Source organism: Galleria mellonella, unplaced genomic scaffold, assembly GCF_026898425.1.
Source record: "Galleria mellonella isolate WM207_F2 unplaced genomic scaffold, CSIRO_AGI_GalMel_v1 utg44, whole genome shotgun sequence".
NCBI classification, from domain to species: domain Eukaryota; kingdom Metazoa; phylum Arthropoda; class Insecta; order Lepidoptera; family Pyralidae; genus Galleria; species Galleria mellonella.
The window spans coordinates 2,270,067-2,821,743 of NW_026442100.1; the positions used below are offsets into that span (position 1 = coordinate 2,270,067).

General features: G+C 33.1%; 20 protein-coding genes and 1 long non-coding RNA gene across 33 annotated transcripts; 14 read left to right on the forward strand and 7 right to left on the reverse strand.

Annotated features, from left to right (window-relative positions):
* The first annotated feature begins 407 nt into the window (after positions 1 to 407).
* Positions 408 to 53,415, forward strand: LOC113510383 (uncharacterized). Its single transcript, XM_052898502.1, has 6 exons — positions 408 to 592; positions 17,661 to 17,812; positions 22,761 to 22,875; positions 45,108 to 45,306; positions 45,968 to 46,133; positions 52,660 to 53,415. The coding sequence occupies exons 1-6, from the start codon at positions 586 to 588 to the stop codon at positions 52,774 to 52,776; spliced, it is 756 nt and encodes a 251-aa protein (XP_052754462.1). The 5' UTR covers positions 408 to 585; the 3' UTR covers positions 52,777 to 53,415.
* A 14,396-nt stretch (positions 53,416 to 67,811) lies between these two features.
* On the reverse strand, positions 67,812 to 79,659 carry LOC113519913 (pickpocket protein 19-like). Its single transcript, XM_052898518.1, has 10 exons — positions 79,115 to 79,659; positions 77,695 to 77,889; positions 75,432 to 75,635; positions 72,561 to 72,693; positions 71,619 to 71,723; positions 70,920 to 71,118; positions 69,970 to 70,023; positions 68,773 to 68,851; positions 68,559 to 68,677; positions 67,812 to 68,117 (listed from the first exon to the last, which is right to left on the reverse strand). The coding sequence occupies exons 1-10, from the start codon at positions 79,246 to 79,248 to the stop codon at positions 68,023 to 68,025; spliced, it is 1,317 nt and encodes a 438-aa protein (XP_052754478.1). The 5' UTR covers positions 79,249 to 79,659; the 3' UTR covers positions 67,812 to 68,022.
* Positions 79,660 to 83,013: 3,354 nt separating this feature from the next.
* LOC113518006 (probable 2-oxoglutarate dehydrogenase E1 component DHKTD1 homolog, mitochondrial) lies at positions 83,014 to 125,037 on the forward strand. Its single transcript, XM_052898589.1, has 20 exons — positions 83,014 to 83,291; positions 86,827 to 86,953; positions 87,501 to 87,666; positions 88,489 to 88,705; positions 89,980 to 90,141; positions 90,769 to 90,842; positions 91,608 to 91,721; positions 92,852 to 92,965; positions 94,127 to 94,234; positions 94,990 to 95,147; positions 97,471 to 97,606; positions 100,892 to 101,023; positions 109,372 to 109,474; positions 111,192 to 111,349; positions 112,578 to 112,734; positions 113,406 to 113,608; positions 114,428 to 114,548; positions 117,358 to 117,546; positions 120,829 to 120,914; positions 123,776 to 125,037. Exons 1-20 carry the CDS (start codon positions 83,162 to 83,164, stop codon positions 123,884 to 123,886), a joined length of 2,766 nt encoding a protein of 921 aa, XP_052754549.1. The 5' UTR covers positions 83,014 to 83,161; the 3' UTR covers positions 123,887 to 125,037.
* A 57-nt stretch (positions 125,038 to 125,094) lies between these two features.
* Positions 125,095 to 125,776, forward strand: LOC113516402 (small lysine-rich protein 1). The gene has a single exon (XM_026900819.3). It carries the CDS (start codon positions 125,253 to 125,255, stop codon positions 125,490 to 125,492), a length of 240 nt encoding a protein of 79 aa, XP_026756620.1. The 5' UTR covers positions 125,095 to 125,252; the 3' UTR covers positions 125,493 to 125,776.
* Positions 125,777 to 125,899: 123 nt separating this feature from the next.
* On the forward strand, positions 125,900 to 133,410 carry LOC113516401 (heat shock protein 68-like). 2 transcript variants are annotated; one of them, XM_026900817.3, is made up of 7 exons: positions 125,900 to 126,019; positions 129,366 to 129,552; positions 130,557 to 131,438; positions 131,695 to 131,964; positions 132,199 to 132,300; positions 132,370 to 132,597; positions 132,935 to 133,410. In XM_026900817.3, exons 2-7 carry the CDS (start codon positions 129,382 to 129,384, stop codon positions 133,181 to 133,183), a joined length of 1,902 nt encoding a protein of 633 aa, XP_026756618.2. In that variant the 5' UTR covers positions 125,900 to 126,019; positions 129,366 to 129,381; the 3' UTR covers positions 133,184 to 133,410. The 2 variants fall into 2 exon arrangements, with proteins under 2 accessions (XP_026756618.2, XP_031764673.2); XM_031908813.2 differs by lacking the exon at positions 125,900 to 126,019 and adding an exon at positions 127,084 to 127,256.
* A 330-nt stretch (positions 133,411 to 133,740) lies between these two features.
* Positions 133,741 to 153,591, reverse strand: LOC113509556 (transmembrane protein 135-like). Of its 4 annotated transcripts, none has more exons than XM_052898593.1 (9): positions 153,491 to 153,591; positions 147,429 to 147,559; positions 145,393 to 145,519; positions 144,570 to 144,721; positions 143,516 to 143,627; positions 142,139 to 142,291; positions 140,253 to 140,393; positions 139,740 to 139,906; positions 133,741 to 138,560 (listed from the first exon to the last, which is right to left on the reverse strand). In XM_052898593.1, exons 1-9 carry the CDS (start codon positions 153,491 to 153,493, stop codon positions 138,509 to 138,511), a joined length of 1,038 nt encoding a protein of 345 aa, XP_052754553.1. In that variant the 5' UTR covers positions 153,494 to 153,591; the 3' UTR covers positions 133,741 to 138,508. The 4 variants fall into 4 exon arrangements, with proteins under 4 accessions (XP_052754553.1, XP_052754552.1, XP_052754551.1 ...); XM_052898592.1 differs by lacking the exon at positions 153,491 to 153,591 and adding an exon at positions 153,417 to 153,437; XM_052898591.1 differs by lacking the exon at positions 153,491 to 153,591 and adding an exon at positions 151,940 to 152,279.
* A 1,142-nt stretch (positions 153,592 to 154,733) lies between these two features.
* On the forward strand, positions 154,734 to 362,185 carry LOC113518894 (CCR4-NOT transcription complex subunit 6). Of its 2 annotated transcripts, XM_052898500.1 has the most exons (13): positions 154,734 to 154,888; positions 157,821 to 157,936; positions 161,331 to 161,524; positions 171,585 to 171,760; positions 304,366 to 304,389; positions 335,868 to 335,936; positions 343,672 to 343,829; positions 345,070 to 345,224; positions 345,379 to 345,530; positions 346,465 to 346,689; positions 347,368 to 347,539; positions 351,858 to 351,997; positions 352,296 to 362,185. In XM_052898500.1, exons 2-13 carry the CDS (start codon positions 157,829 to 157,831, stop codon positions 352,373 to 352,375), a joined length of 1,653 nt encoding a protein of 550 aa, XP_052754460.1. In that variant the 5' UTR covers positions 154,734 to 154,888; positions 157,821 to 157,828; the 3' UTR covers positions 352,376 to 362,185. The 2 variants fall into 2 exon arrangements, with proteins under 2 accessions (XP_052754460.1, XP_026759719.3); XM_026903918.3 differs by lacking the exon at positions 304,366 to 304,389.
* On the forward strand, positions 198,356 to 202,407 carry LOC113518893 (uncharacterized). The gene has a single exon (XM_026903917.3). It carries the CDS (start codon positions 198,560 to 198,562, stop codon positions 199,976 to 199,978), a length of 1,419 nt encoding a protein of 472 aa, XP_026759718.2. The 5' UTR covers positions 198,356 to 198,559; the 3' UTR covers positions 199,979 to 202,407.
* On the reverse strand, positions 291,160 to 292,977 carry LOC113518895 (uncharacterized). Its single transcript, XM_026903920.3, has 3 exons — positions 292,647 to 292,977; positions 292,441 to 292,532; positions 291,160 to 291,939 (listed from the first exon to the last, which is right to left on the reverse strand). Exons 1-3 carry the CDS (start codon positions 292,897 to 292,899, stop codon positions 291,454 to 291,456), a joined length of 831 nt encoding a protein of 276 aa, XP_026759721.1. The 5' UTR covers positions 292,900 to 292,977; the 3' UTR covers positions 291,160 to 291,453.
* Positions 362,186 to 362,996: 811 nt separating the features above from the next.
* On the reverse strand, positions 362,997 to 364,712 carry LOC113518927 (28S ribosomal protein S24, mitochondrial). 2 transcript variants are annotated; one of them, XM_026903961.3, is made up of 4 exons: positions 364,523 to 364,712; positions 364,255 to 364,438; positions 363,944 to 364,044; positions 362,997 to 363,252 (listed from the first exon to the last, which is right to left on the reverse strand). In XM_026903961.3, the coding sequence occupies exons 1-4, from the start codon at positions 364,550 to 364,552 to the stop codon at positions 363,064 to 363,066; spliced, it is 504 nt and encodes a 167-aa protein (XP_026759762.1). In that variant the 5' UTR covers positions 364,553 to 364,712; the 3' UTR covers positions 362,997 to 363,063. The 2 variants fall into 2 exon arrangements, with proteins under 2 accessions (XP_026759762.1, XP_026759761.1); XM_026903960.3 differs by having other exon boundaries at positions 364,255 to 364,444; positions 364,523 to 364,709.
* An 821-nt stretch (positions 364,713 to 365,533) lies between these two features.
* LOC113518993 (uncharacterized) lies at positions 365,534 to 371,098 on the forward strand (the record flags this gene model as incomplete). Its single annotated transcript, XM_052898486.1, has 6 exons — positions 365,534 to 365,543; positions 367,527 to 368,432; positions 368,813 to 369,385; positions 369,451 to 370,008; positions 370,201 to 370,310; positions 370,889 to 371,098. Coding segments are annotated over exons 1-6 (2,367 nt in total), but the record flags the coding sequence as incomplete, so codon positions are not given.
* A 720-nt stretch (positions 371,099 to 371,818) lies between these two features.
* LOC113509492 (uncharacterized) lies at positions 371,819 to 390,673 on the forward strand. Its single transcript, XM_052898487.1, has 10 exons — positions 371,819 to 371,951; positions 373,337 to 373,548; positions 374,174 to 374,317; positions 375,747 to 375,821; positions 377,135 to 377,165; positions 381,067 to 381,099; positions 385,609 to 385,842; positions 387,207 to 387,412; positions 388,840 to 388,983; positions 389,836 to 390,673. Exons 1-10 carry the CDS (start codon positions 371,945 to 371,947, stop codon positions 389,920 to 389,922), a joined length of 1,173 nt encoding a protein of 390 aa, XP_052754447.1. The 5' UTR covers positions 371,819 to 371,944; the 3' UTR covers positions 389,923 to 390,673.
* A 2,500-nt stretch (positions 390,674 to 393,173) lies between these two features.
* LOC113509319 (uncharacterized) lies at positions 393,174 to 406,359 on the forward strand. Its single transcript, XM_031906998.2, has 5 exons — positions 393,174 to 393,373; positions 397,757 to 397,919; positions 401,226 to 401,431; positions 404,350 to 404,604; positions 405,560 to 406,359. The coding sequence occupies exons 1-5, from the start codon at positions 393,343 to 393,345 to the stop codon at positions 405,733 to 405,735; spliced, it is 831 nt and encodes a 276-aa protein (XP_031762858.1). The 5' UTR covers positions 393,174 to 393,342; the 3' UTR covers positions 405,736 to 406,359.
* A 1,224-nt stretch (positions 406,360 to 407,583) lies between these two features.
* Positions 407,584 to 429,075, reverse strand: LOC113509330 (fibril-forming collagen alpha chain-like). Its single transcript, XM_052898581.1, has 25 exons — positions 429,016 to 429,075; positions 425,088 to 425,255; positions 423,614 to 423,649; positions 422,875 to 422,916; positions 421,947 to 422,081; positions 420,231 to 420,391; positions 419,744 to 419,861; positions 418,795 to 418,919; positions 418,486 to 418,692; positions 417,939 to 418,037; positions 417,334 to 417,630; positions 416,687 to 417,154; positions 415,975 to 416,136; positions 415,545 to 415,742; positions 415,161 to 415,305; positions 414,383 to 414,643; positions 413,970 to 414,103; positions 413,203 to 413,472; positions 412,291 to 412,506; positions 411,828 to 412,116; positions 411,345 to 411,530; positions 410,522 to 410,743; positions 410,001 to 410,173; positions 409,195 to 409,416; positions 407,584 to 408,502 (listed from the first exon to the last, which is right to left on the reverse strand). Exons 2-25 carry the CDS (start codon positions 425,248 to 425,250, stop codon positions 408,356 to 408,358), a joined length of 4,476 nt encoding a protein of 1,491 aa, XP_052754541.1. The 5' UTR covers positions 425,251 to 425,255; positions 429,016 to 429,075; the 3' UTR covers positions 407,584 to 408,355.
* Positions 429,076 to 444,944: 15,869 nt separating this feature from the next.
* On the forward strand, positions 444,945 to 478,096 carry LOC113510472 (soluble guanylate cyclase 89Db-like). Its single transcript, XM_052898582.1, has 14 exons — positions 444,945 to 445,206; positions 457,473 to 457,550; positions 457,862 to 458,538; positions 460,371 to 460,564; positions 461,323 to 461,447; positions 467,345 to 467,476; positions 467,898 to 467,999; positions 468,795 to 468,961; positions 469,528 to 469,804; positions 470,796 to 470,939; positions 471,715 to 471,838; positions 472,640 to 472,749; positions 474,007 to 474,096; positions 475,918 to 478,096. The coding sequence occupies exons 1-14, from the start codon at positions 445,165 to 445,167 to the stop codon at positions 476,017 to 476,019; spliced, it is 2,364 nt and encodes a 787-aa protein (XP_052754542.1). The 5' UTR covers positions 444,945 to 445,164; the 3' UTR covers positions 476,020 to 478,096.
* LOC113518789 (glucose transporter type 1-like) lies at positions 476,366 to 494,356 on the reverse strand. 4 transcript variants are annotated; one of them, XM_026903780.3, is made up of 2 exons: positions 494,106 to 494,356; positions 476,366 to 481,399 (listed from the first exon to the last, which is right to left on the reverse strand). In XM_026903780.3, exon 2 carries the CDS (start codon positions 481,383 to 481,385, stop codon positions 480,006 to 480,008), a length of 1,380 nt encoding a protein of 459 aa, XP_026759581.2. In that variant the 5' UTR covers positions 481,386 to 481,399; positions 494,106 to 494,356; the 3' UTR covers positions 476,366 to 480,005. The 4 variants fall into 4 exon arrangements, with proteins under 4 accessions (XP_026759581.2, XP_026759579.2, XP_031763868.2 ...); XM_026903778.3 differs by lacking the exon at positions 494,106 to 494,356 and adding an exon at positions 485,039 to 485,200; XM_031908008.2 differs by lacking the exon at positions 494,106 to 494,356 and adding an exon at positions 484,831 to 484,854.
* Positions 494,357 to 494,685: 329 nt separating this feature from the next.
* LOC113518816 (uncharacterized) lies at positions 494,686 to 496,212 on the forward strand. Its single transcript, XM_026903815.3, has one exon. The coding sequence runs from the start codon at positions 494,831 to 494,833 to the stop codon at positions 495,554 to 495,556; it is 726 nt and encodes a 241-aa protein (XP_026759616.2). The 5' UTR covers positions 494,686 to 494,830; the 3' UTR covers positions 495,557 to 496,212.
* Positions 496,204 to 506,688, reverse strand: LOC113518989 (trypsin-1-like). 3 transcript variants are annotated; one of them, XM_052898585.1, is made up of 7 exons: positions 506,520 to 506,688; positions 501,940 to 502,125; positions 500,323 to 500,485; positions 499,688 to 499,850; positions 498,610 to 498,825; positions 497,735 to 497,909; positions 496,204 to 496,347 (listed from the first exon to the last, which is right to left on the reverse strand). In XM_052898585.1, the coding sequence occupies exons 2-7, from the start codon at positions 502,118 to 502,120 to the stop codon at positions 496,229 to 496,231; spliced, it is 1,017 nt and encodes a 338-aa protein (XP_052754545.1). In that variant the 5' UTR covers positions 502,121 to 502,125; positions 506,520 to 506,688; the 3' UTR covers positions 496,204 to 496,228. The 3 variants fall into 3 exon arrangements, with proteins under 3 accessions (XP_052754545.1, XP_052754543.1, XP_052754544.1); XM_052898583.1 differs by having other exon boundaries at positions 501,940 to 502,128; XM_052898584.1 differs by having other exon boundaries at positions 501,940 to 502,128; positions 506,439 to 506,688.
* Positions 506,689 to 514,894: 8,206 nt separating this feature from the next.
* LOC128201474 (uncharacterized) lies at positions 514,895 to 517,250 on the forward strand. The gene is made up of 3 exons (XR_008253257.1): positions 514,895 to 515,232; positions 516,368 to 516,565; positions 517,002 to 517,250. It is a non-coding gene; the product is annotated as an uncharacterized LOC128201474 (long non-coding RNA).
* A 3,919-nt stretch (positions 517,251 to 521,169) lies between these two features.
* Positions 521,170 to 535,576, forward strand: LOC113518990 (trypsin-4-like). Of its 2 annotated transcripts, none has more exons than XM_026904032.3 (6): positions 521,170 to 521,541; positions 524,186 to 524,345; positions 531,702 to 531,892; positions 532,363 to 532,454; positions 532,805 to 532,967; positions 533,627 to 535,576. In XM_026904032.3, exons 1-6 carry the CDS (start codon positions 521,481 to 521,483, stop codon positions 533,758 to 533,760), a joined length of 801 nt encoding a protein of 266 aa, XP_026759833.1. In that variant the 5' UTR covers positions 521,170 to 521,480; the 3' UTR covers positions 533,761 to 535,576. The 2 variants fall into 2 exon arrangements, with proteins under 2 accessions (XP_026759833.1, XP_052754546.1); XM_052898586.1 differs by having other exon boundaries at positions 521,527 to 521,661.
* Positions 535,577 to 536,921: 1,345 nt separating this feature from the next.
* On the forward strand, positions 536,922 to 546,490 carry LOC113518923 (polycomb protein EED). Its single transcript, XM_026903955.3, has 7 exons — positions 536,922 to 537,080; positions 537,232 to 537,371; positions 538,673 to 538,844; positions 539,560 to 540,099; positions 540,814 to 540,966; positions 541,576 to 541,692; positions 542,879 to 546,490. Exons 1-7 carry the CDS (start codon positions 537,057 to 537,059, stop codon positions 542,969 to 542,971), a joined length of 1,239 nt encoding a protein of 412 aa, XP_026759756.1. The 5' UTR covers positions 536,922 to 537,056; the 3' UTR covers positions 542,972 to 546,490.
* The last annotated feature ends 5,187 nt before the right edge of the window (positions 546,491 to 551,677 follow it).

Below are 551,677 nucleotides of genomic sequence, written 5' to 3' on the forward strand. Positions count from 1 at the left end.
TAACACAGGCAATATCATTTCTTTTTTATTTTCAACCTATTATTATTTATTTATTTACTCTTTATTGCATCACTTAAAGAATAACATATTACAGTTATGAATATATATATTAAATTTATGAAGTACAAAAGCGGTCTTATCTCGAACAATCAAAGTAATCTCTTCCAGACAACCTTTGCGTAGAGTATTAGCTCGAGTTTTCCTTTTCTTACACTGGTCAATAATTATCTATTCTAATAGATATTATCTATAAATACGTATAGAACTTTAGCCTCCTACACATTAATATCTATTTCAAACTGCAGCCAGATAAATTAGAATAATACTGGATATCCAGCAATAAATTCATGATCCAACAATACATAACAGTTCGTAACTCTGCCAGAGTAGTCAGTACTATTCCAGGCATTATAGGAGGTGAACGTCTCGCCGCGTATACAAACTTTTCCCTCTCGATCTTTGTAAATAAGGGAAATTGTGTTCTATTTGTAATGTTGCAATGAAGTTATTTGTGTAAACATAAAGCTCTTATAAGAAATGTGTAAAACTAAATGCAATGTAAACATTCGGATTTAGCGCCGCTCAATGCCTGGTAAGTTGTCATTAATACCAGATAATTAGTAGGTTCTCAAAATAGTAGCAATATCTTTGCTATATAAAGCCTTAATATTATACAATTAGAGGGCATATAAATAAAACGCCGCCTACTTATCTTATTCTTTTAAACAATTACTGAACTATTTTAAAATTGTTTACAAAATAAATTATGAATAATTATTAATTACTTAATATGAATTATTATAATTAATTAATTAATTTAATTCATTTAAAAAAAGATAACGTTTCCAATTTCTTAATAGATATTTTACGCGATTTTTTCAATTCTGAACTAATTTCAGTGATTTTGGCAAACGATTGGATTTACTTCCGTATTCCCATACAAATTTTATTATAATTGCAGTCTGTTGTACATTATTCATAAATTATACACATTATCTGATTCATAAATGCAAATAGATTAAATTTTAGTTAATTTTAAGCTTTTGCATTGTTTAGATGCACATGTTTAAATTCATTGTCGTAAATTATCGTAACGCGACTACAAGTAAATAGTACCTACATATTTGATTTTCATCCCTGATGTTTCAATATGGACTGTTTACCTGTAATCGCATTGCGTCAACACCCTATTGTGAAATTAAATATTTATTTATTTATTTATACTGATAACTAAAACAAAAATGCAATTTACATTGCATTTTTGTTTTAGTTATCAGTATGCTAGAAAGCTGGCTGCTTTTTGTACATACCTGTTCGCCAATAGATTATAATGAAATATATTTTATTAATTAATAAATGCAATTTAAATAAAAGTAATTTTATTAAATAATAGTAAATAACTACTAAACGATGTAGATAAGTAAATAACTCATTAAAATTAAAAAATAGAGCCGGCAACAAAAATGCAAATCAAATCAAGTCACAGGTATGACAGATATGTATATATGTGCATATGTATGTATCAAGTCATATTTATTGCTCGCTACACGATAAAATAAGGTGTGACATATAACAGTAAGTACATGACATGCTGCACCCCGTGTATGCAAATATTAAATTACATTAAAATATTATACTACAAGTATAATGTTTTTTTTTTTTTTTAATTACAGTATTCTTAATGTCCAATCATTATATAAAATACAATATTGTATTTGACTATTATTTTTCTTTATTTTTCATTACAAATTTATAAATAACAGAATGCATGTGTAACAAATTGTAAATATATTTAATTCATTTAGGTAACTAATTTATTTTATTCTAAATTAACTTAATTCTTCACTAACCTTGAAATATATAACTAATAGTGGCATTAACTCTGTTTGCTTAAAAGTAATAAATGCCTATCACAAACAAGAAATCGTGACTTAAATTATAATAAGAAACTTTCTCTGATGTAAATAGTTGACAACCTATTTACATTGTCAAGATCAACTAACTATTTGTAAATACATTTCTACGTAATCATTTGATACCTGGAGATTGTTGCTTGATAGACAATTTAACATCAAACTAAAACTTTGTTTGCATCGATTCAAATCCGACCAATTGTAATTTTGCATTAATTAATTTTGATTTTCGAATTTCTTACTAAATCAGTCCATAACTCTGAAGATCTTTTGTTTTACGACTTTTAAAAATCTATATAAAAATATTTGGAACTGATAAATTGACTGACCTAATATGTATGAAAGATATTTTGTTATTCTAAAAATCTAAGAACTAGTTCTGTTACTTGAACTTATTGACTAATTTGTAATACCTTTGTGTAAAATGTCATGTCTTTACTAGGCGACAGTCAGTGTGAGCATATAACTTTTTATACAAGAGTAACATTGTTTGCCACCTGACGGAAAGCTATATTTATCATCTGACTTGAACAGGCATCACAGAGTACATTATGGCGGCCATAACACCCACCCGTTGTAATGCTCTCCGAGCATTACAAAATATATTATTATGCCTCCGTACCCTGTAATTTCCGTGTAAGTAAATTGTAATCGCCGTGTGGTCCCGGAATAGAATGGGCTCCTTTCCCGGGAGTGTCGTAAAAGGCGACTAAAGGAACATAATGGTCGAAGGATGGGCAGCAGTGATCCTCTTAAAACATCACCTATAACAGGGGTGGCCAATCCTGATCGACCGGTCGATCGCCATCCAGTCGGTCATGGCAAGGCAAAAAGTATAATATTTTGATAATCTAGCGTAAGATGCTCAGTCGCAAATGCTCACACTACTATAAATAGGTAGTCACTGAGAATAATTTTCTATTTTATGTTTTCCCTTATAATAAAAAATACTACAATACTCCATAATTGTGTACTGAACTACATTGTTTCCTTTGAAATTTCTAGAAATATGTAATTTTTAGATGGCACAAGATTTCATCAGTAAACAGTAGATCTTTTCGACCACCCCTGACTATATAACCTGACTGCGGTTGCCAACCCGCTTGCCATACATGGCAACTACTAACCAAGGCCTGTATTCAGCAGTGGACAGTTCACGGCTGATATGATCATGATAATGATGCCCTGTAATTTCACTCCCATACACAATTAAACAACCCTTCAAACTGAAACACAGCCATACAAACACCGTTCCTTGGCAATAGAAACACGAGTGCAAACTTAAAATAATTACACCAAATGCTGCACTTATATCTGTATTATAATAATTGAGAATCAAACAACGCACATGCGAAAACATAAGCTAAATCATCCGTTCTTGAAATTATAAAAAACATATCCTAAAGAGTAATGACAAAAAGTCTAAATCAGGCCTTATCTTTCAAAGTCACTAAGGTCAAATCCGCTAGTTAAAACCTTTAAGAGTTCAATTGTGCTGATCATAAATAAACATTTTTTTTTTATTTTTTTTTTTCATTTTTTTTCACAAATATATAAATTCCAGTGTACGTAAGCATAGAATTTACAATCTGCCATAAATCGTTTGGCGAGTAATATACACTCCTTCAAACATTTAAAATAGAGATAAAAGTATCTATAATTCTACACAACATAAAAATTTACATTACATAATGTAACTTATTAATTATAATCATAAAATAAACACAAAATGCACATATTTATAAATTATGCATTATAATAAAAATCATAAATAAACATGGCTACCACACAAGATCTATTTAATAGACTTACATTGCTATTTATTGACCTCCGGAGAGAGGGTAATACGAGACAAACGTACTAAGTTCACGATAGTTACATAAAAATATATCTTCGTATCGTTGAGAGGGTTTACATCGAATGGTGGTCTTTTATTACGCTTCGTTTTATTCTTTCGACCTGGTCTCCTATTCTGATATTTTATACAGTACTAAACTGACACAGGATTGCAATTTCAGATGTAATGACGTACATGATACAACTTGGTTTTAAGTCTATATGCCATAGATATGTAAAATATTTATTTATTTATTTTAAATAAATAAATACAATAGATATATTATATAGTCGGTTTGGTCATTTGGAGAGGATGATGAAAGAAGAATTACGAAAGAGATTTATCGAGCAAGAATGAATGGAGATGTCGGACGGACGTATGTTGACCAAATAGGCGACGTGCTGAAGAAGGGCCAAATTAAAAGTACCCGTAACCGGCGAGCGTGTATGAAAAGATTGATAGATGTGGAAGAAGCGAAAGAGGTTTGTATGAATCGAAGCATTTGGCGTTCTATTGTTTCTGCCTACCCTAATGGGAGACAGGCATGACAGATATGTATGTATGTATGTATATTATATAGATGGTTTGTATCCATATAAATACTTCTAGAAAAGTGAATCAATTTTTTCATACAATTTTGCGTGATAAGTTATGAGTGATTCCTTTATAATTTCCATATTTATTTTGATTTATAAATTTTACCCCTTTTTGATGCGCAAAAACTCATTTCGTTTATTAAATAATTAAATATAGATTACGTCAAGGTATATTGTATGTGTATATATAGAACATTGAGTAAAAAAACGAGTCAACTAATTAGCTGACAAAAGGTTGACCCGTTTTTCAGGCTCGATGCTATATCTATGTAATCTAAGCATATATGTTACTAATAACGCGTGACGCTTATGTTAAATCGAATTGACCGATTTTTCCAAATACACATTCCAGCTACTTTCTGCGAATGTCGTCTGAAAAACTCTGCAATATTTGCAAAATGCCTATAATTTCTGTGAAATTGTGACTTAAAATTGTTACTGTACAAAATTTATAAAACACAAGGATATCAGCCGTTAATTATTCACTACTGAAGGTTTGCCAGTAGTTGCCACACTTGTCAGGCGGGTTGGCAACGGCAATTAGGCTTTGGAGATGTTTTAAGAGAATCACTGCTGCCCATCCCTCGACCATTAAGTTGTCTTTAGTCGACTCTTCCTACACCCACGGGAAAGAAACGGATGGACTATTCTATGTCGCGACCACACGGCGACTACGTTACCACCGATAAATTCAAAGTCTGATTCTATATTCTATTTTTCAATTTTAAAAGTTTTTATCTTTTTATTTATTTATTTCATCCATATTTAAATATCGAAATTGTTGCAGTATTGAGCTTAATGATTGATGTCTTTTTCTCAATGTCCTCTAACCCAAAGGTTGTTCGGAAGAGATTGCTTAGCGTTAAGGCCGCCTTTTGTATCACTTCTCATTAATATTTACTGTATTTGTTATTCCTCTTTTTACTTGGTGCAATAAAGTGTAAAATAAATAAATAATAATAATAACTCCCCTTCCCTTAAATACGACTATATATTGAAATGAAATTTATATAATCAAGCGAGATCACAATTGTCTAGTTTATTTGCAACGGAACAAATTGACACATTTCATTCTACATAACCGCACCAGTTGTTACTCTCTCGTGCATAAAGCGTTTAATGCATTTTATTTCTAGAAATGTTCGCTATGCATAATCTGACATCTATGTTGTACAATCCTTACTAATATGATAAATGTGAAAGTTTGTTTATTTGTTACCTTTTAGCGCTTAAGCTGCTTAACCAATTGTTATGAAATTTGGTATATACGGAGTTTTTGGGATGGAATAGAACATTCTGGATTGTTCTAGATGTTCGATGCTTGATTCCTCATATAGAGTATATTAACTTGAGAACCAAATAATATGATTGGTGTGATAGTATAGCACTTATTATTATTATAGTTTATTATTATTATATTCCAATCAAAAGAGAAAGGATTGTTCGTAATGAGGACTACCAGTCCCATTGCTAACAATATATCCTATCAGGTCGACCTCGACATGGAATCCCCCTGGAAACCATCGGGCTGAATTCCGGGTGCATTCAACACGTTGGGCTAACTGACTTGTCCTTTTATTCTCAAATGATAGGTATCATCCCTTACTGGTGCCCCACCAATGTATACCGATAGCGTAGGCGAGGTTACCATTCCATTATCATCTTTTTTTACAACACAGGAGGCAAACGAGCATGCGGCTCACCTGATAGTAAGTGACTATCACGGCTCATGATCCCACGACCCACAGCACTAACGGCGGCATTGCAGGTGTGCTAAATCTATTATACCCTGATCAATAAACATATCCCGGTCACGCGGACAAAGTCGTGGATCGAAGCTAGTGTTAAAATAAAAAGGAAGAATAAATAGAAGGAAATTTCGCTTCCAAAAGAGATTTATGTCTTTAAGAGATTTCTTGTGTAATTCCCCTATAGTACATAAGTATTCGAATTATTCGTACGTAAGATGGAAATTATTTTATGGTGGAAGAGTTTTGTATAGGTTTTAACATCCTATTTCCGCCATGAATTGAATACAATTCCATTCCTATTTCGAGTTTTCCTTCTTTAGCACAATTACAAGATACTAAAAACATGACCCGGGTTCACATAGTTTTTAAAAAAAATACAACGCTGATAATGTAAATTACTGAAATAGGTAAAAAAAAAATATTGGTTTTATAAAGAATTATTTATCAATTAAATACAGAGAAACATTATTCCTATTAAAAATATAGTTTAGACAAGAAATATATCTATGAATATATATTTTCTTTTACATAGAAACTTTTTAATATACAGAAATAAGTTTGAACGACAGTAAAAGCTATTAACGTTATTGTCTCTGACCGCATTCCATTCCGTTCTTATAAGCTTGCATTCCCGCGCATTTCTCTTGCATTTTTCTAAGGTTTTGAAATTTAACACATTGTACATGTTAAGCACGATTCAACACATTATTTAATTAAAATGCGAAATTACTTTACATTAATATTCTGCACAAAACCCCGTTGTTCGTCCAAGCTAATCTCTGAAATCGCTTAATTGTTTTTAATAAAATTTTATAAGTATATACCTATTTTTTTTAATGGATGATAATAGAATGGTAACCCCACCCACGCTATCGGTATACACCGGCGGGGCACCAGTGAAGAATGATAGGTGAGGATGAAGTAGGTCAGTTAGCCCATCGTGACGAATTCAACAAGAATTGTTCACGATGGTTTCCAAGGGGAACCACGTGGAGGTCGACCTAATAAGGCATATTGCTAGCAATGGGGCTGTCAAACTCCATTGCTAACAATCCCTTTCCCCCCAGTATATACCTATTGTTTTCTCCAACTTTACTGACAACATAATTTTTATTGTAATAAAATAAAATTTACATAATATGCGACGTCAAAAACAAAGTACGTTTACAAGGTAGGGTAGTTTAATTATAAACTTAATTAAATATACTCATGACTGTAATTCTAGATGAGGTAGTCAAAAGTAATATGTGCTCAACGTTAATTTTTTTTATAAGTTAGTAGTAAATCCCCTTGCCCATAATTCACAAAAACATTTGAAACCCAAGTAACACCATGGGACAAACAAAAGATGTCGATTCAAATGCCGCAACTACCTGTATTTTGCATGTCCATTTTAGTTCCTAAATTGGGCCCAATGTAACGTCAATTGAATCCGAGATTGAGAATTTTGCCCCGTTGCTAGCAATATATCCTGTTAGGTCGAGCTCCACGCGGTTTGCACTGGAAACCATCGTAGTTCTTTTAATTCGTCACAATAGTCTAAACTAACCTGTTTCCATCCTCTCTAATATCCCGTCAGTATATCAGTATACACTGACGGGATATACGCTGTCAGTACAGCGGAGGTGGAGGTCCATTCCATTATCACCCTTTAAAAATATAATTAGGTATGTTTTTATCTAATCATTATCTGTTACTAATATATAAAATTAAAGCGTTTGTTCAAACACGCTAATTCAACTCTGGAACTAACAGTCGAATTTGAAAAATTATTTTTATATTTGATAGCTAATTTTTTTAAGGCTATAGGCATCACGATACGACCACAAACAAAGCTGGGGATTACAGATAGTCTTAGAAACACCCGTTTCTACAATATTTATTTATAAAATGGTAATAGGAATTTCATTTGCAAATCGAGAAAACCTGATTGCGAAATTAAATTAATAGTCAGTTTTGTTACTTCCAGGAAGATTATAATTATTTACTGCGGCCTATCGTGTTTTAAGAACGCAGTCAGGGCTCGGTGTGGCTCGCTTAATTACAAATTTCATTATAAATAAGAAAGGTTTTTAATCTATGCAATGACCTTTGTGTTCTTGAACTAGTAGGCGTAGTACCAATAACTATAATTGGTAAATATCCAGCTCCCCTAGGCGAGTGGTAAAATAATAGGTCGATAGATACGTTGTCGCTACCATACGCATGAAATAGAACAAGACAGCGATGTTCGTGATCTTTTTCATGATGGCAAAGCACTCATCCCTCTAGATAAGCTTGACACAAGATCTACTCTAAGCAAACTAGTTTGTAAACATAAATTGCGCACGTATTTCTTAGAAAAATCACTTTCCCTTCAAACTTAAACTTGCTGGTTACTCTGATTGAGTCTTACTAGATAGTTTGATATAAGAATATTTTATGTATTTATTTATGTATGTAGTTATTACATAAATATATTTATTTATGTAATATATTATGTTTTTTTTATCCAACTTAGAATGACAAACAAAATGACGGCGCACCTGATGGAAAGTGGTAACCGTCGCCTATAGACATGAGCAGTACCATGGACATAATAGAGTATACTATTTCGCCCATGATACCCTTCATGTGTTGCCATTCCTGAGGACTTAGATGTTATTCCTCTGTACCCTGTAAATTTACGCCATATCCTACCCTTCAAACCGAAACACAGCCATGCAAACACAACTGCTATACGGTTGAAACACGAATGGGACAGAGGTGCCCATGCAAACGACTTTTGTAACAAAGTCTCCCTCTAGTGAATGTATATGTTTATATTAATCTAATTATGTGTTTATAATATACGAATGTATCAAGTATTGGTTTAATTTTTCTCTATTCAACGTAGCAAAAGGTAGCAGCTTTCTTACCATCTAAATTACTTTATCGTCATCATTATCATATCAGCCGTTTATGTCCACTTCTGAACATAGGCCTCCCCCATAGACTGCCATATGGAACCGTCCCGAGTCACCTGCATCCATTGAATACCTGTAATGGATTTGAGTTCATCGCTCCATCTAAAATCTTTATCTCCATCTAAAAGGGGTTATTCTTTACCTTTCTTCGTTATTCTGTACTTTATTTTTCTCTGTAAATATAATACATTCTCATGTCTCATAACTTTGGCTCATGCCTTTTGAGACACTTTCTCGAGACTTCTATATTTGAAATAATAGGGCACACATCACAAAGCCCTCTATTGCATTTTGCTGTAATACTAATAATTAAATAACGTGCTAGTTTCAAGCTATTCATGTTTATTCAAAGCTAATAAATTATATTTAATTACGAGCTACCGTATTTGATCTCCACAAAAGGGTTGGCAACCTCTATTTTAATACGAAACTGTGGCTCTATCACTGAAATATGAATATGTTCAGCATACATAATTGTATATCTTAATCTACACGTAGATATATACTGTTTATTGTTACAAAGGAGCAGAAATTACAGGGAGAATAATTAGAGGGAAACTTAGTACAAAAGTCGTTTGCTTGGGCACCTCTGTCCCATTTGTGTTTTTACAGTGAAACAGTTATGTTTGCATGGCTGTTTTTCGGTTTGAAGGTTGGGACATGGCAGTGAATTTGTAGAGTACAGAGGAATAACACCTGAGTCCTCAGAAATGGCAATGTATGGGGGGTATCATGGGTGAACCAATACAATGGTATACTCTGTAGTCTCTCAGTCTATGGTACTGCTCATGTCTATAGGCGACGGCTACTACTTCCCATCAGGTGGGCCGACAGCTTGTTTTCCATTCTAAGTTGCATAAAAAAAGAAATTACAAATTAAAAGTGAACAAAATCATAATACCTAAGTCTTTAGAAATGGCAACGCATGAGGAGTATCATAGATGATTCAATATACTCTGTTATGTTCATGATACTATTCATATCTATAGACGACTGTTAGCATTTTCCATTGGGCGGGCCGTCGGATTGGTTGCCATTCTAATGCAACTTAGAAATATATCTATGAAAACAATGAGTGGCGTTAAGAAGATAATTAAACTAACAATTTATTGTGCATTACACAACGCCATCTAGTTACAGACTAAGCGGAGCTTATATATTTTACATTTGACAGACATTTAAATACACTTATTAATATATACATAATATACATCAAATTTTTCATACCAACGTTTCATATCAAATCAGCTAGCATTGTGCGAGGATCGAACCAGCAAACATCGGATTGTAATGTCATATTGTAGTTTAAAGAGGCCTCTATCAAGCAAAGAAATATTATCAATATTATAAACTTCTTAATGCGATTTTATTTTTATACAACTTAGAACGGCGAACAAACTGACGGCCCACCTAATGGAAAGTGGTAACCGTCGCCTATAGAGATAAGCAGTACCATGGACATAACAGAGTATACTGTTTCGCCCATGATACCCCCCATGCGTTGCCATTCCTGAGGACTCAGGTGTTATTTCTCTGTACCCAGTAAATTCACGCCATATCCCACCCTTCAAACCGAAACACAGCCATGCAAACACAGCTGCTTCACGGTTGAAACACGAATGGGACAGAGGTACCAAGCAAGCGATGTCTATATACATATACATATACATATATATATATATATATATATATATATATATATATATATATATATATATATATATATATATATATATATATATATACCTTTACATATATAATACCACTGAGGTGGCAAACAAGCATACGGTCCACTTGATGGTAAGCGATTACCGTAGCCTGTGTATGTAGACATAGTGTTAACTATAATAAAAATATAAAGGTATACAAGTGTAATGTATATACGAAAACTGTTTATTATTGGATATAACTATTATTGGATAAACGTGTATAGAATTACTAAATTAATTTGCAATATTAATTTACTAAGACAAAAAGAAGCCTTTACTGTGCAATGTTAACTGTTAGAAGGTGTTATATTGTACATTTACATATATACATTTACTAGCTGACTCGGCAAACGTTGTTATACCATATACATTATTTGTAGAACTATACATGAAAATATATCGTACTACAATTATTATATTCGATTGCCATCTTGCAACCCTATTGCGGTATATAAAAATCGCGATTAAAAAACAGGGGTTGATCGTAAAAGGGTGAAAATTTGAATTTGTGTGTATTTTTCAATGCTAAATTATAATAAAATAAATTTAAATAAAATTGTCAAAAAAAATAAAAAATATATTTTGGGGTGGATCACCCTTATCATTGATGAGTATGAAAAATAGATGTTGGCCGATTCTCAGACCTACCCAATATGCACACAAAATTTCATAAAAATCGGTTATGCCGTTTCGGAGGAGTTTGGCAACAAACACCGTGACACGAGAATTTTATATATTAGATTATACATAAAAGAAAAGAAAGATGCTTGAGGTATTCAAAATGTGGACATAGAGGAGAATGGAAAGGATAAGGTGAACAAAGAAAGTAACGAACGAGGAAGTTTTGAAAAGAGTGAATAAAAAAAGAACATTAATGAAAACAATAGAAAATAGAAGAGGCAAAATGCTGGGCCACCTTATACGACATGACGATTTTTTAAATAACATACTAGAAGGAAAAATAGAGGGCAAAAGAGGAAGAGGAAGACTGAAGAATAACTACATGGGATAGATAAAAGAAACACTAGGTGTCATATCGTATAGGGTTAAAGATATGACCTGGAATAGACCTGACTGGAAGAGAAAACTTTTAAACGAAAAGAAAGATATACATTTAGACTTACATACATATATTATCAAATATATTTATATTTGACGATAAATATAACATACCTTCGTAATATTTATTTACATTGATCTATATATAATACCCACCTGTAAATAAATAAGCCTAGATAAACAAAGCTGTGTAGTTCCCTATATGGAATAGGCCGCCCCGTTCCTTTCTTCGCCTCTCACGATTTCCACGGAAAAGGAAGACATAAGAATTAATATTTGTATAAAAATATAAAATAAACCCATGAAAAACTCTAAACCTGCCGCTAACTACATAGGGAATCTTAGTATAGAGTTTAGAACTGGAACTCTAATACATTTTTTTTATACAACTTAGAATGGCAAACAAGCTGAGGGCCCACCTGATGAAAAGTGGTAACCGTCGCCTATAGACATAAGCAATACCATGAACGTAACAGAGTGTACTGTTTCACACATTGTATCCCCCATACGTTGCCATTCCTAAGGACTCAGGGGTTATTCCTCTGTACCCTGTAAATTCGCTGCCATACCCCACCCTTCAAACCATGCAAACACAGCTGCTTCACGGTTGAAACACTAATAGGACAGAGGTGTCCAAAGCAGACGACTTTTGTTCAAAGTCTCTCTCTGGTAGTATATAAATATAAAAAAATAGTTTTTTCAAATATACTGATGTGAGTCAGATACGAGTATAAAAATATCACAGAATTTACTGTGACTTCAAAACCATTTAATAAATTCGTAAAAGGTATATGTAATATACATTTTAATTTCGTGTGCAGGTACTAAAGACTTAACAAAAAAAAAATGTTCAAGTAAATTTAATGCAATTATAAAAATTTTGAATAGTCATTTTTTATAATTCTATCGCCCAGTTCAGAATATAATTTCTGCCGAAAAGAGCAGGCAAAAAACTCAGTTGTTGCTTTTAAAACGAATAAAAATCCAAACTCGTTTGTATTACATAAATCACTTTCGTCTCTAGAATGATGGTTGGTAAAAAAAAGTCAAACATTATTTATTATTTATGATAAAATAAAACCACTTCGAAACAAACTTTATGGCATTCATCTTCTCTTCTCAGAAAAAAGTATCATTTACGAGTATCTGAAGATACGGTATTTAAATAACGATAATATTTTCATGAAATCATAAAATCCAGTGTTTGAGTCCGTGCAAAGTTTTTATTACTTTTTTCACTGTATTTAAGAAGAATAGAATTGCCTTTATCCGCACTTTAGGTTGGTAGCACTGCGCCTATAGAGTGTCTCTATAGAAATGCTTCGAGAAAAACGGGTCAACTTTTTCATACAATTTGGCGTGAAAAATAGTTATGAGAGATTTCTTTATAACTTCTATATTCATTTTGTCTTATAAATTCTGCATCTTTTAATACGTAAATACTCATTTTATTTATAAAATAATAAGTCAAGATACATTGTATGCTTAAATATATCGGCACTATACTATTAAATCAATGACCGAGAACTATAAAATATCTATAAGGAATATCAAAATACTTATCGTTACTTTTTAAAATTCCGTCTCGTTTTCTGTTTGTTTGTAACATCAGCATCATCATTTCAACCATTATCCGTCTACTGCTGGACATAAGCCTCCCCCATAGACTGCCATAAAGAACGGTCCTAAGCCACCTGCAATCATTAACTTCCTGCAATGCATTTCAGGTCATCACGCTTTCTAGTGGGGGGCTCATCTTACACTGCGTTTATCCGTACGCGGTCGCCACTCCTTGTTGTTTATTATATTGTTATAGTTGTGTTTGTAGTATAGTGAACAATAATAACCCTTTGCCAAAATTAAAAAAAAAAACAAAAAATAATAGAATGACGTTATTTGCCATTGCAGACTATTTATTGAAATATTATGTTAATTTTTAATCATTCATATTATATTATATTCACCTTAGGAACGTATAGTTTTGAGTTAGGTTAGGTTAAATTATGTATTAAATACTCTAACTTGAAGATTGCTAACATTGTTGTTACTGTATGTTTTTATGTATGTTATATATGTTATATATGTATGTATGTATGTTATATATATATAACAACGAAGAATAACAATAGGAATATACAAGATCTGTTTGATATGATAAATGTTACAAAAAGAATGCCAGTAGGTATTGTCCTTAACTTTATGATATAAATGTATTATTTATTACATTTTACGTTTCATAAAAAGCAGTGATTGATAATATGCTTAAAAAAATTATTTGAGTATTAATATGCATTATTAAAAACGTTTAATATTATCATAAATACAAAAACCGTACCTGGAATGAATAATTGAGATTAACAAAATAAATTATTAAATTCTCTCGCCTGAGGTCAGAGTACTAGATCTCCGTTCGTATACCGTTGAAATAGGCATGGATATTATAGCTATATTTAATTCATTATTATTTAGTAAAATTATTATTTTTATTGTGATATTGCTAGTAACAAATCACATAAACCTGGTTTTCGCTCGCAATGGCTTAATGTCGCACTCGCTACTATTTGCTGTTAAAAGTAAAATATGAATTATGATTTTTACGATAAGAGTGATGGAATAGACACTTTAGTACAATATAATAAAGTCTGTATTCCCTCACTCTGTACAGCCCAGTCAGCCATCTAATTCAATTTCACAATAATTCACAAATAAATTCAAATGCAGCGAAAATCAGAATTTTTCATTTACAGTGATTTGTAACGCTTTGTGAAGCGAGTTAGCTGAGTGACGTATGATTTGGCGTATCATATGAAATTTCACATATGATATTAATATTTCCAGAGGGAGACTTTGTACAAAAGTCGATTGCTTGGGTACCTCTGTCCCATTCGTGTTTCAACCGTGAAGCAGTTGTGTTTGCATGGCTGTGTTTCGGTTTGAAGGGCGGGATATGGCGTGAATTTACTGGGTACAGAGGAATAATACCTAAGTCCTCAGGAATGGCAACGCATGGGGGTATCATGGGCGAAACAGTTATGTCCATGGTACTGCTCATGTCTATAGGCGACGGTTACCACTTTCCATCAGGTGGGCCGTCAGCTTGTTTGCCATTCTAAGTTGTATAAAAAAAAATGTTGTACACGTGATTATACTTGTACCTACGGCCATTTCGACAACCTACATAACGTAGCTAATATAATATATTAAGATCGATCCTTCTTATTCAATAATCAAGTTAATAGAACACCGTTGGATGGAATACGAACCTTTCTTCATTACATTATCTGACGATTTCAATTAGCTTTTAGATAAAATTATAGTCTTCGTGCATATTAAAGTGAACAAACTGATGTTACCTATGTTTATAGAAAGAAATTGAAGTCATTGATTAGACATTTATTGCCTTTAAGCATATTCTTTTGAAGTCATTGATTAGACATTTATTGCTTTTAAGCATATTCTTTTGAAGTCATTGATTAGACATTTATTGCCTTTAAGCATATTCTTTTGAAGTCACTGATTAAACATTTATTGCCTTTAAGCATATTCTTTTGAAGTCATTGATTAGATATTTGTTGCTTTTATTTTAAGTATTATTTCTTTTTTATTGCACTACTTATAAATTTCAAGTACAATTCTTAAATCCTCCAACAAACAGCTAACAAATAGCAATTTAATAAATGTGAAAGTTCATAAAGTATGTTACATAATTGGGGGTCGTGCGACTCTGGCACAGAATAGGCCACCCCTTCCTTTCTCGTGGGTGTCGTAAGAGCCGACTGAGAGAGAGCGAAGGATGGGCAGCAGCGTCCCTCTTAAAACATCTCTAACGCCCGACTGCGGTTGCCAATCCCAGCATGGCAACTACTGACCAAACGCACCAAGGGGAAGGCTTATGTTGAGCAGTGGATAGTTAAAGGCTGATCATATCTGTTAATGATGATGATGTTACACAATTGTGCAATATTTTTCAATCAAATTCGAATACCGAATTTGATTAAATATTCCAGTCATTAAATTTATAAACTTCAGCATTAAGGAAACGATCGTGATCGTAAACATTCAAAATGAGTTTTCATACTCTTTCGAGTAACAAAGAATATATTATAAACCTATAATTGGGGGGAAAGTAATGAGGTCTAACAGCCTCATTGCTAGCAATGTACCCTATCAGGCCGACCTCCACGCGATCCCCCCTGGAAACCATCGTGGTCAATTCTCGTAGAATTCTTTACGATGTGCTGACTGGCCTGCTTTCAACCTCATCTATCATCTCTCACTGGTGCCCCGCCAGCGTATACCATTAGCGCAGGCGGGGTTACCATTCAATTATCATCCATAAAAAAAACCTATAACTAGTCACCTGGTATAGATATAAACATATATATGTTGGATATATATGTTTAGATACATATGTATGTATAGATATGATATTACTATATTAAAAATAGATGTAAACAATTGGCAATCACGAAAATTCAGATGTTATACCTCTATATCACAGAAGTACTGTTATTACTATACTTAATCTATGATCAGAGATTACATACATGATAGTTTCCATGGTAACCTACATAACAGATAATATTTCACATAAGTACGTCAGATAAAGGTATATTGAAATAGTTACAGGCAAAAGCACTCGACTTAAAACTTTCCATTAATTAAATACCCGTCATTAACATTACCATCAAGAGAAATTCCGTACTTCGATCTGTTAGATCGGTATATTTCAAAGTGTGGGTCGAGACCCCCTAAGAGGTCCCCAAGCCTCTACTAATGGGTCGAGGAAGGTTGTAAAGCCGTAAAAAAACAACAGTTTCGCAAAGTAATCGATGTCTGTTTTAGATGTTTCATTATGTATTATTTATTTATTTAACCAATATGCGAAAATAAATAAAAATATGCGTACTTTATATTTGTAACGTAATAAAATACATTCAGGTTAGAAACCGCGGAGATGAGGGGGTCGCCTTGAAAAAGATTAGAATACACTGTTGTTTTATATCAATTTCTTAGTTTTCGAAAATAACATCAAACTTTCTCCCCGAGACTTGTATGAACTTTAATGCGCATTATCAATTACATGTACCTTGGTACTATGTACTACTATGAACTTGAGAAATAAATAAAATACATATACGTAACAAAATAAATTTAAAACAATTCAAAACAGACAAAGGTACCCAAGCAATCGACTTTTGTACAGTCTCCCTCTTTCCAACCATTGTTTCAACTTCAACCGTAAGTTTCTTCAAAAGAGCACGGTGTTTTGTTTGTTAAGCTCGCAGAACCCGAGGAGACGTTGATACGGGTGAGGTCGAAAAATATTTTCCGTTATTGATACATTTTTAGCCGTGTGGTCATAGCATAGAATAGGCCACCCCTTCCTTTACCGTTGGCGTCGTAAGAGGCGACCAAAAGAAATTAATGGTAGAGGAAGGAGCAGCAGCGTCCCTCTGAAAACATCTCTAAAAACCTAATTGCAGTTGCCAAACCGCCTGCCAAACGTGCCAACTACTGGCAAACTTTTCCTTATAGGGAAGGCTTATGTTCGGCAATGGATAGTCAATGGCTGAAATGATGATGAATGCATATATTGTTGCTAAAAGATGATCATATGAAATTTATTCATCAAGAAGCTTCTGTGCTTCTAGGCGGAGCTAGGTTGGCTGTACTAGCCACGACTCATACGCACAACGGCCCAAATAAGAGGCTAAGTAAAAAGAAAATAGAGTCCTATTTACATTACATTATATTACATTACATTGTTCATGTAAAACCCCTATTGATAATCTCAGTAGCAAATTAATATTTTATCGAGCTAATACAATGTTATATTTATTTTTCCAGTGCTCCACGCAAAGTCAGCGATGTGGTCGCGGAAGCACTCTGTGTGCAGCGCTGTAAGCGGTGCGTCCAAATGCGAAGACGGGGATGGACAACTGACCAGCGGCGTACAGCTTTACCCGTTTGCCATAGCACTCAGGGTTCGAGTGTTACAGGTTGGTATTGTCATCCTCGGTGATGACCGCTACGGTCATCTTCCAACGGTCGCGAGTTCATTTTCCGCACAATATAAACATTTGTATCCATGAGTATGTGTGTTTGTGTATTTTCTATACGTAATGTGTATGCATTTACAAAAATAAGTATATAAGTAGTAGTTTCGAACTCAATAGGAGCTCTTAAATGTGTGCGCAGTTCACAGCTGTGTCGCGAACAGCACTGTTAAAATTCTGCTGTTGCTTGAAACTAGTCGAACATCCCTGAATTTAAAACGTAAAGTCAACATAAGTAATTAAAATACAGTATAACTCACGATAGTTATCATTCAGAAAGGATAAAGTTATTAGTGTCTACGATGACATTACGTAACAAGGTATAGTGGTACACAAAAATGTAGATGAAATGGGAAACTTCTTCTTTTTTTTTATGCAAATAAGCTAACGGTCCTTATAGAGGGAGGGATTGTTAGTAATGGGTTCTAACAGCCTAATTGATGAGGGGAAAGGGATTATTAGTAATGGAGACTGAGAATCCCATTGCTAGCAATATGCCCAACCAGGTCAACCTCCCCGCGGTTCCCCCTGGAAACTATCATGGTTAATTCCTGATGAATTCATCATGATGATGAGGCTAACTGGCCTGTTTTCATTCCCATCTATCACCCTTCACTGGTGCTCTGCCAACGTATCCCGTTAGCGCACGTGGGGTTACCATTCCACTTTCACCCATAAAAAAAATAGCCTAATTGCTAGCAATATACCCTATCAAGTCGACCTTTACGTGGTTTCCCCTGGAAACCATCGTGATTAATTCTTGTTGAATTCTTCACGATGGGCCGAGTGACCTGCTTTCGTCTTCATCTATAACTGGTGCCCCGCCAGCGTAGATCGATAACGCAGGCGGGGTTACCATTCCATTATCACCCATATTAAAAAAATCAGCCCTTATGGAAGTTGTTTAAAAAGCAGAGTATACAATAGTACTTGTATGGTAGTAACAGTTATTAATAATTTATTTATTTATTTATTCATTAGTACAAATATGTGTACTTAAATTTATTAGTATCGCCATTTTTTGCCGTGCCACGGACTCTTTCTTTACTTGAAACATTTACTCAAAGTAAATTAATAAATATACTCACAACTACATATAGGTATTATATTGCCTAATGCGACAATCAGAGGCATTTGTTTACTTTTGACGCTGACACTCGACATGCACATTTATAACACCAGCCAAATATATTTGAAATTATGTGAATACAATTTTAAATTGGGACTAGTTTTCGTTCTTTTTTATATTGAACTCCATCTTTATTTAATTAATAGTTTCTTAAATGAGGTCAAGTCACCTTCGCATCTATTTCGGACTGAAATATCGCCAGCAAATGATCCTACAGTCTACATTGCAATAATGCCCTTATTTCGTCAAGTGTATTGAAATCTAATGCAACTGTCTAATGTTTAGGGAAGGATTTATAAGTAATAAAATCTAACAAGCCGATTACTACATTATACCCTAACAGGACGACCTCTACGTGATTCCCCCTGGACACCATCGTGGTTAATTTTTCATGATCATAATGGATCATAATGGATCAATTTATTTACTTCATCCTCACCTATCCCTCACTACTGCCCCGCCAGCTTACACTGATAGCGCAGACGGAATTATCATTCTATTTTCATCCATTAAAAAAAAACATAACAGAGTACCAATCTATCGTCGTTACTTGGCCAGAACAAGAACAAATCAGCACATTAATCTCTGTATATTTCAGGAAATCACGCTCTATTAGTAACGAACAAGAAATGGGTAGTCTGTTCTCAATCCATTAACGCAATACTAAAAAAAATATGTTTTGTTTGCCAATTTAAGATTAATTTGTTGAAGTAATAATTGCAATACACACCGAAAATATTTTTTATTAAATTATCAAGGTCTGTTCAAAATTCAAAATTCTCTCAATATTATTATTTTGGCAAAATTTTGAATAAATTATTATTTATCAATGAAATTGTAGCCTATTAAAATGCTGAACGTACTCCATCTTATTACATTAACTCAACTAATTTGTAGATTATATATTAACTGGTGATATTACCACATTATTTTTATATGACTCAAAACGACAAACAAGCCTTTTCCTACTTACCGATAAATGTTTCCATCTTTAAATATTTTCCCATGTAAATAACAAACAATTCACGGATTTCGCCTGTAACAAGGAATACTTTATTTTGTTTCTCATTGACCTTTATAATCTTACAAGAAAAATACGAAGTGAGAAACCAAGATTACGTTCTCAATAATGATTTAGTAAATCTTGACCCGAAGCCTCAGTGAGGATTTAATACAAGTAAGTATATTCTCTTTTCCGCCAACCTCATTCAAGTAAATTTATTTGCACAATGCCTAGAAATAGTAACCTTCTGTAAAAGATGTCGTTAATAATAGAATATATCTAAAAAGAACTCTTAAAATCCTTCTAATTCAAAGCGAAACAAATCCTTTCTATGTTTCCGTGTGTAAAAATGTTTCTTATTTTAAAATAAGAATAATAGAACTAAGAACATAAAGACAGTAAACTTATTTTTTGTTTTGATTGATTTTAATAATTCTTTCATCTATAGAAGCATCATGAGGAAAAAACGTAACCTGTATTTTTGTTTCAAAACGACCTTTTGTAGTAATAAAGATGTTCCTAAACTGCTAAATAAAACTGACTTAATATCTCTCTAACAAAGACAATACAATATTTTTTTACATATAACGCTATAAAATCTACCAACTTTTGCGATAACTCTTTCATTTGCAGAGCCACCGCATAATTTATTACAAAGCCAACTGCAATTGAATGACTAATGAGCAGCTTATATTTTTACTTTCGTATTAAGTAGGATATTAACTTGTGAAGGTGAAGTAGAAGGAATTATTTTTTTAAATATAGGTAAACTTACAGCTTAGTACAAAATAGAGTATCATAAGGTAACATATCTATAAAATGAAATATAATATCTAATAATAGTTGGCAGTGATCTCAAAGATTTTTTTTTATCTTTAAGTAATTTTTAAGGTCTGGTTTTTGATATTTATAGTACACAGATGTAAAGTGTGTATATAATAGACAGATTATATTTTTTACGTACTTGAGGTTCAGTCATTTATTGTATAATTTTAACTTATCGCAAACTATTTTTTAGGGAATATGTCAGTGCTAATATGAGCCGTTATTCTATCTCGGGGCACTAATAAACACGAAAGTAATGGATACGCAGTATAATTGGAGATACTTTATCCTATCCTATCCCTTTATTATATGGGGTAATTACGCTGCGTAAACAGGAACGGACGACTGATTGCACGACGCCATTTGCATAGTAAAACGGCCTTTTCAGGTTTTTTGACGGGATTTCAACAGGGTCTTTAATAATAATAATAACATAATACTAAATAACATTTACATGAACACTAAATAACTTAGTGCTTTAAGTTCGTTAAATAAAATGTTACTAGTCATCTAATTTTTAAATAAAATTATCCGTCGAGAAATGCAACAGAGCGAAACTGTTGTGTTTGCTCAACTAACAACTAATCTCGTTTTTCCGATGTTGTACTGAAAACCTTTGAATTCAACGTAAATGTGGCCTGAAAACTTTAAAAATATTCTAGTTAATGATTTTTAAAGGAGATATACGCTCAGAAAATAAATGGCAGTGCATTTTACCGCATTATCAAATAAACAGAAACGTCACAAACTAATGGAAGAACAGTAGTGCACTTGTCACAATGTAAAATTAATGGAATTAAAATAGTAAAGTAATATTAATATTTTATGTCAAAACGCATAATTAATTCGGTGGAATTTGAAGTCGCCTCCCTTACGTATTCAAGTTTAATTGCCAAATCTTAAATTTAACGTATCCCACCCATGTTCAATAGTCACATATAATATCCCAATTTTTTTTCAAATACATGAAAGAAATTTGCTAATTTTTTTAATAATTATCAATTTTTGTTCCGTAATAAACTTGTTTTATTAAATAATGTTATATTAAATAAACTGTTAATACCTAAAATATTGTATAATTTACATATTTCTTAAGTCCCTCAATAAATAAATGTCAGAAATGAAACATAAACTCTAACTTCGAAATAATTATAAACTTTTGGTAACTTAATTTGGCAACCCTATACTCAAGATTACTTACAATGATCCCAATTATATTTATTGCGGAAGAAGAAGAATCAGGTGGCATATTTTGAATATATTTTTGAACGTCATTAAGCCTGATGAACCGTGAACTCAAAAGCTGCATTTTACAATTCAGTGTACTCTAAAAAAGAATAAAACCAAACAAAATATTTTCAGTGTCTAATAAAAATATTTTATAAAAACTTTCAGTCATTTTTGTTACACTACGCTAACAAGTCTACCGAGTCTTATAATAAATTACTCGAATCAAATTTACATAGTCGTGGCGTCTCGTTTGTTATTAAGGGAATTAAATGGGATGGTTATTTTTCATAAATTTGCAGTTTATATATAAGTAGCTTTTACCCGCGGCTTCGTCCATATATCTAAAATATATTTGTTTACCGCGATAAAATTTATAAGCCTATAAACATCTCTACTCTATATAGAAAGTACCTGTATACCAATTTTCATATGATTGGTTAATTAGGAGGTAATGCTAAGAGGCCACTATATAATCAAAATTCGACAATAATTTCAATATTTCTAAATTACTTATCTACTTAATATTTCTTTAATATATCTTGTTGCATTTCAAATAGAAAGAAAGAAAGATTCCACACTTACATTGGATTTGATAACGATTTGTTTAAAGTTAAGAGAAAGATAAGAGAAGAAAAAGTGGCTTTTATATTCATTATTTTAATATGGATAAAACTGTATAAGCATTTTCATTTATTTGTGGACAGATCGTTTGCGGAATCGGTGGTTTGGTGGTTGGAGCAGTGGGCTGGTTAGAAGAGAGACAGAATCCAGAGTTGGGGCTGGGCGTACCAACCGGAGCCATCACTGTTATAGCCGCAGGTGAGAATAATTTAACTGATTGCGATGAAAATAACTAAATGAAATTAATAAAATATAATAAGTGAAAGTGGCACGGTAACCCCGCCTGCGCTATCGGTATACACTAGCGGGGCACCAGTGAGAAGCGAATTGGTGAGGATGAAAGCAGGTCAGTTAGCCCATAGTGAGGAATTCCATGAAAAATAACCACAATGGTTTACAGGGGGAACCGCGTGGAGGTCGACCTGATAGGATACATTGCTAGCAATGGAGCTGTTAGATCTCATTTCAAACAATCCCTATCCCCCTTGTATTATATGGTTAGTTGTGACAAAAAATAAAAATGTACAATTTAATTTAATAATAATAATTTAATAATTATTATTTAATTTATTTAAATACTCCGGTTTTATACTAATTTCCTCAAGATTAACTAGGTTTATTTGGAGAATTCATTAATTGTGCGAATCAGCGCAAAGCTTAATAGAAACACGCCTCAATTATGACCGAACCCAAAGTAATTAGTACAATCTAGATGGAAAGAAGCGTTCCTATAGATTGATTGATTGGTTGCACAAAACCAATTACTTTACGCAGACAGAGTTCCGTTGCTATATTTCGTAGTTAGGTTTTAACTTGACTACTTATTGTTTCTGACTAGACCTTTCTTATTCATAATAGCGTCAAACTTTTTATTCTTTTATTCTTTATTGTACACAAAACATACTGTTAATCATAATTCATTATAAACATAATGTACAAAGGCGAGCTTATCTCTAATAAACTTCTTCCCATTAAACCATTTTGGCTATAGAAGTGTTTTATCTCTTTTTTTACGCTTAATTCGCAATTTGAAAGAAAGTGATAAAATGGTATAATAATTTTAGTTTTTATGAATAAGAGGGCAAGTATGCTCGTCGTCATTCTGGTAATTGAATATTATCACCAACTACAGGGTTTTTTGTACACATATCATTCTTTTTTTTCTATTTCTCTATAGCAATAAACAGTCGTAAACATAATATAATATAATACATATAGTTCCACAATAAAAGACCTCATATACTCGTATGTATGTATGACAAGTCTCATAATGATATATATATATATATATAATGCAACTGATTTGTAACTCACAATATTAACGTAGTACGTGCAATGTTAAATGAACAGAGGGCCTACCATGAAATGTTTTCTGAAATTTCAGAGCCAAACGATACACAAATTTGATGTTAAAATTACATAATACATGCCGTTTGGAAATATTAAAAATGTTAAAATATTGCTCCTTTGGACTTTTATGTTAGGATATATGACGAACGAAATGTTAAACACCATTTATTGGTCCGATTTTGGTATAAACAAAAACACGAAATTAAGCCCGAAGTTTCGGAATTTCATTTCATGGTAGACCTGCAGATTATTTTCTTTTAAACATAGAAATGGCTTTATAATATACGTAACAAACTAAAAGTACTAAAAATATATATACATTTTTTTTTATACAACTTAAGAAACAAGCTCATGGCGCACTTGATGGAAAGTGATAAACGCCATTTAGCAAAGCATATAATTAACAAAAACCTCTGCGTTCTACGTAATCTCATATAATGGAGGGATCCAATTTTATCTCACGACCTGTTATGAAAACATACACCAGTTTTTAAATTTGATTAATTCTGATAAAATTTACACTAATTTATAATTTATAAATTGTAAAATAACTTCTTATAATAACATAACAAATACACAGATATACATTTTTAACTGATTACTAAACTAAATGGAGAACAATGTGGAACAAGAAACATTTCGACCCTTGCCATTTTATTATAATAAATACTTATAGATTTATTAAAGAACAACTCATTTCTAATACCTTCGAAATTGAAAGGCGGAGAAATAAATCATTTTGAAAAATTAATCAGTTGCGTGCTACCGTCAATCGAAATGTTGTTTATGGTTAACATTATGATTTGTGAATTAGATAATATACTATACTATATAATTACCAGAGGGAGACTTTGTACAAAAGTCGATTGCTTGGGTACCTCTGTCCCATTCATGTTTCAACCGTAAAGCAGTTGTGTTTGCATGGCTGTGTTTCGGTTTGAAGGGCGTGAATTTACTGGGTACGAAGGAATAACACCTGAGCCCTCAGGAATGGCAACGCATGGGGGGTATCATGGGCGAAACAGTATACTCTGTTATGTCCATGGTACTGCTCATGTCTATAGGCGACAATTACCACTTTCCATCAGGTGGGCCGTCAGCTTGTTTGCCATTCTAAATTGTATTAAAAAAAACTCTTTTCGTAAAAAATTATAAACATATAGACGTAATTAATTTTCAAAAATTCTACAGCTTTAATCTTCAACCAAATTTGATGGTGTATTTATTACCCCCATATATATTGTGTTATGTACTCGTAAGAGTACAAGCACACTCATCTTTCACTATTAGGGCGAACCCAACGACAGCCTATTCATTAAAATTCATTACCCCTTCAAAGCTACACGTTGCCCCAAAGACCCAAACTTACATACATATATACATTCCTATACTAAAAAAATATTATACATCGTTTGGCAGTGAAATAAAAATTGTGGCTTTATTCTCAAAAGAAGACTTTTGTTCTGTTCGAATAGAAAAAGTCACATAGTAAATGAAGTCAAATTAGAGAACCTAACTATCGATTACGATACATTAGTATGAGAATTCGTGTCACGATGTCCGTTCTCAAAACCATTATAAGCTATTCGTGGGTTCGCGAGCTCCATCTTAGACCACATCATCATTTTTCATCAGATGAGATCGTGATCAATTCCGGAACCCTTCAATAGTAAAAAAATCGCTATGTATTATATACTCTAACTTGAAAGATACTGTTGACTGTCTTTTAGAGATATATACACCTATCCCCCGATTTACACGGTAGATACGTTCCTGAGAAAAACGTGTAAATCGAAAATTAAAAATTTTCAAGTCAAAACCGTGTAAATCGAAAAGCTTGCAGAAAATGCATAATTTTGCTATTTAACAGTTGTGATTTTTTTCAATATTTTTAGGTGTACACAGAAATAAAAATAAAATGCATTGACAGGTTAAAATATGTAATATATTATATATGTATTATATATGTAATATATTACGGAAACACTGTTTTTTTTTTATTTAATTACAATACATTAAACTGAAAAATTAAATCTTTCTGACACTGTGAAACTTTCACTCAAATACAATTTTCCGTAGATAAAACTTTAATTTTATGCGAAGAAATACAGACACAGTGTGCATGTGCAGCAAGTCAGCACATAAGCTCGGGCTCGTGAGATGTGTACACAGCGCACGTGTTCAAACACAGTAGCATTAAGTAGTGCGATAAAAACAAAAAAAAAACTTATTTGGAAAACTGTGTAAAAGCGAAAACGTGTAAAACAAGTACCGTGTAAATCGGGGGATAGGTATATATATATATATATATATATATATATATATATATATATATATATATATATATATATATATATATATATATATATATATACATATATACATATATAAGTAGTAATAGTTTAAAAACAATCTATAAACCGTAGGTACCTATAAAACAAAACTACGTTTACCTAATCAGCTTATAGATTTGTAGGGTAGAGTAGGGGACTAGGAGCCTCCTTAGAAAAGTTGTTATTAAAAATCACATTTGTTACATTTATTATAACTATTAACTAAAAATATAAATTTTGTTCATTTAAGTACCAGATAATTACACTTTAAATAGAGTTTGACATATTTGAACGTTTCTGTAAAATAAAAGAAATTTCTCAAATTTCTTTGAGAGATTTCTGCGTCGTCGTCATTCGCTCCATATACTCTGCGAAATGAGATCCTATTTAACACTCATATTTTAAATAGGAGCCGCAGTTTTAAAAATGGTTCTAGTTTTTTATCAATTTTAGATAACCAAAAGATTAACCATCTACCGATTGCTGTTATAAGAGAGCACTTATGCCTATAGCATAGATGTAAACCCTAGTTTAAGCATACACTTTTGGTTACGTAGAAAGTACTTACCAATAAGACACTTTATTTGTTATGCTCCTTAGCATCTTGTATTTGTATTGGTTATGAATTTTTTTATGCAACTTAGAATGACAAACAAGCTAACGACCCACCTAATGGAAAGTGGTAGCCGTCGCCTATAGACATGAGCAGTACTATGGACATAACAGAGTATACTGTTTCGCCCATGATACCTCCCATGCATAGCCATTCCTAAGGGCTCAGGTGTTATTTCTCCGTACCCTGTAAATTCACTACCATATCTCACTCTTCAAACCGAAACATACATAAACGAATAAACATATTATTGTTACAACCGTCGCTCTTATTTCCTAACAGCTCTTAATACCCCGCTCTCATCTATATCCCAAACAGTTTTGCTTTCTTAGCACTTCACTTTCTTATCGCACAGCGATATCTCTATCGACATCGAGGGAGATCATTGTCCTTCAAATTACATTGTTGAACTGAATACAAAAATCATTCGTATCGTATCTTTGTTCGCGCTTTAAACTGATAAAGTTTTGATGGAAAAAGCTTTAAGGACTAATCTTCTGAATATTTTACGTAAAAGTAAATAGTATATAGGTATCCAGTACATAACTTTCATTTTTAAAATGAAATCGTCTCTACAATGTACGGTGTCAAATAATCCCTGAATACGCTTGCCGACTGCGAATTAGTGATTAAATAAACATGTCCTATTATCTTTATGTAGAGGTAGAAACGACAAACCTAGCTAGGATTATTCGAGAATGTAAATCAACTGTTGTGGGATTTATGTACATCGCTATTTAAATCCTTGTTATTGGTCAAAAACATCTAAATGAATAGATCTAAATTTCTTTTTATACAACTTAGAATGGCAAACAAGCTGAAGGCTCACTTAATGGAAAGTGGTAACCGTCGCCTATAGACATGAGCAGTACCATGGACATAACAGAGTCAGAGTACTGTTTCGCCCATGATACCCCCCATGCGTTGCCATTTCTGAGGACTCGGGTGTTATTCCTCTTCAAACCGAAACACAGCCATGTAAACACAACTGCTTTACGGTTGAAACACGAATGGGACAGAGATACACAAGCAAACGACTTTTGTACAAAGTCTCCCTCTGGTAATTAAATTTAAATATTTTTTTTATGCAACTTAGACCTTACAGTTACAATTTTGTCAACATCGCAATATATTTTCTAAATAATAAATCTTAATAGGCATTACAATATAGTCCTAAGAAGTGACAACACATAATCCTTCAAGTATCTTTCCTATCACCTTATTTACCACTACTTAATATTTAGAAACTAATAACTTAAGTAGTTAGAAATACTCTCTCGACAGATGAAAATGATCTCTTAGCATCTATGCTTGTTCGTGAAATACTTAGCAGATTTTTACATACAATCACTATATCTTAGATTATATAGATAGAGCATCGAGCCTCTAAAACGGGTTAACTTTTTGTCAGATAATTGTCAAATTTGCTGACACGTTTTTTTATTAATATTCTATATATTTACGCATAAAATATATCTGGACGTATTACTTAATAAATAAAATCAATGTTTCAAATCAAAAAAAAGATGCAGAATTTATATGACAAAATAAATATAAAAGTGATAAAGGAATCTTTCATAACTATTTATCACGAAAAATTGTATGAAAAAGTTGACCCGTTTTTCTCGAAACATTTCTGTGAAGACACTCCAACTATATAATCCAACCACTATTAATTATTAATTACCAAGGATAATTCACAATTTACAATAATATGCCTGTAACAATTCAGGCTTTAGATTCCTCTCTTAGGAATTCCCATCTGTAATCTTACTTTTGGGACACGTAACAATAACAGGAATTTCCGTAAAATTGAGGTAACCATAAACGGATATTTCACGCTATAACGCGGACGTAGTCGCGGACAAAAGCTAGTAACACACGTAGACACAGTAATGTATTATTTTTCAAAATTTTTTTTAGTAAAATAATTTATTATTTATTTATCTCTTCTCTCTTATTGTACCTAATACTTAAATTATACAAATACAATAAAATATTTAAATAAAATAGAGTAAGATAAAGTACAGATCAAAACATAGACGTAAGCATACAAAATATAGATACAAAGACGGCCTTTTCGCTAGGGCTAACTCAAATAGACAACCTTTGTTTTTGTTTTTGTGATTTTATGGTTTTTGTGGTTTTATACCATTAATGAATATTTCGCTAAAAAAACAAATGTAATTCTTAACCTACACTAGAGATACCATTGATGATTCTGTTCTTATACACTAATTAATATCACAGTTTGTTAAAATATTTAATTAATTTGGACAACTATTGTACAGGCTTTTATTTTCCGTTTACTGTAATAAATAATAATAATGTATTGTATAAGGAAAAGAAATATAATGTAGAATATATATATATATATATATATATAAATTATATATTATTATATATATATATTAATTATATATATATATATATATAAATAAATTTATATATATATATATAAATTTATTATATTGTTAAAAATTTGCACGCCGACATAGAGGCAGAATGTACACGGGAAATATAAACCTCTATCATCTAAAATTACCTGCATTCTAGCAAAATAAATTCATTTCATTTCATTTCATTTGGATAATGGAAAATAGATAGAATTGGATCAACAAATAAAATACTATAATGATATTATTTTATTCAAATTTCATTACTTTGAGTCCGTCTTCCCAATGATTACACATTGTTACACAAAATGTACATTAGGCATAAATAAATGTATTTTAACATAAATAAAATTTTATATTTAATACCAGTATAGTCAAGATATAAAAAATTTAAAAATACTAACGATCCCTCCTCACGTTGCATAAGTAGATAGAATCCCTCTATTTTTATTTTGTAATATAAAATACATATAAATGTAGTATTTTATAGAAGAAAGAATTGTTAAAATCGGTTTTAACCGATAACAAAATATTTATATGTTGTTTTTATTTTTCCTCAAACAAAAAAATCTAATCTTTCGTCTTTATAATATCAGTTTATTTATATATTTATTAGTTTATCCGTGTGTTCTCGGCATAGAATAGGCCACGCCTTCCTTTCCCGTGGCTGTCAGAAGAGGTGACTAAAGGAGGACGAGGGATGAGTAGTAGCGTCGTCTTTAAACTCTAAAGCCTAACTGTGGTTGCCAACCCGCCTGCCAAGCGTGGCAACTACCGACAAAACCCCCCCTTGGGAGGGGGGTATTTATGACTAGACTATGTTTAGTTATGGTAGACTCATGTTCAGCAGTGTACCATTAAGGGCCGATGTGATGATGTTGAATATTAGTTACATATTATGTCTATTAGGTACTATAACTGTATTTCTTATATATTGTTCATTTGTAAATTATGTAAATATTTATTTTTGTTGTTTTTTTTTTTGTAGTATTATAACACAAAAATATAGATACCACAACATTTTACCCTTTTACAAAAGTGACATAAATAAGTAATGTACGTTACATATTATATATTGTAATGTTACAACTTCATACAAATCCTAGAATTTAATCACTAGAATCAGCACTGTTCCCTATCCAACGGCGACGAGTCCGTCGTTTTTGCAATTTCGAATTCCTAGCAGCTATCGCTTAGCTGTTTTAATCTTAATTTGAAATTCGATGCACAAAGAGATAAAAGATATTAGGGCAGTGCCTCACTGTTAAGATTAGTGCCTCTCGTGACCTAAATATTGTTATGAATATTAAGTATACAGACTAGTCTGTTCTTTTTAATGGATGATAATGGAATGGTAACCTTGCCTGAGCTAACGGTATACGCTAGCCTTTGAGAGATAATATAGGGTGAAAATGAAAGCAGGTCAGTTTGTGACGGTTCGCCTATGGTACAGTAGGTTTAATACCATAAGTACATAAAAGAAACAGGGGTTCCTATGGGTGACCGCTGCGAGGGCTGAGCTATTTAATGTAAACAAACTTTAAAGTCGGGGTTCACAATAGTGTACAGAGAAGACGTTACCATATATGAAATATTGACACGGAAGGGAGGCTCCTTTGATGTGTTTCCAAAGTGTAGTGGATGTCACAAGAAAATTAAATAAATTAAACAAAAATATATTATATTTTATATATAACCAAATTATAGTTTACCTTTTTATCATCAGGTGTAAAAAAGATACATACAACACAGTTTAATAAGGTTTATGAGAGCCTTTCAAGTTTTATAAATTCGATAATCAATTTAATATAAAATACCAAAATACGTTAACATATAATTAAATTGAATTTAAAGAAAAGTTCAGTTCGAATAATAGGCTAAATCTGATTATTGAAATATCTACCCTTCGGTGACATAATCTGTGACGTTATTGGAGAAAGAATAGAAAAAAAAAAAAAGAAAAAAAAATGGCGCGGGAGTCGTGTTTTAGGAATTGCGCAATAGAAATAAAAAACTAACTGGGATATAGATCTAGGAGGGACTGGATCGATGAAGGGGTTTGAGACCTTAGTGTATCACTATCGATTAAGAGTGTGAAATTAATCAATGGAAGACTGGAGAATCCGGTGAGCTTGTTCCATTTATTACTGCGTAGTTAGATTTTTGACTGTGATCGCAGGCAATGTCTATACTTAATATTTCCACCAACTATTGAAATACATATTTAATAGAGTCAATACAAGCTTAGGTAATGCGTTTAATCTTTAAATGTTATCACATTTGATAAAATTTTGACTTCAATATAACGATGATGATGAATAATCTATATGATGATATATACCTATGTTATTCTATTCATATACAAAACTCTAATTAGACATTTGTTTAGTAGAACTTTATCACTTTGATTCAGTGAAGCTGATGTAAACTTAGGTTCCACTATTACAAAATTGTTGTACTTGTTTAGATTTGGAGATTACTTTAGGAATTAACTATCAAGCTATTATAACACCTATATAAAGACAGCTTATTGTTTAATATAAAATTATTTATTGATAACGGTCAGGCAAGCAAGCAAAGTTATTATAGGTTGATCAGGGAGTTAGTGGATGCAGGAGTCTCGGGCCGTTCCTTGTGGTAGAGTGTGGAAATTGCCTGTGTTCAGTCGTGGATTAATGATGGTTGAGACGATGATGATGATGGAATAGTTGTATTTATTACACTATTACAGTGTTGGTTTGGAATTTCTGTGCATGCTTAACGTCCCATGGTGAAATGTTTTCATACCATTGCTCGGTCGACTGAACTAATAATTCTTTTGTATACTTCTAATTACCCATGATTACATGTGGGGATTTGTTTTACACCAGATGTACAAAGAAACAGCTTAACTGATGCATGTAATATTATGTGAATGTAATACTTTTAATACATTATTAATTGTGTTATTAGATAAATTCATGTGACTGTGGGGTGTTTATGGTAAACAAGCCTGTATTGTTTAAATAGATATTTTGTCTTGATTTATTATAAACTTTAATATTGATTTTATTGTAGTGAGCAAGCTGACAATAACAACTCTTTGTATATTACTGCTTTTAATAATATTTAATTATATTGATATTATGGGTGTGGATTTATTTCCTAATGGTAATAAATGTACTAAAGGATTCTCTGACTATAGTTATTCTTAACTAGGTATGAGATACAGTATAAAATTAGTACTAAATGACAAGTATGAGTTATGTATTTTACTCATATTTAGAAAGGAAGTTGTCCTGGCGATAAGATTTGTATGTGTGTTGTTTGTTCATGTTATATTGACTAGACAAGTTCAGACAGGGTTAAAATTAGTGAATCTTTATTGGATTTATATTTAATAGACATATTTTGAATATTTATGGGAATAGAATGGAGATATACAAGTAGTAAAATATAATATTAGTATTTTATAAATTTCATTATTGAGTTATATGTTTATGTCGGACTGTATCCAAGGAGATATTATCCTATTAATATCAAGTTAGGACAATTACTTTAAATATTAATAAAGCAAACACTAACACTGATTATTCACTTCTTTAATAAATTTACATTAGAGGTTAGGAATCAAATAGATAGCATATTGGGAAATCTTCACCACACATGTATTTGAGGAATGTTCTTGATAATTAGTACTGTATGTATATATTATTGCAAGTACAATTGCAATAAGAATGTTAAACTTCTAATCTTCTGTTCATTCTTGAATTTGAAAGTAAGCTTGGCTACTGATATGAATATAAAACTGCAGCATTACTGGATACTATTAATTATTTCTGGTGTAAACCATGATTATTTATGTCACTGATAATTTAGTTGTATATTACGGTTGATATATGATGATTTTATATTTAGTTATATTAAACAAATACAAATAAACAAACTTGCTAGTATTTGTTACGTTGACAGTTGTGATAGATAATCAAAATTCAATTCAATACATCAATACGTCATTCAATACGTCATTAATGTGACAGATGTCAAACAAAAGGAGATTATACACGTTATGATTCTATATCTAAGTCTATAGAAAATTTATATAATTTTCTGTTATTTTATAATAACTGTAGGGGAAATATTGGAATTATTTATATGAGAAATTTCACTTAAATGATATGATAATTATTTAAAGACCTAATTTCTTAGGGATTTAATCATGATGATTTAAACACTAAAACACTTGTTTATCTGAGAAATCCTCTTAGTAAATAGGTTTACTAAGACACCAAAAGGAAGTAGATATAGTATAACTATAGTACAGCTACAATAATTGTATGGGACTTACTGTCCTTTCTATACAAATATATATTTAATCTATATCTTTCACATTATAATTATGCAATATATTGCCTCTACTACTACAACAAACACAAATAGGACTTATTGTCCTTCCTATATACCTATATATTATATAATAATTGACCTGGCACTTTAATGTGTAATTTATCAGTACTTATGGCAACAACCAATTAGGACTTATAGTCCTCTCTATAAAGCTACATAATTATTTAATCTGATTATTTCACAATGTGATTAATCAAACCTCTACAAATATTACAAAAGATCTCTATTACTCTCAACACAATAATAGCTTGTTGGACTTAGTGTCCTCAAACTTATAGAAAACCCAACTGGTTATTTCACGAGACGTTGTTAACTTGTGATTAATCAGTGTCTTTTAAAGGACTTATAGTTCCTTTAGATATATCTCTCTGAATAAATAATTGGTTAATTCACAATGTGGTTAATCAACAATAATATTATATATAATTGACTGGACTTATAGTTCATTCAATAGCACTCATTACTTTTAGTAGCTCTCGACCTATGGGTTGGATTACTCGTTCTTAGGCTCCGGCCTAATCAACAGAGTTAACTTGAACCTTGAGTATTCTTGGTATTAAGTAAATAATATTAAATTGACAATGCTATGTTATGATATAGCAATTATCAACATTATATGGCTTGGCCAATTCCAGGGTGTGGAAGGTATCCCCTATCACACAAATCTTCATCTCTATCGGACTGTCTTCACAGGTGATCTCTAATGTCACATTATAGGGCCGAAGGGTTATGTCCCAACAAAGTAGGTTCTGGTGTCTGGGTGATCTCGCTTCTTGGTCTGATCTCTTGTGGAGCCGAAGGGAAACCCCCATTGAGTAAGCTCGTAACAGGGTGACGCTGGGAAACAGTTTCGTACTGTTAGTGGGTGATCTCTATGTCGCCATATAGGACTGAAAGGGTCATCGCCCATGAGTAAGCTCTCGTGTCGGAGTGATCCTGGGATTTCAGTTCCGATCTGTTTGCCTCTGGCAAACACTAATTTATACTGGAAGCATCGTGGGGCTGGTGGAGCCACTGTAATGTTGAATTAAATGTACTTATGTTTGGTTTGGAACTGAGAATACTCATTCCCTTATTACCATCAGAGTGCATTAATAAATAGTAATACCCTTCCCTACCTTTTAGGAGGAAGAGTTATAGATAGTTGGAAAGTCTTCCACTGGTCCGGGCGTGTGAGGGGCCCGACCGCTCCCCCATTTTTTTATTATTACAGTTATTCTGTAATTTACTATTAAATTAACATAACTTCCACTTACATGAATTATGAGTATAATTCATTAATCATTCTTAATCCTTAAATATTTATCAATCATCTTCATTATTTAACTCCTATCATATACCAATTAAAGAACCTTTTGGTTATTACACACACAACGGGTCCTACATTACTAGACGATCACACATTTATTTATCTGGCCAGATGATCAAGTGTTCTACTAAAGATCTGTTCAATATTATGTTTTATTTTAAGGGTTTATATGATTCATAGGATATTTGGGGTGTATAAGGCAATATAGGTATGGGGTTATATTGAGGGTGTTAGGCCATTCTTTAGGGTGAATTTTCATTAGATTTTCATAGATTTCATTAGGTTAAGCCTTCGTAGGCTTTTCTTAGGCTTTGTAGCTTTTCCATGTGTAGCTTAGTTTAGAGGGTAGTTATTATAAGGGGTGCAAAGGGGGGGGACCATCACAATTGGTGCCGTGACCAGGATATGATTGGTTCATGGCTATTTACATATTAGACCAATAAGAACACTTGGTCACAATTGGAGCTTGTGACTTCAGGGATTGGTTATTAAAATATGAAGGAGTATAAAGTTAAACAGTAATATCTGCTAATAGTATAACTCAAAACCAACTTTGATGATTATGACTAAATAATTATACCGTCATAGATCTAGGATTTGGACCTAATTTCATGATTTCTATGTCTATAGGTAAATAGCCTATTTTACTGTTATCTCATGTTCTTAGGATTTAATTTATCAAATTCATTCAATGGTTACCTATTGGAGTCAATTATACAACAAATTTACATGATTTGGTTTATATTTTATTTTACTCTATATCAATTGAGTAAATAATATTAAGTATTACACTAATAGGTACATAACAATAGTAGTGAGGATAGCTTACTAGGTTATATTCAGTTCACATTGATCTAATTTTATGCTATAGGACACATTTATTATTCTTTTGCTTCATTAATTCTCAATACTTACTGAACTATTAATTTAACATTATATAAATTTTATAAACAATAATTATGCTATAATGACTTATACATAAAATTTATTAAATTCTTTTTATTGTGAAAGAAATGATTTAAGATGAATTAATGACATTATTTATTTCTGAGGAAATATCCAATTGACTTTTATTTCATAAACTTTTATGATGCAGTGACATTGATTATATATATATATAAAAAAAATATTAAATAATTATGATTTGATTTTGATTTAGGATGTTTAAATAGCTTATACAATGTTTTATAGGGGTTTCAAATTGAAAGTTAGACGTTTCATAAAATATCATTAAGGTTAGTTAGGGCCTTTAGTTACTTTATTTAATTATCTAAATTTGAAAATTTTATTAGGTATTTTCATATTGTTAAATTTAATTCCAACAATTTATTAGGATGCTATTATAAATATTTTATTTAGTTTCTTCACATAATTTCTTTATTTCACTTTACAATTATAGTTCAGATTTTATTTGATTATTTACTTATTTTGACTTAGACACTTTATTATAAAAAAAAAAAAAAAAACTTTATACTTATATCAGAGGGAGATTTTGTAGGTTATTTATACATATACACTCTTTACATGCCTAAGTATTTTACATACTTAGATGTTGCGCACACTTAGTTTATTTTGCTCTTTGTAATTGCACATAACACAAGACATTTGTATCTTTTTAAATGATAATTTATTGTACAAAATAAATTAATTGATGTATCTAATATAGTTAGTTGTATTTATGTTGGGTTTGCTGTTGTGATCTTTTGGAGGAGGCGGTGAGGGGTGTCTATCTACCTATCTAATGGGGTTACATAATATTTTATTATAAAACTTATTGATCATGTTATTTCTGAGAGTATTGAGAAATAGTCATTGGTAATTTAAGTATATTAAAGGAATTTCTTATAATAAGAGTTTTAAACTATGGGGGCCGGTTGTATTATTTTATGCAACATATTTATAGGAGTCTTAAAATTGGGGGGCCGTGCAAAATTTGTCAGACAGGGGGGCCGGTGGTGATAAATTACTATTTATATAAGCTTTATTTCTATGATTAAAATTAATAAATAAAAATTAAATTTATTTGAATTTTCTTAGGGACTATTATATTTTTTATTCAATGAACACTAGGTTTATTTCTTAGATAAAATATGTATTTGTGGTTAAGTTAGACGTTTTATAAAGTTTTATTCATGTTGTTTGAATTTATTTTAACAAATTTACTTGAACATCTTCATTTTAATATTTAATTATATGTTAATAAATAATTAAAATATTTTCAACTATTGGGATATTCTAGTTATGCTTTTAGTTACATAGAAATTATCTTTCAATTGAATGTATGTACTAGGGATTTTATCTAATCATTTATTTACACTTAGACAATTATTTTAGGATTCCTTTTTGCATTTATTACATTTTAATGCTTAAATTATTTCACTTCATTTCGCTTTAGGTTTTTACTTAGGCTTTTTCGCTTGTTGATATGTTATACTCATACATTTAAGTTTTTAATTATGAACTTCCATTTAAATGTTTTAACTCGTATCTTTTAAATAGATACTTTATCTAAATTTACTGATACAAATAGAGTATCTATTAGGTTCTTTACTTGAAGCTCTTCACATATTCAGGTTTTATACATTTAGACTCATCACATACTTAGGCTTTTCAAATATTTAGGTTTTATAGATTCCTTTGCACACACTTAGGATTGTATTCATTTATGCTGTTTATGACATTGTAATTACATGCATTGAATTTATTACATATAAAATAAACGAGTATAAAAATTTTTAATTATGAAATTTAATGAATTCACTCTATTATTAAAGCGTATGCAGATTAATTATAAATAATTATTTACAAATCTATTCATAAATAAATATTATGCTTAATTATTAATATATTGAGTAGAAATTTTAAGGCTATTCATACACATAACATACAACAACACATAACTTCGGGTTTAAAGATTTTTTTTTTATATACTTTTATTGTTTTGAGTCTTAAGTATATCAGAGATTTCATCGAGAGAGGGTGAGGCTATATCGATGAATCACTGATGAGGCCAAATTCCGTTAGTTGAGGATGGTCTAGTCATGGCCGTAGGAGACTAGAGGTCACGATCTCCATGGAGTTTCTCACAGATCAACGAGTCTCATTTTTTCAGTATAATATTCGGTTGTTACGGCCAATTTTATAGGCTATTGCTTGTAACGCACCCTAAGCATCAGTGTGTTTGGCATACCTATGCGTCTGAGTTGATAATACAAGTTATTTTAATTTGGATGCGTGTTGTGTTGTATATTCTGATGTTTGGGACACACTATTATAACACATTCATCTCTCCGCATTAGACGAGAGATTCTACTATGACATTCTGGGAGCCTTAAGAATTTTGAATAATATTATCTTTAGTTATCTGTATCTCTGATTCATATTATGATAGTATGTTTAATATTAGATTAATCAATGAAAATATAAATGATGATCTTAAGCTCTGTAAAGTTAAATTATATACAGATATGTGAGGTACATTTTTAGGGTCGAAAAAAAAATTTTTTTTTGTAACGATAAACTTATCTTGTTGTAATAATCACTCCGGTAAACTTCTGGATAATTAGGGGGCCGGATGTGACGGTTCGCATATAGGGAAATAGATTTAATATGGTAATGTCAAAAAGGGAGGGGAAGCACAACAGAATATTTGTAATTATCAATCCGGTAAACTCCTTGATAATTAGGGGGCCGGATGTGACGGTTCGCCTATGGTACAGTAGGTTTAATACCATAAGTACATAAAAGAAACAGGGGTTCCTATGGGTGACCGCTGCGAGGGCTGAGCTATTTAATGTAAACAAACTTTAAAGTCGGGGTTCACAATAGTGTACAGAGAAGACGTTACCATATATGAAATATTGACACGGAAGGGAGGCTCCTTTGATGTGTTTCCAAAGTGTAGTGGATGTCACAAGAAAATTAAATAAATTAAACAAAAATATATTATATTTTATATATAACCAAATTATAGTTTACCTTTTTATCATCAGGTGTAAAAAAGATACATACAACACAGTTTAATAAGGTTTATGAGAGCCTTTCAAGTTTTATAAATTCGATAATCAATTTAATATAAAATACCAAAATACGTTAACATATAATTAAATTGAATTTAAAGAAAAGTTCAGTTCGAATAATAGGCTAAATCTGATTATTGAAATATCTACCCTTCGGTGACATAATCTGTGACGTTATTGGAGAAAGAATAGAAAAAAAAAAAGAAAAAAAAATGGCGCGGGAGTCGTGTTTTAGGAATTGCGCAATAGAAATAAAAAACTAACTGGGATATAGATCTAGGAGGGACTGGATCGATGAAGGGGTTTGAGACCTTAGTGTATCACTATCGATTAAGTGTGAAATTAATCAATGGAAGACTGGAGAATCCGGTGAGCTTGTTCCATTTATTACTGCGTAGTTAGATTTTTGACTGTGATCGCAGGCAATGTCTATACTTAATATTTCCACCAACTATTGAAATACATATTTACTAGAGTCAATACAAGCTTAGGTAATGCGTTTAATCTTTAAATGTTATCACATTTGATAAAATTTTGACTTCAATATAACGATGATGATGAATAATCTATATGATGATATATACCTATGTTATTCTATTCATATACAAAACTCTAATTAGACATTTGTTTAGTAGAACTTTATCACTTTGATTCAGTGAAGCTGATGTAAACTTAGGTTCCACTATTACAAAATTGTTGTACTTGTTTAGATTTGGAGATTACTTTAGGAATTAACTATCAAGCTATTATAACACCTATATAAAGACAGCTTATTGTTTAATATAAAATTATTTATTGATAACGGTCAGGCAAGCAAGCAAAGTTATTATAGGTTGATCAGGGAGTTAGTGGATGCAGGAGTCTCGGGCCGTTCCTTGTGGTAGAGTGTGGAAATTGCCTGTGTTCAGTCGTGGATTAATGATGGTTGAGACGATGATGATGATGGAATAGTTGTATTTATTACACTATTACAGTGTTGGTTTGGAATTTCTGTGCATGCTTAACGTCCCATGGTGAAATGTTTTCATACCATTGCTCGGTCGACTGAACTAATAATTCTTTTGTATACTTCTAATTACCCATGATTACATGTGGGGATTTGTTTTACACCAGATGTACAAAGAAACAGCTTAACTGATGCATGTAATATTATGTGAATGTAATACTTTTAATACATTATTAATTGTGTTATTAGATAAATTCATGTGACTGTGGGGTGTTTATGGTAAACAAGCCTGTATTGTTTAAATAGATATTTTGTCTTGATTTATTATAAACTTTAATATTGATTTTATTGTAGTGAGCAAGCTGACAATAACAACTCTTTGTATATTACTGCTTTTAATAATATTTAATTATATTGATATTATGGGTGTGGATTTATTTCCTAATGGTAATAAATGTACTAAAGGATTCTCTGACTATAGTTATTCTTAACTAGGTATGAGATACAGTATAAAATTAGTACTAAATGACAAGTATGAGTTATGTATTTTACTCATATTTAGAAAGGAAGTTGTCCTGGCGATAAGATTTGTATGTGTGTTGTTTGTTCATGTTATATTGACTAGACAAGTTCAGACAGGGTTAAAATTAGTGAATCTTTATTGGATTTATATTTAATAGACATATTTTGAATATTTATGGGAATAGAATGGAGATATACAAGTAGTAAAATATAATATTAGTATTTTATAAATTTCATTATTGAGTTATATGTTTATGTCGGACTGTATCCAAGGAGATATTATCCTATTAATATCAAGTTAGGACAATTACTTTAAATATTAATAAAGCAAACACTAACACTGATTATTCACTTCTTTAATAAATTTACATTAGAGGTTAGGAATCAAATAGATAGCATATTGGGAAATCTTCACCACACATGTATTTGAGGAATGTTCTTGATAATTAGTACTGTATGTATATATTATTGCAAGTACAATTGCAATAAGAATGTTAAACTTCTAATCTTCTGTTCATTCTTGAATTTGAAAGTAAGCTTGGCTACTGATATGAATATAAAACTGCAGCATTACTGGATACTATTAATTATTTCTGGTGTAAACCATGATTATTTATGTCACTGATAATTTAGTTGTATATTACGGTTGATATATGATGATTTTATATTTAGTTATATTAAACAAATACAAATAAACAAACTTGCTAGTATTTGTTACGTTGACAGTTGTGATAGATAATCAAAATTCAATTCAATACATCAATACGTCATTCAATACGTCATTAATGTGACAGATGTCAAACAAAAGGAGATTATACACGTTATGATTCTATATCTAAGTCTATAGAAAATTTATATAATTTTCTGTTATTTTATAATAACTGTAGGGGAAATATTGGAATTATTTATATGAGAAATTTCACTTAAATGATATGATAATTATTTAAAGACCTAATTTCTTAGGGATTTAATCATGATGATTTAAACACTAAAACACTTGTTTATCTGAGAAATCCTCTTAGTAAATAGGTTTACTAAGACACCAAAAGGAAGTAGATATAGTATAACTATAGTACAGCTACAATAATTGTATGGGACTTACTGTCCTTTCTATACAAATATATATTTAATCTATATCTTTCACATTATAATTATGCAATATATTGCCTCTACTACTACAACAAACACAAATAGGACTTATTGTCCTTCCTATATACCTATATATTATATAATAATTGACCTGGCACTTTAATGTGTAATTTATCAGTACTTATGGCAACAACCAATTAGGACTTATAGTCCTCTCTATAAAGCTACATAATTATTTAATCTGATTATTTCACAATGTGATTAATCAAACCTCTACAAATATTACAAAAGATCTCTATTACTCTCAACACAATAATAGCTTGTTGGACTTAGTGTCCTCAAACTTATAGAAAACCCAACTGGTTATTTCACGAGACGTTGTTAACTTGTGATTAATCAGTGTCTTTTAAAGGACTTATAGTTCCTTTAGATATATCTCTCTGAATAAATAATTGGTTAATTCACAATGTGGTTAATCAACAATAATATTATATATAATTGACTGGACTTATAGTTCATTCAATAGCACTCATTACTTTTAGTAGCTCTCGACCTATGGGTTGGATTACTCGTTCTTAGGCTCCGGCCTAATCAACAGAGTTAACTTGAACCTTGAGTATTCTTGGTATTAAGTAAATAATATTAAATTGACAATGCTATGTTATGATATAGCAATTATCAACATTATATGGCTTGGCCAATTCCAGGGTGTGGAAGGTATCCCCTATCACACAAATCTTCATCTCTATCGGACTGTCTTCACAGGTGATCTCTAATGTCACATTATAGGGCCGAAGGGTTATGTCCCAACAAAGTAGGTTCTGGTGTCTGGGTGATCTCGCTTCTTGGTCTGATCTCTTGTGGAGCCGAAGGGAAACCCCCATTGAGTAAGCTCGTAACAGGGTGACGCTGGGAAACAGTTTCGTACTGTTAGTGGGTGATCTCTATGTCGCCATATAGGACTGAAAGGGTCATCGCCCATGAGTAAGCTCTCGTGTCGGAGTGATCCTGGGATTTCAGTTCCGATCTGTTTGCCTCTGGCAAACACTAATTTATACTGGAAGCATCGTGGGGCTGGTGGAGCCACTGTAATGTTGAATTAAATGTACTTATGTTTGGTTTGGAACTGAGAATACTCATTCCCTTATTACCATCAGAGTGCATTAATAAATAGTAATACCCTTCCCTACCTTTTAGGAGGAAGAGTTATAGATAGTTGGAAAGTCTTCCACTGGTCCGGGCGTGTGAGGGGCCCGACCGCTCCCCCATTTTTTTATTATTACAGTTATTCTGTAATTTACTATTAAATTAACATAACTTCCACTTACATGAATTATGAGTATAATTCATTAATCATTCTTAATCCTTAAATATTTATCAATCATCTTCATTATTTAACTCCTATCATATACCAATTAAAGAACCTTTTGGTTATTACACACACAACGGGTCCTACATTACTAGACGATCACACATTTATTTATCTGGCCAGATGATCAAGTGTTCTACTAAAGATCTGTTCAATATTATGTTTTATTTTAAGGGTTTATATGATTCATAGGATATTTGGGGTGTATAAGGCAATATAGGTATGGGGTTATATTGAGGGTGTTAGGCCATTCTTTAGGGTGAATTTTCATTAGATTTTCATAGATTTCATTAGGTTAAGCCTTCGTAGGCTTTTCTTAGGCTTTGTAGCTTTTCCATGTGTAGCTTAGTTTAGAGGGTAGTTATTATAAGGGGTGCAAAGGGGGGGGACCATCACAAGTTAGCCTATCGTAATGAACACACCTGGACTTCAACATTATGGTTTCCAAAGGGGGCCACGTGGAGGTCGACCTGACAATGTGTATTGCTAGCAATCTGGTCCGCATTACTAACAATCTCTTCCCCCATACGGACTGATCGTGTCGGGCTCCCTATAACTATATTATTATTGTTCAACTAAACAGTAGATTTTATCTATATGAAGTTTGTGATATTCATTATATCCGTTCCAGTATTTTTATTTTTTATATAAATCAACTTTTATTTGAAAAAAAAAACAACAGTTGAATTAATTACCCGCTCTTCTCAGCTAAAATTGCATTCCAAACTGCCGTGGAACAAAAAGGCTTTTCAAGAATGCTTATAATTTACTTGAATAAAAGTTATTTATATTTCATTTTTTTATATTAAGGTCTAAAATATTCATATACTTTATAACAGACATTATTTGAGCAAGTACATTATCTCTGCATACGTAGCTCATCTCATGAAGCACATAATCTGTATTCTCTAAAAGCCCTGCTTAGACGAAGAATATTTTTGTGTGCTTAAGTACACAAAATGACAAACTCCCCTTTGTATTAGTTGCACACTTTGTTGTTCAAGTGTGCGTTGTGGCGTACAATTGTATTATTATAATGGGCAAAAACCTACGACGTGGATTATCTTTTATCTGCGCCGGTCTTAAGAGATAGATAGATAGATACTCTTTATTGTTTCCTCCAAAAGATTACAATAGTAAACTTACTATAAATATAAATAATTACAAGAAATAATCACAATGAGAAAACAATGGGCGACCTTATCGCTAAGAGCGATCTCTTCCAGGCAACCTTTGTATGGAGAGGAGTAATTATAAACAATTTGGTGGGAGGCACGATGAAAAATTTTGTTAGTTCTAAATATGGGAGATGTGATACATATAATAATATAAATATTATCCCTACATACTATTCCATATCGAAGTGTTCTAACATCAGAATTATCTGTCAATTTTCAAAAACAAACCTATCCATCAATGTTTATCTCACGAATACTCAGGTTACAGAATAAGTTTAATTTAAGTCTTAATGTCAAGGTTTTACCAAGAGACTACAGCATATGGTTCTTTAAAAAAGGGGTAAAGAGGTTTCTTCAGGATCGGCAATGCGCGCGTATTGCTCTTGGTGTTGCAGGAGTTTATAGGCTACGGTATCTGGTTACTATCAGATGGGCCGTATGCTTGTTTGCTACCTCAGTGCTAAGTGATAAAAAAATTCTTATTGATTATTTTAATAACAAACTAAAATGACAATTGCGCATGAAGATTTTTGTTACGCTAAGTCTGTCAGAGTTACTTTCGCATTTGAATTGTTAGTTAGGAAGTGAGGATTCTTCATTTTTAAATATTATCAGATAATAAAAAATATTGAAGATATTGGCACACTTCAATATAGATGTCCTTTAGAGCTTGCAATAGTTTGCAAAATGGTTACAACTGTGTCCTCACGGGAGCATTATATATTTATTTATTTGTTATAAGTTACAAGAACAGTTTTGCAAACAGAAATGAACCATTAAAAAGAAAACAATACAAAAAATTTATCAATACGCAGTTTGCCAACCTTACATTGTAAACATCATTTAACACTAAGTTATAAGTAAACGTTATCGCTTGAATGGATATATCAGCAATACTGTTTTGTTCTGGAATGTTCCAGCGACATCTGTGTACTACAGCCGAGGGTTCGGCGGATGGGTGTCAGCTAGATCGAGGTCGTCTAAAGCCTGGGGCGCCCCGTGGAGAGTACTAGGTCCTTCGCCGTGCGCGGCGGTACCACTCACCCTGTTGTGGGCGGCAGCTATAGCGGCCCATATAGCTATGTTAGCCTTTTGTATTAGATCCTTGCTGAATATTGGGTGAGTACAACTAACGATAATGTTAACTATAATTTATTATTTAATAAGTAAATATGATTACGACCACGATCCCTAATAGGGTAGGCATTTGTCGACTCTTCTGTTATGGTAAATGTAACTCTTGATTGATCCTGCGATGATGGAGAACAATGATCATAAACAGATTTATCTGAGTGATAGCAGAAGGCTCGCTGCTGTCACGTTGGTTTCTAACAACAATTTGGTCGGCGAAATGTAGATATTTTGAGTGTTTTTTGTTTTCTATTCCTAGTACATTTGGTAAAGAATCTTAAAGCGTTCTTAATTTAAAATTTATTATCGTCCCTCCTAAAACATCACCAAAGCCTAACTGCGATTGCCAAACTGCCTATCAAGCGTAGCCACTATTGGCAAAACTACTCAAGGCTATGTTCAGCACTTATATATATATATATATATATATATATATATATATATATATATATATATATATATATATATATATATATATATATATATATATATATATATTCTTTATTATTATTATTATATTATATTTATTGTTATGAGCACGGGTGGACTTATCTCTGACAGAGATCTCTTCCAGTCAACCTTCACCTTATACCTTCACGCAGGCTAAGCTGTAAATAATATATTACATAATATATCTTGTTTCTACCAGGTGTGGAAGTACGACCTGCATCGGGGTGGCGGGCGCCCAGCTCTCAGTGTCGGTGACAACTTTAGCAGCAGCAGTGTTTATGCTGCAGCTAGATTTGCGATACGACGCCTCGCTGTCACCACCACCGAGGCAGTCCGACGCTCACATATGTACAGCTGTATCCATGGTACGTATCTTTTTCATCATCATCATCATCATCATTTTATGATACTTAGAATAGTACAAGGTGAACGCGTGGTGAATAACATAACAGGCATTTCCCCTCATCAAGAAAAATGTATTCTTTACAGTAGGATATTAATAGCTTGTTATGTTGTGGTAAAGGTGTTCCTTGCTGAAACTAACTAGCTCCATTAATGGAATAAACCTACAAAAAGGTTACGAATAAAAATAAAGAATAAAATTGAAAATAAAACCTCCACCTTTTATCGGATAAGAGCAAATCATTTTCCAAATAAACTTAGATTGAATATTACTTGGTCTTAGCATAATTTATACAATGAATTTGCAAGATTCGGATAGAATATTGCAAAGTCATAGCATGTTCATACGAATAAAAGGATGAATGAGATATACGTTTTTTTTTTTCATGGAAAAAAATACATTATGCTAAGAATATTACTAAGTTAAAATAAATTACATATCTAAGAAGCTTAGGTTATATAGATAGAGTATCGAGTAACAAAAACAGCTTAACTTTTTGTCAGCTAATTGTCAAATTAGCTGACTCGTCAATCAGTGTTCTATATGCTTCCGGATACAATGTATCTTGACGTATTATTTAATAAATAAAATAAGTATTTACGCATTAAGAAAATGTAGAAATTATAAGACAAAATAAATATATAAGTTATAACTCATAACTATTTATCACGCAAAATTGTATGAAAAAGATGGCCCGCTTTTCTCGAAGCATTCATATGAGACACTCTATCTATATAATCTAACATAAAAACTTAGTAGATACCTACAGAAATATATAAGGGACTTTAAAAAATAAAAGTTTAGCTTACAGAGTTGGTCGTAAAGGTATATATACCAAACTGTAACTCAGCAACAGTATTAATGAACTGAACTAAAAATTAATCTAAAAAAGTTAGCAAAATTTGAAAATATTTTTCAACCATTCATATTAAATGGACCTCGTGACCATGTTGCTTGTTCGAATTTCAAAAGTTAATTTGAGATTTCGAACTTGTTCCTTAAGTTGTCTTAAGCCATTCAGTATTATGAATTCTATTAATGAGTTTCGACTTGTTCCGACCCATTATTAATTAAATTATGAATTCGAAAGTACGTATCTATATTTTTATACATATGTTACCTGATATCTAAGTCTTATAGTTTTTAATATTGTTTTTCAAACGATAGTATTTTTTTATACCACAAAAGTAGCAAACAAGGATAGAAGCCATCTGATGGTACACAGTTACTGTAAGCCTATGGACGCCTGCATCACTAGGGGTGTCTGGTGTGCGTTACCAACTCTGAAGAAACCTTAATATACCTTTTCTGGATAACCCTATACTGTAACCTCTATGAAAAACCTCAGCAGAGAGCACAATCCACATTTATTCCTGTATTAATCTCATGTTAAATGTTAACAAGATTGTTTTAATACTTCATATATAATTTTCATCATCAGCCGCCATTTTGTATTAACATTTCGAAGCAAGCCAATTTACATTTTCCAGTCATCTGATCTAATGTATAGGATACGTGAGTCTGCTTTTTATACAGAAATCGTGTCGCATTTCATTCAGAAAAAGCCACTATATCTGATACGAAACAATATTCACTTCAGTCGCCGACGTGACTAGAATAGTTACAGTTATTTGTTCTTTGAGAACTTTTAATGACTTGCAGAGTCAGAGAGTTTCTTCAAATCTGTCAAGTAAGTTCTTATAACCGGGGCGTACTGATTAACTGACATAATTAGTCGAATGTATCCTTCTATGTCTTTCTTTGTCCCGCTATATATTTCTCTGTCCTGCTATGACCTTCTCTATCCTGCTGAATATGTACACAATTTTTTTTTTGTTATGAGGATATCTTGAACCGTCGAAACGATGAGATAAGAATTATTAAACGAATGAATAAACCCACTTTTAGATTTATTATTAGCAATACTAGGCTTAATAAAGAAAAAGTAAATGGATATGGAGATTGAAATTTATTTATTTATTTAAATTCTTAAGGAAGCGAATTGGAAAACTGTCAAGCTCCCTTTATTGGTAAAAAAAAGTAACATATACCGCCCATGCTGCTAGATTACGTTCCCTTCCCAGTCTGTCGGTGAGATTCTGTCCTTAAATATTTTTTTAAAGTAGATTTAAAGAGCATTTCCTTTCTTTTTTTCTATTTTTATACATATATATGTGTGTGCGAGCGTGCGTGCGTGCATGCATGCGTTCATGCGTGCGTTCGTGCGTGCGTGCGTGCGTGTGTACGTGTGTGTTTAAGTATATATTATATATGTATGTGTGTATATATACGATTAAATATGATATAATTAGTAAAAGTGTAAACTTAAGTTTGTCTAGGTCTTCTTATCTGAAAATTGTCACAATATTATACACCCGCTGATACATAAAAATGTTTTTTTTTAAAAAGTCGCCGTGTGGCCCCTGTAATCCACTCCTTTCTTTCCCGTAGGTATCGTAAAAGGCGACTTAATGATCGAAGGATAAGCAGCAGCGTCCCTTTTAAGAGATCGCCGCAATGTAACTGCGGTTGCCGACCCGCCTGCCAAGCACGACATGTACTGGCAACACCTAACAAATAGGGATAGGCCTATGTTCAGCAATGGACAGTTTTTTTTATATCGCCGGCCCCGAATATTAATTTTCAGGATTTTAACATTTATTGTTTTTTCAACTTATGTAACTTATCGTTAACATTCTACATATAAACTGCTTATCTATTATTAGATTCTTAATATGAACTATCTATTCTAATTCCAATCTAGGCTACACAATGGACAGCTAACGGCAGATATGATGATAGTACTATTAGTTGAATCATACATTACACACATACATCATACATCATACATACATTACATAATAAACAAATTCGCTTTTATAATTTTAATATTAATAAGGATATCTTAATATAAAAAAATTTCGTATCCCATTTGATTAAAATTTGGTAAATGCAAATTGTTTGCTGCAAGTCGAGAAATAGTTTTTAATTAAGGTGTAATGGCTCTCACCGCCGAGAGAGTAATTCTTCTTGTGTTAATTCTAATAAATATACCTATATTAGATACAATAGTATATGCTCTATAAATATATAAATAAGTATTTACATATTAAATACCTTCAATATCTTTGTTATAAATCGAGTAATTAAACGCTAAACCACAACAGTAACAGTATCAAATTATTTTCAACCAACTTAAATAAAATGAAGTCCTCAATTCGGTTGTATTTCTTTATGTTTGTTACCTCTTAACTCTATTGTTCGTAAACGTAGGTTTAAAAACATCATTTTTTATCTGTAAAGATATGCTTACATATTTGTCGCATAGAAATTTTGTCAAAATTGGTCCAGGAGTTTAGTTTTTTAAACAAATTAACTGGATTTGCCACGGTTGAAGTCTTTTTTTTAACATAATCTTAAATTATGATTCATTTATTAATATAATTACTCGTATTGTTTCTGTTTAAAGATTAATTAAATAATGTAGAGCAACCTAAAACACTTCACCGCGACGTTAAATTAGATTTCTTTGTGGTCCAGCCGTGTTCGGGTGAAATGAAATTATTTCCCTAAATGTGTTGTGTTAGCGGTTTTACCATAGGTCTTTAATCTATTTTAGACATTAAAGGGCTTCTTAAATGAAACAGGTTTTCAATCGTCGTCATTTTTATGGCACAATACCTGAATCGACTGTGGTATTTTTTTTTCACAATCGATAGTATTTCTCTCGTGTGGGGCTCATAAATCACGGAATTTTTAAAGGAAACTTGGCTCGTGGTCGCGTTACAGTCGCTGATGACTAAGAATCACGAATTGATTCCGAAACTAGTCGAGTTTTTTTTTCAATCTAAATACACGAAAGTTAAACTGGTAGTTATTACATTAAAATATAATGTGTGCTTACGAAAGTTTTAACAATAAAATATAAAAAAAATTCTAGGTCAAAAAAATTAGAGAACATTTTAATGAATACTGACGCCAACTTTAATGAATGGGTTACATTAATTAACATACTGACTCTACAGTTAACATATTATTACACTGTGTATTTGTTGTTCGAAATTCAAATTTTAACTTATATAGCTGTGAAAGTGAGATTTTTCTGTTTATTATAATTGGACGCTTTATTGTCTTGACTAAAATAACTACGTAGTGTTTAATTAATTAAAATATTAATAGAAGTTACAGATAAACTGTTAATGAAACTATGTATAAATAATTTAATTTATCTAGTCTAGATACCAGAAATATATTTTTATTTCTTTATATTGAATTAAGTAGATAACCTAGCAAAACGAAAATCTTAATTTTCACCTTTTAAAAATTATTATTTTAATTTGAACTGAGAGTAACAAATAAGAAATGTTACGTATTAATTAATTATTGTTGAATAAACGTACTATAATTTCAGTGATATTTTGTCCGAAAATTACTCCACCTACGCCTGTCTCAAATTAGAATCTACTATCCATTAGATATTTCTTTATTTATTTAAGGAACACCAACAGCATATTGCATTATAATATATAGGTATAACAAACATTAATTATAATACAATATTAATGTACATGCCTATTATAGGTATTCACAGCATTTACTTTAACATAGTTATATAGTGCGAGAAAATGAAGTAATTATGAATTAAATAACACTAGATAGAAACTCTTTATTGTTTCCTCAATAAGATTACAATAGTAAACTTATTATAAATACAAACAATTATAAGATAATAATACACTTATTTATTTATTTACCTCTTTATTACACCAGAAACAAAAATATACAATGACAATTGAATAATTCAAGTGAAATACAGTAACGTAAATACAAATTGAAATATATACATAAAATTTATACTTAGGTCTACTTAAATTCATATATCGAGTACCATCCTTTTAACAATTGTGTCTATGCGCACGTTCAAACGACCCCATTTTATCTCGCTTTACTAATATCATGTACCCTAAACCCAAGTCACGTTACTCGTTCGTACATCTAGTGAATTTAGTATTTATTCCCTTTATACTTATAAATACTTTTGTACCATTTTCGTTTGTGATTGCCCACTCACTGTAATTGATAAAGGAACTCAAAGATTTTTAGCCAAACATAACAAAAGGACATTCGCTGTTCGATTGTATTTTTTACATTTATGTGTACCTCAGAACTTCGTCATTTAAAAACCGGCTTGGAAAACTCTTTTTTTTTAAAGAATATACTTCCAGTTTGGTCCTATAGAATTCCATCAAAATCAGTTCTGCAGGATAAATTAAACAATAAACTGCCTAAAATATAAATGGACTTTATTTTTATTATGAATAATTGTAATAGGTAGCTAACAGCTATTATACGAGTATAGGATGATTAGAAGCAGCAAAGAGCGAAGTGACAGTTTAATTACACTTTTTAAATTTTACTATTGTTGCCACGCGTAAAAATAAAAAATAAAAACTGCCTTGTTATCAAGTTGTCTTGAACAGATTCCATCATTTTTAAATAGAAATAACTACATTTTTCGTGTTACAATTCAGTGAGTTCTTTTTTATGGCGCTATATTTACTTGTAATCTTAACTTATTTACTGATATAAGTATATATATATATATATATATATATATATATATATATATATATACATACCCTTATATACCCTTATATACCCTTTATATTCAGATAATCTCTTCAAAATGCTGTGGGACTAGTTACAAGTTTGTTGGTTTTGTGTATTACAAAGCCAAAACACAGTCTCTAGAGATTGATAATGTAATCTGAGTTATAGTTAGAGGAACCTCACATATTATGTAGGCTTATATTATGAAGCCTTTTAGGCTCGTTTCTTAACCATTATTATAACTATGTCTTAAGGTCTTACGTAGGAAAAAAAGCATATGTTTTACACACTTTATTTCTATAAGTTTTTCCGTATCAACGTAACATTATTCTCAAATATTAATAAATACGAAAAGTAACGAATTTTCATAATTGGTAATTAGATAGCTGTATGCACCGAATTGGTATAAGAAGCTAGAATTTTTTTTAGTTTTAAATCTACTTCAAAAATAAGGAGGTTCTCGATCCAGATGTATTTTTTTTTTCTATATTTGTTACCTAAAAACTCTGCCAGTTATAAACCGATTCGAATTTTTTTATTTTTATGAAAGTATATATTTTCAAATTGGTCCCATAGAAATTTTATTAAAATCGGTTCAGTAGTTTGGTTTTTTAATGAAAAATCTGGTTTTGTCATAACTGAAAACTGATTTTTTTTGTGGAAAACAATTCTTAATTATTTGATCTATATTTCTATTGGGAAATTGTGCCATTTCACTGACAAATCCCTTAAAAATATTATAATAAAATATAGTTACATAAAAATCTACGGAAGCAATACAAGTATGTTCTAAATTACTTTAATTTCACCCTTTAGTTATATTTCTTTCGATATTACGCAGCTGAAAACATTAACTTATGGCCATATTTCACAACCAGGTTCCACTTACGTCCGTGGCGATCACCAGTGGAAACAGTGGTGATGGTGAGGCGGGTAACAGTCCTCTAAACAAGGGAAAAGAGCTTCAACCCCTACCAGCGGAGCCAATCACCTGATGCAGCGAAGCGGCGTGAATTGGTAATCAGTGTTAAGTCTTCGATGAACAAATCAGAGTGCTGGTGGAAACATTATGTGAAAAATGGATGACACAACAAATTAAATTACATATTTTTAAAATATCTAAAGACAGATTAGTGTGATGTAATGTATCTTTACACTGAAAAATTTTTGATTTTAGTTTATATGATATCACACTTGGATAATAAAATACCTTTATATTTAATAAGTTTATTGTACAGTATATACCTAAATATGTACTTAGTACATACCAGAGATACCTAATAATCTAGTTCACAATTGCTTACTTAATTATTTCGTTAATGATTATTTTTATTTATGATTTATAATTAATATATATCAAAGTAATCACTAAAGTTAAGCATCATTACGAATTATCCACTGTTTATCTTGTTTTTTTTATATACCTAATAATATTGTATTGTTTTATATGTGAATTTAATATTAAAGTATAATTGTTCCAATACACTGATCAATAAATATACATTTGGTAACTCTACGCCAAATGTTTATTTATTACTTATTTGCTAATGATTAGAGATTCATGAATACGTGGAAAAAACAGTTGGCCTGTTTTTTATGAAGCATTGTATTGAGACGCTATATATATATATATATATATATATATATATATATATATATATATATATATATATATATATATATATATATATATATATATATATATATATATATATATATATATATCTCTAAACCACAGCCCATGAACTCTTTCATTACTGGGAACGTTTGTGTGTAAACGTTTACAATCCTGAAGAAACCTTTATACCTAAGCCTTTTCTAAGAACCCTACGCTCTAGTCTCTTGAGAAAATCAAAAATAAACAATATGTTTAATCGCCATTGAAATACCCACCCTTCCTAGAAGTTAAACCAAAGAGCTAAAATGAAAACTTTTGCAGAGTTTGCGAAGTACTTCAGCACTGGCTGACATATTTAATTTCTCTGCTAATAACTTTGAAACATGAAATTAATATTTCAATAGTCCCTTAGTCCAAATATTGATAAAGTTGTCCTTATTATGCTTTATTTCTACTGCCTATTTCTCAATTAGAGTTTTGTGAAATACGCACCTAAGAAAATAGAGACGTGAACGAACTTAAAATCTCTGCATTTATTATATAGGCACGGAAAACAAAGTGCCAATGAAGCTCTACCCTGATATATATGTAGGGTATTGACATGTAACGGAATGACTGATGACTCAACGTCATATGCATAAATTGGAACGCAAGCTGCGAGAAAGTAGATATTCGAAGAGTTTAATTTTAGAATGCGATAAAGAATAAATAGTTTCCTACATTTATTTTTAATTTGTAAATCGAAATTAAATGCTGACTTTTGTACGTGATCTGATTCCAAGTTCAAATTTGACACGAGTCCAATTTGATTACAGTTTAGTACAAATTTTGTACTTACGTTTTGTAACGTTCCTATAATATATAGTGTTTACTTTTTGACTATTCAAAAACTAAATACCTATGTATTTACTTATTTAAAAAGTAAACATGGTCATAAAAATATTACTACACGATAGCAATAACAAAATCCTATATATGACAGATAAATGCGATCCAAATTCGATCTATTATTGAAAATTACACACTTTTGAGTTTATACGATGTACGATCGTCAGTTCGACCTAGAACTGATTTTAGTTTCAAAAGTACCGTTTGACATCTATTCAATGTGATTACGATTCGGTCCCAATTCGATAGAGTCAAAAGTCAGCCTGCTGACCAGTAGAAATGACTTGTTTCTAACTCCTCAATTCCGTATATATCTCTTACATCTCCATTTGCTTATAATGTCCCATACAAACACTTGACTTTTCTATTAAGCAATGTATGTAGGTTCGATTTACTTTATTCTCTTTGTATAATAATAATAATTATATATTGTCAAATAAAATAATAAATAATAAAAAAATAAATAAATAAACATCTGTCCTAAATATAGAATATAAATAAAACAGGCCTTAGAAAATGACGCCTTTTTTAAATAAATTTCAATTACATTCAAGTTATTAAAATTTGTCATTAATTTAACAAAATATATTTAAGATAATGTAAATATAATTTTAGGATAATATGTAACTTTTTAAATGTTTATATTTATAAGTAATTAATGAATTTTAGACATTATTTATAAAAATAATAAAAATTTCCTATTTAATTATCTGCAAATGTAAATTATTTATTTTTGTATATTTAATTATAATAAATGTCTTTTATAAATTATTGTGATATAATTATTTAACATCAGCACACAGAGTTTCAAGCAGTAACAAGAACTAACATCACATATGTGTGCATTATCATCACTATCCCGGCCATTATCTGTCCACTGCTGCACATAGGCCCCCATAGACTATCATAAGGAACAGTCCTAAGCCACCTACATCCACTGACTCCCTGCAATGCGTTTTAAGTCCTCAATCCATCGACTGGGAGTCGTCCTACACTGCGTTTTCCTGTCGGAGTCGTCACTCAAGAACCTTTCTTCTCCATCGGTGGTCGGTCGGTAACAGCATTGCATGTTAATAAATATTTATAACTAGCTTTTTGCCTGTTATTTCGTACGCATGGATTGAAGAAGTAAATAAACTAATAAAATATATCACTTGTAAATAGAAATATCAAGATAAAGTATATACCAAAACTGTTAAAACCGCATCTGATTTGATGTAGTAGTTTTTTTATAATGAGAATGTTTGTAGCAATATAATATGATTAAGATTGTATGTATATATAAAATGGTACGGCAAAACAAGTTATTTTGATTTAAAAACTAAAATACTAAACCGATTTTGATAAAATTTCTTACCAATTTGTAAGTATATTAGAAGGGAAGGGGATAGTTAGTAATGAAGACTAAGAGCCCTATTGCTAGCAATATAACCAGGTCGACCTCCCCGTGGTCTCCCCTGGAAACTATCATGCTTTCAAGACAATAGGCTAACTGACCTGCCTTTTTATTGTCGTTTATCACCCCTCACTGGTGCCCGCCAGCGTATACCGATAGCGTAGGCGGGGTTACTATTCCATTACCGTCCATTAAAAAAAGCATATTTTATTTCTTTAAATATCTCTCATGTACAGATATCGTCTAGTTACAATTTTATTATTTTATTTATTTATTTTATTATTAGTAAGATTAACAGTAATATCACGTCATATAGGTACTTACAAAATGTATAAGGTCAAATTGAGCATTTTTTTTTATACAACTTAGAATGCCAAACAAGCTGACGGCCCACCTGATGGGAAGTGGTAACCGTCGCCTATAGACATGAATAGCACCATGAATGTAACAAAACATGTTTTGCTCATGATACTCCCCATACGTTATCATTCCTGAGTACTCAGGTGTTATTCCTCTGTACCCTGTAAATTAACTTTTTTTTTTATATTATAGTCTTTTAAAAATACCTTATACGTATGAAAATTATAATAAAACATGTTCATAATATCCGGCAGTAGAAAAGCTGTTTCCGATTACGACATGAAGTGTGTCAGATGCATAATATCCTTAGACATATAGGCGCTGCACCCGTCACTTTTCACAATTAATCAAACCAGTGATATTTTAAACCGATTTAAAAAAAGAAGGTTCCCAATTTGTTTTTTTTTTGTTATTATTACCTCATAACTCTATCAATTGTCGATTTGGAAAATTCTTTTTTATGTGAATAAAATTTCTATGGTAGCAATCTGTAAATATAACTTACAGATTGATCGCAAACATATTTTATCAAATTCAGTAGTAATTTAAAATAACTAGTTTTACCAAAATTGAAGTCAGTTTTTTGTGAAACATAATCTTAAGTATTATGAAACAATATCCGATTTAATGTAATCATCATCATCATCATTTCGGCCATTATCCGTCCACTGCTGGACATAGATCTTCCCCATAAACTGCTATAAGTAGTCCTGAGCCACCTACATCAACTGCAATGCATTTGACGTCGTCTCTCCGTCTAGTCATCTCAGCCATTTAATATAACAATTGTGAAAATTTATAATAACGAATGGATATATATTTGTTACTCTTTCATACGAAAACTATTGAAAGGATTTGAGTAAAATTTAGTATACGGCTATATTTTATCCTTACTTAGCATGTAAAATAGTTGATATGCTGATTCTATGGCGATCTTAAACTTAAACATAAGTGAAAAATAACAATCGATTTTTTCATTTTGTTCCATATCTTTATTAATATTGGTAAAGCTTTTGTTAAACAAAAGTAAACTAAAATAAACAAATAAATAAACAAAAGTATGTCCCGACAAAGCTTTATTTAAGTTTCAGTCTAAAAGGTTTTAAATTGCATAACATTTCAGGAAGCATTGCTTGCGAGGATTAACGTGGTTCGCTCAAATAATACATAAATGCCTAAAAAGTGATTTGTTGAAATAATATTTCATGCGTACGCATTATACAAGAGTGTACGTATAAAATTACAAATATAAATAAAATTTATACTTGCATACCTACATCATACATATCTATCACGCCTGTCTCTCATTAGGGTAGGCAGAAACAATGGAACGTCAAATGTTTCGATTCAAACAGGTCTTCGCTTTTTCTTCCAAATATATACTGCTTTCTGCAGCTTTGCCCTATGTACTAGTATTAAAACACGTTAACATATCCATATATTTTGTAGTGATAAGTTAGGATTTAACCTTCCTGTATACCAAATTTTATTCACATCTGTTCAGTCGCTTAGACGTATTTAAATAACAAACATTCAAAATCTTTACCAACTTTCATATTGTAAAATTGTATATTAAACTTAAGTATGCTCCTTTCCACTCAGGGTTTGCTGGAAGAGAACTCTTACAGAGTTAAGCTCGCCTGTTGTACATCTTTATTTTATATATATATTATATGTTGTAATTTTTTCTGTGTACAATAAAGAATAAATAGAATAAATAAATATACTTAAATTAAATCGTAAATCCTTTCTATCTTATCCTATATTAACAAACGTAATTATATCTAAAAACCTCCCTCATATTTGACAAAATTAATGGCAATGTCTCGCCATAAAAATAAACCCATTCGATTAACGAAAGAATCAAAGTCGATTTACGATATCTAACTATTAAAGTGGAGTAAAATTAAAATATATACTTAATGACAAAATAAACAAATTTTGTTGAAAATATTGCTAAAATGCCCTGATGTCTTAATGAAATAATTACCATCTTTTTGACATATTTCTATTGGACATCAGCAGTCTGTCTTTTGCACACTTTATTGCACTAATATCACAAGACTTGTTGAAGAATTTTCAATAAGCATAGTATAGTACAAAAGGCGGTCTTATTGCTAAGCAATATCTTATCTCGCTTTAAGTGGAAGGAATTAAAGACTTTTTTAAGTTAATAAGAAAACTTTTGTTAAATTCTGGTGAAACAGAACTTATAAAAATATACATCATACTATATTTTTCCTATATTTATTATTAAAACAAACCTCTTTCACCTCAGACGGAATCGATCATTTAGATAAATTATTCCGTCAATCCTCATAAATCCATAGTAATTTTGGAAGCTGAATGTTATGCCACAGTAATTGTGAAACGATATTGTTACGGTATCGAAATGATAAATTTATGCAACAAATGTAATTAGAGATAGATCTCTTAAGATCCAACTTACTAAGTGGTAAAGCTGAATCTCTAACAAAGGCCAAAGTTTCGCTTCCTCGTTGTCAAAGTTACAAAGTATTCCAAATGCTCAGTACGTAGGTACTGACTGAACACAAACTTGGCTGGGATTAGTAGTATAATTATTTTTATATTAAACAAAACTCCATGTTGTGTTGTGTTAAATATAATTCTGTGAAAGTATAAATTCGAAATATAGTCTAATTAATCGTATTAATAAAAATATAATTTTACAATATATATCTTCTTCAATTGACCTATTACAGAATATCTGGACTTCTTTTTCAGATATAAATATCAACATTATACCATAAATAGCTACAACAATAGATATCGGATTATAACAAATATGACAACACAAGCGAACTTATCCCTCGAAAGGATTTCTTCCAGTCAATATTTTACTGAACTAGACGTTATCTTGCGGAAGTCCCTATTGTTGGTGTAAACCAGATTATTTGATTAGAATTATTTTGTTGATTTACCACCACTACTTCTAGTTCACCCTTTATACTAGTAAATTAATACTAGTGTGCATAATAGCACTAATAATAACAAGGAGAACTTACATTGTGCCAAATCACACAATATAAATGCAGATTCTATTTGAGAAATATTGAATAAAGATCACAAAAAGCCGCAGATTATGAGGGTTTTTCTTCGTGGGAACACATTTAATGTCGAATGGCATTTTACTGTCCGGTTCACGAAAGTCAATGGATAGAAAGCTATGATGTATATATATATATATATATATTCTTTATTGCACTTGAACAATACATATAGCGATTAGTTTAACAACTTGTTAGCCATGGAGGGCTTATCTCTGAAAGAGATCTCTTCCAGCCAACCCAGTGTAGTTAGAGAGAAAATAATTAATTGGCGGATAATCTAGTGCAGGAAACTATTGGTTTAAAGGTGTGATTTCAATTTTCTCTTGAAGGAAGTAATGGAAGGACTATCCCGTATGTCAGCAGGTAGCCTGTTCTACAGTTGCGCAGCTCGGAATGTGGAGTTTCCAAGAAAATGGGTCTTACAAGAAGGGAGTTCTAAAACTTTGGACTGGACGAGGCAAACACGCCTGGGACGTGTGGGAGGAGGCAGGATTCGAAACCGGGAGCAAAGATAAGATGGAGAGTTGGGATTATTAAGTATATTATACAGAGTGGAGAGGATGTGCATATTATGTCGAAATCGGATTGGGAGCCATTTTAACTGAGCGCGAAAAGCGAAGACGTGATCATACTTACGTAGACCGAAGACAAATCTGATAGCAAAATTTTGTAGGCACTCAAGTTTATTCAGTAGCTCCTCTGTCACATCCAAAAAACTAACGTCGGCATAGTCCAAAATAGGAAGCAGGATAGATTGAGCCAGCATGATTTTGGTTCTGATAAGGAGGAAATATTGAAGTCGTTTGAGCGAGTGAAACGAGAAATGCAATCGCTTACTAATGTCGTTTACATGAGAGGACCAAGAGAAGTTGCTGTCCATGACTAAACCTAGGTTTAGTTTATTTATTTATAGTTATAGTTCCTATAAAAGTTGAATAAGTATATTTTTTCATTACTTTTTATGTAATTTTTATTGAAATTAGAATTTTATCCTTCTCAGTCCTTCTATCCATCTATACATTTGTCGTCGTGTCACTTTTTTTTATATTTTTATGTAACTTATAATGGCAAACGAACTGACGGCCTACCTGATAGAAAGTGATAACCGTCACCTATAAACATGAACAGTACCATGGACATAACAGAGTATACTATATCGCCAATGATACTCTCCACGCGTTGTCATTCTTGAGGGCTTAGGTCTTATTTCTCTGTACCCCGTGAATTCACTACTATATCCCTCCCTTCAAATCGAACACAGCCATGCAAACACAACTGCTTCACGATTGAAACACGAATGGGACAGAGCTGCCCAAGCAAACGACTTTTGTACAGTCTCCCTCTAATAAATACACAAATACTAATTATCGGTATTCGTATCTGTACTCGCACATATGTATACATATTTAAATGTTCCAGCACACCACTAATTGGTAGCAATTGGTCTGTTAGTTACTTACAATCCCTTTCCTTCAACCATTATAAATTTATATAAAAATAGAAAGATACCCCGCCTTCTGCCATCTATCCTTCAGAACGTAAAGCTATCATAATATATACATATATAAATGTATTTTATGTCATATATAGGCTTTGACATTTATTATTTAGGTAACACTGTACCTTCATTACCTCAAGTTGTTCAGCAACTCCCGGTTGACACAACTGTCCAAAGAGTCATTTATTATAGCGCTCGCAAACACATGAAAACCGCAAAGCAATAAGTACTCGTATTTCCGCGATGGGACGAAACGGTTCAATGGGAATGGGAAATGTCATAAACATAAACTGCAACAATACGAAGGGACAGTGGAGTTCTTTTACAATCATCATGACCTAGTTTCTTTGATTTAATGATTTCTTATCACATACTACACATATATTTACATTGTTGCATATATTACATTTTCGTATTTATATTAAAAATGACAGGATTTTAGACATGCTTCCGATCAAACTGTTCATAATTGCTCCTCTCCATACAAAGGTTTCTTAGAAAGGTTTGCATAAGGCCGCCCGTTGTTTTTTTATTTTTTTATTTATTATTATAATCTTTTGGAGAAAACAATAATGAGTCAATACACATTACTTTATCGGTACAATTAATCACAATTAATGCACTGCTACCTAAATATCTACATATGTACCTATAGCAAAATGTAATTTTGCGAGCTTATTTAATTTATAGTTCTTTAATATATATATATATATATATATATATATATATATATATATATATATATATATATATATATATATATATATATATATATATATATATGTATATATATTATATAGTATATGGTAAATAAATTCATAAATAAAAAATATCATAGTATTTGGGAAATAAAATAAATGTGAAACGGTTACACAAACAAAATTGCGGATAGACACTAGTAAAAATATAAATAATTTGCCACCTTTACGCTTCCCGCCCACACCGGTAGCTTTTATAAATGGCGTTAGTATATTAGACGAGGATGTTTGTTGTTCTACCACGCTGAAATATCTCAACGGATTTATATGAAGTATTGTACAGAAACATGACCAGAATAACAGGCATTATCTCAAACTGTGAAGCTAAATAAGAAAGTTAATGATCTTAATTTATAATACAGTTTAAATATATACAGTTTAAATATATTATACAGTTTAAATATAGTTTAAATATATTATAAAGTTCACACCAATGTTTTCTAAATCCATGAAGGTATATATATATAAATGGACAATAACGCAAAAGGAAAAAAAGATGCTTGAGGTATTCGAAATGTGGACATGGAGGAGAATGGAAAGAATAAGCTGGACAGAAAAACTAACGAATGAGGAAGTCCTGAAAAGAGTGAACAAGAAAAGAACATTAAATAAAATAATAGAGAATAGAAGAGGCAAAATGCTGGGTCACCTTATATGACATAACGATTTTTTAAGAGTATAGTAGAGGGAAAAATAGAGGGCGAAAGAGAAAGACCGAGGAATAACTACATGGGACAGATAAAAGAAACACTTGTTGTCATGTCGTATAGGGAGGTCAAGGATATGGCCTGGCATAGAACTGGCTAAAAGATGTATGAATTTGTTGCACCGACGAGAGTAAACTCTTAAATGAAAAGATGATTAGAGAAAGTATAAAAAAGAATAAACAAAATAAAAAAGTTATAATAACAACAACAAAAAATAAATAAATTACATTAAAAACTAATAAAACAATGCATTCTCATACAGACTCATTCAAAAGTTAACCTATAAAATTTAATAGTCTCAACCGTAACCGAATTATAAAAGTAGAGATCTGTAAGTATTTTAAGGCGTGCTTAAAATATTCCTCCTTCTAGTGAAATATCGTCTTCGTTCTCTGCATTTTTGGACTTCGAAACAGGTAATCTTAATGACTTTCAGTGTACTTGTACATTCGATCGTACAAGCGCACCCAGAACTACAACTGGGGATTTGTGCAGGACACGTTGAAGGGGGAGCTGCCCCGCGACAGGGTAAGTCACAATAAGACTGGTTGCAGCGTTCATCTAAATTTTTTCCATCTAAAATTAAAAAAAAAAAAATATATATATATATATACAATCTCTAACGGAATTGTAGAAAAAGAATATCAGATACTATCAGATCACATCGAACAAAACCCGTTTTTTATTAAAATCTATGCAACCAAATAAATCTGAAAATTATTTTTTTTATGCAACTTAGAATGGTAAACAAGCTGATGGCCCACCTGATGGAAAGTTGTAAAACACTATGAATTTTAACTTAGGAGTTGTCTCATTCAGAAGTTCAGAACACCCTTACTTATCCAATTAATTATGAATTTATCCTCTACTGTATTAAAACACTATAATTTCATCAAGATATAAATTTAAATATACAAAATTTTCAAGAAGAATATTCACTACAATAACAATAATAGATATTAAAGATAGGCTAAAACGAAACATCCCAAGCCATAAACTATATTTAAAAAAACTTACGGCTATTTTATTGTCTGATATATCTAGTTTGTTGCATAGATTCATTTTCATAATGATGACTCTTTAATAAAATAGTCATCACTTAATTTGTGTTTAGATCTATTCGTTCATTGTTACTACTAACTACTATCTATTTGATTCTCAACATAGACTGTTTAATGACTCAAGTTGCTTGAAAGTAATAAATGTACTCGTAATTGCCTACTATTATTACGCTAACCAGATGACTCTGTATCAATTTATTATGTCATTGCTTGATATAGTATTTTTAAGCGAGTGACAGTGGAATAGTAAACCCGTCTGTATAATCGGTATACGCTGGTGGAGCACCAGTGAGGAACGATAGATGAGAATAAACGTAAGTCCCTTAGCCTATCGTGACGAATTCCACAAGAATAAACCATAGCGGTTTTCAGGGGAAAACTGCATAGATGTCGACCTTATAGGGTATACTCGCCGGCGCTATCGGTATATGCTAACCGGACACCAGTGAGAGATGATAGGTGACGATGAAAGCAGCTTACCATCAACGTGACGAATTCCGTAAGAATTGTCCACGATTGGTTCCAAAAGGAACAACGTGATGTTCGATCTCATAAGGCATATTGCTAGTAATGGAGCTGTTAGATCCCCATTACTAACTATCCTTTCTTACTTCCAGTTTACCTTCTCTTGCACTGATGTACTATTTGCACTGGTGTATTATTATATTTTTTTCACTATTCACCTCATATGACATTGAAGTGATGAAAGCGAACGATCATACATTCTATTTATACTTTTTTTGTATGCATCCTGGAATGGCAAACAAGCTGACGACCCACCTGATGGAAAGTGATAACCGTCATCTATAGACATGAGCAATACCATGGACATAACAGAGTATACTGTTTCACACATGATAACCCCCTTGTTACTATTCCTGAGGACTCAGGTGTTATTCCTCTGTACCCTGTAAATTAACTGCCATATCCCACCCTTCAAACCGAAACACAATTGCTTCACGGTAGAAACACGAATAGGACAGAGGTACCCAAAGTAACATGACTTTTGTACAAAGTTTGCCTCTAGTACTCTCTGAATTGAATAGATATCTTTTAACTAACCTCTATTTTCATCATAGATAAATTCGTTATCCCAAATCTGGCCACATCCGTAGCCCAAGATAGTCACTACTAAAGTGAATACAACAACAAAGAATTTTGAATACATCCGTCTTTTGAATCGCGTACTTAGTTAAAAAATATTTTATGTACCTGTGACATCAGTCAATGTGATTTTTTTATATTGACTTTAGACATGCATATAAAAAAAACTAGAGCTAAAATCAAAGTGCCTTCGGTTCATAGATTAAGAACAGGACCTGGCAGTCCAGAACCAATATATAATAGATAGATAAATAGATACTCTTTATTGTTTCCTCCAAAAGATTACAATAGTAAACTTATTATAAATATAAATAATTACAAGAAATAATCACAATGAAAAAACAATGGGCGGCCTTATCGCTAAGAGCGATCTCTTCCAGGCAACCTTTGGATGGAGAGGACTTTGGAAGGAAACAATTTGGTGGGAGGCACGATGAAAATTTTTGTTAGTTCTAAATATGGGAGATGTGATATAATAAAATATATACAGCCTATATTTGGCGGTAAACACGAATTTTGTGCGTAAAGCTAAGTTAATCGATACTTCGCTACAAGGACTGGCACCACTTGTCGCAACATTAGCTTCAGAGAGCTCATAAAATGGTAATAAAACTCCACTGGAGGCTTGCTTCAAGCGTGAAATAGTTAAGATGCGAGGGCCATAAGCCATGGCTGTTGTTACCATATTCACTAATTTAAGCAACGTGTCTAGAATGTTCCAGTGTTCCAGAAAATCTTCAAAAATCACCCCTGCCGCATCGGATTCCAAAATGTTTGAAAATATAACATTTATCATAGCAGTAACAATAGAAATACTCTGATTACTCTGCTTTGGATTACAATCGTGAGCATATTTATTTCTAATATGAAATTTTCCAAATGTCTTATTCTCTGAGATAAGTTTACAATTAATTCAAAATAGTAATGGATTTCCAACTCGAATGTTTATTTTTTGTTTGCATATTTTTTTTTTTTATTTAATGGATGATAATGAAATGGCAATCCCGCCCGCGCTATCGATATACACTGACGAAATACCAGTGAGGAGTGATAGGTGAGGATGAAAAGGCAGGTTAGTTAGTTTATTACTAACAATCCCTTCCCCCCTTGTTTACATATTAGGTATGTGATATTATTATATGAACTTTTTTTAATTATTATTCTCTTTTAAATTAATAACTTTACTTAATAGAGGATTGCTATTTCTTTCTACATGCTTTAGAAAATTCGCATCGACAAATTAATTTGCCACTTGTATAGTCACATTATCGTATATCGAATTATACGAAATATCGAACTATTATTGCGTATCATATTATTCGCCGTACTTTTTCTTTCTTTTCGAAGTTCTTCAAAAAGGGCATATTAAGGTTTTTTAAGGGTCAGGAATGTGCGCGTGACATCCCTAACACCAGGGGTGTCACACGTCCTTTGGCTGCGCTAACCTTATTTACCTTCAAACCGGCCGTATACTTATTTACAGGCATCCACAGGTTACGGTAACCCCATTTACCATCAGACGTGACGTATACTTATTTGCCACCATAACAGTAGAAAAAATTAAAGTTATGTTGGATTTTGTTAAATGTGTCGAACAAGCGTATATTACAACAATGATTCGCAGTTTATTTTGTTGAAGAATCCGTAATCACACAAAATAAGAAGTAAAGCGCACATCTTTTACAACGTTTTACTTCTATTATTTTTAGTGTAGTAATAAAATTTATATTATTATTATATTATTGAAAAAAAAAACTCTGTCCCATAAAATAACTAAGGCCTTGCCACACGACACGTAAGATTATCGTCGCAGATTTTACGGCCTACGAAATCACACACTGCACTTCTCCCTCAACCTTGAACTTATCTAATAAAAATTAAACAAGGTTCAATGTAACTTGAACTAGCTGTGCCCACAGCTTTATCACGTGACCGGGACAAATGGATAGACCGGAATAAAAAACCCTTATCCAATCCAAACACTGTATATGTCTAAATTAATAACGATTTGGCGACATTTTAAGACATTGAGAGGTATTAAACAAACAAACTTACTTTCATGTTTATAATATTATAAACTCAAATTCGTAGCTTTATCTGCGTAGATTGAATAGGATAAAAATAATAGAATACTTTTATCCTTTCTCGTTCCATTAGCCCAGCCGTTTAAGCATAATTAAATAAAATGCATTTAAATCTTAGATTATAGAGATAGTTTTTTTTTTTTTTATACAACTTAGAATGGCAAACAAGCTAACGGCCCACCTGATGGAAAGTGGTAACCGTCGCCTATCGACATGAGCAGTACCATGAACATAATAGAGTATACTGTTTCGCCCATGATACCCCCCCCCCCCATGCTTTGCCATTCCTGAGGACTAAGGTGTTATTCCTCTGTACCCCGTAAATTCACGCTATATCCCACCCTTCAAACCGAAACACAGTTATGCAAACACAACTGCTTCACGGTTGAAACACGAATGGGACAGAGGTACCCAAGCAATCGACTTTTGTACAGAGTCTCCCTCTGGTAGTGATAGTGTTTCTATACAAATGCTTCGAGAAAAACGGGTCGACATTTTCATATAATTTTGCGTGATAAATATTTATAAGTGTTCCTATATTTATTTTGACTTATATCATGGACGAAACAGTGTATTCTGTTATGTCCATGGTACAGCTCATGTCTATAGGTGACGATTACCATTTCCCATAAGGTGGGCCGTCCGCTTGTTTGCCATTCTCAGTTTCATAAGAAAAAATAATTATTTCTACATTTTTAGTGCCTAACCACTCATTTTATTTATTAAATAATACTTATAAAAAACAAGTCGGCTAATTTGACAATTAGCTAACAAAAGGTTGATCTTTGAGGCTCGATAATCTATCTAGATAATCTAAGATTTAAATATTTAAAAAATTTCATATTAATAATAATAATTTTATTATATTTATAAGTAAGAGACAAAAAAGTATTACATATAGCTTTTGAATATATGTTTTAAAAAGTATGCGCACTAGAAACATCCTTCATTCATAAATATTTCAAAGGGCGTATCGACGATTTAGACCTATACACAGAAAGAGCATGGCCCGACATAGAGACATTATGAAAATATAAAGGGAAAACCAACCTAAGGAACGCATCTGTTGGTGTATTCACCACCTATGGTACGAAGGAAAGGACTGAGGAAAAAGGAGAAATTGATTGAATAAAGTGTGTATATGGAAAAAGAGAGATACTCTAGTTGCGGAGGAGATACTAGTCAACTGCAATGGCTCAAAAGGCCAAGGTTGCATACTCATCTGCCCTTACTCTAGAACCGGACAGATCACTAGAGAAGAACACCGCTGACACTAAAATTATAAGAAATATTTAAAAAAAATTGTATATATCGTCATCATATCAGCCAATAACTATCGATTGCTAAACATGGATCTAAAAAGATAAAAACATAATTAGTTGGTTAAAATAAAAACGAATTATATTTATACTCACAATAAATTGTATTTATACTTACATTTAAATTTATTTAATTTTTATATTTACATTTAAATATAGGCACTTATACTTAGATACTAAGCAGATAATTCAATCCTGTCTTAATTTAATTTTAATTGAAATATAGTGTTACAGAAAACAATCAACTTAGTACAAAATGTGTACACAATTTTCATTTAACAATATCTCATTTAACGTGGTCTCTCAAACTAATTTTTAATTAAAACTCAGTACTAGATAACGAATTTTATGTATATTTGCAAGGCAAAAATTTATAATTAAGGTGCTCGTCTTATGCATAATATATATATAATTTCTATAATACTGAGAAGAGATGCACCGAAAAATACCCCAATTACACCTCCTATATCCACTGAAAAACAAAAACAAAATAGGTTAGAAAAGGTCATAAAAGGTTCATAGATTGATAAATTTATAGTGTAACAATATAATTATATTAGTTGTTGTTGTTATAGATTGTTAGTAATGCAGACCACCAGTACCATTGCTAGCAATGTACGCTGTCTACAATCTAATGTAGGTCAAGAGCTGTAATCAAATATTAACCTACACGTACCCCCCAGGAAATCTACTGAACAACCACTGCTAAACATAGGCCTCCCTTATTCTGCAAGTAGTTGCAATGCTTGGCAACCGCAGTTAGGCATTGGTGATGTTTAAAAAGTGACGCTGCTGTCCATCTCTAGAAAATTTAAGTTCCTTTAGGCACCTCTTACGATACCCACGGGAAATAAAGACTTTTAGTCTTCGAAAATTATTAGCTCTATCGAAGATGATAATTATGCAGCATTACCAACTAATCCAAGTGTTTCTCTGATAGCAACTCGTCGGACTCGCAAAGACGGCAGTTGTACAAGTTTCACTCGAACTTGACTTCCACGCGCCACCATTTCTTCTGTGTTCTTCTGTTCACTGCAATCAGTGGAAATAGATACATTAATTTTCACCTTCAAAAGTAGTAATAAATAATTATATATCTAGCTTATGTATAAGTGATTTTGACTTACGTTTCAAATATATGGACAAGCTTATAGAGTACCTCTTCACATTTCATCGGGCAATCGCAATTTGTTGCGCTAAATAAATCTATAAGAAAAATTTTCAAATATGAGTTTCATTAGACCACAAAAAAAGAACTATTTTCGTTTATCATAACACCAAATCTATCAGTAAGTAGAGTGAACTAAGTTTCAGAAACGATTCCTATATGCTCTACGAGTAGCTTCATGCACTATTTCGTCTCATATATGTTATTTAGTTAGATTACGAAAACTCCTCTCTTAAATAGAAATAAAAAAGTAATTGAAATTAATGTTTATTTTCTCCATAATTAGAAATATATGAAACTGTAATTTTGTTTCTTCCGTATATTAAAACTTTCACTGCTCTCTACAATTTTTGTTTTGCAAACTCTGTAGAACTCGTAAATGTACTTGTGTGTAATTTACAGACTTTTATGTGTGTAGGTATGTATGTATGTATGTATTTATGTGTGTCGGTTTATTATTATTAATTTATGTATTAATGTTATATTATTATTTATGTACTTTCATTATTTACATATGTAGGTGTATACAGTTATTTTTATTGTATTATATATTCAATTTTTTACTGGGTATTATTTAGTTCATCTATAGCTATACCCTTGCACATTCTACAGTTTTCCTTCAGCTTCTCAAAGGTTGACTGTAAGATATAGCTTTATGGGATAAGTCCGCCATTGTATATTAAATATTTTAATGTATTCTGTATAAATTATGTACTATAAAGATTTTACAATACAATACTTTTAACAAGTTTAATGTGTTAGGTCTAAACATGTAAAATTTTACGCAAGTTAAAACACAGAAAAATAGTGCACGTAAATTTTAAATTGCAACAAAACTTGTCGAAGTAAAAACACTCATCGAAATCAGTTCAGCACTGGCCACATAATTGCGTTACACAAAAAATATACAAACGTATTGAAAACCTGCTCCTTTCGGAAGTCGCTTAAAACGGAATATTTTATTTAAATTTATGAGAGATCACGTTTCATTTCCTCTTCATCTCTTTGGAATCGAATCTAAATTTGAATAAGTGAGTGGAGTTTTTCAAAATAAAGTGAGGATTGGGATATACATATACAGGTATAAAAAGTAAAGTAGATATACAGATATGTACATGGATTGAGGAAAATTTATTTTCTCTTATTTAAATCATACCTCTATGTTTACCGAGACATGTAAGCCCTTGAATGTCACACATTGGATAATTACCTGCAAAAGAATATCAGATTAACACAACCTATGATATCTTATTCAGAAAGCTTATTGTTAATGCTTACAACCTTTTATAGATCTATCCTATGTAAGCTGTTAAAAAAAACATTGTTTATCAAAAATTCGTATCATCATCACCCCTCGCCCATTAAATTCTCAGGAATGGGAACGCATGGGGGATATCATGGGCGAAACAGTATACTCTGTTATGTCCATGGTACTGCTTATGTCTATAGGCGACGGTTACCACTTTCCATCAGGTGGGCCGTTAGCTTGTTTGCCATTCTAAGTTGTTTAAAAAAAAAAAGAAAGAGGAGCCAATGCTTTGTCGGGATCACACGGCGACTAAAAATTTTCATATCAATCAACAATTTGTATGAAAGATTTGAATGACCTTGAAGATAAAAACAGTTCTTTTTAAGTGGGTGAACATGGATTTGTAAGTCCACCTACGTTAAGGATGATGAGGTGAGGATGAAATCAGGATTAAACAACGATGATTTTTAGGTAGTACTGCAAGAAGATCTGCTACCTAATTTCTGTTTTTTTTTTAATGAGTAAAGATGGAATGATATCCCTGCCTGCGCTATCGGTATACGCTGGCGGGGTACCAGTGAAGGGTGACAGGTGAGGATAAAGGCAAGTCAGTTGGCGCACAGTAACCAATTGAACAAAAATTAACCACTATGATTTCCAGGGAGAACGACCTGATAGGGTGTATTGCTAGCAATGGGGCTGTTAAATCTCATTACTAACAATCCCTTTCCCCCCTATCTAGTTCCTGTTAGTAACCCTTCCCTTCCGGGCCGGGGGGAAGGAATTGTTACATTCCATTAGCATCCATTATAAAAAAAAATCTCTCTCGTACACACAATTTTAAATAAAAGTCTCACCCAGTCTCGGCATGAAGTGATGCGTACAATTACAAAATTCAACTTGGGCTAGAGCCCTACAATAAAACCTGCAATTATCATATGTGTACTTCATAAAAGTCCAGTGATGGGCAAAAGATGGTCGCTCGTGTTCGTAAAGACAAGTGCGCGGCGGCCGCGACATAGAGCTGACGGATTGATCGCTTAACGTCTCTTCTGCCTAGAAAGATATTTTACAAGTTTTTATTTAACATTCAATATCATATAATAATCCTTAACTAATATTATAAATGCGAAAATGTTTGTTTGTCACACTTTCACGTCTAAACCGCTGAGTCGCTTATGATAAATTTTGGTATAAGAGATAGACGGGGCCTTCGAGACGATTATTGGCTAGTCCTTTTGCTAGTTATTGAGCACATCGTGATCACGCGGACGAAGTCGCGGGTAAAAGCTAGTAATATATTTTTTATAGTATATATAAAAATATTTAATTTTACAGATTCAACGCATAGTAATGGTTTGAGCATGCATAGCATAACCTTGCATGCGTTTATAAAATAATCTGCAACAAATAGTGAACATGTTTTAAAATTTATGAATTAAGAAGAAGCAGGTATACAAAAGCCCTCAAGTTAATATTCTACTACATGATCACCCATCCAAAAGACGATGTCTCTCAACGTTGCTTAACCTCATAAATATTTACAACGGTATTACCTTCAATATAATTTCGTAGTCGGATACAAAAGGGATAGCTACGGGCTGACCCAGCACATTTTCCATACCAGCAAACACCATGTCGTCAGGTGAGTGGACCCTTATCTAAAAACAATCATTCACGCATCATTTGTCAGAACATTCCTTTTTGATATCTCAGTACAAAAAGTTGTCATGTAATTTAGATCCTTATACGTATAAACTTAAAGGGGATCTTGCAAACTTTATGGTTTATATTGATTTTCCATTAATTACCTAATGGGTTAAACATTAATTAGAAGACATTAAGCACAGAACTATAACCTACATATACTATGTTCATGAATTAGCAAACTATGGTCATATACTTAAATCCCAATTTCGAATTTCGAATTCAAACATTTACTATTAATAAGGGCCACCTATCTACGAAGTATCTTATTATTTATCGATGTTTTTTTTTTATGCAACTTAGAATGGCAAACAAGCTGACGGCCCACCTGATGGAAAGTGGTAACCGTCGCCTATAGACATGAGCAGTACCATGGACATAACAGAGTGTACTGTTTCGCCCATGGTACCCCCCATACGTTGCCACTCCTGGGGACTCAGGTGTTAGTCCTCTGTACCCTGTAAATTCACGCCATATCCCACCCTTCAAACCGAAACACAGCCATGCAAACACAACCGCTTCACGGCAGAAACATGAATGGGACAGAGGTACCCAAGCAATCGACTTTTGTACAAAGTCTCCCTCTGTCTCTTCTATATACATGATTAAAGATGCTTTTTTCTGTGACAAAATGTACATACAAGTACATTATTCAACAGAATAATAAAACTTTGTGTTAGCGCTCCACACATGCATAATACACGAAGTTTGTTTGGTAGAAACACGAGTAAAAGTTATGGGAATGTTCGTACAAGTTAATCTTGCGTGAATCTTTGCTTATGCAAACTCACCCCAATTTTCTGTTTGACCGAAAGAAGCAGAGAGGGCTGCCGACGCCTGTTCACTGTTAGCACAGAGTCGTTTCCCGTGAGACGAGAGTTGAACACATAACATTCCCCGTACTCCGTCATGATTGGACGAAACCTGTGGAATGCAGAATGAAAGATACTATTTTGATATTGGGAATGACAAACCTTTCGGTCAATTTCGACGACGAAACGTCATTTATCAAATTTTTTTCTATACCTTATCCTTTAATTTAATAATTTTTCGAAATTACTGCTTTATGGATTGCCATAAACTAAATTTACAACAATTTAGACTTAAATCTATTAGAAACTTAGTTCATATTGGTCCTTACAATAAAGATTCCTCCTTGATATCAAATTGAAATTTTAATTTTAAAGATCGGTTTAGAGGAATGCCAGTTTATGATCGACCCCAATATTTATGTATAATAAAGACTGTGCATCATCTGCATGGTACCACTATCCTACTCGTAAATCACACTAGCGATGTGGCCCATCTGCGCACGGGTAGAATAAAAATTCAAAAATAGAATGCTGCCTACATACATCATTATAAGAGCCGTAATAATTCCACTGCTGAATACAGGCCTTCTGCGTAGACTGCTTAGGAAAAGGTCCTGAGCCATCTTCATCTACTGACTCCCTGCAATACATTTGTGGTTATCACTCCATTTAGTAGAAGGTCTACACTGCGGTTGCTTGTACGTGTAGTTACCTGTATGAGTTACTAGGCTGGAGTACAAAAGGCTATCTTCGAGCTATAAAAAGCTATCTTCTCCATTGGTTGCCTATGATACTTGCTATTAATATAGCTTTCTATATGCGAAACAATTTTTAATATCAGTTTAGTTTTTGAATTTATCTATTTCAAACAATCAAATCCTTTCTCTTTATAATATTAGTATATCTCTTTATATTATAGTATAACATACAAAAAAATCTAGTAAATTTAGAGCTTCTTCCTAGATCATAATTTCTTAAGAAATACAATTTATTCACAATTTAAAATTCTTATTTTTCTAAATTTATATTAAGCATTCTAAATTTGTCTGTTTGGGAAAATGTTACAAAATTACATCACCATTCGTCGCCAACCGTTGTCAATAATAAATACTTTTTTGCAATCAATAAAGTTCATTCGCATATTATTTGCTGATAATTGAAGCTCCTGTTTTTCTTTGTTCAGCAAAAAATTACTCACGCAATAGATAAACAATTTTGTGCGAAACGTAATTTGCGCAAATATAGAGAATGAAATTGTAAATACACGATTCAGTATTCAAATATTTTTAGTTATTTTGCATCTTAATGTGGAAATAAAGCATACGTCTCAAACGAAGTTATCGAGTCATACTATTTCACTGACATAATACTCTCTCTCTAATAGTCACTGTTTAAACTATAACACACCATGCAATTAAGCTATTTGTCCTCAAAGATATTAGGACAATTGCAGGCAAATTTGTAAAAAGTGCCTCTCTAATAATCAAAAATACGTGTAATTCCATTTACGTTTATAGTGTGAGTTGTTTAAAGATTTACGGTACATTTGTGTACACGTTTACGTTAATCATTACCAATTTTATAAATATAGCAATGAATTTGTTTATTTACTATGTACCTCATAGTATCTTAAGGACTTTACCATTCATTATAAAGTTTAATATACAAGTACTATATGCGATACAGAAGGATATACCTACACTACTTTTTATCCCGGTCAATAAACAAATCCCAGTCGCTCAGACAAAGTCGCGGGTAAAAGATATATTTATTTTTATTTATTTATTTATTCTTTATTGACCACATTACAAAAAAAATGTCCGGTACAAAAGGTGAACTTAATACTATATAGCATTCTCTCCCAGTCAACCTTTGGCAAAACAGAAATGCGGTGAAAAAATTGAAAATTGTTACTGATAATAAATTACACATGGGAATATTATTTTACAAAACTATCCCGTAACTGAGTTTTAATATAATACAATATGATGTTATACTATCTCAGTGATGACATAAATCACCCTAGAGACTCGTATACAACAGAACAAAAAGAAATACACTTAATAAATTGTAAGATGTACTAGTATAAAACAAAACAAGACGAGGGGCTTACAATAATTCTCTGTGTGCTCACGAAATTCTGTAATCGTTTTTCCTTAATTCAATTATATATATATGTAATACTAATTTATATATGTAGTTAAAAGAAGGAATGTTAGATAATAAAAAAACAGCGGTCAGATAGACTGTGTGTCATCTGATAGAGTAAAGAGTTCCCAGAACCAACATATGTTTGATAAGTTACAAATTAAATAAAGTAGGATATTTACAAGAGGCCTTTGGTATTCGATTTATTATTTACTATTATTTCAGCAATTAATTGTCCACTGCTGGACATAAACCTTCCTCATAAAGTGAGTTTTGCCAATAGTTGTTACGCTTGGCAGGCGGGTTAGTAACCGCAGTTTTTTTTTTTATGGGTGAAAAGGGAATGGTGACCCCGCCCGCGCTATCGGTATACACAGACGAGGCACTAGTGAAAGGTGATAGGTGAGAATGATTGCAGGTCAGTTAACCCACCATAATAAATTGGACGCATGGAGGTCGACCTGAGAGTATATTGCTAGCAATAGGGCTATTATACCTCATTACTAACAATCCCTATCCTCCCGGTAACTGCAGTTAGACCTTTGAGGATGTTTTAAGAGAGACACTGCAGGCCATCCTTCGCCCTCTCTTAGTCACCTCTTATGATACATCCACGGGAAAAGAAGGGCGATTCGATTATGTATTTCTATTCCCCAATTAACTTAGCTTGATTAGAGAATAAATAAATAAATAATACTAAACTGATCACAGCAGTCAAATAGCTTTCTGTCCCACCAGCAATTAGACAGAATATCAGGACATTTCGATCTCACTGTGTTAACCACGTCGACAAAGTCTTCTAAGCAGGTGGAATTGATTTTGCAAGATGCGCATGTTCGACAGTACCTCACGTTCCAAATGCTCACTTCCTTGAAGAAGTCCACCATTGCTTTCGGGAGGTGATGTCTGGAATAAGTTATAAGTGATTATGATCTGTAACAGTCATGATACTTGAAAGCAAGCCATGGAGGTAGTCTATAATATACAATTTAGAATGGTAAACAAAGTGTCATTATGGAAAGTGAAAACCAGCGACGGTTACAATCAATGCGTGTGGTTTACTATTAATTGGAACATCAGCTTCTTTGCCATTCTCAGTAAGCTTACATTTTTATTTTTTAAGTTGGAAGTAAATTATACATTTTTAAACTGATATGTGTCTCTTTCCTAACTGCGGTTTCCAACCCGCCTGCCAAGCGTGGCAGCTACTAACAATACTCTCCTTTTGGGAAAGGCTTATGTTCAGCAGTAGATAGTTAACAGCTAAAATAAAAATAATAATAACGTGTCTTTTTAGCCTTTTCACTATATGTTTTTAATTTATTTTGCTTCTACTGTCTTAATATGGACACTTGATACGCATGGAAGAGAAATGTGTTTAAAAAAAGGTGTTAAATATGTATGTGGATAAGAGCAGAAGAAGACCTAAAAAGATCTGAATGGACTGTGTGAATGAAAGATGATATATTCAGAATTGGAGTGAATACCGAAATGACTGTGAATAATGAAGAATCAAAACAGAAAAACGTATTACACCGACCCCAAATAAATATTTTTTTTATTTATACTACTTAGAATGGCAAACAAGCTGACGGCCCACCTGATGTAAAGTGCTAACCGTCGCCTATAGACATGAGCAGTACCATGGACATAACAGAATATACTGTTTCGCCCATGATACCCCCCATGCGTTGCCATTCCTGGGGACTCAGGTGTTATTCCTCTGTACCCTGTAAATTCACGCCATATCTATTCAAACCGAAACACAGCCATGCAGACACAACTGCTTTACTGTTAAAACACGAATGGGACAGAGGTACCCAAGCAATCGACTTTTGTACAAAGTCTCCCTCTGGTAATTGGGAAAAGGGTAACAAAATGATGAAAATACAGATACAACGTAAACTGTATACAATCATACGTGTAACATATTATAAAACTTATTAACGAATATTTTTTGTGTTAACTAATGTATATTTTTAGGATTAAATATATTTCAGAATTATAAAGAATGCGTATTATACATCCAAAAAATACGGGTGAAGTAAGAACTTTTCTTTTTGAAGTCACTTAAAAAATAATTAGAAATAATAAAATAATTATTAATATTAATAATTGTCAGCATTTAAAATAATAATTCATTGATTATCTGTCAATCATTTTGATTTATGATATTATTTGTGTCAGAAATTTGATAGAAATTTTAGCTGAGAAAAATTTATCTTCACATCTCTGAAGGAACAATGTTCTTTTTCATATTCTACATTATGAAACTGCAAAACGAAAACCATTTGCAGAATCAATAGTGCACCCAAGGGACGAGTTGCGATATAGATTCGAAACTTTCTTGTTCTATACGGGACCTTTGGTACGAAAATAAGCTTAAACATTTAAAATAAAAGTGTATTTTAAAATAAGAATATTGTAAAATTTAATAGAAATAATTAAAATATAATCAAAATAGTAGCTAAAATTTGTTTTACAGTTGTTTTTTTATATACCACTGTGGTAGCAAACAAACATTTGGCCCACCTGATGGTAAGCGGTTACCGTAGCCTATGAACGCCTGCAAAACCAGAGATATCAGGCGCGCTTTGTCAACCCTGAAGAAACCTCTTTACCCCCCTTTTGAAGAACCCCATGCCATAGTCTCTTAGGAAAACCTCGGCAGGGAGCTCATTTCATGACTTAAGTGTTCGTGGGAGAAAACATCCGAGGAATTTATAAAGTCCCGGATTCTATTCCAGGTTGGACGAATTTACAAAATAATTTTCTATATTGACTTTCTGATTTCAAAACACAGGATAAGCTATTTGAGAATTTAACGATTAATTACGAATTAATCTAGATGGTTTCCAGAAGAGACTGAAGATCGACCTGATAGGGTATATAGACTTCTTAGATCCCCAATTCTAACAATCCCTTTCCCTGATAATTATAACGATGATAATAATGATATACTTACTCGCTTAAATACTTTTTTATGTTCCCCGTATCAGCATACTGGCACACTGTTACAGCCGGGAATGGAGTATCGAAATGTATGTAATTCGTGTCAACCAAATAAGACACAGCGTCTCCAGAGTATATACTAAATATTGGTTGTAATATTCTTGATGCAGTAAATCCACTCGCTGACATTACTAGTAGCCAAAATATCCTAAAATAGCAGAGGATAAATTTAGACTTGTAAAATCGTTTGTCTTGATTAGCTTATCAATACACAGCCACAACTACTAAATCTAGAAAGTTCAAATTTGGAACATATATCTATTTTACGAGTTATTGTAATTATTCGTTAAGAAAGAATTTTTAATAATTACAACTTAAAGAGGTGAAGAGACTCGCAGGAAATCGTAGTGAGTGGCAAGAGCTCCACAGAAAAGAGCGCAGCTCTTAAATAGGATAGATAGATAGACAACTTAAAGTAGAAACACGACACAAAGCCTAGTCACGTACAAGTCACTAGTTTAATATAAAATTCGCCTGCATGAGTACCTTTATCACCCTCATGTTTCTTGCGCCAAACAGTTATGCTTGCATGGCTGTGTTTCAGTTGAAGAAAGATATAGTAGAGAAATAACAGAGTACTACATGAATAACCCTCGTACGAGGATCATTCTCCCTTTTGTGTTAACATTTTCAAAACCACCTATTCTAGAATACAAAGAATACAGGAATGGTAACATAAGAGGATTTGCGTCACAATGTTACGAGTATGCTGTAATACACATGATCCTGTTTACATTGCCTCAGTTACTACTTATTTCCTATTCCCAGATGCATAAAGAAAAATAATCATACGGATTCTTAGAATGCCAACAAAAATCGAATACAAATGTCGGGAATTTCTTTTACATTTCTCCCCCATTTTTCATGAATAATCTCTTCACACTTGATTTCGTCTTTCAATTTAATAGATTACTCTCAGTTTAATATATTACTTGGAATTTGCATATCCAGTTTAGATAAGTGTTTCAAGTCAAATAAATCAGGTACTTATTTAAAAGCTATTAAGTTTAAAAATGCACGATTTTTTATATAATTAGAACTAACAATCTGACGACCTACCTGATAGAAACGGTAATGGTCGCCTATAGACATAAAAAGCACCAATACAAAGAATACTTTTGATGCCTCAACGGCTCCAATACAAGTAGAGCAAATAGTTGAAAAAGATATATATCTTTATAAAACAAATCTGGCAAAAAAGCATGCAGGTATGGTAAACAGTCACTGTAGCGTATGGGCACCTGCTACACCAAGGTTGTTTACACTGAGGGATCTTAATACGCCCTTTTTGGGGAACCCCATATTGTAGTCTCTAGGGAAAACCTTGGACAATGCGAACAAAGTCGCGGGTGAAGATTAATTATAAACCTTACCTTTTATACATCGGTATATAAGACATGGACAGCATATGCCCTATTCCGTGCAGGTTACTCTCGTCACCGAAATAACGTATTTTCTTACTAATTCTACTAAATATTGACCCACAAAAAATGTTATTTATGTTCATCTTAGCAACTTTACGTTAATTCTATATTTAATGTATTGTTCTATAAAATGTGAATATTGAATTTAGTAATAAATTCTACTAAAAAAATACTTTAATTACTGTTAAAATTATTATGGAATTAATAGGAAAATTGTTACAATTTTATTGGCGAAGTTTTCCTTGAAAAAAAAAAAAAGCCGTATTTGAAGAATTGACAACATTTATTTATGTTACTTTGTCTTTGCCAATTCACCTCCAATTTTATTGATTTTCTTTCATTCTCTAGAATTTACTCCTTTGCTGATTCTATACTAATTTTATTATGAAAGTTTTTTATGGAAGAAAATCCTAAATATCTCAAAAGTTAGAGTTTAATTTATTTTTATTCTTTATAAAACCTTTTATGTAGGTATTTACGTTTACATTAAAGCAACTACTGTCCTAACGTCTATATGTATTACTAGTGGCGTTACGTTAATTAACGTTGTAAGTCTAACATCATGCATGTGCGTGATATTTGCTAATGCATTTTATTTGTAATATAACTACGTTAACTTCACATCCATTACAATGCAATAAAATTTCCATTTTAAAACAAGTTTCCATAGATAAATCTCGTGATGGCGTCTAGTTTCCATAATCAATTAACACCAAATTAACAGTTATTAGATATTTTTAGTTGGCTATCAGAACATGTTTTGAATACATCATTCAGAAATAATGATGACTAGCTTTTTCCCGCGACTTTATATATATAAATTTTAAAAGCAGGTAAATAGTATTTCGTTGAATAAAAGTAAAGGAATTATTAAAAAAAAGAAATTAATTAAATCAAAGAAAACTTAAAGCCAGATTTTAAGTTCGATCTTCAGGAATACATCCAAAAACCAACGAAATAATGAAAGAAAAATTTAATTAATTAAATCAAAGATAAAAGTAACAATTGTAAATTGCATCCAATATGGTGCAATAATTCTTACGTGATACTGGCACGAATATACAAACAGATAGATAGTCAGACACACAAGTAATGAGACAAAATGTTTTAGCATCTATTGATCTTATTAAGACCGAAGAGAGAAGATATTTTTTTTAATATATCCCTTGTACAGATGTTTTCTATTTACAAATTTGTTATATTAATAAGACGTACGTGAGTTTGTTTGTGCCACCTCTCAGTACGTTAACGACTTAATCAATCACAATGACATAGGCTACTTTTTATTCCGGTTAGTACTCTTAAATAAATATGTATAGCAAATTCCAGCAAAATCGGATACCAGGAAGTGCTCGAAAAGTGGACTACAAATGAACCGGAAAGGAGGGTCCGGATGATGGACGGATATATGAACAAAGTAAGTTAGATAAAAGCTTGTAGATGCTACAATAAGCAAGTAGGTATAATATTATTGGATCGTTCCCGTGAAGCGAATATTAACTGACTCTTTCAGACAAAATGAATTATTGATAACTAGTTACTACCCGCGACTTCGTCCACGTGACCGAGATATTTTCACTGAACAGGTTGAAAAGTAGCTTATGTCCTTTTCCATCACCTACAATATGTACATACCAAATTTCATAGAACGGGGGGAAGCTAGCCTGTTGCTAGCAATGGGATGAGAATCCCATTGCTAGCAACAGGCCTGTTTTCATACTCATCCATCACCCTTCACTGGTGCTCCGTCAGCGTATCTCGTTAGCGCAAGCGGAGTTACCATACCATTTTCACCCATCAAAAAAAAAAGAGTATCGTAAATTAGTTAACAAATTGTTTAACATTATTCATCCACAGTTTATCTGTTACTATGCCATTCTTTATGATTATTACATATGACATAATTATGATAAGGTTATCTAAAAAAACTCCCAAACAAACAACATCACATACTCGGTATCTAATTATATCATTAAAATTGGTATACTTACTTGATATTTTTATCTTTTCTCTCTTAAGTAAATATTGAGTATGTGGAATTAGAATGAAAATCTTCCATTTATTGATCCAGTACATAGTCTATCCAATTTCATATAAATTCATTCAGTCGATTTATCGTGATTAAATAACAAACATAAATATACACATGTAATTATGTGGTGTCCTCTAAGTGTATTATATCTTAACATATTCATGTTTAAAATATTGAAAAAGAATAAAAACACTAGTAAAAAAATAAAAGTTTTTTTTTTTTTTATAATTAATTGTAGAGGACCGCAGTTACTATTTTTTTTATGCAACTTAGAATGGCAAACAAGCTGACGGCCAACCTGATGGAAAGTGGTAACCGTTGCCTATAGACATGAACAGTACTATGGACATCCATGGATGGATATCCATGGACATGGGGGTTTCCCCATGCGTTGCCATTCCTGAGGACTCAGGTGTTATTCCTCTGTACCGTGTAAATTCTATTGATAATTTTATTTATGTTTGATATAATGAAGCATGAGCACTTGCGCCAAGCAATAAAAAACACGTATTGAAATACACTTATACTTTTATTATATTTATCTATTACAATTTCCTCAGCCATATATATTACTTGTTACAAACACCCCAGAGAGAATCATTCTGCAGCGCCCTCTCGCTTACTCTCCCGTAACTTCTCTTCCGTTGTCTATGTGTAATGTTGCAATTGTTAAAATAATAATTGTGGAGGCTGGAGATACCAAACAATTAAACTCAACAAATTCACTGTCATACCCCACCCTTCAAACCGAAACACAGCCATGCAAACTGCTTCACGGTTGAAACACGAATGAGACAGAGGTGTCCAAGCAAACGACTTTTGTTCAAAATTTCCCTCTAGTAAATTATTACATCGAAGATAATATTATAATTAAATTATTTGTTTATTTATGACTGATCACATTTCTGATACGGAGAGGAAGTGAAATCAACTCGAGAGAGGCGCATTGAGTAGCCAAATAAGGTAAACAGATAGGCAGGTAAGAATCTTTATCTTTATCTTGCTCTCTTGCATCATTAGAATGTTGAAATAGTTTTTATAATGGACGATAATGGAATGGTAACCCCGCCTGTGCTATCGGTATACGCTGACGGGGCACCAGTGAGAGATGATAGGTGAAAATGAATGTAGGTCAGTTAGCCCATTGTGATGAATTTTACAAGAATTAACTACAATGGTTTTCAGGAGAGACCGCGTGGAGGTCGACCTGACAAGGTTTATTATTACAATCCTTTCTCCTCCGTTATAATAATTAGGTAATTATAAATACAAAGGACAATAGAATTTGACTAAAATTTCATACACATTAAATATGGCCAAGATCTAATCTACTCGTATGTAGGTGCTGCCCTCTGATATCAAGAGTTTTAGACCGCCTTCATTAGTCGAAGGTAAAATACCCATTATCGCAACTAGGCATCGTCATTTTTTAATGTTTTGGAAGAAACTTTTTGGGAAAGAACTTATTTTTTGTTCTGGTTAATCCATATTTATATTTAATTCAATGCAATAAAAAATTATGGGTGGATTCGTGTTAGAGAAAAAAATCATCTCTGGATTTCTAGCTCCACCCGTGCATTCAAATTGTGAATGCAAGTGAACGAGTATTCAATCAATTGTATGATTATCTATAATTTGTGTTAAACCATTATTATTTAATTAAACATGATTGTCTTAACTGAACTGAACAATTACTTAATTACAAAACAAATCGTTATCAAATATGTTTATCACGATGTAGTTACGACTTGAATAATTATCTACTGTCACTCCCTATAATAACAGGGATAATATCACACATTCTCCATCTCTTTCATAAACACGAGCAGTCGTATGCGAGACGCGCTTCTGTTCACTCCCGCGCATCTCAGTTTAGATGACCTTGACATTCAATTCTAAATTCAAATTGTAATTAATACGTTGTTTATTATGGAATAGTGCTTTCTTATTTAAAGTGAGAGACAATGTTTGCGTTAGGTAAAGTGGGAACGAGACAGCTGATAAAATGGAAGGAGCTTCGTGTTTACAATCGTGTGATGTACAACTCCGGCGCAGGAGTGTTCGGACATCGACCTAGAGTAGTGAATGAAACTGGTAAGATTACACTGTTACCATTAACCCAGTTGTCTTAGGGCATACATATATAATATATATATATATATATATATATATATATATATATATATATATATATATATATATATATATATATATATATATATATATATATATATATATATAATATATAAGGGTATATAAGGGTATGTAAGGGTATATATATATAAGGGTAACCCATACTGTGTCGGAACCACACAGATCATCAAAGCCTAACTGTAATTGCCAGCTCACTTGTTAAGCGTGTCAACTACTAGTAAAACCTCTGTTGGGACAGACCTACGTTCAACAGTGGACAATGTAGTACTATCATGATGATGATAGTACTACATTATCGGGGGGAAGAGATCGTTAGTAATGCGGGCTACCAGTCCCATTGCTAGCAATATACCCTGTCAGGTCGACCTCCACGCGGTTCCCCCTGGAAACGTGGATCACGTGGAGGTCGACCTGACGGGGTATTTTGCTAGCAATGGGACTGATAGTCCGCATTACTAACAATCCCTCCCCCTCCTCTATTATCACGTTGACCTACATTACAAAAACATAAGATACAAATATGATCATATCAAAGTTGAAAACACTTAACTTACTGAGATGGACGGTCTGTTATTTGATATGCCATTCAAAGATAATTTCAAACATTAGAGAGATGATTTTAAACTCTACGTTTTCTTTACAAAATGTTGCCAGATTATTGAAATTTTAAATGCTTTATTAGCTTTAGTTAAGTGCCTATTTATGGTATTTATTACGATACGGAACTGGTGACTTACATTATTTAAGATTATAACATTTACACAAATTATTATTTCGTCTATAAAACAAACACTCTCATTTTGTTTAATCACTAAACATAACGTCTGCAAATAGCCTCTATCTACATATGTATTTAAGATACAATGTAAAATGGAAATCATCAGCACTATTTCAAAGAAATATTCTAACAGAGAAATTAAATATTTTTCCAAGAAAAAATAGTTCGTAAAAGTAATCTCCAAGGCATATTCTACTATGAAGTCAGCTTGGGAAGCTTCATTTCCTTAACCCTGTGGTATTGTCGTGTGTTTATTATATCCACTGGGTTAGCCTTACAGTCTTCCAATACGCTCACCCAGGAAAGCATGAGTACAATAATATATAAAAAGGAATAATACACAAAAATAACAAAAATAATATAAAAAGATTTAACTCAAACAAAAAACGTCTGAACACAAATACTCTGTGGTCACTCGACGAAACTCCAGCAAGTTGGAGACAAATACATCCAATTGCGGATACTGGCTCAAAATATCATTGAGTAGTTTCAATGCAATGTATAATATAACCCTGTGTGTGTGGTTGGTAACGTGACTTTGCTTCTACTAAAAGGATACCAAAGATTTTTAGAATAAAATCGAAATTATTTCATTCTATAGTATTAAATGCAACTTTACAGATATTATAAATTTGAAAATGAGTTTGTCTGTTACCCTTTAGCGCTTTAATGACGCAACCAACTGTCGTGATTAAGAGTTCTTACTAGTATTGTACCTACTCGTAAATATGTAAGCTTGTTGAATAAAATTTAATATACATTTATTTATATATAAATATATGCTCCTTAGCATCCTCCTTACCCTAAAAAAAAAGCTGATCTTGTCAGCATATGTTGGTTATGAATTTTTTTTATGTAACTTAGAATGGTAAACAAGCTGACGGTCCACCTGATGGAAAATGGTAACCGTCGCCTATAGACATGAGCAGTGCCATGGGCATAACAGAGTATACTCTTTCGCCCGTGATACCCCCCATGCGTTGCCATTCCTGAGGACTCAGGTGTTATTCCTCTGTACCCTGTAAATTCACTGCCATATCCCACCCTTCAAACCGAAACACAGCTATGCAAACATAACTGATCCACGGTAGAAACACGAATAAGACGGAGTTGCCCAAGCAAATTACTTTTGTACAGTCTCACTCTGGTTAAAGTTAATGTTTAAGTATGCGAGATAAATAAACCGGGATAAGAAGTGACCTATGTCCTCCACATAGATCACTTCTTATCCCGGGTCGTGAACATACCTCTATTACGCGAATAAAGTCACGGCTAAAAATTAGTAACAAATCCTATTAATATAATAAATGCAAAAATTTGTAACGATGGATAATATTAGTTACTCTTTCATACAAAAACAAATGAACAGATTTGAATGAAATTTAATACATGTGTAGGTTATACACTAACGTAGCACATACAATAATTTATATACTTTTTAATTCACGCGGGTAAAGCCGCGTGATACAGCTAGTAGTTAATAAATATTTATATTTGTTAAATGAACTGCCAACAAAGGCGTATGCAACAACATTTTAAAATGTCAGCCTATAGAGACGAGAAAAATCATTATAGTAAATCTCTGCCCAAATTCTGATACGTATTACGACGGCAATAAAACTTGACCAAAGTAAACCTTAAGTCTTTGTGTTAAAGTTCTCTTCTGTTGAAATTTACGCAATTTGCAATTGCTACACGCAACGGAATTCGGGTCCCGCTTCAATAAAGTTTATGGGACGATCGATTGGTTGCTGTTCAATAAAAAGAACATACTGACGTTAACACATTATTTGAAATTTTATGCAAGTGAATATATGTGTAACTTATTTTTTTCTTGAACTTCTACCACTCTCTATGGTAAATTATGTATTGATGCTCGTAGAAATGTGTATGGAAAAAAATAATATAATCTTTATTACTTAGTAATAACGTAAAATCCTATTAGTGACATTTTCTTAGAATCGATTCGAAAGTTTTTTGTTTCTTATTTATCCCTTCTTTTTAAAAAAGGATGGGCAAAAGAACGTAGCCTGTATGGGCTTCTTTCTAGCCAAGTCTTACTTTTAATTTATTCTTCAACAAATATAAATTACAGAAATTAAAGAAATTAATTCTCTTCATGTCCGATGAACCGTTTTGTGTTGGCACTGCACAATTATTATTTTTTTCTACGTTTATCTACGATTTTACTATAATGAAATATTTATTATATTTTACACTATATTTCAATTCTGAAACAATGTTGCGTTGTATTATTTACATCAAAATAGCTTTTCTGTTATAAGCACTCTTGCAGAATATGTAGATATAAAAATTGTCGAAAAAAGATCTGTATATTCAATTATACTCATATAGTCGACGATAATTTTTGATAATATTCGTTCAGCCATTTTCTGGTACCAACTGACAGACGTTACATACATTTTTATAATCTCAGATTTGGATTGGATTCTTTAGCTTAATTATTTATTTATACTTTTTCCTTCGTAAACCTCACGGAAAAAATCTTAAAGTACAAAATTTTAAATTATTAGATTTTACAAGTATTTTAATTTAATTTAAATCGCTTAATCTTTACATATATATACTCTACCTATTTCTTAGAAAAATTAGCTTAACTTTAATCATATTTTGGTCAAGCGTTTATTATATAAAATTGATTTTTAATTATATGTCTATCTTGTTATATTGTTACAGATATACCTGAAGATGTTCTAGTAAGGAGATATGAAAACTGCCGCGCGCAACAGCTAGTCAATGCATATCGTACTCACGGTCACTTGAAAGCCACAATAGACAATGTAGACTATAAAAACAATATTAAGTAAGTACACTGGTAACTCAATGAGCATTATAATATTCTGTTTTGCCAATGGTTGACTGGAAGAGAATACTATATAGTACTAAGTCCGCCTTTTGTGCTAGACATTTCTTTTTTTGTAATGTGGTCAATAAAGATTAAATAAATAAAATAAATAATAAGCTTCCTTTTCTTTTATTTGGCACATTGGCAGTATCTTTTTCATCTTTAGTCCTTTAATAACTTAATGTTTTACTCTACAATACAGTAACTTTAAGTATGATAAAACTAATAATATAATCAACACCGAAAATTATAAGAACAATAAATTAAGCTAAATTAATTTATAATAATATGTAAAATATAATTTAAATAAATAAATAAAAATATTTATATATTATTTTAATATAAAACCAGCACGTAAACTTTATACATTATAAAAGATGATAATATCAGTTAAAAATTGGTAAATATATGACGGAACATACACACAAAAATACGTACAACCGCTAGACTACTAAAGTTATTAAAATTTAATATTACAGTTCTAATTAAATATTTTACATTCCAGAGATATTAAAGAGCTTAGTATATCGAGATATGGTTTGACAGCAAGTGATCCCGTGGACTTGGCCTTACTGTACGGACACAATGGAAGGCAGCCCCTTGAAAATTTGGTTGAGAAACTGGAGAAAATATATTGCGGACCAATTTCCTATGAATTTTCCTATTTGGAGGTAAATATAGATATCTAAATAAGGTAAATATACCTGGGGAAAGCCTATGTTGAGCAGTGGACAGTTAACATGGTATGGTATACCTATATACAAATTATAAATGAGAAGCAACTGTGATACAAAAACAGCAACTGATGGTGTATCTGTCGTCTTCTTTTTACTAATTATATTTGCACAAGAAGAAAAGAGGCAACCATATGATTTACAGTTTATCATTCCTTTTATGTAATTTCTTGTTCTTAGATTTTACAAGAGTAACTTCAAAGATACAGATAAAATCCATTAAAATATATGTACCACGATTTGGTGACATTTTCTTTTACACTGATTACCAAAATATACTGTTATGTACTTTTTACAGTTAGTACAGAAGGCTCAAAATGGTTTTTCCGTTTTTCAACAAATATCTTTTCGCAAAAAATATTTACATTATTATAACATTATTATTATTTACATTATAAATATAACATATTTACATTATAAGTATTTATCACACTGGTAGAATACTCCCTTATAAGGCTTTTATAATTGGTAAAAATAGAATGGTAACCCCGCCTGCGCTATCGGTATATACTGGTGGGGCAACAGCGAGAGATGACAAGTGAAGATGAAGGCAGATTATTTGGCCTATTGTAACTTATATAATAAGACTTAACTACAATGGTTTCCAGGAGGGACCGCGTGGAGGTCGACCTAAAAAAATATATTGCTAACAATGGGTCTGCTAGACCTCATTACTAACAATCGCTTCCCTCACCCCTCCGCCCGTTTCCCTTATAAGGTTAATAGTAAATTTTAGTTTCACCTTGTATTTATAACCAGACAGATGCAGAAAGGGAATGGTTCATGCAACGAATAGAAAGCGGATCAGATGCAATAGACAAAGACAGAAGGATCGAAATTGCTAAAGAGATGCTACATTCGCAAACATGGGACAAGTTTGTAAGCGTAAAATTTCCTGCTGTCAAACGGTACTGCGGTGAAGGCGCCGAGTCCCTTCTAACGTTCTTCTCCACGCTTTTCCGGCTTACAACATCAGGTAAACAATATTGATTCTGAAGCGTTGCTTTAAATTTATCTCTTAATAGTCGTTCTTAGACTTAAAATATTATGATAGTATATTTAATTTTTTTCATTCATAAAATTTTGAGTAAATAGCCAAGCCTTTGAACTTGAACTTATATTTGAAATAATTGTCAGTTATAATTTAAAAATTGACCTATTAAATAGTAAACATGATAGTAGTGGCAAAAAACAAGAAATAATTATAGAAATTCATTTTATAATGTTACATGTTCTGGTAATTTGTAAATTTTAAGATTTTCTACACAGAACTTGGCACCTAAATAGATCTCAATTCTTTTTTCGAAGAAGTCAAAACGACACATGTTCATAATATTAAACTTGGCTCTCATTTCTTATATTTTTGGTGAGAATTACTTTGTTTTTTTTTTATTTATTTAATCATTATTTCCCTTACTTAAATTTAAAACAAATTTAAACTTAACAAACATTAAAGACATTTATTTCGATTACGATATTGGTACATTACAAAAATCGTTGTTGTGACCTTCTAGTAAGTAATATTACTCATATCAAAACGTCACGTTCCTTCGTATCCATAAAAATGCAAATTACAGTACCATGAAATGACGAATAAATAAGAAACTACTCGTAGTAGAACAAAAGAAAAACTATGTTATTTGTAACGAACGTGTAACATGTTACGTGATGTATATGTATGTGTATAAATGTGCGACAAGAGGACATTAATAGGTTATAAATGTTTTTTTTTAATAGGTGATAATGGAATGGCAACCCCGCCTATGCTAACGGTGTACGCTAGCGGGGTACCAGTTTGGGATGATAGATGAGAATGAAAAGGCAGGTTAACTACTTCATCGTAATAAACACATCTGGAATTCAACGCGATGGTTTCCAGAGGGAAAAGTGGGAAGGTTGACCTGACAGAGTACATAGCTAGTAATGGGGCTGGTAATCCCCATTACTAACATACTCTACCAGGGGGAGAGAGGCGATTGTTAGTAATAAGGTTAAATAGCCCCATTACTAGCAATATACCCTGTCAGATCGTTCTCCACGTGGTTCCCCCTGGAAACCATCGTGGCTAATTCTTGTTGATTTCGTCAGGATAGGCTAACTGACTTGCTTTCTTCCTCATGTCATCTATCACTGGTGGCCCGCCAGTGTATACCGGTAGCGTGGACGGAGTTACCATACCATTATCATGCATTAAAAAAACATATCCTACATCCCTGTTGTAAATGTTATACGCTAATCAAAATATTTTAGAGGGCGTCCAGCAAATTATTTTAGCTATGGCACACAGAGGCAAATTAAACGCACTCAGCGGTCTGCTACAGTGCCCGCCCGTGAAGATATTTCGTAAATTCAACGGACAACCCGAGTTTCCTGATGATTCGAGATCAGTGTGCGACATCGCTACACATCTCGGTGAGTAAAATAAGTAATATTTTCCATTTTTATATTATTTAAGACTTTTGACGACCGACTGCTGAGAGTTCAATCAACATAAATTATTTGATATAGATTAATGTACTATTTTATATATTGGTCAGTCAAAGCAACCATACCCATCCTATATATATATATATATATATATATATATATATATATATATATATATATATATATATATATATATATATATAGCAGATAATGAAATAATTAATCATTTTTTATATCTGTATTTTTATATAAATTATTAAGTAGATTGAATATAAAAATATGTATTGATTTGTACTTAGCATTAAATTGATTGTATCTAATATAATTTTAATTCTTAATATTGTATCATATACCTATCCAAAACAACTTATTTCATGTTTTGGTAATAAATAAATAAATAATAAATATTAATTGAATGCATACTTTATATAGTTGAACATTTGTAATTCATTAGGTAGCTATCCTTATTTTTATCATGTTTTTTTTATTATAACAAACTGTGAAATCCTCGTATTATATTTGTAATTGTATTATATTTATTTATACGTATTTATTATACGTATTGTATTTATTATATTTAGAATAATTTTATTATTTTTTTAATATTTTCAGGTGTATCATCAGATATCGCTGTCAATGGCAAGACAGTTCGCGTCTCTTTAATTAATAATCCATCACACTTAGAAGTGAGTATTGCTTTTATTTGAATATGCAAATTGAGCAAATATTTACAAATGGCAACAAAATATTAGTCAAGCTGCTATTTCTCAGTTAGTATATTATACTTACTAAGTCTATGATAAATACCTTAATTTGGGGAGAAATGGATTGTTAGTAATGGAGACTGAGAATCCCATTGCTAGCAATATACCCAACCAGGTCGACCTCCTCGCGGTTCCCCCTAAAAACTATCATGGTTAATTCCTGATGAATTCATCATGATGGGCTAACTGGCCTGTTTTCATTCTCATCTATCACCCTTCACTGGTGCTCCGCCAGTGTATCCCGTTAGCGCAGGGTAGCGTAGCCCGTTACCATACCATTTTCACCCATCAAAAAAAAACCTTAATTCTCATCAACGGCAACGCATACGAGGTATAATATGCATCACAGTGTATTCGTAATGTCTATGGTGCAAAAATTTAATACAATAAAAAAAAATATTTTTGTTATTGATTAATGGTATATATCTTAATATTATGTATGGTCATATAGTCCCAGGATAGAATAAGCTATCCCTTTCTTTCCTGTAAATGTCGTAAGAGGCAACTAAAAGAACTTAAAGGTAGAGGAATGGGCAGCAGTGGCAACTGTGGTTGCCAATTCGCCTGCAAAGCGTGGCAACTGTTGGCCTTTTGCAGTTTATGTTTAGCAGTAGACAGTTAAAAGCTGATATCATGATCATGCCGACGATAATAGAACGTAATAAGTAAATATATAAACATTTACAGTGCGCGAACCCAGTATCGATGGGCAAGACCAGATCCAAGCAACTGCAATACAGAGAAAGCGACTACTCAGAAGATGCATCATCGAGCATGGGCGACAAGTTTCTGAATGTCCAGGTGATAATTTTATTTTTTAAAGCGGTATCGAGTAGCACTGCATATCCTAAAGGTTGACTGGTACAGAATGCCTATAGCATTATGTCCGCCTTTTTTGTACCGCATTTTATTAATCAATAAAGTTTAAATATTTTTTTTTCTTTACAATTACTAACTAAATTTTACTGGGGACTTTAACCACGAGACCGGGATAAAAAGTAACCCATCCCATTTAGTATGTGTATACTAAATTTAAAAGTGATTAGAAGAAGTAAACTTAGTTTTTTAAAGTTTTTTTTTATGTTTGTTTTTGCAGACAATGTTAAATTGATCTGAATGAGATTATATTATATAGAGGAAGTAACCAATACAATCACATTTAATTTTATATTAATATTACTAGCCGTATCTGGCGATTTTGACATTTGAATTTTGGCTGTCTGTATGTTTATTGCAGAATCACCCAAAAACTACTGCACCAAATTGAAAGCGGTTTTTCAGTGCACGTTTTTTCAGTCCATCTAGAAGTTTTTGTTTAATGGATAAATATGGAATAGTACCCCGCCCGCGCTGTCGGTATACACTGGCAGTGTGCCAGTAAGGGATGATTAGTGAAGATGAAAAGACAGTTCAATTAGTCTATCGTGACGAATTCAACGATAAATTAGTCACGATGGTTTCCAGGGGGAACTGCGTGGAGGTCGATCTGTTAGGGTAAATCGATAGCTACACCTCACCCTTACCAACAACCCCCAATTCATCAGTCCATTTCTATTAACCCCCTTTTGAAGTGGTTTTTTTTTGATGGGTGAAAATGGTATGGCGCTGGCGGAGCACCAGTAAGAATGAATAAATGAGAATGAAAACAGGCCAGTTAGCCCATCATGATGAATTTATCAGGAATTAACCATGATAGTTTCCAGGGGGAACCGCGAGGAGGTCGACCTGGTTAGGTATATTGCTCGCAATGGGATTCTCAGTCTCCATTACTGACAATCCCTTTCCCCCCCTTTTGAAGTGGTTACAAACCAAACTCCACTCGTACGAAGTTACGTACAAAAGTTAATCTATACTAATGACATTCTCTTACGGCACTCTTGGGATAAAAGAAAAAGCTCCGGATGGTAAAGGATAAATATGTGATTAAACAGGTCCATGGAGACGCGGCGTTCTCGGGACAAGGAGTGAACCAAGAAACATTGATGCTGTCCCGCGCACCGCACTTCGACGTCGGCGGTTCGCTGCACATCGTCGTCAATAACCAAGTATATTATTTATGGTTTCCAGGTTTTCCTGAACTTATAAACATTTGTTTTATGAATTAAATTTTCTGTGTCATAAATGTGTATAAAACTTCATATAAACTAAAAATTGGAGTTGATCACATGTTTGAGGGAAATGGTAAACTGCGTACATTTTTCGATCTCACTATATTTAACTGTAATAAGATGTTATTAACGCTAATTTAAAATACTGGTACGCTAGAATTTCCCATAGACTTCGAAGCCTTTTTTTTTCTTTGAATTTTGAAAAAAATATTTTTTCTTATACGTCTTTAATAAAGTACACCTGATTAAATATTTTCAAATAGAAAAAAGTTCTCAATTCGGTTATACATTTTTATGTTTGTTACCACATAACTCTGTCAGTTCTTAACCGATTTGGAAAATTCTTTTTTTATCTGAAAAGATATGCTTACAGATTAATCTCATAGAATGTTTTTAAAAATCGATTTAGTAGTTTAATTTTTAGGTCAAAATACCTAGTTTTGTCACAACCGAAGTCTGTTTTTTTGTAGGGCACAATCTTCAATTATATGCTTCTGTAGTCACTAGTTTCCTCGGTGTTATTTCATACTTATATACCTGCGCGACGTCATATTAAATTTTAAGTTGCCTTAGAAACATTTTATTCACAAACAAAAAGCAATCAGTTCTCTACGATACCCATATTCACACATGTTTCGTGATTCCGTAATTCGCTACCTTTGGCAAGGAAACAATGATATTTCCCACTTTTTTTCTCAAACGATTCATACAGCGATTAAGGTCGATTAAACAAATGACACGGGTTTTGTATTCCTCCGTAGTACGAATAAACTGGGGTGAGGGAAGAGAACTGTTAATGAAATTAATAACGGAACCTTACATATACTCCTATAAATAGTAACGAGACCATTAGATTCAGGATCAAATTTACCTCAACGCCATCCCCCTAGAAAACCGTCGTGGTTAATTCCTTGTGAATTCGTCACAATGGGCCGATTGACTTCATCCTCGCCTATCTTCGCTCTACTCCGCTAGCAATCAAGAGCACAAGCGTGATTACCTGCGAGCATATAGTCAAGTTCCATACCTATTCTCTGTAAGGAGTCATAGATAATTTGACATGTATAATAATGATACTTACTGAATGTTTGCTCTCAGTTAGGTTTCACCCAGCCGGCAGAGCGAGGCCGTTCATCCCGTTACGTGACCGATTTAGCCAAATCTATTGCAGCGCCTGTAATTCACGTCAACGCAGACTACCCTGAGGTAAGAATCTATATTTACTTTATAAGTAGATAAACTAACAACAACTTACAACTTAGATAAGCAAACAAGCTGACAGCCCACTTGATGGAAAGTGGTAACCGTCGCCTATAGATATAAGCAGTACCATGGACATAACAGAGTATACTGTTTCGCCCATGATACTCCCCATGCGTTGCCATTCCTGAGGACTCAGGTGTTATTTCTCTGTACCCTGTAAATTCACGCCATATCCCATCCTTCAAACCGAAACAAAGCCATGCAAACACAATTGCTTTACGATTGAAACACGAATGAGACAGAGGTATCCAAGCAAACGACTTTTTTAAAAAGTCACCCACTGGTGGGTGATTCTTTCTTTTTTGTAAATTAACATTGAATTAATACTAACCTGCTATTGATAAATATGTCAGTTCATTTTCGTTTAAGAGTTTCCTCTTGTCGGTGCAACTAATTCATGCATCTTCCTCCAACCAGCTCTATCCCATATCCTTTATCTCCCTATACGACATGACGCCTAGTGTTTCCTTTATAATATGTCAGTATACTAAACAAAAAATGTTTTGTCTACTGACGTTGGTATGGCTTATGTTCAGCAGTGGACGGTTAATGACCTATATGGTATGGTAAGAAAATATCTTTACTATAATGAAGAATTCTAATTAACAAAGCGAAGCAATTCTCTTGAGTGTAACGGAACTTTTTAATTATAGAATTGCTCAGAGATTTAAGTTCCAATTAAAACTTTTTCTCCACAGCTAGTGGTGAAGGCGACAAACATAGCGTTCGAGTACCAGAGGCGTTTTCGCAAAGACGTGTTCATAGACTACAATTGTTTTAGAAGACTGGGCCATAATGAGCTCGACGATCCCACCTTTACCAACCCTTTGCTGTACAAACTTATAAATAGCAGAAAGTATGTATTCACAACTTTACTTCAGTATCTATTATTCATTTAACTGTATCCCGCGACTATGCTTATAATCATCGTGATATTGAATAGCCTATAAGCTTCCTCAAGAAACGAACTATCAAATGCAAAAATATTGTATCAAATCCGGTTTCAAAAAAAATTATTTAAAATAAATATTTCCAGAGATTAGCGTGTTCAAACAAACAAACACTTTCTCTTTATATTAATATATAAATGGTTGAAAATGAAATACCATTTCCTCCTGTGCTACTAGTATAATAGCGGGAAACCAGAGTGTTAGGAGAGGAAAAATTCAGGTCAGTTGATCCATCGTAACGAATTCACTGAGGGGGGAAATGGATCGTCAGTAATGAGGTCTAACAACCCCATTGCCAGCAATATACCCTATTGCGTCGTTCTCCACGGGGTTCCCGCTGGAAATCGTCGTGGTTAATTATTGTAGAATTCGTCACGATGGACTAACTGACCTACTTACATCCTCACCCATGGCCGTAGCTGGGGGCGGAGAAGGGGGAGGGCATTGAGGTGCAATGCCCTACCTTAAAAGGCACAATGTCCTACCTTAAAAAGAAAATTAGACACAATTGCTGTTTCGAAGTCACATAATTATGGCGTCTGCTCTATTATCTAACAAACCTTGCCAAAATAAATTTTCCAAATGCAAATAGAGAAAATTGTTAGTGTATCTGTATATAATTTAAATTTGATTCTTTCCCAACGTCTGTCACTTCTTTTCTATAGACCTATGTTTATTTATTTGTTTATTCATTAGTATATATATACTAATATATGTGTACATAGCGAACTTAATACTAAAAGCATTCTCTCCAAGTCAACCATAGGGAAGTGTCAGAATACTCGAATACGGAACTAGTAATTATTGATATATAATATATACATACTAAAAATACATATCTAAACGAATAAATATTTTATTGTAATATAAAAATCAAATTGCGATACCAATTAGAATACCTAAATTATGCCATATTTAAATTAAGTAATGTATTATTCGATATTAAAATGGAACAATTTGAATTTTGGGAGCCTACAAAATGTTAACGCACCTTCGAATTTAATGAAATTTTGTATAAATGTAAATCAGGAAGACTTCTAATAGAGAAAATGTAGGATCCATTAGCAGATTATACGTGCCTGGCTTAAAATATATACCTACATCTAATACAGATATAATTTAATTAAAATTAAAAATTTCATACTTTTCTGGAAATATAAATTTGTATTGATCTTCTAATGGCGTCTTTTATCAAACCATCATGATTTTATTTATAATTAAATATATCATCAATACTATACATATTTGCAGTTCCCAAAGAGGGTTGACGTCAGGCAGGCGGCCGATCGTGAAACTATAAGCCAAATCCTTTAGTAATATGGATAAAACCATATTACGCCGACCCCAAATAATAATTGGGATATGTGTAGGAAGATGCATATTTGCTATACATATTGCTATACATATTTGCTATGTAGCCCCAGTATAGAATAGGCCATCCCTTTCTTTTCAGTGGGTGTCGTAAGAGGCGACTAAAGGAACTTAACGGTAGAGAGATGGGCTGCAGCGTCCCTGTTAAAACATCTCTAAAAGCGAAACTATGGTTACCAACCCGCCAGCCGGGCGTAGCAAATACTGGCAAAACTCCCTTTATGGGGAAGGCTAGTGTTCAGCAATGGACAATTACCGGTTTAAATGATGATGGCTATATTGTCAGATATTCGTATTATAGACTCACATCTCACCAGAGGGAGACTTTGCACAAAAGTCGTTTGCTTGGGTACCTCTACCCATTCGTGTTTCAACCGTAAAGCAGTTGTGTTTGCATGGCTGTGTTTCGGTTTGAAGGGTGGGATATGGCGTGAATTTACACGGTACAGAGGAATAACAACTGAGTCCTCAGAAATGGCAACGCATGGCGGGTATCATGGACGAAACAGTATACTCTGTTATGTTCATGGTACTGCTCATGTCTATAGGTGACGGTTACCACTTTCCATCAGGTGAGCCGTCAGCTTGTTTGCCATTCTTTGTTTATAAAAACAACATTCGTATTATATGAAATCCCTTGTATATTATGTTGACTGTTTTTTCTTTTATTATTTCTTGACTCTGATTTTTTTAAACTCTATCTTTTTTGTAAATTAACAATGAAAAAGATTAGTATTAAACTAATCTGCTATAGATAGATAAATATGTCAACAATATTAAACAAAAAAAAAAGCAATTTAATTTAAACATAAAAATTAAAGGCCTATTTCAAGTAAATAATTTTTTTTTTATTCGCAGAACAATTCCCGATCTTTACGCAGATAATTTAGTAAAAGAAGGCGTTTTAAATGATGCAGATATTAAGAGTATAACAGAAGAATATACTAAATATTTACAGCAACATTATGAGGCAGTGGGATCGTATAAACCTGAGGTGAGTGTACTTTATTTTTATGCAACTTAGAATGGCAAACTAGCTAACAGCACACCTGATAGAAAGTGGTAACCGGCGCCTGTATACACGAACAGTATCATGCGCATAACAGAGTAAACTATGTCGACTAGGATACTCTTTGTGCATTACCATTCCTGAGAAATAAGGTGGGTTTACTATAATTGCAAATAGAATAGAAAAGAAAATATTTATTGCCAGAAAAACACATTGTTACAACAGAAAATACAGTAATATTATACATAAGGAGTGTTTCATATTAGGCAAAAGGAACTGTCTCAACTGATACTATGAGTGTCTCAGTGCAATATGTACAGCTGCACAGCGCTGGTTTTCAACTTAACAGAAACTTAATAGAATATCCGATTTTTTATCGATTAAAATAAAAATCAATTTTAATTTAATATATTAAAAATCGCCCTGGCATAGAATGGGCAGCCCCTTCCATTCCCGTGGGTGTCGTAAGAGACGACTAAAGGAGGGCAAGGGACAAGCAGCAGCGTCCCTTTTAAAACATCTCTAAAAACCTAACTGCGGTTGCCGACTCGTCTGCCAAGCATGGCAACTACTAGCAAAACTCCCTTTATGGGGAAGGCTTATATCCAGCAGTGGACAGTTAACGGCTGAAATAATAATATCAAAAATATAAATTTAAAAACGTCTTTGTACTACCAAATATCATAATGATTGCATTAACCGTTCAGGCAGTAAGACGTAACAAACAAACAAAATTCTTCCTATATATATGACATTGAACAAAAAATAATTTTCTTATAAAATTTTGGAGAAATCACTCACGAATAAATTAAATAGGTAGTGAAAAAAGATTGTGGAGCAATGTTCAGACGACGACATTGATGGAAATGAGAATTGATAATGAACCATGTCTACACAATAAACCGTTCAAGTCAGTGTCAGTTATTTCTTTTAAAACATTTATGTTATACCTACCAAGTATCAGAAATATCAATTTCCTTCTCTATATTAATATTATGTTATAAAGAGGACAGATTTTATTTTTTGTATGTTTGTTCATTTTTTGTTTGTTTTAAATGAATAAATTTAAAAACTACTCAATAGATTTAAAAAATTCTTTCGCCTTTATAAAACTACATTATCAATGAGTAACAAATAATATTAGATATCCCTACTAAAATTAATGTAACCAAAAGTATCAGAAAGTTATAATAATATAAAATACTAGGTTATCTTTCTGTCTATCTACCCGTGCAAAACCGGGGCGGATCACTAGTTTTATATAAAAACGAAACGATTTTAACGGATTTTTTTTGTGTACTGATTCAATTTTTAAAAATGGCAGTGAACGCGGTAATAACTGCGAATAGAGAAGAATGGAAGATTGGCCCAAAATAATAATTGAGATAAGGGCTGGAAGATGATGAAAATTCAGATAGTTTGTAAAAAAAATATAATAATTTATACTTTTAAAAATATCTCACATACAGTATTTGAAAAAATAATTTATATATATTTTTTTTATATAAGTGCTCTGTCACTTAATTATTGGAAATGGAAAGCTCGACGCTCTACAAGCTATAATGATAAATTGCTCAGTTAAGTTACTTACATAGTTATGAGTGCCTGCTTATATCGAAGAAAATAATTAACTTGTAATATTTAATTAAATGCAATACGTATCGAATCGTATAGAATCATATGCTGAACATATAATAATATCAGCAATATACGAGTATATAGTATGTATATATAACATATGACGTTCAACGTCATATGTTATATACATCAACCATAAAATCATGAATACGAACTATGGGTTCGCTTTTATCTTTATTCAGTTTTATGAAACTATAAAATTTTTTTATGCAACTTAGAATGGCAAACAAGCTGACGGCCCACCTGATGGAAAGTGGTAACCGTCGCCTATAGACATGAGCAGTACCATGGACATAACAGAGTATACTGTTTCGCCCATGATACCCCCATGCGTTGCCATTCCTAAGAACTTAGGTATAGGTAAAGGTGAAACGTAGAAATTGTAATGTAAAAACTAGCCTATATCTTTCTCCATCCTATAAAGTACATGTTATACTTATTTTTATAGTGTTTTAGTTGTTAAACCGACAAGAGGTAATAAACAAACTCACTTTCACATTAATAATATTAGTAAAAATTTGGAATGATAAAAGACACGAAATACATTTTAGTCCAGAAACTAATTTTGACAAAATTATGAGAGTTTATGGAACCTAAAAGTAAAGTTGGAATTGAGAATCGCTTCAAACACAACCCATACCACTTGATCCTAACCGAATGTGGCCGAAGAGATCAATCCTAAGTTTTGAATTAGAATAATATACAAACTTCGCAAGATAAATACAAGTTTGTAATGATATTCGTAGACCGGAAACAAATTATCTACAGTGAAATCCATGCCAACAGTATTATGACGAATATTCTAAGTATAATTTCTTAACTCAACTTCCAAAAACAGAGATTTATTCAACTGCATTTCTCAAACAATTGGGATGAAACCCAACAAATCTGATAAAATAATCTTTTTATAGTCAAAAGAGCTTATCCTTTTCAAATTGGTCCATAGTATATTTTTTTTTACTTTTGAACTCAATTTTTTTTGTGAAAATATATTAAATTAATCGCGCTTATTCTCCTGATTAAGGTTTTGTAGATAAGAGTGACTTTTTAATTGGTGAAAATGGAATGGCAACACTGCCTTCGTTGTCGGTATATATTAGCAAGTAACTAGTGAAAGATGATAGATGAGGATGAAAACAGATTAGCCCATCATGACGAGATCCACAAAATTTAACCACGAACGTTTCAAAGAAGTTTTCTCCCGCTTACACTCAGTCTGTGGAATGAGCTCCCATACCTACCATAGTTTTCCCTAGACATAACAGTATGGGAATCTTCAAAAAGACCACTCTGGTTTCCAAGTGGAATCGCCATTTCTTTAAAATTATCTCTTAACCTAATATTTTAATTTGATAGTTTCGCTAAGTTAGTGTTATGAATCATCATAATCTTTTAATTTTGACTTAAATCGATTACAAATTTAGTTAATATTACTCCTCAAAGATTCCGCTATAATATTAATTTGTTTTAAAGATAACTTTATAAAATAAAAACAATAAATCTTAGAATTTAATTATAATAAATGCCCGCTGTACAGTTTTCAAAATAAATTAACAGAAGTTTTAAAAATAAGTAAAATAGTCTGCAGTAAGAAATATGACAATATTCTAATTAATAAATGATATATTTCAGGTAACCTATTACCAAGACCAATGGTCTCAGATGACTGCCGCCCCCTTCGCAGTGGAGACTTGGGACACAGGAGTTGACGAGGGTTTGCTCAAAATGGTCGGACAGGCTTCGGTACAAACGCCCGCTGATTTTGTAAGTTACGATTCTTTTTACTTTATTTATTTAAACTGGTGACTCAGGACTGTTCCTTATGGTTGTCTATGGGAAGGCCTATATACAGCAGTGGATAAATAATGGCTGAGAAGATGATGTTGATGACTTAAACTTTGCTGATCATCAAAATGTAGTACAAAAAGCGAACTTCTGGCTATATCTTAGGATTTGCTAAGATATTCGATGTCGGTTTGGAATATGGCCAAATAATTATTTTAATGTTATTACATACATAGAGAATTACAAACTCACATACAATGATGGTTACATATACCATACATGCTTCCTTGACAAATACAAATTTAGTTAAATTTAAACTTTCGCGTTGTATACTTTTTGTTAACTTTTGTTGTTTTGTTTTGAAACTTCGGCAATAAAGAAGCAGGTGTGTACTATTTACCTGTAAAAGTTTTTTCATTGTGTTAAGTCCCGATCGTGTATTTAAAAATAGAGATTTATATATAAATCCTACTAATATAAATCTGATAGTTTGTAATTGCATGTATGTTCGTTTGTTACTTAAATGTCTGAATACCCTGGCTGCTGGCTGAATGCTTAAACAACTGGATTTAAATGAAATTTAGCACATGGGCAAAACTTAATACATAGAACATTTTATATATTGATTTATTCGGGTAAAGCTACAGAAAATAACAAATAACTAATAATTTATAACATAAGCCTCCCCTTGGGGGTATTGTCAGTAGTTGCTACGCTTATCAGGCAGACTTGCAACCGCAGTTAGGCTTTAGAGATGTTTTCCAGATGGACGCTGCTTCCTATCCCTCGCCCTCCCTTAGTCGCCCCATACGACACTCACGGGAAAGGAAGGTGCGGTCTATTCTACGCCGGGACCATACGATATTATATTAAAATATATTTAGTTATTCTATAATCTATTATTTTGTGATTGCTATGATTTGTACAATGAATGGAATTTTTATTTCTGTATTGAAAGCAGTTTAATTTCGAATAAAAGAAATTGTAACCTAATTTTAGAGTCGCCAGGGAACCCCGAAAATTGTGCCTTTACAAACAACATAGATGGCTCCGTAATGGCCGTGCTCACGCCCCTTTATATTTTATATGTTCCTCATTTCTGTGCAAGAGATTTATGATTATGTTATGTTGGCAAACAGACAAATTATCATATTAATAATACTTATATGTATATTTTGTGTGTCATGGAAATACTTCTAAAAAAATATACATTATTCTATCATTGACCTATACATTATTATATATACCAGAGACTGCACAAAAGTCGTTTGCTTGGGCACCTCTGTCCCATTCGTGTTTCAACCGTAAAGCGATTGTGTTTGCATGGCTGTCACTTAGTCCTAAGGAATGGCAACGCATTGAGAGTATCATGGGCGAAACAGTATACTCTGTTATGTCCATGGTACTCCTCATGTCAAAAGGCGACGGTTACTACTTACCATCAGGTGAGCCGTCTGCTTGCTTTGCTAATTTACAATAAAAAATATATTTATTTATTAATTTTTACTAGCTGACCAACCATACATTATTTTTTCCTACCGAGACCTTTTTTCTTATCGGGGTGAAATTATTCTATCTTTTAAGTTGGAGCAAACAGTTTTAGTATATTAATGTAAATTATATTTTTCTAATTTTGTCATGTTACTGATTTCTGGAAACTAAATATTAAATTTTGCCTAGACATTTTGGTAGGTTGGAGGCTCCGTGATAAAAAAAAATTTGACATTAAAATGAAAGAAAATAACCGCTTTGACTTGTTTCGCGGTAATCCATCGCAATTTGAGACCCTACTCACTAAAGGTATTAAGTGAGAGCCTGTCGTCCGGCCGTGAGTTGGCTGTATTGAAGTATTTTTATATGTGAAAGCTTGTAATAAATAACTTTTAGTTTTACAACTTATTTTTACGGATATCATATCGTTGTGTGAATACTACAATAAATATTCAATATTTTTCGAAAAAAATCGATACCACTCGTCTATCCCACTCCTACTAATATACATATAAATGGAATTGTTTATTATGTTTAGATATCTGTTAATCGATCACACTTGAATGACTATACGGATTTGAATAAAATTTAGTACACAAATGGGTCTAACTTAAACAAATTTTAACATTAACAGTATACTCTGCTATGTTCATATAACCTGAATATGGCAAACAAGCTGACGACCCACCTGATGGAAAGTAATAACCGTCGCCTATAGACACAAGCAGTACCATGGACATAACAGAGTATATTATTTCATCCATGATCCCCATACGTTGCTATTCCTGAGGACTTAGATGTTATTCCTCTGTACCCTGTAAATTCACGCCTTATCCCATCCTTCAAACCGAAAGACAGCCATGCAAACACAACTGCTTCACGGTAGAAACACGAATGGGACAGAGGTGACCAAGCAAACGACTTTTGTACAAAGTCTCCCTCTGGTGCTTTTTCACTATAAAGAACCAGCAGAATATTAACCATCAAAACTAAGACCCGATAATTTGTATTTTATAATAACTAAACCCGATTATTTGAAAGCTTAAACTTAATTGGTTTATGAGCGCTAACGAGATTTCGAATCGCAATTATTATTAAAGTAAATTAATCGAAGTTTCTTAACAAAGCAATCGTGTAAAACAAACTGTATTGTTATTGTACAATCTTTAATAATAATTTGAAACTAAAATATAAATCACTTTTACTTTAAATTTATTTATACTTTCTCTTCGTCCACTTCATTACTGAAGGTCCTTGAAAGGTATCTATTGCCTCTCATATGATATTTCTCCATTTCGCACGGTCTTCAGCCTCTCGCAGGGCAGCTGCAATTGATAGTTCCGTAACGGCGGTTACTTGGTCCGACCATTATTTATACAAATTATATGAAAGTGGTCGTGTAATCCCGGCATAGAATAGGCCACCCCTTCCTTGCCCGTGAGTGTCGTAAGAGACGACTAAGGGAAGGCTAGGGATGGGCAGCAGCGACCCTCTTAAAACATCTCTAAAACTTGGCCGCAACAGAATATCAGTGCTTTGCTCTTTTGAGGGCGAAGCAATAAACTGAGTTGTGGCCATTTTGTATTGCTATGTATGGCACACTCACAAACGAAAGTTGTTATTTAGCTTTATGTATTTTTTTTTATCATTTATGTTATCTCGCTTTTTTTTGTACATGTATGTTGTAATTTGTGTGCTGTAAGTAATGCAAATAAATTACCTATCTGTCTATCTATTGCCAATCCGCCTGCAAAGCGTGGCACTACTGGTATAAACCCCTAAGCGGGAGGCTTGTGTTCAGCAGTGGTCAGTTAGAGGCCGACATAATGATGATGATGATATGAAAGTGACTTGTATGGTAATCTAGTTCCATAAAACTTAATAAAAAAGTTCTCCTTCCAATCCAATCGAACAAAACAATCCTTATGAACATATATTTATTTATTTGTATTTATAGGTATATATATATATATATATATATATATATATATATATATATATATATAATAATAATATAATAATAATAATAATAAAGCCTTTTATTTATTTCCATATTCCTAATATATATACAGTATTGTTAGTATCTAATCTATTTTATATTTTTTCTTAATAACTAATTGTTAGTGTAATTTTTTCTTCGATTCTTGGATATGGACCCCTCTTTGGGTGAAGGCCTCCTCCATCTTTCTCCACAACTCTCTGTTTCTGCCTATCATAAACCAGTCTTTTCCTGTATATTCTAATATATCATCAGTCCACCGTCTTATTGGTCTACCAACGTTCCTCTTACCTCGTGGTCCTGTCCATTTCGTACTTTGAAACGTCCATCTATTATCAGTAAATCGTGAGATGTGACCCGCCCATTGCCATTTTATACGTAGAGCATGTGTGACTGCATCTGTTAATTTAGTTCTTTGTCTGATTTTTTCATTTTTAATTTTATGTATTTTTCTTAATCCTAATATACTTCTTTCCATAGCTCTTTGTGTTGTTGTAATTTTTTGTTTAACTTTCTTTGTAAAAATCCATGTTTGGCTAGCATATAATAAGCAAGGCAAAAGACAAGTGTCAAATACAATTTTTTTCATATTTATAGAATAATCTCCTTTTAAAATTTCTTTAAGGGACCAAAATTTTTTCCATGTTATGTTACATCTTCTTCCTATTTCTTCTTCGTTGTTTATTTTGTTAAATGATACTTGTTTACCCAAATATATGTACTTATCTACGTATTCTATGTTGTTTTCCCTTCTTTTAATTGGTATTTTTAAGCTGTTGGTCATTATTTTAGTTTTTGTAGTATTCATTTCTAAGCCTACTTTGAAACTTTCCTGATCTAGAGTATATATCAAATTCTCCAATTCTTTAGCTGTCTCAGCCAGTACAACAATATCATCTGCGAATCTAAGATGGCTTAAATAGCACCTATTTATTTTTATACCCTTATTTTTCCAGTTTAGGTTTTGGAAAATATTTTCTAATACAGCAATAAATAATTTAGGTGATAAAGGATCCCCCTGTCTAACTCCTCTTTCTATTTTTATTTTACTTCCTTTAGTTTCTAGTTTAACTTGACTATAATTATTTGAGTATATGTATATTAAAATATTTATGTATTTTTGATCTACATTAAATTGTTTCAGGGCAGTCCATAAAGAATTATGGCTAATGCTATCAAAGGCTTTATTATAATCTATAAATGCTAGGTATAAAGGTCTATTAAATTCATTGTATTTTTCTATTACTTGTTCTAATGTTTGTATATGGTCTATTGTGCTAAATCCTGAACGAAAACCGGCTTGTTCTATCGGTTGTGCTTTATCAATTTCTTTTGTTATTCGTCTTAATATTATAGATGAGAAGAGTTTGTATATACTCACAAGTAAGCTAATTGGCCTATAATTTGCTATATCTAATGGATTGCCCTTTTTATACAATAATACGATATCTGACATACACCATTGTTTTGGTACTATTTCAGTATCTAATATCATGTTGAAAAGCTGTGTAAGGTATTTAAGTAGAACAGGTGTGCTAATTTTCACAATTTCATTGCTTATTCTGTCTGGACCAGGGCTTTTATCAGATTTTAGTTGTTTTATTCTTTCATATATTTCATTTTCGTGTATTACATCGATAGTTTTTATTTTACTAGTGCACTTTATTTCTTGTTCTACTTTAAATTCTTCGTCCTTTTTTGTATAAAGTTCCTTATAAAAATTTGTTGCTTGGACTAATATATCGTCTCTGGATACTATTGTATTGGATTTGTTACCTAGCCTTTGTATCCATGTATTATGCAGGTTTAGTTCTTTAAAAGCTCGTTTAGTGCTTTTATATTTTTTTAAATTTTTCTTAATTATTTTTTGTCTATAATCACTATAGTCTTTCCTAATTGACTTTTTTGTTTCTTTATACAGTTGGCTTAATTCTACTTTCATGTCTTTTGTTTTATTTTTTGTAAATGCCAATTCTGTTCTTCGTTTTATTAGGGACTTGGAATTTTCACTGAATATTTTATTTCTGTTCTCTTTAACTCTACTATTTGTATTGATCGTTGAACTATATAATATTGCTTCTTCTATTACATCATAGTAATTTTGGACATTTGTGATTCCTTCTATTTTTGCTTCAATACGAGAATTCAGACAGTTCCTGAAATTTGTTATCTCCATTTCTGTTTCGGGAATCCTTGGTATATTATTAAATTTAATTCTGCTTTTTTTCGGTAATATTAATTGTAAAGTTGTTCTTACAAGTCTGTGATCAGATGGAAATTCTATATTATTTATAACTTCGCAATCAGTTACTAGTTTTGGCATATTCGTCAATATAAAATCTATTTCATTTTTTACTTTTTCATCTGGTGATTGCCAAGTCCATTTTTTGGACGGTTTTTTCTTAAAAAATGTATTTGTTATCGATAGTTTATATTCGAGAGCGTATTCTATTAGTCGTTCGCCTTGTTTATTTCTTTTTCCGTATCCATATTTGCCCATAATGATGTTTTCTTCTTTCTTAGGATATCCTATTTTAGCATTAAAGTCTCCGATTACAATCAGTTTGTTATTAGTTAAAGTATGTGCTTTCTCAAGTTCTTTATAAAATTTTTCAATTTCTATTTCTGTACTACTCTCTGTTGGTGCATATACCTGAATTATTGATATATTCCAATCTTCGAATTTTAATTGAAGTAGCGCTATTCTTTCAGAGACACCAGTAAAACTAACTATGTTGTTTTTCAATGATTTCTTTATTAAAAATCCAACTCCATATAAACCTTTTGATTGTCCAATATAACATAAAATATAATCTTGGTATTCTTCAATATTACAACCCATTTTTCTAACTTCAGATAGCCCTATTATATCAAAGTTTATATTTCTGAGAGCATATGTTAGTTGTAAGTATCTTTCTATTGATGACAATGATCTCACATTATATGTGCATATGTTTAGATATCTTCTTTTATCATTTTTTAATCTATTTCTTATGTTTATATTTGTAGATGAAGGGTGATGGTCTAATTTCCCACGAGGACCAGTCGGCTTGGGAAATGTTTTGCTTGTATTAGTTTTATTAATATACGGTATACTGTTGCGGTGACTGATGACTTTATCCTAGCTATTTTCTTTAAATGCAGAGTTGTAAGATGTAAAAGAGTTACTTCTTCCTCTCATTACGTCATATGCATTTATTTTGTTTGTTTTGGACGCGACGTACTGCTTTCGTTGTTGGGGCTTTGGAGAAGTTGATATTTCCCTTTTCCTTTTTTCTACAGAGAATGACTTTTCTTTAATAATCAGTTTATCATATTTTATAACTGCATAGTTTCCTTTGTTCCTTTCATCGGAAAGTTTCTTTTGTAATTCTTTCCTTGTATCAAGAACCTCCTTGGGGTAGTCATCAGAAACATATGCATCTTTAAGTTTCTTTTTATTCATCATTATTTCATTTTTAATCCAACCATTGACAAATGAAATCAATATCGGTCTTGTTTTCGGATTATTTATATCTTTCTTGCCAAGTCGATAGATAGCATCTATATCTCTATGTTCTAGGCCGATATTTAAATCATTCCCTAATTTTTGTTTAATTAAATCCATGAGATCAGTTACAGTTTTTTCGTTCTCTTTAATTCCATAAATAATAAGATTATTTTTTCTTATATATATATATATATATATATATATATATATATATATATATATATATATATATATATGATTAAATATGATATAATCAGTTATGTATAAATTTAAATTTGTCTAGTTCTTGTTTGAAAACTGTCACAATATTGTACACCGCTCTACCCGCTGACATTAATGCTCATTTCCACTTTGGGTTTGCTGGAAGGGAACTCTTAGAGTTAAGCTCGCCTTTGTACATTTGCTTACCTCCCGTCTATATATTTTTATGTATTATTAGTGTGTACAATAAAGTACAAATAAACAAATAAGTATAAACAAATTTTGTTAAAATTATCATAGAAAGATTCTCTAAATGAAATTAGTAATAAATCGAAACAATGAATTAATCGGGTTTCTATTTGAACTACAACAATAGCCGACTAAGTGAATATGAGACAATCCGTCTTATGGTCAGGTTTTATATTTGTTTATATTTTCATTAAATTCTATTGAAACACACTATAAGTATATTAAGACTATATTAATTTTTTTAAAGTAGGTATATACAGTTTTAAATAGTCACGTAATATGTTATGACCAATTATGAGACTACGGACAGACAAACAATACTTGTTCTTTTCTTTGAAACGTTTTAAAAAAGCAAACAAGCTGACGGTATAGTAGAAATAATAACAATAATAGTTTATTAAATAAATCAGCTTACAATTTTATCTAGTACTAATTCCTGAAATAGAGTTAGCCATGTCAGTTCCTTCACAAATAAAACCAGATATTAAAAAAAAGATAAAAGGATTACCTATAGACATGAACAGCATCATAAATAACCCCATATACACTGTGATGCCCATTATATCCCTACATCATTATCATCATTTTAACCGTTATCTGTCCAACATAGGTCTCCTCCATAGACTACCTTAAAAAACGGTTCTGACCCACCCCTTAAGCACTGCTACAACTTCGGTAATATTTTATTTAAGCTACAACCATCAGACTGTACCTAATAATTTTTTTGCCATATACCATTCCTTAAACCGAAACGCAGTCGTATAAGCATAGGTATTTTATAGCAGAAATCAAGTGGAACCTATGTAGTAAACTATTGTACAAAATCAGTGCAAATTTCGTATATAATAATACATAACACAATGTGGATAATCTAAACCAATTTAACATTACTTTCAGAATATCCATACTCATCTTGCAAGAACTCACGTCAAAAATCGTCTGGCAAAGATATCGGAGGGCAGTCAACTGGATTGGGCGACGGCAGAGGCTCTAGCATTTGGTAAATTCTATTAATCTTAATAAAATAAAATTAATAATTATGTACCACAGTAACAAGCTGACTTTATTATTTGTTATAATATTAATTGGGCGCAGTAGTCGTTTGGGAATAATTTTTAGAATTTTTGTCTGTTTTATCTGTATGTTTATGCATGCTAATCTCAGAAAGGGTTTAACCAATTTGAATGCGGTGTTCACTAGTGTGTTGCGGTTTACTCCACTTAACATTTAGTGCTTGTTTTATTTCAATCGATTGATAAATAAAAAAAAAATATATCAATCTAAAGAATCACATATAAAATGCTATAAAATAACCGATCAGTAGAATTGGGTGAAACTTTATGAAGGTATTAGGTATGTAATTATCATTTAAGTATATAATACAATATAAGACCGGATTTATGAAGGACTCCAATGGGAATGATATACGGGTACTGTATAGAATGAAGAAGGCAACGCCGCGGGAAATGGCTAGTGCGATAATAAAAGCAATAAACTCCTTATTAAGTAATCAAGAATAGAATACATTAGTTAATACTTTATTTTTATCGAAACCTAGTTGTGAAAATTTATTTAAATAAATTAGAATGATTTTGTTTAGAAAAAGAATAACTTTCTATCCAAACGCCGAAACTAATCCATTCGTTGGTTTGCTGGGGAAAAAGGGATTGTTAGCAATGGAGATTGACATTGCTAGCAATATGCCATATCAGGTCGACCTCCACGTGGTTCCCCTGGAAACCATCGTGAACAATTCTTGTTGAATTCGTCACGATGTGCTAACTGACCTGCTTCATCCTCATCCATCATCCCTCACTGGTGTCCCGCCGGTGTATACCGATAGCGCGGGTGGGGTTACCGTTCCATTATCACCCATTAAAAAAATCTATTCGTTGGCAGCATATTTATCTTAATATTATGTGGTGAGAGAGATATCTTTTTTTGCAAATCAGCTGTTTATTATACTTCGTTACGCGGGCCCTCTGGATTCAATGCCGTGACGGCATTGAATCCAGAGGGCCCACCATAAAATGTTTTCCGAAATTACGGAATCGAACGAAACACATTTTTGATATTAAAATTACATAATACATATCGTTTAGAAATATTAAAAGTGTTAAAATATTGTACCTTTACGCTTTTACGGTAGGATTTATAAAGAACAAAACGTTAAGCTCCATTTACTGAGCCGACACGAATTGAGATCCGAAAATTTCATGGTAGACTCCCTGGTTTTTTTAGTTATAAGCAGAAGGATATATCTGTTCAGTGAAATATATAAATATGATAATTTCTTTGGCCATTAATCACGCTGTGGTGAAGGAACGTTGCTCATACATTAGTAACGGAGGGGGGAAACTACCATATCTTTTGTTTTTCTAGAAAAAAGTGTGTTGTATTTTTCTACTAAAGCTGTATACAGATTAAATTCGAAAACATTAACGTCTTTTAAAAGCGTAAAAGTAAACCACCACTTTGTACAAAAGTCAATTGCTTGGGTACCTCTGTTCCATTCATGTTTCAACCGTGAAGCAGTTGTATTTGCATGTCTGTGTTTCGGTTTGAAGGGTGGAATATGGCGTGAATTTACTTTAAACCGAAACACAGCCATGCAAACACAACTGCTTTACGTTAGATATATCATTTTAACCAACAAATATTTCTATTTCTTTATATAAACACGCTAACAAATATCTACAATAAGAAACACATTGCAGGCTCTTTACTAATGGAGGGGCGACACGTGCGCCTAAGCGGCGAGGACGTCGGCCGAGGAACATTCTCCCACAGGCACGTGATGCTCGTCGACCAAGTAACAGAAAGCATCTATATACCACTCAATCATATACACGAAGAGCAGAAGGGTTTCTTGGAGGTGAGGTCAATCAATCTTCGTCTGTTTAACTTTGAAACTACTTATACTGACGTATTGTTTATCGATTTGGAAACAGTGATGGATTCGGTTATGATAGCACCCTATCTCTGACACGGGTTTGCTGCCCTACCTAAAATGAAAACTAAATGATTATATTAAAAAAAACGCCTAAAAATATTTCTTATAAATATCGGAAAGATAAAAACTAGTTTTTCTTTCAAAAATATTTTTCCTACAAAATTGGTATAGTCTTTTAATTTTGACGCCTATCAAATTTTGTTGGATGGATAAAACAAAAGAATGACCAATTCTATGCCGGGACCAGACGGCAAAATCTTGCACTGTTATACTGTATTCGAAAATAACTTTGTTTGTTGTAATTTCTTTTTTTTTTTTTTTTGGTATGATAATTTAATACATTTTGTATTTCCGTTACTATCTTTAAATCAATATTATACACTATTGATTTATGTTACATTTAATCATTAAGAGAGAGCTAAAAACATACCTCCATTAGGGGAGTACCATATGTTTATTACTCATTCATATTAATCAACACTTAGAGGGTTGGAATTAGCGTCTAGATACACATATTATCAATTAAGAGTATTTATTTAGCAAACATTTTGTTTTTAAAGAGGTATATAGAGATTTCAAAGGGAGACTTTGTACTAAAGTCGTTTGCTCCGGCACCTCTGTCCGTGTTTCAACCTTAAAGCAGTTGTGTTTGCATGACTATGTTTCGATTTTAAGGGTGGGATATGGCAGTGAAATTACAGGTTACAGAGAATTAACATCTGAGTCCTCAGGAATGGCAACACATGGGGGGTATCATGGGCGAAACAGTATACTCTGTTATGTCCATGGTACTGCTCATGTCTATAGGCGACGGTTACCACTTTCCATCAGGTGTGCCGTCAGCTTCTTTGCCATTCTATGTTGCATAAAAAAAAGGTTTAGAGAAATCATTGCTTTCCCGTGGGTGTCGTAAGAGGCGTCTAAGGGAGCTTATGGTCGAGGGATCGAGGGATGGGTCGCAACGTCCCTTTTAAATAATCACCAAAAGCCAAACTGCAGTTGCCAACTCGCCTGCCAAGCGCGGCAACTGCTGGTAAAACCCTCCTTATGGGGAAGGCTATATTCAGCAATGGACAGTTAATGGCTTATACAATACAATATGATAATTAAAAAAAAACGGTTTCAATTAGAATATTCCGTAATTTCCCAGGTGGCGAATTCAATTCTGTCGGAAGAAGCAGTGTTGGGATTTGAATATGGCATGGCATTCGACTGCCCTAATAACCTGATCGTGTGGGAGGCACAGTTTGGGGACTTTTACACTGGCGCGCAGATCATTGTCGACACCTACGTAGCATCTGGTGAAGGTAATAATTACAATACTTACCATAATACAAGCCTTTAGGCCAGTACTTAGTACGAATGAATTTCAGACACCAATAAAATAAACCATTGCTAAATGGCATATTCAGACAAAACATATACCAGACTTTAAGTTTTAGGCCGTTAAGAACACATCTGTAAAAATCTCATCTAATTTGATGCAGTAGTGTTGGCGTGGTGCCGAAAAAAACTTACATACCAGAGGGAGACTTTGTACAAAAGTCGTTAGCTTGGATTCCTCTGTGCTATTCGTATTTCTACAGTAAAGCAAATGTGTTTACAAAGCTGTGTTTCGATTTACAGAGTGGGATATGGCAGTGAATTTACAGGGTACAGAGAAATAACACCTGGGTCCTCAGAAATGGGTGAAACAGTATACTCTGTTATGTCCATGATACTGCTCGTGTCAATAGCGGCGGTTACCACTTTCCATCAGGTGGGCCGTCAGCTTGTTTACCGTTATAAGTTGTATAAAAAAACATAGACAGAGAAAATTTCTAAAAATTATTGTTTTGTCTTCTATTACTCTTATTAAGAGCCCTAATATCAATTTTACTTAAATATCTCCTATATACAGATATTGCTTTATTATCATAACTAGCTAGTTTATAATATTGTTAGGATATCTAGATTTAGGATTTCTAATTGTTTGTAGTGAAATGGGTGCGCAGCAATGGACTAGTGATGCTGCTTCCACACGGATACGACGGTGCAGCATCAGAGCACTCGTCCTGCAGGATCGAGAGGTTCCTACAATTGACGGACAGTAAGGAAACTGCCCCCGACTCGGAGAATGTGTGTCTGCATGTTGTTAACCCGACCACACCAGCACAGTACTTCCATTTGTTGAGGAGACAGGTTGGTAAATTATTCTGCAAGTCCGAAGAAACACTATAAATGATATTCTGTAGTCATGAGTAAAAGCGAATATTTATATAAATTCGCTTTTATTATAGCAAACTCGACGTTTCGACTCGACTCAAACGTTTTCATGCTCAATAAACAGTGCTCATTTACAATTTTAATTGAAATTTAATATTCATTGATATTGGTTTATTGTGATTTTTATTGGAAATATATATATAGGGGAGTAAAGTGGAAATGGACTGGTCATATAGCTTGAAGAACCGACAACCAATGGGGAAGAAAGGTTCTTGCCCGTTGGTTGCCCAATGCATTGCAGGGAGTCAGTGGATGTAGGTAGCTAAAGACCGTTCCTTATGGCAGTCTATGGGGAGGCCTATGTCCAGCAGTAGACGAATAATGACGGAAATGATGATGATGATAATATATAGAGAATTAGCAATCCCATTGTTAGCAATATAGCCTATCAGGTCAATCTCCTCACGGTTCTCCCTGGAAGCTATCGTGATTGATTTTTTGTTGAATTCGTCACGATAGTTTAGATTAGTTAACCTAATTCATCCTCACCTGCATCCCTCACTGGTGCCCCGCCAGCGTGTACCGACAGAACAGGCAGAGTTACTATTCCACTTTCATCCCACTAAAAAAAATAACCATCATCACACAATTGCCTTAAGAAATCGCTATTTAGCAATAATGCCTTCTTTATCTTACTCGTAATGCTGTTTTTTAGTATGTTACTTAGAAGATAACAAGAAAGAATTTATTCATTTATTCACAGGGTACAACTGATGATAAATTTTGTTCCTCCAGGTTGTACGAAATTACAGAAAACCATTGGTGGTCGCGTCACCAAAGGTACTCCTTCGGTTGGCTGACGCAGTCTCCCCGCTATCTGAATTCGCGCCAGGAACGCATTTTAAACCTGTCATAGGTAAGGTATTAGAATTATTGCATTTTTTTACGTTTATTTGAAAAAAAAAGAAATGTTAAGAAGTAAATTTTCTGATTTTTACCCAACTTCCAAAAAGAAACCTGGCTGTGTGGTCGGAATAGAATAGGCCACCCCTTCCCGCGGGTGTCGATAGAAGCGACTAAGGGAAGGTGTAGGATGTACAGCAGTGTCCCTCTTAAAACATCTCTGAAGCCTGAGGTTGCCAATCCGCCTGCCAAACATGGCAACCACTGGCAAAACCCCACAAGAGGGAGGCTTATGTTTAACAGTGGACAATTAAAAGTTGATTTGATGATGATGATGCCAAAAAAGAAAAGTAATGTTTCTTTAGTACGTTTACACATGTGTATTCCGAATCTTTAATTAAACATGTACCCTAAACAGCTTGATGGATTTTAATAAAATTTAACTGACAACCATAAATACGATTTTGTTACTGCACACATGGGAAAGACAACGGATATTGCTGTCTCAATGTAGCTCATGCATGTGGTAGCGAAAAACTATCTACTCAGATAGGTTTACCACACTGTGTTATATTTTATTGTCACAGAATTGTGTATATATTGCAGTATATTCATTCTCGACAGAAATACACAAACTAAGTCAATCCAATTATTTTTTAATAAAAACTTATAACTTTTTATAATAAAATTCCTTATTTATTATTAATATATATTTATGAATACTTAATATATAATATAGGGGGGAAAGGGATTGTTGGCAATGGAGTTTGACAGCCCCATTGCCAGCAATATGCCCTATTAGGTCGACCTCCACGTGGTTCCCCCTGGACTCGTGAACAATTCTTGTTGAATTCATCACGATGGGCTAACTGACCTGCTTCATACTCACCTATCATCCTTCACTGGTGCCCCGCCGGTAGCAGGTGCAGCTTCACAAGTCTTCAAACTTGTTCTTCCTTTGAAAATAACATTAACATAAAGAGGGCGCCACACAAAATTATTACCCAAAGTTTTTACGTACACTCACTGACGACTGAAACTGAACTGTAAAGCAATGACTTTAAGAGGATTTTTTCTAAAAAAGTTACGTTATCAATACATTATGGTTTATATTCCTCACGCTTTTTTTCAGGTTTTACACTTTTCCATTTTTTACGAGCTATTTGATATTTTTTACACTTGACATATTTTGATTTTTCCCGTCCCTAATACTGTATAGCATATGCTATATGATTAAGGTAGCAAGAGGCATCCAAACAAAAAACCAGAAGGAGGACTTTGTACAAAAGTCAATTGCTTGAGTACCTCTGTCCCATTCGTGTTTCAACCGTGAAGCAGTTGTGTTTGCATGGCTGTGTTTCGGTTTGAAGAGTGGGATATGGCGTGAATTTACTGGGTACAGAGGAATAATGTCCGAGTCCTCAGGAATGGCAATGCATGGGGGGTATCATGGGCGAAACAGTATACTCTGTTATGTCCATGGTACTGCTCATGTCTATAGGCGACGATTACCACTTTCCATCAGGTGGGCCGTCAGCTTTTTTGCCATTCTAAGTTGTATAAAAAAAAATAAAAAAACTCACTTTTATCGATTATCATATTTGTAACATAATTTTAATTTATTTATTTTATATTTTATTACATATACACTATTAAGAAATACAGAAATATGACACGGGAGAGCAAACATACAAAGGCGAAATTAACTCTACAAGTGATCTCTACCGGCATTCCGAAAGTGGAAAGGAGCATTAATTTTAGCGAGTAGAGCGGTGTACAATATTGTGGCAGGTTATTTGATTTGAATTATTTTGTTTAATTCCGCTACGATTAATATGTGTGTGGCTGCCAACACTAATGACATACTAATGGTAGCGGAATTAAACAAAATAATTCTAATCAAATTACCGTGATACGGACTTTTTCACGAGATAATACCTAGTTCAGTAAAATGTTTATACGTAATCGATTATATGTTCGTAATTATAGGAGATGTTGTTTTAGTCTTTTTATTGGTATACAAATATATTCACACAAATCGTACACCAAAACCTTAATGTATAACGAATAAAAGAGACCTTAAGCTTGCGAAGGCTGGCCGCAATACCTTAATGAATTCAAATGAAGATAGGTCGATCTTCTAGCCGCCAGATCTTTCCATCAATTGTTAAAACGCTTTAAATAATATCGAAGGCCTAAGACCCCATAGGGCCATTATCTACATTTCTAATGCCATATATCCGGGGGAAGGGATAGTTAGTAATGGGGAGGTTAGTCCCCATTGCTATAAATATAACCTATCAGGTCGACCTCCACGCGGTTCACCCTGGAAACTATCGTAACTAATTTATCGTTGAATTTATCACGATGTGCTAACTGACTTGCGTTTTCATCCTCACCTATCAGCTTCCACTGGTACCCCGCCAGTGTATACCGATAGCGCAGGCGGGGTTACCATGCCATTTTCACCCATTAAAATATTGCCACATATCAATTTCTAAGACATGAATGCTGATCTTATGAGAACTATAGGTATGTAGATTTATTTAAAAAACATTCATTAAAACTTTATAATAACATCAACTCGTTATTGCGCACACAATAAAAATATTCTTAGAATATTGATACAGAATAAGTAATTAAAAACAGCCTTATCGGAAATTTTACAATAAGAGTTAAGTAAATTAACAAAATAAACCACGTTAATTTAGAAAAATTGCTACAAGAACCATAGTAATTTTATTAATTAAAAACGTTTGTAACGAAGTTTATTTAAGTGGCAAACTATCCATTTTTAATGTATTGTAAAATCTTTTTCTCAGGGGATCATCTAGCAGAACCTATCAAAGTGAAGAGGATTATATTTGTTTGTGGGAAACACTACTATGAGTTACACAAAGAGAGGGTGAAAGCCAAGATAGATGATGTGGCCATAATTAGGGTAGAGGGCCTAACACCGTTTCCTCTGCAAGCGCTACAGAAGGAGCTGAACAAGTATCCTAATGCTAGAAGTAAGTTATAGAAACGCAATTTGATTGTTTTAATAGCTATTAATCACAACTTTGCCCGCATAAATTATAAAAAGTAACTATATTAAAAGGTATATATGTATATGTATATATATATATATATATATATATATATATATATATGTATATATGTATATGTATGTATATGTATATGTATATGTATATGTATATGTATATGTATATGTATATGTATATGTATATGTATATGTATATGTATATGTATATATATATATATATGTATATGTATATATATATATATATATATATATATAATTGTTTATTGTGTAATATACTAGCTTTTTCCTGCTACTTTGTACGCGTCGATTTCAGAAATAGGATAACCAACCCTCTTACCATACACGGCCACTACTGGCAAAACCCCCCAAGGGGAAGCCTATTTTCAACAGTGAACGGTTAACGGGTGATATAATGATATACACATACATTTTTATACATATATTTTCGACTTTTCGTGATCTACGAATATTATGTAAAATAATTAAATATATGTATATTACGCTATACGATTAATACGATCGATTCTTATTTAGAACGAATACCGACCATTTAAGCAATACGTTAATTAATTTCATATTAACAGAGATGTAAATTCGATACACCGTTCGAATAGATTAGAAAACAGTTTATATTGCCATCGAGTCGATTGCAATCGAGTGATTTTAATTTTACGGTTAGGGAAAATTGGAAACTCTATCAATAATTGATTGGTCGGCCAACTTCGGTAAACGTGATTATTGAAACTCTCCAGTAAATGATTAATTGCATAATCCCTCGGAGTTGTAGCAATCGATTGACAACTTGACAGATAATTCGCCCATGGGATTTGTCAATTACGATAATCAAAATTGCCTCGAAACATTTGATGTTTTGGAGATTTGTTTCGAAAGTACACTTTTTTTTATGGGTGAAAATGGTATGATAACCCCGCCTGCGCTAACGGGATACGCTGGCGGAGCACCAGTGAAGGGTGTGATGAGAATTAAAACAGGCTAGTTAGCCCATCATGATGAATTCATCAGGAATTAACCATGATAGTTTCCAGGTAGAACCACGAGGAGGTCGACCTGGTTGGGTATATTGCTAGTAATGGGATTCTTAGTCTCCATTACTAACAATCCCTTTCCCCCAGTACACTTTATTTGGTATATGTACATTTCATCAAAAATCATGCCATCTGTGTTTTTTCTTTATAAATGAAGATAGAATAAGGCCTCCTATACTAATCCTACTAATATTATAAATGTGAAAGTTTGTAAAGATGTTGCCAGCCCAATTGCCAGGGAGGAAGGGCTTGTTAGTAATGCGGGCTACCAGTTCCAGTGCTACCAATATACCCAGTCAGGTCGACCTCCACGCGGTTCCCCCTGGAAACCATCGTGCTGTATTTCATTATGATAGGCTAACTGATCTGCTTTTCATTTTTCACCTATCACCCTCACTAGTGTCCCGCCAGTGTATACCGTTAGCGCAGGCGGGACTACCATTCCATTATCATTCATTCAATAAGAAGCCCAATTGCCAGCAATATACCCTCTCAAGTCGACGTTCACACGATCCCCCTGGAAACTATCGTGATTAATTTCTGGTGATTTTGTTACGATGAGCCAACTGATGACTTGATTTCATCCTCGCCTATTATACCTCACTAATAATTGTAATAGAGTAGGCTGGGTTACAATTTCATTTTCATATCTGAAATATATCCCACTTATAAGATCCATTCTACAATAACACAAATGTTCAAATATTGTATAATCTCTCTTTGGCACTATTTTACTACCAGGCTTTATATATAGCCATATTATATTTCCGTGTATTGTAAACTATTTCAACCATTTATTATGTTATATAAGAGATCACTTTAGAGTTTTCTTTCATTTGCAATACCAGTATAAACAAATAAAATGGAACAAGTTATATTCTGAATATAAACAAGTGTTCTTTTTTCTTCAATTAGGATTTCAACGGAAAAAAAAAACAATTTTTATAGTTTTGCTATGTTTAGCTCTCAATTAAAAAGTATAATATATTTATATATATGTGACGAAAACTGTTACATTGGTTAATAAACCAATGTAACAGTTTTCATCACACGATTGCAAGTCGATATTTACATTATAATTTTTAAAGTAATAAAATAAAAAATAACAATGATAATAACATTTGATTAATAAAATAAAAATAATATCATAAATTAATTACAGTACCTACATATCAATATAATGGCAACTACATGTCAATAACGATGACTTCTTCTTTTCATTTAAGAGTTTCCTCTTGTCGGTGCAACTAATTCGTGCATCTTCTTCCAGCGAGTTATATCCCAGGCCATATCCTTGACCTCCCTATACGACATGACACCTAGTGTTTCTTTTATCTGTCCCATGTAGTTATGATGATTACAAGTTATAAAATTTATACAACAATTAAATATAATATACATAGCTCAAACGTACAATATAGACTTACCTATTGGCAAAGTATCACAATAATAAATACCACATTATGGTGCCAAGTGCTAAAGCTATCTCATTATTTAAAAAATCTCATGTCACTTCACATGTCATGCTTCACGCTAATTACTGAACCAACTAAACCGATTTTAATGAAATTTTCTAAATATGTATTGTTTGCTCCTACTTGTGGGATAGGATAGTCTCGATAAGAAAAGAGGATACTCAATCAGTGGCGATAAGAGGCAAAACATCGTTTGTCGGGTTAGCTCGCATTCTATTGTAACGTATACTGATAGCGCAGGCGGGATTACTATTCCATTTTTAGCCAACTTCAAAACGAAGATGCTTCTCAATTCAAATCTTTTTTTATGTTTGTTACCTCATAACTTTGTCCGTTATAAACTTTTTAATTCTTTTTTTTTTTTATCTGAAACAATATACTTACAAATCGGTGCCATAAAATTTTTATTAAAATCAGTTCAGCGGTTTAGGTTTGAAATCAAAATAACAAGTTTGGCTACAATTGAAGTCCTTTTTTGTGGAACACAATCTTAATTATTGTATTTAAAAAAAGCCCTTAATAATTTAGAAAAGTTAATTTAACAAAAAACCTGAATGAGAATCGAATTTAAACCAGATTTACTCAAAGGTACTTGCTTACTACTTTCCCTCGAAGGTCGTTAATAATATGAAGGTAGGTAAATCTTTAATATGCTAGGCCAGTAAACACTTTTATACCCTTATGGGTTTGAGGAATATGCCAATAATTACGAATATTTGTTTCTAGAGTTCATATGGAGCCAAGAGGAACACAGAAATATGGGCGCGTGGAGTTTCGTCAAGGCGAGATTCGAGAATTTACTTGGACGAAGGGTAATATTTAAATAACCTATCATACTATCAAGACTAAACAGAGAGAACCGATATAATTTGTACAAAAGTCGTCTGCTTGGGTATCTTTATTCCACGTGTATCTGCCGTGAAGCAGCTGTACTTGACTGTATTTTGGTCAATGATATTAGTAGAGACAACACTATAGTCAAGAAAAACGTATGAGGAGTATCATGGCCATTACAGTGCTTTCTATTATGCCTATGGGTACCTTGCCAAATACTATTAATAATAAGTACTAATCATGTCTAATAAACATCACCAAGCCTAAATCCGATTGCTAACCTGCCTGTCAAGCGTGGCAATAACTGGAAAAACCCCCCAATAAAGGGGAAGCTATGTTCAGAAGTGGACAGTTAACGGCTGCCATAATGATGAATATGATGATTCATGTCTATAAATGATGTCATCACTTTCATCAAATAGGTCGTCAGCTTGTTTGCCAGTCTAAGTAACATAACCGATACAACAACATAACCTTCAAGAAAAGAGCATATTCCTTTTTAAAAGGCCGGCAGCACACCTGCAATGCCGTAGGTGTTGTGGGTGACCATGGGCAGCGGTAGTCACTTACCATCAGGTGAGCCGCATGCTCGTTTGCCCCCTGTGTTGTAAAAAAAATAAATAAAAAATCTGATCTAACTTCATTCTCACCTATCATCCCACATCGGTGCCTATCTAAATAAATTTGTTATGTTTATTCCATTTACTTAGAAAAAAAAAACAATCTAGCATGATATACTGAAACGATTACAGTTTTATCAAGTTTAAAAAAGTTAGATAGATAGATAAATAATTTATTTGCATTACTCACAGCACACAAACAGCAATAGACATAGATGCACAGTGAAAAAAGATAAAAAAAGATACATGTACAAAAAATAAAAAAAGCAAAAACAAAATGCACTGGTGCCTCGTCGGTATATACTGATAGCAAGGGCGAGGTAGCGGACTAATGGTAGCGGAACTAAACAAAATCATTCTAATCAAATAACACAAGATATTTTTTTTTATACAACTTAGAATGGCAAACAAGCTGACGGCCCACCTGATGGAAAGTGGTAACCATCGCCTATAGACATGAGCAGTACCAGGGACATAACAGTACACACACATACTGTTTCACCCATAATACCCCCCATGCGTTGCTATTCCTGAGGACTCAGGTGTTATTCGTCTGTACCCAGTAAATTCACGCCATATCCCACCCTTCAAACCGAAACACAGCCATGCAAACACAACTGCTACACGGTTGAAACACGAATGGGACAGAGGTACCCAAGCAATCGACATTTGTACAAAGTCTCCCTCTGGCACATTAGTAAATAGTATTATTCGTGGTAGTGCACAAAACTTATTGCAAATATTGTTATTGGAATTGTCTCATAGACGATTTAATAAATGGAATGAAACCAACCGTTGCCTCCGGCGTTTCTATGAAATATTAATAAATGCTACGCAAAAAAGCATCTAGTAATATTTGAGAAAGTAATAATATTCGTCCCTTTATCTAGGAATTGCCTTTCAGTTGATGGTGTATATTATAATATTTCTGTAGTTTTCCCGTACAATTACAACTCTTCCGCTTTATTATATATATATATATATATATATATATATATATATATATATATATATATATATATATATATATATAACTTTGAAGGCAATCTATAGCGGAGGCCTATATTTATTAGTAATCAGATAATGGCTGAAATGATACTGACGATGATTGATGAGTAAGTGGTAACGGGTTGCCTGTAGACATGATCCATGGATATTTATAAATACTCAATATGCCTACATTTATATATATATATATATATATATATATATATATATATATATATATATATATATATATATATATATATATATATATATAATTTATTTAAATAAATTGACACCTAAAAAAAGTTATTTAAATTTGTCACAAAAAAGAAAAATTATATACATACATAATATTACACAAATAATATTTCATTTTTTGCGATAGCCGTGTGGTCTTTGCATAGAATAGGCCTTCACCCTAGATGTGTCGTAAGAGGCGGCTAAGGGAATTTAATAGTCGAAAGACGCGCAGCAGCATCCTTCTTAAAACATCACCAAAGCCTAACTGCGGTTGACAACACGCCTGCCAAGCGTAACAATAACTGGCAACCCAAGTAATAAATAGGTGAGGCCTTCATTCCACAATGGACAGTTAACGGCTGCGTTGTAATTCATGAGGACTTTGATCATTATTCGCCGCTTATGGTCCTGGCATAGAATAAGCCACCCCTTCCTTTCCCGTGGGTGTCGTACGAGGCGACTAAAAGAACTTAATAATCGAGGTTTTATTTTTTTATACAAATTAGAATGGCAAACAAGCTGACGGCCCACCTGATGGAAAGTGGTAACCGTCACCTATAGACAGTGAGCAGTGTCATGGACATAACAGAGTATACTGTTTCGCCCATGATACCCCCCATGCGTTTCCATTTCTGAGGACTCAGTTGTTATTCCTCTGTACCCTGTAAATTCACGCCATAACCCACCCTTCAAACTGAAACAGCCATGCAAACACAACTGCTTTATGGTTGAAACACGAACAGGACAGAGGTACCCAAGCATACGACTTTTGTACAAAGTCTCCCCCTAGTAACAGGTATGGGCATTAATGTCCCTCTTAAAACATCACCAAAAGCCTAACTGCGGTTGTCGACCCACCTGCCAAGCATAGTACTAGTAGTAACTATTGGTAAAACCTCCCTTATTGGGGAGGCCTATGTTCAACAGTGGATAATTAACGGTTAATTTATTATTAATATAATAAAATTGTCTTTGCGTTGTGTACTTCACAGTTGGTGTACGCCGGCCGAGCGGAAGCGGCCACACCGGCCGTCGGGACGAGCTCGTTACACCGGCCTGAAGTTGAACACATACTACGCGAACCATTGTACAATATTAAATAAATTATATAAATAAATACGTAGACATATAATATATGGATGGACTAATGTGAATTGAATTGAACTCGTTCCAAAAACTCGGCTGAATCCCTAGTGCGAGTTGTATAAAGAATCCTAAACAAATAGTTGACACGAACGTAATATTTATTTATTTATTTTACACTTTATTGCACCAAGTAAAAAGAAAAATAACAAATATAGTAAATATTAATGAGAAGTGTTACAAAAGGCGGCCTTATCGCTAAGCAATTTCTTCCGGACAAACAAATATGTTAAACTTCTATTCATACCGAAGGTCAAAGAAATATCCATTTAAATAACTGTTGTAACTTTCCTCTAGTTTTGATTTTCTCAAAAATGTAACTTTTTGGCGATAATTTGTGGCAAAATATTAAATACTTATTTAACAGATCGTTTCGATCGGATTTCCATTCAGATGCAAACGTGAAGACGTTAGTTACGTAAATCTTTGTAGGACTCGCACATGAAACTCATCAAAATTCCTAATTCTTACTAGAAATTTAAAATAAGAAGAAACAAAAATTTACATCGGTTCATAGTATTAATTATTAAGTTCATATTATTAACTATTACGTTTGCAAATACGTAATAGTAGAGATATTTACATACATGACCTCTGGTGGAAATATTCAGAAGTTTTTTTTTTTTAATAATCTCTCTAATGTCGATTCACATAAAAAAGATTAACTGAATGCTTAGATTAAGTAAATAGATACTTAAGTTATACTGCACGTGTATGATTGAGTTTGCAAATATGAATTATTTTAGAGTTTTTTTTTTCTATAAATCACTCAAAAAAAAAACCATTTTCAACCATCTTCAAAAAGTAAGTGGTCCTTGATTCCATGGTATTTTTTATATGTTATGTCACGCGATATTCAATAATTTTGACTTGAAAGTTATTACCCCCTTATTAAGTATTCGTTACTGTTATAAATTTACTATTTGCATTAATGAAATGTTTGATAGGGCACTCCCTAACGTGGTTTTACTTTACTTTAATTTTTTATAAGAACAACCAATGTTATAGAAATTTCAATTGAAATTTCATATTACGATTCCTAAATTAAAATAATAATATATTATATTGTTAATTTATAAAAACTTTTTTGTAAATAAATGTTATTCGAGTAAAAGTCGTATATTTTTGTCTCATTTACACTATTTGCCTTCTCAATATAATTTATAATGATTGGTACGAATAAATTGTTATGTACCTAATATATATATAGTATAGACTACGTTATAGCAGAGCCTAATCCATAATCTTTATGCCTACTTCACCATGGTAACTCCAAATACAGTGAAATCTGTATAATCAATACCAACTAGCAACCGCTTTAAAATAATGGCTGGCAAAAGTAAAGGTAAGAAAAAGGAGAAAAAAGAGAAAGCAGATGCTGGTGAACCGAAAGCCAAGAAAGGCGGAAAGAAGGGAAAGTCAAAAGGGAAATGTAATATGGACATGTTAACTGACGCGGCGATGGACAACGTCTATTACGCGTGCCACAATGTGCAGGAACTGCTCCAAGCCAGAGGATTCCATCCTCCGGACTTCAACAAGAAAAAGAAAAAGGGAAAGAGATAATTTTACTTAAGTATTTCATCGAAATACGTCTCATTATTTTATCATTGTGTATCTTATTTGCATTAGTTAGTTATAGATTTATAATCATTGTATAATCATTTCGTGTTCCATTATTTGACATCAATAAAAATTGTAGCAAAATTAAAGGCCTTACTGTTATTCGTATAAAGTAATTATCCATTTCATTTCTAGGACTGAACATGTTTAGAGTCATGATATTCCATTGGATGTTAATTGGTCTTCAACAACGTTTTTAATATACAACACTGAATCATGAAACACTTTGATCACCGAACAGAAACATAGTTACCACCACTAAATCTATCATTACTGAAGTTACATTTTTGATAGGAAACAGCAATAAATTGTTTCCAATTTTAAATCAATCATAAACGACGTGTTTGAACGTCATAGTCAAATAGGAAATAATAAAATTGAGCGACGTAAAATTATAAAAAAGTGAGCATTCAAATTAAATGTTGCTTAATTGTAAATTGTATGAAAAAATTGAATCAGCAACTGCGTAGGTAAGTCTCTTTAATATTAATAGATACCTATAAACCTATAAGCAGTAGGAACAATATCAAACACGAAACACACACTAAATGTGAATTGGAAATCGATAGCAATCCACTGCGATGTTGGCTCATTCCTTCAATAGATATAAACATTCTTTAGAAATGAATTCAGCGATTTCGTTCCTTCTTCCATAATCCACGAGAATCCTATCTAATATATGAGAATGCCTGCAAGACTATTCCGAGTACCTAACTTTGTAAGGCTGTTAACAGCATCTATAAAAGGTTCTATTAGATAAATTTATACCCAATTTATTTCTGTAACATCCGCGATACGTAAATAATGAAGAATACCTAAATATAAACTGTTCTTTGTGCCCTTTATCCTACCCGAAAGAGGATGTAATTGTAAGTAAAGTGACTGATTATATATAGTGTAGAATTCTTTACATTCAGATTTTTTTTAGATATTTAAATAGCTGTTAACTCGAAATAAATATATAGACTAAATATATAAATATAAAATGGAAGCAACTTTTTCATTGAGAGAAATGTAATTACGTTTAATTAAATAAATATTAGATCACTCTAAAATTTAATCTCCAACAACAAAATTAAAGAACGCAATTTGTATTTTGTTTATATATTTCCCCTAAACAAGTAAATAATCCTACATCTACATACTAATATATGTTACTTATACACACACAACTGTAATCATTGATGAGATTTTCGATCAAAAATTAAACCATGCATCAATTCTGATGCGTTTTAAAAATCGAATCTTATAAGGTGACAAACGAGTTAAGAAGCCTTCCTTTAGGATACCAAAGAATAAATAGATGGATATTGTGAGTGTTGATATGTGTGAGAAAGGAGTGAATATACATTTTATATTACTGAGTGGAACCTACAAATACTACAATCGGCCTCAAAATAGAAAATCTAACCATAGAACCAGAACAAAGCCACAAAGCCGATACACATTTACATTTGCCCTTTTGTAAGCTATAGTTACAGTAACATATAGCTTTATATACCTATGTATACTGTCATGGTACGAATAATACTATTGTCGTAATGCGGCTACTACAGTTGGTACGGAAAAATCGAGAAGAGTGGTCGATCGATTATTGCCCAAATATAATATGATATAAAAAGTTTTGCCAAGGCGAAAATCTAATATGACTATTATTCTTACGTTGGTCAAACTACCAATTGAGTGATATTTCTTTAGGAATAAATTGTAAGTACTAAAACGTATGACCATCAACAACAAATAAGTAGATAGTGGTTTACTTGGATTGTAGAACAAATGTGTTGCGTAGATTCATTATTATTATTTATTTTGTTTTTGTCATTTACTGTCAGACTATATTTTATTACGTTATCTATTTATTAGACTAATGTTTATCAGCAATCTTCCTAAGGACATCCTCACAAATGGATTTTGGATGACAGCTTTTACTTTCTAAACTATTTAACTATTAGGTTAATTAACAAGTAAACAATAACAAAATAAATATTTTTAATCGATTTCGACAGAATGAGTTTTCAATTTAATTGTATTTTATATTGACTTCAAAAAAGAAAAAGATATATATATATAAAACAACAAACATAAACCATATAGTCTCCATTTGTCTATATTTATTCGTTTATGTAATGTTATGCAATATTGTCAACCGATTTTAATAATTCTTTTCACAATCTCTAGGGTCCATATATTAATTATATCATGATCAATTTTGCTATTATTTCTGGAGGATAAATGCAAATTTCAGGAAAATAAATACCTATTTATTTATTTTTGTATGTTATGCGACGTTTTAACCAATAAAATTGTATGAAATTTTGATGATATATTTCCGTATTGGACTCATACAAATTTTGTCAACATTGCTAAATTATTTTTAAATATATTTTCATTCTAAGACAAGATAATTACTTAATTTATAACAAGATAATAAATATTATAAATAGAGTGCAGTGAATATATTTTTTTCCACGGTCTTCGCAGTATCCATCAATTATTATTGGAAAGCATTGGAGTAGAAAGTTTTTTGCGCGTAAAATATAAAAGAAACCAACGCTCGTGATTTATAATGCTCTCATTTGACTGCGGGAATATTAAAACAAATCTCCAAGGGTGCGAATTCAGTTTTTAAATAAATTACGTTTAACAAGCTGTTTTTTTTAAGCGTCCTATCGTGGTCTAGTAATACTGTCACAACTCGTTGATCTCAAAGGGCTTAAGTTCGATTCTGGCCGATGCCAATTTTTTTAAAGGTAATATTGAATTGTTTTTTTTTTCAATGATAATGAAATGGTAACCGCACTTGCGGTACTAGTATACGCTGGTGGGGTACCAACCCCAGAGGAATGAGGGATATACCAGCCAGAGGAATGATAGTTGAGCATGTAATCAGGTTACTTTAGACCATCGTAACGAATTCACCTTTAATAAATTAAATCAAACCGAATGACAATAAGTTTGGCCAAATCTGAGTATAGCGCTTTTTACTACAGTAACAGTCTACAAATACCTTATTAAGATTTGTAATTATGAGAATATTTTTTAACGATTTCAAAAAGCAAGTTTGAGTTTGAAAACTGTTGCTTTTTGAATGTATTTTTCCTTTTATGTTTATTACCTCATAACTCAGTCAGTTGTAAACCAATTTGGAAAAATATTTTTTTAATCTGAAAGATTAATTTTTAGACCAAAATAATTTAAGTATTTGTTCCACAAAAAGAACACGAAATTTTATTTTGATTTAAAAACTAAAATACTGAACTGCTTTTGATGGAAAATTTTATAGAACCAATCTAAAAGTATATTCTTTCACAAAAGGAATGAATTTACCAAATCGGTTTATAAATGACAGAGTTATGAGGTAACAAACATAAGAAATACAACCGAATCTAAATACTTCTCCTTTTTTGATGTCGGTTAAATAGAGATATATAAGTCACTACGTACCTACTAGACATAGGTAGGTACTTATTGATAAATATTATCTAGATAATATTCCATGGGTATACCTAATTTTAATTTTTTAAACTTGCCATATTTAATAACTGCAATATGTATTTTTACGAAACACTTGAATATGATACTATATTTTTTATTGCATAATGAGTTTACACATCATCTTTCCTCGCCTGACGCTACACATAAACTACACTTACCCTGAAATACTTGTTCACCATCAACTTGAAAAGCCCCTTATAGTATGCTCCAAGGATACAGAAGCAGGAGAAGCATTTCATTCCTAAACAATTAGCGTTAACAAATAAATTTAAACTAATTTGCCGACCTATCTAAATCTGTAAATTTTACCTTTATTTCCAGAATTGGATGAGCAAACATGACCATCCCAGCTGTGGGTATTGACTTGGGAACGACGTATTCCTGTGTGGGCGTATTCCAACACAACAAAGTGGAAATCATAGCCAATGATCAAGGCAATAGGACTACACCGTCGTATGTGGCCTTCAACGATACAGAGAGGTTGATAGGGGACCCAGCTAAAAATCAGGTGATGAATATAGCGTTTTTAGAGCAACTTCAAAAAATATATATTTTTTTATATTATTTTTATTCATTTTAAACCGACTTTATTTACCCTTTTTTCAATCGAATTTATGATATCCCGTACACATTTTTTTTGTAATTGTCTATTATAAACCGATTTTGGTGGATACTTTTGTATAACTGATTTATTCTGTTATTGCTACTATAGATATTATAATCATATCATTGTCTTCAAATTTTATGACAACTGATGACAATTTTCCAAACATCTGTTTTTCATTTATACAAATTAACGCACTTTTCTGCTTCAAAATAAAAACAACTACTTCAAGTGAGCAAGTACAGCACCTTTTTGTATATCAATGTCTTTCGAAATCGGGCCATCCAATTTATTATTAAACATTAGTAGCTAAATAACCTGTTTTAATGCCCTTTTCTTTTCTGAGTTATAACGAAGCGAGATTACAATGTATTACCATTTTTTTCTTACAAAATTTTTTTAATAAAAACTAAGATAATCAAATACTAGTAAGAGTGCTAATAGTAGCAAGCAACGAGACATTAAAACTTAGTTAAAACTTAATAAAAACTTAAGGAGTTATATAAATAAAAACTTATCAAATAGAATATATAACAAATAAATATACTCACTCACTTAAACAAACTAAGTACTTAGGTCGGAACTGCTAGCAAAACAAACTTTCTTCCGACATTGTCGGTTCATTAACTTGAGAAGTTGAAATGCAAGAATGTGCCCATTTAGTGAAACTATTACAACTTTGCCCGTCACTCTTTGAAAGAACTTCGTTAATATAAGTTCCTGGGTCACTTCTATACAAATAAAACTATTGAAGCATGAAAGGTCAGCGAACACATGGTAAATATGGGTGAGACCAACATCACGTAATGTTCTGTGTTCTCTATTCATTGAACATTCCATTCAATATTACACGCACATCGGATAGGAACCTAAATAAATTGAATAAACTGCCCGATTCTTTATTTTAGGTGGCTATGAACCCAAAAAATACAGTATTTGATGCCAAAAGGTTAATCGGACGTAAGTTCGACGATCCAAAAGTTCAGCAAGATATAAAACATTGGCCCTTTGAAGTAGTATCAGATGGTGGAAAGCCAAAGATAATTGTCGAATACAAAGGACAGAAAAAAAGATTTTCTCCAGAAGAAATATCTTCAATGGTTTTGACAAAAATGAAAGAAATCGCTGAAACTTATTTAGGGGGAACTGTCAAAGATGCTGTAATAACCGTACCGGCATATTTTAATGATTCTCAACGTCAAGCTACTAAGGATGCTGGAGCTATAGCTGCATTAAATGTTCTCAGAATCATCAATGAGCCAACAGCCGCAGCGCTTGCCTATGGACTGGACAAAGACCTGAAGGGAGACAAGAACGTATTGATCTTCGACCTCGGAGGTGGAACATTTGATGTTTCAATTCTTCAAATTGCTGAAGGATCTCTTTTCGAAGTAAAGTCTACAGCTGGCGATACTCATTTGGGTGGTGAAGATTTTGACAGCAGAATGGTCGATCATTTTACACAGGAATTTGAGAGGAAATTTAAAAAGAATTTAAAAGATAATCCTAAAGCATTACGAAGACTTCGAACAGCTTGTGAGAGAGCGAAAAGAACACTTTCATCTAGTACAGAAGCAAGTTTGGAGATAGACGCATTGCATGAAGGTATTGATTTCTATTCAAAAATTACAAGAGCACGTTTCGAAGAACTATGTTCGGATTTATTTCGTCAAACTATCGGTCCCGTTGAGAGAGCATTGAAAGATGCAGGATTAAATACGAGAGAAATTCATGATGTTGTAATGGTCGGTGGTTCAACACGCATACCAAAGATTCAGAGATTATTACAGGTACTTGGTATATTAATTTTGCATTAAGATTTGTTTTTTTAAGATCCATGTATTGTAGTCAAAATTTATACTTAAATTTAGATATTCTCAGAACATCTTTTAAATAATTTCTCTACATAGAATAAAAATAACCATAGATTTCTATTCTCGCAATTTTCTTATTAGCAAATATTTAAATATTGAATTATACAACATTACACTATCACATACCAACTTAAAACAATGTCATGATAATTCTTACACCAATATATTTCAGGAATTCTTCAATGGTAAAACACTGAACCTATCAATCAATCCAGACGAAGCAGTAGCCTACGGGGCTGCTGTTCAAGCAGCTATTTTGATGGGTTCAAAAGACACGCGCATTCAAGATGTCTTATTGGTGGACGTTGCACCGCTCTCTCTCGGTATTGAAACAGCTGGAGGCGTTATGACACGATTAGTTGAAAGAAATACAAGGATACCAACAGCTCAGAAAAAGATTTTCACCACGTATTCCGATAACCAACCAGCTGTTACGATCCAGGTACCTGTAACGATAAATCGTTGTATAACCACTATCTACAAATCTTGCTCTCGAAAACTTGTGTGTGTCCCTAAAACCTGAAGTAAAGATGAATAAAATAATACACAAGCTAAGCTCTTAAACAAGTAGGACATTAAATCATGGTAGATACTCATCTAACACAGTTCGACTAGATTTTTTGAAATTTAGTTCCATGTACATCAATGTGTCAAAATATTTTTATTCCAATTACAGGTGTATGAAGGGGAGAGAGCTATGACTAGAGACAACAATTTATTGGGAACCTTCAATTTGTCAGGTATACCACCAGCGCCGAGGGGAGTACCACAAATAGAGGTTAATTCTTAATTTCAATTTCTTTTTAAATAAAAAAGAGTCAATGTCGTAATCGAAAGACGTTTACAGGTAACCTTCGATGTTGATGCAAATGGCATTTTAAATGTGAACGCTCAGGACAAAAGTACAGGAAGATCTGAACATATTACAATTTCCAATGACAAGGGCCGACTGAGCAAAAGGGATGTCGAGAAGATGCTAAATGATGCTGAAAAATTTAAAGCTGAAGACGAAGCTGTAAGGAAGAAGGTCGAAATTAGAAATCAATTTGAAAGCTATCTATACGGATGTAAAACGGTTAGCATAACTTTTTATTTAAATTTGATTCATCCTAACGTTCTGAAATGAAAAAGAACACTTTTGAACAAACCTTATTCTAAAATAAACTAGTCGTAATGTCAATAGCTACAATATATTAACATGATAAACACAATAACGATATGTACTTTCTTTCAATGGTGCGAGTAGCTACCGTGGACATGTAAGCAAGGTGCAAATCTTTTCACGCTTTTAACACAAAATCTATTAAAAAAATATTTTTATATTTGAAATGCACTTTTTATGCCCATACATATTATAAAAAATAACGATACCATCAAATACTTCTAAGTTAATACAACCAATGTATTTACAGGCAGCTGAAAATGATAGTAGCAGGCTGACAGAAGGCGAAAGAAGTGCAGTCATCACAGAATGTACTGACCAGCTTCGGTGGCTCGAAGGAAATCCTGATGCTTCAAAATCCGAACTAGAACAACGTCTGAAGGCAGCGCAAAGGACCTGTCAACCAGCTATGATGAAGCTGCATGGAGCCAACAGAGGTGGGCCCAGTGGTTCTAGACCGGAGAGCTCTGGAGGGCCTAAAGTCGAAGAAGTTGATTGAAGAAAAGAAATACCATTAACAAAGTTATTACTCCTATTCGTTCGTCACTGAAATAGCACAAAAGCTAATGTTGATGAGCACGAAATTAGCAGTGAAAATTACTTTTAACAAAAAATAATTTATTCGAAATGTCACATACCTATGTAGCAATTGTTTAAAAAAAATGTTTTGATGCACTTAAACTTTATTAATTATGCAATAAAATTGTACTGTTATTTTTCTCTTTAGTCGGTCTTTTTTTATACAAACTCTCCTTATCATGGTTACCGTAACTCGTGCTACAATCATCGTAGCAGTTGTTACCTGTCCACTGCTGAACATAGGCCTGCCCTATAGACTGCCATCAGGAACGATCGTGAGCTACCGTGAGCTACAGTTCGTATTGCATTACACAACAATAATATTATTAATCAAATCCATCCAATTCCTGTAGTAAAATCATCTACAACTCTAATAGCAACGCTCTACACTACACGACTCACCACTAAAAAACCTTTACATGAAAAAATTTATAAAAACTATGTAACAAAAATGGGCAAGAAGTTTATTAAATGAAAAATCTAAATTCTTCATTATTATTTATTAAAAAAATAAACAAACATTCGAAATATCTAATTGTAATTACAAGTTACTGTATCGTGGAAAAGCGTATTAAGCAGATGTGCTCAAAATGGGCCATTATGATAAAGACAGGTAAATATATCAACATTGCCCTTTTTATCCTACTACAAAATGGTATGGCAATAATTTATTAATAGTATGGAATTTTTATACAAAATAAAATTGACATAATAAGAACTAATAATATATATAGGCACATTTTTATGCAAAATAGACTACTCTTCACAAACTGATGTTTCACTCGGAGGAATACGATAAACACCGCCAAATATTGCAATTTCTTGCAAAAGAGAGTGAACTCTGTGACATATTTTACAATTACCTGTAGTTTAAATTTCTTTAGCTTCAATGTTTAATTAACAAAACCTTACAAATCCACCAAACTCGCTATCATGGCATTTTTTTATTACTTATTCATTCGTAATATAATAAAAAAAATGGAAACAATAATGTTCATGTGTGATTGTATTAATATAATAAATAATACTTCTAATAAATACATAGTTAAGACCATCATACACGATGCAGATTTTTTTCTGCAAAAATTTGTGCATAAAAATTAATTTACTTCCAGCTACGAACAAACATAATTAAGGTATATGTGGTACTCCTAAAGTTTGGCCAGTTCAATATTTTTCATAGAAGGAATAAATCGTCAATTATCATGTAAATTCATATTTCACCTTTTTTTTTATTTAAAACTTCATACAACCTTGCAATGTCTACATAAAATTGTATTTCAAGTATTGGGCTGCTTGAATTACAATAAAAACATCCTATGTATGTATTTATGTGTGTGCGTGCGTGTATGAGCGTGTGTGCGTGTTAGTGTATGCGTGTGTGTGTATGCATGTGCATGTGCATGTACATGTGCGTGTGCGTGTGCGCGTGCGTGTGCGTGTGCGTGTATGTGTGCGTGTGCGTGGATGTGTGTGTGTGCGTGTGTATGTGTGTGCTTATAGGTATGTGCGTATATATGTGTGCGTGTATGTGCGTGCATGTGCATGTATGTATGTATGTGCGTGTGTACGTGTACAGTCGCTCAAACTACTTTATCAGTATTCATTTACAATATTAATAGTAGAAATGACCTATTTGAATAAAATTGTACAGATCCTTACGATAAACTCAGATTTTATATTATTCGCGCCGTATATGATGCTCTTTATTATAGTAGTATAGATGCCTTTCAGGCATACAAACTAAAAATAAACATTAATATACATTTTCAACTAACACGTTCTGTCGCTAGGTCATATTTTTATAGAAACCATTCATATTCGATTAATTCAAAAGTATTCGACTTAGATTTTGTTTAAATATCATTCCAAAAGGGAAATATTTCAAATGGGAATAACTCATTTCAAAAATAAAAATAAAGTCTTAAAAAGAATATTTGCATATAAAGACATATTTCGAACAGTATATGTATGTAAATTATTCGTTTTATCTTACGATTACAATTTTTTTACCTAATCGTTGCTTCTAAAATACAAAATTGAAATACAAGCTTATTATATTACATTTTAAAACAAATTATACGTATACTGAGAATACTGGATTCATATTACTGAGTTAAAATATTTAATGGCATATTCATTTATCGATTTGAAAAATGATAAAAATTCTTCGTATTGTGAAATCTTTTTTTATCAGAATTGTCACAATTAATAAGCAAACTTAGTCTTTTTTTTGTCGAATCTAATAGTTTCAAAGTTATAATAAGCAATAATAAATAAATGGAAAATCATATTTAATGTAATTATTCTTTTATACACTGTTACTTCTGTAAATATACACGTCAAGATTATTTCGAAATCTTACATTGTTCACAATGAGATTTTTTTTATACAACTTAGAATGGCAGACAAGCTGATGGCCCACCCGATGGCAAGTGGTAACCGTCGCCTATAGACATGAGCAGTACCATGTACATAACAGAGTATACTGTTTCGACCATGATACCCCTCATGAGTTGCCATTCCTGAGGACTGGCAACTAAGGGGAATTTTTTGAGACCCTATTGGTAAATACTAACACCAGTTATAAGGAATGAATTAATTAACGTACAGGAATGAAGCAAGCGTCGAAAAAGGACAAAAAATCTTCTACTGTTTAATTGTCACCAGAATTCATCGTGTTAGTATGGGAATTTCAAATCGTGTTGTCGTTTCTCGACTCATATTCCTCTAGGGAAAATATACAGTTTTATATTATACAAGAAACGAGATTACGCGATCATTTAGGTAAACTATGATAATTTGTCTAAATTATATCGACGTTTCGACCGTGTTACACCGGCCGTGGTTACAAGTAGACTGATGTATCGCTGTCATGTCTCCGCTTCCGAGGCAGAATTTTTTTCTTCTCATTGTCAGTGTGTAGAAGGTAGCCAGTGTAACCTGGCTCTCTAGACAAGTGGCATACGAATTTGTCGATAGCATTGGCCATCCCTAGCGAGTGCGTGACTTGGAATAAGTCAACCGGCGTTGCTATCTCATTTTATCTCTCTCAGTCGATTCCATCGACGAATTCGTATGCTACTTGTCTAGAGAATCGATATCGTTATCGAATCGATATCGCTAATTGCCATCTCTCATAAAACATGTAGCGAGACGGTCTGAAGGTTATTAAATATATGGTTTCACTAATAGAGCATTAAAACTCAAAAAAAGTAATATTTTAACCTGTATAAAGACAAAACACTATCCATAAGTAGAATTATAAATATTGTACTAAGATTTTAAACATAAACATATGAAAGTAAAAATGAAATATTCCGACAAATACTAAGCCAATTTCCGTTTCAGTATAAAAATTCATCTATTTTATAAAAAAAAAGGAGATTCAATTAAATTTATATAATTATGTGCTTTAAAATCGCTGATATTATTTATTATAAAACCGAAATTCTGTAAAGAATAAATTCGAGTTATTGACGAACAAAAACACAATGGAGTTATACAGATATATCAATTAAAACTTATTTATTTTGCCACATTTTGTCTCTTGTTTGATATTTTAATTAAACTATGAAGTACATTCAAAACTATCAAGTTAAGGAAATACTGTTTTTATCCGTAAACACATTCTGATAAAATTAACATAAAAATACTTTTATGCGTATATTTTTATTGATAAATAAAAAAAATATTTGCTAACTACCAAACACCTATTCGTGTTAAGTAAAAATTGTGCTTACAACTAAAGTTAGACGTTTAACAATACTACGATTTGGCTTCAACAGCACCTATTTTGTAAGGCTAATCGTATGAGCTCCGTAAACGTTTAAGCAATTCGATTCAAGCATGTGTCTATTGCTTGTAGAACAGAGACGGAAGTACTTTTTTTATAACACTGGCAAACGAGCATGCGGCGCACTAGATTATAAATGACTCATAAGCATCGCAACACCAGAAAAATTGCAAGTATGCTACTGGCCTTTTGAAAAGATTTTTTTTTTCTGTTTAACACAAGCCACTTGACCGTCTACAGAGCCCATTATACTTTCATAATACAATAATACCACACCACCATAATATAATTGTTTCTAAAATATTCGACAAATAAATGAGTATATGTTTAAAATACTTTGATAAATAAAAATAATTACTTTCAAGAACAAAAATAAAAGTAACTGTATATTCATACAGAACTCTAGCAATGTCTCAATTTTCAAAAACAAGTACACCTGCCTTATTATTTAAAAACAGGCGTTTGTGTTCAAAAACAATTACCATAGAACAAGTTGGACCTAACTAGTCACTAATTTAACTCTTTTATTATACAGTTGCCAAATACATATTTACCATCAAAATTTAAAATTTCAATTGCAATGTATTATGGATTTACTCCTTATTTTTGTTAATGGCAACTCGTGTTATAAATCTTTTTTCCAGTACTTTTATTGTCACTGAAAGTAAGTAAACTTTATTTAAGATTGTATTTTAATAGAAATAATAATAAAATAAAGACATTGTCAATTTCGCATCATAAATACACTAAACGATATGTCTAACACTTTGATAACGTAATTACGTAACCAAAACCACTTAAAATTAATAACAGATTGAAATTAAATATAACTTTAAATCAACCCTGTTCCACATAACAAATAATATGCTTAATATAATAATCACAGATTTGCACCTAAATAATTTAATAAAACTTAATGAGTGTACTCAATTGAAAATGAAACCTCTCAGCTATGTAATAAAACACAATTTAGTTCAGTCACTTTTTATGATAAATTCTGGTAACTTACCTTATTCGTAACTTTTATAGCAACTAGTTATTTATACAGTATAATCAGCATCAAGTGACAATAAGGTGTAAAAATATTCTCCATACTTAAATGCCTTTACTGCAGCTCCATCTAGTGGCGTAATATAACAAAATGGATGTTGCAAAAAACCTCCTCCAGCCAAGAATAATACATGTGTTAACTTTTATTATAATCGGTCAACAATGTCGAAGTCTCAAACATTTTCATATAAATAATATAAAACATGTAAAAACATGAATTTGAAAAATTTCTATTTTAATTTGAAACTTCCTATGATTTTTGGTAACAGTCAGAGTTTATGATGCTTTGATCACTCTTCATTGTACTTATAGTAACAATATTACACAGTCTTGAGGTTTCAAACATGTTCCAATTGCACTATAGTAATTTAGTACAAAATTATTGCATGTTAATGAGACTCACATTGTTTTCAACATCTTCTCAATAAAAGCACTTTGGATTTCGTCCGCCCTGAAAATGAGAGAATATTTATTTATTTAAGGCAAACATATAGTTTTAACAACATAATTATATGATAATTACACAATTAAATAATTTATCAGCCAATAAAGTTTGCATCGACGCATAAGTGTTGTACAAAAAAAAATACAAAGTGTAAATCTGTTCTAAATATAAAATTGTTTAGACTGAGAACACTTGTAATCTCCCAGTTTCTTTTTATTTATTTATTGTTATTTATGTTAAAATTTATTATTTAAATATTACGTCTTGACCGATTTTGAAATACTATAGTTTTTTTTATAGGTATAAATGAAATAATGACCCCAGCTGCACTATCAGTGAACGTTTATAGGTGAAGATGAAGCAGGTCAATTAGCCCAATGTAACGAATTCAACAATTATTAACCATGATGGTTTCCAATGAGGATGGGGAACTATAAGGAAGTCGATCGATGAGGCAGTTACACCTGATTTTAACAATCCCTTCTCTGCGACATATTATATGTATTTATTTATTTATTACATCCACTGGGTGAGCCTTACAGTCTTTCAATACGCTCACCCAGGAAAGCATGAGTACAATAACATACAAAAGGGAATATTACACAAAAAATAACAATTTTTTTTATATATATCGCTATAGGCTCAATATATATATATATATATATATATCGATACCTCCAAAAGATTACAATAGTAAACTTATATATATATATATATATATATATATATATATATATATATATATATATATATATATATATATATATATATATATATATATATATATATATAAGAAACAATAAAGAGTATGTATCTATATATCTAAATATTCTTTAACTAGTTATTAACAGCGACTTCAGGATAAAAAGTTTTTGTTTGTCTTTTCCATGCCAAACATATGCACTAAATTTCGTAACAATTGGTTAAGTAATTACGCGTCAAAAGGTGACAAACAAACTCACTTTCACATTTATAAATATTAATAAAAATATAATCTCCACGGGCGACCTAACCATGATAAAACTTTAGTTCTCTTTTCAAAACTAACTACAACTAACACGCTGTAGAGATACTCTGTTATGTCCATGGTACTGCTCATGTCTATAGGCGACGGTTACCACTTTCCATCAGGTGGGCCGTCAGCTTGTTTGCCATTCTAAGTTGTATAAAAAAAAAAAAACTTACTTCGAGCTCGTGACGGTGTGCATCAAGTTGATGATGTACCGCGGACACACATCCTCGTGCATGACCCTCGCGTGGAAGAGCAGCCCCTGGCACAGGCAGTACAGGACCTCGACTATCGGCCAGTTCTTCGGAATCATACCTTTCTGATATGCCCACGAGCTTAAGATCTGTCAAACATTTAAAATACTTAGAATGGCAAACAAGCTGATGACCTAAAGTGGTATATTTTTTTATACAACTTAGAATGGCAAACAAGCTGACGGCCCACCTGATGAAAAGTGGTAACCGTCGCCTATAGACATGAGCAGTACCACTGACATAACAGAGTATACTGTTTCGCCCATGATACTCCCCATGCGTTGCCATTACTGAGGACTCAGGTGTTATTCCTCTGTACCCAGTAAATTCACGCCAATGGCCTATTTTATTTCGGGATCACACGACCATACTAAACATTAATAAAAAGCACTGAAAACATAAATAAAAAAATACTACTTGAAAATAAAAACAAACCTGTAACGAAGATGTGAGTGGCGCGAACGCTATAGGTGTAGAGGGCGCTGCTCTGAACGCAAGACCGGCGAGGAAACCCGCCGGTACCGCGAACAGCGCGCTGTCGCGGCCGTGCGACCGGCACAGTAAGCATACTACTAACTGTAACGACAATTATGTTACTTTATATTATTATTATTACATTTATTTATTTTTAATTATATAAAAATTTATTATTTAAATATTACGTCTTGACCGATTTTGACAAACTATAGTTTTTTTTTTATGGGTATAAATGAAATAATGACTCCACCTGCGCTATCAGTGTACACTGATGGCGAATCAGTGAACGATTATAGGTGAAGATGAAGCAGGTCAATTAGCCCAATGTAACAAATTCAACAATTATTAACCACGATGGTTTCCAACGGGATCTATAAGGAAGGAAGAAGTCGATCTAATATTATATTAAAATCACTTTAAAGGATAACAATCTCCCATTAATATATATATATATATATATATATATATATATATATATATATATATATATATATATATATATATATATTTATTTATTTATTTATTTAACACTTTATTGCACCAACATAACATGATTTGTTAAAACAATTTTCAATACGTATAGTGTAGTACAAAAGGCGGTCTTATTGCTAAGCAATCTCTTCCAGACAACCTTTGGGTAGAAAGGATTAAAGCATAAGTAGGTAGGTGGCGCGTTAAAAAAGATAGATTTGTAAAAAATAATATTTGTGACAGCATAGTCATATACATATACATACATAAATAAACACATACAACCAAACATATACATATATATACATATATATATACATACACATACACATATAAATATATATACATACATATACATATATACGCATAAATACATACAAATATACCATATTAATACACATATATATAACACACATAAAACTGGAAATACGTAGGACTAAGTGATTATAAGGATAGGTAGTGGGCTTTAACTAAGTTTTTAAAAATGGGCAACGATTGAGCGCACCGTATAGAGGTAGGGAGTGAGTTCCACAAACGAACTGCTTGCACGGAAAAGGATTTGGAGTAGAAAGAGGAAGAATGGGTAGGAATTATGAGTTGGAGGTTGTCAGTACTACGTAAAGAATAAGAATTAGAATTGCTCTCTCCAAGAAACATAAAACGTTCTTTTAAATAATGAGGTGTATATATATATATATATATATATATATATATATATAAAAGGATTTGGAGTAGAAAGAGGAAGAATGGGTAGGAATTATGAGTTGGAGGTTGTCAGTACTACGTAAAGAATAAGAATTAGAATTGCTCTCTCCAAGAAACATAAAACGTTCTTTTAAATAATGAGGTGTATGTATATATATATATATATATATATATATATATATATATATATATATATATATATATATATATATATATATCACAATATTTATTATCACAATATTACCTTTATTTCCACCATGATTCATTCATTAATTCAATTTATTCCTGTATCTATATACTGCTGTACATAAGCCTTCACCAATGCCTTCCAACATTGCGTTCTTGTACTCTTTGCATCACATTTTACAACCAAAATACATGTTACCAAATACAATAGAAAAGAAAGCTTATCTGGCAACCCCGTATAGGTAAACGCAATATAATACAACCCCGCACTAGATGGGGTGACGATCTGTAATGTATTACAGAGCAGGGAATGTCAATGGATGCAGGTGGCTCATGGCCGTTCCTTGAAGCAATCCATGGGAAGGCTTATGATCAGCAGCAGATAGTTACAAGCTGAAATATTAATAATCTTGTATGAGCCATGCCAAACGGCTGAAACCACTAATTGTTCCTTTACTATAAGTATATAAAACATGTCTCACCCTGTAAATACCAATGTAGCCACCGAAGAACAATCCGAGCTTGAGATGCGACAATTTCAAAGACTTAAAAGCTTTCGCCGGAGTCAGGATTCTAGGTAAGATTGTTCGCAACATTGTCATAGCGCAGCCCACGCCGAACAGTTTGGCTGTGCCCTGGAACAAACATCCTCATATACGAGGTTTGTCCGGAAAGTACGTATAAAAGTTTTTTAAAAATTTTATTTTACAATTATTCAGGTAAATCAATTTTATCCCCTTCAAAGTACTCCCCCTGTGACATAATGCACTTGTGCCAACGCCGTTTCCACTGTGAGAAGGCTCCTTGAAAGTCCTCTGGTTGTAGGTTTCTCAGCTGCCCCGTCGTAGCTTTTTTTATCTCATTTATGTCCCCCAAATGCCGCCCCCGAAGTACCAATTTGGTTTTTGGGAACAAGAAGAAGTCACACGGGGCCAAATCCGGCGAATAGGGGGGTGTTCGGTCACCGTAATGGAATTTTTACTCAAAAACTCACGGACAACAAGAGAGGTGTGGGCAGGGGCATTGTCGTGGTGAAGAATCCAACGCCCCTCTCGCGCCAATTCTGGACGAACTCGTGCCACACGAGCTTTGAGGCGTCTGAGCACATCGACGTAGAATTTTCCATCAACTGTCTGGCCTGGAGGGACGAATTCTTGATGGACAATCCCCCGAACATCGAAAAAAACAATCAACATTGTCTTGACATTTGAGCGGGATTTTCTTGATTTTTTTGTTCGTGGTTCCCCGGATGTCTTCCACTCTTTGCTTTCACGGCCATTCTTGCCGAGTTTCGAGAGAAACTTGATTACGACGCGCTGCTCTTCAACGGAAGCGGGCTCCATGCCGACGGGGTTTCGTTAAGAGGTAACTTCACAGATGGCGTGACAAGCCAGTTCGCACCGCACGGCGGTCAGACCAGAACTGAAGCATTGTTAGGGACATAAGGAAGGGGTCCTGCGCTTACCTGGCCTCCCCACTCCTCTTTCTCGCATTCCAGAACACTTTTATACGAACTTTCCGGACAGACCTCGTACTAGCGGAAAAAAAGAAGGGTACAAAAAAATCAAAATTTTTGGCGATTTTTTCAAATTGTATTGGAGTAAAATAAATCAATTTCAAGCTTGAAGTTTCAAATTTTTTTTATTACTCAGAAAAAAATTAATTTTCCAAATCGCTGTACAACTAGCGGAGTTATGAGATAACAAACATAAAAATAAAATACAAACAAATTAAGAACTTCCTTTTTGGAGTCGGTTGAAAAAACACTCGACAGGCCTATAGTTCTCCATGTATACTTAAATCCAACATAGTGAGTTTACCATTGTTTATGTGCCTATTAGTAAAACAAAATATTTTACCTTTAAAATGTAGCTTCTACAAGATTCCTCATGAGGGCACGCGTGACTACGGCCTTCAAATCCTTCGATCGGCTCTCCAACTTCTTTAGAGACCCTCGGTGGAGTGAAGAACCTGCGTTTACATCCCATCTATTATAAACTTGTCTCCAAAAACTACTGATGGAAGATTTTACTTGAATCATGTACATATTTTTTATACCTCTGAGGTGGCAATCAAGCATACGGCCCACCTGATGGTAAAGCCCACACGAACATTATCAACAACAAAAACATAATGTCGATATTCTGGGTTAGTTTAATTAGGTATAATTAACATAATATTTTTAAAATATCTTTCAATTCTGCTGCAAATTAAATTTTATGTTAACTGTATAATCAGCATTAAAAGTGAGTCCAATAACGATTCTATGTATCATAACTATCACCCTGCCACTTAAGTACAAGGACCTATGAAAAACAAGCTGACGGCCCACCTGATGGAAAGTGGTAACCGTCGCCTATAGATATGAGCAGTACCATGGACATAACAGAGTATACTGTTTCGCCCATGATACCCCCTATGCATTGCCAATCCTGAGGACTCAGGTGTTATTCCTCTGTACCCAGTAAATTCACGCCAAATCCCAACCTTCAAACCGAAACACAGCCATGCAAACACAACTGCTTCACAGTTGAAACACGAATGGGACAGAGGTACCCAAGCAATCGACTTTTGTACAAAATCTCCCTCTGGTAGCAAGTGCTTTAGAAAATGTTTACTAAATACCAATATATTAGTAAACACAACACTTCCACGCACAACCACTCTTTCGGGTCAACTTCCAGCAGCAGTATTTCCTAATCGATACGACATCATAACCTTCAAAAAAGGAGCATACATTCGTTTTTAAATGACCGGCAGCACACCTGCAATGTTTCTGGTATTGTAAGTGATCATAGGCTGCGGTAGTCACTTACCATTATGTGAGCCGCATGCTCGATTGCCCCATGTGTTATAAAAAAAAATCAAGAACAAAGCGAGTAATAAGCTTAAAGATAATGATGTAATACAAACCAGAAAATTGGAGTCCGTTTATCATTCTCTCTTTCTCGCCGCATAAGATAGAACAAGACGGCGCTGCTAAACATGAATATGAGCGTTTCTCTGCCTGGAGACCGCCGGAGCCAGCCTTTCATTTCTAGAGTGCGCACCCAATATTCGAATACCTAAAATAGTGTGTAGCAAATATTATTAAAATCAAAAGGTTTTCGACGACATCTGTGAGGAAAAAGGCAATAACTAAATTCACCCAAAATGAGGTATCACTTACAGAATGATAGATTCCAAAATGGAGATATTCAAAGAATTTAATAATATGATCCGTAGTTCTCACTACTATATAAACAAATATTTTATTTATTGCAAACAATAATTCATTATATTTTTTTTTAGGTATGGTACATTCCAGTTACCAGTAATCAGGTTTGTATGACGAAAACGCGTCGAAATCAGTTTTAAAGAAGAAAAGAGAATAATTTATCATTACCATTATATCAGCTTTTAAATGTTTTTTGTTTTGATTTGAAAATGAGTTTTTTTTTGTTTTGATGGGTAAAAATGGTATGGTAACCCCGCCTGCGCTAACGGGATACGCTGGCGGAGCACCAGTGAAGGGTGATAGATGAGAATGAAAACAGGCCAGTTAGCCCATCATGATGAATTCATCAGGAATTAACCATGATAGTTTCCAGGAAGAACCGCGAGGAGGTCGACCTGGTTGGGTATATTGCTAGCAATGGGATTCTGAGTCTCCATTACTAACAATCCCTTTCCCCCCGACAAAAAGAGGTTATAATAATATAAATGTACAATAAATGTTAATGGTGAAGATATTTACCAAATTGACAAAAAGATTTAAAACAAGTATTCTTCTGTGAGGTGGCTCGAAATATACTGCGAGCCCACTAATGGTGCACGGGAGCAGGACCGTGTTGTAATATGAGAACTGGCTGAAGAATAGGTTCCTGGAAATAACATAGGAGCAAATTAGATTTTATAACAATACTAGATTTTACCCGCGACTTCGTCCACGCACCGGGACATATTCACTGATCGGGATAAATTGGCAACAAATAAACAAACTCACTTTCACATTTATAATTTTTTTTAATGGGTGATAATGAAATGGTAACCCCGCCTGCGCTAACGAGATATGCTGGCGGAGCACCAGTGAGAATCGCGAGGAGGTCGACCTGGTTAGGTATATTACTAGCAATGGGATTCTCAGTCTCCATTACTAACAATCCCTTTCCCCCCACATTTATAATATTAATAAGTACATTAAATCTCTTATACATTCTACAGCTTTCTTTCAGCTTCTCAAAGGTTGACTATAAGAGATCCCTTTATGGGATAAGTCCGCCATTGTATATTAAATCATTTAATGTATTCAATGTGAATTATGAACAATAAAGATTTTACAATATAATACAAAATCTCCATAGGGTTATACCACAATTTCGGACTCTTTATTCAATGGATAACAATGGAATGATAACACCGCCTGCACTATTTGTATACGCTGACGGGGCACTAGAGAGGGACAGTAAATAAGAATGAAAAAGCAGGTCAGTTAGCCCATTGTGATGAATATATCTGGAATTCCTGACAGGATATATTGCTAGCAATGGGACTGGTAACCCGCATTATTAATAATGCCTCCCCCCCCCCCCTCCAATTTTGGACTTAGCGACATATGGTGCAACGTTGATGAGCTAGCTAAACTAATTCCTTTTTTAAATGATATGAAATGAGACTAACAAAGTTCACTGTAAGGGATGATAGGTGATAGACGACAAGGTTGAAGTCCTTCAAGTTAGAACGTAGGACGAACGGACCACGACAGTTTTCAAAGGGGATCGCGTGGAAGTTGCTCTGCTAGAGTATACTACGAGCTGGACCCCATTTCTAACAACACCTCCCCAGGCACCAACTTTGGACTTAGCGACAGTAGTAAATGAGAGAGGTAATCGAGGCGAACTTAAAATTTGTACATTGACCTGTACGTAATAATACAAGTCAGTGCATTTGCATATTGTTTTTATCGATCGCGGTGTCATTTCCGTTCAGAATTACACAATCGTTGTCAATTATTTCTACTACAAATAGAATCAACTTTCAACATATTTTACTAACAGAATTATAAACCTTACTTTGACGCCAATAAGTTAACGTAACCTACCTATTTGATAGCTGTATAGTTTTTTTTAATGGATAATAATAGAATGGTAACCCCGTCTACGCTATCAGTATAAACTGGCAGATCCAGTGAGTGATAATAGGTGAGGAGAAAGCAGGCCAGTTAGCCCATCGTGACGAATTCAACAAGAATTAGCCACGATGATTTCCGGGGAGAAACACATAGAGGTTGATCTGATGAGGTATATTGCTAGCAATAGAGCTGTCAAACCCTAAATTACTTACAATCCCTTTCCCCCAGCTACATAGTTCATACTAGAGAGCATACTAAAAAAAACAAGTAATGTAACTTGTTCATTAGAATTTTCAACATTTTGCAAATCTCGACCAGTTAAAGTAATTCCAGAAGATTATCAGAGGAATAGGAAATCCCATTTCTTAATTAGTCTTATGTTACCACCTTCAATGTACAACAGAGTGCCTACAAGATTAATGCAAGATTAAACATGATATTTGGCATTCTTGTTTTATTTTCAAACATGCTATGTATAATCCTTTATGTACAGTTTCAATAAAATAATATTTTATCATCAACAACCCATAACAGTCCACTGTTAGATATAATGTGCCACTTTCTCCCAAAAGCCTTTATAGCTCTTTCTTTATCTACCTATAAATTACTATTTTTTATTTTATAATTATTTAATATAAATATATACAATAAAATTCAATTACCTGAATATACAATTTAATGTTACAAATGAACCGGCCACTGTCAAACCAAATATTCCAGATTTCAAGTAAAGCTTGGACTGCTCCAACACTTCCTTTTTGGTCAATTTCTTGCCTTTCATTAATATTTGAATCTGTTGATACAAAACAAAATATTAATAGTATGCTTTTGCAACATCATTATATGTGTACTTAGAAGTAACATCTGAGGGCTTCAGGTACAATGGAACCCATTAAAATTTCATATTGTATTTATATTTTATTATTTTTTATACAAGTATTATCTATTTAGTTTTTTTCTCTATTTATTTGCTATGTTACATCATCACTTATATTTTCTGTTATTTTTATTTATGCATTGAAGTTTAATAAATAAATAAATATTGCTGACTATATTATTATTAACTTAATTAACTGCAATAACAACTATATTTTGCCAAAAAAAAATAGATACAAAATAAATATACAATAAACTAAATATAATATCAACCACAGCTGTATTATATTCCAACATGGGAGGTATCTAATCATCTGCAGTTGATAGAATTTACCCATAAATCATAAAAATAATAATTGAAATCTATTTTAATAAATTAACAACATAATCACATAACAGGCATAAAGCAAACATACCATAAAATAAATATAAATTACAGCCAATATTCATATAGCATAAAGCTAAAATTAGGTGTAAAAAAATCTATAAAAGTCTAAAGGATGAGATATGGCAGTGAATTTACAGGGTATAGAAAAATAACACCCGAGTCCTCAAGAATGGCAATGTGTGGAAGGTATCATGGACAAAACTGTATACTCTGTTATGTCCATGGTATTGTTCATGTCTATAGGTGATCTTTCCATCAGGTGGGTCTTTAGTTTGTTTGCCATTCTAAGTTGCATAAAAAAAAAGTCTAATTCACTGGAAGGATTCGAGATTGATGACTAATATGAGTGGTCATGGTACTTCTACTAATAATAATAGTAGTCAATCCTCAAATGTTAGTCATCACACACATACTAATGGTAGCAGAATTAAACAAAACAATTTTAATTAAGAAAAAAGCCTGTTATGATACTCTCACAAAAATAAATATAGTATTTTAATATTGAGCATAATATGAGTAGAAGTATTGGATAGAACTAAGAAGTATACGATACTGTTTTTTTTTACAATAAAACTGTACATTAGTGTACAGTTTATATATACATATACAGGATATATTATTATTAATAATTGGTCTAAACTATTTCAATTATTCATTTTTTGTGGTGTGTGTGTTATTTAGGGAGTCATATGTGTGCTATCTGTCTACACTCACTTTCACCCGGGTAGGGGTTTACTATTTGGGATGGAAGTGGAGCTGGGTTTGGAAATTATGTTTTTGTATTAATTTTAGTTTGAGTGTTGGTATATGTAATTGGTTTTGTGCTTGAAGGTATATTTAGTGTGTTTACTACTTATAGCGATCAGTCTGTCTGTCATGAAGGGTGTATATGGGAGATTGGAAAATATGTTATTATTATATTTTGGGAATAGTGTGATTGGTTGCTATTATTGAACATGGTGAGGTGTAGTGTGTATATAGGTGTATGTTTATTTATTTATTTTTTTTTTGTGTTGTGGAATGTACATGGAGTAGTGATGGTATGTTATCAATTACAACTGATTACATTTTACTATCCTAGAATAAAAATTAGAATTACAAATGTCAGTATTATACAAATGAATTGGGATTTCAGAGACAAGGGTGTAGATATAAACATATATATATATATATTATTGTGTTCTTGTATTTTTTTATTTATATTTTTTTTTTTTGATTGGGTGGTAGATCATCTCATGAATTAGTAAGATGTTCATTGTGTTTTTCCCTTTGCCTCTTATGATTATGTATAATCTTATAATCTAGTATGATTTAAGCTAACTTAATTAAATAGAACAATTGTATGAACGGCCATATACCATACAGGAACTAATCATATTGTGTATATAGACATATTTAAATGAGAGAAGGGGTGAACCATGTCCACCTCAAGATAGGAGCAAAGCTATTCAAATACATGTCTAAGAGTGTACTCTTGTACATATGTATGTAGGTACTTTGGGCATAGGCTCAGTCACTAATAATATAGATTAAGTCTTTCTCTGATTAAGTCAGTCAGTCACTGGAGTCTTTTAGCAATCTATATAGCTCTATCATTAAAAAAAGTATACATAAATACTCACAAGATAAACCATAGCATAAAACTTATAACTTCCCTTGATGCAACTGAGAAACATTGATGAAGTAGCATTAGCACAACCTTTAGTCCAAGGATGAATCAACTCCTGACATTGGCAGCCACTACAGGCTTTCTCAAACCAAAATTTACTTGCCTCTACCATGCTTTTCTTTTTTTTAACACTACAATACCAAATTTTAGAATGTCATAATCTATTTCCAAATTTAACTGTTATATCAATACTTAAGCAAAATGGACATTAGTTCCTGAGCTATTTGAAATTAGAATCCAATTATTTTTTAAAGAAATGTTTTTGTTCAGGTATCAACAAAATATTGAGGTGTTTTATATATGCTTTTCTGCGATACCGTTATTGTAATACTTTTCATTACCATCCGTTACTTATTTAATATATTAAGGTATTACTAAATAGAACAAGGGCTACAAGTTTATAGCTGGTATTATGTTAAATTAAGTATGTAAAACAACGAACTAAAATATTATAATACGATGGATATTAAAAAGATTAGTTTTCTTTGATAATATTAAGAAAATACACTCCCGTCGAACTTTGAATTTTAATAGTTTTAATTTCTTTAATGGATAATGTTCGTTGCCTATATGACCACATTAACTAAATTTAAAAAAATAATTTAAAGGATAAAATAACAATATATTGGTATATTACAAAATTTTCAAAAGTACTCTGTGAATATGACAGTAGTATAGTAATGATATTAATTTATCCACAATTGGAAGGGCAAAGGAACTAACCCATACAGTCTGTCATCACTATGAGTATGACGTTTACTTTGACATTAAAATTAAATAGTGGCTGAAAGTCATAGATATATAATAATTAATATTACTTTATTATTATATTTGTGCTAAAAATAAGGAATAACAAAACCTTTGAATATTAATAGTAGCAGTATTCAGTTATTCACAATAGGAAAAGCAAACGAACTAAATCATACAGCGTGAATTCATTCGATGTGATTGAATAGATAAAAAATTAAAGTAGTTATATTAACAAAGTAAAAGAAAAAAAGCGTTTTATAATAGTTTTAGGACTTTGAATACTTCCCTATAGCCCCAAAAAAATAATAGAATAGGCAATTTGCCCATAATATATATATATACATATATATATATATATATATATATATATATATATATATATATATATATATATATATATATATATATATATATATATATATATATATATATAGAAATAACACTATTTATTATTAAAGATAAAGCCTACCGTCGGCCGTTTAATAAATCTGTATAAGCAATCACGTCAAAAAAATTATTATTGAAAATATTTTTCCTGTGGGAAATTATTTCTTGCAATAAAAATTAATCAAAAAATATAATTAAAGAGATAACTTTTATAATGTAGTGATTACTTGCTGTGTAATCACTACTACATGGTGCATCAAAATAATACATAGATCTTACTTTAAATAAGAGTACATAATTATGGAAACCATATTTAGATTCATGTAATAGTTTTTACATGATACTGAAACAACCATAGAGACAAATATACAGACAAAACTTCTTCTATTAAAATCCCTCATTGTTTTTTTTTATATCTTCTATGCATAGATATAGTCTAGTAACAATTTTATTATACTGGTAAGATTGAAAAAACTAATGATTACTTCCAGATGGCGTTTCAAGATAAAACATACATCACATTTTAGGTGAGACCCGTAGCAATACAACTGTAGAAATCTAACCAATTTCTGTGCACTAGTCTTTGGGTGATGCTGAAATATGATGATGAAATTGGCAAACAACAAACATTCTAAACATTATTGCTTTGACTTCTATTACTGTTATTAAGACCATCATATAATTGTTTTTTTTTTTTAATATCTCATATATAGATATCAACTATTCATATTTAAAACTTTATTATATTATATTAGCAAGAAAATCCAATAAATAGACTTTTATATGATTTATAAAAATAAAGTAAACTGGTGTAGTTTTAAAGTATACAACTACAGAAATACAACTTTGAAAACCGCATCTAATTAGGTGCAGTAGTTTTTTCATGGTGTCGAAACAAAAATGCAGACAAACAATCAAAAATTATAAAAATTATATTGGTTTCTATTGCGTTTATTAAAAAGGTTTATTATTTTTTTGCAAACATTTTCTGTGTAAACCTATAGTCTAGTTACAATTCAATTACATTGGTAAGACGTAATATTACTTTAATAAAAAAAAAAACATAAAATCTAATTTGATTATAAGTACTTGCTAAAACTTACTATGTATAGAGGTACGTACAACTTGGAAACTCCTTTCAAACATGCTAGAAACATAATACCACTGCTTTTAATACAACCGACTCCTGGATGAAATATTTCTTGGCAAGATAATATTTCCAAACCTGACTCGTCCAACATTAATTTACTAATTTCCACCATTTTCACTTTCGTAAAATACTTAAAAAAAATTATTTCTATTGCCAAATTAACGCAAAAAAATTAGCACATTTTAATGAATATAAATAGATAGAGAAATTAAGATAAAAGTAATTAACAATTAAATTTGTTTTAATATCTCCTATTTAAATTGGCCTCAATAATAAGCATTAACCAGATATAAAATGAAACTTGAAACGTCGATATTGACCACTAAGTAAAACATTATGGTAATTAAAATCAAAAGATCAAAGATCACATTTGATCAACGCGCTATTGACTACAATGGATATTATTCAATTCCAGTTTGTATTTTATATACATTAATATATTTACAAGATAACAGGTATATATATATAAATAAGAAGTGAAAAGGTCACATCACATAATATTCATAAATTGATTATTTTACTCTTTATAAGAAAATAAATTTTTAGTAAATGGTAAAAACCTTCACCGATAAGAGCGTCTTAAATGAGGAAAAGGAGTTAACACACATCATTTGTAATTAACGACTAAAATTCTGTCTATATCTTTGTGTAGCCAATCCCTTCTTTTCTGGTGGGCGTCCTAAGAGAACAAAGGGCACTTAATGACCGAGGAATGGGTAGCACGGATAGTGCTTAAAATATAATCAAAGCTTAACTGCGACTGTCAACCCAACTCCCAAGCGTGGCATTTACTTTCTATACCGGAGGCTTATATTCAGCAGAGGATGTGCCGTTGAGTGACTACTGGAGGACATGCTACCTATAACAACCGTGCTACCGTAATAAATAATAAAACACTAAAAATGTAATCGAATAAAGTATCTCCGCTGATTCGAAAAATCAGCTAGTAAAAACCCTGAGATGATAGAAACAAAGCTGTTATGTAATGTGTAATGCACAATTATAATATTATGCTCTTTTATTTTATTTATTACATATTTTACTCTAGCTTTCAAATTAGGGTAGAATGTTCCTTCTAATGTACAAGAGCTAGCACAATAAATTTGTATATTCTGATTTAACATTTCAATTACAGTTAGAAAAAAAAATAAGCAGTAAGAAAAAATATTGAAGTATAAACTAAACAATTGCAACTAATAAATTGACCAATTATGTATGTTGAGTGTATGGCGTCAGAGAAGTTGAAAAGTGTGTATATTTATATTGTATATTTGATGATGATAATGGATACAAAGGCATACATACCATACCCAAATTTTAATGAATGCCAATTCATAAAGTCTATTTTATTTATCAATTCTATTTTATTTTAAAGTTTAAATTACGATAATTTAAATGAAGAGGTATATTGTAATTAGGAGCAAACTCACACGCATTATAGAAATATTAGCTAGTGAAAAGAGAACATGTGTTAATAATTATATTTTCATCAGGTTTTTTTTACCATGGACAAGAATATATATCGATAAGTTCACTTAATCGGCACCATTAAACACTAATTACTGCTTTTATTTTACATATCATCATTATTTTTGTCTATGTTCTCAGACTGTTCTTCTTTACATTGCAAGTTTTATAATTTGTAATAATTACTATTCGCGTGTATTTTTTTATGCAACTTAGAATGACAAATAAGCTGACGGTCCACCTGTTGGAAAGTGGTAAACGTCGCCTATAGACATGATTAGTACCATGGACTTGGACATAACGGAATATACTGTTTCGCCCATGACACCTACCATGCGTTGTCATTCCTGAGGACTCAGGTGTTATTCTTCTGTACCCTGTAAATTTACTGCCGTATCCCACCCTTCAAACTGAAACATAGCCATGCAAACACAACTGCTTCACAGTAAAAACACAAATGAGATAGACGTGCCCAAGCAAACGATTTTTGTACAAAATCCCCCTCTGATAAAATTAAGTTCTACTTAAGTATTTAGTCCAAAAGCACGGATTAAGTATCAAATGTAGTTCATTTTAGAGCTCAGTAATCATAAAGTAAGAAAGAAAGAATAACATAATTAATTAGATTCATCAAAGTATGATTATATTTTAAATCAATACGATTAATACATTTAATCAATTTTATTATTATTACATATAAATATAAATATCAATAAATTCACTTTATCGATATTATCATTCAATACCTTTTTTTTATTTGTAAGATAGCCTAACCTAAGAATAAGGAAATCTTTGAGCCTACACGAATTAAGAATAAAAGTATTGATGTAGTAACTGTAAATAAAGTAGCTGTTATGCGAAAACGAAAAGGTTGATCAATTCGCTTGTACATAGAGGTTGAGCAACACACATTATTAACTATATATAATTTGTGATTATACTAGATACATAAGTACTATCTATATCTTAATCTATGAAGATTAATCATAGATAGCTTGAAGGCTAATGCTTTATATTTCTTTTTCTTTGGTTTTAAATTACAGTAGATTAATACGAAGAGTTTTGATCTCCACACCATTAAGCAACTTGATTAGACCATATACCTATTTTTCACAGGTATTTTCTTTAATCTCATATGCTTATTGACAAAAAAGAAAACGGCAGCGTCTGACCTTTATGTTGTTATTCCCTAAAAATCTGATGAATTACACGTTGACGGACCACTATATTTTATATAAAAAAGACTTGTTGTCTATGATCGCCACAACACAAAGAAAAGTTCTAGAATTCACCGCTAATGTCGATTGTCGCTGCAGTCGGTAAATGGACGTTTGATGTGGTGTTTGTCAAGATTGTGATATTGTGTGTTTACAGTGATTTATTTCCCGTTACTATAATCCATAACGAAGTAAAAGCTTTTAAGGAGTAGATGAAGGTATATATTACAATTTTATATGTTTATTTCGATTGATTTATCATTATAAAGTTTCGATGTGATTTGGCGCTTGGTCTAGGCGTCGAGTCGACCCATCTTTTAGTTGTCAGCTGTACACAAAGATGCTACGCATTTACTTGTAAATCGTTCATGTAATGAATTAAATCCAAGGTATTTCAATGGAATTATCCATCTATAATTGTTGAAATCATATTGTGATTGTTATTTAACCCAATTTCCTAGGTCTACCTCCCGAACGTCGGAGGTTATGGAACTGTCCTGTTATACTTATTTTTCCAAGGAAGAAAATTGTTTATTGAGCATAGTCTTTTTAACACACCTAATGGTCCTTCGCTGTGCTAATAAGGTACATTTATTGTTTAAAAACATAATAATCTCGTAAATTTTATATCTATAAGTATAATAACAATCATTATCAATGTTTACTTAGATAAGTATAAAATCAAAAAATAATAACATCAGGTTTATTTAAAGGTAAAAGGTAATGTAATTGAGTGTTAAATAAATAGGTTAATATTATTCCAATTACCTTTTCCTTCAGATTAGTATAGATTGTAGATATAAAGTTGTGTAAATAATAGAGTCAAATGCATGAAAGCTAACACATTAAAATTAAAAATAAAGCAAAATATGCTATTAAAAATGACAGTTTCAAATCCTCATATTTTAGAATAAAATTAATTCTAATATATACCAATACATAACCATATGGCATTATGGAAAACATGTTGCTTTACATAAATGTGGCACTGAATTCTGTTTTCATTCTAATTTAAATAGACTTTTTTTGCAAAAATAAATAATAGTAGCATGCTATCTGTGCTAAAAAGTATATACCGGTGAAGTGTAGTGAGGATTAAATGAGTATGAAATCGGAACATTTGTGACAATTCACCAGAATAGTTTTCAAGGGAGTGTAAAAGTTGACAGGCTAGCAATAGGACAGTTAGTTTCCATTACAAACTTCCACCCTGCTATCTAACCAAATCAGCCTAGGGTGGTGTTACATTGAACAAATTTATGATGCTGGATGCTTAAATTGGCTTGTCTCAAAGTTGTGTATAAGGGTTAAGTGTTTATTCCTGAAGTTACTGAGCTTAAGAGCCAGAATTGGCTTTGACTTATTTTTGTACCTATAGGTTACAAAAATAAGTCACTGTTGTACTATGATGTATTAAAATAAATGTGAAATATTGTAAAGATGTATGCTTTAATAGTGAAGGGATTCAAAAGAGTTTTTGTAAATAAATCAACCATATTGTAAGTTAATACAGAATACTTTTTATGTTTTTATATATGCCAGAAGGATGGCATTATTTTAATATTAATCGTAATTAGTTTAGGGAAGTATGACCTTACCTCTATGTACTAAGGTAGTAAAGTATGTTCAAATTGTTTGGATTAATGCTTGCTGCTGATGTTCACTATCATACAACCTGCCACAAACTAAAGTTTCATCCTGATCATATAGATGAGTGGTGGGCTATTACAGTACATTTTTAATTTTTTTAAAATATTGTTTCTCTATATATTAAAATTTATCAAATAAAAAAATTGGTATAAAAATATTTTTCTCTTATATGTTCAAAATATTTGAACGAAATGTTAATGTCGAAAATATCATTTCAGTGTTTATTTATATATATTTTACTTAAAAGTGTTGATTCTGAGGTGCGATTCACACATAACTGGCTCACTCGATAGAGGGCAATCCAGTATATTGTGATATCAATGGTTCTGCCTATTTGGAGTTACGCACTTCCATCTAGTGGGCTATTGTTAACTAATTTATCAAGTTATATATCAAATTTCTTTATAATATAACTATTATACAAACCTTGTTATTTCAAAAAATAAGGTTGAATATGTAATTAAAATAAACATATTATCAGATATAGAGAAACTACAAGATGAAGTTAAAATAAACTGTAAACAATAACAATGTATGAGTAGAATGGATTAGAAATTGACCTACTTACATACAGAATGATCATTGTTCAAAGATTTGTAATGACTATAGTTATTTAGTATCACCATATTATTATTATTTTTTACCATTGTTTATAGTGTTACTATAATAAAATTTTTAACATATATTATTTTTATAAATAAATAACTCTTCTATAACAATCTATATTACAAGTTCACAGTATTTAAATAAGTAACTTTTATAAAATTACTGAAATTAGTTAAAAAATATAATATAATAAAATTAAATTAACATTTTAATAAATTACAATTAATATAGATTAATGTAATAATTATTCTTTAATATAATATGTACCTAGTAAGTCATAGTCTGTATCTAGTTTAAACTGTAAATAGTTATTACAAATTAAATTTTATTAAATTAAATAACACTTAATTTTTTCAATATTTTTCTAAAAAGTCATTCATTTGTATTTAACAAATAGTTTTTTTAGAATATTTTTTGTTTTAACCCTAGAACTATTAGAACCGGAGTGAGATCCGCTCCGGTTCTAGTAATATAGTTCAAAGTTTACCCCAGGAAAATTTTGCACTATGTTTTTAAGTTTGTCAGTTTCAGTTTTCAGAGTCCCAAATGAATAGAATTTATTGGCAACACATTAAGATGGTATTTTTTTTCTCAGAGCCATGTTTCCTCTTTGAAATCCCGTTTGAAATTTGAAAATTGATTGTTTAGAAAAATAGTTGTAAATTTTTGTTTGTTAAGTAGTAAATATTAAGTTTATATCTGAAAGGATATACTTAGAAATTTTATCAAAATCAGTTCAGTAATTTAGTTGTTAAATCAAAATAACTGGTTTCGCCACAATTGAAGTCGTTTTTTCGTTGTGGAACACAATATTTTATTATCTTGGTCGATGTACAGATTCGCGATCGAAATCGCGGGTAAAAACTAGTATGTAATAAAATACGAATCTTACAGGTGTCAGAATGTCTCGCAACAAAGACAAGCATGAGGGCGCGAGCGGGCGCACATACCACATCATGTCGGAAGCGGAGAGAGCGTCTGGCCGCCGTGGGGGCTGGACCACGCTTGAGGTATTTTTGTTATTTTTTTTTTAACTTAGAGTGGAATTTCCAAAAGGAGACTTTTACAAAAGGTACTCGGGCATACCTTTGTCTCACCTTTATTTCTGCCGCGAAGCAACAGTGTTTACACAACTATGTTTGAAGGGTGAAATAAAGCAATGAAATTACAGAGAGTATGGACACATAACACATAGTCTTCGGGAATGGCGAGGTAGAGAAGTGCCATGCGTATTGCAGTGTATTCTGGGATGTCATGGAGCTCTTCATGTCTATAGGCGAAAATTAACACTTTCCATCAGGTGGACCGTCAGCTTGTTTGCCATAAATAACACCTATTAATTTTTTCTAACACCTATGTTATCCTTCATGCATTGCTGTGTAAAGCAAAATTCAATCTTTACTAATAATAGAAATGTGAGAGTAAGTTTATTTGTTATTTCTTGGCGTCTTGAGATTGAGTTGCTAAGCACTTTAATGGCTCGACAAATCCTCATGAAATTTCTCATACCCATAGAACTTGAGAGGGAGAAGGATATAGGGTACTATTATCTCGGCCAATCACTATATCCTGGTGGCGCGGATTAAAATTAGTAACACTATAAATGTGAAAGTTCGTGTACACAGTGTTTGGTGTGGAGAACGACATAGGCTACTTTTTATTCCGGTCACGCGTACGCAGTCGCGGGCACAGCTAATGTATTAAGATTAACGATGACAATTTGAGCGCCAATCGACAAATAAATGTGTACAGTTATCGCTGGAAGAGGGCTGGTGGAGATTAAATACAGGCCACGCTTTCAGGTGTAATCGTGTTGGAAGAGATATAAATTATTTTTTTATTACTTATATATGCAAGGTGAATTTTGTAGGCTTATGCAATAAATGTCTAAAAAAATTACTTAAATAACGAAAGATCATATCTCACAAAATACTGACTTCAATTGTGACAAAATCAGTTTTTTTTTTTTATTTAAAAACTGAACTACTAAAACGATTTTGGTAAAATTTCTATGGGACCAATCTTCTCTTATCTGAAATAGTATACTTACATTATATCCTTTCAGATAAAAACAAATATAAACCGGTTTAGAATTGACAAAGTTATGAGTTATATACATCATAAAAAAATATATATATACAAGCGCAATTCGCTTCCTTCTTTTTGAAAATATTTGTTTTCTTTCGGTTGAAAATATTTGACGGTTATCATTTCTTATCAGGTGAACCGTCAATTTGTTTACCCTTTGAAGTTGCATACAAAACAAAGCTATCGTAGAAAGCATCTCATGTCAAAGACAAATCCCCGCCAAGGCGCTTCCGAAGTCTGCTGCTATTTTATCATTTAACTAAAAGCATACAATTAGAAAATATATAATGTTTTGTGTATCTTATTTTTCGCATATGGGGTCAGCTAAGCCTATGCACGTCCACCTATACGGATCTTTTGTGCTTCCCCCTGCCTTATATCATCATTTCATAGATCCTATGTGTTACCCTAACGATATCCCGCGGTTTAAGATATCTGTAGTCCCCTGGTTCTGGAGAAGGCGTTCCCAGTAGACTCATACGCATACTTATCAACAAATCGCAGTTGCACATCAAGTGTTCCATGGATTCCGATGTCTCCCCGCATAGTCTGCATAGTGTGTCCGAAGATAGACCCATCATGTGTAGTATATGCCTTATTGGCATATGTCCAGTTAGGGCATCCATAATGAGTCTTGCCTGTTGTCTGCCACCGTTGTAGATGAGTTTATCCCATCCCTAAACATTGTCATTTAAGAACTTTTTAGAATGTCTAAGACCCTTCAAAGTCCTATGTTTTGTGTAACTGTTTAAAAAATAATATTATTTTTTATCTACATTTATGTACTTTCTACTAAACAGAAAGGGCCGCGAGCCTAATACGTTTTATAGACACATAAACTCTTTATTACCATCAAGTTGTACTAATAAATATAATAAGTAAAAAGAGTCACTTAATGTATGGGTGAAATACAGAATTATTGTCTGTCATAACGTACATAAGTAACATAAGAAATTACTATACGTGCACTGCAGTGATGCGAAAGGCAATACTTATCTCTATGAACGTGTCATTTTTAATTAATTGTCATAAACAAAAAAAAAAAAACTTTCAATTTCATTGTTAGAATAATGTATAAAGAAATAATACTAAAGATTTTATTTTTGCCCAGTACAAGAATCATATTATGCTTTATGATTTCATATTTATATGTTAAATTGTAGTTGAAGTAAATGAGGAAATAACTAAATAAATGTTGGACTACTATGTTTTCTGATATAAATTATTCTTATCAGTGTTTTATTAGTGTAACCTTATTATTATCAGTTATAGTATGATTTATGTACTGTTTATTTGTTGTATAAGATTTCGTTCCATAAAAAATTTACTTCTTTAAACTGTAGGTATGAGTAATATGGATTAAGTAATTTAAATTAAAATATGAATTATAAAAATCGGCCATATTGGTATGCTTTATGAAAGCTAGCTAGCTTTTATATTTAGCTTTCCCTTCTTCAACTGAACACATTTTATTAGATTGTAAAAAAAATATATAAAACAGTAAATGGAGCTTTGTTACAGAAATAAAATCTAAACAAACAGGACGTGAAAATGTGTTTTTATACTTACAGAAATAGAAAAATGTTTAATTTCTGTTTTTCTGTGTCAACAATATAATATACATTTTGTGATGTAGATTTATCAAGTTTAGCTTATGGTGGTACTATTCTTATTTATCAATAACCTATATAAAAATAAAAACATAAAAAATACCATAGATTGATTAATAAAATGAACGACATAATTGCAATATTTATATTTTAATACATGAGTAGTATTGCACCTGATTGTTTTCGAATTACGCGTGAGTACGCGTGGTGGAAACATACTTTTATACTTAAGATTTCTTATTCTAAAATTGGTGGTCATGGTACTTTTATGAGGTACCATTATATGTCATATCTTTATACATATATGATGACCTCTGTGGTACAGTGATGGGTACGTTCATCATCATCATTATCATATCAGCCACTGTCCATTGCTGTGCAAAAACCTCTCCCATAGACTGCCTTTGCTATAGGGGGAGGGGGGTATTGCTAGTAATTGCTACGCTTGACAGGCGGGTTGGCAACTGTATTTAGGTTTTGGTGATGTTTTAATATTCGAGAAATGGGCAGCACCGTCCCACTTAACACATCTCCAGACTAACTGCGGTTGCCGACCTGTCTGCCAAGTGTGGCAATTACTGGCAAAACTCTCCTTATGGGGAAGGCTTATGTTTAACAGTGGACGGTGAACGGTTGAAATAATAATAATAAAATAGTATTTTTATAAGTATATGAGGAATTTATCTAGTTAATCTCTACATTCCAGGTAACAGGAGGTGTTCGCGCCCTGGCGCCGCAGCTGTTCCAACTGACGCACCTGACTGCCCTGTATTTGAACGACAACTCCTTGCAACGGATCCCGTCGGATATCAGCCAGTTGGTCAATCTGCACACACTTGACGTCTCCAACAACAAGTTGAGATCGTTGCCAGCGGAACTCGGGGATCTCATTCAGCTCAGGTGAATATGATTATTTATTTACATTAAAAACTCTGAGGTGCAATGGTGGGTACGCTGCTTTGTGTAGTGATGTCCCGAATTCTATTCTCGATCGGACCAAGTTAGAAAATGAACTCTTCTGTATCAATTCGGATCCTCGGATGTTCGTTGCTTGGTTTCTCATAACACATGGTATCACAGTTTGATGACTAAGCAATCGGTGTAATTGGGTGGCACTTATTTCTTACTTATATATATATATATATATATATATATATATATATATATATATATTTACACACGTATATAGTTTATTATATGTAGATGTGAATTCATTATGTTTGTATGTATGTAATTTGACATATTGTATGGTAAAATATAAATTATTAACCACTAGCCACTATCTCTGCACATCCTAAAGACTGATAGAGAATACCTATAACATTAATTTCGCTTTTTGTGCAATATTATATAGGTCAATAAACTTAAAATAAATATATAGTTAATAATTGAATTGAGGTCATGCAAAAGCTGTTCTTATCGTTAAAATGTAATTATGAATGCTAAATATCCAAAAGCAGTCGCTCTGTCTGCCAGTTTCTCCGTTTACTTCTTCTAATACCATGCAACGGGTTTGGATATGAGTTTTATTATGGTTTTTATGGATGGTTCGTATGTACAGGTCGTCGTTGTTCGAAGCCGCGGCGGATTACTAGTTTATACATAATTCAAATTAAAATTTACTTTATTTATTTAGCTTTTTACGTTACATTTTGAAATCGTCATATTTTCTTACGATTCTACTGTAGATTCGGAAAGTTATCTATTGAGAATTAACTTACAAGAAACTCGACTGCTAAGTGCATACCTTTTGAAATCACTGGTAACATTATTGTATGAATGAACGAATGAATGAAAAACTCTATCATTCCTTTCAAAGGATGTTACAGATTACATAAATTAACAATATGAACACGAAAAATCTTAATTACAAGAAGCAAGGTAAAGAGGCAACAATGGGCGACCTTATCGCTAAATTTGTATTTATTTGAATGTATTGTGTCTTTGTTTTGGATACCATGTAAAAATGTAGGGCTTGAATCGTATGGTTTGTATGGCATCAGCGCCATCTAGAGTTTAATGTTAAAATGCAGCAATTTCTTTCAGTCGTAATATTTTAAAAATGATAAATATTTATAAAATTGTAGTAAACGCGTCTCACTTGTCCCTTGGGGATAGATATGGTCATATTTCTTTATATACTACTTTGGTGGTATATAAGTATACGGCCTAACACCTATTAATCGGTTACAGTAGCTAATAGAAACGCCAAGGATACTGTGTATTTTAAGAGACCTTATTACACTCTTTTTGAATTATTCCATCTTGTAGTTTTATCTTGTCATCGTATTTTATCATCAATCTATGCTAATATTATAAAGAAGAAAGATTTGATCGTTTGTTTGTGATAGATAAACTCAAAAACTACTCAATCGATTTTAAAATTTCTTTCACCTAAAGAATGCTTCATGATCACCGAGTAATATAGGCCATATATTATTTACGGAAATTCTATTGCTAGTTAAATGTATAATTTAAAAAAAAAAAAAAAACTGATAATATCATAATTATGCCAATAATAAATAATGCCTTGTAGGGGAGTTTAGAAATTTCCTATTACTGTTATAAATGCGAAAGTTAAATTGAGTTAAATTTGATATATAGATAAGTTACATTCTAAATTTAAATAGGACAGCTTATTGAAAGATTCAAGCGGGCAAAGCCGAGGGACAGTTGATGTATAAATGTTCACCTCCACTTCTGTCTTGTCACCACTACAGTACATTGAACTATCTGCTCGTTAGCTTGTCTATCGGGGACAATATCCCTATTGTTTGTTAGCGTGGAATTTGAAATTTCAGTTGGTATAATGCCAAATGTAACTGTCACCTAAAGTACAGTAAGTTTCCTTAAAATGCACATGTTTATAGCGTTACCAGTTAACACGACAAATGTCATGTCATAAAAATAAAAAAAGCAACCGTATGCTAAACTCACATTCATCAAATGCGCGAATTTAAAATAGTCGTTAAGTTTTCTGAAATTTATCAATTTTCTGTGCAAGTTTCTTAGTTTTTCGTTCCGTCAGAATCTTCTACAAAATATTAAAAAACATAAAAAGAACGAATGAAATCTGTTAAATCGTTCTCAAGTTATGGTCTGACCAAGGAAATAGAATTTAATTTTTATGTATGTAAATATCTAAGCGGTGGGCGGCATCCTTTTTTTTTTATATATTGACTCTCCTCCCACATATTCCAAGAGGTTTTATAATTGAAGGTATCCTTCAAACAATGTAGACAAATTGTTTTGATCTCCTAACGCAGTTCACTGGGGGAAAAGGGATTGCTAGTAATGGAGACTGAGAATCCCATTGCTAGCAATATACCCAACCAGGTCGACCTCCTCGCGGTTCCCCCTGGAAACTATCATGGTTAATTCCTGATGAATTCATGGCCTGTTTTCATTCTCATCTATCACCCTTCACTGGTGCTCCGCCAGCGTATCCCGTTAGCGCAAGCGGGGTTACAATGCCATTTTTACCCATAAAAAAAAACGCAGTTCACTTTCAGAAGAATTCACTCTAAGTATAATTTTTTCAGTCTTGTTGTATTATTACGAATGAATTTGTCGAGTAACTGTTGATACTAACTGTTAACTTATTGTAGATAGCAAATAATTCTTAATAGTCTTTATTTTATTTTATTGTAATGTAATGTGATTACGATCTGATCCCAAATAGATTGGTCCGAATGTCAGTCCATTAATCCTGCAAAACTCTTCGGCGCTACACGTATATACCTCTATATGTTCTTCTTTAACCAAAGGTTGTCTCTAAGTGATTGCTCTAAAGATAACACCGCCTTTTGTACTTTTATGTATATATTTTAATCTGTACTTTATACTACTATTTTTAAAATAGTAAGTTTGTTTCATAGAACATATATATATTGTGTATGTATACATTTAAATATGTATATATTTAGATTTATGTATGGATATAATTGTGCTTATTTACATATGTTTAGCTGTACATTTTTTTAACGCGCCCCTAATTTTTTATTCTTTATAACCAAGGGTTGTCTGGATGATATTGTTTAGAAATATGACCGCCTTTTGTTGTACACTATGTTATATATATATATATATATATCTATATATATATATATATATATATATATATATATATATATATATATATATATATATATATATGTAACATTACGTATTTATGTATTTCCCTTGAATTTTCTAATTGTCATTTTGTTTTTGGTGACATAAAGAGTTGTAAATTAATAGGCTGGATTGTAGAAGATAAATTCAATATCCTCCAAGTATCTTATAAAAATGCCAACGAATTTCCATAAATTCTTACATCTTGACGTTGGTGATTGTTAGTGCATAACAATGAGTGTTAAAACGGATAAATTAGCTAGATAGACACTCCTTATCTTATAGTTCATTGTACTTGATACAAGTTTGTTATTAACGAAATGTGTTGTCATAATTCACCTTTATCTGTTTATATTTTGCTAATGTTCATAACATTTTATCGGATTTTTTTCTAATATAGGGTGCTTGAAAATCGTATTGAGATTGGTGGAAAATGATGACAGTCCTATTTGTTGTTTGTCATCTCAATGGTATAGAAAAAAAACTAAATTGTCATCATTAAGAGTAGGTACTGAATTATTTCGTAGATGTCGCAATTGCCAAATTGAGCTTTGGGCATAAGAATAAATAAGGACTATATATACTATACTATAGGATAAATAAGAAGCAAAGGGTTAGATTAAGACAAAAGAACTTCCAAAATTGATATTTTCTTGAGCGAAATTTTGGACACTGTGCAAAATTTCAGACTTTTATTTACTTTTATTTCCAATCCTGTTTGTATGTTATTACGAGAGTTAGTCTGTAATTCTGTTTTTTTCTTTTAGTGTACTGACCAAATAATTGTATTCAGTTGTATCGAGTGACAAGTGTCTTTTTAATTAATTTTTAATTAAATATACGCTTCTATTGGTTCCGTTCTATTGTGCATACATTTTTTCACTGGTTATAGTTAATTATAATGATTTTGTTAACTTTCGCTGCCTTTAATATGCGTGCGACACATAACATTTTACGATTGATTACTTGGTACTATCTAGATGAAATAACACGGTGACTATTATAGTCGAAAATAGCATACAATATAGGCATAGGTAGAGTTATCTAAGCCCAGACTAAGCAAAGCTTGTTTTATAGCCATACTTGGTAGATACTTAAAAGTATTTTTTGTAATGTTCATATATATATATATATATAAATACCCAGATTAATATGAGCATAAACATATACTCAAGTTTATAAAAATGTCTATATTGTCCGGGATCGAAGTAGCAAACGTGGGAATTTTAAGAGCTAAGTTGATCAATCGATTTTTGATGAATCAAAAAGTGTACTATCAAAGTTTTCGTAAAGGCTACTTTATTATATTTTTGAAAACATTTGGCTAACCTTCTTGTACACAGTAATGCATTTTGTTAAGTCTCTTCCTTTCATCAGCAATCATCTACCTTGTGTTCAGCTCCTTGCTGGTCGCTGGTTTTGTTATGGAACTTGGATTCAGAAGAATAAAATTAAATGAAAATAAAAATACCGTGTATAGTCGTGCATGTATTGTGAAAAACAAAAAGAACATTCTATAAAACAAAAGTGAAACAAAAAATATATTACAATTATAAAATATATAATAATATATATAATCATAAACTAAATTTCTATTTCAACCCCATTAACTGTTATGCTTTTTTAAGCACATCTTTCCACGCCGAACGATACTTTAGAACTAACTTCCAGCAGTAGTGTTTTCTCGACACTGCACATTCAAGAATAAACATATTCCTTTTTAAAAGGCCAGCAGCACACTCGCAGCATTACTCTTATGATGCGGGTACCCCTAAGCAACGGTAATCACTTATCATCTAGAGTCGAATGTTCGTTTGCCTCCTAGTGTTATAAAAAAGGAAAACAGATAAATGCTTAGGTATTTTACAATACAAATAAATGTAGTTATAGCTGTAATAACATACAAAATAATTAACGACTCTATGACGTCATTAAAGTTTTTACACGATGCGGTCATTGTATAAATTGTAAGTACACGGTAATGTTTACCGAGTAATAAAATGGCAAGGTAGGAAATCAGGTCATTATACTTTGCTTTAAAGACTGTAGGTATATAAAACTATGTATTTTAAAATTTTATAAGCCTTTGACTGTAATCTCATAGGGATATTCAGAAATTTAATGGTGATGTCCGTTATGGTAAACATAATATTAGTTTGCGTGTCGTGGAACATATTGGTATCTAACCCATGGTTCAATTCCCATGACTAAATCCGTGACGGTTATATCTATTCGTATTCTCATCCTTGAATGGTATCGAGTGGATAAACTACAATGGGGAGGGAAGTAATGGGAACTAGTAATTCGGCATGGGTAATATGGATACTGATCCGTTATCTATATATTGGGATCCTCTGGACATTGATTGTGGAAAAAAGGTCATCACTCATTTCGATATCACCCATATCGGTTGGTTATCTATTGTCGAATATGTTAAAAGTCTGTTAACCAATATTATTTTTTTGAGTAACATATTTTTTAACATATTCGTTATTGGATGAGTATATAGCTATATTGCTATATATTACTCACCACTAGTAATTTAATTGTTTATTAAATCCACTGGGTGAGCCTTACAGTCTTCCAATACGCTCACCCAGGAAAGCATGAATACAATAACATACAAAAAGGAATATTACTCGTACACAAAAATAATTTAAAAAGATTTAACTCGAACAAAAAACGTCTAAACACAAATACTCTGTGATCACTCGACGAAACTCCAGCAAGTTGGAGGCAAATACATCCAATTGCGGGTACTGGTTCAAAATATCATTGAGTAGTTTCAATGCAAGAGAGAGGGGAGCCTGCTTAGCCAACTTTGTTCTTCGTAATGGAACATCGAATAAGTGCCGTCTACGTGCTCGCACGTAGTTACTGGGCGCCCCTATTCATATTGATTCCAGTACAGTTTGGTTACATTACTACCAATATACCCGATACAATATATCAGATTGACCTACACACGGTCCCTTCTGGAAATCATCATCGTTGATTCCTGGTAAAATCGTCGCGATGGGTCAAATGACCTAACTGCTTACGTTCACAACTTGAACTTAGAAATCACCCTACAAATTTATCTGATGACGTCAAAACTCTTTTATGTAATGCTTTTTTCTATCCTACTTTTCTTCAAATTTTAACAATATCTGGAAAGTTTACACTTAGCTATGTAGTTTCTATCTGGAATTATAACAAACGGATCGTGGGAAAGAACTCCCGCTGCGCAGTTCCAGAATTTAGTAATATCGATGTAATGGTACGCGACGTTTCTAATCGGAAGGTATTGCGCCATAGGCCACAGTTGCTCTTCAGATTTCGGGGGGTTAAAAAGCTCACCTTTCACGAATCGTCGTAATAGGATTTAGTTTAACCCATCGAGTTTAATAAGCCTTTTGGACTGAGTACGTAATATTAATGAACTAGTACATTTACATCAACGGATTATGCAAAACAGATCCTCTTATGATTCGTATACTGCGGAGTTTTTAATCCTCTCATTTAAGATGATGCGTTCATAGCTAGCTCGCCTGCCGTGTGATTTGATCTTCGAATTTGGCAGCGTGTTTCGTTGTGCACTTGGCTGGTCTATAACCAGTCTACTTACCATGAAAATCTAATAATCAGTTTTAAATGATTTGTTTAATAATGGTATATACTATCAGCAGAGAGCGCAAAGCGGTTTCAGGGGAAATTTCTCTCGCGAATACTGAGATTGTGGAATGGGCTCTTTGCCGAGGTTTTCAAAATATACTACAGTATGGGGCTCCTTAAAAAGGACGTATTCAGGTTTCTTCAAGATCGACAGTGTGCACGTGACACCCCTGGTTCTGCAGGCAGGCGTGCAGAAGTTACAGTGACCGTTTAGCATCAGATTAGTTATATGCTTATATGCGACCTGTGTGGTATAAAAGAAAAAAAATCGTCACATACTATGATGTCAGCCAGATTTGAATTTACAAACATTGCCGTATTTCATTGGTTTTATGGGTAGAGTTAGTTAACCACTATGCTACATCGCTCTCGGTCGATGCCACAACTGTTTATTCCATTGGAAATAAATACATGTAATTTAATTACCATAAATGAAAATATTCTCTGCACGACATTGCTAATGTGATCAGCATGTATATTTAAAACATCAGTTGTATAAATAATTATGAATTTTCTTGTGTTCATAGTTATGCTCGGGGAAATATGCGCACGCTATGTGCTAAGTTCACCACAACAGTAACAATCGACGAATGTAGCCAAAGTAGTTCTAAAATACGGTATTGAGTACTTCAAAAAGCCTGTATAAGACTTCTAGGGTTGACATACAGTTGACAATAAATATTGGATGCGATATTCTTTACATTTGAAATTTTGGATGGCCAATACAAATGTAACGAATATAGTTACAACTCTAAATCCACTGACAGTATTCATGAAATTGAACAATATTTTCCAAGGAATGTAGGCGGAAATATGATGATACTTGTTTATTTAAATGACTTGACTTATATTTGACTTATTTATTTAAATGACTTACATTTTTTTTAGTGTACACTGGCAATTTCCATAACGACAGCGCCATCTCTGACTTAATGTGTTAAACAAATATTTTAAGCAACTTATACTGGCAGAAGAAGCCAATGTCCTATTTAATGAAAAATACAACTCTATTGTCTATAGACATAGAATGACCTGACACCTATAGTACATGGCATGCGTTACTACTCCAGAGGACAAAGTCATGCCTTCATATCTTAATATTACATTGTCATATCCCACCTTTATTGACATCGTACCGATCATGTGGTTGTACTCTTGCTATGTAGATTTATTCTACGATCAGTAGACTAAGACTTGGACATGGTCAATATAATATGCACCTCCATCGACTAAAATTAATTTAGTCTCCTACATTCGATTACGGTCATGAAGATAATCAGTCTCTTGACCACATTTTCTTCAGCTGTTCTGCTTTCCTGTATTACAAAAAACTGATCTACGGAAACCCATTTTTATTTTCCAAATCAGAATTCTCGCGCTACACTAAAGAGTTACTCAAAATGTTAGTAATAATTTTCCTTTCAACTTAACTCGAAAAATGTGTTGGGTTTTTTTAGAATCGGAAGTTCTGAAGTCAATCATACATAGTTTGTGTTGCTCAACTGTTTTGTTGAAACCATAATTTATGTTTAAGTAATTTTTTATATGGCTTGGCTGACCTGTGACCCGCATTGTACTAAGACATACAATGATGGGTTTCTCCAGTGTTTGAATGAAAAGTACATTAAATGTTCAAGATCTTTTAAATACAAATAAATCTATTATATTGGCACACATCTTGTATGTCAATATGCCGAGTCACAGATGTACATATTGAATAACAATAAAGCAATTTGTTTAGGTATTTACTAAGAGGTCTTTGAACTCGCCCACTGTTATGATAAGTATGCAAATTGCTTATATTAGTAAACATATCGCGGACTAAGTTATTTACCTGTCTTGTCGATTGTCTGATATATCTTCGCGTGAATCGCTCCGTAGAATAAAGGAACGCCTGTTTATATATATGTATATATTGTTTATTTGAATGTGAACTTATAGGGTTCACGTGATTCTGTCTGTGTTGTTCTGTCTTGACATGACTAAAGAAATCTTTGTCGCCACTAATGTATAGCAATAATAACACAATGTATGACCAATTCTTTACATTTCCAGGGTATAAGACGTAATTAGAGAAATAAGAACAATACAGTACAATACACTGCGCTAGTGCATACCAACGAATAGTCGAATTATTTTCTATGTGGTAATGAATAAAAAGCGATTAATAACAGATATAAATTCATTAAAAAAACTTGTTTAACTATTTCCTACATATGTTGTCACAGCATATGCCGCGTGATGTCCACATTGGCAAAGTGTGTATCTTCTTAGTTTTAGAATTAAACTGTGAATCTATGTATTTAATTAAATTACTATAGCGTAGAATGGGTCATTCCTTCCTTTCCCGTGGATGTCGTAAGAGGCGAGAACTTAGAACTTTATCGTTGAGGAATGGGCAGCAGCGTTCGTTTTGAAACATTACCAAAGCCTAACTGCAGTTGCCAAAAAAAATCAAATTGAGTTGCCAATAAAATTTTATTCATTCGTTTCATTCATATGCCAATTAAGAAGGGAAAGGGTATAGCGGGATAACAATAACCAGACACTACCTTTTCTGCGTTACATTAAAAGTATATAAGATTTAAATTTCCTTGACATCCGCTCAGCTATATTCACGTAATGAGACATAAAATTCGACCCTGACGCTTTATTACATAGTAAAGCTTTATCAGACATGTGAAGATTATTTACTATGTACATAAATACCACTCAACATATTATAGATATGGCATTCTGTACTCTCAAACTGAGCAAGATTTTTGCAGTGGACTAGACAATTGTTAGACATTCCTACTTTTCTTAAACATTAAAAATAAGTTCTTAATTTAGTCATATTTTTTTTACGTTTGTTACCTCATAACTCCGTTACTTCTAAACCGATTTGAAAAATTACTTTTTTATCTGAAAGGATATATATACTAAGAAATTGGTTCCATAGAATTTTTATCAAAATCGGTTTAACAGTTTAATTTTTAGATCAAAATAATTGTGTAAGATTTAATTTTTAATTATTTATAAATACTTATTGTACATAGACAACACTTGGACCAATATAAACAGAGATATAGCTATTCAAATGTTTGTATTGGGCCCACAGTCATTTAAGTTGTTAGGCCGTTATTCTCGTGTATACGAAGTAGGATAAAAGTATGATATGGGAGCTAGCAATGACCAGATGCTACCTTTTCAGAGAATTGCACCTGCACAACAACTATCTAAGGGTTCTGCCGTACGAGCTCGGCAAACTGTTCCATCTGCAGATGCTCGGGCTACAGGGAAACCCGCTCAGTAAGGAGATGCTGTCCATATACAATGACAACAACGGCACCGCGAAACTGTTGACGTACATGCTCGACAATTTACAAGGTAAGTGGCCATACGACTTGGTTTACTTGAAAAACATATTAAGGCGTGTGTTTACGCGGTTTGGACTTATTTTTGTCAATAATTTTTCAATAATCTATTTAGCACCCTTATTCATTAAAATTAAAACGTACTACAAACCTATTTTAACTATTAGATTTTTGTCACTTTTTTTTTTATTCAGTAATTAGCGTAACAGAAAAAGACAGAATAATTTAATAGCTAATAAAGGTTTATGAGAGTTTTCATGCTTTTATGAATAAGGGATTTATTCTTTATTGACCACACTTCATGAAGGATGTCGAGCAAATGACGGACTTCTTGTTCATCGGTTTACAAATGGTCATTCTTGCCACTTTTTTTAATCAAAGTCGGATGTTCTTTTCTGTGCGTCGGTACCTTATAGTCTTTTATATGGAATAGAATAGAAAACATTGGCCGGAAAACAACTTTACAAGAAGTATATAATCGTAATTATAAAAGAGAAAATAAATTACTAAATGGTATCTCAGCATTAAGCCATCAACTGCGGGCATATTACCCACTGTTGCTAGCGCATATAATAGCGCATATATGTTACTGTTTCGGATTGTATTGAATCGCCACGGGCAAATTGTTTGTATTGCCATTTTTTTGCGTTGAATTTTGTGCAGTTTAAATGTATTAGATACTAGGGATTGATTATATTTATTCTTAATTATTATTATTAACGTATCTTTACAGAGTTATTAGAAACTTGTTAAGTTACTCCATTAGAATTGTTTTGTTTAATTCCTCTGCCATTAGTATGCTTGTGACCATTGCTAACGGAATTAAAGTAATTTTAATCGACCAACCAGTGATATGGACTTTCACAAAATAACATCTAGGTCAGTTAAATACTATTCTTAACTTAAATATGACTCCCTTTTTCTAAAGCGTGAAAGGTAGATATTTTTCCCAAACTTCCAAGATTTAGTTCAAAGCTTCCGTAAGTCTTACGTATCCCCAGACTTTTATCTACCATATATGTATATTTATTGTGTATTAACACGATATAATGATCGACTCCATAAGTCCATGGACACCTGATGGCAAGTGATTACGAAATCCATCTACTTACGCCACAGGTCCAACACAAGGCTGAAAGGTTGCATAGGCAAAGGTGAGGGTTATGACGGGCAATTTTAACGCATTATGTTATTAATAATACCATAAGTACTTAATGAAAGATGCAACGTTTGACATTTACCCAAACGAAACCCCGCAAACAGGTACGTAAATATATAATTTTATATGCCAAGGGAAATGAATTATTTATAATGAAAATATTATTTTTCCAAAGATAAGCTTGAGAGTTCAAATTAATAAAGCGAATGCCTTGCTGTAAATTGAACTCTATATACTAGATATAAGTATAATTTTTGATCGTTTTGCTTATAATTGGCATGACTTCGATTAAATATATCAAATCAAACAAACCGCCATCGGCATCGCCGTAATCGAAAAGTTTATTTAGATAATTTATTCCAAATGTGCATCGAGTGCCAAGTGACTAATATAGTTGAGCTGACATTTGACGACGGTTGACGTCTATGGTTGCCGCCATTTTTAACCGACGCCCATTTCTTTGTCAACGATAATAATTATAATAAATAATGAATGATAGTAAACAAAATAATAAAAAAAAAATGCTTATTGTCGAAAATTACTTGCAATGTACAATATAAAAACAAAAGGTATTACAATCTAAATTTGAAATATCGTAAATATGAAAGTAGGGTTCTCCAATTAAAGAGAAATTCTTAATATATGGACGTTTTGATGGATGACTAAATTAATGGACCTATGTAATTGAGCTTATAAATTTCGTAAATTAGCATATTTAGACCATAGATTATCTACTATTTAGTGATAAATTTTGTTTTTATAATAAGGATATCTTTAGACCATGTAATCCTAGTACTCTAGTATTATCTTTAGTCAGTGTTTTATAGTATGATAGCAATACAAGGAAAAGTAAATATTTTTTTTTTAACGAATGCAATAAAAGTCGTCAGACAATAATATATTTTGTATAAATTTGTTTTATTATACAGTAAATATTACATTTATTTCTAAACTAGTGGCCTGTCCTGGCTTCGCATGGGTAGACATTTTTACATTTTAAAAAGTGGCTATTAAGGCTACACACGCGACGGAAGCTTAAAAAGTAATTTATCCCATTTTCCCAACATTTCCCTTCACTGCTTTGCTCCTATTGACCGTAGCGTGATGATAAGTGTACTTTAACCTGCCCAGAAGTATGAAGAATAATTGTACCAAGTTTCGTTAAAATCCGTCAAGTAGTTTTTGTTTCTATAACGAACATACAGACAGACAAATTTTACTGATTGCATTTTTGGCATCAGTATCGATCACTAATCACCCCCTGATAGTTATTTTGGAAATATATTTCATCTACAGAATTGACCTCTCTACAGATTTATCATAAGTATACATTATTTGTATGCATACACATTTTATATACTTTGATTAGCGCCATCTGTCGTGCTCTGTATGATAGCATTTTCTGTTACAATTTATAGATGTCTCTCCATGTTTTAAAACAATGTACATACATATTAAGTTCAGTTTTGAATTTAACGCTATAAGTGGCGTTAAAATGGTTCTAATATTTTTACTGCGAATCTGAGGTCCGAATTGAGCGCCGGATCAGCCCACGATTTTTAAAATGGGGTCACCCGAATTGAATAAACACCATCGTGACCTAGTAGCTCTCGTTTTCTTCACTTTGTTTAGTGTTTTAAATTCAATTGTCCGATATTGTCACGTAGTTGGTTTTTTTTTGGGAGGTTGGAATGCTGATCTCTAACGCGCTGTACTATGTTTCTTGGCCATATAGGCTAGGCTAGTATAGGCTAATATACACGGGCTGTCTCTTATAGGAAGAAATTGGTGAAATATCTAATAGCTCTATTTATGATATTTACCAGAGGGAGGGTGTATAAAAGTCGTTTGTTTGGGAATCTCTGTCCCGTCTGTTGTTTCTACCGTGAAGCAGTTGTGTTTGCTTGGCTGAGTTTCGGTTTGAAGGGTGGATATGGCAGTCAATTTACAGGGCACAGAAGCATAACACTTTAGACCTTAGGAATAGCAACGCATGGGCGGATGTTACCATGGGCGAAACATACACAATGAGCACAAACTATAGGTTACGGTTACCATTTTCCGTCAGGTGGTTAAACCATTCTAAGTTATATAAAAAAAAAGTCCATTGGTAATAACGTAAATAAATTTTGCCTTTTATCTTGAACATAGAGGAGAGGAGTGGAAAAAAAATGAAAAGGAAAATACTTCTCTTGACAAAAACCTGGACAATAAATATTGTTCTAGTTAAAACCGATATTGTAATAATTTTTAAATAAAAAAAAAATGTAAATTAGAAAAAAAAAAATTGATATAATTTTGCTTTATAAAATGTATAAACCCCTTTTATTCATAAAAGCTAAAACTTTAAAATTGAGGAGTTGGTGCTAAACGAAGAGACAACACTTCAATAGTTAAAATAGGTTTATGAGGCGATTAATGATTTTATAAATAAGGCAAATACTGTGTAATGTTTTACCACATTTTATAAATGTGACACTTATGTAAACCATTATTTTTGCTAGTATAAAAATCGCGACAACATATTGCACTAATTTTGATAGAAACGAAGCGTCACAGGAATGCCAACCTTGACGTTCGTTCCCATACCTTTTGAAAAATAAATAAAAATAATCCCTGACGGTCCCCGCGGTGACGGATTAATAACGTCACGCGTGCGCGCTCTCTGATCGTGCTAACTACAGAAGAAAGTCAACAGTGGACAAAAACATTTTTTTTTATTCGAACAGAAACATCGTGATCGCCCTCCTATCAATCTATATGACAATAAATGCGAGATATGATTGTCTCACTCCAACACAATAGCTTAGAAAGTGTGGGAAGACAGTTGTCCCGGTAATTAATTGTTTTAGCTGTTAAACGGAGCCGATCGGAGAAAATGCCTGTGGAAATGTCTCGGCGAGAGTAAGCGGGGATGGTTACTAAATTAATTGTATTGACTCGTTCTTTTGTTATTTTATTGTAAACGAACGGTCGATGTCTGACGAGTTATTAATGAAAAGGCAACACTTGAAAGTTGTAAATAACTTGACGCGTGGGTCGATACATTAATTATATATTTTTTGTATGAATTGTTGTATGTTTTGTTTTATCAATATTTATGAATAAGGGGGTAAGAATATCCGTAATATTCTTACCGACTTATAAAACTTGTAATTGTTTATATTTATAACTGGTTTTCTGTTGTAATCTTTTGGAGGAAACAATAAAGAGTATCTATCTATCTATCTACCTCCTACAAACCTATTTTAAATATTATTTTTGTCACTTTTTTTAAACTGAGAATATAGCACTAAAGATAGAGACAAAACAGTTCTATAACTAAAATGTTTTTATGAGAGGTTTTGTTGAATTCTCTTTTTTATGAGTGGGGGTTAAAATATAAAAATCCCATGTCACTATGTTCGATACTTTAACGTCAAAATCGCGTAACCTATTTTAATGAAATTTTGTAATTTTTTTGTTCTTACTTTAAAAGATCGAATAGATTTTATTCTGATAAGAAAAAAATGGACCCGTAAGGTACTTAGGTAGGTTGGGGGCAGCTAGGGGATGGGGGATAAAACAACGTTTCTCTAATCTGACAAAAGTTGTATAATTAAAGTTTGTGAGGCTTCTTCGTGACCTACTATCCCAATTAGACTACAAAGATTGTGAGTTCAAAATAATTTCGCGGTTTCAGAGATGTTTCCTCCTACGAACACTCAGGTTATGGAATGAGCTCCCTGCCGAGGTTTTCCCAAAAGACTACAGCATGGGGTTCTTCAAAAGGGGGGTAAAGAGGTTTCTTCAGGATCGGCAACGCGCGCGTAATACTTCTGGTATTGTAGGTGTTCATAGACGTTAAACACTTACCATCAGGTGGGCCGTATGCTTGTTTGCCACCTCAGTGGTATATAAAAATTGGTCTCGTTTGTGTTTTGGTTCGGAGGGTGGAATATGACAGTAACGAGTCTTGAGGAGCCATATTATTATTGTCAAGTATTACAACATTTGAAAGGCACTACGAGCGTCATAGTAAGAGTATATTCTGTAACGTCCACGTTGTTGTTTGTCTGTAAAAGACGGTTAACACTTTCCACCTTGTGGCCTGTCAGCTTGTTTGCCATTCTAAGTTGAAATCACAGCTTTCACTAAAAACCACAAAGCAATAAAAGAATAATCGGATTAAGATTAAAATAAAAAAGAAATTAAGGGATATTTCTAAAGAACAAAATAGATTTTGCTCAAGTTACAGTCATGATAAAATAAATGTAGAACAAACACAAAGTAATCATAATGGATTATGAAAAAATAATTGCTTGTAAAATGTATTTATTGAACATGAATTTAGTGTACGGAGGCATCACCGTCATAGTTCTTATGAACGGCAAAACATGAGATATATCTACAAAATACATATACCATACGGTATATATATATATATATATATATATATATATATATATATATATATATATATATATATACCATAAGTTTCACAGTGTATTTTATGAAATCCATGGTGCTGTTAATGTTATAGACATTTACTTTTATGGCGATTACCACTTTCTATCACGTGGGCTGGTTATTTATCGTACTGAGTATCATAAAAAAAAATCGAAATTGACGAAATGATAATGTCCATCTTCTGACAATAGCTTAGACATATTGACGATGACGATTCTATTGTAAATTAATATTATTTACCTTTCAAGCGCTTTAGGAAACCCGATGAAATAGAGCACTTCTAGATGGCGTATTGAGATAAAACATATAACAGATTATATATAGGTTAGACCTTCAGGAACACAATTATGAAAATCGCGTGCAATTTAGTGCAGTAATTTAAACACAGATAGACATGCAAACTATCTAGATTTTTTTTTGTTTAGCATTTAATGACTTTTTTAACTAAAAGTTTCATAAGTACACATTATATTTTTATGTAATAAGTACAGGTGTAACTTACGTGCTTAGTAGATTATATAGATAGAGTGTCTCCATAGAATGCTTCGGGAAAAACGAGTCAACTTTTTCATTCAATTTTGCGTTAAATCTTGCATCTTTTTAATGCACAAACAACTATTTTAGTTATTAAATAATATGTCAACATACATTTTATGCATAAATACATAGAATACTAATAAAAAAAAGAGTCAGCTAATTTGACAATTAGCTCACAAAAAGTTGACCCGTTTTTGAGGCTCGATGCTCTAGTAGTTGTTACATTAAAATATTTATTGGTCTTATTTAAGACTATATAAATTCTTAAATGTCTTCCATGACATAATCCACTTACAAATTCATTATATTAATACGATAATATACGTCGCTTAATTATAATGTCATTGCTCTAAAAGTCAAACACCTTCAAATTATTATTAATCATAATATAATGTAATCAGAGAGGGCAAATAGCAGGAGTTCAATGTGTTGTATATTGCATAATGTGAACGTTGTATCCGGCGAGTTGCATATTTTCTCATAAGAACATAATGTTGTTTGACCGTTAACTGTAAGCGTTATATTATTATATTTAATATGTAGGTAGAATTATAATCTTAACTGTATTAATTTATAGACTTACTAGTTTTACTCGATCCTTCGCCCGCGTGACTAAGATATGTTAATAGGCCAGAATAAAAAGTAGCCTATGTCCCATTCCATCACAAATATTACATGTATACCAGATTTCATGAAGAGTGTAATCACGAATTTACTTTCACATTTATAATATTAATAAGGATTCACGCACCTTTTTAAATGCCTCTAAAAAGAAAAAGTTTTCTATTGTTTTGTTTTGTATGACTTTGAAGTACGTTTATAATTCTAAACCAATTTTCACAAAGTATTTGCACGGAATAGAATTTTTTGGTTGAGAATGAAATATAATCCAGCTTGCGCTATCGGTAGACGCTGGGTACTAATGAGAGATGATAAGTGAAGATGAAACAGATAAGTCGGCCCCTCGTGATGAATTTAACAATCGTTAACCCTCATGATTTCTAGGGGGAACCGCGTGGAGGTCAACCTGATAGGGTATATTGCTGGCAATTATTAGACCCCATTACTAACAACCTCTTTTCCCCAATCAATAGAATTGGTCCCATATTATTTTTGTTACAATTAAACTCCCTTTTTTTTTTAAGTAAAGTCTACTTGTAGACATGATTTCGCAATGTAAGTGGGGGATTGGAAAATTGGATTTAATGTGTCTACGAAACATCAATGTTTTGTAGCGATCGAAATCGCATTTTTTTTTTTTGCAAAATGTACTTGTTACTTGTTCAATCCGTTTACCTTTTTTTTTATCAACGTGCTATTATTTAGTGGTAGTTTTACGTGACTAGTCTCAATAGGTATCACACCGTTATACCTATACTTCTTGTAAAGCAGTATAGACCATCTGTAATGTTGTTTTTGTCAATTTGCTAAACTTTTTTAGATACAAATTGTACGTGGGAACTTTGAATCTAATTTAGCCAGAGTCAATTCGGCTCTATTACACCTACTTTAGGGCAAAAAAATTACATATAAAATACCTACCAATTGAGGTATCTATTTATTACGTAGCTGTTTTTTTTTACTATTAAAAAAACACAGTTGTATTAGAGAAATAAAGGGTTATTAGCCAGTCCAAAAGGAAAATTTAAAATAAAACCTTGTATAAATTCGCTTTTTCAACTTTGTTCGTTTTACCACTCGGTAATAGTAGGCTAATATCTTCTGTTACTGGATAAAATCCTTGTCCGAGTAGCGGGATATTAATGGATTCTCATAATGAAAGAATAGTGAAAATTTTTAAATTTAAACGCTTATGTGACTCTGCTGTGAAGTCACCTAGCCAGAATCTTAAACCCTTGTCCTGATTATTTGATTAGAATGATTTTGTTTAATTTCAAAATTATTATTAATTTGTTAAATTTCAAATGATCAGTTATATGGACTAAGCTATTTTAGGTTAATGTAATAAAATCCCTTGTCCCTACAGTCAGATTTTTAATAGATTCCAATAATGAAAGAGTTTATATAATCCGATCCCGGATATGTAGCGTACCGACCCACTGTTCTCTATCGTTGGGTGCTACGTCGATCGTCCGATTACATTGACCATTTGATATTATCAGTTTATCGGTTCTCGCGTGTTGAATGACAAACAAGTCGCTCTATCGGCACACGTCTGCGTCGCCGGCGCCGGCGCACTGGTCGAGCGGGTGAAAGTGCTTCGCGAAAGTGAAGCCGGAACCGAACGCGGTGACGTCACGCCGATTTGCGCAACCGCACCTCCTTTATACGGGCGTTGCGAAATGTTATATCTCGTTTGTTGAGGATACATCTTATGTTGATGTTTTTTTTTGTTTTATAATGAGCCGTCTGGGTCTCGTTTCGCCGGTGTACTTGTATGTAATTTGTATGCGCGTTGTGTATACTTGTTTCGAGTAATGCCCGGTTAGTGTTTGTTTGATAGAATGAAAGATGATATCTCGCAATTACACCTAATTAGTATGTCACTCACGGCTCTAATTAGAGTTGGAGATAAATATTGGCTTGGTCTCTGTAATGTAGTTGTGTGATGCGTCGGCGGTTCGAGCGAAAATTATGATGTTTATTCCTGAACTAGATGTAAGTAGGCACTAATTTGATAGTTTCATATGTATAATAAGTCTATTGGATGTATCTAGACATTGTAAAACTGTAACGAGACCGACCGTCTGTGGGCGCACCGCACAAAAGTTACTAAACGGGATTTTGATAACATTTTGTGTAATGGTAACGTAGAATCTGAGATACCAAAGAGAAAGTACAAAAACTTGGCGATCGAAAGACGCCTATACAATTATTAGTGTATTACTTCAACATTTTAGATCTACAAAGCTGAAATTTGAGAAGCAGACAGCTTAGCAGGCGAGACTTTGTATAGTGTTTCATATCGAGTTTTCCTTCCCTTGCACTGGTGTGTTGTTAGTTTTTCTCTCTTTGACCTCCAAAGACGTGGAGAAATTCGCCATCTGATATTATTTCTTTCGTGGTGTAAGTGAAAACTTACTCAGCTCGGATAGCTGAGAGATGCGGTTTCAAATCCTGTCCAATCGAGTAGCCGGGAATTTAAATTTTCAATCTACATTTGGTTAAAAAAAATATTTACTTTAATCAATTAATCATTTATTTTGTAAATAATAGGTTACATACATACATTACAACATAACGGTTGACTGGTAGAGAATGTCATCAAGTATTAAGTCCGCCCTGTAGACATATTTTAATGTGTGCAAAAGTATAAATACATACAATGTGATCCTTTATTATCAACCTTATAGGCATACCAAATATTATAAAGTTCTTTTCCTTAAAACACGTATAGTACCAGTAAATCGGAAACTTATCCCGTATTATTATCATATAAAAAATCTTCCACAGAATAATATATTTTTGATAGCAAAAGTTCTTTAAACCTTTTCTTAAATAAGTGAAGTGTACTTCATCACCAGTTTACTACAATGTTGTATTATAATTTTTATTACATTAATAAATCACAAAGAGAAAGTAAATACGAGTTTAGTTATCAAGTTAAACCAGTTGCCAATAAGTGACTGCTATATTAAAAGGATCTAATCCCGTTTGTAGGTTTCTATCCGGCTTAAGGCGATATTGACTTTCTACAATAATAATATTTTAGTTTCTTATTTACGAAGCAAAGATTTAGAGAGAAGGAGAAACTGAGCATTTTCACTTTTTAATTTGAATTAAGGAATAGTGAAAATTTGAATTTTCACCCCAAAATTATCCTGTCAGAGGATGATTTTCCAAATATAATTTAAACATTTAGAAAGGATATTTTATTCATATATAACCACTTATCTATCATTTAAATATGTATAAGGAAAACTTAACGTTATTTTTTTCCTTGAAGATAACCAATTACCTAATTTGGTTGTCAACAAGGAACTGTCTTTTAGGTTATATTTGCCATATTTAGTAAACAATCTTAGTATAGATATATCTTTTTTTTCTGTCTTAAAATTAATAATCAGGTTTAATAAAAAACAACTTGATTATTTTCTAATTTTAAATAAAATAATTTACAATTTTTAATGTTATGAAAACACCGATTTCAGTCGTGGCAAAATCAGTTATTATAATTTAAAAACTAAACCAGTGAACTGATTTTGATAAAATTCCTATGGGACCGATCTGAAAGTATATCCTATTATATAAAAAAAGAATTTTTTAAATCTGAAACAAGCATAATAAAATCTATTTGAATTCAGAACTTCCTCCTTCTTTAAAGTTGGTTAAACATGTTATATTAGGTATTGGTGTAAAAATGTTATATAAAAATAAATCCTACGTTTTATATTTATTACAACTATCTTTATTAATTTATTTATTATTATCTTTAATAATTATTATTATAAATAAAGATATGATAATTTTCATTTGTCGATAACACGACTCGAGTGTGATCCGAACTTAAACAACGAAAGGCACGTTAAGGGCAGTCACACTCGATGCTACCACCCTCCCCCTGTAGGGACTAAAAGAACGTTAGCTGCAGCACAAGGGCGGGCTACGCCCTCGTCCGGACGCAGTCTGGAGGTCGCGGATGTACTTTTGCCCTTGTGTCGTCCGCACTTATCATCGTCATTACAAAGAATTACTCTGTTATCAGTCGCTTTCTTACGTAAAGGTAATAAATGCGATTGAACAGCTGGTTTCAAGGGCGGACGCGACTGCAAGGGCGCAGCGCCCTTGTGCCGAGGGTGGCTCAGTCTGAAGGTCACCACCTAGTCCTTTCACGTAACATTCCCTGGCCAAACTATTTATTTTATTAAATAGCTTGTTAGAAGTTTGCCGGCGGCTACAAAGTAAAAAATAAATGTCGAAAAGTTACGTTTTCTTAGTATGCTTAGGTTAAATACTGGTTTTTTTTTGAGGTTTGTTTTAAATAGCCTTTGTAATGTCTCGCTGCTGTGTAAAGGCTTCCCTTCTATTCAACAAATACCTCATTAAACCACTACTTGGAAAAAGCATCAAACGCTATCTTCTGGATCTACCTCGATGTCTTCTCCATTCTTTGTCTCTTTTGTGAAGTTAATCCTTACTAATATTATAAATGTGAAAGTGAGCTTAACCAATTATTACAAAATGTGGTTTACACGCACTATAGAAAGAAAAATATTTACTTAGTGCATATCAATGATAAAAAAAAAATATAGACTCTTTTTATCCTGACCATGCGGACAAAGTCGCAGCTAAAAGCTAGTTAATAATAATAAGTATAATATCTATATATAATAAATAAATAAATATAATATCACAAAGTTCCTTGTTTCTATCAAATGAATCCTAAAGGAGTGTATGGAGACAGTTTTAAAAAGTTATTTTTCTAAATTGATCTGATTGCCATTTGAAACCGAGGTCCTATTTACGTAAAGCAATATGTTTATTACAGCGCCACGGCAATCATCTTAAATTACCGAGTATTTATTTTTTAATGATATTACGAATTTCTTTCACTCGACAATTTTAATGTGTACGCGAACATAATTAGAGCGTCAATTCCTTGACCTAGTTTTTTTTTTTTTTATATAATTCGTGTTTTAAGTCCACTGGAATATTAAAATGTCTTTTTGTTTTTTTCCTGTACAGACACAAATCTGTTGTAAAAAAACCTAATTAAATTTACCGACTGGATTTTACACGGATTATGTCGGCTCCATAATTTATAATTGTCGACTACTCACGGAACTATTAATTAACCGTGTTCCTGATGATCTAATAACAAATTATGTGAACCACGGTATGTAATTATCATGAATTACCATTATCCTTACATTATAATATGTGTATCATAATAATTATATCATGAATTATCATTGTTGTTATAATATTGTTTAATACGAAATCTAATAGAATTGTCGAATACGAAAACCACTTAACTGCAAATCACTTAAAAAAAATAACCTTTACTTAAGCCATGAATCACTGCACTAACTAATTACTAGTTGCTAATTAGTTTTTACCGGAGATATATCCATTGACCGGTGTAAAATTGCATATATAAAATCTCATAACAATTGCTAGAGCCATTAAGACGCAAAGACATGACAAACACTCACTTTCACATTTATAATATTAATCATATTTATTCTTCATTAGATTCAAATCCTTTCGAAATTGAGAAACTGTTTTTTTTTTTATATTAATATTGGATAAATTAATTTCCTATCTTTATATCATGAGGTCGTGTTATATTGATGTAGAGAAAACCAATAAATTATATTGTGATACTAAAAATTGACTTTCAATGTAATAGGTACGTTGTAAGAATATTTACCCGAGCGTAAAGTTTTTTGTTTCGTCTGGTCCCCCGGGATGACATTGAGTTGACTCTAAAAGCTCTCCTATTTATTATTCAAACAAGAATAGATCATTTTGCTACTGGATACTTAATTTTGACTTGCATTAAGTGCTCCAAAGTTTACTTTTAATGTTTTTGACGTCTTGAATAATAATTTTATTGTTATTTATCTTAACGCTAGGTCCCTTGCGAGAATATTTTTTAATGGGATGAAAATGGAATGCTAACTTTGCCTGTGTTTTTTGTGTGAAAAAACATTTTTTTTTCTGTTTTGCAAAAGAAAGCAGTTTTAATCGTCACAAAATTAATAAAAAAGTCGCATTTACTTGAACGATGTTTATTACAAAAAGAATCATCAAAGTCGGTTTAGAATTGGCCACATTCTTTTAACCTAAGTATTGTAACATACAAAATGAATTGAGAATATCCTTTTTTTTAATTTAAATAATAGTAACACAGACAAAGTACTTTTTAAACCCACTAACGCTATGCCTCTAATACAATGTAACAAGCTCGGACCTACATTTTCCGTAATAGACAATCTGGACGGAGAAATTGTAACTTCATAGCAATTTATGCTCTTTCACGGCACGAGTTCGCTTTATGACGCTATAAACCAATAGTGAGTCAGAGGAACGTAAAAATGGCCAATATTAAGAGCTATTTGATTATGTTCAGCCATTGGCGTTTCAAGGACTTGGAAGATGATATTATTTTTATCCGACTGTTGACGAAAGGAGGGTAATGTTCTATGGATGTACGTATGATATATATGTAAAATAGACAGTCGATTCGGTAGCTTTAATATTATAAATGTTTGTATGTTTGTTCATTTTGAAACGGTTATTATAATTCTTTTTAAATTGATAAGGTTTATCTCCGTCTTGAATTCATAATGGTTTTTTTTATTTGCCGAGCAAAGTTATTTTACCCAAATAAATCTGATTTTACAGATTAGTGATTTGGTAATTCGAAACAAAATCCTCAAACAATTTATATTTGCAAAAAAGAAAACTTCTTTGCCATTGAGGTCGATTTTGTGGCTCTATCTCTATACCTGTGCCTTCACTAATATTTCATTTTAATAATTTCTCGATATTATTGTTATGGATCATCATTAATTTATAATAATTTCAACTTAAATCGATTGAAAAATTTTGTTCATATTGGTTTGTAAAGATTTCGCTGTGACATTGATATTGAAATTTTAATTTTAGAGATAGGATTATAGTAATGGCGTCCCAGATTTGATTGTATTGTTACATACTATCTTTACCAATATCATAATGTGAACGTAAGTTTGATTGTTCCTTTTTGTCACCCTAAACCGTCATGGAATTTTGTATATATCTTTGAAGTGAAGAAGGACAGGCGGTTACTGTAACTTTAATAACGATAACGCAAACAAAGTCGTAGGTAAAAAGCTGTAATATAAAAACTGCTGTTTTGCATAAATGTTACGAGTCAACAAGGGGTTAAGGTCGGCAAGATAGTGGAAAATAGTCTAGAAAATAAAAAATGAAATCTATGCATAAATAAAAGCAGAACTGTCTCATGCGAAGCGAGAATAGTTTTGATATGTAAGCAGTTTCTAAACTACAACCATTACGTTTACTATAAAAATGATGATGCAAATGGACTTTGAACATAAACACATCATGTATTATGTATTTTGTATTATTATATTTATATGTATTAGTTATATCCCGCGGCATTGCTCGTTTTTATTAATTTAGAAAGTATTTTGTGTTATTATCTGTCTATAAAATTTTTATTAAAAATACCTCGGCTGCTAATTCGTAACTGAGTAATAAATATACAATTTTCTTATTTATATTATTAATAGTATTTCTTTTAATAAATATATTTTGATATATATAATTTATGTATATCGCCTTTAGGTAAAGTATTGCAAAACAACTCAATAAAATAATAAATGTTGATACTGAAAAAGAAAGCTTTATTTTAGTGTAAATTGCGAGCTACAGAGATAAAAAAATAATGAAAATAAAAGGTTGGGATAATGGATACGAGAAGTATAAATTTTGCCTTAAGTGTTGAGTGTAAAACGAAAAAGAGCGTTCACTTCACGTGCTTTAAAACATATTATCAAAGTATTATTCACAAGTAAGAATATATATTGAATATATTGAATGTTTCGAAATTAAATGAATTTAATTTATGTGACTTTATGATGTGATTAGCGAACAGAAAGATGATAAATATATTCATAAGTTCTGTTTATTTTTAAGCTAGTCCCAAAAGTAGGAGTTACTTGAACCGCATGTATTTTGAACCGACTTCAAAAAGGAGATTCTCATTTCGGTTGTATTTTTTTTATTCATTACTTCATAACTTTGTCAGTTGTAAATCAATTTGGAAAATTATTTTTTTGTCTGAAAGAATATACGAGTACTTACAAATTGGTCCCATACAAATTTTATCAAAATCGGTTTTGTTTAGTTTTTAAATAAAAATAACTGGTTTGGTTTTGACTGGTTTGGGTATTACACAAGTGAAATCGTTTGTTTTTTTTTTTTATTTTTTGGAACACAATCCTTATTGTTTGTGTATGTTTTTAATAATTTTTAATTTTAAATCTTCTAGTACGTGCTTTATTTCGTCGCGTATCAGTTTTGTTGGAAATGAAGTAATTTTGCAAGAGAAAAGCATAATCATCATTATATGTAAAACGCATGTTTTCATTTGTTTTGTATCGTTCACATTCTAGCAATTGTTTAGTAATCATAATAAATTTATATGACATTACTATTTTTTTTTACACAGTATGTTGCAAAATAAATATTACAAGGGCAAAGTACTTTGTACTGTCTTCCAAACTCCATTGACCTCACGTAGCTACTCATTTGTGACGTTATGCGTATATATCAAAAGTCGGTGGTTTTCCACTTGTCCCACTAATGTTCTGCCGTGATGCGGCTATGCTTATGATGCAGTGTTTTGATTTGAAAATTGGGATACGATAGTTAAATAAATTACATGCTACGGAGGCATAGCATAATAGTCCTCAAGGGACATGAGGGATATCATAGACCCTGGTGTTAGTGACTGGCGTTTTCCGTCATGTGTCATGTGTATTGATGCTATATATATATATATATATATATATATATATATATATATATATATATATATATATATATATATATATATATATATATATATATATATATATATATATATAACGAAACTAAGTCGTGACACTTTCGGATGACACTAAATCAGTGCAGCGACACAAAACGTTCACGATAGCTCGTATGCTCTATTACCACAAAAGCAACCATTTGTAGGTAATTTCTTAAGTGTCGGTCTAAAATAGCGAACGTGACAACCGTTTAGTGAACGTAACAGACTGTAGAAACTAAAACGTAAACGCCGGCGTCAGTGAAAGTCCACGCTCCAGGCGCCAATCAAAACCGCATTATGGCCGGGCGCATCTTGGACGTTTTTACTACTCGTATCATTCGATACTTTGCATAATTATGTTTACAGAAATAAAGGTGGGCTTACATAATCGTCATAACTGCGGACTATAGCTATAGTTTCACACGCCGCTATCCAATTTCGTTTCTCCATCGCGAACGCTATCATCGGTTATGTTCGATTTTATTGTTGTATTCGTTCGGAAATGTCTATTATTTGAAATGATTCAGGACAGGTAATTTAAAAAGTTTTTTTTAATCGATATTATTTTAAAAGTAAGAAATTGAGTTGTCATTCGTGAAGTGGTAATTAATATACTTGAAATCTGTAATTAGATATTTTATATATTGTATTTGTATTTACATAAATTTCATAAATTTGTAAAATTTAGCTTTAATTTAAAAAAGTGACAGCTGTATTTATCGTTATTTTTCTTAGCTGAAATTATATTCCGAATTGGGCGACAGAATCATAAAAACTGCGTATTAGAAAATGCTTAAACTTAAATTTACTTGAGTTAAAAAATATTTATGTCCTATTTCATTTTAATGCTCATTTTATAACTTATACTGTGTTTAGCCATGTGTAGGCCATACCTGCTTTTCCCGTGGGTATCGTAAGAGGTAACTAAGGGAGAGCGAGGGATGGACAGCAGCGTGCCTCTTAAAACATCTCCAAAGCCTAATTGCCGTAGCCGATCCGTCGGCTAAGCGTGGCAACTACGAGCATAACTCCCCTAAGCGGAGGCTTGTTTAGTAGTGGACAGTTAAAAGCTGATAATGATGATACCATGTCTGATCTTCATAAAGTAAAAAATACTCTTAAAAGAACAATAAACTGATTTTAATAGTCCAACAGTCTTTCACTTTTATGATACAAAGAATACTTATTTTTAGCGCGAAATCTTAAACGTGAATCCACTATACAACTTGCCGTTAACAATTGTATATTAATTCTAACCGCTCGTATATCTTCCCATTTCGTTTGCATTATTAAGGCGAATTTATTATACATTTATTGTAAACTCAAACGGCCCTTACCACAAAATCCGAAATCGTAAAATGTAAAAGCGCATAATTAGAATCGAGTTGTGCTACGCAACTCTGTGCGACTTACAGTTCGACTAGTTTTGTATTTACGACTAGTTTTTGCCTGTTACTTTGCACGCATGGATTTCAGAAATAGGAAAGCTAATGAAGTATACTATTGCTTGATGGCGTATCAAGATACTCTTGAATTTAATATCGATATCAATCCAATCAAATAGATTGAATTACAATGACAATTTTGTATTGCGTTCATGAAATAACCATTAAAGATTAGGTTAGAATTAGGATTGGTTTGGATTGGCAATAATTTGCATTAGCAAATTACATTGATATGCATTCAAGAGTGTGAAACATCTCAATTCTAATATCGATCTATTGGAATTTATTTCAAGATTAACCCCATAGATTTTAAGTTAGACCTTTAGAAATAAAACTTTGGAAACCGTATCTAATTTCGTGCAGTTGTTTTTTCGTAATGCCATGATAAAAATATAGACAGTCAAACAAACGATTTTAACATTTGTTGTTTTGGCTTCTGTTGTTCTTATTAAGACCAATCATCCATTTTTTTAAATATCTCCCATATACAGAAATCGTCTAATTACAATTTTATTATATTGGTAAGGTGATATTCCATATGCAGCAAAATAAAGTGCAGAAGAGCTGATCTATAGCCATAATAACTTGCAACTGTCATTGCAGTGCTATTTTACTCGTATCCTCTGAGCGCATGCTATTTTGCTCGCTTTCCTTTCACAGACAAATATTTATTACGAAATATACCCGTCACACTATTGGTGTCAAATACAGTACTTTCTTTGTAGTTCGTCGGGCTAGTTTATGCGTTTAAGCATGAGTACATATGACCTGCATGTACAAAGTATATCAGTAATTTTTATTGGTGGTTATCTTAGTGAATGAACTTTTCCCAATTCCCTCCAGTTTTCTCTATTGATCACCCTTTGTCAAACACGTCTTACTCATCTCGCCATCTTCTACATGATCTACCTCAACTTATATTATGTGAAAGTTTAGTAAGATATTGGCATTGAGGGTATCATGTGCGGCACATACATTCTGTTTTACCTGTCGTACCTACTGTTCGTATCTATAGGTGACGGTTACCACTTTCCATCAAGTGGGCCGTCAGCTTGTTTGCCATTCTAAGTTTCATAACAAAAAAGATATTTTTTTGTTTGATTTGATTGTTTGCTACTGAATTGCACTAAAATGGTTCAACGGATTTGATTAGATGTAGGCACCCTGATAAGATACGAAACTTTATTTCGGATAATCACGTTTTGATCTAGGATGATTACGTTTGGTTCTGTTTATTCTAATTATTGCAAACAAAACGCCGCTTACAGCTGTTTGTAATTATAATCAACTGTATGTAATGAAACATATAAGCTTTCATTATCATTGGAAAGGTAAATTAAATGTCCATTATTAGGTACAGACAATATGTAATTATCGGGTAAACGCATATGCGCCGGCGCCGCCCGCGCCATGTTTGTAATTACGCGGACATTCACCGGAAGTAGAGCACGGTAATAGGTGTAAAAAAGCGGTAAATGCAAATAAAGTAATTTAATTTAAATTTACCGACGTAGTAGTCGCAGTTGCTGTAATAATGTTAATTTACTTGTTGTCTTTAATGTTCAATTACTTTCAAATAACGATTACTTACAAAATTGTTTAAGTTTTTTTACTCATAGCTTGATTTCTATATCGGGGAGACACTATTACTTTGGAATTAGTTGTTAGTTAAGATAATTCGTCTTCCTTGTTTTTACCATTCTGAATATTTAGCATTGTTCGTTGGTAGTCCCATCCCCCGTCCGTTTTCGTATGTTTCTTATCCTTGGTTTCTTATCGCTGGGTGTGTTTCTTATCCTTTATCCATAATTATAATTTAAAATAACTAATTTTAATCGTAACACGACTCCAACATATTGAATCATTGATACATTGTGATCTTTTTCATTGTTGACTTTATAAATCCAGGTGATACGTAATGTACAACAGGTTATTTCTTTTATCTGATTCTTTTTAGCTTTTCCAAAATTATCTGTAAGTAACAATACAGTAATAGTAAAGTGAAGTAACAATACAAAATGTAGCTCGTCATGTAAATGCCAAAAGTAACCATGAAAATGGATGCAATGCATGACTACTAAAATCATCTGCTGTGGTACCGGGTACCTGTGACCGATTCGTATTTATATTGCCTGCTTGTATTACTGTGTTCAGGTTTAAAGGATGTTACATGTCATTGGAAATGTTTGTGTGTTTATGTGACGGTTACTACTTCCCTTTAAATGGGTCCACCTCTTTTTTGCCATGTTAAGTTGCATAAGTACGTAAAAGGAAGAAAAGCCTCTTGATACTTGATTCTCTGCCTGCCTCGTGACGGGCATGATACAAAGATATGTGTATACCTACTTATAATAATTTTAGAATATGTAAATAAATGCCTAGAATATTGTTTATAAAATAAAAATCAATATACTCGTATCCCTTGCTGCTTACATTGTTTGCTGCCAATTTGTTTTAATAAAATGATTGATAGATTTTTTGTTTGTCTGATTTCAAAGATAGGTATTGAATGCAAGGTTAGTATCACCTTAATTGAACATACATAGCTGGTTAGAGATCTGCGATTGAAGGACGGGAGAGACAGATAAAAATTTGTGAACAATATTTTTAAAAGCGATTATTCTGTCCTAATAAATTTGTGAGGATATTTCTATGTTTATTATTTAACGGATCGAATAGGCATGGTACCTACGTATTATTTGTCATGTCATAAACGTTCGTAAACTTTCATATACTCACAATATTTTTTAATTCGTTCATTCAATTACATAATTTTCATCCTTCGTCATTAATAATATAATGTATTACAAATGATTAATCCTCATAATTCCTTTAAATATTGTTCAGCTTTTGTATAAATATATATGTAAATACAGGAATGTCTTACTAGGAGTTTTTTAGAGGACAGTAAAACGGTGTGTGAGATAAATAAATTCTTACGTCATAAATACGTCTAGCCCTTCAAATGATATTAATAAGTATTTTATTATTATATATATATATATATATATATATATATATATACTCGTTTGGAATCTGACAACTTATTTCCGGTACAATAGAAATAATCATATTTATTCACTCATTATCTCTATAGAAAGACTGATATGTATTGTTTATTTTTATTTATCGACCGCGACGAATATCACAAGTGGCACTCACTTCTCTCCGAATAAACAAACACGCCGATGTGTTTGTATTTTTCGATAAAACCGAAAGGAGCGGAAATGGAAAGTGGAATATAATGACGATAATTAACTTGCAAATAAAATATTTGGCAACTTTCGTATGCAGTCAACAGTGGTGAATAATATTTTGTTCTAATAATATGCACCAGCAAGCGGCCAATTGACAAATGTGTAAATACTTTTGCGCATTACGAACTTTCATTGCTCAATTTTTTCTCATGTTCATATAATACCTCCATTTTCTACCAAGATACTAGTAGCAAATTGGAATTTGATATTAATACATACTTTCTCGGATCGACTTCTACGCAATTCCCGTGGAAATTGGTTAATTCTTAACGAATTCGCCACAAGGATCTAACTGACCTGACTATACATGTCCTTATTATTTCGTTCTCTACTATTTCACATCGTTGAGGTATAGATTAATCTTCTTGATAAAATATTACGCTTTATACGTGTATATTTATCCTTTTGGTGGATAAAATCACTGATTGTAATAAATAGTAAATACTATTATTTGCGACTTCACCTATGAGAATCTGGATGTATGAATTTGCGATGGGGTCTATCTTTATATGAAAATTACATTTATTCAACCATTTCAGGCTTAACTGCAAAAAACAACATCCAAACATTGAATTTTATTTAATGAAAATGGAATAGTTACAATTGAGAGCACCAGTGATGATAGGCGAGAATGAATGCAGGTCAATTGGCTTATGACGAATACGACAAGAAGTTGCCAATGGGAACCGCATACTTATTAAAATATGGTGCTAGCAATGAGCCTGTTGTTATTGCTAAAAATTTCTTTCCCCCGAATATATAAGCTTTCAAATTTATAATAATGGTTAAACTATCACACTGTTCAAATCTACTAGGTTATGTTTTAAATTTTTCTTTTCTTTCATTGGCATTTATATTTTGTTTTGTTTTCCTAGTTGGGTATTACGAAATCCTAGGGATGAAAAAATGTAGTCGTATATTATATTCTTTGTCTCAACACAAGAGATATTTGAATCATAAGCGTCCGTTATTATTGAACTGTACTGACACGATGCGAAAATATCTACATAAACGAAACGTCTCGTTTCATATCGCAACAGATGTTACAGTATAAATAAACAGTGTCTACCTTTATACAGAATGCACTTCGATATTATTACAAACTTGAAAGTACATAATTTTATGACAATGATCTTGTAGTTTCTCTCTGCACAATTTTTTAGTGGATTGAATGAAATGGTAACTCTTCATGTTTTAAGGGAAGGTAGGTGAAATCAAGTCATTTGATCTATTGTGACGTATTCCTTCGAAAGTAATCACAATGGTTTCAAGAAAGAACGTATGGAGGTTGATCTTACAATATAGTATTAGCAATCGGATTCCTATCATAATCCCCTCCTTCCTCTCTATGTACATTATTTAAAACTTATGAACAAAAGTTTACCATGAATAAAGCTTCATTTTGATGTTCGATTTCATTCAATCAATCCGAAACAAATTAAAATCTACACGAACCAATCGTAACATGCAGTTCAGCGTATATTAAAAAGCGTGTTTGCATCTTGAACATCTCTCTTGGCACGTGTTTCCTTACCCTAACACTATAATTATCGTGCTCTCGTAATAATAGCCATAACTTGTAATAAGTGGGACCTCGGTAACGCATCCATTCGAGAACGAGAGTGGATAGAAAATTGATTTTGTCTTCGCACGCGACCAGCATACAGGGGTCAACGAAACTGCTCCATCACTTTCTCTGCTCTATCTGATACAGCTACGGCCAGTGTTGCCAGACCCGTTATTTTATTTCTCCCCAAATTTCAAAGCATTCTCCAAAATGATTAGATTTTTTTTTCTTTTACCCAAATAATAAACTTTTAAATCCATTTCCTGTTATCAGTTCGTGGTATCATGTATGCACATCGACGATAAAAAGACCTTTCTCTGCTCAAAATATCGTCATCCTACGACCTTCAATGGTATATACTATATTCGATTAACACTATAAATTTCTCATAAAAATTGCCCAATATTCTCAACAGTGATTTAATTTTTCTGCTAGACGCAAATTTTTACTCAAAATTGTGAAAAAAAGAAACCAATACGGCAACACTGGCTATGGCTGTCCAGTTATTTATAGAAAAATTGTTCCGTGCAACCAAATTGAGGTTAGTTATATGAAAGTTGTGTGATATAATAAAGATTTAGTGGCGATTATGTGGCGTCGGAATCGGATATACGCTATTAAGTCGTGAGTTCAATGATATAACATGTAATAAAATATAAAAGAACCAATATAATCGTTATTTGAATACTTTATTCTGAAAGTAACGTAAGTTAAAAAATTTGTTTGCCTTTAGATGTATTGTGAAAATTTAAAAAAAATTTTTTTACTCGACCAACTCATTAAAAAAATAATACAAATAAATGTATTCAAAGGATTAAAAGATGCGTAGATAGTGGTTTATGAGTTTATCTTGTACGTAAGGCAGTGAGATTTTCTGTCTGTTATGTTAGCAAGACAAAAAACTCTAAAATAGATAAGGTAAAAAATAACTTTATCTAACGACAGGGTAATGACCCGTAGCTAACATTCCTACAGATACTGTCATTGTACGACACCTACATATAAGTCAACATGAGATTCTAAATCGTATCTTCATAGTACCGCCAACTACTACCAAATTTTAGCTTGTAAATCCTGATAATTCATCTCAAATCTAGGAGAACGACCAACTACACTGTGGAATTTGTTAAGTTCTTGTTCGGATATATTTATGTTGTCTATTGACTCGACAGAAGATCTCAAATTTTATAAAATAATGACGTTGATTTGTTTTGATTTCAAGTAGTTAAATAACATGTTTTTCTTACACCACAGCGTGATATTTTATGGCAAGACTTCCTAAGTGCCTATTCGCGTTCTATAACAATTGTTAATTTTAAATTTAGGTGCGAATAAAGGTTATCCCGTTGAAAATATATTGTCTTTTTGTTAGACTATGTACCTACATACTTAAAATGGCAAATAAGGTGAAAATTTAATCTGATGGAAAGTAATAAGCGCCGTCTACAGACATGAGCAGCACAATGAACATTAGAAAATACACTGTGATGAGGAGGTTCCTCATGCTTAATTATTTCTTAGAGCGAAGATCTATATGCTTCAGTATCCAATAATTACTCTGTCAAATTTTAACATTCTAAGCAAAAGTACGCAGTCATAAGTACTTACTTACCCATGCAGATAAATAATATATGTGAACTCTCAGAAGACTACATTTGGTAATAAAAAGAATCTTGCTTCCACTTGCTATGAAAATTTGTGAGATCTCATGTTAAGTTTTTTGGTTTTCTAGTGATTTTCTTATGGAGCAACAGTAAACAGAGTATGTGATAATAGGGTTACAGTTTGGCCAATCCTTGTCATAGCCAATGACATAGTATTAATAGCTCTGGTTCACGCCATTTTTATAGTGTCCTGAGTGTAGTGTAACCAAACAAATGTGCATTAATAAAGAATTATTAAGAATTCAGCATCTAGTTCAGGGATTAAATATGAGAGCACAATTTGAATACAAGGTCCTGTTTCTTTGTTAGTGATTACTGTTAATTAATTGTTGATTGTTTATCTTAGAAATCATGTTGACTTAAGAGTAAAGTTGATTTAAGTCAACTTCGAATCCACGCCAATTATTAAAATAACAAAAGTAGTTTCAAGTGTAATTTTGTATGTCCATGTACCATATTCTAAAATCTTCGTATTATTTACTGGCTTTGTCGGTAAAAATGATCGCTGCTCACTTAAAAATTTGTTAAGTATTAAACTACAGAAATTTTTAAATTGTAAATGTGACAGAAAATGGATTAAAGAGAGGAAAAAGATTATGAGATCAGCAAAACTTTCTATGATTAAATTATTCTATTTGCAAGGTTCATGATTTTAATACGTGTAGAACGAAACGAATTCCGTAAACGATTTCGCGGTGATCATATTATAAAAATATTTAAATTTCATACCTTATACTCAAATCGTAAAACAACATGACCATTAAAACAATTATAGTGTAACAAACAAGTCATCAGATCCGCCACAACTTTCGATATTATCGCGATGAAAGTTCCGCCTCGTGTTGGTGTATGAATATGCTAAATGGACGCGCATATGTACATATGTGCATTTGCTAAAAGATGTTCAGTTGACGGTTATCGAGAGAGAGGCCTCTGAATCACCGAGTTCACTTTCTCGCGGCCCCCCTTACACGCATATGGGCGTAAAAGGTCGCTTTACCTGTCCCTTTATAATTTATAAATTATTTAACTTAGTTCTATCATATTATAGAAATGTGAAAGTTTATTAAGGCATTTGTTACTCAATCCCTCATAAACGACTTTACAATTTTAATTAAATTTAGTACACAGGTGGCGCATATCTTAGATATTTGTTAATAACTGTACCCGTGTAGAAAACCATATCCCCTTATTCATGAAAACGTCAAACCTCCTATAAACCTATTTTAGTTACACTGTTTTGTCTCTTTCTTTTACGCTTAATTGTCATTTTGATTTATAGTGATAAAATAATATTATAGATGTTTTATTTTTTGTGAATAACAGGGATTATTTAAACATGGATAATAGCACAAAAATAATGAAATGAAAAAAGGGAATACTGTGTTAGATCTTTGATGACCTTTGATCAGAGCAAATAACGAAAAGGTACAATATAAAGGTTACTATATGAAATTGCAGTATTATTGTCAACTTGTCACATAATAATCATAAGTAAATAAGAAAAGATAAACAACAAATAATAAAAAAAAAAATAGCTATATTATAAAGAATATGGACGGAATGAATATGACTTACCTTCTTTGGAAATCCTTTATAATTAAAGTAATATTTCAAGTAGACTGGTTTACTAAACCATCAGAACGTTTAATTTGCATGTATAGAATAAAACGGTTGAAATCAATTACAAAATGTATACAACACGTTCGTAAAAATATATAGAATGCAGAATGCGATTGATGTTGTAATCTTATTTGTTACACCTTATTTTAAAATTTTAGTTAGACCATGATATCTTATAGGATGTCATGGTCTAACTTCAAAGAATTAAGTCCAAATAAAAGTTTTAAAAAAATAATACTCTCAATACTTTTCTAAGTGTTAAGTGTATAACATAATAATCTTTAACAATAAACTGAATATTAGGAGTATTTATATATGCCATGCGTTTTTAATTATATACAAACTAATAATTATACATATAGCAAATATTTTACTCTATTAAATGTAGTTTTAAAAGTATATTTCAATAAATCCTTTAATATTTTTATTTTTAACTATAAAGTCTCGTACCGTTTTCTTGTAATTTAATCAAAAGACTGCCATTTTATATTAACTTAAACAACTATAAAGTATAAAATTCAGAATGTGAATGTAAATAAAAATATTTGATTTCATTAGATCGAAAGTATTAGTTTCGTTGCCACCTCATCGGATGTATACAGGATCTCGATGTCCTCAATTTGTTGTGTAACAAATATTTACATAAGCAACCATGCATGTTTTGTAAACAATTTACGGTCCAATAAAAATTTTATTAACGCTGCTTGCAAGAATTACCCTATAACTTATGGCAGAGACGTTTAGGACGCATTTACGTTACTGTACTTGTTTTGATTCATGACATTTGACATTAATGAACATTATTTTATTGTTTTAGGTAAGTCCTCTCTGCAATCTTTGCTGCGCCTAGGACACTGTATTCGTAAGTACTTATAGTGAATAATTAATATTTAATACAGTTTTCTCTATTTATAATTTATGTTGAAAATCAAATAAGTTTTTTTCTTTTTACCTGTATGCGAATTAATTATAATAGTGTTATTCGTATAGTGAAAGTTTATAATTTATTTATATATACTATTGCGAAAAATAGAACAAATATCAGTTTTCAAAATATAAATTTTCGTAAAATTCGTCTTTATAAATAACAAACAACAAAACAAATATAAAATTAAAAAATAATAAATTGATACCGTAACATTTTCTCATAAATAAAATCTTTTGATATAGACCTTTTAAAGATATCTATTAAAATATATTTAATTAGTTGTCATCACTTTTAATAAATAATATGAACAAAATTAATTGGGAAAATAAATATCTAATGTCTATTTGAACGTCTCTAAGAACGTTAAGAAAGTAAACAACGGCTCATTTAATTGTAAAGCAATTAGGGCTGCAAAGCTTTCCGGTGCATCGGCGACGCGTCGCGCGTCTGCGATAGTCGCGTGGCGCGAGAAGGCACTCCCACTCGACACTCGCTGCCGCGGCCGCTTCGCACTCATTCACTTTAGTTCTCTGCCGACTACTGCGGCGAGCGCACGCACGTTCTCGCTTGTACAACAGATGTTAGTGTACGATTACGATATCGCGACGCATTTCGGTCTTTTACCGTGACAGTGAACCGAACGTTTTCGAATATGGGTTAAACGCCCCCTTTGGCGTGATGAGTCCGGGCGAGCGTGTCGCCCTCGGGCGCCGCGAACCCGCTCGCCCTCAGTATGCCACCACCGCACCGGGATTCCCGCCACCCTACTATCCGCCCTATGGTGTGCCGCACCCGAATGCTTGGCTCGGTGCGCCCCTTATATCCATGGCCGGACGCGCACCACCACCTTCTCGGAATACTCCTGTGTCCAAACTAGCGATGCATGCACAAGGAGCACCCCTCATCATACAAAATAAACACGATCGAAGAAAGTACACCACCACACCGGAGCAGCGTAACCATCGGCCTGTTACTGGACACACTGAGCATGTTATTAGAGATCGTTGTGAAGCCTCTGAGGGAAACCGGCCTCGTAACCAACAACAACAAACACGTTCTTCGCGTAGTGTACGCAATAACAACACGGATGCGGTTAGTGTCGCGAGCGATGAGAGTTCCGGCTCGACAAATTCTGAAACAATGTTGCCCAGGATAATTAAACCGCGAAAGCGACGCAAAAAGGATAGGAAACCTAATAACATGACACCACATGATTTAAGCGCTGCTGGTTTGGATCTCGGTGAAGTAGAACATTGTTCGTTATCGGGAATTGCGTCTGCGCCGCATAGTATTTATGAGGATACTTATTGCCGTGAAATGTCTTTGCCGTATCGTTTGGACGTTAAAGTGACGGAATTTTCTGATCCAGTGCCAGAGACATACAGGGTTTCCGCGCTGGGAGAAGCTTTAGAAGCTACACGATTTGGTTTGGCGGAGGCCGCTTCGCCAGCCGAATCTGCTGTTAGTTCGTGTCAGTGTCGATATTGTGACCCTGTGGGGCAAATATGGGACGCTGATTCAATTGCAGATTTGCTCGACGAGAATTCTAGTGTGGATTTTGCTCCTACTAAATTGGAGGACTCTATGAAAGTTGTCGGGCCTTTAGGCAGACGAGGGGCAGATACTACATTACGGCGTAGCTGGAGTGATCCATCCTCTCGTGCCCCAGAACGACGCGAAGCTAACAGCAGTGATACTTATTCAGCACCTAACCTGTACTCTTTGTTCCCACCCACGAGAAGAACTAGCTCTCCGGAGCCACGTTCTCCACTTGCTTTGGAAATATCTTCGGAGATCGTCACTTCTATGAATGGACATCGCGATCTAGAAATTAAATTATTTTCGACCTCGCCTTCAGCAACGAACTCCGACCGCCGCTCCTTTTTTGCCGATAAAAGTGAAAGTGCTGTGAACAAATTTATAACTGCAAGCTACGATCATAAAGTGAACAGTGCGTTGAACAGTGACAAAGTTGAATCTTGTGTGAAAAAGGATGGCAAAAAATGTGAGGATGTATCGGAGGCGGGGTTCACGACGACTTTCGTTGCCGGCGAGCCTTCCCGAAATATTTGTGATTTAGCTTTAGTTACTGCCTGAAATCTTTGTGATCGAATTATCGATGTAATTAGTGAAAGCTTCGTTGTCGTTGAGTATTTCAGAGATCTCTAGGCTCGCCATTTGAGCTGGACTCAAATCGTCACAGCGAGGCACGCATAGAGCATATATTCATATAGCGATGCATTCAAATTCAGATCTCCGTATCAGTTTCCTGTAGATTCTAAATTTAATTTATTGTTAACAATAATGTTGGGAAGCTGACGGGGGACTTTATCTGGAGACAACATAATTCGCTGTTTATCAATTGTTTTGGTTGCGTAAAATCATGTAGGTTACCTGCAATAATGACACCATAAATATTAAATTAATATCTTGCTGTCATTCATGTAAACGTAGAAGGAAATCGTTGTAGATGGACCACTTAAGTAAGTGAATAGATTGTAGACAAGTATCTTGTGCAGTCGTCATATAACTCGGTGCGCGCAATTAGCGTTTCACACTACTGACACGGTTCTCGCGGCTGCGGCATCGACAGTGCAGTCACTATTGCGGTTTCCCGCGGTTTTCACCGCGCACGCCGTTCCGGGTGGCGCTTCGTGCGCGCGCGCACCGTTCTGTGGCTCTAATGACTTTTTTCATCACACTCTACTCATGGTTCACTTTTACCATAAAAGCGTATTTTACATATTTGTGGTTTACCAAATTGTAATGTTATTCTGTAATAAAATCCATCCAAATATTCGAATATAAAATAAAAAATTATTATCCATTGTTTGAATAGTCCTATACAATTCGATAGTTTAATTGACGAAATAATGCATGAAATCGCTGACGATTAAATTATAGATATATGCTGTTCTATTAACCGCGGGAAATATATGTAGTAGTGTTGTATATCGATATGTGTATGCATATAGTATAATATCGAGTCACACTACATCAATGTCAAATCACCAAGTTATCGTCATTATAAATCCGTCCTCATACATCATCGTTATCAGGTGGACACTTTCAGAATACATCAATTTTATTACGCACTTCATTATTTCACAACGATAGAACGTAACCATAACCAAAATCCATTAATATTTTTATTTCACGTATTGTCATTCGAAGCGATAAAACTACGGTTATTTCCTTGCACGTTGCGTGACTAACGTCAGTAAGTTGTAATCGTATTTCTGTATAATCGTTATCATTGCATAAGAGTCGCATTGTTGAATGTTCGATAGAATTCTCTTAATGCATTTTAGGTTCACATCGTGGTTTGAACATGCTTTGTTCCACGGTCATTCACTTTATGTATGTAGATAGAGATATAAAGAAATGAAATTTCTTTAAATTTTGTCGTTATTGAATTATTATCTCGAATGGAACATTACACTGCTAATTTACGAATCTTTTTGTTACTAGTCAGCGCGATGCAAGTGTGAAGTTATATTTGTATTTGTTGTGTAAAAAAGCCGGTATAGTCACGTTGCTGACATAACGAAATAACAATGTAGTTACTTTTTTTTTTTCAATTTCAGTCGCGTAATTAAATATAAACTTACATGTTTTTAATTCAACCGTCGCAGTACATACTACAATAAGGTTATATATTAACTTTATTTCATTGATAAACAGCGAATTGAAACTTTACGGTACGTCTCACTGTCTAACTTTTTTGTTTAAGCAAGGGTCCAACAATGTAAGTGATACCAGATAAAGTTCCATAATGTAGATAATGTGAATATAACTAAGTTATTCATGGACTGTAAACTCGTACGCAGTCTCTATCGTTGGGTTTTACACTCTACGGGCTATTTTGATGTTTTCCTTTTTTATTTTTATGCTGTGTTTGCTTATATTGGTCGGCGCGTGCGTGGGACGACATGATAAATCGGTTCTTGCTTTACTTATTTTTTTTTCTCTGTGACATGTGCAGCGTAGACGAGGAGTTATTATCTGTTTTCAATTCAGATTTTACCGTGCATTAGTGGGTCTATGTCAATTGATATATTTATCGACTTTACAATTATCTCTTTGGGATTGAATTTCTTTGAAGTTGGGCCTCCTTCGATTTATATATACTTTTTTTTATCTAAAAGGAAGAGGGCAATAGCTTCTTTTTGTTATTTGTTACATTGTTAATGTACGTTGACTATCGAAAATGAAGGTTTTTATATTTATAACCCAATGACCGTAGAATCGGAAACAAAGTCGATTGAATTAATAATGTTCTCGTCCAATGTTGTACCTGTAATTGTATTGGGATTTCGAAAGGGCGTGGCGCCAATCGTGGTTGTAAAACTCAACGATACAACCTCACTATATTATAAACAAAGTAGGCTATGTTTTATAATTACTTATTGAGTGAATGCATTTTATAAATAAAAACATAGGTTTAACATTTGTTTGTGTATGTCGTGAGACATGAGTTACACGTTCGCACACTATTTTTATATAATAAATACCATGTCCTTGTATCGGAGTTGTTTTATTTTGCTTTGATTTATGTAAATCGCCATGTCGAGGCTTGCCGGTGCTCGTTTAAACACACTTTCCGTCTATTTATTCATACAATCTATATAGAGTTTTTAATATTCATTATAACAATTTTCCTAACGTATCCAATCTTGATTTTAATATAATTTTTTTATTTAAAATATCACATGTGGCTAACATAAAACAAACTTCTCTTAAGAGCGTTATATCGAAGTCTGGTAACATATATGTTATCTGTCAATTTTCAGAATCGATTAGTTATGAATGATTATTCAAACAAAAAAATGATATTGCTCTGAAATGTTAATTGTAAAGTCAAATTGCACATTAATATATCACTAGCATCTTATTAAACATTTCATGTATAGCATTGAAGTTACTAAATATTTTTTATCATCAAATTATAGTGTGAACAAATGAAAATCTCATTACATGATCAAAATTGATGATTAGTTCACTATAAGGGCACTTTTTAAATTATCATTGATAAATACGAGAATATGTAAAGTTGAAGAAGTGTTTTTAAAATTTGATAAGCATACGTATGTGCATACCGGTGTAAACCTACCTATGACTAACTAACTAGCTTTTACCCGTACTTCGTTAGCGTGACCGGGGTGTGTTCACTGACCGGGATAAACCGTTAAGAGGTAATAAACAAATTCACTTTCACTCTTGTAATATTAAATAAGGGTTTAAACATGACAAACATTGCTGTACTTATAAATTCCAAAGTTGGTTCTTTTGAAGGACTTCTCGGCCTTTTTGATTTAATGTTTTATACGAATGAAAGATCTTGTTTAAATTGCATTGCATACTTATTTCGAGCTTTATGAAATATTGTGTTCCATCGTTGGGCAATAACCTGTTATCATTATACATACAGACTGACTAGAAATAGATGCAGTTTGAAATCCTAGGTTGTTTTAATGTGTTTATTAAGAGTAGAATAAACAGCCGCAATTGTGTATTTTCTAGTTTACACCATCTACCTTATGGGGTAGGCACAAAAAACTACGAAAAGGATATCCTTACATACAAAATATAAGGCTTTCCTGTGGTTTATGCGACATCGCTTCCATAAGAAGAGAAGTTAAAGTTTTTATCTATTTTACACGACAGGGCAAGCACAGAAAATTTAGTGCCGAAGGTATCATGCTCTTGTTTCGCCATACTAATACCTATTATATATGGACACGTTTATTTTACTGAAATAGGCGTTACATTGTGTAAGTTCATATCACTGGTTTAGTGATTAAAATGATTTTGTTTAATTTCACTACTAATGATGATGAATGGTGATAATCAACACTCGAAGATTATCACCATTCATCATCATGAAAAAATGTCATTCGCAGTTTGGGTGCCGAACGGTTAATATTAGGCTCTACCTAACAATTTTCTTGAATGATCTCTCGTTTAGAGGTGAAACATGTGTCGCAAAACATGCATGGATAAAATGGCAGTCAGGGATTAAGAGCTAATATGGAAGGTTGTAGAAGTTCTGGAAGTAATGATGATGGCCAATCTTCAAGTCTTGGCAGTCACACACATACTAATGGTAGCGGAATAAAACAAAATAATTTTAATCAAATAACCATGGACATTTGTGTTATCATGCTTAAATGTTTAAATGAATTTAAATGAAATTTGTTACAGTTATAAATGAATCATAAACACATATGCAGTCATGGACAGTTTGACTACTTTTATAATTTTTTTAAACCACTTCAAAAAGAAGGGAGATTCAATTTATTTGTTTTGAGTGTGTGTTAATTAATATCTACGTTAAATTTGAAGTCATTTTGATAATTTCATTACGATCATCTACTCTTATTTGAGTGTTCATTAATTTTGTCTTGATTGAAGTAGCTTTTTTATCTACAATTATTTTTCGTTTTCTCTTTCGTGTTATTTTTATTTTCTCACCAAGTTGACTCTAATGATTAGAAAGTAATTAAAGTCTCTTTATTAAAATATTTATTTCATCCTTGAAAGACCGACATTGCCAATACATATTTATAGGACCATTAAAACTTTTACGATCTTTCAAATGATTTACTAATTAAGAGATGTTCGTCAATGATATAAAAAAAAATGCTTTAAAAAGCGGACGGCTTTGCCCGTGTATATTAGGATAATAGTATGTGTTCTTCTACTTCTTTAATTTTTGTTTATGTATGCTCGTAATTGCTGCCTAGTAGATAGAACATCATTTTATTGTCTTAGCCTAGAGTGTTCTATTACAGTCTAAAAAAATTTGGAGAGGAGCGCGTTCTAAATTGTCAATCGTTTAGAGTATCCCAAATCCGTTGGATGGACCCTTTAGGGGGGAAAGGGATTGTTAGTAATAGAGACTGAGAATCCCATTGCTAGCAATATACCCAACCAGGTCGACCTCCTCGCGGTTCTCCCTGGAAACTATCATGGTTAATTTCTGATGAATTCATCAGGATGAGTTAACTGGCCTGTTTTTATTCTCATCTATCACCATTCACTGGTGCTCCGCCAGCGTATCCTGTTAGCGCAGGGTTACCATACCATTTTCACCCATAAAAAAAATCCGTTGGACCACGGGTTATTTACTCTTTTGTGGTTGTATGCTGTAGTCCACGTTCCGATTTTTCAGTTTTTCTATGGTCATCAAGAAAAAATACGTCTGTTGTAACTTCATAACTGTGAAAAACTGTAAAAACATTGTATTTATCTATGTCCAAAAGCTTTTTGGCTTAATCTTCAACTTTGTAATGCAAACGGGAATTATATTTACGTTACAATTTTGTAATGACTATAGTCGACCTATATTTTCAATAGACTTCATTAATTAAAGAGGGCCTTACAAATTCTATTACCTTTGTTCTTATGTCTATGTTACATGATATCGTCGACACTGTCAATTGATTTTTACTTTTATTTTTACAGTGTTACTGTTTTTTGTGTGTGTGTACGTAACGTGACGTTTTCACTAATGCGGACCCGATTTTTGTAAATATTTTTACAATCGCTAACGTTTATTAATATTATTACAGCCGAGGCGGTTTTATGCAGTAAAATCATATTGTTCATGGTTAATTTATATCAACTTGTTTGCCATTCTCATATTGTGTTAAAATATACATTGTACATTGTATGTAAAGTTCTCGATACGTGCTCGTCTCGATTTTAAATTTCAATACCTAATAATGTTTTTTTTTTTTTCTAAAAAGTCACCAGCAAGTTCTTTGTAACTATGAGTCAAAACGTTTTGGACGTATTGAACGTATTTGAAAATTTAGCGTGTTGTTTTGTAAACACCATGAAGTCGTTTGCGTAACAGGCGAACGCGACTTTCCATTGTGATAGAACAGCTGTTCGTTCGTTACGCATACACCATTGTGTACTTGTTTACAGCGACATTGGGTGCTCGGGTGCACGACGCAAATGGCCAGCGATTTGCGTTTTTGTCGATCCCCAGACAAATTGGTAATTGAGAATAGATATAGCAAAATTAAATTAATTTCATTTAGAATTTAATATCGATGAGATTCCAGCTTTATGGAAACTAGTAAGCAGAGAGGAAAGTTTCATTTTTGGCAGATCAATGTACAGCTAAAATTATTTAATCTGCATTTAGAAACATGTAATTTTTGAGGTTCGATATATTGCGTAAATAAGCATATAATAATTTAGATAAGTAAAATCTTTTCTATATTCTCCAAGAAATAAGATGAAACCAAGTAAAAAATATGATAGAATGAAATGACTACACTAAAATCAATATAAATTATAATGCAACTAAATGCAAGTGTATCAAAAATCAGAATATATCAAAATTTCGAAAGATCTAACTCTGAAAACATCAGAATTTCTATGTCCTAGAACACCTATGACTCATCATAATGTACAATTATTGAACTATATTGCAGAAGATGTGCCCATCTCAGTTCTCAGGTATTGCCAAAATATGTGACATTTTGTCATCAGCACCAGTATACGAGTATCTCATATTGTTCACAATTCTACAACTAGTACTTACAGTTTTCCCTCAAGCGACTTGGCTTGTTTGATATTGTTTTATTAGTTTGTTACAAACAATAAATTATGACAGTGATAATTTATAATCGCGTACAAACGCTCCCTGCTCATAATTTACACCATTATTTGTCTTATAAAAATATTTGCGGTGTTTTCTTATGTACCCGTTCTTCAGTCTGTTTGCAGTCGCAAGGACGCAGTGGTCAATGTCATGACGAATGTTTTCCTTCGCATTTTTATTACTGTTTCACGAAACTGCGCAACTGCCACGTTTTATTACTTTCTGTTATTTTTCTATACACGAACTTTACAGTCTTGTTTATGAATTTCAAAAACTGCACCAAGTACAATTTTGAACTTGGTTTATTATATATGCGATTTTCAGTGTTTTTCCTTTTTCTTACGTCGTTTTAACATTTTAATTTTATCTGTTTGTATGTTGTTGAATGTTTTGGGAATTAGACTTACACTTTGGGTTATTGAATTAGACCCTCGATCCAAATCTGGTATAATAAATATACTTTATTCGATATCAATAGTATGGTTATTCATGACACTTTTTGTGTAAGTCAAACGATATATGTCCCTTATACTGTTATCGTTATATTTACATCTTTCTATTTGTTTCATTTTAATTTCTCATATGAATTCATACTAATCGAACAAAGTCGCAGACATTTATTATCTCACGATATGTTTAATGCATACGATATGCAGAATGTATGTTTTTCCTCATAAACCACACATTTATTGTAATACAATTTATCAACGTAATAAAATATTGTTAGATGTTAAAATTTAGCCCTTATGTCAAAGTTACTAAGTTCATTTTCATTTTACTAATACAGGAGCAATTTTCCTTCCTGAAACTATAATCTGCCCCTCAAATATATAAGGCGAGAGATGTTTCCTCGTCTACCACAGTAAGGCCAAGGTTAAAAGATTATTATATTACCTACACTGAAGTTAAATTATGTATTGTCTACGTCTCAATACGGGTATTTCACTACTTCTACTTCTATACAAACAGTGATTTTTCTATTGTCAATTAATCTTAGGGACAAATTTTTAGAAATATTCGAGTATGAAAACAACTTTTGTCCATTTCATCCTGCATATTCCCGATTGGTATCGTGTGGATACGTGCAATTAGAATGATTAATGTTTTAGTTCCCTACAGAGCACTTTTTGAAAAATCATTTAGAATTGATAAAAATTTACAAACAATGCAGATAATATGGATTACTTTTAAGTAGATCAGATCTTAACAGATAGATTTTCTCTTTCATAACTAATCCATATAAACATCTTGTATCTAAAGTTCTGTCAGGATTATATCTTAAACCGCAAACCTGAATGTAGGTGTGCCGATAAGTAGAGCTAAATCGTGAGCTTTATACGTTCAAGATAATCCTGATAGACTTTGTCTATGTTTACTATTAGGTCTAATGATCAAAGGCCATAAATTTACGTGGTCTAACTCATGAGAGGGTATATTTTATACAAATGGTAATTAAGTATACTGTCCGTCTGAGGGTAAGCGGCGATTGCAGTCGGAACATCGTCATTTTATAGCAGATTGTAATCGAAATCATTAGAAATTTTGTAAAAAGATCATGTACGAGGGATACAATTGTCTTCTCGAAGCAAGGTAGGTTGAGAACGACAATTTAAGTGTTTTTAGTCATCTTTTGTTCAATCTTTGACAAAGAATGTTCAGTTTTCCTTCTTTAACGACCCGTTGACGTCTCACTGTTGGACAAGAGTCTCCCAAAAAAGGAGGACATAACCTGAAATATATAGTAAGTTTTTTTTAATGGATGAAAATGGAATGGGAAATCCCGTCTCCGTAATCAGTATACGCCGGCGGAGAACCAGTGATAATAAGTAGTGAGGATGAAGGTAGGTCAGTTAGTCCATCGTGAAGAATTCAACAAGAATTAACTACGATGGTTTCCAGGGTTAACCGTGTGGAGGTCGATCTAATAGGGTAATTTGCTAGCAATGTGACTATTAGACTCCATTACTAACAATCCCTTTTCCTCCCTATATAGAAAGTAATAATGCTTACCAGGCGGCTTGGTAGAGTTTTATTTGGATTTTACTAATGCTATTACATCAGTGCAAAAAAGCAGTCGAAAAAGTACATTTAGTTATCACTTATGAGACTCTATGTCTACTACTCTTCTGAGGATGTCTCCTCTTAATATCAAAAGTATCTAGGCTGTTTTTATTGCGCTTTATAGCCTATATTGTTGCATGTAATATTGCCTACCAACTTAATGTACCTAGTAGACATTTTTTTAATGTTTAGTTCGTTTATGACATACTACTTTTAGATTCAACAGTACAACTGTAAGGCACTGACAGTTTTATGTTGTTACACTCGCTACACGTAATTTCGTGGGTTACAAGGCATTACTGCCAACAGAATAATAAAACGTCGACTCGTTACAACACTGCGGCAACGTGTGTTGTCTTATAAATGTCATATTGCTGGTTATTACGTTTATAAACATAATCTCCACTTCAAATACAACGGTATGCGACTATATCCCTTCTAATTTTAAAATGTATCGTTAAATTTTGTGAAACTTAACGACATATAAAATTCTTTCTTTTTTTAAGACACATATTAAACTTTTACTTACATTTTGTTAATCATACATGTTTATGTTCAAAGATACTAAAGAATTTTAAGGGTGAGAGCTACATGCTATTTTTTTTTATTTTGATTTAAGTCAAATTGAAACCCCGTTGTTTAGTAACTTGGAAAGGCAAAGAAACTGACGGCCATCCTGGTATAAAGCAAACATCTCATCTGATACACTTTATACGATTTCATTCTTGAGGACGAAGGTGTTGTCTCCTGTAATTTCACTGCATTTTACTCGTATTTAAAATACAGTTTAATATCTGATTTCTGAATACAGACTCATAAATTAGTAGAAACTATAAATTTATCAATCATTTTATAAATTCAGGATACCGCTTCTATATCTATTTTTAATGTTAAGACGGGACACGCAAAAGTTGTTGTATTTTACGAAGCCGTGATCATCACAAAGTAGGTATTAAAAGCAAAAGGTGAACCCATAATTTAAGTTGTGTAAATAATAATTTAAAAAACATATTACTCTTCAATTAATGACATACCTACGAGCAGAATAGCATTAGCGTTGTTAACATTAGAGAGTGTAACCCATAATATTTCAAGTTCTAACCGGTACTCGGATTTAAGAGACAAAGATGTATGTTAAAATATGCAAATATATGTTTTTATGTGTACCTAACACTGAATACGGAAACTCGAATTTTCTCGCCAAACCAACCAGTTCAGCACACAATACTAGCGCGACGCACGTGGCGCTCGACCTTGTCAGTCATAATAGAAATAGTATAACGATAGTAAGTAAACATAACGCGCACAATGTTGCACTTAACAGCCGTGAAATACTGATGCGCCGTAAAACTGTTTACGATACTTCCTCCATGATGATGAGTTTGAGCACGGTGACCGTCAAACAGCTTGAATCAAGCATGTAGTTTGGCGACTTATAGAAGTTGTATGATCAAACGACCTGATACATTTATTTTTAACGCTCTAGAAAAGTTAACCCCTAATGACCTGTGCAAACGACTGACATTTCCATTATCCGCGGACATAATTTCCTTTGGTGCAAGCCATGTACTTGCACAATAGATACTTATCCGATGTAGTATGTAATTTTTGTTGTTTCCCAATGAAGATTATCTCTCGTCGAACTTATAAAACTGGGTTTATGATTCAAATACAAATGGTAATTTTGCCCTTGGACAAAATATATTTTGTCTACACAGACCTTTAAAGGGCTCCTAGACATTCAAGTATCAATCACGAATATTTTATTGAGAGTCAAGTTAATAATTATATTTTGATAAATATATTTTTATATGTGTTACTTGAACAAGCCAGATAATATACTTTTGTATCGTGTGATTATAGCCAATCAAATTGCGATTTGATTCAAGAACATACAATTATTCATCTGATCAAAACACCTTGACCTCTTCTTTGATTCGACCAAAATCTACCTGCTTGATTCCAGCTGCTTGACGGCCCGGTTTACCCCGAAAAGGGTTCCCTTTTCGGGATAAACGTTTCTAGAGCGAGGCCATCGGTTTTGCGGTCCTTGTCAACTTTATTGCATGTCGAACCCAACTTCCGAGTGATTTTAGGTATTTGACGTCGAACAATTTGGGTCTAAGAGGTCGGGCTACAAAGGACGTCGGCATTTCAAATTGCCGGGTCACTGGCTTCGGGTTTCCGTTAATGAGTTTTTAGGGCACTTAATCCGTACTATTATTCTCCAACGATTTTTCTGTATCAATATCTTGAAATAAATATCGTCTGTTTATTTGTAATCGGGATGATTCTAGCAACGTGGTTCGTATTTTAAATTCCGCACATATTTAACTTGAATTCTGCATTATAGTAATGTCCGTAAAAAATCATGTGCCTCTTCTATCTAAACACATACCTACAATATAAAGTTAACAAAAAAAGTTTTGATTTATACTACAAATATTCAATATCAATGACTAAGTACAAGATTTTTGTTTTTATAATTAAAAATATTTTTTAAAACTGGTTTCATTTGTATATTATGTATTCAAGAAGGTATGTACTTGTTGTTTTTTTTTTCTAGTAAAGGATGAGAATCGTCCTTTAAAATGAACGCCAAGTAATGTTGACTTATTAGTACCTAATATTCTTATTTGTTTTGGAACATGAACACATAACCACAAAAACGTAATTTAAATGTTTAATAACATCATTTATAACGTGTATGTAAACTCTGTGTCAACTAAACTAAAAGTCAGTGACAAATACTGTAGCACTATCTTACATAAAGTTCGTTTCCTTAATAAAATACATTGTAAACAATACGCCGTACCCAAAAGGAATTCAAGATCATAAAGTTTAAGGACGTCCTTATATGGGTGACATAACTCGAAACTTGCAGTTTTATATGAGACCCACCAGTATAATGTTTACTGCCTATATCCAACATAGAATATTAGATCTACGAGTACATATGTTAACATGGAGACAACACGATTATATCGCTATGTGCGAACATATTAGACGTTTCATGAACCTGTCTCATATAGTTTTATGTGTTGGAGAAACTATAAACTCGTCTGCCAGTTTCGAATTCCATTATTTAAACACTGCTGCGAAACGTTGGCTGTCAACATGCGGTCTCGTAGACTAGTCTAAAAACGGCCAGGGTAAGTTTTCTTCGAGCTCAGGAGGTGGGGTAGAAAGCCGGCTTCCGCTCGGAAGTTTCTCGCGGCTTTCACCGTCGAGAGAGCACCCGCCGGCGTGGATTATAACACCTTTCCTATAGATATGATGTGAGAGGATTATTAGTTTTGAATGCATTGGAAAGGATTCCAGCGCACTTTATGATATTTAGAGTTTCCTTTCTATTAGAACGTATCAATACATATGGATAATGTCTTAATATTGTCTCTGCTTATTTATTGATATTGTTGAAATTTATGAATATCTTCCTAATTATTATAATTATTAATTGTCCACTGCTGAACGTACATTTTCCCTGTAAATTGTTGCAAGGAGATTCCTGGCCGACCTATATTTACTGTCTCAGAGCATGTATGTGTAAACACAGAATATATGATACGATTAATGGGCATTCTCTTCTGGTCTTCTAGATAAGTTACAAACGAATCCATCTATCGATAGAATCATTATCGGAAGTGAGTTCATGAGGTGGAAAGAGACATCCAACGATGCTATCTCTTTCTGTCTCATGAACCCACTAGCGATAACAATTCTATCGATGGATTCTCGCTGTAATAACTAGAGGGTCTGAAGTGTCGTTATATATAATTTTACAAACGCGTATCGTGTTGAATGTTTGCAATTTTCACATACTGTAATCTGCATTATTTTATTTACTGGAGTCGTTCCAAAAAAACATGCACTTAATAATTGCCCAGTGTCGTTGAACTTTTTTAAAGCAACAATAACAGTCTTAATTTATTTCGAATTAAACGTATATTTATACTTTTCAGAAAGACAAATGAACACTTGTATAGTCTAATTTAAAACAGCTTAGCCCAAAAAACTGTAGTTGGGTCGATGAACGACTGATGGATGGACGTGTAATGGCGTAGGGCTGTTTAAGAAATATTTGCATAAATATGTTTAAATGTACGCCAAAAGCAATGAATGTTCAACGTCTGAATGATTTATTTAGGAGTTATTATCTTCAGACGAAAATAAAATGAGATCAACTGTCATCATTAATTAAAAACACCGGTCAAGTAGGAGTACAAGTTGGAATGTTCCAATTGATATTACATACCGTTCTTACCGTCATTCAGTCCATATTTTATGCTCAATATTTTGTTATATTTGTCTCGGCTACTTTAGATTATAACGTTACGTAAATTTTTATGTAGGTTTTCGTAGAAACTTGAAGTAGTAATAAAAGATAAGAAAAAGCTGTTTATGGATACATTTTAAATAAAATTCATAGGTTTAGGTAAGACTTAGTTTGGCTCTGGACATATGCTTCAATTCCTCTATTCCTGTAGTAACTACAAATTGTAAATATAGGTAGTTTTTCTAAACGCCTATAAGTGTTTGTTCGTTCCTTCATATACCTTTCATTGCCAAATCAGTATGAATGAGGCATCCATCATTCATATTAGTCTTCATCGGCTTTATCTATAGATAAAAAATGTTAAATATCTTTCATAACATTTGATTATAATCGTATTTTGAAATTATAACAATGTTCACATATTTGCTAACCAAACACTCACGTGCCGATCATATGTCTTACAAATGAACTTTGCAGGTGAGAATCTAGATTGAAACGAACAAAAAGAATGTAGCGAATGCGTGAATAAACTTGAGACGGCGGCACGCGAATACATTGTACTCGATTATTGCACCACTAGCTAGTATATTAACATTTCTGTTTAGTCATCTAATGAAGTATTCAGAGCTGAAACATCATGAAGAGGTTCGCATCCTCCATAATAACGAATCATCGCACCCATTGTGCGCAGATTATAAAGAATTACTCGCAATATTACATTAACATTCTGCCAACTATTCATATAATGTGACGCCCTGATTGTAATTTATATTTACATCTACCGATTAACGTGGAAATATTTTGTTCGTATATCAAATTGATATATTTACGACGCCAGATAGAGTCGGGCAGGCGCATTCCTTGTCGTTGACATTTTATAGGTATCAAATGACGCTAGTAAAAAGTTTACACATAAAAATTACTGTATTTACATAAGCCCACGATGGATTTATACATTTGAATGTAAATCGACCTACATAAGCACAGCACGCATCCTTCACCAATATAACCCATTATAAGGACGTTCAACTTTCCTAATTCAGCATCAGTTTTTACAAACGTTACTAATTTGTACAGCGAATTAATTTTGAATAATTATTTAACATAATGTGTTGGCTCGTAGACGTTTGTTGTTGGATTATCTGTGCTTTTATCTATAGCATCCTACTAAACTATTATTCTTTAATTAATGTATACTAATGAAATTCTATCTCTTATGTGCGTTGTGTTTGAATAGCATTAAAGTTGAATGTAATGACAAAAACTATATAATCTTTTAGTTTTAAGAGTGCATTTAAATTAGACATATTAGAAGATATAAACCGTCATTCTAGTATATTTTTATCGGTATATTAATTTAGAATTAGTATAACTATTTTAGTCCAAATTTAAATATATAATAAGCAGCTCACTAATAACGGCATTGTCAATTTTAAAGGATCTTGAATGTATTTTCAACTCTGTTAATTAATCCATATCTGATTATTTTTATCTGTCCCTTATTTGTACAGTTATCTATTAACGTTTATATTTAGTACTGAGACCTAGATAATGACATTAAAAACAATGGACGGGTAAATATAATGAAAAAGTGATCGATTTCCGGAGTGATGTTTTGGAGTCCAATTTTTTCTTTGAATAGAAAGTCAATTTCTTTTGTTCACTTAATTCATTCAGTGAATACAAGACTGCCTTTCATAATTATAACATTGAAAATAGAAATTTGATTATATTGCCAATAAAGATTTTGTTCATGTCTATTATAAAAAATTATATGCTCACGACTATGATACCTAATGGGGAGGTCAAAGGCATTTCTCAAGTGTTACTTACCGTTGTGGAGAGCGTAATTTACGAGTACTATAAGCCCACATTTCTTCAAGTATATTTTTTTTTAAATATGTACTTAATAATTTTTATTGTTGTAAATGTGAAAATGAAATAAAGTGGAACAAATGAACTCACATAGGTGAACCCTAAACACATTAAACTTCTTTCTCGAGCAGTCGTCTAAAAATACATTATTGAAAATGTTCAACACGGTAAGTAACCAATAAAATTCACATACTCCTCCTCTATCCAAGCGCTCCAACTGGATTCATATTTCGCAGTTAGAGCAGGCAAGATCAATAGGATAACCTCGCAGGCTCCAACAATCGGGGTCAGCTAATGTCCTGAACGGTAGCCAATAGTCCACTTGCAAAGCAAATACAATAAATACTCGAACTAAAACAACAAAGCATTTTGCATTGTATAAACTTATTGAAAGGGTATTTCCGGAACAGTGTATAAATTAATTGTATTAGAAACTAAAAAAAAAATGAAAAAATAAGAAGGTATTCGATCATCAACTATTATTATTGATAGTACATTGATACGGGATTTCAAAAATCGATAAACAATAAAAAAAAAAAAACAAAGCGCAAATCCTTAGTACTACTAGTAGTGGCATATTGTATTTTTTTTTTTTATACACGTGACAGTGACGTGACATTAGGTAAATAGCACCATGGACGTCTCAGAATATATTTACACATTCAACATGGTTTTATGGATATATTTATTTCACCACCCAGTGACTGTCTACTAATGCACAGCATAGTCTAGGCCAGCCCATGAAGCGATGGCGAGACGACTTGGACACATTTATTATTTAAAAGGAACTGATTTGAGGTGGCACTGAACTGAGAGTTTTTGAAGGAGATGGGGTAAACCTTTGCCCAGTAGTGGAATGTCATTTGTTAAAATAGATAGATAGATATTACTTTTTTATATAGTGAACCATACAAGTAAGTTTTTAGGATAGTTATTGTCGTTTTAACAACGAAATATAGAAAGTACACGTTTTCAGACGGTATGCTTTGAATGTAATCAGGTATTTAATTCCATAATTTTCACCATAAGATTTCTATGGGTGCAAGCCTACAAAGCGATTGGAATAGCTAGAGAAAGCCGATATAGAGTCTTGAGTTTTCCGATGTTCTTGCACCTAATAAATGTAGTTTGGTGTAAGTGATAAGCGACGTGTGGCGGAAATTTGTCTTGTGTAATTAACCAAGTTGAGAGTAAAAATAAAGTAGTTATGTCTTTTAAACTAATCTTACCGTATTCTGTACTTACGGACAGCTCACTCTTATGTTCTCGTTCTGGCAATCTATAATTATTGTGAAAATATACAATAACCTATTAACGTACTATTGATGGGCACAAGTCTCTTATTTGTACGTGTACATTGATTGGTACAGTTTTATTTCAATTTGAGCCCTTTAATTTGATCGTAGAGGGTGTCACCCTCAGACGAGTATTAGTAGTATTTCAAGTTCTCTTTTTCTTGCACCGATGAAATTTGGTTTGTTTCTGATTTCATTTCTTGATGCCTCTTAACGAAATCCTAAGGGGGAAAGGGATTGTTAGTAATGAAGACTAAGAATCCTATTGCTAGCAATATACCCAACCAGGTCGACCTCCTCGCGGTTTTCCTGGAAACTGTCATGGTTAATTCCTGATGAATTCATCATGATGGGCTAACTGGCCTATTTTCATTCTCATCTATCACCTTTCATTGGTGCTCCGCCAGCGTATCCCGTTAGCGCAGGTGGGGTTACCATACCATTTTCACCCACCAAAAAATAAAAACGAGATCCTAAGGATTAAATGGAGTGATGGCACATTGATACACGATGTCATTCATTATACGGGAAACAAACTAATAAGTACAAGTAAAATCATATATAATAAACCATTCATTTATCGTGGAAATCGTGTTATTTTTATGTAAATCCATTTGTTATTATTCACGTCTGTATTTGCTTTATAACAATTATAGAGATTATTTATTACGTATCGCGCGCATGCGACGGCAACGTGATCAAATATTGATTAGTAGATAATTAAAAATCAATTGTTATAAATTGGATTTTAATTGCGTTGTCATTTTAATATCAGAAAAGAATCAATTCCAAATATAGAATATGTAACTCGCACTATATACGTCAACTTGTCTCACATAGAATCGAAGAAACGGGACAAATTAATAGAATTAAAATCAACGACAACGTAAATAATTTAAGATAAGACTAGCTGTATCTCGTTGTTTCGCCTGCGGGAATCAATATAAAAAATATCCTGTATTTTAAGATATGATATACGAGGTCTGTCCGGAAAGTTCGTATAAAAGTGTTCTGGAATGCGAGAAAGAGGAGTGGGGAGGCCAGGTAAGCGCAGGACCCCTTCCTTATGTCCCTAACAATGCTTCAGTTCTGGTCTGACCGCCGTGCGGTGCGAACTGGCTTGTCACGCCATCTGTGAAGTTACCTCTTAACGAAACCCCGTCGGCATGGAGCCCGCTTCCGTTGAAGAGCAGCGCGTCGTAATCAAGAGAATGGTGACTTTTTGAACCGAGTCATCACTGGAGATGAGTCTTGGTTCTACGAATTTGATGTCGAATTAAAATCCCAAAGCAAAGAGTGGAAGACATCCGGGGAACCACGAACAAAAAAATCAAGAAAATCCCGCTCAAATGTCAAGACAATGTTGATTGTTTTTTTCGATGTTCGGGGGATTGTCCATCAAGAATTCGTCCCTCCAGGCCAGACAGTTGATGGAAAATTCTACGTCGATGTGCTCAGACGCCTCAAAGCTCGTGTGGCACGAGTTCGTCCAGAATTGGCGCGAGAGGGGCGTTGGATTCTTCACCACGACAATGCCCCTGCCCACACCTCTCTTGTTGTCCGTGAGTTTTTGAGTAAAAATTCCATTACGGTGACCGAACACCCCCCTATTCGCCGGATTTGGCCCCGTGTGACTTCTTCTTGTTCCCAAAAACCAAATTGGTACTTCGGGGGCGGCATTTGGGGGACATAAATGAGATAAAAAAAGCTACGACGGGGCAGCTGAGAAACCTACAACCAGAGGACTTTCAAGGAGCCTTCTCACAGTGGAAACGGCGTTGGCACAAGTGCATTATGTCACAGGGGGAGTACTTTGAAGGGGATAAAATTGATTTACCTGAATAATTGTAAAATAAAATTTTTAAAAAACTTTTATACGTACTTTCCGGACAAACCTCGTAAGCTATCCATGCACCAATTTTCATTCAAATCCGATTTGTAGTTTTTGTGAGAAGCAGTATTTAAACATCTATCCCTACATCATCAAGACGCTCTCGCGATCCTCAAGAAAAATCCGGCTTTACTCATGACAAAAGTAATGTAGGACTACGGGACCAAGACAGAAGTGACCCTTATCAATTGACCTCAATCAAACTACAGGCGAGTGAAGAACCTACTTTTTGAAATTGCTTAAAACTTGTCAGCGTTTGTAGTTGAGCATTTTTTGAGTGTATGTTCCGCGGTAGCTTTATTTATTTTAAAACAATTTTAGTAATTTTTGCAATAGTCGCCGCTACAGTTTTTTTATGCAACTTTAAATGACAAACAAGCAGAAAGCCCACCTGATATAAAGTGGCAACCGTCGTCTATAGACATGAACATTACCCTGAACATAACATAATACACTATTTCGCCCATGATAACCTTCATGCGTTGCCTTTCCTAACGTGTTATCCCTATGTAATTTCATTGCCATATTTTGCCCTTCAAACCGAAACACAGCTGCTTCACGGCAGAAACACGAATAGGACAGAGGTACCCAAGCAAACGACTTTTATACAAAATCTCTTTCTAGTAATTTACTTGTATGTTTTTTATTTCAACGGAGGTAAAATATTGGTGAAACCAAAACAAATATTCTTCTTTTATGCCGACCGCAATAACCATACTCGTATGCGACACCGGTTGCTGTCGATATGAGAGCGCTGAGAAAGTTGCTCAGCTGCTCTCGAGCTATCGATTCTGTTTACCAGCTGTATTAACTAGGGAGTATGGGCCACAGATATGGAATAAAATGTTACTAATTATATAAAATTATAAATAGGTGATGTGTATAAATATCTCCTATGTTTAAGTGCAATGGAAACCAATATTGTAATTATTAGATTTTGTCTACCTGTGTTCCGGCATCGCTTAAAAACTTGTGCACCAAATTGAATACGGTTATTATATTAACTAAGTAAGACCTTCAAGAGCATAGTGGTAAAGTTTTATCTTTGTAATCCGTTTAAAAGTGATCACCTATTTTCAAAATATATGCATACGAAATAGCGGACAAAAACTAGTTGATACTGCAATTGTATGTACTTTGTCCTAAATCAGGCTATAATACTATAATTATATTTGACTTCATTTAATTTCGATTAATAAAATACCTTGTGGGTATCTAGAGGAATAATGTAGCTAGTATTTGGTTATTTTACTTATATATAGCAAAATGAAAGATTATACCGTAATATAACATTAATATTTATTGTATATTTTTATGTTTTTGGTGCAGTAAAGAGTTATATAAAAAAACAAATAATTTAAATTTAATTAAAGTCTTAAAAAGAATACTAAAACAGAATTCTTTGATTTCGATTCAAAGTTCCTATATTATTGAGAAATACGTAACGTGAAGGCCAATTTTGCAGTATAAACCCACTTAGGCTGTATACTCGTATCCTATATACAGTGGACCCCCGATAATCCGGCCCCTGTCTAATCCGGCGCCCCCTGTAATCCGACATGACAGAATTATGTTTGACAATCTTTGCTAATATAGATCACGCAAGTTTGAACAGGTCACAACTCGTACGCGCCACCGCTATTGTGCTCGACGCATATGCATTGTTTTACTTAGTTTGAATTTGACTACTAGTGATAGCGATACGGCCTAGCGTACGTTCATTGTTTACTATTTATTCATTGTGTATTAAGTATATGTAGTACCTAGTAATGTCGTCACAAACCCAGAAGCGAAAGCACAAAACGTTGACAATTAAAGAAAAATGTGATATTTTAGATCGCTTAAATCGCAATGAAACTTTCAGTAGTTTAGCAAGTGAATACGGCGTAGGCCGATCTACAATTTATGACATTAAAAAAAACCACGAGAAGATTAAGAAGTTCGTGTCAACTACTGACTGCGGGCCAGGCAAGAGACAGACACTCAAGAAAGCTGAACATCCAGAAGTGGAAGAAGCTTTGTACATGTGGTTTCTTCAGGAAAGAAACAGGCATGCACCAATTTCGGGACCCATGTTGGCGATGAAAGCTAAGTTTTTTTATAAGGAAATAACAAAAAAAGATGATTTTATGGCCAGCAAAGGATGGCTAGAACGTTTTAAAAGTCGTCATGGCATACGTTTAATGACTATTACAGGAGAGAAACTTTCTAACGATGCCACCTGCATAGAGCCCTTTAAATTAAGATTTTTGCAAAAGGTGAACGATTTTAATCTTGACCCGTCACAGGTGTATAATGCAGACGAATCAGGGCTTTTTTGGCGTGTGATGCCTAACAAAACTTTCGTTTCTTGTAACGAAAAAGACGTACCTGGACGAAAAGTGAGTAAAGAGCGTGTAACCATACTACCATGTGCTAATGCTGCAGGTACACACGCGCTTAAGATGGTGGTCATTGGGAAATCTAATAAACCAAGGGCATTCAAAAACATTGATTTACCTGTACACTATTACGGACAAAAAAGTGCATGGATGACAAAAGACCTTTTCAAAAAGTGGTTTGATGAATGCTTCGTACCTGAAGTTAGAAAATGGTTAAAAGATCATAATTTTCCTCAAAAAGCGTTGTTGCTTCTTGATAACGCTCCCGGTCATCCGTCTGAAGAAGAACTGACAACTGAGGATAAATGCATCACTGCGATGTTTCTTCCGCCAAATTGCACTGCACTGATTCAACCAATGGACCAGAACATCATTCAGTTTGTTAAGCAAGACTATAAAAAAAACCTACTTTTGAGAGCCGTATCAAAAGACCAACCAATAGAAAAAACTTTAAAAGAATTTAATATGAAAGACTTGGTTTTTGCTCTTAGTCAGTCGTGGAGTGCGTTACCGTCATCAACTATTAAATCGTCTTGGAAAAAGTTATGGCCAGATATAATCACCACTCCTAGCAACGATCCACAAATCAGTGTAACTTCGGAAGTTATAGAACAAGTCTCTACTGAAACACAGATAAGTCCGGAAGATTTGGAAGTCTGGTACCGTGGAATGGATAAAGAAGAAAATGTTTTTCTTGAAATGTCTGACAAAGATATTATAAAAGAGGTTTCTAATAATACAACAAACGATCAGGAAGATAACGACGACGTGATTGCAACTGCTCCACAAGTCACAGATCAAGACGCAGTTAACGCTTTTGAGCTAGGTTTACAATGGGCTGAAGAGAATGGTACATCCTACAACGAACTTTTACTTTTGAGAAGACTGAGGGACAAAGCTCTGATCTCGCGTTATAACAACCTTAAACAAAAAAAAATTGATGAATATGTATTTCAAAGCTTCATAATTTGATATAGTATTCACTACATGATTTTGATTAATAATTCTTGATTATTTTGGTAGATATGTATGTGCATTTATGCTTAATTTTATAATAAAACGTAAGCTCTCAATTGTTATTTAATTTACTAAATTCGACTTACATAAATTAAGTCTGATTTGTACTTCAAAGTACATACATATGTACGTATAATATAGTATAGACTCTCGTCATTAGATATGTAATTTGTCGGATTACAAGGTACTCTTTCGTAAAAAAATCCGGACTATAGGGGTCTTAGGCAGTGGTCTATAATCCGACAAATTCGATAGTCCGACACTGCCCTGCATAATGTTTGCCGGATTACCGGGGGTCCACTGTAGATATATATTTTACTACATATTTATGTACATAACACATTTTCGTATACATAATGTAAACATCTTGAACGTGTAAGTATGTATGTCTTCCATATTTACATTAAGAAGCCAATGTAATGTCCAAGAGTTCCTAGAACATTGGTTCCGGGTCCTTCCAGTCCTACGGTATCAAAGCCACAAAGGACAAAGCCGAGCAGTTTCTCGGAAATCTCGCTTTAGGTTAATTAATTTAATTATGGCCGTCGGCGCTTTGCGACACTCCAAGACTTAAACGAGACTTACCTACCGCTCTATACAGATATCACAGCTTGTGTTAAGAAAATGCAACGCTTTAAACTATTTTTTAATGGATGAAAATGGAATGATTACCCCGCCTGCGCTATCGGTATACGATACCGGTAGTGACCAGTGAGGGATGATAGGTGAAGATAAAACAGGTCAGTTGGTCCATCGTGATGAATTCATTAAAAATTAACCACTATGGTTTCCAGGGGGAACCGCGTGGAGGTCGACCTGTTACGGTATATAGCTATTAATTAATCTGGTAGATCTAATTACTAGCAATCTCTGTCCCCCTCGCTTTAAAATATTTAGCCGACAGTCAATGAAGGGAAGCTTGATTTTCGGATGTATATACACATAGACATGTCTACAACGTCGTAACGTGTATCATAAACGACTGATTTGTAAATTGATGTTGTCGGAATTGTCTTACTATGTTTCTGAAAATAGACTATTCGTACATGATGGTAATATAAAATAAATATAGCGGATATAAACTGAAAAAGAATTTATTAAAATTAAATGACTTACTTAGCTGAACTTTTTTTTTTTTATAAATATCATCTTCCATTTCGTGAAGTTTTGAAAGAATTTAGATTTCACTTGGCGATTGCCTATATTGGTCATTATATGAGATCATATTTTTATGGGCACTTTATCCTTCCAATAGTTTAGTCGGGTCGGTTTAGTAGGTCGATCAAAACATTCTTGTATAGCGTCGTTACAATAAATTCAAGTGCGTGGCACACTAATAAACATAGATGGCGCAAATAATTATTAAATAAATAATTATTAAAATAATGAAGAGACATTTATTGACAAGAAACTTATTTTTGAGATTACTGTCTGTATTATTGTTATTTTCCTGTTAGCCATCTAAATTGTTTGGCTAATATTTTATAGGAATCCAAGATTTTTTCTTCTTAGAGACTACAATATGAATTTTTTTCAAAAGGGCTGTGTTATGATTTCTTTAAGGTTGGTAAAGCGCACGTGACAAATTTTGTATTGCAGGCGTACATAATCTATGACAACCCTTTACTATTTGAAAGATTACAGTTGTTGGCCTTAATATAGCATAAAAAAATGTCTTAATCTGTTCCATTAAATGGAGCCTAATTTAAGACAAAAAATTGACACACTAAGAACTTGCAGTCGCTGTGGTTGCGATATCTATGGTAAATCTATATCTGTGGATACAATAAATACCAAACAACAATGCTTTTAATGTGATCGTCACGACTAATATCCAGTCATGCACGCATAGTTACCCAATTACACACTTATTTTTTCGTGATATATTGTTTCGAATTAATTTGTTATTAGTTGTCGTTTCATTGTGTTTATTTTTTTTTTTAGATCGATTCCTAGAGCTATGTGCCTTATTAGCATTTTTAATGTCAGTATGTCTCTATACAATACGCTTATGCCTATATAGATATGCGTACAGTGCTTAACAGTAAAATGTTTTGACATTTTACAAGCGATATATTGCTTCAACAATAACATAATAGCTTTAATATCTTTTAACACTTTAGTTTCTATAAAAACAAAGGCATACGAGTATATTTCTTTTTCATTGTGCTCGTATTTAAAAAGCTGTACTCGTTTGTTATTTTTATTTATTTTACTGTCTAATGATCAATGATTTATAAAGAGTTTATAACTTATACTAAATTTTACCCGCGACTTTGTCCGCGTAACCGGCATATATTTACAGACCGAAATTAAAAGTACCTACTAGTCTATATACTTCTGCATCCCATATAGTACATGTATACAAAATTTCAAAGTGATTGGTTAATTAAGGCGCTATATACAATCAAACATATTCACCTTTATAATATTAGTAGTGCCTACTAATAGTGTAAATATGAAGTAAGTTTGTTTGCTACCTAATTACGCTGCTAGGGCTCAAAAATTTTAATATTTGGTATACAATAAGCCCATATCATAGATTAACATGACCCAATTTATCCTAATTCACCTAGGCAACGTCACGAATTACAGCTAGTATATAATGTATAAAAAAATAACATCGAAAATATGTGGATTGGTTCCTAAATATCTTACACTTGGTGAATAAAATATTCCAGTATCATTGTGTAGCGTTTCGAGTAGCGGATTTATTTAGAATCAGTATCGTCAATAGACACATGGTCCGTAGGGTCGGATTTAGAAATACATAATACATAAATAGGTAGGATTTACACACGTCACTAGACCCGCAGACATGGATTTAAATAGCTATAATATATATATTGCGAGTCTATTTTTTACGCTTAAAAAGTATTATCTATATGTATTCTAGTTAAGTTTTATGTTAGGCAGACACAATAGGGAATTATCTCCTTAAGAAAAATGCCGAAAATATCTTTTAAAAGGGTTTAGTGTGAAATGGGAATTTCTTAATATAAATAGCTTTTCGACAGTTAACCACGAATATCTACTAAATAATACCGACAACATTTTACATGATGCACAATACATTCTAATTTTATACATAATTTATTTAATATATAACTTATTCCAAATGTGAAGAAACCAAAGTTGTTTTAGTATAAATTTATAAATGTTAGTTGGTGGATGGGAGGTCTTGATGCTTTTTTTCTATACCACGAAAATGGCAAACAAGCATACGGCCTCTCTGATGGTAAACGGTTACTGTAGCATATGGACGCCTGCAATGCATATGGGGTGTCATCCTTTTTGAAAACCCCCATACTGTAGTCTCCAGAGAAAACCGTGCCTAATATGGCATCGTTATAGTAAATAGAAAAAATTAGGCGCACCTAGTTTTAATATTGTAAATATTGAGGTAGTTGCGCCGTCAATCCACACCTACCTATATCCGTGACTCGGCCTAACTATAACTGAATGCACGTGACAGTCTTCTTGATATTTGACGCGTGTGCTTTTTGTAATGCTCCACACGGGCTTCACATTCATTCATAACTCAAGTCTTCGTGTATGGGCAAAGATAATACCTTTATTATCCTTTATTTATAGTACCTATAATAGAAAATTGTCTAGCCGCAAGGTGAATAACCGATACCGTAAATTGGGAAGTGACTGAATCGTGAATCGTTTTCAAATACCCTCATTTTAAAATTTTATTTATAATTGTATAAGTTGTTATTCATGATTAAATATAAAATTGGCAACAGGAAAGACGGTGTTTGGATATAAAGTAGCTAAGCTATATTTAATGGTAAACAGTTATATCCCAATGGATAAATCGCAGTTGTTTTGTTTTATTTTTCTGAGAATTCCAAATTTGTAAATTGTAGGTATATATAGTAAATAATGTTTGTACCCTTATGAGGCGTTATTCTAGAATATAAATAATCTATAAACCGTCAAGTGTCACTTTTTAACAAATTTAATTTGACGACATAAGGTAGCGAATAATACTTTATCCGCCAAAATGCCAGTATGGAGTTAAGTTCAAGATTCTATAGTAGAATCCCAAGCACAACTACCATATAGTTACGACTTCCTGGAAATGAAAAAGAGTATAGTACCGCACTAATAAAACTAAGGATAAGCATCAAAAATAAGATTTCAATCCCACAAAACGAAATGTACTCCAAACAACTTGTTCGTTCATAGACAAAGCACCAACGCCAACTATAAATAAGGACGCTTCTTCCATTTACTTAAAACTTTATAACAGTAAACAAGTCTTAAATTTAAAGTAACATCGCGCCTTTAAGGGGGGCCACTATTCGAAGGAGATACTTACATTTACATTATAAACATGTGTAGGTGCCTAGTTTGGTCGCGGGAAAGACTGACGGAGCGTGCAGAAGGTCGTATCGTTTACCCTGTAACACGATATCAAACGTCTTATATAACAGTTCAGTTACTATATTCAGGTAAAAGAAAAACAGACCTTAAACATATCCCGTTTCGGGCCGATTTCGACTACATTCCTCGTCCTATCACAGCACAAAACGGTGGTTTCTACCGCTCAGTCGAATAACATGCGTAATGAAAGCTTCCTAATGCCAACAAAGTATGCAGGCTGCCCGGATAAAAGCCAAAAATATTTCCCTTCTAACTTTTATTTTATACCTTCATGCGTTGTACAAGTACGTTATTTAAGATTATTTTTCATAGCATTTTTATGAACCAACTCAAAAATATTACATCTAAAGTAATTTTGCGATTAAACAACTTTTATATTGACACCATTTGCATCGCCAGCAGCTACGTCAGCGACGAGACGATTGAGATTTTATTCAAATACAAAATGCCCAGATAAGCAGTCAGAAACATTTTAGTGAGTATAGTATAATATTAAGAATATCCTCACGGCTATTGTCCCAGGTGGCATATCCAGAGACATCATTGACTATTAAGTCTCCATAAGGTTATCAGATACGCTTGCAAGAATATCAATTGAGTCAGCAACCATTACTCACTTTATATGGATGCTACGCAGTACGTAAAGTTCTTATGACATTTTGGAGATCCATGGATGAGCCAACTCATCTGAGTTAGCTGAAAAGTACGCTGTTGATATCATCCTATTTTATTCAGATAATATTAACCAACTTCAGTGGTTTAAATAACTGGTGATTACTTATTTATATCAAGAATATTATTGTAGTGTATCTCATTGGTAATTAAAATTTTTTATCAATGTAACAACTTTTATTTCCGGGATCAATTGAGTCCTTGAATTAAAATTAATCTTTAAATAAGATATGTATACATGCACCAAACTGGCTACTATCATCTTAACGGAATTTGAATTCAAATATTCAAAAAAAATCCTGTACGTCACAAGAGCTAAAGCAGAGTCGTAAATGTCATTGGTAAAGAGTTATGTCGGAGTACGGAGCTCGAAGGTCGATATACAGTCTATTAGCGGTGGCATGCCGGTAGCGATTTGGAACTGATCGACCTCGTGCTAAAACTAGATTTATAGCTTATATCGCATTAATCAGATGAAAGACGATGTTCACGTATGTTTCATTTTTTGCATTTTGTTAACTCAGTGTTTAACTTTATTCTTAAAGTTAAATATAAATAAAACTTTTTTCTTACGTTTATATGCTAATGTTAACGAAAATTGGCATAGGAAATTTGAAACTTAGATCTTTTCGACAACGTAATTGTCATGTGCCTTCTCTATCCCTGAATTTCTTATTTGTTTTACAGCATTTTCGTATACGATATATACGCATAGATATTTTTGGAATGAATTGTAAATCACTGTTAAGAACTCGATTTCTATCCTTTTGGGTATAACGAGAACTACAGTTGTACTTTTCTGCCGCTGCGTTTTTCCAACATATAAGCGCCATACTTGTTTGCCTTCAATATAAAAATGTCATTTAATGTCAAATTAGTTTGATATGGGTGTCGATCTTGGAACTCCTTTGCTTGTTATGCATTTACCTGTCGGACCGTCATCATTATCTCATATTTTATTTTAAAATATACTAACAAAATATCAGGAAGCATAGCTTTTATCTCAAATATCGTATTTTCCTCTATACGCACAACATTTTGTCGAAAATGTTGCCCGTATTTCAGATAAACGTGGTACAATATTAGCGTGATAACTTGCTGATACGTGGTCAGAATAAAGCCCATTTAGAAGGCCTTCGATTATTTCAGTTATAACGTACTCCCGAGAAGAAAACTAAAGATAATCATATTGTCATAATATTTCTTATAAAATTGTTATATTATCGGGGTAATAGCTTACAAAGGTCAAAAATCCAAAAAATAGGAAATTGATATTATTATAAATTTTTAGCTAGAGGTTTTTTAATAATAAAGTAATAAAAATGTTCTCTTATATTACAGTTCGAATTTGCGGGAAACTTTGCTGATTTATTTGTAGCGTTATAATAAATAAACTTATGTGATGTCTGTAAAAAATAAAACAATTGTTTATGATTTTTTTTTATAAATGTTTAATCATATAACAATAAAAAAACAGAAACAATTCAATACCTAAGTATTAATATAAGAATCGTTTTAAAATCTTTAATAGAAAACCCCTCAAACAAAAATAACAAACAGCCCTAAGTGGCGTGACACGACGCAATTTCGTGACAATATAGGGAGTTTTGGATATATATTGGAGATATCCCCACCTGGCTACACACGCCAACAATATCATGTGGGTATTCCTATTTGAATCACTGTTTTGATGACGAGTTGTAGCGCCTCTTTAAATTTCTGTCAGCAGGCGGATATTGTAATAACTTAGGTTTATTTAGAAACGTATCAGCTTATTGTCATAATTAAATGTGAAATCTATTAGTACTCATTTCGATTTGTGAATTATGTTGACATACGAGGTCTGTCCGGAAAGTTCGTATAAAAGTGTTCTGGAATGCGAGAAAGAGGAGTGGGGAGGCCAGGTAAGCGCAGGACCCCTTCCTTATGTCCCTAACAATGCTTCAGTTCTGGTCTGACCGCCGTGCGGTGCGAACTGGCTTGTCACGCCATCTGTGAAGTTACCTCTTAACGAAACCCCGTCGGCATGGAGCCCGCTTCCGTTGAAGAGCAGCGCGTCGTAATCAAGTTTCTCTCGAAACTCGGCAAGAATGGCCGTGAAAGCAAAGAGTGGAAGACATCCGGGGAACCACGAACAAAAAAATCAAGAAAATCCCGCTCAAATGTCAAGACAATGTTGATTGTTTTTTTCGATGTTCGGGGGATTGTCCATCAAGAATTCGTCCCTCCAGGCCAGACAGTTGATGGAAAATTCTACGTCGATGTGCTCAGACGCCTCAAAGCTCGTGTGGCACGAGTTCGTCCAGAATTGGCGCGAGAGGGGCGTTGGATTCTTCACCACGACAATGCCCCTGCCCACACCTCTCTTGTTGTCCGTGAGTTTTTGAGTAAAAATTCCATTACGGTGACCGAACACCCCCCCTATTCGCTGGATTTGGCCCCGTGTGACTTCTTCTTGTTCCCAAAAACCAAATTGGTACTTCGGGGGCGGCATTTGGGGGACATAAATGAGATAAAAAAAGCTACGACGGGGCAGCTGAGAAACCTACAACCAGAGGACTTTCAAGGAGCCTTCTCACAGTGGAAACGGCATTGGCACAAGTGCATTATGTCACAGGGGGAGTACTTTGAAGGGGATAAAATTGATTTACCTGAATAATTGTAAAATAAAATTTTTAAAAAACTTTTATACGTACTTTCCGGACAAACCTCGTATATAAAAAAAATAAGGAAAATTTATTGTACATACTTACGTAATATTCAAAATTTGGTTATATCATAACCTTTGTACAGGGTCATACATTTTAAATTTGTTAAATGTCAAAAATTGCATACCATGGTTCTAATTTGAATGTAAACTAGATTAGCATAGTTACAATAACTGGTTCGTCGAGTATATTCAATTGATCGGCCGTAAACTGGAATATTTCAATTAGTTAAGAAAAACGGTAATATTCTGTTTGCACTGTAGAAACTAGAGTTTTTTAATTGTCGGAAGTAAACTAAGCATTTTAAAATGAACTAGAATTTACCCGAGTTGTATTGTATTATATTGTTTAATTAAAATCGCTCTGCCTGCGGCTTTCTTCATTCGTGATTCATTCGCCTGTGGGAGTATATATTCAGTACAATCTACGGTATTTGATAGATCAGATACTTTGGTATTCAAACAGATGTTAGATGCAGCTCGACATTCGCTATCATTGCGATCAGTGCTCTTTGATACTGCAGTTTCAAATAGATTTATACGTGCTTTTGTTTCGCTACGTGACTCTTTGTTAGCATTGTTATGTGGTTCGCACTTAAATCATGCGTGATTGGATGAAACTACGAATGCGGCATCAACATCTCGTTTTCTCACGACGGACTGACGTGCGCCACAATTGTATTCATATATGGAATAGATAACAACAATAGTGCGAGATAAAACACCTAATAATATTGATCTATTTATAGATGAAGGTTTCTCCGATTTATTTAGTAGATATTTTAGAAAGTACGAGTGGTTGATAAATAGTTATGAAAATACAGGTTTTACCTTCTTTACTTCATAATGCCATAATTGTACAGCAAATTAAAAGGAAATATACGGATCGTAATGTTTCAAAACGAAAACAATAAACACAGTATTCAATCATTCTATTCCCATTAAAAAGAAGCGACACACAATATATAATTAACAACCATATCGAGTCTTTTTTGGTGTCTATTAAAGAATAATAAATCATTACATGTGTATGATGGCTATTAAATAAATTAATTTTATAATACATTTAGACAGGTAACCCTTTGGAATCGAGTACACGCAAGCGTCCGCTATGGAGCCAATACTTTTTTCTCCTCGACAACATTCAAGCCGTGACATCGATTAAAATTCCACGTCGCGATCGTCTATTTTCGGGGAGTTGACAGGCTACTTTTTATGCCTACATGCGTTACCCGTTTATTTTCTATGTTAAATATAGACAACGTAGGTTCAGTTACGTTTCGCAATATCCTATATTCTTCAGTACGCAACACGCGACCACCGGACGCGTATAATGAATATACGCAGGTTAATAACCGTCAGTTTCTTAACGCAAGATAACATTAAGGTCCCATGATGCCCTCTAAACCGAAGAAGTCCTTCACCAACCGTCACATTTCCTCTCGGTTTCCTTTTTATTTTAAACCAGTTGTATCCCGCGGCTTTGTCTGCATAATTAATATATGGTATGAAGTATCCTACCTACACGAGTATGTTAAATTAAGGTCCATCTATTTGTGTATCAAATTTCATTTATGTTGAAGAGATAAAAGTTAGTACTTGTATGGTAAGTCGGTATATTATATTTTTTTGTTTTTTGTAATTAATTGTAAATTATTAGTTAATGTAATTATATAGGTATAATTATATTTTCTTTAGACCGATTTAATTGATTTTATATTATACACTTAGAAATACCAAATATTTCCCATATTAATTTTTATCCCCTAAATTACACCCATTAAGTATTTTTTTTCTTATTACTTGTGTAGCTCATAAAAGGTACGTACTGTAAGAATTTTGTAATTCTAACTTTCATCGTTTCGGTTGTGTGCTGGTGAGTCAATCAGTTAGGACTTTTCTATTTCTATTATAGAAACTTCTGATTCGCTTTCCAGTTCAAATTGTCGATATATGAAATCACCGCTGTAAGGCGTGAGCAACCGTGACGTGAGACGCGACACTAGGGATGTCCGGGTCGTTATCTCACCGGCACATTGTGTGGCTTGCCCGGCGGCAGCAATTGCGTCCCGATTCCTTGCATTTCCCGCAATAACTCGCGCTCTTTTCAATTGCCCATACGTGTAGTGCGCGCGTGCCGCCAACCACAGCCATCGTCGTATCGCTCTCCACAATTTCCATAAAACCCTATGTTCATCGCGTCGTTTCATCTAGGTGTGTGGTTGCCAATAAGCGAGTTTGAAAGGTATCTGCAATACTGCACATACCGTAAAATCTACTAAATATGGTCTGTGGAACGCTTGCAAGTTTGCAAGCAATTGCTGTAAACCTTTGCTCTGTTTATACTAAATAGTTTAAGTAATTTTATATTTGTAAGTTGGATTTCTCAAGTTAACCGCAAGGGCCAATTTCAACCGCAATGTTTCTAAGCCACCCACTAGAGTCCCACTTGATTGATTGCTAATGACTATTGTTACGCTGTTACGCAACCCTTGAGGCGCACTCTACAGACGGGCAGTATACATGATAGCCAACATAAACGCCATATTTCAAAGATCCATAGACTGACTAAAACTGTGTGCTTACGAGCTATAAACGCATGCATTGTGCCGCCGGGAATCAATGTATCATTGATATCTACCGGTCACAGTCTACAGGACTGTATAATTTTGTATTTGTTGCTCTCGACAGCGAATAATTTCGAATTAATATCAATCCGCGATTTCTCTATATTTTCGGTCTCTGGCCATATAATCTGGCGTATCGTATGACTACTAAGGTAGCTGTTGCTGCGGGGCATTATACCTAGTACGCTTGATTGGTTGTTAATGTGTATTGTTATCATGTTTATCCATATTACGTATTGATGCACAAACTACGTGATCTATATTATTTTCATCAACTTTTATTGATTAAACATGTAATATTTTACAAACACGAACGATTATTTTAGTTCTCACCTGTTAAGTTACTGCTAATGAAAACTCGCAATAATGATTGTTATTACTGCGCCTAAAGCGTTAGACATATTGACTTGTCTAGTTACCTATATTTACGCATCGAAAGCTGTACAGCAGTTTTAATGGGCATTTCTATTTTCAAGATGATTGAAATGCGCTCAAATAAATAACTTAAGCGTGCATTGCGTGCGATGTGCAGCCTGATTCACTTGCAAATCACGACGCGCTTTAATCGATCCGCAAGCATCGCAACTCGCTCTGCCCAGCGACCCGACAGACCTCGATCTGAATCAGCACGCGGCCGATTCAACGAATACTGCAATCTGACCAAGTTAAAAACGCACAACAACATCAGCGATGCGACGACCGTGCAACTGCGACCGGGCGGCCCTCGGTGATTACGATCACAAACGCTGCATCGGCGCGTTCCCATTATGGCCTTTTACGTGGCGATTGTACCGATTGTGACGTCGATTATCGAAACCGCTCCGAGGTCAATTCTAACAAAAAAGACTATTTGAGACCGTTCATGTGTTAAAAGGGAACTTAGTTTTTGTTGTCGTAATAGTCGATACGGTAGTTTAAATAGTGGTATATAATTTAAAGTTTGCATCTGACGTTTATTCTGAGGTAATGTTTTGTAGTATCATTTAAATTACGCGGCCGTTGTCGATTATCTGAAGGTAATCACTAAAATGGCGTAGTGGGTAAACAAAGGCGGTAGGGTCAGGGCGAACAGCCGGGGGCGTTGTGCCGCTTGATTTATGGATTCGATACTGGAGCTCTTCCGCGGTGTCCGTTGACGGTCGGCACACGGACCTTTTAAGCCTTTAAATTCAGCCGTTAAACCTCTGTTACATTTCTTATGCTCAAATACGAGTATCAAACTGTAAAAACATAAGTAATGGGTGCTTCATTTTATCATATGTGTGTGTGTGTTTTCTGCTTGTTTAGAATCACTCCAAGTTGTTAGTATCGTCAATTAGAAGTCTCCATATTCGTTGTCCTACTTGTTTCACTTTCACTGTGTTTAAAACCTGGATCGTTGGCATTCCACCCACACATGTCAGTCTTAAAGCTGTCTTAGACAGAGCTAATGACTTAATGTACCTGTATAATGTCTACAGATGTAGTTTCTCGCGCTAAAAAAATTAGTGGTAGTACACTGAAAAATGTCTTGATCCAAAAAAAATCTTACCTATATACAGTTTTTATTACTTTATTTGTATTTGTATTGTATACAGTTATATGTGATATGTAATTTTATGTTAATATATCATAATTAATTCTAACCCTCTTAATGCCATTACAAATAGCAAACCAGCTCACGGCACACACTTGACATAAAGTGATTGCCACCTATGTAGCATGGCGTATTACTTAGTTTGTTGGGATGACATGGGATGCATTAACAACTATGTTGTTGATCGTATTCCTTATTTCAATTTAATGTCCAGAAAACAAGAAACTCAAGCTTCGGATCTCTTACACCCTTTGATTTCAAACCATTAATGTCTGTCATGGCGGAGAGATGCGGTCGCATTAAAAACTATCTACAGGCGAAATTAGAACAAAGTTAAATGACTGATCTGAACGAACGTGTTCTTTGACCACTACGGGCTATGTGGTTTCCTCTACGTAACATAAGTAGCTCAGGATTGTATTAATTATACGGACAGCCCGACTGGAGGTTTCCAACGGTTTCTCGTGTAAAACGAGACGTGTTGCATTATGGGAAAAAGGTTAACTGCGCATAAAATTTACTCATCTGTACCAAAGTGAAATTCTCGTGTTGAGAACGGCGGATACGGAATAATTATTGAGCTTGCTAAAGAAGGTCGTAAAAGATTTCGTCGCGTCGACCAACCGGATGGTCGGACTTAGACATTCTTTGATGTGAAAATACTCTCATCCTGAAATAATTGTTTATGTCTTAACTATATGGGATTCTTAACTATATGGAACTTATTTCATAAAGAAGATGAAGTTTTTCACTTCGGTATAAATTGAAAGTTTCAAATAATGTGGCGAAGAGACAACACAAGTCCCTTTTCTAACCGTTTTGTAAAAGGTGGAATGTGTCTAAATAACCTCTTCTGTCGATTCGAAACAGATTTTAATGGTTACGGGTATATTACATACAGGATCTACTTCTGGATTGGTATCACATTAATTTTTAGTAACTATCGAATTTGCTGTTTTTCGCGGAGCTACATCCTACTTATTACAGCACAAAATCTACTTTCGGTAACACAATTCCACGTTCTTAATTCAAACTTTAAACTGGAATGTATCTGAGCAATTTCAAGACATACACGAGTGCATTTCTTCCTTTTTAAAATAATATTTAGATGTTAAATGCGCTGTTTCTACTATGTGAAACAATATCTACTTGTTCTAATTATAAACAATTATTGAACCTTTCATCTTCCTTGCTATAAGTATGAGGTAAGGAAACAATAGATTTTTATTGGCATAGTTTGTGGTGTACTATAATGTATTATGGTGTAGGTACCAGTCCAGTGTGGGGTATCGTAGTAATTGGATACACTTATCGTAGCGGCCGCGGGCGCGTCTGTCCCCGTCTGTTCGCTGGATTTATCGCCGCAGCAAATCATTGGCGTTCATCTCACCTATTCTCTAACTTTACCGCGGGTTTAGTCACAATTGACTAGACAAGTTAAATATATTATCTGTTTATTTATATCTAGCTTTTTGCCCGCTACTTTGTACGCGTAGACTTTAAAAGATCAAGATGAAACATAAACCAGACTTTAAGTTAGACCTTTAGAAACACAATCGTTAAAATTGCATCTAATTTGGTTCAGTAGTTTTTGCGTGATGACGGAATAAACATACAGACAAACAAAATTATTTAAAACTATTGTTTTGGCATCGATTGATCTTATTAAGACCCTCATAATATTTTTCCTTAAATATCTCTCATGTACTGACGTAATGTTTACAATTTTATTGTTACCACTTAAATGATTAAATAACTTTTTGTCCGCCATTTCGTTGGCATCTATTGATCTTCTTAAGATCCGCATAACAATTTTTCCTAGATATTTCTCATATACCGACATTATATAAGTGGCCTTACTAATAAAAAAATAAATGTTTATCATTGTAAAACATGTTATTTACTATAGAATGAATAATCTAATTTTCCTAATTTTTCTTCAATGTTCGTAAAATGTTTGTAGATCTTGAAAAGTTATAGAATTTATGACAGAACGAATTACGAAAAAACATAATAAAAATATATAGAAATAGGATGGATTCATAAATATATCTACAAAAAGTAGTGATATGAAACAGTCAGGTGTTAATATTAAATTTTTTAAACAGGTTTAACAGTAATTTTAACTTTACGTTATTATAATTAATATTCGCATTATAATTATATTTTGAACTTGTTTATTATACATGCAATAAATTAAATATAAATGTATTAATAATACAACCAATTACAGGGGCTTTTTGACGGGCTTTCTTTCTAATACTATAATTACTGATAAATCATCGACATTAGTGGACCAGATTTATCACATAACGAGAAGCGAACTGCCTACTAGTTTACATCATGGGTTTTTTAATTTGTTCTTTTTTAATATACACATTTATTTTTTTGTCTCATGTGTTTATTATTACTGCTTTATAAACTTGAAATTCACAAAAAACAATAGGCTTTGTTTTAATTAAGTGTTATCATCGCTCATTAAAACTAAGTACCTTTAATTTACGGTTTCATTTAATCAAATTATCCAAAAATAGCTTATTTGTTAATAATTGTAACGCTTCTTTAATCCGTAACCAATGTTAAAGAAATCCAATAAAAAACTTTTAACCAGGGGCGAATATAGATAAATGTAAGTCCCCTAGAGTGGTAACTTTGTCGACGACGCTATAAATAATACCACCCCACGAAAAACAAGTGATCTAAGAAATATTTTAGCAAAGAATTTTACTAACAGTGTTTGCCATCTTATTACGTGACATCGAATACGTCAATGTCATCCCGATAAACAATTGTACTAAATCGACTATGCATTATCCTTTATGTGCCTTAGCCGCTAAAACTACGTGATAAATGAGATACGTCTAACGTGCAACAATAAATCAGTGTCTCCATCTAGAAAGAATTATCCTCGGTATATATGTCAGAATTTACTTTCCGTTGGTGGTGTTCTTTTCTGTCCAAATAACGTTTGTAGATGTTTTAGTGGTATTGGATGTAACACAATTCGATATAGTTATGATTGATATTGTGTAAAGTCACTATACGAAGATTAGAATTCAAATGGCTGATTTGTTGTTTACTGGACCTTTGTTGGTCACTGTTTGTTTTAGATGGGAATGATGTTCACGTAACGCCTACGCTAACTCATAAGACCAGCTACCTGACAACATTATACTCTGGAAGCATATGGAACGTTGTACATAGCAAGTTTTATAAATTGTAAAGTTATCTTTTAAATTGATTCCGCTTTAAGGTGCCCTTAATTTGTTTTGTCTGAAATATGATATAACGAGTACATAAATATATTTGTACTTTGTTTAAATTATCATACTTTGAATATTAGACAAATAGTATGTTGATTACTATGAGTTCAATTTTATAAACATTTTTTTAACACTTAACAATAATTTAGAAGTATATATATATAATTTAATTGTATACTTCTAAACGATCGTTAAAATACTAAATATTATAATTAAAATATGAAATATGTTTCATATTTGTGTAGACTTATTTATTAGCTATCGCTTGGTGTCAAGGTAGATAGCTATCAATCACTATTGGACACCGATACAAGTTTTTGAAGAGTTTAGCAACTCTGTGTTTATTCATATTTTTTACTTTACTTCCGAACTTCAGTGCAAGCGTTTAAAGTATATTTTTGATTAAAGAGATTAGTGTCAACCCGAGGAGGTAACCATAAAAATATATTAAAAAGCATGTGTGCAGTTTATTAGGTCAGGCGTGATTGTGTAACTTGTGCATGCGTCACATGCGCCGTTAGTGCAGTCTGGCAAATGTATGGTTTCAGCTGTCCCGACCAAGCTTGTAACTCAACGCTTTGTTTCTCACGCGTCGGGTTACTTTCCACCGGGAAATGTACTAAGCATTACATAAAACATGGAATGAGCACTCTTCCTGGAAGCGGATTGGTGAAAAGAGACACTTCGTTAAGTGCAGTTGGATTAATTGTAAGTGATATTAATACTGCTGTTTCTCAAGATAGTTTGCACAAGGAATCTCAAGATACTTTAAGTAATACAACAATTTAATAATCTACATACGGTTGCTAAAAAAACCCAATAAATAATCAACATATAACACCTATTATTGATGGAGTCTTGTATGACTTACTTGTCGTATTTTATCAAAGTCTATTATGAAAAACGGTATACTTCAATTTAAATGCTAAGATAATCAATGTCATCCTTGATACAAGAGACCTTTAGTCTCTACCGTATAATCTGTGATATCCATAATGATATACCTATATAGTGTAAGAGGTGGTTACCACTTTCAATCACATGGCTATAAATCTTTTTATTGTTCCTAATACTATAAAAACTTTATTGTACTCTGTAAACTGTCAGTATAATTCATTGTTGTTGTTTTATATAAATTACTTGTGAAAGATAATTTATACCTGTTATACCAAATGTTTAATACAGTACATTCCTATTGTGCCTTTTACAAACTTACTAGAAATCCTTTTCCAATTTGATTAAATAATATGATGTTTACCACGTTATTTCATATTCACCAGCTGTGCTTATTCCACTATTTTTTGTAAACAGTTTAATTAAAAAAACAGTAATTATACATATCAGTTATAACTTAGTTAATATTAATGATAGTCTTTTTATAGAAGATAGGAATGTTTACTCTTGTTAGAGTCAAGACGCCATGTAAGGAGCTGAGGGGACAGGTAATACTAGTGCATCATATTGCAATACTTGTGTTAGTTTTAAACCTTTTTTGACCTAACAAAATAATGTGCGCAAACATAACTGTAATATAAATCCAGGCTTTTTTTAACAGTTTTTAATAAACCTATTTTGGTAGCTAGTTTTGTATGCTACAGAACAGTGTTTTTTTTTTTTTAATTGAAAGGGTTTACTTCAGTGTTGGTTCTATATTAAGTTTGTTAAGATTGACATCAGTTACTTTTTGCAAAATAAATCTTAAAATATAACCTTGCAAACGCTAAAACTACATTCTTGCTTGATGCTAACTTCAGACCTAGTGACCTCTAATCGCATTCTGGAATCTAGGCTCACAATTTACAGCGTTCTATTAAGTCATATTAGATTGTGATCAATACAGAACTTGTCGCCCTTTAGTGCTCCTTTCTGATAACATTTACACAGTCGCTATTTATTGTTAATAACTTGACAGTTTGTCTTATTAGATTTTTTTTTATACGAGCGTGACCTAATCCGCCTGTTACCCCTCATGAAAATTTCCAACAATTTCTAGAGGTATTTCATTTCTAACTTTATGTCATGAAGGTCTAGTTTTGAGTTATTGTACTTACCTAATAGGGTATAATGAGTTCTCGTGCCTTTTCCAATGTGTGTTTATTTGTGATTAATAAAAGAAGTACATTTTTAATGCTGATTAATCGCATATACATCCATTTCTGTAACTTCAAATTTAATTTCGTATATATTGTAATAAGCCGACTTAGCTCTCATAAAATCTTATATAGGATTTTATTTAATCTTTCCACATTTTGAAATTTTAAGCTCGCGTGAAATGGCGATGTTCATAAATACGTCGGTATTCTGATACCAAACGCATAATGTGTCAGACCTTCGGGCAAGCTCGTAAAAAGTGACTGCAACCGCCATTAATTGGTACTGAAACCAACACAAATTGTGATAATCACGCGACACAGTCGTGTCGCCGCTGTCACAGCATCTGCTGATTCTTTTATGGATATTTAAGCGGCTTCAAAAAAGAAGGAAGTTCTCATTTCGCTGTCTTTTTTTTGTGTACACGACGAGTGTGGACCGATTTTGATAATTTTTGCAACTGATAATGTTTACTCCAGTGTTGGTCCCATGTCAATTTTGTCATGATTGCAGTCATTAATTGTTTTACGATTATTTACTTCATGTATCGCCATAATAATTTTCTAAATGGATGATTGGTGAATAAACGAAGATATTTACCAATCATCCATGATATCGTGACCTGATATCCTGATTCACTCATAAAAATAATCTGCCTGGCATATCAACCTCAATATAATTCTGTATTTGCGTGCTTTTACTAAAAAACGCTAGGTGCATTTTTGCGTCCAACCCGTTCCCATTTGTTTTTTTACGTACCTCTGTCACGCCTTCTTTAGAATAAAGCTGTATATTGATATTATTGAATATTGTACTCTTATAAAACAAAAAAAAAAAACTTTTCTAATAAATACCAACGGGCTGGTCATATAGAAACTGACAATCTATGAGGGGGTGGGGGTAACGTTTTTGAGTGGCGACCCTGTACAGGTAATCGCAGTGCAAGACAATTTAAGTTTTAATCGTTAGGAAAACTTTATTTTTTTATCACCTAATCAAAAGAATTAAGTATTTTAATCAATACAATTGAGAATTGAATAGGTAATAATTATTATTAAGCTACTAGTTACCGCGTCACATGTTATTATTACTCGCGCTATTGAAGTCTATTCCACCTCTGTGTCATCGATCGGTCACGTGGCCGAGCCATCCGAACTGAAAACGTGATCCATGAAAACTGCCAAGGCAACGTATCCTGCCGCGTGTTCTGCGGTTCTATCAATGTACCCTTGTGGTGTTACCGTATTACCGTTTCCTGTATGTATTACTGTTTACTAGTTTACTAGATTTTGAACCAACTACTTTAAGATAAAACATAGATTTTAATTGTACACCTTAACACATAACAGACGGGTCGAATCTGCTGTGTCTTTCCTAGTTTCCGGGAACTTTTTTAGGAGGATTATAATAAACATGAATGTTTGGATTTTAAAGGGTTGTAACTACAATAAAACTATATTAAATCATTTATATTATAATATTTCGTAACAGTATTTTTTTAAAGCGTTTAGTATTTTTAAAGCATGTGATACGCTGTAAAAAAATACTCACCTTTACACAGTGGAAAAATGTAAATCTACTATATCTAGCCCCGTCCATTAAGTGTTAAGGGCGTGAAAACTCTATGCAGTTAGGTGCACTAGTTTTTGCGTGATACCCTAAACCAAAACAAGAGATAAATTATTAAAAAAAATACCGCTTTCACTCTTATTGCTCTTATTAAAAGTCCAATGTATATTAAGATATATAAAATATCAATTTTTCTTAAATGTTTTATGTATTTACATTGTCTAGTTACAATTTTTTTACGTTATATATTCGTATATAAATATCAGTACATTCCAATTAGTGATAATAATGACGTGATCTTTTATATAGCTTCAGGCAACTCATGATTAAAATACCTATTTGGGCGGAAGCTTAGAACGTTTGATCAAATACAATAAAAATAATTATTGATTTTAACAGTACTTTGCTTTGATAAATAAATATGCGTTTGTAGTAAACCGTATCTTTATATTATTATATCTTATCTAATATCCATATTAGTTTATTTATTGATCGTAAATATATCTAATATCATGGTCACAAGTGAAACAATCTAATGTACTTACAGCTATATACTTTATATTAAAGGTTACATTTTAATAAGTCAACCAAGGTGCTCGTGTTATCACAAAACACTCAAATATACAAATCTGTAAGGTACTCGTATTTGGTGACGAAATAAAAATACGGTCATGGCGAAATGTAATTTTAAATTTGAGTTTATTATAGGATTATCAACATAAGATACAGCTGAATATTTCAATACAATACACTGGTAGATTAGATCTAACTGTTCTTACATTTATAAGCAACCACATGCCTTGAGTTTGATAAACATAATGAATACACGAAGATTTTATGAGTATTAATTATTTTAGTATTTTTTTTTATAATATAAGACAGACTCAAGTATTCTACCTGGAAGATCAGTTATCATGTAGTTATCAGGTATCATGGGCGAAACAGTATACTCTGTTATGTCCATGGTACCGCTCATGTCTATAGGCAACGGTTACCACTTTCCATCAGGTGGGCCGTCAGCTTGTTTGCCATTCTAAGTTGTATAAAAAAAAGTTACGTTTCAGTAAAAAATATATATATATATATATATATATATATATATATATATATATATATATATATATATATATATATATATATATATATATATATATATATATATATGTGTGTATGTATGTATGTATGTATATATAAAAAAAAACATTGTTTTCACCGACACAATTAGAAATTCATTCTGGTTTGTACGTTTATATAAGGATAGGCGATTAAAAATAAATTTATTTATACACTCTGATTATACCACTATTATAGGTCGGTGTATATATACGCATACGGATGTTTGCTTATCCTAACAAAATAACTATAATTTAATAGCTAGTGATATTATTGTGAACCTTCAATTATTAATATTTATGTAAATTATTTTATTACATTTTATAATTTTATAGCAAAAAGATTTTATTAATATGTTGTTGGCGAATTAGTAACTTGTTTTTTTTTTTGTTTGTGACTTCCGTATTCCGTAATGTATACTATATTAATAATATGTAGTTTATTAGTCTAATTTTTAACCTACTTCTTTATATAGAGGTTCTCAATTTGATTGTGTTTTTTATGTCTAACCTCATAACTCCGTCATTTATACAATGATTTCAAAAATTCTTATTTTATCTGAAGAGATATACTTTCAGATTGATCTCACAGAAATTTTATCATAATCGGCTTATTAGTTTAGTTTTTAAATCAAAATAACTTGTTATGCCACAATAGAGGTCGGATTTTTTGTGGAACACAATCTCAAATAAAATAATAAATTAAAAATATAATAAAGAAAAAAATATTTGTAAGACGTTATATGCCATGCTTTGTTTCACTTTACGAATTGTTTTATAGATAGTGAACTGTAATTGCTTGAGTTACGATAATCACAGTACTATTTCTAATATATAATAATTATATTATTATATTTTATCAATTATTAAAATGTATGCATTACGACTCGAGACTAAAATGATGTTTAGTTCCGTGTGAACGAAGTGCTGGTTAACAGCTAATAATAAATTAATAATATAACAACGTTATCAACACTTGTATGTGTCATTTTACTTGACATTAAACGATGGGTTTAGTATTGCTATGGCATCAAATAAAACCTGTTCATAGTTAACGTACACCTGGAAATGATGTCAATAGGGTACATGTTGATCAGATTTTTTTTCTATGAATTAATACATGTCATTATTCATAAGTAAGTTTTGTAATATCATTTGTATAATTAAAAAAAAAAAAAATGTGAAATAATATTCGTTATGAAAATAAATAATAGCTTCTTAATGAATAATAATAATTTTGCTCCGCATAAAATAACGATTTCCGTGGCCGTTTGGTCCCAGCGTAAAATACGGCCACCCCTTTCTTTTCCGTGGGTGTCGTAAGAGACGACTAAGGGAGGGCGAGGGATGGACAACAGCGTCCCTCTTAAAACATCTCCGTAGCCTATCTGCAGTTGCCAGTTCGCCTGCCAAGAGGGGCAACTACTGGCAAAGACTTACGTTCAAATTATATATATAGGTCCAAGACAAGAATTTTCAATCATACAACACAAAAATATCAGTGAATTGAGAACCACTTTGAAGACACTTATTAAGTTATTATATACTAGTGTTTTACTATTTAAACAGAAAGAAACAGATACGACTCCCTACTGATAGATAATGATACCAATCATTAACAGTCTAAATGATCTGTCAAATTTTAAATACTAAATTATACGATTTAAATATTTATAAATTCATCATTTATGAATAAGTGGAGGTGACAAAGTCATAAAATTCGACTATTAAATTTTACAAGTTTTTATATATTTTTACATGTTTATGTTATACAGCGATCCGGCCCGTCTTCATACGGGTAGATAGAATTTCCAAAATTATATATATCCAATGTTACTCGCTGTTAATATAACTTTCTATAGGTGAAATAATTTTTAATTAATAGTTTGTGAACAAATCTAACTACACACTATTAAAATCCATGAAACCATTTAAGCTACTTGATAAAGATCCATAAAACATTACCCTCCTTGTGTAGTCACGTAAGAAGTGGATCCATAGCGCATCAAATCAATTTTGCCATCACACTCGATCTTCCGTCTGATTGTATAATTGATTTCTTTGAAATTTCACAATTATTCCATATCTACTTCGCCAGAATTGTGGTGTCATAACATAATTCAAAATAATGGAATTTATTTCGTAATCTTACTTAGAATTCATAATTTTATGCCCCGTGGCACAATTGACCCAACCGAGGACAACAGAGTCGTTTTATGCATGTTAAATACAGATCAACAACCCGCAGAAGAAATAATGTATGCAAAGGTAATTCATAATTTCTAATCTATACCAATTAATCGATCGAGCGTCGGCAAGTGTGTCTAGTTTATATTCAACTATTCAATTACACACGTATTTTTCATGACGTCGAATTATTATTTGTGCAATAATATAGTAGACATGGAGGAAGCCGATGTTCAGCAGTGGACAGTTAACGGCTGATATGACGATGATTGGCTGTGATATCCCTTAATCAACAGTCAGGTCGTAATTTTTCCTAATACTGTCCCTTTTATTTGGAGTCTCTCAGTAATTTCAAATTTGGAAATAACGAAACATTTATAAATTAATATAAACGGAACAGCCAGTATGTAAACAATGAATATTTGAATTATTGTCTGTTGTGTTTTATGAATATAACATTTGAAGGATGCAATTAAAAGCCACTGGAAATATTCTTACAAGACAAAATTGGTCCGAAGCTATGATATGTGTGGCCCGAGGCGTAGCAGGCGGGTTGCAAAATTGAAAATATAATTAACTGAGACCGCGAACTGCTTTATTATAAAATTGAACTGTCTTTTGAACGCCTACTGCATAAATTTTATTAACGTTATGGCGGCTATAAAGTTGCTCAACAAGCTAGCACCATATCTTGTCTAGATCACAGTAAAGTTACTACAGGGCTTTATTATTGGCGAAGGTGTTGTTTTGCAGTGACGTCGTCAAAATTTAAATGAACATTTTTTATTTAATGAATCTAGTATCTATGTGTATGTTATGGCCAATTGCTGTAATTTAAATCTTTTAAAAGTACAATATACTGGTTCATCTCTTCTCTTCTGTTTTCTGTTTTGTGTACAATATAGATTTCGAAACGAATTGCAAATATGATAGGTAAAAGAAACTTTATAAAGTGATAGTAACCGGTAACCTAACCGTGTCATTTCCTACGACAGGTGTGGCGACTGGCCACTAAGCAAAGATATTCTATTTGCCACTACTGGCACAATTATCGACGATATGCGCAAAGATAAGGCGAGTTAAAAATGTTAAATATTAACATTGAAAGGGATGATAAAGATGGTAAGATTATGTGAATGATGTTAATTTATAAGGGACCAATGAATACGAATTTACAAAAAGAACACAGTGCGTGGTCTCTTTATATGGAATGACGGCGGCATAAAGGTGATAATAATGATAGGTTTTAAATAAAATCTTCTTGAAGTTGTTACAGTTTTTGAAATAAGTATGCATATATCACAAAACTATAATATCGATGAAATCGCAATAACCTAATCGTTTTCACTCAACCATTTTACGATCGTACATAAAATTGCAATAGCAGTACAGTATAATTGTAATTAGTGATCCTTAAATGCAAATTTTCCATTTCAGTCACGCGATGCGATTATTTGCTATAAAACCAAGGAATTTATTTTATTGTCCAGGTGATTTGGAATTTATTGGGTACTTTCTTCGCATACCTATTTAAAAATCAATAATATCGTTTATTTTTTACTAGCTGACCCGGTAAAGGTTCTTGTGCCATATAAAATATTTCTAGTGAATATTTGCTATGAAATATACTTAACGACCTATTTTCATACCTATCAAATATATATAAAAAATATCATAAAACTTGGTAGAACATTTTCAGAGGAATGCGATCAAAAAATGCTGTATTTACCAATTTATTTGACCCTGAATTTTAAAATTTACCTAATCATTTAGGATTTGTCCCGACCAACTCTTTTCCTTTACCATAAAACCAATTGTATTTAAAAGAATTAGTTAATAATGACTTATGTAAATAAGTAATATAATTTAATAATAACAATTTATTCATCGGGCGCATAAACGAAAATATATAAGGTTAACCTTCATTTTTCATACTACATAATTTTAATATATGTATAATAACCTTCTACTGTAGCGTATAGTTTTGAAATGCGTGTTGTAAGATGTCTAATCATTAATATGAACTAACAGTTCTATTATATTTAAAGAATTAAGGTAGTTTAATCACCTGTTGGGCTTTGGCGTAATTGAACGATGAATTTTTTGAAATTTGAAAGTATTGAATGGTTCATAATCGATTAAATAATATATAAGACGATTTGGGTTCTATTCCCTATTATATTATATAAAAATCCTCAGTTAACGCACAAAAGCATCCAATATTTTAATGATCCTCAATATAAGGATGACATTTACAAATAAATGCGAATTTCTGTCCTTTTGTAGTGCTATCGGGATTAGGGTTATTTAAATTCTCCACTATATACATATACGTGCGGACAACAACCTTTCTTGTGCTGGGCATGCTACTATTTATACCTTTAATGTATATTCACTAACCTCTCTTACACGACTTTTATTGTCTCTCGTCGCATAATGAACATTCTATAGGTATGTATACCATGACACGTCTCTAAATGATTCATCGTTGAGAAATTGTGTTCAGAAATTTAACTACGACAATTGTAAACAGCGGTAAATCTGCGGGATTATAATTTTTATTTAGCAATATCATATTTTGTGTGGTTTCTCAAATTCATACATCTTTTTATGTAAGTTTATATTTGGTCTAAGTAAGTTTCTTAAAGCAAATCACGATCGATTTCGGGATTATCTTTTCCTTATGATACATATTACTTACACGATGGAAACCAACTTAAAAAAAAACTGTCAGTAACCAACGCAGGCGGCTCAGGGCGCTGGGAAGCCGCAGGTGTTCCTTTCCTACTTCGTTTGAATAACTTCAATACAATTAATATATTATAATATAAAATGCTTATAGTGTGAAGAAAATTTTCCTAATGTTATATGTTGTAATAGCTGTTAACTTTCCACTGCTAAATACCCCCCTTATGGAGTATCCTATGCCTCCATAAGGGGGGATTCGGCAATAGTTGTCACGCTTGGCAGGCAAGGTGGTAACCGCAGTTAGGGCTTTGGTGATGTTTTAAGAGGGACGCTGCTGCCCATCCCTCCACCATATCCTAAACACTAGACACCCACGGGAAAAAACAGGCCACCACTTCGGTGGCCTGTTCTATGCGAGAACTTACCAGGCTAATTAATTTCCCTAATGTTTTGACCAATTCCGTAATTTGTTTCGACGTCAATTCCGTGAAATCGCACTGATGATCACGCAAATTTAAAAAACTGTTACCTTGCTATATATTTTTTGTAAAATTCGTTTATATAAGGAAATTGATGTTCGCTAACAAACGATAACTTGTTCGGATCACGGTCTGCGCAACTCTATGCTGTCCTCACGACGGGCACGCAAACTGCATTAATTATGCTGAATGTTGTCATTATTGTGCAAATGTTCGCAGATTAGTCTCCGAGCCATAGATCTTTGTAGGTCAGGCGTAATAGGCGATAGACTATCAATCGGGATACTCACCAGCCTTGTGCATGATTGAGCTAGTTTTTCTGTCAATCGAGACGAAGGCGAAGTCTTCACCGGCTCGACTGCACGGCGTAAGTAACAAACTTAGGCGGTGATGCCGTGCAATATCAACAGAAGTCAATAAAAATGTGGACAAACGAATAATTTACGCCAACATAGAAATCATCTGCTGATGTCCAAAAAATCTATCGATTGACGTTACGATATGTTACTAATTTTGTATAAAGTGTTTTTGTGAACATTTTTATAATGTTTAAAATAAACTATTTTTTTTTATACCACTGAGGTGGCAAACAAGCATACGGCCCGGCATACGGTAAGTGGTTACCGTAACCTATGAACACCTGCCAGAGGTAATGCACGCGTAATACCAGAGAAATTACGCGTCCATTGCCGACCCTGATGAAACCTCTTTAGCCCCTTTTGAAGAACTCCATATGTTTTAGGTTTTCAAAATATTAAATTTGTCGCCATATTTCATGCTCATGAAGTATATTATTTTGAAAGAGTGTTACTCAGGTAATAATTGCTGTTAAGCATTTTTAATCTGAATTATAATTGTGAAAGTTTATATTTTTAATACTTAATCACGATTAAATATTAATACAATGATTACACACTTCGTACAAGACTTTCTTTGAAGTTTACACGAATGAACCATATACGGGAATTTATAAGTAGTACTGACATAGAATACTTTGTATTCTAACACACTCAAGCAAAGTCGCGAAATACAACTAATACTTATTAAAACCCGTTTAATCGTGAACAAATCTCTTTAAATACTTTCACATTTATAATATTAAAATATTAGTGTTAGTAGGATGTGAGTCCTCTCGGAGCGACCAAACGATATCCGATTTTAATGAATCGTATTTTTCTCATATTACATTGATAAGCAAATACAAGTAGATGCATATAAAATTGTTTATTTATCAATGATCAGATGGTATGTGTGATAATTACTACATTAAAAATCAAATGCTATTATTTTTACTCGAGACTGGCAATTATTGCCTAACAGGGAGCCGTATTTAATGAAGTACCATTTTTATTTTCTATCTCAGCGGGAATCGCTCCCGCTCCCACGATCTCTATTTCTGCATCCTGAAGTTATTCATTAGGGACGCCAGATAATATACTCCTACTATAGCCTCACAGCGTATTACATAACATTATTTGTAGATTCCAACCCAACCTATCGATTACGTTTCTTCTTGTACGGTAAGTTATTTTTACATCGTGTTCATAGTCATTCAAGAATGTCTTTATGTAAATTCGTGTCATTGTGTTTCTGTACTGTTATGTATTGATGTTTTTACTTGTACCAAAGAGTGAATTTAAAGGTCGCATTGATCGAAAGCAAATCATTGCTTTTATTGAGGTAATGAACTTTATAGATGTGGCTTTGAACTAATAGAAAATGATTGACGTGTGACCGTTGTCGCTGGTACGTACCACCCAAGGTCGCGTATTATCACTTGTTCTATTGAGAATTTCTATAAACCCAGCTGGGTGTATCTTGTTCGTTTGTTAAAACTCGCGCACAAATAATATTGAATACAATTACGTGGGTGTATATTGTGTCGATTTAGCGTATAATTTTACAATAATGTACTGTTTGATATAAGCACTATAGGTATTAGGTTTATCGTTTATTTTCGACTTCATAATTTGAGAACTATGAACGGAATGGCGGTGGTGTAATTCACCAATCAAATTTGTCTTAAGCCCGATGTACACGGCAGCGACATTAATAGATAGTGACTAGCTGGTGATTTAAATTGCTGGCGAGTCACCGTAATAAGACATTAAATGCTTACTAATAATCACGTTAATATACATTACCAGTGTGAAGAGATGTTAGACGCACCTTGTATGACTCTTCTGTATGACTAAAACATAACACGTCCATTACAACGGTACGTTTTAATATCTTCTGTTTCGCGTCGTTAAAAAGGATCAAACAGTATATGATTAGCATAAAGTAGTACCACACCAATACCATTGCGGTTAGCTTCACACAGGCCCTGTGACATAAAAAGGTGTTAAAGCCCAGAAATATGTGGATGGATAATTCTAAAATAATGGATAGCGCAGTGTGGTTTTAACAATTGGACATCCCTACAGTATCTGTAGCGACCAATTTGCTTTTTCAGACGGCATTTACAAATGAAGCATTTTTTTTTCTGCGACTTGCTATACAATTGCTTGGATAACAAACTTGGAAAAAATATTTAAAAGTATCATATTTTTATCAAACGAAGAGAGGTTGTTGACGAACGAAACTACTTTAAAAAGCTATGTATTTAAATTTCGACTGCTTTTCTCACCATGATATCGTAGTGATGATAACTAAATATATAATTTTTGTACAAAATTCCACTAGAGGAATTCCTAATTCAAGTAGGTGAAGTGGAGCGAAAATATAATTTTTAAGATATAATTTTTAACACTTATTCTTAAATTAACATAATGAGAATAATTATATGAACTGGCTTATTCATTACGTCGGTTTACCGCAACATAATTGAAACACGCATCAGGAGCGTCAGCTCGATTTCCCATTGTGTTCCCTTTGCATAACAAGATCGTTTCCATAATTAAAACTTTATCGAGGCCACGAGGTTTACGATGACACTCAATACATCGAAATAGTCGGTTTGCCTTGTCTCCGGTTGGACTCCGAAACCGTTGCTTCCCGTTAAAATTTAAGCATGTTTTTCCAGTTTAGAATTCAAATTAAATGCAGTGCCAATATCATATAATCGGTTCGCACTATCAGATTTATGGTGTGTAAATATTTATCGCTACTAAACATTCGATTTCATATCATATAAGAAACATACCGGTCTATCATAGATAGAATCAAAATAAATTTCAAGTATTCCATGCATATATTTTTCATAAATGTATAAGTTATCTTATCTGTAATACATGAAATTACAACGTCTCATTTCTTGACAATCGTTATTGTAATACTAAACACATCCAATCAAACAAACAACTAGTGTAACTAGACGGTGATTGTCGGCGTTGATATTTAATAGCTCCGTCGGCATTGGGTCCAAACTCGCCAGAGAATGGAAGGTTGTCGATCGGCGCACCTTACTCGCAGTCGATCCGACTGCAATTTGTACTGCGCCACACCATTCGCGCTCTCTGCATACCGGCTCTTAAATCGACGTATGTAATTAGAACAACCAAGTGACATGAACGTTAAGCCTTTATCTACTACCTGTTTAATTAGCTCTATTAATTGACATGCGAGTCCCATTTGATTAATTTAACACGACAAGATTTGGACTGTTTGAAAAAGCAGTACCTATGTATCGCCGTTACTTTAGCGGTCTGCGAAAATTTTAATTATAAATACGGGATAAAGAAATGAGAACTTTAAGATAATAATTTTGGTATTTGATTGACACGTTTTATAGCCAAAAATATTACGGGTCATCAAGATTTTAAACATTTATATATACTAGTATATACCGTATTATTTTTAATTTTTTTTTTTTATTTTCTTTCCGCAAAAACCTTCCTAAATTATTCATTGTAACATATAACTGTCACGCCCTTTGTATTTTTCTCAGAAATGAATCATAATATCATTGTGATACGCAAAAACTAGCTTCGCCTTCACGGTATTCACGAAGCTATTTAGATATAATGTAAATCTTAAAGGGTAAAGGTGTGGTACAGCGTAGTCTGTGATCGTAAATACATCTGTAGGCGCAGCAGGTGACCTCTTTGGTGTTTTGTTCGAGAGTGGAGCTGCATATTTATTGCATCTTGCGCTCTATCGCTTATTGGTTCTAATGAATCCCCGTGTAAATCATGTCGGACTCGTTAAGTAACGGAGATTGTGTGAAAATTTCTGCTATTCTGTAATGGGTGACCATTTGCATTTCGCGGATCGGCGCCAACATGTGTAATTTGCTCGTCGGCATACAAAGGACCCCATGGTTGTTGGCCAACATTAGCCGCCTGTAATTGCATTCGAACAGCAGCACCTGCTTATACGAAATCCGCGTGGGAATCGCCAAGAGGCTCGTTGCGCAAACGGCGGCTGCACATAGCGACTGACGTTTCGAAAACTTGCGCCCGCGCAACTGTAATGCTTCGCCGCGAAACGGGCCGTTATACACACTATCGGAGGAATTTGCCAAATTACATGTTACTAATTAACAATCCCGTAATCGCCCGTATCTAGACCACGATAAAATGTTTGTATTCTGGTTTTATTATCTTTCGATTGTTGTAAAGAATTTTATTTGTTCACATTTTAGTTTGGATACGCTGCCATTAAAGTTGCGTGATCTGCAACATCAACAACAGTGTAGCGGTGATCATTTGAAGCATTACACGTCTCGTCTGTTTATTACAGTGTAAAAATAGAAATACCTAATGTTTAATGTCTCCTACCACTGGACAGTGGCCCCCGTCTTCAGAAATTATCGCTTTTGCCATATGTAAAATGATAATTTATGAATAACGCGAATTAATTTACGTCATTTGTATCATTTTAGTAAATAAAATACAATATTCGAAAGCTTTTATATTAAATATTTTTGTAATTTCCGATGTCAATTAATATAATCCGATCTAATTTTGTCTTATAATCCATATTTTGCTTATGAATACCAAAAATTGTATAGCGTCCATCATATCATTGTATCTACTTACAAGTATGTATTAATATAGAGGCAACTAAAGAGAAACTTAATTAAGTTTTCGTTTTGGCTAAATACCGTTGTTTTGGTCAGATATTCTAACCCGGCAGCCTTTATTTACGACCATAAACAAAATAGTTGGACAAACACGACCAGCTCACTTCATAAACTGTTCCGCCACGCTCGCTGGCCCATTGTTTGCACAAAATAGGTGAACAATAACAATAGAGTGCGACCTCCGAAAACGAATTTCACTGTCTCCTGATTGTTGTTAATTGGAAAACAGTTTTGCGTTTCACATAAAAGTGAAAAATTCTTGTTGGTTTAAACCAGATAAGCAATTTTTCTTGCAGCTGATGTGAAAACTTTGTTACATTTAGAGAGTAGAATTTATTATATTTAGTTTTTTAGATTACAATAAGAGTTGTTTGTACACGTCATGTTTGTAAAAATAATACGTGTTTTGTGTGTGTATGCAAATCTCATTAGGATAGGACTTTTTTTTTAATGGGTAATAATGGAATGGTAATCCCACCCGCGCTATCGGTATACACTGGCGGGGCACCAGTGGAGGATGATAGGTGAGGGTGAAGCAGGTCAGTTAGCCCATTGTGACGAATTCAACAAGAATTGTTCACGGTGGTTTCCAGGGGGAACCACGTAGAGGTCTACCTAATCGGGCATATTGCTAGCAATGGGGCTGTTAAACATCCCTATGCTAACTATCCCCCCCCCCCCCCCTCTCCCGCCCCATTAAGATAGGACTTATAATGGAGAAATCAAGTCAAATTGTAAACTATTTTTAAAGGACTACCGAAAAGGACCCTTTTTGACTCTTATGTTTAATTATCTTATATTAATATGTAATAATTTAAGAGGCGACTGTCAAGCTTAGCAATTTCTGCCAAAACTCCTCTTATGAGGAAGGCTTATGTTTAGAAGTTGACAGTTAACGGGTGGTATGATTTATTTGTTTAATACTTTATTGTACACACTAATTATACATAAAAATATGACATAATATGTAGTCACAATTTTTTAAACGCTAATGCTTTAAAATGTGTTAAAAGGCAGAACATTTATATTTTAAGCAGATTTATTGATTAATAATAGACTTTTTTATTTAAATTAGTGGCTAATTGATGTGGGATTAAATCTAATTGTCAATAATCAATTAATATTTAATGAAAATACTTAAATATCGTTAAGTATTAAATTTTGACACATGTTATAAGATTTTACAATTATTATTAGATATGTTTATGAGGATTTACGTATCTCTTTAAAACATAAATGTTTATCTTAACGAAACTGATACTGAATTTTGTTATTTATTTTATTACCGATAGACCCGTAATAAAACTTATCTCGTGAACCTATCAAAATGCATGTCGCTTATCTAAATTCTTAGTATCAAAATAATAAGATATCCAGTTCAATCTCTCAGCATAATATTATTAATGATGACCATTAATGTTTTAACGAAGTCAAAATATAAATAGTGGCATATTGAATAGCATCATGAAATTTCCATCTGAATAAATCTTTTGTTGTACCGTGGGATATTGCGTGCTAGAAGATTTTATGCATAATTGAAAATATCGCATGACGCATTGTTTGACTTGAATTGTTTCGTCCATTAACTATCAATGTTAACGTGTTGCAGTTTTCTGTCTCTTTCTGTCTATACAGAAACCTTGCGAATAAGACAACGACAACAGACCGTGTTGGGTGCAGGTGAACGGCCGGCACACATTCTCTTATCATCCTCCGACCGGTAGTGACGTCTCGTCCCACCTGTCGTTTTCTATATCAATTTATGATGTGGCATTGGTCGAGTTTCTTGTGAAAGTCCAGTCGATGCAAATTTGTGTTTATAAATAATAACGCCACTGCAAATGCATACATTACGATGATCACCTATATTATTTTATGCACTTGATCGAACGTTAAATCAAATTAATTGCGCACAAATTATATAAATATAATTCCAGCTCGTATGGCGTACCGTAATAATGGGATTTTGTCATCTCGAGACGATTAAATGTAATTGAATCTGCCGAGTTGCGCGTTCGAACCAATCTAACCTCTCACGAACACCATTCTGTGCCGCAACGCCGAACACTCATTCCAGTTATGATTTTGCAACAGCAATTACGATTTAGAATTTCGATGTTCGATTGCTCAATCGAAGGATCTTGATGTATCCTCTGTTTATATTTTTAAGGTTGAATTTAGCACAATTCTGTAAAGTTCATCACAGATGGCAAATTAATTTATATTGTTAAGCAATAAACATACATACTTTTTTCTTTCTTATAATTGAGTTCAATTGGAGCGTTCTAATTACGTCCAGAGTTTGTACGAGGAAATGGTAATTAATGTGGTTGTTTTTATTTTCAGGTATGTTGTATCTCCGGTAGATTCGCATATTTGTCGACGGCCGGTGAGTATTTGACCGCTTGGAAAAAGTTTTTATTGCAAATTGGATGGTTAATTTAACAGAGCTTTAATTTTTGTGATGATCTTTAATAATGGCTCATTTGACTTCAATTTTTGTTTGTTTTTATTCGAATTTACAAGTATGGTAACAAATTGGATATGATCTCATATCTCTTTGACTTTCGAATTAAGAATCCTTTTTGCAGTTTTCAACTTTTGGGTTAATCTAAGCATTAAATCATTAAATCATACGGAAAATAAACATTTCTCATTTTTATGACTACATGTATATTTTTTTATTTTATTTGGGAATTTTATTGGAATAGTAAATTTTATTTAGATTATATATTAGGAAGTCTTTGGCAATAACCGTTAGAAGAAGACGAAGAAAAATATATATTATCCCAATTTAGTTAATATATTAATAACTACAGAAAATGATAGAAATAGAAAATAACCGTGTATGGATAAAAATCTTAGTTTGCTAACGGTGTTTACTTTCACGAGAGAGTTCGTTAGAAATTAAAATGAACACAAACTTCAATGTCGGTTAGGAAGACATGACCTCAGTAGGTGAGTCAGGATAGTGAACCACTAGGCTACCTCTCAAATGAGGGCACATACCTAAGTACGGAAAATCTTAATTTCAGTTCATTAAGATATAAATTTGGTGTCTATTTCAAGGGGATAGTCTATTGAAGTGATTAAAGCGCATAATTATAATAAAAAAAATATATATATAGAAATTCATCTTTTTATAGCGTTAGACAATTTAAACTTAAAAAACTAACAGTTTTTAATGGGCTGTGTGTACTAATAAGGCCTTAGAACAGTGCATACAAGCAGCTCATGTTTTATATTAAACATATTAACACTAGCTTGGCATTTATTATACTACACATTAAATATGTATGTATTTAATACATGCATAAATATATAAAACACTATTTGATCACCTCCATTGGGGTAGACAGAGAGAACGGTACGCCAAATGCTTCAATTTTTATGAGTAAGTTGAGTAATATTACACGTTATTTGCTCAATAAGTTGGACTACTACACAAGACCATGTACCTTAAATATAATTCCAAATCTGCATGGGTTTCATTATCACGAATGCATATTCTCTGCATAGCAAACAAGTACAACAATGTCGTAACTCGGCAAAACAACAAGGGCGTCCGGACAGTTGACAATGTTTATTGTTTGCGCCCTCACTTTACTAAAGAATGACGTAGATACAAAAAGCGTCCGACCCATGGGAACACTCGCCTCGTAATTGTCGATTGTTCTAGAATCCAACGATGGACCGTAAATACGTCTATCTTCTCCCCGCAATTTTATAAATTGAAAGTAAGTCAGACATATTGACTTTATTGAAAAGAGTTTATTATTCATCTAAATAGTATATATATTTTAGATTATGTATATAACGAATGATATTTATTTACCATTGACCATTTTGACCATTTTTATTGGATCATATCTTTGAAATTTTATACGTAATATCTTAATATCTAAGAATCTCACGATGCTCGTTTACGCTAATCTCTGAAACAGTTTAACTGATTTTAATAAAATTTTATAAATTAATAATTTTATACCGTTTAGAATAAATAAATACACTAGGTAAACAGTAGGGGGCAAAGTAACGTTTGCCGGGTGTTTATAAATATGCTGGTTCTTTTATTTATTAGTTGTATTAATTTTAAACCAAAATACCGTCTGTTGACGCGATATGCCATATTTTTATTACTATTTATTCATTTTCAGACTTCTTTTTATAAAATACTATAATTGTTAACATTTATAAAGGTTAATTTTGAACACGTGAGCTTAGTACTCATATTTGATAAATACGTATAATCTTTAGTACACGATACCGTTATACAAATATACTCGTACGTATTCGTACGTAAAATCCACATTTTTCATCATTCTTTCATGTGTCGTGTTTATTGCAATCAAACCTTATAGGTGTACCTATCGGTAAATTTAAGATTTGTTTTAATGTATGTAAATTATCTATAATATAAAAAAAAGTGTATGTTTGACATAATATTTGTTTAAAACATATTTAAATTAATCTTTTTAATATTATACTCACAATATAATTCGTTTAAATGAGTTTGTTTGAAATTTGATTCGTAATACAGACGTTGTCGATGTTACGGTTTACGCCCTCGTATTTACTCATCTGTTAAATATTGATAACGATAAGGCAGTTTCCCACTTGAAACAATCCTTGCTCTATGATTTGAAAACGAGTTTGTTACTTTTTAAAACCTTAGCAACACAACTAAATGTCGATAATATTTTATTTACATTTAGTTTTTTAGATAAAGAAAGGCTACTTTTTATTCCAATTAATCAATATTTTACATGTGCTGTTTCGATTAAAAACTATATAATAACATATTTAATTATAATTTAATAAACTAAAAAAAAATATCTTTATCTTTATAAGTATACTAGCAATCCGGCCAGGTTTTGCGCGGGTAGATAGTGTTTTCGAAAATAGTATACAGCTTATGTTACACGTTGATAATATAGTTTTCTATAGACGAAAGAATCAGTCAAACGATCGGAAATCGGTTGCTTAGTTTTTAAATATATCCATTACAAACAAACGATCAAATCTTTCCTCTTTTTTAATATTAGTATAGATAATGGCAGTGACTAAATAAATGACTTTGTAATTGTATACAAAAATGATAGTTTGAATGTTTATTGAATAGCTGTCCAGTATAGTGTCATTTTCTTAGAACTGTTACCTATTGATCAATTATTTATAATGACAAGCGAACGACGATGCTCCGCATTGCGACAGGTTCGTTCCTACAATTGTATTCGTAAAGTAAAACGGAAGGGCGTGAACAAAAAAGAATATCTATATATTCGACAATTCCACTTTTTTATGCTTATGCATAGTTTAAATTCAGCATGAACTGAAAATTCCATAAAGGAAACTTTAGTTGATTGCAAGAAGAATTTAACGGGGAAAAAATTCGAGCATATTTGACATCTTATTTCGTAGGCCACGATATAGTGTAAGATTTAAGGTTATAAGGTCATGTATGTATTACGATCAGTCACACTGCTTCACTCCGTATTTTACCCCCATATAAACGCCTAATAAATAATTTATCAGTATACGTTTTGAACTCCAATTTAAAGTTGTTTTTAGGACAACCAATAATTCTTATCAGTAAAGGAGTATACATGTCATGTTTGCAATATGATACAGCTGGAACAATGCTTATTTGCCTGGTCAATATAGCGGTATTGATTCTATTCGAAGTGTGCCGCGAGCAAGACAATGTCTCCGCTGTCCTTCCAAGGCCTGCATCATTAGCATAGGAAGAGCTTTATGCAATTTGTACGTTGCTTACTCATTGTTTACTAGTTGCCATAGTGGGATCTTGGTGCATTGAATACAAACATTATTTGGGTTATATTTCATTTGGTTTGTGTATTATTTGTTACATTTTCGCCTTAAGTATTTTTAGCAACTGACTAAGGGAAACATATTTTCTGCGAAATTAATAGCATATAATTCATGAAAGATATGGAAGTCATCATAATGATTAATGAATGATACGATATAACGATTAATGCCAATATAGGGTTTCTTAAATTTTCTTATATTTTCTTCAACAATATCGGCCGGCATTACAATTCGGGTCAATACTTATATTCGACGTAGCAGATATCATTATGTGCTACTTCGAATTCTCCGTAAGAAAGTTTAGTAATATAGTTATGACGCTCGTATTTATTTTTGTTTGTTACGTTTTCTTACTTTAGTAATCTTTTTTATATATTTAGGTTACAACATGTAATGTAATTTTTATCATGCACTAACTTTATATTTTACGGAGGATTTGTTAAAATTGATTTAAATAGCTATGCTTAGATGAGGAGATAATGATATTTTTAAAAATTATGGAACAACAATTAATGTATTTCTATTCTTCGGTTTAGCAACAAGTTGGTAATTTACACAAGTAGCAATTTTTCAATTAAAAAAGTCGCCTATAATCGCGTGCTCTTTTTGTTCTATAAAAACGATTTATTAATAAAATAATTAATTAATAGAGCACGAGGCTATTTTATATAGTCTTTATATTTTTTGCTATGTACCACTTTATAGATTTTTCGTAACATTAATTAATTGCTGTTCCTTGAATTATGTCCGATCTGTTTTGTTAATAATATTGATCTGGGTTACTATTCAAATATAGAAGTTATATGGCTTATCATTTGAGATATTAATAAAAAAATAATAATGTACTCTATATTATCTTATATCTTTGATTAATTTTGTAAATAATTTTTGTTATGACATCGATAAAGAACAAAATCGATAGTGGATAGTTAATTTGTGTTAACGCAATTTACCAATCATTTTGATAAGACTTGAATTTTTCTAAACTGATTGATTGGATTCAAACAGAGTAGACCGAATTAATTAGCACTGAACACCAACATTATGTTTCTTATTGCTATGTATGTATATCTAATATGAATCCGTCTTATAGATGACCAAATGTGTATCTATCAATTAATTCAGTTTTCATTTTTTTTTATCTCAGTTAAAACGAATTAAAATATGTCTCGACAACATACAATAATTACTTAAAACTAGTCAAGCAACAATTCTTCTGCTTCGATACTATAAAATTATCTCTGTTGTTATAATGTGACATCTTTAATTTATAGCTGCAAATACTAGATAATTGTTATTCTCTTGCCCACCGGTGGTCTGCAACGTTTTTATTTCTCGATACATTTGATTTATCTTGTTGCCAGTTATAACACTAAATTGTAATTGGAGCCTACATTATTCATTTGTAACTGTTCTCAATGTCTAATGTTTGATTTCAAATGTCAGTGGAGCGATTATGTTGTGCATCAGTCATTGACGTCATCTATAAATCATGAAACGATCTGTTACAATGATCGTATGTAATAGTCATACTGGTCTGATTCATTGGTAAGGTCAGTCACCTAAGGTACCTATGATGACATTAGGGCACGTCACATTTGTGATACAATTAAATGGCTGAACTCATTCCTACATGGTACTTTCGTAGTGACTGATAATATTTAAATAGATGATAATAATTATGAAAACAATTACAGAATCCATCTTGGATAATGTAACATATGTATTTTTTTTTAAATATTTCTTATCATTAAAATATAAAATTTTGATAATGTTATTAGTAATTTTATATGATGTGCATGGCTCAAACGAAAAACCCGATATCTTATTAACTCAAATCAATGTGCCTATGCCTACCACTATGCCACAGAAGCACGTCAAGTAAAATGTTTTTATTTGATGTCAAAGGTTTTCCCTAGAGTCTGCATGGAATTCTTCAAAAAGGTTATATAAGATTTTTCTTCAGGGTCGGTAATACGTATGTGGCACGTATTGCAGGCGTCAATAGGCTTTAGTGTCTCTAGTGTCCATTTACCATCAAAAAAGTTGCTTGTTTGCCATCTTCACGATATTAAAAAAAATGTTTATGTATGCGAATAAATATAAACATTAATTAAATATATTATTCGGGATCAGACAGCCAATTAATGCCGACAGCAAAATTACATAGCAATTAATAAAGACTACTTTTTATTAAAGTAAACAACAGCATCTTAATTGGTTCCATCAAGACGTAGTGCAAAGCGGAAACTTATTACATATTATATGGTATACTGACATGAGCACATAATTTAATCATTGATGAATGATCAGGTAATTTTGAAATCGCGTGATCAACGAATGTTCCCAGATTAAAATGTGTCTGCAAATGTAGTTATCATACGGCGGAAACAGGCAACGGAATCGTGAGCATCACTTTTAGGGAGTGTTCCATCAGTGAACTGAATATGTATTCAAATTTAGAGTTGAAACAATCTTCAAATATACTCTATAGCATAAATCTTGAGGGACAGCTAAATTTTGTAAACCTTACAAAATCATTAAAAATATATTTACTTATGTATGAATATAGAAGAAGTAAAGGTAGAACCTCAACCCAATGGATAGACTTAATAAAAACTACCACCAGACTGAAAATTCAGTCTGCTATCCATATAACTCTAAATACAGAAGCCTGGCGAGTATTCGTTTTGGGGAGCACTCGTAGTGGTCTCGACTCTCTGCCTTGAAATATCTACAAAGAAGAAGAATTTGACGACGATGTAATTAGATATTATTTTCTAAGTACAAAATTTAACTAAGAGTAAGCAGCTGTCACTTTGTGAAATATTGCCTAAATACGTTGCTTCATTTTAAAGTGTAAGACACTACGTTTACAAGTAAGGTGAATGATTATATGTACTTAATAAAATATGCCTCAGCGCGCATAGACATGGTGTCATGGTCACTACATTACAATATGTTCTATTGTTAAACTGTGACATGGTATTAGAACAGTTTATAAGTTATTTTATTTCAAGATTACATAGACCTCAATTTTTTATTTTATTTTGGAAGTTCTGCTAATTAAACAGAACTTAATTAAAAGTTTTGTTGAAATTATTATGAATATGCTCTCTAAATCTTCATTTAGAGAGCATTTTTATAATATTATATATATTTAATAATATTCATTTAGTAACTAATCGAAGTAGTCAATAAATTAATCGATTTATTTCTACTACCATTGACGGACTGTATTATGTATTGCATCAGTTATTTGTGTGATTACATTTTTAAATTCTGTTGAAATATACATATATTTTATTATAAAACTGTGACACGGTTTTCGAACAGTTTATAAGTACTTTATTTCATGTTTCTGTGTACCTCAAGGATATTTGTTTTTTTTTTTATTTGTTTATTTTGGAAGCTTTGAAACACTACCATAGACTCACCTTGAAAAGCGACGTGTTCATAGACAGAACCGCAGCGCTGGCGACCGACACGCGATGCCCTCGCCCCGTCCTCAAATATGTAACAGTATGACAAAGTAACCGCTCTAATGACACCAAGGCTGAGAATGAAGTTTTCATCACGTTTTTTTAATACAGCAATTACATTCTAGTCTTTTTTATTTATAGAGCAGAACATTTGTTTGCTAATATGAGTTAATAAAACAAAACTGTGGAAATATGGGCCAATTCCACTTGTTGGTGTCGATTCTCAAACATTATTCTTTGTCTTGAAAGTAAACTTTATTTTTTTTTCTATGCAGCTTTGAATGGCAAATGAGCTGACTCATCAGATGGAAAGTAATAACCATCGCCTATAGACATGAATATAACTGAGTATACTGTGTCACTCATGATTTCCTTAATGTACCCTGTAAATTTATTGCCATAGATTTTATTTTACAGTGTATTTATTATTAAAAAAGAGAATTGAGACAAACCCATTTTAAATTTAGTTCGTAGTATAAGTTTCTTTAAATTCAATCACATTTCACTTTTAGATTTTGAAAATAACTGGAGAATGGTGCCTCAAAATCAATCTCTATGCATATGTGTTTGCTCTCTACAGCTGTTTGAAGTAATAATATGTATGTTTATTATTAATCATTAAAATTGTGTCACATATGGTCTCCTGCTCTATTTAGAGATAAGATTAGAGAGGTTTCCCTGTCGAGATTTTTCTATGATACTACAGTATGGGATTTTTCAAAAAAGGGGTAATAGTCGGCAACGCGCGCATATTTGCAGGTATTGCAGGCGTTAATAGGCTACGGGTGTCGCTTCAGGTGGCCCGTATGTTTGTTTATCACTTCAGTGATATATGAAAAAAGAGAACGGTGCCTCAAAATCGACCCTTATTCATATGCAGCTGCTCTCTACTTTTGATTGAAGTAGTAATACGTATATTGTAATAATTGTTAAAATCGTGTCACATAGCGCCTCCTACTCTTACTAAGCAGAGCACCTACTAGGAACATTAAATGTATAATATACAGATAACACCAATACAAACAGACAGATAAATAGTTTGTATTGTTAAGGAATTTAACTCATAACAATCGAAAGGTGAGATTATGTGTTAAACCTGTAGCGGTACCACCAAAGTCGTAAAAGTAAAAATGTAACAAAGAGTTTGTTTACAAATCCACTGTCCTGGTGTCACGATGTTAAACCATAAATTTCTAAGTACACCGCCGTATACCGGTAACAGTAGTGTTACTGCTAGATGGCGTTGCAAACGGAAAAACAAATGTGACATGACTACACAATATAAAATTTCAAATTCCAATAAACATCCAATAATAATAATGCGTTTTTGGACCGCTTAAAATCTATATTCGTATAGTTTTTTTATGCATGATAATAGAATGGTAACCCCGCCTGCGCTATCGGTATACGCTAGCGGGGCACCAGTAAGGGATGATAGACGAGGATGATTGCAGGCTTGTGGAATCCCACAAGAATTAATCAAGATGTTTTCCAAGGGAACCTCGTGAAAGTCGACCTGATAGGGTTATATTGCTAGTAATGGGCCTATTAGAGCCCCATTACTAACAATCCCTTTCTCCACTGTATCCGAATATGAACTAGGTATTTTGTTACCCATAGTTTAGTCCGCGCTAGAGCATTTTTTTTTCTGTCTCTCTTCCTCTCCCTTTCCCTCTATTTCTCTCTCCCATTCCGGTGGTAATTCCTGTGGTAAATTCTATTCAATAATATTATATTGTTTGTGTTTATTACAAAGTAGATATTTCGATTTAAATCTTGATTGGCACTCGTGATTATGGGCTTTGTTGAAATTGATGATTGAAATAATATTGTACTTTGAAATGCCAATTTAAATAACAATAATATAATTAGCTACTACATTAAATTTAACCTCCACCTTTTTGTACGTACCAAGTACCTAAAAGTATGCTAAGCCCTTTTTCAAATCAAGGACGCGTGGCCGTAGTGCAATAGCAGTATCTTCTTATTAAACAATAACTCTAATTTACAAACAATGCATTGATGTTGATTGTTGATGCATTGTTTAATTATGTATATTTTTGAACTACACTTCAATACAGTTTCATATAACCTCATACAAACTGTGAAAAAATAATTGCAATAATTATAATATTAGACTTACAATCGATCTATCAAACTTTAAGATCTTTAGCTATAGGAAACGGTGAAGTCATAAAGTTTTTTTATGCAACTTAGAATGGCAATAAGCTAACGGCCCACCTGATGGAAAATGGTAACCGTTGCCTAAAGACATGAGCAGTACCATGGACAGAACAGAGTATTGTAGTTGCCATTTCTGAGTAATCAGATATTATTCTTCTGCACCCTGTGAATTCATAGGAGTGAATTTACAGGATACAGAGGAATAATACGAATCCCACCCTTCAAACCGAAACACAGCCATGCAAACACAACTGCTTCACGGTAGAAGCACGAATGGGACTGAGATGCCCGAGCAAACGGCTTTTGTACAAAGTCTCCCTCTGGTGAGGGTTATTTGCCGAATGAATTTTATAGTATTTATATGTAATTGTACTAGTATTTTCCCGGGACTTCGTCTGTGTGACTGGGATATGTTTTCTAACCGAGGTAAAAAGTAGCCTATTTCCTTCTCCGTCCTGTAAAGTACGTGTACACCAAAGTTCAGCGTTTGGTTAAGCCGTTAAGCCGCTATAAAGTAAGAAACAAACTCACATTCGCATTTATAAGTAAGATATTAAATATAATAAATTGTTTCCAAAAAACAAAATTAAGGAACTCTAAAATTCTTGTTGTCTCTGTCAAGAACGTGACCATCACCACCGTTTCCATTCAAGTTTCAGGCTGTTACTTAGTATGTGTGGTTTCATACTGACACATCTACGAATCGTAAATTATAATGGATGTTAAAAATTACGAATTCGTCTAAAAATACAAATATGTGTGGTCGCGTCACGGTCGCGGCACTGTCGAAATTTAAATCCATGTAACCAAAACAAATAGGATAGATATAGGACGTATCTATCAGGAGAAACGTTTTATTTTAACGATTCTATTTTTTTATATGGGCATCTTTTATGTCGATTGATTTGCAGATCAATTGCCGATTTGACGAATCGTATCAAATCACGATTTTGTTTTTACGTATGAAAGTCCATTCGTAATTGATTCGTTATTCGTAACGAGTCGTCAATGATGAATATACCTATGTACGAGTATGAACACGCTGTAAATCATCATAAATCGTAATAAGGTAAAAATAACTACACAGTTTTTTTGCACTATATCAACTTGGATGCTATAAATTGCAACCATTGAATACATTTATGAATCTACTAATTCCAAGAAAATAAAATTTATTCAATTTAAAGAAAAGATCGTATCCTAAATGACCTTGCTATGTTGTTTTTTGTATAGCCACACTAAAAAATTGTCAAAATATAGAAGTATCTGACATTAAATTAACATAAATATCGACTTCCACTTGAGTTAGAAATATTATGTAGCAAATAAAAGCAAATATATAAAAAAAAATAGAATTTTATATTATTTCAACAATCAAGACTAAAAATGTAGAAATTTTATGAAAAAAGTAAGACAGTAGTACATGAAGTGGTATTCTGTTTACATTATAATAACTTATTGGAAGATTCCAATATTTAATTCAAAGTATCCAGTAAAATTAATAATCTTTTTATCTAATTTCTGATTTTTACATCAGATATCATACAGAAATCATTTCCCATAAAAAGATAAAATTACTTTTTCCACCGTCAACTTTTGCTAGAGCAGGGGTTCTCAAAACTATTTTGTCTACTGCCCACTTTGAGAATAAATTATTTTTTAACGCCCCCATTTTTTCACCTACTTAAAAACCACTATTATTTCAGGATCAACAAATCACCTTCCATGCCTCTACACAATGCCCCCATTTTTTTTTCTGGGTCTCTTACCGCCCCCCTTTAGGCCTGCAGTGCTCACAAAGGGGCGTTATCGTCCACTTTGGGAAAGGCTGTGTTAGAGTAACATATGAACGAGGTAGGAATAGATTTGACGGAAGTCAACGAAAACGTCTGAAAAATATTGACAGAGTTGTATAGTTGTTAATCAGCTCTCATCCGTGTTTCTACATTCACTTTACACTTTGAGGTAAGGTTTACAAAAACGTCTTTAGTTCTTATTTGTCAATTGACACTGGTTGAGCAACTTGATTGATCAATCAACTTTAAAGGAAAACTGCATGGATGAAGTATTCCACGCAGACTTCTTGAACAATGTTTCACCTAATTCTGTTGTAAAAGCAACTTGCATAGATGTATCTGTGGCTGTATTTCGATTTTATATGCAAGATATAGGTAATATAGTAGAACGTAATACTCCTAACCATAATGACACAAAATTTGCATGCCGCAAGTGTTGACAACGTTAATTGACACTCCTGATGTTACAAGGTGTCATAGACCTATGAGAGAATATGGAAACCGATTACTTTCGGATGGGTATCATTGTTGACATATAAAACATCAACATGACTATGTTATATAGAATAAAGTCTCTATATTTTTTATCCATATTTGTATAGATATCATATCGCAATTCCTATATTTGTATGGGTATATATGTACGAATGATATCTTTGATAGTATCCTCGGTACTTTAATTCTTTTCATTTTTAAGGCTAGCAGTAAAAAAGTTATATCCCACGTTTTTCATCGACCGAAATTATTTCACGAAACGGCTTCATAACGCCGTATCGTAAACGCTAAAGCTTTATATCTCAGAAATCGTTACTTTCACTGACAAGGGAGTTATTCAATAAAAACTGTTCTTTATAGAGAACCTAGTGACCTAGTAGTTTAATTCTATTCGACTCGCCAAATCGTCGGTTGGATCCTTCGGGGTGGCTTCACGCAATCGAATTGGGGTCGAATTGAAATCACGTCATATTTGGCAATAGTACATAACCTTGTTAAATACTCTTAACATGCAACAGGAATGATGCGCGTGTTACGTTCCTAAATAAATAGATTTTTTTTTGCAGATTAATTTTGTTTTAATATTTTAAAATGAGTCGAGAGCAAAATCTTTTTATAGACACATGCGATTATATTAATTAATCTTAATTAATATATTATTATAATTATATCCATAAGCAATAATAATGGTAGTTTTACTCGTAGTAGTATAGTTTCAAAGAAAAGAAATTGCATAGTAGTTAACAAAATTTGTACGCTACCACTAACAATGAATGCAAGATTGACCTCTAAATCCTATCGATTGTAAAAAAAAAATTAGGGAATTTTAAACCAGTAGTAAATTTAGGACATCAAATTTTCTAAATTGTCTTGGGTCTGGGTGTTCTGAGTTGTGACCCTAGATGTTCGTAACCTAGGTCCTGATAAGTCAGTGTGTCCCAGCTGAGGAACCGAGCAATTGATGGAATATAGGGCACATATTATAATTAAGGAACTTCTAAAGATATCAGCGAAACATATAAAAATACGAAATAACAATTCTTTTGAGAATCACGGAACAAAAAGATCCGCGGTGTCACTCGTGTTGAGCAACGTGTTGCGCGTCATTTGTTTGTTGCTCAGTGAACACAAGGCTTTATACATTTGTATATACTATGAAAAAGCGTTTCGTATTACGTCACCCAATTCCAAGTGTTTCGAAGGCATGACGCAACTATTTTCACCGTCTGAATGAGACCTTGTTGCATAAGACAGCGAATTTATTTAACACAATTTCACTGTAAAAAAACTGTTATAATGTCGTCACACAGTCATTCTCAATCTTTGTTTATATGTTTTCTTATTGTGACAGTCGAGGTAAAGTGCTACTATTGTTATGCAAAAATTACATGTTGACGCTGCGTAGGTAAGTACATATATCTTTATATTTATTATTAAAACTCAAGTTATGGACCATCATACAGCGTCCAATGAGTTCGGAAATAATCCATGGTCTAGAAGTGCAAGCAGCCGAAGAGAATTGTTTTCCTCTACGTATACGTATGGTGGGCGATGTTACATGCATACATCTCCCTTAGGGATAAACTGAAATAATGGAACGTCTAATGCTCCGATTCCAGGGGTAAAGGGATTGTTAGCAATGGAGTTTGACAGCCCCATTGCTAGCAATATACCCTATTAGGTCGACCTCCACGTGGTTCCCCTTGGTAACCATCGTGAACAATTCTTGTTAAATTCGTCATGATGAGCTAACCACCATGGTAACACCACCCGCGCTTTAGGTATACACTGGCGGGGCACTATTCCATTATCACCCATTAAAGATAATGTTCCGATTCCAAGAGACATCTTTCGCTTCCTCCGATTCACGATTGTAAATATACCGTTATTTACAAGGGATGATAGATGAGGCGGAATCATAGTCAGTTTAAAAATCGTGACATTTTCGGGGAACTAATCACGACAGTTTCCAACATGTATCACGTGGAGGTCACCCAGACGTGGTGTATACCAGACTGTTTGTTACCAGATATTAACAACCTTAATATAGTCACATTAAAAATTATTACAATATAATAAAATATCGAGGGTCAAAAGTCACTGTTACTGATTAAATTGACTATAAAACATGATGTATTATTAATATTAGATATTTGGTCCACACAAGACTACAGCTCATTAGTTAATATTAAAAAAATATCGCTATCAATGTTTTCGTACTATAATTTAAATAAATCTTTATATATCTTTCGTTTTATTTAATTAACTATTTTATAGTATGTCAATTTATCGTAAAATGTAGACGTAGAATTGGTATGTAGTATCTAAATGGTCCATTGAATAATAACCCGTTTTTTGCTGGTGTACAAAGCCCAACATGTCACTATATGTTATTTCAAACTATATATTGTGGCATACGAAGTTCAGATATTTCAAACTTGAAAGCTAAGACACAGCAAATAATAGCTGGCTTTTGTTGCCTGTATTAAATAACTCGAAAGTCTTGATTGTTTTTGGTTGGTTGTTGGTTGTTTACGGAAAATTAAGAATTTCTTTTGAGTAAAAATAATATGCGGTTATTAACAAAGGCTCTCACTGGACACTACAAACTAAACAAGCACATGGTCCAACTAGTATCCTCAAAGTGTTTGCAGATTTTGTCACAATGAGTAAGAAACGCCGCAGCATTAATTTGTGGCTGTATCTTACTCATACATAAACAGTATATCTACTTTGGAGAATACACTTTATATCCTGAGGACATAGAAAACATCGCTACAAAAAGCATCTTAAAATTCTTATCCGTGATAGGAATTAGCAACGAACTTTAAAAAAGGGCGAGCGCAAAAGATCATGGAAAGGTCGCAGTATCACAGGTGTTTCTGCCTGAAAAAGCCCGTTTTTTTTTAATAAAAATAATATTTTAAATAATAATGGAAGAATTAATTTACAGATCTAAATACGAAGTATTACATATTATATTGTAACAAATGTACGGTTATAATATAATTACATTAATATAATTACCTACCTAATAAGTTTTAAAGAATTTATTTTAAAAGAACTGAATAGTTAACGCTCAACAGGAAATTTTATTGGTAAGAAATGGAGGAGACTTATGCTTACCAGTGCCACTATGGGGTTTAATAATAGTCGAGCAAGTGATGGATGAGTAATATTAAAAAGACGAGACCCTATCGTTTTTATCATTAAGCCTAATTAAAAAAAAAACTTCGCGCAATCTCTATCATTGTAGTGTTGAGAATAAAAAAATAACTGTCTCAACAATTTTCATTATAGTTGTGGGTGGGAACTGCTACTGTGTTATTTCGTCGAAGACAGAAAAGAGCCTATTGACGTATTGTTATTTTTGTAATAAGGAAGCAGTTTCATAGTAAGTGGAGAAAAATATAAGCATTACTTGCGTGTCATAATTCTGACATAATGAGTACGTTTCATCAGAAACGCTGTTACCCAAATACTACTTATTTAGTTTACTATTGTATACCAGAGAGAGATTTGTACAAAAGTCGATTGCTTGGGTACCTCTGTCCCATTCGTGTTTCTACCGTGAAGCAGTTGTGTTTGCATGGCTGTGTTTCGGTTTGAAGGGTGGGATATGACGTGAATTTACTGGGTACAGAGGAATAACATTTGAATCCTCAGGAATGGTAACGCATGGAGGGTATCATTGTCGAAACAGTATACTCTCTTATGTCCATGGTACTGCTTATGTCTATAGGCGACGGTTACCACTTTCCATCAGGTGTGCCGTCAGGTTATTTGCCAGTCTAAGTTGTATAAAAAAATATTCAGATGATAAACGCACAATATAACCTTAAATCGTTACAATTTTACAATGCGATTTAAATTTTTATCATAATGGTGTAATGTGAAACAAAGGTCAAAGTACGAAACAGTGATGTTCTATTGAACATCACTGTTTCGTACTTTAATAATTCAATTAGCCCTATAATAATTCTTCTCCTAATGATCTATTTTAAGTGACTTCCTTTTGGAAGTCCTTTAAATTAGTTTACGAATTGAAGTTACTTTCTAAAGGAGATCAAATTTTTAATTAATTAATTTTTTTTTTTGTTATATAGTCATTACAAAAAAAAATTGCTACAAAAGGCGAGCTTAATGCTATATAACATTCTCTCGTAGTCAACCTGTGGAAAAACAGAATGTTTTTGTCATTATATTACGCGATTGAGTTACCAATTCTGTAGCAATTTTGATAATTCTTTTTGCAGTCTGTGTTAGTTACTTCTTGCTGTTACGTGTTACTTACGTCCGTACTTTTATGATGATTGGAGCGGCCGTTTTTCTTTGCGTAACAAAAAACGCAATTGTTGTGAAGCGTAATCTATTTGCAAACACTTGATTAGCCTTCTAAATCAGAACTGTCTACGAGACGTCTCGCCGGTCTTCGGTCTGTTTCGGTCAATAGACTTTAAAAAAAGGAGATTCTCAGCTCGATTGTATTTTTTTATGTTTATTACCACATAACTCCGTCAAATCTAATCCTATTTTTTTATCTAAAAGGATATACTTACAAATATAGATATTTTATCAATATCTATTCAGTAATTTAGTTTTTAAATCAAAATAACTAATTTTGTCACAATTAAAATTGTTTTTTTCTTTATGAGACAAATTCTTTTCGCTTATTATTGTAGTTGCTGTTACTGCGAAGCAAAACGTACTCGTAATCATTTCCATCATGGCGTCAGTTCAATTTGCGTCTAGAAAAACCTCACGTGCCTTGTAGAAAACACGAAACGGCAATATCCACGTTTCACCCCAGTTAACCCTTGCAGTGTACATTTAATAATTCATTTGCTTCCATCGATCTGTTTTTTTTTTTTTCTAGTCCACACAGACAAGAAGGAAAATACTCACGTAGCGATGTTTCCTCGTACACCGCTTGTATTGTACGATCAAGATTTGACATGTTAACGAATTTCATACAAATGGCCTCGTGTTGTGTTCCTCGAAATTTGAATCCGTACGTGATCTCATGACTATTATGTCTAGATCTAAATTTGGGAACGGAAAACAATGAAAAACGTTACAAACCATATAAGTGCGTGATAATTGCGCCCTTCGAAAATAAAGCATTACGCATTATATATACACAAGATTTCGACTTGTCCGACCTCTGTTGCCTCTCGCTCAATGCTTAACTGCAATTATTATTTTGAGGTCAACCTTGTCCTACCATACTAAAGTGTTATTTCAATAAAATGACAAGTTTAATCAAGCAAATAAATAAACATATCTTTATATTTAATGTTGTTATTAGTGGTAGTTATTAAGTCGTTTAAAGTTTGAATGCACAAGAAACATATGTAAAGTATAATATCAAATTTACTGTAGTCGTGTTTATACAAATGAATTATTTATTGATTGTTTGATAAACAATTTTTCAAGGAAATACATTCACATTCTTCATTGTGAATTTTTATAATCGATGCACTAATAAGCAAAGTGACACATATTCGTATAAAAATACAGAGAAATTAAAAACATGTTTTGGATCCGAAGTAATTTAGAAACTCACTTCAAACCTATGAACAAGTGAAGCATAATATTTGCCATGTAGTCCTGGTATAGAATGACCCACCTCTTTTTTTCCCGTAGGTGTCGTAAGAAGCGCCTAAGGGAACTTAATGATCAAGCGATGGGCAGAAATGCCTCTTCTAAAATATCACCAAAAGCTAACTGTGGTTGCCAATCCACCTGCCAAGTGTGGCAATTACTGGCAAAAAAATGACGGAGATTTATGTTTAGCAGTGGACAGTTAACGGCTGGTATAATAATAATAAATATGTTGTTTACAATGGCATGGTCAATTAAGGCCACACTCGCCTCTATGAGAATTAGGATACTAAAATTCACCATATAAATTAATTTTCCTTGTATCGATATAAATATAAATAATTTCATAAAGACATTTCGGACATTCCGTTACTTCGTCCCGTGCCGGTTTAATATCGAACTGGTTTAGGTTCAATCGAATTTCATGGTAACGGAAGAACTAGTTTACAAATTATATTTATATGATAATTGCAGTCTCGTGACATTTATAGTCAATACTTAATTAAATCAAGGCGTGAATAGCAAGTCAAATAAATTTTAAAATACTTAAATAATACGTTGTTATGGAAGTATAAGAACTATGAGACATCCGTAAGATGTATGTAGAGGGCGAGTTATTTCTGCTACTTTCTAGTACTTACGGATAGATAAAAAAATCATTCTATAATAAAATATAATTCAACCATATTTGCTTGCGCACGTTTCACATAAAAACTAAGTTACTATTGAATATTGATGAAATTGGGTGTCGGTCAATATATAGTGGATATATTTTTTTGCGGTAAAACGTCTCGTTTCCGTCGGTAAATACAAAAATTCACGGCACGAACGATATTGCGAGGAGATCTAGTATTAAGTAGGTAGGTACCTAATAGTTTTGTGGAACTGGATTAACTGGAGAAAGTGCAGATAGGTATGCCCCTGATAAGAGCTCATTAACATCTTAAGTTGTTCATAACTACAGCAGAATCCCATTTAAAATGAGCTTTATGTTCAATACTGGCAACGCATGTCCGAATATTTATAATGTTAAGTTTGTCTATTGGGTAGACCTACATATGTGCCCTGTTGGAGAAAGCAATACCCAAATATAACCCAATAATATGAGGTACAAGAAAAAATTGCAACCATTTGTTACGACTGCATTATAGGAGAGCACAGCTCTCTGGTCTGAAGACCTTTGTTATATATAAGTACATAGACTTTTAGGTATTGTTTTGCGTACAATGGATTTAAGTGCTAATAATAAAATTTATAATATGAAACATAAATTTGAATAATTTCAGGAATTCCAGGACCACAGTCAAAGCTTACTGAACTGTGAACGTTCATGCAAAAAAAATGTATTTCTTATCGTCATCGAAAATAACGTTCATATTCTAAACGCATAGTAAATCGCAACGTACTAAGTAACAGAACAGATGACAACAAATAAATTATCTGTTTCAAAGCAAAAATTATGTCATGTATCTAATAGCAAAACGAGCGTTATTATACTTCTAATAGATACTGGCCTTGTATTTTGAGACCTTGGTCTCTTAGAATCACGTTGTAATTGACATAATGAAGAAAATAGTGTTTTTTTTTCCTAAACCTCATCATGACATCATACTTTTAATAGACATTGTAAAGTAAGTAGTTTACATTTCGTTTAATTATTTATCATAGTTGTGATATCAATCACACATACATGACTTTTGAGTTCTAAAGGTACATCATCTCCATAGTTATTTATCTCTTGTTTATATTTGTCTTGATCTTTTACACATCCTGGAAGTAACTAGAGGTGTATTGTTATCCCCTTATTTAGAAAAAACTAAAATATATAAATATATTTTAAGGCATATTTAAGCTATTTACACTGTTTTGTCACTTTCTTTCAAATTGGGAATTTAGTGTAAATAAAAGAGACAAAATAGGTCAACAGCAAAAATAGGTTTATGAGAGATTTGAAGTTTTCATGAATAGGGGGTTAGTCTTTTCTATGAGAGATTTCAGTTTACCTCGTTACTTAAACTGAGCCAGTACTTTAACCGCGAATACGTGCATGACAAATTTTATAACAATTGAGATAATGTCGATGAGGCGTCAAAAAATAAAAAAACAAATTTACTTTCACTTTTATAATATTTTTTAGGAATTTTCGTAAATTCATTAAATCAGTGTTCGCAGTTTTGGCCCGTGCTAATCCGAGGACGAACTAATGACCGATATATCGCTATACTACATATTGATTATTTTTATTCATCGTGAAATTTCTATAAGAGTTCGTTGGTAACATTTTATTTTACTACTATTATTCTGTCGATAGCTTCTAGGAGCCCGCAAAAAGAAAATTTAAAACATCAGCATTCTGTAAGGACAGAAGAACTAAGCGGCTTGCTTTTATAATGTTTATGTGAAGAAATGATGTTTTCTTTATTTTAACGTTAATAAGTTATATTAAAAGGGAAATTACATGCGCGTATAATTTTTTTTACTAGTCGGTACAAAGACCGGTATAAATTTTGTTTATCTATAGTAATACTATTAAATTATAAATATGAATGTTTGTATTTTATTATGCAGAGAACATTTAGGATAGATGATAGGCATGTTCTTTGCCGCGTGGATTAGAATCAATAGTGGATCATAATTTTTGAGGGCAAAAGTAGTTACAGTTTATGACTCCTCTCAATATTATATAAAAAAAATATATATATAAAACCATGTCCAGTTACCATAATTGCCTGTAGTGTTTTTTTTTGTTTTCTTTTTTGCGTGTCCTCTGATCACTTTGCTTTTTTGTGCACATTTATTAAGTTACCTCGTATCTGACAAACTGTTGCGGTCAAGTTTCTTTTATCCTCTTTGTAATTAATATAAGTTATCTGTATTTTTTACAGTTCTCAAATTGTGTTAGAGTCGTGGCACATTATTTCAACTCGCTGATAACCTTTTTTTATTCTTCTTTATTAATATCCACTCTATCTGTTCAACTTTGTTTTTACTAATTGGTCTTGTAGTTTGATTTCCGGTTGGAGACCAAAGGCCCGAGATCAATGTCGTTTCGCAAAAATAGCTGAAGATTATTATCTTCAATCGTTCTTTAGCAAGGTTTTTGTGGCAACCTGTCCTTTGATTATAGTGACGATTTAATTTGAATAATGTAAATTTATATCTTACCTACATGTCCAGCAGAATTATAATATAATTTTATCGCACAAATATTATTATAACTTTGTTATTATAAATATTTTTTTAAAAACAATTTTTGATATAGGTACATTTTTACTCTTATCTTATAAGTGTATTGTTTGTACATATCTTGGTTGTTAAGACTTAGCCACTGATAAGGGATACGGAAATGTTTAAATAAATCACAAGGTTGTATTTTGAACCAGCTTCAAAAAGAATTAGTCTATTCATTTGGTTACTATTACTTTTTTTTTTTGTTTTTTCTTATCCTCATAACTCCGTCAGTTTTAAATCGATTTGGAAATTTTTTTTTATCTGAATGGATATACTTAAAGATTGGTCCCATTGAAAATTTATCAAAATCGGTTCAGTAAATGTAGAATCAAAATATTTTTTTTATCACAATTGAAATCGGATTTTTTTTGTGGAAAGCAACCTTAATGTAAATCGATGTTTTTTGCGTTTCTAAGTGGTACGGTATCAGACTACCAAAAAAAAACTGAAATTTTGAATATGTCAAAAATGATTGATGGTCATTTTTAGTACTTAGTGATATACAGACACATCGTCGTCGTATTACTCTTTCCAAATACTACCTAATTTAGAGATGTAGATTATCATCCTGGAAAAATATTTTTATTTTTGAAAACTCCACGTATGATTCACATGTTTTTACATGCTTAAAAGCTTGTTCATTACGCAGTTATTTCAATTCATTTTGTTTCCTAGAATGACGCTTATTTTTTTTTTCTTTTGCCGATTCAACGCAACAGTGAACGGGTTAAAATTGTAAGAATGTGTCCCCCTCGATACAATTACCAATACAAAAACAGAAAACGAAATGGTAAACAAACAGCTTAATATAATAAGCTTTAAAGTTTCAAGTCCTTTGAACTCGAAGAGTGGTTTGGTATTTCAATATTGAATACCGGGGAACAAGGATATCATTCGGTTGCTAAAGGTCAGTCGGTGTGAGGAGAGACCGGTCAGCCTTGGGCTGTGTAATTCACTTTCGTGCTCGATTGTACGGTCGGCCCTTCGTACGGCCTCATTTAATTTCTCGACTGTGAGTCTACCATGAAACGTAATTCCAAAGTTTCGGACACAAATTTCCAGCGTACGATAAAAATTTTCGTTCTGAAATCGCGCTCGTAAACGGTATGAGATATTTCGATCTACATAAATCCTACCATTTAAATCTCAACAATTTTGACTACAGTGAATAAACACTATCGCCACAGCGTACACCCTCTTACGTCAAGCCTTCGCTTAGCGTTACGTGAGACTTGTTTTCTAACACGATTGAATTTTATAACGGTAATAATAATAATATATTTGAAAATATTTTAAGTGTGAAATGTGTGTTAAGCATTTGAAAATTCTAATTTATAAATAAAAGTAATTTAGTTCCTGTTTCGTACGGCTTCGAATGCTTTCATGGTAGGCGTCTCTGCCTACCTACCATGAAAAGGCTGTTTGCTTTGTTGTTCAACCTGCCGCTTGCCGTTTGCATGTGGTTGCATAGTTTTTTTTAACCTGCCCGTGGTCTATTTACGGTGGCGGCGGATGAATAAGCCTTTATATTCGTAAGCATTTATTTTAACGTGACACAAAATAAATGAATGGGTTTTGTGTGGCCTGGTCACATTTGTAATGGTGTGTTGTTTTTCTGTCTAGTATTTAACTTTTTACATGCTTTTATTTCACTTGCGTCCAACTAGAAAAATATATTTTAATTCAAATGAAAGTATTTGAAAATGTGAAATGGGTTAGGGGTACCATTAAGGGGACGAAAAGAAATATCGATTGCTTAATAAATTTAATAAACAAGAACAGAATGTTGTACAAAAGTAACTTTAAATAAGCAGATGTAAAGCAATGCAAAATTGCTAACACCAGTAGCAAACCCCGCACCACATTTAAACAGTCCCCTCTTTACGAGCATTAAACTTCGCTTTTCCTGGTTCAAAGTTAATAGAAAGCATTGAATTCGTTTTATAACACATGTTCCCATTACTACATTAACCAGAATCCCGGGCAATACTCGGAATCGGTATCGCGTATAAATCGAAAGGAGAATCGATTCGAATCGTATTAAGATATTGGAACGTTGTAGTTTTTCTCGTTCGATTTGTGTTGTTGAGTTATCGATCATGCCATTCTCACGACAGGCGTACATTATCATTATTGTATTTTTTTTTCTCTTACTTCTATAGATATCTTTACTGTAGTTGGAAAGTTATTGGGATTCCAAACAAAGTAGTCTATACCACAATCTTATATTGTAGCTAGATGCGCCTGCGACTTTATTTGTACTAATAAATATGCTTTTATCATAGTTATAAAACAAAACTTAGGCTTTTTAGGCTTAACAAAACTTTAACTTTTGTAATTTGGAGGACTCAAAATTAAACATTTTGATGGTACTTTCCTAAACTTTCTGCAATCTAAATCCACAATAAACTTAATGTACAGCGATTTGTCTCGTCGTGTTTACATGAAACGCTAACACTAGGACATTACTTATTTAAATGTTTGGCTAAATATTAGCATCTCGCGTTCTAACGACAACAGTCGACTAAAGGTATTGTTAATAATAGAGACTGAGAATCTCATTCCTAGCAATATATCCAACCAGGTCGACCTTCTCGCGGTTCCCCCTGGAAACTATCATAGTTAATTCCTGATGAATTCATCATGATTGGCTAACTGGCCTGTTTTCACTCTCATCTATCACCCTTCACTGGTGCTCCGCCAGCGTATTCCGATAGCGCAGGCGGGGTTACCATACCATTTTCACCCATCAAAAAAAACAGTCGACTAATGATCTAGACTATCCCAGTTGAGATTATAGTCATGATACATATTATTATTTATTCTTTATTAACCGTGTTTAAAAAGAAGTGTGATACAAAAGATGACGTAGATGACAGAAAAGATGTAATGCTTAATTATTAATTAATTTTTATATTATATAAATATTATGTTATATAGATAAATTTTTATGTCTTGTTAATGGGAACGAGGCCCAACGGACCACCAAGCGGAGGCAGTTAAGATAAAAACGTTTCTGATCTTGACTATTGCAAGAATATTTGCTATGATAATTACTATAATTGCGGTCGAAGGACGGGAAGGCATGTTCCGTTATACAACCGTCGGCAATGTATGGCCGCATCTATCGAAGCCCCTGTCGATATATGTTAGTAATCACATGTTATAATGGTGGAATAAAATAATGACCATTATAATGGGTTTTCTCGAACTAATGACTGCCCTTATGCCAAAAAAAACCAGACAGTATTGTGTCTAATACGCCTTAGTAGGGTTCCGTGTTTAAATGTTTTATTATTATATGATTAGGTATAATTACAGTATAAAAATATTACTTATATTCGATATATCGACTTCCTATCCCTCTCTCAAGCTGACCTCGACCTCTCAGTAATTTAAAAATGACCATTGAAAAACAAAAAACGCACCGTGCCCGATGCATGTACACATTTGTGCGTATATGAGTAAATGATTTGGATCACGGCCTATGAATGAAGTATCTGGGGTGTGGTATAACAGTACATATCGTGAATACAAACACATTGAAAGCACAATAAAAAAAATATATAACTATTTTTTACACATTACTTAAAATTTACTGAAAGTTTATAAATTATATAATGTATCTATCTACGGTTTAAGTCTTCCTTGTACACTCTGTACTTTACGCCCAAAATAAATATCAGCAAGAACTATGTCTTTATTCTGATTTTTCAGATGCTTTTGAAATTACACATAAAACTCCTCTATTTTACTGTTTACTTTTAACGGCGTAGACGATTCAATGAGACTGTTTGCTGACCCCTTAAAGTCACGATATAAAATTATAAATTACAATTCCTTACAAATTATAGTATCAATCTACCATTCGATCTTTTTTTGCGACTCCATTCAACCATCCGAAGCAATTACAATAAAAAACTGACCTAATATCCTTGCAATATATTTTTTTAACAAATTAAATCGATTCCTAGTGATTATCTATGCATACAATCGATTGATTGACCTTTATGTATTGATATTTGACATTCAATCTTGCGTTGTTAATTTATAAAATGCAAATCATTTTTGACTATTTATTAACTTTATCTCACAGATTACAAATCTATTTACATAATTGCGGTATCAACAATGTACACCTAAATAAATTTAATATTCTTTATAAAATATTAGATGTAGATATGACCTGACCTATCCTTGGCAAGGTGACCTATATACCTAACGTTTAAAGCTGTTCTATAACTTCTGTACACTGCATGAATGCGGTGCGGTGTATTTTCTAGCAAAGCATCTAGCCGTCACCTTCAACAAAGTTTGAAAACATTTTTTTTTTGTTTATACAATGTTTATAAAGTTAACGCGACTTCAAAAGAAAGAGGGTCTTTTCAATTTACCTGTATTTTCTTATGTATGTGATGCCATTTTCATCGTCATTTTTAAACTGATCTTGAAACTGATGTCTTTGCAATTTATAAGGTTTACTTGTGTGATGGATCCACGTTAATTTTATTACGATTAAAGTCGTATATTTTTATTTGCAGATCACTTTTAATTTATAAAACAGAATTGCTATAATGATATCATTGTACAGGTATATTTAGTACGACCTTTTATATTTTTTTAACGTTAAAGCAACATTTGTTGCAAATTACAAAGGAAACGAAGTGTCAGAAATATAAATATGGGTCTTAATTGTCGAATTATATGCAAAATTTATCGATTGGCAATATTAAATATTGCAACATAACAGTTAAAACATGTTTATTAATCAAAGTCCATCTAATTGTCTTTATAGAAAAAAACCTGTTGTAAAACATAGTAGGTTAATTCCATCTAATTGGCTGAAGTGAACGTGATAAAAACCGACTGTCAAATTTTGCAAGTTTACGACGGCTATTTTTATTACATTCCTATAATTAAGACGATTAAAAAAAAAATATTTTACTGAATACTTGATTAGAATTTTATATTGGAGGCTGTTTAGTAAAAAGGACTTGATCTAAAAAATTTTAATAATTTTTTGGTACATTAGTACTAAAATATTTCTTTATCAAAAATTTTGTGAGTTAAGTCCTTTCTGCTAAACTCCGTCCAATACCGCTACCGTTAGTATGCGTGTGATCACCAACATGTGACGCTATGAAATAACCACAATTATTAAGTAGAGGCCCTATAACTTTCCCTATTAGTCATCTATCTCTAGCTGTTATCAAGTCATTATAGAAATTTTCTATTTATGTACTTGTAGCTCTATTTTACTAATAAATAAGTTTTGAAATTTTTATATTTGGACCTGTTTTGAAACACTATTTCTCTAAACCTTTTAACCTAATAATTTAATTAGATTTTTTTTGTAACAAGGGGCAAACACCAATGTTTTTTCGAGTTTTACGGAATTACTTTATTTTATAAAATTATTTTATGATGGTCAACTATCATAAAATAATTTTATAATAATTTTGTAATAATCTATTACAAATTTAATTCATATTAGTCTTTAGAATAAAGATTTCATTGTAATAGGTTTAAAAACATGGTACCTCAGAAATAATTCCATTGTCGTATCAAAGAATTACAAGTTAACCACTTAGAGACCTTATAATTTCCCCTTTAAGTCATAAATCTTTGACCGTTATTAAATAAACGCCATCACATCGCCATCCTATTTGTTACAATCCATTAAGTTATTTGGTTTAAACATTAAACCAAAGATCCTTACATATGTGGATATACCCTAAAACCATTACTCTTATTTTCTTTGCCAGTCATATATAAAATGTTTCAACACAAAGTATGTATGGATACATATGAGTAACGCCACTGTAACGGATTGCTAGTAGGTATGCTAATATCTACAGGGCATGGATCGATGAGGCCAAGGGTACCCCGCTTTAGAAGGGACACCATTGAGTTACACCGACACATTTGTTCAATAGTGAAGTAGAAGGTACACATTGGCCGTCAGCTATCTCATTTAAATAACTTATTTTGATTTTTGGTACTTGTAACATATTTACATAACAGAACTGTAACGCGACCGTGTCGGTACATAAAATATTTTGTAGCGTGTAATAGTAGCGGGGACAATCATTGAAATACTATGTTTAGAAACTTTTTTAGTAAATGATCACTACTGGACGGATTTTAATCAAATGTATCGTGACAATGTCTGGTTTAATATTATAGTAAAATTTATTTAATTTCTATGAGAACATACAAAAGTCTCTTTTAGCAAAAATAATATGCTGTAAAAATATCTTAGTTAAAACTCGGAATGGCTTGTTGACATTTAAGCTCAACTATGCGTTTCTATGAATCCATGAAATAAATATACATTCAAAGTTTTCGCAGACGAAATCGGGGTCACAGCCAGTATTCCAATAAGGCAACAATCTTTATCACAAATAAGAAACGCTGACAACTGGCCGTTTTTCGACTTTAATTATAATCAAGGTAAATCTGATGTCATCGCACCTCTTATTATGTAAATTAAATATTTAATACAACTTTAAAAATTATTTTTATTGCAGTAATTTGTGCTTATTGGTTAAAAAAATTTTAGCTACTTATGTATTTTATTAATTATTTAGTAAAAAAATTTGCTATACTACTATCCATTTTTTTTTGCGCTATCTTTGGGAGCTATATAAAATCTTATTCATATTCATATACTTCTATAAAACTATATTGTGCTAAATGTTAATATTAAACTCAATATGTAGTATTATGCTCTCTGCCATAAAACCACGAGCACCTAAATATGGTGATAAACTTGTTCTATTCCTAAACTGTAGGTCCTAGTGCAAACTGGTTTCGATAAACATAGTATGATTGTGTAATCTTTGAATTCTCAGAAGTGGAATACCTTCAATACAGATCCCTTGCGGGGTGTAACTGAGAAAATAGAGTACCAAAGATTTTCACACATACTTCCCTTGCTTCATTCACTTCCATATCGTGCATGCACATCTATTTCGGCGATTTTTTCTGCGTCATGCACTATACTATTTGATCAATATAGGTTCAAGCCTACTCCCGTACTGCATCTTTCCACACCCGAAACTAGTTCATTTTATTCCTTTAATAATTTATTGTACACTCATATACCTTGTCAAGTTTAGTAATGTGTCACGGTGTGGTCACGTTCTGAATAACCCACTTGTATTATATTTCGTGGTCTTTGTGTTGCGAGTCGTGACAGCGCTTCTGTCTCTGTATCATCGTTCACATTGTGCAACTAGATGCGCTGAGCGGGCCGTGTGCCTGTTCACATGGGGATTACCCAACCAGTTTCAGTCGCAGTCGATTTCCTAAGCCTCCAATGGGCCACGAGGTTTTTGCGTATCTACTCGGGTAACTAGATTTATGAAGCTAACGAGTGAAAGTGTGGCTCGTCGCTTACGAAACAGCGAGCTTCTTACGTTCCCGAATGTTATAGGTAACTAATCTTACAGAGTAGGGGGGGAGGGATTGTTAGTAATGCAGACTACCAGTACCATTGCTAGCAATATACCTTGTCAGGTCGACCTCTACGTGGTCCCCCCTGGAAACTATCTTCCTAAATTCCAGGTGAATTAATCACGATGGGCTAACTGACCTTCCTTTTCATTCTTACATATCATCCTGGTGCCTCGCCAGCGTACACCGTTAGCGCAGGCGGGGCTACCATTCCATTATCATCAGTTAAAAAAATCTTACAGATAACGTACGGTTGTAATCCTGTTTTTTAATCTAAAAATAAAATAGTTACCGTGAAATTAGTGTCGTTATGGATGCACTTTCATAGGGGACATCGGATGAGTGGGCTCACCGGACCGCGGTTCCTGTGACATGCCCCTCGTTTGGCCTATACGCATTTGCTTTATTCACAATCCTCACGTTTAACGTACCATTAAGTTGAACATAGAGTAGGGATTGAGCTTTATATAAATGTTTGATAATGATTATATAATGATCTTCTCATTATTTGTTATTTGCTAAGAGTAATTTTTCGTATGTACGTACTAATCTTTGGCGTAAATGGTAGTCTAAAATCGTTCGCCCAATATGTAAAATAGTTTTAGTTGAGAATACTGAGAGTCAATTGTTACTCTTTTTTAAATTCAAGTAGAATTTTAAAAGACTTAAATTTTTTGTAACTACAAATTAAAGTGCCAAAATTATTGGGCTTTAGAAATTTTATGTTAAATTTGTCGCGTCCATTAGTCCTTCCACCTTTTTAGAATAAGCTCATAAATCAAACCCTACATATCGTATGGTATAGACATATCCACCGAAAGCAGATTGATTAATTTCCGTTCGTGTTCCGCCGGCAGACGAACTGGGTTTCGTGTATACAGACATTCAAATGGAAGTAGTTTGACGCTCGAAACAGCTCAATGATATTACATAAATGTGTTTTAAAAAAAATTGCTCATACCGCTGTTTATTTTATGCTTGTGTGTGCGTGTTATATACAAAACGATCATTGATGATTATAATGATCAACGTTTTTTTTATACAACTTAGAATGGCAAACAAGCTGACCTACCTAACCGTTGCCTATAGATATGAGCAGTACCATGGACATAACAGAGTATACTGTTTCGCTCGTGATACCCCCCATGCGTTGCCATTCCTGAGGACTCAGGTGTTATTCCTCTGTACCCAGTAAATTCACGCCATATTCCACCCTTCAAACCGAAATACAGCCATACAAACACAACTGCTTCACGGTTGAAACACGAATGGGACAGAGGTACCCAAGCATTCGACTTTTGTACGAAGTCTCCCTCTGGACTGGCCATTTGAAATCGTTCAGTTCTCATTACCTCTTTCGTTATATTGATATAATTATCTCCATTATTAATTTTTTTTTTTGTCTTTTCTCGTAGTTATTGCCCTTACATGCTACATGATTAGAAAAATCTAGAATAAAACTAATATAACCTTATTATTATAATATGTTACAAAAGTAGTCAGAGGCATGTTGACTGTTGCTATGCTAAAACATATTACAAGACTAGCCCATATTACGTGCAGCACATTTTAATCTGAATTTGAATTTGTCTAGAGAGCCCACTGGCGTCTCTCGAATTTTAATTGTTTAAATTGAAACAAAGCTTTTGGTGTCAGATTTCTCTCGACTGAGTCTTATAAATTGGTTGGAGTACTAAACGAGATCAAAACGATGCTCTTCTTTGGGCACCTATTTAATATCATCTACTTACAAAATTATTTCCTAGGAAAGACGACATTAATATTTGTTTCTACTAGAATTTGAAGAACTTTCAAATTTGAATTTATATTGTAGAGGAATATTATGATTTGAAACTTATAAAATTTCGTATAGTGCATCTGATGAGTCCATTTTTCTCTTTTTATAAATTTGCTCATGAAACTGCTGAATTTTCGAATGTCTATGCTTGCGTAACTTAACGAGCTTTAGTGCAAAAATATAAAGGCTCTATATTGCTGGAAGTATGCCAAAAGATAATGGTCACGATACTTATTACGCGTTCTCATATTATTTGGTCTGTATTTTACAATTGATAGTTTTATGCTAACGCCTGACTAGATTGTTCATTTTACTCGTGAGGTATAATAATATAAACAGTAGAACTGACCTCGTTGATCCAGGTTAATTTAATGTTCTTATGTAATTTCATTTAATTTTTTTTTTTTAAATGAATATAATAGTTAGATTTACTATTTCTATTTTCTAATCAAGGAATATATTAGTAGTAAATTAAGTTCTTGTTGAATAATAATGATATAATAATTGTGTTGTGACATTATTTGCCATACGTCACATTTTGATTAAAACAAGCTATTTATATCAATAATACGAGTATATTATTCTCAGTTTTTTATACCATTTAAAAAATCTAGCAATGAACCTAATGTAAACTGAACAATAATATAGATTTTTCAAATGTTATCACGATTCTCATATAGTTAATTACTAATGTGTTGCCATTTTTGAGTTCTAAATAATGTTACTCTTCATATTAAGAATTCATAGATTTTGAGTCGATTGACTTTTCTAATGGGGAGGCCTATGTTCAGCAATGGACAGTTACCGGCTGATGGGATGGGATGTTATTATGTCGAGTTTTTACAATTCATTCAAATTTTTAACAATGCTTGAAATTATTGCTTCTCGCTAAAAATAATTAACTCATACCAAACCAACAACTTTGAATACAAACCACATATTGATTCGTGTTTTTTATTTTGTATCATTTATGACAGACTTTGTTTACTCACTTGCTGTGTTCACTTTATTAATCTTATCGTTATCGGTGTTCCTTGAAAACAGAATGTCTATTTTACAAAATTCTGTATTAGTCAAGTTAATATTGCGACTAACGATCCGCTTGGTTCACGGATTTATTTTTATTTTTTGAAAAAAAAATAAAAATACATCCTTTGTTACTCGTTGATAATATAGTTTTCTATAAGTGATTTTTTTTTAATCAGTCACGCAGTTTTTTGACAAACAATCATACAGAAAAACAAATTTCTTTTTATAATATTAAGATTACTTTCATGGAAGGTATACGTCACATTGTTGCTTTTGGCAGGTATAAATAAGATTTTTATAGGCACTAAAGCAAGTTACAAAAAAACTATGACTATAACTACTGAATTTCTTTGTAACACTAACTTTCTAACAAGTAGAAGCACCCAATACTTCGTGAGACTAATTTCATACGAAACAATATAGTCCCGCGCTACTGTTCTCATTTACGTTTATTACAGCAGTGTGACCTTCTAACCTCTGTTTATATTTAAATAAAGTGACGTACATACAGTAGGTACATTAACGCAACGAGTATTTCGAACGTCCGGACACTGGGAGGACGTTCTGTCATTCCATAATATAACGCCGAACGTAATTAGGGCGGTGCGTCAAAAATGCCAGAGCGCGTGACGGACATGAGCGGTAGGCGGATGCGCGAGGTGCATGCTACAATTGCAGTAATTACTTTTTTTATTTTTGAAATTGGAATACCAAACGAACTGACAGCCCTCCTGATGGAAATTAGTAACAGTAGCCTATATATATGCATAGTGCTATGAACGTCACTATTCTATGCAGAAAGTTCATTCTTGAGAAATAAGATTTTTGTTTTGGTATTCCGTTATTTCATTGCCATATCGACGCTTCCTTCAAATTAAGACAGCCGTTGTTGTTCAGTTAGTTGTGCAACATTATCCCAACTCACTACTGTCTTGTTTATATTCATAATACTACTTTCTAACTTGTGTGACATTAATAAAGTATTTTTAAGGATAAAAACGGTAACGATTTCTATTTTATACTTTAACCGTGACTTCTTTTGTTATATTAACCAATATTTATATTGGTTCATCTATGTTATGCAACATCCATTTGCCGTTACCAATATCAACGTAACAGAACATTTGAAGTGTAGTTACAAACAAGTAGCAAAGTATGTTAGGTCTCCGCAAAGCACAGATAAGGACATTTATCACACGCAGTTTTTACAATAGCTTTATCGCAATATTTCCCATGTCTTTTACATATTATTGTATGTCTTTTCGAACGCAGTATTGACTGGGAAAACATTTACAATTACACCATTGTTAACAGCTTTTTTGTGCACTTGTTTTACAAAAATGTTAATATTGGAAGAAACTAGTCATACTTAACTGCCAACATGCTCATCAAACACGGCTTCCTTTCAATATTTTTCTTTATTGGCCTTAATTTCGACTCTGATTAAATTATCATGTTATATTGTTGTTTCTTATCTATCCGGGTCTGGGTGAGTGGGTGTGCACGAAATATCTCGTATAATTACGATCTCGACGAAGCTCTAATTCGTGAGTCACGGCCGAGTGAAATAGCACGCGCTCCATGAACGCGTCGGTTCATTCAATTACACAGCGTGATGTGAATCGTAAATTATAGTTTCAAACACAAATTTGTCATCGTTCACATGCCACACCTGAGGACTTTCACCTTCTTTCATATCTGTATGTCGCAGAACTTCATGGACCGCGTTTTCGGAGTCACGAACCGAGATAATATTTCCTGTAATGAGCTCCGCACGATCGATGGGCCCGCATACGGCGTTAGACAGAGGCCAACCTAAGTGCATAATGTATGATGTACCAATAGATAGATACGCGATCATTATATTGTCACAGACGGTTGACGAGTGTGGGCTGGTCGGTAACGGTGCACCTACGAAACTGGGACACATCGACGCACGTAATCCTATTATGAGCTCGTTAACGTAATCCCGCTCGGTCCTCAATTCTGCATTTCTATCTCTTTGTTACCTACGGTTTCTATTTCGAAATCCATTTTCTAATCTTCATGAACTTGAAAGGTCACATGGATTATGATGTTTAATACGACGTCTGGCCCGCTGATTCATCCACTGCGACTAATTGTATTAGATACGCTTCGATAAGGTTTAATGTGTCAACACAATACAAGGTATGCCCCATTATATGCTATTAAGTCCTCCACGTTTGTTTTGCTGAGTCATAAATAATCATAAATGACCGATGTAGTTACACCTCATAAAAATATTGTGGACAAAAAAAACTTATTAAAATAAATCTTGTTTGAAATATACCATTGTAGCAAATTGTGACTTATCACGGATAGCACTTAGATTTAAACGTCACATTCCTAGGCTGTTTGTTGCTAATTTAATTTTATTCGCATATTTTACAAATTAAATATGCAAAACTAACGACTTATCTTCGACTTTTTGGCCAAGTACTCTACGTTACATTATTTATGTATTTTTTTTTTATAAGAATAATAGCGTTGTTGAGATAAACCATCAACAAATTGCTTCAAATGAAACGCGTGGTTCTAAAAGCCCAATTTCTTGTGCCCGTTGTCAACGCTACGATGCTATCACACGAGGGCGTTGGCACGATAAACTAAATTTCTTGAATGATAAGGCTTTTTCTATTAGGCTGCTCATAATGCTCGTTTACTTCGTGACCTTTTTACATTGATGTACAGAAAACCCAAGATTTTTATTTCCATACAAAAAATAGACTAAAAGCTGTCTAGAATTTATGATTAACTTAAAAAAAAATTGCAGTAATTAATTGAATAAAGTTGTTTATTTGTCGTAAATACGAGTATGAAACTTCATGAATAGACAATATATTTTTACATTTGTAAGAATATTTTTGACACGTTTAACAACAACGACATAGGATGGTTAGAAATGAGCGCAACATTTGGTTGAATGTGCTCTATTTTTAGTACCATTTTTTAGTATCGGATTGTGTATCTAGAATGTTTTTATATATCTATGCTTTTTTCACTACATTATCAACGATTTGTACGTGCAACTAGGATCGTGTTCTTGTTTATTTCACAATTGTTAACTGGGTGTAGCTTGTTGACAACTGGAATTATGTAGATTTTGAACTGTGCACGTGTCTCTCCCTACGGAAATGTCGACGACGACTCACCACGTCAGACCGTTGCGTACCTTGGGGATTTGACAATTGTACAATAAAGTTATTTTAATATTGTTACGTGTTTATTTTTCTTTTTTACATTTACTAGAAAATAAAACACTTTTGTTATAGCTTTGGTATTCAATTCGGTTTGCTTATGGAAGAGATGTAGTGTGAAGACTACGCAAAACGGCTTATCGATTTTATATGAAATCTGCACTTGATGATTTTAGCCAATAAAAGTAAATATATTATGTTCACGACTGTTATTTAGATGAGGTACTAGACATTAGTTTTCTCTTGTAGGTATGATAAACATAATACTCCACATATCTATATAGTATTCTTTTTTTTTCATTTGTTATTATTAAATAGATATTTATTAATATTTTATCTCCTGCAACATTGCCAATATCAATACGTTGAATGCCAACCAAGAGATTTCAAATATTATGTACGTTTTTGCATATTTAAATATAATATTCGTTCCAGTATTCTGCTTTTTATTGCCAGAATTGTGCGAATGTAAATTTAGTATTTTCAATATAATTGGTATTTCACATGTTCAGTTACGCACAATATAAACTATTTCACAACAAACTGGCGGGCTATCTGATGGAAAGTGGTAAAAGCCTATATATATGGGCATAATAGAACATTAAAATTATGATCACATGGTGCTCTTAATTTTTTGCTATAACTGAGACCTTCCAGTAAGATGTCATGAAGTTAAATTACAATTCCTGTAATTTCAATTCCATATCTCAGTCTTCAAAGTAAAACACAGCCATGCAAGCATTTGCTGCTTCCATTTAACTGTTTTAATGAAAAATATTATAATTTTTTTTAATACTTACATCTGTATGCTTAGTTAAACGCAGTTATCTCCAGTGACGGTTATTTTTGGTATGTGTGACTTCAGTGAGGAGCCACAAACCAAAAATAACCGTAACCTCAATTCTGTATAAGCCCACGACGAGTATCCATAAACTGCGTCGCAGATCAAGGGCGTAAAACTCATCTCATTACACATTATCCTGCACTCGACTGTGCCTAGATTACGACGCTGCTCGCTAATAACTTCAATTCCGCGTCCAAAGCCAGACAACTAAAATACTTAATTTGGTGATGATACTCATATATTATAGTAAGAATCTAAAACAAACTTTTAGCAAAATATCTAAAGACTATAACACAGACTATTACTTAACGTAATAGTTATTTTAGTTGATTTCAATTTGCACAATTATTATAAAACTTGATACTATAAGGTTTTCATAAGTTATAAGTATTAGCAAATAAAAAAAAACTTATTTTTGTAAGAAATTTACTATTAGAGGTTCATAATATTACAAAGAAAACGAATATTTTTAAAATATTTCTTCTTTGTGGAGTTGCTAGAGGAAACTGAGTACTATACTAACTCGTATCTTGCTTCATACACTTTCTCATAACTCATTCATCGACGCCGATTTCAGAGTCTTCACCTCTCCAACATATACATATATAAGTACATTGTCTGTCTGGTCGATTAAAATAGTTGTTTTTCGTAAATCATAATATAATATTGTAATATATACTATTGTCTTCGTATATCCTGTCTAATTTAATATTCTTCTCGTACCCGCAATAATGGGCAAATACAGGGTCATCAGGTGACTCATATAAAATGATTTGTACGACGTTGTTTACGATTCATATAAATAGGATTTTCAACCTGTCTAATCGGGGGAAAAGAGATTGTTAGTAATGGGGTCAAATAGCCCCATTACTAGCAATATACCTTGACAGGTCGACCTCCACGTTGGTTCCCCCTGGAAACCGTCGTGCCTAATTCTAGTTGAATTCGTCAGGATGGGTTAACTGACCTGCTTTCATCCTCATCAGTCGTCTATCACTAGTGCCCCGTCAGTGTACATCGATAGCACAGGCGGGGTTAACATACCATTATCACCTATTAAACAACCTGTCTGATCTCTATGAATCTTAATTATTATGTTCTAATTCCCTTATACATAAAAACTAAAACCTCCTACAAACTTAACATACTGTTTTGTCACCTTCGTTCAAAGTGGTGATTTAGCAATAATGGTATTTAGAACAAAGAGATAAAACAGTTCAATAGCTAAAATAGCTTAATGAGAGGTTAAGAATACTTTATTTGCTTCGAATAGACTGCATCATGTATTCAAAGCAGATAAAAGTTCTCATTTAATAAGTAGACAGTTCCATATTTTGTCAATATTAAGTATGCAAATTATATAAATATACGTTTTGTTTAGGTTATTAATTAATCTTACAATACACAAATACATTTACAAGGTTTCACATTTTTATGAAAAAGAGGCTATATGTATAATTTCAAATGAAAATTCCATTCCATATCCTTGTTTAACCATTCCAGTCTGGGTTCAGCGCTGTGTGAATGATGTTTAAATCATTAGTTTGGCAGACCATAATTTCAGGAATTGCAGTGCATGATGCTTACCATCACAATTTATTCTGTTACTACTTTCCATCATCATGAACTATCAGATTCATTGCCATTGTAAATATCATAAAAAAGAATCCAGACAACACATAGCAGTGGAACTGGGTGGGTCAAGCGCATGACGTATAGGGTCAATAAATGCTACTGGAACTGTACGAATAGCATTTCAATAGGCATGTGACACCGTAATAAAGAATTTCGACAAGAATTTATAGTATTCTCCACCAACATTTGTCTACGTCCGCAAAACAATCTTTGTATAAATTTTGATTATTCAAAAAGTGACCTAATCTTGCTGTGATTAAAAATAGTTTTGACATATATGACCATGACAGATGTGTCATTTTAAAAATGTATTTTAAATATTTTAACTCTCAGCTATATAATTAATTATGTTTATGTGTTACTTGCATTATCAATTATATTTGTGTATTAAAATAAATTGTATTGTTTTGTGTAATGAGTAAAAACGTTATTAATCCTAAATAAAAAAAAAATCTTTTATATTAATAATAAAGTTTGCATTTATCGGCTACTATATCCTGAATTTTGACTATCTGTACAATGTGTTTTACTAAAATCAGTTCAGTCGTAAACGTTATTGAGTAACAAACATTAAAATTTCCATATTCATTGTACGAGGATCAAGATATTTGTTGAATATTTAAAGTATTACAAAAACACTACATTTGTGGAATAAACATATTTGATAAATTCTCTTTTAACTTCATTCAGAAATCAATACTATTTAATTTCTATACCTGACTGGTAACCAAAACCAAGTTACAAAATCAGTTCTGTAAATAAAACCTATCGAAATTGTACTTTGAAATACATATACCACATTTTCTGTTCTGTGTATTCAAAAAGGGGTCCTTAAAATTATAATAATGATTGATACAACAACACTGCTTTATAAAACTATATATTTGTACCAAAATAGAAGTTAATTATTACCTATCACCAAACGCTTGAGATCATTATGGTCGCGTACATAAAGAATTTAAATCGCACAGTCCTTGTCAAACAATTATAAATTGTAACGTCACAACAACAGCAATTCACAGCCTGGTATGGCTTAAATTGATAATATTCGTGTATATTGATATGAATCAAAATAATTACGAGTATCTGTCATATCTGGAAATAGTTACACTTGGCTTGAAAAATTGCTAGTGTAAAAATGTTTATTGTCCATTAACACTAATAATCGCTTATGTCAGATTCGCATTCAATTTTTGTTTCATTTTCTATCTCGAATCTTTCACTTCCGTCTAGAGGATCCTCTTCACTGTCGGCCATAAATTGTTCATAGCATTTTGCAAAGTAATTTTGATCAGCCCTAAATATAACATTACATATTTCCTGCTGTACCGCATTCTTCGTAGCCTCCGGGTATTTTTTCATTTTAAACGCTATAAAATTTGCAAAGGATTTTATTTCTTCGTCACTTTCAGACGTTACTTGACTAGGGCCTGCTGTGGGCTGAGCCGGTGGGGGCGAGTTTTGTTTGTTTGTTTGTGGAATGTCATTTGAAACGCGGAACTTATTTATCATTTTGGACATCTCTTTGCGAATCTCCGGCGATGGCCGACTTTTTTGTGCCGTATTACTGATTGGTGGCTGAAGGTGGTGATTTAATAAAGTCTTTTTAAGGCTAGGAGCATCATCGTCGTCATCATCTATGCCCTAAAACAGAAATAAATACACTGAAAACATTGAGATATCCGTATTACTCCTCATGCATTGCTATTCTTCTGGACTACTAAAGTGTTATTTAATGTGGTGACAGAGTATATAATGTCACTAATTTATTACCCGTAAAATATCATAAGAGAGGACTAAATGTACAACACCATACACCAGTACAAAATAATAAAAAACCCAATAAAACTTTATATAAAGCCTAAACAATCAGCGTGATAATAGTAGGCTAATATTCTCCTATCATCGGATTCATTCCTCCTCAGTAGAGAAAAATTAATGAGTTGTTGTACCTTCGTAGTTACTACTCGGTAATAAATATCACTGCCATGTCTGTGTGGGATTCAAACCGAAACACGGCCACGGCCGACAAATACTTGACGGCAAAAATATGAGTGAGACAGAAGTAGGTAGTTATACAGGTAGACAGCTTTGCCTAAAGGTTCCCTCTAGTAAATTATAAATGTTACTGCGCATGTCTCTTACCGTTGATTGTCGTTTTCTTTCTGTTTCTTTATCCATAAGAAATACCATTTCTTTAAATGCAAACCATGTGCTTTTGTACATATTTTTTAAATCTGCAACAAATAAATATGTGATTAATATAAAAAAGAACATGAATAAATAACGCAGCTTATTAGTGCGCCTATTTGTACGTAGGTATCCCATTTTAAATTACAGATGTTTTTTACCTTTTTCATCTTTTATACTACGCATAATCTTGGCCTTTTCTCTTCTAAATGAGGACATTAATATTGACATTTTATGTTTACAAACGTCAGCAGACACATTCAATGCTTTGCCGATTTCTTCCCATAATTGAGGCTTCATAGTTTTTTTGAAGAAAAACGGATCCTTCGTGTCCCAAAGTATAGGTCTGGCCCTGTATTCTCGTATGAGCTGTATACAGCTCTCCTCTGACCAATCTTCGTATACAGAAGACATTGGTTTAATTTATATATTCAACACAATACGCGTCGGCCTGTGTTCACACGAACGATACACTGAGCAAGATGGCGCCGTATGAAACGGCTCGAACGCCGTGTCGTTATCGAACTGTTGCAGTAACATTGCTGTCTCTTTCGCGTGCTATGTTCTCATTGTGAGTGCGAGCGAATTAGCTTGCGTGTCTTTGTTGTAAACACGCACGTTGTCTATTTAAAGTCAGTACACCGTTGCTGTAGCGAGGTATGTTTGTGTGCAAGTATAAAATTTGTGTGTGTTGGTAGCATCAAACAACACCAACGGTTCGCTCTCTGCGGTGGTGTTTAGTGTTTACATTCTATATAGATAGAGGTACGAGTATGTGTATTGACACGAGGTTCGTCTGTTTACATAAAGTAGCATTAGTATGTTTGTCTGATTTGTTAGTTGTGTAACGCAATGACGACTCGTTTGGTATAATGTGTTAAATAATAACCCATTAGGGAAATTATGTACACAATGCATCACTGGTTCGCCGGATAAGGTTGATTTAGATGTTAAATTAGTCAACAGTTAGACTTTAATCCATAAATATGAACTCACGGCTAGTGATGACCCTCTCTGTGAGTAATCCATAGCCTTAAACATTTAATAAGTTAGTATCTATATTAGGCATAGTGTATGATATGGAACTATGAGTAAGTAACTAATAAACAAATTCCTCTATAAATATTTGAAATTGGTAATAAAATTAATTTATTAAATGAAATTAATACGTGTAAAACTATCACATTTATACCTATTCGGAAAAAGTAGTTTCATAAATTACGCCGACCAGGAACGAACCCGGGATCTCATTAATTAATGACAGTGATTACTACACCAATTGGTATTTGGTATAATCGTCACATTCTAGCTTTAGTAAAACCGGTTCTACTTTTTTAGATTGTACGTCAGAGATTATTGCTGTTATTTTTTTTTTACTAGATATATCCCGCGGTTCTATCTGGATGACTACTATTAATGATTTTTATTATTTTTATTTATTAAAATGAATCATTTAATGAAGAAGATTGTTAGTAATGAGGAAATTTGTCCTTTTTACTAGCAATAAGTCTTAAGTCTACGTTAATGCCGTCCTGGAATCTATCGTGGTTAATTTGTAGCGAATTCACCACGATGGGCCAACTGAACTGACTTCATGCTCGTCATACATCACTCACTGTGCATCACCAGCCCACCAGGGTTACGATTCCATTTTCACTCAATTTAAAAGAAAACTATATATGGCGTTCCATTTATACTAACTCGCTAGATTCTATAACGAGATTACAAGCAAATAAAATATATTAGTTTACACAGATTTCAGGAGCAGATAGGTACTTTAGTATTCAGATAACGGGATGTAGTATGCTGTACATAATGTAGGTAACCTTGAAGTGAGACCAGTCATATTGGAATTCGTTATTACCGTATGCTAATAGCCTCACGCAAAATTTCCATTTGGCGTCTGAATTTTGTTGCCTGGAATTCTAGTTTGGTATAATCCAATCTTGTTAGAATAAATCGATCTAGTTGTCTGTACCCTCTGGAAATATTTATATTTTAATACATTATTACATGTTTGTAAAGGAATTTTTAAATTACGGTAACAAAATATTGTAACAAAACGTTACAGTATTTTATATTCTGGTATTTGGAAATTCTTAATTCCGAAAAAAAAATATAATCTACGTCTATTTTTTGTCTTTGAGCAACTGCGTATTCATTAGCTAGTTTTTACCTGCGACTCCGTCTGCGGTATGTTGATTGGCTAATTACAAAGGTAGCTTATATTCTCTGTCTCTAATACTAAGCATACAATATCAATGTGATTAATTGCTTTAAGAGTTAACAAACATACTTGTCATTAATAATATTAGCAAGGATTAAAGTAATTTTATTGATAAAATGAGAATATAGTACAAAATGCATATATTATGCTAATAGTATTATCTCTACTCTACCAACATTTGGTATGATCAATAAATCACGAACTATTGATTCTTACTGGTCATGAAAACATTTATTAAGAATTCTGTTTTTATACCACGCCATAAAATTATACTTCTTCATATTAATCATTCAGAAAGTAACTATGTAATATACTTACTTGGATTATAGTGTTTGACCTTTACACCAGTCTTTGGCCGCTTCATTAGTTTTACCTTGATCTAATTCGACGATGTCCAATCCGCCTAGCTTTATGAACACACTAATGGAATTACTAGTAAATCAAGATGTAACACACACACTATCCGGGCAGCTTCTATTCCCTCTACAAAACATTCATTTTCGCTTAAAATGTAAATTACAATGATCATTAGTCTAGATGCGGTTGACTCTGCCTCAAAATTCTCAAAATGCTTTACTAATACTATTTTGTTGTTTCATTTTAAGACATATACCAAAAAAGAAGATAAATGGTGGTTATTAAGAGTCTGTCGACTACTATATTCCTGTATCCATTATGTAAAGCTAGATTGTGCATCATATTGAACATAGACATTAATGTTTTACAGGTATCCTTAACTTCCTATATAAATTTATTCTTCCTTGTTTTGTAACAAAGACGAACAAATAAATATAAGACCGTTCCTTACTTCTAAAGAGTATTTATCTCTATAAAAGAAGAAAGATGCTGATTGATCAGTGCACAGTTGTATGACAACATTCCGGATCCAACAGTAGAATCGCAAAAGATGACGAATTAAAAAAAGTTTGTAAACTAGTGTATTTGAATTGAATTGAATTCGCCACTATTTTGACACTAGCACTATGAAATTTGCAGGGTTTAAGTAAAATAAGATCATTAAGAAAGGATTGTTAGAAGTTCTCAAGGAACACGATACGCAAATTTGCACGGGCGAAGCCGAAGAAAACGGCCAGTATTTTATAAGAATACTTTGAAATGAGATTTTAGAAATTTTGCTTCTATTCATTAGGGATCCTAACTCTAGTAACTATATATATATACTCGTAGAAGTTAGGGATACTAATTGCTGAAGATCATATTTAAGCAAATGCAACCTGAACAATAAACTTTATTACTACATAAATAATGAACTGTGATAATCTATTCAGCGAATGGATATAATTATACGCATTTATTTTCAAAATTACTTTAGTAATGGAGTTAAAATCAGTTCAAATCAGCCTTGGATAAGTAAATTAAATTTCCCCGATAATGCTATATATTTTGTCGTCCCTTGGGCACCTATATTCATTAGTCAGCATTAAAATTCATGTCATTCTATCCATTGCTTCGTGATCAATCAATGGTTTATTTGCAAAGTAATTGATTTATTCACGCCAATTCTCTTACGAGGTAAGCAAAACACTTCATATTTTATAGTGCACCAGAACAATTCGACTCATATTCCTACAGTACTAAGCTGTTCTCCAATGTTCCTTATCCTCTTATCCTTCAGTAGGAGGTAAAGAAACTTTCAATTTCACAAATAGTTATAAAACAACAGAAACGCTAAATATAAAAAATATGCTCACGACTATCCCTCGTAGGATATTATAATCACCATCTCATGCCACTACATCGGCAACAGTCAACGCTACGTCTCTGGCATTTTAACAAATACCATTACCGCACAAAATCAGTGGTCTTCTAGAATCTCCATGTACCATATAACTATACAATGTATCCAAAACTGTTCTATCAGTGAATCTAAACATTTTTCTCCATTAAAACATAGGTCGAATCGAAAAACGGCAAAAATTTTGAACCACCTATATCAATTGACAATTGCACTCGCTATTAGTGAACAGATTAGAGGTCATTAGAAAAGGTTAAAAATTTGGTATCGTGTTTGGTCCCATGTTTCTTTGGGAAAAATGTTCACATTCCTTCCTTCCTCCATCCTTTAAGGATGATTTTGATTCATCCCTGTACATCCCTTTTTTGTGCTTTGAATCCAGTTGGCGTATCTTGGTCTATAGCTAGTACAGTGACTTAGCATCATGAGAACCCCATCACTTACACGCCGGCGTTGTCTGATTCACGCTATCGGCAAAGTTCACTCCGTTCTATGAATGCTAAGAGGGTAGATTAGTTATGCGATGCAACTCGTACGCTGTCGTTCACACGCGTTCGACTGATCCACGGATGATAAGTACAATAGTCCCGACACTAGCCGATATCCCTTTGAAGGAACATACATGATACAATTGTGTTGTTTGTCTGTGTTCCACCGCGGCAATTTGTGTACCCCGCCCAACGTAAAATATGCAGGGCTGCCAGATTTTGCATTATTCCTCTAATTGAAAATTATTTTTCTCGAAAATCCTGTCTTTGGCTTTCTCCAAGAACTAAGTACATATAGACGACAAAAAAAATAAAGAAATTAACATACACGCACTTACCTCATATAATAAATTAACTTTTCTCTATAAATCTCTCCAGTACATATAATTTTTTGTATAAATCTGCTAAAAATACCCAATCTGGCAACACTGACGAGATAGGAGAGTTCTTTAATAAAGATATAAATGTAACTCGTGAGTAATCATAGCACAACATAATATCAACATTTCAGCTATCTCGACATATCGTACCTCCTCCACAGACCATTATAGCTGGTACAACTAGGATATGCATCTACTGAGTTCTTGTATTACTATTTGTATGAGATCATTTTATGAAACTGCAACATTAAACGTAGTATTTTAAAATTATATATCTATATCTAAATTACGAATTTTAAACTTATTTTCGAGTTATAATTAAATTAGTTCTTAAAACTTATAAAACTTTGTGGATAGGGTAAAAATCCTGTGTAAAAATAATATCGATTTAAATAAAAAAAATATTAGACATTTGGCTAAAAATCAAAATTTGTCTCTGGCACCTTTACTTAACGTTCATCATATAATTTGGCTGTGTTTATACTCTTATTCGTGTCATACTAATTTTGCCATGAGTAAAGCCGCTGATATTTTTTGTGAAAAAAAGAACCTTATGATACCAATTCAACGATAGGTATCCATCTTCTCCATGTCGGAGTTACATGTTTTTCTGGTCATCAATCGTAGATACTACCATTACGCCCCATGCCGTAATTTCTTTTTATACGGTCAGCGGAGTTGCTATTTGTCTTATTCGATTTATCACTGCTCTCGTATATGTTGAATATATCGGGTGTGGAAATACACAGAATAACACTTACCTAAGTAATTGCTTAGATGACTGTATTTTATGTGTTATATATATATAAGAAGGATTAAAATAGAGTAATAAAAAATGCGATCCATTATTAGGATTATCGTAGAAATAATTCAGTCTCTAATCTTATATACTTCTTTATATTCGTCTATACTAATATTATAAAGAGGAAATATTAGATTTTTTTTTAAGTTTGTTTGTTTGTAATGGATAAATTTAAAAACTGCTCAACCTATTTTAAAATTCTAGCTAGCTAGGTAGCTAATTATAATTTAAAGCAAATATAAAACTTATTGACATAACTAATTTAAAACAAGTATTAAACCTATATAAGTGTGTAAGTGAGTTTTTTTCTCTCTCTCTTTCCCTCAGACAAAGCCAGCATATAACAAAAATAGTATATTAAAATAATAGCAGTTATACTTAACATTTGACAGATAACGGCTGATTTGATGATATATATTGCACCAGCTTATATATATGAGATGTGTAAATGAGACAGAAAGGGACTAAAAAAGAGAGAGAATGACGGAACACGACCAAACGAGCACGGAACTGTACGAGAGGTTTTTCCAAAAAGAAGTTAAATAAATTGATACGGTCAAAGAAACCTTTACATATCTATCTTCTATATATATACTTAAATTAACTTCTTATGGGCTGCATAAAAACATTAATTATAGATATATTTTTTCCCAAGTTTATGTAATATTCTTAGTACAACATTACCATAACTATAACATATATTATTGACATGTGACGTAACAAATGTCGTATATTTTCATCACTAGTCGAGAAAATTCAATGCACGTAATTGATTTATTATCTAATGTAAGTACAAGTATTTATAAACAAGACGAAACTAACGGATAGACTAATTAATTATCTTCAATACACAATAGAAACTGACAGACCGACTTCAAAAAGAAAGAAGTTCTCAATCCGGTTGTATTTTATTTTATTTTTATGTTAGTTGTCTGGTAACTTCGTAATTATTAATCAATTGAAAAATTCTTTTTTTAACTGGAAGGATATACTTACAGATTGGTCCAAAAGAAATTTCATTAAAATCAATTCAGTAGCTTAGTTTCTAAATCAATAGAACTAGTTTTGTCACAATTAGTCTATTTTTTTATCGATCACAATCTAAAATTATTATGGTAAAAATAAAGAAACACACAGCCTTTAAATTAATAATAGTAATAACAGATTGTTTGATAAATTTTATACATATCCTGTACCTTATTATTGAATTAATCCTTGGTATATCTTCATTGAAGTGATATCAATATTGAAAAAAACGGAAGTGAATTATATAGATTTTTATACGTTTTTCTTTGTTAACCTATTTGAAAACAGGAAAAAGATCAGAATTCGTTTAAGTTTTATTTTTTATTGTTATCATTGATTATGAACAGGTTTTAATGCCATTTAATTGAAAGGGATTTTTAGTTAATCAAAATCATTTATATTTCAGTACTTAGTTTTTTTATCCCTATGAGTTTAATTTGAAACGTTCGCAAGCACCACGCGTGTGTACATAGCACTGATAAATAGATAAATTATACCGTTGGTGGCAGCATTTTTAATGTCTTTTAGAATGATTCATTATCGTCAGTTTCAATTAACGCCCGTCGCCTTTTATTTATTTATATCAGTTACTCATGCAAATATTCCGCATTCATGAATATTTAGTTTACTTTTAGCACTTAGGGTTCTTTACTAGTATTGAAAATGGGAGAATATTAAAATAATTATTAAGTGATTGTACAATTAAAAAAAAGTCCGAAGTATACAGAGATTGAACCCACACCTTCTATGCCATGCGTTTATATCCGTATTTGTGACTTCTTTAATAGGAAGCTAATAAGCTCCTATACTGCCATTATCTCCGCTTGACGGTATCATTAGCCAGTATCCGGACTTGGATATATTGATTTGTAAAATTGTCGAGTTTAACAGAGTGGCAAAAATTATTTATATAGTGTCCAGTAATTACATTGTATTATGTTTTACGTATTATGATTGCTAAGGAACCGAATTAGGAAACTGTCAAGTTGTTAAATATCGTAAATAAATAAATAAGTTGAGCCACCACTTCAATATATAGTACCTATAATACCAGTATAAAAAAAATGTGTAGGCATATTTGTTTCATGCATTTTTAAGGCTAAAACTACTTTAAGATTCTAGATAGGTATAAATTTCTTAAATTCCATTCAAATCCGCCGAACAGTTTAGCAATTATTATGCAAGAAACAATCAGATTTATTTTCGCATTTCTAAACTAGATGTTAAGTATTCACAATTGTGTTCACCACGAAAATATTGATGATGTCAAGTACATACCAGGACAATTTGTTTTAGTACCTCATGTCCTTTCAGCGTGATTCCATACGAATTTGTTCTAATTCAAGTTTGCCTTTTTGGCGACTTCAAAATTGAGAAAATTCTCAATCGTACTCCTGTGTTGATCCAAAATTAATTTTGTGATAATTAAAGTCGCTGTTTTCCTTACAAACATCCAGTAGTCATCTATATAAATAATTATTTTTAAATCAATCCGAATACATTAATGCACATTAATAGCTAACTGTCACGGTGCCTTTACTATGCGTTTTGTTGGCTACAAACTAGGTTGAAATGAACGGTCCTTCGACTCGTCTTTTCAATTTAGCCACTAATGGCTTCTCCGATGCGGTTTGCCGATGTGCGAATTAAACGTTATATTTCTTTATTATTATTTTTTCTCACTTTAACTACCTAGACAGTTAACGTCGTGTGTCATGATAAGTTTGCAAGAATACATTCCATTGCATACAATTTATTCAAAGTCAACAAAGTACAAAGTATTCCTTATGAGATCCTATCGGGCCCATTCAGGCCGTACCTTCCTCGCACTGATGTAGGAATCTCTCAAAATGCACAGTGATATAAACATGCCGGCCTCGCATCGTGATGTTTCATCTGATAGAGGTAGGATATTAAATAAATTGACTACTAGATTAACCCCGAGTCGTCTTGTGACATTGACTCGCTTTTACCGACTTCATAATAAAAGGTTATCAATTCGTCAATTTATTTTGTACTTTATATACCTGAATGTCTTTTTCATGTATGATACGAATATACAATTACTTAAATGAAAGTGTGATAATATTGATGATTGTTGACATTTGGTATAATTTTGTATACTTTAGTTTTGACCAAAAGCACTTAAGTTGTTATTATTCTTTTAATTATGGCTAGTTTTGTCTAATGAGAGACATAAATGACAGAAACAAAAAACGTACACTCAAAAATATTTTGTTGTCGAATTCTAGTGTAGTGCAGGTATGTAGCTTTAGTAGCGTATGCTAGAAGTCAAAATTTGTCGACAATATTAATAAATTTAGATTTTTATATGACTGCTTTTAATTATTTATATTTATATCGTTGAAAACCTTTTTCTCTGTCTACTTGTTTGTGTTTCTATAGTAAGGTAACAGCTAAAAAAAATTTTACCAGTTATTAAATTTGATCGCTTACCTTCTCAAATGCGTATAGGAAATATATGATTTAATACAATTTAAAACCCCGAATAAATCACCTAGAAAGGTCGTAAATGGAATTTTTTTTTTGCTGAAAGGTTCTAATTATTAATAACTTTTTGAATTGTTAAACAGTTCGGTCTTCCATTAAAAGTTCTGAATTCACAAAAACCTGCAAAAGTAGCAGTCACTCCAACTCTTAAACCATCAGTGGTTATACCTTTTAACACCTCTACTTTTGTTATACCTGATTGCATTTTATCAACTTAAAACTTCTTTATTTCCGTGCAGTGTTATCAATTTAGTTGTATCCCGCCCTTGGCTTAACTTTGAATTGAAATAAAAAGTATCCAGTATTTATTTATCTATATTTACCTTGTTGACGAGTTTTAATGAAAAATGTTTCACTCATATAAGAGCGTTGATCTAGGTAGCACTAGTAGATCACCTGTCATAACTAGTCCAACCCCTGAACATCTGATATATAGCTTCCGACGGGCAGATCTAGCTCGGCCTTGTTGGCCATGTATTAGCGATGATCAACCTGTTACTCTAGATCTTTATCATAATCGTTATGTGGTAGGAAACATAATGTTTTATTTTTACTAGTTCCGAAAAATCTAATAGAATGACGGGGATGAATTGTGGCTATCATTATCTATGACTAAATTGAGCCACATTCTCACACCTTCAGATATGTTCACAAGTCACCGTGACGTGTGAATCCCACTTACTGATAGTCTCCGAACTTTGATATCTTAAAATACGCCTGTATCACTTATACCCTAATTTTTGAAAAACTTTATATTAGAAGTTAACAAATCGCGTATAGTTTTTCCATGCTACTACTGTATTCGTTAAGAAGAAAAATGAAAGATATCTATGTTACCCACGCAATATTTTCATAAATTCTTAGTAGATTTAATAATTCTTTTTGCAATCATTAGGATTTACCTAAGTAATGATAATTCTTTATTGAATTGATAGCAACATACTCTGCTAGTCGTCTTTCATGCGGTTCTTCTATAAACCTTCGATATTTATTTCTGATGAATTCGTTTTGATGTAAACTCAACTTCATCCTCTCCTGTTATCCCTCACTGGTACCCTGCTCAATAAACTAATAGTACAGAAAGGTTACAATTTCATATTCATACACTAATAAAAGCAATTCAAAAACAGTTTCGACGCGTAACATGAAAATTAAATAAATTACACTAATTGCTGGCAATAGCGGTGGATTTTTGCTAAGTACTTAACTACTGACTTAGATACCGTGGCACCGCTATTTGGCCAGATCATAAATTAAAAAAGTCGGCCAATTAAATACATTTCAAGAATTTAAACGCTTACTTGTTTAATTGAATTTTGAACTATGATTATTAAACTTTTTGTTCGCCAATAACTTAACATTTTCGGGATTCCTGTGTTAAACAAATAGATGAATTATGATACATATTAAAAGTAATCAGGAAGGCTTTTTCATTATAGTTAAAAACCTTTTTTAAGCTCCACAGGATATCATAAATAAAGATAAACACTTTAAATACAAAAGTATTTTCTTCAAATTAACAAGTAAAAAATATCAATGCTCTATTATTGGAGTTTCCAATCGTCATGCTGTAAAGTTACATATTTTTTTTAATCTCCCGTATTTATATAGACATTGAATAAAAATTAACGTAAGCTTTAAAAATAGAAATAATGTTTGTTTTTATGACAATACTGAAGCAAAAGAATGAAGATTAAAAAATGCTACTTAACTGTCAACTGCCAATACGTGTCGATTTATTCTTACAATGAACAAAGATCTGAGTCACAGATTACTATTGTTAGAAGCTTAGATTGGAAATAGAGTTACAGAAAAACAATACATACATCAAGTTGGGAAGAAAAACAAGAGTGCGTGGCCGCGTTTGTGAAATGTAACGATTGTGTCAGATTATTTTTTACCGTTTCAGACTTGAACACTTGATTGCATCAATACAAGTTCGCAATCAGATCAGATTTTTAAATAACCAAATCGAAATATTTAAAACCAGCGTTTACCTGCAACTCTATTGGGGTTTGTTCATTGAGATAAAAATTTGCGTATGCAAATCCATTTCTATCCGATACACGTACTATACATTTATAACGAATTTCAAAGTGATTAGTCAAGCCCTTAAAACGCTAAGAGGCAACAAGCAAACTTACGTTCACATGTGTGATATCAGTAGATTATTTTATTAAATTGGCAGATACTCTCTTAAGGGAGTGAAGTCTAGTAGCACCACTGATACTAAACATTTTTCACAAAGAAATCTGAATCGAGAAACAAGTTGTTGACAGTTGGACACTTTTTTTTGTGTGGAAGAGTCAAATTTTTTCATGAAAATGTTCCCCATGTTGATCCTTTTTCTAAACAGACAAAATTTTTTGCTTGTTAAAATGTAGACGGAAATTTGAGCATAGACAATTCCTATTATTGTAAAAAAAATATTTTTTTTCGCAAAGGTTGTCGGGGCTAATCCCCAATGCTAATACAAAAAGCCAGACCCTTATCACTAGATTTGAGATTGATATACTTCTTTCATTAGGTACACATACAAATATAATTTATGAAAATAATATATTGGTAAATGCTATTAACATATCATAAATAATATCGTTCATATCAGAATAAATTTACAAATCCATTATCAAGTCTTTTTTTTTTTTTATTATGAAAAGATGATTAAGTAATAAATATGTTTCTTCCAGGTAAGCGAGCAATCAAGCCACTCGGTAAGTACGACTACGCGAAGAACTTTTATACGACCGTCAGCCTCTATAAAAGGGGGTACGCTACAGTTTGCTGTCTGTTTTTGTTTAATTTGTAGCCCTGAATCCGACTTACTCGGAATATTATTTTTTGTTTCGTCTCATTACATCCCACTGTTCAACGTCACAACTCCATTTCAATTATTGTCATTGTGAGACTATATTCCATTGCCTACCGGCGACCGGTTCTGTTAGTTGTCTTGCTTTGTACTTGAATTAATAAAAACCTGTAAAGTGCAGGTATTACTTGCACAATCAGTGTTCTGTACTGAATGGCAACTTACGCTAAGTAGAAACGATGTCCCTGAGGTGTCCATTACATGGTAGGTTTTGCTGTCTAATTCGCCAGAATCACAGCTCTTATTGAAAGGTAGTATGTACTCAGGCCTATCTATATTCAGTAGTGGACAGTGAATTGTTAAAATGATAATAATCCCAAAAGCAGATTGAACTGTAATTAATGTCAGGTAAAATTAAGAGCGAGTATCTTTGCCAATCATATTAATTCAATCTTTCATCAAAGAAACCCTGTAATTACTGGAAAAGTTTGTTACTTGACGAAGAAGTTTCATTATTTATAATGGGAACGTTCATTAAACGGAAGCAGTATTTTGAACTCTTAGATACGATTTTAAAATTCCTTTTAATGTCCAAGTTTTATTCAACTTTATTGGATTGCATTTAAAATGTTCAAGTATTTGTAATTTTGTTTAGACAGAAAATTGTATTTTCAATGCTCATAGTAAATACTGCTCTACTTTGCAGTAAATGGTTTTCTTTGTTATCGAGGAAGGAAATCTGAACATTTTCCGAACGTCTGCGGTTTACAGCACGCTTTCTAACTCTTGGCGTCGAACTGTCGATTATTCACTATTAACTTTCCAACAACGTCGCTGTGTAACGATTTCCATATTATTGTAAAATTATTATTGTTTATTTCTTTTCCAAAAAAAAAAACGCACATTGATTAAAACAAATTACTGTGTCATTAACGCGTTCTAGGTTTTGTAAGTTTATATCGTAAGATTGTAAGATCAATTATTAATTTGATAGATATACCACTTTAGCGCATTTTATTATTTTTTTAAATAGATGTAATATATTTTGTATAACAATTTAATAGCTTTTTAATACGTTAGAATAATTTATGTAACACTAATAACCGGAAGAAGCAGTTAAAAAATCTCGTTTCTACCAATAAAGTTAAACAAGCCGCCTTCGTATAATTAATGGGTCAAATGATGCATTCATTTGCGCACTTCCTTGTTCGTCTAAAGCTGGTGACTGACCTGCGTTTGTATTATAATGTAACATGTTAGAATATAGTGAACCAAGTCACAAAATCAGTATATTAAAAGCAGACGCCGTAAGATACGCGCTCGTTGCGAATTTTACGTTACGATAAAATTTTAGGTCAGTCGCAAGCATAAATTATAATTTGCATAGCGACCTCGCATTAACCGTTTCGCGTGTTACCGATCGTTCGATTTTTTCCAACGAGATCCAAATTATTGTATAAGTTTATTGAAACATCGTAGAGTACCAATCCACCTTTTGATTAGGATCACTGGATACCTTAATTATCGAACCCTAATCAAGATCCAGAGCTGCTCGTACACGCACGAGTGATTTCAAATCCTTCGACCCACCATATTGAATTCCATTTATCAATAGCCACGTATCCTTTGATCATTTCAAACAATACTTGAATTAAAGGTTAACATTGCTTTATCTGTTTATGACTTGTAAGTTCCCACAGTTTTTCCTTTTGTTTCAAAATTTCTTCTCTTTTCCGCATTTTCTGTTCAATCAGTGATTATGTTATGAAAGCAATCATTTATACGGTAGTCACATTTATATATTATATCATATCCACGTCTTACTGCCTACCATTGCATTCATCAAAGATAATGTCCATCCAAATACTTTTTTAGTCTTGAATCTGAAGAAACATTGGTTATTTGATTAGAATTATTTTCAGAAGTCGGAGTTTGATACCTAATATGGAAAGTTGTAGCTAATGTAGGTGTTGTAAAAGGCGACTAAGGACTCTTAATGGTCAAATAATGGTCATCAGCGTCCTTCTTAAAACATCACCAAAGCCTATCTTCGGTTGACAATCCGCCAGTCAAGCATGGCAACTACTGGCAAAACTCTCCTTATGGGGAAGGCTTATGTTTAGCAGTGAACAGTTAACGACTGATATGATGATGATGATGGTGATGATGATGGAAGGTTGGAACTTCTAAAAGTGACAGTGGTGGTCAATCTTTGAGTGTTGGTACTATAATGGTAGCAAAATTAAACAAAGTAATTCTAATCAAATAATCAATAATATGCACTTCCGAAAAGTAACATCTAAATCAGTAAAATATTTAACCTAAGAAATAAACAAACGAACTCATTCTATAATTCATAATACCTGCTATTGAAGACGTACTTACTAATCCGAAGGGCTTTCTTTCTAAGACCTTTCCCCGTGTCCTTGGTAGTGTCTATCGCTTTGTTCGATAATGAGGTCAGAGGATGAAAAAACTCGCTCGTAAGACGAGCTTTCTCTCTAAATCGTGGGAGGTGAAAGTCGGGCTGTTTGTCCTTGGCTCCCTGACATAAGTACCTATACAATGATGGTACAAAACGTTTTCGACCTTATTCCTAGCTGTGCTCGTTCCATTCAAACAATGTTTACACTTAATGCTTCGTGTTTGTTGTTATATCTCATGTTTCCCTAATGACTTGTTTAATGTAGAAATAAAATACAATGGTGAATGTACTCATTGGACCACTCATTTTCGGTCTGTTTTCAAATTGCTACAAATTTATTACGACTGACTACACCCTTTAGGAAGATGTTTAAATGTTCATGAGATAATTGAAAAACGTTCATTTTTATACATATTTTATTTAAACTTTATGTTTTAGTTTAGACTTTCTTTTTAAAAAGAAAAAAAATCTTTTTATATTTGCTTTGTTTTACCAAGCTTTTAATTCCGATGACAGACAAGTCCACGTAATTTTAGTTTCGAATCTGGTTAATTTTGGAAACGAACTTTTCTTTTTTCTTGGCTGGAGTCTTCCTAGTTCGTCAATGTACAGGGATCCTAGCTTGAAAATAAGGCAATTATGTGGCATTTACTATTTATTATACATGTTGTGCAAGTTTAATAATATCCAAAGTCTTCGCAATTTTTTTCTTAAATAATGGCATTTATTTATTATACTGCTACCAAGTCTAAAGTGATTCAAGCTCCGTGGAAACATTATTGATTCCTCTATCCGATTTATGTTTTAATAAAACTTAATTAAAATGTAAACAATCAAATAATTAACCTAATCATACGACAGTCTGTCGATCTTCAACAGTAGTATAAATTAAATCAATTAATTAATAGAATATTCCGATTTTATTGTTTAAAGTTTCGTAAGTACACACTATATCCCGACCGTTCTCGACTAAAATACACATAAGTTAATCCGGGTATTCTTATTTTAAAATATTTGGATAGATTTGTTATCTATCCAAATATTTTAATATAAGAATTTAATTTAATTTTATTATTTTCATTTAATTGAAATTAATTACTAATTTCAACTATTTCTGTTATATTTTCGTCTAAACATGATTACCTTTTCATGAAGTTGTATTTTAACAAACTAATTGTATGTAAACCGGTACAATGGTTCATTGCTTGTTGATAGAATACAGTAAAAGCTACGTTTTAATTAGTAATATGCATGCATAAGGAGGGACTTCATCCGTGTCACCGAGACATAATTAGTTTGATCGGGTTAAAAAACAGTAGTAGTAGCCTGTGTTATACTTTGTCCCAATTCCAAAAAAAAATCCCGTATGTATACCATTGACAAAAGATAACAAACACTTTCAAATTTTTAACGTTATTGTATCTAGAGAAATTTGTAATATATTCCAAACAGATTTTTAAAAATTGTTAATGATTATCAAATCTTGTTACTTAAATAGGACATGAATAATGTACCGACTCAAATCTTGTTCCATAATTAATTTTAATTAAGTATACATATAACGAGTCACTACAAGGATTTATTTTTGACGGCAATAAAATATAGCGACAGTTTGTTAATTTTTTTTTATCTGCTCTTCTACTACCGCGGTAGACAAGAATGTCCAGAAAGAATAATTAATTACTGTTTCTGTCTGTCGTACTAATTGGTCCTTTGACGACACCCCACCAATAAGAGAGTCGAGATCTCAGAACCGCCGCTTTTTTTTATAGAATACCCAAAAGACAAAGTAATACGAGTAGATTATGTTTCACAGAAAAAAAGTGGCAATTTCAATCGAAACAAAATTAATATTGACTATTAATTTTAAAGAAAAAAATTCACCAATGGGATGATGGGGTATTTCAAGAACATGATACAAACCAAAATCAGAATCAGAAAAATTACTTTTATCCACGTTTAATAAATTATCTAGATCTATCTCCATTAAAAATTGATGTAACAACTTGAATATTAAAAATCTAAAACAAACTGGTGGTCTATCTAATGAAAAATGTATATATATATATATATTAATGAAAAATGTATATAAATGTATATATAATACATTTGGGAAATTAGTTCAGGATACGGATAGTGTTGTGTTTCCAAATGGTAATGGATTAAAAATATAATCCTTCATCATTACTTTTAATCTGATGTCAGTGTCGTTAAAGGTAACAAAGTTTAACAATACACCAATGCAAAAGAAGGAAAACTAGTAATGATCCTACACTATGCAGTCTGACTAGCATGGTGAAAAGTCTAATGACTTGTCTTTCTATACAACAAAATTTTAAAAACAAATTCAAAAACAAGAAATGGAGCACATGTATACGGGCAGAATTAAGTCGATTGTGGTAAGAATAGAAATGTTTTGGAGCTAAGATTCGTATGCGATACAACCCTCGAAACGCGTTCGATACATAATTAAAGATTATGTCCCACAATAAAAACCGTCCTTAATTATGACGAAACCAGTTACTTTAATCTAAAAACTGAACTACTGAACTGATTAAAAAATCGTTTAAAAAGAATAAAAACAATTAAAAAATGACGATTTAAAAGCGCTTGTAAACAAGTCTATTTGAATTATCCAAATCAGTTTAGAATTGACTGAGTAATGAGGTAACAAACATAAAAAAAGAAAATATAGATGAATTGAGAACTTCCTTCTTTTTAAAGACGGTTGAATTAAATACGTCTGCAAAATTAGGAACGGCGACTACCGTTATCGAATGCATAGTAATGCCCGGACTCATTCTCGAACAAAAGATTTTGTCTATACAGGACGCGAACTGATACCAAGAAAATTTATAATATCAAATGTATGATAATCCGACCGTTATACACAGCGGACGTATCGGTTACGTAAAACTTCAGGCCGGGTTGCGGTGGTGAAATAACGGGTTGTTCCATTTTCATCCTATGGTGTCCCATGTTGTAATATTCTTTTTTCGTCTATTATAACACTTGTACGTTTAGTATTATTCTGTGTTATACAAGTATTAAATATTTTCTTATCAATTATGTTGAATGTGTACTCAATATTATATGCTTCAACATGTCTTTATAATTTCCTTATTGATGCTAATCATAAAGGAATATTTGTTTTGTTAGGCCGTACATATAGGACTATAAAGACTAAAAAATACTCAGGTGATAAGAATAAAAAAAATGGATAAATAAGAAATGTAAAAATATTGTGTAAAAAGATGTATGTAGAACAACCCAAAATAACAGAGAAATTACCACGACATCGCCTTTATGAAACCATTAGATATCATTAATTGTTATTGCTCAGACATGGCAATTAGCTTAATTTCATACTAACACACATTATATTGTTTGCTAAAAACGCTTCGTTAGTCGTTTTCGCATGTCTTGTTTCGCATGAAAAACGTTTTATGGGAGCTCCCGTTATGTTAATGATAACAGCTGTTCGATGCAGTAGGTACTATGCATTTATTTACATCGCGTTCCTGAACGGCAAGACATCGCAGGTGGTACTTCTGCTTAGTATTATTACAATACATAACTGTCAATATGTCGATTCTTTGATGTTAAATTTCATTATTTGACTTAGAGCTATAATTTCACACAATTTGTTGTTCGTCGTCTGGTATTTATTTATTTGTTTTCTTGCTATATTATCTTTACTAGATAGATACCAAGTCGACACAGTATAACAAACAACATTCGTTTAGATTTTATTATAATATATAGAAGATCTTAATTCTCTATGCATCTATTATCGAATATATCATGGGGAGTGTTCTAAAGAATTGTTCGGATTGATATTTGCTGCTGATTTTCACCATCACACAACTGGCCACAAACTAAAGTTCCATCCCAACTATCTGGATGAGTAGCGGTTCTTCACCGTGCGTTTTTCTAAGCACTTTTTTCCACGCACCACCACATTTGAATCTACTTCCTTTCCGAACCGATATACAACGTAACCTTCAATAAAAAAAACATGTCTTTTTAAAAGGCTGGTAGTACACCTGCGATGACTCTTGTGTTGCGGGTGCTCATCGGCTGTAGTGATCATATACCATCAGGTGAATCACATCCCTCGTTTGCTTCGTGTTATAGAAAAAAATCATTCCACCTTTTGTGAACTCCGTCACTGAACATACAAAGAGATTTATTATATATCTCTTTCGAAAATATTAACATACGTGCAAATGTTTACTCTTTTGCTTCAATATTTTTTTCATATATAAATATAAAAGAACTGTTACACTAGGTATTTGTTACTTCGATTCACATATTGACACCATTCCACGAATTTAGTGTAGTATTTATATTTATAGAGGCGAGTCCACGCCGGCTACCTGTGGGTAAACGACCACCTGACCTATATACAAGAGTCGGCTTTCACCGGCGGCCATTCACCCGGGAACCGACGCGTAACCGTCCCATTTTCAAATTGGAGCTTCGCTACAAACGTGGGCCCCCATTAATTGAGGGCGCATTCCAATTAAGAGGTCGTTACATGGCTCTTACGCAATTAGCATCATCCGCCCGCCATGGGAAACGATCCTACTTTTGAATTTATAGACTAGGTAGCCTAAAAATTCAAAAATAGGCTCGTAAAAGATTTTTTTTATCTTATTTGATTTTTATATATATTTTTTTCTAATCCCGACTCAAGAAAGGGATGTTTTTTTTTTTTTTACAACAGGGGGCAAACGAGCATGCGGCTCACCTGATGGTAAGTGACTACCGCCGCCCAAGATCACCCACAACACCAGCCACCACCCACAGCACCAACAATCACCACCACACAATTTATGGAGATCTGTTCAGGCGTTTCAAGGTCATCAGCTCGGGAGTTACTTAAAATTTTTCATTTTATTTATTACTAGCTGACCCCGTAAACGTTGTTTTACCACTTATTGAGAAATATAAAAATCAAAAATATTAAAAAACAGGGGTTGATCGTAAAAGGGTAAAAATTTGAAGCTGTATGTATTTTTCGATGCTTAGTTATAATAAAATAAAAATAAAAATAAATGTCAAAAAATTAAAAAAATATATTTAGGGGTGGGTCACCCTTATCATTAAGGGGTATGAAAAATAGATGTTGGCCGATTTTCAGACCTACCGAATATGCACACAAAATTTCATGAAAATCTGTAAAGCCCTTTCGGAGGAGTTTGGTAACAAACACCGTGACACGAGAATTTTATATATAAGATTTACCTTTTGCCGTACTGATTTTGTTAAACAAAATTGGCATGGTAGGCGCACGTTTCTACGTTATTAGTTAAAATATTTATCTCTTAAACATTTTGTCGTTTATCGGTGAGTTTAATTCATTTTAAAGTAAGAATAGTAACATTACTAATTAACATTAATTTCGTCAAGAGTAAAGTCGCTATTTTTTTGCAGTGCAGTCTTCTTGTCAGTGTTTTTAGACACGTCTATCAAATCGTGTACACTGATTGTACTAAACTAAATCCACCTATAATAATATTAGTTTCCATATCTAATTCCAATGTTCAAGTAGAATATAGATAAATGTCAAAAGGCAGAAAGTAAGTATGTGATATATTACAATCAAAATTTCCATTCATTAATGTTTCATTATTCTTAATTAAATAAAAAGCATAGCCGAATCCATGACTGATTCCATACGTATCTTACTTAATAAAGCTATTGAATGACTATTATAGAAAATTGTAATAACGATAGAAAGCTTTATACATCCCGTGTTTAATAGCACCTTAATGAGAATTAAAAAGTCGTATGCCGGTCGTGGACTGGCCTAATGTATTCTTAGATAATCTTATTTATCACTTGCCTTTCTCATCACTAACGATCATTGATAGCTTTTCGCGTCGGTATTATGTAAGACCGCTATTAATCTCGACTTCATTTATTAGCTCAGAAATTTATATGTTTTTAATTTATTGCGTAAGATATCTCTAATATTTCAACAGTACACTCGGGCGCTTTTATTCTGTTAAGAAAGTCATACAAAATGTGTTTTTAAATTGATAAGAACTTGTTCGTTTTTAAATTTATCTGCTTACTTGAGCAATTTGATTTCCTTCGTATCAAATAGCTTACTTTTCTGAAAGCCGCTATCCTATTTCATTTACATTTTACGATCATGCTTAAGAAATTTCAAGGCGTGGAGGGCACACATTCTGATACTTCGATAATTTATATCAGTTTGCATTTGTAACAAAACTTGGAAAGAAGTGAACTATATATTTGTATTAATTACCAACGTAAATTTTAAACATCGTGACTTTTAAAGATCAAACTGGATTTTTATCCTCCAAACCAAATGAACTCAATATCCCGCTGTTCATTTCTATGGAATTTGATTGTAAATACCTAGTTACTTACCTATATATTGTTTCTTTTATTTTATAGTTGAGCTATTTGCAATATCGACACCATTTGACCTAACATAATGTGTAAAGTAATCAACCTAGTTACATATACAACGCCTATTGTAAAACTATGTTGTTCCCACAAGAATCGAATCTATTACAAAACATTTCGCTTTTTGTAACTAATGTTTAAACGGGATGTTGATTATAATGAGGCGATAGTAGTACAAATTACTATAGTTAATTAAAACTATCCACTCTTCCTTTAAAAGATATTGTCGAAACATAGATACTACCTCTGAAATATATATGGGATATAAATGTAGACGAGATTTGATGGAGAGAAGAATTTTGGGTTTAAAATTACATCAAAAAGTTAATAAAGTTTCTGTGTATGTAGTTTGTTCAATATTGGATACTTTCATTTAGAAACAATATTCACCATTTGAGTGTGTTCCCATAGTGTATGATATAGAATGTATCTCAATTAATTTGTGTTTTACTAAGTTTTTATTTTTTTTCGTATTAATTATGACTATAATTATTGCTATGTGAGCATAGTTAATTAATCAATGTAATAGAGTGTAATAGTTATTTAATCAAGCGAATACCAACCCATCAGTCTGAGTACTACAAATCGCATAAGCAGTCTTTCTCATTACGATTACTCTCCTGAATTCCAGAGCTATTATTTTTTATTTGAATGAAACAAAGACTCTGATTTGAAATTATTATTTGGACATTTGCCAAATTTGAGGACTAAGAAAATCACTATTTTAATTATGATTTGTCTAATATCCCATAACCCATTTATAAATATTCCTTTGCTAAGAAGGAAGTTTTTGGGATGTTAAATGAACTTTTTGGTCTCTTACATTAATACACCGAATATGCATTGCGCTGGTACTTTTATGACCCAGTAGACACACCTGCTTATTATTATTATGATATAAAACGAAAACAGGTTTTGTTACTGTTCGCTCTTTGCAAAGATCGGTTTGATGCGATATTCATCACAATAATTTATATGTAACTAACACACCACTATTGTCCGAAAGTCAATTTTCTAACAAAGAAGTTGTTTGCATGTTGATTATATTAAACACCATTGTACGTTATCGAGATTCAAACACTTTATTCATCTATTATTGACTGAATGCAATATGACCGGGGAAAGTATACAATAAAAGCGCGATTTACGTAGTAATTGAAAGTCGATTTCGATTCAGGCGCAACGAAAGCGTTTACAACGCGTAACACGGGCTGAGATAATATAAATGACTATAACTTTCTAAACAGTTTCTTATTTTGAATGAGAATTTTCTTTGTTTGGTTTACTGACGTCCAAATCGTCGTGGTTACAATTGATATGACGAAAGCAGACAAATATTACTTTAAGATTATTATTTATTTGAATTGTAAATGAATCTATCGATTTGAGAAATCGATGCATAGATTTAAAACTATGTTATATTGCATATATTTTTTTATTTAAATGAAAACGAAAGGAAAGACAAAATTTTTATTTAGTTTATTTTTATTAATTACCCATATTATATATTTATCTTTTTGATATCTATTATTTATTTCAATTCAAGAGTAGTCGTCTATAGTGTTATTTTTAAAACACAATTTTTTTTGTTTCTTATATAAGTTCCGCGGGACAATAATGTAAAACCGGCATCTTTCGAGGTAAACCGGGCTTGTGTTCAAAATTGAAATACAAACAAGTCTTGAAGGAATTTTGTGAACAGCTGCATGTGCGATGCAACTACGATACCTACATATACTCGTACTATATATATATATATATATATATATATATATATATATATATATATATATATATATATATATATATATATATATATATATATATATATATATATATATACTGCGGATAGGCAGACTATTTTATTTCGAACAATTCTAATACTACTGGATGCAGATTGCTGTTAGTTTCGCCGGAGGAACGAGGGCAACCACAGTCTCAAAACTATAGAAAACGAAACAGCTTTCCAACTTACCATTACATCTTAAAAATTTTTTAAATGTCTTATACTAATACTGATAATATTTACAATTCTTCGTAGTTTTATTTAAGCAATTGTTGTTATTCTCATTGGGCCATTTTACAATTCTTTTACAACATAATCGTACCCAAGAATATAAAATAAATAATTAAAATAATTGGTATTGCCTCTCGTTACCTACATTTTCAATTAGTTCGCCATCTTGTTTTATTTTTACTGCTGATTGGTCAATGTTTCCATTCTCCATAAACCTTATTGTCTACTCACCATTTATGCCTTTTATCGGCATAGTTATTTTTGAGAAATTCCAAATGATACTCATCTCATCTCGGCCATCACGAGCATGTACTGTTATGAACGTTATCTAACATAGTAGGTAACGATTTGGTCGCTATATTTATTTCTTACATCGAACATCTCTGCAATTCTGGGCACTTATCTATATTGGATTATGCTATCGTAAATACTCCAATAAACGTCGTGATATGGCAAATTCCCCATTTCGTTTTGTGCTCTTAAAGTCTAGGCGTTTGCTGATATCCGGGTTTATTATACATATAATATTCGATAGTGTATATCCAACTAGGTTCCTATGATTGCTCGCATGCTGACATGTGTTGAATAATCAGTTTTGCAAGCGGTCGCATTGTTGAGGCAGTCGCGTGCGCGTCGCGAGGGCGACGCCCTAGTGAAAGTGTGAAAGTGAGGCGAATGCGCTTGCGCACCGCAGCTAAGAATACTGTCTATATTCCGTCCTATTGCTTTGCGCTTTTCAGATTTACAGCTCAATTATTAAGCTTGTTGCTAAATCACATGGGTTTCACCGAGAAATGAAACTTTCTAGACGCAGTATAAATTAAATTTGTATTTAATACGTTACCAAGCCCAATAACGTGGGTTTGATTTACAAACATAAACAAAGATAGTAGCTTGTTTAACTACGGAGAAGGTTGTCGGTGTTCTGCATAATAATATTACTATAGTAATGAAATGTAAATAGAGTTATTTGAAAAGGTCTCGATATCGCTAGAGCCTTTAATTCAATAAACTATTCAAGCTTTAGTGTCGGGTGCCACAAAGACAACATCAAAAGATGTCGCAGTTTTAGCTAGTCAGTAAAAATAAATCAATGTAAATAAATATAAGTAAAATCTTTTGAAATAACTTATTTTTTAAATTTTGCTTTATTTTTTGAATTTGTTATATCAAGAAATCTTGTTTGTATTTAAAACTTTAATTAATCAGTAAATGTTGCTACATAATATGATATTCTGTGAAGTTTATAAATTAAATTAATATATGTATGAATTACATATATTGACTTAAAGCTTATTTAAATATTCAGTAAATATTAATTTCGAAACTAAAAGCAACAAAACCATTCAGATATTGGAGTATATTGAAATGCACAGCAACAAATAAAGTTCTCTAGAAATGAATAATGATAGTGAATTATCGCCTGTTCGAGTCTTATATTGGATCTTCATAACGAAAACCTTCCTTCATAGTAGTGTGGTGAAAGAGGCACAAAGTAGACACTATCCATGGCATACCATTTTAAAATCTGGATTTAAAAAAAATCTGTTGAACCTTGAAAAGATCATAACTACATATTTATTATTTCCATTGGAATTTATTTTGCTGAAATAGTATTTATGTACATTAGAAAAGATAAAAACGTCATCATAATGCTCTTCCACTGTTGGGCACGGATGTTTTTCAGAATAGAAGATTATTACTATTACCTCACAGGCTAGGCGTCTGGAGAATTATATTAAATAAAACCAAATCGTATTTATATCAATTCAATGAATATACTTTGAGTACGCTAACAAAGTATTGGGCAAAGCTAGTATTTTATATATAAATAGAAAGCTTACAAACAAAATTTTAACTATGATTAGAAATATATTTCACTCGCGCTGCATATGAGTACATGTCTCTATTGTGTTCCATACGCGTATGACATTCCACAATCTTTTGTACTACAGAGTAGGCCCATCATTTTTCTATGGGCCGCATTGAACTTTTTGTAAGCGATTCTTATCTAGCTAGCATTGTAGCATTTCCAGAGCATTAAGTAATGTCTTCTGTCTGTCAGATGATATCAGGTTCTTGTTAGAAGCATTGTAGTGCCCACGCAGCAGCCACGGAGTTCTAATGAATATCTGACTTGCCTATAAGCTTCTAGATATCAGTATTTCATAATAGACAATATATATTTCTTAAAACTACTGTTTACATCGTATGATTGTACCTGTCTTTGACTTTAGAGCGTGTGAACAAAATTGCGGAGATCAGATCTTAAAAAACAAGCAATGCTTCAGTCACACGCGGCTTAGATTCTATCGGCAGTCGTTTACCGACCTTTACTAATCAGCTATCTCTACGTGTTCTATGAAAAATGTCGAGAAAATTGTAAACAAGCGTGCTAGGAGCCTTCCTACCCATAAAGTGATCTACAATTGTTTTTTTATCAAACAGCTCTCACTCTTCCGACATCTGAATGCGAAATCGTTGTCATTGTTTTGTACGCGCTCTCGCGGGCACGTTATCTAATACACTTCCCACAATGGATCAGCGAGCAGAGTGCTCCTACACAATGCTTCCGCCGGCATCGGTTCCGCTCTCTTGAATTGGGTAAGTGGTGCATTTGACGAAACTTCACTTTTTCACTGGCCCACTTTACCCCGATGTTGAATTTACCAATTGCCTATCGGTTGTTTGTCGTCTATTATCTACGCGTTTAATGTTGATTTTCACGCCATCTCGAGGGTACATTAGAGAGCGGTGGATTCGCCACGGAGATTCATCCGATCATTTCACACGACAATCGGGAGCGAGACGCTGCAACTGGAGCGACTAATATTCAAATGTACCGGTTGTTAGACAAATAATGCTTGTTGCTACGTAAACGTTCTTTATGTAGCATTGTTTTTCCTGTTCCTGTAGTGCTTAACCTTGATTCATCTGATTGAATGATTTTATTTTGACGTAAAATCTAATCGAATCTGTATCACGTTCAGTCAAAGCAGACAAAATAGGTGCTGACAACTAAATACTGCACTAGTTGATTAGCTATATGCAAATCAAACAATGAGGTCAGTCAGTACCTACGACAGACATAAAATTGTTTGCTAACTAAAACACAATAGCAATTGTTGCAATATTGTTGATGTTATTACAAGTAGTATTATCCAGTAATTGTTTCATCTACCGCAGCAGCTTTCACCTTGATTCCGACAATTTCCCTCGTGTCTGCATCGAGTCCTGCTGTATTTATACTGTATGATGTGCAACTTATATTGCAATACAGTCACAACATTCACCCAGTAATGTGTGGGAAACGGGCGTTCCAACTTTTTAATTGCCTCATGTCGGTGTACAGTATGTTATTATTGCGGGGCGTAATGCAACACAGCCCACAGAAGTAAGGCGTCTAGCTGTCTCCGTACAATTTCGTTGTTAATTATCTTCCATCGCCTAGCTGACTACTCGTCGGCACGTCTGGCCCGTAACTGCTGCTTCGAAAGTAGGCAACGCGTGTGATGTTCTCTTTGAGCTGATGCACGATCGACTATTCTTAGATGGATGATATTTTCGACATACAGCTGTTTCGGGCCAATGAACCTGGAATGGCTATCGGTTGTTATTTTCCCCTATATTCCTGGATATTCTATTTTACTAAGACCCATCAATGCAAACATATTTAGAACATGGCCCCAGCATGTTGTAGAACATGGTTTAAGTCCTTTATTCATTCAAGTGGACAGCTTCGAAATTGTTCAATCAATAATTATTGGAATATAATTTTAAAATTGTCTTTGTTGAATTACCCTAATCTAAATCTCACAGTGGAGTACAATTTCATTCTAAATGTTTAAACTAAAATTCGTGGTGGGCATCGTTTCCACTTGTTTGGACACTGATTGTTTGCTTATCAAATCCGGTAGCATCGCGCTCGACACAGTCTATAATAAACTTGACGAGGTTGTTTCGATTAACTTTTTTTAACTTTTCTCTTCCTTATAAACGTTGAATGATTTTAAAATTCTTGAATAAAATAAGAGTTTTAAAATATTTAAATGATATGAATAAAAATAAATATGTTCATGAATAGCTGTGAATATTATGAAGTATAGATATTTCATTATCAAATCTGTACAATTCTATTTTTATCTAACGAGTAAATCCGGGGCACCGTTATAAAAAGCCTTACTTGATGTAACCACTGGAAAATGTATGTAACATATATTATTCATTTCGCGTTCTGATAAACACGTGGTTATTTTGGTAATTTGTTTTATTTGTCTATTGGTTAAACTTCATTCCCTGTAAAACCAGTTTAAGACTCATATCAAGGTATTTCTGAGGGTTGTGATTTCAAAATATTAGTTGTCTGATTTTGAACTGTGACACTTTCTCTGATGGAGTGACAATTTCTGAAAACTAGACTTAGTTGTATGCTATAATAATATTATTGTTCTTACCATAAAGATGATAATATAACTTGCGATATATTTTGTTTTTCTTTAGATAAATAAAAATATATACTCGGCAAATAATAAATTATTGACCTCTGCGATCTTTAATTCTTGGCCTTATAGTGGGTACGTCTCTGAGGATTGTCTTTCTGTTGATGAAATCATATGTCGGGACATTCTTATGTCCTGATACTCATTTTTAAGAAAACAAATTTTGAGAAAATGTTTTAATATGTATCATATATCCTATTTATGCGAATATATTTATGTGACCTGCATGTAAGTTATTTTTTTTACATAAATAGATGTAGATAATAGTGAGTCATGTTAATAACGAGGTAATCGTGACAACAAACCTGTAATTTGGTCTAAGATTTACAAGATGATTTACTGGCGATAAATGATTATAGTAATTTTGCACACAGATGCCAAAATGAAGAGTTTTATACAGAGCACCGGGACTTATTTATAATGAACCAAAAAGTAACTCGATCACAAATATTAATATGGTGAATTTTATAACATTCATGACCACAAATGGTAACAAGCAAACCAATAAATATACAAACAAACATTTTTTGTGCCAGTATTCGAACCCACAACCATCGGAAGGTGAGGTTTCGTGTTAAACCGCTACGCAACAAAAGTTAATAAAAAAATACCAATTTTCGTAGAATAGTCAACCTCCCAATTAGTAAGTCTGTCAAAAGCATTCGCTACGTACATTATTATCAATTGTATGTCATCAATACGAATGTGATAGGGTTAAATATAATACAAAAATTGTAATGATACTCTTGTCAACCTCTCAATAATATCTTAAAGTAACTGTAAAAAATAAAGAAGTGTAAGTACATAATAAATGTAAAATAAAATGCTTTCTAAGAAATTATTTCTTTAGTATAGCCGAAAATAATTTTTTGACAGAGATTAATTACAAAATTACATGTTCAGTGTGTGAATAAGATTTAGTTGTATAATAAAAGGCACCCTTGCTTACGGTTCCGCAAAAACTAACAGCGTGCAAACCTCGCCCATGATTTTTTGTTCTGTAATTATGTCTGTTGACTGGAGCTGTCATGTTTTTTGTCTAATAGAACACAGTAATAAAAACATTGACCGTTCACAGCACTCGCTAGGAAATTATTTAATCATAGCTTTCAAATAGCCTTTCAATCTGAATCTTCAATAATTTTGAATGTTTAATTTTTTGCCTTAAAACTATTACCGTGAATTTTTCTCTCAGTCACGATTTCCAAGCTACGATAGCAATGCTGCTGAATGGTTTTAGTTTATATGAACTTACCATAAATGGTATGATTCTTTTGCTGCACCTGTGTTGTAATGTTCTATGGCCATTCTACGCTGATCGACAGCGATGTCGCTGGCATTCAATATAGTACGATTAACAGTCCAGCAAAAAACCCACCTGGCTTCCGTAATAGTGGTATTTTTTATTAACAAATGTCCTTGTGGTTGATTTCCGAACGTCATTAGATTGATTGAGGCAAAAAGTAGGTCGTCAAGAAAGACGATAAACAAGAGTTTCTGGGGTTTTTTTATATATAAAATTTTACATTCGTTATACAGTGAGTGTAGAAAGTATTCGTACACCTAGGGTTGTAATAAAAAAAATACGAATTTGATAGACTTTCTTTTATTTATCTAATTTAAATCAATACTATTAAATATTTTAACATTCCCGCACTTTGTTTATGATATTTTTTGTTTTTTAATAAAAAAAATTATACAACATAAAAATATTTTTACGTTAACTAAGCAAATAATGACAAACAAAAAGTATTCGTACACTTATAAAATTTGTAAGTAAATGAATATTAAAAAAATATTAATACTTTGTTGGACCACCGTTAGCATTGATGATAGCTTGGAGTCTCTGCGGCATCGAATCAACTAGTTTGAAAATATAAGAAGACGGTATCAATGCCCATTCTTCGCGAAGCGCAATTTTTAGTGTTTCTTTACATGAAATTGGTCGATTTCGAATGTTATTATCGAGATAATCCCACACATGCTCTATAATATTAATATCAGGTGATTGAAGAGGAATCTCTAGGTATTTTGGAGCGTTAAACAGGATCCATGCTTTAGTATTCCATGCTTTATGTTTAGGGTCATTATCTTGTAAAAATATCCAATTATTGTTAAAACCCATTTGAGCTGCACTAGAGAGAAGATTCTCTTTTAAAATATTAATATACGTTTTGTGATCCCTAATTCCATCAATAAATGCAAGTTTTCCCACCCCAAAAGCACTCATGCAACCCCATACAAATACTGACCCACCACCGTGTTTTACCGTTGGACATAAATTTTCTTTCTTATATTCCATATTAGGTTTTCTCCATACCATATGATGTCCATCCGATTTGAAAATATTATATTTCGATTCATCTGAGTAAATAACAGTTTGCCAAAAATGATTTTTTTCATTATTATATTTTTTGCGAATTCTAATCTTTTTTTTCTATTAATATCATTTACCCAATACTTTTTACGCGCAGTTCTTCCATGATAATCGTTACTACGTAATACGTTCCGAACGGTACTGACAGAAATATGGCAATCATTGATATTATTAATTTCTTGTAAGACTCGAGGGGCACTAATTTTTGGATTTTTTTTTACACAATTTAAAATTTTCCGATCCAATCGAGGCGTGATTTTTGATGGACGCCCCACCTCTGGGTTTGTTTTTTAGTGTTTTAGTAATAGAAAACCGATCAATTACAGTCTGTACGGTTGAACGTGGTCTATTGACAAATTTTGCAATTTCACATAATGATTTGCATTGATTATGCAAATTAATAATTATTTTTCTCTCCTCTTCACTCGTTTCTCGCTTTACGACCCATTTTTGTAACTAAACACGTCTATACTTGTCACGAGTGCAACTAAAACGTCTAATATGTATACCTACGTATTAAAAATGACCTTGGCATTGTAGATATATGAAAAATTCGATTGAATAAATGATTTATACAGAATTTCATTTAAAAAAGAATGACTGTACGAATACTTTTTGTTTGTCATTATTTGCTTAGTTAACGTAAAAATATTTTTATGTTGTATAATTTTTTTTTTATAAAACAAAAATTATCATAAACAAAGAGCGGGAATGTTAAACTATTTAACAGTATTGATTTAAATTAAAAAAATAGAGGAAAGTCTATCAAATTCGTATTTTTTTTATTGTAACCCTAGGTGTACGAATACTTTTTACACTCACTGTATATATTTGTGTGTGTACAAGAGCTCTTTTTTTTAATTATACGTACCAGACATAGTAATTATTACGGAGCTAATGCCAACAGAAGTGTGCTTCTACTGACCCCGAAAAACAACCTCAACTAAAGGTACTACCTACTAACCTTACTAACCTTTGTGTTTATAACAATTCAAGAATTTCCTCCACAAAAAAAATAATGTTGACGACGATCGTGACAAAATTAATATGCATCTACCAATAGCGCAGGTACGGTTGCTATTCCATTTTCATTTATTATAACAGAAGTAAACCTTATTGATTGCATAAAATAAATATTTATTTATAATATATTTGTTTTGTGTATATGTACATATATTATTCGTATGTATCCCAGAAAAAAGTATAGGTGTGTTGAGACTCTACAACTTTTTTAAATTTTAAATAAAAATTGTGGATATCATAAGACGAATTGGATTTTACCTGATAAATAAAGTTTTACAGTTTTATCAAATTCAATTTATCATCATTGACATTGTATAACTTTACAAATTGTACCGTGACTTTTAATATGAAATAAACTTTTGTTTCTTAAATTACTTTTCTTCAATTTGTGAGCTTGTTCCCTCACAAATTGATGAAAAGTCCCGTTCTAAGTTTTGATGAAAATAGTATTAGACTTTTAAGAGATGTTGAAAATATTTTTGGTTTCATGTCAACACGCTGACGTTTTCCCTCAGTGTCAATGTGACTATCGACTGCCAACGAACTCACGTCAAATCTTGATAGTGGCAATACCGACGTCTTTACTGCCGAGCGTCGTTTATTACAAGCTCCCCCTTATAATCAGAATTAACAAATTTCACTTTTGAAATAAATCACAATTCTTTACAACCTGTTGCTACTTGAATTTCTTCTTACATTTCATCATCATAAATTACCGTTCCTAATGTAATTCTAGTTTTTGTAAAAGCAGTTATAACTATAAATTAATTAAATATCCCCCTCCATCTTTATTTTAAACAGCCCGTATTTTGAAACTGGTTGAAAAGAGAAAAGATTCTTTGAGACTGATTAAGTGCCACGAAACAAAATAGATGAACGTTAATAATGCTGGCACAATAATGATGTCACATGTCTAATATACTCTGTCTACTTACGCAGATAACGCATAGGCAGGTTATTCACCTTCCACGAGGCTCTTTGTGCTAGTTGGAACATCGCATGACAAAATACAATGTGACTATTCAGACCTATTTTGAAAGCCAAAAGTACAAAGTACATAAGCGGTGCGCGTACGGTTCATGGCCGTCGCTTTTGTACATGTTTTGATAGATTTATGAGCTGAAACCCTGATCCACGTTCAACTGTTACGGCAACCAGAGCACATATTTGTAAGGTTCGTTCCATGTATAAATTTTCCAAGTACGAGTAAATAGAGATTTATTGTAGCCGCTGAAATATTCTTGAACGGTATTATTGCTATTTCGGAACCCCTTTTGAACGACCTTTACTTAGTGTTAGTGTTTTACGTTGGATGAACGTCCTTTTTTTTTTAATTATCTTGTTTAATTTATGGATTTTGGCAATTTTATTACTTCAAATTAAATGTTAAACGAAGTTAACTAATAATGTCAAAACGACTTTACAAAATGAAGTAAGAATTGTAACATCTAAATTCGTAACCATATTTTCTTTTCAAAGCTTTTTAAGTTCAGTCCAAACTCAGCGTGCATAAAACATACGAGTATCAAACTCAATCCATGTTTTAATTTCTAGATGACGCTTATTAAGATTTTAAAATAATATTCATAAAACACACCGATACGGAATACATATTCCGTAAAATGTAAAAATATTACGTTACCTGAATATAAATTTTGTTATTACTGTCGAAACAATGTGATGAAGAAATCAATATCCTTCATTTAATAAGTGTTGTGTTCTGATGCATTTTTATTTCAAAAAACTTGTTTTATTATTTTATCTATTTAACCTTATTTGTTTCATTTAATCCAAAGCTTGAGGAGAATGTATGAGTTCAATTTGACCCTGGATTTGTTGAAAAGGAATAAACTGTGTTTGCAGTCTCTGCACGATCTTCACTTTCGCTTAGAAACGATCAATCTTAACTGTCACGCCTAAGGGAAAAAAATGCTAACATTTACCAGTTATCTGCTATGCGTAGAGTATTCAATATATACAGTCTTTTGTTTTGATTGCCGCCTTTATGATAAATTACACGAAATATGTAAATGACTTCGAAATAATGAAATGCTTGACATCATTGCATATTATAATTTATTAAAATTTTACAACGCGTTGCATATGTTAATTTACGACATACACAATGCATTATAGTTTACCTTTACTTACTAATCTACGACCAGGATTATTCTAGCATTCACTAAAAAATTATACTTGTGATTAAATAATTTACACAGTCATAAGAATATTTTCTTTATTTTACAATCTCATATCTTTATTAATTCAAATACATATGTTATATATAATTATGGATTTTATTTTCTATTCATACTTTTTTTATTACTTTCGTTTCTCTATGAAATATTATGTAATATGTAGAAAATAGATTCATCGACGAATAAAGAGAGAGACTGTAATTTTACCCTTACGCACACCAAATCAATGTAAGGGTATATGTATATAACCTATTCGTTAGTATATATGTTTCCCATATTCTTAATAAAAAATTTAAAAAATAGATCTAATCGCTCTTAGAATATCATAAAATACACATTTGTCTTATCAAAAGTCAATACTTCAATATGATCATTGAATGCAAGAACTTTCACATCATTTGATAATATTAGCTCACCGAGTGAGCTTATCCGTTCACTTTCGCCTTTCTTGGTCACGATGGGGCATAGTTCACATGATACCCACATCTTCACCTTTTAGGTTCAACTCACGTTTGCTATTTCACTAGTATGCTGACTTATCAACAGATTACCAACCAATCTCTTATATCGAACACAATTTCCTAAATGGTACCGCTGAAATTTCTAAATCTTATAACTCTGTATTTACTTGTTTCTTGATTTATTTACTAAATTATTACATGTAATTTAATCAGTAACTAGTGAAGTGAAATAGTTTTAGAAAATAATATTTATGTATTCACCATAATTTTAATATTTGCTCCGCATCAATTGACAATATTATACATCATTACATACTTGTTCCAACAATCCTTGGGTGCTTGGAAGTTTGTTATGTCAGACATTTAGATAGGCCTTTTTGAAAATATGAATTTGAATATTAAACAGATGTTATTATTTGCTTTATCCGATATATTCAAACATATGTACATTGTTAATATATGCCGTAGCCTACTCATTTCATATTACACCGCAAATGTAAATTCTCGTTTCGCCGTTTTCGCGTGAATTGTAATTTCGATATTTCACGATCCAGTACTAAGCCGTTCACTCCGCTTTCTATTCATCATCATAATTCTGCTGCCGTTATTACTAGTTTTTTTTTTTCTTATTCTCTTCTCCCAGTAAATATACTGACAATAGCTTACGAGGTGAGATTCGGTAAAGTAAAAGTTGCAAATGCATACTAATGTCCCATTGTTACTCACGACGAAATGATTCTAGTATGTCGACATAAAATGTGATTGGAGGTCGTACCGGTAATGACTCTGATGGAGAAATAACGAGATGATTGTTATATATTCATTTTCGTCATTTTATTTCTATTTTTCGTAAAAGATTGTTTAAGCAATGTTTACCGTAATTTATTCAAAGGCGATATGAAATGATAATTTAAAAAATATGAAATATAGGAAAACTAGTTTGACAGCCTATGTAGCCTAGGAGATAATTGTGATTGCTTTAGGTGTACTTACCTTATTTCCATAATAAATGAGACCGGATTATCACAGGGTGGCAGACAAAGGCTTTCAGATCAGTATGCTAATTTATTTAAATTGAATTCATTACTTCGTATCACTATCATTACATTTTCAATAATATTTGAAGCGATAATACACACCATTATAGGTTTATTACGTTATTGCTTTGCTACGTCAAGTTATACCAGAAGTGATTTATGAAAAAAAAAAGTTTTATTAATATTGTACATTCACCATCCTATTTCTTTTCACAAATATTTAATATTTCTTTCTTTCTTTATTATTACTTAGAATCCATATTTATTTTATAAAAAACTTATGAATAGTTCGATGTGTCATTTCTTCTACATACCTATCTATTTTGTTCATCCAATACTTATTGATTTATGTTTTATTTTTTTACCTATTGAGATAAAAAATAATATATATAAATATGTTGATCATTAAAGAAGTAATTTTCTAAAACAGAAGTGTACTATATATTGTAATTGAGTGTATTTCGTGATTAAAAACTCTTCATGCGCATGTCCAACACTCTATTTACTAGTTTTATTACAGTTTTCTATTGTGGTTGCATTTGTTTGGACTGAACTTATTAGCAGTCCCCAGATATTAGCGTGAGGAACGTAAGCAAGCGTTTGTGTGTTTCGACGTTTATAGTTGAGCATGGCGTGTTTGATAGCGATCTGCGACCGAGCAATTGCCTTGTTTGTCGTACGCGGTGACAACGTCGATGAAACTTAAATCAAACTACCAAAGGAGGTATATTTTGTAATACTGTACCGTATATTCGATTTATCGTTTCATTAGCAGCAATAAAGAGAGAACAGCTTGATTGAAATGGCATTACAAGACATATTATAAAACAACAATCATCATTTCTTTTTTGCCAATCATCTTGTGATGGCAGAATGAAGTATAAATTTATTATGTATTTAAAATGTTGTGTGTGCATCTAGACGTCAAGAGTATATTGAATATCCAAATAAATGGATTGAAAATTTATTATTATTTTAAATTGAAATTGTATTAATCAATATTACTTGATCGTAACACAGGAATTGCGACCTCCTGACAATTTATCATTTTCATGGCTTCGTCAGCGTAGAATACAAAAAATAAATTTCATATTTTTAGAGTTAGCTTAACTTTTGTAATCCAATAGATATATTAATTGTATTAGTAGAAAGATTATTGATTCAGTTTTTTTTTTTTTTTTAATTGATTATAATAAAAAACTTTTATTTTTAGCTCTTATATTCTACGTATATGTTATAACAGCTAAACATATTCTGTTTGATAGTAAGACATTGATGACACTTGGGACTACTAGATTTAGCTCTGTCTGTTATATATTATTGACTTCAATGTTATTAAATAAATTTTATTTTTATCCTCAGTTTTATATTTATCAAAATGTGTCGGACAACAGTATCGTACTCGTATAACGTGTGCCTTTGGGAACTTTTTCAGGCAGTAACTGAAAATCAGTGGTTTGCTTATTAACCAAACAACTCGCTGTATTATTGTTGTGTTGTTATATTGTTGCCTTTTTGCATCATTATGGTACACATATTACATTTTCACGTTATATGTTATGTATAAAAATTTTGTGTATACCGTCCCTCTTCGTATCTCTTAATGCAATTAAAGAATTTATCTATCATATCCACCAAATTTTAAGTTCCTAACTCCACGTTCACCTATCTCTGCAAGGTAAGTAAGTAATGCACGGTCAGTTATACATACTATTTGCCTTCAGAACGACATGACTGAGCCGTTTTCGAGTTGGACCTACGTCTACACCGACATTACTATTTCTGACATTTGATGGAAGATTGTGCTGTTTACATGTTGAATTTTATGGCCTCTAAATCGCCGCCTATTTATTTATTCTTATAAGGAAATCTTAAATATGCAACATTTTATCTTATGACTATTGAATCATGAAATGAAATACTCCGCAAATGAAGATCTAATTAGAAACCAAAACTAACTATCAAACATCACGTCATCTTGTTGTAAAATAATTTGACAGTAGAGCTCTTGACTATTAGCAGTAACATCTCGCAATTCACGAGCATTGTTTATTAAATAAAGCAATCAATTTGTGCTGTTTACCTACCGTGAGTTCGTTCACCTCACCTTTCAAGGCCCTGTAGCATTAATTTTGCATCAAAGACAACCCACACACGCACCACGATGCACATTTCCAAGTACGATGCACTAGGTTGGAGAATTGAGGGCACGTGATACGAATGACAAAGACTGTCTATGAAGTGCAGATTTTATCTTAACGTAAAAACCTTAGTAAACACCAACCACTCGCTAGCAAAACGGAGCGAACAAATTGAATTCCCTCAAGACAAGACAGTGTAATCATTTCTCTACCAAGAATTAACCGAAGACCAAATTACTACTTTAATAGAAATATGAGTTTTAGGGCTAAATCTAATCTGAACAATCAGTTCCGAACATAGCTATAGGAAAACAAAGTAAACATTTAGTTCAATTAATGTAATCTAGACATAGAGGATATTATTTTCATAGGCGCACATAATGGATTATGCTACTCTATAGTTAGATTTCTTTTAAATAATTGATATTGTCAGTTTAACGAAACTACATACATTAGTAACAAAGTGGTATCGATCTATAGTAATTTACGACAGACATCACTCTAGCTGATAGCTACTTGTATCTCTAAATGAAACGCGCGAATAGTAGCCATTTGGCATCCCACATTTATTTAAATTAGGAGACGGGATGATAGGACTCATTTAAATTTTTTATCCTCTAAATATATCATTGCCAGCTACCATACAATAGTTTTCATTTGAACTGTTGATTCGACAGTAGCACTGTAATTTTCCGAACCATTAAATCTTGTCAGAGTCTCATAAAGGCTCCCCCACGTGGTTATGCGCGCGCGCTTGTTTTTTGCTCGGTAGCACATCGTTCATCATTACGCGTTTATTATCTCTATGGCCTTGGCCGTGAACGGTCGCGCGGGAGGACACACGACCGCGTGGGCAAACGCTTTGAGTATATAAGATGACGCGATGTGAATTTGGGATTGAGACAAAAAATGCATTGTCCGCGGCATCTATCCAAATATATTCTAAGAGACAAAACAACATTTTCCTATAAATGTACTTATGAAAAATATTATATCTATATCCATATCAAAATATAAAAGCAGGCTTTATTGATTATTTTAGCAAGTTCACCATTTCTTGTAGATTAACCCCTACAATTCATTTTAAACTTCTCATAAACCCATTTTAGCTATTGCACTGTTTTATCTATTTCTTTGTTGGTAAATTACAAATTTGGAAGAATGTGGCAAAACAGTGTAATAATTAAAATTGGTTTGTACAAAAGGTTTTAGTTTTTTCGAATAAAGGGATACGACCAGAACTATCCAATAAAGGAAAAAGATACTAAATAAGTAATTTTCATAATCCATACACGACCATTTAGTTGGTACGTGCGTAAAGAACTCAGTGCTACTAAATATGCAAAAACAGCCCCCTGCTGCGATCGGCAGAGCGTAACGAGCGGTCACCATCGAAAATAGCTGTAAGTACAAGTACATCAAACTGCGTCGTCATGTTCTCATCCTGACTGTTATTATTATTTTCCAATTTCGTATCTGACATGCGTATCATCTCATCTTAAATATACTGCTCCATGAGTATAATGCGACAAACAATTAGTATTTCGATAAGTGGATATCATCAAAGTTTATAACTTTGCTTGAATAGTTCTCTGAAGACTCATACGGCCCATCAGAGCTATTAAAAGTTTAAATTGGCTGTTACCAGTTTATGGGCCGATCTTATCCTAGTGTCCATTTAGGTCAATTGCATCAATCGGCAGGTCGTTAGGTCCGCCTACTACCGCCGCACGCCGGACTGAGTATGAGGCTGTATTTGATCGTCAATCACACATTCTCACCCATACGCCACGCGCTACTGCCACTCTAAATAAAGTACGAATTAGTTATTCGAATGCGTTTTGTTGTTAACATTTACATTACTTTGATTATTCATAAAGATACGTAAATAAATTGATCCTCTTTGGACAACGTCAATTCCATGGACCCTCCACCATAAACAAGAAAAATATTTTTTTTGTTACATCATGTACTTGTAAATAAATGCGTATTTTACATGTTCTCGGCTTTGAGATATAATCTCCGCCCGAGGTCATTGTACCCGAAGATGTCTAAGAGATATAAAATTCCGGCGAAAATTTATTATGCAAAGTATATTTTGAGAAGCATCTTGTAATTATCTCTACCGACGGAAGGCTATTTCACAGGAACAATAATTCCTAGTCGTAACAAGAAATGGATCCGGTTAATCTGGTGTAAAAAAAAAAAAGTTCACAATCGCGTCTCCCTTGTTAAAATGTTAGTTCCAGGCTCTTATGAATATTTTATTATAAAATCACTTTTATGGCCATGTCCCCAAAAGACTAGAAACCTTTAATTCAATAAATTACAATCGCGCTTTGAATGTATAAAATATCATATTCATTAATGTCACATTACGAAAATGGTTATAAATGCAGTAGGTGCATAGAAATTACTCTTACAACAGTACTTAGTGTCATTAGCAGTCCACTCACGCAGATCAACACGATAGAGTCTATTCTTTTATAAACACAGAAACAATACAGATGTGAATGCAATGATCACGTGTATATGAACTCTTGGTAATTTGTATTCAATTCACAGATATAATAATATAATAAACTACAAAAATTCTGTGGTATTTTTAATTTAAAAGAATTAAAATGCGCAACCTAAAATACAATTTCTACACGAGAGTGTGATGCAACAGGCTCGAGTACCGGTTTGCGCTCGGCTCCTCGGCGTCTAGCGAAGATGCGATACCTAATGGACTGAAAATGTTTCGCATGGAATTGATTAACCCCAAGGCCTCGGAGCTTTGATATTTATCTATCTTATTATCACTATATTACAATAAATTTTATCATCTAGAAGATTTTTACTTTATCATCTTGAATATTATTTACGTATAATAAAATACCTGCTCTTTGAATTCCAAAAAGTCAAAAACATTTTATGTGTTTACGAGATGCTATCTCGCATGGAAGATGCTCCTGTTTTGCAAATGTGAACCGGCATGGTTATGAGGATGTATTCTCACGGTAGCTCTCGAGAGACGAACAGAGAAAGCCTTATCTCATGTATCGGAGCGCGAACAATGTGAAGAGCGTGTCGATGCTTATCATCGTCAACTTATCCAGTGGTTGTAGTGGTTTGACTTTCACTCGTATGAGCTAGTGGCTGATGTGTTGCTTTTAACACTGCCTTCTTTGTGCTTGTCGTGTCTTGTTAGCGTCGTCGGAAATCGCGACAAACAGATGAAATTTCTTTGAGAAAGTTACATATTCTTCCTTTACTTGTACGAGGTTTGTCCGGAAAGTACGTATAAAAGTTTTTTTAAAATTTTATTTTACAATTATTCAGGTAAATCAATTTTATCCCCTTCAAAGTACTCCCCCTGTGACATAATGCACTTGTGCCAACGCCGTTTCCACTGTGAGAAGGCTCCTTGAAAGTCCTCTGGTTGTAGGTTTCTCAGCTGCCCCGTCGTAGCTTTTTTTATCTCATTTATGTCCCCCAAATGCCGCCCCCGAAGTACCAATTTGGTTTTTGGGAACAAGAAGAAGTCACACGGGGCCAAATCCGGCGAATAGGGGGGGTGTTCGGTCACCGTAATGGAATTTTTACTCAAAAACTCACGGAACGATCTTGGCGCAAATTTTTTTCATTTGAAGTTCGTTTCTTAGAATTTCGTGGACCACGGTTTTGCCCAAATTAAGCTCTTCAGCCACCTGTCTGACCGTTAAACGACGGTCCCCATTAACACAAGTTCGAATTCTTTCCACGTTTTCGTCGGAATGTGAAGTGGAAGGACGTCCTGAACGTGGGTCATCTTGAACGCTTTCTCGGCCCTCTCTGAATCTTTTTAGCCACTTGTGGACGGTTGGTTCCTTCACAGCATCATCCCCATAAACTGTTCTGAGATCGGCAAAAATTTCACGGCCATTCTTGCCGAGTTTCGAGAGAAACTTGATTACGACGCGCTGCTCTTCAACGGAAGCGGGCTCCATGCCGACGGGGTTTCGTTAAGAGGTAACTTCACAGATGGCGTGACAAGCCAGTTCACACCGCACGGCGGTCAGACCAGAACTGAAGCATTGTTAGGGACATAAGGAAGGGGTCCTGCGCTTACCTGGCCTCCCCACTCCTCTTTCTCGCATTCCAGAACACTTTTATACGAACTTTCCGGACAGACCTCGTATATAGATTAGTTATATATCACTAGATAGTTACAAGCAATTTGTCATTCAGTTTGCTGGATAATCTTATTTGTTAATATATCCTGTGTTCATATATATTTTTATATGAAATAAAAAGAATCATAAACGTTTAGAATAACAATTCTCTTCGGCGGAAAATCAAACGCTCAACGCAGGAGGTGAGAAAATAAATTATGTACACGTGTATTGAAAAACAGCAGACAGGGTGACTGTTTCCAACATTTAATATTCAATAACAGGGCCATAAACGTATTGTCTCGTGGGTTATGGTTGTTCGGAGGATGCCGACGGTCGTGCACGTTAAACCGGCCTGTCGTGATTTAGTGCAGGGCCGCAACCGACGCGGCCCACGGCCCTAATTACAAAGTGTAATGAGGTGAATACGCCCGTACACCCGCGCCCGTTGCATACACTTCACGCCTCTCACCAATATGTCTCTAGAGCTCGTCGGATAAAGTGTTAACGCTTTTCAATATTTTAATCTTTTTTCTTTATAGGGATCGAAAACTTCGCAATCGATGTTGTTATTTGCGTATTTTTAATTAACATTAAATTATCAGATAGACCTTTTAAAACTGAACGTGTTATATCAAATCGTGCTTTTAAACAGATCTAAAAGATATTTCACAAAATTAAATCGTTCTGTAGAATTATTGTAATTTATACTTCTAATGTTACAGTCGTTATTGAAGAAATATGTAAATATCACCCGTTCGCAAATTATCTTCACTCCAGTAACACTGTTGAATAGTGTTTAGATTGACGATATTATTAAATTATATTATGGTTTTTATTTTTCAACGACCTTAAAAATTTTTTAAAAAGATAACAATAAGAAACTGGCATCAATGTATTTTTAATGTTCTTTCGAACCTCTTTAATCCTTACTAACGCATTTCGACATCCGATTTTATCTCGTTTTTAAATCATGAATGCAACTAATTAAATTACTAAAGCGATCTTCGAAATTAATTTTTTGCCCCACGTATTTGGACGCTGATGTGTATCTGGATTAACGTCGAGATAATATTAGGGTTAAAGCGGTTACGTAATTATTGCTCTGTAGGAGACTAACGTTTCATATTTTGATTTACGCACGACTGAGCTGGAGCACGGTTTTGTTGCCATCCGAAAATCAAAGACTCGTTTTTACTATTCAACGTCTGCTATCTAAATAAAATATGGTATAAAATTCTCCTTATTTAACATTAAACCCGAATCTATAATAAGTGATGGCAGTATTTTTTTTTTCATTGCATCGACAATCAGCCGAAAGACATAAACTGATACGTTCAAAGCTAATTCTAAGTTTACGTAATGGGTTAGTTACCATACACAACTTGCATCAGGGAATACGATAAAAGTTCAAAATTAAGTTTTTTTTACTACACTTTGTAGTAGCAAAATATCACGGAGCTTTATGCTGAGATAATTAACTGTTGCCGAACATAAAGCCTTCTACGCATCTACATCTTGTTTATAAGTTCAATATGTGCTTATAATGGTAAATAGAAAACACGCGTAGTACCTACGAAGAGCCAATTTTTTATAGTAGTTCTTAGTTTCTCACTTACGTGTAATTGCGCAAAAATTCCCAAGGATTGGGTGGGAGAAATTGACGCTTTTATTTCACTTTGGATTGATGGAAATTTTAAGTATTCATGTACTTATCTCATCATTTACCGAGAACCGTAAAACGTTTCAACTATAAATTAAGCCTTTTTCTGTTGGCACATCGCGCACAAACATTTGATTTCCCACAATTAATCTCCATGCTATTATAAAAGATTCGGATGGTTACCCTGCAAAAAGAATTTTATATCTAAATATCATTCCGTATTATATGTTACGCATTGATTTGGAATCATATTTTTGATGCACTAACATATTTAAAAGTATGATTAAATGATCAGTAATTTGTTTGCCAAAGTTCTTGACAGGTTGTGATGATAAATTAATATTTTGTTCTCTTGTGGGCGAAGATTGTACATCGTTTGTATGAGCTTCAGACTCTCTGAACCCATAATGATGTCATTGGGTTTCGTATCTACAGTTTTGTAGTCGGTACTGATTTTTTTTTTTTTCTACTGCCGCCATGTCATTATGTTTTTACCGCGATTGTATTTGCAAATGCGGTCTAATACCGTTGGCGTTGCTATGGGCTGGCGATGACGATAGACACGGGCTGCTTTTCCGCTCGAATTGATCTTTCATTGCATATACTAAAGAGAACAATGAGCCAAGTTTTTTTATAATGCTTTGTTTGGATAGGAATGTAATTTTGATACAGTAACGTTTTAAGCAACTACACAAATGAGGTTTTTACCTTCATAAGAATATGAAGATCCTCTGATATACCTTCGATTTGAAATTACTTTACAGGAAAATAATGAATACGCACGACTGACAGCTTCGTAATAATAACGGTAGCGTTTTTATGGTTTATCTAGAAGTAAATTTTTTATTTGTCATAGATCAGTAATTCTTTTTTTTTTTATAATTATCGACTCAACAGTTACTCTCTCTTAGTTGCAAGATGTCAAATTAGAAAATTAATGTATTTTTTTTTATTTCTTTCAGTTACTGCCACTCTACCACCGCAGAGGCCTTGGATACCCTTGACGCGACCAAACAGGAGTCGTCCGACATGTAAGCAAAAACTTTATAATTAAAATCCCTCTTGTTAACCATCACATACATGTCATACCGCAATTCTAATAAATCATCGCTGTCATTAGATAATATGAAGCGATAAGTAACAAGTTTCTGTTCTATAATACTATTTATACACAAATGAGTGCATAATATTTATTTTATATTGTTAACTTAGAGCTTCATATCGCTTTTGTCATTAATAAAGTGTCATGGTGGCACGTATGGGCGCGGCTCACGCGGTCCGTCTCATAAATAATAAACTGGAGGCCGCCCCGCTCCAACGGTATACCATCCACTCGTGGGAGACCTTCGGGAACCGGGTTTAGACGGAGCATCAGCTTAGACTCGGACTTATACCGTTATCTTATTAAATTACATTGGAATAATTCAATAACCTCTATTTATCAGCTGCATACAAAACTTTCCAATTATATAATTATTTTCAAACAGGTGAATAAAAATACAACATAATTACAGTTTAATTTTTATTAAATAGATGATATTGGTATTGTAGTCCCTCCTATGTTATCAGTATATGTATGCTGGCGGGGTACCTGTGAATAAAGGCAGTTTAATTCTCGAAGGAACTGCTTGTAGTGCGACCTGACTGTATATACTGCTAGCAATGGTGTTGTTATTTCTCGTTGCTGATAATCCCTTCTAGTCAGTCTCATTAATGTCCTTTACACATTGTAAAAGAGATATATTATTTTATGGTTTATAAGAAACAGGGATTAACGCGATCATTTAGGTTAACTATGGTAATTTACTTGAATTTTGCTTGATCTTTCGACCACGTTCACCGGCCGTGGTTACGATGTATAGCACTCTCGTGTCTCTGCTGTTGAAGCAGTTCTCTTCTTCAGACTTCTTCCCACTACATGCAGCGCGAAAATCTATAAATTAATAAGTAGTGCATTATTATCATATAAATTCAACTTCTATTCGGATGAAATTAATAGTTTAATAATATATTATTTGTTTGGACGTCGCAAGATGTGGTTCCTGTCACGCATAGCTGCCTAGAGTCCATTCTGTCGATGCACGAAGCGGACGCGCGCGCCCAATTTACATAAATCAAACGTGTCAAACGGTCGGGAAGAAAATATCTCTAAACATTCAATATTATATACTAGCCCATTGTACTGATAAACAAAATTATCCTAATTCGATATTTATAATTGTTTCGGCATTTTATATGACCCCCCCATAGTTTTAGTCGATTATTAGTTTAAATCGATTTGTAGTCGCCGAAGGAGTTTTAAGTTTAGTTGTTTAATAAAGTCTTCATCTATTCATACAAAATGTTCATGCAGCATCGAGTTCCATGTGGAACTGAACAGACCAATTTCAATGCTGTTTTTTTTTTAATCGAATGGGCACCTTTATTAGATTGGTTAATAGTATTGTTGCTTCTGAATATCGTTAAAATACATTTATTATAACTATTTAGTAACCGACCGCGTGGTCCCGGCATAAAATAGGCCACCCCTTCCTACTCCGTGGGTGTCAAAGGAGCCGACTAAGAAAAGCCGAAAAATAGGCAGTAGCGTCTCTCTTAAAACATGTCTAAAGCCCTGACTGCGGTTGCAAATCCGCTTGCCAAGCGTGGCAACTACTGGCAAAACCCTTCGAGGGAGAGGCTTATGTTTAGCAGTGGACAATTAAAGGCTGATATGATGATGGTGATGATTTAGAAACTAGGATCCAAACTGTCCTGATTAAATGTTACAGCTAGAATATCGAAATGGGCATTAAATACGAATCGTATAAGTGCTCGATAGTTCAAGATATGTCTATGTATACAAATGTTTAAGAACTCAAGGAAAAACGTCCTGGCAGCATCGTATAAGAAGACCTGACTCCGACTAAAAAAGAGACTAGTGGCATCTACCAGAAATCGACATATAATTTGACTAATTTCGATTGCGTTGAATTGTTGCTCATGGTCAAATGAGGCAGGAAGAAAGAAAATGCCCTTGGTCTCGCCAACCGTGTTCGAACAATGCACAATGAGAGACATTGCTACGACCTCCTCGCATCCGTGAACCTGTAATATTGTACGGTCGCATATTTGCTTTACTTTCAATTTATCGTCTATAAATTTTACGGTTCGTAAGAGTCAATATAAAAAAACTATTTGCAATCAAATATAGAAACGGGCTCTAGAGTAATCGGCGAAAATAAACATCGGCCATCAACGACCGCTATTAACTCCTGGGATGAAATTGCACTCTTAAAACGCGCCATTTCATAAAAATTTAATAGATGCTTACGACGAGGTCGAAAATATCAAACGCAAGTTCTTTTATGCCAAGAGTACCTCAAATAAGTACATATAATATATGTATATATAGTTAAAAAACTTGTCTAAATGAGAATATGATGCAAAAGGCCGTTTTGATACATTGTTTGAGTCGCAATGTTCATAACTAAAGTCCAAATTCACCGCGTTTTCTTATTTAAAGTGGTTATGTTAGCACAGACTTCCTTTACTCATATATTACGCGACGCGAATATTTCGGAATATGAAGAGCATCAAGTATTCCTATTTTTAAATCTCTTGCTTCATCCACTTTCTATAACTCGTCTCACGTCGGTTCCGGAGATTCTTGATTCTCTTTCAGATAGTTTATCTGATCATCGTAGATTTTATCTACTTACATTTAATGTAAATGCACACAGAATATACAGTAGTATTGTTGTTTTTCGAAAGAAGACATTTCTTTAATAGCAAGATGAATACTAAACCTAATAATATATATTATCAACACTATTAACAAATCTAAAGCAATTTGTTTTACATGCATATATAAATCTAATGGTATTTTATAGTAATTTAAAGATTCTATTGTCTTTGTAAAAAATACTTAGCCGGTCAACTGGCCTTTATGCGGATTTTCACTTTCTTCTACCTCCTTTAAGTCTCAGACTACTTCTCAGATAAATTTACCAGTAATCGATATACATGTCATCGTTGGTTTTAAAAATATTTTATTAGAATTTGTATTTAACGCAATACAACATCCATCTTCTAAGGATCTGAAATTATCTGGTTGAAAGCAAACATATACTTTTTAATTTATTACATTGTACGTTTGTACTCCTTGTATGTTTAAATTCAAATTTTCATACAATCTTTTAATATGAATTTTATTTCGCAAAAGCAGTATCTTAAATATGAAGCTTGCAAAATATGTAACAATGTATCACAACAAACAGTTCTATTAAATTATCATAATGGCAGAATTTGAATTCGTCTTGTGTCGTAACACGAAACACATAATGGCACTGCCAATAAAGATACCTACAGCTTCGGGCCTCCCCCCATTATATTCAGATGAGGCGGATAGCGTACGACTGCTTTATTTCTTTTTTATTACAACGTTAAACACCCTCGCAAAAGTTGTTCCAATCATCACAACATAAAAATAACAGTCTAGACGCTTATCATGTGATAAAGACCAAAAACACTGTATCCCACCGATTAAAATGTAAAAACAAATTGTCTCCGAGTATACGAATGTTATACATAATATCATATTCAAATATGTACATGTCTCACGCATGTAATCTTAACATCATAACATAAACCTATACCAGTAAGGGGAGAATATTTGCTTATTATACTACGCAATAGGGAAATATCTGCACCTACTAAAAACCTACATTTGAATAAAAATGTCAAGAGAGATCTATCAGCGGTCAAACCACAAGCGTTACTGGTTAAAAATGGAAATTTTAGAAATTGACCATGCTTTATCAGTGAGGAATCTACTCCTGTGTTTTTTAAAAATCTAATAACATCTTTATTATTTTTATTTTTCATAAACTAGTTTATATACGCCGATATTATGAGAACCATTAATTTCCATCATTTGATTCTGATTAATATCTAATTTAATTAATAATATCTAATTTAGACAACATCCAAATTCCATGTCCATACATTATTTCAGTACTCGTAAGTTACTCTTCTTTGACTTGGATTACTTTTCAACTCTGTCATTCCATAAGCACTAATGTTACATTCTCATTCGGCTTACGTACACAGAATTTTAGCTTGATGGGATACTAGCGGATATATTTGAAAATAGAATGAAATGAACAACACAAACATACACGCTAACTAACCATTAAATTGGCAATATAAGCAAAAGGGCACCAACACATTCATTATCAATTTACTCGTATTACATATATTAAATAGGGAAGTGAAAAGTCAAAAAAATATAACACGAAAAAAGAAAGTTAATAAAAATTTATGACTGTACTATGTAGGTAGTGCTTATTTTGGCCAAAGATTTAATATATATACGTACACGTGTATGCAAATTAAAGAACAAAATAAACCAATCCGCCCATTGCATAATGTCCAATCTAGAATACAACCGGATTACGATGCCGTCAGAGCATTCTGTCTTCATTTATTTCTACGTTGCCAGGTTTATACTTCCCATTCGTAAATCACGCATTCTCACTACGAAGACCCAGAGATAAGTGAATTGCATTACAGCCTGATTAATGTTTATTCTTGAATCTTGCGTATGCAATTCTGTCTCTTCCCATAAATATTATTTCTGTGTTATGACACTCTCTTGTAATGGTAATTTATTTATTTATATCTATTTAGTATATTTAATTAGATATTTAAGCCAACCAAATTATTCTTATCTCTATATTAGATGAAAGTGAAATAAATCGCATAAAAAGTATTATTGTTATGTTACTCATGATACATTCTGTGAGTAAAAAGATACAACCATAGATATCGTCCGCAATAATATGTTGTCATATTTACGTGTTTATTAGATTATATTGTCAGCAACGCATAAGCCACTCGTGCCTTTTATGATAGCGATGAATCATACGATTTACTACTCTATAAAATAAGAACTCCAACAGATGTTAACTCACAAGGAACTGGCGCCATATGTATCATATATAATGCACCAGACTCCTATGATGCCGCGCTTACTATATAGTATACTGCAATTATAGACTTTCTAATGCAAATTACGTATGATCGAATCAATAGTCGGCAACGTGCAGTCTGTTCCAAGGACTCTAACTCGCCTCCTACACTTAGTACTGTTTTATTACCTGCAACATGAGCCACGATGAGATGTAATGTCTCAATTAGCTTGCAGTCAAAATCGCATGTTACACTTCTATTAAATGAAGGTGAAATCTATAGAGCGAAGTGGTCGGCAACGAGCAGCTCCGGTCTTACATTTCAACTAACCACTAACAACCTCTTGTTAGCACCTATTGAGACTTCTTACGTCATATTGTCGATTACGCCGGTCTCTGACCGAACGTAATCTAATGAGTTCTTTACAACGCCAATCCAAATGGAAATCTTCGTATACTTAAATCGGTTTTAATGAGCCGTGTTTATTCTGCAAAAAATACCTGTCTCTATCGCTCACGAATCATATTGATATTAGAAATCATTACTTGCGCGTGACTAGCCGCCCTAACGGTAACAATTGTCTGTCTAATGAGAACCGAGATAAGACTGCGGGTTGTAGATTAAATAAACGTATGTACAGTTCAAGTCAGCATCTGCGGGATGTAATAACACAAGAGCCATTACGTAGGAGGCGATAAAATGTGTACAATAACCGGTGCTGTGTGTGTAGATCGCTATAGTTGACTACACAACAGATATATAGGTGGCAGCGACATGCTTCACAAGTCACCCGACATCCGCCGCCCGCCACGCCTTTTCCGATTGCTTCTTTTTTCCTGCCGAGTCGCACCAGTCTCATATCCCACCATTACCCATGTGACATATCTGATTTTAATGCGCCCACGTCTTGTTCCTCATAAAACGCATAACATTTGGTATAATAGTTTCGCTCCTATCACAAACATTGTCTCTACACTGTTAGTGTCGCCTTCCCCTATTGTTCATGTCTCGTGCACGTACTATTTCATCATCATCGTTTTCGATTTATGTGAAATGGAGACACGCGTCCACATGTTCAACAACATTACCATTTAATATTTATTGTATTGGCGTGGAGCTTTCATTTTGGCTCGCCCGTAGTTCCTTAAACAACGAGCGATTATCGATGCGCGTATTGTTTCGCGATATTTGGCATGTACACCACGTCTCAGTGCGTCGCATCGGGTATACAATGGACGTATTTGAAGCACGTGCTGCGGCCGCATTGATCGTTGCCGGGCGTCGTCAGGTGACTTTGTCTCTTATAGATTAGCATAAGCGCGAGTGCACTTCGTGATCGTTATCAATTTGTCCCGACAACAGCTTAAAGCCAGGTCTCCCAGTATTGTCTTGTCTTTTCAGCTGTCATTTGCTTGCCAGCGATGCTTTGTTCCACAAACTACACTGCTGCTTCTTTGTCTGTTGATTGACTGCGTGTAGGAGCGATTAAATCTAGATAATTGCATCGCCAAGGTCTTCCACGAAGTCGACATTTAGACGGGCGGCCCTCATCCTTCAACGAGCCTTTTGATTCGCGTAATGAGACGGGTGCGAGTGCGCCGCGTCCGCATAAATCTGAGATAATGGTGTAGGAGCGTGAGAGTCCACAGTCGTGCCACGTTAGTTTACGTAATAAGTGGATACATTGAAATAACTTATCTCATTTTGTCATAGTCGTATTATGCCTAATTTTCCCAGTTGTACATTTTGAGGATGATAAGATACACCAGAATTAAAACAGCATTTCTTGCATTTTGGTATTTCGGCATAAAATAGGTAATCACACGTCACTGACTAACTCTTATGTTTGACTATTAAATATTTATCTATAGCCCTATGTTTATAAACTTGTTGCTTGAAGTAAATAAATATTAGCACGACTACTCAGGAAAAATAATATACTTATGTATAGATATGTATAATATACTAAGTCATTAAAATTTGTTATTTTTTCCCCTACGCTCTATGAAAAAATATTGCAATAGCGAACATTCATCAAACGATCACTGGCTTGGCGATTTGCTACAGACAAAACTGAGTGAACATAACCTGATTTTGGTCTGTAGGGAGTGGATTATATGCAGAATAGTTGTAACAGGATCTTGTAGGAGGCACTGTATATTTTACAAAGTAATTAATGTTATGTTTATAAGCAATAGAAACCACTTTACGCTAATTTGCAATCAGCATATATACCATTCTCAGTAGTATAAAACAAACAAAACTGATGAAGTTATTAAACCTTTAGATGCAAGACAAAGAACGTGAAGTTAATAAGTTTTTGTATACCTCTAAACATACTTTATGATAAACCGCCATAGGTAAGTTATTTCCCCATCGACAATAATGGTAATGCACTCCACACGATTAGCTCGGGGGCTATGCCATGATGCTAGAGCAGCTGCTAAACGGCTCATTTTCGTTCACGTTCTCCAAAGAGGTAAGGTGAAAAGCCGACGTCATTGTTCGCCGAGATGAGACATATCTCGATGCTAGATGCGGATACTGGCGAGATACGTTTAAAAAAACAAAAGCTATTGTGTCGCGTGCCTGACACATGTGGAGCGTAATACGAGTCTGATTTTAATTGGAACGTTTTTTCTGTCACGCAACATGTGTCCCGAGCGATGGAAACAAAGCGCCGGCAAACAACTAATTGACGTCTGATACACGCGTGACACGGCACCATAGATAAATAGTAGTGATTCTAAAGAAACTCTATTTACAAGAGAGAATAGTCAGTCACATAAAGATTTATTGTTTTTTTTTTTTCAGGTATCTTCACGGTAATGTGCTACAATGTACTCTGTGACAAATATGCAACTAGACAGATGTACGGCTACTGTCCTAGTTGGGCTTTAGAATGGGATTACCGAAAGAAAGGTATTTTGGACGAAATAAGACATTACTCCGCAGACATCATTAGCTTACAGGTTAGTAATTTGACTGATTATTGTTTATCAAATAACAATATAACAAATTTATTATTAATCATAATATAATTACGGTCTCGAGAATTTGAATTAGTCTGAAGGATTCTGAAGTTTCGACACAACCGTGCTATTATTTGTCAGTTCTGATGCAATTCTCTCGACCGTATTGTATTGTGTTCATTTTATATATTTTAAGAATAATTGCTATACCAATGTAATAGAAGGTGACTATACGTAGTCGTTTGTACCTATAGATAATTTTGCGACAAGAATTGAAATAAAAATATTATGTTTATACTACAATATGAAGAAGTTTGTGTACTATTATATTCTAGTTTGAAAAATTAGCTATGGCAATAACAGTTTTTTTAAATGCGTGATAATAGTATGGTGACCCCACCTGCGCTATCGGTATACACTGGCGGGGCTCTAGTTAGAGATGACAGATGAGGATGAAAGCAGGTCAGTTAGCCCATCCTGACGAATTCAACTAGAATTAAACACGATGGTTTCCAGGGGGACCCACGTGGATGTCGACCTGATACGATATATTGCTAGTAATGGGGCTATTTGACCCCATTACTAACAATCCCTTTCCCCCCTGGCAATAACAGTTGGCAACATACTAGAGATGTCTCTGTTCTAACCGTGATGATTGCTTATTATCACGCGGACCGTACGAATGTTTGATTGCCGTCCTTATTGCTTTTTTCTACTCGTCTACGTTAATATTTATAAAAAGGTTTTATTGGTTATTCGTTTGTTTGTAATAGATAAATTAAAAAACCTGTCGACCGATTTTAAAATTCTTACACTTGTAGAAAACTAGGTACATTATCTGCAAGTAACATAGACTATATATTATTTTCGAAAGGTCTATCTACCTGTGCGAATTCGGACCGGATTACTAGTATATAAATAACAATTAAATATAGTTCGTTGGTAACCACATAACTTGTCAGCAAGACAGATTTGACTAACTTTCAACAGACTTAAAAAAAGAAGAAAGTTTTCAATTCGGTTGTATTTTTTTATGTTTGTTACCTGGTAACTCCGTCATTTATAAATCGATATGATATTTTTTATTTAAAATAACGTACTTCCAGATTGGTCCCATAGAAATTTTGTCAAAATCGGTTCATTATTTATTTTTAAAATAAAAATAATGTCCATAAGAACCTAATTAAGATTTTTAGGATAATAATTAACTAATATTTGAATGCTATTATGTTGTTAACAGGAGGTGGAGACAGACCAGTTCTACAATTTCTTCCTGCCAGAATTAAAACAGGACGGTTACGATGGCATCTTTTCACCCAAGTCTCGTGCAAAGACCATGTCTGAGTCGGAAAGGAAGTATGTCGATGGATGCGCTATATTCTTTAGATCTGCCAAGTAAGTGTGTTGCCATTATACTAATATTCAAATCAAACGTCATTAGAAAGAAAGTTACTGGTTTTCCTTAGCTGATTTTTTTATATACACATTTTTATTATTGTATAAAAAAAAAGAAATTTGTATGATATTTACAATGTCTTTTTTTTTTCAGGTTTTCTTTAGTAAAAGAGCACCTAATAGAGTTCAATCAATTAGCAATGGCGAATAGTGAAGGTTCAGACAATATGTTAAATCGTGTTATGCCGAAGGATAATATAGGATTAGCAGCGTTGATAAAAACGAAAGAAGCGGCCTGGGAAAATGGTATGTATTACATCCAGTTATAGTCTTTTTTAACAAAATTCAAAGGAAATTGTTGTTTTAGTCATCATCATCTTCCTACCTTTATCCCAATTATATAAATTTTGAGGTTTACGTAACATGTTTATATCCATATTACCAAGGCTTTGGCTTTTAGTTTTACGACCAGCCGCCTGCCAAATTAAATTAAATTGTATCTAAATGTATCAAATTTCTATAAACAAGTAACTATAAATAAAATTTAAAGCACTGTGAATTAATTGTTTTCTCACAAATTGAGGAAAGGTAGGTACTTCTGTAAGTCTCCTCAGTTAGCCGTTCTTTTGATTAAATTCTCTTAGAAAATAATCAGCTTCTATTGCTTTATTTTCGAACTCGATAATATTATACTATACCTCAAAGGCAGAGTTACTAACAAATTTACTACTAAATTTACCACCCATCTGGTAGTAAACGGTTACTGCATAACGTTGCCGTACGGACTCGTCATGTTTGCATTGCCAGACTCAAACACTAATTATGCTCTTTAGCATAATTATTCTTTATTATAAGTATTATTGAAGACGGAAAAAGATCCTTATAGCATTTATCTCTAGGAATTGAGAGCGCTTCCACATTGCAGGATTATAATGAAACTAGCTTTTATCTGTAACTTCGTCTGAGTGACTTCGTCTGTTTACCAGAATATGTTAATTCTGGTAAACAGGGATAAATAATGTGTCTCTTTAGACAATGCTTTAGCTACACCTTTGATATCACTTATCGTCAATTGAAACGTATGCTTGTTTATTGTTTTTTATTTTTTTGTATAAAATGTGTATATACCAGTTTTCGTTACGATTGGTCAAGCCAAGAAGTCACCGACAAATAACCATACTCGCTGTTTCAATTATAACATCAATAAAGATATTGATATCCTAAATAATTTTGCTTACAGGAATACCAACAGATTCATCAATGCTCGGTCAACCAATTCTGGTGTGCACCGCGCACATTCACTGGGATCCGGAATTTTGTGACGTGAAACTGATCCAAACAATGATGCTTAGCAACGAGTTACGCACCATACTGGACGACTCGGCGCGGACGCTACGCCTCGCTGGTCAGCGCGACAACGTGCAACTACTGCTTTGCGGTGACTTTAATTCGCTCCCCGACAGTGGTCAGTATTGTGTGTCGAACACACTGTCAAGAAACCCTATACATTTATTGTCTTCTTGCTCTAATAACAATTATAAGGGGTCGACGTTGTCTCTTCCATTCATCTCTATTCGCAATCATTTCTGCATTCATTACTATTCTAGCTAAATCACCTTTATTTTTTTTTCTTTTCCTCTACTCCCACATCCACACTCACGCCCAACAGACAAATGGTAAACAATTCCCTGTCTAATATATATTTTATTCAAGGTTTGGTGGCATTCAAATTTGGGCTTCGTTTGAAAGTAAATTTCTACTGCTGCTCATAAACTATAAGTACTATACTGTTTTTTATGATAAGAGGATATCGACTCACACCACCTAATAATTTTACTCCCACATTTCACCGACCAAACTGAAACTTACTCTTCAAGGAAAAGTTGCATTGCGTTCATAATATACCTTACTTTTGACGACATCCGTGCGCATCGGTAGAGACTTTGTTTTGCATAATGAAGTGCCGGGTTCGATTCCCGGCCAGGCAAATTTAGGGAACGAACTTTTATAATTTGACTCGGGGCCAGATGTACTGGGTTTTGTCTCCAGATGTACTTTACCTGGTTGCTCATAACACATTATTCTAGCTTGAGGAGCAGATTTTGTGACATTTATACTTATTATTTGGCCGTCGTGTTTACAGGAGTAGTGGAGTTCCTGTCATCAGGCCGCGTGCCGGCCGACCATCGCGACTTCAAGGAACTCGGGTACGCGACCTCTCTGAGGCGCATGCCCAGCTCCGAACGGGAGTTCACGCACAACTTCAAGCTTGCATCAGCGTATAGCGAAGATATCATGCCCTACACTAACTATACGTGAGTAGATCCTTATCTTTAACGTAACCTCTCCGTACGCAGTCCAGATTTTTATACCATTGTTAGTGAAGTGACAACTGTATTGTCACTGGGGATACAAATAATAATAGAATAGATCAATGACTTAGAATCGAAAATTTATAAAACTTAATACTTTATATAGACACTATCCACTACCGTTGTTTCAACTGTGATGCTTTATTGTTTTTTGCTGAACCAACCTACATCACCCACCATGATCGTAACATAAGTGTACACGAAGTAAATTTAATTATTTCTTCATGTTTCTATCTTCTTAGTAATTAAGTTCAAACATAGAAAATACGAAAAGGCTGTTGCCTGTGAGCCCAAGTCATTTTGTGTTCCATCTCTTTCCAAGTTTCAAATAAGAGCAAAATCGTTGCATATCTAACGGAGCCTGCTTATATCGAGATTCATAAGCCTCGCTACTCAATCAATCAATTTGGTTGACATTGTAAAAAGTGACAGACTGAGGCCTAATACGTAGAAAGAAGATATATGTATAGGTATTATTCTTAATATATGAACAATACATAGCAGTTGCAAAAATAAATGTTTAATTTACATGCCCGAAATTTAGAATGAAAATTTAATTGCAGATTTCGAGTTTCTTTATTTATTTCCTTAGTGTATAATTTTGTACAATGAATTCAAGATTGTTATCGTAATTTGTATTCGTAACTCTATCAAATTGACCTTTTATTCTATAGAACACGACCGCGGGCAAATACGAGTAATTACGTTATGTATACATATTTACACCATATTGTTTGCAGGCACCAGTTGCTTTTCAAAAGAGGCTTTTTTGTTTTTATATGATTTTCACTATTTATTTATTCTTTATTGACTACATTACAAAAGAAATGTCTAGTACAAAAGGCGGACTTAATACTATATAGCATTCTCTCCCAGTCAACCTTTGGCAAAACAGAAATGTAATTATGCGGTGAAAAAATTTAAAATTGTTGCAGATAAACAATTACACGTACGTATCGATATTGACTTCATTGAATAAACTGGAGAATTAAACAACAATGGAGAACTACTGCACATTATGATTATATAAATATACACACATGAATACATTAAACAAATATTACTTACATATACAAATACGAGTATGTGTCATAAAAACATACATATTTTATACATATACATTTACTACATATCCATGGAAATAAAATACCTACCTATGAAGAAGGTTATTATTGATATAAAACTGATTATCATGTTTTTTTTTTGATGGGTGAAAATGGTATGGTAACCCCGCTTGCGCTAACGGGATACGCTGGCGGAGCACCAGTAAAGGGTGATAGATGAGAATGAAAACAGGCCAGTTAGCCCATCATGATGAATTCATCAGGAATTAATCATGATAGTTTCCAGGGGGAACCGCGAGGAGGTCGACTTGGTTGGGTATATTGCTAGCAATGAGATTCTCAGTCTCCATTACTAACAATCCCTTTCCCCCCAACTGATTATCATTATCATTCATCATTTCTGGCATTATCCGTACACTGCTGGACATAAGCCTCCCCCATAGACTGCCATAAAGAACGGTCCTGGGCCACCTGTACTTATTATAATTAGTAGTATTTACATAAGACCCTTATCTCTGGTATTGCAGGCGTTCATAGGCTACGGTAACCGCTTACCATCAGGTAGGCCGTATGCTTGTGCCACCTCAGTGGTATATCTATGGACAAAGATTATCTATTAAGCACTGCATTATCACCTCCGTAGAAGATGCATTGTCCTTACTACTTTTTTAATACTCCTGTTAAAAGTATGTGAAATTCTTGAATATTTACTATTCAGTTACTTGATGTAATTGAATATTCAATTATTTGTTAACCTCAATACATACTGAGTTATAATTTCAACTTTGATAGTGTTTTTCACATTTCCCATTTGAACGGTCAATCACCCCTATAGCTAAGAAATACTACATTTAACGATTACTTTCCACATTAGTTTTCATTCGATCGCGATTCGATAAATTTAAGCTTGGAACATATTACACCCATACCTGTTGTAGGGCATTCGTTGTCTAATTGCATTAAGGAATACATTCGTTTTCTTTTAATATAAATATGGTTTTTTTTTTGTTTGGACATTACTGTATAAGCACAGCGATGACTATGTTTATTGGCCACTGTTTCCTTTCGATAAGAAGGTCTGTCAACTTTTTTGTCATTACAAGTCGTTTATAAAAAACGCTTCTGTTTAATTCTTTACTATAAATCCACCGTGAAATATTTAGGAATGACTTTTACAATCGCCATAATGCGCGCGAGCCTTTACAATGCAAAACAAAGTCCGTCGACCCCAGCTCACCTATCATTAATTATGTCAGTTACAAGTTGAGATATTATAACGAGTATAATAACATCAGTGGCTAACGACGCGCACACACGCGACCATTACACGACCGGGCCCAATTTTGTGAGCACCCGACAGCTACTCGCGTTTCGATTCCGCGTATCGCTTTAGTTAGGGTCGGATTACAATGAAACTTTTTTTAATGAATGATAATGAAATGGTAACCCCGCCTGCGCTATTAGTCTACAATGACATAGTACCAGTTTTTTTTTAATAGGTGATAATGGTATGGTAACCCCGTCTGCGCTATTGGTATACACTGGCGGGGCACCAGTGAGGGATGATAGATGAAGATGAAAGTAGGTCAGTTCGCCCATCCTGACGAATTAAACTAGAATTAGTCACGATGGTTTCCAGGGGGAACCACGTGGAGGTCGACCTGACAGGGTATATTGCTAGTAATAGGGCTATTTGATCCCATTACTAGCAATCCCTTTCCCCCCGACATAGTACCAGTTGGTGATAATGAAATCGTGACGAAGTCACCAGGCATTAATCATAATGGTTTCCAGTGGGAAGCGTATGGAGGTCAATTTGACAAAACTGCTAGTATTAAGGAAGCTAGCCCTCATTACTAATAATTTATCTTATCTTATTCCGTATTTGAATCTAGTTTTTTCCTGTCACACTTGAACACATTGTGGTCTTGTATCTTTTTTTTATACAACTTAGAATGGCAAACAAGCTGACGGCCCAAGTCCCAAGGCCCAAGACGGAAAAGTGATAACCGTTGCCTATAGACATGAACAGGGCCATGGACATAACAGAGTATACTGTTTCGCCCATGATACCCCCCATGTATTGCTGTTCCTAAAGACTCAGGTGTTATTCTCTGTACCCTATAAATTCACTGCTATATCCCACCCTTCAAACCGAAACACAGCAATACAAACACAACTGCTTCACGGTAGAAACACGAATGGGACAGAAGTGCCCAAGCAAACGACTTTTTTACAGTCTCCCTATGATAATCTGTAATAGCCTTATAGGATCCCATAGCTTGAGATATCAGTGTACACTTTTGGTTTCAGCTGTTCCATTACCAGGAGAATTGCATATTTAAATGTTTCATTAACTTATAAATAAAAAAAAAAAACACTTGGAACGAGAACAAGCATGTAGATAACCTTCAAATATTGTAGTACAAATGGGACACTTAGTTGCTTAAATCAAACGTGTTGCTAAGCTGAGTCTACTGGATTTTGTTATCAGTGTTGTCCGTTGTAAGAAATTTAATTAACGATATTTTTTGTTTATATCTGCTAGAGTCAACTTCGTGACCTTATAACCTATGTGGTCGATAACTTGGTGTAACTCGGCCACAACGCTTCCGTATTTTGATATGTTCGTATCACCGTGTAGTCTTGGCATTGCACGGACCACACTTTCCCGTGGGTGTCGTAAGAGGCGACTAAGGGAATTTAATGCTCGAAGGATAGGCGACAGCGTCCCTCTTAAACCATCACTAAAGCCTAACTGCGATTACCAACCCGCCTATCAGGCATTGGAACTACTGGCAAAACCCCCCTTTATGGGGGAGGCCTATATTCAGCAGTGGCTGATATGATAATGATGATGATTTGTATAACTATATATCCGAAAACCACTTAATTCAATAATGTAATGTTGATTTAATGCATCCTATGATAGTATTCTGTTAAAGGGGTGGAGTATATTTCTAATTGTTTACCTATATTAAATTAGTGTATATGTACTTTATTATTTTTATATTAAATATTTTAAATACTGGCAAACTCTCTTTGTAAGTTTCTGGGCGACATTGCTTCCTATCAGGTCGATTGTCAACTCCATAGATCCTTCCATAATACTGGTATTGTGGAAAGCTATATGAATTAATCCATAATATTGATATTTATTAACGAAACATACTAATCATGTGCATTTTTTGTTTCAGCTTCGATTTCAAAGGTATAATCGACTACATATTCTATAGCAAGCAGTCGATGACGCCCCTCGGTCTCCTGGGGCCACTCTCGCAAGACTGGTTCAGGGAACACAAGGTCGTCGGCTGTCCACACCCTCACATACCGTCAGGTAACGTTAAAAACACTAAAATACACTAAAATTCATATTGTCCTAGTATATTTACGTGAAGTAAATAAAAATAATATTTGTTTTTAAATTTGAATCTATACAAATGTCGTCTGCATTGCTGTCTCTCAACCCAATATATAGATATCTATATATTGGGTAATGGTATGGGTAATCCCACGCCTACTTTTTAAGTTAAAAAACTTCTTCGCAATCAGAAATATGTCTATTTAGTTGGACCAGATTTTGACTGTAACAATATTTAATCGTACACTATCAAACGTCATTCTCTTCCCCACAGATCACTTCCCGCTACTGGTGGAGCTGGAGATGTGCCCGAGCGCGAGCGGCAACTCCAACGGCCTCATCGGACGCAGGTAGCACGCGTCGCCGCGCGCCGCCCGTCGTCGACACGCCCGCGACGCGAGGGACCCGCCCAACAAGTCCACCTAGCAGCTCCAACCACCCCGCGATACTCGACGTCCGATGCGAACGAAGCCCCCTCCACACGAGCGACGCTTTACCACCACTACAGTCAGCGGCAAGTAACGTTGACAATCTCTCGTATTAAATACATTTATATTCGTAAAATTGACACTGCACAAAACTATAAATTGTGCCCGAGTTATTTGTCGCACGATTAGAAAGAGATAGAACATTATTATTTTTAGTTTGAGTTATCTCTTTCTAATCGCACGCACGTGGTAAAGTAACGTATCTGTGGCGTCGGCTCGAGAGATAAGCATCTATGTGGCTAATTTTATCGAGAAGGTATTTATAGAAACGATTAGGAAATTGTATTTTGTAACGTGTCAATTTGTAACAATTTCATAATCGCTTCATAGACCCATATGTGCCTATCTTAATGCCGTAGAGGACTTGCCGAACCGTTATATATGTTGAACGTGTATAGATTTATAAACGTGACTGTATATAGGTATGTTCGATATAGAAAGTCGTTAGTGGGTTTTGTACCTAAACGGGAGGAATGCGTTAGTACTCTGCCCTTAATCGTCTCTTTGTATATTTTTACATGAAATCTAATTTTATCAGTATTCCAAATCGTATAACGCATTCCTCCCGTGTGTATGTTCGTGTGTAACTCTAATATTGTACAATTTGTATGTGCTAATGCTGATATACATACCGAGCGTTTACTTTTCACTGGACCGTTGGTACGTTAGTACTGTTCTTAGGCCGTTAACATGACATGCAAGTAGTTTAGTGTCGACTTTTGTTTGCTCAATTGTTATATATGAATTTGACACGAAGTAGTGTAAGCTTCGAACAAAGGAACAACATGGTTATTTACATTTGTATTAGTTTATTGAAATAGCTTTCCAGTGATAAGGAAACACTAATTGAGATGTTTACAAACAAATCATGTAGGAATCAAAGTAGAATGTTTTAATGTTATTTTCTCTGTCTGTATTAGTCCAGCTTGTGCAATCGCATTTCCCCTACACATTTCATAATGGTTTCTCATAAGAATCCGAATATGTAAGTATGTAGATGTAATTGAAATTGGTTCAATAAATAAAAAAAAAAAAACGAGTGGAACCCATTCGGAATTACGCTTATTGTGTCAATAAAATGATATTTAAAAACGATAAAGATGAAATATTTTTCCAATCTAGTTGGTCGGCAGATTTACGCTTAGTTTCCATTGACTGTACAGTAGAGGAATGTATGGTAAGTGTGAGAAATTAATGTTAGTTGATTACGAATCTCAATTCCAAACGTAGATGGCGTTACGGTATTCGAATGATTTGTCTAAGAAGCTTAGAGTCAAATAGAGATTGCAACGTGGATACAAAATTTGAAATCACATCAAATTTCTCTATTTCAGTATCATCAGTTCGGCTCTAGCAAAATCTATCAATATATACATTTTCGTCACTACGCGCATGGGAAAGAACAAGCCAAATATCACTGTCTCGTTCTATCTCATACATACGATAGAGAGAACACATCTGTCGATAGTTATGTTGCCACATATCTAAGATAACAGGATGAAGGATAATCGACATAGTAGAAGTAATTGATATCTCTCAATTCTATTTACGTCGGTTAAAATATAAGTGAGATGCAAGACACCTAAAGATCATACGAGTTAAAAATTTATATGTTCAGTTTTGTGTTAACGGCGCAATCTCAAATTTATTACGGGCTTCTTGGAATCCCGCGCCATCTTCATTTAGAATTGACTTTACGCAATCCGCTAATGACTTTTATATATTCATCAGTAAGTATTGAGAGGAATGATAATATGACGTCCTTGTGTGGGAGTGTGTCAAACGTCCATTTACCAATTAGGGTTTTAAATTCCTCCACTGTATATTGTTTAGACGATATTTTATTGGAAGTATAATGCAATATGTGGATGTCGTGGTGCGAGCAATCGGGAAACCTGTCTTATTTGCGGACTACGGGCGTTGTATACTCTTATCCATACCTTTTTTCTTTATTTAAAATTTGAGTATAATATATATATATATAATAAAATACCTAGTTACTAGACTACCTACAAGATACTTGCCAGTAGTTTAAATATATTTTTTTCTTCAGAGTTTAGAATAATTATCATCACAATTTTCTGTCTTTTTCTCCTCTTAAGATAAAATTATCACTATCAAATATGGGCTGTACTAAACATTTTAAGAACAGGTGGCAGCACATTCGTTCACCGTGATGCCCGTCTCCACACACATTTAATACTAAAATTTATTGTCAGCATACAACTTCGGCAGTGAACGTGCAATTCGCTCGTAAACCGTAAGCGTAGATAGTTTCCCCCTTGCTCGACCGCATTTTTTGTAGTACGGTGTGATCAGTGAGACTAGAATAGATGGCGCTCTTGTAACATTTGACTTTGTATCTCTGTTGTATTTTACTTTTTGACGTCAGTGTCTCAGCTATTATTATATATACAATATTATGAATACGTCGAACCGACCTTGTGGTGTTTAACGTTATCAAGTTTGAATCAAGAATCTTAAAACCAAATAAACTATGCAGCATGGACACCGAATTAATGCCAATAAATTTACAATTTTGAACTTGTCATATTTCTCTTTCTTGCGAAGTCACTGTTGAGTGTAAATGGAATGAAAGTTAACTCGTCGTGGTTTAGCATCTCTTTCTATCTATTCTTCACTATATATTTAGGAATGTAACTTAGGTTACTTTATTGGCTTCAATTTTGTATTCACGGTACCTTATTGATATGGTTATAGGTTTCTTAGTTCGAATTCTATTATATTGAGAGATAGATGGCGTTGCGCGTACGTTTCTTAGGTTCTATACGAGTTTACAAAGTTGTATAGGTACAAACTGTTTTCTCTGTATAGACCTGAACTATACATCTATATCCATGCGTACTATATAAAAATGCACTTTAAATAGTCAATATTAAAGCGCAATTTCATTGGCATCGCTTACGGCCGGGTTTGTATATTTACTGTCGAAAATCTTTATAATCTAATAGATATTCGATTTATTTTTGATACTTAATTACCTATTTGGAAATTTTATAGATCATTATTAATCGAACACTGCCTGTATAGTGACATCACATGAGTGCAATAAAGTTAATATCTAAGTGATAGTGCGTGATATTCAATAATGTTTATAAATAGCAGCTATGTCTGCGCGTACGCATCGTATTGTTTTTAATTATGTTTTATATTTTAGCGCCATATTTATAAATTAAATAAGTGTGACATCAAGATATAAGATTTTTTTTTATGTAGTGGACGACTTTTTATTTACAAATAAAAATAATAAGGTTTTTTTTTTTAACAGAAGATGCTTTTATTGATAGGTCGTAAGAGCAGGAAGTAACATAGTTTAAAAATATTCGAGACTTCATACTAAAAGTATTGGGTCTTGTTGGTTTTTTAAATTTATATATTTTTCTCTTTTTAAGGCCTCTAAATTTGAGCATCTTTAATATTTATTATTTTATTGTATTTTTTTTTTTTTTGAATTAGTATTTAACTATGAAATAGGGATGTGTAATAATATATTCATCACGTACACATGGCGGTGTTATTTTTAATAATTTATACTTAAAGGTTTAAAAATCATAATTGCCTTAAACAGTCAATATTTCATTATTACATATTGATAGATCTTGAACACTGGTTAATCCAACACTTTCTATGTTTGATAAGATTTTAAGCATTAATTATTCATTCCGATTCTTTATGTAACCAAATGTCGTCAGCATAAATTGCAGTTTTCTCTAACTGATATGTATTACATGCTGTCTCACTGATCGGTGTGTGTAGTGACTGGTTAGATGTTAGTGGGCGTTACTGTAGTAAGCGTGATGGCGTTCGGTTCGGTGGTCGCGGTGTCGGAAGGTCGTGGTCCGCGTTGACAAGTTGCGTGTTGCGTTACACGTTTCGGCGTGTCGCGGTACGGTGTAGCGACGTCGCTCTGGCGGCGTCTAGAACAAAGCTCGGCAGTGGTCGCCTAGTGTTCGGCGATCGCGATTAGGTTAATGTGACATTGTGTGTACCAACAAACATCTCAGCGAGACTTATAAATCCCCCCCCCCCCCTTCCCCTCCAAAGTTGTCCTATTCCGTTTTTTTTTTATATATATATATAAACGTCTCTGTACGTTAGTCGTGATTTCGTAGCGTAGTGTAAGTCTTGAGTTTTTATAAATGTTCTCCGCAGTGCCCGCCAGCGGACATCCCCTCTATATATTAAGTAGGTTACGTGAAGGTCGAGACCCCTCCCCCCATTTGTTTTAATTCACAAATTTATCATTAGTTTATAAGATTTGACTTCGTTGGTAGAAAGCAGTATTCACCTAGAGAGTGGTCCGATCAAAATTACGAATGTTAGTTGCATTTTATTTTTAGATTTAGTAAGTTTTAATTGATGATCCGGGGGTGTCCGACGGTGGACAGCGTCCCTTAACGAATAGCGGGTAGCATACTGACGTAGTACAAATGTATGTGTGAGTGTTGGTATATTTCTCGAGTGATGTCTTGTAGACTTGGTTGTAGTCCATCTCTGACTTTGCAAATGACGGATGCGACGTTGCCATGTTTTGTGGACAGTAATTAGTGAATCGCGAGACGGACAAATGGATTGATTCAAACTATCGTGTTTAATGTAATCATTTGATGCCAACAAAAAGTTTGTCAAATAGTAATGTACAATTTGGATTTATATACTGTTATAATTTAAATAAAAACGGTTTCATAGTTCAAATTAAGTTTCACATACTAACAATTATTAAAAATGTTAGAAATTTTTACAGTAAAAATTAACTCTTCAAAGGTGTCGTGAAGACGTCAAATGACGCATTATCAAAAATATTAACTTTCAAATAAAAACTCCTTTACAAATGAAACGTGTAAAATAATGAATGTTTGACCAACTTCTGAAACCACTACAAAAGGTCACAATCACGTGGATTGTGTGACCTTTTGTAGTGGTTTCACTCACCACCGGTGGATTGAATCACTGCGTAAATTTCAATCATTTATTTGATTTATCTGTCTCGCGTTCTCCTAAGATTGTTCGTCGTGACATGCTCCGAGGTCGTAGCGCTAGTAGGCGTGGTGTCGGCGCGCGAGCCACGTCGATCGGGGGGTTAAAAAAGCGGCTTTACGCGAATCGTTTTATATTTCGTGCTAAGCAGATTTTTCAACCCTCAGATAGCTTGTCCTAGTCATGCACTGAGATTGGCAGCTGTTTCGGCTGTATGCAGACCTGCTTTGGTCCCAATACAACGGAACGTAAACGACCAATCGCAGGCACACAGTCCTCGTTGTGAAGCGTTAGTTGTCGAGTAGTGATATTTACAATGTGACAAATCATCTTAAATAAATTTTGGACCACTGCATAGTTGTAACTACGCTTATATATTGTCCTCCCCCATTGGAATAATTTATAATCGAATAATTAATTTTGAATATTTTTTATTAAATTATATTATTAATTATTATTATTATTATGTATATCAATCGATAGGTGCTGTTGTATTTAATTTTTAAATGTTACTAACGCAATTGTGATAGAAATAACGTCTCTCTTGTAATCTATCGGGTGAATGGAAAAATTATGCCAAAACATGAAAAGGGTATATTAAACATTACTTTTAGGATAAATGGAGTTAAAATGAAGTTTTATACTAATCAAATTTTACTACTGACACTGTATAATTTTCTAAGTACAGATAGTTTTAAAAATCATATCATGATGATCTTGTTCTAGAGTTTGTGTAAAATAGTGTAGGATATTAAGACTGTCGTCATGTGCGGGGCTTGGTATTCTTTTACACCTTTGATAGTACAAACATCACAATATCTGAAGACAATTGGCGAGCGATTTTATTGCTAAATACAGTTACACTTCAGTATTGGCGAAGTGAAATTAATTATTTTGTAGATCACGTATGTTTTTTTCATTGATTTTTAATGTGTTGTCCCATTGTATTGAGTTGTAAAATGTTTCGTAAATGTAAATATTTTTTTCGTTAGTCTAAGGCGTGAACGTATTTAGAAATAGAATCGATGTCGCCTATCAGGGCCTTCAGAATGATTAAGCTATTTACAAGTGTCAAGCGTGAAAGAATTCCAGGTCGCAGCGTTTCAATTTGCCTTTATTGTGCTCTACAATCGGAATGTATAAATTTAAATGACGCTAATATACACTAGTGACGCTAGTAACCACTAATGACACTACTATTTACTGGTGACTCTAGTAAATATTAGTGATAATAGGATAGTGTCCCTAGTGACGCTAGATTCCACTAGTGATGTTAATATTAACAAGTCATCCTAGTTAACCACTAATGACACTAGTATTTACTAATGACGCTAGTAACTACTATTGATGCTAGACTATACTAGCACCAAGGACACTAGTCCCTAGTGACGCTAGTATTTACTAATGGCGCTAGTAACCACTAGGGAGTTAGTAACACTAGTATTCACTGGTGACACTAGTAATCCCCCAAAATTCCACTGTTTCTACATAATAAATTGCATTTATAATTTCCTTTTTTTGCATAATAACAGTAATTTTCAATATACATAGAATACAATACAGTTAAAGAAGTGGTAATATTTGGCTTTACTGAATCAGACTGTATTCTGAGTCATACTTACGCGCAATAAAAAAAAATACAGTTTTAAATAAAGAACACTCCCGTATTATTAGATGCATAGTTGACTCAGTATTCAAACAAATCAAAGGAACACTACGATGCGTAAGTATCGCTTATGAATAACGAGAGCTTTATTGTAACAAGTTTATCTTATTTGTAGTTGAACATATATGATCTCTTTATTTTTAATAGGATTTTGATGGACATTTTTACTTAATAGTTGTAGCAGTGTGTAGTATTGAAATAGTGGAATTATGATCGCACATGTTTGTTTATATAAATATGATTGGTGTGCGAAGTAAATTCGTCGCTGTGGACATTGTGTTGTGTAAAAAATATTTTGTCGATTTATTTTTCTTCTATTTCTTCACTGTAGTTAACAGACATACTGATATTTTATTACATATTTCCGATATTAAGCTGCATCCAGATATGTGTAATTTGCAATGTATATTACCTTAGATCATATAATAATTAATTGGTCGCGAACATTCTCGTGTAGTATAACCATGTTTCCCGCATATTACAGACGTCTGGAAGCGACTTAGCCATCCAGTAAGAACATAGATTATTATAAAAAAATTACAACAAACATTACAATATTTTAGACTTCAAAGGCACACATATACGGTAATGCTAAAAACATTGCAGTATATGCCTCACAGCTCAAATTGTTCCCCAATTGTAAACCATCAAGAAATATTTGTATAGTTGTTTAGTTTTTTATAAACCACCAATTTTATATCATTTAAGTTCTTGCACTGTATATTAATTATTTTACAAAACTGATACCATCCAAACTGTATAATTTCTTTCATATACTTGCACCGTTGGAACTTCTCAAAAAGGCATTAATTTTTCAAGAACAAATTTAGTGTATTCTATTCACTGTTCCGTTAGGAGTATTAAGTATTTGTTTGTACATATTATTTGTATTGTCTTCAATTGAAATTTCATGTATGTGTAATGTGAATATGTGATAATTTATTGTAACAACAAACTACTCTCCCCCCTACTCTTCACGCAGCCAAATGATGTCCCCACGGGCTAAGTTTTGACAGGTTAAACATTGGTGGCGTCATGTTAGGCCTTTGAAATAGGCCGCCGTAAAGTTGCTTTTTTTTTATGAAATATCCGTCACAGACATAAATTTAAATAGATGTAGCAAGAAACTATTTTTTTTTAATACATGTTCCACAATTGGAATATATAAATTTAAACGATCCTAGTATACACTCTACAATTTATTAGTAGCATTAAGATTCATGCTAGTTGCACAAGTCATGCTAATTGAAACTAGTATCATTCCTAAATTCTGTGCTTCGCAAATGCATAGAATAACATACTAAACTCAAAAGAGCATATAGCCTTCTCTCTGTCGATGGTTGAATTTCCGTTAGAAGTTCCCATATAATTTCTGTTCAAAATTTAAAAGATTGATAAACATTAAAGCAATATTTTAGAAAAGTTTTGATAAAGACGTGGCTTTGCTACAATATCTGAATAGAGTTTGTGAGTAGTAAAATGTGGCGCCCTTATAAAGGAATTGTGACTTCTATTTCCCATGTATATCGATGGATCTGGCCTTTCACCTTTCCCTATCGTATCGCAACCCGTATCTTAACCCGTCAGAAATTCAGTGGGACCCCAATTAATCACCAGCGTATCTCGACCGGGAAGTTTCAACCGTGCGTGTGCGCATTGACATTTTGGATAGTGTTTCGAATTTACCACGAGAAGCCTTCATGTTGTCTGTACATTTTATTTGTAAATATGTAACTTCGATAACAATTAATGCTAAACAACGAGCGAGCCGTCGCATATTGTCAGCCGTTTGGACTTCTGCGCACACAGACAACCAACAGACGCAATACAGTTTAGTGTTAATATAAAGTAAGGTGTACCACAGACATTCCACAGGCCCTATCGAATTAGCTCAATGCAAAAGACTGTTTGAGACTTTAAAAAAAAAATAATGATATCATGATAACGAAAAAAAAAAATATTTTCTGAATCACCTTAACGACTTTACAAAATGTGTTTGATTTAATAATAAGATCCAATGTATAACTCACTAGTATGTAAGGACAAATGCTTTACGTCACTGTGATAGACAATATAAATTTATCCGAGAGAGACACCATAGACAATTATGAGGCAATTATTAAGGGGAATTAGAAAATTGTAATGTAAAAAGGAATGTTGCAGTTACTCTCAGTAGAACGGGCGCGACTCGATTTCGTAATATTTCACATCTTTCGCGTAATCTCAACGCGGTATTCTACCAAGTCATATTCATTTTATTATCATTGTTATTTTATAAGAAGAAAAAAGAATTCTCTTAAATATTCCACAGTAATGCTAACATTGGGTTCAAAATGTACTATAAATAGTAAATATTTTAAAGGCGACAGAAAAATATGATTACAATTTTACTTTTTTTTTTATATATATATGACTTTCTATATACATGATTGATTATTCTTTAAAGTATATTTTGTACACAGTTTTAACATGGCTATGATTTTACTTTTTAATATCATTAAGAAAAAAATGGAAAATTACGAAACAGGTCAGCCATTTAAAAGCAATATTTAGATGATCCAATAGCAACAGTACTTGAATAGTCATATTCTTACTTATATTTAGTGTTATTTTTAAACTTTCGTATTTAGTACACATTGTTGATATGATTTGGCGGATCTTAACACGAATTATTTAATTTTAAACAAATGTAAAATACACTAGCCACGATTAAATGAGTGTGGTAAATACTTTATTATCAATCCCATCAATCCAATTTGCGAAATCGAGTAGCAAACCGTTCATATAAAATGTAATATCAAGTACAAAGCGTATGTGCAGAAGTTCGTTCTCGGCTCGAAGCAGTGTTCGAGCGGCCAGTAGCGCGTGCATGTGTGCGTGTATGTGTACGTGCCGACAGCGGCACTTGTTGGTGTGCGGCCGCGCGGCCCGACTCTCGCGTCTCGCTGTTCTGTTTGTTGACACATTATGTATATTTGAATGAATCAAATTATAAGAGAATATGAATTTTAATACTTGAGTTTTAATTTCATTCTATACAAGGTGGAATCGAAAACATTAGCATCCTTTTAAAATTTATTCTTTAATTTTTTCTTGACACTAACCTTTATTCCATAAACATGGGAAAAATGAAAATATTGAGCACCTGTACCGATGAAAATCGTGGCGTGCTGCACTTTGAAAAGAGCTATTAAACAATGCTAATGATTTCTATTTCGCCTATACATCATTACCTTTGTTTTTAATATATCTACAAAATTAATAATTTAATATTAAAAATATAAACCTGCCATACCTGGCGTGTGAATCCGGCACAGAATAGGACACCCCTTCCTTTACCGTAGATTCATGAGAGGCGACTAAAGGAACTTAATGGTCGAGAAATGGATCACAGCGTGCTTTTAAAACATTACCAGAAGCCAAACTATGGTTGCCAACCTGTCTACGAAGTGTGGCAACTACTGGCAACAACCCTGTCCTTCTCCTTGCGGAGGAAACCTATGTTCACTAGTGGATAGTAAACGGCTAATGGCCATTCTATCAATCAGCTTGCTCACATGCAGTGTTCCAGTTTAAAAGGTAAGATATGGCTATATTATAAGGTAACTACTATGACTATGGTTTAATACTTTTTATTTATAAGAAGTCAAGACAATGACTAGTTGAGTTAGTAGAGACTGAAAAGTTCAAAATTTGCATCTACTTTTTTATGGGTATGTTATGAGATATCTTTGCCAATTTTGATAATTCTATTTATAATTCATGAGGATCACAAGTTGTTTTTTTTTTAAAGGCAATATCCAATAGATTAAAAATAATAAAATTTTATAAATTTTAAATTCTATTTTTAAATTATCTATATACATATACACTACAAATTGTTTCGACAATTAAATGTACTTAAAGACAACATCTTGGAAACTATCTACAGTTTGTATCTCAAGTGTGACCGGACACTGAAGCCAGTTTGCAAGCAGTTCTTCAGTGTAGCCAAGAAGAAAGTACATTTTTGTTGGAGACACGGCCCTTCTTATGATTGCTGCCACCCTTATATGGTTGAATTGGCGTTTAATTATTACCTGTAAAAAAAAGAACCCTTTACAATATATGTTTATGTAATAATATATAGTAAGTATCGTATATGGTGTGTATTTACTGGGTACAGATTTATAACACCTGAGTCCTCAGGAATGGTAACGCATGGGGGGTATCATGGGCGAAACAGTATATTCTGTTATGTTCATGGTACTGCTCATGTCTATAGGCGACAGTTACCACTTTCCATCAGGTGGGTTGTCAGCTTGTTTGCCATTCTAAGTTGTATAAAAAAAACAACCCAAAACAAATAGATTTGTGTGCTATTTTTATACACTTCAGTTGCAAACATCCACATATTTTCATTATGGGAAAGAAAACAGCACTATACCCTAATATACCCCCACCTCTGGGGGGGGGGATTGTTAGTAACGCGGACTACCAGTCCCATTGCTAGCAATATACCCTATCAAGTCAACCTCTATGTGATCCCCTTTGGAAACCATCATGCTGAATTCTAGGTGTATTTATCATGATGGCCTAACTAACTTGCCTTTTCATTCTCACCTGCCATCCGTCACTGGTACCCCACCAGTGTATACCGTTAGCGCAGGTGGGCTAGCCATTTCATTATCATCCATTAAAAAAAAATCCTCATACTAGAAGAGACAGTACAAAGTAATAGGACATTAATAGGTTATTATGGTTTTTGAAATTATAAAATTAGATACTAACTTCACTACAAACAAGACCATGCCATGTGCCTGTCATGAATCGTCGAATGAATTCATCTTCCACTGCTGTCTCAGATCTTCTGAGGCCATCCTTTAAATTTGCTGGAATAATATAAAACTTCTTATTCTATCTTTAACCCTTTTAAAATTGGAATCAATAATAATAGTAAACTTTTAGATTATAAACAAATATTTAACTTAAGTATACGTATTTAAATTCACGCAGTAAATTTACAAATAATGTAGATAATATGTCATCGCATCGTGTTAAATAAATTTAAAATAGGAATTCAATGTGCAATTTGTACATACATGTATTCCAAGAGTTCCACGATTTCCTATGAGCGATATAGTGTGGCGGGTTCGCCATTTCGTAAGTAAGCGGTCTGTCCCTTTTCTTGGTTATGCGATATTTTCCAGACACAACTCGGCATAGTGGAGATGATGTGTGTATTTGCGAAGCGAGCGCTGGTGATAATAAATTCCCTAAAGGATTCTGCAACTATTTATTTTAAATTTAATAAGCACTTAATATAATTAGACTTTATTATGATCCAATATGATGAGAAAATCAAAATACCTGTACTAATCTTAGAGCAGATGTATTCATTACTGTCTCGTCTAGTCGTAACAGAAACAAATATTATCAAAATTAATATTTGAAATTTTATACAAAGAAAAACTAAAAAATATTTATTTTGGAGCTAATATGTAAAATATTGTGAAGTTTCGTCGAGGTCTGAATTGAGGTTATTTTTGACATTTTGACAGTAGTACGTGACATATGACAACTGACACTGACAATCGTCAGCTATCAAAGTATATATATTTTTATTATATATATATTTTTAAAATTTGGTAGTAAACGAAATGTCTATTCAATATGTATGCACTCATTATCACTTATTATTGTTCCACTGTTGCTTCTTTTTATAAGAAGAGGGGTTTTTATTATCACATTGACAAGATGGCTTAGTATCGAGTTTTATCTCTAATTTTTTTTACTTCTACTGGTGTGTTATGCGAAGACTCTTCTAAGAGTATTGTGCATTGTTTCCTTTTGCCTATTACAACATCATGATCTTTTTAGCCGATTTCAAACTACTTTTAAACCTAAGATTTGAACATAGAGTTCCTTTATAACGAACGGTCCTGAACCACCTGCATTCACTGATTCTCTGCAAAGAGTTGTAATGTTTTATATCTCGTTATCACTCTATTCTAACTGGAAATCGTCTTATACGCTCTTTGCGCATATAAGGTCACTATTGGGTATTACAAAATATTAAACCCCTTTGTTTCTCTTATTTATTTATTTTTCTGCCCTTATACTAATTGTTTAGAATCGGTGTAATGTAACTACACCGATTCTAAATAATTGTACAAAAATGTTATATCATAAAATAGTCCATCCAATTGATAAATAATAATCATATCCAAATAATAAAAATAATGTTACTGAATATACTAACTGATTCAATAGTACCACAGATAATGTATTACTTTTTTTAATGGATGATAATGAAATAGTAATCCCGCCTGCGCTATCGGTATACGCTGGCGTGGCATCAATGGGAGGTGATAAATAAGGATGAAAGCAGGTCAGTTAGTCCATTGTGAAGAATTTCGAGAAAATTAATCACGATGGTTTCCAGGTTTTCCAGGAACCGCGTGGAGATCGACCTGATAGGGTACATTGCTAGCAATGAAGCTGTTAAACCTTATTACTACCAATTCCTTTCCCTCCGATAATATAATACTATCTAGTAATAACGAATCCATCAAATTTTATCATTCGCTACTAATGTTTGCCATATTTCGTTTTTCAAGCAACATGCAGGGATGAAAATTTTAAAACAAAGGATTCAATAACACCTCATATAAAAATCGTTCGACCTATATAAACTGAATATACGTTACAGTAAAGATGTGGAGATACCTACATATAAATATGTGTCTACTCCCGAAAACCGGGAATATTTATAATATACTCGTAATATTTCTTTTTTTTTTATCAAAAAAAACATTAGTCTGTACTTACATTATTTTTGTACGAGAATAACATTTTACATGCTTGTAAGTACGTAGGTACTGTAAGACTTTATTATGGAACCAACATTTAACGATTACATTTAATGGTAATTGTTTAATAATCATAAATGTTACTAATACTAACAATACTAGCTTTTCGAATCGGTAATTGCTTTATTTTTTTATGTTTAATCATATAGCTAGTGCGCAGAATTAGTGTTACTAAAAGCAATAATGTTAAACAAAAGCGTTTGCGTATTTTTGTTAATTTTTATTTGTCATTGTACTGGTATGTACTTAATATATGTAAATAACAAAAAATTGTCACCAACTCACACAACTGGTCTTAATATTCGTATTATATATATTAAATAAATAATAAGATTTGGAAGCCCTTAATTTCTATCATTTATTATTCAATATAACATAAAAGACCCATCTTAGAACAACTAGAAATAAGGTCCAAACACAAGCCTTTCAGAACAGTTCATTTACCAACCGAAAATTAGACTCGGAACCAGTTTTATAGAAAGCAACTTACCTCCCACGGTGATCGTCATATTCGTGTAATTGTAATGATAAACGTAAATAATATGTTTACTTCAAACGTGTTGATTGTAATGTATTTCATCAAACGTTACTGTAAGAAACCGTATTATTATAATAAATATTCTTTGTGATCTCGCAACTCGGTATCACTGGAAGAACATGGCTTGATTGATAGTAAATAGTTCCCTTACGTAAATGATTAATCTAAGTATCGTATACGTCGTAACTATTATCAATATTTACAATGAATCAACTAAATAAGATTGAATGAATGAATGAATGAATGAATGAATGAATGAATGAACGGTTTATTTTCTCTTCACAAAAGGTGGAACAGAGTAACAACATGAGGTACAATTTGAAATGAAGACCAGTTTTGTGAGAGACTGGTGCTTGCGGTAGGTTTAGAAGAACCTGTGTTACAAGTCACCAGTGCCCCATCTCCATGGACTACACAAATACAAGGCAACCAATTAGTGTTATAATACACAGATAACAATAATAAGATATATATAAGAATAAACTTAACATTAAAACTTATTTCTAGTATATAACTTAGGCAAAGTTAACAAAAAAACAAAATACAGACTATGTGTGCGCGCGCGCGCGCGTGTGTGTGTGTGTGTGTGTGTGTGTGTGTGTGTGTGCGTGTGCGTGTGCGTGTGCGTGTGCGTGTGCGTGTGCGTGTGTGTGTGTGTGTGTGTGTGTTCAACCAAATAGAGTAGAGATAGATACATAATTTAATTGTATCACTTACAACATATAAATAACATTAGCCATTGGTACTTATTTAAGGAGATCTTAAATTGATGGAGACAAAAGACCTTCAGTTTGCTGATAATTGAGGGATTTTAGATATTTGATGATTGATCTTTTGCAACTTGATCTATGCAAGATTAGTAGTTTATATTCATATAAGTGAGGTTTCGTTATACTTATGCAAAAACAATTTAAAAGAGTCTATATTACCATTAAACTTAAAAATTTCTTACTACTTATTTCAGCATTGAATAACGATATCAAGAAAGATAAAATAGTAAATGAAATAATGCAAAAAGTGCTTAATTTTACATTAAAATCATTACCTGCAAGTACTTACAGAGAAAAAATTAATATTTTGAAGAAAATTGAAAGTAAATTGCAAAAAACTGTGGATTCATTTGGCCCGCGTGGTGATAAGTACAAACAACTTATTATGCAAGGAATAAAAGCAATCTCTTTAAATGATGCCAACAAGGTTAATAACAATAATACATCTAACTGGAATATGATTCGTAAAAACAATCTCAGATTCAATAATTTAACATTTCACAATTATAACAATAAAACTGATAATAAAGAAAAAACTGTAAAAGATATTGCTCATAGAATTGAAATACTGGCTAAAGAATCGTTAGAAGATGCTAAGACACTTGACGAAAAAAGGAGAATTATTGAAAAGATAAGAAAGAAGATTACAAATTTAGCTAAGAAAAAACACATCATGATTCATAATAAACATAATGATATTAAAGCCTTTAGTGACCTGATTACACAAGGAGTAGAGTTAATGATGCACAGTATTTTGGTAAATAGTAGTAGACGAATACCTGTTGATTTCGTTAATATGTACAATGTAGATGATAAAAACCCTATAAGTTATGAAGCGATTGCAAATGTAAACCAAAGAATTGATATCAGTACAAACGTCCCAATAGATATCAATAGCAATGAATTATCGACTAGTATATATATGAATTTAAGTCATGATTTGCCTTGTGAAATAGCTATAGATAGAGCATGTTCTAAAATTAAATCTATTAACCAAATGAAATGTGCCATGGAAGATAGCTATGTAACTGTAGATAAACTATGTAATGGAGTTTATGACTGTGGTGACAGATCTGACGAATATTACTGTGTAGCAAAAGGTATGAGTAATGATTAAACTATTTATGTTTTTATATAATATTGAGGTGGCAAACAAGCATACGGCCCATCTGATGGGAAGCGATTACCGTATTGCCGACTCTGAAGAAATGTCATAACGCCTTTTTTAAAGAACCCCACCTGTAATCTCTTGGAAAAACTTCGACTATGCTAATTCCATACATAGGTAGGAGGAAATATCTCTGAAACTATACTGTACGTGATTATCCAGGCTCTAAGATTTAAGATATTTCTTCGTAACGTGACGTATTCCTAAGTAAGAATGCTACAAACTAAAAGCTTAAACACTTTATACAAAATTTTATTTGATAATAAAATAAAATTAAATGCATTATAATTAATAAATTGCTTTTTTCTATAGCTGCCAGAAAAGTACAAAATGCTACTAATATAGTATTAGAAATTGAATCTAAACTATTACGAAGATGTATAAACACCAAAGTTAATAGTTCTATTTTACAAAAGCAAAACAAAATTTTGAGTAATGTGTTACAAAGTCAATTAAGTTTTATACAAAAATACACAAATACAAAAACACTAGAAGAAATAAAAGGAAATAATGTAATTAAAAAGACAATAAATGAAGTAGCCATTGTTTTAAGTTCCGTTTCCTTAGCTCTTGAAGGATCTATATGTCCGCGTTACTATAGTCGTCGTAATGCAGAAGATATGGCACAAAATTCTACCAATTTACTAAGTGAAGATTTAGATAAATCCGATCTTGAAATACCTTTGAAATATTGTAGTTGCGACAATGGTTTTTGTGCTATTAATAACTGTACTGCTATGTGTCGACGTGTATGTTGGGAAAAGTATATACTAGGACGATTTGGATGTCAAGCAGTCGGGGAAAACTCAAGTATACCACTAGACTTTCTCTGCGATGGCAAACTTGATTGTTATGATGAAACTGATGAAATTGGATGTATATTTGGTAGGTACATAATTATTTTGAATACAACTATTATAAATGCATATTTATTTATTTGATTATTTCAGGAGTTACTTACGCAAAATTTGAAGCAGTCGAAATGTACAATATGATACTTAAAATTATAACATCCAAAGCGTCATCTGATAAATACGCTTCAGTTCGAAATCGATTGTTATCATTACATAGCTCTATTAAAAAACTACAAAACCTCACAGTGAAAGCCAAACCCGATACCGTGTCGATTAAAGCTGCCCGAGATTCTAGTTTTGAAATGTTAACGTCAATTTATAATGATATTGTGAATAAAAATGCAGTAAATTTGCGTGAGATGGATGAAGCTCACGTATTTTTAATGTCTTTGAATGAAAAATTAGTGATTGCATTAAAACGGTCGAATACGGGCAACGAACGTATTTTAACAACAAACGGATGCTTTTGTAAAAATGGTCGGTGTGTTCTGGTTGAATGTTCTAAAAAATGTTCACGAGCCTGTTCTGCTGAACCAAAGCTAACAAGATACTATTGTAAAGGTGAATTGAAAAATAATTTTATACCAATTGAAAGTATTTGTGATGGGAAAAATCAATGTCCAAATGGAGATGATGAAACAAATTGCAAAAAAGGTGAGTAAGGTTATTAAAATTTAATGTAGAGACTTGAATAATATCCCATTAAAAAACAATACCGCTTTAAGAAGTATTCTATACTTTATATAGAATATGGTACCAATAAAAAAAAGCTAATAATAGAGATTGCAATTCAACATTTTCAAGTTAAAGTAGTAAAAGTTATTGATTTTTTGTTTTTACATTTAGATATATGTCGAAAACATCACTTGATGGTTTTGCGAAACAGCCTCTCAGACGTAGATATAAAGTATAAAGGAACTGCTTTGGGTGAAATTCTTAATTCCTGGAAATTGAAGGTACTTATTTGTTTTCTATTCTCAAGATTTTATGCTCTATCATAATCAATAATGCCTATCGCATTGCACACTGTGTAACCTTCTGCGATTGTTCAAATCATAGAATTTAACGTTGTTAAGATAACATCTCCTATCCTCTAGCATAGTTATAAAAGTTTTGTAATAAGTAATATAATATAATATATATATATATAATATAATATATACATATATATATATATATATATATATATATATATATATATATATATATATATATATATATATATTTTGCAGCAACTTTCCAAAATGCCTGTCATATAATACCTATATATTGAAAATATTACTCTACATTCTATTTTTAATTGAATTTTACAAGTATTCAAACTAATGTCCAAAACCTAACTAAACTTCAAAATATTGGTAAATTTAAAAATGAAGAATCCTACCATTGAATAATTTCGTAATTATTATAATTGCGCGGGTGTTGCTAGTCAATCTATATCGAAATCGAGCTATAATTTCTAGCTCTCAGATCTCAAAGCTGTTTTAAAGTTATAACGTTAAGGTATAGGTTAATTTAAATATTCATCACACAGGTTACCGCCACTCTGAATATAGCCGAGAACAATGGGCGTCCAACGATCACAATTTTAAAAGATGTCGTTAGTGATATCCTTAGAGATCTGGTGGAGTCTTATACTTCGGTAGATGAAGTCAGGAGATCTAACGGAAATGAGAAATTCAATAATTTTGTCTATAAGGATTTCTTTAAATTATCTCAACAAATTATAAATATATTAAAACAATGTGGACAATAATTTGTTAATTCATTTGTATATTTTTAAAGCCTTGAAAGACAAAAAGAAAAGAAAGCCTACTGTGCACACTGCAGATGATTTTTAATGTATTGGAGATTTTTTATAAAGTCATTTACATGGGCACCTCTATCACACTTATTCATTTCGTTCAAAAAAAGCTAATTCACGTGTTGTTTTGATGTAAAGGGAAAATCACAGTACTACTATTAATAGTTAGGTACCGTAACTTATGTTACAAGAGTTTCGTATATAGAACTGTTTTCTCTGGTGTTGCAAATTTTCATAGGCTGCAATTCTGCAGCCAGAATTTACCAGATGTTTGCCCTATTTTCCCAAGTCTTTAAGTCCAACGAGAGATACTCTTTTGAGAAATGCCTTATAAAGGCTTTAGATTGATAAGTATTTTAGTAGAAGTTGCAACAAAATGTATGATCTAAAGACTAAATAAGTACTCATAGAGCTATACATAAATTTATATATAAATTATATATGTATTGCCGTTGTTAAACTCATATGAGCTACCAGAGATATAACCTACCTTAGATTATCTCTAGTAGCCTGCATAACTTCCCATTGACTTAGATAGTTTTGCTTTTGGACCTTGTAAAGTCTGAAATGTCTCCAAAGATTACAAATACTTATATCTGGTAGTAAATATGTGGTAGTTTGTAGAATTTCTACCATAAACTATATATTTGACAGTATAGTAAAATATAACTACACCTATATATATAATCTATTATCAGATAAGACAAGTGTTTCAGAGTTCGAAGCAGGTGGAGCGCCACGTCGCGCGAACGCATCAGTCAGTGTTTAGCAACACCGCCAATCACAATGGCCGGTAAGTACAAAAATTATGATGATTTTTTTATATACTGTTATCTATTTTGGAAAATAGCGAAATAAATCACGTTGTCAGTAAATTTCAATGAAAGATTAATTTATTCCGAACAATTATATTAGTACTATAAGGCAAACGAATATTCTATATAGTATATTGCAGCGATATGTCTGACCTTGGATGTAATTATTTCTAAATATACCTAATCTGTGAAATAAGAACTGAAATCAGCGACGAGATGCTAATAGTCTATTATGTATATATAGTATGGTATATACAACTTGTGATTTCATAATTGTTCTTATAGATATTTTGAGTGTATAGTGGTGCAGGGTTTTATTTGGACTTTTTCTTCATCTTTCATATTTTTTTTATTTTTTTTTTTATACAACTTAGAATGGCAAACAAGCGGACGGTTCATCTGATGGAAAGTGGTAACCGTCGCCTATAGACATGAACAGTACCATGGACATAACAGAATATACTGTTTCGCCCATGATACCGCCCATGAGTTGCCATTCCTAAGGACTCAGATGTTATTTCTCTGTACCCTGTAAATTCACGCCATATTCCATCCTTCAAACCGAAACACAGCCATACAAACACAACTGCTTTGCGGTTGAAACACGAATGTGACAGAGGTACCAAAGCAAACGATTTTTGTACAAAGTCTCCCTCTCCCCAAACAACCCCATCGCAGTAATATACACTCTGAATCCTGGAAACCATTATGTTTGATTGTTGCTGAATTCTTCACAATTAATCAACTGACCTAACATCATCCTGACGTATTCCTAATTGGTATTCTGTAAATGAACCTGGTAGAAAACCGTTTTTTTTATCTTTCTTTTCTGTCGCTATGTTTTTTGCGACAACCTTTTTATCTGTATTATTATTATAACTGTGTATACAACTGAGATTTTTTTTTAATGTATAAATTAAGTATATGTAAGGTTGTAAACTATGTGGTAGAAAACCGTTAGATGGGACTAAGGATGTTATCACTTCATTGGATTGTACCAAAAGTAGCATTATTTTGATTGTAAATATCTGTAGGCTGCGGTTAACTTTTCAAACTGAACCCACGAAATATTTCTTTGATCAAGTCTGATTCCAAATAGTACAAATATTCTATGACATTGTTAGATAGATAGATAGATACTCTTTATTGTTTCCTCCAAAAGATTACAATAGTAAACTTATTATAAATATAAATAATTACAAGAAATAATCACAATGAGAAAACAATGGGCGACCTTATCGCTAAGAGCGATCTCTTCCAGGCAACCTTTGGATGGAGAGGAGTAATTATAAACAATTTGGTAGGAGGCACGATGAAAAATTTTGTTACTTCTATATTATTATATTGTTCTTTATTATTCAAGCTCCTGATGCATTGCGCTGGGTGAAAGCATGCCTGAGTCAGAATTGCATACCCCCAGGCGCTCTACTGGTGGGTTACGATTCTGATAAAGAGGAGATTTATGCAGCACGAGCAGAACACGAGGGCGACATAGTACCAGCTAAGTTTATACCCTCAAAGGGTGCCTGCTACATCGCGTATGATGGTGAAGAATTGGCCAAAGACCAATTTGAGGTAAGTTAGAATCTACAGAATATTAAAGATCGAGAGGTTTAAAAGACTAAACATATTGTGTAACTCACCAATTAAACTGTATTAAGTAGTCCAACATATGGTGTTCTTGTTAATAAACTACTACTAACTAATAAACTAGTACAAATTAAAAAAAAATCTTAATTGACAGGCAAAAGTTAGATAATCCAGCAAGTTACTTTTCTATTCCGTTTGCCTACCAGATGAACTGTCTTATCGCTATTTACTGTACAGATAATCTGGTAGTATTATTTTATTGTTACCTTATTTCCTTTGGCTAAAACAGAATATCAGTGTTTTGCTCTTTTAAGGGCGAAGCAATAAACTGAGTTGTGACCATTTTGTGCTGTTATGGTATACGCACAAAAAGAAAAATTGTGTTTGGCTTTTATGTAGTTTATTTTTATACATTTCTCTTATCTCACTTTTTATGCATATCTGTGTCTGTTGTCATCTGTGTGCTGTAAGTAATGCAAATAAATTATATATCTATCTATATATCTACTAGAACCTGTCCTTAGTCTCAGAATTAAAAAGACGAACTTTGTATAAAATCCTCCAATGTTGTTTTTTTTTTGATAGCCGTCATTATGGTATTTGAATGTAGGTCCTTGTGCCCATGGAGCTGTGCTGGCAAGAAGCATACGACGGCGCAGTGCCTCCCAATGCAGTAAAGGCTGGCTCCGCTGCTGATGGGGAGGTACTATATTTCGGCAGGGTCTGCCACAACGCTGCTTATATTCCTGGCAAGGTACATATACATAATACTTTCTACATAATGTCCCTTAATTACAAAATAAAAAAATTGTACAGCAGCTAAATAGGTTTGGGCTACTGAGGAAGTAATCACTACGTTCGTTCTTGCATGCATGGTTAATTCCCGATGAATTAAAAAAAAATGATACGCTAATAAACTATTTTCATTCTCATCTATCACCCTTCACTGGTGTTCCGCCAGCGTATCCCATTAGCGGAGGCGGGATCACCATACCATTTTCACCCATAAAAAAAAATAGGTTTGGGTTACTGAGGAAGTAATTACTACGTTCATTCTTGCAGGTAATAAGATCCATAAAAAAAAGATATCGAAATAAACGTACCTACAACCTAAAAATATTCCTTCGCGTTGTGGAAAAGTAAATAAATAAATATTTGTAATCTCGATTTACTTTTTTTTTTAAATGGATGATAATGGAGTGGTGATGATAGGTGAAAAATGAAAAAAGCAAGTGAGTCAGCCCATCGTGATGAATACACCTGGAATTCAGCACGACGGTTTCCAGGGGGAATCGCGTGGAGGTCGACCTGACTATTGCTAGCAGTGGGACTGATAACCCGCATTACTAACAATCCCTTCCCCCCCCCTCACCCTTATTTTTCATTTGATTATCGTAATTAATAATACATAAATTATAACAAAATCAAATATAATGATCTTGAAAGTAGATAAAAGTGAAATATTGCATTCTATAACTAATTTGACGATATATGGATCTGCTAGCGGTATTATAGCGACCGTTATCCTTCTTAGTACTAATAAATCTTATTTATTTATTTATTTAAAGGAACACCAACAGCATAATGCAACACACATATAACAAACATTAAATACAATACAATATTAATGCACATGCCTATTATAGGTATTCACAGCATTTACTTTAACATAATTATATAGTACGAAGAAATTACTTTGACAGAGGGAGACTTTGTACAAAAGTCGATTGCTTGGATACCTCTGTCTCATTCGTGTTTCAACCGTAAAGCAATTGTGTTTACATGGCTGTGTTTCAGTTTGAAGGGTGGGATATGGCGTGAATTTACAGGGTACAGAGGAATAACACCTGAGTCCTCAGGAATGGCAACGCATGGGGCATCATGGGCGAAACAGTATACTCTGTTATATCCATGGTACTGCTCATGTCTATAGGCGACGGTTCCCACTTTCCATCAAGTGGACCGTCAGCTTGTTTGCCATTCTAAGTTGTATAAAAAAAATGAAGTAACAATTTTAACGAATTAAATACCTGAAGAAGGTAAAATCCCTTAAAATAATATTAATAAAAAGAAATACTAGACTACAAATATTTTAAAAGTTGCGTTATTAGTTATAGAAATATACATGTAACCTAAGTTATGAGTAATATCAGTAAATACGAAAATCTTTATTGTATTCTCAGATACATCCATCCCACGGCACGTGTTACTACAGTTACGATGGAGAAGAGAGATGCAGCGCGGAGTATGAATGTCTCGTATTAAATTAGTTTAAACTGACTGAACTTTATTTTATTTATTTATTTATTTTACTTATTTATATGTTATTATGTATGTATTTGTTAGATATTATTAGAAATCTAACAAATTTGTTAATATAATTTGAGTTATCAAAAAATTATATCTAATATTAAAAATTCTTTTTTTAAATACCTAACTGGATATTTAAAAATAGAATTTCAAACTATCAATTATTTCGTATTATTTTAATTACTAAATATACGTTTTTTTTTATAGACGGCTAAAGTAGTGTAACTTTATAAAGTCCTGTGCCACAAATCTTAAAAAGAAAACCGTAGTACATCGAATTTAAAAATGTGTAACTAAATTACCAGTAATAAGAATGTTCAATTAGATATTTTAATTTGAAAAATTCTAAAAATTATGTTATGGTTTTATACTTATATTACATATAAGTTGTTTTGTACAAATTGTAAAATAAATTACCTGTATAATTTTTTTTAATACAAAATAAAATTGAGGATCGTTTTTTCTTATTTATTCCAGACTTACTTATAACATAGATCCTAAAATTAATTTTACACATTACTCAGACATTTCCCTTTAAATAATTGATTATCAGCCTTGGATATTAAGTCCACTTAATATCCGTGTACCTACTTGTTATAAATAATATTATATCTATATATTATTATTAATATATAATATTTTTCTAATCTTATTTCTATCCCACTTCTGTTCCACTCACGTAGTTTTTTTAATGGGTGATAATGAAATGGTAACCCCGCCTGCGCTAATGGGTTACGCTGACGGGGCACCAGTAAAGGGTGATCGATGAGGATGAAAACAGGCCAGTTAGCCCATCATGATGAATTCATCAGGAATTAATCATGATAGTTTCCAGGGGGAACCGCGAGGAGGTCGACCTGGTTGGATATATTGCTAGCAATGGGATTCTTAGTCTCCATTACTAACAATCCCTTTTCCCCCCAATGAGGGGTGTTAGGTGATGATGAAAGCAGGTCCGTTAACCCATCGTGACGAATTCCACTAAAATTAACTACGATAGTTTCCAGGGGGAACCGCGTGGAGGTCGCGCTAATAAGGTGTATTGCTAGTAACGGGGTATTTAGACCCCAATACTAACAATCCCTTCCCCACCCACTCACGTGTTTGTTACTCGTACCAAGCAGTTGCGCTGTATGGCTGTATTTAAATTGAAGAGAGGATTATACCAATGAAACTAAACCGAAGAGGGGGAGGGGTTGTTAGTAATGCGATTTGCCACGTCTATTGTTAACAATATAAATTCATTAACTCTAATTCTCAGAAAAAGCACGAGACGTTCTATGGGTGTCACAGTATGTTCATTTATATTATTATTCACGTCTATAACTAACAGTTTCTATTTTATATCAGCTGTCAGCTCATTGATTAGATAAAGATTAAGAATTTGTTTTGTAAAAAAAAAAGTGATTGTTAATATAATAAAATTAATACGAGGAAAATATGAGCGCGAGAATCACGGAAGTAAAAAGAATCATCGAAATAGGTTCAGAATTAAGGAAAAATTTTATTTGTTTTACAAAAAAAAAATAGATGAATGCAAAGTACACGTTTTAAACTATGTGGAGTAACATAGTATTTACTAATAAATAAATGACGAAAATAAATTATCAACTTTTTTATCGTTCTGATAAATTAATGTTATTCATCGTATATCAAAATTATCTATAATATTATTATATCATACAATAAGTATTTATAGGTAAATAATTATTTATCATATAATAATTTATATATGTATCTAATATGCTCGTAATGGATTTCGCATAAAGTGATTAATTACAGGAAAACATGCTAAAAATATACCTGTCTCCGTCGATGTACCTCAAACAACCTTTTCTAAAATGCACGAAATCATTAGATAATATTAAATTATTAACTGAAACCTTTAAAATAAAATATAGTGGCTGGGCAAATAATAAGAAATGATAGGTGAAAATGAAAGCAGATCAGGTGGCCCATAGTGACGAATTCAGCAATTAATCACTTAATTAATCACGATGGTCTCTAAGGGGAACTGTAGGTCTAGCTGATATGGTATATATTATTTATGCAACTTAAAATGGTAAACAACTTGACTGCCCACCTTATGGAAAGTGGTAACCGTCACCTATAGACATGAGCAGTACCATGGGCACAACAGAGTATACTGTTTCGCCCATGATACTCCCCATACATTGCCATTCCTGAGGGAGGACTCGGATGTTATTCATCTGTACCCTGTAAATTCACTGCCATCCTTCAAACCGAAACACAACCATGCGAACATAAATGCTTCACGGTAGAAACTCGAATATTGGTACCAATGGGATTTTTATACCCCATTATTAACAGTCCCATAGAAATTATTAGGCCAATTTATAAAATCATTATAATGTAAACGACAAATGGCACTAAATTGTAATAATATTCAAGTAATACCTAGTTTGAGTCACTATATACAAATATTAACACTAAATAAGAGAGTGTGACTTAAAACACTTTCTATAAGAATGTTTCTATGGGTGATAATGAAATGGTAACCTCACCTACGCTATCGGTATACGCTGGCGGAACACCAGTGAGAAATGATAGATAAGGATGAATGCAGATCCGTTAGTTTATCGTGACGAATTCTACAAGAATATAAATAAGGCTGACGCGTCATGTTACTTTACTTGTATAATAAATTAATAATTTATAATTAATTAATAATTTTTTTTTCTGTATAGCTTATGAGCATTTAACTTAAACTTGTACTTATTTACTTATAATATGATCTGATATTACTTAGTAGTCTGTATTTACAAAAATTTATTATTTATATTTAAAAAAAAAGACTACAACTGAGTTTCTTCCCCGTTCTTGACTGAAATTTGCGTTCCCAATGGATAATAAAATAATTAAAAAATGGATATTCATGGGCGATACAGTATACTCTGTTATGTCCATGGTACTGCTCATGTCTATAGGCGACGGTTACCACTTTCCATCAGGTGGGCCGTCAGCTCGTTTGCCATTCTAAGTTGTATAAAAAAAAATTAAATTTACTTGAATAAAAATCTTTCTCTCTTTCTATTTCCTAAGCCTATTTCTCCATCCATTGTGATATACGAAACAAAAACTGTTTACATATCATTAACTAATGATTACCACATTGCTTTTCTTAATAAATATTTATTTTTAATTGAATTAAACCAATTATTACTTTGGCCTATATAGTTCTGCAGCAGACGTATCTGCTCTAGAGACTGCGAAAATGGAATACTATCTATGATCGTGACTTTTTTGACGTAATTCAAATAAAAAGTCGTCGGTGTCCTTCTCCATACGAAATATCATCATCATCATCATCATCATCATCATCTCAACCATTATTTGTCAACTGCTGGATATAGGCCTCCCCCATAGACTGCCATAAAGAACGGTCCTGAGCCACCTGCGTCCACTGACTCCCTGCAATGCATTTGAAGTCGTAACTGCAACTAGGGAGTTCGTCCTACACTGCGTCTGTACGGGATCTCCACGCAAGAACCTTTCTACTGTGTGTAATGCAAATAGATATTAAAGTATCTTTATTTTTTTTTTTTTTTTTACAACACAGGGGGCAAACGAGCATGCGGCTCACCTGATGGTAAGTGACTACCGCCGCCCATGATCACCCACAACACCAGCGGCATTGCAGGTGTGCTGCCGGCCTTTTAAAAAGGAATATACTCTTTTCTTGAAGGTTATGTTGTCGTATCGGTTCGGAAATACTGCTGCTGGAAGTTGATTCCAAAGAATGGTTGTGCGTGGAAGAAAGTGCCTTGAAAAACGCACGGTGGAAGACACGGTGGTTTGTGACCGTTAAAGCACCAAGAGAAGACAAACAAACTGTCATATTAAAGATTGCAGCTACTTATAAACAACTTTCTTTAATAAATATGTTCATATCGTTTATAAATTTTATATTAATATATTTTGCATGTATTGTTTTCAAAAGCATTTGTATGTAAACTAGTAGTTATAATAAGATGTTTTAGCATTGAACAATTTATACAGTGCTAATTTTCAATTTGTCTAGCAACATTATCGTATCTCAGATACAGTACAGTCCTCTTTGATGTACTTATGCAGCTTATTTATTTATGTATTGCTTCATAACTATTAGGTATAGGCCTATTGTAAATATAGCCGTGTGGTCCTAGCATAGGTTACTACCATAGGCCACCTCTTCCGTGTTCCTGTATTAAGTTTCTGAACGTAGATGTCGATCTTTTTTGTTTTACTACCGCTGCGTTAATTTGAATATTCAGTGAATTAAACTAGTTCACCTCTTACTTATCATGTAGATTGATTATTAAAACAATAAACTGAATCTTGCACCAACACCATACATGGGCAGAAGCGTCATTTTAAAACATCCCCAAAGCCTAACTGTAGATGTCGTAAAAGGCCACTAAGGAGGGCGAAGAATGGGCAGAAGCGTCATTTTAAAACATCCCCAAAGCCTAACTGCAGTTGCCAATCAATATAGCAAAACCTCAAGGAGGAAGCTTATATCCAGCAGTAGTCAGTTAAAGGCTGATATGATGATGGTGAAATGTACGCTGATAGGGCACAAGTGAAAGATGATAGACGAGGATGAAACAGGTCAGTTAGCCCATCCTGACGAATTCAACGAGAATTGTTCACGATGGCTTCCAGGGGGAACCACGCGGAGATATATGGACCTGATATGGCATATTGCTAGCAATGGGGCTGTCAAACTCCATTGCTAACAATCCCCCCCCCCCCGGTTTTCACATTTGTGCTCTCGAAAGTTTAACTTAAAAAATGGTGTATATTTTATCTTGATACGCCATTTAAAAATGGCATCCATTATTGAAATCCATACGTAAGTAATATTGGACAAAAACCTAGTGAACAATAAAAATATTGAAGAGTTAGATTCTAATACTAAAAAATCCTTCCCCTCTCCGCTTTAATTACAACTTACTCCGCTTTAATTCCCACGATAAAATCTTTGACAGTTCTATTATTTCATATAAAAACATCAGAGTATTTTACAGAGAAAATTTACTGAAAACGCCCATTTAATGGACAACGATAAAATAATTATTAAAACTTATTTCACGTTCAAATATCAGCATGTACATGCTCTAATGTCCATATTGATAAATGATAGTACTTAAGGTGTGTGACGATGCGTCATATCTTCAGTGTGTTTCTGAGACCCGAGTGTTACAGACGCGGTCAACATGAGAGGTGAGTTTGATAACAGATAACACTGATAACAACGCACACAGTAACATTCTAGATCGGAACACGTCACGAGATTACGTCCATGACTTTCTACTAAAAATCTAAAGTCTAATCATGTAAAACTAAATCATAATATCGAAAATTGCAGGTAAATTTAATCTTCTAATTTTAAACGATAATTAACAGATAATTATTTACATTATGACATATTAATATGTATTCTATTGTCATCTTTACATATATAATTTAAAAATAAATATTATTACGTAGCATATTTTTTTATGGGTGGGTGTCAGTCTCTATTATTAACAATCTCTTTCCCCTCCTATTATGTAGTATTAGGCATATACATAAAAGTTATTAATTGTTATAAACCACCAGTTACATATTGTTGTATATTATCTCAGCCATTAACTGTCCACTGCTGAACATAGCCTCCCCCATAAGGGGGTTTTGCTAGTAGTTCCCACCCTCGGCAGGCGGGATGACAACCGCAGTTTGACTTTTGGTGTTATTTTAAGAGGGACGCTGCTGCCCATCCCTGCACCATAAGCTCAATTAGTCGCCTCTTACGACACCCACGGAAAAGGAAGGGATGGCCTATTCTCTGCCGGGACCTACACGGCAAGATTACATATTAATAGTCTCAAATTATAATTAGGTATACACCTAAAATATCTACATATCTAAACTATTTCGATGTAAGGATAAACTCAGAAAATAGAAACATACAGTGATCTCTATTGTCTACTAAATGTTTCTGTTATAGTAGTTTTGTTTCTGTTAGAGATAAGTGAATAAATTACTTGGAGAAACCGCTGAATAAGCTGAATAAGCACAGCGTCATCTAAAACCAAACTAAACAGAGATTATTATAACATTCTAATAAATACCTTTAAAAGTAAACTGACATAAAGAGCACCACGGACGTTGAACTGTGTCATCCATGAATATAAAGTCATGCATGGTCATAAACATCAACTGATTCTATGCTTATTTATATTCTAAAATAAGTAAGTGTTAGCTCGTTTAAAATTTATAGCTTGTTTCCAGTCAACTAGATCTCTCTCTTCGTCCTCTTCATTACTGAAGGTCGTGTCCTTGAAAGGTGTCCGTTGCCACTCTTATGATGTTATTCCATTGTGCACGGTCTTCAGCTTCACGCAGCAGCTGCAAGTCAACTGGATAAATAAATAATATTTATACAATAATATTTTCTTATTGTTTTAATGGATGATAATGGAATGCTAATCCCGATTGCACTAACGGTATACACGGAGCACCAATGAGGGATGATAGGCGAGGATGAAACTGGTCAGTTATCCCATCGTGACGAATTCGACAATAAATCTATCACGGTAGATTTCAGAAGGAACCGCGTGGAGGTTGACCTGACAGAGCACATTGCTAGCAATGGGGCCGCTAAGCCCAATTACTAACAATCCTTTTTCCCCGCACTATTTTCTTATTACATTTTTGTTCATTATTTTAAGACTCATTTACAAGTAACTCATAATAAGTGTACTAATAAGTACACTCGTGTCTTAGCTGTTGACCGACAACTGCATAAATACCTATATATATATATACTTGTAAAATATTCGTTTTAAGTAAGACTTATGCTGCAGGTTATTCGCTCCAACATAATTTTATCGTTATTAGTTACAACAAAACCTATAGCATTTATTTCGCCTACAAATTATTTGAACAGCTGTTGTATAAATATTAAAATCCATATTCGAAACAAATATGTAAAAATAATGTCGATACAGGTAAACGACTTGCAACATGTGTTCAAAGTATTCTGATTATTAAATTAAAAAAAAAAATGCCATGATCATTTCAGCCGTTAACTGTCCACTGCTGAACATAAGCCTTCCCCATAAGGGGAGTTTTGCCAGTAGCTGCCACACTTATTCTTACCATAAACAAGAAAAAACAGACTTCAGTTTTTATTTAACAAAATTAGTGACACCAATACTAAAATATTAGAAATGAATTATAAATTATAAACCATTCCAGCTTCACTAAAATAGGTTTACTAAATGCAAATGGGAATCTTCTTTTTTTTTATACAACTTAGAATGGCAAACAAGCTGACGGCCCACCTGATGGAAAGTGGTAACCGTCGTCTATAGACATGGCCAGTACCATGGACATAACAGGGTATACTGTTTCGCCCATGATACCCCCCATGCGTTGCCATTCCCGAGGACTCAGGTGTTATTCCTCTGTACCCAGTAAATTTACGCCATATCCAACCCTTCAAACCGCAATACAGCCATGCAAACACAACTGCTTCACGGTAGAAACACGAATGGGACAGAGGTACCAAAGCAATCGACTTTTATACAATCTCCCTCTGCTAAAAAAGTCCCCTTTTAGAAGGGGCTTAAAAATTGAGAACTGTGATTGAATACCGTACCTTTTTGGTATCTAATCACATTCTACTTATTGGTAGGTAGGTATAAAAATATTCATACAAAATTCTGCACAACAATGCGATTTGTCGTTTCACTATTCTATTTATTATGAGACATATCTACAATTGTAATGTAAATTTAGTTTTGCGACTATACTTAGGTAGCTTCTTAGATATTCTAAACATTTATGTGACATTAGAATTAATGGTCATTCACCTCTTTATATAAAGTGTTACCAAATTATCTGCATTCCCTTTAATAAAGGGGATACAGTATTACGCATATACGTTACGATAATGAAAGAATTTCGTGTCTCATATGTCATAAAATTTTTCATACAAAAAAATATCCTTAATAAATATAAATTTTTCACCCTGGGTAAAAAGTGCCATTTAAAAAATGTTATGCTAAAACTGACGGAGTGAGCGCGACCAACGATGTGTTAGAGAAAAGTATAGTTATGAGGACGTTTTACAAGAAATGAAGAAATTTAAGTATTTTATAATTTTATATTTTTTATATAATTTCTTACTACTTAGACATGAAATTCGTTTTTTATCGTAATGTATATATTTAATACTATAGCTTGTAGCAGGGAATGCAGATAATTTAGTATATAATATAATAGAATATACTGTAATATACCTTATATATTGAATCGAAGAAATTATGTATCGAGGCGTATATTAAATTAATAACATTTAGACAAATCGTCATAGTCGTAGAATACTGACGGATCTTTATATGTAATCTTTGTCAGATCCGTCAGTATTCTACGACTATGACGAAATACAGTATCTACAAACGCTTCCACGAACACAACCCTATTTGTTATGGCCATGTGAATGATTTGTCATAAAGCATACAAAGATTTAAAGAATTAGTCAGTGTGTGCGTGAATAGGAATAACAAATGTTTTCGTTATCATTACAATACTAAAAATAGGTATTATTTTATTTAAAATTACACAAGTAATTTAGAATGTCTAGCAAAGAATGTTTCTAACATCCGACTCTCCACCTAAATGTGTTTTTTTAAGGAATTTGGATTGGCAAACGTCCTAACTGTCTGCCTGATGGAAAATGGTAACCGTCACCTATAAACATAGCTTCTTGCATTGCTATTCCTAAGGACTAAAATGTTATGCCTCAGTATGCTGTAATTTTACATTGATATAGAAATTAAGAATAAGTCTTTAATAATTGTATTAGGCCGTAGATTTTTTATTTCTGAATATAATTTATACAGCAAATGTTTCGATAGGACTCATCTTTCAATATCTCTCTTAGTACATTCAAATAATGTTTACTATATAATAATACTATTTAATAATACTAACTAACTAAGTAAAACTATAATAACATTTATATCCGTCGTGGCAGATGTAAGCTCATCATTGCCTATAGGATAAATTTAATTTGTTAACAGTGTTTTCCATCGCCGGAAAGTTAGCTTGAAAATATAATTCATATAGAGTTTTAATTGTTTAATATTGTTAATATTTTTCCTGTTACTGAAAACAGGTTATCTCACCAACAATACTGATAGCACTGTCTTATCACATTTATCTTTTTATTAAAGGTATTTCTTACAGTTATATATATAATAAAAATATATCTTATACTTCAATATTATAATGTTTTATATTTAAGTAACAAATAAAAGCCTGGCAAAATTAATAGAAAACTAAAATTGACAACTCCGTAGATTAAAGCCTAAATGTGTTTTTTTAAGGAATTTTTGGACGTCCTTGGCTGTGGAAAAAACGTCACCTATAAACAAGCTTCTTGCATTGGCTGTAATTTTATGGAAAATAGGTAATCTCCTTAGTACATTCAAATAATGTTTACTATATAATAAAAAATCATTAACATCAGTCCTGAAACAATGAAGATATGGCGTGACATACACATGAAAGAACTACAGTCGAACTTTGTTTTTTAAAAACTTACTTCTAAAAAAGAACGCACTGTCTCCTTTTTAATGGACAAAAAAAAAAAAGAAAAAAGACTACCTTCTTTTTAAGCCCATAGGAAAATAGATATTTATTTAGAAAAATAGATTTCATCTTTATTTGTAATCTGTCCAGGACGACCATATTACGGTTATGGGATGCCGCCGCCGCCGCCGTACGGCTACCCGCCGGCCATTAACATCCACATGTATCCCCATCCTGGGTTTGCCCCCCAACCTGGGTACCCCCATCCCGGGTATCCCTACCATCCCAACCTGTTCTACCCCCCGGGGGAGCCGGTCAATGTGGTGGAACAGCCATCAGAGATCGTGCCTGAATTACCTGGTGAAACTGTCGAGTTACCTTGGAGTAAGTTCGAAAACAATTCGGTTTTAATGAGTTAACGCCTATTAAATCGTACAGATACAGTATTACTATAACATGAATAGTGTAAATAAATGACCATTAATCGATTATTAAGTATATCTCGACAAATTAAATCGAGTACTCTTGATAAAAAATATATGTATCTAATATTTATCCACGTTGCATCGATTTTAATTTAAATAAAAACAAATCTGTAACTTACTTGACTTCATATTCATATAATGTTTAAATTTTATAATAAGTCTAGAATGTAATATATTATCAAATTATATTAAATTCCCCATTTAGTTACGAAATTATATCTAATCAGAACAAAAATATTTTATCAAAATGATTACGGATAAAAATAAAAGAATCCGTTTTATATCAATCATGTCATAAACTTTATAAATGTCATTCCATAATCTATAATACGTAAAAAATTAGGGCCACAAGTTCTATCCCTAACCTATACATATTTTCCTTTAAAATATTATTTTTTCCTGATGAAAAAGGCGTTAACTCCGATTTTAAAAATCTTCTAAATATATGTTCACCGGTTTTGGGCTAATCCTCTCTATAATGCCTTTAATTACATCCTATCTTTCCTGATCCAAATAATCTTCTCCTGGCTTTCATTTAAAAAAATATATATTAAGAATTATTTCTTCGGCTACAAATCAAAAGGCGATTACTTATTGAATGTAATGAAATATTTGAAGTAGTCGTTTACACTACTTGTTCTTTTGAATCACTTGGATTTGATTTGTAATTGTTCTTATGATTTGACAATCTCAATAGTTTTATTTTATTAGAATTAGTTCCATAAAAAGTTGAAAACTCTATATTTTATAAAATCATGTTTGCTTACATTAATTATCTATTACTTTTTTTTTAAATATCACTTTAATGTCACCTTTTGTCTCAAACAAAATTAATACAATATCAAATGCGACTGGTTTGTGTTAGATGCGATATAATAATATATATTTATTATCAATTATTTCCATCTAATAATGGAAATAAATATTTTTTTTTGTTTATTATTATAAAATGTAAAAGTGAGTTCATTTGTTTATTCAGCACTTTAAACAATTTAAACAACCTATTTAAACAATCGTCACAAGATTTGGTATACATATATTATTTGGGATGGAGGGCCTACTCTACTTTCCCGGTCAATGAACTTACGTCTGTTACACATACAAAGTCGTGGGTAAAAGCTAGTTTTTTTTATATAAATAAATATATATCTCCCGTTCACATATTCTTCCAGTATGAATCATTTATCCCTTTATACACCTCATGCTTTATTCACTTTCATGTTTCATATCTCCAAATAATTGTACTAAATGATTTATTTCCAGGTACATACAAGTGGGTACCAGCTTGCCTGTCGCAGAACAGCATTCCTCCTGGAGCGCTTAGGGTGGGAACTGACGCAGATGATGCTGAGATATACGCAGGCAGAGCACATCATGAAGGCGAAATCGTCCCAGCTAAGGTCATACCCTCGAAGAATGCCTGCTACATCGCATTCAATGGGGAAGAGATTCTAAAGGACCAGTTTGAGGTATTCATAATTCGATCGTTTTAAATTATTAAAAAAAATTAATTATTTATTCACTCTTACGCCACTTACCCATTTCTATCTGCCCTAGCGAAAAACCGCCTTTTGTACCTTTATGTATATTTTTATATTTCTATTTATATTATAAAACTTTATATTTCAATCTGTATTTATCTTACTGTATTTCACTTGAATTAATCAATTGTCATTCTATATTTTTATGTTTCTGGCGCAATACACAGTTAAATAAATAAATAAAATTGTCTTAAGGCTTATTACAAAGAGATGTATAAAAAAATATTACATTTATTATAAAAAATAATTAATTATAAAGCAGTCTAAATTTTCAATGAGGTTTTTTTTGTAGAAAAACAGTTAAAAAGTTGTTTCAATTACAGATTTTGGATAATAAAAGCTTTTTAATATTATATTAAGCTATAATGAATAAGCGTTTTATTAGCTTAATATCTATTTATATATTTTATTAAATGCAAAGTATTTATTTAATAGTTAATATTTCTATAAATATTTTATTGAACTACGTGTTATTTTGCGGAAGTCATATCAATGGTTATTTGATTAAAATTATTTGGACACCAGTATGCGTGCGATTGCCAACACTTGAAGATTGTCTCGTATTATTATCACCAGAAGTTCTACAGCTTTTTATCACCATCATTTTAGCTAGTAACTGCCCACTGTTAACATAGGTCTCCTACATAAGGAGGGTTTTGCCAACTTTCTATATTAGCCAACAATTTCCAACTGCCATTTCGTCCACGCACTGTTTGCGACACATATTTTTATATTTGTATTTATATACTTTACATAGTTTTTATACTGTAAAAGTCTATCCCGTAAGGGATTTTTATTGTATTTTTAGGTTTTTTTTTATATGAACAATCTGACCCTAATTAACGCTACGAGAATAGCTTACCAGAGATGGACTGTACAAGAGTCGCCTTTATGACACTAGTGCTTATGCTGTGAGACAGCTGCGCTTGCATGGCTGTGTATCGGTTTGAAGTGTCATCATCATTATATCAGCCTTTAACTGTCCACTGCTGAACATAAGCATCTTCTTGAGGGGTTTTGCCGGTAGTTGCCACGCTTGGCAATCGTATTAGCAACCGCAGTTAGTCTTTGAAGATGTTTTAAGAGGGATGCTGCTGCCCATCCCTCGCCTTTGCTTAATCACCTACGACACCCATGAGAAAGGAAGTGGTGGCCTATTCTATGCCGGGACCACACGGCATGAAGGGTGGAATATGATAGTGAAATTATAGGATACGGAGACTTAATACTGTAGTTCTCAGGAATGGCAACGCATGAAGGATACCATGAACATCATAACGCATTCCGTGATGTCGATGGTTTTGTTCATGTATATGGGCAATGTTGACCGATGTTGCATATAAAATTCGCTTCAGGTTTTGGTGCCATCGATGTTCTCGTGGCAGTTTTCGTCTGGTGGAGAAGTGCCGCCTGGTGCTGTGGAGGCTGGGGTCACAGCTGATGGAGAGAAGCTCTATTTTGGAAGGGTCACGCATGAGGGAGGCGTCACTCCCGGCAAAGTATGATAAATATAATTTACATTTTGTACCATATCTTAAAAGTAACACGGTATTTTTTTAATGGTGATAATGGAATGGTAATCCTATAAATACACCGGCGTGACACCAGGGAAGGATGATAGGGGAGGATAAAGCAGGTCAGTTAGCCCATTGTGACGATTTCAATAAGAATTGTTCACGATGGTTTCCAGGGGGAATCACGTGGAGGTCGACCTAATAAGGCATATTGCTAACTATGGGGCTGTCAAATTCCATTGCTAACAATCCCTTTCCCTCCTTTTTTAATGGGTTATCACCCATTAAAAATAAAGAAATAATGACTCCGCCTACGCTAACAGTATACGTTGGCGGTATCAGTGAGGGCTGATAGGTGAGATTGAAAATGCAGATCAGTTAGCCTATCGTGATGAATACACCAGGAATACAGTACGATGGTTTCCAGGGGGCACCAAATGGAGGTCGACCTGACAAGATATATTACTAGCAATGTGACTGGTCCCCCCCCCCCCCAATAACAAGTTATTAATTATATCACTCTTACGCTCCCTATTTTTATCTATTTTCTATTAATTAAAGTCTTGTCTATAAAAGCAGACTGTTAGCAACAACAGTTTTAATTGTTAACAGACTAGAAGGGAAGAAATTCTCGACTGAACGATGTTTTTTTTTATTTTCGTTCGCAACGCAACTTCGAATGGTAAACGAGCTAACGGTTTGCTTGATGGAAATCTTTTTAAAAAATAAAATAAAAAAACATAGGTAATAACTATAAACATCCTTTTTTACAATTCCTTCTTCCTAATTTTTCTATGATCAAAATCGGAAACTAAATTTATGGACATGTTGTTACAGATCCACCCAAGTCATGGCAATTGTTACTATGCTTTCGACGGCGAAGAGAGAGTTTCTGCAGAATATGAATGTCTAGTTCTTATATAAAGTATGTTTTAACTGTAATAGGTTTAATATAAGCAAGTCAAAAAATGTTATTGTAGCTAGGTAGGACTTTATTGTCACCACGGATGATAAAAAAACACCATGCTGCATTGCTGTCATGCCACTATTGGGTACTGTACTATAACACCTCTCCTCCCTCCTTTATAGATATCCTCACATATTCCATTTAAATAATTAAACAATAGAATTTTGGTTTGTCAAATTAATTTATTTGCAAAATACAATATAAAAAACTAACTATTCCAAATAGTAATTAATTAATTAATTATTTCTTTTACAATTAAATATACATACAGTTCATAAAGGATTCACTTATTATTCCACCTCGATTTCGCACGTTTTTTTTTTCAAAATAAAAAACAATTCATATTACTCGCTGACAATGTAGCTTTTCATAAGTTAAATATAATTAAAAATCTATTTTTTGAATTTATTTATTACAAATATAAAAAAATATTCCTCTTTATTTTATTATTTAATTAGATACCTCAGCGAATTATAATTTTTTTGAGTACCTTGCATTACGCCATGGAGGTCTAATTTTGTTTCATATATGCCGATAATAAAACAACTTTTGGAATGTACATTGTACGAACCTATGTCATTATTATATAGGGGTATGTTTTTTAGAATTAAAAAAGGAAAATTTTAAAATATTGTTCATATATTCAAGATTAGAGTTTATGCGTAAATGGATACCTTTGAATGTGTTAGAAGTGTGATAGTATGAATTAACACTATCATATTATTGTTTTATAATGAAGTATTGTCAAAAATGTATTAACACTTATGTCAGTATTTATATAGGCATTTATTATAAGTGTGAAATTTATATTGAAATGGATATGTGTTAATAATATTAATAATATAACTTATATTTTTATAATTCATCTTTTATTTCAATAACTTATTTAGTAACGTTACTAGTATAGTATTATACTGTCCATTGTAATTTCAGGATTATTGTTTTTAGTTTATATTAAAACATTGCAAGGGAATCTCTAATGGGTAACTTTCTCCATCCGTTCGTCTGTCAAAGCGCTATATCTCAGCTCTATATTAATGCTATAGCTTTGAAATTTAGTATAATTTTAATTTAGATATTGTTATATTGGAATGTAATTAATAAAAATAAAAATTAAAAACATAAAAATTTTACAAACGGGCTTACTTATCCAAGGTATAAGATGCAAAGCATTTGCACCTTGCTATTCATATTCATTAATTAATTAAACTAAAATAGTGGCAGATATGGCATTTCTAAGCCTTATTACTGTCCTGGTGCATAATCCTTCCCTCTAATATATGCAAATTAAATTATACATTTTTCAAAATTTTTGTTATTTCACAATAAGTAAAGATAAAACCCGTATTCACACGCATGACACGAGTACAAGCAATAAAAGCTTATATTGCGACACGAGACCTCACTCACACTTTCTCAAACAAGAGTGATTCTTTCGTAATTTGTAAGCATCGTTATTAACTCTATACAGAGTGTCCAATGGAATTTATTAAGCCCTAAATTAATCATTTATGTTATTCTAAGTTATTTTTTAACCGCAACTTTGAACGCGTGAACTTTAAGTTTTTTCACTTCTAGATGGCGGATCAAATTATGTTTAAATAGATTAAAACGTACAACAGGAGTTCTACTTTAAAACGAAATTCCAAATTTCATTCTAAGTAGAAAATAAGTAAGTAGAAATCGGCCCAGTAAATGGAGCTTTACATTTCGTTTATCATAAAAGCGCAAAGGAACAATATTTTACATTGTTAATATTTTTAAATGGTATGTATCATATAATTTTAGCATTAAATTTGTGTGAAACTTCAGAAAATATTTATTCATGGTAGGCCCTCTGATTTTGAAATTTGACCTTCAAAAACCCAAGTGCGAGAATCTCATCCAATTTGCTAGAATAGTTTTTGTGTGATGTCGGACTAAACACTTAGACAAACAGATAAATAAAAATCATAAAAAATATTGTTTTGACTTCTATTGCTATTGCTAAGAACCTTTATTTTTTTTTCTTAAATATCTTTTATAAACAGACACCTAGTTACAATTTTATTATATTGCTAAAAGTAAGTAGTAACACTGAACTGATTCTTGTAAGACTACGATTGTCCCGTGTGGTCCCGGTATAGAATAGGCCACCATTTTCCGTGAGTGTCGAAAGAGACGACAAAGGGAATTTAATGTTCTAGGAATGGGTAGCAGCGTCCCTCTTAAAACATCACCATTGCCTAACTGTGGTTGGCAACTCGCCTACCAAGCGTGGCAACTACTGGCAAAGGTCACAGTTAGGAAATGTTTTAAGAGGGACGCTGCTGCCAATCCCTCCACCACAAACTCCCTTAGTCGCATCTTACGACACCCACGGGAAAGGAAATGGTGGCCTATTCTTTGTCAGGATCTACACACCGAGACAAATATGGCACTAACACAGAGTAAACTTTATAGATTCTAAAAGGAATTATTTAAATATTCTGAAAGACCAAAAGTCAAGTACTAATGTGCTTTTAAAAATAATTAAATCTTAAAATTATTTCTGATGCTAATACTGATGTCACAATTATCAATATCTATCGTATCGTCTGCTTGGGTACATCTGTTCCACTCTTGTTTCTGCTGTGAGGCAACTGTGTTTGTATGTTGATTGAAGAGTGGGGTATGACAGTGAAATTACAGGGTTCGGAGGCTTAACACCATATTCTTCAAAAATGGCAACGAATATGGATTTTTTATGGATGATAATGCTAACCCCGCCTGTGTTATCAGTATGCAATGGCGGGGCACAAGTGATAAATGATGATAGGTGAGGATGAAAGCAGGTCAGTTAGCCAATCATGATAAATTCCACAAGAATTAACCACGATGGCTTCCAGAAGGTCACCGTGTGAAGGTCGACCTGATAGCGTATGCTGTTAAGCAATGGGGTTGTTAGAATCCATTACTAAAAATTCCTTCCCCCCATGCATGAGAATTACCATATATATCACAATACATACCGTTACAATACTATGGACATAGTATTGTTCATGTCTATAGGCGACGGTTACTACTTTCCACCAGGTGGGCCGTCAGCTTGTTTTCTGTACTAAGTATCATAAAAAAAAATATATCAAGCAAGGTTCGCATAATAAATTATAAAAGCAAACAAACTAATCGACCTGTATTTTAATGGATCATATTACAAAGGTGCGTACGCGCATCGCCTACATAATTCCCAGTTCACGGCTCATTTTCGCGCAAACACTAACGAGAGTAAGACGTATCTCAAATAATTCAAATAAATTGTTTGTTTAATGAATATTCTATCGGTTTAGTTAGTGACTGGAGAATTATAATAGCTTTTTTTTTTTAATAATTAAATAGTTTTATAGGAGTGGTCAACCATGAAGGCTGTATTCGGTTTCTTCATGCTGAGTAAGTGTTACATTTTTTCATACATTTTAATTATAAAAGAAATATATACATATTTACTAATAACAACACTAAAATTATTACTATTTCGTACGTTAATGTAGACAAAGTCTTTTGTCGTCTTTACAAAAGTCGTTTGCTTGGGTACCTCTGTCCCGTTCGTGTTTCTACCGTGAATCTATTGTATTTGCATGGCTGTTTCAGTTTGAACCCTGTAAATTGAATATAGCAGTCAATTTACAGGGTACAGAGGCATAACACCTCAGTCGTCAGGAATGGCAACGCATGGAGGGCATCATGGGCGAAACAGTATACTCTGTTATGTCCATGGTAGTGTTCATGTCTGTAGGTTACCACTTTACATCAGGTGTTACTCACAGTAACGAATTCACGAGGAAGTAACCATAATAGAGAACCGTGTGGAGCTCGACCTGACATTGACATATTTGTCATATAGCTATTGTGCTGAATTCTAGTTATCATAAAAGGAGAAAAAACTTTTTAAAATCACCACTGCCCAGAAGTGAGAAGATAGTGGGTTATTAAGGTGATGAAGCGTTTATCATAAACTAAACCACATTTGTTTTCTAGTTTTCTGAAAGTTAGTATTTAGTGGGAGGGAGGGCCAACAGTTTTTCGAGCTATATGGCCGGCCGATTGCTACTTTAGCCTATTTATCCTTCGGTCACTTCGGTTCTTATACAAATTTCTTCATTTCGAATACGGTCAAACAAATTTCGAACATAGTTTGCTGAGTAACTTAAAGCTACTTTAAACGGTTATTGATTTAAAATAAAAAAAAAATTCTAATCACTTGAATTAAATTGTAAAAACTGTATTTTTTTTTTTATAATTTAAATTATAATTTTAAATATAGTTTTCAAATTCAATTTAGAATCTCCAATTTGTCATTCCGATGTTTGTATATTAAATTTTCACTCAAAATATTGTTTTAAATTAATCTGTTATTAAAGCTTAGAATTGATTATGATGTACTTTCATTATTTACATATGTAGGTATATAAAGCTGTTTTTATTGTATTATATATTAAATTTTTTACTGGGTATTATTTAGTTTATCTTTAATTGTACGGTTATAACCCTTGTACATTCTACAGTTTTCTTTCAGCTTCTCAAAGGTTGACTGTAAGAGATCCCTTTATGGGATAAGTCCGCCATTGTATATTAAATCATTTATCAGTGTTCAATGTGAATTATGTACAATAAAGTTTTAACAATACAATACAATTTTCTTATGATTATAATACAAGTATTGTACAGTACAATGCAACCTCGAAATCTATCCAAGGTAACATAATAAAGGGCTTAGACCAATGTGACTTTCGTAAGATACCATACATAGAGTTGTAGACAGCTATTAATCACTCGGCTAGTTACATTGTACATTGTATTTTAAATAGAATAGTTTTATATGGGTAATATGAAAGTTTATGGGGGGTAAAGAGATTTTTGTTAGCAATTGAGTTTGACAGCCCCATTGCTAGCAATATGCCCGATTAGGTCGACCTCCACGTGGTTCCCCCTGGAAACCATCGTGAATAATTCTTATTGAATTCGTCACGATGGGCTAACTGACCTGCTTCATCCTCACCTATCATCCTTCACTGGTGCTTCGCCAGTGTATACCATTAGCATGGGTGGGGTTACCATTTTTTTATCACCCATTAAAAAAAAAAATATCAGGTCGATATCTACGCGGTTCCACTATCATTCCATTCCACAATTAACCATGATGATTAATTACGGATTTCGTCATGAGAGGCTAACTGATCTAATTAGGGGAAAAGGGAATGTTAGTAATGAGATTTAACAGCCTTATGTAGCCCTAAGTATCAGGTCGACGTTCACGCGGTTCCCCCTGGAAACTATAGTGGTTATTTCTTGTTCAATTGGTTACTATGGACCAACTGACCTGCCTTCATCCTCACTTGTCACCCATTAAAAAACACTGATCTGATTAATTGTGGAATTCATTATGATGGGGTAACTGATCTTACTTCGACTTCATCTATCGTCTCTTACTGGTGCTCGCCAGCGTATACCGATTGCGATGGCGGGGTATTCTATTTTTTTTTATGGGTGATAATGGTATGGTAACCCCGTATGCGCTATCGGTATACAATGGAGGGGCATCAGTGATAGATGACTAATGAGGATGAAAGCAGGTCAGTTAGCCCATCCTGTCGAATTCTACTAGAATTAGCCACGATGGTTTCCAGGGGAACCACGCGTAAAGGTCGACCTGTCAGGGTATATTGCTAATAATGGGGCTATTTGAGCCCATTGCTAACAATCCCTTTCCCCCCGGGGTATTCTATTATCATCCTTTAAAAAAAGCATGAAACCATTTTCTTCCCTCTAAAACTTTCAATAATTGGAAATTGTTAAAAATAAAGCAAAATGAATTAGTTTAATTAAAATCTAAATGTATCGAAATATACTTCTTTAAGCGGACTATGTATATATCATCATAGTCGTAGAATACTGACGGATCTTTATATGTAATATTTGTCAGATTCGTCAGTATTCTACGACTATGACGATATGAATACATATAATGTTTATAATGTAGTAATCACGTCACGATTTCTATTCTACTCTGTCAATATCGATGACTCAAACATTAATGGGCGCTAAGGTAACAATTAAGTAGAGCTTGTACTTAATGAGGTCTAATCTAAATGAACGTGGCACTTTGTTCAATGACATGATAACGAGATATATACAAGAAAGTTGTAAGTGGGTGTAAAGGACTTTTCCAGTCCATTTTGACTACAGCGACTGCTTGAAAATTAATGAGGACTATGGTGATTTGCTCTATTATGTGCCTTTAGACGACTACAGAGTCAATGATTTTTTTTTATACAACTTAGAATGGCAAACAAGCTGACGGCCCACCTGATGTAAAGTGGTAACCGTCGCCTATAGACATGAGCAGTACCATGGACATAACAGAGTATACTGTTTCGCCCATAATACCCCCCATGCGTTGTCATTTCTGAGGAACCAGGTGTTATTCCTCTGTACCCATTAAATTCACGCCATATCCCACCCTTCAAACTTTTGTACAAAGTCTCCCTAAGCTATGAGCTATATACTATTAAGCAACACGTAAAGACACCATTGACGTAATTATAGAAAATGGCCGTTGGTGGTCTAGCCTTAAGAGCATCGCATCGCATTTCACGTCCAAATCAGACTTTCTTTCTTTGTTGATAACGGGATAAACATCATATTATAGTATTATTAATCTTTTTATTAAAGATACATCAATTTAAATACAATAACATTATACATATCCCATATAAACAAGGCACCGCATCCAATAATCAAAAAAGCATGCATGGAAAACTCTGAATTTTTTTCGATGTTTCTTTGCGCGAATGATGTTTCGAATGTTGTCAACATTCTTATGTTACTGGAGTCACTTATTATCAGACAATTTGAAATATATTGGAGAAATGGGGAGTTGTAAGAACGTTAACGTGCGGCCCTGTTGCTAACGATATACACTGTCAAATCGACCTCCACGTGGTCTTTCCTGGAGATCATTATGATTAGTTCTTAACGATTTTATCATGATGTACCAACTGACTTGTTTTCCATCCTTCCATTTCTCATTGATGTCACGCCAGTATACCGCTAGCGTAAGCGACGTTATGATTTCTGTTTTATCATTAAAATAAAAAATATTGCATTTAGGTTCCATGGGTGTCAAGAAGAAGAAAAAGAAAGTTATCTTTCTTTTTTTTTTATACAACTTTGAATGGAAAACAAGCTAACGGCCCACCTGATGGAAAGTGGTAACCGTCACCTATAGACATGAGCAGTATCATGTACATAACAGAGTATTCTGTTTCGCCCATGATACCTCCCGTGCGTTGCCATTCCTGAAGACTCAGGTGTTATTTCTCTGTACCTAGTAAATTCACGCCATATCCCACCCTTCAAACCGAAGCACCGCCATACAATGTCTCTGATGCTGTTCATGTTCTATTAACAGTTATTTTAAAATAATTCGTTTACTATAAACAGGCCGTCTCATAATCTTAGTTGGTATTCCAGATAGATAAAAAAATTACCTAATCATCATCATCATATCATCCGTTAACCGTTCACTGCTGAACAAAGACCTTCCAATTGAAGGGTATTGCCAATATTTGCCACACTTGGCAGACGGATTAGCAACCGCAGTTAAGCTTTGGTGATGTTTTAAAAGGAACGCTGCTGCCCATGCCTCGATTATTAAATTCCCTTAGTTGCCTTTTAAAATCACGTAATCATCATCCACGGTAAAGGAAAGGAAAGAAGGGAAAAAATACCTAATAATACCTACTATATATGTAACTATATGCAATGTTTCAGTAATAGGAGCAGTACACCCGGACATCTCTGGGGAGTGTGATCTGGCCGGCTTCTACCTCGAATTGGGCTGTACGCCGATGCCCAAGGCCGACAACTCCACCATATGCCCAGAAGCTTTCCAATGCCCCGATCTGCATCCCGATCCTACAATGTGTTACTACAGGTAATTATTTTTATATAGTCATGTTTGGTTTTACATTTAGGTATATGTTTATATTGAAAAGTAAATAGATATTTAAGCAACAAATTTCAGTACCTTTTTCAAAATCACGATCGTAACCTACGTTCCTGTGATACTCTCCAACTCACCGTGCTGATTTCGTATCAAATTCTTTTATCTTACATTCTTCACGGCTCTGGAACGCGCTCCCTGACACCATAAAGAGTCTTCCGACTAAACTGTCTTTAAAAAAAGTTTATGCTCCCTTTAATATTTTAGCCGAGCAGTAAGTACTATCTATTATACTCATATTCGTTTATAATATATTTGTTATAATCTATTTATTCGTTTATATATGTAAATTTTAATATATATGTGTATCAATTATTGCTAGTACCGAATTTGTGTATTCTGACACTTCCCTAAGGTTGACTGAAAGATAATACTTTTAGCATTAAGTCCGTCTTGAACATACATGTACTAATGAATAAATAATATGAAGTTTTCAGTTCTAGTCAGAGTTATATTTAATTCTATCTATTAAAAGATCTTGGCGCTTTTAGAGATCTATTACCACTATCATGTAATAGGATTTTATTTATTTATTTATAAAAATATGTCAGAGGTAATCAAATATACAAAGGCGAAGTTAACTCCAAAAGAGTTCTCTTCCAGCAAACCCAAAGTGGAAAGGAGCATCAATGTCAGCGGGTAGGTTGGTGTACAATATTGTGAAAATTTTCAAACAAAGGAACTAGACAAACTTAAATTTATACATAATTACACTATATTTATTTATATAAATACACATATACATATAATATAGCATCTTTTATATATATATATATATATATATATATATATATATATATATATATATATATATATATATATATATATATATATATATATATATATATATATATATATATTAAAGTCATACGTCGTTATATTTTACTAGCTTATGCTAGGTATCGTAATAATAATATCATTTTTTATTATATGCCAAAGAGCACTGTAACAAAAATTCTGAGCAAAAAGTATCTACTAATAACTGATCGATCAAATCTGTAGGCTGATCTGATTAGATGTTATCTCCAAGCCACTTTAGAATGTTTCTTGGTATTATATAATATTTATATTAGCATTTATCAGGTCTCAATACAAAAATTAAGTAATAGCTTCTTATAGGTAGGCTTATTTAATTCATATTTTTTTTAAATAAATAAATATGTGTCATTTCCCTAACACATTTCCCAAATAATACATATATAAATAACATGTAACTTTAATTTTTAACCTGGTTAAAAAGTAAAATCCACTTAGTGGTATTACGGTTTTTTTTTGGTGGATGAAAATGAATTGGTAGCCCCGCCTGCGCTAACGGGATACGCTGGCGGAGCACCAGTGAAGGGTGATAGATGAGAATGAAAACAGGCCAGTTAGCTCATCATGACGAATTCACAAGGAATTAACCATGATAGTTTCCAGGGGGAACCGCAAAGAGGTCGACCTGGTTGGGTATATTGCAAGCAATGGGATTCTGAGTCTCCATTACTAACAATCCCTTCTCCCCCCTCTTTTGGAAGGTTAATTAATTTACTTTGTAGACGAAACATATTCTTTTCCTTGTAGACAGCAGCGTCGTCGACCTCGTGTTTTATTTGTGGGTTTTTACAACACAATTCGCAAAGCAAATTGACAGCAAAAAGCGGACAGTATAACTGCGAGTTCCGTTGAACGGTGACTACAGCCTTGGCATTGATTGTTGTTAATTTAAATAATTCAATAAGGACATTAGAATTATTATGTCTTTCATCTGTTTAGTTGTTTAATGTAGTATTGTTGTTTCTCCTATTAAAATTATAAATGTAAAATGCGTAAAAGTAAATGTTATCGCTATTTCAACCGTGAAGCAGTTGTGTTTGCATGGTTGTGTTTCGGTTTGAAGGGTATGGCGTGAATTTACTGGATACAGAGGAATAACATCTGAGTCCTCAGGAATGGCAACGCATGGGGGGTATCATGGGCGAAACAGTATACTCTGTTATGCTCATGTCTATAGGCGACGATTACCACTTTCCGTCAGCTTGTTTGCCATTCTAAGTTGTATAAAAAAAAATCGGACTGGATTTGAACAAAACTGTAAACTGGATTTAACGTATAGGTAAGGCTTAGATTATAAAGACAGAGTGTCTCCATAAAAATGCTTCGAGAAAAATGGGTCATCTTTTTCATGCAATTTTGCGTGATAAATAGTTATGAGTGATTCCTTTATAAATTCTATATTTATTTTGTCTTATAATTTCTGCATCTTTTTAATTCGTAAACACTTATTGTATGTATTAAATAATACATCAAGTTACATTTTATGCGTATATACATATACGCATATACATATACGTATATACGTATACATATAGAACACTGCTAAGAAAAACAAGTCAGCTAATTTGACAATTAGCTGACAAAAGTTGACACGTTTTTGAGGTTCGATGCTCTATCTATATAATTTAAGAGGTAAGGTTACATTTTACTTAACTCATGTTAGCTAAATGTCGGAACACAACTAATTAGGTATATAATTACAAGTTATAATTTGCTTCACCCGCATGAACTAGGTACATTATAAAATACCTTGTCCTACGTGGTAATGTAGGACATGGTCTATCGAGGTATGAGTACAGGTCTCATTTAAAATTGTGCCGTTGTTTAAATGTCATTGAGTTTCAAACATCATTATTTTTACAAATGTTTACATAAAATTGGTAATGTTAATATATTTAAATGTCATTTTAATCACTGGATGGGGAATTTAAAATTGTCACATGGGTTTTCAAAGGAAATTTCATCATCATCATCATATCAGTTTTAACTGTCCACTATTGAACACAAGCCTCCTCTTTGGGGATTTTGCCAGTAGTTGCCACGTTCGGCAGGCGAATTAGCAACCGCAGTTAGGCTTTGGAGATGTTTTAAGAGGGACGCTGCTGCCCATCTCTCGCCCTCATTTAGTCGGCTTTTATGACACCCACGAGAAAAGAATGTATGATATTTTTAAATTTATTGTTTTAATTTCATTTTTTTTTGCACATCACATTGCACCGTTAGTTGTCTACGGTCGACTGGTCGATAACACCATACGATATTATCACCACCATTTACACTAACTTTAATACACCAAGTTTCATAAATGAATACATCTTTAAAATGTTCAGATTCACTAGTAAAATACTTCCTCTCAAAGATCCTAACGAAATCGTTTTCACCTGTATGTATGACTATATTTCATACGTCTATATTTTCAAGGGGTGTTGCATACGGCGACAGATCGTCCATACCGCAGAATTTGATCAACAATCCGTGCTCGCAAGCGTGCAGCTGCACCGTCTCCGGAGAGCCGCGGTTCGAATGTGCAGCCGTCGACTGTGTGGAGACTTTCGACAGCGATCTCAAACTACAGTGCATTGACACCTACGATTTGGAATCGTGTTGCAGCACGGGAAATGTTTGTGGTGAGGTTTATTTTTTAATTTATTTATAATAATTAAGGCAGATATAGGTCTTCCTTATGGTAAGTGGTCGGGGCAGTGTAGTGTTAGCAATGGGGACTAGTGAACCCATTACTAACAATTATCCCTTGGGGGGAAAGGGATTGTTAGTAATGGAGACTAAAAATCCCATTGCTAGCAATATACCTAACCAGGTCGACCTCCACGCGGTTCCCCCTGGAAACTATCATGATTACTTCTTCATGATGAATTCATCAAGATAGGCTAACTGCCCTGTTTTCATTCTCATCCGTCACCCTTCACTAGTGCTCTGCCAGCGTATCCCGTTAGCGCGGGCGGGGTTACCAATCCATTTTCAACCAACAAAAAAAAACAATTATCCCTGTCAATTTGACGTTCTCGCGGTCCCCCTGGAAACCATCATGTTTAATTGCAGATGAATTTATGATGAGCCAACTGACCTGCTTTCATCCACATTGGTGGCCCGCTAGTGTATACGGATAGCGCAGCCGGAATTACCATTCCATTATCATATTTCCAAAACAACCTTTTAGTTTTTTAGTAAATAATTAAAACAACAACTTTACATAGTGGTAGATATATATATATGTATATGGTAACCATCCATAACATCCAAATAACAAGAACATATCGATTTTCTAATACGAACCTGCCAAAAGCAGATAGATTATCACAACAGAGCATTAGCTCTACCCACTCAAACTTCAACATTAGTTGACGAATGATGTTTTTGTACAATTTGTGTTATTACATATTTTATTATATGTATATATAAACACACATATATAGACATGTTATACACATGTATTTCACATACACACATATATATATATATATATATATATATATATATATATATATATATATATATATATATATAATCATATATATATATATATATATATATACATATATATATATATATATATATATATATATATATATATATATATATATATATACATATATATATATATATATATATATATATATATATATATATATATATATATATATATATATATATATATATATATATATCATCAAATCAGCCGTTAATCGTCCACTGCTAAACATTCCCCATAAAAAGGAAGTTTTGCTAGTAATTGCCACGCTTGGCAGGCAGGCTGACAACCTTTGGACATGTTTAAAGAGGGACGCTACTATGTATATGTATAGTACTATATATATTATATTGTAGGGGAGAAGGATTTGTTAGTAATAAAGACAAGAAATCCCTTTGCTAGCATTATACCCTACCGGGTCGACCTCCACGCGATTCCCTCTGGAAACCATCGTGTTTGATTTATTATTGAATTTATTACGATGGGCCAACTGACCTGCTTCATCATTATCTATCTCACTGGTACCTCGCTAGTGTATACCGATAGCGCATACGAAGGTTACCATTCCATTATCACCCATTAAAAAAAATTTAAATATTTAACTAAGTAATTGTTACTTATCCTATGCTTAACTTAACATAAGATAACATTAAGCATAGGTGTGTATTAACTACTTGCAGTGTATATTTTACATCGGCATCTATACTGAGCATAGCTTGCGGCACAGTCTATCGTATTACATCATGGATATTTAATACGCAAGTCACTACCAATCTATATATGTATCGTAAATAATAACTGCACACCGGAACTACTTATATCGAATACGATCCATTGTTTCTGTCTGTACTTTATTCATTTTAATCACCCCATTAAAAGCACATTGGATATTACTTTAGGTGTGTACTTAATATATTTAAACAAATCACGTCGGAACTATCATATTTTTTTTTAATAGACGATAATGGAATGATAACCCCTGCGCCTGCGCTAACGGTATACGCTGACAGGGCACCAGTGAGGGATGATTGGTGAGGATGAAAAATCAGGTCAGTTAGCACATCGTGATGAATACATCTGGAATGCAGCACGTTGGTTTCCAGAGGGAACCACGTGGAGGTTGACCTGACAGGGTAAATTGTTAGCAATAGAACTGATAGTCTGCATTATTAACTATCCCTTTCCCCCCGGTACTATCATATTTTGGCCGTATATTTATATTTATACAAATTTTATCTCACAAAATCAAAGACGGAAATACCCTCAGTTTTTGTAATTGACTAGGCTAGAATAGAAATTCATTTATTAGCTCAAACAGCTATAAAAAATAAGAATAAACATGAGATACTAATAAAAAGGACCAATGATATGAGGCCCTCAGAGTCAAAAGCGAAGGACCACACGTGTTGAAAGGCATTGGAAGAGGCCCATATCAGCAGTGAATATATACTTTTCCAGTCTGACATTATAATAATGTAGGTACCATAAGCACCTTTACATATTCGGTGAGGTCCATGATACTGTACATATCTATATATACTGTACATAGGCTATACTTACTATTTTTACGTTTAGTCTATTCTCAGTTATATAGAGAAACAAAGATTTACATTTCATATTCACCCTTTGAAGGGAGGGATATGGCAGTGACCGTTTAACCAGAGGGAGACTTTGTACAAAAGTCGATTGTCGTCGAGTACTTCTGTCCCATTCGTGTTTCTACCGTGAGCAGTAGTGCAGATATGGCGTGAATTTACAGGATACAGAGGAACACTTGAGTCCTCAGGAATGGTAACGCATGGGGGTTATCATGGACGAAACAATATACTTTGTTATGTCCAAGGTACTGTTCATGTCTATAGGCGACGATTACCACTTTCCATCAGGTGGGCCGTCAGATTGTTTGTCCTTCTAAGTTGCATAAAACAAATTGTTTTACAATAGGATTAAAGGAAAATAAAATGTTTACATGTAACAATGTCATTTCAAGCGATAATTTATTCTATTATATTATTTATTTTATTTTTTATTGATTAATTTTATGTTTTATTTTAGGTAAAGATGCAATTGCAAGTCTGAAAACTTGTGAAGTGGACGGAAAAACGTATAGAGCCGGTGAAACGTTTGAGCCAAAGAACACGAGGAAGACCTGTATATGTACCGGTGACTGGAACGGTTCCGTAGACAACACTTCGTACTGCAGAGAAATCAACTGCGGTATAGAGATACATTATCAAGAGAAAATTTTAGACAAATGTGCTCCTGTATTTGTGGGGAATAGACGGAGCTGCCCCATCGCTTTTCAGTGCGGTAAGTGAAATAATTTTTTTATGCAATTTGGAACAGTAAACAAGCTGACAGACTATTTGAAAAGAAAGTGGTAACCGTTGCCTAAAAACATGAAGAGTACCGTGAATATCCCAGAATAGACGTACTGCAACTGCTGATGTTAGCTTTAATATGTTATGTTTCCTGAGAACTAAGATTGTACGTTTCCATACCCCGTAAATTCACTGCCACATACCACTCTTTAAAGCGAAACACAGCCATGCTAGCATACAGCTACTTGACCGCAAAAACATGGAAGCAACAAAGGAACTGTTTTGTATAAATTTACCCTCATGTAAAAAATACTAGATTCACTATCGTAACAAAATCAGAATACCACCACAATTTCTTAATCTTCAGGATGTTATAAAATTAAAATAGTTGTAGCACTTCAGCTGCCCGATAACGACATGCTTTCTTACTGTATTGGGTTGACTGGAAGAGATCTCATCATTTATAGCTTACAAGTGCAATAAAAAATATATATAAAATACAATAATACAATAGAAGAAGAGAAAGAATTTATAGTTTATACTAGTTTAATATATAACTCCTGTGGAACCAATACACTTCTAAAATTAATTACATATACTAATTTACCAGAAAGAGACTTTGTACAAAAGTCGATTGCTTCAGTATCTCTGTCCCATTCGTGTTTCTACCGTGAAGTAGTTGTGTTTGCATGGCTGTGTTTCAGTTTGAAGGGTGAGATATGGCGTGTATTTACAGGGTACAGAGGAATAACACCTGAGTCCTTAAGAATGGCAACGCATGGGAGGTATCATGGCCGAAACAGTATACTCTGTTATGTCCATGGTACTGCTCATGTCTATAGGCGACGGTTACCACTTTCCATCAGGTGGGCCGTCAGCTTGTTTGCCATTCTAAGTTGTATAAAAAAAAACTTAAATTAACGGATCAAAAATTCCTTTTTCAGCAACACCAACAACAAAAGTGATCCGCGGTTTGAATCTGCGAAATGTCAACTCAGAGTGCGTATTCGGGAACATGACCTTGGCGGTCGGAGACGAGGTCGTGGTCGACGAGACGTGTACTAAATGCTCGTGTGATGTACCTCCTTTTGTGTCGTGCACCAAGGCAAACTCGTGTTAATAGTTTAGTCCAACGATTTCTAATTTCAGAATTTTATTTTATTAGCTATGTTTGGCTGTAATCCGTGACTTTGCATATTTGAATTAGGAAAAATCCTTGCTAAATAATAAAAGCAATGTCACATTTTGTAGGTCATCTTTATCACATTGAATAAGATATTAAAAAAAATATTCAAAAATTATGCTCGAGTGAATTTTGAATAGACTAATATAATAGGCATCATAAATTAAAAATTAAAAATGTTTGATAAAATTATGTTTTTTTATAACTAGGCATCTCAATAACTTGCCGAAGTAATTTTTATTATATACCACTAAGGCATCGCCGAATATTTTAGGCTTTACTTGTCATTGTAAATACTTTATGATTTTGAATAAACGAAGTCAATACATTTTTTACACGACTGCCCAAAAAAGAAGTGTAAAATTTTTAAGGTTCAATTTTTCCATCGCAGGTTTGAAACGCTAATCAGATTTGGATGTATGAGGCACCATTAGACTTGCCTATATCATCCCGAGTAACACTAGTTTTTTTTTTAATTCGTGTTTTCAGGGATTTGTGTTTTTTTTTTCTAATTTGCAGAGAAAAATATTCTTGTTAGATAAATAAAAGAGGATTATCACATTTGTTTTTTTTTTTAATCTTTATTCACATATTTATTAATGTAGACTCTATACAGAGTATCTGTTATAATAACAGTAGTAAAATAATAATACAATTACTCATGTGAATTGAATAGGTACTTAACTAAAATTCGTGTTTTGTATGAACGTAAATATTAAAATATAAAACTAAAAATAAAATGTAAAATCATATAAAAATTTTAAACTTATAAAAAACATGTCAATTAGGTAAGTATTTAATTATGCTTTAAAAATATATTTACATTATGTACACAATACGAAGACTCAGCCTTTGTAATTATTTATAATTTAATGACTAAATAAAGTTGTCACGGCCTTTTTTAATTAAGTACTTAATATTATATTATATTCATTATACTTATTATGTATGCGTTTACTATACAAGATCTAGAATTAAATGTTTAAGTATACAAATAGGAAACATTTTCTTTAATTCTTACAATTTATATCCTAAAATACGAGCTTTAACGTAAAATATGAAATACATGTCAGTAATACTTAGAACTAGAACTATTCCAGAGATAAAATATTGTTACTCATTTCGAATAGAATAAAAAACCTTTAAAAAATACGTATTATAATGAAGTATACCTGTTAAGGTATTAATTATACGATATTTATTTACTATGCCTAGATATAAATGCATTTTTGTATCTTATATTAGAAATATTTATATCTAAAGAAATAAGTACCTATTACATACTAGTAAGTGCCTACGAGTATTTACTCTTATTTGTAAGAATGTGAGTAGAGTAATACTTAAGTAAAAAGGCATGCAAAAAAAATCACATTTCTTTGACTGAGTATCTATCAACCTTATCAATATTAAAATGAATGATGGATCATAATGTTCATATGTCTATGAATATTTTAGGTAGGTACTAAGCATAATTTTACTTGTACGACAATGAAATAAATTTTTGTCCTATAAAGGCCTTAGTTAGAGTTAAAAACATTATTTAATTTTAATATTTTAAAATCTTTTTTATCATTAAAGAAATAAAATGCATAGAGAATACGCCCCTTATCCATAAAAATTGAAACATCTTATAAAATGTTTTCTGTTTTCAAATTTAAAAAATTAATGAACAAGAAAAAGACCAGAAGCTTCAATAGCTAAATTAGATGTAACGTTTTTATGAATAAGAGGGTAACTCTTTAGAAGTTATTGCTTTACAACGTTTCGTAAACAATCTATATTTTAGTTATTAAATTGTTTTTTATTTTTTTTATTTTGACTCTTCACTTGATAGAAACATGTTCTTAGACCAAACGATTTATCAGATCGCCATGTAGCACGCATTTATTTTATACTCATTTTGCAAATGGCAAAATGAACTTAACGTTATTTTTTAACAATTTTAATGGGTCATGTAATGTAATGTGACCCTTTCCACCAAAATACGTTACTAAGGTAAGTCGGGACATGTTACAAAACATGTGACACATCTGTTTTGGTGGGAATATTGTTATGACATCATTCTTTTTTTCTACTTGTGTAGTTTTATATTTTATAATTATACATGTATTCTAATACTTTATATAACTTGGTATAAACGCTCTACATTTGTATTACATAATGTATGTTTAGTGAACACATAATACGATTGACATTTTGGTTCAGTCACGGTTAAATCCCAATAACGTATTTAATGAATGTGTCAATCAAGCGAAAGTTTAAAATTAACTAGCTGCTTCTTACCAAGGAGATAAATTACTTACAATTCGTTTAAAAATAGAAAAATAAGCATGAAGTTTTTTAAATTTAAATTCTTCTTTCCCAATTATTTGATAACTTTCTATCCTGATAGATTATGTAACCACTTAGTAACAAAAAAAATATTATTTATTATTAGACAAAAATAAAAAATAAAATTGTTCTGCATCCGAGCATTACAGTATGCATAAAAGCACTGTGAACACGTGACTGAACTAAAATTATCAACCTTATATTAAAAGATAGTTTAATACACTGCCTATATAAAACAAGCCAATCCGAGTTCGATCCTGAACATTTGATTTGGTCTGCCAATATCTCTTACTCCAACATCCAGTAGCGGCAGCCGACCAGCCTTATCGGTGTCAAACTGAACAATAGTCTTCGCCCATACTTCTTTCTTGTACTGTTGGGAAATATTTTTATAAAGTTGGTGATATACGTTTTAACAAGCTCTTTTTACTATTACTGCTTATAATCACGACACAAGAGCTTTCTAGTGTCAATAGTTTTTAAACTTTCGTTGTACGCGATGTCTTGTAATGACAAACAAGCTTATAACCCATACTTGCTGAGAAACTACGTTTTACTTATAGACATGAACCATACAACTCTTTTTCTAGTAATTCCTCTAAATTGTTAACATTAATATGTACAGTGTTTTAATGAAATTAATTCAAATATAATAAATTCGAATCCGATGAGAACCCACACCTTTTGCACCATGAAAGGTCACTGTTATTATACGTGATATAAATTTGCTCTTCTTTGATCATATATCTGAATATGATAGATGGAGTGGAATCTAAAAGAATTAAGGGACCCATTGATATCGCGATATACTTAGCTAGATCCTTCTGAAAAGCGTACTAGTTAATTTCTAATAAATTAACCTAATCTCAATCTCACCTATCATCTTTTACTGATACCCAACAAGCATAAAACAAAAAGACGGTGTTACCATTCCATTTCATCCAATATCACTTAATAGGTTAGTTTAGTTCTTTCATTGTACGAACATCTATCTATTTTATAAATCTTTTATCTGACATTCATTCTAAATGTGCAAACTTATAAGTCTCCATTGAGGTTACTTACCTGACATTCATCCAGCAGTGCTTTGTATCTCAATCTGTTATTAGCCTTAGGTAATATCTCAGCATCGTTGTAAGCCAACAATTTAATGCCTCGACGATAGTTGTTCATCGCAGGGTCGTAGTAACCGATTGTGTTGCGACAGTGGAATGTCACATTCTGCATAGCTCTCGTTGACATAAGCTGAAGGTAAGTTAGCTGGGAATGATCTGCTTTGTATGTGATCTGTGAAAGAAATAGTTAACAAATTGTATTGAAATAGTAAAAACATAGCTCACAGAATTAACAATCAATCAACGGGGAAGAAAGGTTCTCGAAAGCGACCTCAAATATGTCACGAAAACTCAATGCATCAGAATCGTTGGCCATAAGTCTACGAGAAAACTTATGTTCAACAATGGGCATGATGATGGGCATGATAAAAATAAGTAAATCTATTTTGATAACCGTGAAGGTGTACGAGTAAAAATATAACGTGATATCACTTCTTTTTATCTTAGGCTAAAGTTATTCAGGAAATTAAGGATAATAAGTCACTGTAAGAGGTGAAAAACTCAAGACTACACCAAGTTTGTTTACAACATATAAATAATTTGATATGTTATTTTTCTATCGAAGCGGTGCATATAGTATATAGCACTAAAATTACATGGTATTGCACCTGAAGGTGGTCGAGTTATTATAGTCGAGATTGCATGAATGATATTTCTGTTATCACTAATATTCATGGCCGTTTAGAGACCTCTTGTAAATCAGATAATAAAAAGATGCATAATTTTATTTTATGATAGTTATAAAATCATACTCACAGTGAAGCCTTCTTCCATCTCGCTAAGCCAAGCTTCTTTCTCTTTGCTCTTGTATGAAATGTCTTGAGATTGCATTGGTTTTGGGAATATACAGCTCCCGCCGTTAGTCATATCACAGTGAACTAATATAGCATCGTTAATGTCCCCGCCATTAGGATCGATCCAATACTGACCTACAATTAATATTTATATGTTAGAATTATTGCTGTTTCGCTTATCTTTACCTGTATAGAACTTATGATTTTCGAAAACTATAGAAATTTTCAAAATTCTTCCTTAAATCATATTATATCATAGTGTAGTTAAAAATTGCAGATTTCCAAAGATAGAAATATGCCCAAAGACTAACACAAATTTAAATGAGGACATTTAAATTTGTGTTGATAGGTCTTTTCTTTTAATTTTTAATTTAATTAACCGTCTATACAAATTTATAACTTATATTTCTAGTATTATGTCTAAGTTGCTTGATTTCAAGATCAAATTGGCTAATAAAAATAATGTTTTCTGAATATACTTACCACTTTCAAAGTCAGGATGATGGTATTTAATATCTCCACATGTCTTCCCTGGTGCTTCTTTGGTGCCGTCGGGTCTTAGGAATTTATCCAGAGACACTTTAAGTCTTTCGTATGCTTTCATTACTATTTCTTTACGTTCCGCTGGCGTCATGTCTTCTTTGAAGAACCTTGAAGGCATTGAATTAGGGTCATCGCCTAATGGATCTGGACCTTTCACCGAACCTAAAATATTTATTCGTTGAAACAGCTTCATTACACATCTTATCAATATACTAAGAAAAACAATTTGATGTTACCATTTAAAATAATCTTACTCCTATTGGGTAACAACTAAGTATAGCTGAAAAACTTTAAATCCTTTTATACCATCAGTACGTCACCGCATAGTTTATTTTAATGAATTATTAAAAAAATTTCAATAAAAAAAAAGGATTTTAGATTAAATTTTACGAATACCACCTATATTGAATTTTGACGTGTAGTCCTGTAATCTTTAGTCCAATGTGGTCCAGAGGTACCAAACTATTTCAGTTAGTAACGTTAGTAACGTAGCTACCTACAGCTACTATTATTCTGTCATAATGCTCTAGTTGAAATATATGTATACAGACTAAAAACTTTCCGGTGAAAAAGTAGCATCGCGCGACATCCCTATTCACTATCCTTAGTTTTTTTTTTTTAAATTTCTGCTTTAAATCCTATGTAGTTAGTTATTCTTCCTTTCACCGATGCTCAATTATAGAAGATCATTAGATAATTTATTATAATGATGATTTGATAAATTAATTTGATTTTATAACAAAAAACATATCGTAAGTATTACCTTGTTGGAGCATAGCAGCAAGTGCAGCAGCATCATAAGCCAAACCTTCTCCTGCTGGACCGGGCGGTCCAGGCGGGCCCGGCGGTCCGGGTGGTCCGTGGCGACCGGCGTCACCGGCCGGCCCACGGGGACCGGATGGACCTATGGGGCCTTGTGGCCCAGGGCTACCATCGCGACCAGGAGTGCCTTAAAAAATAATAAATAATGTTAACAGGAGTAGGTTGTTAGTAGAATGATATATATATCAATCACATTAAAATTTATTTTTGTATGTGATTTCACTTAATTCTACTAACTTTATCATTCTTTATTTAATATTATTATTATATAATTCAGAAACGAAAATAATTATCGAAAAGAAAGATATGTGTTAATTTTCATATCAATATCAAAAAATTAAATTCAGTGAAATCATACAGCTACTGTAGCAAATGTATTGTTTATGTATGACTACAACATAATTCCTATAATAGAACAAACTACCTCTCGATCCAGGTTCACCATCCTTGCCAGGCGGTCCCATAGCTCCAGGTAGACCCCTTTCGCCTTGTCTTCCAGGTGCTCCTATCATGCCCGGTAGACCTGGCAACCCTGCATGTCCCTTAGCGCCGTCCGCTCCCGCTTCGCCCCGTTCTCCTTTAATCCCGTCCAAACCAGGTGGACCCTGTTTGCCTGTAGGGCCTTGTGGGCCATCCACACCAGGAGGCCCTGCTTCTCCTCTGGGCCCACGTTCACCTGCTGGTCCTGGAGGCCCAGCAGGGCCAGCTGGACCCTATTATTATAGAAATAGAATATAATTTTATTATTTGACGAAAACACAAAGTTTCAAACACAAAATAGAATGGGCCCCGCATTAGGCGAATCTGTATTGTGGACACCCGACAAAGATCTCTTTCTTGCTGCTTTCGTGGTATAAAAAAAATTGAAATAATTTTCTTAAATTTACCTGTAATCCCGGTAGTCCAGAAGGTCCCGAAGGACCTGGTTGTCCGATAGGTCCTTTATCCCCAGGTCGACCCGGAAGACCTGATTGCCCCTGCTTGCCCGGCCGCCCTTCTGGGCCTGGTTCGCCCATAGGCCCTGGTGGCCCTTGTAATCCCGGGCTGCCTGCATGCCCTGGAGCTCCATCTGCCCCAGGTTTTCCGGGAGCACCAGTCTCACCCTATAAATTGAATAAAATTAAGAGGGCTTGCTAAAAATAAAAATATTATTCTTATAATAATATCTCCTAAGTATACCGAAATGGAAAGAATCAAAATGTTTGTAGACGTTATATTAAGTTTTTTTTACAAATATCCGACTAAGAAGCTCACAATTAAGCAATGGAATATTCCTCCCTATATCAATCATATTCAGAATTAAAGCATGTTAGACATGTATGGACATGTTAACTAGAGCTGAAGGCCTACCATGAAATGTTTTCCGAAATTTCGGATCCGAACGAAACACAAATTTGATGTTAAAATTACATAATACATGCCATTTGGAAATATCAAAAATGTTAAAATATTGTTTCTTTGGACTTTTATGATAGGATGTATGACGAGCGAAATGTTAAACTCAATTTATTGGTCCGATTTTGGTATAAGCAAAAACACGAAATTGAGTCCGAAATTTCTGAATTTCATTTCATGGTAGACCCGCAGATTTCAAAGACATTTCGTAATGGAAATAAATAAGAAACTGGTGTACTTTATAATGATTAAGTTAAGTAATTTGTGAGATATCTACAGGCTACAATACTGTATAAAATTGCGCTTAATATCTTTAACTGAATAATTGTTTAGGAAAAAATTCCACATAGTACTAATACGAAATAACCACATTATATTTTATAATTTTTATATTGAATGTATACCTGTGGACCACGAAGTCCTTGTGGTCCGGGTGGCCCGACCATACCAGGTAAACCACTTGGCCCTCTTTCGCCAGACGGCCCTGGAGGTCCACTAGACCCCTGTGGTCCAGTTTCACCTTCACTGCCTCTCTCTCCTTTAGGTCCTTCAGGCCCTGGTGGACCTGTGAGACCAAGAGGGCCAGGTGGCCCAGGTCTACCGGTGTCTCCAGTGGCACCTTTAGCTCCTGGTATTCCTGGAGCACCTGCTGGTCCTGTACTCCCTTGTGGACCCTGCATAATAATAATAATTTTAAGACAAAATAATACAACACATATTTTTTCATTTTTGAAAAAAACTAAATATTAAAAAGAACTATTTAAAGATTATATGCAAAAACATTTACAAGAGGGAGATTTTGTACAAAAGTCGATTGCTTGGGTACCTCTGTCCCATTCGTGTTTCAACTGTGAAGCAGTTGTGTTTGCATGGCTGAGTTTCAGTTTGAAAGGTGGGATATGGCGTGATTTTACTGGGTACAGAGGAATAACATCTGAGTCCTTAGGAATGGCAACGCATGGAGAGTATTATGGGCGAAACAGTATACTCTGTTATGTCCATGGTACTGCTCATGTCTATAGGCGACGATTACCACTTTCCATCAGGTGGGCTCAGCTTGTTTGCCATTCTAAGTTGTATAAAAAAAGAGAAGACAGTTATAATAAGACTTACTTCTGTCCCAATATTTGGGACAGAAGTACTATTTTGATACTATGAACATGATTATTACCGAGGGCCCCACATCGCCTGGTCTACCAGGCAGACCAGCACGACCAGTTTCTCCTTTATGTCCTTGTTCACCTCTTGCTCCTTTTGCGCCTGGTTGCCCGGGTAAACCACGCAAACCCTGTTCTCCTTGTAAACCTTGAAATAAATTAAAAATATAACAGTATAAAATTTTTATCATTAATATGCCTAGGTGGATTATTTTATTTCATAATAATTTTATTGTTTATTATTTTTAATATAAATTAAAACAAAATTTTTATTGAACCCAATAAGCTAAAAATAATGAAAATTTGCAGAAAAAAGAATCAATATAGCTTGTAACTCGGCATCATACTGGATTCTAGTACTGTTTTCTAATAAGGTCGTTACGTTATAAATTACTACAACAAACAGATATGAATATACATTCAATACCTGGACTACCCGGAGATCCTTGCTGTCCTTTAGGCCCGCTGTAGCCTCTTTCCCCTTTCAATCCTGGCATCCCAGTTAAACCGGGTGGACCAGGATGTCCGGGTGCTCCTTGCGGTCCAGGCTGGCCACGTTCACCAGTTGAGCCGGGTGCCCCTGCTTCACCAGGAACACCTGGTGTACCCGGTTCTCCCCTCTCAGCTGGCTCGCCCGGAGGGCCAGCAGGACCTATAGGACCCTGCGGGCCTTGTTCTCCTTGACGTCCTGAGGAAAGCAAAAGTAATTTTTAAAAACTTGATAAGTAATTTTATAATCAAATATAATTCCAAGTAATTACAAGAATTAACAAAATTCTTCTCCAGGTGGAGGTAGTTTATTTTTCAATTGAATTGACTTGAATTTTTCACTTCAATTATTTATACATATATATATATATATATATATATATATATATATATATATATATATATATATATATATATATATATATATATATATATATATATATATATATATATATAATCTATGGTAAAAAGAAAAAAAAATTTGCTTATTTGTTTGTAATAAATAAACTCAATATGTCCTTATTAATATTACAAATGTGAAAGTGAATTTGTTTGCTACCTTATATTGTCTTAAGAGCTTAACCAATCATTATATTTGGTTTACACGTACTATATGGGATAGAAAAGATTACAGGTTACTTTTCAACACAGTCAGTAAGCATACCTTGTTCACGCAAAGTCACGGGTAAATACTAGTAATGAAAGAAATATCTCACCTGGAGCACCATCATTCCCAGGAGGACCAGCTGAGCCTCTTTCTCCCTTTTCTCCAGGAGATCCAGTTTGACCTCGAGGTCCAGGTAATCCCATAGCCCCGATTGGACCGGGATGTCCTTTAGTACCTCTGGGACCTTCGGGACCCTATAATAATGTGTACTCATTTAAAAATCAATATTTATACATCATAAATTTAGGTATAAGAATAAAAATGTATTATTTGTAAATATTATAATGCTCAAATGTCTTACTTACGCTTATACCAAAAATTATTAAGAGAGTGAGGAAGTGGCGAGAGCGAAGCATGGAGCACTTGTGTCTTGTTCTTCAGGAAATGAGTACTAAAAACTAAGACAGTGTAGTAATACGTTTAAGATACTTACCGGTAGACCGTCTGGACCTTGAGCGCCAGCTTCGCCTTTCTCTCCAGGAGCACCGGGCTGACCAGGTCCACCTCTTTCACCAGGGAATCCCCTTTCTCCTCGTGGTCCTGACGGTCCTGGTGGCCCAACTGGACCTGCAACACCAGGCTCGCCATCTTTACCTGGCGATCCTGGTAAACCGGCTGACCCGGGCATTCCCTGTAGTATGAAAATAAATTGAACAATTAGAATATGATCTAGTTTGTTATTTCCTGTGATAAATATCAAAAAAATAAGAAAAGAAAACATTTTTGTCTGCCTAAATTATTTTTCTTTTCTACTTATAATAAATAAAGTATGTTTAGAATAATATTGTAAATCTCAAATAATGTAAGGTGAAGCTACATTGATGATAATATAATAATAATAGCATTAGAATTGGGATTTTTACCGGAAATCCTGTCGGTCCGGCTGGTCCTGTAGGGCCCCTTTCTCCAGAAGGACCAGGGGGTCCTTGAGGTCCTTGAATACCTGGTCCACCATCCCTTCCAGCATCACCTTTAGGCCCTTGTGGTCCAGCTTGACCCGGTTCGCCATCTTTACCTGGTTCACCCTAATATATAGTAAAAAAACAACATGTTCATTCAAATATCTTTAATTTGCTATATAGTAAAAATGTAAATTGGACTCTATTTTCTGCGCTTAGCCTCTCATTTGGGGTGTTGTGCGTAGCGCCGTGTGCCACTTGCCGTATAGTTGCGGCATAGAATAAGCCACCTCTTACTTTTCCATGGTTGTCGTAAGAGGCGACTAAAGAATCTTAATGGTCTTGGTTAAACAATCTTAATGGGATGAGTAGTAGCGTGCCTCTAAAACATCATCAAAATCCTAATTGCAGTTACTAACTCGTCTACCAAACTTGATAACTGCTGGCAAAATCCCCTTTATAGGCTGTTAACTAACCACTGCTAATCATAAGCTAGCAGCGAACAATTAAAGGTTGATATGATGATGATAATAATAATGAAATTAAATAAATAAATGATCTTCGCCTTAAATAACTGAAGTACTAGATAAATCAAGGGACTTTATTATTCCTTTTATAATAATATAAAAATGGAATTGTAATAAATAAATTATAAATATTCTGTTATGAGACTCACTTGTAATCCTCTCTCCCCAGGGCTGCCCATAAGTCCTGGTGGTCCTTGTAATCCTTGAGGTCCTTGCTCACCAGGTCTGCCGTCAGCTCCGGCTATTCCTCTTTCTCCTTGAGGACCAGTCTTGCCTGGAATACCTGGTCTTCCAATAGGTCCCCTAGGTCCTGATAATCCCTGTGGACCAGCCCTACCAGGATCTCCTGCACTCCCTTTCGGTCCAGGTAAACCAACGCTGCCTCTTTCTCCAGGTTGGCCTTTGGGACCCATAGGACCATCTGCACCAGGTAAACCTCTCATTCCCTGTAAACCTCGTTCACCTTGAGGCCCAATGTTACCAGCAGGGCCCCTAAGACCTCTCTTTCCTCGTTTGCCTTCTGGTCCAATACTACCAGGTAAACCTCTAGGACCAGGGGCGCCAGACTCTCCACGTATTCCAGCATCACCCTTGGAACCTCTTTCACCTGGTTGGCCCTAAAAATAAATAAACAAATAAAACAACTTGCATTAACTTTTAATTGCATTATAATCACAAACTAATGAAATGGATGAATGGAGTTTATTGGATTCATCTGATCAAGGACTTAAATTTTTTCGAAGAATTAATTTATTTATATATACATATTATGATTTCATAGTATGCCAGAACTTACCGGCATTCCCTTTGTTCCAGGCACACCCGGGTCTCCGGGGAGACCTGGCGTCCCTCTTGGACCAGGAAATCCTTGAGGTCCTGTCGCCCCATGTGGACCTTGAACACCTTTTTCACCCGGTGTACCATCTCGCCCAGGAATTCCTGGAGCGCCAACTTCACCGGGTTGTCCTGGCCTTCCGGCTTCTCCTCTAGGGCCTTGCACGCCTTGGCTGCCTTTTGGTCCTGCGACGCCTTGCTCTCCTTTGATACCTGGAGAACCCGGAAAACCTGGCGCACCTGTTTTTCCGACATTTCCCTAAAAAAATAAAAGGAAATTATTTTTACTGAAGTTACTAAAGAAAGTCTTTTGAAAAGTGGCAAACATTACGTGTTCCGATTTAGAAAACATTAGAAAGAAAATAATTATAAGCTAGTCAACATATTGGGTATTGTGACAAAAAGTCTCAAAATACATAAATCGACAACATGGTGACAAGTGAATATGCTTTTGCGATTGTAAGCATTTATACATATTCTGCGGCTATTAGGCAAACCATAAACAACAGAATGTAGGATGACATCCTACAATTGTCTAAAAAAATAATAATAAAAATCAGTACTTACCATAAGGCCTGGTGGCCCCGGCGGACCATCGGCTCCGCGCATACCAGGGGGACCAGGTGGACCCTCACGGCCTCTTTCGCCACGAGCACCTATTGGACCCTATTAAAATTTCCCAATAATTTTAATAATAATGTAATTAAATCCTCGAGTTTTCCAGACGAAATATAAAATTGTACATAATTTTATCGACAAGTAGCTTTCTGTATGCAGTGATCTTATTTGAAAGATGAGATATGACAAAATACTAAATATTGTAAATGAAGATCTTTCTAATTATAAGAGTTAGAAAAAGACGAGTAATGTGTTTTGTTGCTTGAATGGCAACTTTAATTATTATTACTTTAATTAACTTTAATATTATTTTATACTTTATTTTTTTATATATAATTATTAACTTTAATTATTATTAAAAGCAGGCTTTATAATGTTGGCTCTTATAGTATATAAATAAATGTAACTGACAAATTCAATACTGAATCCATGTATTCAATTATTAGCTTTATATGAACAGTACAACTATTTGTCATTATTGATTAATATGACTAACCATAGGCCCTGGTGGGCCCATTTGTCCAGGGAGTCCAGTTGGTCCCTTTTCTCCTGGTTGTCCCTGATCACCCTTAGCACCGTCTTTGCCATCAAAACCTCGATGGCCTTTCAGCCCCTGAATGCCTGGTATTCCAGGAACCCCTCTAGGTCCAGGCTGACCTACCGCACCTGCTGGGCCCTGTTCACCGTCTTCACCAGGTGAACCCTGTAATTAATGTTATTTTTAATGCATACTTCGGTTTTACTATAGTAGTTAAAAAATACTATCATTTAAAAGAAAATTAAAAAATTATAGATATATAAATACATCTTTTCCCGGGAGTCCCGGTGGTCCTCTTTCCCCTGGTGATCCTTGTAGTCCAGGTAGGCCTGGTTCTCCAGTCTCCCCTCGAGGTCCTTGGAAACCTTGCGGGCCGGGCGGGCCTTGTGGTCCTAGGGTGAAAACAAATTTTTAATTGCCATGTCTTTAAATGTAGAATAAGGATTTATTTGTAATTTTTTCCATAATGCTATTCAAACACAGAAGAAAAATTCTTATACATTCCTACCTTCCTCATCTGAACACAGAATTGTGTATTATCAAGATTATATAAATCAAAGTAACAAAAGAGTTTATATAATAAAAAAAGATATATATATATTAATTTTTTTGGTAAAAAATACATACATTCACCAGAGGGAGACTTTGTACAAAAGTCGTTTGCTTGGGTACCTCTGTCCCATTCATGTTTCAATCGTAAAGCAGTTGTGTTTGCATGGCTGTGTTTCGGTTTGAAGGGTGAGATATAGCGTGAATTTACAGGGTACAGAGGAATAACACCTGAGTCCTCAGGAATGGCAACGCATGGCGGGTATCATGGGTGAAACAGTACACTCTGTTATGTACATGGTACTGTTCATGTCTATAGGCGACGGTTACCACTTTCCATCAGGTGGGCCGTCAGCTTGTTTGCCATTCTAAGTTGTATAAAAAAAAACATGAATAGTATCTGCGATCCTAATAAATATAATATGCAGTGATAGTAATAGTTACAATGAGACAAAGCATAGAAATCCAAAGAAAAGCGAAAATATTTTTTTATGTCTTACTTTGCTTATGCTTTCATTTTTCAGTGAATATTAAATTAAAATTAATTTAAATTTAATAAAAATTATTTACATTTTGTATTGAAAATGTAGTGTTTTTTTTTTTCTAAATATATATTAAAAGCAAACTACGTTGGTAATATTAATAATAGAAGTAACGATTAATTTACCTGGTATTCCTCGGATGCCTGGTGCTCCTACAGAAGCTTGCATATACTGATACGGATCAAAGGCAGGCCCTTTATCACCTCCTGCAGTAGCTGCTAATTGTGCCAGGTATGCATTTACCTATTCAATAAAATTATTTTTTTAAACATTAATCAAATTGATGAAAGTATTCTAATATTTCAACTTGATTTTTTTGAGTAGGTAGTTGGAGAAAAAATATCCTTTTTCTCCCCAGAATGTCGTAAGGGGTTAAAATACAATAAAATTAAATCCCAAACCATTTGGCCAGTGCGCTAAAAGTTGTCTAATGTTCTCCTGCTGTATCGGGAAAGGCAAATGCTTTGTCTAACAGTAGAAAATTATTGTAATTGATTTTACATTATTGTATAAAACTAAGATAAAATAGTCGAATAATCGAATTTTATATCAGTTTATTCGTTTCTTTAAATTAATTTTAAAATAATAAAAATAGCATCAAATGTTACTCACATCAGGCATTGGGCCAGCAGGTCCGGGTATACCAGGGGCACCCGGGACACCGTTAGTACCCGGTGCACCGGGTGGTCCTGTCGGTCCGTCGTCACCCGGGGGACCGGGCACACCTCTCACAGGGGTGGTCGTAATGGTACCGGCATTGTATGAAGGCCTTACTGCTGAAAAAAGTCTGATCAGACGTCTGAAGAGTTTTATATGCAAGTAATTAAAATTCATATGACCTTCGGATATATATTAAATTCACTAAAAAATATACGTCAATTCTGAACAAAAAACTTTTTATTAAATGGTGAATCCATCTGCATTAGTTCCAGTGGCGTAACAATAGGGTGGCAGGGCTGGCAAAATGCCACGGGCCCCCGATCCAAAAGGGCCCCGGCTCAAGAGGCCGCGAGCTCAGATTTTTTTTTACCTTGTACCTGATTATTTTATTTGACTTGAAAATAAATGATAGGGCCCCATCAAAAAAATTTGCCACAGGTTCCAAATGGTATAGTTATGCCAATGATTAGTTCCTTACTAATTTTGACAAGACGGTTTTAAGAATAATAATAATAATCATCATATCAGCTGTTATCTATCCACTGCTGACCATAGGCCTCTCCCATAGATTGCTTTAAGAAATTGGACCATTCTTTAAAGCAGTTTACCATTGAAGGATTTTGCTCTTAGTTGTCACGCTTGGCAGGCTGGTTGGCGAGCGCAGTTCGCTTTTGGTGATGTTTTCAGAGAAACGCTGCTGCCCAACCCTCGACCATTAAATTCGCTTAGTCGCCTTTTACGATAATCACGAGAAAGAAAGGGACGGCCTATTCTACGCTAGGACCACACGGCAAAAATATTTAAGAATTAAATGATGTTTAGTTGGTGTAATATTATTTATTTGTAATTTTATGTACCAAATTCTATTAAAGTATTGTAAAGATAAGAATATTAAATATCCAATATACTATATACCAAAGAATGGAAACACAGTTGTCAAGTCTTCTATATTTTATGTAATCATGTTACGTAATTACGTCGTTAATTCTGACCGATTTTTGTTATTCCTTTGCAATCGAAAGTTTTCACTCCCGTATTAGTTTCATATTACACACAGCACTTTTTCTCTGTGAGACAAAATACTGTACGTTATTAACCAAAATCTACATTTTTATTTATTATTTCAGCTGTTCACTGACCACCATTAGACATAAGCCTTCCCAATAAGGAAAGTTTGGCTAGTAGTTGTCCCGCTTGGCACGCGGGTTGGCAACCGCATATAGGCCTTTAGAGATGTTTTAAGACGGACGCTACTGTCCATCCCATCGCCCTACAACATTGGTAAAGTATATAGTATATACTATACAAATATAAACATTTTTGTATAGTATTTTTTTAATGATTCTACCGCCTATTCAGATGCTAACTTTGTAGTATCAATATTGGTATACTGTCTGATCTCGTATACTACAAAAGCCGCAGAATTCAGCTTAACCCCAAAGCTTTATATTGAGCGTTCCAAAAAATTTTTGTAATTTGTAATTGAAATTATTTCTTTCGCTTTTAATATATTTTATTTCAAGACACTTTCTTTTGTTTACTTATAAACAGATGTTAGACTTCTGTACTAAAACGTGTGTTAAAAACCTGTAGATTACAAGTTTTACATTTTTGAGGGATGACGGTATATAGTTTAAACTAAAAAGATGCCAGAAATTAACTGGTTACCTGTTAAACATTCCGGCAGGATAGAGCAGTTCACTCTACCGGTGTAGCACTGGCAGAGCGTGCAGTTGTCTCTTTTCCAGTGTTCCCCTTCAATCCACACACGACCTATGTCGATGCACCTCGGCGAAGGTGGAACTGTGTAAAAATGACTCCTAATTAGTATCACTTACTTCTAGACGGCCTAAATTAAATAAACAAAAAAACTGGCTTTTAAGTTACACCTTCAGAAATACGGCAGTGAAAACCGCAGTCAATTTGGTGCTGTAAGTTTTGCATAATGTCGGCACAAATATACAAATAGAAATAGATGCAAAAATTGTAAAAAAAAATGTTGACTCTTCATATATTTTCCTTCTAAATATCTCCTAAGTACAGACATTGTCCAGTAATTTTATTATATTAGTCAAATAAGATAGTAAAATTTACCAAGCCGATACTCTATTTTATGAAAAGGGGTAACAGAAGCTTGTAAAGATAATATCAGTGAATGACAATAAAAAGTAACAATGAATTTATTTCGTTCATTTAATGTCATAAGAATAAATAAAAAAAAAGCGGTAACGGTATACACTGGCAATGCACCAGTAAGAAATGATAGATGAGAATGAAAAGGCAGGTCAGTTAGTCCATCGTGGTGAATACACCTGGAATTGAACACGACGGTTTCAAGGGGAGACCTCGTGGAAGTGACCTGACAGTGTATATTGCTAGCAATGGAACTAGTAGTCCGCATTACTAACAATCCCTCCCCTTTACCTAATAAATACATTAGGCGGCAACGCACTTAGCGTGCTAACGACCCGCGTCAGATTATCAGCTGAATCAATCAGTATTAATACTTCTTGATGATTTTACGGCTTGACCAATTACCATAACTTTTAGCACACTTATATATAAAGTTATTTTAAATAATTATAATAAAACATACCCCTCGGTGGTGGGCTAGGAGGTCTGCGGTTTGGGGGCGAGACTGTAACAAAACACATCTACGCTGAGTATATCAGACTGCATAATTGTGTAAGTACACATTTTGAAAAGGAGAAAGATTATAGTATAAGTAATTTAATGCTAGTAATCTAGTAATGAAATTATATGGTAGTATTTGACAAATAATTAAAAAAAAATTTATTCAACTTAATAATAAGCATTTTTTAATAGTTATTTTTTTATTAATCTACCGTCCAGTTCGGAATGCAATTACAGCTGAGATGAACGGGCAAGGAACACAACTGCTTTATTCAAATAAGAGTCAAGTGTACAACAAAAAAAATATAGCCGGATAAAATAACTATCAAAAACTTCGTATTGATAAAAGAAAGAAAAAGTTACAACGCTAAATCATAGTATTCTTGAATAGCCCAGTCCCTACTAGAAGCACCCGTTCACGAGTATGACGAATGAGCCAGCCATCGTTGTGTTCAACCATATTATAGGGAGCCAACGACCCGGCACACCACGCTGCCACCAATCTGAACATTAAAGTGAACATAACTTGTTCCAAGATACGCAATTACGTCAAAAATATCTATACTAAATTGTATGTGACGATCAGTATATCCAATCATCACAGGCATTTTTTTTTGTCAATAAATAATAGTAGTTAATGAAACAATAAATCATAGATATGTTACAAGGAAGGCAAGTATGCAAAGTAATATTGAACTTACTCGTTGATCCTCTGAACTCCCGTCCGACTAATATAGCTGTAAAAGAAAATACGAATAGGTACACGATTATACTAAATACCACACTTAAAATCTAATAATAATAATCTTATATATAAAATTCTCGTGTCACGGTGTTTGTTACCAAACTCCTCCAAAACGGCTTTGCCGATTTTTATAAAATTTTGTGTACACATTGGATAGGTCTGAGAATCGGCCAACATCTATTTTTCATACCCCTCAATGATAAGGGTGACCCACCCCAAAAATTTTTTTTTAATTTTTCAACAAATTTTTTTTATTTTATTTTACTGTGATTTAGCATTGAATAAAAATACATACAGCTTCAAATTTTTACCCTTTTACGATCAACTCCTGTTGTTTTATCGTGATTTTTATATTCCGCAATAGGGTTGCAAGATGACAATGGAATATAATAATTGTAGTACGATATATTTTCATGTATAGTTCTAGAAATAATGTATATGGTAAAACAACGTTTACCGAGTCAGCTAGTATAAATATAATAATAATGATGGTAATGCAGATACTTGTATTTTCTCGTTGAATATAAATTATAAAAATTGTAAATTGTAATTTATGAAACTGTATCTTCCTTAAATTAAAATTATTATAATTAAAAATATATTTAATAAAAATTATTATTATTTTATTTATTAATCTTCACGCCTGATTGAGTATAGGCAGAGAAAACCGATTGTCAAAAACCCCTATCCTTACCACTTTAATTGGTATTTATAATGTAATCTATTGCAGGGAATAATAAAAAATAGGTATCTATGAATAGGTGTCTACCGTGAAGCAGTTGTGTTTTCATGGCTGTGTTTCGGTTTGAAGGGTGAGATATAGCAATGAGATTACAGGATACAGAGGCAGGAAACGGCAACGCATAAAGGGTATCATGGGTGAAACAGTATACTCTATTATGTCCAGGTACTGCTCATGGCGATGATTACCGCTTACCATTAGGTGAGCCCTTAGCTTGTTTAACATTCTAAGTTGCATAGAATAAATGTATCTAAGGATATAGAGAAAAATCTTCTTTGATTTAGACGTATAAGAGTTTTCTTTTATTATTTATATTAATTATTGAAAAAATAATATAATAAAATATTTCAACAACTATATTTAGATTCAGTATGATCGACTTTTTATCATAAGGCTATGTTAATTATTGCATGGATTACATCTCCTAATTCGTTTAAAAACAGAATTTTCATCATGCCTCCTATCAAACTGTTTATAATTACTCTTCACCATCCAAAGGTTGCCTGGAAGAGAACGCTTTTAGCCATAAGGTCGCCCATTGTTTTCTCACTATGATGATTTCTCGTAATTTTTTGTATCTATAATAAGTTCACTATTGTAATCTTTTGGAGGAAACAATAAAGAGTATCTATCTAACTGTCTATTAATGTATTTGTTAACGGGGTTCACCATCACCGGATAAACATACCGTTATCGTCTTCATCTAAAGGGTTGTAGTCGTCATAATTGAGATCTGCCTCCTGCGCCTGAGGCAGGTTCTCGATGTCGACCCTTGGTGTCACCTCGTGTTCCTTGCACGCAGCTGGCAACAGGAGAAGTGCCAACCACGCGACTCTCGTTTGCCACCACATGCCGCCTGTGCAAAGAAAGATTTATTCATTCCATAACCTGAGTGTTCGTTGGAAAAAATATCTCTGAAACCGCGTTGTACGCAATCATTTAGGGTGTAGGATATGAGGGTGAACTCCCTGTCGATGGCGAGCCGTACGATGTCAGAAGTTGGCCGAGGGCATCATATTGAACAATTCCTCTGAGCACAATCCGTTTTACAAGCGGTAGAACACGCAGAGTGACGCAAAATTTCTCCTAAGACTAAGGGTTCGATACTCGACTAGTCTATCACTAGTTCTCTTTTTTTTTTAATTATAATAAATAAAATTTCACACGATCTTGTTTTTATTAAACCTTCTCATATATAATTAAAATTATTGCTTAAATCATTTCTCAATCTATTTTGTTGGTATGTACGATTGATATGACCGACTAAACAAGTGAGCTAATTTGAATCATAGGCAAAAGGTCTATAACTGTAGATGTCATGAGCAATATATGCTCTCGGCCCAGTAACCTTAACGTACCTACTAGTGATGTGCCACTGGAATGTGAATCGATTATATCACAATCGATATAACTCGTACTAGTATTGGAATGAAAGATCAAAAGACTAACTAAAATTATTAAAATTAACAAACTACTTGTTATTCAAGTAAAGTTGAACGACATTCAACGATTTGATTTTTCGATTATAAAAATATAACTATTTTTCGAGTTTTAATATTATAATCTGAATTTATCACATTATAATGCAATATTATTTGCTAAATTCAGTTAAGAAATGTAACAAAGATTAAACGCAATACGCATTATATCGCTAAAAGCAATTTTAGCAAGACAAGTTTAGTCGTCATTAAGACGAAGATTATTGACATCATAAATTTAAAGATATAAGTTCAGCTAGTAAAATAAATTCATAAATAAGGTTCATAATTAAAACTATTTTTACTTAAACATCGAATCGAATAATCAAATACACGATACAATTTCTTGAATCGACAAGCGAATCAACCGTTTACTTCTTGCACGTGCCTACCACCCATCTATCTGTATACAAATGACAGTATCAATTGGCTGCTGTAATAATTAATTTTAGCAACCGATGCAATATTGTGTGAACGAACCAATTTGTTTATTTAACTATTGTCTATGATCATTGGAGGCCATTGCCCACTTTCGCTCGTTGTGATTTTGGGAACAGCTGCCATTTTGAATTGGTATGCGTCCATATTTAGTTAAACATCGCATAGTAACAATTACGTGTTATTTATAAAAAGAATACCACGAGCTGTTGTTATGAATTGCTAATAATTTTGTCAAATTGTATAATTGTTGGAAGAAATTGTTGGTAATGTTTTGTCAATGCCCAATTTTATGGGTTTCCGTAGAAAACTGTCAATTTAATGAATTGTAAATCCTGGTCGTGTGGTTGGCATAAATAAAACACCCCTTCCTTTCTCGTGGGTGTCGTAAAAGACGTCTAAGGGACGAGGGATAGGCAGCAGCGTCCCTCTTAAAACATCTCTAATTTCTGACTGCAGTTGCCAATACACCTGCCAAGCGTGGCAACTACTGGCAAAACCCCTCAAGAGGGAGGCTTATGTTCAGCAGTGGACGGTTAAGTACTAATATGATGATGATGATGAAATAAGAATTGTAGTTCTTACAAATTATTAAAATGGTTATTTTGTTTATAAAAGGTTTCAACTCGATTTATTTTTAACATATTAGGCATTCAAAAGTCGAGAAAAAGACATTTAAACTTCTGGGAGTACCTGTGAATTTTGTACATAAAATCCGAGTAGTTCTCTAGTCTATACCATGGCTTTGTTATTTTAGTTCAAAGTCATAAATTACGAACAATAAATTATTTACGCTATTGTGGATTAACAGATTCTAACTAAATCTAACTTAAATGAGAATCCATTGTACCTTCCTCGGAAACTTATTTTTTATTCAAAAATATAGGCCCGTAAAACACTGCTTGGTACACACTAGTTCTTAGCCACGTATTCATTCGCGTGAGCGAGTATAAAACATAGCCCTAGTCTAAACATCTCACAAACTTTTACCATTGCCATATTAGTATGATAATATTATAATCTCTATTTGTCTGTTACTATACATAGTAATTAATAATGTAATTGGTAGAAATTAAGATTTATTTATTAATTTTATTGACCACATTATACGAGTAATAATATAAATAAATATTTATTCGTAGAGGAAGTCCAGGCATAATGAACAGCTTGGTAAAAGGAATATAGTTAATAATGGAGGGAATTACTCGAAAATGACGAGCCCTAGTTCAGCTGTCTTGCTCTTTTAAGGAGCTCATTTAAAGTAAGGTAACTAAAGTAGTTCACATCGTCTTTTCTCAGAAAATATCGAAAATGCAAATTGTTGATTTGTCCTACGATAATTTAAGGTAAGTAATTCTATCATAAATTGCATAACTCATAAATTGAATTAGTATTTACTCTTATAGTACTTACACTCGTATTCATATAGAAATAAAGAATGTTTTATTAAGTAATTTTCATTAAATTTTATTTTAAGTTATTCATTTTACGTTAAAAAGCAAAATGGCTCAGGCAAAAAGCATACTGTATCCTTTAAAGATGACATTATGTTTACATAAAAATAAACTCATATATAGATAACAGACCCACTATTAGTTAAGCTCTCCAACAAAAATTTAACGAACTTACTGCTCATCGGAATGAATAAATAGTGAAATATTTTTATACTAGTTCAAATTCTTTACCCACTACTATTACGTAAGACTAAATGCGGAAGTTATTTTACTTTGATATAATCAGAAGATATATTTTTTGATAACTGCACTGCATTATAAACTGTAGTTTAATGCATTCACTATGCCTTATAGAGTTATTCACTTTACCCGAAAGTTTGGCCCAAGTGGATAGCAGCGCTTCACGTTCACACTGCCCGGACTTCTCCTAAATTTGTCCGTGGAAAAAAACATGAAAAAAATTACCTATGCACATACATCCTTTGTTTTATATCACTAGACCTTCATTTGTTTTTTAATTTATGATAGATATAATTATTTATTTATCTAATAAAATAATTAGATTTATTTTAATAAATCTAATTATTTTATTAATATTTATTATTTTATTACAATAATAAATTTTTCAATAAATAAATAAATGGCGATGCTTATAAATCAAGTTATTGTACGAGTATACAAGCAGTACGATTCTGCGTGTTTACCATTATCGAAATAAGCTTCATTTGCGTTCATCGGTTTGACGTCAGAAGCCCTGTACGTCAATGGAATTTTCTATTCCACACCATCCTAAAGAAACTTTTTTAAAAGGCAAAAATATCACTCGACGTTTAGTAACACTAATAAAAAAAAATAGGCAATCCTGTCGCTTCGAAATTTTTTTAAAAGCACACATCTCTTATTTTATGTATGCTTTACATACGAGTATACGTAAAAAACATATAATATCTTCATTTTTAAGTCGATTAAAAATTAATAAGACTAAACAATCAAATTTACAATTTTAATACGCTAAACAGTAATAATGATTAATTCATATATTTTTAACTGACTTCAACAACTCAATGAAACGAATTCATTTATTTCATATTAAACGATATCTTCGCTAACTTTGCACCGATTTTCGTGAGTCTTTTTTGCAAACTTTCTTCTGATTATAATCAATTTTCATGCAACAAGAATCTTAAAATTAAATACTTATTAGTTGAGCAATAAAAAATAATATTTACAATAGTGCCCCACTCACCTTAGTATCCGGTCGGTGGTGGAGGGTTGCGCGGCCCGCCCGTGCCGCTGCGAATGCGCGCCCAAACGCCCAATAAAGCAATAAATATGCGCGTGCGCTGACCTACCAGCTGGAGTCCACGAATGCAGGAGCGGTCAAATTGGTCTAGGGAATTATTTTTATTTTATACTAACTATAAATTAAGACTTTGCCCCTATTAATGAAAAATTGATACTATGTGATAATCCAGGATAGGACATGGTCCATTTGTGTATCAAATTATCTATTAAAGTATGGGGGAGGGGGAAGGGGAGAATATTTTTTTTTTATTAAAAGATGGGGTCACAATCTCGTCTGTACTATCAATATCCGCTGGTAGAATTAGCTCGTCATGACGAATTCACCAAGAATTAACCACAATAATTGCCAAGCCGTCGTCTGGTGGTCGACCTGACAACTATTGCTAGTAATGGGGACATCGCTTCCCGCGGTGAGAATAAACTCAGATCAGTCAACCCTTCATATGAGCTGTCTTAGACCATCAATCTTACTTTATGTCCCCTAATTTGCACATTATCCCTAAATTTATATATTCAGTGTATCCAATATAGCAAGCATCCCGCCACCCATATCTACTCATAATAGCGAGAACGGGATACCTGAACAAATGCACCTCTAACTAAAAACAAAAGCCCTTCATATGGTAAATTTTAATTTTATTTTATAAACAACAGGATGGAAGTAAACGCCTTCGAATAGAAAGACAAATATCAAGATCGCTTTTGAATTTTCCTTTATATCACTTATCATACACGAAAAAAAATCTAATTGAGTACCTTTTTCTTTTTAAGTCAATTGAAACATAATTTGAATTAGCAATTAGGATCAGATTAGGAGAGATTTTTCATTTTTTGCGCTTGATCTTATCTCATCTGATAGTAAGTAATAATAAATGAGACTAGAATGAAACGCGCTTACCCAGAAGGCACTTGTTCACCATCCACTTGAAGAGTCTCAGGTTATATTACTCCACACAGAAGCAAAAAGGGCATTCCATTATATTCCAGTTCGCATTTTTTTTTAATGGGTGATAATAGTATGGTAACCCCACCTGCGCTACCGGTATACATTGGCGGGACACCAGTGATAGATGACTGATGAGGATGAAAGCAGGTCAGTTAGCCCATCCTGACGAATTCAACTAGAATTAGTAACGATGGTTTCCAGGGGGAACCACGTGGCGGTGGATCTGACCGGGTATATTGCTAGTAATGAGGCTATTTGACCCCACTACTAACAATCCCTTTCCCCCCTTCCAGTTCGCATTAAAAACGAAGAGGCGGACCGTTTCGTATGGACCTGCGGAATTTCTATAACACAAGGATGAATATTTGGTGTATATCTATAGAGGTATAATGTAGTTCGATGGTAGAAAGGAGATCGCAAGTTCAGATCTCATGCCCCTTGTATTATTAAAAATAAAATTTATCATATTGAAAGAATATATGTTTATTTACAATTTGTGTATGTTTCTTTTATTTGTATTCTATTTGCTTTGTATTTATGCTAAGATCTTTATTTTTTTTCTTGTACATTTCCTACACTAGATTAAAATAATCATTTTCTTTATCACTACACTACGTTGGCACGAAAAGATCTCTTTCAGAAATAAGCCCACCCTTGCTTATAAGTTTTTAAACTAATCGCTGTATCTTTTCTTTCACAAGTGGAATAAAGAATATTATATATTTGCTAAAGGGAGACTTTGTACAAATGTCGTTTCAACCGTGAATCAGTTGTGTTTGCATGGCTGTGTTTCGGTTTAAAGGGTGGGATGTGACAGTGAATTTACAGAGTACAGAGAAATAACACCTGAGTCCTCAGGAATGGCAACGCATTGGGAGGTATTATAGGCGGAACAGTATACTCTGTAATATCCATGGTACTGCTCATGTCTATAGGCGACGGTTACCACATTCCATCAGGTAGACCGTCAGCTTGTTTGCCATTCTAAATTGCATAAAAAATATAAAGAATTTGTTTATAAATTATATATAAAATAAAATAAATAAAATCATAGCAGCCCACATGCGTAAACAGTTGGTCGTTTCTTTTCCAGCCAATATCTAGGCCGCTATCTAATGTGTATTTAGTGTGGTACAGCAATCGGCATCATAACGCACCAATTCTTAAAGTAAACGACCACTTTTTAATTGTGCGGGTCAAGCGGCGCACGCGCATTGTTCATTGCGCGGACTGGCGCCGATGGCAATTTTAAAAAAATTTATATGAAAATAAAATTGGCTCTAGCGATTCAGACCGATTATGAAACACTATTTCTCTAAACCTATCTTTTATTTTAATTCGATTTTTTCGCGAAATTACTCTTGTACGGATCATCAAAAATCATTAAAAAATTAGTTCACATTAATCCTTACAATAAAGATTTCGCTGTAATATCAAACTGAAATTGTAATTTCAGACATAGGTTTTAACAATGACATTTCAAAATCGACCTCACACAGTCAAATACGTACTAATGTCAAAATATTTGCTTTTAACAAAAATTAAATGAATACGTAGACTGTGGTTAGCCCGTCACTAGCGAAAAAAAAAATTTATGCTTGTAATCTTATTATATTATGTAAATAATCAAACTTGAAACCAAGTAGCTTGTTGGCAGAAATGAGAAAAACTTCAAGACGTTAAACCCTTGTTCATAATGTTCCTGTATTTGTTTTATTTATTTATTTAGTTTATTTGAGATAACAACAGTATTTTACAAAATTAAATACATATTACACAGGGGGGAAAAAGGATTGTTAGCAATGGAGTTTGACAGCGCCATTGCTAGCAATATACCTTATTAGGTCGACCTCCACGTGGTTCCCCCTGGAAACCATCGTGAACAATTCTTGTTGAATTCGTCACGATGAGCTAACTGACCTACTTCATACTCACCTATCATTCTTCACGGGTGCCCCGTCGGTGTATACCGATAGCACGGGTGGGGTTACCATTCCATTATCATCCATTAAAAAAAAATACATATTACACATTTACAAAATGCTAGCCAATTATAGTTATCCACAGCGATATTAAAGCGTAGGTATATTAAATATTCCACTGTATTGATGAATTAATAAATTTTGAATAACCCTTGTAAACTTATAGCATAGCATATAAATTATAAAGGTATTTTTTAATTATATAATTATTTTTTACATTTTAATTAGTTATTTATATTTATTTATTTTCATGTCTAAAACTATTGCAAAGCTTTAAATGGGGTTAGTAACAGCTGATTTAGCGCCGTGACAAACGGTTGAATCCTAAAAACTAAATTCCAAGACAAATATTTGATTACATTTATGTTATCTTAGATTATTGTTTTCTTATATTTTATCTATCCATTGCTGAACATAGGCCTCCCCTTTATACTGCCAAATGGAATGGTCCTAAACAACCTGCATCCACCCTTGCAATGCATTTTATTTAATATAGACCAGAGGGAGACTTTGTACAAAAGTCGATTGCTTGGGTACCTCTGACCTATTCGTGTTTCTACCGTGAAGCAGCTGTGTTTGCATGGCTGTGTTTCGGTTTTAAGCGTGGGATATGGCGTCAATTTACTGGGTACAGAGAAATAACACCTGAGTCCTCAGGAATGGCAACGCATGGGGGTATCATGGGCGAAACAGTATACTCTGTTATGTCCATAGTACTGCTCATGTCTATAGGCGACGGTTACCACTTTCCATCAGATGGGCCGTCAGCTTGTTTGCCATTCTACATTGAACAAAAACTTAATATAGTATCTACAATAATATAGCATGTAGTTTACGACTACCAATATAAAAGTTTGTTTTTAGGATTGCTATTTTAAGCGAATTCCTAGGCCGAGTAAACGAGCTTTGTCTGGAATCCGGTGAAATGAAAAAAAAGGGGAGAAAGATCCAATAAGCTTTCATTTCGTAAAGCTTTATGTGAAAGACCAATTTGGCTGACCTTAACTAAAATACATATATTGAAAAAAAAAAAACTCCAACAATATATAAGAACGAAAACCAACACTCAATTAGTTTAATATTTTAGATCCTAACTAATATTATAAACTAACTTTTTGCCCGCTACTTCGTACGCGCTGAGCGTAGAAATGAGAAAACCATTGAAATAGATCCTAGATCTCGTATCAAGATAAAACATATATCAGATTTTAAGTTAGACCTCAAGGGACACAAATGTGAATTGTTTCCAATTTGGTGTAGTAGTTTTCGCGTGATACCGAAATAAATACACACAAAAAAAAACAGACAAAACTTCTAAAAACTATTGTTTTGGCTTCTGACTTTTAATTTAATAAGAGATTATCTTATTAAAACCGCTCATGTAAATTTTTCTTAAATATTTTCTACGTACAGATGCCATCTAGATACAATAGTATAATTTTTAAAATAACACAATTAACATGAAATGGTTTTGCTAGAAGAAATCTCTTATTAGAGATAAGCTCGCCTTTGTACATTATGTTTATAATGAATTGTAATTTACAGTATGTTTTGTGTACAATAAAGAATAAAGAATAAATAATAGTATTATATTAGTACGAGAGCTGACAACTGTTTATTGCTGAACATAAAACTTTCCCTATAAGGGAATTTATACCAGTAGTTTTAAGAGGGATGCTGCCCATCCCTATACCATTAAATTCTTTTAGTCACCCCTTACGACTCCCATGAGAAAGGAAGGGGTGACCTATTATATGCCGTGATCACACTGCTTCATCTTCACCCATCATCATTAACAGGTGCTCTGGCAGCATATACCGATAGCGGGGTAACCATTCCATTCTCATCCCATTAATAAAGTGTAATACGTGTGTGTAAAAGTACTGGTGGATAATTTACGATTATGAACATAAATAGTGGTAGTAAAAAGATTTCTATACATTTCCCCATCCATTAAAATAAATTTTAAGAGCGTAGTAATAAATCACTGTAGGAAAAAGACGATAAAGAAAAAGAGAGAAAAAAAAAAACAATATAGCCACGTCCTGACAACTCTATCAAGAAAAAAGTCCCTTAGGAATTTCCTTCAAAAGATTGAAGGCTAATTAATTTACGTTTCATATTACTTTTTCTCAGAAATGAAACGAAGCAGTCGCGCAAAGAATTTCATTACCAAGGTAAGGTTCAAGAACGGAAAGCTTTTTGGTATTTGTACCTACGTTTATTTTATACAATTGATTGGAGAAAATAATAAAACTTTACCCGCAACTTTGTTCGCTTGACCGAGATATAATACTTAACTAGAACAAAAAGTAGTCTTTGTCCTTCCCCATCCCAATAGAACATGTGTGTGTAGGGGGGGAGGGGTGTTAATAATGCGCACTACCAGTCTCATTGTTAGCAATATGCCCAAAAAGGTCGACCTCCACGTGGTCCCCCCTGGAAACCATCGTGCTGAATTTCAAGTGAATTCATCACGATGGAGTGATTGACCTGCTTTTTCATTCTCACCTATCATCTCTCACTGGTGCCCCGCCAGTGTATACCGATAGCGCAGGCGCAGGGGTTACCATTCCATTATCATTCATAAAAAAAAATATAACATGTGTACATTGAAGCGCTAAGAAATAACAAACTCACATTTACGTTTGTTATACTAAGTTTTACCCGCAACTTTATCTACAAGACTTTTTGGCCGCGGAAAAGATTTCCTATTATACTTGTCTCATATGCTCGTATATATAAGTCCGACGAGAGACAATTTTTGACGAGTATCAAAGAATAGGTCCTTTTACACATCCTTACTTATATTATAAATGTGAAAATGAATTTATTTGTTATTATTTAACACTTTAATAGCTTAACCGACGACTATGAAATTTGTGTCCACGTATTATATAAATATATTCCGATCTCTCGAACAAAGTAGCTAATAATAACATAAAAGTCACCTAAAAACATCTAAAAAGCACTAAAGTACCGGGGCAGGTCCCAATAAATATTATTTTAATGAACTAGCAGAGCATTGTTGACCTTTCGAGTAAAGATAGCCCCTTAAATTATATAGATAGAGTGTCTCCATACAAATTCTTCGAGAAAAACGGGTCAACTTTTTCATACAATTTTGCGTGATAAATAGTTATGAGTGATTCCTTTGTAACTTCTACATTTATTTTGTCTTATAAATTCTGCATCTTTTAAATGTGCAAAACTCATTTTATATATTAAATAGTTAAATATAGATAGCTCAAGATACACTGTGTGCGTAAATATATAGAACATTGTTAAAAAAACGAGTCAGCTAATTTGGCAATTAGCTGACAAAAAGTTAACCAGTTTTTTTTTACTCGATGTTCTACCTATATAATCTAAAGATAGCCCATTTGCAATATAACATAATACATTAACAAAACACCCATAATTGCTACAACAAACATGGTTGTACAAATAAATACACGGCTAACAGAAAAAGGAATTTTGTTTTTAGCAAATTTTCCATCGTCCGCGAACACTGTTAAAATAATATTACAGAACGCGTCATAGCATTTCTCAATTAAGGGAATTATTGTTTCCGATAAATAATAGTTGTTGATGACAATAACCCAAATGCAAATGAATGAATAGAAGCATTCGTCCTTCAAAGGGCGCAATAACACATAATTGGCCCCAATGCGTTTCACTGAACCACTGAACCAATTCAGTTCACTACCAGCTTGCAATGTTGATTGATTAATCATATTTATGACATCACCACATCACTGTCTCTGTGACAGACGATAAAACAATCACGTCGTACATACAGACAAGGATTCTCATAGTTATGTATTGTTATAGATATTTTCATCCAAATAAAGTTTAAATAATAAGCTAATATAATATCTACAAATTCGGCTTTGTTTGGGTCTGAAATTATGACTATTTGTTAAAAGTACATTGTAGTTTTTACACATAGATCATTATCTAAACAAAAAATTTTTAAATGTTATTATTATTATTTTATCTTTATATTAAATAACATACAATGAAAACATGTTACACATAATGGTATATGATTAGCTAATTTTTTGTGCAACCACACCACAGACTAAAAATATAAGTTGCAAGTACTATCCATTCTCAATCTATGAATATTAGTAACTGTAGACATCTCTCGCAAGCTTCGTTCTTATTTTAAAAATTTTAAAAATATTCAATTCCGCCTTTAAAATAAACTTAAATCCACTAATTCTATCTAAATATCGTGTACATAAAATCAAATATATGCAATAATGTGGCTAAAACGTATAACTTAATATTAATTTAAAACAAAAAAATCTATAAATTATTTGTAAAAATTTCATTTGTCATGTCAGAAATTGCATGCGATTATAAATACGTGTTAAAAAAAAAACATAAAATCAATATTCCATTAAAATCCAATTTAAAAGAAAAATTAATATTACCACTTTAGTTGTTTAAATATCCTCAAAACAATGGCAAACAGTCAACAAACTCGCTCAATGCTCCACATGACAACAATGCTCATAATATCATGTCACGCCCGTTAAATTTTCAATTGGGTATATGTACGACCCGGGTTCGGTTTCAAATGCTCTAATTTTCAAAACAATTTTATTTTTAGATTGGGTCAAGAACTTTATGTTCCGGGCTTACACCATAGAATAGAGTGCAACCTTTTTTTTTATCAAAATGGCGCACATTTAAAGTTTAATCTTATAAAACAGTTACAGCTCATGTGATAAAAATTGCCGTACAATAAACCCGAAAGTTTGTGAAAATGACATACTGTAATGAAAAGAATATACTGAATGGATTTGAATGAAATTGATGAATGAATGAATGAGTATACTTTATTTGCATTATGCAATATAGGGAATAAGTTAGACACAATTTTATAAGTACAGTAAGGCGGTCTTATTGCTCAGAGCAATCTTCTCAAGACAACCACAGGCTAATGGACTAATTATTGTACAAGTAGGTATATAAAAGTGTATAATAAATATAAAAGTTGTTATTCAGTTTATTTTTATGTAGATTTATTTTATTAATTATGAATTTCTTTTGTTTGTTTTAAGTTTATAATATACGAAAGTTTAGATATAATTAAGAAACTGAACAGTGTAAAACATTAAGGATATATACACGACATCCCTACCATCCGGACGAGTGGCGGTCCTCCACCGTGCGTTTTTCAAAGCACTTTCTCCCACGCACAACCACTCTTTGGAATCAACTTCCAGCAGCAGTATTTTCGAACCGATACGACAACATAACCTTCAAGAAAAGAGCATATTCTTTTTTAAAAGGCTGACAGCACACCTGCAATGCCTTTAGTGTTGTGGGTGATCATGGGCGCCGGTAGCCACTTACCACCAGGTGAGCCGCATGCTCGTTTTCCCCCTGTGTTGTAAAAAAAACATATAAGGATATATTCATTAAGTATTGATACACGGATAGGCTATATCCTAACTTAACATATTTAACTATATATGTATGACATCAAGGAATTAAGTTGATTAGTTAATGTACCAAGAGATAACAAACAAATAATAAAAAACTCAGAGACTTACCAGAGGGAGACTTTATACAAAAATCGTTTGCTTGCGTACCTTCATACCATTCGTGTTTTAACTGTAAAGTAGTAATGTTTGGATAGCTATGTTTCGGTTCGAAGGGTGGGATATGGCAATGAAATTACAGGGTACAAAGGCATAACACCTCAGTCTTCAGGAATGGCAACGCATGAAGGGCATAGTGGGCGACGCAGTGTACATCTGTAAAGTTCATAATACTCTTCATGCCTGTAGGCGACGGTCACCACTTTCCATCATGTGGGCTTGTTTGCCATTTTTTTTATGGGTGAAAATGGTATGGTAACCCCGCCTGCGCTAACGGGATACGCTGGCGGAGCACCAGTGAAGGGTGATCAATGAGAATGAAAACAGGCCAGTTAGCCCATCATGATGAATTCAATAGGAATTAACCACGATAATTTCCAGGAGGAACCGCGAGGAGGTCGACCTGGTTGGGTATATTGCTAGCAATGGGATTCTCAGTCTCCGTTACTAACAATCCCTTTCCCCCCGCTTGTTTGCCATTCTAAGTTGCATAAAAAAACTCGCTTTCACATCATAATGAATTCATATTAGAAATGTTCGTATGTAGACACTAATTTGTCAAGGATAATAACCTCATGTCGATATTGAAGACGTGAGTGGAAAATTGAAAGCGTTTACATTTGCATTTCAATTGCAATCATTTTGCTTACATCGTGACGATAAAATCATATCATGCCGTGCCGTGCTACGGTGAGTTATATATAAAATCCCGTATCACGATAACTGTTCACGCTAGGGGGGAAAGGGATTGCTAGTAATCGGGTTTAACATTTTTTTTTTTTTATACAACTTTGAATGGCAATCAAGCTGACGCCCACCTGATGGAAAGTGGTAACCGTCGCCTATAAACATGAGCAGTACCATGGACATAACAGAGTAGACTGTTTCGCCCATGATACCCCCCATGCGTTGCCATTCCTGAGGACTCAGGTGTTATTCCTCTGTACCCTGTAAATTCACGCCATATCCCACCCTTCAAACCGAAACACAGCCATGTAAAAACAACTGCTTCACGGTAGAAACACGAATGGGATAGAGGAACCCAAGCAAACGACTTTTGTACAAAGTCTCCCTCTGGTAAATATCGACTACGATACGATACGAATACGATATCAACGTCGAAAAAAACTAAGTTCAGCGATATATATCTTAATATCGGCTAAAGTGGTACTTAATACGTTTTGCCTTTCCACCGTCGATGTAGGTGAACTGTTATAGTTGCGTTGCCATTCAAACCGAAATACAGCTATGAAACACAACTGCTTCACGGTAAAAACACGAATGGGACAGAGGTATCCACGCAAACGACTTTTGTACAAAGTCTCCCTCTAGTGATCATCATGCATCACTGGTGCCTTGCCAGTGTATACCAATAACGCGGGCAGGGTTACCATTTCATTATCATCCATTAAAAAAAAAACTGTTCACGCTCCACCAACCATTCAACCAATTTTAAAGTAATTTTATAAATCTATATTCTCGTATATTATTTGTATTCCAAAAACAAATTAGGCTTTTCTTGCACAAGAAAAAACCATTTATTTTGATATAAAACTTAACCAATTTAACGAAATCTCTATGACCAATCTAAAAGTATTTACATTCTTTCACATATAAAAAAGAAATCTCCAAATCGATTTATAAATAATGAGGTAACAACCATGCAAAAAAATAAACCGAACTGAAAACCTCCTATAATTTAATATAATTTAAATTATATGGCTGGCTGGCTATATAATTTAAATTTAAAAATTAATTCTTCGAAAACGAAAATTATGCAAATAAGAAATTATAAAAAAAATAGTTTAAATTTAAATATTAATATTAAAGGCAATAAGGTTTTTGATGTTGAAACAACGGACTTTTTGGGAATATCTGTAGATGCTCACTTAAATTGGAAATCACATATTGAAAAAATTAATAGTAAAATTGCCAGTTACTGTTATGCTCTATCGGTCCTGGTTGATGTGTCATCAGTGGATGTGGCTCGTAACGCATACTATGGTAATGTGTACCCGTTACTAACATATGGAATTGTCTTATGGGGTAACTCAGTCAACGTAAACAGTACCTTTCTATTGCAAAAGCGTTGTCTAAGAATCATATACAATAAAAAAGTGATGAATCAGTACTACCATTATTTAAAAATAAAGAATATCTTACGTTGACATGCATATATATATTAGAAATCAGCTTATTTGTAGTAAACAACATGCACTTATTTAAAAAGAAATCTGAAGTTCGTCTTAGAAATGTACCCATGAGACAATATGATCATTTATATTTGCCGCAAGCTAACTCAATGATATACAATAAAAGTAGTTATATAATGGCTATCAAAATATATAATCATTTGCCAAATAACCTAAAAGAAGTGCCTAATGCAAAATTCAAATTATTATTAAAAAAATGGCTACTTGCAAATGCTTTCTATAATATGAATGAATTCTTTGCTCTTTGACATTTTTTTTTACATTGACATTATAAATAATTTAATTAATATATAAGATGATAATTAATATGTTCTAATGGTGATCATGAGTTAGTTTGTGACTGTTGATTGACATGTTTTATTTTATTTACAATTTTATTGACACTTTTAATATATGACTGTAAAATAATTAATGTTTTGTAATTAATCGTATTGTATGCCCGATGTATGGGTAGGCTGTTTTCCTTTGAGACGTTAATAACATCTTACGAAAAATTGTAACATACAGCTCACAATAAATTTATTCTATTCTATTCTATTCTATTCCTTTTTTGAAGTCGGTTGAAAATTTACCCGGCAGGTGGCGGTAAGAAGCAAAACATATACTTAGAATCATATTGATTTATTTATATGACATATAAATATGTATACAGTAACCCTCTGTTATAAATACGATGATATGTTTGATGCAATTAAAAAAGTTTTTTTTAATACAACTTAAAGCTGTAAAAAAACAGCTTATAAAAAATCGTAACTGTCACCTCAAAACGTGCCTCAAAACGAACAGCACCATAGACGTAACAAATATGTTACTTCTTTGTCGTAACCTACTCTTCAAACTGACGTCATTGGACTGAGATACCCATGAAGATGACTTCTATACAAAATCTCCTTCTGGTGATAATTTACCATAAGTTTGCCATGTAAAAAAAGAAACAAATAATATACCAAAACACTTTTAGAATAAAATAAATGCTAGTTTCTTTTTAATAAGTTTTATTTCGTATAAATCACGTTCTTTGTCATCATATTTCAAATGGAGTCTTATATGTGAAATTGCACGTCCTTTCAGAAAATCCCAAACCGCTTAGCGAAATATGAAACTATTCTCAAAGATTGACAACGTAACGTTATCAGAAAAAAAGGTTATTTATATTGTATTTGTAGAGATGTCGATATTCCTAGATAAAGGATCAACATTAAATACATATAGAAATAAAGAAATAAAACATTTATGGCCAATACTTGATGCTAAGCTCAAGGTGACACTCTTAGAGTTAAAAAAATCCAATGAATTAAATAAGGCCTTATTACAGGAACGAGATGAAAGTGAGATTGAAATTAAGTTGATGTCTGATAAATATGTGGCTCTGAAGAATGACCTAGTGAAGAAAAAAACAAAATGTGTTAATTTCTCTCTATCTAAAAGTTTTAATACTAATTGCAATATTAAATTAAATGACGAATCTCTCGAATTTATAGAATCTACTGTCTTTCTAGGAATCACACTAGATAATAAAACACAATGGGGTGCACAAATTCAAAGCCTTGCAGCGAAACTAAGTTCAGCAGCTTTTGCCGTGCGTAAAGTTAGACAGTACACTGATACTGATACTGCTAGATTAGTCTATTTTAGTTATTTTCATAGTTTACTCTCTTATGGAATATTACTATGGGGAAAAGCGGCAGATATTAAGAATATATTCATATTACAAAAACGTGCCGTTCGAGCGATCTACTGTATGAAGAGTCGTGACTCATTAAGAGAGAAATTCAAAGAGGCAAATATTCTCACCGTTGCTTCTCAATTTATATATTCAAATATTCTATATGTTCATAAAAATCTTGACTTATTTCCAAAAAACAGCAATATTCATAATATTAATACTAGATTTAAAGACAAACTTGCTGTCCCCAAGTATCGTTTAGAAAAAGTTAATAGGTCTTTTATGGGAATAGGTATAAAAATTTACAATAAGATACCAAAGGATATGTTGGAATTACCCTTAAATAAATTCAAAACATCTGTTAAATCATATTTACTGAGCAAAGCCTATTACTCACTAAACGATTACTTGAATGACGAGTGTGCATGGCAATAGTTGTTCATACACTGAATTTTCATTTAATGTTAGACATAGACACCTATATAAATATACATTGACTGGCTTTTAATTCAATTGATTTGAATTTGATCTATATTGAATTTGAAAATATAAAATTATAATGTAAAAATTTGAATTAAAATGTCCTACATGAATAAATGATTTTTGAATTTGAATTTGAATTTGAATTTGAATTTGAATAACAAAGAGTTACATTAATTATCAATAGAAAACAAATTTTACATTTGTTATTGCCAACGTGGTTGCTACTCAGCATGTGCTACAGCGAATTAATTACTTCAGCGGTGCCACAGAACATGTGGTGGCCAGCCTCTTTCAATACGACCTAATGATAATAAAGAAATAATACAAGAGGGAGTACAAATGTCGTTTGCTTTGGCACCTCTGTACCATTCGTGCCATGGTACTGCTCATGTCTATAGGCGACGGTTGCCACTTTCCATCAGGTGGGCCGTCAGCTTATTTGCCATTCTAAGTTGTATAAAAATAAAAAAAAGAATTGAGGACCGATAGATGGCAGATGTTACCAGTTCGGAGGCCTAAATACTCATTTGTTGCAGTATCTGGCCGTTCGTTTGCCTTCTTCGTGAGCCTTAAATATTGCACCTAAATTACTATTGAATAAACCATGCACCCTCTTCTATAGGCATTCCGTCACTCGTATCTAATAACGAAGACGGGATGCCTTAAATACTGTACCGCGAACCATAAAAAAAGAAAGAAAATACTGCCCACTGCTGAACATAAGCCTCTCGCTAGGGGGGTTTTGCCAGTAGTTGCCAAACTTAGCAGGTGCATTAGCAACCGTAATTAGGTTTTAGAGATGTATCAAGAGGGACGTTGCTGCCCATCCCTCGCCCTCCTTACTCGCCACTTATGACACCCACGGGAAAGGAAGGTGTGGCCTATTCTATGCCAGGACTACACGAGCATATATTTCTATACACATATATACATTTTATATGCATATTCATATTTTATATATCTATATACATATATATGTAGGTACATACTTATTTAATTAATTGTTTGTTTCCCAAATAAAATAAAATAAAAATACCTCCAACACTCGATAGTAAAGCATTCGAAACATGAAATTTGATTTTAAAACATGAAAAAATTATTTTATCATAATTTTATTATGTGGCCGACATAATAAAATTATTATGATAAAATCAACTTTTACGAAGAACAGGTACAAGTGTTCTTACATACAACAATAGCATTATGTTAGGATTACTATCAGAAGTGCTCGTAAGCTTATATTATTATATAATAAACGTAATAGAATATTCTATTAATGCACAGTACTTATTAAGGTTTTCTTAAAACTAAGGCCAATAAAAACTTATCATCTTTAAATGACAAACACAGTAAGTCAACAAAATCCTTTCAATGGGGGAAAGGGATTGTTAGTAATGGAGACTGCCCATTGCTAACAATACACCCTGTCAGGTTGACCTCCACGCGGTTCCCCCTGGAAACCATCGTGGTTATTTCTAGTGGAATTCATCACGATGGGCTAACTGATCTGCTTTCATTCTCATCTATAATCCCTTACTGGTGCTCCGCTAACGTATACCGAAAGCGCAGGCGGGGTTATCATTCCATTATCACCCATTAAAAAAATCTAATTATAAAAATAACAAGACTGTTCCCTATGGCAGTCTATGAGGGAAACCTATGTCCAGCAGTGGACTAACAACGGCTTATATGATGGTATCATAAATAATATCATAAATCTATAATCTAAGCATAAATCATAAAAATAAAAAAGAATATATTTAGCTACGAGGACTAAACAATTGAATTAAATATTGCTAATAAATTTTATATCATAAAAACACCGTTACTTAATATATCGTTAACCAACTATTAGCTACACCACAGGTGTCAATCAATCGGTTGCTATTGGCTCTCAACAATAGCTAATAGCACTTAACTATTTATCTATTTGTAATATACTAATAATCACAATACTATAACAACCTTAAAGACAACTAAATAACTAAGGAATTCTCTTCAGAAATGAAATTAGTATTTTTTTTTTTTAGAAGAAAATCTCCTGCGTATTTTAATTTATTATTTAAATCAAGATTGACAATCTTTTTTCAAATGCGTACATTACATACACACATACACACACACACATAAAATATCCAGCGCACTGAATAAAAAAGATAAGATAATTAGCATTCTTTTAAAAGAGTGTTCTAAACATATAAAAAACAAGCAGGACATTTTCCCTCGCAAAACCTGTTTTAATAAAAGACAAAAAAATTTGAAGAGGCCCCTACTCAAATTGTACGGTGGCCCAAAATTTTTTGTCGTTTTTAAACCCCTGTTTCTTCCTGGAAAATATTGTCCAGCTTAAATAATATTAAACCAGTATCCCCAAAGGTTATTACGCCGAGTAAAAACATATTTTCCTTACTAATGTTCTAAAGAGAAATGTTATTAATTGTTAGATTTTAGTTACGCGAATGATGTCATTATATATATATTATATATATATATATATATATATATATATATATATATATATATATATATATATATATATATATATATATATATATATATATATATATATATATATATATATATGTAATATACATATTTAAAATAAAATATAAAAAATATGATAAAAAATAATAAGAAAATTTACGCAATTTATTACAATAATTAAGTATGCGTTTCAAAATTTCTATAGAAATAGAAAATACGGGATCCTCGTAAGCAAAACTGCAGAGAACTGTTATAGTAACTATATAAAGCCCATATCTAAGTTAAACTCTCTAATTACTTTATCAAAATCTATTTATAAGAGGATTTTATAAGAGGAATCTATAAATTACAATTAACAGTCACAATTAAGACATTAATGAATTTAATACCGCTGTACATTTTCAAACTTAGACACCAGGAAAGGTACTGAATATTAAACATATATACATTGCCGTCAGCCAGTTCAGTGTCAGCGCGAAAGCCTTACGTGACAAACGTCCTTTAAGTGAAAGGGGAAACAAAGTAAATTTCCGCGAAAATTAATTAAGTGGATCATTTGATCGAAAATTCTTAAGACAATAACGACACTGTCATACTCCATTCTTTTATCATAGATTTGTCTTTGGGATTAAAAAGTAATTAAGGCTGTTAAAGTCGTTCTGATATTAATTAAGATAACTTTATAAAAGTACAGAACAATGTACGGATGGTTGCTTGAAAGTGTACAACATTTTGTTGTGGTAAGCGTTTTTTATTAATATTTTCAAAATATATTTAATTTATTTTTATATATAAAAAAAAAACATTATTTGCGACACTGAGGTCGTAACGTGTTACATTCAGTACATTCAATATGGGAACTTATGGTGACTTACAATGTTATTTTTTTGAGTTCCCGTACGTATACCATATAAGTTTCACCAACTTTGTCTGTTCCTCCATCTGTCTCAGCGCCATATTTCGGCAACAACCAACGATATTGGTTTAAAACTTATGAGTAATTTGAGTTATTATTGACCCACTTCTATTTCAACGAAATAAATAAAAAAAATATTGTTTTTTTTTTATTTTTACTTGCTAGAAAATACAACATTTCAAAATGGACATACTAATTCAAATAACGTCTCATATGAAAAGGTATCATTTCCGTATTATTTTTTATTTATATATATTTTTAATTCTTAATTCTTTGTATGTTGAGCAATTTTTATTTATGTTAAAAAATATAAAAAATACCGTCCCCTTTGTCCGAAAACGTTGTAGAAATATTACTACAATTTTTAATTAATACAATTTAGGAGAAATTATCCTAAACCTTACAGAAAAACCTTTACATTTTTAACCAAAGTGAAGAAAATAAAACAGTAATCATAATAATTTGCATTAGATATCTATTTCATATAAAAAATATCATCGTCACATCAGGCGTTAACTGTCCACTGCAGAATTTATTATTTCCCATAAGGGAGGCCCGTAGTTGCCCCGCTTGGCCAGAAGGTTTTTGTTTTTAATGGGTGATAATGGAATGGTAACCCTACCCGCGCTATTGGTATACACCGGCGGGGCACCAATGAGGGATGATAGATGAGGATGAAGCAGGTCAGTTAGCCCATCGTGACGAATTCAACAAGAATTGTTCACGATGGTTTCCAGGGGAAACCACATGGAGGTCGACCTGATAGGCTAGCAATGTCGAACTCCATTGCTAACAATCCCTTCCAATTGGTAATCGCAGTTAGACTTTGGTTATGTTTTAAGAGCGACGCTGCTACCCACCCCTTCACCATTAGTTTCCTTACTCACCTCTTAGGACACACACGGGAAAGAAGGGGTAAAAGAAACATACGAGCCGTAAACATAATTGTGCATATATCAATTTATCGGAGTTCCATAAAGATCGTCGAGGTGAAGGGAATGACCATTACATTTATGATTGCATCAAATTCGACTTTGGAGTAAACAGCGTTGATCCGCAAAGACTTTTCATTTATTTATTTCGTTGTCAAAGGGGGCACGGTCAAAAACTTGTTTAGGAATACCAGGCTGTATTTATAATATTAGTAAGGCATTTAGAAAGTAATGCAGCAGGTTTAGTGCAGATGGCTCAGGACCGTTCCTTATAAGGAATCATTGTCTCATAATCCAATCTATGGGGAAGTAAACAGATAATGTCTAAGATAATAACAAAAGTTTTTTTTTTTTAAATCCTTCATCATCATCTCAACATCTTTTGAAGCAACATAAGTAATATGCGCCTAAGAGCATTAAAAGAATATCGTCTATTCACGTCTCGTAACCCAATTCCCGATACAACTGTTTTCAATATCCGGAAAGCCTTGTCGTTATAAGCAATAATATAGCTGAACTAATGAATTAATTTACGGCCTAAATATTGCGTCGTTGAAGATCTAACTAGAAGTGGGTATATATAACAATGTATTATTGACAAGAGGAGGGTCGATCGTTTAGAAAAGTCTCGATTCCGCAATATCCGGCAGTGGACAGGTACTGTGAGTGCTGCCGAATTATTCCATATCGCAAGAGATAAGGACAGATTCCGTGAGTTGATAGCCAACCTTCACTAGTGGGGGAAGGGATTGTTAGTAATGGGGAGGTTAGGTAACATTGATATCAATATACTTTATCAGGTCGACCTCCACGCGGTTCCCCCTGGAAATTATCGTGGTTAATTCTTGTCGAATTCATCATGGTGGACCAACAGTATATTGTTAGTCATCCCCTCTAAAATCCTTACTAAGAATCCTTTTCGCCTGATCTAGTTCATTATGAGGATGATAGTTCTGAGGACTAAATATTACGCATTCGCATTTTCACTTTCTATTAAAAAACAACACACTGAATAAAACAGCCGATATGTATATACAGATGTCGCGTAGCATGTTAGTCCAACGTCGAGCAGCAAGATTGTCACATTGTTTTATTTTTGTGTTTTTATCGCCAGAGAGTGACAAAAAATTTAAATGATGGACACACAAAGTTTTTTAAAAATGAATATTTATTTATTGGACATAACAGTCTTTATGTTATATGTCGATGATAATGCGTTGCCATTCCTATTATATTTTTCCTCTGTCATGTAAATTCAATGATATCCCACCCTTCAAACCGAAACATATTTAATGGCTTCACGGTAGAAACACGAATGGGACAATATACAATCGACGTTTGTATATTTATGTCTATTGTTAGTAAACATTACATACATATAATATAATATCTATTTATTTTATTTTTATTTGTTTATTAAAAGTCGACCTCAACTGGTGCATAAACCATCACGGTTACATCTTTGTCGTTCGTCATGGTGGACCAACAGATGCATTCATCCCCGCCTATCATCTCTCACTGGTACCCCGTCGGTGTATACCAATAATACAGGTGGGATTACTATTCCATTTTCACCTATTAAAAAACAACACATGTGGTGAATAAAACACTCGATATGCATATACATATTTCGCGTAGCATGTTAGAATCCAACGTCGCAGCAGGCAAGCTTGCCGCCATTACTAGGTTTTATTTATGTGTGTTTTATCGCCAGAGAGTTATTTAAAAATTTAAATTGACGCACAAAGTTTTTTATGAAAATTAATATTTCTTTAGTTTATACGTCTTTATGTTATATGTCGATTGTAATTTAAAATTCCTATTATATTCTTTCTCTCCCGAACATTTGGGAATTGAATAAACGGGAAGGCGGTTAAGAAGTAAATATTTAATGGCATAGATACATTATAACAATATACATGCGTTTATATATTTATTCTATTTTACAAACTTTACATACATATAATATAATATCTATAAGACGGCCCGGGGTATGATAGTAAGATTACGGAGTACTGAAGCATAAATAACACAACATCTTTGTCGTTGGGTGTGGAAGAGTTTACTAGTAAGTTGTTTTTTTTATACAACTTAGAATGGCAAACGAGCTGACGGCCCACCTGATGGAAAGTGGTAACCATGACCTACCAGCTCCATTAATAGCAATATGCCCTGTTAGGTCGACCATTCCGTTGGAAGGATCCTAGAAACCATAGTGTTGAATTCCAGGTAGATAGGCCAATTAATTTACTTTTTCATTCTTACCTATCATCCCACACTAGAGCCCCGCCCGCGAATATCATTAACGCAAGTAGAATTTCCTTAAAAACTTTAAACGCCAGGAATAGCAGCCCACCTTCAACGTCACAGTATATTTATTCTATGATGCCATCGATATATACGACAGACAAAGGATAGTATTATATTATCTGTGACAAAGGTAACCACTTTCGACCAACTGGATTACCATTCAAAGTTCCAATAAAAAAATATAGCTTTCCTCAAATTTTTCCTGAGTCCAAACTCAAGAACATCAGACTTCGGAAAAAAATTTCCCCTAATGAACTGTTCACACTAATAAATTGACAGTAACATGAAGGTAGCACTATCTACATATTCTAATGACAAAACCGATGTGTGTACATAACGTGACTCTACGCAATTAATTTAAAATAATGCGAATGCAAACGTAATAATGTTCTATTTCGTTTGATATCGAAGGGTTCCATATGCGTTTGAAGAACCATTTACGTCATCACCAAAATACTTATATATGCATATTATAAGGAAATATCCAGAACGTAACACGAGTAGTGTTTAATTAACTTCCCTAACACTGCCGGTGAAATAAATATCATACCGCTTTTGTTAGTTTACTTTTAATTAAATGAAAACAATACAAAGTGAAATCTAAATCATTAGTACCCTTTTTAGGAAATATTCTGAAAATGAAATTTAATATTTTTTTCCAAAGAGTCATGAGTTGTAGAAGGAGTGAAAAATTTTGGATCTCGCATACTAATCAAATTTGCATCAGACATTTGTGAAATTTTATATATTACTTACATACGAAATTTTATATTTTACTTGTATAAAATATTATTTATATGATAATAATTTGTTTCTCTACCATTGACTTATAACTGTAACACCTTTCTAACTTAAAAAGTCAAAGAAGAAAAATAAAAAAAGGAATCATTCACTGCATATAATATCACTAATATACTTCTATTTTTACTTAAACGATCATTTCCCTATGATTTATAAACCTATTGGTTCAATTTAACATTTATTTAACGTTGATTTGATTTTACATTTGATACAAAACAATATACCGTTTTTTCTCAGATGTCAAGTTAGTATGGGAGATTCATAATTTTTTTTTCGTTTTTCAAATCATTTTTCTTTTTTTGGGATAATGTTCAAAATCTTTTATACAAAGCTCTTCTAATGTGATTTTAATAAATGTTGATATCCACCTATATAATGTCATAGGTAATAACTTGTAGACTAAACAAGTGATGCGATAAAAAGGGTCGAAATATGCGAATCCAGAACTCCAATGACCGTGAACTTGTTAAAAATAGTCCCTGTACGATAACGAGAACAAGGACCCAAACAAAAACACCCGAATATGTTTACTAAAATGGGTGAATAATATCACCGTGTTCACCTGCAATGAAAGCGACATGAATGATGATGAGGATGATTTCGAATTTCGACACAATTTGCATTTCAACATAATTTGAATTCGTCACTCGTCTTTTCAAACGACTTCAAAAAGGGGTTGGTATACAATACGACTGTATTTTTTATTTTTATATTAGGTACACGTTACAATCGATGGCATTTACTCTCGTGTTGATTCCATATTAATTCAGACTTGATAGAAGTCGCTTTTGGACGAATTTGGGGATTTTGCCAGTAGTTGCCACGCTTGGCAAGCGGGTTGGCTATCGCAATTAGGTTTCGGTGACATTTTAAGAGAGATACTGCTGCCCATCCCTTGACTTTTAAGTCCTCATAGTCGCTTCCTACTACATGCACGGGATAGGAAGGGGTGGCCCATTCTTTGCCGGGACCACATGGCAGAACGAATATCTCACATTATTTTTAAAATGTTTGTTTTATTATTGTGTTGAGTTGAGCGAGCAGTGAGCCGCATTTACGCTGATATCAACTGCCTTCTTTAGTAGACATTTGTTTTAATTTGTTTTATTACATTAGTTGAGCTAAACAGCCTCTTTTACTTAGTATTTGTTTTAATTTGTTTTATTAGATTTACTAGCTCTAGACTTCTCTTGAGAACTGTAACTGGCGAACTATATATGTATAAATATAATAGACTTATAAATGTGAGGGAAGCGAAATTTTTAAAATGGCTGAATTTTAGCTATCAATAAAAAAAAATTTAATGATATTGTGCCATACTTTGATATCCTATTATGTTTGCTACTAGGCATGGATAATATGAATGGAATCGAAAACATCACGAAATATCACAAGGGCGGGGAAGGGGGATTGTAGTGAGATATCACGTGTATTATTATCACGTATTTTTTCATTGATCGCGTGATTTCTAAACCGACAACCGGCTCAAAACCTTGACTTGACGTTGCGATCTTAATGTCTGTTCAGACATACATATCATAGTGCTTATTTTTCATAATTAAATTAGATTATATTTCTATTTAAAGACAATATTTTAAAGATTATTAGGATTAATTGGTACCAAACACACATGATGAAGGAGGGGCGGATTTGAGGAGTTTAAAACCTCATCATTTAAAACTTGCAAAAAACATCACGCGATTGATAGACGATCTCGTATTATTTTCATTATTTGTCTCCAAATAAAATCAAATTATATGCCTTTTTTATATAATACGTCACGTATACAAAGGTAGTTTAAATTACATATTGTTGCAAACTCCCACTGAAAACTTCTGCGTGGTATTTTCAACGTTTAAACTATTTAATTCAATTACATGCAGGCACGCGCACACTGAGATAGACAAATAGAGAATACATTATATTTTAAAGAATTTATTTTTATGTTTACAGTTATCTTTTAATGGCAAATTTTTTTTTTCTATTAACAAAGACATCCCCGCTTCACAATAACAATAGGTATCTAAGATGAACTACGTCCTTCCTGTTTATTTGAGTCACTTAACTCTACCAGCTATGTGGTGTTCTGTTTTGACGCATTTTGCATCCCTTAGAAAATTCTGATTTACTGTTAACACAGAATACCTAATAATCGGATGAGAAAAAAATGTTAATAATAGAAACTAAAATGAATTCGTCTCCTATCCTTGTTATCTGGTATTTACCAGAGGAAGACTTTGTACAAAAGTCGATTGTCATGTTTCTGACATCATGTTTTCATGTTCATCATGTTTTTACCGTGAAGCAGTTGTATTTACATAGCTGTGTTTCGGTTTGAAGGGTGGGATATGGCGTGAATTTACAGGGTACAGAGGAATAACACCTGAGTCCTAAGGAATGTTACTGCTCATGTCTATAAGCGACGGTTACCACTTTCCATCAGGTGGGCCATCAACTTGTTTGTCATTCTAAGTTGTATAAAAAACCGCTAGCATATATACCAATAGAGTACTAAGGTTTATCATTATACGTCTAAAAGTGTAGTTTTTTAATTGTCTTTTCTTATTAAGTTATCTCAGTGGAGTGTAGAGAGAGCGGCAAGAGTTCGTGGCGTGCTTCTGACTTAGATTTATGAGTTGCTTCAAATCAACGCGTAGTGCAATCTATTTTATTTTCTCCTCTATATAACTGTAAGATATAAAATTAATTAAATAAATAGTTTAATTTACTTAATAAAAATAATTATTACTTGTTTATTCTGTTTTATTAATTAATTTATTTAAACATTATTAACGAATAAAACGTATGAAAAAGGCGGACTTAATGCTATAGGTATTCTTTATCAGCTTACATTTAGGAAGTACAGAGATACTGGCTAATAATTTAGATTATGGAAAAGTAATTAAAATGTATTTATGTATTAATTTAAAAAAAGAATAAAGCTTTAAAAAATATTTTTGTACTAGCAGCTTCATATATTTTTATACAGTTAATTGCATTGCGGCTTTGGGCATGGATCTATCTTCATATTAGTTAAGAAGAAAATATTAGTCTTGCCAGCGAGGCTGCCTAGTATGTTTCTTTTTTGTTTTTTTTTTTTTTTCTCTTGCCCTAATGTATTATGATTTATTTACGAGATGCGATATCCTAAAAATGAAGAGAAATACTGATACATTGTAGTCATAATACGTTCCATACGATGTCTTCTAAACTCTATAGTATAAAACTACACAGTAATAGTATGTCTGTTTGTTACGATATTACGTAGAAACTACTACACCAAATTGTAAGCGGTGTTCTTAAAGTTCCAACGTAAATTCTGGTCGAAGTTTTATCATGATACACTATCTGTAAATAGCATATTTTATTAATTTTTCTTCTTACGCACGATTACCCGATTTACAGCATATCCAGAGAAAAAATATTAAATAACTAGATACATGGAATCGCGGACAAAAACTATGTAGTATGATTATTTTATAAAGGCAAAGTGCACTATGAAAGTCTATCTGCAACAACTGAAATATACTATAAACAACAATAGTCCCCATTACAAGGGACCAGCAAAGCTGAAAAGCAATGACCCGCGAAAGTCACACGTTCGCCGTGTCAGATCCGGGATCGTTTGACTGATCCCAGATCAAGCAAATGTTTTGAATCGACCTTAGGAGACGACTATAATCCCTAACTATTGCAATAAAGTGTTAATCAACTAGATAAATAAATACAGTTTAGATAATTTTAATTTCTTCAAACAATATTTTCGATGAAATATATTTTTTCAACTATATCTAAGGTTTATATCATATTAATTACACTAGCTTTTTACCCGTGACTTCGTCTGTACGAATATGTTCACCAATTGGGTAATAGAGGAGACTTTTACGAGAAGGAGACTTTGTCCAAAAGTCACTTGCTTGAGCACCTCTGTTCCATTCGTGTTTCTACCGTAAAGCAGATGTTTTCCTGTGTTTCAGTTTGAAGGGTGGGATATGGCAGTGAATTTACTGGGTACAAAGGAATAACATCTGAATACTCAGAAATGGCAACGCAAGGGGGTATTATGGGCGAAACAGTATACTCTGTTATGTCCATGGTACTGCTCATGTCTATAGGCAACGGTTACCACTTTGTATCAGGTGGGCCGTCAAGTTGTTTGCCATTATAAGTTGCATAAAAAAAAGTAACCTGTCCTTATCTATCCCATATAGTACGTATGTGTCAAGCTTCATAGTGATTGTTGGTAATAACATTTTTTGGTAACAAATTTTGGTAACAAATTTACAATCACATTAAGTAATGATAATGCAATTTAAATTACGAGGATATTTTACTTGTGTCCCGGCAAAGATTAGGTAGGCCATCCCTTCCTTTCCCGTCAACTAAAGAACGGCGGGGGATGGGCAGCAGCGTCCCTCCTAAAATATCTCTAAAGCCTAACTGCGGTTGCCAATCTACCTGCCAAGCGTGGCAACTACTTACAAAGTCCCCTAAGAGGACCCGTAAAAAGAATATAATAGATTGACTTGTATCTACGTGTATATACTCATTTACAGACAAAATTATTATGAAACAAAAGGAAAATTTTATAAGAAACAAAAAGTGCAAAAAAAACCAAGAAATTGCAAATAAATTTTGCTTGTCGGGACGTGTTACATTGTTATTCTATGAGTGGGAGGCATTGCGAGAGAGTTCTGATAGTAACAATGAACGGAAAGTTATGAGGGTAGAAAAATATGTCTACCCTTAATATATTTCCCAGTCACTGAACATCTGCTTCTCAGTGCTAATGGCATTGATATGCCGCATAATAGCTTCAGTTCTTTCTTCAGTATTTTCTCTTATTCTGTGAAATAATTCGGATTTTCGAGACTGTCTTTTTATTATTTTACCATGACTAATATTTTAGAAGCATTATATCTACTAATAGTTTGATATAATAGTTCTGACATAGAAACTGTATATCGCGGCTTCGTGATCGCATTATGATGTTAAAAAGCCTTCTTAAAGAAATGACTTGTTAAATGCAAATAGATTTTTTTTAAATCAAACAAATAAACATACCTTCCTGCTTTATTATATTAGTAAAGATGATATTGAATATATATTACATATATTTTTGCGTTGGTTTGACCACTTGGAGTGCATGGACTCAAGAAGAGTTACAAAAGATATTTATCCAGCAAGAATGAATGGAGATGTCGATAGGGATCACCCTAGTCGGATATTTGTCGACCAAATAGGCGACGTTCTGAAGAAAGGCACAATTAAAAATACCCGTAACCGGCGAGCGTGTAGCGAGATTGATGAATGTAGAGGAAGCGAAAGAGGCTTGTCTGAATCGAAGCATTGGGCGTTCCATTGTTTCTGCCTACCCTAATGGGAGACAGGCGTGACTGATATGTAAGTATGCATCTATCTATGATTATTAGCAACTCTCATGACGCAAATTCTGTCATACTTATTCATGAATTTGTTCACTAAACATAACTTTACATAATATGGGATCTAAGCCTTTATCTCATCAATTTACATCAAGCTCTTTATAGGTACTTACAAAGAGTATTAAATTGCTTTCACATAGAGTTTTATTACTCGCCATACTTATTAGATTACCTACTGGATATTACTTAGATTGTAAAAAAGCTGGATTTACGTCAAGAACTATTAATAAGAATGTTAGAAAAAATGTTAATGTGATTGTTACTTAATTACGCTTAAATGGCTGAACAAATTCAAATGTATTCTGTAAGTATATATGTTATATCCTAATTTATTATTTAATATACTTTAAGTACTGATACATATATACTGAGCTGTAAGAAACAGCAATTTTTATATAAATACTACCACCATAGAAAGCAGTACTCCGTGAACTGACTCCACCCCTAAGAATTTCTATTTGTCTACTTGTCTGACGCAAATCTGATAATTATTATCTTATTAAGTAATTAATTAAGATTAATTAAAATATAAATAATCTTAATTAATTACTATTTATCCAGTTCTAAAATAGGCGCGTTCGATATTCGACTTCATATAACAACATACAATAAAAAAAATATATGAACTACATTACATTCAAAAAGGACAAAAAAATAAACTATTTTTTTTTTCTTTCACTTCCAAAATATTTTGAGCTTCATTACTCTGGTACATTTATTTGTGAAATGATTAATGACATTTTTTATTGTTTTTTTCATATATAAAGTATATATTAATTTGGGAATACTGATAAATTTCCCTGGTAGAACACTTCCTTAGAATTCGCCCTAGATTTCAATATCTCTATAAATGAAATATTATCAATTTAATACTTATTGTAATTATCTTTTTTTATAGCACTGAGGTGGCAAACAAGCATACGCCCAACTGATGGATAGTGGTATCTGCAATATAGCTATGTAATGTGACATTTATCTTGGACACTATATCTCAAATCATAGTAGTATCATAGTATATCTGTCAAGTTGTTCAGTACAATTTGTGAAGCGAAAAATAAAAGTTATTATTGTATCAGTTCACCAAACTGTATATACAATTTAGCCTTTATACGATTTATGAAAAAGAAAATATATGCGCTTATTTTCATATAGATTGAAATATTTGCATTACTTATTTCCATTTATCTGTATACACAGTGTTAACAAAGACTGCTACATAAATATAACAAACAAGCTTTTGCTCGCAACCTCATACGCGTAGATTTTGAAAGTAGATGTCCATTTCTAGATTGTAGGCTTATTAAGATCATTTAAACACGAAAATTTAAATCAGACCTTTAAAATGTTAATTTAAAATTAAGATAAAAAATACCGACTTCAACTAAACAATTATTTTTATTTCAAAACTAAACTACTTAGCTGATTTTAATAAAATTAATTTGGGACCAATCTGTAAGTATATCCTTATACAAACAAAAAACATAAAAAAAAAATCAAATTGGTTTATAACTAATGGATTAATGAGGTAACAAAAAAAAAAACAACCGAATTGAGAATCCACAAAACTATTGTTTCACATTCTGCAGCTCTTATTAAGACCCATCGTACCAATTTCTCTAAATAATCTCCTACGTACAGACATTGTGTAGTTACATTGTATTAAGTAAGATTACATCAAAAGTTTAGTTACTGTCGTCTTTAGCTGCGACCTTTAGACGAATTTCGCAACTAGCACGTGACGTTCCAAATTTGTCGGTCATTGTTTAATATTTTACTCATATCGTCCGTCTAGTGACCATTACGTTTACGTCTAGTCAATTTTTCTTTTAAAATTCTTGTAGAATTTTTCCGATGAATGAATAGATAAATCATGGATGGATGGATGGATTCACGCAAAAACCATTGAACGGATTTGAATGAAATTTAATACACAAGTAATATATGTATATACTAATTAAGTAAACAGGACACTTTATATACTTGACTTGGGTGAATCCGCGGGATACGACTAGTAATATATCTATCATATGCAAAATTGGCCGTGTGATCCTGGCGTAAAGCGTAACTGCGGTTGCCAGTCCGCTTGCCATGCGTGGCAACTACTGACAACCCCCTCCTCCAAGAGGAGGCTTATGTTCAGCAATGGACAATTAGTCTGATATAATGGTGATGATGAAAAATTAAGCATAAATTATTTATTAGCCATTACCAATTGAAAAGTATCTAATATAGGTATTTCCTCAAAACGGAATCCTTCCTTAAGGCGGAAAGGATTACTAACAAAACAGGAAGAAAGGAATATGGTAATACTATAATACATTATTAACCTGCTACTGTAGAAAACAAAGTTACATAAATTCATTGTTGCCTTACTATGGCTTTTTTTTATTTCGAAATATCTTATTTACAAATTATTTTTTATACGTTAACCAACTATTGTTTTATAATCCTATACTTATAATACTATACTCATATACCTACTCTTTCTTAGAAAAAGATGTTATTTTATAAACACTATGACAGGATACCGAATTTATATATGTTCTTTCTAATTACTTACTTAAAATCAATTTAATCCAGCTATTTTTACCTTTTCCACTTAGCAAGAATGTGGCGAAGAAATATGGGAGACCATATTGCGAGAGGCTGGCGCAAGAAACACAGTTTTTAGTGCTACACAGGTATGAACAATCACATAAAACCAAAAATATTTAAGAAACATAATCGATATACGTCGAATGCTTATATGAACAACAAATACTCGTAATTCAGGATACACGAAATCAAACATGGAAAAAATAACCTTTCAGAAATATAAGATAGAAATATTGAAATTTCAATTAAAAAGAACATTTTATAACATATAATGCATTTTAGCATAGAATTTTACTACTGTACCATAACAAACAATATTTCTATGTACCAGTAGCAGAAAAATAATCCATTTTAGAATAAATATTCAATAAATCTTAATAAAACTATTTGTTTGCAGCAATATCCCGACGCGTTGATGTTACGCCTCGCAAGTGCATTAGCTGGCCTTTTTTCTAAAGATTCCAATAGTCCAGCGACATCTATGCCCTGCAGTCCAGCTCCAAGAAAACCATCCTTGAAATCGAAACCAACGTGGCGAAGTGCTTCTGTCCACACAGATAACAGAGGTCAGCCTTTCAGATGTCCCTTCACAGCTACGAACGTACTGACAGCTGTAACAAAGAAAGAGATAGATGCCTACAATTCATCGGAAGAAATATCTCACAGTGTCTCCAAATCTTGGGATAGGATCAATGAGGGCAAAGAACTTGAAATAAGCAATATAAAAGAAGTTAAACATAATAGAAGAAGTTTAGCGATCAAATTCGAAGATCACAGAGAAAAGAAGGAATGGATAAATGAATGTCCTGAATCAAATGAGCAGGTAAAAAGTACAGATGACTCAGAGAATAAATCAACTGAATCTGATAACAACAGAAAAAGTTCTATTAAAAGATCAAGCTGTACTGGAGCTTTGGAAGTGTACAGGCGAAGAGGATCTGGGGTTCCTCGCTTGAACAGTCTCATTCTTGTTAATGGGGACAAATTGAACGCTATGCGGGAAAAATTCGCCACCCCCGAAAAGGTTATGCATTTCTTCGGCAGGTGCTTTGTAAAGTTCTTCAGCAACTATGGGTGCGTATTCTTCCATATAAATGTCACTACTATAGCGTGCCTTTTTTTCATTATGAAGAAAATTTTGATACTTGGTCCACGATATAAATAATATTATTTATACAATTTTACCTAATTTTGAACAGTAGCTGTATGCTGTTTCAGATTAATCTCATACAAAAGCTTTAGACTTTGAATTTTCGTAACGAGTTTATTATATAAAAAAAATTGTTTAATAACTAATGCTACTTTTAATGTTACGAAGTAGAACGTTAATAATAGGTAAGCATTTTATATCAACAACATAGCAAAAATAATGACTGTATATTTTATAAAGATAAATATTTTACGAAAGTCATGGTCATATTTTCTGACGCTAATACTTTATTTGACGTCATGGGCACGTTCCCATCAAGTTATTGGGAAGTCGCAAATATTATACTTTGTATTATTATTTAGGAAAGTATAATAAGTAATAAACCTTAAATCATACATGTTATATGTTTAAAGAATTTCTAAAGAAATAAGGTTCTCAATTCTCGTCTTTATTTTTCGGCTTATATTACACAAAATTTTCATCATTCCTGATCAGAACTTAACAATCGTTAAGTTTTACTCCTGTATTGTTCGTTTCATTACAATAAATGCCGTATTTTTTTCAAAAATTATGCCTTTTATATCTCTGTACATCATACATAACAAAAATATGTATCAACATATTTATACAACTACGTACTAGTAACAACCCGTCGCTTAATTTTCCGGGTATAAAAGTTTTTAATGAAACTTTGACTTCAGCAACGGCATCTTAGGCCATATTCTAAATTCAAACATTTGAAATTTAATGCGTTCTTAGATTATAAACGCGTTGCCGATCATCAGCATATGTTTTTTTTAAATTTCTATAATGAGTCAATATTCATTATGTCGTAATTCAAGGCACCGTTTTTTTCTAGCAAATATAATGTGTTTGTCTTATTTTTAAACTGTATGATAATATTATCCCTAAAGAGTTTAATAATATGGTTGTCACATCGCTAATAGAAGCCATTTTTAAAAGACGCAATAAAATTTTATTTATATCAGATTTCACATAACAGACGCCTACGTGCGTATTTTGTGAAAGCTTACACAACGTTAGGAAAGTAATGAAAATTCATTGATATCAATAAAATAACTGTCAATCAAATTGATGAGTGTGAACATATTGATAAATGGTTTGGACGCACATGCGTGATTTGGACATCGATGCAATAGGGTAAATAAAATTAAATGAAAAATTCTGGGACACAAATCAATCTAGAATGGAAGCATCCATTTTTGAGAATAAAGTACTAATGTAAGAGTGTAATCGAAATCATTAACATCTATTATTGAGGTGTTCTATGTACTAGTGAAACTGTCTTCTCAAAGAGACTAAAAAGTCTCTTTGACTAAAAACTCCTGGACTAAAAATTGTAAAATGTTGAGCACCACATACTAAAACTGCGCGCTTTTATAAGTTAGTACGACAATTTCACAATTATTTGGGTCATTTTTAACAAGTGATTATTCAATTTCGGAGAACTTTTGAACTATGCTTTCAACTTCTAGTCCTCGGAAAAGCCAATGTTCCCAAAATGTAGAAGGAATCATTTTACAAAACACTTTCTGGAAACATTAAATGTTCCGAAGACTTGCCTAAAACCAAAAATTTTCACCGAAATCAGACAAAAATATTGCTTGATAAAAATCACCCATTTGTCGATTTTCAATTCACGTTTCTCTCAGCTTTACTAATAGAATACTCCCAAGGAAACTAATAAATTCAAGTTCAACATCATCGACTATATTTACTAATCACATACCAACAGCTACGACACAATGATCCGCGCTACTGGACGGTACTTCTGTACGTTCCTGCAGTCAGTGGACAGTATACATCAACGGATGAGGTTCACCTTCCCGCGGATGCGTTCACCTAACATGCAGCTCACGCGTGCTCACAGGCACGGTGCCGAGCTTGTATACAGCAGTGGAAGGACTGGTTTTACCCATTATCTCATGGGCAAGTAGCATTTCTATTTTATTATTATATTTTCTAGGATCTGATTGTTCTGGGTTATGCCCCAATTTTTTTTCTGTCTGAGTCCTTATTACACATGCTGGCTTAATTTAAGGACCAGAAAATTGATTATGTACTGTAGATAGTCTTTTGGGAAAACTTTATCTCAAAATAGACTCGTATTCTAGAGTTTATTCAGACTACAAGTATACATATCTAAACATATTATGTCCAAAAATTATCTGATTTCAACGACCTTAAACCATTTGCTAACAGAGTAAGCATACAATGTGTTTCTGCTCTTTTCCGCTTCAGGATGACCAAAAAAGATATGTTGCCAGAACATATTTTGATTATAAAATATATTTGATAAAAAAAAAAAACAAAATAATAATAAGCTAATATTATCTCATTCTGGCTCAGTGGCCCGGCACAGAATAAGCCTTCCTTTCCCGTGGGTGTCGTAAAAGGCAACTAAGAGAGAGCGAGGGATGGACAGCAGCGTCGCTCTTAAAACATCTTCAAAGCCTAATTGCGGTTGCCAATCCGCCTGCCAAGCGTAGCAATTACTGGCAAAACAAATGATGATTATCTTCTTCAATCCATTAATTTAAAAAGCTGTTGATAGGCCACATCTTTTCAAGTCAGCGACGGTGTGGGAGAAAAGTTGGAATCATAACACATACACACTATTCTAGAGACTTGAACCCACTCTCAGATATTATAGATCATAGTTGTAATATAATTAAACTTGTTTCCAGGCCAATTGTATGAGATTGCCGAAGATATATTTTCCTTGAAGCTGAAGGTGTCAATATTAAAAGAGAGCATGGATGGCAACTACTACGTTGCCGTATTGCGATTAGAATTTGATAACAGTGATTATGTAAGTAAATTACTTTTTTTACCTCAGGTACTTTGTATAAAAGTTTTCTCTATGAATACTTTAGTATCTCTCGTATTTTTCGATGTGAAGAGTGAAATAGAGAAAAATTACAGAGTACGGAACGTGCATGTATGACAGTTACAATTTTTCACCACTTAAACTTGTTTGATATTACAAATTTCAAAATAAGTGAAAGTAATTGCTCACCTATATACTTGCAATTGTATACATTACAATTTCAACTACTAGAATAAGAAATAATTTATCAGAAGGATCAAATTTTAGTTAGTGTCTGTTTCAATCCTGCTTATTTTTTTCTTTTTATACAACTAAGAATGGCAAACAAGCTGACGGCCCACTTGTGAGAAAGTGGTAACCGTCGCCTATAGACATGAGCAGTACCATGGACATAACAGTAACAACCCTGTATATTCACTGCCATATTTATTCCCTTCAAACCTTTTTTTAATACACAGCCGTACAAACACAACTGCTTCACCTGGTTGAAACATGAATAGTACATGAGGAATATCGTGGACACAACAAACGTCTTTTGTACAAAGTCTCCTTCTGAAATATATTATATTAGACTGCTTACGTTGTATCACAAATGGTACAAAGGCGCCCAAGCAAACGTCTTTTGTACAAAGTCTCCTTCTGGTATATTATATTAAGTACTAGTTGTATCTCGCGGGTTAGCCCGCGTTAATTAGTAATATCTTATATATGTTAAATTGAATTAATTCTAAAAAATACTGAAATTAAGTTTCATTATTTTTATATAAAAGAATATATATTCTTTAACATATGTTTAATTTCAAGGAAATCTGTTAGACAATATACGGTCTCGTACAAATTGCCACTCCTATTTTTGTACCCTTAGCTGCCCACGCCGAATTTGGAAAAATCCTTTATTACTTGGGTAGGCCATAAAAGGAATCTACTGTCTAAATTTAGTAGTTCTAACTTCAGTAGTTTCAGCTGTGGGATGAGGAGTCATTCAGTCATAATATATTTGAAATACATAATATGAAATATTGTCTTCCTCCTGTAAACAATTAACGTCCAATTCATTGAGCCTCACTCTCCTGTCTCAAGGTGACTTTCATTTCCGCTAAATCTCTGTAATCTAATTAAAGTAGATCAGGCATCTCAAAGGTATTGTTGTGGCAACAGTATTTATTGCGTTTCCTGGTAAATTAGCTTTATTGTTATATTGGCGCTGAAAAGGCAAAATATATTAAGCGCCATTTAGCTAATTCTGCAAAAGAGCAAAACAAACTGAACGATACAAAAAGACTAACGATATAAAAACGATAATAAAAAATATAGAAAATAGAATTATCGACATAGCCGGAAAAATAATTAAGTTGCAGTGGCAATGGACTGGTCACATAGCTGGAATAATAATAATAATAAAATGAAAAGGTCCAACGATGGGGAAAAGAAAAAAAAGGCTCTTGAGTGGCGAACCTGTACTGACAAACGCAATGTAGGACGACCACTTACTAGATGGAGTGATTCAAGAGGTCATCACCTCAAATTCATTGCAGGTCAGGGAGTCAGTGGATGCAGGTGGTTCAGGACCGTTCTTTATGGCAGTTTATGGGGGAGGCCTATGTTCAGCAGCGGACAAATAATGGCTGAGATGAGATGATGATAGAATTATCAGAAAGCAGTTATCTCAGTTATATATCATGTCTTAATAATTTTGACAATTTTGTTATATCAATAACAAATCGGTAGAAACCGAAAAGTTTTTTAAAAGTAAACCAATAAATCTCTGTGGTCGGCCATTTTGTGTCTTCGTTAAATCACCACCATCTTATTCTGATTATCTCATTAAATACTAGCTGTATGTATGTATATGGTAACTTAGGATACTTACTCGTATACCAAATTTAATACAAATCCAATCAGTACAAATTACAAACTTCCACATTTATTATATTATATTTTTTTATACAACTTAAAATGGCAAACAAGCTGACGGCCCACCTAATGGAAAGTAGTAACCGTCGCCTATAGACATGAGCAGTACCATAGACATAACAGAGTATACTATTTCGCCCATGATACCCCCCATGCATTGCCATTCCTGAGGACTCAGGTGTTATTCCTCTGTACCCTGTAAATTCACGCCATATCCCGCCCTTCAAACCGAAACACAGCCATGCAAAAACAACTGCTTCACGGTAGAAACACGAATGGGATAGAGGAACCCAAGCAAACGACTTTTGTACAAAGTCTCCCTCTGGTAAATATCGACTACGATACGATACGAATACGATATCAACGTCGAAAAAAACTAAGTTCAGCGATATATATCTTAATATCGGCTAAAGTGATACTAAATACGTTTTGCCTTTCCACCGTCGATGTAGGTGAACTGTTTAAGTTTAGCGTACCCAATTTTCTGTGGTTTCGGTTCTATTAGGAAGCAATGAATAAATTAACAACTGTCTCTAGCGCACAATATCCATTTCCTATTGCGGATACTTTGGCCAAATTGTTTTTGAATATAAATGAAGGTGAAGTAACAAACATTTCCTACCCAAGTATTACAAACAAAATGGCAAACAAACGGACGGCCTACCGTCGTCTATTTATATCCTCGTCTATATATCTAAAATGATCTCTTTCATATTTTAATTTGAAAATTTCAAGAAATTACTATTTTATCAATCACTATTAACAAAAATTATAATAATTTTGACTTTATTACAAAAATCTATGTAATATTTATTTTATAAATGTATTAATTTGTAATCTGTTGCCTTGCTATAAATAAATAAATAAACATTACCGTGAAGGTATTTCGATTCTAAGACGATAGATACAGAGAAATAACACCTGAGTCCTCAGGAATGGCAATGCATGGGGAGTATCATGGGCGAAACAGTATACTCTGTTATGTCCATGGTACTGCTTATGTCTATAGGCGACGGTTACCACTTTCCATCAGGTGGGCCGTCAGCTTATTTGCCATTCTAAGTTGCATAAAAAAAAAACAATTTCGAAAGATTTTAGTTCGAGAGGAGTTTTGCAATCAATAAACAGCTTTTTAATGAGATAGTCATAATGAGATGCTTAAGTTGATAAATTAAATTTATACTTGGGGCGTCTAACTCTATCTATATCTGTGGAGATTACCGTGACTTTTATATAAAGTAACCCTCTGGTTGGTTACACTTCGACCTCTTTCACATAAAACCTCCTTTGATCTTCTAATTTACAATTTGTATCGTGTATTTTGTAACGTTTCCTAACGTGGCTTTTCTAAATCAACGGCAAATTTTACCTAATTTTAATGTGACAATTGAAGTCGTTTTTATTTTTTTACTTCGTAAAACACAATCTTTAAATATCTGTATGCTGAACAATTTTCCTGTATTTGTGTACTATTTACATTACAAGTACTCTTACTCCATCATCACACAGATTTCTAATTGTACCTACTCCATTAACCAGGGGGAAAGGGATTGTTGGCAATGGAGTTTGACAGCCCCATTGCCAGCAATATGCCCTATCAGGTCGACCTCCACGTGGTTCCCCCTGGAAACCATCGTGAACAATTCTTATTGAATTCGTCACGATGAGCTAACTGACCTGCTACATCCTCACCTATCATCCTTCACTGGTGCCCCGCCGGTGTATACCGATAGCGCGGGTGGGGTTATCATTCCATTATCATCAATTAAAAAAAAAAAACTCTATTAACCATTAAACCACGAACGTCATAATACACTAGTGTATATACTCGAACGAGAATTTATAACAATGCTAAAATTAAATCCGCCCGTTTTGGTAATGCAGCAATAACGACCGCCAAGTGCATGTGGCCATTGTCTATCCTTAGTATTGTACCTTATTTAGTAACTATTGTTTTACTGGACCTTGAATCGAGTCATTTTGAAATGATATAAAAAAATTGCCTAGTAAGTTGAAAATATCATATGTCAATTACTACAGATATTTGCATTTACTATTTCACGACATTTATAATAGTTAATTTTAAACCACGACATTGGTCAATTTAGGTCGGCTATTACCGTCTGTATATACCTGTTTTTGTTTATTAAAAGCACGTATATACCTGCTTTTTTTATTAAAAAGCAGATATATACTCGTAAGTACTATTTACCTGTAAAAAATTCCTCATTGCATTAAGTCCCGATAGTGTATTTAAAATAAACGAATACTTTATTAATATTTGTACATAAAATATTTTATACGAACATTAACAATATAATAATAATTATGAACGCCAAATTGTAATGCTACCTAATTACATAATGCTTCAAACATACCAGCATAGATCAAAAAGGTTTACACTTTTCAACCGAATGTTTGTTGTCTCATAACTCCATCAATTGTAAACCGATTTGGAAAATTCTTTTTTTATATGAAAGGATATACTTACAGATTGGTTTTATAGAAATTTTATGAAAATCGGTTGTTTAGTTTTTAAATTAAATTAACTAGTTCTCCCACATTTGAAGTCGGTTTTTCTTTTGTTGAACACAATCTTAATTATAGAGGGGGGAAAGAGATTGTTAGTAATGGAGACTAAAAATCCCATTGCTAGCAATATACCCAACCAGGTCGACCTCCACGTGGTTCCCCCTGGAAACTATCATGGTTAATTCCTGATGAATTCATCATGATGGGCTAACTGGCCTGTTTTCATTCTCATCGATTACCCTTCACTGGTGCTCCGCCAGCATATCCATTAGTGCAGGCGGGGTTACCATACCATTTTCATCCACCAAAAAAAATCTTAATTATAGATAGATTAATAGATATTTTCTTTGCATTACTTACACACAAATAACAACAGACAGACGATAGATGTACGCAAAAAGAAAAAATACATAAAAGAAGAAACATAACTTTTTATTTCGTGCGTGTGCCTAAGTAACAGAAAAAAGTAATTAGCAAAATTGTCATTATAAAATTGTTAGTGCAAAATAGACTTTGTTTAACAATTATATGTTATTTATATAATTAAAGAGAGCTTTTTATTTGATTTGTTTGTTCAAATAAATACAAACTCGATACTAAGTAATTGTGGTATCGAAGAATCTAATAGTAAACCTTATTGCATTTGAATAAAAGATTGTGGTTTTTATTAGAACAAAATTTATTCATTGTTTGTTCCTTTTAGGATACCTACTATAGATATTTTTATATTACCTGCTGAGAATTGGATAATATTGTTTTTTGAAATAAATATTTCCTAACAATAATAGGTATTTACTTCAAAGAAACAGATTTTTTTGTATCTACTTACTTACATATTCTAAAAATATTTGATGGTCGAACATAAAATTTTAAAACTGACTATTTTAATCAATTATTAAAAAGAAGGAGATTACCCCATTTATTTTTTAATAATATATATAATGGCAAACAAGCTGACAGCCCACATAATGGGGGATAAAGGATTGTTAGCAATGAAGTTTGCCAGCCCCATTGCTAGCAATATGCCCTATTAGGTCAACCACCACGTGGTTCGCTCTTGAAACCATCGTAAACAATTCTTGTTAAATTCGTCACAATGGGCTAACTGACCTGCTTCATCCTCACCTATCATCCTTCACTGGTGCCAGTCAGTCATATATACGTCATAACGTCAGTGTATATCGATAGCGCAGGTGGGATTACCATTCCAATATCATTCATTAAAAAAAAAAGCCTACATAATGGAAAGTGGCAACCGTCGTCAATTAACATGAACAGCACTATAGACATACCATAGAAGTAACTACACATTTAGAACGACTTTTGTACATTGTTTTCCTCTAGTCCTTATTATCTATATATCTTACCTATATAAATTAGATATACTATATTTGCTAATCCTTAATGTAGGTGAATCATTTTCCATCTTGCAGGTACAATCGCTTATGTTCCGCAAATCATTGCCATGTCCACTGCCCCCAGTTCCCGCCTCCTTACTACTCCAACTGTTCCCTTTTGGAGTTCTGCTCGACAGAAGAATGAAAATTCTCATGGCTGGAGAAAAGGTAGGTTTAAAAAATACACACTTGATACGAAATATGACGAAAGATAATAGACTTAATACTTTCTGTTCTTAACATTAAGCTCGCCATTTATACGAATTTTATCAATAAATAATATAAAATATATTAAAATACACTTCAAGAAAAATATACTTTTTATTTTTTAATGTTGGATGTATATCCATAATTTTTTTTATACAACTTAGAATGGCAAGCAAGCTGACGGCCCACCTGATGGAAAGTGGTAACCGTCGCCTATAGACATGAGCAGTACCATGGACATAACAGAGTATACTGTTTCGCCCATGATACCCCCCATGCGTTGCCATTCCTGAGAACTCAGGTGTTATTCCAACATGCCAACTTCATAACTTTTTTTAATTGCAGTGACGTACTTAATATTTTATTTAACGCTTCATTTCAGCTAGTGGAAGCATGGGGAGGCCCGTGTAGTCGTATTGAAAAGTCCCCTATTTCTGAGATACTTCGACTGAGAAAACCAAAAGTATCATTCACATGGGATAAGGTAAGAAAATAGTTAGAAAATAGTTTTATAAGTGCTGAGACAGCATTGGTGAGGAATGTACATATTTCGTTATTGAGTAATAATTAAAGCGGTTTTAACATTTTATAAATAATATATTACAAATTTTGAAATTTTTTTTACACTGTCTATTGCAAATTTTGAATAGGAAGGCCAATAAAAATTTTGCCATTTCTACAAAAAAAATATAAAATAAATTGTACAGGGCCGAATAGCGTAACTTCTAAAATATGGTGACCATTGTCAGTAAAAAAACGAGACTATGGCGTCCACTTTGGTCACAACCAAGCCCTCTATCATCCGAGGCCACTCTCATAAAATTGTATCTGGCCATACTACGCTGAAGGATTTTTCAATTTCAATACTGAAACACAATTTAATTGCATTGCATCATGAAGAAATTGTGAAGTATGTTAGATGATGGTAACTGAATGGAGATGTCGGTAGGGGCCGCCCTAGACGAACGTATGTCGACCAAATAGGCAACGTGTTGAAGAAGGGCCAAATTAAAAGTACCCATAACCGGCGAGGGTGTATAAAAAGATTGATGAATGTAGAAGAAGCGAAAGAGGTTTGTTTGAATTGAAGCATTTGATATTCCATTATTTCTGCCTACCCTAATGGGAGACAGGCGTGACAGATATGTATGTATGTATGTTTGTATGTATGATGGTAACTTACTACTCTAATGGGAGGCAGGCATGACAGTAATGTATATATTTATAGTGGTAACCTACATTGGAGAGTTATTTTAAATATATCAACTTCATTTTACAGGTAGTGTGTATGCAAACGATGCTGTTTGAGCTGGAACTGATGCGTTGGCGCGCCCGATGCACAGGAGAAACCAGGCGTGGGAGTCAGGGTGCGCGTTCCATACTGCTCAAGGGACCGATATATTTGCTCGAAGAAATTGATGCACTAGTCTTCTTGTGTAGCCCTATGTTAGTACGATCTACATAATTCTCTTTCTCTTTTTGAACTGACTGACTAGTAGTGGACAGCCTATAAGGATTAATGGATGATAATGTAATGGCAAACCCACCCACGCTAATGTTAAACACTGGCTGGGTAATGCAACATGACAGATGAGAATGAAAAGGCATGTCAGATAGCTCATCATGATGAATACACCTGGAATTATGCATGATGGTTTCCAGAGAGGACCACGTGGAGGTCGACCTGACAGGGTATATTGCTAGTAATGGGACCGGTAGTTCGCGTTACTAACAATCCCTTCCCGCTCACCCCAGTTGTAGGGCTTCTGTATTCATGTTATTAGGCGCATTTAAGGGAGGAAGAGCGGGGAGGGGGACGAGTGGACTGCATCCACCACAGAATTGTCTAGTGCCTATGCCAGGATATAAGCAAAACTTCGTAAAAACATTTCTTTTAAGGGATTTGAAAAATAAATTCAAATACACCAATGGCCATCACGCTTAATATTTAAAACTTCTATGAAACTTTGGGGAAGTTAATTTTATAAATAGAGATTAATACATAATTCCAGTTTCAATGACTTGGATGAGCTACGACAGGCAGGTCTGTACGTTGCTGATTTAAACGGCCACGGTCTCTCGCAGTGGATGCTTCTAGAGGGTTGGCAGCACTTGTCCAGACTGGAACTACTCTTTGAGAAGGCGGAAAGTAGATCGATGTCTCTAGAGAAGTCATGTCGATTGCTAGACCAATGGAAAAAGAGAGGAGATCAGCTGTTGTATTCGATGATTCCTAAAGCGATAGCAGACCATTTACGAGCTGGGAAAGATCCTATGGCAGCTTGTCAGGTACTTCTTAATGTTATTACGTTATTTTACTAATATTATAAATGTAAATTGAAAATATATGTGTCCATATGGTCCAAATGCTTTATCAACACTATTAATTAAAAGAATCTTCGTACAACAGACAATACAGCAATCTTAATACAGACATTCGGTTTGATGGGAAGGTTTGAATGGGATATGGCGTGAATTTATGAGTACAGAGGAATAACACCTGAGTCCTCAGGAATGGCAACGCATGGGAGGTATCATGGGCGAAAACTCTGTTATGTCCATGGTACTGCTCATTCCATAGGCGACGGTTACCACTTTCCATCAAACTATTAAGTTGTATAAAAAAAAATTAAAAAAAAGACATTTTCCATTTTTTTAACAGTTCACAGAGTAAGTCATTACAACAGTCTTTTTTACAGATACACAATATATTTTCTTTAAAAGCTTGCTGTACGATTAATGTGGTACGACAGTTGGTACTAGAAATCCCAATATGACATGTATGTTAGGAAAACCATAATCGCTTGCCCTAATATACATGCCACATATACTAAACACAACACATACACCCAAATCTATAGGCTTTTGTATATTATATGTGTATTTAAACAACATATTTCGACTTCGATATTTTTCACTATTTTTAATAAAATCCCCATACCGATATTTATTTTAAATTTATTTGTATCAAAATCATACCAGTATTTTGGTGAAACATGTAACTCGAAGTGTACACTATTGAACATCTAATGTAACCATTCTTCTTTTCATTTAAGAGTTTCCTCTTGTCGGTGCAACTAATTCATGTATCTTCCTCCATTAATGCAAATAAAAAATCTGAATCTGAAAGGCGCCCCAATAGCAGAGGCGTGTTTACCATTCCATGATCGTCTACTAAGAACCGATCTTTGAACATAAATTAATCATAATTTTTCTACATAATTTTTATCACAATTCGAGCGTAACGTAACTGTAAACAGTTTAATGTTTGTATCTGCAGGCATTCGAATCTGTGACCGTAATCTTCTGCGGCGTGCAACTAGCGGAGGCCGGCACTCGTGCTGACGTGATGCAGACTGTGGCCTACATGAACGACATATACTCCAGGATAGACAGACTCCTTGACACGCATCGAGTTTACAAGGTACGATAGATACTGGTACTGGTCATGTCTATAGGCGACACGCATCGTCAGGTTGTTTGCCATTCAAGTTGTAAAAAAAAAGATAGATAGATACGCTTTATTGTTTCCTCCAAAAGATTACAATAGTAAACTTATTATGAATATAAACAATTAGTAAGCATTATTACGTCGAAGTTGGGTCAAGCGAGCAAATGCTCGTTGATCTTTTCTACGATTTTTATTTTACCAGAGGGAGACTTTGTACAAAAGTCGATTGCTTGAGTACCTCTGTCCCATTCGTGTTTTAACCGTAAAGCAGATGTGTCTTGTTAGTTGTGTTTCGGTTTGAAGGGTGGGATATGGCGTGAATTTCCAGGGTGCAGAAGATATAACATCTGAGTCCTCAGGAATGGCAACGCATGGGGGGTATCATGGGCGAAACAGTATACTCTGTTAGGTCCATGTTACTGCTCATGTCTATAGGCGACGGTTACCACTTTCCATCAGGTGGGCCGTCAGCTTATTTACCATTCTAAGTAATATAAAAAAAAATTGTGTTAATACCCTCCATCAATCACGGCTGTATACTTGTATATGTATCTTTATAAGTCTACGCTTCTAGCATTAATGACTTGTATGACACCATGTTTCCACCAAAACATATAATTCACAAGGAACCTGACTGTTATAAATGACTCAATAGTCACTAACTATAGTGCAATACATCTCTCAAACACAAATGAGAGTATTTTAGTGGAAACGAAAAATTATTAAATTTCGGTTATCAATTTTATAGGTAGAGACAGTGGGCACGGTATACATGTTGGTGTCAGGAGCACCAGAGCGTCGACGGGCGCACGCGGCCGCTGCCGCCAGCGCCGCGCTTGCCATCTCACGTGCATTGCCCATGCTGACTGTAGGTACGTAAACAGACTGGTATTAGGTAGTAGCAGGGTTGCCGGGGGGAAGGGATTGTTAGTAATGGGGAGTTGAGTTCCCATTGCTATCAATATACCCTATCAGGTCGACTTCCACGCGGTTCCCCCTGGAAACTATCGTGACCAATTTATCATTGAATTCGTCACAATGGGCTAACTGACCTGCCTTTTCATCCTCACCTATCACCGCTCACTGGTACCCCCCTAGTGTATACCAATAAAATAGCGCAGGCGGTGTAACCGGGTAGGGTATTTTCAGGCATAAAAAAAAGTACCAGGGTTGCCGGATCGATTTTTTATTTTTAACAAAATATGAAATATTTTTTCTCCAATTAAATGTGTTTTATTTTACTTTTACTCAATCTCAAGCTTATATCATTATGTTTTATCATTAATTACGAAGTAAACGAAGAGAAAAAAAATGGCTACACAGTTTACAAGAACCAAAACTGCTAAAATAATACCCAATGTGACAACACTGGGTAAGGATAAAGTCAACATAGGCTAAATCTCCATTACTAATTTTCCAAGACTTCTACCAACTACCCAAACAGTCACTTCTATAATTATTCTTTTATACAAACTGCAAATGAGTGTAAATAGTCATATAATATTTGTGCTTTACTGTATGAAAAAAATAATAAATAAATTGCATTACTGTATGAAGGATAATTAACAAATATAAATAGTATTATATTGTTTACAATAGTTCCTATTTAGTTATAATTCATATGCACAAATAATAACCTTTCTATTATTTACTAAAATATACTACCTATCTAGGAATCCATTCGGGGCCCTGCGTAGCGGGCGTGCTGGGACTACGACTGCCCCGGTACTGCCTTGTTGGGGACTCTGTCAACACTGCCAGCAGGATGCAGACTACATCCGAGGTAAATGAATAGCTACCTAACTATCTAGTTTAGGGGAAAAGGGATTGTTAGCGGGCTACCAGTCAAGTGGTCCCCACTAAAAACCATCGTGCTGAATTCCAGATGTATTCATTACGCTGAGCTAACTGACCTGCCTTTTCATTCTCACCTGTCATCCCTCAATCGGTGCCCCGCCATTGTATACCATTACGCTTTCATTTTTTTCACAGTCAATAGATGCAGGTACTTTCAAGTCAAGACTGATCCTTTAGGTATAACCACCACAGCAAATGATTAAAAAGCTGAAATAAATTATTTATTAAATTTTTATTATTTGCCAATTGTTAACCTTGTAACTAACGTGTCTAATACGATCTAGATCATCATCATCATCATTTCAGCTATCATCCGTCCACTGCTGGACATAAGCCTTCCCCGTAGACTGCCATAAATAACGGTCCTGAGCCACCTGCTTCCGCTGACTCCCTGCAACGCATTTTAGGTCGTCACTCCATCTAGTGGGGGGTCGTCATACACTGCGTTTACCCGTACGTGGTCGACACTCAAGAACCTTTCTTCCACACTATTACAAAGTTTTTGGCTACATCAAATTCTCAACTTTTATTCTATTAACAGATTACATACAAAAGTTTGTAACGATGGATGAATAGATGTTTGTTATTCTTTCACGCAAAAACTACTAAACGAATTTGAATAAAATTTAGTACACGAGTAGATTATATCCGCTAGGAATACAGCTAGTAGTATTATAAATCGACATTCTGTATGACTAACACCAAGAAACAAGAAATGTACTTTTAATATTCCGAAATAAAGTATTTAAGTACTGATTTTACACAATCTTATTAAAAAGATACATTGGGTAATACAAATTCGACGGCGACCTAGCGCTGTGATGAACACTGCATAAATGAAGTCCCGCATGCCGAAATGGGTTCGATTCCCGATTAGACAAATTTTGGAAATTAAGGAAGATCATTTCTGAATTGGTTTCGGGTCTGGGTGTTCCTGGTGTCCGATTTGTGACCTCAGACGTTCATTGACTGGTTCCTCATAATACAAAATATCCCGGCTTAAGGACCATGCGATGGGTGTGATTATATATTTGTAAAACATTGTGTCTTGGTAATCCCTTTATGGGCTCTCGATACAGGTTCACCTAGTACGAGGTCCAATGTACTTATGTTATATATTCCTTGTGTTTAATAAACAAATATAGAATAAAAATATATTTAAATTATGCATTTATGAATTCAGCCAGGTAAAATTCAGATATCGGCGCAAACAGCAGCTGAACTGCCGGCGGGTAGATTCAGGCTCCGGCGACGAGGACTCATCAAAGTTAAGGTATAATAAATAACAATAAGTTATATATATATATATATAGTTATATTATATATTAGTTATATATATATATATATATATATATATATATATATATATATATATATATATTCCCTATAAATTTTCCATGTGTTGTAAAAATGTTATAAACAGAATAACTTTATTCATGATTCACCAGATATCTACACATCCATACCAAAAAGAAACTGTACAAGTTGTCTATTGGGGGGAAGGGATTGCTAGTAATGAAGTCTAAGTACCTCCTTATTAGCAATATACCCTCAATCAGGTCGACCTCCACACAGTTCCCTCTCGAAACTATGGCGATTAATTCTTATTGAATTCATCACAGTGGGCCCACTGGCTTGCTTTCATCATTACCTAACATCCCTCACTGGTGCCCCGCTAGTGTATGCCAATAGCATAGGCGGGGTCACTATTACTTATTTCATTTACACCCATTAAAAAAAAAGTTGCCTATTGGGGGGTACCTTTATCCCACTTCTATTTCTGCCAAGAAACAACTGTGTTTGCATGACTGTTTCGGTTTAAATAGTAAGATGTTAGGGAAATTACAGAAATAACACTACCACTTGTACAAAGTTTTATTGTGCAATAAAGAATAGATAAATAAATAAATAAACACCATAGTCTTATATCATGGAAGTAATGAAGTATTCTATGATGGCCACGGTGTTCTTCATATTCATATTATCGTCATATTTGTTGTCTTGCTTATTTCCTATATCGTATAATGCAAATAAAGTATACTCGTTCATTTATTCATTCATAGGTGACGATAAGTACTGTTTATCAGTGAACCATTACCTTGTTTACCAGTCTAAATTGCATAAAAAATCATATTATTAGACATAAAGGACATACTTTTTATTAATTGCTGGTCACGCGGACGAAATCATGGACGTAACAACTTTGTCCTATCGTTAATTTAGAAATTTTACTTCAAACTATCTAAATTACAAAATAATCAATAAAAAACACAAGTCTTGTTTGTTGCGCCATCTAGTATTCCGTGTCTAATTTTTTTTAGTGAGCAACCACGGTAATACTAAACTTTTACGTATATTTTTTTTTGTTTTTTTTATGGGTGAAAATGGAATGGTAACCCCGCCTGCGCTAACGGGATAGCTGGCGGAACACCAGTGAATTTTATTGATAGATGAGAATGAAACCATGTTAATACCCATCATGATGAATTCATTTACGTATATTATGGAATCAAAATACAATGGCAACCCTGCCTAACAATCCTTTTTCCCCACTTTTACGTATATTATGAAATCAAAATACAATGGCAACCCTGCCTACGCTATCGGTACATACATGCGCTTACTTCACGAACGGATGAACTTAAGTTAGTTAATTTAATGGGTGGTAATGGAATGGTAATCCCACCCGCGTTATCGGTATACACCGGCGGGGCACCAGTGAAAGATGATAGGTGAGGATGAAGCAGGTCAGTTAGCCCATCGTGACGAATTCAACAAGAATTCTTCACGATGGTTTCTAGGGGGAACCACGTAGAGGTCGACCTTATAGGGCATATTGCTAGCAATGGGGATGTCAAACTCCATTGCTAACAATCCCTTTCCCCCAACTTAGCTCAGTTATATCACCAGTAATTAACCATGATAGTTTCCAGGGGGACCACGTGGAAGCCAATCTGACAGGGGTGTATTGTTAGCAAAGGTTGCTATTTTCAATTACTAACAATCCCCTCCCCGTAATCCTTATCTACAAGCTTACTGGCCAAAGGTAATATAATAATACATACTGAACTGTTTACATATTAACTTCTTTCAGGGTAAGGGGATGATGGAGACATTCTGGCTGGAAGGAGAAATAGAGGAAGAGGAGCAAGATGAGGCTCTGCAATTATTTTCAGCACTTTGCGGAGATAATTAGGAAATTTAATATTTTAATCAATTATCAGGTTTGATGATAGAATGAACGGTAAACGACCAGTACAAGAGAATCTTTAATGACACTTACTTAATTAAAGTCACAAAACTGCCATATTTTTTTATAAACGGAATATTAATCCGATCTGCGGTATCAGTATACTCAGGCGGAACTCCAGGGACTGATGATTGGTGAGGATGAAGTCAGGTTAGTTGATGTTTACTCCAAAGAATCCTGACATTGAAAATGGTATTGTAGATAATACTATACAATAATACCATAGGTATATTATTTTTTATAAATATTTAAAAGGAAATTTTAAATTAATTTCAAAGAAATAAGACTCTGATAACTAGATAATAATTTAATATCAACAGACGAATTAAATTCGTATTTCCGTATTTAGAGTCATTACAATATTTTGTGTATTTTAAATATATTAAAATTAGATAATGTAGTAAATTAGTTGCCTAAATGTTTGCTATATTTATAAGTGACAATTTGAATAACAGGTTTTTACTATGTGGTGTACAATTATAAAATAAAACTAAATAAAATAAACAGGTTTACTAAAAAGAGGTGGCACTATGTGGGATCGATAGAAATGAAACTTCTATATATAGTTTTTTATGGAACTTTGATTGACAAACAATGTAAACATATTCCATGAGATGATCTGTTAACTTGTTTAACAATCTATGAATATATAGATATATACACTTGAATTCCATGACCGTCACTCAATACACCGTACCACCCGTAGTACCATTCACATGTTGTCATTCCTGTGTTATGCTTCCATACCCTGTAACTTTTCTATGATTAATCGCTAAATTTACATATTACTGCAGCTATTCCCATCCAATTGAATTTTTGTATATGTACTATTATAATTTTATATAATATAGAAGTTTCATTTCACCTTTTTTTTTATTTTGGAAACCCTAAAAATTACCACGTTATCTAAAAAGTGGCAACACTTTACAGAAATTCAATTACACCATAATTACACAAGGCCTAAGAAATCATAATCGTGTTGAATATTACGAAGTAGTTGCTTATCTAAGTGTAAAAATATGTATGTAATAATGTATACAGAATATACGCTATGTTTACTATTTATTTTATTGCCAACTATAGGAATAAAATGCATTTGTGGCAACACTACAATGGCAATCAAATCTAATGAATATCTTTTGCGAAATGTTTCTATATGATGAGGTCCGTTTTGCTCCGTATAGTGATGTCACAATTGCATATTTTTGTTCTACCATAAGACAATTTGTTAAATATTTCACTGTATTATATTAAACGTTGGTGTATTTAAGGCATGGCCTTACATATGGTCATATACACATACGGTCATATACGCATATAGCCATATACTCATATGGTCATATACACATATGGCCATATATACATACATGGCCATATACACACATGGACATATACACACGTGGCCATATACACATATGGCCATATACGCACATGGTCATTCAGACATGTGTTTGCCCATAACTGAAAGCTTCGTTGCTGATACTGGAATGAGCACCAGACAATTCTGAAGTGGCATGGTATGTAGTGAAGGTCACAAATCAACTTTGATTGTAAACGATTACAACATACAGTGGAGACATTATTTGATAGTGAGACGGCCTATGGCCTATACCATAATACTCGTATCTAAATGTTGGCACTATAACGCTAGGACGGGTGGAGTTACATTACGAACAATTTAGTGAATCGAATATAATGAATTGTATAATTATGTATGTTATATGTACATGTTTCACTTTAAAAGAATAAAATATATTGAAAAATAACACATTTGTATTCATTAAAATATTTAAATAATATAAAATCCTTATAAATTATATACTTTTAAATATACAATATTTTCATACTATTTCACTTATGCAATTAAGGGGATTGTGGGTGACACAAATATATTCGATTTCTAAACATCATGTCTATCTTACGAACAGACGTCATAATAAATTAATATAAAAAATATAAAGAAAAGGTTAAGGCACTAATTATAAAATAAAATACAAGATATTTAAAACTACCTAAGAATAATTTAAAAAAAAGCAGCTTACAAAATTATAAACATTCGTGCGTGTAAGAGAAATATTGATATCAAACAATTTCTTGGTCCTCGAAGTTTATATGGGTTATGTGCCTAATTAAAAAAAAATAGTGATACAAATTAAATTCCAGTGATACTTGATATTAAAGTAGTTAAAAGAAATTATGAATCAAAAAAATATTTGCGCGCCAACTCGATCCTGTTACTGTTTGCACGAAAACACTTGTACTAATATAAACTGTATTTATTCTATTTTTTTCTTTACATATTGTATATTTTCTTGTTGTAAGTTATACCACTAAATGTTCTTCTTTCTTTACTACTTCTAGAAATTTTTATTTAATTATATTTTATTGCCTGACCGGTTTTGTCGTATCAAGGTATTAAAGGTTTCGCTTATAAAGATTAATTCCAAATTCTACCAAATGCCAACTACCTCAGGCATAAATAGAACTACTACTTATGTGTAATGAGAAGAAAAATAATGTAAATAATTTTGATGCCGACAAATATTGAAGATAAATTTACAAATATTGATGGCGTAGTTCACACTTGTCCTAACTATAAAATTCCAAACTCTAAAGCAGCCTTGGATAGGAATGAATAATTAAATTTAGTTTAGTAAATCTAGAACAAAAAAATAGTGGAAACGAAATCTTTTATAATATAATACAAGGACTAAACAAATTAAACCATCAATATAATATAATAATAGACAATAAAAATAGTTAAAATGCAATAAAATATCACTCAAATCCGTAATAAAGACACTTTACAAGTAAACTGAGTAAACAAAACAATTGTGCAATAAATGTTAATTGATAGCCAACAAGGCACAATAAATAAATAAATAATGTCTTGTAATAATCACAATGCAAAAATAATAAACAAATGTCATTCAGCAATTTTTACCGAACAAAATCTATGTTTGTAAAAGGCAAGAAATGGAAAATTATATTCTAACCATAATAATTGGTGCAAGTCTTGAAATGTGATTCCTACTACATAGCAAATAAGGAATGAATTTGTCAAGATGCTTAGAAAATGTTTACGTCACACTTTAAGACACCTAAAGACAAAATAGAAGTAAAACGAATGCTTATAATTCTAAACATAACATCAATAAATATATATCTTAACACCACGTTTCTGCATAAAATTTAAATAATTATTCATCTTTAATTTATATTAATTTCTTTATTTTTCATTGTAGACATTATATACGTTTTCAATATATACAGAATCATAGATAATCATATTTAAAAAGCAAGTAGAAATTTTATAATTCTACAATGTTGTAATTATTATTATTATAGTTAAATTTGAATAATATATTTACCTCATAATAAGTACTAAGTTTGGAAATATCAAGTATAAGTGAGGTATTCAGTCTTTCTAGTTTTATGCGAATCTGGCTACTGGGTACACCGAATGCACATTTATTAATAAAAATATGAAGGCATCATATGTAATATAGTCTAATAATAAAGTATGCTGATTTTATAATATACAATATTTCGATTTCACATAAAAATAAAAATATAACCACAATAAATAAATATAAATTTATTGTAATATTTTCTATTAATAAAATTGCACCGGAGTCCTAATTTTTTTTTTATAAATACCATAGATTCCAGGTTTATACTACCTATACATCTTGAATTAGTTACAAATAAAAATATATTAATTGCCTATAAAAAAAAATCCAATTAACGTTCTGGAGTTTTCTACACAACTAAATGTCATTGTTAAGATATCTCTTAGACACCTGTACACATTTCTGGCGTCTACGTCTTCTAGTTGAAATAAATATCACAAATCACAATTAGACTTATTGCAGTACTCAATACACTTACATCTAAGGAATGTAGCTTAAGTCTATTTAGTTAAGACAAGACTAATTTTTAAAGAGAGCTGTAACTTCCTCGATTGTCCTATTTTTGGTTTCGGGCAATTTGAAGAAAGTGAATAAGAAAAATAATATCAATAGTACTGTATAAGGCAAGAAAACGTAGTTATCTAACGCTTCTGACATTGGTATGAAAGTTAAGCCAACCACGAAATTGGCAAACCAATTCACCAAAGCGCCTACACTCACAGCGGCGCTTCTGGCGCCCTGATTGAATAACTCCGATAAAATCATCCAGGGTATAGAACTCGGACCGACGCCGAAGAAAGCTACATATAGGAACGTGAAAATGACCGCAAAAGTGCTCATAGTTGTATTATTCTCATAAGTGAAGAAAGCTATCGTCATCAGAACTGAGAAAACTGTCATTCCCCCGAGTCCAACCAACTGAAGGGTGCGTCTTCCTAAACGATCCATTAAAGGTATCGATACTAGAGCCATTACAAATAAGACACTGCCAACTCCAATCGAGGCTAAACGCGCAACTGATTCCTCGAGACCTGCAGACTGGAAAATAGTCACAGAATAATAAAGAACGGCGTTGATACCGCCCAATTGTTGGGACAAATGCATAACGATCCCAATAAGGAGAGGAGTACGCAGAGAAGAAATCTTAAATAGATCAGCAATTGAAAATTTGTCCTCTTCCTTTGCTGCTTGATCTTCCACGTGCATGTCATTTATTTCATCGTTGATTTGGTTTGTACCTCTTATTTTCGTTAATGCTATTCTCGCTTTTTCTTCGTCCCGTACTGATAATAATAGAAACCTTGGTGATTCTGGCGCAAATGGTAACATGATGCACTGTAGTACTGAAGGTATGATCGCTAACCCAAGCAACCATGGCCATCCTGCATCGCTGCCTAATATAACATCGATACCGAGAATCTGTCCTCCAACCATCCCGAGAGCGACTGCCAACTGGTTGACCGTACCGAAAGCACCTCTTAAATTTAACGGAGCTATTTCAGATACGTAGGTAGGAGAAGCGGTTGTCGCAAAACCGCAGTTAATACCAATAATAAATCTTCCAATTATGAGCATTTCCACAGAGTATGCTACCTTGCTAAAGCCCATCAAGGCAGCACCCACGATACCTATGAATGAGTTAATGAGCAATGCATTCTTACGGCCACGTTTCTCAACTAGGTAACTCGCTAGTGGGCATCCAATCATTCCGCCCACAGCGAATATGCTGACGATGACACTGAAGACGAGACTGGGAGAGGCGTCGTTCTGTTCGCGGATGAAGTTCTCAATGAAGGCTCGCGGAGCATTGATGACTCCGGTGTTGAAGCCGAACTGGAGCATGCCCAGAACAGCAGCGCTGACCGCGTACAACAACGCGCCCGTTGTACCACCCGCCATGTTTGTTCGTGGTTCTGGAATGGAAAAAATATTCGAATCACTACACAATTTAGATTACCAAATAAATTAATATGTAGATTTACTGCCTCATTGTTAGTTGTTCTTTAAAAGATTTTTCTTTTTAAATACAGTATAATCATAATGACTGTAAAATAAAATTAAAATATGTACATAAAATATTTCTGTCGTAACCAATGTCTTAATCATTTAAATACAATACAAATTCGCAATCAAAAAACTTCACTTCCAAATCGTATTTTTCCACACACATTTATAAAAGCGAACTGATTATCAGTTCATCACATCACAACTGTATAAAGGATAAAATTATACTACTGGTTGGAGATTACGTTATCTACATGTAATAAAACAATAACTAGACAAAACTGTGTATAGATATAAATTTAAGCAATTTAAAACCTAAACAGAATTATGTATATTAATTGATTATCTAGCATCATATAAATATAAAAGATGTTTGAATGTCTAAATATCAAACATCTAAATGTTTGTAATTGCTTACCATTAATGACTGAATGGATATAGTTAGATAGATACTCTTTATTGTTTTCTCCATAAGATTACAATAGTAAACTTATTATAGATACAAACAATTACAAGAAGATTTAAATTCAGTAACACAGTATTTTGTCTGTCCTCTTCTCTTATCGAGACAACAGCAACCTAAATATATTTGAACCAGAACAAAGCGACTTTAACAACACACTCGGTTGCCTCGTTCAGGTCCTCCTTCGTTATTTGATAAGACTAGGACCGGGAGCCCTCTTTTTTTGTGTCGTAGTTGTTCCCTATTGGAGAATATTATAAGGTTCCGTTATAAGGATATTTCCAGCTTTCCTTTTCTTAATCTTTTATTTGTTCCCTTAGTCACTTCTCTTAATACCATGGAAATGACGTTGTATTTTAGCTTCGTCGCCAATTCGATTTGTTACAATTATTTATTTATTTATTTTACACTTTATTGCATCAAGTAAAAAATAATAAATAAATTAAATAGTAATGGGAAGTGATACAAACGGCGACCTTATCGCTAAGCAATCTCTTCCAGACAACCTTTAGATAGAGGACATAGAGAAAGACAAAGGGTAGATGGCGCACCATTATAGATACTAATTACTATAACATCTGGTAAATAAACCAAATGTCAGCGCAAACAAATCTCAAGTACCTGCAATAATTATTATCTACATTTATCTATTTTCTGATAAAAAACCGGAATCCATTTAAAAACGTTTTAGGTATATTTAAGTGCGTTCATGCACAGATGTGGCAGATGTGTACATTTACATTATGAGTGAGTTTAAAATTTTCAATACTTTTTTATGTCACATGACATATAAAAGTATTGAAAATTTTATATTGATATTACTTAGTGGTATACTGATACTACTTAGTGGTTTATATTCACACAAATTTATTATTTATACAAATTATATAAGACAACTTATATACCCTGCTAACAGTACGAGCAGGGTTACGGTGAGTCCTTCACAAAGAAGACAAATAGTGTCACAGCATTATAGCATGAAGTAGAATAAATAACGTTATTGTATTATAGAATGCTATGCATCACTAACTATCATTAGATACGGTGATTACGTTGAAACATATATTTATAAAGGCCACTAGAAAAAATTAACAATAAATAATATTAAAAAAGATATGAGATGTTACAATTTTTAAATTTAATTTTAAAATTTATTTAAAAATTTAATTAAATTTAAAATTAGTTATTGCAGTGAATTTACTCCATCAATCATCATCATTTTTCATGATCTTCTGGACTATATTGGTCTCTGTCTATCATGCGTACCTACTCCATCATTATCATATCAGCCTTTAACTGTCCACTGCTGAACATAAGCCTCCCCCTTGGGTTTTGCCAGTAGTTGCCACACTTAGTAGGCCGATTGGTAACCTCAGTTAGGCTTTATAGATGTTTTAAGAGGGTCGCTGCTGCCCATCCCTCGCCCTCCCTTAGTCGGCTCTTACGACACCCACGGGAAAGGAAGGGATGACCTATTCTATACCGGGACCACACAGCCAACCAACTCCATGGAGTGTTTATTATTTATAAATATAAATAAACAGACACTAAAGCATGCAGAAATAATTCAATTTTCGGTAATAAACAACTGTGTTGTGTACTACTGAGGTTTAAGGTCATAGATAAGTTGATTAAATTTTGTAAATTGTACATTTATTATCAATATTCTATATTTACTTCCATATTGTGCCCATAATTTGTTATGTTATTAAACACGACACTGTTTTTATATAATCTATTTTTGTTATTGTGTGCACTCGCCATGCCCACCCTACAATTGATTGGTGGCCACCCAAAGACGACAAAAACGTATCTGTGAGTACATATCCAACTTTTTAAGAGGCTCCCCCCCCCCCCCTTGAAAATACTCCTATATCCCAATATACCCTGTCAGGTCGCGGTTCCCCCTAGAAAAGGTTAATTCCTAATGAATTCGTCAACATTCGTCGACCTACTTTGCTCCTTACCTAACATATCCTCACTGGTGCCTAGCCAGTATATACTGATTGTGCTGCAAAATTTACCATTCCATTATCATCCATGAATAATCTTCCTTATATTTCGATGGTCGAAAATTCGTAAAATAGTCTAGACGTTACTATATAGCTATAATCATAATTTCAACCGCAAAGCAGTTGTGATTGCATGGCTGTGTTTCGGTTTGAAGAGCGTGAATTTATAGGGTACAGAGGAATAACACCTAAGTCCTCAGAAATGGCAACATGTATAATGGGCGAAACAGTATACTCTGTTATGTCCATGGTACTGGTCATGTCTGTGGACGACGGTTACCACTTTCCATCAGGTGGGCCGTCAGCTTGTTTGCCATTGTGAATTGTATAAAAAAAAATAGAGACTAGAAATTAATTGTTTAGTACAAGATCTACTTAATTTGCATGTAGGTGACGCTGTGTGATATAACCCAAGTTTTGTCTTTATCCAATTGGCTCGCATCGAGCATATGTACTTAGAATAACCTGTTTATGTATATCCATCAGGCATCAACAAGTTTTTTTTAAACATACAAAACATCTATAAGCCTGTTATTTTCTCATCTTAATGGTATATTTTTATGTCGAGCAAATATGTTTTTAATTTAAAATTGTATTAAACAAATATAGTCTTGGCATGTACAAGTATATTTAAATTAAACATTTAAAAAAAAAAGAATAATTATATACAATAGTTATGTAAATAATTTAACAAAAAAAAAACCTATTTATATTAGCGATTTTTTCACATCATAGATCATTATTTTTATAAAAAAAAAAATACGCCGAGGTACTAAACATCATATACCTAATACAACAACATATATGTATCTAGTAAGAAAAAAATCTAAGCCTTTTTTGGAGCCATTAGCAAAATATTGCATACGTGTACTTCACTAGTAGATACACCAAAATCTTTCACCATTCACTGTCACAATAAGGTGTATAAATAGTAAACATACGATGAACGATAAGAATCCAATATAAACAAAACGTATTAAAACACTTTCACGCGATGTTCATTAGCAACGATTGCATGTCAACACAACAAACTATCACCATGTTGAACTATTGAAAAAAAAAAACAAACTTACCTAGATATATGACTAACTACACAAATTAATACGCTTGATACAACAACACCAACTTCACCAAGGAAACTTGGACATTGTCTAATAATTAATAAAAAGGGAAAACCGAGCGGTGGCACAGATGTGTCGAAGGCAACGTAGCGTAACGCACTGACGATAAAATCAAGGCTGACGGCTGTTTGCGAAACTTGTAAAGGTGCCTATAAATTTACGCGGCTCGATAAACGATATACGATTAATGCTATTGAAAAAATTAAAAACTTTTTTAAAAAAAAAAGATATATTTTTTATTGAATGTTTTATGATATCTGTGCCAATTAGTGATAAGGTTTATTCCCATACAATTTTTGTCATAAAAGTCCTTTTCCTGTATTTTAATTTCATTTAATTTTTTTTTTTTTTTTTATGTATATGTACGTGTTTTTTTTTTATAATTTCTTGTGCAATCAACGGAGTTTACTCGCGTGTTGGACCCATATCCATTTTGTCACGTTTAAAGTAGTTCTACGTGTATTTTTTTTTTTTTTTTTTGCAACTATAGATTATACATTATACAATAAATACCAGACAGATTTTACCTACAATACTTTATCAAAGATGTCATTCTTATCAATACAGCTGACTATCTTGACAATTGAACCACTTCGATAGAATCTTTTCGGCAAGATTTTTTAGACTCCATAATCTTTTGTTTATAAAGTAAGACTAATCAGTAAAAAATAAATAATAAATGTATTCTTATTTGTTTTTGAACATTATATAAAACCACACATAAATTTTCGAAATTAGTGTAAAAAATTATCAAAAAATTACTTTTAAACGTTTACATAAGTTGGGTAAAAAAATATATATTCATACTTACTCGTAACGAACTTAATATGTGAATAAACTATATTACTTGTAAAAAGACTCGTCAAAATCGGTTTACAATAAAAAAAAATATTTATGTATACACAAAAAAAATAAACGAATTTATTTCTCCTTTTTCAAATCGCAATAAAGAATAAAATATTACAGCAAAAGCTGTAAATATGATCAAATCTGTAGACACCCTAAAAGTTGTCAATCCAGTGGCTTAAGTAATGGCCGAACGATTTCTTGTTAGGTATTTATTATTTTTAAATGCATGTACTTAAAAACATTGCATTTATGATACTTATATATATGATTCGATCGAGTTGCATGGTCACGAGGATTTGCATTTATTATATGTAGTTGTATACCTACAAAAGTATTATACATTACAATTTTATATGACAAATAGCTGATGCCCGCGACTTTGTCCGTGTGGTATTTGTTATTCCTGTTTAGTATATCTCGATGTATGTATTGATACCTACCTATTTATTATCTCTGGGAATACTGGGCCAAAATTAACAAATGCCGTGTCGTTCTAATTTTTTGCCTTAAGACAAAATGTTACTTAAGTAGGTTGTGTACTAAGCTGTACAAGTTATTATAGTTTTTTTACTATCCCACGGGAACTCTTTAATTTTTCGTGATTAATAGTATCTAAAATGTTAATCGGGGATGTAAGGTGCCACCATGCAAAATTTCATTTGAATAGGTCTAACAGTTTCGGAGATTAGCCCGTACCAACAAACAGACAGAAAAATAAAAAAAATTTAAAGAAATCTGGATGTGTTCTATTTCATTTATAACCTCATATTATTTTTTCTTAAATATCCTCCATGTACAGACATACTTTATTATATTACAATTTTATTATATTAGTAAGTATTATATTACTATCTATTATAAGCTACCATTTTGTTTTTTTTCGTATTATTTTTTAATTGACTTTATAGTTTATTTCTTTAGTTTTTTGTTTATAAAATATTATAACTTATTTCAAATACAATTGCATGATTGTTATTGAATAAATGAATTTGAATATTAATATATAATATATGAACCGTTCTTAAAAGCTAGACTAATAAATATGTACCCCAAAGACAAAGTGTTACTTCCCCCTTACGGGTTTCCCACTAGTTAATATTCATTAGAAATTCACGAAGCCTTTATAAAAAATATAAAGCTTTCAGACCTAGTACTTGCTGGGTATTATCTATTCCATTATCATTATTTCAATTTTAGCCGTCACTTGTCCAGAAGTGGAATAAAGTGGAGAGAGTGGAGTGGAGAAAAATAGCCCTATAGTTGTAGCCTATCATAAGAAACGGTCCTGTCACCATTTGACGCCGTCGCTCCGTCTAGTGGGCAGTCATCCTACACAACATTTGCAAGTACGAGGTCACCTTTCTTCCCCACCGGTTTGCTCTTCAAGATATGGCCGGCACACCATTACTTCATTTTATCCCTCTTACTATAATGTATACTAATAAATGAAATAGGTTGTAATGATAAATGGATGATAGTTTTATTACTCTTTCACGCAAAAACTACGAAACGGATTTGAATGAAATTTGGTACATGGGTAGGTTATATATCAACTTACCACACAGGGTACTTTTTTTTATGGGTGAAAATGGTATGGTAACCCCGCCTGCGCTAACGGGATACACTGGCGGAGCACCAGTGAAGGGTGATAGATGAGAATGAAAACAGGCCAATTAGCCCATCATGATGAATTCATCAGAAATTAACCATGATAGTTTCCAGGGAGAACCGCGAGGAGGTCGACCTGGTTCGGTATATTGCTAGCAATGGGATTCTCAGTCTCCATTACTAACAATCCCTTTCCCCCTCACACAGGGTACTTTATGTACTGATTCACATGGACGAAGCCGCGGGATACAACTAGTCTACAATATTGACTCTACATTAGGATTTAAGTTACGGATAGGTGAGTTTCCAGTCTCAGTAAACCTATTATTTCCTATTTTCATAAGAATTTTCAAATTAAAAAAAGGGTTCAAAAATGTTTTAAAAAAAAAATTATCTTTGAATCAAATAAAAAAAAAAGAAAATGAAATAGTGCCCCGCCTGCGCTATCGATATACCAATATTCCAGCGGAGCATCAGTGAAAGATGATAAGTGAGGATGAAAGCAGGTCAGTTGTCCCATCGCGACGAATTTTACATGAGCCACGGTATTTTCCAGGGGGAACCACTTGAAGGTCGACCTGATAGGGTATATTGCTAACAAGGGGGCAGTTAGAAACCATCTCTTTAGTTGATCTTTAGATCACATAAGGAATCTCCGTGTAAATCAAACTTTGGAATTCAACACTGTACTCTTGATTTATATGTCATTTAGTCAGCCATTTTAATTTATAAATACAGATATGCAAGGACGCAAATAAATATTGAAACACGAATACGTGCATTGAATTATAAGACAATACTTAAATAAATTTACATTTTCCCCAATGACTCAGCATTAAAAAGCAGTCATTTCATAGATTAGCGTAAAAACTCCAATAATCTAGCTTTGATATTTCTATTACATAATAATAAAACTAATGTAGTTTTCAAATACCTTTGTTTTGAATCAGTTTATCTTCGATTATTTGATAAATTAACAATCGTAAATAGGCTTCCATTTTTTTACAGTGATAACGGTTCCGTTATCGGTATAGGCTGGTAGGACATCAGTGAAGGATGACAAATGAAGATGAAAGCAACTCGGCCAAACGTGATGATTTCATCAAAAATTAACCACGATGGTTTCCAGAGAAAAATTCGCTCCCCCCCCCCCCCCTCTTTATATATCCTTTAGAAGTTATAGTGCGATATTGGGCATTGATCATTGCCCAATCTTTACCCTACATACATTGGTCTAGAAGATTGTTAGTAACGGGAACAAGCAGACCTATTGCTAGCAAATTAATTAAATTTTGAATTTAGAACACGGAACGTTATATTTAAAACTTATTTTATATAGATAGAGCATTGAGCCTGAAAAACAGGTCAACTTTTTGTCAGCTAATTAGCTGACTCGTTTTTTTATTAGTGTTCTATTTATTTACGAACACAATATACCTTGACGTATCTTCACTCAAAGGCAAAGAAAAACGACTGTTTCAAACGTCAAAATTAATATGGGACTAACACGAGAACATAATATATATAGATTACAAAAAAAACTTGAATTTTATGACGTAACGTACAGACAAAAAAATAACAAACAGAGAATCTATGTGTTGTATTAGTGAGTACATTTATGGGCCGATGAGTGGAAATCTCGTAATTACTGATAGAAGCTATAACCTTCGTTTGATATCGGTTCATATGCATACGTTGCCTTGATACCACTAACGCATGTCATGTCATTATTTTCCGCCATATTGATACTAGGTATATTGAAATTAATCATACCTTTGTTACACATCTAACATTAATTTATAATATTAAGTCTTATTTACATTCAACTTTTATGCAATGACTAGTACAATGATTAACTTAAAGAAAACCGTGCAATTTCTGTCACACGATAAAATATTTAATTGTTTAGTCACGGCAATTTAACCGATTCTAAAACAAAATACTCAATTCTACTGTTTTTTTTTTTTGTGTACGAGTATAATACACAAAAAACTTCCCTGTGTTAACCGATTTTGATGATTCTTTTTTAATCGATAATATTGTTGTCATACTATATTAGTAGATCTTAAATTACTAATATAAAAAATCTTATAAAATGTTTTAATAGAATTTAACGTAAATGTAAACAAACAATTAATTGACTCGACTATAGTCGATTTGAGTCGAGTCGATAAAATTAAAAACAAATAAAACTTGATTAAATGATTGAATATTTACAATTTGTTACAGTTTCATTTTGAAAATATTTCTGTGATAATAAAAAAAACTAAGTATTTTTTTTATTAATTTCTAATTGAAATAGACTATAATTGCTTATTATTTTTCTGATCGATAGAAACAAAAACGATAAGGAAATACAAGAGAAATCGTTGTTAAAAGATAGACTAATAATGCCCCAAAGACAGTATTCCTACCCATATGGGTTTCCCACTACTTAATATGCGTTTAACACGAAACCGCAATGATTTCAACAATACAACAAATAAAGATGTTTAAGAATGGTTTTTGGTAAATCACAATGCCGTAATCTGTTGTTTATATTTGTTGTTTTTTCATTATTATAATTTTATAAGATTACCGATGTAAACGAAAAGTCGATGTACATCCGTCTAGACCACAGATTCCCAATGGGGCGGCACTAACCCGCCGTGGGTGTTGGTGCCTACCATATCTCAAATAAATTACTATATATTTAATATCAGTCCCATATAACCTTCCATCACACACTGTTCCACACATTTTTAAATTAAATTTTATAAATATGTATTGTTTGCCCTAATTTGAGAACAGTTCTTATTCATTTAGGAAAAAATAACCTAATTTTTTTAAATTGGTAAAAATAAAAAAATTAAATTAGCTGGAAATGTTGACCTTTTCCTTTAAAGGAGCCATAGCCCAGAAAAATCTGAAATCTATAGTTTAAACTCTAGAAAATATCAAATAGGAAAGAAGATACTTTTTCATCATTCTTCTGTCATTGATCCTTTTCTAAATTACCAAATCAACACATCTGCTTTTCTGCATCTGTCATTACAACATTATTCCACCCATACTTCTATAATCACGCTCTCATTGTCCTATAAAAAATAGTTCAAAAATCTATCAAGTGCTATAAATTACCAACGTTAACATGCAATCGATGTAGTATATTGTCTCAGCCATAAAAGTAGGCCGCCCACGGCATCGCAGGCATTTATTGGAATTTTACGCCCTTTGTCACCTCTTGGACTCTCTCACTATTATGACTTATTTATAAAGTGTGGCCTCGATCATCATTCAACTAAAAATTAAAAAAAAAACATTTAATCGATACTAATGGATTGTTAAAGTCTTCGAAAGTAGTTCGAATAGTAGAAAGAATCAGTATAATTAAGTTATTAGTTTTTCTTTTAGCTATATAACATTCTGCCGTGTAGTTATTTCCCGTGGGTGTCGTAAGAGGCGACTAAATAAACTTAATACTCGAGGGATGGGCAGCAGCGTCCCTCTTAAAATATCACCAAAGCTTACTATGGTTGCCGGTTGTACAGCGTAGCAACTACTGGCAAAACCCCCCAAAAGGTGGAGACCTATGTTTAGCAACAGTTAACCGCTGATACGATATAACAACATTTTGACAATTCTTTTTTAAATGTTACCTCTCGGAGTATTAACGGCTTAATCAATTTTCCTTAAATGGGCATATACATTGAATTTGAGACGGAGAACATAGGTTACTTTTTAATCCAGTAAACCAACATTTTTTTTACAACACACGAGCATGCGGCTCACCTGATGGTAAGTGACATAATATAATAAAATATATATATATAATAGCAAAAACTAATTCAGTGTAAGACCGATAAGCATCGCTACCGTTCCGCACTACTACCATTCTCGGGGGGAAGGGACTGTTAGTAATAGGGTCTTAACAGTCCCATTGTCAGGAATATATCCTATATCCTGTCAGGTCGACTTCCATGCAGTTCCCCTGGAAACCATCACGGTTAATTCTTATGTAATTCATCACGGTGGGCTAACTGACCTGCTTTCATCATCACCTATCATCTATCACTAATGCCCCGTGTACCGTGTAGCGTATACCGATAGCGTAGGCGGGGTTACTATTCCTTTATTATCCATAAAAAAAAACTACCATTCTCGGAGTATAGAAGCCCCATTGCAAGCAATATATTCTAACAGGTTAATTTTTGATGAATCAGTCACGATGTTCCAACTGAACATTTACTGATAGCGCAAACGGAATTACCATTCTACTATCACCAATATAAAAAAATAAAACCACTGTAAGGACGGACAGAATATAGAAGATTAAATTAATCCTTATTGAATCTCGAGTCGACTGCTTTGGATATATCAACAAAACGAGATTATATGTAGTCTGACTCCAAAGGGCACAGTTGGTGCGTCACACAGCCGTGGAATGCCTTACAATTATCTCGAGACGAGATCGCATTTCTTCGGCGCCACTAAGTACGTTTACTTTCATTATGACGCCATGGCGTAATAACAGGATCTTTTTGTATATTAACACGTTACGAGAATGTAATCGCATTTGCCTTCATTTGCAATCTCTGCAATGCAAATCTGCAAGTATAGTTATTTTATGACCTATAACGATAAGGGGAACTAAAAACCCGCTATAGACTAATTGTAACACTATATAACATTATAATTTCGTATAACCCGCCTATGAAAATGTACTAATACATTTATATTCTGACCTCAACGTGAGAGTACTATTAAACACGACAGGTTATAGGAAATAAATCGAACCTATTAGAATTGACAAAAAATAATTAATTTCACTTCCCAAATAGATCGTATACTATCTGATGAAGGAGTCAAGAGTCTCCAGAACTGGAAATGATGACATAAAATTGAAATAAAATTATCCCAATTATCATTTGGGGTTGGCGTGATATGTTTTTTACCCATATTACGAAAAGACTTGGCTTATAGTTTTACATCCGGCCACCTGCCTGACGTTAACCCTCTTTGGGATTGCATTTGTTGGTTTCCACCAATGGTATGGAGAAAGGATTCAAGAAAAAGAAAATTGAAGAAAAAGGAGGGGAATGTTGGAAAAACATAAAGGAAATTGATAAATAAGAGACATAAGGGACTTATGTGGGAAAGGAAAGGAGTGGGACACTGCAGTTGCAGAAGGATTGTAGCCACTGTAGTACGGCTCGGGAGGCCAGAGTTGCATACCTCTATGCCCTTATTCTAAAATTGGACAGATTTCTAGAAAAAGACATTGTTGTAATTTACAATCAGAAGAAAATTTAACTAGACAACATATTTGTAAGTCATATATTCATAAAAAATAACAAAATTTTGTTATTTAATTCTATACCTACACATAATTATTAATGTAGAATATTATAAATGATATCTAACTAAATATTTAAACAACAATTTATGCACTAGTTAAATTTGCTGAGCGCTTGGTCAGTTACATATCCAATCAACTAATTTTGCTTAATGAAAATTAGCACAATTTTGATAAAAAATGACTTGCTTGATTCAATAAAGCAGAAGATAAAAAGAAGTTAGTAATATAAATATATATGTACAAATGCTATTAAATTATTGTTATTATAAAAACTAATATGATATAGTTCATATTTAAATTAATATTACATCTATGTTAATCTCAATATTTACACTAAGTCACACATTGACGTTAAATCTGTCCTAGTAAATATTTCATAACATATTAAAAAAAAAACATTATTGCTAATTTATTACAAAATCATTTAAGAATAATCATAAATAATTATAGTAAATTATTATAATTATTATATCTCTATCTATATGATCATATTTATTATATACTAGTAACCTGCCACAATGTCTTAATTTTTTTTAATAAAATATAAATATAGCTTTTATTACTCTCTGATAATGTAACTTTCTATAAGAAAACATTTTTGAAAGCGGATAAGTTATTTTTGAGTTGATATTTATATAAGGACGAACAAAAAATCAAATCTTTCCTCCTTTATATTATAGTTTAAAAAAAGATATTTATACTACAATCAAGAATATAATAATAATACTATTTAATATTGTCATTGTGCAACCTCGAAAAAGATAGAATAAAATGAAAAAAATATATAATTAAAATCCATTACACCATACTCACGGAGAGGCAATGAGGAACTGGGGTCACTTGACATTGTTTATATGTTATGAACATTAAGATGTAATAAATAGATATTTAATATTAACCGTGTGATTTAGTCATATAAACAAGTTTTAAACAACAGGAACTTACCTAAACAAAAATAACTACTCACTCTAACTACCGCCTGACTGGTGTAAACGAGGCAAACGACAAAACCGATACAAATCAATTTTTTATAGACATAAACAATAGACATTATAATCACGTATTCACGTATGTTAATTATAATGAATTATTAATTAAAATTGTTCGCCTACAATGAAAAATTATAACTGTACAGGAATCAATATATATTTGATATTTGCTTTAACGGTTATTAAGTTAAAAATTGCAGGCTATTATTTACACAATAACAAAGTATTTACAAACCTTTTCTTCAGGCACCATTTATTATGGAGAAGATATGAATAATAATAGTAACATTCCCAGTATTTTTCATGAATCCACACAAAAACAATTTAATACAATCAATTCTATTTTTATATAAAAATAATTTCCGATAATCGCACCGAATCACAGAAATAAAAAATTGTAAAGATTAATTAAAATCAATCAAATAAAACTAAATTATTAAGCAAATTTAAGCACTTGGCAGTTATCACTGTCAAGTTATGACTGTCACATACTGCTGACAGATTAGAGAGACTAGTGTATATACGGTTAAGGATGTCAATGTCAAAGTTGTACACGTTTAATTTGGTGTATCATAGATATAGAATGCAAGTGTAGTGTATGTAGTGTGTGTTAACTGAGTAATTTAAATTAAATAAATTTTTATATTATTAATGCCATCTATAGAACAAATACGGTACATAGTCACTATGCTATTAATTATGAACAATATGTAGGTACCCATAGATATTTTAATATAAAATATTAGACTGGTACCATCCAGCACGATGGGCATAGAGAAAAAATCGAAATTATCTTAGTAATTAATGACATTGGATTGACATATAACTTGACAGTGGAGTAATCTTAATCATCTGGAAGTTTTTGTTTGTTGCGCAATAAAATAATCACAGTACCGGAGAAAAACAAACTTCATCTTCATTTATTACTATTAATAATTAAATCCTCAAGTTAATTCCATTATGGCAACCAACACATTAATGGACAGATTAAGAACATTCTTTGGGTTGTGGCAAGAGCCACCAAGAAATGACTTTCGGAATCCGATATGGGGGACGGACGACGACGACGATGGAGACGAACTTTATACAAGACAACAAATAAAGCCATACGACCCGAACGACGTGCACAGAGAATTTTCAAGGCAAATCAATGAGATGTTCAGATCTTTTGGTAACATTTTCGATGACATGAAATCATTTTTTCAAGACGACCACTTCGAAGACTTCGCCGGTTTTGCTGATATACCGAGCGAGCCCGAAAATTTCAATAGCAAAAGCATACGAGACTACTATTTGAAACCTGGTTACCATAATCAAAAACACGAAGAACCTAAAGACATGGACTTAGATGGTAAGATTTCGTCGAACGAAATTTCTGGATTGTTGAAACAGAAAGATGATAAACGTGACCACAGCTCTTTGGTACCATTTAGTGGTAATATGATTCCTGGCAGATCATTTTGTAAAACTGTTATTACAACAAGTGTTACTAAGCCTGATGGAACAGTTGAGACTAGAAGAATTATAAAAAATGGCAATGATGTTGTTGAAGAAACTGTTACTTCAACAGGTCCCACTGACTCTAGAGGTCCATACAACACCAACTCAGACTCTTTTGCTCCTACAGGCTTTATTTACAACCATGTTATGACTGAACTGTCTTCATTGTTTAAAAATTTCTACTGAAGTTTGCTTCAATTGCATATTAGATTATGCATTAATAGCAAATATAATACTTTTAGCTTCTTAAGTTTCAAAATTGACATCTTAAATAAAATTTCTTGTTCATCAACAAGATAGTTATTTTATGGATATATAAACTTTTAAATTGTGATAACAAAATATGTAAAATAGCTATTATAGTCTTTCTAGGGCTAATGAAATGGTCTAATTTTTATTATCTACTTTTATCTTAAAAATTGTAGGTACTTAAAATATCTATACTATTTATTCATATGATATTAATAAACTGTGTGTTTACACTTGAGCAAATACAGTCTCAACAATCTTTAGATGTTTTTGTAACAGTAACATTTTTCTAGATTTTAAATTACTGTGTCATAAATAAAAATAAACATTATAATTCACATAATTTCAAGCTTTAGTAGGAAAAAATTGAAATACTAATTACATAGCAGTTAAGTAAGTGGCCAGATTCTAAAATTTCTGTAGTTTAAAAAAAAATATTTGCTAATTTGATTACTATGTAATTTTAGATAATGGAATTTGAATCATTATTTGATAAGAAATGATAAACATTTTGATTGTAATAAATTATTATATTCTTACACATAAACAGTTGTAGAGAGCACTATTGGTAAATAAATAATGAATATAATAAATACTTTTTATATTTGTTTACTGACAATAACAAGCGTCCCGTGTGTTGCTCCGAATCCAAGTTAAATATCGGTTGACTCTTGTATACACTCCGGGTGTCTCGGGCCTGGCACAGCCCTCTCCCCAAGATACAATACCTGAAATTTAATTGCTTAATTTAATGTTACAGTTGTCGTGAACATCATTCAAATTAACCATGTTTCAGTAAGTACATTTGAATTATGTGGTCTCTTATAATTGCAGCTAGTTATGCAAAAAACAGCCACATTACCTGAAATGTCCGTCATAACCCTTTCAAACCCAAAATTTTTTTTCTTTCAAATTAAATATATTTTCGTGTTTTGGAGCCAAGCCATCTTGCTGGCACGCACGAGACTACTGCACCACCTACCCGCTAAAATGATTTCTTATTGGCTGGTTTAGAATCTCACTATCATGTTATTTCAGCTTCATGCGTAAACATTAATTGCGCGCGGTTATAGAATTTTTTAAAGTTTAAACTCACGCCCATCATCGTTCAGGTCTGAAAGGGTTATATGACTATTTTCATCATAAATATTTAGTTTGCCATTCCAAGTATCATAAAAAACTATTGTAGTATAAACTATGCTAATATTATAAAGATGAATGATTTGATTGTTTGTTGTCAATCCATTGATTGACTCAAAAACTACTCAACCGTTTTTAAAAATTGTTTAAACTACACAAAAGTCGTTTATTTGGGCACCTCTATCCCATTCGTGTTTCTACCGTGAAGCAGTTGTATTGCACGGCTTTGTTTCGGTTTGAAGGGTGGTATATGACAGTGAATTTACAGGGTACAGAAGAATAACGCCTGAATCCTCAGGAATGGCAACGCACGGGGGATATCATGGGCGATACGGTATACTGTTATCTCCATGATACTGTTCATGTCTATAGGCGACGGTTACCACTTTCCATCAGGTGGACCAACAGCTCGTTTGCCATTCTAAATTGCAAAAAAAAAACTTATCAGCTACTTTTATAAGCTATACGTTATTTTCAAAACAATTTAAGATCCCTACCAAAATTACAATTCTGTAACCCAAGGTATCAAAAATTTGCATATTAAAGTTATTTTTTTATTTACTATAACGTCAGCCCCTTAACTATCCTTACTGAACATAGGTCTTCCCCATAAGGGGAGTTTTGCTAGTAATTTTCACGCTTGACAGGCGGGTTGACAACCGCAGTACAGTATTAATTAAAGCTAATATAAAATACTAATTTATCTTTCTATATATCTAACCGTGCAAAGCAGGGGAAAAGGGGTTGTTAGTAATGAGATATAAGAGCCCCATCGCTAGCAATAAACCCTATCAGGTCAACCTCCTTCATCCTCACCTATCACCCTTCAATGATACACCGCCAGCGTATACCGATAGCGCAAACGGGGTTACCATTCCATCTTCACCCATTAAAAAAAAAAAAAAACATGCAAAGCCGAGGCGGATCGTTGATATATCATAAAAAAACATTTTTTGTTAAGTGACGTATACTGACCAACTTCCTGGTACTGCTCATTAGTACTGTTGAGAATATGAAGAGGACCGCCGGAGTCGCCCTGGCAGGCGTCGCGGCCGCCCTGTGGCTCGCCTGCGCACAGCATGTTGTCAGAGATGCGATTCCCATACGTGGTTTGGCGGCACGCTTCGTTCGATATTATTGGTACCGAGACCTAAAGCAACATAAAGGCAACCTTTATACATAGTGTTACAAACAATTGGAAGAGCTTGATCAGTCAATAATAATATCTATTATTCTCGCCTTCGTACATTCACATCTTATATGTGTGTATATATATATATATATATATATATATATATATATATATATATATATATATATATATATATATATATATATATATATATATATATATATATATATTTGTTTCTATATGTAAATTTTATTACTACTACTGTATTCGACTATTCTCACATTCCCTAAAGTTGACTGGGAGAAAATGCTTTTAGCATTAAGTCCGCCTTGTACACATTACTAATGAATAAATAATTAAAATAATATACTTCTAATATTAATATAGTTCTAATCTGAGCCTTCAAGAATGGCAACGCATGGGGGTATCATGGGCGAAACAATATACTCTGTTATTTTCATAGTACTGCTCATGTCTACAAGCGACGGTTACCACTATCAAATCTAAAAAATTATGGTAAAAAATCGATTTTTTCAGTCTACAGTAAAATATGCCGGAATCGAGCTTTAGTGGACTAATACAGCAGTAAAAGACATGTATAGAACACAGTAAACGTAACCACAGAACGTAAACACAGCTTGATACCGAAAAAAAAAAATACGTATAAAAAAGTTTGAGAATTGATTTTCTTTTGAAAATCTTTACCAGTTGTGCTCACCTCTTGCAATGTACTGGACACCGACCCACCCTCAGAAGTTGTACCCCAGCCTGTGACGACACCACTGTAGTTGGTGTACGAGAGACTGGGACTGGCAAGGCAGACGGGGCGAGGTCCTACATCCTCGTTTTTGTCCTCATTAGAACCGCTCTCGGATGACCCACTTTCAGAGGTTCCGTCGGCTCGAACTCGCTTTAGAGCATTGCTAAGATCAATCTGTGGAATAGAAATAATTGTGATAACGAGAGCAACGAATAAGAAGACGACGTGTCGCCAATAAAAGGAGAGAATTGTTAACAATGGGAACTAACGGTTCCTATCTTTTTTAAGGGTGATAATGAAATGATAACCCTTCCTGTGCTATCGGTATATGCTGGTGGGACATCAGTGGTAGATGACAGGTAAGAATGAAAGCAGGTCAGTTAGCCCATCGTGAATAATTCCATGAGAACCACGATAGTGCCCAAGAGGAACTGCTTGGAGGTCAACCTGACAGGGTACATTGCTAGCAGTAGGGCTGTTAGAACCTATTACTAACAATTCCTTTCCCTTTCTTATTCCTTTCCTCCCTAACGGTTCCTATCAGATCGACCTCCATGATCCTTCCTAGAAAAATCGTCACAATGGGCCAACTGACCATAGTCATATATAATAATTGGGGAAAAAACAGGGTTCAGCCATGCTCTTGTTGTAATGAGAAGCTTGTACCCAGCAGGTGGAATTTATTAAATTACATAATATAATTCCATTCTTAAAACTCCATAATATAGAAGGCAGGTTGTTTTGCGTAATATATATAAAGATTCAAGTTCGATTCCCTATCGCATTTCAGCAATACCAATGTGGATAGTCAAACCATATTAGAATCCTAATATGTTTCTTCATGCCACATTTTATATCTGTATGCGTTACATAAATTTAAAATATGCTTGGTATCAATCTTTACATCGACTCTCTGAAACACCTACTGAGGTAACCAAAGAGAAAGACAGCGTTATATTCTGACGCGCCTTCATCTCTACTGCAAAGTACAAAGCTTGCTTCTAATATTACATTAAAAATATAATAAGTTTATTACCCTCTGATCAAGTTTCAGTAATGCAATATCATTGTCATAAGTGCCAGGATTGTATCGCTTATGTCTGATTACTTCAGCCACTTTCCTGTCGATTGTCTTGGTCTCGTTAGCACTGGTGCGGTCGTGCTCTAAGAAACGTACCGACATTCTCTCCTTTCGGAATCTGGAAAGTTGTAAAAGTAAAGAACCGTTAACATAGAAATATTTGTAAAAGACAGAATTAGAGAAAACACCAAAAATTTACAATTACAAATAACAGAATTACTAGATGCATTCAATTGATAGATTCGATGAAAGTAAACTTAAAAAAAATGATGAATATCGAATCACAAAAGACGAAGACTTACAGGTGAAATCAAAGTGGAAAAATAATAATTGTATTAAAAGAAACATGGATTGAAAAATGGGCACACCCTTAAAACAATGCCAGTCATTTCGATACCCATATAAATATTTTTAATACTTCATTGTTTTATTAATTGGCAGTATTTTTTCAATGTTTGAATCATCAAATTCTTGCTTAACTCGGTTATATATATATATATATATATTATATATATATATATATATATATATATATATATATATATTATATAATGTTATTGACTATGCCAAAATAATTTAAATAAACGTACCCAACAGTACAATGTCCAGCTGTCAGCACATACAGGTCATTGAGCAGGGAGCCACCGCAGTAAAACCTACCATTGTACAGCAACACCGCCATCCAGGGAAACTCCAGTTGTTTCGTCTCCGAGCCTCCGACTATTCGTCGACGTGTGCGAGGTATACCACATTCTACAACATTTACAAAACCACTACTTTTACTGCCATTCTTTACTGGTTAATATTATTGGGACAAATTACAGGATTTTTATGGTACATAGAATGACAAACAAGCTGATGACCCACCTGATGGAACGTGGTAACCGTCGCTTTTTTTATGGGTGATAATGAAATAAGAAACCCCACCTGCGCTATCGGTATACATCGGCGGGTCACCAGTGAAGGATGACAGATGAGGATGAAGCAGGTCAGTTAGCCCATCGTGACGAATACAACAAGAATTGTTCACAATATATATATATATATATATATATATATATATATATATATATATATATATATATATATATATAATTTCAGATGTAGGAAAAGTCATGAAATAGATAAAATATCAAGACAAAGCATACACCTATTTTTAAGACCTTCAAGTATATAGTACTGAAAACCACATCCAATTTAGTGCAGTAGTTTAAGCGTAATGCTCGAACAAATATGCAGACAGATACAAGGGCATATTAATGTTAATTCAAGTTCGGCAACACGCACGTAACACCCCTAGAGTTGCAGGCGTTCATAGGTTACAGTAACCATTTACCGGACTGTATGCTTGTTTACCACCTACATGTTATAAAAAAAAAAAACAGTAAATTTCTAAAAATTATTGTTTCGGCATCTATTGTTCTTAATAAGTCATAATTTTATTTTATTTTATTATTTTTACTTTCATAGGGAAACATACATTACCTAAAACATATAAATAGTTAAAACAACACATAACATAAATCGGTGAAGTTTCTACAATAAACTAATCAAATAAACGAGAGCAGATGATTAACATAAAAAAAGAATATATACATGACAATACAAAAAAAGAAAAAAAAATAGTTTTTTCTCAAATATGCTTGGAAATGTGAGCATTATTTTGAAAATCTTTGAGATAAATCAAAATTGCCGTACTAGCCAGATGCAGCGGCCGGCAAAAGTTGTATGAAAATCCATATCTGTCGTGTTTTGTGGCCAGATAAATTACTATGTAAACTCATGTGTATCCTGTAATTTAAAAATGAAATACCTTTTATTCGAAATATGGCTACCAATAATACAAGGTTTAAATTTCAAACTTGTGCAAATAGAAAGCTGTTTATTGAAAAAAAAAACAAAGGAGCATTATGGCGCGTGAAAAATTATTATTGTGCGTTATTCGTCATGGAACTTAAAAAGTAAAATTGTGTTTTTAATTTCCGTGCATTATTTGAGAAAACTACTATACAAGCCAGTGTACTAGGCATTGAGAGAGTATGTATGCCTTGGCTACGCCTCGGCCCACATTTGCACGTTCGTCCATCAATGCCTCAGTTGCTGGCCGCTGCAGTAATGTACTATAAATATCTGCCATGTACAGATACCGTCTAATTACAATTTTGTTATATCAGTTAGATAAGATATATTGAGAAATAGGTACTAACGGCATGAAGGACAATTCTCAGGCGGATCTTGCGGTTTCGACGTGGTGGTCTGCGGTCCCCCCAATAGATTCGTAATCCATTCAATTAAACCTTTGTCTTGATGCTTTCCAGGGCTAACGGTGCTCGGGTTCTGGGACCACACTGTACTTATGAGGCATACCACTATGAGTAATGTTCTCATTCTGGCTACTGAAATTACATAAAAATACGTTAGAGAAGACGGAGATATTAAGAATGGTAACCCCGCTTGCGCTATCGATAATTCGGTATACGCTGGCGGGGTACCAGTGATAGGTGAGGATGAAAGCAGGTTGGTTGACCCATAGTGATGAATCCATAAGAATTAACCACGATGGTTTCCCGAGGGAACCACGTGATGATATGAGAAAGGAATGAGTAACAATTACATGAGTAACAATTCCTTTCCCCCAGCTTCGTATTTCAAAGATTGGAGGCGGGTGAACCCTGCCACTACACATACACACTTTAGATTATACAGATAGAGCATCGAGTCTCAAAAACGGGTGAATTTTTGTTAGCTAATTGTGAAATTAGCTGACTCGTTTTTTTTTATCAATGTTCTATATACTTACACACACAAATTATCTTGACGGATTTACATTTAATTATTTAATAAATAAAATATGTTTTTACGTATTAAAAAGGTATAAAAATTATAAGACAAAATAAGTAGAAAAGTTATAAAAGAATCACTCATAACTATTTCTCACGCAAAATTATATGAAAAAGTTGTCTCGCTTTTCTCGAAACATTTGTATGGAGGCACTCTAGGTATCTACATAATCTAAGATACACACATTGAAAAACTAAATCTAGTATTTGCATCAATTATATTTATATATGCACAACATTGAAATAGTGCGTTCACACAAAAATGAGGTTTCTAGAATAAAAATCATTATAATAATTTACTACTGATTCAAGTCAATAATTGAAGACAATATTTTGACCTCACGCAAGCTATTATAACTTGTAAGTAGTTATCAATCAATAAATGAGTCAATGAAAACTTAATGTTGCAGTTATGATCTCCGTAGAATCAAGGACAAGAGGAAACCGGGTCAAAAAACTGGATTCCGCTTATCCAGTGTACCGCTACCTCAATCACTCAGATCATCGTCTTGTTTGCATATTCATTTTAGCATGTGCGATGTAACGCCTATGGATCCTTTCGAAATTTAAAATTAGAAAATCCAATGAATGACGTTTGAAAACGCTTCAAAAATATAAATATTATGGCATGTTTTAAACAATGGAAACGAGTAAATAATGGAGAAAGTGTTTTCTCTTTTTTTTTGTATTCTTTAATTTAAATATTTCACTAAGATTATTCATATTTATATACTTCCCTTAGGTGTTATTTACTTAAAAGTAAAACGACGTTACAACCCATAGAATATATATAGACAATGAATCTGCAGTAGTATCTTATACTATACTATCTCTAAGTACCTATCCTGAATCTATTAAAATATGACATGTTATGTTATATAGATCAAATATATTAATAAAAATAACTACCACTGCACCATAGAGTTCACACTATAGTTATCTAAAGTAATTTACCCTTTAATAAAATTAAAAAAAAATCCATTTCAATGCTAGATATAATCTATTGAATGTATTTTTTTTTCAAAATTTAAATTTGGAAGGTTTTATAACCTATCTTAGGTTAAATCAAGCTACAATAGAATAGTGACGTCATCATTTGAATATAATTGTCGATTGTTTTATAACATAGCTAGGTGATAAGTGTCAGACAGAGCAGCCATACTAATGGGCTTCTCCTTAAGCAAAGACATAATGAATAATCCTTTCTGATATTATAAATGTGAAAGTAAGTTTGTTTGTTTATTTGTTACCTTATAGCGCTTTAATGGTTTAACTAATCACTATGAAATTTGGTATACACGTGCTATATGGGATAAAGAAGGATATAGGCTGCTTTTTATCCCGGTCAATAAATATATCTCAGGTCACACGAATGAATTTATGGGTCTTTTTTTTTCATTTAAGAGTTTCCTCTTGTCACTGCAACTAATTCATGCGTCTTCTTCCAGCCAGTTCTATCCCAGACCATATCCTTGACCTCCCTATACGACATGACACCTAGTGTTTCTTTTATCTGTCCCATGTAGTTATTTCTCGATCTTCCTCTTCTTCTTTTGCCCTCTATTTTTCCTTCTACTATGCTCTTAAAAAAATCATGTCGTATAAGGTGGTAAACTAAACTAGTAAATAATAAACAAAAGATTAAACATGTGTTGGTATAAACTAGAACGGCTAGATTAGAGCCAATTTAGAAAAGTTTACTAAAGTGATCCGACCGAGAATCGAGCCTAAAGACCTTATGTAAAGCAACATGCCTTCCATTGAGGCACAGTTTTTGTCAAATATAAATTATTGTAGCCATTTTAAATAAAATTTGTACCCTAAATTTTCTCTATCGAGATTCGAATCCTATATCTCAATACGCAATCACCTACTACAAACCACCTACCACTTCACGACTAGGGTCGTCCTTACAGAACAACAATATTATGAAGTCAATAGATTTCTAATATACAGTAACTGTATTTTTATTAAATATCCATGTACCTATGTAAATGAAACGTGCGTGACACAATAAAAAGCTATTGTTATGCGTGCGGCGTTGCGCGCGCGTCCCTGCAACTCGTTCTATTAGAGAGCTGTCTGTTTTCCTGTTCCCACATTTAATGGATGTAAGAAAGTAGGTGAAATCGTCTACTCTGATATATGATACAGATTTACTGCACCATTTAATTCATAGACAAATTGAACTCTCTAAAGGATTTGACATCGTATTTTCTAGATCGATGGTAATGAGTAGATCTGCGCATGCGTTTATTTAGATCTGTATATTACACACGATTTCATAGACAACAAATAATGTACATGTATACATAACTATATAGTTTGTTAAGTTTAATACAGGATATTTATATATGAATAATTATATATTATTATTATTATAAATAAATATTGTAAATTAGGTTCGTGAATGTCTATGTATTATTTAATTATCTATTAATTATTTAAAATTTAAAGGTATTGCTGTTTAGAACAATAACTGTTGCTTTTTTTTTTTATACAACTTAGAATAGCAAACAAGCTGGCGGCCCACTTGATGGAAAGTGGTAACCATCGCCTATAGACATGAGCCGTACCATGAACATAACAGAGTATACTGTTTCGCCCATGATACCCCCCCCCCCCATGCGTTGTTATTCCTGAGGACTCATATGTTATTCCTCTGTACCCAGTAAATTCACGCCATATCCCACCCTTCAAACCGAAACACGTCTATGCAAACACAACTGCTTCACGTTTGAAACACGAATGGGACAGAGTAAGCAATCGACTTTTGTACAAAGTCTCCCTCTGGTAAAAATCTTCTAATAAGTATCTCTATGTGTGTAATATTTTAGGACACACTGTATGTACCTACATACAAGGAGTCATCGTCATCCTCTTATCAGCCATTAACAGTCCACTGCTGAATATAGGTCTCGCCTATAAAGGGAGATTTTGCCAGTACTTGTCACGCTTGGTACACGGGTTGGCAACCACAGTTAACCTTTGGTGATGTTTTAAGAGGGACGCTGCTGCCCATACCTCGACTATTAAGTTCCCTTAGTCATCTCTTATGACACCGACAAGAAAGAAAAGAATGGTCCATTCTGTACCAGGACTACACAACACGATACATACAAAATGTACCTGATGAATAATTTAAAATCAAACGATCATCCTGGTGAATGTGAACATTTTTCCCCGAAGAGTTTACTTAGACAAAATATGATATATTATATATTATACTTTAGAAAATTTGATACGAAATCGTGTATATGACTATACAATTGTATGAAAGATTCAATAACATTTTTCATACAATCTAATGTTCTTTAACAAAAATAGCCCAGATAATGAATATTATTTCTGACAGGGTTTTATGAAGCTTCGCTTCACATTCTGGGATGGGTACTAGCCAATTCAAAGGTGAGTGTGAATAATATTCCTATGATTCTAAACGAACTGTAATAATTTACAATATTACAAAATTAAAGCCTTAGGTATATATTTTAAAGATAGGCACCTGTAGTTAGTCAACAAGTACTTGTTACCAAATAGGCGCGTGATAAACAATTATTAAAAAACTATGGTTTAGTGTAAAAAGTAATATAATTATAAGGTAATTAATTATCTACATGGAATAAATTACTGAACGTGCTTTTAACCGCTTAAATAAACCTACGAGTAAGTAAATAACAATTATCAGAAAATGTTACAAAAAATTAACATACACATATGAATATTAAAGAAATGGCATACTAAACAAAATTAAAAATCATCGAAATTTAAATTTAGAATTACAATTTATGGAATACACATGTATCAAACGAGTAAGTATAAATTTAGGAATAATAATAAATTCTATTTCAAAAATCAAAACTAACCAGCAATGAGGATCGATTCACGAATTCAAACAAAACGTCAAACAAGCGTTAGTCACTAATTAATAAGGCAACGGAACTCACTGGCAAGGACGATCGACGTTCGCGATTTGAACACAAGTGCTGGTGACCGGTTACCGGCTCGCGAATCCGTGACTGCTCACTGACGAGGGTGAAAAGAGACAGAGCTATCACCACTTTCACTCGCTATCCACTTGGCCTGGCAGGATCCGACGGAGTGCAGCCTAGATGCCCGCACAAACATATAAGTAGCCTGCAACCACTGCAAATTCCATATTTATGGTAATGATTTACAGTTGAACCAGATAATAGTATAATTAGTGCTATTACAGCCTTATGTGGGATCGATTAGGTTTTGTCACATGATGATAGTATTTATGGTACTTACCTCATAATAGTTCTAATTTGTTGCGCAACAATAAATAAATGCTGTCTTCATTTTATCTGGGCAACATGAAAACAACATTGAAATAAGTTTTAAAAATAAAAATAACGTAACATCAAAACTCATAGTGCACTGTACTAAAAACCATATATATTTATTGACTGAAATATACAATGCATTATACTACAGACCTTATATTTTACCCATATATAACTATTGACTTCATTTGACGAAAACAAAAATTTAAATGGCATAGCATCATTTCAGAATGATAAGCATAAATTGAAGCATACTGTAATAATTTTATCTCAAATATATATACGAAATAAAAAAATAATTACACTCTTACTAGAATTTCATGCATACGAGCCATCACATTGGCTTTTTTCTTGTGAGCATGGACCTGACATAACCTAGTTTACTCAATCCACACCTGATGTTATTGGTATTCACCTATATCCAAATATAACCAATTGTAGTTTGGATAATAATATAAAAATAAAATAGTTTATCTGCGCTTTCAGGTTACAACTCCAATGATACTTATCCTTGTGGTCCTTCGAGCCGGATATGAACCTATAACACATAAATCTCTTAGTTTCCTCTTACCATTTTCTAGAAATGGAAAGAGGTGATGACACATTATATACTTACTCCATCACCATACGCATGACATAATGTTGTCAATTTTTTATACATAATAAACGTGGAAAATACTCAGTCCAACACAAACAAACATACTCGTATATTAGTGTATGGATTTTGCGGGAATTTAAGCGAGCTGCAACCTTTAAAATGTGAGGAAATGTTTTAAACCACTACAACACTAAAGGCGTCTAATTAAAACTGGTAGTTAATTTTGCAATTTTATTATCACTTATACTACTACTAGATAGTGGATAATAATTCTGTCCGTGGAAATGCTAGTTTACTGCCTTACAAATATAAAAAAAAAATATGCGCTCTCTTTATGGTTGATTCTTCAGTTTTTCTTCATTCCATACCACTGAAATAAAGATATTAGACAAATACAAATTTACGAGTAGATCTATTCTCCAAATCTACTCTTCTCATTCGAGTTACAAGTATAAGAGATATTTTTCAATAGCATAATTGTCACTTTAGAAAATTGCGGAAATAAGTGGTATAGGCGTTTTGTTAATTCGGCATTCAATAACCATAGTAAGTTTTTTTTTTCATTTAAAACATATTTAATTTTAAGACTGAAGACTAACTAGAAGCATTAAATATAAATTTTGACAGATTGTGTTTTTTTATGCAAATTAGAATGGCAAACAAGCTGACGACCCACCTGATGGAAAGCGGTAACCGTAGCCCATAGACATGTGCAGTACCATGAACATAACAGAGTATACTGTTTTACCCATGATACCTCCCATGTGTTGCTTTTCCTGAGGACTCAGGTATTATTCCTCTGTACCTTGTAAATTCACTAGCATATCCCACCCTTCAAACCAAAACACAGCCATGAAAACACAACTGCTTCGCGGTAAAAACACAAATAGGACAGAGGTGCCCAAGCAAACGACTTTTATACAAAGTCTCCCTCTGGTATGTCAATCAAACACATGCCTAATAATAAAATAATATGAAATAAAAGATACCTATATCTATTTGTAACTAGCTGTATCCTGCGGCTTCACTCGCATGAATCAGCACATAAAATACTAAGTCATAATATCTTATATGCTAAGTTAGAATATAACTTATCCGTGTACCAAATTTCATTCAAATCCGTTTAAGTATTACTTGAATTTTACGTAACGTGACTTGTTTAATGGGCTGAACACGACAGGGTTTGCTTATGTATTTGTCCTATATTAATTTTATCGCTATTCAAGTAGCTATTTTGAAAACATCTTTTATTATTAAATAAATAAATTATATGATAAATCGTTGGATCCACCTTAAGTGTAATAGAATACATAACGATAGTATGAGATAAAAATGGTGACCGAAATTTAATAATTTCATTAATCTGTTGAGACTGCAAATTTCAACAAAAACGTAAACATATAATTAAGTACTTATACCAAATTTTTGTTGAAACAATGTCGTGACAAATTATAATTTATAACAACATCGACATGTATAAAACTTGATATAAATACTCAACAGATTTTACTAATATTACGTATATAAATATGAAAATTTATAAGATGTTTTATTGTTTAGATGTCTGTATATTTGTTACTTAATTACGCTTAAACAGATAAACAAATTTAAACGAAATTCGATACACGAGTAGATTATACCCTTACTTGCCCACAAAAGATACTTTATCTGTTATCACGCGCGCAAAGTTGCAGGAAATAACTAAAACTTTATAAATATTGTATTATAAAGTTTTAGTTATTGTATGTAAAATAATATACATTTATTAGAAATGCTATATTAGATATACTCGAATATCCACAAAGAATATTGTCTCCTTTTCTTGGCAATTAGTAAAAATACTTTCAATTACGTAATTTAAAATCTATACGCATTCTTTCTATAACAAATACTGCTTAGTAAACTATACGCAATTATATATTTAAATTAATTCTGCCCCATCAGGTCATGGAATATTATGGACCGGTTCGAGGCCGAATGAAATGGAAGGTCTGATAAATAAACCGTTAACATCGATATTAAGAAAGTAAAAATCTTTACACTTTTATTTTCACTAGTCTGATATCGGCAACCCTTATATGTCTACCGGTTACACCCATAAATGCCCACTTTTTAAACGACTTCAATAAAGAAGAGAGTAAATTAATACTTTTTGTCTATGTTAAGTTTTCATGAAGAACGTAATTTGAATAGATTCCTTTTCATCTTCAAAATGTATAAGAGTGGGATGATACATCAATGCAAAAGAAAAAAAAACTCCAGAAAATCCTACCATAAATAATGCCATACCATCTTCTAGTCTATACAACGTGTACTCCATCAAGAAAGTCCTTGGTTTCCTTCCAAATTTTTTTCAATAGTTCTTAAACAATATCGTCAGTTTGGGTTACTCTCCCTTCCTATTCTTGGTCTTACCCGTCATTTTGTTACCAAGCAATTATGCTCACATGGTTGTGTTTCGGTTGAAAGAGCGAGATCTTATTCCTTGAATTTTACTCTTATCGGAAGTTGGACAGGATAAAGGCGATTTTAAGTTTTAAAGCTATCGCTCTGAGGAACGAAGTGGTGCTACAATTAATCTACTCCCGCAAATTATTTAGCCAGGAACGACGCCTCCTTCGGTCACTTCTTTTACCAGCGATCTTGCTTTGGATGATTAAGGGAACGGTGAGATATAGATGAGATATGGATACAGAGTAATACCGTAGTCCTCAGCAATAGCGTGTAAGAGCTATCGTGAGTGTCATAGTGCATTCATTGATCTCTATTCCATGGTTCTATTCATGTTGACAGGTGTCGGTTACCACTCTCTATCAGATAAATTGACATCTTGTTTGCCTTTTCAACATACATAAAATATTCTCACCGTCATCCCTCACTAAAAAAGCAGACAGGATACACACAGGATTGCTGTGTGATCCCGGCATAAAATAGGTCACCCCCTTCCTTTCCCGTATGTGTTATAAGATTCAACAAAGGGAGGGCGAGGGGTGGGCAGCAGCATCCCTCTTAAAACATCTCTAAAAGTCTAACTGCGGCTACCAACCCACCAGCCGAGCGTGGCAACTACTGGCATTACCAAATCATATTTATTGATAAAAAATAAACCACGCGTGTCACACAAACCTATACCTGTGATTAATGAACTGTACTGCCACGCCCACGTTTCAAAGATTACTTCAGTCGACTGTCATTGTTCAGATAACCTGTGGAGGTTGTCGATATCGAAATTCTAGTAACATGGTCAAATATCTCGCATACAACCCATTTTATCAATACTGATTCTGTGTCACTGTTACATTTTACTACAATTTATTGAGACAAAATCATAAATAAGATTAAACGTGATTACTAATGTTTCAGTTGCACCTCGAATTAATTTTTTTAATAAAAAAAAATATTTACAAACGCGCAAATCATTTTTTTATACGAATTAATATAGAAATACATAATATCCTTTTAAGATTATGTTCTACCTGTGAAATTTACAAAACATTTTCAGCCACCAATAGTAAGAGGGCGCAATAAGTTGTTTTGAGAATATCAAAATTAGAAGCGCCGTACTGCATTAGCATGTGTGTATACTGCGAGAGTCTAGCTCAGAGTTGGTCAATATTATCATGGTGCATTTTTATTCACAACTTTCACAAGTAAACTCCTATACAAAATATGTTTATTTAAAACTTTAAAACTATATCATTATTTATAATCTAAAGGACGTTTAGCCAGTATCCAAACTTGGGTATATTTATTTGTAAACTTGTTAAGTTTCGCAGATAATTAAAAAATGTCCAATAAATAAATGTTATCATATTTATATATACTGGGATTGCTAAAGTAGCGAATTGAAAAACTATTAAGCTCCCTTAGTTGGTAAATATAAATAAATAAATAAATTTATTTTATTACAATCGAACTCACGTATTTTAGGATTGGTCCAACTTGTCACAGATGAGAGAGAATATCTCTCATTGAAGCTTACTTAGATCTCATTTCTCTCACAAAAGTCTAACTGTATGAGTAAAATTATGGGAATGTAATCTGTTATGTTTTTATTGGCATAGTCTAAATTGTATAAAACCGGTACAAAAAATAAAATAAAATTAATCACACATCAGAGAGTCAAATAATATTAAATTTAAACTTTATTGGTTTGTATAAAAGTTTAATATAAAAACATTATCTTAATTTATGTTTTATTAGAGATGAGAGTTAATGCAATCATTTAGGTAAACTATGATAATTTACCTTAATTATCTTAACGTTTCGACCAAGTTACACCGATCGTGGGCACTAATACACAATATTTACTAGATAATTCAAGGATATTAATCATAATTTACCTAAATGATTACGTTAATTCCCGTCTCTTATAAAACTCAATATTAACTAATTAATATTTTAATCGTTAATATTATCTCAATTTATTGATCTTAACCATCTTTTGAATGATATTGGTCATACTAAAATTATTATAATATAATTTTGCTTATTTTAATTTTTTTTTTTTTTAGTACGTTTGTTCCGTTTGGAACAGGCTAAGGTCGGAGACCATGCTGCCTAGTCTTCAAAGAGATAAATTGTCTGGAATTTTATTTTTCTAATGTCGCTTCAATTATTGTCATAATCTTCAATATTTCATTTGTCAAATCCGGTAAGTACATTTTCATAAATATCTTTTCTTGAGTTTTCTTAAACCAGTGGATTTATCAAATTAAAAATAAATAATTATAAAAAATCATTGTCTTGCAATTCAATAAAAGTATTCTTATAGCTCCTTGAATGTTGTAGTAATATAAGTGAAAATAGCTTTGAAACAAGAAGGAAATCTTAAGAGAAGCGGGATTGAGTGCGGGATATTTTCGGGTTTTTTGAAGATAATCCTAAGTTCGTCAAACATAATGTGTCTTTGAATGACAAATTCAGAGCAATCAAAAAAAAGGTGATGTAGAGATTGGGCTGTATTTGAGTTACACCATGTGCATGATGGGGAAGCGATCATGCCCATTCGGTGCAGGTGTTCGTTGAAATGTCCGTGGCCGATTCGTAATCTACAAATATTGGTGTAAAATTTTCTGTTTGTGTCCTTTCCTTTGCAGAACCACGGTTTTCCAATACGCCAATTAATTTTGCGGTACCATTTGCCTTTAGTCTGTAACATTTGAGTCCAATGCTCCTCCCATTTAGTTGTAACGATTTTATGTATTCCAATACTACAATCTGAATAACAAAGGGGTAAATCTTGAACACGAGCAGCACTTGAATTAATAATTTTAGCCAAAGTGTCTACTTGTTCATTCCCAAACACTCCAATATGTGAAGGGGTCCAGATGAAGATAATATCTTTTCCATATATAGTACAGAGATGATAATATTTATTACGAATTTCTTGAATTAAGTAGTTTGATGATGAAATGAATGTGTTATTTTTTAATGCCATAAGAACACTCATACTATCTGTAATTATAATCCATTTCGAATATAATACCTGTTTTTCTATGTATTCTAATGCTAAAAATATAGCTTTTGCTTCTGCTGTGTAAATACTAGCCAAAGTTGAAATTTTATAACCGTGACCAAATCTATTTGACAAATCGTAAAAAGCCACTGAAGTGCTAAGTGCATTTTTGGAACCATCTGTATATATCTGCCTGTAGTCAATAAATTCTGATAAAGTCTCATACATATCGTGCTTTTCTTTTATGTCTTTACGTATAACAATTTTGATCTTACAGAACTTACTCTCATAAAGGCCATTATAACAAGGAAGTATCTTACTACTATAGATGTTATATTCATCTCGTAAATTCAAATCATTGACAATAGTTTTATTCAAAAACATAGAAATGGGGCAATTTAATAATTTGAGTATGAGTGGGTTATTGGAAACTGAAAAAACTTTGAAGAGAAATTTGAGTTTTAGGTATTCGAAACGAAGAAGGATAGGAGGCAAATTACATTCTACTTGCATTGAGATAATTGGAGAAGTATACATAGCACCTAAAATAAGTCTTAAATTCATATTTTGAATTTTTTCGAGTTTTTCTACTAATTTATGTTCTGAGGCATAACAAAAGAAAGCGTAATCAAAATTACTTCTAACAAGAGATTTGTAAAGTAAAAGGATAATTTTAGGATCAGCTCCCCAGTTACGACCAATTACAGATCTTATTATATTAGTGGCTCTTAAAGCACGATCTACTAAGCAATCAACGTATAGATCCCATTTTAAATTTTGATGAAAAATTACCCCCAGAAATTTAACGCTACAGTCTGTTGGAAGAGTTTGATTATTATATATAATATTCATTAATGGAACATATTTATGAACTTGATGAAAAACAACTACTTTACTTTTGGTTAAACTAATATCGAGGGAAAGAAGAGAAAAATATTTCTCAAGTCTTTTTAATGACTCATTTAACACTAATTGCATATCAATAATATTCTTTCCTTTTATATAAATTAATAAATCATCGGCAAATTGCAAGTTGTTCACACTGTTTCCTAAAATTGAATTAAGTTTATAGATATATAAAATATATAGTAGCGGGCTTAGAATACCACCTTGACATACTCCTTTAGAGCTTAACCTAGGTCCTATTAATTTACTATTTACTTTAACATACACTTCTCTATTACTAAGAAAATTATAAATCCATTCGATAAGTTTCATTGGAAGAAATGAGGATAAAATCGAAGATAGAACTGTTAAATTTACATTGTTAAAAGCTCCTACGACATCTAAAAAAACAGATAGAACATATTCATCGTTATTCAAAGCAGTACTAAGGTCGACATAGAAGTTCGCTAAACTTTCGCGCGCTGAATATCCACGGCGAAAACCAAATTGATTCGATGGTAATATACTATTACTTTCAATAAAGAACTCTAAACGCTGTTTAATTAATTGTTCGAATAATTTGCCTGCACAGGACGTCAATGTTATAGGTCTATAGGAGTCGAAATTTGTAGGATCTTTACCGGGTTTAATTACTGGAATCAAACAATCCATTTTCCATTCTGGTGGGATAATACAGTCCTTCCATAAATCGTTAAAAATTTGTAAGAGTTTAGTAAGGTTTATTTTATTCAGCAATCGAAACATATTGTATGTTAAGCGATCAAGGCCACTAGCTGTATCTTTTCTAGATTTTACTGCACTGGATATTTCATCAATTGAGAATGGGTCAGTGAGAAATTTTGGGCATGAATTAACAGAATTAAACTGTTTGTCATCAAAAGGTGAGTGTACAAAATCAGGAGTATATTTGCGTAAAAAATCATTGACCCATGATATATCTTTAAAATGATTTTGACGATGTTTTGAATTTAGTTTTCTCATATTTTGCCAAACAGTGGAAATTGGTGTTAATCTATTAAATTTGGAACAAAATTCCTGCCACCCCTGTTGTCTTACTTGCTTAATTACTAACTTTTTAACAGCTTGAACTCTTTTAAAATTTATGTAATTATCGAGAGTTGGATTTTGTTTAAACCTAAGGTAAGCCGCTTTACTATCATTGACAGCTGTCGCACACCTGTTATTCCACCAAGGTACTGCAATATGTTTGTGCCTCTTTGAAGTATTTGCACCGCTATTTGATAAGTTCCTACGTGGAACGGAACGTTCCACAGCTGTCAAAATAATTTTACAGAATCTATTGTAATTGTTTAAGGGTTCATTGACATCATACTCGAAATCCAAAAGTAATTGATTAACAGTTTCAGAATAAAGATCCCAATTAACGAGACGTAGGTTTATACGATTTAACAAAAGTTTATTAACTTCATCTATAGGAGCATGTTGTTCACCTGACGGAGTTGATGAAGAGTTCTTTGTGTTTATTTTAGTAAAAGTCGGCAGGTGATAACTTCCTAACGGATCATCATGAACCGACCACTCGCATTTTAATGATATGGATGGGGATACCATAGTTAAATCAAGGCCATTGGGTCTCCAAATATGAGAGCCAACAGTAGTAACTTGCTTATCATTTAATAGTACCAAATTACATTCATCTAAACAATCAAGAATGTCTTTACCTCTTGTATTAGTGGAGGTACAACCCCACATAGTATGATGTGCATTTAAATCTCCAGATATGATAGTGGGTTTAGGAAGAGACTCCAAAAAGAACTTAAATTTGGCTTTAGTAAAACTAGGTGTACTATTGGTAGGACAGTAAATACTGGCAACTGAATACCAAGAATTATTAACTTCAATACTAATAGCTATAGTTTGCAAAGAATTGTCGAAAAAAGAGTGAAGTTTTTTATATCTAATACTATTATTTATAATAATCGCTACTCCATTGTGGTTATTACCACAATCATTTCGTTCTATACAATAATCTTTAATTTTTAATTTGTAATGTGGTTTTAGCCAAGTTTCTGAGATGAGAGCAATGTGAATATGATGTTCATTTAAAAATTGTGTAAAAATATGTCGATTGCTCAGTAGGCTCTGAGCGTTCCACTGTATGATAGTTAATTGGTCTCGATTGAATTTTGTGAAATAGGTCTATTACCAAAAGTATCATATAACACATTCAAAACACTTTTAGTGTTAATAGATGTGTTCTTTGTGTTATGTAGTGAAATAAGTTTGATTATGCTTTCTATTAAAAGTGATAAACTCTTGTTATCAGAATTTAGAATTGAAATTAGGTCTACATTTTTTTTAGGTTTGTTACCCAGTTTAGGAAATATTTCAGTGCTAAGTATATCTCCAAAAGAAGCAGGTCTGAATTTAGATCTATTTTCAGCAATTTTCTTTTGTTTAACAGGGCATTGCGGTGATACACTTGTGTGATTTCCATTGCAGTGTACACAAATAGCGTTTTCCATTCCAGTTGTACAAGTTTTATAATTATGCTCACCTTTGCAGATGCTGCAACGCTCAGAATTCTTACAGAATTTAGCTAAATGTCCATACCTCAAGCACCGGTAGCATTGTTTAACTGGTGGTATATATGGAGTGACATTGTGGCGCCAACCTCCAATATCCAGATATTCAGGTAATACAGATGCAGCAAAAGTAATTGTCACGGTTAGAGTTGGCTGTAACACATATCCATGAGTCAAGGTATTTTTTCTTAAAATTCTTTTAATAGCAATAATTTTCTTAGAACTCGATATCATAGTATATATTTTTTTATTAGATATATTTGTAGGTACATTTCTAATAACGCCTGTAACTTCTGTTGAAGAAGCAGGAATACTGGCCTTAAAATGGTAGTCATTTAAAAAAGTTTTATTATTTAAAAAAGCATTGGCTAAGTCTGGCTTTTGAAAGTATACTCCGATTTTGAATTTATTTATAGATCTAAGATAAGTTACCCCTTTATTAAATCGTTTTAAACAGGAGGAGAGTGAGAGCAAGTCTCTGGATCCAATGGTTTTCTGACTATCTGAGGATTCTACAAAGACAACAAATTCTGTCCCAGGGGATTCCTCGGGATATCTTCTAATATAATCTGTGACATAGTAAGGTTTATACTTATCGGCCTTATCAATTTCAGATTCTGAGTCAGTAGAAGTATCTTCCGAATATATATCCTTGTCATTACAAGGTTCATGGTCTACATCACCTGAATCGTCATCTTTTTTTTCCTTTTTCTACAACTGCGCTTCCCCATGAATGCTAATTATATTACTGTCGCTGAATTTAGTGAAAATATAATATTTTATTAAATAATAAGAATTGATAGAGATAGTTTTAATAAATTAATAAAAAAAATTTAAAAAACCCGCTTGTTCTTATTCGAGTTTCCCGCCTTTTTTTCGCTTATTTTAATATAATTTTACTTTTACTTTTTAAAACTGTGTTCAAGATGGATAAGGAAACATTTCATTTGCCAATTTCTAACTCGAACGTAATTCGTGTCAGTTACTACAGAGTAGTAATACTTAAAGGAGTTACTATGGTAATTCATTAAGTTAACAATAAATATATAAAAGAGAAGGCTGCACGTTATCAATATACGGGTGGCACCGTCACCTTGGCACAGTTCCGATGAATCTTCCACAGGCGCGATGGTGGTTTACAGCATTAAAAAAAAAACAAAAACATAACCAAGGGCAAACGATGTTTGTCTAGACAAGACAAAACACACACCGTTGGAATTTCCCTTCTTATCTGACCCCGTAATTCGAACCTTAATGTCGGGAAGTTTCCCTAGATAAGCTTGACAAATAGGAAGGCGTAGTCTTTTAATTTGCCCTTAAAATTTATAAGTACATATTTGTTTTTCATAATCCGCTTTTCGTCATTGTAAGAATATGCATTACGTAGGAAACATAATACGTACGTTATATATCAGATGAAGGTCAGGAGAAAACAATGTTTTCTGCATGCCGTGCATACATTTTGATAAAAAAAAAAAACAAATAATTCTCTATGTCTGTCATTAAAAAAAAATATTGTTATTAGCAATTCAGTTTAAAATGTCTCTAATATATATAAAAAATTACATAATTGGAATGTTCAGTTCAGTAAAAAAAAAGCAGTGAATTTTTATTATTATTTCTCGTTGATACTATTGTCTAACTTTGACTCAATTAACCAATTGACCATTGTCTATTTCTTCATCCACTTGTAACACTTGTGTATCGCGACCTTGTCATAAACTCATGACTTCTTGCTCTTTCAAATAGCTATTATAAATGGTTAACTGAACTAAATTCTTGCCTTCTCTTCTATATGGAGTCTCTGTCCCCATAAGAAGACAATATTAGTCTAATAAAACCAAACGCCGCTACCCCTTCTCTCTTCTTACCACGTGGATTTGAATATGCTGAGCGAAATAAACAAGTCGACTGTGCGTTCACCACAACGGTTACAGTTGAAAATGTCAGCCATGCCATGCCATGTTACAATGATGATCTTATTAATTTTTATACTATTGCGGATCCTCTAGGGCGTGGCTCCTCTCGAACTTATATTTCCACGTAATGATCTTGTTTATTGATGTGTTGCGCGTACAGTAATTTAAAAAACTTATTACCAACAGACGTTATAAAATAAGAAAGTAGAATGGCGCCGTCCGCTTTAAAGTTACTGCGGCAGCCACTATTCCGGTAGGTCAGTGCGACTGCATTATGTTTGTTCCGAAACATCGAAAAATTGCAAAATGTTAAACGCGCCATTTTAATCCTGAGATTATGTAAACTGTTGGGCAACAATACCATGTATACGCGAATTAATACTGTTCCACGCGGACCATCCGCCGTTAAAAGAAATTAAACTTCCACATTGCATAAGAAATTGAGCCGCCTAATTCTTTTGAGACGACTTGGCTAGTTCTAATTTTTTGGGATATTAATCCCAGAGAACGGATATAAAGAGTCCGAGAGAGTATTAAAATAAGCAGTTTAACAGGTGTTATATATTATATATATGTGCCATTCATTTCGTATAACCCATTGATTAAAATGTGGGTGTATTAAAACTCTTCGTTATTATTTTTATCGTGAAATAAAATTGTGTATTAATTTGCGATTATTTAACTATAACTTGAACAAACTTGAAACTTCAATGAACTGCTACTTGTATTTATAAACTAAATAAAATTAAGTATCTTACTTCGCTAATTAAATTCATTTTTCATAAATGACTATTGAAATAAGTCGATTCGTTCAGGAGAAATGAAGTATATAATTATTACTCTAATTGCCAGTTTTTAATGAAAATGCATCACTTGACCTGAATTGTCTGATTGTCAAATTGCAAGATTATTAAAAAAATATTTGTTAAATTATATTGTATCAAGCAGCATTACTTGCCAATTCTTATATGAAACCATCAATTAAATTGTAAAACTGCTCAAATACAGACTTTATAATGTCTTATTGCAAATACCAGGCACTGAACAACCTGTTACATTTTTGTACAATTAATATGGTGACTCACGAACTGAAATATATATAGGCTTACTCTGTTGGCTATGTGAGAAAGCTCGCTGCGGCATAGAATAAAAAACGAGGTATATCCTCATTTCGAAGTTTAAGAGAAACCAAAGTAACCAATATGCTATGACAGAACAGCAAGCTAATGATAATGGACCATAGAATAGAAAAAGAACCAGAAGAATGGTTCTTGAGTGGCGATCCCGTAAAGTCAAAAATTGGTGTTGGTGACTCCACGATGGATACATACATATGTTCAAAAGTAAACAGGACTACAGCTGCTGCTGCTACTACTATTCATGTGACAGTATCGTCCTCTGTAAAGTCGTCGCCATGAGAATAATTTTGTACAAGAAATTCGTATGTTTAGGGGAAGATTCGACAATGGAATCTCTGGATTGTAGTAAAGTCATCGATATGGCATTTAAACCTTCAAGAAAAGAGCATATTCCTTCCTAAAAAGCCAGCAACACACCTACAATTTCTCTGACGTTGCGGGTGCTTATGGGCACTTGCCATCAGATGAGTTGCAATCTCGTTTGCCTTCTATGTCATGAAAGAAGCTTCAACCAATTAAGCCATCGCTACTGTATAATGTACAGTAACAAGTCAATGTATGTCATGATCGTGATGAAATGGATTACTACTATCACATATATAGAGACTGTATCCACTTTGCACCTCCAGACATTGGAACCTTAACTTCCCGTGTTAGTACAACAACAAAACCGTTCACGCCCAGCATTTAACATAAATATGAATTGTTATATGTAATCTATATCGTTTACCAATAACATCATATTAAACATTATATGTAGATCTCTAAATCAAACTGAAAACATCGAAATATCAAGCGGATTCTCATACCACTACTAAAAAAGAATGACACACTTTATCTACAATGTATTCATCAATAACTATCACACCTCTCTTTAAATACTTATTTAAATCCGGTAGTCGAATTGCAAATATTTTTGTTCACATTCCATGTTTGGGCGTGTTTCTGTTACATGTATGCTAATCTTTGGAGCTAATGATACCTCTGGTCGTCGCAGCACGTCCCAAGAGAAATGTGATTATCTATAATTTCAAATGCATATGCATTGTAATTTTGTAATCTGATGAATGTAACTCAGTTAATTGCATTTCTTGTCTTACAAAAAGTGTAAGTTATTTTGTCCTTAGGCGAATATTGGCCCATTTAATAAATTGTTGCCTCTTCAGAGAGTCAAAACCCGAATTAGTCATGCCGATATATCTTTTATTTTATTTTAATCATATAGCATTAATTAGAACAACCCCTGAAATAGAGGACTCATTCTTCAAGTGTTTTCCGTTATTTTTATTTCATTTAACTCTTTATTAGATATTTCTTTTTCCTTATGCTGCACCAAACTCAGTTCTTTTAAAACGTAATTCTGAACTTTTAGTCATCTCCAAATCAAATCAACCTCAGTTTTCTCTCTCGTCTTACGGGTGATTGGTCTAGGTTCAGGTTTCCATGTAAATATTCTTTCCTTACTTTCCCAATGTCATTACTCCCACATCCTCTAAGCATAAACATATTTCATTCACTACTTCTGCTATGGGATAATCAATATACCTATTGCCTTACTGAATAACAGTTACACTATTAACAAAACTCCGTACTAGTAACTTGTATAGTATAACGGTTAGAGATTGATGACTAGGGAAGGGCCTCTACTAATAGTGGTCAGTTCTCAGCGTCAAATGTTGATAGTCGCACGCATAATATATGTAGCGTTAATAAAAAAATAGTAATACCAAAAGAACTCCGTAACAAACAATACCCCATACGCAATAGTAGCAAAACTATGTAACAATAAAACTCGATAACCCAAGGTCATTAACTAGTCCCCACGTCCTCGCCAATCCCCAAAAGCAGCTAAGCAGTGGGGTGACGCGCGGCCGCTCCTACCACCGTCACTCGCTCCGTGGTCGCGTTGCCGTGAACTTGCCCTGCTCTGTCGTCACCCTGGCCCCGAGACGTTATCGGAGGCGCCGCCGGCGGCCTATAATAGCTGGGCCGGCGTCTCCCCCTGCCTCCAGAGTAGCCTGTGCCTTCGCCAGACATGTTTCGTGCTTTGTGCATCCTCAGTATCGTAGCTGCCGTCCACGCTTGCAAACCCTGCAGTGAGTGCATCCTGAATATCCTTTACTGATCTTAACACCAGATGAAGATCTTAGTTGTGTGCGTGTAGTGTTCGTTGTTTAATATAATTTTATTATTTGTAAGGAATCCTAATATATGTGGTAAGTAGTCTAATAACTTTCCTCAAGTTCGCGTGAAAATATGTAAGTGCAAACTAGGTAGGTGATTGCCAATTCGTCGCATAACATTTGACCTAATTGTGTAGTACCTGCGTTAAAAAAAATTACAAGTGTTGTAAATATAGATAAATATATCTTAAACCTATATTTAACTTTATTCAACTTAATTTCTGATCAGTTAAACAAACCATTTCGGTTATGTCATAAACTGTTAATAAATTTGAAGTGCTTTTAGAGAGCTAGGACGTATAACGTTTGCAAGTCAGTTGCAATAAGATAGATTCTCACAAGTGTGTTAAGTGCCCTCGCTTGAACGAAAACATCTTCTAAATGTTGATTTTAATATGTATACTGTACCGATTAGTCACATCCGCATATCTTTGACACAATTGTAAAGATTGTGCATCTATACTTTTTCTGTCCTAGCTCGACAGAGAATCGAACCTAGGACTTCACATACGCAAAGAAATGTACCTGCTAAGTGTCCTTTATTACTCATAAAATCGTTTTTGACTGGCATACTGATATTATATTACCAGGCGTATCATAATCCGTTTCATAATGTTAGATTTTCACGTAGTTTTATAGGAATTCAAATGAAATTAATTCATAACTTAGATGAAGTATAGATATAATAATTAATTAAAAAGAGAACTATGTAAATCTTTATTAACATTTTAAATTTGTTTTTTGAAAGTAGTTAAAAAAATCACAGATATATTAAAAAAAAGTTACTATGAATTATGTAGTTTACAATACCTAGTTTCACTTAGACAAAGGACAACCTACATAGAGCCATCGTTATCGTCTACAGATCGCCGGTTACTCCAGTTCTTTGACGATAAATTACGATAATGCGTAATTTATTATCACTAAAAATGTATCTATGTCAAAAAAAGTTTAGAGAATTAACAAAAACGATTTATGTAGTATTTTTAAAAGAGATCTTAGTGTAGACAGATATTTGCCTATAATAAATAATTTTTAAAACTGAATAGAATACAAACATGCATAAATTCTGAAAAGAAGACATAATTTAAACTTATACCTAAGAACAAGGAAATTTTTGGCTAATACCGTCGTCTCAATGACATCTATGTTGCAGTTCATACATATGTACAAGAAGACATTGTTTGCCACTTTTCATCAAGCGGGAATTTAGTTTAAAATACACTGTGATGTTTTTCTGGTTGTCTAATTTGAAGTTACCCCGTATTCAGCCCATGATATTTTATCCTATTTCTTATTTTTATATATCTATGCTTTTTAATAATTCCAAAATGATCTTAACATATTTGATATTTAAATTTTTAGAGCCTCTGTAATATTTTTAAATAAAAACCTAAAACAATTGCAAGTCGAGCCTACTATACTATTTTAAATTAGTTATTTGTGTAAATATGACGTCCTTTCTTAAACCGTACATGGTTCAAAGATAAACAGATATACTCGATATTTTGATCATAATAAATAACAGTGCTAAATTTAAGAATCCGTGCCTAAAGGACTGAATAGGTACAGACATTTGCTTTATTAACGAACTAGAATATTTTACAAAACTTTAAGATTATTAGCCCTTGTTTCGCACGGTTTTATGCAAGGATAATGCAGCTTTATATAAATGAAAGAATTTTTAAAAAAATTTACAGGTGCGTTATCCGCAACATTTGCGTATCCTAACGTACGGTGCACTTTCAATGTCGTCTAATCAGCACCAGATTTTATTTTAAAGCCTATATTATAACATAATTAGGGTTCTGAAATTTAATAGGTATACCTCATAAAACTTACAGCTTTCCTAAAAACGTGTACTCGTGTTTCACACTTTCAAATTTCGATTCAAAAATTGTCACGTCAAATACTAATAGTTGCTAAATACCTATTTTTAAATTCATGTTTGTAGTTAAAGCATAGGGCTGCCATAGGGTTTTCAATTCGATTTAATCTAATATAAATGATTAAATAAAATGAAGAATTGAAAATCATTCCGATATTCGATTTTGCAGATCGATCTTTTTGGCAAATCAATTTAAAGATCAATAAAAATTTTGTTTATTCATTAAATATTGTGGCCTTTTTTTAAATAGTGTATAAACACTTTTTAATTTATACCTTTTTTGTGCGTAGTTTTTAGTTTTTTTTTTTTTATAACGTGTTATGTACACGTTATAACAAAAACATAGGTATTTTTTTTTACAACACAGGGGGCAAACGAGCATGCGGCTCACCTGATGATAAGTGACTACCGCCGCCCATGGTCACCCACAACACCTACGGCATTGCAGGTGTGCTGCCGGCCTTTTAAAAAGGAATATGCTCTTTTCTTGAAAGTTATGTTGTATATATATATATAAAAACAGATAAAAAACTAATTTAACACGAAAATATGAATTTAACTGATTGACCTCTATTTCAAGTGGTGTAGAGTGACGATAATTTTAAAGTCTCGCTGCCCATTCTTTTTTGTATTGAAAAATTCATGTAATCATTTGTTTAAATTGCTCAGCATGTGGGGTCGCACGCAGTGGTCGAGTGGTTGGTGGGATGGCCCTCTCCCCTGGCGAGTTTCCCTGGCTTGCGGCCCTCAAACGGGATGGCAAGGTGATCTGCGGGGCCACAGTCGTCGCGAGGGACCACTTGATCACCGCTACGCATTGTATCCATGGGTAAGAATTAAAATACTCCTAATTAACAAATAAATATATTGATAAAATTAATATCAGAGCAGTCATCAGTTGATCAAAATCGGTTCAGACTTGACAAATATATCAATATACACACAAAAACATAATACGAATTGAGAATCACTTCCTTGTGTTTATGTACAGTATATACCTACATAGTATAAAACAAAGTCGCTGTCGCTGTCTGACCGTCCCTATGTATGCTTAGATCTTTAAAACTACGCAACGGACTTTGATGCGGTTTTCTTTAATAGATAGGGTGATTCATGAGGAGGGTTTATATGTATAATACATGCATAATATAATAGGGGAACAATGATAATTTTAGAGGTTTCTAATGTCGTAAATAAACACACTTTTTAGCGTTCCACCCGTGCGAAACCGGGGCGGGTCGCTAGTTGAGAATAAAATTGGAAACTTTATGTAGTTAATATTGGTATCATGGGTAACATAGTACTCTCTATTATGTCTATGATACTGTTCATCTCTATAGGCGACGGTTACTACTTTCCATCAAGTGGGCCGTCAGCTTGTTTGCCATCCTAAGTTGCATAAAATCAGTGTAATAGAATTACGTAGCTTTCCCATATGTAATATATCCGTATACACATATATATATATATATATATATATATATATATATGGGATAAAAAATGCCCAAATTCAGTAATTATGGTCAGTGGCGTTTGAGTTTGCAATTTTGGCCGCCCTGGGCCCCAAGCCATGTAGCAAATACCAGCCACCCCTTTCTCAGCACCCATCATATTGAGTACATAATGAATTTACTTTTTGCCAACTTATATCGAAATCCATTCATAAATTTAGTTAACTGTAATAACTGCTAGTATGTAATATTTTCCGAGGTTTCTTTTAGGTATACGTACTTTGAATTATTTCTTGTTACCATCAGTGAATTTTTTGGCATGATTGGCCGCCCCTAATATTTGGCCGTCTTAGACCCCGGCCTATTAGGGCAAATCTGCCACTGAAGAAAGACAACACAAAAGAAAGAGACAATAGGTTTCTAAGAAGTTTAACGTCTTTATGAAGCGCCACATTTTTTTCTATCGATTATTCCTACCATATTGTACTAACATATTTCCGCATTGTATTTGTAATATACAGGACTATACAGAGTTACAGGATCGAGTGAAGTATTATGTCGGTGAAAATCAAAATTTTCCCTAAAAAAATGGTGTAAAACAAAAATAAATTGTTCAGGTATTACCACAGATAATACGATAGAATACGCCCTAGACCCCGGCCTATTAAGGCAAATCTGCCACTGATTATGGTCCATACGTCTGTACTGTGTATACCAAATAGATAAATTCTGGTACAAATAACTTTTACATTACCATAGGAACAAAAAATGTAAATATCGATTGCTATTTATAATATTTTATTGCCAGTTAAAACCCATAGCTAGTCATACTATGACGATAAACTGGGACTTTATTTGTTATCTAACCTTGGTAACCTCACGTGTTGACTGACATACACGCGTCTATGCAACATGAGGTCAAAGTCATACAATACCTATTGGCAGAAACCAAATCTAAACCCTTTATTCAAAGGGGGAAGGAATTGTTAGTAATGAAAACTACCACTCCCATTGATATCAATATACCCTGATAGGACGACTTCCACGTGGTCCCCCCTGAAAACCATCGTGCTGAATTACAAGTGTATTTATCACGATGGGCTAACTGACCTGCCTTTTTATCCTCACCTATCATTCCTCACTGGTGTCCCGCCAGCGTATAGCGTTAGCGTAGGCGGGGTTACCATTCCATTATCATCCATTAAAAAAAACCTTTGTTCATAAAAATTAAAATCTTCTACATGTCTATTTTAATTATTGCACTCTTTTGTCACTTTCCTTTAAATTGGAAATTTAACTCAAAAGAAAGAGACAATAGGTTTATAAGAAGTTTAACGTCTTTATGAAGCGCCACATTTTTTTCTATCGATTGTTCCTACCATATTGTACTAAATTATTTCCGCATTGTATTTGTAATATACAGGACTATACAGAGTTACAGGACAGAGTGAAGTATTATGTCGGTGAAAATCAAAATTTTCCCTAAAAAAATGGTGTAAAACAAATAAAAATTGTTCAGGTATTACCACAAATAATACGATAGAATACGTATTATCTGTGGTATAGAAAAACTAACGAATAGAAAAGCTTTTTATATATTACCAGAAAAATCAAAACAAATTTAAAAAAAGAACGACCTGTATTAGTACGAACGTCACTACACAGTACAAGGTATGTACCTACAGACCTATTATTATGTAGTGCCGTTGATCAAGTCGATCTTTTCGGCATCCCCCCTAGAAACCATCGTTCTAAATTCTAAGTGTATTCATCACGATGGTCTAATTCATCTGTCTTTTAATTCTCACCTATCATCTCTCACTGGTGCCCTATCAGCGTATACCGTTAGCGCAGGTGGAGTTACCATGCCATTATCGTCCATTAAAAAAAACCTGAAACCGTGTTAGTATGAGAGGCTCAAATATTTTATCATTTTTCGACACGTTTCTTTGGGAAAAAGTTTACTTCAGAAATCCACGCATACGAAGTAACGGGCAAAAATCTAGTATAAGTAATATTAAAAATAATATATATTTATCAAGATGTGATTTTTTTATTTAAAATCTCAAATTTTAAACATTAAATTAAATTAAATTTTATTTATATGGCTGATTTCGTAAAGCTTATAAAATTCTCACTCGCTGAACATTATTTCAATATTTGACCGGTCCAAATTTTATAATAACGGATGATAAGAAATGTGTAATATACATAAACTAATCATAGCCAATATTTAAAGATATATATTTGCGAACTTGCTAAATACTTAATTAGCAATCATTAGAGACGCACTGTCGCCTCGTACGCTAGCTAAGTCAACGTAATAGGTATTTGAAGAACAATGTGGGTGAGGTGTGAACATAGGTGAAAGTTAATAATTATTTATTTTCTTTAAAATGAGTCCTCTAATTATATATGCAGTTGAACTGTACCTTCTAACTAAATACTGTGTAAATATGTGTCAACAGCGAGGTGAATTTTGATGTACCTAATCGAATTGAGCACCAATCGTTTTCTTGATGTTGACTTGTCTTACAAACACTTAACGCCTATTCGATTCGATGTTCTGTTCGAAATCAAAATTAGAATTCAACCGACATCAAATAGACTTCAACTGGACGTTACCTTACCTTATACTTATTAGACGTCTATTCGATTCTATGACATTTACATTCGATCGCAATATTAAATTTCAATCGTCATATAATTTAAAATTGTGTTCCATAAAAAAATAACTGACTTTCATTGTGGTAAAATCTTTAATTTAAAAACTAAACTGCTAAATCGATTTTGATAAAATTTCTATGGGGCCAGTCTGTAATATTATATAGTCAGATACAAAGAATTTTCCTAAACTGTTTATAGCTGACGGATATATACAATAATACACATAAAAAACGAATTTAGAACCTCTTTTTGAAGTCGGTTCCAAAGAGACATCAACTTGCCTTATACTTATTTGACATCTATTCGATTTGATTTCGATTTAATGCCAATTCGATTGCGTCGAAAATCACCCCGTTGAATTACTAAATAATTCGCAACAATCACCTATGCTTTTTTTGGACAACTGTATCTCTCTTTTGGCCTCGCTAAACTCAGTAAAAATCTTGACGAAATGAAATTGTTTCACAATCTTATTACCAAAGTGAAGACCACTTTGGTAATGAACTGATTACTTCATTAAATACGCCCTTTGGGATTGTGTCCCAAATATTTCATATTCGAGCTTATCGACACACTTTCATGTTGCGCAAGGCGCATCTGTTTATTCAGAATGCATATATTGCATACATATTTATTCTGCATAGACCCTTCAATTTAAAATAAACTAAAGTGAGGCAACAAATTGGACAAGCGAAGAAGATGGCCTCCTGTTATCGTGTAGGTACTGAATAGAAATGATTTCATTATTACAGATTCTATTATAGTCCTCGAAATTTGTAACTTACCTAGTTATAAGCTGGAACATATCTAGGTAATTAATGTCTCTAGACTATAATTACGTGTTTTTTTTATTTTATTTTGAACTATTCCGAAAATTTAAATTTGTCTAAAACACTAATAATTGTACTAAAATATCCTAAAACATATTTAAGTGCTCAATTAAAATTCCTATAAACAAAAAATAAATTCTTAGTTGCAAAATAAAAACAGCAGCAACAGCATTATAGATAAAAAGATTAGATAATGAGTTGTGTCTTTCACAAACCAATCAATCAAATGACAGCAAATTTATTAAGATATTCAAAGACAATTCTTAACTCTTGTTTAACCTATAAGTTGATTGACCGAATTATTAAAGTTTGTTACAAACCGTTAATCACTTGTTTAACTATATAAATAGAATAGGCACGTGAACTTCGCGACCTTACTTATTGAACCGAGAATTGTTCTTAAAGCAACCGAACAAGTGTGTCAGTGGTCCGTGTCTTCCTTCAGTTTCGTTCATTATCAATCACCAATGCAAGCAAACTGTTGACCGCAATCTTCGGGAAATATTAGCGAGTGCCTCTATCTAAATAATCGACGATTAATAGATACATACTTGATAAATTAAAGGTTTTATTTCGTAGGTTTGAATTTTGATGACCACCATGGTTTAGCGATGTAATATATTATTTTATGGGCAGTTATGAAATAATGCACACGCTTATGCCTCAGATAATATACCTAATTGTATCTAGATGATTTAAAGAAGCCATAACAATCGTTTTAGAAATTTTATCTGTTTGTCTGCTTGTGCGTTTGTTGCGGTAACACGTAAAAACTACTGTACCAAATTCGATGAGGTTTTTATACTTGCGTCCCTGAACTGGCGTATGTTTTATCTTGATACGCCGTCTATAAGTGGTTTATTTGATTATATTTCCTACATCTGATATCTGATAAGGTGGTAGTGTGTATTTCAGAAGTACAAAAATAAAATCACTTCTAGATGTCGTATTGCCACAATGAGGATGCAGTCCGATAAATTGCCCTATCGTGGCGAATTCACTATAAATTAACCAAGATATTTTTAGCTGCACCTCATGTAGACCCTCCTAGTTTTAGCACATGTATTAATTTTACTTCCAGATATCTACAATAGTTGCAGATTCAATTCCGTACAAAATAAACATTCACATTAATTGTATTCACACTTCCATTTATGTAAGGGATGATTTCCGCCTAACAGCTTCCGCATCTCATCGGAAAGGATGCGGCGACAGCCGATCGCGAGCGGTAGGATGCCGACGCATACAATCGGCTCCGAGCCGTCGCTTACAAACCTATCCGTTTCTGTGCCTAGCCAAACAGTTTCATGCCTACTGTGTTGGCGTGTTCTAATTTTTTAAAATGGCTGAAGTTAACGTAACATTGTTGGCTACTACATTAGAAGAAGAAGAAAATAATTATAAACACACATAAAAGGAAAAAAGGAAAAGAAAAATAAGTTGTGCCACCCGGCCATGGCTTTGAGTGCACGAGACGGCAGCCGCAAGGATCCAATCAAATACGACAGACGAACGGAGCCAATCTCGCGTCGCAGCATATTTTCGAGTACGATCGTATGTCGCGGAAAGCGCTCAGTCAAGCTGATGTGAGTGACTTGGCAGTATAGACTTTAAATACTGTGTACACGATTTAATATCGTTTAAAGATTGTAAAATCCGTTCCGATCCTATCCGATGCGAACCGTTTGGTGGAAATCATTCTTTTTAATCTGGATATTTTTGTGTCTCTAATAACGTATCTATTATATTTAAAAAAATATAATTATAAAACCTCTACCTTATATTATAAAATGTTTACCATGTATTTGATATTTTTGCCAAATGTGAATCGATTTTCATAATTATACTTACTATCGGTAAAGTTTTATTATTGCTTTTTTGTTTACTCTTGAGGTAATTTTACATATTACATTTTGTCACAATTGAAGTGATTTTTGCGAAGTAAATTTTTTAATTATCATTTCAGGAACTAGTAATGTCGATATTTCCTTATGTACTTAAAAAAGGAGTAAAACCTTTAAAGAAATTTAAAAAAAAATTATTGAGTATAAATCCAGAAACAATATATCAATAATAAGCTACCAAAGTACTCATTGACCCACAGTAATTGAACGCACTCGAAAAACACCTATTCCTTTATTCAAAAACACTCTCGCTCATTATACAGACCGCACCTTGGCCTACATATAAACGCCGAGATTCTCGATTCGGAATGTATGTTTTCTCATTACAATTACAATAATCTCAACACAAATGGTATCGATTTAAAATTCCGATCGTGTTGAATGAAACAATCGGATAATCGCATAGTAAATACGAGTAACAGTAGGCGCATCTAACCAGTATGATCTTGACCTACTCGTATTCTATGTGACCTTACATTTGCATACCGTCACATCATGTTATCTGTTACTAATCTGTGACAATACATACGTGTAATACTATAAACGTAGCTTTTTGTTTTCAATTATCTAATTATTCTAGTATCGTCATAACACCGGCCAACAAGGGCGAGGACATAATAAAAAATGAATATTGTTTGAAATGCTGGGTAATTATAAACTTGTGCTACAACAACTGTAAATTAATAATAAAATAAACACTGTACTGTATTCTGATAAACAAACTTTAAAAAAAAGAAGAATTTCAGTTCAAGTATTTTTCTGAACCTATTTTGACAGTACTTTTTTTTAAATGTAAGTTTTCTTTTTGGTTCCATTCTGTTTTTATCAGAAGTACCTAAAGCAAATAATTTGCGGAACAAAATCTTAAGTCAATATCGGGGTGAACGCCACCAAAGAAGAAGAAAATCTTAAGTCAGACGCTCATATTGCAAAGACAATCTTTCATTTACTCTTTTACAATTTACTAAAAGGATAGCTATCTTAACATCCATACTTACCATTCCACCACTTAAATAAAACCATAGGCGCATGGGTGTGTAAGGGTGTGGCTAGCCCTAGAATCCTCTAATACTTACGAACTTTAATACTCCAGGATATAGATAAAGTTTCACAAAGACATATATGAGTGTATTGTACAAGGGACTGGAAAAATAACCTAACATACACCCTGAATAAAACTATATCATGCCGTAATAGATCAGCCGAAGACAATAAATTTATAAAATCATGTCACATAAACAGTATTTTAAAAAAAAATATGTACAAGACCTATCTCTCATAAAAAACTCTACGCTAGAAAAGAAAAAGTAAATACAAGTAAACGTATTTTCAGAGTGGAAGCGGCTCGTCTCACGGTGCTCGTCGGCGAATACGACGTGAACCACACCCGAACTGATGGCTTCGAAGTATCGCATGTGACACAGCATCCAGACTTCAATCGGTACACATACGACAACGATATCGCTGTACTGCGACTCGCTGAACCACTACCTGAACATCTGTATAGACCTGCCTGTTTGCCTGGTGAGTTTTATTTATCTAATGATGGTGATATTCACACATTCAGTCTACAACGGTGTTTCCCAACGTTGGGCCCACGCCTCACAGAAGGGCAATGTGATAGTTAGGGGGGGGGGGGGGCAATTAAAAAACAGACTAGATTTTAATCCTCTTGCTCCGAGCCATTTAAATGCAATGCTAGAGTAGATATCCGTGCCAATTTAACAAAAAAAGTAAATTAAAAAATGCTATAAATATTTATTAGGTATAATTTCGTTTGATGTTACCAAAATATTAACTGGGCGATTAGAGTCGTCAAGTAAACTTTGTCGGGATAAATTATGTATGGGGGCATAAAAATTTTAGAAATGTTCAAGTGGGGCATGATACAAAAAAGATTCGGAAACACTGGTCTACAGTACAGGTAAAGATATATAAAGAAAGAAAGATAAATAAAGAAGCACATTCCAATAATTTTCTTCAATCATTTATAGATGATGACAACTCACTTGAAGGTGAAGACGCTGTAGTATCGGGATGGGGAAGCACTATTGAAAAAGGGCCCGCTTCAAGTATACCAAATAAAGTGAGTGGATTTTTTTTTATAATAAAACTTCCGAAATCTACCACATGGCACATGGTAACAATGTATAACAGAATTTGTGATATATATATTTATTAAAAAAATAAGAATATAATTACAAAATTGACTGAAAATCGAAAAACTATTATTTGATTAACAGTGAGTTATGTTCTTATTCTCACTATAATAACATAAATTTGAAAAAGCGTATCAAAATAATTCTTCAATCGAGGATGCAATGCGAATAGTGATTTTAGAGATAGATATCCTCTGCACATAATTAATACCTATAATATACAATAATAATAATAGACATCGAAATTCGTATTTTAAAAAGATATTGAATTTTTCAGGCCAAGGTACAAATTTGGACTCAAGATGACTGCAGCGGCGCTGGATACGGCCGTAGAAAGGTTACACCCCGCATGCTGTGCGCCAACGCTCCAGAACGCGACGCCTGTACTGGTGACTCAGGTGGTCCCTTGTTAGTTCCTCAACCATACTACACTATTGTGGGTGAGTTTTCTTCATCGTCATCTTATCGGCTAATATTCGATTAAGTATTTTTCCGCTCCAGGCAATAATATTTGCCGCATTTTACAATAATGACCACGTTTGATCATGTTTCAAAACATAAAGCTTTTTACCACTTTTTTAATGGAGTGAAAATAGAATATTAACCCCATTTATGCTAATAGTATAAGTATTCTGACAGAATACTAGTGAGTGATAGTAAATGAAGGTGAACTCTGATCAGTTTTTTTTTAATGGATGATACTAGAATGGTAAACCCGCCTGAACTAACGGTTTACGCTGGCGGGGCACCAGTGAGGTATGATCGTTGAGAATGAAAAGGCAAGTTAGTTAGCCCATTATGTTGGATACTATAGGGGACCCCGTGGAAGTGGACCTGACAGGGTATGACAGGTCGACATCCACGGGCCTGACAGGGTTGCAAGCAAAGGGATTGGTAGTAGTAGGTAGGTCGCATTTCTGCCTGATTACTGACGAGCTTAGTCTATCACTGCGAGGGATACCATAGGTGTCACAGTTTATTGTATGATATCCATGTCAAACTGTTAATGTTAATAGTTGATGTCTATCATTTCTTGTCAGATGGACCGTTTAATTTGTATTCCAAGTTTTATATATATATATTTTTTTCATTTTTGCAGGTGTTGTGTCGTGGGGTCGTGGCTGCGCAAGGCAAGGCTACCCTGGAGTTTACGCGCGTGTAGGTCATTTCTTACCGTGGCTTCGTGGAGCACTAAGGCACGCTTGCATGTGCACACCGCCATCTTTAAGTTAATTTTTTTTCTATTTAAATCTCCGAATACCCAATTGACTGACCAGTGACTAAAAACACCATTAGTAAACTAAATTAATCAAAGCGCTGGCCGTAGGCTGGTCTCCTTCTACGTTAGCTTTTAAAATGTAATATGCATGAAATGTGAGCATATCAAGTGTCCACCAGCAACACACAGCAGCAACGGTCCAGAAATGCCTCTGACAACCCTATTATTGTCATGAGCATATTCTTTTAAAAAAAAAACTTTTGTTTATGTATTTTTTGTAGAAAACATAATCATTATGTTAATAAGCTTTATTTGTTGATGTTGTTAAAAAAGATCTTATAAAATCACATGCAAATAATACCATAAATCATGTACTAAATATTAACTGTTAGACTTTCTCGTTGCATGATTTGTGGTTTATAAAAGACCGTAATTAACGCGACCATTTTATTTATTTATAATATGATTAGGCAAATTGATAATTTACGTAGAATATCTTGATATTATAATTGCATTAATACCCGTCTCTTATAAACCGTGCAGTAGGTGCTCCATGTAGCAACAGATGTAGGCAAGTAAGTAAATACGGATAGAGGCCACTAAGTTTTTTTTTTTTGATAAGTGAAAATGACATGGTAACCCCGCCTGCGCTAACGGGATACGCTGGCGGAGCACCAGTGAAGGGTGATAGATGAGAATGAAAACAGGCCAGTTAGCCCATCATGATGAATTCATCAGGAATTAACCATGATAGTTTCCAGGGAGAACCGCGAGGAGGTCGACCTGGTTGGATATATTGCTAGCAATGAGATTCTCAGTCTCCATTACTAACAATCCCTTTCCCCCCAGTCACTTAGTTTTCCTGCTTACATAACAACCTGGGATGTAATGGACTGGTAAATATTATGTGTAGTTGATGTCTATGTAGCTATATTAAAAAGCTTTAAATTTTTTATATAGAGCACTAATGAGTGGTGATACGTGAAGATAAAGTAAGATTACGTACCAATGTGGATTTACCTTGATAGTTTCCATGGGAAACCACGTGATTGTCGACCTACATTGATATATTTCAGATTACTTTTTAGGAAGAGGAGGCTATTTAAGGAACAATAATAGTGTTCACTGGCGTGGTACCGGTGAGAGATCATACGTTCTAACGAACTCAACAATAAATATTACTATAGTTTCCAGGGGGAACCGAGACGAGATCAACCTGATAAACTATATTAGAACAGTTATATCCCATTATTAACAAACCCTCCCCCCCCCCCCCTCTACCCTCTTCGAAAAGGTATATACATACATTCGGATATGTCTTTACGAAGTGTCACTCAAATCCTAGAATGGGCATCGAATAATTTTAAGATTGGTACGGCCCACTCGAACACTTCTTAAATACGCATGCGTCGACCTGTGAGGACAGAGTAATTAATAGCAACAAGAATGCTACTTGACAAACAATTATTATCCCCTTTTAAATATGGCCAGTTATGTAACGTAGTATTAGAGAAATATATATATATATATATTGTATATGTTACCAATATGCTGACAGAGGCAATTTATACTTAAGAAGATTTAGAATAAAAGTAATATGAATATTAGTCTATATTCAACAGTATTAACGTATAACAATACTTAAACTAGAATAATAGACAAAATTTTATATTTTTCTTAAATAGTTACTATAGTAAACTATATGGCTGTGAATTTAGATTAAGAATATGATAAATATCTTGCTTAGTTATTTGTAACTAATAGATATTAATATAATTTTATCTTATGTAAGTAGCTACCTATTATTATACGGTATTTATCTATGTGCAAATGGCGTTTATGTTATGATTAATAAATATATTAATAATGAAATAATTTATTTTTTTTATTTCGTATTGTTTTCAATTTACTATTAATTTATAAACATTGAGGTCTTCCAATATTTACTTACTAAGTATTATAAATGTGAAAGTGAGTTTGTTTGTTTATTACTTACTGCAACCTTAACAACTTCATTCATAATTTTAAAATTTGATATACCTGTACCTAAGACCTGCACATACTATATGGAATGAAGAATGCAGAAATGACTGTCAATATAAATAAAAAAAAAACTGGTCAAGTGCGAATTGAATTCGCGCAAAGAGATTGAATTTTTTTTTGTGAAATAACTATAAATAGAGTTTTACTTATGCTACATGACATTGCTTCTTGCTACATTTCATGATTCTACGTCAACGGGAAGTACCCTATAGATTTTGATTTTTTTGCGAATATTAAAATATACGATATAAACGACCGTATCTTTCGATTGCACCGATTTAAAAGCTTGATTATTTCACTGTTTTAAGAGATTACAGACCTAAGTATAAAATATATTTTCAACTTAATATCTCCAAGCGTTCCTAAGAAAGTATCTTGACAGGTGGACGGACGGATAACGGAGTGGTCCTATAAGTGTTCCGTTTTTTCCTTTAGAAATACAGAAGCCTAAAAATTACGCTTCACTTATAATTAAATTGTGTAAAAAATATTAAATTAACTACTATATGTTTGAATCTTAGATTTAAATAAATTACATAATAATATAAATAAATTTACATTTAATGTGATATATAAAAGTTTATCAAAATTGGTAATATAATTGAGATAGAATTTCGACTCCGCTACGACATAAATGAATAAATTAATTAATTAGATTATATATACAAAGTTTAAGTATACTTAACTATAATAATTTTATTGTTTAATTACCTATTCAAATCTTTTGTAAATTGTGCTAAAAACCTCGCTTGTTTTTTTATATTATATCAGACTGAATGCGAATTTATTTTATTTATCTATTTAACTTTCTTTTATATTACTACGTAATTTATTAAAAAAAAATAAAAAAATTTTTAAATAACTACTATACGCAGTGTAGGACTACTTTGTTATATTTTTGTTCGTCTTTTATTTATACAAAATGTCATTAAAACGTTTTTATAGACGCAGTATTTAGCGACAGGATTTTAAGCTACTTGGGTCAATTGAATTGAATATCTAAAAGTATCCGTAGACGGTCAATTAATAATCTTTTCATAAAGTCTATATTAATTATTTATCTGAGATATCTGTCAACACATGTCAGTAAAACACAAATTTCCCGCCAAAATTTCACGTTTGACATTTGGGAATTTGAGACGCCTTTGTCACACAGCTGATATAGATAGTTAAGATATATTTTATTTTGAAATAAAATAATATTGTATGAAACGTACCGTGCTATTTAGTTAAGTTGTAGTTATTTTTCTTAATAGTGAAATCAAACATGAATTTTTCGGATAATGAAGCTGTAAGTTGAAATATAACTATTGAAAGTTGACGCTCAATGTGACCAAATCGATGTCTTTGTTTCATTATATTCTCTCCCTGTATCAGTAATTAATGACATCAGGAATAATCTGCCTATTATAGAAAAGCTAACATTATTATTTCTGACTTAGGATGACACGTCGAGCGTTGAAAGCACATCAAATACAGATAACACATCTCGTAGTGAAACTCCAACCAATTCCCGCGTGAAAAAACGGAGACGAGGCAAAAAGAAAAGTACAAAACAAGTTAAACCTCCCTATAAATTTAAGTAAGTTGTTATTGATTTATATTGACGACACTATAGCTGATTCTGAGCTGTCGTTTCTCTAAACCTATGTCTACTTATAAAAAAAAAGGTGTTGGTTATTACAAATGGGATTTTTTCGTCCAGTGGTGTGTATGTAGTAGTTTCTTATATGGATATTTAACCCATCTATATTATGATAAACATAGTGGTGATGAAGATAATCCCAATAGGGGAGGAATATATTTAGTACCTAATGATAGCTTACAACCCTCTTAAACTCTGGTAGGTAATAGAAGAAAGAGACAAGGATTATGATTTCTTGACAACAGAGGTGAGAAAAAAATTATCTACTCAGAATTAATACAATACAATTACATCAAACCAGTCTATCAGAGTGACTCCAAAGCAAAGTATAACTTATAGGATGCGGCTCCTAACTCCATACATCATTATCATCTCAGCCATTAACTATCCACTACTGAACATAGACTTCTCTATACATGTAATATTATTATTAAAGATTACGCAGTTCTTGCATAAAAAGTAAAATTTCAAGAATCAAAGGAGGTATTAAGGCACTAGGCCATTATAGAATACCTGTCAAGTTTAAAAACCATTCAGAAGCCAACAATTTTGTTGAAAATCCACTACTTACAGTTAATAGTCTTTTTTTTTTTGTGCAACAAAGAATGACAAACAAGCTGACGGCTCACCTGGTGGAAAGTGTATAAAGTATATAGTCTGCCAGCATCCCAAGATTCCAAGCTTTCCAAATGGGAGTTGATAGTAAAATATCTAATGATTGGTCGCTTGAGGGACTGGTCTACAATTAGTCGCAATTAACAAGTTAAAAGAGCCAGTTGATTAAATCTCACAAACCAGACAACTTAGTCACTTGAATCTTCAGTTTTTTTGCTGGAAGAGAACTCTTTTACAGTTAAGCTCACCTTTATACATTTGCTTACCTCTGTTGTATCTTTATGTATTGTTAGTGTGTACAATAAAGTATTAATAAAAATACTATGATAAGTCAAGTATTAGACTTCTGATGGCTTACCCCATAACACCCAAACCTGAGTGTTTCAGTTTATTTTTGTGTAGGCATTCCTAATTATGAAATATTCTACCTAATATTGTTACACTTTGTTTTTCATTTATGTTACTGTTGAGTTGCATGATTTTATATATTTTTTTTTTTCTTTCTAATAGAATCTGCTATTGACTGCCAATGATTGTATATCCTTCTTATAAACAAGCTGAAAGAGATACTTGATTGTTTTAAAATTTATATAGACAGTGTCTAAGAATTTTTTTTTTCACAGTTGTAGTGCCAAAGAAGACCATGGACAGCCCTTATTTGGTTGTCAGTTTAACCATCATTTGGGAGAGGGAGAACCATTAATATTTGCAGTTGTTGGCAGCAACAGGGTATCCATATATGAATGTCCTGAATCTGGAGGCTTTAAGTTCTTACAGTGCTATGCTGACCCTGATGTAAGTAAAATAACCAATTCTATACAATTATGATAAATACTAAATAATGAAATAAACACCTCATCCATACACATGAATTACAGCCAGAGGGGATGAAAAGGATTGTTAGTAATGGATTATCACAATCTCACTGCGAACAATATAGCCTATCAGGTGGATGTCCATGCGGTTTTGTCGTCTGAAAACCATCATGGTTAATTCTTATGAATTTCATAATTATGGATTGACCTACTTTCTTCCTCATCTATCATCCCTCACCAGTATAAACCCATAGTGCAGGCGAGGATGTATAATTGTAGTGCTCATGCATTATTGCAAAATTACACTTCAAAGATGATATTCATGTTTACATTCAATATATAGGAAGAGAAGGGAATTGTTTCTTTTTTAATGAGTAAAAATAAAGTAGTAACCCTGCCTGCGCTATCGATGTACACTGGCATAGAGAAGGTGGGGTAAATTAATTTTTATTTAATTTTCTGTTCTGTTTGTGACAATTAAAATTGGGTTTTATTATGAAACACGATCTTAAATTATCATTCATCAAAAAAAATTAAGATATACAATACACTAAAAGGTTAAATTTTACTTAACATCCTGGATAATAATTAAAACCTAATTTAAAATTTTGAACTTTGTGTTTTTTAATTCCTCATTTAAAATAAGGAATTAAAAAACACAAAATAAAATTTTTTACAATATCATATTTCTTCAGGTCGATGAAATATTCTACACATGTGCATGGTCATATGAAGAGGAGTCAAATTTGCCTCTCCTAGCAGTTGCCGGATCACGGGGCATTATTCGGATATTTCAACCAGCCACGCAGACCTGCATAAAACACTACATAGGTCATGGTCATGCCATCAATGAGGTCAAATTCCATCCTCGAGATCCAAATCTACTGCTATCAGCAAGCAAGGACCACGCACTACGTCTTTGGAATATCATGACCGATGTTTGTATAGCAATTTTTGGCGGTGTCGAGGGCCACAGAGATGAGGTGTTGAGCGCCGACTTCGATCTTAAAGGGGAACGAATCATGTCATGTGGCATGGACCATTCCCTCAAATTGTGGAGACTCGACAAGCCGTCAATGAATGAAGCTATCAAACAGAGTTACAATTATAATCCCCACAGGGCACTGAGGCCATTCAATTCTCTAAAAGAACATTTCCCTGATTTCTCAACTAGAGACATCCACAGGAATTACGTTGATTGCGTTAGATGGATGGGCGACCTTATTCTGTCAAAGGTGAGTTCGATAATACATCTTCTTTATATAAAAAAAGTCCTGGCCTTTCTTCTTGCCTGAAATTGTGTTCTAAATGAGCGGTAATAAAAAAAAATACTATTTAAAATTGCTTAAATCGAAGTTTACTTGAATAAAAATATTTGCTTCTTTCTTTCTGGCGCCAAACTATTCCATTTCTGACTCACCGAAACCACTCGACCGATTTTAATGAAATTATGTAAATGTATATTGTTTGGTTCAACTTGATGGATAGATTAGGTTTTATTCCAATAAAAAAAATATCTCTATCAAGAAGCAAAACAATGTTTGCCAGGTTAGATATTTTGTTCACAATATCTTAGACATAAATGATCAGATTACCTTATTACCGCACATGAAATTGCAGTCATGAACACAGTTATTCGTAATAATACAAATGTATATATTGTCTAAATATCGACATATCAACACATATTACTAAGCTATCACATAGGTGACCCAGTGTTCACCAATATTTTCTATACCTAACATTCTATACTAAGAGCAAAGGTTTGATTTTTTTATTTGTAATCTATAAACTCAAAAAATACGTATTATAAAAATTATTTTGCCCATAAAAAGCTATACTATCAGCATGTAACACGAGCTGTATTTTATTTAAATAATAACCATGCGAAGCCAAGTCGCATTGCTAATATATTTACATGTAAATGCATTAAAATAACATTTGTACAGTCATGTGAAAACGCCATCATCTGCTGGAAACCGGGACGCTTGGAGGACACTGAGCTGCGGCCCGGAGACAACTCCGTCACCATTGTGCACAGATTCGATTATAAGGAATGTGAGATATGGTTCATTCGATTTGCAGTCGATTACAGCCAGCGAGTAAGTAAACCTGTATTACCTTTGCTAACTTTTAAAACAGAAATAATCATTACTCAAATAAACTTGTTTACAAGCTCTTTCAAACCATAATTTTTTTATAATTCTACTGCTGGGTTCGAAATGTTACTATCTGCTGAGAAAAACTCAACGGTTACTATTTTTAATTTATTTATGTACAAGATAATTTTCCATTTGTATGTTATATTTTGCACAGAAGTAAGTAGTAGAAGTAATTCATCATCACCATCATTTCAGCCATTATCCGTCCACTGCTGGACATAAGACTCCCCCATAAACTGCCATAAAAAACGGTCATAAAGAGGTAACCATTCAAGTTATTGAACGAGCTATGGAGATAGCTATACTCAGAGTTTCTTTGCGTGATAGAAAGGATAAGCATGCTAAAGTGGCAATGGACTGTGTGTGATGATGTGGCCACATAATTCGAAGAACTAACAACCAATGGGGAAAAAAGATTCCTAAATGGCGACCCTGTATGGGCAAACACAGTTACTTTTTGTATTAGAAACTCTTTCTACCCCTATGGCTCTCAGTTTGTTGCTGTACAACTGATGTTTCCACTTCAGCTATAAATATTGATTATTACAGGTGATCGCATTGGGTAACCAGTGCGGCAAGACAATGGTGTGGGAGCTGGGCAGCGTGGCGGGAGGCTCGCGCGTCTCCCAACTCGTGCACCCTCGCTGCGTGGCGGCCGTCAGACAGGTAGACCACTCACTACGACTAGGGGGAAATTCGTACATTTACAAACAAATTCCAAAGGGGGAAATGGATTATTAGCAACGCAGACTACCAGTCCCATTACTAGCAATATACTCTGTCAGGTCGACCTCCTCGTGGTAATCATTGCGTTGAATTTCAGGAGTATTCATCACGATGGGCTAACTGACGTGCATTTCATTCTCATCTATCATTACTCACTGGTGCCCCGCCAGCGTATACCGTTAGCGCAAGCGGGGTTACCATTCCATTATCATCCATTAAAAAAAACTAAATTACAAAGCCATAAAAAAGTAGATGATTAATATAATATATTTATTTATTTAGATAACTTTATTGACCAAAATAAAATAAGGTACAGAAGGCGGACTTAATGCTAGTACGAGTAGCATTCTCTACCAGTTAACCTTTGGGATGATATATATAATCTATTTATAATTCACCAGAGGGAGACTGTACAAAAGTCGATTGCTTGGGTACCTCTGTCCCATTCATGTTTCAACCGTGAAGCAGTTGTGTTTGCATGTCTGTGTTGCGGTTTGAAGGATGAGATATGACGTGAATTTATTGGGTACAGAGGAATAACATATGAGTCCTTAGGAATAACAACGCATGGGGGGTATCATGGGCGAAACAGTATACTCTGTTATGTACATGGTACTGTTCATGTCTATAGGCGACGGTTACCACTTTACATTAGGTGGGCCATCAGCTTCTTTGCCATTCTAAGTTGTATAAAAAAACCTTATTATCTTTTAAAATGATTTGACCACATTCCAATCGTTATACCAATTGTATATAAGATGGACTTAGAAACGAGTTTCCAAACTTATAAATTGTTTAAATATTCCCAAGACAGTCACATTAATATATATGTGGCACGATGGAGTAATAAAAACAATAATCCAATCACTTCCTAAATTTATTTTTATAAAAACGTCTTATACATGCGTTGTCGTCGTATTACTCTTCGTCCATCTTCCTTTTTTACCCTATCTCCATTCCACACACGTTTCTCGTTCTCTCTCACTCATTCTAGTTCGTAACTATTCACATCTCATACTATCTCGCTTCTACACGTCATACTCACTTACCTGCCTTACTTACCTATTATATATGATTGAGGTAATCTTACTTACTATAGAATTAACTGTGATTTATTTTTACACAGGTGACGCTTTCACGGAACGGCAAAGTTTTGCTTGCTTGCTGCGACGACGGCACCATCTGGCGATGGGACCGCGTAAACAACGTGAACAATTAGACAATAAACTTCGTGGCAAGATAGTTCCTCACACTCTCTTATATTATGTTCAGACTTAATTTTTCGTAGACAAATTAATTTGTAGTTAAATATCGAATTTAACTAATTAAGCAATTATTATTAATAATAATAATTTTGACAACTGTAAAAACCAATCGAAAAGGAAAGTTTTCTGTAACGATCCTGTACAGTCAAAATCTTATTACAATAACATTCACAATAAATGTGACGATCTCAAATTTGTTGCCAGCAATTGGTGAATGCAAATAACTTGGGATACCATACCATGTGGGAATCTGTGTTCAGTGGACAATTGTGTTGTATGAAGTTGTGTTGTATGTTAAAAAACTTGTTGAAGGCATTCCAATGAGCCAATTATGTGAGCAAAGTTTTTGAATTGGAAGAGGCGTGTGCTACTAAGAGATTAATTTCACTACATTATCTACTATTTTTATGACAGTAGCTTAGATTATATAAATAGAGTGTCTCCGTACAAAAACTGGTAAACTTTTTTTCATCCATGTGTGTATAAATCATGTTATCAGTATATATAGTTAATACTAAGGTAAAATTAAAAAAATAAAAACGATATAAGTTTATTATATAATATAATATATTTAAAAGAACAAGAGAAACAATGTACAATGATCGTAATGATGCTTATTTTTACTGAATACTTTGGTTTAATTCTAAGTAAATACATAAAATATGTTTTTGTATTTAAATAATTGAAAATAGCCGCCATTTTAATTAATACATGTATATTAATTTACAAGCATAGTACATATCTATATTTATATTGTATAAGAAAGAATGGTTCCAAATTCAAATTTAAATAATGAACCAGAATCTAGGAAATTTTTAATCTAATTATTTACAACACTAAAAAAAAACGATTTGATTTAAAAAAAATTAGTCGACCAAACGTCAAATTGGCTGAATAAATTTTGACACTTGATGCTCTATTTATATAATCTAGAATAGTAGTATTAAAACTGATTGTTTATAGCCCGTTAAAAATAGTGCACGCTAGTCACTAGCCAGTTGACCAAAAGCGCGGGAAACGGTAAGAGCTATACTGAAATCAACAGTAATATAAAGAAAGCCAAATATGTTGATCCATTATATATCCACTTCTGCGTCTGTGGGTCTATCAATTAACAGTACACTAAGTTGATAAGTTATAATGGTAACAAATGAAAGATAACAATATTATCTTGAGAATTTGCAATGAATTATATGTGTATGCCGGTTTGACAGCAGGTATTGAAAAAAAAAAATGCGATGTTCAATCACTAGAAAAGATGTATGGTACTCGAAATGTGTAAACAAAATTATGAGTGAGAAATGAGTGTACTGAGGAGTATGCTCACAGATAAAGATGAGATTTAAATAGATGTCGCATCTGCATATATGTAGTTTAGTTGCCCATTAAAAGTACCTCCTCTAATATTATATGTACTTTGATAATAATATTACTCTGCAAATAATAGCAAAAACTTCAATTGTAACAAAAAATATATAAAAGTACACCCTACGTAATTTAAAAATAATTATCAAACGCAGTTTAGTTCCCTTAGGTAAGTGACAAATGAATTTGTCGATAGAATCATTGTCGCTACCGAGTTTATGAAAGATTCCTGAGACCTCAGAAATGGTAACGCATGGGGAGTATCATGGGCGAAACAGTATACTCTGTTATGTCCATGGTGCTGCTCATGTCTATAGGCGACGGCTACCATTTTCCATCAGGTGGGCCGTCAGCTTGTTTGCCATTCTAAGTTGCATAAAAAAAAATTTAAGCGCAAACCGAAACATATATGTCTATTAGGGGTAGGTTATAAGAATATCTCTATTTTGACTACAATATCGAAATGAAAAACCCAATTGAAATGAATATAGATATCCGTATGTGTTACCTATATCGTCATAGTCGTAGAATACTGACGGATCTTTATATGTAATCTTTGTCAGATCCGTCAGTATTCTACGACTATGACGATATAATAACCTTTTTTTCTCTATTGATGTCGAGAGGAACTCAATATGTAGATATTGGTGCGGTACATATTTTACCTATCCATGCCTAATATCTATCGAGAAATTTCTTTGGCGTTTATCTAAAGGAACTAATTGGTTAAAATATCGCGTAACATTCATTAAAAAAAAATTCAAACGAATCAAGACACTCCTTTTGTGTCGTGTTTTGGTCACTCTTGTTTTTTTTTTTTTTTTTTTTAATATCAATTCAAAATATTAGATCTGCGGCGTCTATTTAAATATATCTCTGTATGTATGCCTATACTCAATGAACTTGATAATGTTCTATAAAGGCCAAATTGATAGTATAACAAATGAGCGTGTATGTAAGAGCATGAATGAAAAGGGGACGTTTCAATAATAATAGAGTTTGTGTGACAATGGTAAACGAATGTAACAACTTACAAAAATCGCGAAGCGAAGTGACAATTACTTTTATCAGCTATTTTTGTCATTGTAGTTTTTTCCAGCGCGGTTTGTTTTTAAAAAACAAATAAAGTTATGTAAAATACATAAAAAGTTGGTATACGTACCAACTTTAAATATATTACAATTTGACATCGCTGTGGCTGTTCTGTGAACGTCTTTAGGTTTCGTTTGCTAATTGTCAGTCACTATAGAACAAAGTAACGATCAAGAGATCGCTACTTTGTACTATAGTAAAGTGACGTCAGCAAATAAAAATAATTAATTTTTATTACCTTTAGAGTACCGACTTTAAAATGACTTAGTCGTTTAGAGTACCTACTTTAAAACGACTTAGTCATTTAGAGTACCAACTCTAAAATGACAGTCACTTAAAGTACCGACTCTAAAATAATGTAGTCATTTATGGTACTGACTCTAAAATGATTAAGTCATTTAGAGTACCGTTTCTAAAATAACTTAGACGTATAAGACGCCGCAACTAAAATGACTTCGTCATTTAAGGTAGCTACTTTAAAATTACAAATATTTTAAAAAATCGCAGACGTCAACTAATTTGTGGTCTGCATCCTGGAAGGAAAAAGGTCATTTAGGAATAATCATAATTTTTTTTCAAATGACTCTAGTCGTAATAATATGACGAATATTACACATAAAAGAATCGACATGCAACATTTTATATGCATTGTCCATGCATAATAAAATCTTATGAAACTTTGTGTTTATTATATAAATTTGATACACCAAAAATAGGGTTAAATATGTTGAAGTTCTGACTATGCACAAAGAGGGTGGTTTTGGATTTATCCAATATATATGTATAACCATTTCTTGAACACATAATGTAATCTTAATAAATTTGTAAATTATAATAATGATAATAATAATGTTCATGTTATTGAATTTAAACAATAAATGTTGAACTGAGACATGGTCTGACTATAGAAAATAATTGATATGATAATTAAAATATTGAAATAAATACAATTTATTAGTACGTAAGTATTTTTCTACATATGAATAAAAGAAAAAGACTGCCTTTAGTCAAATTTATATTTGTTGTATTATTTATCCACACTCGTTTTAAATTTAAAGGCGGTGAAGAGGTTTCATGGCCATTAACGCGCACGCAATGTATCGAATATTGCAGTGGTATAAAAAAAATCTAACATGCATTAAGATTTGCTCATCATAATAGATTTTATTCCAAAAATCAAAATTTCCAACTTTAAAAACCCGTTATTTTGAGAATAAATTACTGAACCAATTTTGATTAAAATTCTATAGGAACGCTGAAGAAGTATATTCATTTAGATAAAAAAAAACGATTTCCAAATCGGTTTATAAATGACGGAATTCTAAAGTAACAAAATATAAATGAATTGAAAATCCTTTTTTGAAATAGGTTAAAAACCATGAACACTATTAAAAAAGAAATATACTCACGACTGTAATACCTAATAGGACTGTCAGAGGCATTTGTCTATTATATACCATAGTTATGAATGTAGGTTTTTAAATATAATTGTTTTGTTTAAATAAAAATACAAAAGTTTGTTAAAAATTTTATTATGGCCAACAATACATCTACGTTTAACAAAATGAATCACAGGGGCCAAGGTGTTATCTCGTGTCACTACTCCGGTTAACGTACATTGTTGCTTCTAATTACGTGTCCTAATGTAAAATTTACAGCGCTCACAATTTTTAACGAAGCAAAAGTTCAAATTTCGGAATCCTAAAAAAAACTTGACAGAATTTTTTTTTTACCATAGATATTGCATATATAAGTAATTATTAGTTTAAAGTTCATAGAGTAACACACAAATTTGGGAATGTCAAATTACAAAACTAATTTTAGAATATTAAGATTGTGTTCCAAAAAACAGTCTTCAATCATGGCAAAGCCAGTTATTTTTATTTCTAAACTAAACTAAACCGATTTTGATAAAATTTCTATGGGACCAATCTGTAAGTATATACTTTCGAAGAAAAAAAGAATTTCCCAAATCGATTCATAACTGACTGAGTTATAAAATAACAAACATAAATTACAACAGAATTGAACGTTCGTTTTGAAGTTGACTGAAAACCACTTTCTACGAGTCTACTGCATAAAATAAGCATCAATTTCATGCGTTGCATTTATTCACCCCCGGCTGTACTACGATTTGCTGTAGATACATTATTTTACCAAAGCCGGGTATCGCAAATTTTGTTAAAATTGTCAGCGCTGTTTTATTCTAATATCTAACACCGATATCAACGTCCCTATTATTCACTACGACGTAAATATATATATATGTTCAGTACCTAGATAAATAGATACCGGCAAATAACCTGAGCATAATTTTTAATACCATGCGACCTGCGCAGTGACAATCTTACGTACAAAAATCATTTACTGCGCAGCCTTCATTGTCTATGGTGTTATATAATTTTGAAACTTGTTCTTTATTCAAAACATTTATATATAGTTGGACAATAGGAATTGAGGCGAAACACTCGTACTCAAGAAGAAAAAACCTTAAAAATTCTAGATAAAATTGAAACAATTATATATCAGAGACGACAAACATAGTAAGTTCATTAAATTCTCTTTGTCCAGTTAAATACAAATGTTTATGGTGTTGTCCAAGTTGTTTGCCGCGAATTATACTAAATCTAACACCGATGACAGCGTAATTGAATTTTAATCAATTTCCATTTTATTCAGTCTTTAAATTTTATAATTAAAACGAGCAATAAAGACTGGCATATAAAACAACCAATGTACAAAATTTTAACATTACAATTTGAGATATTTTTATTATAAAAGACTTTTAATGTTTTTTTTTTTCTTTTTAAATCAGCTTTACAGAGATTGAGATACAAATAATACTTTCCGAACTCACACAAAGTAAAACATGTTTATACAAAAATAATGTACGCACATACGGTAAGCAGCATTCATACTAACACAACATGTACATTGAGCTAATTCCTAAACCAGTACAAACAATATTTTACTACATATGTATAATTATTAATAAAATGTACAGTATATAAGATCAGTCGCACACTATATAAATAAATCAATAGAGATTGTACTCTCGTAAATTTAAACCTATTTATTATAGGAGGTAGGAAACAATTAGAATCTCCCCTGTATTGGTAATATTTATACACAATGTATGTATGCGACTGCCTGCAAATAATAGTACATCAAGTTGAGATCTTCACAAATAAAGGAATGTACTAGAATACTAAAAAATTGTAACAATCAACAATGAACGTTATTACAACATCATAAAGGCACATAACTATTAAATAAACCATCCAAAACAATGGTGTATCGATAAATTACGTTCGTGAATTATACTTAAAATATTTGCTTGTCTTAAAACGTGACATTCCGTTTTCAGTCGTTAATACTAGACTAGGGTCCACCAATAATAACCTAGTTTCTACCTTTTTAAAATCGGACGTTTCGCACTGAGTGCTATCAGAAATTGAACTGTATGATTTGCACGTAAGAGTGAATGATATGAGATATAGCGAACTAGATATTTGAAAGATTTTTCTTATTGGACCACGCTGCTGGTAAGCTGGAATTTAATTCTTGTACTGTGATACATGTATCGCGTTTCAATTACGTTATTCATTGTCCGATCTATATTATGCCTTACCTAAGCAAATTGCAAATGTTTACAGCCAATTTCACATTAAAAACTGTTAAAGTATAGATAATGGGAAAAAACAAAAAAATAATTTGCATACCACGTGACCCACGCAGTAATAAATGTTCATACAATAGCGTTTAAAAAAAAAGTCTGTAAGACCAGAATGTCTAGTTTTTGTTCAAGTTGTTTGCCGCGTACTGTATATTTAAATAATTCATATAGCAAATATAATGAGAGTGGATGGTATTCACAGCTTATCAACATTGGCACTGTTATTTGGGCCTGCACAAACGAGATATGTTCGCGGATGGTAATAAAATCTTTGTGTTGGTTAAGGTACTTCCACGGACCCATATGTGAGCAAGGCGATTCTATAAGTTCTGTTTTGACGGACAAACAACTAAATACGCCACAGAGTGTCACTCCTTTTTATCAAGCCCATAATGTAAAAAAATATTATAACATACAATACATAGATTAACAAAAAAAAAAACAAAATAGACCAAACAGACTAAAAAGTAGGACTAAAAACTTCAGCTGCCCGCTAACGAAATGCTTTCTCACTGTATTGGATTGACTGCAAGAGATCTCTGTCAGAGATAAGTCCACCCTTGTTCACAACATTTATAAATACATTATTTTATATGTAACTTACAAGTGCAATAAAGAATTGGTGACAGTAATTTTTGTTCTGGAACATTCTCGTATAATGCCCTTTCTGCAGGCAAAATTGAGAGCGGCTAGTCGTTAAAATGGGCAACTAATATTCTTGCTCAGAGCGGTAAAATCACTAGAATGGTCAAAAAAAATTTTTTTAATCTTTAATCTAATGTGAAATCGGCTGGTAAATGATGTGTTAAGGATTTTTATTATAACACCCGAATACCGACATGAAAGTCTACGATTCTACCGGTTTACAACTATATCTATAAAGTGTTAAATCACTACATTTGGGGCGGTTGATACTTACAACACTAATCTTAAAGTGAAGATATCATATAGTTAGATAGTATGAGCATAACATCGTATACAAAATTAAATGAAAAATAAAAAAAAAAGAATCACTTAGCTTTTGTCAATCTTACGCACGCACACATTTATCGCGCACGTAATCTTGCGTGCAATATGAAGCTATACAAGGCCCCTTTCACACGGACACGCCGAAAACTCAATGGTTACGTTTTTATAATTACCTGGTGATAAGCGATAACATAATATATATATATATATATATATATATATATATATATATATATATATATATATATATATATATATATATATATATATATATATATATATTTCAGATAAAATAAAATACCAAATCGTTTTATAAATGATGGAGTTATAAAGTAACTAACATAAAAATAGACGTGTAGGTCCCGACATAAAATGGACCACCCCTTCCTTTCTTGTGGGTGTTCTAAGAGGCGACTAAGGGAGCTTATGGTAGCGGGACAGGAAGCAGCATCCCTCTTAAATCAACTGCTGTTGCCAACCCGCCTGCCAAGCATGGCAACTACTGACAGAACTCCCCTTATGGGGAAGGTTTGTGTTCAACAGTGGACAGTTAACGGCTGAAATAATAATGACATAAAAAAAAATACAACCGAATTGAAAATTTCCTTCTATCTGAAGTCAGTTAAAAATAGCCAGTGACTTAATATGACTTGAGTAAGAAAGGGGGTTAAAAAACCGATTTAAACGAATCGTAAAAGAAAAAATCGGTAAAGTCGAGTGTGACGTTCATCACTACCCCATTGGAGATAATAGTAATGAGCACATTTTATAGTTAAAAGTATAATATGCTTCACGCACGAAATAAGTCGTGTTTAAGATTTTTTTTTTACTTTTCTGGTCTCTGCATTTTCGTGACTAACAAAGACTAATATGTAATCTCATGAAATTTCGATTAATTTAAATATTAACTTGGTCAATAGAACAAAAAACATGATGTGGTATTTAATTATGTATAGAAAAAAATGTTTTACATTTATATTATAATAAATGCTACAACATTTTAAGACCATTTTTCATTAAATAAGAAAATTATTATTATTTTATTCTTAATTTTTAACAAAAAATAAAATTTTAAACAATTATTTTTTCATATTAATTAACTGAAATATTTTTTTTTGTAATGGTTTCATTTAGCTAAAAAATCATAACTAGCCGATTACTCCGAGTTTACGTGTACGTTTGTACTTATATTTAGTAAAATAAAGATTTTTCTATATTATCTACGTTTAAATCACGTGTAAGAACAGCCTAAATACGTGTTAAAGCGCCCTAAAATTGTTGTGCGTGCGTAAGTCATTATTCGTTCATACTTATTTTAAAAAAGGAACCTAAATTTAAAAGTAAATGACTAAACCAATACCTAAGAGCCATTTTTATTCTATTTTTACCCTGACTAGACTTCGACTAGTTTCAGATCATTGCTATTAGAATCATAAGCCCTCCTTATGAACCGTTAAAAGTATGAAATATTTGAAAAAACAAATATTGTTTTTTCATTTACAGGATATCATAAGAACCGATTAGAGAAATCAAATCGATACAGCAATACAAATCTGTT

Coding starts and splice junctions, on each gene's coding strand:
- LOC113518990 (XM_026904032.3), top strand. CDS start 521,481: ATGTTTCGTGCTTTGTGCATCCTCAGTATCGTAGCTGCCGTCCACGCT. Junction 524,346..531,701: donor GCTACGCATTGTATCCATGG/GTAAGAATTAAA, acceptor ACGTATTTTCAG/AGTGGAAGCGGCTCGTCTCA. Junction 532,455..532,804: donor CTTCAAGTATACCAAATAAA/GTGAGTGGATTT, acceptor TGAATTTTTCAG/GCCAAGGTACAAATTTGGAC.
- LOC113509319 (XM_031906998.2), top strand. CDS start 393,343: ATGAAGGCTGTATTCGGTTTCTTCATGCTGA. Junction 397,920..401,225: donor CCTACAATGTGTTACTACAG/GTAATTATTTTT, acceptor TATATTTTCAAG/GGGTGTTGCATACGGCGACA. Junction 404,605..405,559: donor CCCCATCGCTTTTCAGTGCG/GTAAGTGAAATA, acceptor TTCCTTTTTCAG/CAACACCAACAACAAAAGTG.
- LOC113518893 (XM_026903917.3), top strand. CDS start 198,560: ATGAGTCCGGGCGAGCGTGTCGCCCTCGGGCGCCGCGAACCCGCTCGC.
- LOC113518006 (XM_052898589.1), top strand. CDS start 83,162: ATGTTTGCGTTAGGTAAAGTGGGAACGAGACAGCTGATAAAATGGAAG. Junction 83,292..86,826: donor TAGAGTAGTGAATGAAACTG/GTAAGATTACAC, acceptor ATATTGTTACAG/ATATACCTGAAGATGTTCTA. Junction 88,706..89,979: donor TTTCCGGCTTACAACATCAG/GTAAACAATATT, acceptor AAAATATTTTAG/AGGGCGTCCAGCAAATTATT.
- LOC113518895 (XM_026903920.3), bottom strand. CDS start 292,899: ATGTCTTCTGTATACGAAGATTGGTCAGAGGAGAGCTGTATACAGCTC. Junction 292,533..292,646: donor TAGTATAAAAGATGAAAAAG/GTAAAAAACATC, acceptor TATTTGTTGCAG/ATTTAAAAAATATGTACAAA. Junction 291,940..292,440: donor AAAGAAAACGACAATCAACG/GTAAGAGACATG, acceptor TTTCTGTTTTAG/GGCATAGATGATGACGACGA.
- LOC113518989 (XM_052898585.1), bottom strand. CDS start 502,120: ATGAGAACATTACTCATAGTGGTATGCCTCATAAGTACAGTGTGGTCC. Junction 498,826..499,687: donor TACTGAAACTTGATCAGAGG/GTAATAAACTTA, acceptor TCTATTCCACAG/ATTGATCTTAGCAATGCTCT. Junction 497,910..498,609: donor TGTCCAGTACATTGCAAGAG/GTGAGCACAACT, acceptor ATGTTGCTTTAG/GTCTCGGTACCAATAATATC.
- LOC113519913 (XM_052898518.1), bottom strand. CDS start 79,248: ATGAACATAAATAACATTTTTTGTGGGTCAATATTTAGTAGAATTAGT. Junction 77,890..79,114: donor TATATACCGATGTATAAAAG/GTAAGGTTTATA, acceptor CTGCTATTTTAG/GATATTTTGGCTACTAGTAA. Junction 71,724..72,560: donor CGGTCAAACAGAAAATTGGG/GTGAGTTTGCAT, acceptor GATTGTTTTTAG/ATAAGGGTCCACTCACCTGA.
- LOC113509556 (XM_052898591.1), bottom strand. CDS start 152,098: ATGGTGGAAATTAGTAAATTAATGTTGGACGAGTCAGGTTTGGAAATA. Junction 140,394..142,138: donor GCTACATTGGTATTTACAGG/GTGAGACATGTT, acceptor TTGTCGTTACAG/TTAGTAGTATGCTTACTGTG. Junction 139,907..140,252: donor CACTCACATCTTCGTTACAG/GTTTGTTTTTAT, acceptor AATGTTTGACAG/ATCTTAAGCTCGTGGGCATA.
- LOC113518923 (XM_026903955.3), top strand. CDS start 537,057: ATGAATTTTTCGGATAATGAAGCT. Junction 538,845..539,559: donor AGTGCTATGCTGACCCTGAT/GTAAGTAAAATA, acceptor ATATTTCTTCAG/GTCGATGAAATATTCTACAC. Junction 540,100..540,813: donor GCGACCTTATTCTGTCAAAG/GTGAGTTCGATA, acceptor ACATTTGTACAG/TCATGTGAAAACGCCATCAT.
- LOC113518816 (XM_026903815.3), top strand. CDS start 494,831: ATGGCAACCAACACATTAATGGACAGATTAAGAACATTCTTTGGGTTG.
- LOC113510383 (XM_052898502.1), top strand. Junction 22,876..45,107: donor CATCACTGTTATAGCCGCAG/GTGAGAATAATT, acceptor GGAATGTTCCAG/CGACATCTGTGTACTACAGC. Junction 46,134..52,659: donor TATGTACAGCTGTATCCATG/GTACGTATCTTT, acceptor TTTCACAACCAG/GTTCCACTTACGTCCGTGGC.
- LOC113518927 (XM_026903960.3), bottom strand. CDS start 364,552: ATGAATACATCTGCTCTAAGATTAGTACAG. Junction 364,045..364,254: donor GTGGAACTCTTGGAATACAT/GTATGTACAAAT, acceptor ATATTATTCCAG/CAAATTTAAAGGATGGCCTC. Junction 363,253..363,943: donor ATGGTCTTGTTTGTAGTGAA/GTTAGTATCTAA, acceptor TTTTTTTTACAG/GTAATAATTAAACGCCAATT.
- LOC113516401 (XM_026900817.3), top strand. CDS start 129,382: ATGACCATCCCAGCTGTGGGTATTGACTTGGGAACGACGTATTCCTGT. Junction 132,301..132,369: donor GGGGAGTACCACAAATAGAG/GTTAATTCTTAA, acceptor AGACGTTTACAG/GTAACCTTCGATGTTGATGC. Junction 132,598..132,934: donor ATCTATACGGATGTAAAACG/GTTAGCATAACT, acceptor ATGTATTTACAG/GCAGCTGAAAATGATAGTAG.
- LOC113509330 (XM_052898581.1), bottom strand. CDS start 425,250: ATGTGGTGGCAAACGAGAGTCGCGTGGTTGGCACTTCTCCTGTTGCCA. Junction 422,082..422,874: donor TCCTAGCCCACCACCGAGGG/GTATGTTTTATT, acceptor ATTTTTACACAG/TTCCACCTTCGCCGAGGTGC. Junction 415,743..415,974: donor CCGGACCGACAGGATTTCCG/GTAAAAATCCCA, acceptor TTCATACTACAG/GGAATGCCCGGGTCAGCCGG.
- LOC113509492 (XM_052898487.1), top strand. Junction 373,549..374,173: donor TGGCCAAAGACCAATTTGAG/GTAAGTTAGAAT, acceptor ATTTGAATGTAG/GTCCTTGTGCCCATGGAGCT. Junction 387,413..388,839: donor TTCTAAAGGACCAGTTTGAG/GTATTCATAATT, acceptor AATTCGCTTCAG/GTTTTGGTGCCATCGATGTT.
- LOC113516402 (XM_026900819.3), top strand. CDS start 125,253: ATGGCTGGCAAAAGTAAAGGTAAGAAAAAGGAGAAAAAAGAGAAAGCA.
- LOC113518789 (XM_026903780.3), bottom strand. CDS start 481,385: ATGGCGGGTGGTACAACGGGCGCGTTGTTGTACGCGGTCAGCGCTGCT.
- LOC113510472 (XM_052898582.1), top strand. CDS start 445,165: ATGTACGGATGGTTGCTTGAAAGTGTACAACATTTTGTTGTG. Junction 445,207..457,472: donor GTGTACAACATTTTGTTGTG/GTAAGCGTTTTT, acceptor TTTTCCACTTAG/CAAGAATGTGGCGAAGAAAT. Junction 470,940..471,714: donor ACACGCATCGAGTTTACAAG/GTACGATAGATA, acceptor TCAATTTTATAG/GTAGAGACAGTGGGCACGGT.
- LOC113518894 (XM_052898500.1), top strand. CDS start 157,829: ATGTCTCGCAACAAAGACAAGCATGAGGGCGCGAGCGGGCGCACATAC. Junction 345,225..345,378: donor ATATTCTTTAGATCTGCCAA/GTAAGTGTGTTG, acceptor TTTTTTTTTCAG/GTTTTCTTTAGTAAAAGAGC. Junction 346,690..347,367: donor TAATTCGCTCCCCGACAGTG/GTCAGTATTGTG, acceptor TCGTGTTTACAG/GAGTAGTGGAGTTCCTGTCA.